The 546,630-nt window shown below is 43.4% G+C and overlaps 2 protein-coding genes across 5 annotated transcripts; one reads left to right on the top strand and one right to left on the bottom strand.

The window, feature by feature from the left end:
• Positions 1 to 66,480: 66,480 nt before the first annotated feature.
• On the bottom strand, positions 66,481 to 301,404 carry WDR7 (WD repeat domain 7). Of its 3 annotated transcripts, none has more exons than XM_044431250.1 (28): positions 301,273 to 301,404; positions 285,303 to 285,474; positions 281,686 to 281,792; positions 281,369 to 281,447; positions 279,443 to 279,617; positions 276,757 to 276,833; positions 275,816 to 275,935; positions 274,879 to 275,024; positions 273,736 to 273,850; positions 273,095 to 273,227; positions 271,617 to 271,865; positions 269,888 to 270,108; positions 268,079 to 268,274; positions 265,146 to 265,360; positions 258,565 to 259,331; positions 257,243 to 257,331; positions 252,634 to 252,723; positions 248,645 to 248,763; positions 246,514 to 246,637; positions 223,513 to 223,626; positions 165,747 to 165,968; positions 143,125 to 143,311; positions 128,350 to 128,467; positions 125,595 to 125,744; positions 121,761 to 121,843; positions 111,695 to 111,794; positions 73,475 to 73,579; positions 66,481 to 66,955 (listed from the first exon to the last, which is right to left on the bottom strand). In XM_044431250.1, exons 2-28 carry the CDS (start codon positions 285,459 to 285,461, stop codon positions 66,752 to 66,754), a joined length of 4,464 nt encoding a protein of 1,487 aa, XP_044287185.1. In that variant the 5' UTR covers positions 285,462 to 285,474; positions 301,273 to 301,404; the 3' UTR covers positions 66,481 to 66,751. The 3 variants fall into 3 exon arrangements, with proteins under 3 accessions (XP_044287185.1, XP_044287187.1, XP_044287186.1); XM_044431251.1 differs by lacking the exon at positions 66,481 to 66,955 and adding an exon at positions 70,481 to 72,284; XM_044431252.1 differs by lacking the exon at positions 252,634 to 252,723.
• A 3,166-nt stretch (positions 301,405 to 304,570) lies between these two features.
• Positions 304,571 to 325,865, top strand: TXNL1 (thioredoxin like 1). Of its 2 annotated transcripts, XM_044431302.1 has the most exons (9): positions 304,571 to 304,804; positions 310,607 to 310,703; positions 314,029 to 314,202; positions 316,436 to 316,558; positions 316,774 to 316,843; positions 317,542 to 317,714; positions 319,619 to 319,723; positions 324,135 to 324,175; positions 325,597 to 325,865. In XM_044431302.1, the coding sequence occupies exons 1-9, from the start codon at positions 304,707 to 304,709 to the stop codon at positions 325,601 to 325,603; spliced, it is 888 nt and encodes a 295-aa protein (XP_044287237.1). In that variant the 5' UTR covers positions 304,571 to 304,706; the 3' UTR covers positions 325,604 to 325,865. The 2 variants fall into 2 exon arrangements, with proteins under 2 accessions (XP_044287237.1, XP_044287238.1); XM_044431303.1 differs by lacking the exon at positions 324,135 to 324,175 and having other exon boundaries at positions 304,574 to 304,804.
• Positions 325,866 to 546,630: the final 220,765 nt, after the last annotated feature.

Here is a 546,630-nt window from a genome sequence, read left to right as displayed (position 1 = left end):
GTAGCGCCCAATCTATGGAATGCGCTCCCCAGAGAGGTCCACCTGGCGCCATCGTTATTTGTTTTTTGGCGCCAGGCGAAGACCTTTTTATTTAAACGTCATTTTAATTGTTAATATTATTTGCTTATTTTATCTGGCCAGGGTGACTTATTTTATATTGTTATTTGTTGTATTTTAATTCTATGTTGTGAGCCACCCCGAGACTTCGGCGAATGGGGCGGCATAGAAATGTTTTAATAAATAAATAAATAAATAATAAATAAGACAAAGCAAGGGGGAAAGGAATAGTCACACTAATGCAGCTGCTTCAGTCAAAACCCTTCGGACCAAACCCAGAACGAAAATCGAATGGCAGTTCTCAGGGTTCAGCCCTTAATCTGCTCCAGTCAGCTCCCCAACTACTTCTGGACAAAGTCAACCAGCACTAGTTTGAGGGTGGTGTCCTCCTAAAGCATGCCTGAGGGGATGTCAGTGAGTTCTTGTTCAGGCCAGGCTTGAACCTAGCCAAAAGCTACATAAACCTCTGTGCCCCAATACCAGATCTGACCAACATTTTCCAGTTAATGCATACATATCTCCACTTTTCATCCAAAGAGTTTAGAACAGCAGAGATGTTCATTTAGGCTTCTACCAGCTATAAAAATGCATCACATCAAACATGGATGCCTCTAACCTTGACCAGCAGAAGAACCTGACCATCACTGGTGAATAAAACAATGGTCTCATTCTCCTCCTCTTTCTTCCTCTTCCTTCTTCTCCTCTTTCATCTCAGTGGAGTTGTCCCTGAATTTTACGTCCAGTGTAGCTATTCTTCTCAGCTACCATGCAACTAATATTCCAAAGCCTTTCAAAATCCAGCACTCGCTGCAGATTTTTGCAATCTTGAAGTTTCTCTCATCTCTCTCTCTCTCTCTCTCTCTCTCTCTCTCTCTCTCTCTCTCTCTCTCTCTCTCTCTCTCTCTCCATCCCCTCCATGTGAATCATTTCAAAACAAAACAAGAAAGCAAATCACAAATCAATTCGATTGTCCTAGAATGTGACAGCCGGGCTTGCGACCTGTCTCATCTGCTACACGACAATGTTGTTTGCATTCTATTAAAGTGGGTGACTGCTGGCCCATTTATACAGAGCAGAGGTTCCTTTTGATGACAGTTTGTTTGAATCATGGCTCCGTCTCCATCATACAATTCACACCAACAAGAAAAAAAAAAGCCCTTCACCAATTGACACTGTAACACGGAGTGTCACCATACAAAGCAGTTTATCCTTCAAAAGTAGCCATGCCTCTGTCATTTTTTCTCCCCTGCTGCCCCTTCCCACTCGCTGGTTCACTCTGCTCTTTTTAAGAGCAACATTTCACCATGCTAGACAGTTCATTATTTTCTCTCGCAGCTGCATAAAGCCAGTTGCTTTTTTATCCTTTAGCCCACTTGAAGCAGATCAGGCTGGTTTGCAAAGTTTCAAGAGCTCTTAAGAGGAATCTGGTGTTAATTCTGACAGGGCCATGCACATCTTAACCTTTTTCAGTTTTGAAGTGTGTTTATGTTCAAGCCAGGGAAAGTATTCTGCAGTGCCGGGCAATGAAAAGGTGGCGGTGTTCTTATAGCACGAGGTGAACGCAGCAGGCAGCCAGGCCGGTGGGCCCCTTGCAAGGAAAGGAACGCCGTACCCTTTGGGCATGTTTGCATGTACTGTCCCCATTCTCAACCTGCATATGTGTCCTTGAGTGCCTTCCAGTGACTATGCCTACCCTCGCATCAGAGGAAATGTACTTTTCCAGCATACCCAACTGCATGGAAGGCACTGCGTGTATGTGGAGCCCTTTAGCCCCCACATGGAAGAGACTTCTAGGGAAAGCGGCCGGGTAGGAAGGTTTAGCTCTTGCACTGGGGCCCTTGCACTTGCACGAAAATGTAGAGAGTTAAGATCAGTGGCCTTCTATGGTTTAAGTCAGTGTGTAGTTTAGCTCTTTGGCAATCAATTAAATGCACAGACACTGGAGCACCAACACACAGGCACACGCACACTCACACATGTGCATGTGTATGACGTCCGAGGTAGATTTGGTGCTGGGAGTGAGATGACTGGAGGACAGAAGTGGGTGGGCCAGAGTCACGTTGGGGATGGGCCCAATTTGGATTAGGAATCGGGGACATGCAGTGTTTCAACCTTTGACTCAAGGCTGATCTCCAATGCAAATGTCTTCTTACCGCCAACACCTTAGAAACATAGAAACAGAGCAAGTCAGAAGGGGCCTCCTGAGCCATCTAGTCTGACCCCCGGCTCCAGCCGGCTCCGCTCACAACAGGCCCACCATGTGCATGTGCAGCCTATCTTTGAACAGCCTCACTGATGGGGCCTCAGAGTTCCTAGTATATGCAGAGAATAAACTCATGGGCACAAAAGTTAAAGGAATGTACATGCATATCTGTGCACTGATTGCAATATAGCCATAGCAATGAATATACATGACATTATACAACTTTCTAGGAATTATGCATGTGCTTTGACAAAAATGATTCAAATGTCAAAAGAAGTATCTGTTTGAATGCATCAAGTATTGAAGGTGTCATAAAGTAGTTGATCCATTAAATTATATACTGTAGATGAGCGCTTATCATTCCAACGTTGCACTGGGAGTCTTTTGGCTGTTCAAAGGGCTTGGAGAATCCATTTATATCGATTATTTTTTAATTTAAATAAAACAGAGAAATAATGTAAAGGACGTGACCATCAGAGAATATTGAAGACTGTTCCAGTACCAAGTTTATCTGTGTAATAACAGAATGCATTATTCGTCTCTGCCAAAACATGTTTAAAAGAAACTTTCCCTGTATTGCACCACCAGCAATTAATAGAATTAGACAAGCCTTATATAAGAGATGTTGCATTGCCAAAAAGACATAAAACAGAAGTTTCTACAGCATAAAATATAGTTTAGGATTTATAGACATAGCAGGTAGATGCTGAAGGAATAATCCAGTGATTAGGCATGTTGTACTGGTACCCACAGCAGTTTCTTAAATGCCCCAGTGTGGCCATGTATGCAAAAAAGCCGGGGACCCTCGTGCTACCTCTTTGTGGGGGAAGACACACTGCATTCACACATTTGGGCAAATTAATCATGAAGAGTTTCATTATGGCATTTGCTGCTGCTAAGTGCAAATAATGCCCAATAGCCAAGTGCCAAAAGCCAATGTTACATGAGAAACTCATTCTTAAGGTTCCTAAAGCAATTTCATTGTTTAAAAAGCAGTGGCAGGAGACTCTGATTTGAACTGGGGCCAAGCTGTAGCAAGGAGTGGCTCCCACCTGACCCATCTTCTGCTTCTTTGAGCTGCTATTAGCATCAGATGGGAACAGCTGTGGTCTTCAACATGTGGACTGCCATATTTGTGGGTAGCTGGCACAGAAATGCATACATGCATCCTCTCAACCCATGTGCTATGGAGGCCATGTGTCCCACTGTACCAAAAGTATTTCTTTATTTAAAGGTAAATAATGGAATTCACTTCACCGAATGTAACGATGGCTAGCAATTTGGATGGCTGCAAAAGGGATTGGACAAATTCATGGAGGAGAAGACCATCCATGGTGACTAGTCCTCATGGCTTTATGCCACCTGCAGGATCAGAGGTTGTAGGCCTGTGTACACCAGTTGCTGGGGGACATGGATGGGAGGGTGTTGTTGCACCCGTGTCCTGGTTCCCCATGAGCAGATGCTTGGCTACTCCATAAACAGAATGCTGGGCTAGATGCTCCTTGCATACGGTACTCCTCTTATATTCTTAGGACACCTAGTTATTGTCTTCCCCAACATGGTGAAGTATATTGTATTTCTGTTAAAGTGACAGTCATGATGTCTTAACTCAAACTTCTACACATCTCAATTAGCACCTGCACCTTTTATGCAAATCCTCAACTTCTTTTATACTCTTTTTGTGTAAATCAGGATAGGTGATTCTCTTCTGATTGCTTTTGTTCCATTTGTCCATTTCCTATCTTCATGGTTATTTCAACCTCTTTCTGTGACAAATCGCAAATTGTCCTTCTAAAAAAAATCTGGTCACCTTTTTTGAGCATTTCTACCAATATATGCATGTTTGTACATATGTATTATCAAATTGTACATATTTCCCCACCTTCCTGACTGATACTATATCCCACTTATTTTGTGTGCATTTTTCCTAGTACATGCAGTTTTGTATACATTTGTAAAGCATGCATAAACTGGATGATGTAAATTGCAGAGTGAAGTAGCACTCTGGTGCATATATATATAAAAGGAGAGTACATAATAATGACATTCACATCAACATGCAAACTGAACGAAATCCTTACCCATCCCTGTCTGTAATGCTCAACCTAACACAGAGTCATTCAGCATATGGCTCAGGCAGAACGCCGAAGCTCAGTTCGGCCGATTATGTGCGGTGCGCCACCATCGTTAGCCATCAAGGGGTTCCCGAGTGTGCTATCCTTGCTGGGTAGCCTCTAAGGCAGGAAGAGGCTCTGTGAGCAGCCAGCAACTTGCCTCCCAGATCGTGTGTGTGCCAACGTGCAGCGCTGCTGCTCCCCAAAGCACGGAATTTAAGCACCGACCTCTAAAACCTTCCGTGGCCCGATAACTCGGTTAGGCACGAGGCTTGCTTTCATCCCACATCCCACGCGGTGGGTTGAGATCTGCCAGGATGCTCTCAAGGTCATTTATAAACACAAAACTTTCTGATGTCAGCAGCAGGATGCCCTACATTTTACTCTCCACAGAGGGGACCGTTACGCAGCGATGCGATGGCAGATGAACTGCAGTGGTGTGCGAGCAGATGCTCCGAGATTGGCTGGGGTAATATCCTGTATTAGAGGAAGAACACCTCTGTGCACCATTTCCTGGGGAATATGGGTTGGAGGGGGCTGTGGACAGCATGCCCTGCTTGCCGGCTTCCCATGGGGAGCTGGTTGGCCACTGTGGGAACAGAATCTGAGCTAGAGCTTGGTCTTCCTCAGCAAGGCACTCATTTGTCCTTCTGACTTTCTGCCCACTAAACCGCTTCTGAAACTCCCATAAGGGATGAAGGACAGGCATGACAGCGTGTTTGAAATTATGCACGGGGTGGAAAAAAGTGGAGGGGGAGACATTTTCTCCCTCTCTTGCAATGCTAGAGCCCAGTGGGGTCCTCCCATGAGGATGACTGCGCGGAGGTTCAGAACAGGTGATGCTTCATGCAGCGTGTATTTCAACGATGGGATTCCTTTCCACAAGGATGTGGCAATGGCTGCCAGTTTGGAAAGCTTTAAGAGGAGAATGAACAGATTCACAGGGAGGGGAATTCTGTCAAGGTCTTCTAGTCCTGATGGTGCTATGCTTCTCCCAGGATCAGAGGCAGGATGCCTATGCAACCAAGAACTGGGGAACACGGGCACGAGACTTCCCCCGCTTTCCTTTCCTGCCTGCGAACAGCTGAGTGATCAAAATGCAAGGTGAACAGGTGGACTATTGGTCTGACCCTGTGTGTTCACCTGATGTTCTTACAGGGGAAACTTTAAAAGAAAGTAGCATAAGTATGTGTGCACAGAAAATTGGCATGAAGGTGCCTAAGCAAATACATAGATAGACAATCTTATATGTTTAAAAGGATTGTTAAGTTTCAAAACGTTTGTATTAAGAAATCATTTTAAATTAATTTAAACATTTTAAATCTGCAAAGTTTATAAACTGGATGTGCTAGTGGTGAACCTTTTGCTTGCTTGCTTGCGCGTGCGCGTTGGTGGGGGGCATCTTTCTAGCAATGGGAACTGGCCCATTACATGCTCAGGGTAGTGATTCTTCTTGCCCAGTTGGCCCCTGCTGGCAAGAGAAGGGGCACAAGCCCCACCCTCTTCTGCAGATAAGGCGCTCCAAGAAGAGAAGCTTTGCGTGTCAGCCAGTGAGTGGTGGGCTGAGTGCTGGACCTTGGCTGTAGCCGTCACGCTCTGCGAAAGTGCTGGAGAGTGAGGCTAAGGCATGGCCTTCCATTCGGTTCCCCAGTAAGGCTTTTCCTTGGGGCCACATGTAGGGCAGCCTGGTGGGGGTGAGGGTGGCATTGTCAGCAGGGTGGTGCGAATGAGAGCGTTGAAGACCAGGCGCAGAGCTTGGCATGGGACCGCTGCCCTCAGCATCTGCTCCGGTGGGAGCTCCAGCAGTTGGTGAGCATGGTGATAAGCACTGCCTGGGTCCCGAGCCCTGGCATTTGCCCCACCATTTATTTATTTATTTTATTTATTTATTGAAACATTTCTATGCCGCCCCCCTCGCCGAAGCCTCGGGGCGGCTCACAACATGAAATAAAATACAAAAATAACAATATAAAGATAACAATATAAAATAAATAACAATATAAAAGAAGTCGCCCTGGCAGATAAATAAGCAAATACTGTTAACAATTAAAATGACGCTTAAATAAAAAGGTCTTCGCCTGGCGCCGAGAACGCAAAAGGACCCTCTTTTCCATACTCCAGCACACATTTCCAGCCCTGAGGTCATCCCTGGTGCTGAAAAGCCATGTTCTGGTCAGGCATAGTCTGAGCAGGTTATGAGCAACCGCGATGGTGCCCTGCGGGATGCTCGTCCTGCCACTTTTGCTGATTCAGATTCAGAAGAAGAAACTGGAGATTTGGACAGGTTTCAGCAGCTGGGAGGTGTTCGGGGACGTGGGACCTGACAGAGGGGCATGGAAGCAGATGAGGCCAGAGCTAGCCAGGGATGGAGGAGGTGCTGCCAGGCCACGGGAATGGGAGGGAGACATAGCCAGTGGGAGGGACCACTCAGGGTGCACAGTCCTCGAATGGGGACACCCGCTCCCTCCCAAGCAGGGTTCCCCAGCCAGGCAGCAGTAGAAGCGGGAGGTGCCCTTGCATGTGAAGCGTGTGGAACAGAGGAAGGCAGCTGTCAGAGACCTCCTGTGAAACCCGCATGCACTCATAAGGGGAGTTTTGGCGAGCGATCACTAGACTGGGCACAACTTTGCACTTTGCATATGCCCAGAGATGCAGCTGGATGACTTACATGCTGAAACAAGAAAAAGAGTTTTGTCAGAAACGGCTTGTGGTTGTTGACTGCCGGGTGGGAGGAGGCCCTGTTCGCGACAGCAGGCTACTGGGGGACACCCAGCACAGTTTCCAAGATGGCTGCTTTGCTCCAGCCTCTCTGCTCCAGCTGGATGTGTCCCACCGAGACCAGAGACGCTTCAGCCACAATGTACCCTCCTGGGGTAAGATGTCTGGCCAGGCCAGACCTTCAGCAGCCCCGAGTATGGCCAGACCACTGTGCTCTTCCTGACTTGATTTGAAACTGGGATTAGCAGCCACCGTCTAAAAGCAATTCATTCAGCTAAGTCTGAGCCTGGTTTTGAGTCCAGCTCATGCCCCTTTTCTGGAATATGGGGGGGGGGCAACTCCCTCCACCAGCCACTGTCAACGCCCCTCCCAAGCACAAGGAGACCCTGCTGGTGCCGTCTCCTCTGCTCTTCTGACACCCACAGTGGAGGGAAGTGCTTGAGTTTGGACCTTTCGGTGCTTTCCTGTAACAGCATTTCAAGGACCTGTGAAGGAGAGACGAAAGCAGTGGGAGAGAACATTTCCCGTCCTGCCAGTCACCCCAGGCAGGTGAGGGCCTTCTCAGCAGCTGCTCCCAGGAAGCTCTGGCAGGCTTGCAAGGAATCAGTGCTTCTTTCCCCGCTGTCACCCCACCCCGTCCCCTGGCAGGCAAACATGTTTTATGCAGGCAGGGCTTTTGGCTGCTAAGTTGCCCTGTTGCTGCTTGGCCTTTGGAACCAGCTGGGTGCCACAGATCGCTTAGACGGTTGTGTCTTTAATTGTGCATCGAGTTTCTTGATCTTTTCATTAAGATTTTGTTTTTAATGGGGATTTTATGGTTAGCTTTTTGACCACCGTTTTTTCCTCTTTTGTAAAGTCAGTGAAAAGGTGAGTCAGAAATTAAATAAATGAACACATTAAATAGAAAAAGTAAGCAAAGGGAAAGATGGCAACCTGAATCAGGAAAGAAATGAGGGAAGGAGGTTGGCCTCCAAATCATGCCAGATCATTATACAACTTGGCAATGTTACCATTTTTATGCCATTTGCTTCCAAATTTAAAACGTGAAATTGCAGCAGTGGCTTTAAATGCCTGTTCTGTGCTATCTTTTCCACACATACCCCAGCTGCAAAATAGAGAAAAGAAAAAAAGAAAGAGAGAGAAAAAGGGAAGGGAAGGGAAGGGAAGGGAAGGGAAGGGAAGGGAAGGAAGGCATTACTGCTCTTAAATATCACAAAACAAACTCTTACCCATAAAGATTAAAATAGAAACTAGTCCTCATCATCTCTGGCTGAAGCAGGCATTTTCTTTTGCTTGTGCCTAGAAGCAAGTACTCTCCAGAAGAGAATCAGCACATCAATATTTTAACTTGTAAAAGGGAATTTTCAAAAAGCATTTCACCTTCAACTCCATTTGTGACATGGCTGGCCCAGTGCCAGAGTTCTCAGCATTCCATGCACAATTGCTGCCTCGGCTTGAACTTGTATATTTCTTTGCGAGGCCAGAAAAAATGCGCAATGGCAAGAGGAGCTCTGGGGCAGAAATATGCCAACTGAAATATTTGCGAATTTGCAAGCAGCCATATTTAGGGTCTGGCCCTTGGGATTGGGTTCTGCTGCTCCCTTGCAAATAGGAAACCGTGCGCACCTAAAATGGTACCAAATTTGGGTTTGGCCCCTGAGAAACATCTAATTAAGGAGGGTTCGATCCAGTCAAGATGCCCATAAGCCTCTGGACCTGAGGGACCGACAGGTATCCCATCCAGGGCAAGAAAAACAGTGTAACTTTGCCCTGCAAGTTAGCTGGTTGGGCTGTTTTTTCCACCTACCTGCAGCGCTTCAGGTGGCAAGGCTCCACCATTTGTGCTGCCATCCTCAGTCTTCCCCCTCCCCTGCCCCCTTTCCCCCTTTATCCCTTTCAACCTGGGAGAAGCACTTGGGGCTGTCCTTTCCCTGTCACCTGTGAGCACATTTCTCCAGCGCCAAGGTGCAACTCAGTCTCACATCTGGGAGTCCAAAGAAATCAACAGGACAACGGGGCCTCCCTTGTCCAGGGAGCAGAGGAACACTCTGCTGGAGCATGATCCGGCCAACATTCAGACGTTTTGAGCAGGTGCCATAGAAGCCTCCTTCATGGCACATCCCTAGAGCACCCTAGGAATCAGACGGGCTTTCAGACACTGCTTCATGGAATGCTCACAGAATGAGTCTTCTGTCAGGATCCAGACAGCAGAGACCCCCGCTTTCTTCCAGGAACAGCTGATGATGCCAGAGTGGAGGAGAGATGCCAGATGAACTTAGCTTTCGTCAGCTGTGGTGTAGTGGTTAAGAGTGTGGGACTGGGACTCAGGCAATCTGGTTTCCAGCTCCCACTTGACCATGGAGCCCACTGGGTGACTTTGAGCCAGTCAGACTCTCAACCCAACCTACCTCACACGGTGCTTGTTTTGGGGATAAGATGGCGGGCAGCAGGAGGACAATGTAAGCCACTCTGAGTTCTTTAAAACAGAAAAAGGCAGGATATCAATCTAATAAATAAATGCACTTTAGCTTCTATTAGCCCAGTCTTATATAACCTGGTCTAACTGGGGATGCAAAAAGGGCAAATCTATTTTAGGCTACATTAATGGAAATATCACTTCCAACTCCCATGAAGTACTAGTTCCCCTCTACTTGGCACTGGTTAGGCCTCATCTGGAGTACTGTGACCATTTCTGGGCACCACAGTTTAAGAAAGATGCAGACAAGCTGAGAAGGGTTCAGAGGAGGGCAACCAGGATGACCCAAGCCCTGGAAACAGAGTCCTATGAGAAGAGATGGAAAGAAGTGGGTATGATCCGCCTTGAGAAGAGAAGACTGAGGGGGGACATGATATCCCTCTATAAGTACCTCAAAGGCTGTCGGCAAGGAGGAAGGCCAGGATTTCTTTCAGATCAGCTCAGAATGTAGGACACAATTTAGTGGGCTCAAGTTACAGGAAGCCAGGAAGCTATATATCGGGAAATATTCCCTGACTGCTAAAGTGTTGCAGCAATGGAACTAATGGCCTAGGGAGCTGGTGGGCTCTCCCACACTGGAGGCATCCGAGATGCAGCTGGACAGCCATCTGAGAGGGATGGTTTAATGGGGAGTCCTGCACTGAGCAGGGGCTGGACCTATTAGCCCTTCCTACTAGCATCCGATGATTCTCTGACGGGCGTTACAGTCCAGCAATCTGGCAGGCAACTTAAGTTAAAGGCTACAGTAGCCCAAGTTCTGTTATGAACCCAGGTCCAGAATGGTTCATGTCGGACTTACTGTTCCTTATTTGTAGACTCACACTGATTTTGTCGAATCTGCTCCAGCTGTGCTGCTCTCTACCCACTCAGAGATGTATACAAAAAAGCCACTGCAATTTGCCTCACTTTTGTTGGCATGGAAACTTTTGCCTATTTTCTCAGACATCCAAAGATTTCCAATCCTTTTCAGATTTCTCTGACATCTGACATCCTTACTCATATGCTCATTCTTTATTTCATTTAACATATGTACATTATTGCCATTTTTCAGTTTCATATCTTCAAATTATTTATTGTCATCCAGTTGAGATGCTTATTACCCTTTGAACTCAGAGAATTATGGGCATCCTATGCAGGGTAGGACAAACACAGAGCTGAAGCCTACCTGCAAAATGTCTAAGTATCGTGACTCAGAATAGGAAATAAAAATAATAAGAATTATTTTTAGTAGTAGTAGTAATTATATATTTATATCCCACCTTTTGTCCTTTTGAGAGGAACCCAACATGGGTTACACAGCTCTATTTTATCCTGGCAACAACAACCCTGTGAGGTAGGCTGGGCTAGAAGGGAGGGACTGGCCCATGGTCGCCCAGTGAGCTTCAAAACTGAGTGGGGACTAGAACCTGGGTCTCCCAGGTCTGCCTCTCACCATCACACCAGCCCTGCCTTGCAGCTTGGCAGGGCCAGTGCTATCTCTGAGGTTGTTCTTACAACCTCAGAGACACAGCAGGTGCACTTCTGCTTGTGCCGCCTGCAGGCAGAGGAAGAGGAAACTGCGCTCCAATTCCCAGCTGTGAGACTAGATCAATGTTTTGACACTGCCACTGGGGATCTAGGAAATTTATGTGTAAACTCTGTCAAGCACCCACTGGATTACCACTGGTGCACCCGCAACTGGAGTATTGTGCTCAGTTTTGGGCCCCTCATTACAGAAAGGATATAGCCAGGTTGGAGTCAGTGCAGCATAGGGCCACAAGGTTGGTGGCCGGTTTGCAGGGGATGCCGTATGAGGCGAGACTGAGGGAACTGGGTCTCTTTAGCCTGGAGAAGAGGGGACTCAGAGGGGATATGTTGGTGACATACAGGTATGTGAGGGGATGTCACATGGAGCTGGGGAGAGACCTGTTCTCCCCTGCAGAGGAAGGCAGGACGCGCTCCAATGGAGCAAAACTCAGGGGGCCAAGGTTCCATTTGGATGCCAGGAAGCATTTCCTGACAGTCAGGATCCCGAGGGTGTGGAAAGGGCTTCCACGAGAGGTCGTTGAGGCCCCATCGGTGCGGGTGTTCAAAGAAAGGCTGGACATGCACATGGTGGGCATGTCGTGAGCGGAGCCGGCTGGTGCCAGAGGTCAGACTAGATGGCCCGGGAGACCCCTTCTGACTCACTCTGTTTCTATGTTTCTACTTGGTTAATTATATTTATATGTGCTTTTTTGATGTGTTTCTATATCCCTCCCCTTTTGATTATGTTGGAATGCCTTTCCTCCTCCTCCTCCACTTTGCTCTTTATTTATAAATGAATGTTGTAATTCCCCAGTACTTTCCCCTCCAAAGAAAACTGACCCTTTAAAGGCTACACAGGACTTTGTATCACTCAGGGACAGAGAAACAAAGCAGAGTTATTAATGCACATTTTGATCTTTGGAAATCCTTTGACCTCTGATTTAGGGTATGAAAAACTCCCAACTCCCAGGGTGCCAGGAGGAGTTAACAGTCCTGAAACTCTAATCTCTGCTTTTGGTTGAAGTTATCCAATTAAATTATTTCCCCTTTCTTCTGCTTTATGTTCTCTTGGCCTATGCTTTTATCTGCTCTGTATCTTTGTGGCATATCTCCATGCCTTCTGCCTATTTAAACTGCTTGCCTCAACATTTCTTCTGTTTTTGTTTAGTTTCCTGCTCTTTCCCTCTCTCTCTCTCTCTGTTCAGGACAGCTGCAGCTCATGAATTCACTTCTCAATATCTGAGATTGCTTTACTGGCAGAGCACAATTCAGCAGAATTCTCTGGACTCCAGTTTAGGATAGATTCTTTTCCAGGGCTTTGTGTCAGTAAACAGAAAGGTCTGAAGGGCAATCATTTAAATACAGCAGGTATGAAATGTATATAAAATCCAGTCAATCCATTCTTCTCCATGACTTTTGCTGGTCAAAAGAAATTTTCTAAAAACTCTTAGTCCAAAATATTCCCATTCATTTCGGTGCCGTTCAGCCACCCCACCCTTGTTGAATAGCATCTTCCATCAACTTGGTTTAATTTTTTAAAAACTTTTAGCATTCACAGAAGTTATGTGAACTGAATTAGGGCCACAGAAGTGGGGGAGATCTATTTGAACATTCCTTCCATCTGGTTTTCCTGCAAAGCTGGTATTTGCCTTTTGCAAGACACACACACACATATATTCTGCAACACATTTTCTGTCCAAAAGTGTATATGCTAGGTAAATTTTCATGTGTGAAAAAGTGAGTAGAAATGCAAATTTTTGTGGAGTGTAAATAAACCCTTCTGCAATCTGGTGTAGTAACTGGATGGAACAGACTTACAATTGTACTCATGCAAAAATGACATTAGATTGATTCATCCAGCCCTAATTACAAGGCACTTCGTGAAACATCGTCTCTGGATGGATTCTGCGGGGCTTGAAGACCATTCCATATGTGGACAGAAACAGAATAACAATTAAAAATGAAACCTGCCTTAAACTGCAGAGGCTTTTTGGCACACGTAAAACTTTTGAGTTTTACCTCCCCAGAGAGATTTTGCTTTCCTGCGTGGGTAAGGCAGACATTTCCTTCTGCCTCCTGGCCCAGGCTAGACGGGAATCACTCACCAATGCATTCTCACAACCCCCGCATCCCTTGCTCATTCCTTGCATTGCGTAATGCTCCTGGTGTTGCTGTAAGTAATTGTTTGCTCTAATTGGAACTATCGCAGAAATGACAACAGAGATCCATAATGCTGTGTATGTATAAGTCTGGGTGAAAGAATGGCAAGTCTTCCCTGGGGAAGTTAAGGGAAATTATCTTCTTCATTGCCCTAATTAAGCATGATTGTACAAACTGCAATGCAAATGAGTTATTGTGAGATAATCCTCACATGTTACCACCCTGTCATTAGTTTGTGCATTCAGGGGATGATTAGAAGTAGAAACATACATACATACATAGAATGTAGAATGTACACACCTGTCAAATGATTTCTCTTTTTTTCTCATTTTCCTAACTTCGAGCTTTAAACAAATTTCACACAAATATTTGTATGCATTTGGTGCACTTTTCTCTCGATGCATGCATTTTTGTACACAATCTTGCCTCTTGCATACTCATTGTGTGAGCAGTTTTCCTAATATAAGGCATTTAAATGTGATTTTCACAAATATACACCTTTTCTGTGTACTTTCCCCTAATATTCACATTTTTCATGCATTTTTTAATTGGCAAAAGCCATTGCAAATTTTGGAAAAGTGTGAATTTTGAAGGTTATTTGGTTTGGAACATAGCAGGAACTGTCATGTCTAGCATGTGTGATAGTCGCATACTTTACAACCTGAGGAATGATCTTAGGATACTAAGGGTGTGGAATGGTGCGTAAAAACCATTCCCTGAATAGGTTCGGTGGCTGCTACTCAGCCAGAATGTTCAGTGCATGGAGAAGTCCAGATACATCTATCTTTGTGGCCTGAGACATTTGTCCTTCTCCTTGCACTCCAAAAACTGCTCTTCTAAACAGTCAGTAGGGAGGAGGAACCAGAACCATTGCCTGAAGGCCAGAAGAACACAACAATAAGTGAACGTTCTCCCACTTCTCAAAAAGCCACACTGGATCCAGAGGATGTAACCAACTGTTGACCCTTAGCCATTATGCCCTTCCTGGGCAAGGTGCCTGGGTGGGTCATGGCCAGGCAGACCCAAGCACTCTCGGAGGAAACAGATTAACAGATCCATTTCAAGTGGGCTTCCGGCCTGGTTTTGGAACAGAAACTGCCCTGGATGCGGCTGGGAAGACCTTTTGATGGGAGAGAGACAGGGGGAGCATGACCCTGTTGACACAGACAAGCAGAGTTTCGCCACAGTTATCCACACACTGGAAACCTCTCGCCTGGATTACTGCAATGCACTCCATGGAGGGCTGCCTTTGAGAAGGTCCAGATGCTCCAACCAGCTCAGAACAGAGCAGTGCAGCTGCTGATGAGGACTGATGCTAGCGAGCACATTCCGCCATCAGCTGCATCGGTTGCCTGTTGTCAAGATGCCCACACTAACATAGCAAGCCCTAAATGGCTTGGGCCTGAGATATCTGAAGGAACGGCTCTCTTCATACATCCCTACCAGACCATGAAGACCTTCAGTGAAGACCCTTCTCCATGATCCACCTTCAGTGCCGTAAAGGGGGAGATGGCGAGAAGGGCTTTGTCCGCAGATGTTCCTCGCTTGTGGATGGTCTTCCTAAGGAGGTGCGTTTGGCACCCTAATTTAACTGCCACTACCAGGTAAAGATGCTTTTATTTAACACTTAGTTTTTTGCAGTTAATTTGATTTTATTCCTTTTTGATATTAGTGCTGCTTGCTCTTCATAGCATGTGCTTCTGTCTTATATATATCATAAAAATTGGGTTTTATGTTGTATATTGGATTTTATAGTTTTATTCTATTTTATGACTTTATCAGTTTATGCTGATTGTTCTTACCTTTATTGTGAGCTGCTGAGAGAGCCCCTGGTCTATGGGGCAGCATACTACCACCACCACCACCACAACTACTAGTAGTAGTGGTAATCATAGGAGTCACTGATGCCAATTGTCTAATCCCCTTCTAAAGCCATCTAAATTGGTGGCCTTCACTCCACCTTGAGGAGTGAAGCAAATTCCATAATTTAACTCTGCTGTGTGAAGAAGTCCTTCCTTTGATATATCCTGTGTAGGTCACCAGTCTTCTTCATGGAATGACCCCACTGGAGTCTGGTTTTATGAAGGAGTAGGGAAATCTGTCCCATCAACATTTTTCATGTTAGGCACGATAGCTCACATCTTTATTATGTCTTCCCTGACTGGCTGCTCTTAAATCACAACACCCATCTTCTCTGGCTTTGACTATGCTGGCTGGGGCTAATGTGAACTGAAGTGCAACAATACCTGGAAAGCCAGATGCTTCCCAGCTCTGGGTTAAACCTGCAAGTTGGAACCAGATAGCTGCTGGAGTTGCATCCTGGTTGGCTGCTCTCTGGGGCCTGCATCAAGCCAAAATTAACGGCTTCCAGCAGCACCACGAGGAGCTGTCCATGGTTTTGCTTAGCTGCTAGAACACTTTCTTCGTTCTGCCTTTTCTTCCTGGGGCATTTGCCTGGAACAAGACCAGACAGTCTGCTGAATGTCTTCCAGAATGGCAATGACCACAAGCAACCCATGTTTGGGCTGGTTGATATGGTCCATCACTCAGCCAACCAGGGAGAGCAGTGAAATTGCTTTTCATACGGCCAGATCTGAATGGGGGGTTTGGTGGTGCACAATGTCCGAAGCATATTCAGATATTCTCAGAATGTATGAAGGGATCACACATGGGCTCCAGTGCCGTAACTTCATAATACAACCTTAACGGCCCTCCATCCGTATCATGAGGAGCCCTCCAATCCCATGGACAGAGCCATGTATGTATGTAGTCGGGGTGTGCACATCTTCAGATCTTATGAAGGAGCCATGAAGGTCTTGCTTCCTGTTGCCCAGTTCAGTCAAATGATACCAGAAGCGGATGCAAGCAGTGAGAGAGCACGTGATGTGCTTTGAAGACAGCCTGTCTGCATGCCTGAGAGAAACACATGGGGAAAACTTGCTTGTCTACACCAGATCATTTAACCTTTTAATCTCTTAAAAATACAGCTGCACTGGATGATGGCCATAGTTACCTTTGCGATGGATCAGGTAACATTACTGCAAATATCCCCAAAAGTGGAGCCCTCACTCTTAGCCATAAACTCCAGTATGAAATTTGGGTGTGGGTGCTCAGAAGCTCTGATACTCGTATTACAAGTGGCAAGTTTGAATGAGGTTTGGCCCCTGTACCGAGGTTTCACTCCAGATTGTGTGCGTCCTCCACGTATGGTTGTGATCACTACGAGGGGAAGAGTGGTCGTGCCATCTCCTTTGGCCTACAGCCGTTATGCTACACCGGTTCTCTGTGGAGGAGGGACACAACCTGGGCAGCAACAGGCCGCAGCAGCATTGCCCCCGAGCATGGAGGCTGGCGTTGGGCAAGGTGTGCCACTCATCCTTCCTACCCTCCCAGTCCCTTCCCAATGGCTCCCAGCAAAATTCCCTCCACCATGTTAAAACAGCTCTCAAAATAGCAACAGCATCCCTAAAAGAGAAGAAGGAAGACTGTCATTTTTCAGCAGCCATCTAGTGTGATTTGAATGCTGGCAGGGAGAATAAAGTGTCCCTACAACAGGAGCACTTTGTATTGCAGAGTTGTCTGTGTTCCCACAACAAAAGGAGTCACAATGGTGCAGGAATTGCTCTCTCTAAACTGACGGTCGTGACAGAGGCTCTTTTCTGTTGGAGCTCACTGGCAATCTGAAGTGGTCAGTCAGTCAAGGGTCAATTGTGCCGTTTTGAAAATTGCTCCTGGCTCCTTTCATGATGAAAGAGGTTCATTGCTAGTCTGTCTCTGCTGTGCCCCTATTTTGCCCTGCATTCTGCTCCTGAAGTGATTCGCCCCCTCCTCATCCTCCTCTACTGTAATTCTAACGGATTCTTCTTCTGTGTTCCTTCTATCAGTTAGAGAGTCTGCACACAGCTGGAAAAGCTTTCAACTTTGCCTGTCAGGCTTAACACACACACACACACACCCTTAGTAACCTGGCAGCAAACAGCTTCCTCTCTCTCTGGAGGAATCTTCTTCAAAGGGGTTTCTCATCCTTGCATTTCTTCAAGGTGAAGACTCTTTCATGTAAGAAATGACATACACACGCTTCTGCTTTTAAGAAGCCATGCATTCTTCGGCCAGAGCCAAACAGAACTGAGTGCACTGCTCACAGGAAAATGCTCACGCACTCTCTAATACAGATGCACGGCTAGCGCATGGTTTTTAAGGAAGGACACTGTGACAGAATGCCATATTTTGGCTGTGGAGAAAGCATGAGTTTGAGTAGAGAATAGGGAGACCTGGGCCAGAAATATCTTAGGAGGCATTACTGAGGATGTTTTGGAAGGACTCCCTCTCCACACTTAAAAAGAAATGATAAATATTCTTTGTGGCGCAGTGTTTAAGGGTCCTGGACTGGGACTCAGGAGATTCAGACTGAGCCCCCTCAAACCTTGAAGCCCACTGGTGGACTTCGGACCACTCACTTGCTCTCACCCCAGCCATCTCACAGAATTGTACTTGTGAGAATAAAAAGGAAAGGAGGAGAAATCTGAAGTTACCTTAGATTCCTTGCAAGAAGATGAAAGGCAAGGAATAACTAGTAGTAACAACAAATTATTCAATATTTTTGCGCCAGGGGTCATTTCTCCCCTCGACACATACACTTCCCATGCACTAATGCTCCAGGCTGTGCTAGGCCTCAGATGCGATTAAGCAAGCAAAACAGCAGCCAGTTGGCCAACAGAGTTCTTGCCCTTGGCAGCAGAAGGGATGGAGAGAACTGGGTGGGGTGATGTGAGGGGGGAAATGACCTCCGACCACCACTAATGAAGAGCTGTCCTCCTGAGAAGCTGCTGGGGAATTTCCTCTCCCCGTGAAGCAATCCAGTGAAATGGACCTCCCAGTTTCTCTGAGGACAAACAGGGTAAGGAATTTTGAGACATGATGTTGGTGAGCTCTAGGCCTAAAACCAACCACCGCTGGTGGGCCTCCCGAGCCTTCTAGGTACTTCCAACCAGCCTTCCCCAACCTAATTCCCCTGAGAGGGGAATTGCTAATGCAGGCTGGGGCTGATAGAAGCAAAAGTCCAAACCTTCTCGAGGGAACCAACCAGTAGAAAGCTGCTCTAACCACGACAACACGTTTAGCTTTTTCTTGCCTTTTTTTTCTGTGTTTTCATTTGAAGGTGATGTTATTCTTGCTTTATCAGCTTTATGTTAACTTGTTTTTCATTTTTTATTTGCAAACATTGGAAGTTGAAAGCTGGTCTGTATTTATAATCAGTTGGTTCATTAATTCATAAAAAACGTAAAGGAAAAATGCCCGTATCAGTCAAAAAACGCACCTGTCCATTTGGCACATTCATAGAGACGGAGCAGGGAGCAGGAACACAGACTAGAATGTTGTTTTATGTCTGGTAGGAAACTTCCTTCCTTTTTCTTTACATTAGTTGACCTCAATCACCTTGCAATAGATAGCGCTTTGGCAGTATGGCGCTTTAAAGAAAACGAGAACATCATCAGCCCAGAAACTGAGAAGCTTTACCCCTGGTTTTTGTGCTGCAAGTATTTCAGCTGGTGCATCGGGGATGTCTTGTCCTCAGCATGTTAATGGGAGCATGGGACAGCATGGAACAAGCCTCTGGCTAGGAAATTCGCATTTGGCAGCCTCATGGCCTGCTACCCAGGAAAAGACTATTGGATCCTTCTTGATTGTTAGAGGGCATTTCCATTAGCCTTAAGACAACTGCGTTATTAATCAGCAGAGAAGCCTTTGCATTCACACTAAGAATGCAGAACCACCTGAAAATCGTCATCATCATTACTATTCATAATGGCTTCATTTCCCAGGAAGCGCTCGAGTGTTGCTCTGGGGTTGTGGAATGTTTGTGAAATGCAAAATGAGGAGTCAGCAGCAGCTTCATGGGAAACCTCATACCTCTTTCACTGGTGCTTTTGCACTCAGCTAATGGCATCTGTTCTGTAGGGCAGAGATGTATTTTTAAATGCACCACAGATTGATTTGTGGGATTCTCTGTTGCAGGAAGTGGCACTGCCACCGACAGGCATCCACTGATCTAGCGTTCAAAGGCACAAGTGGGTCAGGAAACGTTAGTGGGCTTGTAAACGTGTGGCGCTGGATAAGCTTTTGAGCCCGTGTTTCTACTGATCTATCAGATCCACTCCAGAATCCTCAGCTCAGCCTAGCTCTGCCTCAATTCTCCTTGCTAATCAAGTGGATTCCCCAATGCAAAGAGCTTTCTAGGCATGTTCAGCCTAACTCCAGTGGAGTAGCAAACCCAGGCCTACAGAGGAGCAGAGCCAGCATGATTTTCTTGTGAGGAGTTTCACAAGGATTCCTCCAGACTGGGAAAATGGGCATCAAAATGCAATCTAAACAAATGTCAAGTTTGCAAGTTGTGGATGGCAGGGAGGCTGATGGGATCTGAGTTAGCAGTGACTGAAATTGCATATAAAACAGTCAATATCATATCCCCCTTATACAAATCTATGGTGCAACCACATTTAGAGTCTGGTCACTGTACCTATAAAAGGACATTATAGAGTTGAGAAAGGTGTAGAAGAGGCCAACCAAGGGGTTGGAGTCGTTCTCCTGGGAGGAAAGGTCACAACAGCCGGGATTGTTCAGGTGAGGGGAAAGGTGAGTAAAGGGAGCCATGATCGAGATGTACAGAATTATGCATGGTGTGGAGAAAGTGGAGAGGGAAGAATATGTCTCTTCGCCCCATATTACAAAAATCTGCAACCATGGGAGATTGAAACTCTTCGCACAGTGCAGAGTTTAACTGTGGAACTCACTTCCACAGGTTGTAGTGATGGCCACCGATTTGGACAGCTTTAAAAGATGATGGGGCCAAACCTGAAGGAGGAGACGCTCTGTGGTTACCGGTCCTGACTGGCTCTCTGCTACCTCTAGCTACCTCTGGGCACCAATTGCTGGGGAGCATGGGCAGGGTGGTGCTATTGCTCTGGTGGGCTTCTTATGGGGAACTGGTTGTCCATGGTGTGAACAGAGTGCTGGATCTGCAGCAGCGCTCTTCCTATAGTCTTACATTCTTATCAGCATCATGGACCACTCCCCAGAATCCCCTCTTCTGAGGCGAGCATCAATCCGGACAGGAGCTGAGGGAGCCTGAATTTTCCCAACAATACTCTGCTGTTCCCTGCTGTAATGCAAAAGAAAAATAGGGTAGCTTGGACTTGAGAGGCATCTAAGCTCTATAAAATGCTTGGTCGTGGTGGAGATGGAAGCTTCTAGAGCTGGTTTGTTGATATGGCTCTACCCAGCCACCTGGGGGCTTAATCTTGGGGGGCTTGGCCAGGATTCCATCATGGAGTCCATTATGATGAGTGCCACTGCTATACCACTGCTTAACATGCTTAGGGATCCCCTTCCAAGCTTCTCTCTTGATGTGAGAAAATGGGAGACTTAACCAGTGCATATAATGATGGTGGGAAAAAGGCTGGCGTGTTTCCCTTTGCCCCCTCTGCATGTTAAGTCTACACACATCCTTTGAATTTCTGCATAAGTCTTAAAATGATGCCCTTCTGAATGAAGGATAAATCATCTACCTACCACTTGGAAGTTCAAAGTCTAGACTAAGATTCTGGGTTACAAGTGAGAACTGCAACCAGATGTGGTCATGAGCTGTGCTCCCATTTGGTCAGCCATGCCCACCTCCCCAATATTTGATTCTGTTCCTCCTCCTGGGTTGATCCCCAATGACTATTTGCCCACCTACCTTAGGTGGTTCAACTTCTACAGACCTTGCATTGCCCCCTGCCCTGCATCAGCTCTCCATCCTGGGTGATTGGTTCCATTCTGGTGCCAAAAGGACAGCAGAAATTGCCTTATACTGAGCCAGACCATTCAGCCAAGTATTGTTGGCGTGCCTGGCAGCAGAAGCTCTCCTAGGTTTCAGGTGGGTATTTTCAGACCCTACCTGGAGATGCTGAGGATGGAACCCAGGACTTTCCCCATGCAGGTGGGTGTTTTTCCATTAAGCCATGGCCCCACTACATAAACAATGGCACTCCCAGCCTGATTGGAAATATCAGGGATGATGTTCATAGTTTTGGGACAAAGGAAATTCCTCCCCCTAAATGAAGGCATCATTCACTAGTCAATTCCATACTTCCCAGTTAAAGGAGAGTTAACACCTGAATTCACAGTATAGAGAACCTGATCCAGAATCTAGCTTTATTGAAGCCATCACTGTTCTAAGCTAAGTACTTGTTTTGGTTTCGATAGGCTTTTTAATGGCAGTGGATGGAGAAGCCATGAGACATTAGGTTCCAAATCTCCTCTTTCCCTTCCCACTATCCCTGACCTTTTCTGGACTCCTGAAACCATCTGAGCTGGCTTCTCTGCAACCTTGAAAGCAGGTGCTGAAGTTCTTTCTGTGGCAGCAGCAAAGGAGCAGGATCAGATCCCAGAATCCCCTTGTCAAGGTCAGAGCTGCTTCAGCCCTGGGAGGAATCTCTAAAACATCCTACAGTTCTGAGGATGCTCTCCAGCTACGATCTCTGACTATAGTTTGTGTGGTTGGCCAATCTCCTCATGTGCATCAGAGCTCACAAAAGTCTCTTCATCAAGGAGACTTCCTCATATCTTCAGTTTATTTCATTCATAAACGCATGAGACATTGTTGGTGGATGGCGCAAGCAAAGAAACCACAAAATTAAGCACGCCAAACCACATCTGATCTAATTTAAATCTAATTAACCTAGAGAATATCAGGAGATGAAAGAAGATTAATGAGATAGTATTAATAAAATATTTCATCCGCCTGATAAATATTTAAATATGCTTAATATGCTTCTGGTAAGGGGAAGGAAAGGAAAATGCTTTGAAAATAAAATGTTTTTGAGCTGTCTTTAGCATTTTAAAATATATTCATTTGAAGTGCTTTCATTACTATTGCTGCTTTTAACTTTGGGGGAAGAGGATTTAAGAATTTGCTTAGGCTGAATGTGTAAATGGTTCTTGATGAAAGGCTAAAGTTTTAGTAAAAATGTATGACCATTTGAACAGTGAGAGATGAGCCAATGTGAAAAGGAAAATGCCATTCTTGCTTAGTAACATTTTGGTGCTGCTTGCTGGGGAGTAATTCTAAACATTGCCAGGAATGGGCCTGAGGCTGATCACCAGGCTATGCAGTCCACCATGGAAACTGCTGGGAAATTAAGACTTAAGGCACCATCTGATGCATGTTTAGATAGGGAAAAGGCCTGCATTCACAGCATGCTCCGGTCTGCATGCTGACTGCGGCAGGCTGGGAATTATAGGTGTCGCTTCTGTCTCAACATTGATAGGATTGCCTATGAAGTCATACTCAGAGTAGACCCAGTGAAATTAATAGGTCTTTAAGTTAGCAATGCCTAAAGTAAGTCCCATAGATCGCTATCCATCTGTTCTATGTCTAGATGCATCCCATAGAAAACCTCTTTCAACCTGTGGGTCAATTTAGTTTAGCACAGTGGTGGCAAACCCACGGCACAGGTGCCACAGTGGGCACGCACAGCGCTATTTGTCAGCATGCGAGCCAAGCCGCCCCAGCATCGCCCCAGCAGCCGAGCATCAGATAACAGCGCACACAGGGGCCATGCGCATGCTCGGAAAGGAGTAGCGGCGCCAGGCGATGACGTCACAAGCTGCGACTCATTAGCCATGACTCATCCGAGTTTTGCATGGCCAGTCAGTGCACTGCCAAGGATATATATATATATTTGCTTGGACGGGCTGGGAGTTGCTTTTTCTAAACTAAAACCTCAGTTTTCAGGTTTTATTGCAGTGCTGGCACTTTGCAATAAATGAGTGGGTTTGGGGTTGCAGTTTGGGTACTCGGTCTCTAAAAGATTCACCACTGGGTTGGGAGATGTCCGCAGGGGCTGTATTCCAGTGGTAGTGAGGACGGGGGTGAAATAGGTGGGTTGCACAGATGGACAGACAGATCATCAACATGTTGCTGTTGGGAGCAAGAGGGATGCTGGGCTTGGGCAAGCGCTCAATGGTATCCTGGCCGCATCCCTTGTGCCGATTCAGAACTGGGGAAAGAACTGGGGAAGATGGGGAAAGTCTCAGTGGGCGTGGGGAGCATGGGTTAGCTCAAGGGTAGCTCTGGGATGCAACAAGAGGAGGGGGAAGTAATCATCTCAAGGCCAGAAACTTTGCCACATGAGGCAGACCCTGGGAATGGCGGAGATGTACAGCCAGAAGGGGATGCTGGAGATGATAAGCCGCCCCCTCCATGAACTGGATCCTGTGGCAAGGTGTCAGCAGAGGTGGGGGGCCCCAGTGGATGAGCAGTGTGCAGAGAGGGGTCATGTGCGCCTTCACAGAGCCCTTCCCAAAGAGTTGGGGCCCAGGTGTGTTCATAAAGTGAGTTCCTAGAGGTAATCATTAGATTGGGTTCCACAACCGACTCTGGGCATGCTCAGAGACCCGTCCTGAGTGATTAGTTCTTGCAAACAATAAAGAACTTTGGCAAGGAAAATGGACTCTGACTGATGTTTGTTCGAAGGAGGAACCTCGGCTCACAAGAGCTGCAGCTTAACGTTCTTAAGATTCAAGCTACAGTAGCTAAGCTGTAGGAAAGGCATTGCATCCTTTGAGAATGCAAAAGCCAAGGAACCACCCTAAGGCTGAGGTTGGACTGAGAGTCCTTGTGCCCTCCAGAGCTCCTTGGTCCATGCCTCACTCGTAAAGTACATACCTCACACGCAAAAGGCACCAGGCTCAACCCATCTGGATGCTGCTGGACTTGAACTCCCATCAGCCCTAGACTGCAGGGCCAATGACCAAAATAAGCAGGGCTGCAGTCAAGAAACATCTGGAGAACTGCCGAGTCCCTACCCCTGGTTTTATATATCTGAGTAAGCTGGGCCCAGACAAGGCTGTCTTTCTGTCTGTCTGTTTAGAAAATTTCTATGCCGCCCCATTCGCCTCGGGGCGGCTCACGAAACATCTCGAGCCTCCTCACCTCGCTGAGCTCCGCACTTTGCTGGACAGCTCCTTTCTGATCTGAGCCTTCCAGCAACGCCGCGGCCCCCTCGCCGTCCCTGTTGGACAGCTCCCAGGCTGAGGCAGGCCTCTCGATCGATCCTCTTTTTGGATCCCCCACCACTAGCCTGCAGCAGGCTAAAGCAGACGTGTGAGTAAGAGCAGTTAACAAGTTCAAGGAGAGCCACGAGGGAGTAAATGATAGCTATGGAAGTATTCTCTAGGAAGAAATCTGTGCCAGGCCTGCCGAATTTATTCATCTATAGGGGAACGATTTGGGGTAAGAAGTGCAAGCTGAATACATCTTCCCAGCATAATGAGCTCCTACAATTGTTTGTAACTACTATTCAATCTTTTGCAAGCAGAAATTTAAATTCCTAGAGGTTCTCTATTGAATCTCCACACTCCAGTTTGTAAGAGCTCATCTACATATTTAGATGGACAGTATTCTGCTGAATATGCAGATCTACTGGAATCCTCCTGGGGAGCTACTATTTCAGATTGGGGGTAAGGCAGTTGTCTTTTTAAAAACCCTCCCTGAATATAGAAAATTAATCCTCCAGAGAAGCACCAGGCCTGAATTTTCTATGCAGAGAAATCTTATTCATGGGCAAACATTGGAAAATGCAGAATCCACCTCTAGCTGAGGAATTTGATAGTGAAAGCACATTGAGTGGATTTAAAGTGGCACAGATACAGGAAAGCCAATGAGCATATCATGAAGAAGCAGTTTTAAAATCTATGGAAGGTCAGACAATCAACAAAAGTTTCACCTGCATTTATAGCTAATCAAAAGTGCTTCCAAACTAACCTAGTCAAAGTGGGCACCAAACGAACAGCCATAGAAGGAGCATTCTACCCTCATGGTCCCATCACTGAAAAGGTCTTGTTTCCAACTGCCACCCCCTTGACAGGCATCTGCAGAACGGTTCTCCATGCAGAGCGTTATACAATCCAGTAGAACAAGGTGTCCCTTTGGGTACTGGGCTCCCAAGCCTTGAGAGCTGCAAGCCTTTTCTCCTGCTAAACTTTCATCAGATTTGGCCCTTGGAGGGTTTTAGATTTTGCCATAGAAGAAGTGCTGATCCAGATGCTGGATCAGACTCCTGGCCCATTTAGCACAAAGGTGCACATGCACGGGCCCAGGGGCAAACAGCCGGATGGAGAGGGGTTTTTCACAGGGCCCCACGCTCCTTTTGCCAGGATCGCCATTAATTTTGCCTCCGCCGCTGCTCATTTTACCACCACTCCTGCTCCTGCCCATTTCTCCCCTGTCCTACTGCCCACGCCACCCATAAAGTATTCCCTCCCCCCCACCCACATGCCTGTCTCTCTCTGCTTCCCACTGCAGATTCCCCACCACCCAGGCATGTCTGGCGTTTGTTAAATCCTGCCTGTCTGTCTGTTATTCCATCATCTGCTCCTTGACAGACTTGGATTTTCTAAAGGAGTATTGGAGGATTTCGTTCCACTTGCACGAAGCAACACGCGTGCTAAATATATTCCTGCAAGCACGCATTGTTGCTACTGCGTGACTGCAAGTGCATTGTCATGCTCGTGTTCATTAGCACAGGTGAGCCTCTGCATAAAACTCCTCCCCATTTTCTTTTAAGGAAAAGGTCCATGGAATCTCCATGGATTTCAGATTCATAGCAATCCATATCCCCTCCAGATCTCCCCAGCATCCTTACTTAGCACTATCCACCCTCTCTCGTGAGACCACGCCTGGCTGCTGACCACATGGGGACGGATGTCTGAGAAGCCATCTGCCTGTCCTCTGAGTGCTGGAGGCCAGGATCTTCTCGGATGCACTCTGGCAAGCACACCCAGAAGGAGCCGCAACCCTCCGCGGGCCGCTCTGCGTGCTCCTTCTGATGAAAAAGTGACAGGAGCACACTCTTGCAATCAATAAATACACTTCTATTTTACAGACAGAGTTGAAGGAAGACATGTTAAGGCAGGAGGAAGTGGAGGCTACTGCCAGAGAGAAAATGCACATCTGTTGCTTGCTTTTTGCCAGCTTGCTTTTAATTCCCTCTGTCACAAGAGTGCCAAAGTTCTTTCAGCCCATGGGCCAAATTCCATTTCAGGGAACATAAGAAGAACCTTGATGGATGAGGCCAAGGAGCCATTTAGTCCACCAGTGACCATCCCACTGCTTCAATGGGAAGCCCAAAAGCAAGATGTAGGCAGAACAGCACCTTCCTACCTGCCCTCCCTGACAACTGGCATGCATAGGACCAGGAGAACGAATAGCCACTGATCGCCTTCCCCTCCTGGAATGGTCCGATCTCCTCTTAAAGCCACCCAAATTGGTGGCCACCTCCACAGCCTGTGGAAGTTACATTCCACAGTTTTGCCATGTGCTGAGGAAGGAAGGGCTTCCTTTCATCTCCCCACCAATCGGCTTCCAGGAATAACCATGTGCTCTTCTATTATGAGAGGCAGGTAATACTTATCCTTGCCCCTTTCACCGTGCTTTCAGGGCTGCATTCCTGACCTGGGCAGAGCAGAACACCAAAGGGGCACCACCAAAGGCATAAGGGTGGTTGTTATGTGCCATCAAGTCGTCCCTGACTTATGGTAAAACCGTGACTGAAGGCCCTTCAGAATGCCCTGTCCTTGGCAGCCCCGCTCAGCTCTTGTAAATTCCAGGCAGTGGTTTCCTTTGTGGAGTCCATCCGTCTCATCTTTGCTCTTTGTCTTCTTCTGCCTTCGATTTTCTTAAGCATGATTGTCTTCTCCAGGAAGTTTTGCCATCTCATGATGAGGCAAAGTGAGTGAGGCAGAAATGACAGCCTAGTTTAGTTTAAGAATGCATTACGAGAGACATTTCAGTGTTTTAGAATGGGGGGGGGTGTACACAACCTGGGACCCCAGCAGATAATTGGAGACTGGGGGAAGGGAGGAAAGAGACGGGGTCAGGGGAAGAGCCAATGCCTTCTGAGGAACTCTTACAGGCTAGGGGTGGATCCCCCGGAGGATGGATTTGGATCCCGAGCTGAGGGTCTCCACACTGTTCTATAAACAATCCGCAGGAGGTGAGTTCACAGGTGCAGCCCGAACCATCGCTGCACATGGTTGGGGCCAAGGCATTAGTTCATCCTGGCTTGGCCCAATCCAACTGGCGCCAGCTTCCCAGGATCTTACACAGTTCCTTCCTGATGTTTTTAACTGGAGCTGCCAGGCGCTCCTGGGCATCCGGGGCTTCTCACAGCTCAGGAAGGAGTCTTGTGACAGCAGTTCCTGACATCACTGGCTCTTACCGCTAATCCCTGCTTCACTGCTCCCATCACCCGACTTGGATGCCTTCAGATGACATTTGGTACAGCAATGGTTAACAAGAATTTTATTTTATGTTGGGCTAAAACAACCCAACCCGGAGACTGTTTTTTTGCTGCTGTTGTTAGATAATTCACACGCCGGGGATTCAGTCAAGTGTGACTAATCCTAGAAGGATGTGATTATCTCTTCAGAAGTGCATCGCAGGAAGCCCCTTGTTTTGTTATGTGAAATCTTTAGAACAGCCACGTTTGATGCAACAGACCAAAAGCCTGAAATTTAACTTCATCCTTAGTTGAATTCATGGTTGTCCATCTTCTCCGACATCCAAGCACTCTGCAAACGGTAGAATGACTGCCATTCCTTGGTCCCATTTTCGAATCTTCCCACATAGGAAGAAAACATCTCTTTAGCCTGCCTTTTTCCCCTTTTCAAGTATTATTAATGCACTTGATACTGAACCATTTATCACCGATTATGAGTAAATGAAGCAAAATTAGAAATTGGATACAAAGCTCTCCCCTTGGAAAACCAGGCCTGTAGCCTGAAGTTATGCCTGAATGTGGCTTTAAATATTGACGTTCAGGTGACAGCCATGGCCAGGTGTGCCTTTGCCTACCTCGATCCAGGTATGACCGGTCCTCAGGACTGCAGGCTTGACCATGGTTATGTAGTCCTCATTCCATCCTGCCACGCCACTGAAGAGGGTCAGGCTGTGGCCTTTGGAAAGTGTCAGATGGCATTCAAGGCCTTAACAGGGCCTGTCTGTTGGGCCCAGGTGGCTCCCTGTATGGGCCATGACTCTGCACCCTCATCTTCAGAGGACCCTGATCCAAAGTCCTCCAGAAAACAGGCTCTCTAGTTAATGAGAGAAGGCACAGCTGTTTTTATTTTTTATTTAAAACATTTTTATCCTGTCCTTCACGATAAAACATCTCAGGACGGCTTACAAATATTAAAATCAACAATAATAGTAAAAGTACAATTGGTAATATGATTAAAAGAATAAATAAAGAAAAATAAATTACATAAATAAAAATGCAACTGTTAACTTAAACATTTAAAATCCCTAATTCTTAAAATGACAGTTAAATAAAAAGGTTTTATAAACAAAAAGATATCACAAGTCTTCCAACGCTTCAGCACTGAGAAGGTTGCATTAATATGCTCAGAGTCGGGCCCCGAGGGCCCTCATGTCATTAAAGATGAGTCTGCTAAAACCCCCAAACCCCTATACATTACGAAGCCTCAGTCACCATGCAGGTAAAGCATCCAGTCTAAATGTCACTGTACTCTTATTTAAGGACAAGGCTTGCTTTGCTTACTGTTGGAGCAGCAGTAAATAAGCCTGCCAGCCAAAGCTTTCCATGGAGTTATTCTTCTCCTGTTTCTCAAAACTGACCTTGCTGGAAAAGGTCATAGCAGAACCCTAGAGCTCAGAGCTCAGCACTATGTGCATGTTTATTTCTTCCTGTTGTATTTATATTGCATTTTTATTCTATTATGCTTTGTGGTTTTAATTCTTATTGTGATTTATTTTCATCTTTATTTTTATGATTGCACTGTGAGTCACCCAGAGAGCCTCAGACTATGGGCTGGCATGCAAATGCAATAAATAAATATTAAATAAAATAATAAATAATGATACCAAGCCCTCCATGTAGCAAAGAAAGAGTAACACCATTGCCTCTGAATTGGTTTCCAGGCCCAGTTCTGAGTGCTGATGATGAGCCGTTTCCAGTTCCAGACCAGGACACATGGAGGCCTTTCACTACACAATCCTCTTTTCCTTCTGGGTTTTCAAAAGAGGCCCTCTTGCATGCCTCATTCTGGGACAGGAGAGAGGACCTTCTTGGAGGCTGCACCTGGACTTTGGATTCCCTTCCAAAGAGAGTCGCTGGACTCTTCATTCTAAAGACTTTCCATTGTGCAGTGAAAACCTCACTTTTTAAGTATTTTGTTGTTGCTAGTTGCAAAGTCATGTCCGACCCTTTGCGACCCCATGGACAACACTCCTCCAGGCCTTCCTGTCCTCCACCATCCCCCAGAGTCCACTTAGGCTCACGCCAACTGCTTCAGTGACTCCATCCAGCCACCTCATCCTCTTCCGTCCCCTTCCTCTTCTTTAAGATCTCCTAGAAAGCATCTTCATGAAATTCACTTTGGCAGATCCTTTCTGATACGTCTCTGCCATTCTGACAGCAGTTTGCGTTGCTTGAGGATCTTTCAGTGAAAGGCAAGGGCAGAGGGTGCTCTGGAGGTCTGGGCTGGCCGCACCCTGACAAGGCAAGTGCTGGAGCGGACCAGGGGCCAGCATGGCCCTTGGGCATGGCAGGATGATGCCTCCATCTGTGGGGATCTTCCAGGCGAGGCGCTGGCTTGCCTGGCCGGTGCTTACAGGACTGTTCCAGGGAGCCCCTTCTGGAAAACGACTGGTGCAGCTCTCCAGAGACTGGCTGGGATGGCTTGCCCCACTCGCCAGGATTTTTTGCGCTGGCTGAACAGGCTTCTAGGGGGTCTCACCAGAGGCTTTTCTACAGTAAAAGCAGCTGGTGCAGCTCCTGGGAGGGCCTGCCATGTGGCTGCTCCTCAGACCAAGGCATTGTGGGTGAGTTGGCCCTGCAAACCACGGAGCTGTTGAGGCACAGAAAGTCTCCAGGGCTGCCTTGCCCACAAGGCCTCACTGGAAGAACTCATCAGAGTGGGGCTTTAGGAAGGATATGATGACGGCCAGCAGGTGGCAGCAGGGGAGGAGAGATGCCTGCAGTGACTCCCCCCACCTTGAGTGTCAAGAGGTCTTGTGGCAACCCTGGATAGGAAGCATCAGGACCTGCCTTTTGCATGGACCCTTTTGCACAATCACCTTGTTCACATGCCCTATCAGAACTCAGCCTGTAGCTCAACTGAAACACATACAATGGAAACAACCACATACTGTTTCCGATTCCCTTCCTTTCCTTGGCTTTTTTCTCTGTGTCAGATTTGAGAGAGAGAGAAAGAGAGAGAGAATATGGATTGCCAGCAGCCTCCAAACAAGGAACCATCAAAGCATCTCATAACAATTTACTGCACAGTGCAAAGGATTCAGAATATGAATTTAAATGTTAGAAGCAAGAGACAAAACCCAGATGGTCCACATTCTATCGACACCTCTAGAGAGTACATCCATGACCATTGACTTCCTCACTCAAGCTCCTCCCCATTGAATGGCCCACAATCCCCCACTGCCTGGCTGATGAACTCAGGAGGTCTACTGATCTCTTCTGCAGAAGCTGCTGAGCTTCTCTGCTGGAGTTGAGTGGGGAGTCTCACCTGTGTACAAATGAGCAGCAACTGCACCTGTTTGTCCAAAATGCACCTGTTTGTCCAAAGACTTTCTGCTGGAATGCAGTGAGAGGAGGTCTGCTTAGACATCGCTGGGACCAAGAGCATCTGCCCCACCCACCTTGGGTTCCCCTCGATGGGCAGCTACTGCCAGGCAAAGTTAGACTTGGCTTAATTTGGCTCAAGCCAGGACTCGAATCTTTCCAAGGATATGCACCATGGCAGTAGTGTCCAGGCCCAATTGACCCTACATTGTGTTGTGTGCCTACACACAGATGCGCGCGCGCGTGCGCGCTCTCTCTCTCTCTCTCTCTCTCTCTCTCATACATGCATCTGCATGAACACACACACTAGATGTTGGAAGTGAGAAAGATGGTTGCTTTGAGTGCACCTTCTCAGGGCCTGTGGGCTGCTCTCCAGAAGAAGGAGAGGTGCAGGAGAGGACCTTGGAATATGGGCCATTCCCAGACACTGACATGAGGGAGGGGGAGACACTCGTCTCAAGAGCAGACTGCTCAGGTGGGCAGGCCGTCTCTGGGAATGACCAAGATGCATAGTCGGTGGGAGGGGACTTGGAGCAGGGCAGTATCCCAGGTTCAGGTGAGCCAGGCATGGCTCTTGGTCCCATGCTGCATCATCTGCAGAGGAGGGTGGCCCAATTAAAGGTTTGGCAGGCAGAGAGGACTGCTCCTTTTCAGAAGTCCCCTCCAGAAGGGATGGGGCCCAGGCATGCTCATAAGGAGAGCTCCTGGGGTGAATACTAGATTGGGCCCAATGAACCTCTCTGTGCATGCTCAGAGAATCATTCTGTGTATTTTGTGCTTTTGGTCAACAAGGAACGCATTGCAAGGAAAAGGTCTGTGGCTTTGAATGTGAGAAGCAGGAACCTCAGTTCCCGACATTAGCAGTCACTAGCTAGGTCCAACACACTCCTGATAATGTAGGTTTCCCATGAGCCTTGAATGCAGGGCTCTTGTGAATTCTGTCCTGCTCTAAGTAACTTTGCTCACTTACCATCTACCTTCGGCACTCTCCGAGTGTTGCTATAGTGATGGCTTGAGCACCGTTTCGCCTTTTCCACCTCTATGTATTCTTGATGAAGGTCACGGCTGGGAAATGCAACCTGAGGTCGGAGGTCATACCAAGAGTGATAACTCATCGGGAGGTATTTCAGCTTATTGCAGAGTTTTACTTTCCTGGGAGATCTCATATTGTCAGAGCAGAAACAAGGCAATAAGAGGCTGAAATGTTTGAGAACATTTCCCTAAACTTCCATTCCTAAATGCTTTTCTGGATGAATGGCTTGGGTAGGACTCAGGACTAGTCCCTCGCCCACCCTCTGCAATGCTGCACACAGCATGCAAATAGTAAGTAGCCACAAGAGCGCACTCGCAGGTGACAGTCCATGCCTTTGAGTCCGTATCTCAGAAATCATGCATTCAGCGTAATAATCTGCGTAGCGGTTCTGGAGACCTTCCTGAGGGTGTGGCTCAGATTCCTGCCTGATGCCCATCCGTGAAGGTTCCTCTTGCCTGATTTCCTTTGTTCTGGAAAGCCCCGTCCTGCACAAGCTTCCCACCTGGATAGGTTGCTATGGGTGATGGTGGGGAGAGACGGAAGGGAGTAGCGTGCTGCCATGGAAAGGCACCGGCAGTTTCACATCCAAGTATGTACAGCTGAATCAAGATGCCACATCTGGGAAATGAAGAACGGACTGAGAGTTGGAAAATTCCAGTGCATTGAGGTTTTTGTAATATGAATGTTCTGATCAAAGATGATCAAAGTTTTTCCAGGCTCCTGAGAATGTTTTCTTGTCTGTTTGGGGAGTGATCAAAGGTGAACACCAGATCACATGAAAATGCCTGACATCTTTTCCCTTTCTCTGTGTGGCTGGTTGGCTGGCTTGATTTAAATACATTGATTCAAGCATCTTTTAAAATAGAGAAAGATTTGCAGTCGTATCTTGGGCATAGTGCATCAGGAGCATCTCTGGCAGAAAACCCATCAAGACAGGTGTCACTCAAGAACTTCATACAATAAATTCTGTGCAGAATCTCCACCCCACCTTTAGTACTACCGAACTTCTTCCGCAGTCTGTTGCAACGATGGTTTTGTTTTTTTCTTGTTCTTCAAGTGACTGATTAAGATAAGATTCCAATCGTTCATGTACATCTTGATTAAAATATGTTGCAAGAGAAAATATGCTACAAAAACATAAAAATTAGTGCTTCTGTTTCTGAAATAAACTGGTACCCGAGTACCACGCTGAGATTAACTGAGAGAGGATGTGGAAGCCTTAGTTGGGGAAGTGTATATAGGGGGAAATAATTTAAAGCCTTTATGTTTGGGGACCAATTAATTATCAAAACCTCCAGTTTTGGGAAGAAAGATATTTAATCTCCTCTAATCCCTTGAGACTCTGACCTTCAACCTCTGTGCTGTGACCTCTGGTATCAGGCCTCCAATCCCTTAGGACATGGCTAAATATAGGACTATTGTTTTATAAACAATGGTTCCATAAATCTTCGCTAGCATAACATTGGGGAGCTTTGCCCGCAGTGCCTTTCCCAGCGTCCCTCCTGCCACCCGAAAGGCCCAAGTCTTTCCCTTTGTATGCACCCACAGATTCTGCCCCTTGATCATTAGCGGTCTGATCTACTTTGCCTTGCTCTTGCTACCGAAAAGTGCATATACCTAGGCTGAGAATCTGCATCAACTGTTTCAATGGGCAGCCTCCCGAACTTCCCTCCCTTCACAGTCACCGCAATCAGTTCCACTCTTGATCCAACACTGAGACAGTTTGGGAGATAATTATATGGTTCCTCACATACGGCGCTTGCGGCATATGACACACGCTATTATTGACACTGATGTTAATTACGTCTATGGATCTCTCCCCTCTGCCTAATCCAAACTTGACGTTAGTGGCTTCAGCATGAGAGCTGGTGAATATGATCACGTGCAGGTTTCTCAGCCTGGCTTCTACCTGTTTCCTGAAATGCAGAGCTGGGGAGTCGATGGTGAGGAGAGGGACTCTTCCCTGGAACAACGGCACAAGCGCCAAGAAGGTTGTGTGTATTTACAGCAGCAGCCTGGAGGACTTTATTTTCTAATGCATGACTCCCGTAAATGGACATGAGAGGCCTTATATGCATATGCTAATCCTCTCTATGCAGATTTAAATATCCCTGGCCCAGGGCTGTACGTGTGCTGTAACCTGCACATGGAGTTCATGCTCAAGCAAGCACCCTCCTGCTCATGGAAAGGGGGCAGGTAAACGTTGGGCAACCCATACCAGGGTGTGAAGCCAGGAATGGGCAGGGACAGAGCTCAACACGGGTAGAGCTGCCCCCCTTTCTCGCTCTCGTTCTTCCTGCCCCCTTCCCTGCCCCCACTTCCTTTCTGCCACAGGAGGGACAGGTTGCTTTCGCCAGATGCCTCAAATGGTCACTCAGAGCGAGCTTTGGGCATGAGGTCCCAGGCTCACGTGGTGCCAGGCGCTGTGGAGTACCCAGCCCTGCTTTATCAGCTTGCTATTGCTCTCGTTCCCACTGAAGTGAATGGGGACGGACTGGGTAGTGATGCTGCATGGAATAGTTACACTCACCTATGGATGCACGCATCTCTGTCCCGATTCAGGTGTTAACATTTAGCATGCACTCAGAAAGTGCCCCTCTCTCTCCGCTTCTTATCATTACCACATTTTGGAATATTTGAAATCTCTCCAAGGGATGAAGCAAGTTTGTTTAACTGCAGCAGAAAAATAGTTTGTTGATGCCTAAGGAAAGAGAATTAGGGAAACGCTGAAAACAAGGACCTTCCGCCTCCAAGTAAAGCAGTCACTTGCAGATCAAACCTAAACAAGGTGCTGCAACTTCTGTTCCCTGACCGATGGTGATTCCCAGTGACTGGCCTCTTTCCAGGGCAGTTTCATGAGGCAGGCGAGAAATGATTTGGAAATGGGTATGAGGCTGAAGTGCAACAGTGAATTAGTGCATGTTGCTGGTAGGTGTGATAATTCCAGAATGCAAAGGAAACGGAGAAGGTTAAGCATCACTTGAATTTAATGTAACACTAGATATTTCTATGCACTTTTATTAACCGCTGCATCAAACATTCTCTGTGGCAAAGATTGTGCTGAGATAAATAATTCAGCATTCGTCATTCCAGATGTACTGCTGAGTTTCTTCTCTGCCAGTGTGTAAGCAGGTGCATTTTCAGTAAATGGAAGGTGTGTGTGGTGAGAGAGAGAGAGAGAGAGAGAGAGGGAGAGAGAGGGAGAGAGAGAGAGCGCGCACAAGAGGGAAAGAAGTGACACTGAAATATGTAATCATTATGCTGGTGTTTTGAAGCTCTTTTTTGCTTTTAGTTTTCCATAGCAAGTAAGGATTCCCTGGAGAACACATATGCCTGACCCTAAACTTTCCCCATTTTCCAAGTCAATGCACTTGATGGGAATTCATCAGGCTTCCCTCTCTTTGATTACATACCCTTTAGATCTTTAGTTGTGGAACTGTTGCCAATTTAGGGCTGGTTGAATTCATTTCATTTATGGCGCTCTTAAGATATTTGGTCCTTCTTCCTTCCCCTCCCACCGGTTTCCCCCTGTGCCTCTTAAATGATGTCCCGTGAGAAACTAGATTGCATACACAGAAAGGTTGGGTTTGAGACAGTGCACTGTGTTAGTCCCTGGAAATATGCAGACATATTGCATTTCCTTCAGACCAAGTTCTGGAGAAGTGGAATCGTCCCTTTGGAAACAAAGCTTTTGAGTTCCAAGCTCTTCCAAGTTCCCTCCCCCACCTTCAATTTTTAGCAAGCTAGTAAAAATCAATAGCCTTGTGTTCCCATCTGTAAACCACCTGACATTCTATGAATGATCAATGGAGCTTACACACGGACTCTCAAGAAAGCAGGCCAAGATACGACAATTACAGTTTTTATCTTCTGTTGATCTGGAATCATCCCTTCCTTGAATGCAGGGTTACTTGTACATTTAGCAAACATTAATGAACTCCCAGATGTTGCTAAGTGGTTATCATCACCTCTTTTATTGTGATTTAAAAAAACAGATGAAATATTATGCCTTGGAAGCCTCCTAGAAGCAACAGAGCAGTTTCTTTCACATTGCACTGCTAAATACCAGGTTGTAAAATTTCACTGCAGCGTAAACTGTGGGTTGTGCTGTTTGCACCAATGTAACAAAATTGTAAGTTGATTTTTCAGTGAAGATCCACTGTAGTCCAGTAACTTCCAGCCATAACCATTCTTGCATTAACAGACCTGAGGCTGGGATGGAAACAATTTGAATGTTGCCTTTGGGGAAGTCAGATGCACTTTGGGGTCTTATTACAGTTAAAGAAATTGGCAAAGGCTCTAATAAAGCAATTGACTGACAAAATAAGGAAGCCGCTCTCTTTTCTCCACGAGAAAGCTGAAGGAGGAAATCCAACAAAGATCTTTGTCCCCTTCCCCCTTCAAAGCCCCAAAGTGAACCTTCATTATTGTCACTTCCAAGCCATGTTGAACTCTGAAAGAGATCTTTTCAAGATGTGCAAAAGCTCCAGAGAGAGCACCTTTTAGCTGTAAGCGCTGCCATCTGCCACAGCAATCCGCAACCCATAATCCCTGGGTCTGGCCAAGCTTTCTTTCACAGTAAATCATGCTGTGCCCACTGGAGAATGAGCGAGAGGCAGTGGAAGACAAAGGCTGAGCTGTCAAGGAGGTGCAGAACTTAACTCCTCTGCCTTATCCTTTACCAAATTCCTTTTGCCCAGAGCATATGTTGAATATCATTCTGTATATAACAAGGATGCGAATGCCTGATTTCAATATATGGCTATTCCCCACTAAGCTGGAGTGATGGTCCATTGGATACAGTGGGATTGATTTTGGCAAGCAGTCATCTCCTCACCTGAGCTGCTTTGAGGGAAGATGGTGAGGACCAAACTTGTACACTTCCACAGGTAAGGCAGGTGTTCTGTCCCTGAGCTAACAGCTCTCCAGCTCCTGAGGCTCACACTCCCCAAAGTAAGGCCACAATTGTGTGTGTGTGTGTGTGGGGGGGGGTGCATGTTCCAGGAGGGCAGAATTGCATTGGTTTTATTATATTTCCATCCTCCCTTTTCCCTGCAAGGAACCCAAGGTGGCCAACACATGCCTCCCCCCCCCACATTTTATCCTCACAACAACCCTGTGAAGTGGGCTAGACCAAGAGCCAGGGACTGGCCCAAAATTATGTAAAGAGCTTCATGACTGGGTGGGGAATAGGCTGGACCTCGTCCTTGTCTGGCAGTGTAACCACTGCACCACACTACCCAGATCCAGGGCAGGCATACTTTTTCTGCTGCTCCAGGGAGCATGTCACAAAAACAGGATGGGGGCTGGATTGTGTGACTCCAAAGCCTCCCTCTGTTCTGCCCCAGGACCCGAGAGTGGAGGCAGCTGGTTGTTGTGACCGCTTGCAGAAGGGACCATCGGAAGCCCATGGAGTGGCATTCCAAGAAGGGATGTTCTGACATTAAGCTAAGGCCCCAGTAGAGCAGGCCTGCCCCAGACTCCAAACCCTGTACCAGGAATGCTCCGGTGCCACAGGGCAGATGTGGGGGGTGTGGCGGGAGCTGTAGAGGGGAGGGGAATGAAAACTCTTGTGTGAGCAGAGCCCTACTCATGTCCCGATGTTGCAGCCATCCCGTGGTGTGCGTTCAGGTGGCTCTCAGAAGGAGGAAGAGGAGAGATGCAGACATACGCCTTGGGTCCTTCATTGGCACATGCTTGCTGCACGAAAGGACACCCAGATTGGTTTCTCCTCCTTCCCTTCCTCCTCCTCTCCCTCCTTCGCAAAACTGACAACGGCTGCAACCGCTGCCCATCCCAGGGGCACTGGCTAATCCTGATGCCTTTGATTCGGAGCACCGTCTGGTGGTTGCCCTCCTGGGATCGGGGGGGAGGTGAAAGGGATGCTTTTAAAAAATAATGCTCCCTGAGCTTTTGCGGTGAGGAAGGTCTCTGGAATTACCATGTGGAGAGCAGAACACGTTACTTGTGGGGTCTTTGCTACTTAGTAGATTTTTGATGAGAAGGAAATTGCTGCTCCGATCTCCCTGGAGGTGGGATATGCGGACTCTGCCCACTGTGCCGATAGTGGCCCAGGGCTTGCACCTGCTCAAGGAAAATACGGACCTGCAGATGAGCAAATCTGGTTTCATACAACGGACCTTTAATTTGCTGCATTCAGAGCAGGATGGCAGCAAGCCAAGGAGCAGCATTCTGACAAAAAGCCTTACCCCGAAATCAGAAAAAGCCCTCAGATCTTCTCTGCGGACTTCCAAAATGGGCATTACTCATGCTTTTAAGATCCAAGGACGTCCGAGACATTCAATTTCACCTCACCACTATGGTGCTACTGTGACAAATGGAAAACACACAAAAGCTATTGACTTCTATGGCACTGAGCCAATTCAGGAAGGCTGTGAATTTGACTCATGGCCTCCTCATTTCAGAGACAGCTCCAGAAGCAAGAGCAGGGGTGGGAGAGGGGACAATATAGGGAAAAGACGGCAAAAGCTGCCACCCCCAAATTAAAGTGAATCGTAAGCCTGTGGCTGCTGACTTATCATGAGCTTGAAGGAGGCCACAATAGACAATTTAATTATCCAAGGTAAACTAGGAGAAGATTTCAGTGTTTTCCAGGACAAGCAGTGTAGACATGGTCAAGTATATAATTCCAAAAAAACAGGTTCCTAAAATAGGAATGCAGCAAAGAAATAGGATTGCAAATAAAAATAGAATTAGGCAATTCCTGAAATAGAATAGAAATACAGTTAGGAAAACATGAACAGGAATAGAAGTTCTCATTTTCTCATTTATAGAAGAATGAACGAGTGGGTCCTACAGCAGTCAAGCCAGAACTTTACCTGGAAGCAAAAGTGGCAAACTGAGGCTGTCTTACTTTGGCCACATCATGAGAACCCAGGACTCCCTGGAGAAGACAATGGCGCAAGGGAAAGTTGAAGGCAGAAGAAGAGGAGGACCAGTATGAGGTGGGTTGACTCCATAAAGGAAGCCACAGCCTTGAACTGAGAAGAGCTGGGTAGGGCTGTCCAGGGATGCATGCTTACCATAGGGAGCAATCCAAAGAGTAAAAATCTCTTGATGGGCTTTAGCTGGTGAAATGTTCATTCTTTCCTGGGGCCCTGGACCAAACAGCATCCACAGTGAAGATTGTCTTTGGCATCACCTGCTTTATCACGCCCCAGAATCTCATGATTTGGTGCATGATTGTCCTGTGGCAAAGACGGGAATCCAGCTGACCACAATCAATTGCATCTTGAGTAAAACAAACACTTTTAATGCAACCCTTGTGTCAAGAGACAGTGAAAATACATATGCTGAAGACGTACGATCAAAAGAACATCACTGTTTATTCAGACATGAAGGGAAAATGCACAATTGGTAGGTAGCCCAAAAGGGATTAACAAAGATGGATTCTGTCCAGGATGTTTTTATAGTGGAGGCAGTTTGGAGGAGGGTGTTGAATGAATTAAGACACAGGACAAAAAGCTTCAGGACAGGCATGCCCTGGCATATGAAAACAGTTGTACACAAAACTGACAACATAGTTTCCTGATCTGATCAGGATGCCATCTTCACAGTTTCAAACTGTTCTTGACAGTGTGCAGTCATATAATGGCAGGTAGTCCAGACACTAGCCAGGCAGGTGAATGTTGAAAGCGCTGGACGTGAACTGAACTGTTAGGCAGATCATGGATGCAGAAAGAAACTGGGCAACCATCTGAGTGGGATGGTGTGACTTGGCGTCCTGCAGCAGCTGGGGCTTGGACCGATGGCCTTCCTAGTCCTTTCCAACCCTACTATTCTATGATTCTAAGGTTCATTGGCTCAGCAGATGTCCTTTTCATAAGCAACCATCTTAAAATGACATGACTTTTTTTTTAAAAAAATTTCAGCTTAATTAAGTCATTCTTCATGAAAGATCCCATTAAAGTGATGAACTACGGGCTGTAATCCCCAGTTGGCCATGGAGTCCTTTGGGTGACTTTGGGACAGTTCCTGACTGTCAGCCCAACCTACCTCACAGGTTTGTTGTGGGGATAAAACTGGGAGCAGAAAGAGGGTTGTGTAAAGCGCCTTGAGTTCCTAGAAGCAAAAAAGCTAGGGAATCAATGCAATAATAACATACATTATTATGTTATTGTATGTAATAACAATAATAACATACAACAATGTATGTAATAACATACATTATTATGTTATTATGTTATGAATTTGCATTCATCCACATGCAAAGAGTCATTTGTGAAAAACCAGGGCAAATGCCACAATTCTGTATGATGCCAATCCATACAGGTTCTCATGTGCTCCTGGTCACAGATCCCTTCTCCCACCTTAGGAAGCCCGTCTGAATTTTGCTTCCTATGGGAACATTCTTTTTAAATCAGGGAATCCTCCCCAAATACATCTTCTTGTGAGGAAAGTTGGCCCATGAAAGCATTGGCCCAGACAGACAGGAAAGATGGAGCAGAGAAATGCTTGGTGTGTACTTGGCTTCCCAGGGTTCAGCTTTTTCTTCTGGGCATGGATGGTCCCTGCTCACGGAAGCAGCATCTGGCCACATTTCTGGGATCTACCCTCCTCTTCCCATAGCTCAATCTGGGGTCACCTGGCCCTCTTCATGGCACTTTCTGAGGGCTGGAGAGGTTGCCCTGGGAAGGGTGGCCAGTGCAGAATTTTATTTATTTATGCACCTCCAACAGCCCAGGGCCACGTGCCTAAATTGGCATCTCCCCCGAGACTCTGGCTTGGCTGTGGTGCTTGATTCCACGTATCCTCTCCTGGGTGTTTACAGAACTCTCAGAAGAATGATGCACGGCGGATCGCGCAGCCCTGTTTTCTGATACTGCATCCGTGCTTTGTAAAAGCCAGAAGGCACATATCCACATTTGCCCGGATGAGTCATTTGAAGCCATCAAGAGCGAGCCGAAAGAGAAAGGCCATTTAAGAGACAAAAGGAGACTTTCAGACTCTGAATGGCTCAGCCATCTGCACACAAAAGGCAGAAACTGCCTGTAACTGAGGTCTGTTAGTCACAATCAAAGTCCAGCCATGCTAAGAAACGGCTTTTCCCTCATGGTCTAGCTCTGGTTTCAGCAAGCAAAGGCTTCATAGGAGGCAGGAACACTTTGTGATCATACACATTCGGCTTTAGAACTTGCCAGATATCGCTGGATTGCACCTTCCAGCTTTCCTGGTCATGCTGGTTGACGGGAGCTGGAGTACAACAACATCTGGAAGACCCCAGGTGCCCCACATCTGTTATATTCATAGGACATGTGTGTGTGTGTTTATTCAAATGTGCAGCTCCTTTACCAAGCAAGAAAAACCAACCAGCCAACATGGGAACTCTGAAATGGTACAGTCCTGGAAGAGCTTTACCACTCGGCCTGACTGAAATGGCTGCAAGGGCCATTTCAAGCAGAGGTGCAGCTGGAGAGCACGGAAACTGGAAAGCGGATGTGTTTTCTAAAATGCCAACCTTGTTTTATCATGTGTATTTTTTTTCTACATACGCTCAGGAGCCTTTCACTTACTGACATTTTTTAAGTGATGACACACAGGAGGGAAACCAAGACAAACCTTTCAAAAGCACGACAGCTGTGAGCTTTACCTGTCCAGAAGAAGAAAAAAACCCCAACATACTGCCCCTTGGAGACATTAATCTCTTTCTGACTCCTGGATAAAACAACAGCAATGAGCCACTCTTGCATAAATACCTCCTTGTATGAAGACCTAGTTTAGTGAGAAGGAAGAAGGTGGCATATGCCACATATCTGCATAGAATAGCAAAATGGCATTCCTGATAGAAAGCAAGACCTTTCCTTCCTTACTTAAGGGGTGGGCAAACTGCAGCCTGCAGAAGTTTTGGCCTACAATACCCATGGTTCTTTACTGTTGGCTATGTTGGCTAGGGCTGATGGGAGCTGCAGGCCAAGCAGCCATCCTTGACTGACCTATTGATTTGCAATAGTGCAACTCCACCTTTCCATCCTGCAATGTGATGTCCAGGACGGAGTACCTCCACATGCGAAAATATGCTTCTTCCTCAACCGAGTGGCAACCCCACCCTTAAAAGAAGGAAGAAGAGGCTCTGTGTTTGCTCCCTGTTCAGCCCCGTTACTGGGCTGAACAAGCTTCTTTCTTTCTTTTTGGCCTTTCCATAGGCTGCCCCCAAACATCCTTGCCTGGGCAGCTCACATATATTTTTCTTCCAGGCTTTATCTCTTGGTCGTGTCAGCAGAAGGGAAAATATGGATGGGGCACGATCTGAAGGTAGTATTGCAAATGTGCACAAGGCCAGCTGGATTTCTTCCAGGGTACATTTTTACTGCCCTGCAGGTCTGCAATGTGGGAGGTTTATATGTAATGGGGAAAAGTTGTGTGCATCTTGTTTTATTTATTTACTTACTTGACCCACCTTTTTTCTCCTCCAGGGAGCTCAAAGCAGTTCACCTCACCTTTTTCCTCCTCTCCATGTTATACTCACAGCAACCCGGCAAGGTGGATCAGGCTGAGAGTCAGGGATTGCGCCAGAGGTACCCGGTGAGCTGAATGGGGACTAGAAATGGATCTCCCGAGTCCCGGTCCAACACTTTACCCTCCTTGCTACTTGGACTGTCTTGCATTAAACAGACAAGTCAGTGATCTGGATGGAACCTTGGTTCCCTGGGCCACCGTTGCAGGAGCTGGGAAACAGTGTAAAACCAGAGGAGTACAATCCAGTCCTTGGGCAAGTAAGATCTCCCCAAAACAAGCCTTGCCTGTTTGGGGTGAGGCCATATACATTGGATTGCTTGTTTATGTGTTTAATTTATTTATTTATTTATTTAGATTTCTAACCTGCCAACATACGCTGGATCACAGAGAAAGCTAGGGAGTTCCAGGAAAACATCTACTTCTGCTTCATTGACTATGCTAAAGCCTTTGATTGTGTGGATCACAACAAATTGTGGAAAGTTCGTAAAGAGATGGGAGTACCAGACCATCTTATTTGTCTCTTGAGAAATCTATATGTGGGTCGAGAAGCAACAGTGAGAACTGAACACGGAACCACTAATTGGTTCAAAATTGAGAAAGGAGTTTGGCAAGGCTGTATACTGTCGCCCTGTCTATTTAACTTATATGCAGAGCACATCATGAGAAAGGCGGGGCTAGATGAATCACCAGTTGGAATTAAGATTGCTGGGAGAAATATCAACAACCTCAGATATGCAGATGATACCACTCTCATGGCAGAAAGTGAAGAGGAACTAAAGAGCCCCTTGATGCGGGTAAAGGAGGACAGCGTAAAAGTTGGCTTGAAACCCAACATTAAGAAAACTAAGATCATGGCATCCAGTCATCTCACTTCCTAGCAAATAGATGGGGAAGAAATGGAAGAAATGGAAACAGATTTTATTTTCCTGGGCTCCAAGATCACCGCAGACGGGGACTGCAGCCAAGAAATTAAAAGATGCTTGCTCCTGGGAAGGAAAGCTATGGCAAATCTAGACAGCATACTAAAAAACAGAGACATCACCCTGCCAACCAAAGTGTGTATAGCCCAGGGTATGGTTTTCCCAGTTGCAATGTATGGCTATGAAAGTTGGACCCTAAGAAAGACTGAGCACCAAAGGATTGAGGCCTTTGAATTGTGGTGCTGGCGGAGGCTCCCGCGAATCCCTTGGACTGCAAGGCAATCAAACCAGTCAGTCCTAGAGGAGATCAGCCCTGACTGCTCTTTAGAAGGCCAGATACCGGAGATGAAACTCAGATACTTTGGCCACCTAATGAGAAGGAAGGACTCCCTGGAGAAGAGCCTAATGCTGGGAACAATAGATGGCAAAAGAAGAAGGACGGCAGAGGATGAGGTGGCTGGATGGAGTCACTGAAGCAGTCGGTGTGAGCTTAGGTGGACACTGGGGGATGGTGGAGGACAGGAAGGCTGAAGGAAAGTTGTCCATGGGGTCACGATGGGTCGGACACTATTTCGTGACTAACAACAACCTCCCCCACTAGCCTCATGACTCTCTTAATTTATATCCTTTCAAGGAACTCAAGGTGGCTTACATAATTCTCCTCTTCTCCATCTTATGCTCACAACAAGCACCTGGTGACGGCCTCTAAAGGAGCCGGTGATGGCCTATAGAGCCCTAAACGGCTTAGGGCTGGTTACCTGAAGGAGTGTCTCCTTCCATACGTGCCTGCCCACCCCTTAAGATCTGGGGCAGAGGCCCTTCTCTGGGAGCCTTCCCTAAAGGAGATTAGGAGGGTTACTACCTGGAGAAGGGCCTTCTCTGCGGTCGCACCCCAATTCTGGAATTCACTCCCCAGAGAGGTTTGTCTGGCACTGTCACTTTATTCTTTTCGGCACCAGGCTAAAACTTTTTTTATTTTCCCAATGTTTTAAGATTTGACTGTTTTTAATATGGGTTTTATTGTTGATTGGTTAAGAAATCTGACTAGGATGCTGTGTTTTATTCTAGGCTGCCTTATTGTTAAACTGTCCTGAAACCATGGTAAGGGATGGTCTAAAAAAGTTTTAAATAAATAAACCCTGTGAGGGAAGCTGGGCTGAGTCAGAGACTGGCCAAAGTCACCCAGCTGGCTCCATGGCTGAGCGGGGACTAGAACCCAAATCTCCTGAGTCCCAGCCCTGCACTCTTAACCACTACACCACACTGGCTCTCCAGTTCCAGACTTAGCCCTGCTTAGAATAGACCCATTGAAAGCAACAGGCTCATGGGAGTCACAGTCAGCTTAGGTCCCAATGCTTTCAGGGAATCTGCTGGAAGCACAGCCATGGCGTGTGGCTTTGCACGCAGGAGGTGCCAGATTCAGTCCCCTTGCAACCGTGGTGCCCCGCTGCTGCCAGTCAGTGCAGACAGTACTTGGCTAGGTGGACCTCAGGCCTGGCTCAGGTTAAAGCAGCTCCTGATATTCCTAAGCACCACTAATTTGGGCCCATCCAACCTTTCAAGACGGGTGCCTGACCCATGTCCACCCACTGGTTTTCCAGCTCTGCTGCGGTCCTGGTGTGTTAATGGGACAATGGACGGGACAAATTGCAGGTGTCCTTTCCATCTTCCCATGGCCCAGTTTTCAATTAAAACAATTTAATAAACAAATGGTCTTCTTTCATCTTGGGTGCACCCAGCGTTCATACAAACATAACAAAGTACTTAAATGGATGTGGTTGTTAAATTATAGGTTCTCTTTCTGTGAAAGTTCGAAAGGGCATTTGTATTAAGGTGCTTAGAGTATGCACATTTATTTAAATTTGGACTATCCATCAACTGGTTAAATGGGCAAAAGGCAAATTATCACTCAACTAAAAATAATTTAATTGGTTGATGGCTCTAAGAATCAATTCTTTAATTATAGGACATCCGCATACCTTTCTCCTATCTTCTTTCAAATTCCATGTATCATTTTTGAATCATGAAATGACTGGGTTAGGAAGTGGTAGTAATAGCAAAAAGTTCTAGAAGGGGGAAAATAGTTGCCCTTACTTCAGGGAAGATGTAGATTTCAATCAATGAAATCAATCAATAACATTTGCTGCTGCAGAGACGGCTAAAAGGTTGCTGGTGAGTAGCTCTGTGATGAACGACCAGCGGTGCAGGCCTTCAGGAAAGGTCAGAGGAGATGGTCACCTTGGAACCTAATCTGTTGCCACGTTGGCACCTGCCGGAGGCTGCAAGTTGCCCAGGTCAGCTGCATTAGGACGCGCTGGACCGAGATCAAGGGAGTTGCATCGAGATCCCACTGCAAACATGGTGGACAATGGGCCGCAGCTTTGTGCGAGGGAGTGTGGATCCCACCCGGTCTGGTGTCCATCCCCTCTGCCTTCTCCTAAAAGAGGGGTGCGGAAAGTCGAGCTGCCCTTCTAACTTGGAATGGGCAAAATGTACCTTGCACAGCTGCACGGACTTTCCTGCCGGTCATCTCACTGGTCAAGGGGATGTTGAGTTTTTATTTTATTTATTTAGTTAAAACATGTCTATGCCGCCCCATTCGCCGAAGCCTCGGGGCGGCTCACAACATAAAATTAAAATATAATACATTCAAAATATAAAACAAATTAACAATGTAAAATAAGCTGCCCTGGCCAGATAAAATAAGCAAATAATATTAACAATTAAAATGACGTTTAAATAAAAAGGTCTTCGCCTGGCGCCGAAAAGCAAATAACGACGGCCCCAGGCAGACCTCTCTGGGGAGCGCATTCCATAACTTAGGTGCCACCGCAGAGAAAGCCCTCCTCCGAGTACCTACCCTCCTAATTTCCTTCACGGAGGGTTCCCGGAGAAGGGCCTCTCCCGCAGATCTCAAGGGGCGGGAGGGCGTCTATGGACACAAGCGCTCCTTCAGGAGTTCCAGCAGCCTGTACCTGCTTCTTGCTGAGTGCTTCCTCACCGGGTTGTGAGGGCAAAGGCAGGAGAGTCTGCCAGAGAGGGTGCCACTCATGCAAGGATGGCTGGTGAACGCTGCACGCTCGCCACAGACCTGCCAGGTGCCCTCAGGAGGCGTGGCTGAGGGCCCTGACAGTAACTTTCCAGACTGCAGGACGTTTCCCCGTGGGTGGGACAGAAAGAGCCTGGGATTGTAAAAAATGTGGATGATACCAGAACGATGGGTTTGGGGCACAGTCCTACGCCCCAGGACCTCCAGTCACAGAAGCCTTTTTTAAAAAACATTTTAATGACTAATTGCCACAGACCTTTGTTTTGTATGCTTTACTGTATTTCATTGTTGTTTTCAATGTATGTTATGGTTTTATTATGTTTTATTGTGTTTTTATCTTGTGTTGTGAGCTGCCCAGAGGTGTTGTGGCACAACTGGGCAGCATACAAATGTTTTAAATAAATAATTGAATAAATACACCTTTGAATTAAGATGCTTCCATGTGTCCTGTGTCAGAAATGAGTGCAGTTCGGATGGACTCTGCCACTAACACGCCTCGTGCCAAGTACTTTGAGAAAGCACCAGGTACCCGGTTCCGGGATGCTCTGGGGGTCCTGCCCAGAACCAGAACTCCTATCTCAGTATTTGCAGGGTCAGACCCAGGCCTTGCTGGAGCTCCCAGCCTCGGGATGAGTGCCAGCCGGGAGCCCTGAGGGGAGAGCTAAGTAAGAGCACGCTCTTCCCTCCAGAACAGGCCTCAGCAAAAAGCTCTCCCCACCTCTGCCCCGCTTCTGCCCTGCTGCCTCACCTCAGCAAGATCGGTCTTCTTGCTGGTGTGGTCCAGCCCCACAGCTTCCATGACCCACACAGCATTCAGTTCCTCTTGGATCCCACCTCACCGTGCTGCCTCCGCAACCAGGACTGCTCCTGCATCCTGCCTGCATCCTTGCTGAGTGTCCTGTCCAGGGATCCCGCACCTGTTTGCCTACCTGCTCTTAGCCCTTGGCCTGCTCATGACCATGTCCTTGTCTGGCCCTGGCGCATACCTCTGGTTCCTTTCCTGGCTGTTCTGTGACTGCAGCTTGGGCTTACCAGTAAGCCTGGCATCTGGACCTTGGCTTCTGTTCATCTCCACTTCCGTTGCCCTGGTCCGGGGGCCTCTGGGGTCTTCCTTGGCCAACCATGACACCAGGGAAGGTGCTGCTGGGAGTCCACGGGATTGTGCTCTTGAAGCGCTTAGCTCTCCAAGGCCTGCACTGGATCCCTGGGGAGTCAACCATGCCAGTTCTTAATCAGGTCACTACCTCTTTTTCCTGACAAGCTCCTCAATGTCTCTAGTTCTGTGGGAGGCAGGGATGTCATGGCCTTCTCCAGGCTGATAACAGGTGTTCCTATCAAAGTTGGCTGCTGCAGGGAGATAAGAATTAGCGGCACTCTCAGCCTTCTTCCTGTTTGGGAAAGGGGGTGCTTGAGGTGCTCCAACAGTGATTGCAGGAGAAGGCAAAGCCAACAGCTTTCCTTGCTCCAGCTGGGAGCAGCAGGGCTGCACCACAGGGGAGGGATGCAGGCTTCACATGTGCAGGGTTCCAGGTTCACTCCTCGACAGTGCCGGGTAGGGCCAGAATCCCTCTTACCAGAGAGGCACTGCCAATCAACGCGCACAGGGCTGAGCTAATGAGGGTTGGTGACCTCTCACTTGGACGACTACAGTGTGCTGCATGCCTTTGAAGACAGTCAGGAAATATCAACCAGTTCAAAACGGGGGGAGACAGGAGTCACTCTGCATGGCCCTATCGCACCAGCCAGGTATCATCTTCGTTGGCTACTGGTTGAGGAAAGGCCCAATTTAAAGTGCTTGTTTTGGCAGATAAAGCTCTAAAGAACCTGGGGCCACAATTCCTGAAGGACCACCTACTTCAGTATGTACCTACCTGACCTTTAAGAACTGGTCAAGAGGTCCTTCTTAAAGAGCCGTCTCCGAAAGAGTTGAAGAGACTGGCGAATAGAAGAGGGGCCTTCTCAGTGGTTGTCTCCCACCCCCGGAATAGGCTCCCCGAAGTTCTATGCCCGGTGCCCCAATACAATAATTTCTGCACCAGGCAAGGACGGTTTTCTTTTCCAGGCATTTTAGTGTCTGAATAGTGCTTTGAAAATTTTATATGAATGTATTGATGGTTTTAGTTTACTATACATTTTTATTTTAAAAATGTATTTATTTTATTTTACTGTATATATTTTAATTGTTATTGTTTTAATGTATTTTGTATTCGATGTTGTAAGCCGCCCCGAGGCCTTGGCAAGGGGCGGCATAGAAATGTTTTAATAAATAAAATAAAATAAATAAATAAATACATGTTAATATTTAACTGATAAATGTAGTTGTCTGAATTGTTCTATTTTGTATTTTCGTGCTTTGTTGGTTTTGATTGTTCATTGTCCACAGAGTCCAATTTAGGACCATTGGCATGGTTTATAAATTCTGATAAAGCACACAGGATGCAGTAGAGGTCTGTCCCAGTACAACGTAGCTTTGGAAGTGCTGCCTTCTATGCTTCTACAGAGCATCAAGGTGAAGTCATTCCATGCAATTTTATTTCTGGAGAGGTGATGAATAGCCACAGCACCCAAATCCCCTCCTATCTTTTTCCGGTTGTGCCACACCTAAGGGAACCAGCACTGCATTTCCTCAGGCTGTTTTTGTGCTCTCAAGAGTGGTGCCATTTAGAATTACCCATCTTTCCTTTGGACCTCAGATTAGGAATGTTGAAGAAATCTGCAAAGGGTTTATGTGAAGCTGACCTGTGGATTCCATGGCGGGTGTGTCTGCAGGTCCACAGTCTTGCAGGTGTGCGTGTATTTACTTCGGGGGACATTTGTGCAAATCTGCAGTTGTGCCGATATGCATCAGTGCTAATGCACACTTGTGGAACTGGGTCAAACTTGGCATCAATCACTACCAAAAAAAAAAAAAAAAAAAATCAGATTCTGCCAGTGGGGGATGATGGAACAGAGAATTCTTGGCAATCCAGGAAATATGGGCAGAGTGGATATAACATCAGCACATCCTCACTGAAATGCATCTTTGATTTCAGCCCTGCTGCAAGCTAACCAGAGTCTAACCTGAGCATGTTAATCACTTGTTCCATCAGTTTTAAAATGGCCATAAAGGCAATTATTCATAAATGATAAAAAGTGGTATTTATAGGAGCCAACATGATAATGAAATTGGAGTTAATGTAATTTAGGCGTGCATTTGGGATCACGTGGGTTGCCGAGGAACCTTTGATCCTTGAATGACGGCTAAAACGGAAATGAATCATTCCCATTATCCTGTGTTTGGATTTATCAATGGTCTCCTCCCCTTCCTTGTAATTACAGCAGCTGCGGCTTTGGCCCTGGTTGTTGAAATGATTTTAGAGTGTCCATTGTTTAATTAGAGATGTAATATTTCAGCATGCACAGCGGAGGCATGGAGAAAATTCCCTCCAGGTCTCCTTTGATCCCTCTTAGCCTGCGTATTAACGTCAGGCGCAAGGCAAAGCAAGTTGGACAAAATAAAAGTTATGTCTTCATTTAGAGACAGGTATAAATTAGCAGTGGGTGAGATCATTAATTTCATTGATTTGGGATTCAGTGCTTAAAGATTCATGCCGTAGATTTGGAGAGAGAGATTATATCAGAGGCTACGCCGGGTCCCAGCGGGATCGAACTTCTCCAGCCTGTTGAGGAAGGTTCATTTGCTGAACACAAATGCAGTGAAAGACTTAAGCTGCTCTCGGTAGAAAGTTTAGCGAGTGATTTGCATTGACCTTGGCAACCACACCGGAAAACGGAGAGGAGAAATGCAGAAACAGTTGAAAGGAATCGGGAAATGTGCAGCTCTTTGGGCTGGTGGGAGCAGCGGCACAGAAGGCAAGGGTCCTGCTTTTGGACCCGGACAATATCTTTAGGAAGGGAATGGCCCTTTCTATGCTGCCTTTTTTCCATATAGAAATGACCGATCCTGTTTTCCAGGGGAAACTACCAGCACCTTGCACTGGGTGAATGTTCCTTGTTGTGCAAGTGTTCACTCCCCCTTCTAATCCTGCGCGATGGATTAGCGATTCATTTTTTCACACTGCTGTACACAGCCATACTCATGATCATAACCCTAGGAATAATAAAAATAAAAATAACATTCTTCCCTTGCTAGCAAGGACCAGTGTTTAGCTGAGACATATTTGCATTTGTGAAGGAAAATTAGCAGCACGCGATGCTCTTACACCGGAGATTTAGCATCCTCTGGCCCAACTCATAGTCCTCCCTATGTGTTGCACTACAGTTCCCAGCCTCCCCAGCCAGCTTGGGCCATGCTGGCTAGGGCAACGAGAGTTGCAGTCGGGACAGCGGGAGAGTGCTGCATTAAGGAAGGCTGCCTCAGAGCACGTGTGAAGGCGTGACACAGCGGTCCTGCATCAGCCGCTCACGGGTGCCTATTTCAAGTACAGCATCCCAGGCAAACGTTCTGGTAGCAGGTGGTGGAAACAAAGTCTGCCGGACCCCCAGTAGCATCCCAGCCAGTCGGAAGAAATCGTGCGAGCTAGCTGGGGGCCTGGTGGACAGACTTCTGGGGCTGCCCACGGGGAACTGGCTGCAACCCCACACACAATAGTTCGAGAACCCCATGAAACGAGGGCCATATTGAATTTCGGAGTAACTCCCAACAAGCATATCCAAAGGCAGAGGGGCAGGGCGGAGCACACAGAAGAACCCCGGCCTATGGCGGCTTTTCCATCAGGGGAAGGGAGCAAAAGGCTGGGGGGAAAGAGGTGTGGCCCTCGGCGGTGTCCAGGGATCGGGACCCCAGGTTCCCTGCCAGAGGATTCCCACAGCTGCTGTACACACTTACCTGGGAATAAGCCCCACCGCATTTGAGGGGCTGCTCCGGAATAGACGTGCGTAGGGTGGCCCGGCAAATCCTCCAGGCCTCCGACAGAAATGCTGAATGATCTGTCTGCAGAGGCTGTCTGGAAGGAGGCAAGGCCGGCTCCATCCATCACGCAGAGAAGCACTGATCAGGCCTATCCGTGGTCAATGCCTTCAAGGCCGCAGCAGCTTTGATTTGTTTTTGTTTTCCCTCTGCCACTGCATGGCTTGGGAATTCCTTACTGAGGACAGAATTCCATGCACGTTCAGACAGAAAACGTCCTAAACTCGCAGCCTGGCCGACTGAGGGACCCGTTCCAGGGTTTTTTAGGGCTTTCTTCTGTTCGGCGATGCATAAAATTGCATCGTGAGACAGCTAGACCCTCTCAGCCCCCCTTTTAAACAAAAATACTTTTAGATGAGTGGGCCTATTTCTATCCTAAGATCTTCCAGTAAATCAAAAGCAGTCCTGTCTTGCACTGCAAAATCCTTTTACTGTATTTTCTGTTCCCTTTCCTGGAGTAATTAGTTCTGTTCCTGTGTAATTATGACTATAAGCATTTCTAAAGATAGCCATTCGACTCCATTATCCAGGACACTGAGGGGCCAGGATACCAGCTTTATCAATATATTGTTTTAGTGTCATCTCATCACTCAAATTTTACTGATTCACCATCCATATGGAGGGACTTCTGCCGAGATCTCATCCCTCACTCCTGAACAGATGCACCTTGAGACTTGGTATGGATTGAGGTTAAGGGGACAGGGCTTCAGGTTGGAGGCCTAAGCAGCAATCCTACCCATGCTTACCCGGGAGTAAGTCAGCCCCACTGAAATCCGTAGGACTAACTTCAGAGCAAATACAGACTGGATTGTGCTGTAATCTTGCATTAGCCCAGACTGGCTGCTTTGGGGATAAATGCACCAATACTGTATCCTACAACAGCATTCCCCAACCTGGAGCCACGCAGACATGCTGACTACAACTCCCATTAACCCCAGCCAACAAAGTCCTTCTGACCCAGGCTAAGAAACAAATTTCAGGGGATCATAAAGCCCAACTCAAGAAGAAGGCCAGGAAAATCTCTGGTTTGGATTTTCAGAGGATTCCCAGAAAATGCCCAACTTAGCATTTCCCCATCTCCGCTGTGCCCCTGTCCTCGCCTGACCCTACCTCCGAAATACATTTCCTCTTCCTTTGAACATGTCACCCCCCTGCCTCCCAATCATGCTAGCACAACAATAATGGACGCTTGGCCTGAACGCTGATGGAGGACTCCAAGCTAAGATCTTAGGGAGCTTTCCAAGAAGTGCTGGAGAGGCAGCAAGGACCCAGCCAGAAAAAAAATCAGAAAAGAAAAAGCTCCCCCTCCTGAACAAAGCCTCCCCCGCCCCAGAAATCCCTCCACAATCCTCACCCCTTCCCCAATTTTCAGATGTAACTTCTTTTTGGGTACTTTCCTCCAAGAAGTTGCTGATAAGGAACAGATTGAAGAACAAGGCTCAGAGCTGCTCCGTATGAGGCCCAGAATAGACAGAAGGCTGCCCAGGAGCTGCTCTAAAGCAAGAGTGGGAAGCCAGTCCTGGCCAATAAATAACTGGCAGGTGTTTATAGGGTGCTTCTGGCTTGCGGGAAGCATTGCGCATCCATCGCTCCCACCCTCGGACTGCTCGTGGCAGGCACATGCTGAAACAAAGCAGTGGGCACTTGCAGGGGGAAGATGGACGCCCTCAGCCATGGACCACACCACCAATCACAGGTACAGGAGCAACGCCCAACGGAGGAAGAGGAAGGTGGTTCTCCCCCGTCATACTGATTGCTTAGCATTACGGAAAATCAATGCACATTTTAAACCGAGTCTGTCTTTTCACTTAGACTGATCCGTTACCAGCCTCTGCCTTCATATTACTATACAATCAACTGATGGGGTTGGAGGGGGGGACCAAGCTGTTGAGTCACTCCAGAGGAAAGTTTCTCCTTTTAATTTTTCATAGCAGATGAATTTTTAATTTCCCAACATCAGGGATCAGGAAAGGCATCCTAGGAAGCAGATTCTTCAAAGGCGTTTTCTTTGGGAGAATATGACTTTCCTGTTTAATTCTTTAGCCTTGAAGGCAGTTGCTGTATCCCAGTTATTGTTCTTCAGACATATTTTCTTCCTTCATATTCCCTCTCCCTGTTCTGGAGACTCTGCTTTGTCATAAGAATGCAACCATTTTACATGGGCACAGGTTGGACTCAGACACGCAACTCAATAATCAGCTTAACAAGAAATACATTCATAGCATACAAATGGAGGAATAAATTGCTGGGCATCAGTCCTAAAGCAGAGATGATGCAATATGCATTTCCACTATCTCATTTCCTGTATATGGGGGCAATTAAGTTTGCAAATGAAGAGTAGTTTATTTTTTAGTCATTTGCAGTGCAAACTTCAGATGTGGCTGCTGTTGGAACACTTTGCCGAAAGCTTTAGGAACCTTAGCTCAGCTGAAATTAATTGCAACGTACCTGTATAAAGTTCCCTTTTTTTCCTCTGACCCCCTTGCCGCTCGATAGAGTTTGAAGCACTTTTCTTTTTGTCCTCCTGCACATAAACGCGCAGAGGGCTGGGGAAGATCGTGCATGAGTCTTCGCCGTTGCACCCGGTGCACTGGAGCGCATGTTCCGGGGAGTGGGGGAATCGTTCTGCCACAAGTGGGTGTTAGAGAGAGTCACTGCCCCGTTGCAATGCCTTCCTTAACTGCAACCTACCCAGAGGCTCGGATCAAGACCTGATTGTCACCCACAAGAGGGACTCACCTGGTGGCCTCGAGGAGAAGGGGCAGCCCCACAGTTGTGCAGAAGTGCCAACTTTCGTTTCTTTTCGGTGCCAACTTACCACTGCCCTCAGTGGCAGACGATTTAAGAGGTTCTGCTTCTACATTGCAGCCTTCTGGCAGCTGCTTAAAACGTGATCTAATTTGTTTCCGCCATGGCAGCTTTATTTTTGTACGTTTTGCCATAGTCGGATGCGTCTTTTATTATTTAAAGATTTGTGGGAACTGGCGGATGTTGCGAGAGCTTAGGCTCTCTCCCCAAACTGTAGTTGTCAAGGAGTAAGAAAAAGGTATCGAGTCAGTTCGAGGGCCGACCTAGGTATGATGGCACTGGGGACCAGGGGTGGTGAGAATGAATTTAACTGCTTTCCAATCCAAATCGCTCCTCCACCCCAGTTGAAGCACGGTTTGCCCCATGCAGCAATCCTATAGTCATGCAGGACTTGACCACCAGGGGGCAGGGCAGAGAAGGGGATCTGCAAGATGGCAGCAGGGGCCTGGGTATGTCCATGCAGGAGGGTGAAAACCTAGTTCCAGTGGTCTCCCCCATGGACACATTTTGCATCTACCCTTGAAAATGGGGGGTGAGGAGAGCAAATCTCTGCCTCCTGCAGTAGATTGTAAAAGACCTGGGACAGGAGCCCGAAGAACTGGCCTCCCATTAGAAGGGAGGATCAGCTATCATGGATCAAAATCCCTGCTATACTGTAGTGAGTCGTAAGAGCACTAGAAGAGCACTGCTGGATCAGGCCAAAGTATGGCTAATCTCGCATCCTGTTTCCACAGCAACCAGCCGGAGGCCTACAGAAGACATGGCTCTGAAGCTTCCCTGTGCAGGTTTCCCAGAAACTGGCAGAAAGAGAAACTGATTCTGGAGGTAGCGCTTAGCCCTCGGGACTAGGAGCCCCTGAGAGCTACAAGATGGAGAGGCCAAGTGGGTTGGGGGATGCAGCACCCCAAAACACCCCAAAAGTAACTGGCCAGAGAAAGGCCCCAAAAGTAGTTGGCCAGAGGAAGGCCACATAGTAAAAACACCACAGTTACACTGTCCCAGAAGGGAGGGCAGATATGAACAAAATGAACTTTGTGTAGCCCACAGCTAACACGCTAGCCTGACCTCGAATACAGTAACCAAAGGGGCAGTGGAAACTGGTTCTAGCCGCCGTGAAAGTTGCAAATGTGCAGGGAGTAAGAACATGGCAAGCTTGTGTGAATCTCGAGCAGATAAAAAATAGACATGGGAAATGTCTGGTCCTTGACAGAAGAAAGGATTCTTTCTGCAGCATGGGAGGGGGTGCATACATTGATGTATCAATGTATTAGATGTGTATTAGGTGACCTAATTGGTTACCTAGGGTATAAAATGCATTTAATGGGGTGCAACATTCGAGACACTGCTTTGGGCTGAATGTCCCCTTTGTCTCCCTTTATTCTATCGTGCACTAGAATAAAGCTGATTTTGGCTCTAAGTCTCGTCTCAGGCTCTGTTTGGCTCAGGTCTGGGGTCCACCCGGGTTTGCCCCAGCTGTTGACTGGCTCAGTCCGGTAACACTCTTTTTAGCCCTAATATATTTTAACATTGGTATCTGAGCCCTCGGCTGCATATTGCAGGTTGCTTTTATGTGTTTTAAAATTTGATGTTATTTTATGTAATATTGTTGTAACTTGCTAAGAGAGTTTTCGGACTAGTTATAGTGGAATATAAGTTGAATAAATAAATAGATAAATATGAGTAGTCAAGTCAAAATTTGAACCAACCAGGGGCTTCCCAGCTCACAGGTCCAACTCTCATCCATTCAGCTCAGGAAAACTCTGCAAGTTTGCTTGGGGTCCTCCTGAGAGCAATCAGGGTGGGATATAAGTGCAATGTTGCAGTGATGATGATGGTGGTGGTGGTGACTGTGCCCCCGCTACAGAGAATCCAAAGCATAACTGGTACACAGTGGTACCACAGCAAAAGAAGGAAAAGGAAGACCATTCAAGGATATAAAGACTAGGATCCATGGGGAAGGGACAGGGAAAGGGGCAGGGGTCATTCCGATCCATAGGGGGTCGTTCTGATCCAGTCCTCTTGACTGCCCAGTGGAGACAGCATAAGCTTCCTGCCCAGCCTGGGGACCTGACTGGCCCATGTCAGACACACTGGCTGGGCTTGAGGGCCTGAGATAAGGCCACTTTTGTGAGCTTAGTGCTGGGACAGGGAGGGAGAATGCCCTTATTTTGACGCCACGACACCATTCAGCTCAAAGGCAGGGGGCCAACATGGCCACTGGGCTGGACCCCCCAGGAAGCAGCATGAGGCTCCTGCGTCACGTGCTCCTCCCTGCTCAGTCACCAGGCTGCCACCCTGCCCCAAGTCCCCCTGCGGGAGCGTTGGGGAGCCCTGCCAACGCCCGCCCCCCCCAGCCTGGCACTTGCCACAAAGAGAGAGGCCTGCACCCCACCTCTGCCGCTGCTTTGGCACTGTGCTGGCCCCAGGGAAAGCCACCCGGCTGCAAGGAATGGCCGCAGGGCTCGTGAAAAGGCTGCCACAGGCAAAGCAAAGCAAAGCAAAACAGAAGGGGGGATATGATGCAATCGTGTGTGTTTTCTCCCAACTCAGAGCTTTATATTGTGCTCACTTCCTTTTTGGAATTTAAAGTGCTCCTCTCTCTCTCTCTCTCTCTCTCTCTCTCTCTCTCTCTCTCTCTCTCTCTCTCTCTCTCCCCCCCCCCCCCCCCCCCCCCCCATTCTCTCTGTGTGTGTGCATGTGTGTACACATAATTTTAATGAACACTTTTTTCTATATCCATGGGAAGCCCTATCTAGAGGTCCTTTATTTGCATCCATAAGGACTAGTAACATTTAGGAGTAACACCTTTGAATCCATTGCAATTTCCTGCTGAGTAAACATGCATATAATTGGTTTGTAATATAGTTGCCACCCTTACCCTGAGAAACCATTGGCATTTTCTTCTTCTTTTTTTCAAAATCCCATTGCATGGATGAAGATCCATTTGTAATCAACTCGTCTTTGCTAAGGTGTCAACCATGGCTGCTATTTCTCACAAACATTGTGTAAATAGAATTATGGTGGCAATCCTGATGCTGATGAGCTGCAAAATCAGACACTGCAAACATCTTTGACTGGCGACACAGTTTTGCTTTCAGCTGCTCTCTGCCTCTGCAACCAGCATTTGCTTTCCGCTTGCCGGTGGCACATCCTGCAATTCAAAGGCCTTGAGACAAGGGTTATACACTGTGCATTAGAAAGCCGCTTCCATTGTCCTTGCAGGGATGCCATTATACTGACAGTTAGAAGCCCTGCAACGCTTGGGCTGGAACAGAAGCCTGTTTTCTGCAACAAAAGAGCAGACAGTTGTAATTTCCTGTAATAATATTTTCCCTATAGATCTGAAGTGCACCCTCTCATCACAGGTATCTTCCTTCAAGTGGAGGTTGCAGAGCTTACAACTGATGGATCACCTGTGATATTGAAGTAATTAGCCAGTAGGTGGCCAGAGCCATTAAGCAATTTGCACCAGTTTGGATTCAGCGCTGTGTTAGAGTTCGGAGAAACGCCCCTCCTGTTGCTGCGAACACATCGCTCCCTTTCTTAACCTCTGATGTGTCTTTCGTATTGAAGGAAGGAAGGAAAGAAAACATGCACACGTCTTCTTGCTTGGTATACAGAATTCTGATATTCGTGCTGCTTCTTTAAAAGGTCTTCAAAGTGGGACAAAATAGTAAGATGCAGATTATCAAAGCAGAAATAAATTAGGAATAAAAGATAACTGGAATCAGTAGCTGAAATTGCTCCTCCAGAATGTATCCATCCCTTCCTCCTTATCTTGCTTCTTCTGTGTAGAATTTCAAGATGCTTTCAAGATGAGCAGGGCCCCGTGCGCTTTGCAACGCCCCGGGAACATCGCAGCACATCCTCCTCTTCAGCATCTCCCATTAGTTAAACTTAAGTTACCAATAACTGCACCAGGCAGCACAGACAATACAGAAAACATGAACCAACTCCAAAGCTCTGGGTAACTAAAACTTTGCTCACATATTTATATGATGCCCCAGGGCATTCCTGTTCCCATAAATTGCTCTGCTTTCTCTCTTCTGCTACTCTATACCCAGCATTTCTTCCTGGAACACCTCCTCCTCTTTCCCTAAACCCATTCTCAACATAACCTTTTCTTTAGTAAGGTATGGTGCTTTGGTCCATGGGGTGGACAGCTTGTGACCCTCCAGATTTGGCCTCCCACGTCCATACTTAGCTAGGCTGACAAGGGCTGAGGGGAGTTCCAGGTGGACTACTTCGGAAGGCCACCAGTTGCCCAGACTGGCTTTGCTGCACCCTTAGTCCAAATGCTTCCAATGCAAACCAAGACCCAGGTTCTGCGATTGCAACCACAAGCACAGCCCCTATTTACAGCTGCTCGGCCCTCGCAGTGACTGGGCCTGGCATTCGCTCTTTACAGGCTGTCCAAGGGTCTGCCCTCAGAGTCTGGGCTGGAGGAGTTGGGGGCGAGGGCGAGGCAGAAACCTTTGAAGCACCTTCAGGTTTTCTTCCTGAAGTATCTCAGGCTGACCATGAGAGCTGGCCTGTTTTGGAAGGGATGGGAGGGTTTTCAGGAGAGGGGAACAGGTACAGGATCCAATCCTTGACCCAGTAAGGAGGCACTGGGAGAGATGAGCTGCCCATCTCTTCCCTAGAAGGCTTCCGTAGATCGCACTGTCTGGTGAGAACCACCCTGGGGGTTTGGGTTCTACTGTCTGGGTTCTACTGAGGAGAGGTTCCAGGTTTGGATTCTAATATCTTTACATGAGCAAAGTTGATCCCGACAACTTGATAGAAGGCTATTTAGTCTTGTTAGCTGTGAAGTTTCAATAATGGCCCGCATTGTAAGGAACTGGTCTTGCATTTTGGAGCCTGAGGGAATGGAGGGAAGGACTAGCTCACAACCTCTCCCATCCTTCCCTTTCCATGTTACATGCCCCTGCACAAAATGCAGGGCTTGTCAGGGCTGATAACTTTCCGTCATTTGCTTTCTCTTATGTTACACTAAACCAAGGTGGTTTTTTACCCTTGTTGGTCAGAATTCAGTCGTGGAACTTCACCATGGTAAATTTGGCAATTAGAAATCACGATAAGAAACAATGGTTTGTCCTCTGGCTTCTCTGAATCGCAATGGCTCATCATGTGGTCTGAACCCAGGATGATGGGTTGCCAGAAAATCCCTTGGAAAGAGCAGGACCTGCAGAAACTGCTCCAGGCCCCCCAGCCTGTATATGTGGACCAATGAGGAGGCAGCAGGCAACACAGCCAGGGAGTGATGCAGCCTGGGAGTGAATTTCGGGTGCAGTGGCTGATGGGATACAGGCCAACAGCAGCAGAGCTGAGCAGGGAGTGAGATATGATGCCAAAGTGAGCATTGCCCTAAGCATCAAGGAAGAGGTGGAGGCCAAGGAAGAGCTGCGATCTTGGAGCAGGAGCTTGTGCAGAGCCCAACATTCCTGCCTCTCTCTCTCCCTATCATCCCCAGTGGCCTTTCATTTTTCTCTGCCGCTCATTCCTCTGCCAAAGTCGCTGTGTTTCATAATGAGGCCATTTCGTATGGACCCCCATAGTACAAAGAACCAGGACAGATGGGAAGGAATGCCAGTTGTTCTTCTGTGCTATCAAGTCCTCTCCAACTTATGGCAGCCCTATGAATGAATGTCCTCCAGAACATCCAGTCCCTGACAGCCCTGCTCGACTTTTGCACATCCCACGCTGTGGCTTCCTTGATGAAGTCCATCACAGTGGGAATTCCTCTTCTCCTTCCGTCTTCAATGTTCCCCAGCATGATTATCTTCTCCAGGGAGTCTTGCCTTGTCATGTACCCAAAGTATGAGAGTTTCAGCTCTGCCATCCTGCTTCTAGGGAAACTTCTGGCTTGTTTTGGACTAGGACCCATTCATTTTGCTTTGCTGGTCCAGGGTATTGGCAGAGCTCTCCTCTAGTGTCAGGTTACGAACACCATCCATTTTCTTCCTGCCAGCTCTCTGCACTGTCCCTCTTTCATCCCTGTACATTGTGATGGGGAACATCAGTGAACTTTGCAAGAAGGCGCATGCACTGGGCCTGCAAAAGATTCCAGCAAGAGTCCAGTGGAACTGGCTAGCTAATCTAACATTGTTACAAAGTCAAGGGAGGGCAAATGAAGGGGCAGACCAGGCAGCAGGAGAGCAGAGGAGAATGCCAGGTGAAAACACTTAGGCACAGCCGGCCCAGCAACCAGTTCTCACTGTTGTGTCCAGTCACTCATAGCTTATTAAGGCCGTGCCAGTGGACGGACTTGCACATGATTTCACGCGATCCATGCCAGAGTGGTGAGGTGGTTAAGAGCGCAGAACTGAGACTCAGGAGACCTGGGTTCTGGTCCCCGCTCAGCATGGAGCCCACTGGGGGACCTTGGGCCAGTCAGAGACTCTCAGCCCAGCCTACCTCACAGGGTTGTTGTGGGGATAAGATTGAGAGTGGGAAGAGAATGATGTAAGTCACTCTGGATTTGTTAAAAGGAAAAAAGGCAGGATATAAATCCAATAAACAAATGAATGTGGACTGGCTTGTAGCTGCAGATGCCTGTTGCAAGTTTTATATTAAATGGTGGGGGGTGTTGTTTTCTGAATGTTTGCTGCTGTTGCTTTCATTACCACATGGTTTTTATTATGAAACTTTTATCATTGTCTGCTGCCTCAGGAGAGATCTCGCTCTGAAAGATGACCAAGAAATATTTTAAATCAATAAAAATGGGAATAGGAGCAGAGCAAGGCAGCCTTAAGCCTGGCTCGCAGTGGAATATTCATTGCTTAATCACTGCAGCATTAAGTGACGACTTCCATGTGCAAAACTCAGTCACTCCACAGAATCCTTACATTAGCAGAATCACAGTGTTTGCAGCGGGCTCTTTTCACACATGCTGTGTTCACACTCTTTTGCATACATGCAAATATGGAGCAGAAGAGTGCAGGATTAATCAGTTTCTACCTGTTTCTGTCTGTCTGTCACTTCTGTTCCTCAGACAAAGCTCAGCAACTCACAAGATAATAGTATATGCAATTTATATAAGGCAAAGGAAGACAGTAAGAGAAAGGCAGATGTGGTAGACAATGAAATTGCTTCAGGCAGAACACGGATGCCTGCAAATCCGCCCCTCTGTCCCTCCCCACTTTTCCACCCAAAACTGACAAGCTGGTAGAATTCATGGGGTCATTTAATTACTTAATATGTGTGTGTGTGTGTGTGTGTGTGTGTTAAATTTGGTAGTCAAAGCTTGGCTACATTCCTGTTATTTAGAGAAGTAAACAGAAAGGAGACAATGCATGTAATTTCTGAAATTCTTCTCTGCTTTTCTTTTTGACCTTTGGTATTTGTACGTTATCGATGCTTTCTCTAAACCATTGTACAAAAACACCTTGAAGTGTCAAGCTTTAAAAATGAGTCTTCTTTTCTCTTTCTCCCGTGCAGCTTGGATTATCTTGGCCTTGTCAAAATACATTCTCTAGTTAGAGGTTGGAAATATTTCCCTCCTGGCTCCTAAGTATTGATTTTTTCAACACTCAGCTCTGTCTGTCAGCTGAAGAGGTGAAAGGTGAAAGTTCATCCAGCACTGCCTGGCTTTACCTTCCTATTAATGTCATGCCCTTTCTGCGTTTGATCAGTTTATGTGATCAGCAGTAGAACGGTTACTGGGCAGACTCTACCTATAGGAAAAATATTTAAGCCATTCATTATTTTAACACAGGAACACACCTTGAGAACCAAGAGGTGCTGGAAGGGCTGCAGTTATGAACCCTGTGTGCCCATCTGACACCTCCCCCTTTCCTTGGTTACATAATGAGTACCTCGGTCCAGCCTACCTTTTGCATAAAGACCTCCAGGAAAAGAGGCAGAATTAACTATCTGCCATGACCCTTTCTGAGAATAAGTCTAGTGAAATTGCAGGTGTGCAGATTCAGGTCCAACATTGCTGGAACACAACCTGTTCTGCCCATTCCCAGTGGGAAGGTGTCCTTGTCTAAACATCTCAGTAAATAATTTGGTTCAATCACCGTTTCTTAAGAGAGAGACAGCAAGAAAAGACGGGCTATTTTCCTGCACTATAGAAGGTGCAATTAAAATAAAAAACCTACATTCTTCCTTCAAAATGTAATTACATCACTCCTAAAATTTAACAAAGAGCATTTCCCCCATTGATTATTTTCTAATTTATGTTGGCTTATGAATAAATTGGATCTTCTGAAAACGACTCTTCACCTGCCCTGATGTAATTTGTTCCAGACAGGTACCAAAGGGGCTACATTTAAATGGCACATTTGGATGCTATTTAGTGTTTGGTTTTTTTTTTTTTTTTTAACACCATTCTGCCAAAGCCACCAAACACATGTGAAACTAAAGGTCAAATAAATGGGATTGTGGACTTACTGCAAAAAGGGGCATCACATGATCAGTCTCCCATTTCCATATCCTGTCTAAAATGAGGTGCATGGAAATATCATGACATACCAGCTTCCTTTACATATTACGGAGGGTGGGGGGAATTAGGTTTCCGGTGGACGGCTTGCTTGGCATTCATATATTTACTATAGCATTTAGTTTGGCCTAGATACTTCCTAGGGGCGCAGGAGCATGTTCAGTGCAAGGGCTGAACTCCCTTTAAGAGCAGCGTTCAGCAGCCACCTGCCAGGGTGGGAGGAGCCCAAGGCAAAAGGGGTGGAGCCCAAAACCAGGAACAGCAGCTCTTCCCGCATCAAAACCATTGCAAAGGCCTTTCAACCTGCGCCATAGCCAGAAGCCCACTGAACGATCGATGGCAGGGGGAAAGGGCATGCGACCTTCTGGGGGACTCTGGAAGGTCAGAATTGGCCCGCGGGCCTGCCTTGTGACACGCCGGCAATAAGCCGTAGCACAATCAATCACCGTGTGGTGGCAATCCAAGTGAGGATCAGACCGATCTAGCATTTATTTCACGGACATTCTCTACAGGGCCATGAGGTGCATGCGGCAGCCAGTAAGTGGAATCATCAGGCTGTTTCTTGAGGCAGACATTTTAATCAGGTACCACACGCCGCGACTTTAGTCATGACAACATTTTCATACAGGTGCCTCATCATGTCATCTTTCGCTTGTAAAATGCCAATGAAGCCACATCCGTCTCTACATTTACAAGGACAAATCCAAATACAGTGCTAAACAAATCAATAAAACACTAAATGCTTACACTGGAATGACAATACACATTTTACTGCAGTGCTGAAAGAGCGAAGCCACGGTGGAGTTTGCAGTGAGGGCTGAGAAAGTCACTCCAATGTAGATTTGCTGATGAGGAGGCAAGAGGAATTAAGACTTCGGGGCAAAAAGCGGCAGTAGCAAAATCTCTGTTTCACAATGAGGGGGTACTGTGGGGTCCCCATGCAGGGCCTAGTGGATTGTTGCAGTAACTAGTACATAAATATTGATTCTCCCGTTTAAATTGAGTAGGCTGCTTCTTCTATTGGTTTAAAAGCCCCAATTTGCTTTTTACTGACATAATGAGTCATGTGCTGCTGCACATCTGCAAGAGAGACACTGAGATTCTTCCACTGCCCCGGCCCCACAACTCCAGAATTGTTTTGGACCCTTTACAACACCAAGCCATTTCTTCTTGATGAAAGGATGTGACTGCAGTTTTCTACACTTGCATTAAAAAACACTGGGTTTGAGGACCCCCCCCCCCCCCCCCTTCTGGTTCGCTATGGGTAGAATTCACTGAGTTGGCTGCTAAACATCCTCCATTGCAAATATGTGGGACCATCACCCCCCCCCCCCCCAGTGAAAGGACCCCGGATAGCACTGCATCACTAGGTAGATTTGTACCAGTTCAGTACAATGCAGCAGGCCTGGCAGAAGAGCGAATGGAGCTCCGTGTTACAAGACACACAGAAGCTGCTGACATGAAAATAGCAGCTGCCTGCTGGGTCGCCCGCTCTCGCCTTTTATTGTGTAGTAAATCTCATCTGTGGCCTGATGTCTGTATGTGTTTCCTCACACCTGCCTCACTTCACTGGCTTTGGCAGGGACATTCATAACATTGTGACATGGATAAGTTTTACGACGTGTTTGGAAGAGGGGCTGGAAAGAACTTGATACAGGGATGTCATTTGCAGTGGCAGCGCCATGTTTATTGTCGTGTCAAATTTGCATAGGGTAGGCCTAGGTGAGCTTCGTGTAAGGGGAAAGACCCCGGCCTTGTCCCAGTACACGAAAGCAGCATTAGCCAACAGGAGGTGAGAGGCAGCTCCGTGATCGCACAGAGCTCCCGGGGCAGTGTCCAAGGCTGATGCAGTGCCAGGGAGCATGTGCACACGAGAGTGAACTCATCCTCGTGCATGGTCATCAGTGCTTGGGAGGTGAAGGGAAAAGGCCCCGATTGGCTGCTGAACTGCAGTAGTGTGATTTGCCCCTGAAATTTTATGGCAAAGCACTACCTTTCCCCTTGGCCTGGCAAGTGCTGGTGTGGATTTACTGCCTCCAGTAAGCCAAGAAGCCCCGTGGAGCTTGGGACTGCAGGAGTTGTAAGAAAAGGAATGGCAGAGTAACAAAGAAAGTTGTGTAAAAACCAGAGAAGTGAATAGGCCTCTGGAATGTCCATGGGAAATGCACCAAAAACTATTTCTTCCTTTTCATTTATGTCATCACATTCTGGTTCAATAGAGAAAAATATACATTTTGTGACAGTTCTTTCGTGTCTTTTCCAAATCCCACAGCTGCATTTCATAAATACAAGGTACATGCATGTTGCATAGAGTCATTAAAAAGAGGTTTTACCACCACTAAACACACACTATTTAGCCTTTGCCATATTTAAAAAGGATATAAATTCACAGCACTAGGAGATAAACATTGTTAATGGCCTTCAACTTCTTGCTCTGCTTTTAAAATCTCAAGTAGATAGATATGTTGATTGTGGCCTATGTAATCCAAGTTACATGTACACTGTATTAAACAGACCACCTGGTCATTTAAGAAAAAAAATCAATGAATGCAAACTACCAAGAATCACTCTGATGCAAAGCCTGCTGCAAGTAGTGGCAAGAAAGCAAGGGTGCTCAATTAGTCCCGCGCAACTCCCGGTATTTTCTACTCTCACTATTTTTATCTAAGCAGAAGCAGCACTTCAGTACACCCAGCATGTTTTCATTCTCTTTCCTTCCTTCTTCAGATTCTGCTTCTGGATATTCTACAAGCTTCATTTTTGTTAAACACGTAAGCATACATGCCCTGAGAGTATTCTCTAGGCATGTTTTCCAGATTAAGTGCAAAGGGAATGCAAGCTAGAAGCATACACACAATACACGTGCAAACACACCAGCATTTAAATAAAATATTTTCTTCCTGTTGCCTTATGAACAATGCTCAGGTGTTTTCCAGACAATAAATATACAAGACATGGGAGATATGTGAACAACTGTTTACAGCACAGATGGGTCCTGTTACAGAAAATGCTAAACAATATTGAAACTGAATCACAGATTAACATTTTTAATACTTCCTGCGATAATGACCTGTGATGTGTTTCATCAGATGCTTCCAGCTCTTAAATCTCTGTCCTTTAATGAAAATGTTGCAAACATTGCAAATGCGCCAATCCTGATCAGTTTATGCCATAATAAAATCAAGCGGTGTCGATGTGAGAGGCCCTCACTTCCTTGCCAGGCTCAGCTCAAGAAAAACCTGTGCGTGGGAGCATTTATGAAAACAAGTATCTACATTAGCAGCAAAGGAAAAAAAAAAAGAGAGATATTCGTATTGTTCCTCTCCAACCCTTGAACATTTTCATAAAAGGAAAAACAAAGTTAGCCTCTGACAGAAGAAAACCAGCGCTGTCCTTTCACTCTTTGAGCACAGCATCATTTCTAAATCAATCAAAAATGTAGATGAGGAAGCATGATGGTTTGAAGGAAGTAGGGAATCCTCTTTCTCCTATATTTTCTCCAGAAGTGCCAAGCTTGACAGGTACAATAAACCTTTAATCCTGTGAACCAGCATTCTAGTGGGCACAGGGGAGCTCCCAGGCACACCGGGACCATCTAATTCCTTCCTGCAACTCAGCAAAGGCCAAGGGACTGCACATGGAGAACGGCATCTGCAGCCGCCCGCCCGCCCGCCCGCTTCCCTGCCAAGGTTTGGAGCATGGCCTAAAATTCCTAACCCAGACGTCCTCCAATAGCCGCTGGAAGAATATTCGTGTAAACGTATCAGCTTTCTGTAAACATGATGCTTTGAAATACTTTAAATAAAAACAGTTTCTAATTTAAACCCTGTCCTCAAAGTGATTCAATTCAGCCCAGTATAAACGTTGTGGCGTGATCTGAAACAGCAGCTGCAGAATCCGTTTCTTCCAGAACTGCAGCGACAGCCCATCACAGAGCTGCATTTGCAAGGTCTTCCCCCCACCCCACCCCACCCCACCAACTGAAAAGGGAAGTGCCCTGCATGCTAGAACTTCTGCCAAGGATGCTGAGCTGGTGTGTGTCTCCTTCAGTCGACAGTAGCTTAAGCTGATCTCGGCTGCCGAGTTAAATGCCATCTGGCCGATGCTGCTGGAAAACTTTTGTGGACTCTGGTATGGCCTCCGCGGTGTTACCATTGCAAAAAGGGAGATAGAATTACAGGGGATTTCAAACAAAATTGTATTTAGAGCAAAACGCACGCACGCACGGACTCTACACCATAAACCGATGCTCTTTGCCATCGTGTGCCATAAGAATAACATTGCGGTTGGAAGTCCAGATGAGCCGGGCCAGTCTGAGGGCATTGTGGGAGCCTGGAGAAGCGGGCTGCACCGGGGGTACCTGGTATGTTTTAATACAGCGAAGCTGCGGTGCAGAATTCAGCATGCCAATACTTCCCAAAAGTGAGGTGTTCATCTGCCGTGAGGAAGGAAGAGAGGAACAGTCAGTCAGTTCCAAAATCCGAAGAAGAACCGCTTATGAAGAACTAACTTGGTGGGACAGACTGAGGCCCTCCCCTCAAACCCTTGGAGAACCCCTTTAACAAGACCGCCCGTGGCTTCCCCCTGTGGGCGACCCTCAGTGGAGGCTCCGGTGCACTCGTCTTTCGTGACCGTGTGATCGGGGGCTCAACGGCCTCCTTCCCTGTCCTCCAGGGGCTGCATGGCCCATGGGTTTTCCCAAGGAGGCCAGTTCGGGTCTCCCTATGCTTTGCATGCCCTGCCCCCTTCCTGCAATGGGGGAAGGAGGCGGGGAAACGTGGAGGTCCCAGGTCTCCTCTGCGTCCCCCGTGGAGGTGCAAAAGGCACTCAGCTGCTCTGCCTCTGTCCTCCAATGGGGAAGCAGAGGAGGCAGAACGAGACCCACCCGTACGTGGGCAGAGCAAGCACTTCCCCCGAAGGGGGCAAGTCCCAGCACCTGCTGCTCCCACTGGCCGTAGCCTGGCATCTGCAGCATGGAAGGGGCATGCTGGGATCTGCACGTGCACAGGGGTCCCCATGGCGCTGCCTCTTATTGTCCCACTGCCGTCTCCAGAGAGACGTGTGATGGTTCCAGCTGCTGGTGTGCCCCGGCAGAGGGATTTTCAACATGGTCCCTAATCTCAGTTTGGACAGCAGTGAGTGGATGCCCGCCAAAGGGATTTCCTCCAGAAGGCGGGGCTTGCAATCTAAGCCGTGCTCCTTGGAAGATCCCCCAGGCCAGCGCGTTGGAGGAACTGCAGCTTGACCCCAGCAAATACTCTTTTAACTAGCAGGAGTCAGGAACCACTTTGCAAATGTTCCTGACAAAGCTGCATTATAAACACTGCAAAAAACACACCTCATCCTTCACGTTTAACAGCTTGCAGTTTGAGAGAGGTCCACAGTGACTATTCATTCATAGCTTCCCAAGATGGTACATTATCTTAGGGCTTTTCTGCAGCTATTTTTAAAACGTCCTTCTCATTCATGCTTGAAAATGAGGAGGGACCTTATTTTCCCCCCTTTTTTTCAACCTTATGTAAGTAGGACAAACAACAACAGCACAGATTGCGTCCAGCTTATGTTAATTTCATTTCTTCTGTGGAGTTGGCAAATTTGCCGATCAAAATAGAACAGTGACAACTTTGCAGCTTGCCCTGTGAAACTGAAATCAAAGGACTGAAATTCCCTCCAACTCCAGGGATATGTGCAACCCCTAGTTTATAGTGAGAGTCCCATTTTATGCACATTGCAAAATGCCGTGCTCAGTATTTTAAATGGTGCTTCTTCCAGTGGAAGATCCATCCTTCATTTCTTAGGGCAGAAATGCGGAAGTTTTGTCCACCTCATGAGAAGGAAGGACTCACTAGAGAAGACCCTGATGCTGGGAACGATTGACGGCAAAAAGAGAAGGGGGCGGCAGAGGATGCGGTGGCTCTGTGGAGTCACTGGGGCAGTGGGCGTGAGCTTGAGTGGACTCCGGGGACGGTGGAGGACAGGAGAGCCTGGAGGAATGTTGTCCATGGGGTCGCGATGGGTCGGACACGACTTTGTGACTAAACAAACATTGTGGCTTGGCTTTTCTGCTGGACCATAGCCCTGTGCATTTATCCGACTGCAGTTGCCAGCCTCTTGTCAGTACAGCAACAGCAGCAACTTGGGGCGGCAGAGTTTGGACTACGGACCTCCCTGAGAATTGAGGAGATCAGGTCTACCAAAGGCAGTCCACTGGGGGGGGGGGCACTTCTGGCTCCCATATTGCCCCTTTTAGGACAAGTGGAAAGCCATAAGGAATTGCTGCAGACCAAGGCTGGCCACTAGATAATAAGGCTGAGCAGAGATCATTATTGTGTTGCTTGGCCACAGACATCCTTTGTCTATGGGGAGAAGGATTGTGCTTTCCGGTAGACAGGACTTGGGATTTATAGGGGAAAATAATACCGGGGAGCTGAGTTCTGGAAAAAACAAAGGATATTTTGAAGTAGGCTTGAGGCAAAGAAGACCCAGACTGGTTAAGTGAGGGGTAAAAGGCTTTATTTTATGTTGAGAAATGTGTGATCTGAATGTCTGGGGGCGACAGTGTGCAAACGGTAAGGGAGGCTCCAGTCCCAATGTCAGCTGTCCCAGGAACTCATCAGATGGCCTTAGGAAAGCCAATATTCTCCTCCTTTTGGCCTTCATCATTACCTGTCGCTATGGGGAAAATCATACTGGCCTACCTTACAGGGTTGTTGGAAGAACTGCTGAGAAAATATATTTGAAAGGCTCCCAGCCATTGAAAAACATTGTGGCACTTTTAGGTATTTTTGCTGCTACTCTTTAGAATCCCCATCTCAGCAAGGCAGCCCCATCCTTTGCCTAAGCAATGCCTTTTGCTCCACCTAAGCGGACAGTGAAGTTCCTGTGGCCATGGCTCACGGGATCTCCCAAGCCTTCACTGAACCGGTGAACTGGGACAGTGGCACTTTGGTGGAAAAATCCAACCCTCCCCTGTTTGCCATGGAGAACGCTGATTCAAATCCTGCGCCTTTTACAATGTGCAGTTGCGGGATTAAGTGATACATCAGAACAATGACTGATGCATGGACTGAGCTCAGATCGTCTTGGCGATCCATGGGAATGTGTCCATTTTAAATTGCCGCAACCGCACCATCTGGCAGTGGAAACAGACCTCCCTGGTTACTGCAGCTTCCTGAATAATGGAGTGGGTGTGTTCTTGACAGTATATATTTTGAAAGGTGGGGCAGGAAAAAGAAAGCAACGGCAGCTGGCAGCTTTCTATATCTCTATTGGTTCTCTAAGGAAAATATCAAGGGAACCAACTGTTCAGCAGTAGAGCTTCCAATTCATGAGATAACTAGCCAATTTGTATCACTTTGCTACGTGTGTGACGAGCTTTAAACCAAGGAAATAACGCACCCATTCCAGGTTAGTTTGAATGCATCTGCAATTTGCGAAGATCTCGGAGTCTGCATGGGACGGGTGGGATGGAGGCCACAGCCACATGCCCGAGACTTTGACGCATGGACGCCTTGGCATGTCCCAGGCCATTTTTAAGACGTGCTACTGCTGATCTCACATTCCGAATTCTGATCAGTGCAACAGAGAAGCCATTACTTCTTCCCTGGTCCTTCTCAGCAGCAGAACGGTGTCAGAGAGTGTAAATCATGGCATCTGTAGCAGGGAGCATGCAAGGCCCACTGACATTTTCACAATTTAAATCATCTTGAGTAATAACCCTTTTAAGATGACTAATGTTACTGATTTTCCTGCATTAATAGTAGTGCTGAATAGACCACTGGGCGGGCAGGGAGGGAGGGGAGGGAGGGAGGATCACCAGTGCACGAGGTTACAGTTTTAAATGCAACACACTGGCTAATTTTAACACTTTATGTTAAAGATGCCATTAAAAACAAGGATTTGCTTTCGAAATGCGGCAGATTCAGCCTCAGCCATCTTTATGTCGAAAGGTGCGCTTGCGAAGGAGCGCTTTCTCTGCCACCCCCCGCGATCTCAGATGAGCATGTAAAACATTTCAATCAATACATCTGATCGCTTTCTAGATCTTCCCATGTAACTCAACTAAATATATGCAAGCGATGAAAGAGCGTTTTTACAGTTGCTATTTGCTGCTTCAGAAATCACATGCTGTATGAAGATGGATAACATTTCAATACGCTTAATGACATGAACAGTTATCGTTGAATGACATGCAGAAAGCCACGCTAGATTAAAAATATATACTATTAGCTGATAGTTACAGGAACACTAAATCTGAGGAAGCGATAATTCTGCTGTCGGAGCTTTCTCTTCCACACAGACAGCTGCCTACCCAGGTGGCGGTTCAGGACAAAAGGCACAGTCTGACAGGAGCCATTTGTGTCCTCACGGTGTGTTTTAAACACTCACCAGTTCATTCCTCCATGATGGAGGTGCATCTAACTGGTCCATCTAACTTAGTGTCGTCAATACGGATTGGCAGTGGCGTTTCACAGCTTCAGACAAGATTCAGGAGACGCCAGGAATGGATCAGTGGCCTTCTGTGTGAAGGCCTCTGGTGACACCCCTCAGAAAAACCAGATATGCAAGCTGAGCACACCCCATTAAATGGCAGTCGTTACATGGGACAGTACGCTGGGTGTTCTCCGCTGGGGTTCTCCATTGCTGACTTTGCTCTGGGCTACCTCAGCAGTACATGAAATGGTGGGTGAGCCCAGTGGCATATTCCCACTTGAAATGTACAGACTTCCATGTCGTGGGTGAAGCTTAATCCAAGGGCCATTGGGCAACTGGCTTCTCTAGTAGGGTAAACTCTGGGGTACTCTGGGCACCAAGTCACCTGCTTCTTTCATAGAGTGATCTTTGGATTACAGAAGCAGCCTTGGTTGGGTTCCTTGCAAGAAAAACAGGTGGGATATAAATACATAGGTGGCTCTAGTTGGGGCAGATGGACCCTTCCTCGCAAAACTCACAGAACGGTCCCCTGTGTTTGGCTGAAAGTTTCCCAAAGACTTTAGATAAGCCCCCAGCAAGGAGTGGTGCACTAGGCCGCGCTGCCTTGAGCTGCCTCTGTCCAGGAAGCTGCTCACATGCATTTTCTTGGCTCTACCTCTTTGGAAGCAAAGGAAATGGAAGTCGGGCACTGCAGACGTCTGTGTGGCTGCTGCACCAGCCTCGTTATGGAAAGGGTGACGAACCCGCACGGCAAGCGCACTCGGCTGGACTGCGCCCACCAACCACACTGCTGCTGCTGCTGCAGACACAGCAACCTGCCCAGTGTGCTCATTGTTTGCTTTTGACATTCACACACCACTTTATTTGCTGAAAAGCCATTCAGGTCATGCAGGCCAATTTACAAGAATAAAAATGGTAAGGAACAAGAACATGAAAAACATTAAACTAATCACAGAATGTAGAAGATTGCATTTAAACAGAGGCCTCTTTGCATATTTTATATGTTTGCACTGCTATTTTTATGTTTATTTCAAGCTGTTGTTTTAAACATTTATATTGCATTTTACTGTTCGTATTTAATTGTGTTGTATTTTAGGGTTTTAAGTGTCGTGAATGGTCCTCAGTATAGAAATGTACACAAGAGGCTCTCGGCTGTAAACCTTGACTAGACGGTTTCATAGTAAGATAGGAGGAGCTTCACATGGCCAGGTCTGGAGCCATTTGGAAGAAAGAGAACGGTCCTTACCTGGCACTGAAAAGACCATGATGGAGACACCAGCTGTGCCTTTCTGGACATGCTCCTTCACCTCTGCAGCTGCCTGCCTCACTTCCTGCGGCAGAGGCATAGGAGGTAGCGCCCCCAAAGAGGATTCCCCCACCCCGGTACTTAACCAAGGGGCCACCCATGAGCATTGCTGTGGGATTTCTTCTTTTCCCGTACTTTCTCACAATCTCTAGCTTAAAAAGTGGGGAGAACCCCATGTAGTCTACATGCCAGACCCACATGGTCAGGTGCACTGTGTGATATGCGATTGGGGGCTGCTAAGCTACTATGGGACAGAAGATAGCCTTCTTATCAGAAAAACCTCTTGGTGCATGCTAGGGTTAAGTCCCTCAGCTTGATTTACTCTGAGAGGTTTTAGGGAAGACCAGATGGGAACTGAGATTTTGATCTTGTTTGGTGTTGTTCTTGGTGGCAAACCTTGAATGTGACATGGCCGGCAGGCTGCATGAAGCCTCCCATTGCCTTTTGGGCAGCTCATACTGCCAACTTTTCTCCAAAAAATCGGTGGTAAGGCAGCCCAAAAGGGTCAAAATATGGTGGTGCATTGGTGGTAAGGTGTACCCCAGTAGGTTTGAGAGGAGGGCAGTTCTGAAAATGGATAGGAACATAAGAAGATGCCACATGTTAAGCTAGATTGCTGGTCCACTTAGCTTGGTACTGTCCACTTCACCTTTGCCCGACCCGGTGTCCTCTAGATCCATCGGACTACATCCCCTATAATCCCCAGCCAGTATGGTCATGCTGGCTGGAGATTATGGCTTTTGTCATTTGGCAGCTCTGGTGGAGACCAGATTGGGGAAGGGTGCCCAATGCCCACTGGAAGTGGCTTGCTAGTCCTTGATCCAGGAAGTTTTGCAGCCCCAGCTGGAGATGGCAAGAACCGAACATGGCATGTCTGCTCTGTGAAGCACACGCTCTTCCGCTGAGCCTACTTATCTCCGTTTGCAGCCTTCCAGATGCTTTGGCCTTGAACTCCCATTGGTCCATAACTAGTATAACCAAGGGTGAGGGAAGATGGGAGTTGTTGGCCAAAACATCTGCACACAATTGTTTTAAACAAGTAAGAATAGAAGCATGAATGGTAACAAACTAGGATATAAAAAATACCCCATTTTTTGCTGAAAATTTACTGAGTTTGGACTATTCTTATGTGCAAATATAAAGCTGAACAACTGAAAGCTAACTATGTAGCATGCCTCAAATATGATAAAGGGAAGCATCATGATTATGACTCACCTGCCAGAAGGATATGTGACTATCTGTGTTGGAGTAAGTGGCAAGATACCGTCCATCAGGAGCAAACCCCACAGCTGTTATGGCACCTTTATGGCCATGGATTGTCTAGAAAAGAATAATGGCATGAAATACACAATTAGAATTGCTACCAACTGTTTCAGACTGATATATTAGATGCATATGGGAGTAAGGAGGATCAAACTAAGAGTAAAATAATTTCAGCATCTCCAAATGCTGTTCATGTGAAAGGACACTACCATGAAAGACCAGCCTAATTAACCATAAGAACAAACTTACCACCTGTAGCAAATGCTTCCAATTTACCAAGGTAGTTATACATATGGCTGTATCGAGATTGTTTTGTGTGGTCTTTTCCAAAGGGCAGGAGCTTGCGGGCATCTCAGTAAAGCATTAGTAAGCATCCGTGGCGGTTTCCATAGCAGGGTTTGGCTCCCACTGGAGCCACTTTTCTCCAAAAAGTCACTATAGCTGTCTGGTTTTGTTTGTCCCCTGACGAAAAGTCCTGTCCTCAAACATGCCATGATCGAGGTGTGTGTGTGTGTGTGTTTCAGAATCTATTGTTAGATGTGATTTCTTCTGTTTGTTCTCTGTTTACTGGCACATGTTATGCTAGTTAGATTCAGCACGTCTAATGCTGAATTCAGAGAGCGGGGAACCTCCTAGCTTCCTGAATCTCTGCATTCAACCTGTGAGGCTCTCTCTTCCTCTCTTGCCCCTCACGATGCTCTGCATACCTTTCAACTGCCCCCTTTGCTCGCTTGCTTGTTCCCTTTGAGCCAGTGTTGCTCAGACATTGCTGGCATGAGGAACTGGTACGGCAGAGCCTTCCTGGCTTCCCTGCTGTCTTCAGGTCCTTCTCGAACTCGGTGTGGAAACAGGATGCCAGACTAGACAGGCCTTTGGTCTGCTTCAGCAGAGCCATTCCGATATTCAGAACATGAGTGGCACATTTATATAACTCCTTGATGATAATTTTGCATGGAGAAACAAATGAAATTGAGCAAGCTGACAATCATCCTTAGAAGGTAGAGCTGGGAGTTTGGGAAAATAGTATTATTCATTATAATTTTCAGGCAGAAACAAAAGAGAGAAGAACCACACATGTTAACTGTATTGTGTTCACAGGATTAGCAACAATGATATACAGAAGAGAAATTGCAATATCACTAGGAGCATTGCAAAAAACCAACCAACCAACCAACCACATGCCCCTGATTTGAATTTGAGTCATTCCATGCTTGCCAGGTTGGCAGTGAAACAGGCTCAGTGAAAAGCAACGTAGTACTTTCTGCACAACCAAGGGACCTCCCTGGCACACAGAAGTGTGAGAGTCTGTACACTTCTAGAGGAGCACTGAGAAAAGTATTGGGGAGAAAAACAGGGCCGGGAACTGCATTTGTCTACGTGACAGTTGAGCAGCTTACAGTATTCTGAAGGGGAAATTAGCATCAGAAGGATGCCTGCCAGGAGGTTAAAAACTTATATGCCAAGTATTTATGCCCCAGTTCTTCCTATTACTACATAGAAAATAAATGTTGTGATTATTGAATGTGGTTCTTGAATGCCTTTCGCAGCTGATTTCAGGAGGGTGAGAAAGAAAGAAAAACAAAGCAAAACCCTTGTTTCTTCCTACCTCCCCTGAGTGCCCCATCGCTTTTTGAACAGTACTGCAAGGCTCATTTTCAAAGCTGGCTGGAGTGTTGAACAGGAGCACTTCCTTTAACAGGCATGGACACAATGCAACGTTTTGTTGCCTGTCCCCACTTGGATTCTTGTGGTAATCATGTGTCATTCAGAAAGAAGCATGCTTTGCCCTACTAAAGATTACGGATTCCTTTCACAGTAATCTCTCTCTCTCTCTGACTCTCTCTCACACACGCACACAGAGGGGAAAGGGGCCAAGCAAAGACCACAATGCTTCCTCTCCAAAATGGTTCCATTCATGCCCTGCGGAAGGTAAGCTTCTCCACCGCAACTTCAGTGCGTGAAGGAATTTCTGCAGCACACAGACAAAGATGTTGGGAAGCAAGATATGCATGCTCGTTTGTCTTCCCTTGATGCACAGAGGGTTCTTTTGACCTATGCTGCAGACTGACCTTTCTGCCGTGTGGGTCACCTGGCTGTGGAGAGAATACCCGTGCAGGGCTTTTAGCAGACTGTGTGATTCAAAGCCGTACTTATATTCCTATGGTGATTGCTCTGTTAACACACAATGAATACCTAGCGCTTCCTGCTCTGGTTAAACAAGTGCAAAGTAACCTCAGGAAGAGAACTAAAACAAAGCCGAAAATGCAAACGGACTGATGGCAAAGACGCCTCAAGCAGGGCAGGGCGGTGATTTTGAGAGGGTATTCCCTTCCTCCAAGGGTGGTCAAAAGAGGCAGGCAGAGATCGCATAATCATCTAAATAACTATATGGAGCGCTTTCCCCAAAGCTCAAAGGACAACACATATATTACGACAATAATCTGTGCAGCCCGGCTGCGAAGCAGGCTCTGCTTTGATCCCTTGGCTACAGAGGGGAGGAACAAGGAGTGAATGTTTTACCTTGGGAGATTCAAGGAGCTTGCAACTGAGGGGGCATTGGAACCAAAGACTTCCCAGCTCATTATCTTATCTACTACATGGAAGCAGACAAATTGCTAGATTATTCTCATCCATCCCTTCCTCCAGTGAACTTATGCTTACAGCTCTGATTATTTCTTGTGCATTTCTCTTCACAACAACCCTGCTGGGTAGGCTATACTGAGGAAAAGAATGAGCAGCTCAAGGTCACTGAGTGAGTTTTGCAGCTAACTGGGCACTGCATCCACATCTCCTTGATCCCTGCCAAAGACTTGCTACTGGGTCATGCTTTGGTGGTTTGCAGTGAGACTTACACATGGTCAGAGGCACATTTGCCAGCCACCATGGAGAAACATGTGCAGGGGCTGGGGGGGGGGGTTCAATGCACGTGCTTCTCAGATTCTCCCCTGACCTTCCACAGGTCAGAGAGATGCACATCTGCAGCCACTTCCCCCAAATTTCGCTGCAAGCAGCATAAGAAATGGCCAGTGCTCCCTGTGACAACTTATTCTGGACTCACAGCTGCACGCTCACATTTGATGAACAAAATCCCGTCCCAACTACCTTGCAGATCATGGGGCTACAGGAGGGAACAACCTGGTACTAGGCCAGGCCACGGGTCAGGATTCCTCCGGACCTGTCCCCGCACTGCCTAGCGACCTGCTCTCCAGCAGCCTTTCCCACGTCCCGCCGGCAGGTTTTCTGCTGCCAAGGTAAGCCCCTCCCTCCAGGGCTCTGCTGCCATTGCTGAAATAGAGCTAGTGTCAGTTCTACAGTTAATGGGCTGGCTCTTGCGACTGACCACAGGAAGGGAAATCAGCCACAGCGGCAGATTTCCTCCGTCAAGCATGCAGGCCACAAGCTGGGCAGACTTCACTGGCCAGGCTTGCCGGGTTGTCTGAACCCAGGCAGCATGGCTTGTTGGTGGGTGGCAGCAGCAATGCTCACACAACCCAGCAACAGCCCATTGGTAATGTGAGGGCTAATGCCCGCTCAAAGACACCACGGCAGCCGGGTTTGGAGATGGGCAGACTGTGCCGGTGGGGTAATTCGCAAAATCCAACCCGTATGCACAAGCTGCTGTGACGTGTCAACATGGCACGACCGTTCGCACCGGCCTGCTGTCTTAGGGGGGCTTCCAGAACGTTGCCAAGCCAAGCAGCCCACAAGATTGATGAGGCTGTCACAAGCCTTGCTGTTACGTTTGATTAGAACTTTAGGTAAAGGAGAGATTCCTGCTGCTTAGACCCAATTTAAAAAAGAAATCTTTATAGTGTCAGGGGCCTTGTTTGTTTATGCAGAATTGCTGTAAACTGCTTTGAAGACGGAGAAGGCAGACCGTAAAGCTAATCTTTTCCCACCCCTTCTGCTGCCAAACATGCCTCCCAGACATACTTTGGTCTGTGGCGTTTGTTTTGTAGGGCTTTATCCTTATTTGCTCCTTTGACGGCAGGAAAGCTCTGGGAATGCCACACGCTTGCAGCATTTTCCCCTCATCTGGCAATCGACAGTCATTTATGTTCACTCGACATAACCTGCAGCATGTAATTAGAACAAGATGGACCACTGCCATAAATAAATGATGACGCCATCCAACCCGTGGTGCCTAATATTGGCTCACGTATAGCTTCAGAGCAGTGGCTTCAACTGTACAACGCGCTCTTGTGAACAATATGAAAATTCACTCTTCGCAATCTGCATTCTGATTGCCATCTCTGAGGCCTATGGAACGTTTCTAGGATGCTTCTTTCAACTGCTTGAGCTTTTTAAGTTGTCCCCAGTGGCAGACTTGCTTAAGCTGCCGTATCATGTGAACTGGAACTTGTGGGCATTGACACCGAAACTTCCATGGTCTCAGAAGGCTGTGGCCAAGATCCATAAGTGGCTACCTCACAGAAAATGGTGGCTTGATCAAGCAGCTGGGTGGTTTACACAATTTAAAGATGCAGCTGGGAAGGTTCACACACATTAAAGTAGCATCATATGAGTTGGCCCCTATTTGCAAACACCTAAAAACAGGCAAACCTCCTGCAAGCATGAGCATTAAAGTAACACTGAAGGCTTGAACTGGAATCATTTTGAAACCAACTCTGTTTTTCTAGAAACCCATCCCTACATTATCTAATGAGACAAAGACTCACTGTGAAAATGTTTGCTTTTCTTATATCCTATGCACATTTCACTTTTACAAAGAAAAAATTTATGGGAATGATTTAAATCTTGACCCTTCTGTTTGTGCACTGTTTCTGAGGAAGTCCAAGCGTGAACTCACCAACCCCTAGTTCTCCTAGCAGTTCACATGGGACAGCTCCAGGTTACGTAAAAGCTGATCTCCTGACACTCAGAAAGGCATCTACATTGGAATGGAACACTGAGGCCTGCCTCCCAGGTCCGATGGGGCAGATCTGCATGCATATCCACCCAACAATCCAGAAATCAGTTGTTTGGATTATTATCCCATGCAACTAGCACCAAGACAGTCTGTTGCTTTTGGGATGCTTTGTATTTGCATATCCAAGTGGCTTTCATGTTTGCTTGAATTTTCAGATGTAGGGATATGTTGCAGAACCTTAGTACGTCATGTGGGAAGCAAGCCAGCAATTGCTCATGTGAACATTCTCCTCAGTTTTAGCTATCCCGCATATAGTACTTGAACCAATGCAATGGGACTGTTTTCTCCTAAGGAACAGCAACTGGTCTATCAGCTGGATCTAGGTTTCCAGGTAAGGTATTTTCCACGCTTGAGATCCTTGTTTGGCAAGATATCAACAATGGAAACAAGGTCTTCTTGCATCCAAAACATACGCTCTGTCACTGGTAGTGAAAAGAAACAATGAGTGGGTCACATCGACACAGAAGGTTTTCAATCCTCTAAGAAAGAAGCAGCAGCAGCAGCAGCACAAGAAGTGGAGATGATGACAACAAGGGAAAACAAAGAATTGCTTTCTGGTTCTCAATATCCATCAAATAGCTGGGAATGAGGTAGGACTCTTATCCCCAGATCTCTTCAGGGTACTCTGGTCAGTTTTTACAGGCATGTTATCAATAACATCTGCCAAATTCAAGAAGTTAATTTTGAGAACTGTGGTTTTATACATATAAAGCTCCCTACAGAAGATCCCAAAGGGTCAGGTTTAATGCTCAGGAACTCTAGAACCAAAGAGCTAAAGCTTTAGTTTAGGTAAGTATCCCATATGATTGATTGTCAGAGAGTAAAACTGCATTACAATAGGAGCTAAGATATACTGCACTTTCCAAAAAGCAAACATCAATAAACTCTTGTGTCACTAGCTCAGTGTATATCATGCACAACATACATTGGCGTAAGCAAATTCTAATGTCTTATGTAATCTTAACAGCTTAATGATAAGGAAAACTAAAAGGCCAATTAGTTATGGGATTCAATACTTCAGCCATCAAATTCCTTAGCACTTAACAAGCAATTAATATTTGCCAATGAAAAATGTTTGGGTAATTCAAAGGTGAAAATCAATACGGCTAGCAAACTTGTTGCACTCCTGGCCACTGACAATTTATCCAAATAAGTGCAATCCTGGAGAGAGCCAAATCGCTTTGATGTTTTAATTTATGTGCTTTCCTTGCAGATGCTAATCCTTTAAAAACAGATTTCCCCTGCCTTGGTATAATTCAGTGTGCACTTTGTGGCGCTCATTCTTATTTATTCATCAAATAAACAGGTACATGCACGCACCCACACACATCGCTGCACCTGGATCAAAAGCATTTCTATTTGCTGAGGCTTTGGTGGGTGAGGGCACTGCTATTCTGCAATAAAAGCTGTGGTGAGGGATATGCTCACTGGCAGCTCACATGACAAATGCCTATCATGGAGCATGTGGGGAAAGCACTCAGGTTTTTATTTTATTAATGCAAGCCATCCCCCCACCAAAAAAAATAAAAAAAAGAGCAGCAGAAATTCAAACATACTGAAAAGGCCCTTTCAACTTGCACCCTTCCAACTGGCTCAGAGCTGCAGGTGACAATCTTGGAATTCAGGTAGTACCTGTGGGAGGAGATCTACAAGCTTCAGCTACAGGCTTCCGTCCTGAAGTTTAACTGTAAAGGATTTCCCTGGCACAGTCTTTATGAAGTGCTGAACGGAGAGCGTGTGTGGGGAGCGAGGGAGGAGTCGTGTTCTGGAGACACCCCAGGAAGCTGCGTCACTGTGCAAGGTTGGACCAAAGGCAAAAGCAGACAGGACTACAAGCCAAGGGCGCAGTCTGGACCGCCCCACAGCGCAGCATCCTTTGCTCCCCAGCTGGACCCCCCCATGGCGGTTTTCAGCATGGCTTCTCAACGTAACAGGAGTCCGTGATGCCTCTGCCGCAGAGGGAGTCCTTTGCCGGAGGGAACATGTGCAAGACAAGATTTGGAATAGAGGGAGAAGCACTTTGTAGAATGAATGTGCTGTAACACCAAAACCTAGGAGCAAGGCTGTGACGCGAGGTTTAAAGATGCACGCGCGCAAATCCTTACAACATGAGTTTATAAATTAAAGATATGAAGCAGAAACAAGAGTAGAAACTTCCCATACTCATTGAGCACGGCCTTTTTCCTTCTGGCATCTTACCCATTTTGCTTTACCCTGTGCATATTACATGCCCCTTCACTTGCCCCGCTATTTATCAAGAATATTCTCAATGTCCCTTCAATCAAACTGAAACAATCAAGCCAAAAATGTGATCCTTGCAGATTCTTCAGCATGGGGCTCCTTAGTGGTCAGTCATTCAGTGCCTACATGAATCCACTGAGTGGGCCACCCAGAGTCCTGTCCTTTCCCATCTTCAGCAGATGAGGCTGTGGATATGCCAGACCAGTCCCTGGCTGGATGAGGCCTGCCAGGCTGAAACTGCCTCAAGACGAGACTGAGGTGCTTCTCGTGGAGGCTGAAGATGCTCCAACGAGATGGGACATGATTAGCCTGTTCCAGAGAGGGTTGCGCTCTCCCTGAAGGAAGACGGTTGTAGCCTGGGGGTGCTCTTTATTTGATCTAAAAGACCCAGGCAGGATTTTGGGAGACTCCAATCCTATTTTATGTCCATTCTAACAAGCCACAAAACCCAGATTTTTTCACCAATCACTGCCTGGCTGAACAGGACTGGACAACACAAGTCAAATAAGAGATTTTTTCCAAAAAGGTTTCCCTCTTTGGGCCCACTTGATTTGGTTGGTCCAGCTCAGGGGAACCATCTAATCCAAAGATGTTATCTTAGACAAGATAAATCTGATCTGGGATTCTTTTCCTGTTTGTGACGCCAAGCATCAGAGCCATGCTGTCCTGCAGGCTGTCATGAATGTGCGTTTCTGTAGCGCCATTCCAATAAAACCATCACTTCTCCTAAACTTTCGGCATACCTGTTTGCTTCCCTTGGCTTTGACGGTCACTTGAGGCCAGGTGGCCTAAATAGCACAAAGTGTCTTCTAACAGCTTTGGCTGGTGGCTCAGCTATGCCACTATCTGGACAGGGACAAAGGCTTCCATATTCTGAACTCTGGTAATCTCTACACTAGATTTTTGCAATGAGCCCTATGTGAGCCTGCCTTTGTAGACAGTTCAGAAGCTGCAGCTGGTGCAAAATGCAGCAGCCAGGCGAATAAACCGGGCTAGAAGGTCCAAACAGGTAACACCATTTCTGCCCCTGGCACTGGGTGCCTATACATTTTGGGCCCACTTCACAGCGCTTGTTCTAACTTATGTAGTACTACATGTCTTGGAACAACAATACTTGACAGAAACCCCTCTGACCTACAATGTTTATGGACACTATGCTCAACCAACGAGGCCTTCCTCCAAAAGCCACCTCCACGAGAGCCTCAGCTGGTGGCAACAAAGAGGGTGGCCTCTGTGACAGTCCTTACATTGCAGAATGATCTCCCCACCAAAGCTCACATACTTCATGTTTTTTCAGCACTGTGTCCAGCCCGTCCTCTTTGCTGAGGCACTTAGCCACTCCGAGTGGCAGATGGAGCGTGTGGGTAGTCTCAGTTAACAGGCACAGTGGCATGGATTTGTCTTAGCTGTTCAACATTTGCTTTTAAATGCCTGGTGTAATGTTATGAACTTTTTTAAAAAAAACCCGTCATTTATATTTTATTGTATATAATTAACAGTTGTACAACAAGCAAAGAGCTTTGGCTAAAACCTTATAGAATAAATGAATAATCCTATGCATATTTACACAGTTGTAAGTCCCATTGCACCTCTTGGATACACACTTTAATATAGTGAGGGTGCCTGAGAGTGGCAGAGAAGCCAAGAACAATGCCACCCAGGGGCCTGACTCTCTCGCTAGACTGGTCTCCTAGCAGGGAATCCAAGGTGGAACGGACATAGCAGCAGACTATGTCCAGCCTAAGATAATCTGCCCACTTAAGTAGTAATGGTTAAGACTTAACAAAGAGAATGGACACCTCTCAGGGTGGAGGGGGAGACACTCCAGAAGAGCAGCAACTGGGCAGAAGCAGTAATTGAAAGTGATCCTGGCGGAGGAACTTTCATAGACAACAGCAGCAATGCTCAAGCTAACTCTGGCTAGTTCTGTGCAGAAGAAGGCTGGTGGGAAGGCCCTCGACCAGCCACTTCCTCAGCTACTGGGGAAGAGCAAAGGACAACTATGAATTAGCACTATCTCTAATGATACAACAAGATCAAAGCCAAAATGATGTCCAATGGCTGGTATGTACAGAGGAAAAAGGAGAGTCCATCACATACAATTGGAACATGGAATGCGAGAAGCGTGCATCAGGGTAAACTGGCAACTGTACAGCAAGAAGTGGAATGGTTAAACGTCACAGTATTCGTGAACAAAAGTGAACAGAAATAGGGCATTTTCATCCAGATAAACACAATGTGTTTTACTCTAAAAATGACAGGCTCAGAAGAAAGAGAGTGACTGTAATACTGAGGCAAGGTGCAGCACAGGCAGTAAGTCAGACTGAATGATACAAATCGGAACTCTTGGAAAACCTATCAATATAACAGGCATCCAAGTCTCCAAAAACAGATGCTGGTACAAAAAAGAAAGAAAAAAAAAGGAAAGAAACTGAAAACTTTGAAGTAGGTATCCAAGAGGAAATTGATAACACATGTAAAGTTGACTTTCTGGTCATAATAGCTGACTGGAACACAAAAATAGGAAACAAAGTATGATTGCATATTGTAGGAAAATTTGGCCTAGGGATCAGAAGCAATGAGGAGGCATGACTCGTAGAATTCTGTGAGGCCAATCGTCTGTTTATTGCAAATGCATACTTCAGACTACTATTCAGATGACTTTACAGATGGCCATTATAAAAATCTGACAGTCTATTTAATTAGAAGTAAGAAGCTGTATTCTTGCTGTCCAAACAAGACCAGGAGGAGATTGTGGTAGCGACCACGAACTTTAAATGATAATGCATGTGGTGGTCTTTAAGCTGCAAGATTCTGCTGCTTTAGCTTGGATTTCGTTTAATCAAGCAGTTCCTGTAAATGTATGAAGCAAGTGACAAACAATATCTACTGCACTGATTTATCTGAACCATAAAAGTGTTTACAGAGTCTAATGATTAGAATGATCACTGACTTGACTTTAAGCTTGCTGTTGTTAGTCGTGAAGTCGTGTCTGACCCATCGTGACCCCATGGACAACATTCCTCCAGGCCTTCCTGTCCTCCACCATCCCCCGGAGTCCACTCAAGCTCACACCAACTGCCTCAGTGACTCCATCCAGCCACCTCATTCTCTGCTGTCCCCTTCTTCTTTTGTCATCTATTGTTCCCAGCATTAGGCTCTTCTCCAGGGAGTCCTTTCTTCTCATTAGGTGGCCAAAGTATTTGAGCTTCATCTTCAGTACCTGGCCTTCTAAAGAGCAGTCAGGATTGATGTCCTCCAGGACTTACTGGTTTGATCTCCTTGCGGTCCAAGGGACTCGCAGGAGTCTCCTCCAGCACCACAATTCAAAGGCCTCAATTCTTCAGTGCTCAGCCTTTCTCATGGTCCAGCTTTCGTAGTCATACATTGTAACTGGGAAAACCATACCCTGGGCTATATGCACTTTTGTTGGCAGGGTGATGTCTCTGCTTTTTAGTATGCTGTCTAGATTTGCCATAGCTTTTCTCCCCAGGAGCAAGCATCTTTTAATTTCTTGGCTACAGTCCCCATCTGCGGTGATCTTGGAGCCCAGGAAAATAAAATCTGTCACTACCTCCATTTCTTTCCCATCTATTTGCCAGGAAGTAAGAGGACCGGATGCCATGATCTTAATTTTCTTAATGTTGAGTTTCAAGCCAACTTTTGTGCTTTCCTCCTTCACCCGCATCAAGAGGCTCTTTAGTTCCTCTTCACTTTGTGCCATTAGAGTGGTATCATCTGCATATCTGAGGTTGCTGATATTTCTCCCAGCAATCTTAATTCCAACTTGTGATTCATCTAGCCCCACCTTTCTCATGATGTGCTCTGCATATAAGTTAAATAGGCAAGGCAACAGTATACAGCCTTGACGAACTCCTTTCTCAATTTTGAACCAATCAGTGGTTCCATGTCCAGTTCTCACTGTTGCTTCTTGACCTGCATACAAGTTTCTCAAGAGACAAATAAGATGGTCTGGTATTTCCATCTCTTTAAGAACTTTCCACAATTTGTTGTGATCCACGCAATCAAAGGCTTTAGCATAGTCAATGAAACAGAAGTAGATGTTTTTCTGGAACTCCCTAGCTTTCTCCATGATCCAGTATATGTTGGCAATTTGATCCCTAGTTCCTTTGCCTTTTTGAAATCCTGCCTGTACTTCTGGTAGTTATTGGTCCACATACTGCTGGAGCCCAGCTTGTAGGATTTTGAGCATAACTTTGCTACCATGTGAAATGATATTTAAGCTTACCAACTAAGAATAACATGGCATGTGTCCAGTGAAGTAGACAACAGCTTATGCTACCATAAATTTGTTAGTTTTGAAGTGCCACAGTGCTTTCTGAAGTATTCATCTCCTGTTCTCAGAACACCAGAAATTAGGGCTACTGCATAAAATTGACTCTCAGAAGATACAGAAAGAAAGCATTTCTCTGTGCAACACATCTTGGAGCGCCCTTGTTCAGAGGTCGTATACCTCTGAATGGCCAATGATAGAGAGACAAGGGAGTAGAATGGTTACTCTCACACCCAGCCTGGACATACTTGCATGCCCTGCTTGCCTAGGAATGTTTTGCCACTGCTGGAAACAAGCTGGTGGGCTAGACAGGGCCCTCAAGCAGCTCAACTCTTTTTACGTTCTTAGGCTCAACATAGTATTTCAGAGGAACCAATACAGAAACCTTGCAGCAAAATAATGAAGTCAAATATAGTTTCGTTCTAATCCCAAAGCACAATCTGTTCCTAAACACCAGCATGGATATTTGCTAGGGGCGGAGCATGAATCAAAAGCCGTTCATCACTCCTGCCTCATCTGGCAGTGGTAACTATTGTCTCCCAGTTTGGACGCATGGGGCACAACAGCTAACCAAAGTCTTTCCAGCCTTTTCCCTGCTTTTGCAAAGTGCAAAGAAGGTGCATGTGGGGGCATTGGATGCATTCACAGTTAAGCTTATTAAGCTAAGATTTGATCAGCTTGATGCAGCTGTTGAATCACAACATTTGGAGCCTATGTAATGAACAGCCAGAGTGGTGCACTGCTTAAGAGTGCAGGATTGGGGATCTGGGGTCTCTGGGTTCTAGTCCTTGCTTGGCCATGGAGCTCGCTGGGTGACTTGGGCCTGTCACAGAATCGCAGTCCAACCTACCTCACGGTGTGGCTGTTGTAAGGACAAAATGGAGGGGAGGAAGAGAAGCAGAATTATGTAAGCTGCCTTGAGTTCCTTAGAAGGAAAAAGACAGGAGGAAATATAATAAACAATTAAATAATTGGCAGGAAGCTGCTGCCAATGGTGCCTGTATTTGGTTCTGTTGCACATCTGAAAATGCAAACTGCCTATACCTGTAATTCATGAATTTTGAATATTTTTGGTGCATATTCAAGTATATGCTGTGTATGTATATTTTGGACAGGCATTTTGAAAGCTAATGCCTATCCATCCACTATGATTATTTTATGTCAGGTCACATGTTTTAATTTTCCACAAAGACCCCTGTCATAGGTGGTTTCTCTCAATGTAAGTGAATATTATTAAAATTCAGACTGCATACTGCTCCCAAAAGTACCATTAGCTCTTGAATGAAATAATTCACACCAATCCTAAATGCATTTACTAGAAGTAATTCTCTTTGATTTCAAGTTGAACTTCCTTCCCTATTGTGCTTAGCACTTTATGGGGGAAGGGAAATCACATGCTTATGTTTTTAAATCCATTTTCGACCTGCTTTTCAAACTCTTCTCCAGTAAAAGCTAGATGTAAACCACAATGGTTTCAGCTTATCGAGATACATCTTAATTTTCTTGTGCGATTATTTTGCATCATCCATCACAAATTATTTTGTATTAAAACATAAAACTGCATGATTTGACAGTCAGCATACAAAGAGAGCAGAAAAGTGACCTTGAACAGCAGTATATAAAAATACATTTATCACTGAAATGGCATGCTGGCTGTCAGTCAATAGATGCCTCTCATTTGTTCAGAGGTTCTCCTGCTGTGATTCCCTCATTACAATTTGCTTTTACTTCCTGGGCAAATGACAAGCTGAAAATGAGGCAGCGTCTTTCTTGACCAAACTTAATCCAGAAAAAATTAGACAACAGCTGCAGTCATCCAAGTGTTACAGCGTGTTTCAGAAAATGTTATCTAAAACGAACTGTTTATATACATCCTCAACATTACATGATGCTAAATAGGAGAGCCACCAAACGCGTCCCATATCCTCTAAACCCATCACATTTTATTAAGTTATTTACGCTGATCTCTTAAAAAAAATCAATGCAGCTATTTTTCAAGTGCACCAGACATTTACAAAGATTTGATTTACATTCACAGTTTAAGAGGCACACACTCCTTTTCTGTTTCAGATATTTCAGGATGACACTGCCAAAAATTAATATGGCAGTAAAGTCAACAGCACATTTCAAACAGTTATTCCTAATTAGGAGCGCTCACCTCTAAGTGGATGCAGTTACAGTAAGGGGCATAAAATACTTCAGTGCAAAAGGGCGGGTGATGGCTCTTTCTGTGTAAACACGCACGAGAGGACGGCTGGTTGTTATAAACTGCTGCTGCATCTTTTTGTAAGAACTCTTTACCCCTCTTACAGGCAAGCGGTGAATAGTAAGTGACCTTTATCGAGATGAAACAAGAATTGTTCAATCTGCTCAAAGGACCAAATATGGCGGGGGATCGCTCCCCACTGTTTCCTTGCGATGGGAATAAATCTTACGTTCTACTTCACGGTATGCATGTATAAAATGAAGTACAATAATGACTTCATTTGTAAGCACAGACTATGAACCTGTTCGTTTTAATTTATAACCGACTCAAATTATTCTAGTTCTACTCGTTTTAGTCTGAAAAAGATTTGAAAGTTTCCTAGCTTTATGTTAATGAAGATTTTACAAACATTTAAATATATTTTTGATACCCCTCTCCCAGATGCAAGAAGGAAGCAATGAACATTTGCATATATTTAGCTTTTTAGAAAGATTTTGGTGTGCTGTAAATTATAATATAGAGACCTGTCAAGGCATCATTACTATCATAGATACCTTCAAGACTGACAAAATCAAATCAAATAAACAGAAAATTTGAATTTACATGTGCTAGACACTGTAAATCACTGCAGGACTGTATTTTGTGACCCCCCCCCCCCCAAACCCCACAAAGCGGATGTTCAATGGAATGAATATTAACTTGAGAAACCATTAAAAACACAAACATTTCATACAGAGCATAAGGACAGTGATATAAAGTTTTACAATAGGCTTCATAATTTGAACGAGCTAATACTTTTAATGCAACAGATACAGATGGAGAGGAAAAATCTTACAATTAGATTTTTTAAACCCATGGACACTAATCCATGAATCTTGCTTATTATTGTCCATTTCATATAGAAAGGGCAGAGTGAATATAATCTAATGAGTTTTACAGCAATGGAGCTTGCTTCCTATAAGTTTAAAATATACTTTAATTAGGATAACTTTCTTGAAGAAAGGATCAATGAATCATTCAGCTAATATTCAACTTGCTTTCACTCTGGTATTTTGGTAAAGTTCAAGAAAACTATGGATATTGTATGTCTTTATAAATTTATTATCAATATGGAATCTTTCATTGACGTCAAGGTATGTAAGAAATAACAGTGAAAAGAAAATACATTTTTATATTCATCACTTTGAAACTGCCACTATGTCCCACAATTGAGTTATTTTATTACAATAATGTCAATAGATCCTACTCTGGATTCACTTTGGTTTTTAAGAAGAAATTATTTTATTGCATATAACTATATACATCCCAGCTGTGTTATAAATATACCAGGACGCTGCAAATACCACAGTTAATTTCTAAAGCTGCATTCTTGGCTTTCCAATGTGCAAGGTATATCCTGGAACGGATCTAGTTTCTGTTTCAGTGGGATAGGCGTTGTGATCCATGAGGCTCAAGAGCAGAAAACATTAAATTTAAAGAAGCAGAGGCTATGGACAAATAGTAAATTAAAATATAATATTATGCCTAGGATCCAAAGAACATTGCAACTACCTCCACTGTCTCAGGGCTTTGGGATCATGGTTCTTTAAAAGTACTGGCCTTGGATTGCCCGTTTTGAAACTTAGAAGGAAGTAAAAATTATTATTATTATTATTATTATTAGAACATTTCTATGCCGCCCCTTGCCGAAATAGAGACCTGCCATTAAAAGAGCTGAAATAAACATGCCACCAGGCAAAGAATTTCCCCACAGTTTTTATTTGGTCCACATCTGCAGTGCTGCTTGTGGCCGAAAATGTCCCAAAGCATTATTACGAAGTCATGTAGTTCCAAACGGACAGGTTTTGTACTTGCATCGCCAAGTCTTAGTTTAGGGTGTCTCTGGACACTGCACTGATCTAAGAAACATGGTGGCAGAAGCGATGTATGTGATTATCCTTTGCACTAGTGATGCAGTGCCCAAGTTGAAAGCTATGCTCTCCTAAGTGGGGAAATGAGTGCCCGCTAATTTCCTCAGAGTGGAGATGCCTGTCCCCTTCGGACATCGTTCTGGAAACACACGCACCCAAAGTGCATCCCTGCTTTCTCTGCTTCAGTGCGCTACCCAAGCCGTTCTTTGCAGCTTCTGCTCCAAGAATCTAGCTTGCAGGTTGTCATGTTTCCTGAAGACACTACTCATTGTATATGGGAAGAGGTATTTGGCTGTAAATGTTCAGCACCACTTAACCCATAAGCTCTGGTCAAGTGTTTTCTCATAAAACAGAATGCCATTTTATTTAGACAGCAATTCCAGCAGTTTGCAATTAATCTCTTAGAGCAAATCAGTTTTCAAAGAGATATTCCAATAAATTTTGTCCTTACAAAAATCAATCTTATTTGTTTCTAAGTCATCTTGGGGGAAGGAAGCATTTTAATTGAGGACTCCTCAGAGCTCTAGAGGCATGGATCAGACTAGGGCATTAGGATGCATCACTGGAATAAGCCAAGACAGAGATGCTCTTCACACTAAATAATTTTTGGCTGAACTAAGACTTTCCTTACTTTACATTACAGCATTTTACAAATTACCTCTACAGACCATGAGCTAAAATGATTGTGTATTCAAATTGGGAACTGTTAACCTTTGGTGTCATGGACTCCAGTGTTCAAAACATGCATACAAGTATTAGCCGAAAAATGAGTTGGTATTTTAAAAACATGCAGCATTTACTGAACAATGTGAAAGAGCCAAAAAAACATAATCTACAATAGAGACTAAAAACTCAGTGTGTTTCCCATTTGCTTCCTTGACTTGCTCTTAATATGCCTATGGCACAAGAAACTTGTTTATGCTATATCAGTCTCAGGAATTTTAAAATGTATTGGAACAAGATTCTAAAATCCTTCATCAATACCTTTATACCAAACTCCAGGGTTTTCCTCCAGGCCTCAGTTTAAGAGCCTATTTAAATATGCAGGCAACATCAATTCTAGCACCATCCCAAACTGCACTTAGGTTAGCTGGCTTTTTTTTTTTTTGCATCATTCATTCAGATTTTTAATTGCTTTCCAATCATACAACCCAGTCCTAAGGCAAGTTCTAAAATAAAACTAAGCACAGAACACATTTAAAAAACCAGAATGCTTTAAAACTACCTTTCCAAAACTGGTATCTTCCATATGACATTGGACTCTAATTCTTATCCGTCCTACCCATCAGCCAAGGTAGTTAGGCTGATGGAATCTGTAGTCCAAAGCATCTAGTGAGCACTGCATTGGTGAAGCTGCCTTGAAGCCGGAAAGAAACAATAGAAGCCCAAAAACTAGATTTAAACCAACAAGGCTAATAAAACCACAGAACTGTAATTCATTTATTTATTCTTTATATACCACCCTAATAGCCCAGAGGGCTCCTTCTTGCAGCAATCCCTATCAGTTTAGAAGTAAAGCAGGCTCAACACAAAATAGAAGAAAGGTCTTTACATACTGAGGAAACATTCTAGGTACACAGAAATATAGGTATTTGTAAGTTTTTTGTTGTTTTTTTTAAAGCAAAACATAAAATATGTTTTGACAGTGACTTGTGGGTCCAAAGGGTGAAAATCCTGGAACATGCATACAATCCTTAACACTATTGATGCTAGTTTGGGGAGGTGCATATTCACAGACCACCCACAGCACTCTTTGCTGCAGCCAGTGCTGCGCTGCTCTGCCCTGATGGACGGGCGGTGATATTAATGAAGGCACCACAAGCGATCGCCCCGAAAGAACAGGGCGGTTCAGGGTCCCCCTTTCCAGGAAGCCCTGGCACACGCTGCAGAGGGACCCAGAAGCTCCAACCCTGCTCCGCAGCGACACGCATAACTCAGCTCACAACTCCTCCCTGCCCCCCAAAGCCATCAATTAGAGATAGCCACCCAATTACCACCAAAGCTACTTGAAAAATATTCACTCAGGAATCAGCTCTTGGAAATAAATAAGCTAGTTTGCTCCCCATGCATAGCTCCAGCAAAGCTGCCGTTCGGCTGATAAGATTGAAATTGGCACCTCCTAGCTTGCTATGCTGTTTGGGTAGCTCAGCTCCAACACAGACACATGTGGGAAACAGCAGCTACATGAATAAGAAATTAGAAGTGCCACACCAGAGTTAACTATTTAATTGAATCACAGGTGCCTGGTAATGGCCAGTGTTGACTCTGAGCTAAGCCCATACGCAAGGGCCCGTAGCCATAACGGCATCCTCTAGTCCTTCCTCCACGCGAAGGCCCACTGGCACGGAAAAGAAGAGCACGCCGGGCTGGCTTCAGACACTGAGTCTTTTATGGCCTCACTGAAAAATCTGGAACCTGTAAGGCCTGACCACGCAATATTAAGCCAATGCGACTGCTTTTTCTTTCTTTTTCCAGAAGCAGGTCCCAGGCTGCGTGGAGCACTAGCGGAGTCAGACATGACAAAAGCATAAGCCAGTAAGGTGTTTGGGGTCTAAAAGAAAGGTGCTATCCAACATCTAATGATCTCCACTGGGACAGAATGCCACTGCATTGCACAGTAAATACTGACATTAAATTTTAAGCCTGGAATGATGATATTTGTAGCTTGTTGCTTTCTCTCTCGCGCTCTTTTAAAAACCACTTTCTTTGTCTACGGCTTACCTTTGAGTATGGCTTATGGCTGCAGCAGTCTCACAAAACCTGTGTACCTACTGGTTGCCGAAAGTATTGCATCAGCTGATAACAATACTTCATGTCTTTTTAAAGTGTATCTAGGAATTATTATGGACAATTATCACCAGCCTCTTTGTGGGTGTTTTTCACTTCTGAAATCCCAAAACAGAAGTAGATGTAGACCACCCTCTAGAAAGCTTTTTTTGGGGGGGGGGGGGGTTGCTCCTATGCTTTAAAAATGTAAACTCTCTAATTACCCTCCAATTGATGTAATCACAATTCACCAACCTCAGCTTGTTTATATTGCCAGTCCCTCTAACAGCAGTGTCATAAGGTGCATCCACGTTCCCACATTGCCGGTCAATACCATGCAATCTGCTCTTGTGTTGCGCAGTTCTCGTACAGTAACGTTTCCCAAGGCATTTTGTACAATCCATACAAGAAGCCCCAAAAGGCAAAACCTCAAATGAACTGGATAAAGCAAAAGAGAAAGGAAGACGAGAGGGGCAGGCTCCCCCACCCCCTCATTCAATTATTTCAACCCTCAAATTAGAAAAGCCAAAGCTTTCAGAAAATAAACAAGTGTATTTATATTTTGAAAGGAAATGCCTTTAAAACAAACAATATTTAATACATATGTATTATGGCAGCACCAACAGCTTTAAATGCAGGAAAAAAAATCAACATTTGTTCAACAACATAAGTGATGCTATTTATCTATTTACAATTTTTAAATCTATTTTTGTACTTTAAAATCATATTATTGGAATGTTTTTCCTCAGACTGTATTAATTCCTACTTTAATTTAAAATGTAACTTTTGATAGAAATATAATAATAATAATAATAATAATAATAATAATAATAATAATAATAATAATACTGGGCTTAAAAGTTTAAGTTTCATTATAATCTCCAAGTATCCCTTTATCCTTATTTGTAAGACCTCATGGCAGTATCCTAAGATAATTCATGAACAGATATCCAAGGGTCCGGTGTGCAAGAGCTCTTCCTAACTTTTCAGAAATAACTAATTCCTAAAAGCATACTAGTTTATCAAGATGCAAACTCTTAATGACTCATCAGCTCCACAACTCCAGACAGTCTTACAGTATGGTTTATTAATTAATTTATCAAAATGTACATAACATTTTTCTACTGTGTGTTCAGAAAAAAAATACAACAGCAGGAAACATTTAAGACTGCAACAAAATAAAACTAGTTAAAAGATAAAAGTACCGCTTTATCGAAATCCAAAACCAGGACAGAAAAACAAAGAAACAAAAAAAGAGCTTTCTGAAAACAAGAAAGAGGGCACTTCCTCAAATAATTCGAAGAACTCCTTTTCAAATGGAGGCTGGACGAAGATCTTGAACTGATTACATCTGCATGGGTCAAATGCAGCTTCAAAATGAACAGCTGCATTGCTGCCACTTCCTAGACAGATAAGACCCTGCTCTTCTCCGAAAGGCTTATACATCCAACCAATGGCCCAGCAAGATACTTTTGGATGGATATCACAAGCCACAATGGATAAATAAAAGAACTTAGGATCTCCTCCTTGTTAAGGAAAAACTAGACAGAAACTATCCAGGCAAATGTGACAAGATGGTAGATTTGACACATCTGAAATAATGATGATAATGATGTGTTCAAACTGGATTGGCTCTAACTAACTTTATCAGGATTCAACCAAGTTTTGAGCAGTGGATACCTGTATTTTTGGTGAGCTGGAATCTGGATTTAATAGGCTGAAACCACTTAGAAAAACACTGAATCAGATGTGATTCTGCTGGCACAATCATGGCAGATAAACCTCTTCACACCTAATAGCTCAGCAAATGGGCCCTAACTTTTGCTAAACACAGCAAAACTCAGCAAGGAATTTAAGAGTAGGAGGGCCCCTTGGCAAAAGAGAGGTACCTCCTTTCAGGCATTTTCTGTCCTCACTTCTTGAATTCAGCCATCCTGAAGTGCAGGCAATATACAAGAATACTCCAGGGGCTATATATTTGAAAGCTTTGGCATGTATATATTGGAGGAGTTGGTACAGATGACCCTTTTTAAAACAACACTGCAGATGTACCCTAAGCAGGTGAAAGGCACAGCACATTTTAGAATGCATGCTGTTAAGAGAAGACAAGCCCCTTGAAAACAACCTTGTAACTCATAAATGTCACATCTAGATCTGAAGTACAGGTCATCCTTTAAAAGATTAAAGAATACGTTTAACTGGCACCATTTTAAAACACAAAGACAGAGCAAAGTCAAACACAGCAAACATGGTTCAAACTACTGACTTTTTAAAAAAAAGTTGATCAAAACTCTCCTGTTTTACAAAGTATAAACAAAAACCCTACACTGACTGGAAAAAAAATACTTTAAAACAAGCCTATGCAAGTTTAAACAGAAAACCGGCCTCTAGCATGCAGCATGCCCAAGCCAGGACCTTTCTTCTGCCTAAATGTACACAGGATTGAGTCCTTAGGGAAGCTGCTCTCTACCAAGTCAGTTCAATTGTCCATCTAGCTCTGCGATCCATCTGTTGCTTAAATGTACCTGGCAGTAGCTCTCCCAGATTTCAAACAGGGGCCTTTCCTAGGCCTACCTGGAGATTTTCTGGATGAAAAAATTGTGCGATGCCCTTGGAACTATGGACCTTCACCTATAAAATAAAATAGTAGTATTGGAAGGGCCTATATGGCCATCGAGTCCAACCCCCTGCTCTGCTTCCACATGTGGTCACCCATCCAGTTGCAGGTCCCTGCCTTTCCAGCTTAGGAAAGGGGACTCAATGGGCTAACTCAAGGTACAGCTATACAGATGTACCAGTGGACCTTGCTAACATGTGTTTTGATCTTCCACATGATACTTTTTAAGTCTTGGCCACTGCCAAAATCATCAAGCAACTTTGTTTTTCCTTTCTCACTATCACTTGTCTGCAAAGTTATCCAGACCAAATACATGGCCTAGAGATCAGCAGGAGCCATTTTTTAAATACAAACAAATAACTAAAAAGGTAGCCTTGTGAGCTGAACCACATCTGGGTGATGTGATAGTTGTTTAGTGATGATAAAGTACGCTGGCTGTTGTGTTGCCACTGCTGGGCTTTATGGAACTGCGTAATAACAACACTTACTTTAGTTTCACTTGTTATGACCTACGGTGTTGGCAACACACTCTGAACTCTCAACTTTGTGCCTTCTCAGTGCTGCTGCCTGTGCCTGGAACATTCGATTGCTCCAACACTCATGCACACCAAGCCTGTTACTGGCCTGCTACTATCTGTTGGAACCTAACACGCACGTGCATGGACCCTACCAACAAGTACTCGGGGGAAGCCTCACACATCGATCAAAGAATGGCTGCACATTATAGCCAGTTATCATCTCTTCCTGCTACCAGTTAATACTGCCTTTCTTTATCCCCTCTCTATGGTGCAGATGTAAATAAATTTATCGGTCCTTCTTGTTTCTAAGAGAATTCTCAGAACTGAAGTTCTCTTGTTTTCTCTCTCTCTGTGCATGTGCTTCTATCTAGAGAGGAACTGATTTACATATGTTTTTAATAACACTTACACAGTTTCTAAACAGTGACAATGTAGAAATGGCAGCCAAACTGGGACATAAGAAGGTTTGTATATAGTTCATCCAACAGGACACTGGAGCTTATGCCTCTGTGACCTCCTCTTTATTTTTTAAATTCATTTAATTTCTATACTGCCCGTTGGTCAAGATGACTTTATGGGTAGAAAGACAACTCTCTTTAGTTTGGGTCATGCCTAATAATAGTTTGCATGACAATGCTATTAGCGTGTTTTTCTCATCAGGGCCAGCTCGACCATTATAGAGGCTGGTCTGGCTACGTCAGGCAGTGGAGCAAGAGGATGGGGCACTGTGCAGCTTCTTCTGCCCGGAGGACCTGCTGCTGGTACCTTTTCTCCACCTCCAGCAGGTGTTCTGAACTGCTGTACCAGCCACTTTCCACCATAGCTTTTGCTGCAGTGAGAAAGTGGATGGCAGAGCTCCTTGGAGCAGTAGCGGCTGTCCCCTTCCTGCCCTTCTGCCATGCCCCTTGCCTTCCGTGACAGGCATTCCAGACCTTGCAAAAGCCTGGCTCGGACCTGCAAGAGTTTGGGTGAATTCTCATGAGAAAACCTCATGCCAGGAAAGGGACTCAGGTGATGTTGGGAAGATGTGTTCTGAACTCAGGTAGCTGACATGCTTGGGGGTGGAGCTCTTTGTCATATGCTTTGATTGCTTTGACAGTGTCCCAAAATAACATCCAAGCCCACTCTTGAGTTTGGTGGTACTTCCTAGTAAATGAGTTATGGCTTGAGATATTAAGTGACTGAGAATACAACTGAGCAGTCAGTCAATTAAGTTTACTTTCAGATTAAGGCTTCATTCAGATGTAATTATACACTATGGTTTACTGTTATAATAAACCAGTACAAAGCTTAAATTCACATACTCCCATTTCTTTTCTCCTCCAATGCAGCTGTAAGATGGGGGACTTCCACCTCCTCTTTAGATTAGCCACAGTTTAGTATGCCATCAGAACCCTAAATTGCAGTTAACCTTAACTATGATTTGTTGAAACAAGCCAGCTTCAAAAAGTTTATTTTATGAACCTGGTTTATTTCAACAAACCATAGTTAAGGTTAACAAGCTTGTCCTTTTCTGGATACCATGATGGTGGTGGTTAAACCAAAATGGAAATGAACTCCACATTGCTCCTGCACTGGTGAAGTGGGGAATGTGCAAACATGAAGTTCATTGCAGTTCATTTAATTGCACAAAAGTAAACATATGAGCCAAAATAAGGCATTAAAAATGAGCCAACCGTACTTAGCACAATTTCCTGGCTTAAAAGGAAGACATTTTTCTCTGATTGATGGGGTCTAAAAAGCTATTTCATACTTGAAGTTGTGGCTGAGTATGGAACATTTACTATATAAGCTTTGCTATTGCATGAAATGTGGCATGATCAAATGTTGCCGCAGTATTTTGTTGCTACTGGGTACTTGTGGTTGTTGTTTATCTGTTAAAAGAACAATATGTATGAAAAGGCCCTTAAGTCTGAAGCGACTGTGCGTGAAATACTGTACCAGTTCCAAAACTCAGTAGGTAATCAAATAAAAGTTTATGATAGAAGTTACCAAGTGGTGAGCTAACTCAATATTGCAAGCCATGGGATTTCTTTTTAATTGGATTTGTTTTCTATTCTATTTTGAAGGTTTACAGAGGTATTTGTAAGTATTTAAAAGTCAAAATCAGAGAAAAATACTATCAAACCCCAGAGTATTCAGATGCGAGTATTCATCCCAATCTCAGCAGCAAAGCTGCCCATACAAGGAGCCACTCAGACAAAAAAGTTTACCTTCTTGCAGCTTCATGGCAATATTAAAATGAAGTATTTATTATTGATGACTTACAGAAGCATTTTCAGAACTTTCTGTTCAAAGTCTGCAGTCTTACACTAGGTTATGTTACGCAAGTAAGTTGGCTAGCTGCTCAAGGTCACTTTTGATTTCCTGCTTTTTGGCACTGAAATGCTTCTAAATTTTATGGCTGTATTCAACCTGCAGAAAAAGTCGTGCTTGTTTTTGCTTTGCTTCTGAATTCAATTAGAAAACGTTAAAGATTAGTGCAAACTTGACCATTAACATTGTACATTTGCACAAGACACATTACAATCCAGAGTGTCTGAATGAATATTCATTCATTATATACAGAGAGTTTTGTTTTTAAAGGTAGGGAAATTGTTACAACTCGATGCTAACATGAGTTGCACAAGCACAGCACAATAATATCAATGAGCCACAATGCTGTATGTTTATCATGAGATAATCACACCCCTGGAGGATTAAAGGCACTCAGCTGAACCCTGTGCCTCCTAACACACTTGGGGTGTCATTATCTGATGATAACCCTACTCCCTGTCAAGCCTTATTGCTTAATTAGGGGTTATGAAGGTGATAACAAGACTTTAAAAAAAAATCAGATGAACAGCACCTAAGATGAGCGATACCTTAATCAACTTAAATCTTGCAGCTGAAAATGGACATGGCAAATAAAAGGCATATAGTGACTGAACAGTAATTACATGCTATAGAAGAATGCGTCAGCTGACATGTGGAGTGGAAATTCCCACACTTGATCTTTGCTCCCTTTCATGGTTTTGTGAAAGGAAATTTAACGTGTGCTTAAGAAACCGCATATTCAGCCAGCACCTAAAGCTAGCCCCCAATTGCAAACATGACTCTTCTTCATGTAGTATTTAATGAGAAGGGATACAAGGGGAAGAACATTCAAGGGTAAGATCAGGTGTACCCCCTATGTATTATTACCACCAAAAACACAGTTAGAGATGAAAAACTGGCAAAGGCTTTTAAGCACCCCGTACATGGTCTGCCAAAGTCCAGGTCTTTTGTTCTGTTCTGTAAACACTTGCCCTATTTGCAGATGGAACACACTCACGGATCTGGTACACTCAGAACTGCTTTCCAATTCACAGTGAAACATCAATTATCTTTATCAAACAACAATATCTCATCTCAGTCCATTATCAAGATGGAGTCTTATTTTAGCTGGACTGCAGCCCTATCTGTATATCAAGGCGGGCTGCAGTGGCAGAGAGTGAGTGAAAGGCTGTGAAATAATCAATAATAATCATCAAATTGTGGCCGACAGGTTGTGAGGATGGAAGTTTTTGATGAAACCTCAACCTTTTTTTGTGTGTGCGTGCGTGCGTGCAGATGATAAGGTTTAACCTTTACAATACCTGATAACTATGACTTGGAAGAAGCAGCCCAATGTACACACCAGAGAGGTCTGACCATTCAAAATAAGGCTAAAACAGTATATCAACTTCTTTCCAGGCAGCACCCTCTGTTCAAGAAGGGGCTCTGTTGCCACATCATATGGTGCATCACAACACAATACAGTGTTAATGGAATTCAAACATTTAGCATGAGTGTTAATGTGAAAATAAAGGTGAGCCCTGAAGAAAACACTGCCTTCATAAGCATGAACAGGAGAATACGTTATCTCACCTTAGGGTTAATAAATTTCCCAAAGGCAATGTAATAGCATTACAGCAATGGCTGGTTAGTAGAATTTAGTAGAATCCTGGCTGTTCTTTATAATTTGTTGATAGCGGTGAGTTTTTTTAATTCATACATACTTGGAATATAAATTACTCATATCTTAGCACAGGATTTGGAACTTAAATATTAGCAATGTGTTTTGAAAAATACATGAGAACAATAAGATTGTTTTTAGAAGGGAAGTGTTAAACACTCAGAAATGTCAATTTTATACAGTCTCCTTGCTTGCTATTGCTTTTGCTATGAAAATCTAGAAATGAGCACCTTAACATTACTAATTGATTCTTAAATTCAGAAAAGAAGCTAATACACCATGAAAACATCTGGTTGGGAATGCACCATGCTGGAACACCCCAAAGGCCCATCTAGTCTGGGATTCTCTTTTTGCAGTAACTGACAGAATGTCTACAGGAAGCCCAGAAGTAGGGCATGAGCACAGAGACACCCTTGTCCCTTTGTTCCCAATCAACTGGCACAGAAAGACACATTGCTCCTGATATTACCATAGATATGGTAATCTATGACCACCATGACTGGTAAACACTGATGCCCTTTTGCTTAATGAGAAGGTTCTCTCTTGCCCTCACCACCTCCCAAATATATAAGGCAGCAAGATATTTCATAGGTAATGTAAGAACACCTGGAGGAATGTTGTCCATGGGGTTGTGATGGGTTGGACACGACTTTGGGACTAACAACAACAATGCAAGAACCAATGACAACTCAAGTTTCTTGGAAGAAATGGAGGAAAATGCGAAACTGTTTCACTTGATCACTTGGGAAAGAGATCAAGAACACATTGCAGGTGCTTGCTCTCCACTTCTCTTGTGTATTAGTTTCCCATTTGGAGCTAACTACGGTATAGTGTTTCCATTGGATCCATGTTGATGCTAATCATGGCTAGATTCCATTGGAGGTGCCTCTTTTCCAGAACTGCTAGTAGCTAGTTCCACGGGCACTAGGGGATGCGTGGAGGGGCAATAGGAGTATTAGGTACAGCCTGGTGTTTGGTTAGGATGTATTTACTAAATTAACAGGAATCAACAATAGCTGTAATAGAACGACTTTAGGCCCATTGTGGCTTTATAATGCATAATCAATAAGCACAGGAATAATTCAAACATTCTCACATAGATTTACCTGTAAAAATAAACTTACATCTCACCACTGCATTCTAAAGAAACAGACTGAACCACCTTTTGTAGCTCAGTGCATTAAACAACAACTCATAGTGATTTCTTAAAGACAATTTAAAGTTCAAAAACACACCTGTATCAAGTCACTTATCCCTCAAGTATTCTTATAAACCTCTGTGGGATTTTCCCAATGGAAGAAGTGAAAATTGCATATTAATTGCATTTTTTCATGAATTACTTAATAAAGGAACAAGCAAAGATATTTTTAAAAGGTAGCATCTGACAGTCAGTTAATGAAAGACAAAACATGAGACACGTCATCACTGCTGCTGAAGAGGCTATTGTTTTGAAAATCACAATGGGCCAGTTTGGTGTCTTTTCAGCTCTCATGAAGAGCATGTTGACTAGAAAATATTGTGAAACCAGTTGTGTGCTAACCACCCTGTGCATTTTCAGCAACACCATTTGTAAGTCCTTCTTCTTTCAAACAATATTTTTGTTCTAAATTGTGGAAATCTGCTTGAACCTAGCACGACGCACACAGCCTTAAAGTAGCCATAGGTCTCTGTCCAACATATAATAAACGTTATCCAGAAATGCAGCAGTTGTACTAAAGCTACATCGGTTGCTTTCCAGAGCCGAGTAGCAATAAGATAGTATGTTTTATTATGAGTGTCATGGAGACGGTGTGAAAAATCAAGAGCCACAGGCAGTAAGCAGCAATGGGTCAATAATGTTCACAGAGACATTGTGTAGATAATCAACAACAAGGCCTTAGGTTCTCTATGCACTGCAAACAGCTGAAGGGCAAATCAATACGGCCATGGGAAGGACACTGCCTTGTTCCACTTCCCACAATACACTACCCACCTCTACAGGAAAGCACCCTAAAAATGAAATGAATTCTAACTTCATCTACAGCAAGCACAAGGCAGCACTGACATAAAAACAACCACTATTAAATGCATTTTATACACCAACGTCTGTAGCAGGAAAGAAAAATCCAAGGAATAGAACATATTAGGGGAAAGTCTGATGAAGGGAGATCTAAGCAGTGAGTGATGACTGTAAGACAGGAAATGGTATGTACTTGGAATACTTATTGTGTGATACCAAAAGGAATGCAGTTTGCCTCTTAAAAGAGAGATTATCAGAAGACACCCCACCCTGCTGCACACATGCCATTCTACTAGAGTCTTGCCAGGTGGACGTAATGACTAAGTTTCTGAATGTACACATTTAGAAAACATTTAACAACCAGTTGCTTTTAAAATTAAGTAGGACTTACATTAATAGATTTATATGTACTCTGTGTTAGAAATACTAATGCTTCAACATAACAGGCTAATATTGCAATCCAGATTATTGTTGCCAGAGGCAAAACATCGCACACAGCATTAATAAGTGACAACTTTTGAAATACTTGATGCTAATTTTGCAAAACCATTCGGTAAAAAAAAACACAAGTATATTGGAAATTAATGTGGAAGTATTATTTTTCAAGGAAAGGGTGATTCTATGCATCCATCAAGGCATTAATCACTAGATGCAATCTCTGTGTTGCTACATAGAGTCATCATGCTTGGGTCCTGATTAAAAATGTGGTGAAAGGGGAAAGAATGCAGACAAAACCAAACGGCATGTTTCTAAAAATGTCAGCCTGAACAACCTTTCTTGTTTCTTCATTCAGACAACAGAAGCCTGTATGCTACTACCCTGTTTCTTAAAATAACAGAAATCTCACTGTGTTTTTCATAATATGCACAAAGCATCAAACATGAAAACAACAAAACAAACCCAAGGCAATGTGAATAATTAACACACTCGCATACTCATGTATTGTCAGCTTACTGCCTGGTATGATTTAGAGGACTGGGTATGAAAAATTGATAGAAAAATTGATGCATACGCAGTCCAAGTATATATCTATGAAAATTCTGAGTATTAACCCAACTAGTGACTAATATGCAAAGCCCAAAAGACTGTTCTTGCTGTGTGACTTTAAATTATATGCTTAAGTAAAATAGGAACCAAAAGCTTAATTATTTGGGGACATGCTTTTTAAAAATTTCTTTAAAATACTACAGTGCAGTGGGTCAGCCTAAGGAGGTAAAGAAGATGGCATATAAGTATTCTAATCTAAAAGTAATTTCATTATTTAAATCAAATTATTATGACATTAAATGATAAGATGTTGATAAGATGCAAAGTTGATTTTCTAATGCTTCATTTTAAACTATAAACCTCTGATATAACAAAAGCTGCAGTCTTAAGCACACATGTGGAAGGGTCTCCATTAAATCTGGAGCCATCCCAAGATTCCTAGCATATAAAAGGGGAATATTCTGAAATAAAAAAGTAATGGCTGACTTCTTAACTAACTTACGTCAGTTCTCTAGCCTAGTACTGGGGGCTGAAATATGTCACTCTAGGACAAGTTTTATGCAATGTCTAAGCAAGAAGGTTCAGTTAGTGGGATCTGGAGTATATTTAAACCTACACTTCATTGGAAAGATTTTATTTTTTGATATGGTAAACACATACCATGTTGAATTTATTTGGGTTCTGGGTTATTTCACTAAACTATGTTTGGGAAACATTTTCTCAAGTTGTATATAATGCAGCTTGTTGCCCAGGACTAACACCCTTTTCTTCTGCCAGAACTCCCCAACTTTTAACACATAAACAGACAGAAGTTAGTCAGTCAAAACTTTCTTCCAGCTGCTACTCTCACAGTTTGTTGAACACATGGGAAGTAACATTCAAGTCTCAAATGTTGTCCAGTGTGGGAAGGCAGTACATGGGTGTTACTGCAACAATATATACCTCATATTTTTATACAGAATCACATACTCCTATCCTGGAGCTGAACTTCGAAAATCTGTGTCCACTCAGGTAGCTGGCCAAAAGGGCATGAAATAGGGAAGAAGATCTGAACTTGGCCCTGCTCTTGATTTATTTGTTTGTTTCTGATGGCAAAGTTGCAGGCTATTTTGACCTCCAAATGCAAGAAAAGATTTTCATCACTTGGCGTCCTCAAGTACAAATGCAGAAGCTGAGCCTGACCTGGGGATAAAGCTGACAAAATTTATACCTGACTTCAGAGAACTCTGATCACTAAAAGGCACACTAACTGCATCAGAAGATGACAATGATGATTAAAATAGGAGGTATTATGCATATTTTGGATTGTGGAACAGCAATAAAAGTCTAAGTGATCTTTCAAGGCCCCCTGCAATTTCCAAGCTGTTCATACGGAAAACACCTTGAGAACTTTAGAGGGTATACTTAGGACCAAAATCTTGCTCCATCTCTCTCTCAAACACTATAACAGCTGAGGAGGGACCCAAAGATCAAATTGGCCATATTACTTTCATCTGAAGGTGAGCTCCACATGGCCCACTCTAATGTAGTCACAGCAAGACTAGTAGAGCAGGTGGAGTTTGAGGAATTACTGAGTAAAACTGACAAATATGCCATATAAGTCACAACCTTGAGCAGGTGACAGGACGGCATTTGCAGGAAGGGTGTTCCAAGAAGTGCATGTGGTCATTTTAAAATGCCTAAAACAAATTTTTGCATTGTGAGTTGTAACTTGGATCAAACTTCTATGCTGCCAACAAATGACAAAGTGCTAAACTACTGGTAGTTTCTATTTTCCTACTGCCATTTGGAACAGTTCCTTTACCAGAAAATTCTTTTCACCTGGTTGCTGTTTCTGGGTTTCTTGTGCCTTGTTGCTTGTGTGCAAGTCTCTGCCTCACAGAATAAATGAAGTCCTGATGAAGAAGCAAGTGTCCCAGAAGCTAAAGGGACAACTCAAAAGATTTGGGGTTTAACACATTTACTGCTCCAGTAACCAATGATTTCTAATGACACATGGTAAGTTTTGCACAGTATTACAATTCCAGTTATTTGTTACCATCTGGAAAAGAAGCATGCTTTTCAAAAAATGGATTCTGTGTTGTCTGACTCCAAACTTAGACTTGTTCTTGTTAGTCGCGATGTCGTGTCCAACCCATCGCGACCCCACAGACAACATTCCTCCAGGTCTTCCTGTCCTCCACCATCCCCCGGAGTTCACTTAAGCTCACATCAACTGCTTCAGTGACTCCATCCAGCCACCTCATCCTCTGCCATCCCCTTCTTCTTTTGCCATCAATTGTTCCCAGCATTAGGCTCTTCTCTAGGGAGTCCTTCCTTCTCATTAGGTGGCCAAAGTATCTGAGTTTCATCTTCAGTATCTGGCCTTCTAAAGAGCAGTCAGGATTGATCTCCTCTAGGACTGGCCGGTTTGATCACCTTGAGGTCCAAGGGACTCACAGGAGTCTCCTCCAGCAACACAATTCAAAGGCCTCAATTCTTCGGTGCTCAGCCTTCCTTATGGTCCAGCTTTCACAGCCATACATTGCAACTGAAAAACAATAGCCTTGACTATATGCACTTTTGTTGGCAGGGTGATGTCTCTGCTTTTTAGCATGCTGTCTAGATTTGCCATAGCTTTCCTCCCCAGGAGCAAGCGTCTTTTAATTTCTTGGCTGCAGTCCCCGTCTGCAGTGATCTTGGAGCCCAGAAAAATAAAATTTATCACTATCTCCATTTCTTCCCCATCTATTTGCCAGGAAGTGGAGGACCGGATCTTAGTTTTCTTAATGTTGAGTTTCAAGCCAACTTTTGCGCTCTCCTAAAACTTAAGACTAGCAGTTCCATAATTTTTTTTTAAAATGACAACACAAGTGGACTCTCCATTTCTGCCTTATTCATTGCCAGTGAATGGTTCAATTTCCCAGTTTGGTGTCAGGGTATGTCTATTGGTTTAAAAACCTGACATCTAGTGTTTAAGGCATACTGGTTAAAACCCGGATACAAGTCTTACCTTGACCATCAACATACCATGTGGCCTTAGTCAAAGCCATTCTCTCTTAGCCCGTCTTCAGCAGAGCTCATGCCACTGACTTGTAGGGCAGTGATGGGAATGTGTGGCCTCTCGATCTGCTTGGACTACAAGTCCCATTACCCCGTAGCTAGGTGCAGATGAGAATGTCATTCCAAAACTTCCATAAAGCTATGTTTCCCCCACCTCTGCTGCAATATCTGTGAACCACTTTGGACCCTTTACAGTGCAACAAGAGGCTAATAAATTAAGTGAGCACAATGAAGTACATTTTTGTATTTGTCTTTAGTATCAAAAGGCATATCAGGATTTGCTCACTAGAACAGCACGAGCTTTAAATATGGCACATTACCTTTGGTGCACTTGCCACCTCTGTTAGTATCAGATCCACTCCATTAGGGGCAAACAGACCATAAAAGTGGCCACTGGAAGCCACAACATTTTGCAAGTGACTACTAGAGCAATGGCAACATTACATGTTTCCTAACAGCAACAGCCAGCAAGCCATCCAACATGCTACTACAACTGCCAGCTTACTAAATAATGAATGGCAAACATATTGAAATCATTTGTCAAACAGAGGTTGCTAGAAATCCTTCTAGAAATGCAATCTTATTCACACAAAGGGGTAAATCCTGTGTTCCAGTGTGAGGCTAACATCTGCAGCAGCAAAAGCATAAAGTTAAAGGGACTTAGTTTGCAAAAGAGGCTGCAAATCTCGCGTTGCAGAAAGGAAGAGCTTCCCACATCAGTACTACTCACCCTCTCATGGTTCTGAAAGCTGCAAGTGTCCATGGTGGACGAGAGCAAGGGCTCATGCAGCCCTACATCTGGCTCTAAATCACCCTGCTTCCTAGATCCTCCTGCCTCCTAGAAACTCAAGTTGACATGACAAAAGGTGCTGAATGTATCTCCTCCATCTCATACTGCCTTTGAATATGGAGACTTTGAATATGGAATATGAATATGTAGTCCTCCTGGTTAATAGGAACTTCTGACAAGTTAGGAAGAAGCAGGGCTACACTGAACTCATTAAATAAAGACACAGAATAAGAGCCGTTTGACCTGCGCTCCATAAATTTATCTACTTTATTGTAACAATCAGCTAGTTAGCAGTCATCATGATGCATGGCTTTAGTAAGTTTCTCAAGCTGAAGAGACCCGGTCGCCAGCTGTCCCTACACAGACACCCACCCCTTCCTGGTCTTCTGGCCCATGCACAGAACTCGTGAAGGGGAAAGAGGTCATCCGCTCACTCTGTCCTGGGGTTTTTTACTTGATTAGTTATAGAGGGATTACTATCCCACACTTCTTGTGCCTATCTGCCACTGAGGCAATCAAAATTACAGCACTTTCAAAACGCTGTATTCTGCAGGTGGCATCCAGTGGTACCAGAGAACCAGCTCTACTGACCATGCACTTGTCTTAAACCAATGCAAGCACTGGCTGCATTAAGCAAGTATTGGCTTATGCTACTCCAGTATCGTTTGTTCTAATGCTTGGGATACAAGTGGATATTATCCCATAAAATGCAGTAAATACACAACAAAGATAAAGAGCTGGAAATAAAACAGAATTTTAATGAAAGTAAGATATTTTGGTGCTACTTCTCTCTTTTTTCTAGTGGATAAATCTCCTCCTTCTGTGATGGCCAAAGCATCTGAATCATTTCCACATTCAAAACACTAGTCCCACTTTAAAGTTCGGAGTGGGACTAGTTTCATCTTACCAAACCATAAAATACAGAATGGTAATTTGCCTAAGAGTATTGGTCAAAAGTAATCTCCTTTTAAGGTCATGTGAGTTTGCATGAAAAAATGAAATAAAATTTAAGTTCCAATCCAGCTGCCTATATTGGCTGGAAGAGAAATCAGTCCAAAGAAAATATCAATGGATTTGGAGGGAGGGAGGATATATATGTTAAAAAAAAACCCCACCTCAATGGCAAATAGCTGTACTTTTGCAGGTGTTACATACTTCAGTACAAGTGAAAATACAGCAGAACAGCACAGCTAGAAATGCAGGAATTTGTGTGGTATTGCTAACATTGTGCACCAGGGGTCAGAATTATCCCAAAAGGCGAGGTTAAGGTTAATTAAATCATCAGGTACTTAGCAAAGCAAAAGTCTGACAAAATTCAAATGACATCAACTGGTGAAGACAGCCAGAGAGTGGGGAGCCTAAATTTCACAGGACAAAGTCTTCCACAAAGTTAATGCAGTCAGGTTCTCTCCCATCTGGCACACAATGAGAAATATTGTCTCTGGTTTTTTTGTGGAGCAGAAAAAGTCTTGGGGGAAAGATATTGTTTTATCCCAAGTAGTTAGGTCAGGAATGAACAAATTTGGCATGTATGCCCCTGCCCTCAGATCACACCTTTTCTCCATCTCTACTGTCATGATTGTCACACAATTCAGCAGGGCTGCAGCAACAAAAAGGGCATGCTTATCCTTTAAAACAGGGGTCTCAAACTCAACTCACCTGGGGGCCGCTGGAAGTAGAGGCTGGGTGAGGCTGGGCCGCATCAAGCGGTGGTGGTGGGCCACTCATCCCGCGTCGCTCCCGGAGGCCGGCCCGGGCGCCGCCGGTGCTTTGAAGGCCGCAGCCCCCCCCCCCCCCGGCAATGGGCCCGCGGGCCGCGAGGTTGAGACCCCTGCTTTAAAACAAGCCATGTGGGCAATGCATGCACCGTTGTGGAGCAAGACTATACTCCTGGAAGGGTTGCAAGCACAAAAACAGGCTGTGTGTTGTCTCATTGCCTTGTTTTTAAACAAAGAAATACCTCTTTTGTCAACAGGGTACTGCCAAATTTCAGCAGCATCAATGGGGTGGTGGGTCTGCAGCCTGTGCGTGGGTCTCCCCTGACTTTTCCTTGCATCCTCACTGGCCAGAATCACCTGGTATTATGCATCCTTTCCCCCATTTTCCATATGCTCTACTGCACCTGCAGCCAGACATAATCTTCAACTACTATAAATGCATTAAGGGCTACCTGCTTAATGGCGAAAGGGTAAACTTTTGTCTCCCCAGTCCCAACTTTTAAACAACTTGCTGGAGGACACATACAGCCATTGCACAACGTTCTCCTATCCTGTGTACCCCAGAAGTTCTTCCAGGGTATAGTGGGATATTACTGAAAAACTCAGTCGTAATGGCTTTTGTTTCTATGATGGCTTCACCTAAACACTTTCTCTAATAGGTTTCTTGTTCTGGAAAAGGCTAAATGATTAATGGACTCATGACAGTTAGGAGCAAGATGATCCTTACAGTAATATTCTGTGTTACCTGTTTCATTGCAATTGAGGTTAATTAATTACTGTGTCCTTGCTATAAAGGGCTGGAACTCTTGCAGTATGAGAAGTCTGGGAATTCCAGATGCATGTAAACACCTTCTAAGCAATCAGATTGGTACCCTAAGTCAATCAAGTCATGAAGGTACCTTCAAGCTGGCAAATATAAAGCTCTGATGGGAAACATGGTCCATAGATCAGCAGACTAAAGACCATCTGAGCACCCTCATAGGATGCTTTCAGTCGGAAAACCACTGTTTCACAGAAACATGACTTTTGCAAAGCTAAGCCAACTCGCTTGGGTTTTCTCATGCAACTAGGAATTTCAAGGAAGGGTCCTTTTCGCTCCCTGGCATCAAACTACAGATTCAAGTTAATCCTAAATCCATCCAAGGCTGAGGCCACATTATGCTCTGATGTGAACTTCATCACTGGGTCCTTGGGACCAGGCACTCAGTTCATCTTTTGAACTTGAGACCTGAGATGGACAGCCCCTCTTTTGCCCAGCGCCAAGATCTGCCCAGGGTTTCCTTGATCTGCCCAGTTGTTCTTTCCTAGCATCTTCCTTCTCCTTCTCTGGTACTCATATTTCCAGAACTGGTTTCTCTTCTTGCCTGCACTGCCTCACTGCTTTGTAACCCCTTATTGATCCACTGCTTTGTATGCCTAGATAGGACAACATGCCCTGTGAAGCAGCCATTGTAACTTGTTAGCTAGCTTCCATCCCAGACACATAGCTTCACCAGACTGTGTGCCCAAGAGATCTGTCTGGAATACCAGAAGGCCTCTTGGGCTGGATAGGTATATGACTTCAACCACAGGCCTGTCTCCCAGTGGGAGAGAAAGCAGCACAAACTTGGCATGGGTTTTTAACTGTCTCAGTGGTATCTTCCTTGGATGGAAAAGATGGAAGCTCGGAGCATTGAGCCAAGGTATTGCAGGGTCTTGGGTGAAATACAACCCCCCCACACACATGTACGTACGTACATAGCTCCCTTTCCCTATCTTTGCTATTTCCCTCTTGGAGTAGATAGAATCCTAGATGGGATCCAAGGAGAGACTTTGCTCCAGGGCTCTCCATTTCAAATACAGATATTTATGTTCAGCACTGGCAATCTCATTTGTGGACTCTCATAGAAGCTGATCATCCATTGTGAACAGAAGTAATTTCTTTCTCGCATTCCTGGACTAACCAAAAATTAATGGATGAAAAACAGATAACTGCTGATCAAGTTTTCGTGAGAAACCTCCTTTACTGCACCACTGTAGGGTTGGTAATACACAGAGAACATGAGCGGCACCGTCCCTGCCCAGTGCACGTTGAATCCAGTAATGCCGACAGAATGCATGCCGCACAAAGGACAATCCAGACTGAAAATGAAAGCAGACAGCAATGCACAGAATAATTGTGTGAAGCGGTCTGTACTTGAGCGTACTTGAAATGAGAACTTTTTCTGAGCAAAATATGTTCTATGTTCAGGACCACCATGAATCTTCTCAAATTGGCTGACAGAACTGTTTACACGCAGATTACCTAACCAGATCTAGGAGTAGCTTTACTAACGTAAGAGAAGAGGGCAAAATAAAAACAAGCTGTTGTGGCTGGGATGATTAAATAAAAGCCCCCATTTGCTTTTCCTAGCTGGCTGTTGACAGTTCATGGGATGCATCCTAAAAGGTTGCTGGGAGAAAGGGGCTGCGGGGGGATGGGGGAGCCAGGAAGATGTGATACTCCAGTACGTCTACTGAACCAAGGGCAAACCAAGCCAGAGGGAAGATTTTCATTGCAGATTCAGCCATTCATACAGAGATGTAGCTGTGAGCGCTTGCGCAGCCTGTCCATCAGCACCTCTGACCTTTGTTAGATACTTTAGACACAGACACATTTTTAAAAGCACAGTTTGGAATCCATAATGTGGAGCCACGCTTTCTAGAACTAGGGGTGGAAATAGAATTCCATGTGTTTACCCTGCAGATATGCTGGCAAGCAAACGATGGCAGCCGGGGAAAAAAATCAAGATTAACTCCTCTCTGTGTGGCTGTTCCAGCTGGGGAAGTGGGGGGCGGGGGCGGGAGGAGGCCAAAGAGCAAACTGGACTTAAAGAAGAGTAAGACTTGCCTACAAAAAAGTATAAAGTTTGCCCCGAAACTCTGCATAATATTTTGGGATCATCTATGTGTTAAAAACCAAGTTCAAGATGGACCCATCACAAAATTCATCCATTGGTAAAGAGACTAAAATCTCATTTATTCTAACAGAGAACTGAGACACATTGTGCTCAATACTATAGTATCTCCTGAAATTAGTTGCCAGATGTGAAAATTGTTCCTTAGAAGTCAACACTGGTCATATCAGAATATAAAAATGCATTTATGTTCATGGATTTTCTTTCAAAAAGTATAAGGGGGAATACACTATTCCAGGGTATAAGTTCATAACATATGGAAAATATTATAAATATTATAAATTAGTTCTCAGCCTTTAAATCTGAATAAACTTGTCTTTTTACTACAGGTTTTTTAAGGAACAGAGATGTACATTCTAAAATAAATAGATATGGTATTCCATTCATTGGGAAATTTAAAATAAAAAAATGAAAATGAACTAAATTAGCTTCAGGCTACAATTATAAATGTAGCTGAGATTAATTAAATAGGATGCCCCTGGCCTAATTAATTAGGCATTATTATTGTTGCTGTTGTTAATAATTTCATTGTATACTGTCCAATAGGCAAAGGGATTACCCACCTTAGTTTAGCTACTGCAAAGAAGATGCATAAAAGGGGTGTGTATGTCTGTGGGATGGGAGATGTCACAAAAGTATCATAATAATACTAGGAAATAGGCAGTGAAGGGTTTCACATCTCTAATCTCATAGAGTGTTTACTATGTTTCCAACAGTCAAAGGGGTTTTTACTCAAGTAAATTTGCAGTCTGATCATAAGTATGCTCATAGGAAGTAGATCGAAATTAATAATGCAGCTTAACTCTACTATATTTTGATGAGGATTATTAGTGCTCTCCTTAAATAAAAATCTACTACACTTCTTGCCCAAATCCTTGAATACAGAAAAGGGGAATGAGGGTGTTGCTTCTGTGCTCAAAGTTCTTACTAAAATAGCTCTGCTTAGCTATTAGCAAAAATACAAAACCAGTCCCGAAGGAGGCGAAACGTTCAAGGTACTCTGCAAGAAGTTACGGCTTTTTTGGACAGCTATTATTAACCCATCTGTGCTCGCCATTCAGTTACAGCAAATGAAAACAGTAAGACTCTATATACATTGAGTCCTTCATTAAACTATTGATTCCCCCTTAGCATTATCCATAATGTTCCAGCGACTCAGCATGTCAACTGGTGCTCAGCTAGTCTCTTTCCTTTCAATAACTTCTACCGTTTGCAGAGAGGAGATCAGAATGATTTATTTACCTGACATTTTCCAGTCCTGATGTCGTAAAGGGCCACTGAACCATTGCGAGATCCAACTGCTATTCGGTGACTCCGCTCATAATAGCTGACCATGTAGAACCTGAATTGAGCATGAGAGTGAGGAGCAAGTGAGATTTGATGAGACAGTTTGTGATGTAAGACTGCTTTACTCTTTTGTGTACTGCATTCCAGTAATTAATATCAGGGCTAGTATGAATGCTTTATTTCACAACCCCATCCCAAAAAGAAACCTTAGCTGTGGTAAGGGACGTACAGATTTTGTTATGTTCCTTCCATCTTTGTTCCACGGATCGTTGAGCGGTCTCTGTACCATTATCTGTGCATGATGGAATTCTCTTTTTTAAACCAGAATTTCATTCTACACTCATGCAAATGCAAGAAAACGTATTAATGAATGGTCATTGTAAATAGCACACATCAGGTAATGTGCGTTAGTGCTGGTGGTGGAAGTGTGCATTTGAGCATCACTGCTAATGTGGATTCACAGAGAATCACACCCAAAAGTGAAACGCTGGTCTCCAAGTCCATGTGACCTAGAAAAAGTTGGTCTGCTAAGGAATCTGAAGGTTGGAGTCCTGGAATCCAAGCTGCACATGGTTCTGAGAGTGTCTACTAAACAACGGTTTATAAAAACTTGACGTAAATAAATAAATTTTAATCTACTAGAGAATTCTCCAGTATTCCTAGCTCTGGTGACACCATGGCACACTACTTTCTTTGGTTTGTCCCCTTGCCTTAAGAACAAACTGATCCTCCTCCTCATGCAGAAACAAGTCACACTGAAAACTCTAACTCAAGAACATTAAGATTTAAAAAAAAAAAAGCTTTTTTCCTCCTTTATGAATGCCCATGGCATTTGTGTGTATAGTTTGGAAGAGCACCACCCACTCATCCCAAAAAAACAGCACAGGCATTCTCAAACGGTTTAATTCAGAAAGATGTTATAGCATGTTTCTTCTGTTACAGTCTGCTCCTGGCGAAGTCTGTTGTTTGGAAAAAAGAGACTTTATCTTTGGGAATTCATTGCTATGCTGTTGCAGGAAGAGTTTGGGACACCATGCATAGGAAGGTGCCTTCTACTGGGCCAAGCCATTGGTCCATTTCGCCTGGTGTTGTCAACACCGGACAACAATGACTCTCCACAGTTTCAAGGCTGGATTTGTCCCTACCTCTTCCCTGGAGATAATGGGGATATCACACATACACAATGTGAACTGGTATGGAGGTTGCAGTGCTGGACAGGGGTCCTGGGTATTGTGGGTTCTTGTCCCCACTTGGCCATGGAGCTCACTGGGTGACTTTGGGCCAGTACTCACTCTCAGCCTGACCTAGCTCACAGGATTGCTCTCGTGAGGATATTAAAATGCAGCTATGCAAGCTTTCTTGGGTTCCTCACAAGGGGGAAGAGGCAGGCTATAAATGCAATGCAACATCACCATCTTCTTCATGACAGAAATACAGCACAATTGCCCCCTTCTAAATTCATAACCGGTGGGGTACCTCAGGGTTAGTGTGTGACTTTTGTTCTATGGACTTTTGATGTGGCGCAGTGGTTTAAACTGCTGAGTTGCTGGGCTGGTTGATTGAAAGGTTGCCGGTTCGAATCCACAGAAGGAGTGAGCTCCCATTGCTCCGTCCCAGCTCCTGCCAACCTTGCAGCTCGAAAGTAGACAAATGCAAGTGGATAAAAAGGTACCACTTCGGTGGGCAGGTAACAGCGTTCTGTGCACTCTGGTGTTTAGTCATGCCGGCCACATGACCACGGAGACTGTCTGTGGACAAACGCTGGCTCCCTCGGCTAGGAAACCGCGATGAGCACCGCCCCCAAGAGTCAGACATGACTGGACTTTAATGTCATGGGGAAACCTTTACTTTTTTTACCTTACCCTTATTTCTGCTGGAAGGATAACCCTGCTTTTTTTTTTTTTTTAGAACAGCTCTGACTACAAGTGAGGAATAGCAAGTAAATGCAAGCACCAAAATACTGAAAGCACATGACTTGCATTAGCATGCAGCTTGGCATCACCAAATTCACTGTGAAAAGAAATGGAAACTGGACCACAACAGCTATACAGAGATCACACTGCCAGAGGTGCTGCACAGAATTTCTTCACTGCCACAGATCCAAAACTGTTGCAGTACCATTGCAGGATGTGCCATGCAAAACCAATTTATACAGAGAAAACCAATATTAACATTGTTGAAAGATGATGTTAAGGATACCCTGCCTACCCTGAGATAAGATTCTACAGACATACAACATCTCATTATGCTCCCGTCCAGCTCACTTGTAGCCAAAAGCGCACACTTAGAGTCACACTTTGGTGGCCTCCTGAGATGCAGCTGCTTGCAGTTAGCCCTGGCAGAAGGAAACATGGGCATGCAGTAATCCATGCATGCAAGTAAAACAGCCTTGAGAATCTCACGGGGAATTCTTCTCTGCCTGCTGGGCCGGATCTCTAAACTGAGGCCATAAGGAGGTCTCCACAGAAGAAGGGGCTTGTGGCTATTGAACTGACATGCCTCCTGTCAGCCCCACAGATGTATCTAGTTACTAACCTTCTTAGTGATCTGAAAAGTGAAAGCAACGAGAATGGACTATATAGTGGAAACCATAGCTACCCCTTCTGTAATCTAAGATTCATCAATAAGATATTAGCAGGCCAAGTGTTGTTTTTCTGGTCTCCCGAGAAGCTTGCAGAACATAAAAATGTTGGCTGTCAAGACAGTTATGGAAGCTTAAATGGACACTTTTTCCACATTTGCCCTTGGACCAGTATTCTTGATGGTTTCTCTTCCTTCTATCTCCCCCACACATTGTGTTTATCCCAAATTCCAACATTTGTTTGTTTGATTAAAAACTTTTCTAACCCATCTACCACTAGTGTCTCGGGATGGCTCCCAATGAGAATGAGTACGCTAAACAAAACAACCTTTTAAGCTTCCTGGCATCTGATAATCTCACCCTATTGATGCTTCCATAATTTTCTGTTTCAGCTCCATCTTTGAGCCTGTGGAACCACCAAATGCTTGATCGTATTCATGGCTGACGTAAAAGTCATAGCTGTATGCGAAGGACACCACTAAGCTCTTACTCTTGTTGGCATTCTATGACGCGGGTACAACACTGCCTCCTGGTATGGGTGCAATGCTTCCCTGCAAGCGTGGTACATTCCAGATCGCAGAGGCGATAAATGTGTGGACCACAAGAGTTTCTCTTATACTTGCCAGCTTACTCAATACATTCTGAAATACTTGGATTGCTAATTAATGGTTAACTATGCATTCAATGTCACCCTACTTTTAAGGTCTACTCAGATGAATGGCTATGAATCGCCTCCCACAAAGAGCTGGAATCAATTTGCAAACATGATGCTGGAGCAACAGAAAATGCAACATGTCGGACTGTATGAACCTAATCTAAGTCAGCAATATAGGCATCCATCAGTCTGCCGTGTTTGGCTCAGTAAGGTTCTCAATGGACTCAGCACAATTCACTGGGATTTCTCCTGTACAAGATCCATTATAATGAAGAGGGCATTGCAGGAATGCAAATATTCATTTCAGTGAATCATCTTCACTGAATCATAATCCCAAGCACCATAAAAGCCTGCAGTTCAGTGATACCCATCCTTCAAAGGCAGATACGCACAAAACAATTGTGCTGCAGATCTTGCTGAATTAAGGCCTAAACAAGTTGGAGGAAATACAGGAGGTCCTACTGCCTGTAACATTTTCAAAATGTCAAAAGCTACATTACCCTATGCCTAACACAATTACGACCACTATTTTATTGTTTCCTCTTGCAGGACTTCAGTCTGGCATTTTACTGGGCAAGTATGATGAAATACAAGATTACCCCAAATATTGGAAGAGACTAGTTCTGAATGCCATGCAGAGATTCTGGCTAGCAAGTGAACCAAGAGAGCTGATGGGGGTTATATATGGTCACTTTGCTTATAAAACGGCTGCTCTGGGCATCCCGGCTTCTCACCACAGAGCGGATGCAGACTGCTTTGACTAACCGTCCTCTTCCAGGACAGTGAGATCCAGATGCACATCTAAATAGTAACCGTAACGAAATGGCCTCAGAGTTGAGCACTATTGTGATTCCCAACTGCTGACCTGCGGCATATGAAATGTCGCCGTCCAAAATGAGCTTTGTAATGTGTACTCTTTAAAACTGCAAAGTCCTAGTTGTCGTTTTAGTGGATGCAAGGTGTCAATTATATCCTGGCTAAAATAAGATGCTAAAATTAAGGAACAGATTTGAGCTCTGAGAGTAAGCTAATTTACTTTGCAATGCAACCCAACTGTTTTGCAAGTTAACTTTTTTTGTTTTGATCTACAAAGCATGCTCCAGGGCAGCCTAACTTCGAATCTTTAATGAATGTAAATGGGAAAGGCAATTGTCAGCACTGTTTTAACTAACTGACTAAATTTTGCAGACCTAGTGATTGGTGTTAGATGTGTCAGGAAGCAAGTGTGCAGGGAAAGAGTCTCTATGGGCAACACAACATTTATATATTTACAAGATGGTAGGCATGTCATGAGCTGAGCCAGCTGGAGACAGAAGTCAGACTAGATGGCCCAGGAGACCCCTTCTGACTCACTCTGTTTCTGTTTCTATGTTTCTAAGATGTTAATGCCACTTTTCAGGTCAGGATTTGTCATGAGGGGCAGGGCCAACTCAGGGAAGTAATAAAGGGTAGATCCAAAATGGGTTATTTGGGATATGCCAGATAAGAGAGGGCATGCCAGAAGCACAACTAGCGACTTGCCCCTACAGCTGCATTTCTGGACAGAGTGCAGAGGCAGTCTGATACAGGAATCAATCTGAAGCTTCAGAGGCGACAACAGAGGAGTGAGTGGCAGGCTGACCCAAGGCATCGTGTGCCCTGTGTCGGAACAACACATGCCTTCCTTGCGAGCCAAGCTGCGTCGTATCATTATGCTATGCACCAGAGGCTGGAAATCCCACAAGTGCCTCTGTCCCTGCCTTTGTACTGTATTATTATTTAAAATTAAATGACAATAATACACAACATGGTTAACCATTTGTTAAGTCTCTCCACCACTCTTCAGCAGCCATTCCTGGTCTCACCTGTTGCCATGGGGGCTCTGCAAAAGCCTGATACTTTGGGGCCAAACTGCGACAAAAAACGAAATGTGAAATTCCACTTCCTATTAACCCCCCCTGGGACTTCTTTATCCAAGATGGGTGTCCTCCAGAGGTGCTTGTCTACAACTCCCAAAATCTGGGTATTTGGAACTGCAGTTCTGTACAGCTGGAGGGTACTGGGGTGGGACAGGGGCTCTGTGTTAGGGTAAGACCCACAGTGCTTTTCTGTCCAGCAGTTCACCCCTGCTGGAACATCAAACAATGCTGGCACCAGACACTTCACCTAGGGGACATTGGTTATCATTGGTAGCAACACGAACTGAGATCAAAAGGGGGCCCTGATATTGTTTGGTGCATCAGTAATACAGGAGAACAAGAGGTATGAAGCAGCACATTTAATCAGCATAAGAGGGGGATCATATTAAAAGATGTAATACCAGGACTGTGTCGAGTGTTTCCACTTGGATTCCCTCCAGAGTTACAATGCAAAACCGTAAAGAGAGAAGCCAATCTGTCCTGTCATTAGTAGAATGCTGTATCATTTTTATAGGAGCCATAATTATGTACAATAAGATATAACGCATGCTATTTAACACAATTTAAAGGGCAATGCGTCTCTATTAAACCAGCTTCCAGGATAGAGAGGTTTTTCACATTAATTCCAATTTGTCCTTGCTATTTCATTTCAAGTATGTGACAAACAGTGGATTCTCAACAGCACTGCAGTTCCTTCCTTGCTTTTGCATCTTGTTTAACCAAAGGCATCGCTGATGCCATGCATGCCTATATTCTCCGCTTTGGGGAAGCAGTAAGAGCATCTTGCTATTGTGGAAAGTTCCACACATTTACACAGAAAATACAGCAGTGGAGGGGGATGCTATACCAGTGCTGCTGGAGCAAACACGGAAGTTAAAATGACACCTGCATTCATAAACACCTGTGCACAACACAGCAGGTAACCCTCACTGGGCTGAAACTTTCCAGAGCACATTCAAATTTTAAGATGTGTCACAATGTAGTGCTGCAGGAGCTTGTTGTGGGGTGGGGGGTGGTTGCTGTGGCAAGGAACACTATCCACCAGCTTCAGCTGTTCCATTGACTACACAGAAGCAGAGCGTGTCATAAGAGGCCTCCCGGGCCATCTAGTCTGACCCCTGGCTCCAGCCAGCTCCGCTTATGACTTGCCCACCATGTGCATGTCCAGCCTATCCTTGAACACCCTCACCAATGGGGCTTCAACCACCTCCCGTGGAAGCCCATTCCATACCCTTGGGGTCCTAACTGTCAGGAATCCACTACATCCTGGCATCCACTACATCCTTACCTGGGCAGGCAGAGCCTAGTAACAGTAATCCATGCTCAGGTAACCTCCTGCTTGGACTGTTGTGACATGCTCTGTGTGGGGCTACCCTTGAAAATGATCTGGATACTTCCATTGTTACAGAATAGAGCCATCAGGCTACTTACTAGAACTGGCAGGCAAGATCATATGGTGGCAGTCCTGTGTCATGTTCACTGGTTACCCATTGAAGTCTGGGTCTAATTTAAAGTGTGAACATTGACATACAAAGCCCTAAATGGTTTAGGGCTTGGCTATCTGAAGGAACGTCTCCTTCCAAATACACCTGTTCAAACTTTAAGAACTTGCACTGACGTCCTTCTCTGAAAGCCCTCTTTGAAAGAGGCTAGAAGAGTAGCTGCCTTGGGTAGGGCCTTCTCTGTGGTAGCACCCAGGCTACAGAACCTGGTGGCAATGCATTACTCATTTTGGCCCCAGGCCAAAACCTTCTTATTCACCCAGAATTTCAATGGTTGAATGGCGTTTACTGCATAATTTTATATACTGAAGACTATGTTTTACTTACGTGCTGGTATGATTTTTGCCTTCTAGAGATCTGTTCTGGATTCATGATGGGATTAAAATGCTTTAAATAAATAAGCATAGCTGCAACCATTATGCCTGCTTCATGAATAGCAAGCTGCTTGGAGAAAAGTTTAAATAATGAAGAAACAAGACTATCAGCTTGATTTTATTACCTGAGGGATCAGCTTTAGAAATGCTGATCAAAACAGTTTTCCTCCAGCAAAAATTTCCCTTTAAAAGGCAGCAGATGCATGCTGGGCTGCTGAAGGGCACCAAAAAGTTTCAGAAGATCAGTCTGTGTTTTACAGACTATGCTACAGCCATTAACTCTGTGGATCGGGAGAAGTTATGGATGATTTGGAAATAAATAAGGTGATCAGGTTGTCCTGATCCTGGACAAGAAGCTACTGTTCGGTCAGAATACAGAGAAATAGAATGATTTCCTATAGTCAAAGGTATTGAGGAGATGGAATACACCATTATTCATCTGCTCATTCTGTACCCAGGTTGTTTCATAAGGAACGCTGGATAAGGTTCAGAGGAAAAAGAGGTGAAACCTGGTGGACCGTACCTCAATAATTTAAGACATGCAGATGAGCCCATCTTACTGCCAGAAAGCAGCAATTAATTGAAATGACTCCTGATGAAACTGAAACAAGACAATGCAAAGACAGGACTGCAGATGAATGTTAAGTAAACAAAAATCATAATGACATACACATTACACAATTTCAATGTTGACAATGAAGAAATTGTGACAGACTTTGGCTCAATCATTAGTTCCAGTGAGGAATGCAGCCAAAGAATGAGAAGATCGAGACTGGAAGGGCAGCAATGAAGGGAATGGAAAAGATAATCCAGAGTAAAGACTTTTTCCTGGAGACCAAGGCCAAGAGCATCCACACTATTGTATTCCTAATCACTAAGAATGGGTACAAAAACTGGACAGTGAAGAGGATGAAAATGGATGTGATTGAAACATGATGCTAAAGGAGAGCTTTGCAAACAGCCTGGACCAATCAAAAGTTAAACAAGTGGGATCTAGATCAAGGCAGAGTTTTCTACTGAAGCAAAATGGAGGACACAAAAATGTTACGGAATGTAAAAGCAGGAGGACGAGAGGATGCCCAAATATGAGATGGACTGGTTCCATAAAGGAAGCTGCAGTTTTGTGCTTACAAGAACTGGGCAGAACTGCCAACAGGATATTCTGCAGGGCACTTACTCACAGGGTCACCAGGAGTTGGAGATGACTTGATGGCACACAAAACAACACCTGTTTCAGAAAAGCACTCAAAACAGCAGTACTTAGAAGGAAGGCAGCAATGTCACCTTACAACTTCTCCACTTGCAGATCACTTGAAACTTTGCTCAATGCTTGCATTTTGTTCTTGATTTAGTTGCTAAAGCTTCAATTGTTTCTCCTTATCTCAAGAAGTTAAATGTTAGAAAGGTAGAATCTGGGTTGCCATCAGTCATTTTAGCAAGCTATGCGTATGTTACAGATGCACTGTAATGTGATTTATCTGAAGTACAACTGGTTTTCATGCAAACAAACATGGCCTGAAGTGATTACACTATTAGTTGTGAACTGCATTTTACCGCCACTGGGGAACAGCTTCAGAGTTCTCTCAACCACACGTATTTTTAAAAGCAAACATTAACATTTGAGGATGCCTTCCAGGAGTGTACAGAGCTGCTGAATATCCAGCCCGATCAGTTCTGGAGACAGTCCCAAGCAATACAGGGGGCATTAGCACAGGAATCTGAGTTGGATTCTTAATCAGAGAAGGATGATCTGGACTCCAGTTTTGAAATGGAAACTTCAAAGCTGGGGAACTTGGCATGGCCAAGCTCTGCAGCTGACTACATGGGAAGGGGGACTGTAACTTCAGATCAGCTCTAGCTGTGAAAGAAGGCTCACGCCCTGCCACCAACTGGCACTCGGAGTCAGTGGGAACCAGAGAACAACAGGATTCTGAGGACAATGGAGCAGCCACATCAAGAGGGAGAGACAAGGCCTGCCATTCCATTACAGTTTCTACACTTACCGTCTCAAATTAGAGATAGGGAGCAGTGGTCAGTAAAGGAGTATTTTTAAAGCAAGCCATTATCTGAGAAGACTGCTGTGTCTGAATTATCTTGGTTCCTCTATGCATTCCTGTTTATGATAACTTGGTACTGAGTCCTGTATATTAATCTCCCTACAGAAACTGCATTATTGATAGAATTCTAGCTTAAGGTGGGCTTCCCAGATTCAAGTTAGGGGGATCTTGCTGTGAAGAAACCAATTCTTTGCGGTGAGGAGTTTAAATGCTGCAAGCCATTTCACAATTGCACAGATTCTTGGGGTGAGTAGTTATGTAGCTTGATCTATGGAAACTAACGCCTGAATGCAACAGGATGTTGGCAGTGAAGTGCTTGAGCAGCCGGGTGGCCCAACAGGATGGAGTGCCAGCACAGCCTGCAGGCCCGTCGCATTTCTGGTGCCCACGTGTGTGCGTGGGGTAGTGGTGATGTGGCCGACCACCACAAATGTGTAGCAGCAGCCCGCATGTGCACAATTGCACATGACTTGGGCTTGGTATTCAGCCTGCCTGGGCACCGCATTCTTCTGAAGGCTGCTGGCTATGTGAGCATGCGTCAGTGACATATTTGGACATGACCTCTGAGGCCATCGCTTTTTCCTGGTAGCTGAGCGGCTTGATCACACTGGGGTATGGAGTCAAAACGCCTGTGAAGCGGGGCAGAGAAAGGGGAACAAAATGCTCTGCCCTATTACTGGTAGGAGCACTCACATTCCCACTGACTGGATGACTTGAATCAGAAGATATCAGAGAGGCGGCAAGGAGCACTGCCTTCTGCACCTACCCAAATTCCAATTTGGATCCGTGACTGTGCCAATGGGGGAATGGGACCACCGCTGATGCCAGGGCCACATGGGTGGAGGGGACAATGCCAAAAGGTTTAATGCCAAAAAGGTGAGAGTAAAACTACAGCTGCAAAACATTTGCATCAACCAATGCTGTGATCCACATTTTTTTTTACTGTGATCCTACCTGCAGATGGCTGGAAAGCACTCCTGAAGTCCCTTTTTCTTGACTAATGAACCTTCAAGGCAGTACATGATTATATCCATAACCTGTGCGGGAAAAGAAAATCGGATCATTGTAAAGTTTGCCCATCACTCCCCACCCACCAATACACCCATACGATTTTCTAATTCTGAGCCATAATACACCATGGCAAGGGAAGAGTCCAATTACACCCATTTGTGACATGAACAGAACCAGCATGGCTGCTTAACTCACAGCCACAACAATACTTCATAGCTCTATTTGAAGTGTTCCAATCATTTCTTATACATTTCCTCAGGGCTTCTGTAGATTTTGCCACCTCAGTGGGGTCCCAGTGTGTCAGCACTCCGGACTAAGTGAAGAAGTTAACATGCCTGCTACTCCATGCAGTGTGTGCCCATCACACTAGCTTAACCCTTGCAGGAGCAGTGCTGGAACGATATAAAGAGGGTGCAATCATAACAGAATGTAAGAAAAGCCAGGCTGGATCAGACCCAAGGTCCTTCTGTTCCAGCACTCCATACACACGGTGGCAAGCCATCTGCCCTCGGGATCCCTCAAGTGGGATGGGTGCAAGGCCTCCACCTGCCCAAGTGCCCCAGCAACTGGTGTATGCAGGCATGCTGGCTCTGGTAAAGGAGGCTGCACACAGCCAGCGAGTCTAGTAACCGCTGTCAGCCTCCTCCCTCATGAATCTGTCCAATCCCTTTTCAAATATGTGGGCTTGTAGCATCTAAACTCGAGTGATCTGATTCCTGAGCAACCCTATAATCTGCGGCCACTATCAGCCCCAGATTATGAAGATTAGGGTGGGAATAGTTGCTTGCTTTTCCCGGCAGTGACTCATCTGTCTTTTTAAGGCAGTTGTTATCTTCTGATGATCCCTTTGATTGTCAGCCACTTGCCTTCTCACCCGGTGCCTTTGATCCCCATGCCTCCTCCATCCCAGGCTTTTGTGTGTTCAATACTCTTAGCATTATTTCTTTCTTTATTTTATTTCTGTGCCTACTGCCCAACCGTTGATGCTCTCTGGGCAATATACAGCAATTAATAGAATACGTGAAAATAAAACGTTAGTAACAGTTAGAACATTGTAACATTTCACTAGAGATTGGAAACCAAATTTTAAAGGATGCACACAACTAAGACAGACTGATACCACTAGGCCTGCTGGAACAGCTGACCTAATGCCCTCACAGGCTATTTAAAGCAGTTAAATGTGTTGGAATGGAAGGAAGACTTAGCCGGGCACCCGAGTGATCGCAGAGTTGGCACCAAGCAGGCACCCTTTCCCTCTGCAGCCCCCTTGCCTGACTATCACATGATCTCCTGGCCACCCTTTCCCTGCCCCATGCAGCCTTTCTTGGCTCCAGCTCCCTGACTAGTCTGTTGACATTTCCTGCCTTCCATAAATTCCCCTTTCCCCAAGTCAGCCCCCCTTTCCCTTTGTGATACCCTTGCCTGGTTCCATTTCCCATGCTGCACTTTCCTGACATCTTTCCCTGGATGCAAACCACAGTCGTTATTTAATCCGGACAACCGTCTGAGTGGGATGGTGTAACGTGGTGTCCTGCAACAGCAGCAGGTTGGACCTGAGGGCCTTCATGGCCCCTTCCAACTCCACTATTCTATGATTTTATGATTTCCAGTTATGCAAAATGGCATAAAATAAAGATACCCAAAACTGTAAAATAAATTAAAAAATCAATTATAAATTGATATAAGCAACAAGATGGTATGAAAAACACCTATATAAAATGTAAATATAGCAGAAATGATTATTAATAAAAACTGTCTGCATAATACACATCTTTACAACCTGTCTTCAGGTAAGAGCCTGGAGGAGGGCTTCCAGGAGGTTTTTCCTTATCTATGGTGTTCTGGTTTACTTTGAGTTGGCACCAGACTCCTCAGGGATCATTCTGTAATTTCGGGGGGAGAGTCACCACTGAGAAGGCCCTGCGCCTTGTTGCCGCCCTCCAAGCCTCTCTTGGAGAGGACACTAGAAGGAAGATCTCCAACGCTGATCAGGTAGATTCTGGTCAGGAGAGGCATTCTATCAGATATTGAGATTCTAAGCCATGTAAGGCCTTACATGTTAGAACCAGCACCTTGAATCAGGCTTGGAAGTCCCAGGTAGGCAGTGAAGTGGGCCAGAATTGGGTTTATATGTTTATAGCTTGGGGTTGCAGCTACTGTTCCAGCTAATGTGTTTTGCACAAACTGCAGCTTCTGAATGGTCTTCAAAGGATGTCCACATAAGTAATGTAGCTTAGAGATCACCAGCACACGGATTACCGAAATCAGGCTATCCCGTCCAGATATGAGTGAAGTTGGCTACTAGTTGAGTCAAAGCTTTGACTCAATGAGACCATTTGAGTATGAAAACGACAAAGAAGCATCCAGAAGGACACCCCAGTCCCAACTATGAACCTTTGCATTCAAGGGAAATGCAACTCCATTCAGAACAGGTGGAACAGCCTCCATCTGGTTAGAGGAACCACCCACTGACAGGGCCTCGGCCTTGTCTAAATCAAACTTCAATTTATTAACCCTCCACCAGGGCACTGCTGCAGACATACAGATTTACTACACCTACCACCTCACCTGATGGAGATGAAAAGGAGAAACAGGACTGCACATGACTGGCATACTGAGAACAACACATTCCAAAACTCCAGATGATGCCACTCAGTTGAACGGCATGGGGGACAAGACTGACCCTTGCGGAAGTAGAGTTGGGATGAGTCCTAACAGGATGTAGTATTCACAGCCTTCCTCTCACACTTGGTCTGGTCTCGCAGAACAAACTGAGCAGAGCAGAAATCCCTGAATGCTTGCAGAATGAAGGTTGCAGAACTGCACTGTTCTTCCATGTCAGCCACAGTAACACAAAAGGTCGCATGTGATGCAGAAAAGGGACGCTGCTAGAGGTCGCATGGGGCTCCATTCTTGGTGAGCCCCGTGTGGCCACCATCAGTCACTCTCTCCTGTGTTGGGGCAGTGCCACAAAGGAGATCTGGGAGTATGAACAGGGCCTCCCTCCCCTTGTCGCTTTCCAATCACAGGTCATCATTAACAACCAACGCTGTTTCCGCGCCAAAGCCCAGACTGAAATGTATACAGGCTTTTCTGCAAACTGTGAACTCTATTCTTCAGGCTCGTTCAAAATGGGAAACTAGGGTTAATGAGAGGTTTCCTGGTTAACCAAAGCTTGTGTAAAGAGAGGAGCAAATGTTCTGCATGATATGGAATAATATCCATGGAATAATCTTAGAGCGTACATGGGCAAACATGTGTACATAACATAAACATGTTATGATTAAGATACTGTATGCATAAAAGGATGCCACGGTGTTACAGTTTGGGGGGCAACTGGCCCCCATGTAGTGAATATATTATGTGCATGAAGAAAGAAAGGATGAGTAGCAAAGAAGGGGCCTCATTCCAAGGCAGATCATGCGTCTCTCCGGCTCAGCACTGCATATTATTAGTGGTGCTCCACGTTTTCAGACAGACGTGTTTCCTACTCTTATCTAAAGGTGCTGGGAGTTGAACCCTGTAAAATTTGCATATGATCTACCACAGGGCTATGTCCATATATTAAGAGACGCTACATTGTATGTCCTTACGTGCCCCTGAAATGCTGTGCAAAGATTACAATTCCTCTTGCCAACAGGTGCGCCAATGAAAGGTCTTTATGTGCTCAAATGCAGATTATATCCAATCATACATTCCGTCAGCACATGAAAGTCTTGCACAAATTTCAAGATCAGGCTGCCAATCAGATACATGAATAATAAAAGACAGACTTACCTCTACAAGGAGCTCCACAACATCACTGGGCATTTTTTCAATAAGGATTTCGATAACCCTCAGGATTTCTCCTTTGGCCCGAGCCAAGGTAGTGGTATGAATGTTCTGCTGCGACTGAGTGTTTGCTTGGAGAGCCGTGTGCCTATGCACCTGCAAAGACCAGACAGATTATCCCAGGTGCCTTAAATTTCTCCCTAGATTTGGGTTCCAAGTAGCAAATTGTTTTCCAACTAGCACCAACGTGCTACCATCTCATCATTCTTCTGTTCTGATATCCGCAGTTGGCACAGACTGCTGGCTGCACGAGGTCTGTTGCATTTTTTCCATGTGTGACCTCTGACCACCCCCACCCAGAGAAGGTCACTGATGCAAATGAATGCACGTGCACAGCAATCTAGCAACATGAAAAGCAAAAAGGAACAGAATATATCAAGATTCCCTTATTACACTGTGATTTAATTGATGCACATATAATTGTATTTTATTTTATTTTATTTTATTTCAGGAATTCCCCAACTTGTAATAAACCAGAAGTAGAGTGGAGTTCAGGGAAGAGCCAATCCATAGAAAGAGAATGAAATAGAATTGGAATCATATGGTCACCTTTACCAATTATATGTACCTAGGAAACTTGACCAACTGATGTATTTCACCCTTTCCAATGGATTCTTAGTTTATTTCCCAACAATATAGTCACACATACTTTATCCAGCACTATGCCGTATCTAAAGGGCTGGAGGAAACAATCCTATGGCCCCTAGACAGTGCTCTGACCTTGGAGCTGGAAATCAGAGTTTTGCCCCTCCTCCACCCTCTGGATCCACTACAGAAAGAACCATGCCAGCTGCTCTCCAGGGCTGTACAAGTAACCTCGGAGAGGAGAAAAGGGGTGCATTTGGGGGACAGGGAGGAAACTGGAGAGGCCAGTCCTGTAATTACGCCAGGCTCCTTCCTTACTCCTTCTTGGTTCTTTAAGTGATTTAAAAACCCCATTTAGTGTAAAATGAGGGGTAGGACGATGGGGAGGCAAAGATCAGCTCTGCTACTCCTCCAGCTCTACTTAGGAAACCATTAGTCTCTGAGCTATGGAGCTTTCCAGCGCTGCAACAGGATTGCACCTTTATTGAGTTGTTTGTCTGTCTGTTTGTTTTGTTTAATGGTAAGCTTTAATTGGTGGATTATTTTCCCCAAGTGCCCAGAATTAATATCATGGGATCTACCATATCATTTCTTCTTTACAGTGTGCACTTGGATGATCTTTAGAAGGTCAATCATTTCTATTCTGGTTAACTTGATCAGGAAGAAGTCTCAGTTCTAAGTACCTAACTGGAAACTCAATTAAAACCAGAGCTCGCAGCTGGGTGAATTCTGAGGCTGCATCCTTCCCAGCACAACCAGAAGTATTCTAAGATCACAGAGGTGTCTCCTTAGCTGCCCTAAATGCACTCTTTTACCCCAGTAGTAGCCTGAATGTACGCTGGAAGCCTTGGCAAGTTCCTTCTATTTGGGCAGATGCTTGCTAGCCTAGAGTGGGTATGTGACATGGGGGAAGCATTTACATTTACTGGAGATCTGGTATTTTCATTTCGAACAATGAAGTACTGACTGTTACAGAAGACAAAGTCCAAAAAGGCATAGAAGATGCATATTGCAGGCACCTTTGGCAGCAATGACTCAGACGGGGGTGGCCAGGCCATACTGTTTGCCCAGTTTTTACAGAAATGGGAAGCTCTGTGAGTCTAGCTAGCTCCATATTTGCATGGCCTCACATTGAATTCTGGTTCTTGGTCACAGTACAGTGTCGCAGTGTGACAAAATAAATATTAAATATATACTGGGGTGCCAAAAATGTGTACTGATTAAGAGATGCTTTCTTTTTGAAGTTGAATTGAATCAGGTCAGCAATGTGGAAAATGACGTTTGCTCGAAAGATGGCGTTAAGCAAATGAATACTAGTGTCACCATATGACTTGCAGGACAGTAAAAAAAATGGCGGAACAGCCTGCACAGAGATACAAGCGGGCACTTTGGTCAACGTGGCTCAAGCAGTAGTTTAACGTAATCAGAAGTGTCTGGATGCTGATGGTAACCACTTTGAGCACCTCTTGTAATTGCAGAAGTTAAATGTGACTTCTATTCACCTTTTACTATCGGTATATATTGAGTAATACGATTTTAATACAGTTTTTCTTTCTTTCTTAAAATGCATATGCATTTTTGGCACCTTCTTTTGCTCTCCTTTCTTCTATAGCCAACAAGCACATTACTTTGGGTTATGGGGTGGCATAGAAATGGAAATTAATTAATTAATTAATACTTGTCTAGAGTCCACAAGGCCCAAATAAATACACAGGTCAAATTACCTTGTAAGTTACTTTACAACTCCAGAGGTTTGCTAGTCCAAGTGTTGTTCAGTAGTTTTTCACTTCTCCAATACCATAGACAAACTTATTATTAAAGGAAATAATTTATTTCCTTTCTTGCAGTGGAAGCTGTTTGGGCACTCTGAATGTGTGTGTGTTTGTCAGCATGTGCGTGCACACCAATTGCCCACAAACAGCATGCAAAGACTGTTATATAGATCATGTATGATGTGTACCAAACATGTACACAGATGAGACATTTTTTTAAAAAGCAGAAGATATGAAAGATAGTTAAATCGATCTGCCCAATCCATTTCTTGTTGCTAAACAATGAGGCAATTGTCCCTTCTGAAGTGGAGAACTGTGAACCCTGGAGAAGTCCCCCTGCTCACCTCCTTGGCGATGGTTGTTATAAAGGCGTGTGGTCTGGCCGTGGCAATGAGCGAGAGAGCGTGTCGTGCCGAGCGGGCGGAGTCAGCTGCTGGGCTCAGAGGCAGCCCCATTGTGATGCTAATCAGAGATCAGACAAAGAGGGAAGGGTGGAAAAAAGGAAGAAAGGGGGCATTAGAAATATAGAGTGAAAAGATTAGACACAGCTTATAATGTCAGTTCAAGGTCAACGGGAGCACTCAAACAGTTAGAATATAATGGACTTCCAACAATGAACAGTGATTAGGAGTCAGGGTGTTCTAGCATCTAATACAAAATCAAATAATTAACCGTGAAGATTGAAAACAGTATGTGCATCTGTCCAAAGCGTTAAAAAGGCCTTGTTAACAAATTATCTAGCATAGTCCTGAATACATATCAAGAACTCAGGCCAATGCAAATGTACACTGTCATCCAAAGCAACTGTAGCTTTTATTTCTGCAATCTGGACAATGTGCACAAAGCTTTGCCATTATTATAATTCCAATCAGCAGGTACATTTTCCCCTAGCTGACAGCACAAAGGAACACTGGAAATACTGATTTCATTTCCATATGGGCAGCTTGTGTGAAGTTGCCTTCTTTCCTAATACAGCTATTCTAAAACGGAGATAGACAGTACCAAGTATCTAATGCTCACGTTTGGAGTTTTATGTTGCCCAGGCGTTTTTTCTTGAGAGATAAAATAATTACTTGTTTCTTAACAACACCAGTTACTCAGGCACACTGCAGAGTAGGTGGATCAGACTTTGCAGCAATGAGCAGCTAGTAAGCAACCCATAATTTAAGGAATAGAAAACACAGAACTTTATCTAGAAAGTCAGTAACAAGCCACCTTTGTTGACCAACCGACATGAATGAATACCTCCTGCTATTTTAACTATGGTCCATTTGCGAGACTCCAAACTGCAGTTGGCATCCTACTTTTCGCAGACAAAAGCACCACTGGGTAAATCTGGTCAGTTTATCCAGCAGATGACAGAAGGCAAACCTAAGGCTATTGTGGCTCAGTACAGAATACTTTGCAGACTGCGGTAAAGTGCCTTCCATTGTCCAGGGAGAGGCAACTCTCAGCCTGGGAACTTCTAGAATATTTCACATTTGACAATCTTCATTGACATCAGTTTAAAGGTAGCAACTAGTTCTCTTCTTGCCAGCAGATAGTGTACAGTATAGTGAAACAAGCGTGCTTGAGAAAGAATGGTCTGGCCACTGCAGACGGGGTTTGGATTGGCATGTGATCGCCTTCCAATGCACCGGTTTCTTCCTTGCTTCCTTGTAGCCTGCTGTGATGTCTAAACTGAGAAAACTGTGGACTGCTCAAAACTGGATGTAAGGGACAGCACCACAGTGCATGGTGGAAGTGTGAGCACCAGCAGACCCTGTCATGATGACCAGACCACAGCTTTGCTATCATAATTTGGCCCCCTACATGAGAGGTTACTTCTGCTAATTGCCTCTTCCAGCTACAGATCCCCATGCCATTCCTGATGGAAACTCCAGCAGGAAGAAGCTAGTTAGAAACACCCTCATTCAAACCCAGGCTTGTAACAAAACAAAGCAACCTTATATATGCATAAAATGCCCTTTAGCAACTGTTCCTAGTGAATTCTTTAAGGCAAACTGGTCAGCCCAGTTGGAAAACCTAATAGCTGAAGGAAAGAAATTCATGCACTAAGTTGCAGATCAGGAAAATGTTTTTCCTTCTTTTAAAAAGACCAAAGTGCAAAACACACATAAAGAAAAGATGAAGTATGAGTTGCAGGTGAGGACCTTTTGCATAAGAAGGAAGCAGGTGCTTGATTTTCTGCATAAAGGTTCCTTTAGAACATCACCTAATAAGGCTATACAACTATAAACCTCTTTCTTGGTTGGAAACCTATTTATTTCCATGAAGCTTACATTCAAGCAAACATGCATAAGATCAGCTTGTACAACAGCTAATGTTTCAAATAGTGCTATCGATAATAAAATGCCTTTCAATTAATGGTTTACATTTCAATAAATCAACACATTAAAATAAAGGCATTTCTGATACAGTGAAATATAAGCTTACAAATAAGAAAGTGCATTTTTTACATTTTATACTTCCTTATGACCAGAACTAAACAAATCTCAAACAAGTGATTGTTCGGCACCACCAACAGCAGCTGAACCCTATAAATGAATCGACTTAAAATTAGTAGACAAATCAGCCCATTATGGGTTGCAGCCCCACTGAAAGGCATAGAAAGCCCTACTAAGGCATCGCATGTTTGGCTAATGGTTCCTAAAAATGCCACACCTACCAGGCTGCCAGAAGAAGGGCCTTTTCAGTAGTGGCACCCTGACTCTGGAACCAGCTCCCCAAGAAGGCAAGCCTGGTGCCTACTCTCTACTCTTTTTGCCAGCAGATAAAACCCTTTTTATTTTCCTGGTATTGTAATAATACAATATTTATATTCTCGCTTAAATATTGCATTTTTTTCTGGTATTGCTGCTGTGCCTCTGTATCAACTGACTGCAATTGCTGTGAGTTTATTGTTGTGTTACTGTTTTATTGAATTTATTTACTGTTCTATTGTGATATGCTGCTCCTGGTTGTTTACATGTTCCGATTTTTAATTGTTGTTAAGCACCCAGAGAGCCTTGGGTTGTTGGGAGGTATAAAAATTAAATAAATAAATAAATACACACACCTGAACTATAAACCACACCTCTGATCTTGGAGCAGCTACACAATTTTGGAACCCCCGTTCAGAACTCTGCCTATTTATATTTCCTCCCATCTCTCCTGCAACCTCTTCACTGTAATTTTTTATGTTTCTGCACTTTCTGGGGTGGGGGGGCACTGAAGAAAAGCGACTATTTTAAAACATGATAATAATAATGATAACCCCTTGGTAGAACTCCTATATTTTAAGATGTATCTGCTCCAAGTTTTCAGACTTTCTGTCCCAAGAAAGATCTGTACATGTTCTCTCCTCCTCCTGTTGGGCATGGCATGGATTTTTCTGAAAAGCAACAGGCTCCTTGTTAATTCATTAATGACACTCTGTAGTGTTAGTATGTGGTCATAGATTAATCCCCTCCTGTAGCTGGGCCAGCTGGTCTGTCAAGGCAAGAACAGGGCATGAAGGAGCACACGCACCGACTGCACCACTGCGGACCAAACAAGAGGCAGATGCAAAGCTAACATGAATGTAGGCATATCAGGCCCATCTCTTATTGAGGAAAGAGTAACATGCAGAAGGCTTGTATTCCTTTTTCACACACACACACACACACACACACACACACACACACACACACGATGAGGATGATGATGATGAAGTTTGCTAGCCCTGCAGCTGATATTATTATTAAATCCCTTCATAGAATAAGGTATCTGTTCAGGAAGGGGCCATAACTCATTGACTTCTCTCTTCCCTTAGAAGAGGCCATTGATTTTGCAAAGCTTGCTGTGCAGGGAGAGGTTTGCTGAATTCAACCCCTGACATCTTCAGCTAAAAACACCAGGTATCCCTGAATAGTTTGGCTCCACTGGGTTGCAGCAGGAGTGGTGGAGAAGCCAGAGCAAGCCCATACTTTGTCATGGCTCAGGGTTCAAGAAAATTTGGGCTGTTGTGACATGCAAACTGGGCAGGAGGGATGATGTCCAAAAATAAAAAGGACAGTGCTTTTTTTTAAAAAAAACTATTGTCATGATGGAGGAAACTGCAGCTAAAAATATTTATTTATGTCTGGCGAGAGGCACCGGCCAAATTTTCTCTTTTGTACCAACTTTTCCATTAACCATCTTTCCTCAGTTCAATTACAAGCTTTTAAAACAAGAAGCAATATGGTAAATAATTAAAATGGGGCCTGTTTTATAGGTTTGGGTTTATTTATTTGTTTATTTATTTATTTATAAAAGTGGCCATCTGCTTTCCGTTATAACTAACCCCAAAGTGGAGTACAAAGCCAATAAAGCACATTGAAACGTAGGGACTGAAGATGGGTCCTGCACCTGCATGAGCTGAATTGCAGGTGGATGGCACAAGCGTCCTTCCACCGACGAAGGATGAGGGGAAAGAAGCAGGAAAGCCTCAGGAATCCTATTTTGGGGAAATCTTAATTTGTTTTGCACATTTAAAGAAATGTGTGGAAAAAGCAGCTTGAAGCACACCTCTGCTTTCCCAACGGTTAATAGCCCCAAAGCTGAAATGATTTCAAAGAGCCTGTTTCATTTTTTTGAAAAATTGGGCCACACCATGGTATAAAGAATAATAACTACATAAAGCAGAATTCAAGCACCTTGCAACAGTTCTGATTTAACTGAATCACTGGGAAAAGATCTCCTGAAAGGGGGCGGGGGTGTGCAGCTCAAAGGGTCTGCATGCAGAAGGTCTCAGGTTCAAGCCCTGGCATCTCCAGGCAGGGCTGCAAAGTCCATCTGGAACTCTGGAGAGCTGCTGCCAGTCAGTGTGGACAGCACTGAGCTAGACAGACCAATGCTCTGATTCAGTATGTGGCAGCTTCCTATGCACCATGTGATCACATTTCCATGATGGGAAAAGCAAAGGTAACTGCATATATCCTTATTTCCCATCAATTCTAAGCTTCTGTCACTTGGTGCAAGTTCCTCAGAAAGCATGTGACAAAAGAGGTATTTTTCCCTGTAGAAACGTTTTATCTATATTTTATCTTTACTCCAAGGAGTACAAAGCTATGTACACAGTGTTAAGAATATAAGAGCTATGCCAGATCCCCCTTTAAACCACATCTTATGGAAGAAAAAAATCATAATTTAGTCATGCGCTTTGTGAAATACTTGCTTTCAACTGCCCTGAACTTCTCACCAATCAGCTTCATGAGTAACACCAAGTTCTAAATCTTATGGAACAGAGAGATGAATGTCTCCCTACCCACTTTCTCTGCATAATTCTGAATGACTTTAATCATGTCTTTCCTTATTTGCCTTTTTTCTTAACTTACACAATCCGACCTGTTATAACCTTTCTTCACAGTTGCTCTGGCCCCCATAATATTTTAGTTGCCCTTTTCTGCACTGTGTTCAACTCTGAAATAGTCTTTCTGATGGGAATGAAAGAGACAGTTATTCCTGCCACACTTCAGGGCCAGGGTGACACTGACTCGTTGGATGAGGATGGGGGGGGCTGAGAAATGAGGCCTGTGGTCATAGAAATGGCTGCGGATGCCAAAGAGGTATCTGTTGTGTGAAAGAAAGGAGGGGAGAACCCAGCTCTTGGCACTTTTTAGGTGACCAGAACTGTACATAGTATTCTAAGTGTGGCTACATCACAGATGTGTATCAGGGGAGTAAGGTATTGGCAGTTTCATTTTCGATAGCTTTTCCAATTTGCCTAATATGGTTGACTTGTGTTAACTCTGGGTCAACAGTTTCGTTGCTCTGTCCAGCACAACCCCAAGATCTTTTTCTTGTTCATTTACTGCTAGCTCAGATCCCACCAGCTTATACCTGCACTTGCAATTTTTGTAAAGTGTATCTCTTTACACTTGCTTACACTGAACTGTGCATGCCCATTGGGTGACTGGGAGAATTCCCAGTCTGGAGAGCTCCTTTTGGTTCTCCTCACAATCCGTTTGTTTCAACAATTCTAACAATTTGGTGTCATCAGCAAATGTGGCCATCTTGCTTCTCATTCCTAATTCAAGATCATTTATGAACAAGTGGAAAAGCACTGGTTCCAGTACAGATCCTTTGGGACTGTGCTATTTACTCCTCTCCTTTGGGAGAAGTTACCATTTATTCGTATTGTCTGCTTCTTGTTCTTCAACAAGTTACTGATCCATAAGAGGAACCCGCCTCTTACAACTCGACTGCTAAGTTTACTTAGGAATCTCTGGTGAGCGACTTTGTCAAAAGACTTTGGGAGTCCAAGTGAACAATGACTACTGGATCCCCCCAATGCACATGTTTCTTGACACTCTCAAATAACTACTTTTATGGACAGATCCTATTTTTAGGGAAACTATGCTGATTCTTTTTCAGTAGGGCTTGTCCTTCTTTGTGCTCATTAATTTATCTTTATGATTGCTTTTCTACAAATTTACCTGGGAGAGACGTTAAGCCAACCAGCCTGCAATTTCCTGGATCCCTTTGGATTCCTTTATAAAAATTAGTGTTGCAGAAGAGAGCTTTATCTTAGGAACATATTACATATTATTGTTCAGCAATTGCACATTTGAGTTCTTTAAGAACTCAGGTATAGATACTATCTGGGTCAAGTGAGTTATTTACTTTCAATTTATTGATATTTATATATTAATCTTATACCATCCAACAGCTGAAGCTCTATGGGTAGTTTACAACATATGAAAAATACAAAATAAAATACAAATCACATCAAAACATTATTATAAGCTTGAGAATGTCATCTTTTGTTCCTGTTTGCTTCAGTTCCACAGACTTTCTTCCTGAAAACTTCAGTTCATGAACTGGTATCTCTCCTATAACTTTGGCATTGAAGACCGAAGGAAAGAATTCATTCAGCTTCTCTGCAATCTCCTTATCCTCCTTTAGTACTCCTTGAACGCCACCGTCGGCCAATGGTTCAACTACCTCCTTACTGTTCTTTTCCTCTCCCTTAGGTCTCTTCCTAGTCATAATACTGTCAAAGCAATTTTGAGAGGTAGATTAAGCTATGAGGTAGTGATTGACCCAGAAATTATACTGTAATCTTCTTGGCTAAATATGTGTTTAAAGCTAGGGTCATCAGCCACTCCACCACACCAATTCTCTCTTTAGAAATGCCACCTGAGTTTATGGTAAACCTAAGTGATAAACAAGGAAAAAAGTTATGTCTTACAAAATATTGTCTAGTGTTAACACATTAAGAAAACGTGTGTGTGTCTATGTGTGGGTAGGGAATGCAAGTAACTGAGAAGTGTGTGTACTGGGGGTATAAATTTTAACAGGGGCAGGAGGAGACTAGTAGCTTCCTCTGCACTATGAAAGTAAGGATGGATCTTTTACTGTTTCGCAGTTACCAACAAAACTGTGTTCTCAATTGTTGTATTAGTCACATGTCCCTTCTTAAATATGATTTTAGGACAAAATCTGCCCAAGGCAGCTTACATCAAAGCTGAAACATCAGATGCCAATAAAAACCACTGTCTTAAAGGAAAACACTACAACATCAAAACAGTGAGTGTTAAAAACTAGAGTGCTATGTATTATTTAATATTAATGTTTATATACTGCTTTATGTCCTAAAAAGCCAACAGGGTGTTGTGCAACAATTTAAAATAATAACATCTTAAAACACTAAAACCAGTAAAGACATGAAAACCACCCATTCTGCAAGGTTACATGGAGGTGATGCATCTTTACATCCCCTCTAAAGGCCAAGAGAGTGAGAACCAATCACAGGGAGTACAATCCAGGGTTGCATGCCCAATAAACAGGTATCTGGGAGAAATGGTGGTCTTAAAAGTGAAGCTCCTACAGCTCTCAGCACCAGGCAGGTTCATAAGAAGACTGGTTTTACCAGGTTAAAAAGCAGCTTGAAATTAGCTACGGAAACGCCAGTAGGGAAGAATGTTTTGTCCACTACATGGTATGAATTCAGAGGATACAAAGCCCCACCTTGGAATTATTAAGATTAGTGCCCCAAGACTTTCCAAGAAAGTGGGATTATTTTTAGAACAGGAGTTAGGAAGGAGAAGGAGAGGTGATATTTGGCTGTCCCTCTATCAGAGCTGTGGTCCACATGCTTCAAATTCTGCCCAAGGTTGCCCATTCAGGTTGCCCTGGGTAGATTTTTAAAATCTATATAACGTCTGTCATGCTTATATGTCCCTGAGGCAGGATGGAAAGCCTACATTTGGTTACGATGGCTGTACAAGCACAGTAGGCTGTAAAAAGGAAATAAAGAATTTACATATTGGTAAATTTTGAAGTTATCCTTGGCTAAACTCACACTGTGATTCAGATGTAGAATTCTCTTTTTTCCAGTCTCAGGCTAGGATCATAGTGATCATCGTCTGTAATTCTAACAACTTAATCATTTTGGGGGTATCATTTTTAAAAATCCCCTCCCGCTACCTTTACATTATTATAATTACTAGTATGCCAGGATGTTTAAAGGGAACAAAAATTTAAGATCCACCACACACTTACACTTGAAAAAAATGTGACTAACTAGCCATGCTTAGAAAGCTGCCCAACCTCACCCACCACAGACATACCCCAACATATATACACACTCTTCTTGAGCCAGGATATAAGAAATGCTCATTATAGGTAGGTAAAAAATCCTGAATTTAAAAACAATTGTTCCATTCATACACTGGTGCTATAGCAGTTCAGAGATACTCCACCCCCGCACACAAAAAGACCTTTGTGACCCTCCCCCAGCAAAGACCCATCTGGAACAGAAGCCGTTCCACCAAGCGCAGAAGGATTGAACATTCACTCAGTCACCCCTTGGATACGAGATCTGGGCCTCGGAGCCTTCCAGATTCTGTATTTCCCTTATACCACTGCAGTCCTGTCTTCTCCTTGCTATGTCATATACTGCAACCTGAAGATAGGAAAAGGACATTCATTCCCAATGAGCTCTGTTCAAATGGATGGAAGCTACAAAGAAATGATATTGATGAACTGCTCTCAAACCCGTAGCCGTCTAAATAAATAAATAAATAAAATTAAAAGACGCTGCTTAATTACACAGAACACTCAAGACAAACTGTACAAAGTAATCTGCATCAAACTGCAGCCTGTAATTCAAAGGAGGAAAATTATGGGCAACACAGATCCCTACAGCTGTCCAAGCCTAGAAATCAAAGCCTAATTAATGCTAGAAAAATACCCTTAATCCCCCCGTGCAGTTCACTCAATGCATCTTTTGCAGTCTAATTTGGGAGGGGGGGTGTAGGGACACGATGTCAGGGGGAGAAAGGTGGGTTAGCTCTGCAAAGAGAAATTCAGACCTCTCCAGTGCACTACAGCTTGGCAATGTACCTCATTCAACACGTGCGCGCGCACACACGGACAGACACACCGAACACACAAAAAGATAAACACTGCATGTGTTTTCCTTTGTCAATAAATGTGAAGTGATTTTTTTCCCCTCCCTCCCCCCACCCCCGGAACCACACGCTCGACATAAAAGCTCCTTTATAAACCATGCTTAACATCACAGACAGAAGCGAGGCAGCTGTGCGCTGTTATTGTGTGCACGGTAAATCAGGCACAAAAAAGGGGCAGCTCAGCAGGGCACCAGGAGGGTAAGATGCACACTTAACCCCCTGTACACTTTGTTGCTCCGTTTCTTTCTGTCTCGAGTCCCTCTGCAGTCAGCACTGTACCTGCCACGGATGTAACAGGCCGTTTTCAATCTAAATCTTGTTATGGATTAATAAGCAAACACTTTCTCGCTTATTATGCAATTTATCATGATGAAAATTGCATTGCTCTCCTCAAGGCTACATGCTGATACATTCATTTATTCGGCAGCTCGGTACACAGAGAGCAATACTAATCTTTATGACAGCTAGAGGTGTACCAGGAAGCCTAAAATAGCATCCTGAAAAGCTGTCCATGGCCTGGATGAAAGCAGTGTTTAAATGCATGTGTGCATGCACAGAGATACAGGCATACTTGCATATATATGCCCATTCATAAAGGAGACAATAAGATTTAACTTAAAATATTACCAGCTGGTGGTAACTCCAATTCATGCCTTTCCTGTTTGGGGGAACCGAGAAGATACCCTGCCAACTAGTTATCAAAATTTTATTGCTGCCAAATTTATACAAAACATGCAGGTCATTAGATGAATCAGAACACTGACTTGGTGCCTCGTACAAGGAAGGCCATTGTGCAGTCTGATTTTGCCTTTGCAATAGTTTACATCAATCGCATGGTATTAAGTGCTTTTCTTTAAATACAAGACAGTAGAAGAGCAGAGCTACACTAATAGCAGTATCACTGCAGAAGTGGAGAAATATGATGTTCTCAAAATTTTAAGAGTGGCTTGGATGCCAAACACAGAACTTGAATAATTTAATAGAAGACACACTGGATGAAGTGCATAGGAGCTGCAAGATCAAAATTCTCTGCACTTTTATTTTTGATAGAATTCCTCATTGTAAGTTTACCCCCACCATGATAGGGCTCTTTATATACTGATCTGAAAAAACAGTCCGTGTTATGTTCTGAAAACTATTATGCCAGGAAAAATAACCCTCACTTTCAATAAACCCCTTAATATTTCCCTGGAATTACTGGAAACATAACACTGCAGTGCAGGCTTTTTGAAATTTCCAGTGCAAAGAAGTGTTTTGAGTGTATCTGCTAGAAAATTTCATAGGAGACACAAAGAAATCCCAATTTCTGTCATGACACACCTAAATCTGTGTACATGATGAACAGCAAACTGCAATTTCAAGGCTGCAGAAACAAACACAGGTTGCTCTATTTTTGGCTGCAAGCCTTCCATAAATAATTAAAATGAATGCATGGAATCACTGTAAAATTAATCAACAGTATAAGGAGTAAAATTATATTGAGAGCCTTTTACAGCATATGGTACAACTATCCTTCTAATACGTGCCGGAGTGTGTTGTCTTGTCCATGACATTTATATTCTCCAATGCTGGACATGCTTTGGGATACAGTTTTTGAGCTAGGAATTCACAGATCAGAACACATTCTTGTCACAGAGATGATGTTATTGTCTCTTTTTCGCTAGACAAGGTAAATAATACTAACACTGCAACAAGAGGAGGATGTTTGTTCAATTTCTCACTCAAAATATAACCCACTTTTTAAATAAAAATCTTGTTCTTGTTCTTCTTTTAGTGACAGTTCATTCCAAATATGTGGTTTTATTTTCATATGCTATTGTTTATTGCATTATTTTCTTTTCTGTAAAATACCCTGAACAGCAGGTAGAAAGATTTAAGATCATACTGCTAAAGTTTTATTGGTACTGAGTATTCTGGCATATAATAATATAACTGTTAAACAAAAGGATAAATAATAATTAAAAAACAAGTTTATATTTGTTTAGGTCTTTACTTGGACCCCAAAGTAAATACACACGCACACACACAGGTCTTAAGATTACATATTCTTAGGGCGACTTAATTTATACTGTTAATTTATATTATTTTAACGAAGTTTATTTATGTTTGTGAGCCACCCCGAGGCTTCGGCAAATGGGACGGCATAGAAATTTCCTAAATAAATAAATAAATAAATATTCTGTAGTATTGTAAAAGGCAATGATTAAAAATGGAATAGGAAATCCCACACAGTGTTCTTGTATTTTGGAGATTTATAACAGCTGCAGAATACTTGATGACAACTGAAACTGTGTTTTTATTAGGCAACATGGGTCCAAAAGGAAAAAGAGATGTGGCATACTATAGCTGCTTGTAAAAATTCAGATCAAAAGCAACTAAGCAAAACTATATAAGTTTAACTGATGAATCATGCCCATATTGGAGTAAAGTGTAATTTTTAATGCAAATCTGTATTTTGATTTTATATTTGTTTTTGGCTTCTGGCTAATACAGTAAAATTAGATGGACATTTTTATTTTATTTTTTGTTAAGAAAGCAATAAATATCCAAATTGGTTGATTTTTCAAGTTAGCTGGCCAGAAATAAACAGTCACCAAGGAAAGGATTTTGCCATCAGATGTTGTGATTAGATGGAAAATTATCAGTTCTTTCTCAAGAACTGACATAGCTATAATTAGATATATATGTAAGAAAATAACATTGTGCAAGAAAAAAATCCCATGCATTTTAAGTAACAGTAGAAAGTGGAATGAATTTAACATCTAACCAACTTTATACTGCACAATATTTTTATATCTCATCTGCAAGGAAAAGCTCATAGGAAAGAAAACAACAAGCACAATGTACTTTTTTTAGTGTGTGCTATATTGATTGTTCACCACATCTCACAAGGATTTATCAGATACACCTGTTTATCAGGTTCACTTATTTCCATGAAATAAGAGTCTATACTACAAATACAGGTGGTCTAAGATTATTGTAATTTACCATGTTTTTATTCTTTTGAATATTTGAAACTGGACAAAGTACATTTTGAGAGTTTATCTCATATATGAAAAACATTGCCCTTTTTACCAAGGCAAGAAAACACATAAAATACTACTAACAATAATTGGGAAGTGCTGTTAGCAAACTAAAACCAAAGATATGTGGCATTACTTTAACAGTTGCTGCAACTAGATGCTCAGCCTTGTGTAATCTGGCTGCATTGAAATGGTTCAAAACCCTGCTTTCTTTTTCTTTTTTTAAGAAAAAGGTGTTATGCCTTTTAAGAAAACCATCCAGCACACTAAATCAACAGAATTGTTACACTGAGCTAACAGCTTTGGAAAGTGCCCTTTGTAGTTCGAATCACTAGGTTTTCCAAGTTTGTTTATTTAAATCGGCAATAACACAAGGACCATACAAACGGAAAAGGTATGCTTGAAAGCACCTGTGGAATCACAGTCTGAATCATGCTTCTTCAACACTGATGCGTGCCGGTGCTATGCACCCCACTGGCTTCATGTTTTCCAGTGGGAACATCACCTATGACAATCGAGATGTCTGTGTACAGGGCTCCCACCTTGCAGGCAAGAAACAGGATTCTCAGTCATGTGGAAGAAGCCCTGTGCGTGCGCAGAGGGGAAAAGCTAGAGGTGCTGTTCACACAGAAGCAAGCCCCCGGCTGCTAAGGCCGGTGCAAGCACTGCTGCGAAGGAGCTTGCTAGCCCTCTCATGCATACGTTAAGTACACGGAATTTTGTCTCAGCAAAAAACAAAGCAAATGGGGCAGATTTCCAAAGAGAACGAAGAAGTAGACTCATTAATAAAATATATCATTCTTTTCAGTGCAGATGTACTCTGGAAGGGTTTCCTGGCTTCAGCAGCACATTTTAGAAAATAAAAGCAGGCACATACTTGCATGCATACACCCAGACACTCGACTGCCACTGGTTCAATTGTTCTCTGTATAATGAATGCTTTGTCTTGCTTAGGACAAAGTAGATGGAGTTTATTTCAGTGTCACTTAAGTGCATCAACAAAAACTCCATGTGAATTAATGGGTTCAACACAGTCTGAAGCAATCGTAGATGCCAAGACAAAGTTTCTGCTCGCAAGAAAGGTCATGTCTATCTTTATTTTAAAGTGCCAGCATTCCGCCAATTTTCCATTTTTTTAAAAAATAGGCACAAGTCAATTCCACAAGTTCATACCCAGAATATACATCTAGAGCTTCTTCCCAACTGCAGAACAATGGCATCCCATCAAAATACAATAAGAAGCTAAGCCTATTTATGGCAGGAGAGAAGAGATACAGGTAAGGGCTCACTGACTGTATTCTATGTGATGGATTACAGGGAGAAGAGTATTTGAAAAACTGGTATTGTTTATATATGTAACTTCTATACTGCCCAGTAGCTGAAGCTTCCATTCTCTGAACTGGTTGGCCTGATTCAGATAGCAATCTTTTTCTGATTATCATCATCATCATCATCATCATCATCATCATCAACATTTCCATACTGCTTGTAGCTGACGATCTCTGAGCGGTTTACAACAATAATCATAGAATCATACACTCAAGTCACCCATCCAGATTCTACCCAGGCCTGACCCTGCTTAGCTTCCAAGATTAGGCAAGATCAGGCACATCAGTCTATATGGAAGTATATAAATATAAACCATGTCATGGATAGGACATTTTGGAAAGCTTTTATTCATAGGGTTGCCATAGGTTGGAAAGGATTTGACAGCACGTAACAACACCTGATAAACTAAAGCTAATTGGTTTGGGAAAGAGGTATGTTCCTGTATCTTCCATCTTTTCTACTTTCTTCTCTTCTTATGACCCAAGTGTCCAGCCTGGGTGAAGGTATCATGGTTCCTTAAACCACAATTTTCCTGTAATGTCTGAAATGGAAAACTGTCCTTCAAAGGTTTCCTTAAAACCAGGGTACCTTCGCTGAAATGCACAAGGCAAAGAGAGAGCAGACAGCTTGTTCTATGTCTAGTAAACTATGATAATTGCTTCTGAACCAGCCTCTTGTAAATGTTTGACTTCTACAGACATTTCCACACATCTATTTCCCTATCAGAGATAGTGTTACAGGATGGCCCCAAATCTCTGGAAGACCACCCGTCCCATCTCCCGGCTGCCAGTGGGCAGTAATAGACACAGGGATTCTGAAGAGTTCTGGTGGATATGATACCTTGGATTAGTTCTCCCTCACCTTCCCCATCCCAGGAATCTTTCTGCCTCCATTTTTTCTCCAGAGATGAAATACCCTCCTCTCCCCTGCCTATATAATCCTTTTTAAATTGGGGTATCCTTAGAAGACAGGGTCCCGTAAAAGTACACAAAGACTTTAGAGCATATGCAAACTGCCGTATGCAAATCTGTGCTTGTTTTGGTCCTGTGGATCTGAGGTCCAGATCTTTTTAGTGTCAGTAACACCCCTGCTCTGTATGAGATGCAGAAAATGCTCATGCCTTAGCAAGGCAGCAACATGCATCTCCCCTGGAGACGTTATTAACCCTTGGCAAAGACTCTGCATGTTTGCTTTCTGCCCGTCGCCTGGGGCACGGCCAAGCCCTACCCGTATGGCCCAGACTCTAGCAATGGGTGCCCCCCATCAAAAGCTTCCTTATGCTAATGGATTAGTCAACAGAAGCCATCACATTGACCACCTCCCCCATCAGATTATTGGGCGAAGTACGTACTTTGCCAGTTGCTTCTCAGCATCAGCACAGAGCTCCAAGAGGCCCATGAGCACAGCGGACACATCCATGTAAGGCTCCCATACGGTAAACCCCCGTCCTATGAGATCAATGGCGGTTCTTCTGATGGTGCTGTGAGGAGGAAGTTTGGGACTGGGAGGCTGCAGCAGAAGATACGTCAAGGCCTTGCCTGCCACACAAGAAACATTAGAAAGCCGGAGTCAGGAAAAAGAGATCAAACATAGATTACTGTGGTTTAAAGCCCACTCTGTGGGCAGCTTTCAGGCTTATGGGATTTAATGTTTTGCTTTGTTTTTTAACTAGAACCCAGAGGTCCATTCACTGTCAGGAATAAAACAGGAGTCTCCGCAACTGTTGAAGCCAGATGCAAAACTGTGACTCGAAGGATGGAGCCGGCCAGTTAGCCACTGTACTGTGGGAGATGCATTGGGATTACCTGCATGTACAAGTCCAAATTTATATCTCAGTTACTGGTGCGGAGGGATGCTAACACACAAGACTATCTGGCAGTAAAGCTGCATGGAGGACTAGTGAAGGACAACCACCATTAGTGTCCAGATTTTATGAGGAGGAACACTGAAGCTGAGAGAAAAGTGGTAAGTGGTAAGGCCAGCCATGGCAGAGATGTATATACACGTTTCTGAAACCTGACTTTTTTACTTGCTGTATTTAAACTACTGGGAATCAGACCCTGATCTCCTTTTGGTTGTCCTTTGAGTTGCATGTTAAAATGTTTGCTGTCGATATCCACCATACCAATATCCAAGGAGAACATTTCAGTAGGGTGATGTGAGAATTCAAACAGGGGTGCTTTCATAAGCCAATATCGCTGCTTGAAGTATTGCAAGTCACATTGCGTGGGGATAACCTGTCTGCCTTGATTCTCCATGGATCCCATCTTCTCCTTCCTTCCCGAGAATACAGCAAAACAAAACTTGGGGGCATGCCAAGAAAGCCCTTAAATTCTTTTTAGCATTAGTATTAAGGTGAGCAATTTCGATTGGAATCAAAGTTACTTGCATTTATGTGGACTCACACCCCAACTACCTCTGACCACCACTCCCTGTTGTATACACTGGTTAAGAACCTGAATAGGAGGTAGGGAGCCACCAACTAAAACCTTGTATCTGCTATAAATTCTTTAATCTGAACCTTTCTCCCATGTTTAATATGGAAGTAATGCTACTGTACACCATGGCTGTCTGGAAAAAGGCACTATGAAAAGCACAACATAAATCCAAACTGTCATAACTGTTCCAGATTCCTCCTACAGGTTGTACCATCTGTTCTGCTCTAGGACTAAGCTTCAGGAGTTCCTACATGCACAAATTAGGTGGGGAATGGGGGTTTAAATTGGGGCTTTGCCAGTTGAGCACTGCAGCCTAAGGAAGAACTTGGGACCAAAACTTCTTAGTCAGACTTCAAAGGAGGTACACATACATCTAACTTGCACATATCTAGTGGGATTAGACAGCAGAAGAAATGGCAGAGAATAAGGCACACACAGTATCTCTCTAAGACTAGGAAAGAAAAATCTAAATTCTGTATCACAAATATTTGTTTTAAGCATTTTACCTGGCTCTTTAACTAAAAAGGTTCCCAAATCAGCTTACCGTAAGATCGAGAACAAACAAGGCAGTCTGTGCCCTTGAGCTCACAATCTAAAATCCGTGACACAGAGGGAAGAGGAGAGGTGAAGGAGGGGTGAAGAATGCAAACTCCAGGTGCTATTTGTTAAAGGTATACAGTTCTTAAATGACCAGCTTGAATGGAACTAGCGCAGGGGGATGCAGAGGCTGATGGAGCTGGTCAAGTCAGCAGATCCGATGCTGCTTTCCGTTTGACCCTTGCTTTGGCCAGATGGATGGGATGGCTTCCTCCAAATAGCACACAACAGTGCAGAGTATATGGAGATGAGCCCACCTTCTTGTTCAGCTTGTGCATTTTGTGACTATGGGGCCTGCTAAGGTTTCTCCGGCGCGCATGCCTTGTGCTGTATTACGAACGCCAGCTCGTTGGCTGAAAATAATATGTGTCAGCAGTACTCTGAATGAAAACACATGCTTTAATCTAACCATTCTGAAGACGCGATGCGAAAAAGCAAACGAAACATGAATTTAGGGTTTCCTTCTATCTTGTCAATCTGTAAGTAATATAAATTGCACGCATGTGGAAAAACAAGGAATCCAGGCTTATTTTTATCTGGCCTTTGTACCTATGCTCCCACACACTTTGTCAGGTGTGGAATACAAGAATCCACTTGAAATATAAAAGATGGTATGAGTCTTCTCTGTGGCACAGTCCAGATTGCACTGTCCCTCCAAAAAAACATGAAGGCCATCACTTGGCACTGTGTAGATGTATTAACTGCATGAATTGGTACTTCCGCATGGAATGTGTGTGCGTGTGCGCGCGCGCGTGCGCAGTGCATGTGTAGATAAGGATGCTGCCATTTACACAACTGTGGCAGCTCAGAAAAGGGCCACTGCGATGTGTTGAGTGGACAGCAGCTGCAGCTGCATCTCCACCCACAGTATGGAAGCTGATTCATTTAGCTGGCACCTCCATGTTGTACCAGGTGGAATGTGTGGCCACTGACAGACCAGGGCCCCATGGGCAATCACACAAGTGTCTGCATAGGGCCAAAATCTGTACCACACATGGGGTCCAAAGGAGCAATGGAGCTTATTTCAAAACTGATGCTAAGGAACTGCCTTGTGTGTGTTATTCTGTAGAGCAAAGGGAAACAAAAGGGGTGTGTGAACCCTCTGAGAGGAGCAGGCCAAACTCCTTGAAATTTGGTTTTTCCACGATCATGCTTTTTCAAAACAGCCCCGTATAGCTCTGCAATGCCTGATTTTTCTGCAAATTTTCAGACCTACCTTGGAAAGGGCAAAGGAAGTATGGGATGAGCCAAAGTGGGGAAGCACGTGTAACTCTCATGAGTGGAATGCACTCGTTAGCTACCTCTCATGCACACACCAAGCTTGACAAAGCAACTTTTTCAACTTGTCATCTCCCCCCCCCCCCCCCCCCCCCCGCAATCTGCTTTAAGTGCAGTGGAGGGAGAAGGGTGAGAGGCAGAATAATGCGAATACACATTATTCTTTAACAACTTGCCAGTGACATCATCTGAGAAATCACTAGACAAGGCTCTTGATCTATAGAAACAGTGATGTCTGAGATTAAATGTTAATGAGTAATGGTTCAAGAGTGGAGTGGAGGTAGCCTAGCCTTTAAAACTTAGCCCTGTAAAGATCGCCCATGAATATGCTCTGTGCAGCCACACACTAAAGCATTTTTTTTTACTCTGACTACAAACTGTTGCTCCCACAACTCCTCCAGTGACAGCAGTGGGCTGCACAGACCCTCCCCTCAATAGCAGCTCCATCCTTCCAAATGAAAACACAGAAGCAGAACATTTGTGTTAGTCTGAAATTCTGGTAATAAGCTCAGGGACAGAATTCATTTGTACTTTGCATTTCACAGCCACCTTTTCAAAAAGCAAAGTGACAAGAGGAGAAAAAAGCACAAGCAATAAGGGAAGGGAATTTTGTTGCTGCCCTCCGCTGAGATGTTTGTAAACCATAGTGCTAGATATATGTCAGTTCCACTTTTGCAGCAAAATGATTGCAGCAAAAGAGAAGGGGTTCAACTTTGCCCTTTCCATGGCAAGCAGTCTAACAAAGGAGTTGCACGTCACCTTCCCACTATTTGTGGATCCAATGTTCTAAACCATCACCAATATGGTGCCAGCTTTTTTGAGATATTTTTCTTCCATGTTTGTCGTTCATTGCAGCAGCATTTGGTAGAAGATCAACTATGGCCTGGGTTAAAATACATAAATGGCTTGAGGAAATGTTACAAAAACCTTTAACATTTAAACCTAGAGTTTTTCTATTAGGCGTTATTCCTGATGACTTTGATAAACAAGCTATATACCTGATTCTACATGTAATTACTGCGCCGAGGATTGTATTTGCCCACCATTGGAGGAGTGAAGAGCCAACTATTGAAGAACTGATCTTAAAAAATATTTTGGACTGCGCAGAAATGGACAGATTGACCTTGTCTCTGAAGGAAAAGGAGGATACATACTTCTATCAAACTTGGAACTTTTTTTTACTATTGGCTAGAGAAACGAGACTATGTGTAGATTTGAATACGGTTATAGACTTTTAAAAAGAGTGAGATGTTGACCCAGTATGTCCAGTGTCTTAAATGATTGATGTTTTTAATGTTCATTTCTAGAAAAAATAATAAAATTTATTTAAAAAAAAAAAGATCAACTATGGTATTCCCTGGTGAAATGTGATGGGAAGAAGAAAGGAGAACTTCTGTTCATTCCTACGAATGATGAACTTATGTGAACCTTTATCTGATCCTTCTAGTCCTTCATTTTCCCATTCTTCCCTTGCTACAATCAACTGAATGGGCCAATTATATAGGCCAATTCCTTTGTCTAACATACTTACAAAGACCTATTTTTTAAAAATCGAGTACATTTTGTAATGAAGTTTGACAAGTGTGTTCTGCAAGGCATTGAACTCAAAACCAAGGTGAAAATGCTTCATCTGGTCCAATCTATAGCTAATAAATTCTGGTTAATATTGAGCCAAAATGGGAAGGCTTGGGCTATCCACGCAGATACCTGTATTCCTCTTAAAGTACTTCTCTTAGCACCACTCAAAGAAACTCATTACAAAGTTGAGAAGTGGCAATCAGCTTGTGAGCTTCTCAATATGCCTTGAGTGAAAAGTGGTGGAAGAGAACTGGCACAGAATATTTGCTTGAAAAGTGTGGGCAATAATCTAGTAACTGTTACTAGTTAGTAGAAAAAATGCCTGGGGACTAATACAACAGAGAGTAAAGCAATATAGTATAAACCGAGAGTAGTACCCCTAACTGCTGGGCAGGATATTACAGAAGTGACTGACACAAGAGAGATGTGTTACTGCTGCCTTTAGCCATCACTTGTGGGAGTCACTTTATAATTTTGCCAAATTAGAGAAGCTTAGAGCAACTTCCTATCTTTCTTCTCTTCTGGTGGCACTCTGGCTTGAAAACAGAGGTTGCTCTTCTTGGATCATATTACCATAGCAATGCCTTGAGAAGGAGAAGGAGAACCTTTCACCATGTTGAATTTTGCATCATAATGACATGGGTGTTAACATACACAGAAAGGAAGTGTGGACAGATAAAATAAAGGCTTGCTGACATATGGAGCGCAAGAATGAATGAAAGAAAAAAATGCTGCATTAAAATAATGATGCATTAATTAATAGCTTATTTACAATCTCTGGAGATTCCTTATTATATGCACTTTAAAACCAAATTAGTTCACTAAGATTTATGGTTTTACAAAGAATGCCAAATGAATTAATAATGACTGGCCGCTTATTTTAAGTGTTGCTAAGTGAACCAAGCTCTCCTACCACAGCTACTGGGGTCACAGAGAATGGCCAGATCTTATATTCAACCATTTGCCCTCTATTCACACATTTAAAAGGAAGAAGAACTTGCATGCTGCAAAAAGTCTCAGCAGTAGACATAAGTGGAAGCCATTTCTACCGAGTGATTCCCATTCCTGTCTGAATAAGGTACTTTTAAAAAGTTTAATGTTTATTCATAGATCAGGAAAAGAGTAAAGCTACTTTTAAAAACAGACACAAAATGTGATGCAACATGAATTTAGCTGGTCAAGTTGCACATACTGAGTTTGAATGAGTGTGCCCAATTTAGCTTTCAACAAAAGAACTGTATCATTTGCCTTGACAACTTTCTTCTAGACCACCGACTTGCATAAAAGAAACCACAAAGGGATAGTAGTAAACCTTTTCTTAGAGTAGCTACATAGCTTCCTATGGTGAGGGTGTCAAGCTTGAATTTGAATCAGAGTACATAATTCTGCCTTGTCAGAGCCAGCGGTGGGCTCTTCCTACTTGCGTCATGGAAGAGACTGGTGGGGTGTCCCAGGAAATAAAGAACAGGTTGGCAGAGTTCTTACCAGAGCTATTTCGCCATTTGGAGAGGCTGCTTGCTTGTGCCAAGCAGGGAGTAAAAGGGCTGATCAGGGACAGAGTATGGATCATCAATCTCATGAGACACCAGAGTTCTTATAGTATCCACTGTAGGGCCTTTAAACTGAGGCTGGCTCTAGAAGACTAGGGTTACTAGTTTTAAATATCTATCCACAATTAAGCTATTTATTTTGCAAGGGTGGTTCCCCCCCCCTTTTCCCCCCCTGTACCTAGAGACAGGGTTTGCTGGGACTCTGAACATTTCATTTTCTGATTTCTCCATGGCTTTGTGCAATTTTTCCAGAAATGGCCACACTCTGCTCTTATTCATCCCTCCACTGCCAGTATGTCCACACTATACTGGAGCTTTGGAGGCACCAATAGGTTTGGCTCCACATCCCTATGAAGTGGTGAGATGTGAAAAGCACTTTGAACATTTATGGCTCTCTACAGATAACACAATAAACCCCACATTTTCATTTACATTTACTGCTCTGGAGTTAACAGCTACATTCAATTAGGAGAAGTGACTGGGAGCCTTCCGATCCATACGATGCTACATCATCAGCTCCCAGCCTGTTAAATGCAAAATTAATTTGGTCTACTCTTTCACATCTCCCTCCGCCCCGACAGATTTTTTTTTCTTTTTAAACACAAGGGCAGTCCCTGTGTAACACAAAGCCTCCGTCATATTTATTTCCATGTCCACATTATGCATACTGAAATTGTGATAATGAATCTTGTAATGGATTACTTTCATTTTCAAATGAAGCACGATGAAATAATGAACTGCCGCAATCATCCATTAGTAAAATGTGAATGAGGGCTAAACAAGTAACTTTCCTAGATAAATGTAATTGATCATTACTATGATGCTATTATACAGTAGCTCTTTTTAATATCATTCATTTAGCTACTTATTGCTGTGGTTGAGACAAAGTATTGATTTTTATGTTTTTTCCCTCCCACAGGCAGTTCTCAAAACTCAGCTTCTTATTTTTGTTATTGAACTGCCTCCCATCTTTAGCAGCCAAGAGGAAGTGGACCAATCAGAATGCCTGACTGAGTATCCCACTTGGAACTATCAGAGGCTAGACTAGTTTTCCAAGACTAGCACCTGGTTCTTCCCATGACGCACTTGAAGGAAGAGTTGTCGTTTGCTAAACATTTCGCTTCCACAGCATTTGAGCCGCCCCCTGTTTAGATAAAGCACCCTGGCCCTCCAACACAAGCACATTAGCAAACACCTACTACCTTACAGACACACTAAATATTTCTCTTGTCAACATTCATCTTGTTTAAATTGAGCTGGGGGAAAAAAGATGAACTAAACAAAAGTCACTCTGCTGCCCACTTCTCAGTCTGGACATCTTTGTTTAAGCTTTGACTTGGCTTAAATGAACGAATTAATATTGACAAAAACATCAACTAAGCTAATGAGTTGTTAGTTAAGGCAATAAACATGTCACATTAGAGTCAGTGCAGTGAAGAGGTAATTAGCCCTAGAAAAGCTCCGCTGATTGGGGCTGTTGCGATCCTTTGCTCTTAACCTTTCAGTCCATTATCTAGTGCAGGATGAGCAGCGTCTATGCTAATGCGGACCCGCCAATACACGCCGGCCTTGGTACAGTAGCCAAGGACTGCATTAGTGCGGATGTGCAGTGGCTGGCGTCTTTCTATTTACTCAGAATCTATTAACAAGTTTACATAATAGCTCAAAGGGCTGCAATAAGCTCTGGATGGTGATGCATTTGGAAAACAGCAGAAAACATCACAGAACAAAACTGGTTAAGAGGCGACCATTACTGAATAAGCAACTGTCTCATTACTGAATAAGCGCTCTGTATCTTTGAGGACAGATGAACTGGGAGGGAGGGCAGATGAACTGGGACCTTCTGGTATGATGCACTCCCAGTCAGACTTGTGCGTCCCCTACTATATGGAGTTTGTGGGAAGGCAACACGCCAAGCTCTCAAAAACCCCTTCTCTAAATTCCAGGCTAGCAGTGGCGTATATTAAAGGTTTAGTTGAATGAATTTGAATACATATTTATAGTAATATCACAAAACCTCCCAAATAAAATCAAAGTTTGTTATTATTTGCATAGATTCACCCAACAGTGAATTAAGCTTAGCCCCAACCTAGTGTCTATGTTCCTCTTAGAAAAATATTCTAAGCTATACCATCTTTGCTGATGTTGTTACTCTCACCTAAGATAAAATTTAAACACTCACTCATAAGTGCAAATATATGAGATAAAATTTTGACTTTTTCAACCCTGGAGAAAATGCCAATTGATTTCAAGATTTCACCCAAAGCCCTTTATGTCCTAGCAATGAAATTAATAAAAGAGTAAAATATATTTTATTACTTTAATTGTTTTATTAAAACAGGTTTAAGGGCTCTTATTTGGGAGCCAACTTATAATGGTTTGCTGTAAAAAGAGCAAGAACATATTTTTTTCAAAGCTAGCATAGCTCATCTATGCTATGAGTACATTTCCGTGCAAGCTCACAAATAAAGATTTGTGGTGTAGTTTTTAAAAGGACTCTATACCAATAGTAGGAGACTTGGGGAAGAATAAAGTAGAGACAACTAGGGCAGCAGTAATGCATTTTTCAGAGCAGTTAATTCTACCCTTCCATCTTGGACAATTCTAATAATTTTAGATTGCTTTTACGCAGTGTCTGTGAAGATTCACTCTGATAGCTGTTGCAGTTAATTGTGTTTTTTAAAAGTCTCAATTTTAAGAAACTGAAGTCTCTGAAGGCTTTAGACATATGCAAAGAGCCCATATTTAAAAACTTTATCTCAGTTTCAAGGAGATAACCAAAATGAAACCCACAAGTATCTGAATTAGTCTTGATCTCCTCTAATTTCTGAATGAGCACCTAAACAGAATTCCCATGGCATCATTCTGTCAATATCCTATACTGTCACAAATTGCAGGGACTTTATGCTGGAAATCAGCAGAGGGAGAATTTAGGTTAGTTAAGGCTGAGAGTTTTAAAGAAGAACTAGACATGACAAATGACAGAGGGCTGACATGAAAAACGTAAGACCCACACTACTCTGTGTCTCCACAAATTTAGGTTATTCTTCCCTTCCAGGCAGTGAGTGACCTTGTTCACATGTCGCATTCGGCCACGGTTGGGTGTTATCGCTCTGCAGAGTGGCTTAATGTGATGTCCAAACCAGGAACGGTTTTTCTGTTGTGGGTTGTCTTTTGCAAGCAGGCCACCCTGAAAACCCATGGTTTGTAAAAGGGTCTATCAGATTCGCTTGTTCTCAGGATGGCTTGTTGGGATGTCCAAATCTGCAGGGTTATTTTATTGTGCATTAGCAGGAATGGACAGAAAGCCATCTGGTAAAAGCAGCAAAACCCTCTGCCACTTAACACAGTCTCCCTAGCAGCAACACCAGTCTCTTATTCCTTCCCAGCAGCATCAGCATCAGGATGGGTTTGCTTTTCATAGAAATATTGAAGAAAGGACATTGGAGTGTGTCCTGAACATGTTCACAATGCTTTGCTTTTGGTTCTGCGTGAGAATGCATGACTGAATATTCACTGCCAGACATTTTGTGTAATTTTATACTCAGTTTTAAAGCTCTGTCTTCAAATTGACATGATTTTCTCATCCATTTTACTGTTTGGCCATGAAACTTTTTCACATTCTGCATCACTTGTTTGCCTTGTTGTTTGCATTTGCCTAATCAGTTCATCTTCTGCTTTGGAATCTGCATATGTTCGGCATCAACATCTGAAGCTAGCAATGGAATCCGGTGCAGGGAAGTGAAAAGCACGGAGGGGATGGGGGAAGAGCCAATTCCAGATCCTCCTGCAACAAGGGAAAGGATGCAAGTAGCAGGCCCGGCTGACCTGGACACCAACTTTGCCACTGAGCTGCAACTGTGAGTCCTGGCCTTGGGATTTGAGCAAAGACACAATGTCCATAGTCAGGATACACAGTACTTCTCATGGCAGATTCTGAAGTATAACAGGGCAAAAAGAAGTCCAAACTGGGCACAGGCCATGTGTGGAATGCCCATCAGGCCAAGACAGTGCTACGTCCAAATATTCAGATGCAGACAGGAAAGATGAAAGGTTTCCGGCAAACCTGGAGTCTGTGCACAGATTCAAACATGCAGGTGTGTCCACACAAACCCTCTTTCCAAACTACCCACTGACAAGGAAGCAAACCAATCCATGAGGGCCTTCTCTCACCTAGGTGTTGCCCTTCCGCCCTTTAGGGACCTAGGAGTTGCGCTTCCACCCTTCAACCTAAGCCACGCCTCTGCAGCCACCCTTCCTGTTCTCCTGTTAGGTTCCCAACTGTCAATGCCTGTTCAAGGACAAAAGCTGCAGCTGGACAGAAGGAGCTTGACCTCTCCCCTGCTGCTTTCTGGCAAGAACCCTGGGACAGATAAAAGACGTGCAGTTTACATTTCACAGGCTGACCGGGCCTCCAAACCCTCCCAGAGCACTCCCGACCAGTTTCTGGCTAGGCACTACAGAGCTTGCTGTATTACAGACTCTGAAGCCTGAGAAAGCAGATTTTAGAGTCCATTGTCTACTCATGGGAGAACTTACCAATCATCGAGAAATGCGATGGTGAAAGTGAGTACTCACATATAAAATGAGCTCAGTTTTGAAAAACAAAACCACAAATATGATCTCAAATGTCTCGATTCTGCTCTTCCCTGCACCAGTGAAATTGAGGAATCAGACTTTGCTCAAATGATCACCCTTAATGGAGACCAAGAAACCACCAAGTAGGAGCAGGCTTTTGAAGCAAATGACCCTGAAGCTTTGGAACAAGCAGCCAGGTGAGGCCTGCTGGATTATCAGAGTATGTATTTATTTGCTTTTTTTTAAAGACTCTTATCCTCAAGATGTTGTAAATGCAGTTGTTTTTGAATAGCAGGAGCCATGAAGAAGGACACCCCCATTAGCCAGCTCAGCCTATGATATTCATTGTTTTCAAAACATATCCCATGCTCCCAAATGAAGCATCCATGTGCCTTTGAGTAGACCAATTATCCATATGCACAGCTATGGAAAATACGTGTGCGCGCACCCAGGAGGGTGGGGGTTCACATCAGTGAGCGCTCTCCATCACAAATGCTCAAGGAAATAACTTCAGTACTAGGGGGAAATCCGATCTCAGTAGATCAGAAATCAAAGCACCCAGCAATATAAGGCTAGCAACAAAGCAAGCTGATGTAATGCTGCTCAATGGGCTGAGTGGGAATGTTCACAGCTGTGCATCAACGGTTCTACACAGCAGCAACGGGAATGCTCAGAATCATGGAAGAAGGGAGCAGCCAGCCATTGTTTTTATACACCAAGGTGTAGGTTTCTTTGGATGCTCTTTGTTAGACCCACGGATGACTTAATCAAATGCTCAAAGCATCAACATTATTCTTCACACTGGCATTTCCTGTGGGTGAGCATACATGCAAATATTTGACCCTGTAATAGGCACTTAAAATACATTTAAATTGGCCTAGTTGCTAATAAACCTGGCCACAAAGAGAGAGAAAGGGATTAAAACAACAAGTTTGCCCATCTTTGCTGTCTAACTCTGGCCTAGTTAAACTGACCTAACAATGCTATTTTTCTTCCTCTCAAAACCTGCAGTGGGTGAATCAAATGTGAAAGCAAGATCAATTCTGCTCCAAGACAGTAAATGAGCTTTAGCTCAGACTTGTTTCAATTTATGGAGAGAATCCAACTATACCAGCTTTAAGTGTATTCTTAGCCTAGCTATGAACAATATTATAGCACCATGGAAACAGTAAACAATCTTTCTCCTTTCTCTTTTTTCTTTTTCTGCTCAAATTTGTTTACCATACAGAATGGGAGAGGAGGGAAATTAATATGCCTAGTTTCTCAAGCATGCTCCAGATTCTATATTTGCATTTTAAATGTTACTAGGTTATTAAGACATCTGTTTACTAATACAGTAAAAACAGCAGGCACATATACTTATTGCAAGGCCTGAGAGAAGGAATGCTGCCTTTAACATTTTTTCACAGAAAGAACATTGTGGGTATGAATTAAATTATTTTACTTTGTAGAATTAATGTCAGCTTTGTACTGTAAATTATGGGTTTAGAAAAATGGGCACAGTTCAGCTCCATTAAAACCAGCAGTTCCATACGGAGAAACTCACCTTCAGAAAATGTTGCAGTTCAACTTTTCAAAGGTTATAATGCAATTGTTTGGCAGTCGCCACTTTTGCTCACAGTGCCAGAGATTCCATGTAGGCTAGAAATCCCATGTTGGCCAACTCGAAAGGGGTGTTCAGGATCTGCTCCCATGACACAGCGCCCCCTGGTCACGAACCGTGCAACTCACCCTGCAAGTGCCTGAAGCACTAGGAGGATACCTGTAAGGACTTACAAGGATCGGAGTCTGTGGGATCACACCGTGCAGCTGGGAGCTCTGGCAGGCTCCATACAAGCCTTCCCTGCTCTGCTCAGCTTTGCTGTGGCGACGCAGGCCTTTGTGGTGGCTACACTGTGCTCTGGATCTTGCTTCCGGGGTTGACTGTGCCATGTCTCCTGCCAGCTCCTGTTCTTGCCTTCAGCTTGACCACACCTAGCTCTGTGGTTCCTTGTCCTTTTTTGACCATGTCTTGCTCCTGACCCTGTTTTGCCTCACTGGTGTCTGACCTCAGATTGTCACTAGATTGTGCCGTCATCGCTGACCCTGCTTTGCCTCACTGGGATTTGACTTAAGCCTGAATCTGGACTCCGTCCTTTGGCCCTGTTATCACTGGTGCTGGACCTCAGCTTTTATTTGGCCTCTCTCTTTACCTCTGGCCTTCTTGCATTCTACCAAGACCTCCATTTCACTCCAGTTCCCTTGGTGTGGGTATTGCAGCCACAGATCACAGAATTGTGGAACTGTAAAGTTGGAAGGAGCCAGAGGGTCATCAGGTCCAACCCCCTGCTCAGTGCAGGACTCCCAGTTAAACCATCCTTCTCAAATGGCTGTCCTGTTGCATCTTGAATGTTTCCAGTGTGGCAGGACCCACAACCTCCCAAGGTAATGGGTTCCATTGACGTACTGCTCTAACGGTCAGGAAACTTTTCCTGGTATCTAGCTGGAATCTGGCTTCCTGTAACTTGAGTCCATTAGTTCATGTCCTGTACTCTGGGATGATTTCATCCTTCGTCTTTGTGACAGCCTTTCAAGTATATGGAGAGTGCTATGCTATCTCCCCTCAGTCTTCTCTTCTCAGGGCTAAACATGCCCAGTTCTTTCAAGCTCTCTTCATAGGGCTTTGCTTCCAGTCCCTGGATCATCCCTGGGTAATTGGGCTTTGTGTGTGGAGGATTATAGCTATATCTTATTATTTCTGATATTGTGTATTGTATTATATTGTATTATGTATACAATAATGTATGTATTTTCTTGTTTTATGGTAAGACGCCAGGGAGACCGATGGGCTATGGGGTGGCATATAAATGTAATCATCGTCGTCGTCGTCGTCATCATCATCATCATCCTTGTTGCCCTCCTCTGAACCCTTTCCAGTTTGTCTGCATCTTTTTAAAATGTGGTACCCATACCTGGATATAGTACGCCAGGTGAAGCATAACCTCATGCTGGTCATCTCCATCTCAGTGCTGACAAGAGGTGTACTTCATTTTTTTTCTGTGTCCAAAACCTAATGATTTGGAAAGATTCTGGATGTGTCTGAATTGAACTGGGATTCATCCAATGCGGACCAAAACTGAAACCTCCAATGCAGAGGGAGACAATTTATGTATCTGCAAAAGAAGCAAGCTTTTCCTCAAGCTCTCCAATAAGGCAAACCTTGGCATAGGGAAGGGTAGAAGAGATGCCGCAGCATTGTGACTGCCAACTTTAGCTTCTAATCACCGTGACAGTTTTTGTAAGGCTCCTCAAATCCTAGTGCTTTGGGAAAGGGATGCTGACAGTACTCCTAAAGCGCTTTTTGCTAGTTCTCCCACAGGAACAGGAACATTAAATGACATTTTGTGGACTCAGTTGGATCTGTGAATGTAGCATTGGAAATGATACATGGCCAAATTCTTCTGTGGCTGCATGTTCTACAGCCTTCATCCACCCTTCTCCCACTGCATCTTGAGCCGCTGGTGCCAAATGCATGAAAAAGAAAAAAAGCCTTCCCCTGTTCTACATTAATGAGTACTCCTTAGCCTATGCATCTGTTCTTCTTGGCATATCGACTTCTTGGCATATTGACTTCCTCTTTGATGCACACCACTTTCATCCAGTTGCCAACAATGAAACAAGCAAAAGTGTGAAAGAATGGAAGATCCCCTTCTACGGCAACCATGGAACCTAATCTTCTGAAATAGATTAATTATGAAAACTAGGATTCTTACCCAGGACCACCTCCATGCTCTGTGCCATTTCATAACAAATGACCAGAAAGAACATAGAGAGATGAGAATGTCCAGTTCTGGAACCTTTGGGTGATAATAGTTACCTTTGCACAAAACCCCTGAAACTATTCATCCGGACACTGGCAGCCTTGATCTCTTTAGATTGAATTGCCCTGACACTGGTCCACAGAGAAGAAGTACAGTCTGCCTCTGCCAACAGCCAGAAGACCTAGGTCCATAGGAGAGGCAGCCTCTGCTTTCCAGGAATAATACTGATCCAAGAGGGAGACTCATGGGGTCTACCTATTCCCAAGTGGAGCCAAACACTCTGCTCCAAAATAAAGCTGCTGTGGGAATGCACATAAATGCAGTGGGACCATCCGTCAGCCTGCAGTGAGTGAATCTGCCTGCCACTATTGGCAGGCAGTCTGGAGTCATCCTCACCAGGATTCTGAAGACCTTGAAGGCTCAGAGTTTTGGGAACCTTTAGGCCTTTGAAGCACCCTCAAGGCCACTGGCCACAGGTTCCCAGGCCAACCAGGAAAGCAAGAACATTCTGAAAGAGACAAGAGGGGTTGAAGAATGGGAGGAGGGACAGTGGTTGCCTTGCCTGCTCCCTGATGCCGTGTCAAGGTGAGGAGAGATGCGCTGCCCAGGTAGAGGGTTTGTGTATGTCTTGCTGGTCGGCCCTTCACCAGCAAGAGCCACTCTTGAGGGTGAAGCCCTCAGGGAAAGATTTGGTGCAGAGTTTCCGTTTGTTTTCGACACTCTTCACATGCGCAAAAGCTCATCTTCCAGCTTTCACAATTGCTTTCTTTCCTAGCTGCCAAGTGCCAATAAAGATCTACGTTCCAAAGAGACTGCTATGTGTTTTAAAGCCTGAAAGAAAGAAAGATGAGCCAGGCTCATGACATGGCCATAAGAACAAGAGCCTCTTTTGGGCTGGAAGACCAGCATGACCAAAAGTGCGTTTAAATGCCTACTTATATCTTACCTTGTTTCGGCCTTGAAAAACTGATCTTCCTAATCTTCCATTTTACTCCCCTTCCCTTGAACTTCTTCTCCGGTTTAGTTTCTAAGTCTGATGGCAGGAACTATCTATCTTTTTTATTGATTTTAACAGCTTCAAAAGACAATGGGATGGTTTGCACATCATGATATGCCAGCTGCCATTTTGACTATGCAACCCATGGGCTGTTCTAAGATTATCAGAGGGTTGTTAAACCATCAAAGAACTCACATATCTGGGTTCATATGACCTAAGCAGCTATGGCCTGCTGTCCTTACAATTAACTAAAAGTTACTGGCAGTTCTCTTAAAAAAATCATCATTAGAAAGTAACTAGTGCCAACTGCATTCTCCATACGACAGAAATATCAGGGGTTTCATCCCCTCACTATGCTTATGTGATAGTAAATGCTTGACTTCCTAACAAAAGGAAAGTATGAAGCTTTGGATTCAAAACTGAGATTCAGATTTGGTTCCGAGTTGAATAAGGAAGGCTTTGAATTGATCAAAGGCACATCAGGCTGTTTCACAAACTGCAATCTGAAATGAATCTTGTGGGAAGCACACATAGCGCTAACTCTATGCCTTATGGAGCAGCAAGATTCTAAGCGACTGAATCTAGTTTATTTCAAGCATGAGACTCAAAGTCGAACTAGAAATGGCAAGCATGGGATTGTTTCCCAAAATGGAAACTCCATATGTAATTCCTTGTCTTCACCATACCTTGTATTAAAGGAATGCATGATGTGGTATTACATCATACACCTACTCGGCAACATCACTTCCCAGAAGCCTTCTCTATGGACTGAGTTCCTTATTGCCCTGTTAAATCTGAATAAGATTAAAGTTCTGTGCTGTCAGAAGGTATCAGGACCAAATTTTCTTTCCATCTGACTTGGTCCCCTGATATCTCAGTGCGGAGTGAAACATCCAGCTGTAAGTGGAAAATGTACGAAGACAAGCTGACTGGGCCTAAATGCAGACAGATCTTCCCAATGTGCCTAACATTGCAAGGTCTTCTGATTTGAGCCCGGTCAGAGTTACCCGAGTTCAATCTTTAATGGACGGGATGTCTGATCTATTGGAATTTTTCATTTTATAATGGAGGCAGGTTAGAAATGTGTATCAGTAATACGTTTTGTAAAAAGCACAACATCCATTGCCTGAGAATATATTTTTGAACATGGCATTGACTGAACTGAAGTGCAAAATGCTTGCCATTAATAGCTGTATTGATGGCACAACATTTGAAAAATACACTGCTTTAATGACTGAACCAAGTATTTTCATATTCAGGACAGAGGAGTCATTCAGATTTATCAGCCCATTAACTTTATAAACATAGCATTAGCTGCTGTTTAGGTGTGATGTGGTGAATCAGTAATGAGAAATTCTTTATGTGGCATTTTATAATTAAATATCTCATGATCCATTTGTAAGGTCAACAGAGATTAATGTGAGATGTCAGGCAAGGTCACTGTGTGAATTCCTAAGGAATCACATCCCTCCTTACAGAGCAGAAATATCACAATTAATTGGCATTTAACACAGCGGCAGGTGAGCATGTGATAAGAGTTTTCCATGTTATATTAAAATCAGTGCGGTGCTTGTTTATCAAAATAATCACTTCCTTGTTCTTATTGCAAATGAAGGTGCTGTATTTTGGCATACAATTAGGGCTTTTACCTCTTCACTTTTGCTCAGGGCCTCTTAAACTTTGTTATATAGAGGATCTTGCTGTGTTGTTCTTACAAACAGCTCAAAGCAGTTTACATTTGGTTTTCATGGGAAGGGCCACTAATCAGTATCAGAGTGCTTGCCTGAGCAGTAGGGTTGGGAATCTTCCACCTATGAAGCTGCTGCCAGTCAAAATAAAAATACTGGGTGGATTCACATGTTACATTAACCCACCACTCTAATCATTACTTCTTTTCATTCCCAGGCTTTGAACCATAATAAATAAATTGGCAATTGGGGTCATAATTTTTTCTTGCTTTATTTGCCAGTTTCTCACTGGCGGGCATGTCATGAGCAGAGCCGGTTGGAGCCGGGGGTCAGACTAGATGGCCCGGGAGACCCCTTCTGACTCACTCTATTTCTATGTTTCACTGCACTCTTAATGGCTGTTCCATAAGCAAATCACCATGGAAGGATTTCCTTCCATGTTTCAGCTGCCAAAGGAAGCAAGGAAGTAAAGTAGGGAACGTAAAAGGAAACTGATAAGACAAGGCTGCCCATTGTCTGATGTGGTCATAGTGGAAAGGACCAGGGGAAAAACAAAAGGGAAGGCAAGATGGAACCCCTTAGCGGAAGTCAGAAGCACCAAAAATGGCAGTGGGAAAACCAAAGTAGTACGTGCACCAAAAAGCAGGGCGACATTTTTCTTTCATTTGGCAATGTGACCCTTTGGCCTTTAAGTGTTGAATTGACAGTGCTCCGTGTCTTCCAGATCGCTATTAGTGGGTGGGTCCTCTAACCAGGAGGGTGCATAACCCATTCTAACTGGAGCTTTGACCCCCTTGAAGAAGCAGGTTCATAGCTTGGGGGTGCTTCTTGAGCCACCTTTGCTGGCTGCTCAGCTTCATTCCTATAACTCTGGCCTAGGTCTGCTGTAAACTCAGCTCTTGGCTGTACCCTCCATACAGCAGTTGCTGACTCAGATCCCTGAATGCTGCTCCAGACAAAGCATTCACTGCACCAAAAAACCCTGGAATATCAGCACAGAATTGCTACCTAGCCTGTCTTCCTAATGTGCCAGATTTCTATTTGTGTGCTTCTTTTCTGTCTTTTATTTTTCTATGAAACACCAATTTGCCAGCTAAATGATGAAGATCTCGCATGTGGGTATCCGTCTCCTCACTCTTGTAAATTGCAAAAGTAGGTCTCCTGAGCAAATACTGGACAATATATAAACAAACCCTTCTTCCCATCAAAGCTCATACAGCAACAGGCTAGGTAAGATCAAGGAACATACTGATTCCTACACACAGGGAAAAACCCTTTTGCCATGGAGTCTTGGAGGTCTACTAGCTAGTCTTTTACAGTCTGGTATGTGAACAAGTGGGAAGTACATTGTACTGGTATTGTGCTGAATTTGACCATCTTACCAAGAAGTCAGGAGATAAGGACTATTAATAGTGGAATTAATAGTCATTCCACTGGAAGATACAGTGGTGATGTGAAATCTTATCAATTAATGTAACACACATATTTTATTAGTTATACTCAGTGCTTTTTGTCATAGAACGCACTGGAATGGAGTTCTGGCACCTTTTTTCGACAGATTTTCCAAGTTTTAAAAGTAACTTTTGAAAATTTGATGTTTGGTGCACGCGGATTCGAATTGCCCTGTTGAGCATAGCAGGTTGGCGGCAAAATCATTAAAATGGTGCATGCGGGCTGCTTGTGTGTCGAATCCGATGCATGCGTACTTTGTCCGTGCTGCTTGTGATGGTGCTGCTCAGCTTGTGGCGTGGCTCGGATTGTGACTGGCTGTGTGGTTACATGCTGAGTGCTTACTATGGGCAGTGACCGTTATGTTTCGTTACACAACTGATGTGTGTGGGTGTGTGTACAGTGATTTACTATGTGCGAAAGGTAAATACTTTTATGAGTTCCGGCACCTTTTTTCCTATAAAAGCACTGGTTATACTAATCATTTTGAGAGTCTTTTTTTTTAGTGAAAAGGCAACTAATAAAACAACCAGAAAATATCACAGCAGCTCATGGACCTAACAGGACAATAAAGGCAAGACAGTGGTTCATGAAAAAAGATCCCACATGGGTGTCACTTCACAGGACGGAACTCTTCACAGGAGAGAAGCAAGGTATGGTGGACATGCAGCCAACTCCGCAGGGATCTTTCCACAAGACCTGGTTGCATACACCTTGTGCGTGGGAAACAAGCCATGGCGGGGAAAATTGTCATCTGAATCCTCATTCCTCAAAGCATCCTCAACAATGCTTTTAACCTACAACTCTATCTTAAGCAGTTCTAAATGAGTTCTGGATGTCAATTTGCTTCTTGAATTTTTTAAAGGATCCAGCAATGAGAAGCATTATTCACATATTTATGGTTTGCATGCTGAGCCAAGTTTACAAAATGAGCATTGGCCTACTACTAGCATTATTGGGAGCTTACCTGAGATAAAGGGCAGCCAATATTTTCAGTCCCAGAGGGATCGGTGGGATCATGCATTTGCAGTTGTGTTGGAAAGAGTCTATGCGCCTTTCTTATGAGAGAGCAGCACTCCAGGGAAAAGGCAAAGGGGTCAACAAATGTGATTGTAGTGAGGCAGCAGCCTCCCGGAGAACTACAATTAATGATAAGTAACTTCGCTCTGTCAGGATGTTCTCTGGGCATTTCCACTATGAGGGAAGAGCCTGGCTGAGGGTGGGTGTCAAACCCAGCAAAATGACTGTGTAGCTCTGATTACAGACCAGCCCTCACAAAGAAGCCTGAGATCTTGTAAAAGATACAAATATAAGGCTGTGTGCAAATGGCTAAAGCAAACCTTGCAGTATTCTCTACTCCCCTTTTACAGTAAAAACTATTGCCAAGAAACAGGACCTTTTTCTGAAAACAAACAAACAAACACAGACCTCATGTAGTTTCTGATATCCCCCCAAGGGAAATGGATGTTAAGACAACTGATTAGTGGCCCCAAAATGACAAACACAATTTCAATTACATTGAGGTTTTTCCAAAAGAGTCGGCCTAATTTTTATATTGGGAGAATTCAAATGCAAAGTGCATTCATCTCAATACCTGCTCCAGGTGATGATGGTGATTCGGAAGAGGAAGAAGAATAGGAAGCATAAGGGCATATAAACTATTAGGGCTGATAACACATGGACCGTTTTCCAGCTGAAAGGTCTTCATATGCGGTTATTCTCAGGCCAGGGGGCCAAACAATACTGATGGTGAGAAGGCTGCCTCCCTTCCACCCAAGACTGCTGTCAGCGCCCCACAGTAGCCCTGTTCAGGCAATCACCTGAATGCACCAGAGTAGAAAATGTATAGAGGAACAGGACTGCGCATGCCATGCCTATCTTCGGCATTGCGGTGCATCTCAGGCCTCACCCCATCACTCCTGATTCTTGCTATGCTGACTGAGCACGAGTACAACCCCTCTTCCGATCTCCCTGCCCAACATGAAGATGGTGGGGACTGAGGGCTGGCAGGCACAAGGGTGGTTGGAATGGAGCCCACCTGCACTGGCCCAACCGTTTACACATTTTTAGTGAATACCTGCACAAGTTATTGTCCTCTATGAATAAAACAGGAGGGGGAACTGGATTTAAACTCATCCTCTACAGATGTCTGTATTAAAAATTAAGAATGTGGACTGAAAAAGTGTACACATCAAAGAGCTTTCAGTCTTCACAGATTCTATGCAGAGGAGTATTGTGGAATATCATGGAAACCTTTAGGAATTTTTCCAAGGCCACCAGATTTTTGGAATCATTTTGGCAATTACTATAATATCTAGGAACTGAGAAAAGAAAAATGAGTAACTTTTCTGAGATATTGGTAAGCGTACAAAGCCTTCTTGTGTAATTACCTTCTCCATATCAGAGTTTCTAGAGATATCATTGGTACAAATGGTGGATTGTTATACTGCTAGGTACATTCACATTCAAGTTTATAAGAGAAAAAGAGGGGGCGGAAAAAAGCAGTGGCGGAGACAAGACAGCACTCTACAAATACATCAGTGGGGTAACTCAACAGATGATAGCCAGAGGAAGCATTGGTTCAAGAGCTAATGGCTACATTCCAGTCATAAATTTAGGTTGGAAGCCAGTAAAAATAAAAATAAATCTCAGGAAGTATGAAATTATAGAATGGTCTGCCTGTAACAGTTCTGAGAGAAAAGATTCTCAATGGGTTCAAGGCAGAGTTCCTTAGTTTATGGAGCTTATTTTTGGGCTTTTCTATTCAGAGGAATCAGATGTGGTGTTCTGGCTTCAGAAGAGAGCTTTCTTTTCTCTCACATGTAATTTTAGTCACTCTAGGACAATGAGAATGGCTACAATCCCAGATATTATGCTGGGTGATGCAGAGTTGTACCTAATATAATATACTTTTCAGATGACATACCCAAGGACTGGATAAAAACTACGCTGGGGTGGGAAAGAATCTTCTCACAGGGAAAAAGGCAGTGCAGCTGCAGGGAAGTGAAAGAGAATGGGGCTGTCTGCCCTTCTAATAAGGGGTTTGCTCCTGTTGCTTGAATAGTTGGAAAACTATGTGCCGGCAGGAACCTTTCAGCAGCCCACCCCATGTGACTGTTTGATTGATCCAAGTTGCAACTTCAATAAATGCTCTCGAAACACACTGGTTTTCCACAATTTTATCTTAAATACATCTCTGAACCTTGCTGTGCATCCAGATGCCACCATCCCCAATGGAGTAGCTCGTTCTTCATCTCACGGAAACCTGTGATTCCCAGTGTGTGGGGATGCAAACCTGCCTTTGGTTAGCAAAAATACCCTGTGGTCCTTGACGAGCAATCTAATGTCATGCACACATATGCGAACATATGCAGAAGGCCATCGATGTCAATTTTTAAAAGAATTCAAGGTTTGCAGGAACTTAGTTCCCATGATTGGTAGCAAAAAGTCCTATTCTCATATTCCCCCACTGACAGTTCTTAACTTTGGTTGCTTTTTGCTCTGTTCAAACTATTCCACCTAGACTATCAATCAAGCCATGCAGTCAGTTTAGTTGCAATAGGAAACATGATTCCCCTCTATGAGAACGTGTTATGACACGCACTGAAGCTTGTGTGCCCACCTCCCTGCTGTTCCCTTTTGAACACCAGTGTTGGCGACTGAAAGCGGATGTTTTCCATTTTATACTAGGCACAATTTGCCACAAAAGCTAAGCTTGAGGAACTTACTTCAGTACCATGGCTACTGAAAAGAAAGCCTGCTTTCCTACCCATACTGTTAAAGATACCACAGTTCTTTGAATTCAGACATCCCTGGGCACTACAGTTAGTTAGGAATGGGAAACTTCTTTTCTCAGTCTCCTTTGGTGAAAGATCAGAACAAGGTACAGGAGGTGTGAAACCTCGGGTCTTGTTGAAGTTATTTCTCTAAGTGGTGGGACTAGCTGACATGGGCCATAATAGAGCAGAATAGAAGGACACAGTCTGCTTAACCTGGGAAAAGGAACAAGAAGCTACTCACAAGTATGCCTTGCCAAAGAATAGTTGGATCCACCACTTGTTGAGCCAAAGCCTTCTGGAATTTGGCTAGAACTCCGTGGTCTGGTCAGCAACTTTGGAGGTTCAATTTCTGCTCCAAACTCTGCCCCAATTACTCCAAGCAGAACGATAGCAGTAGCTTGCTTTCGCCTTTCTTCATAGGACATAGATATTTTTTTCATTTGTGGAAGCCCAGACAGGGAACCTACAATACGACACAAAGAACATCAGAATGCGGATTAAGAAGTGCTGCTATTTGCTTTTATGAGAAACTCACAGCCTTCACCCCCTTAAATTTGACAGTCCTTTCACTGTGTAAGGAGTTTAGATATGCCCCAGAGGAGTCCCTTTCCTGCAAGGGCTAACCTTGGTGGTGTGGCAAACATCGGGGTGCCACTCATTCCCACATTGCTCATGCCAGAGACCCAGAGGAAGGAGAGGAAGGAGAGGAATCTGCAGAGCATATTTTCTTGTGCTGGTGAAACTCATGAAACTCCACTGTTATGAGAGCAACCCACAGCATAAACTCCCTCTGTTTGCAAAAAAGCAATGCTGTAGGAAAACCCACACAGAGGAAGTATCAGTTTTCCAACAGAAGCTGAACTTTAAAACCCAAAAGCAACCGTTTCTAAGACTAGGTTATTATCAGACTGGAAGACGTCCTCTCCCTTTCCCTTAGGATTCACCCCCAAAGGCAGACTGGCCTTCGGGTCAGGGGCAAACAAGAGCTGGGCCACATGATCGCCTGCTTCCCTAATGTACTTATAGAAGGCTCCTGCAAGTTACTACAGCTGCAAGGCTGGTAAGGTGACTTCCCAGGCAGTGGAAACCAAGGTACAAAAGACCTCAAATGCTTGATGACCCTGTACCAGAACAAGAGAAGAATATCAATACATGTTTCAATATAAGCACACAGGCCCCAGGACTTGTGCTTCACAACAGTTGCAACAATTAAAGACGCTGCTTCTTAAAAGGAACTTATTTTGGCATCTGAACTGGACAGCTTAAAATTAACTTCTTTTTGACATCTGTATTTATACCTCTTCAATATGGCAGGAATCACGTTTCCATATATTCCAACCCACATTCCCCTTCCCTACTGCACAGTGCTATTAAATCTCTTCTGAGAGAAGTCAGAGGAGACCACTTGGTGCTCAGGAAGAATGACTAGGGCGGAAGATTAACGAAGTGTGAATTAATATAAAAGTCTGCTACTGTATGCCCAAGCTGTAGCACAAGACATCCTCCCACCCTTTTTAAAATTCTTTTTTTAAAGATGCGCCTAAGAACCTTGATTATCCAAACTGATTTTCAGTTCAGGTCTAACTCTGATAGTCTTACACCCAAAGGGCCATGTGGTCCAGGGTGATCCTTAACAATGAGAAGGAATGAGCTAAAAAGATAAAAATAAAAATCAATAGTCACTTTCTGCAGGGAAACGATGAACATGGCCTCCACGTTAAGCAACACGTAACCATTTTAATTGTCTGCCATTTGTATATACAATTGCTACTGCTGAAGGCGACACGCACTGCCACTGGAGTTTGCCTAAACAGATCCATTTTTAATTCACTCCACGCAGAACACAATGATCTGGAAGGAAACCACTGAGTTCCCCTCCCCCCTCCCCGAAGAAGCACGCTCCATAACAATAGTTCAAAGGAAAGCTCCATTCTGCAGTTGCACTGATTGTTCTGTCAGCTGACCTCCGCAGAAGGGAATTGCTAACCGCTGCCGCGCTCCTTAGCTGACAAATGAATGATCGCAGCTCCATCTATTTTCACTATGGCTGCCTCCTAGCACAGGTGCTCGGACAGAGAGCCCGGTGTGACATCTTAGATCAAGATGAATTGGCACAAACTCCTGATCCAAGATTGTTTTATACCATTTAATTTAGTTTCTTCCCCTGCTCGGATGAGCACAGCTCTGGTTATGGATTTCTATTCTAATGTACTGAAGCAGGCACTGAAAGAAGCCAATGAAGCAGATGCTGGAGCTGGGGACTGCAGGGATACTGATCAATAGGCAAGGCATTGACCCCAGCCACTCAGCCTCTGCAATGGTCACTGTTTAAAGAAAAGAAAGGGGGTGTCGAGCGTGTGTGTGTGTGTGGGGGGGGGGAAGCCTCACACATGTGCTGCTTCCAGCAGGAAATTAAACAACAGGGGTGCTTGGCAAACTCCCCCCTCTAACAACAGAAAGCCAAACTTTGGCTGCTCTTCTTTTTCTTTGATTTAAGCAACTTCCAGTTAACCCATTCTTTACTTGCATGCATTTATAGCCATTTACCTGCAGTTAGTTTTGCAAACTCATTGCGTTTCTTGACCTCAACAAGCGGGAAGGGAATGTATCAACGTGTACCTGCTTCCAAAGTCTAAAGTTTATGCTGATTCCATAGTTGGAGGCTTTCGGTTTTGCTTTAAAAAATGTTAAGATACATTTATTTTGCAAGTTACATCAAATGGAGGCCTGCAGATTCAGCTCTTTGAAGACAGTGACCCCTTGAAGAGTTTTCAACATTCCGCAAGTGAACTTAAAGCCACAAATGTTTGGAAAGGCCCGTGATCGTGGGTTTGGACAGAAAAGGGAGAGTGTCAGAAGGATTATTTAGCAACACGCTTTAAGTAAATAGATTATCTTCAAAAACCACACTAGACAACATTTTGCTATATATAAAAGGAAGATTTAGGCGTGAAACTGGGTGTTTGCCTTTACTGTCTTCTGAGTTAGTAGCAGAAACATGCAATTAATGGCAACTCTTCTCAACAAATAAACTGGCAGCCAAATGGGAGATTTTAAAATGAAATAATGTCTATAAAAGTTGTCCTCGCTACAAGTTTCATTTGTCTCGTGAAAATTTGGTATTTTCTCACAGTGATGTGCCTCCATTTAATCATGCTAAAGGGTGACACAAAGATCCATTTTCTTGACAGGACGGTTGATCACCCTATCACAGGGAGAAAATTAATAACCTCAAATAGCCCTATGTGGAAAACAGAAGCTACGCTGGGGAAGGGGGAAGGTTTCTCCATTTAAGTTGTAGAGATAGCACACTTTCTATGCGCTAAGTAAATAGAAGTGACAGATTTCTTTATTATTTGCTTGGTCTTAGCAAAGTGGGCATTTTGATTCCATATTTAAAATGATTTTGAAACAGGCCTGCTAGAGAAACAAAACTCCAACAGTTTTATTGGAACGGCCTACTCGTGTAGATGTGTGTTTTTTGTTCCTAATCTGTTTAAATAAAATATAGATTTAAAAAATCTGAAAAAGTTTAAGCTGTTTAAAAGGTTGCAAGCTATTGATTACTTCATTTAAAAAGCAGTCAGGGAGTGCAACCAAGAGGTCAGGATAAATTTAACAGTTTGAAGCACTTTACTAAATAACTCTAAAGATCATGTTAATTGGCTTTGCACAGTCCTAGTGTAAAATTAATTTTATCGTAGCTTACAATAAAAGGATTAAAAGAGATATTAAGTTCTACAGGTTTAACTGGAACAGGAATCAATGGATTTGAATTAAAGCTAAAGGCTATTTTATGGGAGATGGACTACCCCCAGATACTTTATATCTGCTATTAGGCACATGATAGTACTCTGTTATTGTATTAGGTATTAAAAAGTTGGAGATGTAAATGCCAGACCAATTTATTATTATAAAAATACCTCTGAGCAGGCGAGGGTTCTTTAACTTTGCAAAACTTACTTGCCAGGTGAAGACTTTCTCTGCCCCATCACGCAACTGCAACCCTGAAGAGGCAAAGTGAGCATAGCTACCCATGCTTTGATAACACCTCCTTTGGATCACTGCAATGTCTCAGATGCCGGTCTGCCTTTGAAAACTGCAGGAACATTATTAGCTAGGAGTGGGTATTTCCATCATATCTCAGCACTACTGAAAACACTGCACTGGATTCTGGGCACTACTTAAAATGTTTGTCTGGACCTTTAAAACCCTGGTTCTGCATTGATCAGTTTATTTGGGAGAAAAAGATCTTGTTCTGACACTCTTCTTGGATCCTTGGACATCTGAGGTGAGATGGCCAGTGATTCAAGATAGAGCTTTCTCACTGTTGGTGTCCCCCTAGAAAGGCCCACCAGGCACCAGCTTTGTTATTTTCATGATATGAAATCTTTATCTTCCCAGGACTCTTGGCAACTGTTTTTGTTTTTATTTGATTGGCCTTGATTACATGTGGCTTCAGCATCTAGCTCTGTTAACTATGATCTGCTGCTATAATGATTTATTATGTTCATTGCTTCTTTTGTTTTTGATTGTTGGCTCATCTGGAAATCTAATAGAGATGAATAATGGAGTATAACTGTATGGAGAAATACATATCTAAAGCCCTGATCACTGCAACTTTTTAAAACAGTAGTAATTTGTAAGAGAAAGAAACATATGAATGGGTAAAAACTTTGTTGAGTTTGTGTTTTAATACAGATTGACCTAATCAGCTTTTCCTGAACTAATATGAAAACCCAAACTTAATTATCCTTTGATTTTGCACTTTGACCAACAACGGTCACAAAAAAGCATAAACTGGACAAAAATTGCATAGAAAAAAGGCATTTGCAAAAATTGTATCTTTGAGAAATTGTGTACAAAAATGCTAGAAGTCCAATTCTCCATAGGGCAAACTTCATATCCCTCAAATATTTCTGAAAGCAGCAGCAAATAAGTTCAAACTGCTTTAGGGTTCCATTCTTCCTCCTATTTTCACTAAAATAGGAGAAAGAGGCAGATGGAAAGCAATTCTTGCCTCCCAAATAAATTTGCACAGGACGAAGTAACACACTGCTAAATTCCTTGAGTTTCAGTTTGCTGGCTGGCTAACCAAAATCTAAAAAGATTTTTACCTGAAGTAAAATAATTCTGAATTTTAAATAAAGGTCACAGGAGTAGGTATTTTCTTTGAAGAGACATTCTTTCCTTTATGGCTAAGAGATGGGAATGTCTCCTCTTATGTGGTGAGTGGAAGTACTTAATATTAAAAAAGATTAAAGGTGCAGTCACATACATGCTTTGACAAAAATACAGCTCCCAGTATCTGCAAGCCAGCTGTGGTGATTGACTGAGAACACTCTTGTAAATGCTCAAAAGCTTAATGAATCAATTATTTGAACAGATTAATCACTAAGCAGTACAGTTCTACTATACAGACTTCTAGATATAATTGACTGATTTTATGGATTTTTATTGAATCTGTTCTTAATGATTTTTACTGTGTCCACTTTGTGTGTGTGTGCATGTGTGTGAGAGAGTGATTATACTTTGCCTTCAAAAGTGGCCTAAAACTAATTTTAAACAAAACTAAAATAAACAGATGCTGCAGGTTTAAGGAGACTCCAACTTAATAATATCACATGCAACACTTACAGTACAGACACATCCAAAATTAAGCAGTTAGCACTACTGTCCAGTGATCAATGGCTAACTACACAGACCAAGCAATTCCATAATATTAGCAGTTTTTGCTATTTTGCATCTGTTATGCTCACACATGCATCAGCCTTGTGCTCTCCTGTATTTTTGACTTTTGCTCCCTAAATGATCTCTAAATTCTCTATTATTCTATCCATATAAAGAATACATACTTTCCATGTCCCAGAGTTTTAATTCAAGTTAGTTTTAATTCCAATTCAACTTGTTCCCTTCTCTCCTTATTCCATGCAGTAACTTTACAAAACAGACATTGCTCTTTGTGTTTTAATTATGCATTGAGACGTGACACCATTTACTGACCTGACCTATTGGAAGTTTACTGCATTGTCATCTGTGAAGTGTTAAGGTTCCCGTTGTGACACTTTTGAGGCAAAACTGCACTTAGCTATTAGCTGCATGTGCCCTGACTGAAGAGCACCAAGTCAAACTTATAAAAATTTCAAATGCAGCTTAGGATGTGTGAAACACTGATTGTAGCCATGCTGTTGTTGTTGTTGTTACACACACACATTTCTGCTTTGCTCCATGTATGCCAACTGAATTCTTTTCTCTGGTATTTACTCCTTTTAGCTTAATATCCTCCCCCACCCCCAGTATAAAGAAATGAAATGGTGCTCCAAAGCATAACGGTGTTGGTAAAAATAAAGGCTATTAAACAATTAAAAATAACAAACCCCTATTTATTTTAAGCATTATATCTCAAGAACGGGATACTTTCCAAACAAATCCCAAACATTGTGGGACTAATAGCAAACAAACAAAAACTAATGTGGCAGCAGGTCATTATGTAAGATATAAAGTTTTTGTGCATCGTAGAAATAAATTAGAAAATCTAAGAAACTCTCAGAAGCTGAGGAGGGCGGCAGGACAGGCTGTGAGACGGTGCTGAAGCGTCAGCAAGCAGCATCCCAGCCCAGAACAATTCAGGCAGAAGTCTGACCAGAGGGGCCTGAAGCAGGTTCATCTTCCCAGAAGCAACAGTAGGAGGGGACAGTAGGAGAAGCTGAAGAAGAAAGCAGCACAGCTTCTGCTCCCACCTCAGTTGCTTATTTTCCTTCAAGGAACCCAAGGGGGCTTACGTGATGCTCTTGCTCTCATTGCTCCCATCATGCATTTCCGCAGCCTCCCACACCCAAATCACTTTCCTTATTCGATTGGAATTGGTGTGCTGAAGTTCTGAGGTGCTCACCTCTCCCAAGTGTACCTGCATCTCTGCAACACTCCACCTCCTAAAGCAATCATTATTACATCATAATCATGATTCCCTCCTCCTCCCTCAGTTCATTAATTCATTTTTATATATTGAAACTTTTGAGCCGTCCCGAGGCTTCGGCGAATGGGGCGGCATAGAAATGTTTTAATAAATAAATAAAATAAATATACTGTCCAATCAGCCACAAGCTCTCTGAATGGTGCACATTTACCCGTTTTCTCGCTGTTTGCAAAAGAAAACAGGGAGATGGGTACATTGTCTGGCCAACAGGAATACAGTGAGTGATTACGCATGTGCTGGGAATAGTAGAAAATGGATGGATGAGTGGCCACTTCTGTGGCTGCTCCTTCCACAGGACTCTATGGTGTTTCCATACCAACAATGCTAAAAATAAAGAGCCTCGGTCCAAAAAACCAGAGAAGCAGTGGTGAAGTGTGGGATCCTTGGAATGATGATTTTGTGTATTGCTTTGGAAAATTAAAGAAATGCCGACAGTTAGTTTAGATGAGATGACAGACCAACAAGGTAAGGAATCACCATGACTTCTTATGAAATGCAAACCCAAAGTCCAAAAGTAACCCAGTGGGTTTTATGGCCTAGAAGGTCTAGAGGCAGATCTTGCAAGACTCTGTCCAACCCTCTAAACAATACACCACAATGGCCGCCACTGGGTGCGAGGCATCGAGAGAATCTGATATGGACAAAATGCCATTATGAGTGCACTAATGGGAAAGGCTCTTTTATTAGGAACAGCAATGACACGTACTAAGCCTACATACAATTAGGCGATCACACACTATTAATTGAAAAATAACTTCCTGTTACAATAGATTGGATCTAGATTTGAGTTGCATCAGCTGCATTGGTGGAAGCAGACTTTTGTGCTCCTTCGTTGTTCCAGCTCACTGATAACGTTGAACAGAGTAAGGCAATCCTGCTGAACGTGATCTGTGAAAAGGAAGGAGATTCCCAACTTCTGGGTGGAAGGGCCCTACCTCTCATGGAAAGCAGTTCCAGCCCCCTGTGTATATGATTTCTGTAACAGATATCAATTGGATTTATTTATGTGCAATGTTAAATATTGCAGCACCCCTAAATGGATGGAAGAGCAGTGAACAATCACAGATAAGTAGAACTGGCAGACAAGATCATATAACTTCAGTCTTATATTATCTTCACTGGTTACTGAAGTCTGGGCATGATTTAAGGTGTCCTTCCTGGATATCTGAAGGAACGTCTCCTTCCATGTATACCTGCCCAAACTTGGAGATCTTCTGCTGATGGCCTTGAAAAAAGCCAGAAGACTGGCTACTAGGGGAAGGGCCTTCTCTGTGGTAGTGCCCCAACTGCAGAACCTGCTCTCCGAGAGGTGTGCCTGGTGCTGATGCTTTACTCATTTTGGCACTAGGCCAAAACCTTTTTATTTACCCAGTATTTTAATGGTTAGAATTGTAGGTTATGTTTTATTTAAATGTTATTATGCATTTGATTTTTGTAAACCATCTGGATATCCTGATTAGATATAAGATAGGATAAAAATGTTTTAAATCAATAAATGAATTAATAGAATAAAGCACAATATTAAAAGTGTGTGTGTGTTTAAACAACAGAATACCAAAAAAAAAAAAAAAACTCCAAAAAAAAAAAAAAAAAAAAAACCTGAAACTGGTTAATCAAGGAAAGCTTCTTGAAGTAAAGATGGCATTCAGCAGGCCTCAAAAGCAACACAGCGATGACGCCTTCCTGACCTCCCTGAGCAGGATGTTCATGTAAAAGAAGACTTCACAGTGCAGGATTGGCTGGACTGCCACTCCATATAGAACCACAAGGAATATCCTATCTGATGTCCTAACTGACTGGGCAGGGTGGTCAGGGAGAAGGTTCTTTGTTCATTTTGTTCTGGATTGTGGTGTAAATCCCTAGATTGTTATGGAATTTAAGACGCACAGAGTTTATTTCGACAGCAGATGCTTTATATTTAGGAGTTTTGATAGATTTTTGCAGACCTTTGATATGGCAGAGAGTTCCTTAGATTCAAAGTGTAAAAAGTGTTAAAAGGGGTATAGCACTGGAAAACCTGCATGGTCTCTATGCATTTGGGGACACAGATGGGAAAAACCAATTTGGGAACTGAAATTGTTCCTTTCTATTTGGTATTATCAGTATGACAACCTGGAAGGTGTTCTTGCATGGACACCTTAAAGACTAGTGATTTAGCATGAAGTAAGCTTCCCTTGACTAGAGCTCATTTCAAGAGATTTTAAGAATTTAAGTTCAGTGAGGATTTAACTCCAAATTAATCTTTATGATTCATCTAAAAGCAATTATATTTTATGTTTCTCGTGTTAGCTCCTTGAACTTCACAAGAAAAGGCAGGATATAAATATTTTTTAAAAAATTAAGTTTCAGTACAAGTGGCTCTGCTGTTCTGATATCTGGTACACATTCTACTGCCATATTTTATGGATAAAAATTCCCAAAGCAGAACAAGTACTCTTGTATATAAGGACAACTTCAGCCAGTGTTGCCTGCAGATATTTGGGCACCCCTGCCTAGGTAGTATTTTGGCTCCCTGGCAGCCATGCTTCCCTCCACCCTTTATCTATTTATTTGTTATTTATTTATTACAAACATTTATATCGCATCCTTCTGACAAGGGCTCAGGATGGCTTACATAGTGTAAAATATTACAAAAATGTAATAATAAAACAATAATTATTAAAACAATATAAAACAGCGCATCATAAAACTAAGAGAAAGAGAGGAGGAAGAGAATAGAAAATGCAACTGTGGGAAAAGGGGGGGGGGGAGAATCTTAAAACATCTAAAACCTTAGTAATTTTATATTGATATTAATAATTTAATTATTAAAATGATGGTTAAATAAAAAGGTTTTTACCTGGTGCTGAAAGGAGTATAATATCGGCACCAGGCGGACCTCTCTGGGGAGCACATTCCATAGTCTGGGTGCCCCTGCAGAGAAGGCCCTCCTCCGGGCAGACACCCTCCGTACCTCCTTCAGAGGGTTCCTGGCGCAAGGCCTCTCCTGCCAATATTAAGGGGTGTGAGGGCATACAGGGAAGGAGGTGATCCTTTAGGTATTTTGGTCCTAAGCCTTTCTAAATATAAACCTTTTCCCACCAATGCCTGTCTCCTTTCCCCCAATACTCCTGGCCAGCCCTTGCTCTGGTCTTTGTTTCTTCTCAAGACACCACCACCATCCTCCAACTCTGCTTCCTCTCTCCCTGTGGTCTGCCTCCCCACCATGCCAGACTTTGAGGGGCCCTTCCTTAAAATGGGGCATTGCAGGGGAGGTGACCCTGGAGATTGCCTCTACCATGGCATTTTCACAGCCACGTCAACATGATTGCCACACTTTAAGGAAGGATCCCTTAGAGCATGGAGTTTGGGTTTGCCTAGCTTACCCCTGTTCTCTTGCTGTGGAAGAATCCTGAGAGCAAGAAACCGGCCAGCCTTGAGGGTTCTCTGGGTGGCCACCATGGGAAGGAACCGGAACACCATCATCCCCTTCAACTAGTTGTTTTGGCACCCCTAGAATTTGCAATGGTTCTGTTTTCCCTGCCACAAAGACATGCTCCTGAGATTAGTAATGAAAATGTTTATGAATGAATGAACGAATGGTTTCCAACCAAAGTACAATGTGCTTAGGTATCTGAATGTACAAGAAATAACACAGTCACTTTTTGAACTTGTGGCTAGTTTTTCTCTTGCTGATCTAGGTCATGGCAAGGGGCTGTGGGGGGCAGGGGAGAAGAAAAGACTAGCTGTATCAGTGGTCCAGTTGTCACTGGATTTTGCCCACAGAGCAGATTTTAAAGGTCCTGGTATTGCTCTCCCAACCCTGAGATTTTAAGGAGCAGCACTGGTAGTCTGTTGCAGATAGGAAACAACGGAGTGTCTGACCTCCATGTCTTAAGTAGGAATGAAGCATATCAACCCTATCAGAAAGGTTTGAGGTTAATGGCAAATCATGGGATTACTCCTATTCCAGACTGTGCCCAGTTGTATTTATTTAGACCAGCCTATTTGGATTGCATCTTCCCAGTGTCAGAAGAATCCCACCGATGAGTGTCTGGTACCCAGCCCAATCCAATATCCTAGTTCTGACTTTGCAAGTTTGTTTGGCAGAGGTTACATGAAGGAGAGCCCTTGCCAGTATACTCCTGGCTGTGCTTTCAGACCATCAGCCTTAACATCTCTCTGCTCCATCCTCTTTAGAAGTGAAGAAGGTGTTAATAGGGGATACCAAAGGCCTCCTTAGCTGTGACTTCCTGTCTATGCAATGCTCTCCTTAATATGACACCAACCTTGTTTAATTTCTACAGTACTTGCTAGTGCTCCAGGTTTGAAAGCCTTTAGCAGTTCAAATTCTTGTTATTCACTCTATTTTATTCTGCTGGTTTGCATGTTTATTATGTGGCTTTATTGTTTTGATATTTTAATTGTGTAAAGCATACAATTTCAGTAAAAGGTAGGATATACTATTTCAAATAAATCATATAATTGTGTCACCCTTTAAATACAAACTTTCAGATGAATAGAAAGGTATAGACTTTTATTCTGAAATGCTATGTGACTGTTACGAGTTTTTATGCCTTCTTCACTTTCTTGGACCTGGTAGCTCCATAGGACCCTTTCCTAACAGGACACATCATGGTCTGTCTCCAGGCCTTGACTAAAGAAGCTCAGACATTCAACTGTGCTTGGATAGATCTTTTACCAGAGGTTGCAACATAAATGAACAGACACAGCATATTATCATTTAAGTTCAATCAATAATTAGAGGGGACTTACATGAGCCCAGCAGACAATTTAATCTGTTACATATAATCTCCCCCATAAAATATATTTATGTATACAGTGTGAACATTCACAGTGTGTAAGACTGACTGACTGACTGACTGATCTCTCCCTCCCTCCCTCTATCGCTTTTATAGAATGTCCATCTCCTGGCATCTCAGGACTGTTTGTAACAAGCAACAAGGTAAGTTCCTATCTCAAGGTTTTTATATTCTAAAATATGAAATGTGGAAACAAAAGAGGAAAGGGAGGGGGATGAAAACAAGGGAGAAGCAAGATGAAACAATCATCTAGTTCAGCTGCAACAGAGGCAGTCCCTGGGTTATGAATGAGTTCCATCTTTCGGCTGAATTTGTACGCGAGTCAGATCACACACAGTTGGACCTCTACTTTCACCAGGGTTAGGGGCACAGGAGCCCTGTGAAAGTGGAAAAAACATATATAGCTCTAGCCTACTCCATCCCCCCACCTCACCAGGGCCTCCTCTTTGCACCAAGGAAATAATTGCCAGAGGGACTTCTCTCCGGAGGGACAGGGCAAGAAGGCATGCTTGGAGCCCTCCCTCTTCCCCTTTTGCTTCTGCCCTCTCTATGGTAATGAAGAGTTTCCACAGTAGGCCTTTTACTCGTTTTTCAAATTAATAGGCTTTATGGAAGTTTAAGTATGAGTTGTTCATAATTCAGATATTCATAATTCACGGACAGCCTGTATCTAATTTTATTTCACCAGGAGATGAGGGCAAAAATATTGGCAAATATTTAGCATAAGAAGAATTGGCTCCAGCTTTTACATCCTGAGTCGGAAGCACTCCTTTCATCAACAAAAGGCCTCTAGCCCAGTGAAGGGATCTCACCAACGAAATGGTGGTGGTGGAGAGGTGATGGCCATTCATTCTTCCTTCTCCTGAACCCTACATCCCCGCCCCACTGTCCCACAAGCAATGCAGGATGAAGAAACTGTGGAGGCTGCAGGGGGAGGGGAAATTTGGTGAAAAATGCCAGCCCCCCCCCCCCCCGCAGGAATGTTCTCACCTGCCCAGCAAGCTCTAGATTAACCCTAATATAAATTACAAATAACTTCATGGATTAGAATGTTTTTCATTTTTTCTTTGGCTGTGAAATTTTACATATTTCTCTGTGATGGAGTACAGTGAACATGGAGTAAAGATGGAATTCAGAGCATTTGCTCTTGAATGTCATGTGCAACTGTAGCCTTTGTTTGTTCATTTTACTGATAAGCACGGCACGACACCACTCTTCCTCTAAACCAAGTTCAGTATTTAAACTAAAAATTTGCTTCCATTTTCCAAGCAGCTGGAACCAAAATGTTTTCATAGCAGCTTACAGTAACCATAAGGATTAAGGTGCTGATTTTCTGCTGCATAGTTGGTGCTATTCTAAGCCAATCGCGTGTTTAAATCCACACCAATGAAATCAATACAGCACTGTTCTCTTCAAGGTGAGACCAAATAAACCTGTCTGAAGCCCTGAGAAATAGGCTTTGCAGTACACTTTGAGTGCTAAGTGCCTTTCAGTCCAGAGATCTGTCATTAAATAATCATTAGCCATCATTCATTCTTCCTAAAAAGCTTAACATTTAAACTTTTTCAGCATCCACTGAAGTATTAGTATAGACTACCAAGTATTCATTAGCTCGTTGGGATGTGGATACACTTAACGTTAACTATGTGCTGACATGCTATGGCAAAGAGTGGAACAAGAGAGCTTTGTGCACAATGCACACTCATGCTTGCATTTCCTTGAAATGGTTGCTTTTGCAAGGAAGGGTTAAATGAGCTAGTGAGCTTCAAAAAGGCATCACTCACCGAGAGAGAGAGAGAGAGAGAGAGAGAGAGAGAGAGAGAGAGAGAGAGAGAGAGAGAGAGAGAGAATTTACTCCCTCACATATATGGCTTGTGTCACTCCCACTTTTATTAAGCTGGAGCCATTTGAGCCGCTCCTAACTATGGCTTTCATTAATCTTTAGGGGCAGAAACAGACAGCGTTTTCATAATTAATTAAAATTTACCCACAGTGTTCTACAGAAATTCAGCTGTGCCAGACAATCCTTGCTATGGAGTTAAACATTTAAACTTCTTGAAATTTGCATAATAATTTGCAAAAAATAATGTAAGCATGCATCCCTATATTGTGATTGCTGCATCCAAGTGTACCGTGAGCAGAACCAACACATAAACATCACTGATACTACCAGATCTAGCACAAGACAATGTAGTTCCTGTTCAAAATTGTACAGTCATGAATATTTATTTATTAATAAGGAAGGACTGACTGTCTACTTTCATATGTACCTATCTAACCACTAAGATCTGGTTTAGCAGTCCTTTGTAAAAAGCCATCCCCTAAAGAGGTGAAGAGAAGGGGGGCCTTTTTGGTGGTTGTGCCCCACCTCTGGACAGGCTCCCGGAAGTAGTTTGTCTAGTGGCCTCATTGCGATCATTTTACCGCCCGACGAAGACATTTCTGTTTTCCAAACATTTTCGTAACTGCATAATGCTTTTAAGTTTTGTATAGCTTTAGTCTACTGCACTTGTTTAAAATAATTGCAGTTAATGATCTATGCAGTTGTCTAAACTATATTTTGTATTCTATTTTTCTATTTTATTTTTATTGGTTTCAATTGCTCACTTCCCAGAGAGTCCTATATAGGACTACTGGTGTGGTTCATAAATTAAGTAAGTAAGTAAACTGCCTATTACCCAAAGCTTTCTGTTCACAAAGCAAAATACAAAACCATAAAATACAGTGACATAAAAACGGTCTGTTTAAAACAGAATAAAACCAAAACAGCAACCAAGATAAAACTTGCAGTAATGACAAGATCTAAAACGGCACAATCAGTTCTCAAAATGGAAGGGCAATAAAATCAGATAAAATAAAACAGTCTTCTCCTGGTGCCAGAACCCCATACAAAGAAAGCTTCATGTAAGCCTCTCTGGGGAGCACATTCGTCAACTGGGTAGCCACCACTGAAAAGGCCTTCTTCTTATGACCCTTTTCACAGATTTAGTTCTGTAAGTTACTCAGTTTTGAGGAGAAGCACACATTTTACTTGTTTCCACAGGTGGGATCTCAGCTACATGCAGTTTAACTGCGCTTGACTGCATCAGCTGGCTAAAAACCCTGACTTTGGAATTATATAGTTTTGCTATCCATGAGAAAGATAGAAAAATGCACTGATCCACATTGAAATAGCTACATTTTTCCTGCATCAGCTGGGGAAATATAAGAAAATGTTTTTATTAGTACGAATAGGACATAAAGCCAGGGTGAATCTTGCAGCCAGGGTGAATCTGGATTTTATTTGTATTATTTGTATTATGTTTATTTATTATGTAAGCCATCCCGAGGCTATGCGATGGGACGGCATACAAAAATTCTAAATGAATGAATGAATGAATGTAGTTTTTTATGATTTAATACAGTTTTTTAGAATGTGGTAGCAGAATTAAGTTGATTGCTAGCACGCATTGTGAGGAGAGCACGGACAGCATGAAAAACAAATTCCGAGTATGGCTGATTAAAGCTTTTCTGCTCCACACAGAACCACAGAGAACTCCTGAACTCTTTCTCACCACCATCACTGTGGGTGAGGGAAATAGTCATCTTCACCCATTCATATGAAGATGAATGGGTGAATAGGATTCATATTCTGCAATACAGAAAGCTGTCTGATCCACAGAGAAGCAAGGAAAAAATTTCTCCAGGCCAGGAAGAATGCATCATAGAAAATACAATTAAGAATGCATCTATTTATGTGAATGTACACATTTGATATATGAAGAATGTAATGAAATGCTGGGACATGAATATAACATTAAAGAATTAAGAAACTGATTAATAATCATAATGGTAGCTTGCATGGAATTACACAACACTGTAGTATACAGAGACAACCTGACATTTTCGTCTTGGAACTGAACTAATAAAAATAAATGACATTCATCAGTGATACATATAAATTTTAATATTTGTAAGACCGTCCTATTAGCTGCTGGCTTGCTTGCTAGTGTAAGGTGCTGGTTAAAATAACAGAATAAAGTAATCACAATTTTAAAATATTCTACATTCCAACAAATCAAATGCTTAAAGTCTTACAGTTAAATTAAGCTCTGCTCTACCAGATGCTGAATGGTAGCTTACTACTGGATAAAAATCAAAGTACATATGAAAATGTTTTTCCAAAATGATTCGTGCTCTTAAAGATATGCTAGATTACAAAAAGTTAATCAATAAAAGCAATTCATTCTGGAGTATCAAACCTCACTGGGCATTGGTAAAACTTCAATAAAACCAGTATTCTGGATTTTACATTTTGAAGCATGATTACTATTTTATTGAAAAGTATAAGAGTAACAAACTATTTTAAATTGCAATCATTTTGAAATCGAGTTGCAACTTATCCTGATTCTTTATGAACAGACTAGATTCTTATTGGAAATCAATGAGAAGGCAGGTAAAATTAGATAGCCATGATTTGCCAGGAAATCAATAAGAGATAGAGTAATATCAGAAACTAAAAATGGAGTGCCTTACTGAAGCTAAAAATACATTTTTCCCACAGAAAAAATGTTAATTTTTTAACAGCTGATGATATTTTAAATGCTGAAAAATGTCGAAGATCATGTAAAAATTATATTTTATTAGTATTTGCTTGTCTTCCTGTTATCCAAAAATCCTCATATCTCATTTACTGCAATTTCTGTATAGTATCTGAAAACAATTCATTAAATCCGTTAGAGAAATTATATTGCAAAGGTTCAAACATAATCCTAAACCACAACAATAGAGTCCAGACAGAGGTATTTTTGCATTCGCTTTCAGATGGTTTCTGCACAAAGAAATGGTAAAAAAAAAAACCCTGGCAATACCTCACATAGGTAGGAATGTAAAGCAACACAAATCTATAACCATCATAGAAGAACAGCTGCAAATATTTTTACAGGAGACTTAGGCACACAGAATAGTGTATTTGCAATTAACAAGGTTGTGCGAACAGATAACTGGTTAAGTGGTTATTTAGATCTTTCCTTCTGTAATATGCTTTTGAAGAGTGACAAAAGAGCAGCACCAGGTAAGTGCCAGATTCAATAGTACAACTTCCTGAAGGATTATGAGCCTCTGCTCGGAGCCTCATTCTGTGTTCCTTTAGCCCGTGGTTATCAAGGTGAGTTCCGAATATGTCACAGGTACCGACAAGCCACTGGATTTTCCTCCCTGCATAATTCAGGGGCTACAGCATGCAGTACATCATTAACAAAATACTAGAGCAATTATCTGAGACCACAGTTGCAAAAGTATCTGGCTAGCGTTCCTATAAAGAGACAGGCAGTTGCTAGGTAAGCTTTGTGTAGAGACATGCACTGAGAAGGCGGGAGGGAGAGAAACGAACGTCAGTTAAAACGCTCCTTAGTAACGCACAAATGCCACTGATAGCCTAATCCTACAGACCACTGTGCAAGCCTGAACAGTTGATGTGTGGTTGCGCGCGGGTGTGTTTTTGTGAGTCACTGAACTGATGAAACACACACACTGGGATGGATCCAATTGATCCTTTCCTCCAATCTTTCTCATTCTCCATTTGAGAAAGATTTTTTTCTGACAAAGAAAGGAAAAGAGATCTGACCCACTGCATTTATTTATTTATGCCACTTCTGCAACAAATAACCTATTTAAATATAATTATATATGAAACAAAGATACATTATCATTTAGAAACCCAGCCAAATACAAAGCACTGCAGCTGTCTGCAGCAAAAGCAGGAACTGCAGCAGGCATGCCAAAGAAGGGCTATACCCAAATATCGCTCCCAAATATTGCTGAGGCCAAGTTAAGCTTTTGCTGCCACTCTGCAACAAAAATTAAAATGGAGGAGGGGAATGGAGTTCCACAGTTACTTATTGCAAAATTAATCATTTTTTCTGACCAATCATCTTTAAGATGATTGATGACATATTAAGACACAGAGGTGCAATTGGATACATGTTTAGTACCTTACAACTGGGAGCTAGGTAGGACTTGTATAACAAAACACGCTTAGAATTGTGTTGTAAAAGTGAAAATGTTATTTCTGTTACTCAGAACAGGTGCAGCAAATCTGAATGGTGGAACTCCATGCCGCAGGGTTCTACATGACAGATGTAAGCACAACAAGAGGAATGTTACAAGCCTTGTGATACAATTCCTAGACATGTATTAAATCCAAAGCAAGAGGACAACCACCAACTCTTATGAGATGTAACAAGGAAAAAAGGTGTATTAATTGAAAAATGAGTAATCAAGCAACACCTTTAATCCAGGAAAAAGGAAATACAGGGACCCACAAACATCATGGCATTACAAACAGCATGCCAAGTAGGAACAGGGTACTAATTAGCTTATACAAGTGCATGCATCTTCCCACAGTATTAGCTGCCCTTCACTGTCAGAATAGACAAAGTGAACAACGAAGTACAGGTGGATATCCTCCATAGCTTCTACCACAAAACTGTACCGTGAAAGGAAGAAAGAAAACCTCCAGGAAACCTTCCAGTTTTAGACTTTTGTGAAGATGAAATTGGGAGCCAGAAATGTGAGCTTTGCACTTGTTTTCCTGTATTTAAAGCTAGGAGATGATACTATATTTCCTTTAATTAGAGAAACTCAATCAACCTGGGAAGCCCCATTTACAAATCATTCTACTTTCTAATTCACATAATCACTCAAATGGTTCCATACTGTTTACACAGTATGATCATTGTACACTTTGCTTTAGAGAGAGACAGGTTTCTACTAAGAAAGATCCGGACAGGGGTTTTCTACCTGAGTAAATACATGTCTCAGAGAGGGTGTGTTGGGTGGGTGGGTGGGAGAACCACAAGTATGATTCTATATCACTTGCTATGACAGTCCAAAACACCAACAGTAGATGCCTCTAACAGTGTATGTCTCTACAGCATATTCTTAAGGTATTCCGTATTATCTGGCAATTGAACTATGCAATTCAAAGCACTGGTTTTTTTAACCCTTAATGTCCTTATCACCAAGAGCAGCAATATTCAAGCTTTTCAGACTCAGATGTAACCTCATCCTGCAACATGGAGCCACTTCTGTATACACCGCCTCCCCTTCTCCCCTCTTTTTGTCCTACTTTCATACCCTAGCTTTCTCCTTTCATTAAAAACAAATGTTAAACCAAACGAAAATAAATTATAGCCATGGCGATTGTGCTGCTGATGCAGCGTATTTGTGGGGCTTGACCCATCCGCTGGACCGATATTCTTAGGAGATGATCTTCTACTCCATCTCTCTCACAATGGACTGAGGCAGCCATTTGTATTCCTCTTTCTCTCTCGTGTTATTAGAAGGCAAATGGTAATACACTGTTGATGAATGCCTCATCAATATGGGAGTCACTTCTTCCAAGACTCCTTCAAAGAAAAGTGACCATTTTAATATTTATATTAATGAGAGGGAAGGCACTTAAGGTGTTTATGGGTGGAACTTACCCATGGAACTTTATTTTAGATTTGCTTTCTAATCTACCAGCTCTGAGTTTTTTAAGAAAGGATTTAGCAATAAAATTAAATAGTACATTCCTAAGTGTATTCTAAGGGATGCGGTGGCACAGTGGGTTAAACTGCTGAGCTGCTGGGCTGGTTGATCAAAAGGCTGACAGTTTGAATCTGCACATGGGGTGAGCTCCCGTGCTTTGTTCCAGCTCCTGCCAACCTTGCAGTTTGAAAGCATACAAATGCAAGTAGATAAAAAGGTACCACTTTGGTGGGAAGTTAACAGCGTTCTGTGTACCTCAGTGTTTAGTCATGCCGGCCACATGACCATGGAAACGGTCTGCGGACAAACGCTGGCTCCCTCAGCTAGGAAATGGAGATGAGCACCACCCCCAAGAGTCAGACATGACTGGACTTTGATGTCATGGGGAAACCTTTACCTTTAAGTGTATTCTGCTTTATAGTCAAGCAACAAGGAGGGTGTATAGCAAGAACAAATGATAATACACTGAAATGATGAAAACAAAGTTATAAGCTATGTGTTTACTTATAAAAATGGCGGTGAGGGGCGGGAAGAGGGTGCAGCCAATAAGGGTACTACGATCAGGATCAGATTTATAAAAGACCCTCAAGTATCAGAAAGGCTGAGTACACTAGGATGCTTCTGGTGCTGGAAGAACTCCAGAGAGTTAACCTGGTGTGATAAAAGACTTGACAAAGCATTTCTGACTGTGCAGCAATGCGAAGTTGTGGGCTAATACGAGAACAGGGGGCCCAATGGCTGTCTTTCAACATGTGCAATTTACACATGGCTTTATCAATAGCCGTAGTGCTGAATACAGAACACACTCTATTTGGCTTTCAGTCAATTAAGCTTTAAGCTGTCAGCAAACAAGACTTTTAAGTTAATTTTGAATCACCGTGAATCAAGTTGAAGGTTGGAAAAGGGCGCACTCACATGCCGGCATGAAAAAGGCAGTTTAATTGCCTCTGAATAGCTATTATATGCTGCAATTGGCCTATTGAATCTTGGATGATCTATTTATTTATCAAAGTGGAGACAAAAATTAGTAAAAGAATGAGCTGCATGCATTAAACTTTTAAAATCTGGCTTAGGAAGGGGATAATATAGTACTCTACATGCAAATTTGGCAGCTGCCAGATTATGGATATTTCTAAGTTAACGTGTTTCACTGCGTTATCTTTCAAGGCTTGCTATGCCTTGGACAAACAAATATAGATTCTGACCTACTCAAACAGTGGCCTCCAAAATGCACCATCTATTAACACTATGGCTAATGATTTTATAAAGCAGTTTATTTCTATATTTTGCTACTCTGTGTATATATAATGCATATTGTAAAATTTGCTGCAATTCATACTGCCTTTTGATACTTTATATTATATACGCTGCAACCCAATATATATTTAAATTCAGCTGCAATTAAAAAATAATAATTTTGATGACATTGGTTTGTTTTCAAACTTATGGACAAAAAATATTTTGCCTGCTTCAATGATATTCTTACACAAATTCTAGATTAAATTCTTCCTTCATCTTAAACACACACACACACACACACACACACACACACACACACACATATATGTATAAAACCCTGGCCCATAAACAGCAAGCACAATTCGTTTTCTTGAGAATTAAAAGTGTAAGTAAATATTACATGGATAGCACAATGCAACACAATTCCTTCTATGTCATAATTCAGGATATTTTGCATAAATAACCTGATATGTTCCCTCAAGAGAAATGCTGTGAATTTTAATTGGTTCCAAGACATGTCAATCAATGTAGCAATATTCATGTCAAAAACTGTGAACTCTAATGTAGCATGAAGAATGCAGGGCAAACCAGAACAACTGTATCGGCTTATTAAAAGATTAAAAGGTTGCTGCTGAGGTTCCTTAATTTTCCATCATTTAATATCTAATTTTCTTTTTAAGCAGAGAGCTGAAATTGTCCTGAAATGGTTTTTACAAGTTACATTTCATTACAAACCTTTGGGAGGAACTTTGACAAACAGCTACAGATAAAAAAGTCAGTGGATAAATTGCTTCACAGCCATCAGATTTACCCTAAATAAGTCTTGTGGGATAAACATTTCTGCAAGGGAATGCGGAGAATTCCTTAACTCAGGTGTTTTTGAACTTTTGCATATAAGCAGCATACATTCTGATGAAAGAATGATAATTCTGTAACTTAATAATAAATACAATTTTATTGTTTCTACCCATCTGTTACTGTCAGTCCTTGCGATGCTTAAATAATTAGCATTACCATCTTAATATGAAAACAAAAGCCCCTTTCCACCCAGGTTTTGTAAAGATATTTGCAACTGCTGTGGAGTGAACAGGCCAGGGCAGCTCACACATTCATTTAGAATGTGGTCAAAAGGCCAACACATTATTAAATCAAACTTTAACAAGATAACCCCTAATGGCCATTAGGTTATGCTGGTGGCTTAAAACTGTGCAGAGACACTTAGCCACTTTGCTATCAATACCCTCTCCTCCCACTGCTTGGGCAGACAGTGTCCTGATTAATCAAACACACAGCAACAAATCTATAAAAAGTCTATAGCCACTAACTAACAGACTGTGCAGGGAAAGTCCTACGCTAAGAGGCAGGCAACATTGCCAGCTTGCCTTGGTATTTTATCACAATATGGCATTTGCTGGTGTTCTTTAAAGCACAAGCGTATTAATGTTTTAGACCTCTGGGGGCAAGTGGGGGGGAGAAGAGCTCTGGAAATCTAAATCTTGAAGAATGACTATCACAAAGCAACTAAAGATTCTGGCTCTTATATTTTATTGAACTGCTATTGATCTGGAATTTCTCACCATGCCTGGTAACCGCCACAGACTCACAAGGTTCCCCCGCATCCCTAGTTTTTCAGCCTCATGGTGATGAGGAAATGTGAAAGATTCACAGTCACTTCTTCCAGATTCCCCAAATGTTAACTGGATACAACTGCTCTGTTCATTTCTCAGTCATCCTCATCCCCCACCTTTTTTTTTGCAAAGCCTGGAAGCTAGGTTGAAGATGAGGGTATGCTAGCACCTCAGAATGGACTCAGATACATCGCTTTAAGAGAAAAGAAGAAAGCACTGGGAGCTGTTCTGAACTACAGCAGGTGCCCCCCGTGTGACAGGGCTCTGATTTGCCAATGGACAATATCTGAAGTTTTGTCCCTGATTTCTCAGGTCTTTTATACAAACTGGGTGCCAAGCTACCTTAGGGACCACTGTCTAAAATTCCATGACCTTCCACCACAGATGCACTCCTCTTACACAATGGAATTATCCGTCATAGTGATGGGACTATGGAACACATTTAGCAGCAGCTGGTCCCCAGCTTTAGAAGTTTCCACCACAATAGATTAAAAAACAAAACAAATGACACTACATTGATGATGGATCTTTCTGCTTTCTGGTCAGCAGCACTGAGACCTGGCAACGTTTTCATATTGTGTTTTTTCCAATTAAATGGTACAATCAACAACTCTAGGAAAGTGGGAAGGTTTTACTCTCCCTTCCTTCCCCTGCCTGTTTGAATATCAACAAGCAATTTTGTGTTAGAATTGATCCCCCTGAAACATGCAAGATTTCATTGTGTATCATAACAAAAACAAGTAAAAAGCCTACAGCTCTAAAGTAGAAACATAGAAACAGAGTGAGTCAGAAGGGGCCTCCTGCGCCATCTAGTCTGACCCCTGGCTTCAGCCAGCTCCACTTGTAACATGCCTGTCTGCTAAGATAATAAGTACAGCAACTTATCTTAGCAGACATATGAATTCAAGGACAACATCGCCCATAGTTTCCAGAAGCTTCATCACTGAGAAAGACTTTTAAAATCAAAATGGTTTGAGCTGAACTCATCAAGCATCTACACTTGTCTGATCCGCAAAACCAGTTAGAATAACATTGTGCATTCACCATATTGAATGTGAAATACTGGGTTCTAGAAGGGAACGGGCAAAGCAGGCAATAACCAGAATTCCTAATCTGTATGGTTTACTGATGCCTCTTCTGTTCCCTACTATTCAGCACTGTATCTACAACAGAAATATGACAAAGACAATACCTCCGCCCCAACCTTCACACTTCCCAAACATGGCTTTGGAAATAATTCTGTAGACATAATTTGTCACTTTAAGACTGGTAAAACTTGTGAAAAGCGGAATCAGAAAACTGTTTTCAGGAACCAACTGTCAACACCAAATATAAGCATTTTCACACTCACATAAACTAAGTAAAATGTATTCAATCCCCAAGATACCGTTTTTTTGGGGGGCGGGGGATATTGTAGGCACCCACTGCCACAAAGCCACACAGAGTGTCTCATTTTGAGTGGAACTAACTTGTCCTGCACTGATGGTCCAGTTTTATTTACAGAAAACTAGAAACAAAAAAGGCGTGTGTTTCAGTTTACGTGAATTAACTCACAATTTAAGTCAACTCTAGACATGGGGGTGAAAAGTCTTGGCTCCCTGATTTACTAGAAATTTTATGCTAAGAATCTGAGAACTCACTGCTCTCTGATGGTCCGCCAGTTAAAATCCAATTCTAGCTCTTTAAAAAACATTAGCCTGCTTCCATAGGGAATTCAAACTATTTTTTTCAGTCAGCCAACACCATCCAAGTGGTGAAAATCCAACTTTGGACAGAGAGGCTCGTATTCCAATGTGAAGAATTCAAACATCTTCGGGATCTCTTCTCCAGCTGCTTTACCGGTTAATACAACTTTTGTTCTTTTCTTCAGTATATAACTAAGTAACAGTTCAGAAATACAAAATTCATTCTAATAGAAGTTTATTAATAGACTTGAGAAAAAAACATTCTAGATAACTATTTCTAGAAGTTATTGAGAAAACATAGGGAAAACAACAAGACTTTTCTTAAAGGAGGAGATCAGCTCAAGGTTTTGACAAGTTAAGAAAACAATATTTTCTTAAAACTAGAAAGTTTCCGAGAGTTAGGACACTGGTGGCATCCAGTAATGCCACTGTGTTACAAGCCTACACAATGATTAAATAAAGCATTAAGAACACATAATGAGGCTAGCAGAAGATAATTTCCCTACAACCATGACCGAGGCCACAGAAATTTTCCTTTGGCCGTTAACATAAGAACATCAGAAAAACTATCCTGGATCAAACCAAAGGTCCACCTATTCCAGAACTCTGCACACCTGGTGGCAACAGGATCCCTCAAGCAGGATGGGTGCAAGACCGTCTCCTGCACAAGCCCCTCCTGATGCATGCAGGCAGGCTGCATCTGGTGAAGAAGGTCACCAGCAAGGTTGAAAGCCACTGACAGCCTTTTCCCCTGTCAATCTGTCCAATCCTCTTTTAAAGCCATCAAGATTGTTGGCCATCCCCACTTCCTGTGGCAGTGAGCTCCATAAGATAACCATACTCTGTGTGAAGAAGTACTTCCTTTGATCTGTCCTAGCAATCAGCTTAATGGAAAGACCCTATGCCTGAGTGTTATGGAAGAGGGAAAAATGTCTCCCCCTCTACTTTTACAATACCATCTATTATTTGGTACACCTCTATCATGTCTCCCCTTACTCAGCTTTTTTCTAAGCTGAACAGTCCCATCTGTCATAGCCATTCCTCATAGGGAGCTGCTGTAGCCCTTGATCAGTTTTGTTGCTCATCTCTGCACCTTTTCCAACTCAACAACATCCTTGTTCAGGTAAGGAGACCAGAACTGAGCACAAAATGCCAAGTGTGGTCGCACCAATTTATATGAGGGAAGTAAGATTTTGGCAGTTTGTATTTTCTATTCCATTTGTATGAGGGAAGTAAGATTAAGTAAGATTTTCTATTCCATTTGTATGAGGGAAGAAAGGTTTTGGTAGTTCTATTTTCTATTCCATTCCTGATAATGCCTTGCATGGAGTTTGCCCCCTCACTGCAGCTGAGCACGGGCCCAACATGTTCATCAGGCTGGCCACCACTACGCAAAGAGCCTCTCTTGCTTAGTTGCTCCTAGTTCAGGTCCCATCAGTGTATACTTGAAGCTGGAAGTTTTTGCCCCAACATGCGTTCCTCTACACTTGCTTATATTGAACCGCATTGGTCATTCTGATGCCCATTCTCCCAGCCTGAAGAGATCCCTTTGGGGTTTCTCACAGTCCCTTTCCGTTTTAACTACCCTAACAAGTTTAGCATCACCAGCAAACTTGGCCACCTCACTACTTACTTCTTATTCCAGATAATTTATGAAAAGGTTGGAAAGCGTTGGTCTTAATGCAGAACGGTGCAGGGCTCCACTGGTGACCTCTCCCCGTTGGGAGAATTTGCCATTTATTCCCACCCTCTGTCTTCAGTTCCTGAACCAGTTAATGATCCATAAGAGGGCCCACCCCCTCTTTATTGCATGACTGCTGAGTTTGCTCAGGCTAGCAGACGCCACTGAGCAGGGTGGGCTGAAGAGGCAAATGCACAGAACTGAGCAGAAGGACTTGCGGCAAGCAGAGGTGACTCATGAAAGGTCCTTCTGCTCCATTTTGGGCATTTTGGGGACTCCTCATTTCCCCTGTAGACAAATTGCCACGAGATGGGCAGTGAAATAAGTATACAATAGCCCCGCTATGTGCTCCTACTTCTTTGTGCTTTGGAGTGCCATCCAACACAGCCGCCATCGCCCTTCAAACTAGGGGAATACTAAGAGCCAGCGGGTATTTGTAGTGTGGGACTGGGACTCCAGAGAGCTGGGTTCTACCCGCCACTCAGCTCACTGGGTGTCTTTGGGCAAGCCACAGCCTACCCCACAGGGTTGCTGTTGTGGGGATAAGATTGAGAGGAGGAGGAGAATTATGGAAGCTGCCCTGAGTTCCTTGAAAGGAAAAAAAAAGGCATGGTGTACATATAATAAACGAATGGATAAATAAATAAACGACAGGGATCCAATTGAGGGGGGTGGATTGTCTCTGATTTTCTGTCATCCTAACAAAGGACACAGACGGTCAATTTTGGCTAGTGCTACCATTTGCCCTTGCTCACAAGGGGGAGGGGGCAGAAACGGGGGGGGGGGCATTCTTGTCCTTCCTGATCCTCACAGAAGGAGAATGCGTTGTGGTTGGAGTCCTCGTTCTGCCCTAGATCTCTGCTTCTGAGATCAGATCTGGAACCTTGACCTTTCCATAAACTGTCTAGAAGGCATCTAGTGGCCATGGGATTGTGCCCTTAACCAATAATGACACTTGCACAACCAGTGTACGTTGCAGAACAATTGAGAACAATTAGCCGAAAGGTAGTGACAGTATGAATAATGCAAAGTATGAATGGCTTCTTAACTAACATGCATCACCCTGAAAAGCAAAAAGGGGAAAGGAAAAAGGGAAGAAGAAAGGAATAGTCCTGTTATAGAAAACCAATCACATTCATGTGGGGGAAAACTACACATAAAGCACCAGCTAACATATTTTACTTCTGGTTTGTTTGTTTTTTTTTTGGGGGGGGGGTTGCCTCAATTTTTTCCAAAATAATTAAGAATTAACATTTCCAATGCAATTTGCTTTTAAAATGTTAGCCACTATTAATATAAGCTTTCTCCAACTACATACAGTGCAACACAAATTTGCAGCAATATTCCTATTTAACATTAAATATAAAACACAAATAGGTATTTCTTCAAACCAGTGTTCTCTTTATTAAAATTGTCTGTTATCCACAATACCCCTTACAATTAACCCTTTTCTGATGCCTTTCCCTCAAAGAGAAGTTTGCCTGAAGCAGAACAGCCTTATACAAGTTTACTATGTGCAAAGTCCAAGCGACAGATGTCCATATCATTCCAAGATGCGCGTCGTGCTTATTAATGTCATGTCATGTTGTTGTTTACCAAAAGAAACATATTTTAGTATGTTAACCCAATCATTAAAGGAGGTGATAGTTTTGTGCATGGTAACTAGAATCTCCTGATTTGGATTAAACCTTCTAATTATATTTACTGAATCACTGTGTCCCAGTAGTTGTAGACACATAATTGTTTGTAGCATTTTGTACCTTTTACTAATGTAGGTTAAGAGAAAAAAACTCCCATCACTTAACTTTACATTCTAACTGATATATTGAAATGGAAAGGAGATAAATTGGAAACAATGTTGATTTTCTCATTTAGCATCTGAAAGAGGCAACATTTGCAGCAAGTAAGAAAAACCTCACTACATCAAGTATTTGACATAATACCCAAGGCCTGTTATGGTAGATGGTTTTTCAAGGAGTGATTAAACACAAATTAAAAGCTTCTTTGATCTGTCTAGGACAGGCTTCTGCAAGAGCACATCCCAAAATCTATGTTGACAGGATCTGTGGATGGTTCTCAGGTTTGGTCTAACCTACTTAAATGAAACCCAGCAGGAACTTTGTCCGAAGGCTGACTCCTTTGGCACCATTATTGTCCTGAACAGTGGGGTTGTTGCTGGGGCTGACAGATGGTTTCATTTGTTGCAAACTTCTATTCCTCACCAAATTTTAGGTAGTGGCCTGATGAGCGGGAGTTGCACCTGCTATTTTCCACTTAAACAAAACTCAGTTTCAGCAGCAGGGGGGAGGAAGTGAGAGAAGGGGAGAGTCAGAATGGGCACATATCGCTAACTCTATTATTTTTACTGGATGGATAACAATAGTAGGTGCTGTACAGAAACAAGGCAGACTCTTCCTTTGGACTTGAGACCCAAACCTTCTTTGCTGCAAACTCTATTGAAATAGATATGCTTTTGATTTCTCATTAGGAATGCTGTATGGGATAAGTTATTGTAATTATGCCCACTGAACTGCAATATGTTAGAAAGATAACTGGTAGCAACAAATTCCTTGATAAAGCATTTCACAGTGCATCCCTATCATCTAGGGGGAAATGTTTCTTCTAGTAGAGTTATGCAGAACCCTGTAAGTCAAAACACTGAATGAAATGTGGTAAGAGATTGTTTTCATTCAACAATCACCAACCATGTGAAACCTTGTAGTACACACTCCATAAGATTGCATAAGGAACGAGGGAACTCACAGACATCAATCATCATTTACAGGCTGATTCTGCGGTTCTCTTATCCTGGTTGCCCCCAAAACAGCCCCACTGGCAAATTGTAGTTATGATTCTAGATGCAATATCCAGCAGCAAAGCAGATGCAAATGACACCTCCAGAACCAAGAACTGCCATGGCAACATGACAGCCCCCCCCCATAGCAACCCCCTGTTAAGCCTGTCACTCCTCATCAACCCCTTACATTATGCATGAACGGAAGGCAACCAAACAACACACAGTTACAATGGGAACATTAAGATGACATCACACGACACAGGCCATGCACTCAGTTCAACACGACATGCAAGTGTCATTGTTTGAGCTTGGGGAAGAGGCTTTTTCCTGGATGTTATGCTCTTGGTGTTTCTCCACTGACCAAGCCAGCTTGAATGAGCTGTTCTCCAAGCAGTACCTTCCAGAGGAAGCTAGCAGTATCTCCACAAAGATTCCCGAAGTGGTTGGATGATTTCACGACACCATAGTCTGTTCAGTGAATAAACTATGCAGTGTAGGTTGTTCGTAGAACAACACAAAGTGTGTGCAAGGGACAATCAAGCTTACTGAGGTTGTTATCCTGCTACAAAGTTCTTTCCCCAGAAGATCATCAGCTGTTCTAACAGTCATCCCACCAAAGTCCAAGCAGCACTTTGGTCTGAGTAGTAAGGAAAATTGGAACATGGTGCAGTTTACGCTCCATTCCCCTTATACCTTGATCCAGCCAGTAAGTCGATACGTTAGACAAGTTCAACAGGCAAAAAGAGGCATGGGTCTGAATCCAACCCTGGGAGATGTTCCCTGTATTCTCCATGAAACAAAGCCTTTCTTTTGGGATTCCTGGCAACAATATTTATTTTTCATGAGAAAAAGAAAGAGGGGCTAATACAATCCTGGCACATGAAAGGGAAACAACCTCACTACACAACCACAGGAGAATGGCTTGTGATAAGGCCTTTGCCGATTCCCGAGAGCCTTGTTAATGGCACCACTTTGCAATTCTGCCTGCCCACGAGCCTCCCATGGAAATGCCTAATTCAAAAAAATAAGAGACATTTCAAACAGGCAATTAATTCCCTAAAGCAAATATTCAAAATATACAGAAAAGCAAAAATACCTGGAACCACTGAATCCAAAATATAAGCTGAAAGAAAAGACACCACTGCGAGCTGCACAGAAAGGAAAGTTTTGTTTGCTTGGGAAAGTTTGTCAGGAGGTCAGCCAAGCCGAACTTGAGACTTCCAAAGAAAGGGAAGTCTTTATGATGCACACGATCGACAATATCTCACTTTCCCCATTCACATCTCCACAAGGAGGGGACCTCCAGCAGGAATTTCTCTGAATATACAGGAGGAGGCATTTCTTTAGGTAATCTGCCCCTGCCCCCCAGTGCTCTGCAACAGGCAGACTTTGAGTCAGTGCAAAGCAGTGCCTGCTGTTCCTGGTCTGGTCAAACAGTCTGGATGACCAAATAGCATCATGAGTTCAAAGACCATCATTGGAGCCCCATGGACCATGCCTATCCCCTGATTGAGAGAAGTACAACCAAGCCGGTTACTGTGCCATAGCTAGATTAGGACAGCGTGATATAGGTGACCCACCTCATCTGAAAGTGCCTACAGCTTAAAGGCTACCACATGCTTGCTTCAGCAGCCATTAGAGCAGGTGTACACAACTTTCTGGGCTAAGGGCTCAGAGTGTGGGAGCTGCACACATACAGATCTCTGTCTCTCTGTGTCTCTCTCTCTCTCCTGCTAGCACTACTAAAGTTAAGTCCAAGAACAAATGCAAGCAATTTTATCTACAGATCCTTTCACAAACATGTCCCAGTGGGCTGCCAAATAGCCTATTGCAGCAATGTCTCATCCAAATCATCACCTAGAAAAGCTCTACAGGAGAGCATTGAGTGGATGCAAAGGCAACAGTGAAATAAGAATTATTTCCTTCCAACACCACTGCAGCCTAGGCTTCAAAATGAGATCCAATTCATGTTTGGTTGTGTTAATTATGGGTTTCTTTCCAGTTGTGCTCTCTAGCTCTTGTCCTTTCCACCTCATTTTCTACAGCATCCTGTTATACTGAGGGCTTGGAAAAGATATTTAACAGCAACTTTCAACAACACAGAATATTTGTTTCCTTTGTTTTTCTCCTCTTTTCCCACAAGTATGCCTGAAATCCAGGAACTCCAGCCAGTAATGACATGGCCCTTTACAGAGCAACGCTGCAGGGACCACAAGAGGTCTCAGATTCGATCCCTAGTAACGGGCTCCCAGTGCAATGGCTGATCGACAGCCCTTTGCAAGGAACCACCCATCTCATTCATGCCCCAAGATGCTGTCCAGTTTGTGCAGCCCATTCCAACCCTGTCCAGCCATGAAAGAAATTAGGAGAGTAAGTACTCGGAGGAGGGCTTTCTCTGTGGTGGCACCCAACCTATGGAATTCACTCCCCAAAGAGGTCCGCCTGGCACCGTCATTACTGGTTTTTCGGCGCCAGGTAAAGACCTTTTTATTTAAACATCATTTTAATTGTTAAAATATATGATCTGGCCAGGGCAACTTCTTCTTCCTTCTCTTTCCTCCTCCTATATTCTTTATTTACTTATTTTATACTGTTAATTTTAATTTTATATTATTATATCTCAGTGTATTTTTGTATTTTTGTATTTATTGGTAATTTATTATGTTCTATTGTATTTCAATGTATCTTATTGTGTTGTAAGCCACCCCGAGGCTTCGGCAAGGGGCGGCATAGAAATGTAATAATAATAATGATGATGATGCTGCTGCTGATGATGATGATGCTTCTCTTATCTTCATTTTGTTGACTGCCATTTCTGGTCGGTAATTTTTCAAGAAGAAAATTATCTTTTTTGGGGGGGAGGGGAGAGTTTCCTACTGTCCTGCCCTGCCAGCAATAAAGTAGCGGAGGAGAGATAATGTTTTCTCCCTCCCCTGCTCATGCTCTAGTGTTCGCAAAGTAAGCCCCCAGTCCTGGTGTGACACTGTGGTGAAAAACCAACTGCCAGCACCCTCATTAAGTCCCACCAAGAGGTGCCTTAATTGAGTAGCAATGGCAGGATAGGTAGTTTCCCTAGCCAAGTTTTAAGTTAGCAATTAGGTAAGTGGAGTATGTGGGGGGAAGGAAATTTAGGAGTATATTGCTACAAATATTCAGGTGACAACGGAGAGATCGAATTGTTAAAAATGCAGGTATGCTGAATGTGTTCATCAGCTCAGGTCGAAGATGTTGCACAGACACGCTTCTCAGGGAATGCGTGCATGCAAAAGCTAGGAGGCTGGCAATATAAACATTAAACAAATCACTGGGTCCAGAAGGCACAGACCTGTGAATTCACAAAGATCTCAGCTGAAAATTGCTCAGGCCTAACAGAAGTATGGCATGTTGGTTGCCTTATTAGAAGATAGGAACATCACCAGCAAAACAACCTAAAAATGAGTTTTCTGCAAGCCATCCCTTTATACCCATGTTCCCACTCATACATTCTGCACCCAAAGGGACTGAGTGATGCAGCCCTGTTACTTATATTTTGATAAACTAAAGGCATGAAAAAGGCATGAACGATGAATCTGAAAAGCCCAGAACAAATAGGAGAACATTGCAAATATGTAGCAAACCTCTGATGCCCAAATATATGCAAAGAATAAGCTGATCCCTCTTTATTACTTGGAGGATGATGTAAGCTGGGGTAGTCAATACTTCTGGGCCATGGACACATCTGGCAATTTGAGAAGCCGTCCTGAGCACCAGCACAAAATGGCTGCCCTGGGATGTGGTTTCTGAGTCTGAACAATGAAACTAAGCAATTCAATTTCACTAAAAAAAAATCAGCTCCAGAAGAAACGGTTTCCAAGCGATTGAGGTTCTAGGGCAAGATGAATTATCCCAAAGGATCTCTGTCAGCACTTTTGTGGCCCTGGACACTTTCACTACCATTCCCTGACTTTATTGTCAGTTCTGAAAATTGCTTCAATGTATGACTGGGATGAATCAATAATTTTAGCAGTATGTCTTCAAGTGCACCAAGAGCTTGGAGGAAACACGTTTGCATTGGAATGATTGAAATTAGGAGAAGGCTCAGAAAATTTGAAGGGAAGCAGAAGCGGAAGATCTCATGATGGAACTTGATTCAAATCCTAGTAGAGTTCTTGGCACCTGCTGAGTATCTCCCATGTTGACATCTTGCTGGCTGAATCATTTTCTCAACTTCTGATTCAAATGCTCTGGTTCTTTCACCAATTTAGCCAAAGCCACACCGCTCATGAAACACCAGGCTCAGAACAGCCTTAGGGTGCCCTTTGGGAGCTTCTCTTACCCTGGACTCCCCCTGCCCTCAAACCCCCACAGCTCCATAAGGAATCAGTGGCATGTAATGTGGAGTAGCTGAAAGGGTGGGAAATTCTGACCTGATGGGGGAGGGAATGGAAAGGACTGGAGCAGAGCGAGACAGAGGAAGAGATGCATAGATATAAAAAGAGTACTCAGAAAACCATCACATTGTCTGGATAGGTTGTTTGCTGGTTCACACAGACAGCTATTTTTAGATGTTTCCAATAACAGAGCTGCCCACAGAAATTTATGAAAACATCCTATTTCAGTGTAAGATTTTAATTTAGCTGGGACTGGGCGCAAGTGTGTCCCATCCTACAGACCCCAGAATGAAGTAAGCACGATACTCCATACGGCAACATGACCCCAATTATACTAAGTTATACTATGGTTACATTTTGCGATAAATACCCTCCATATAATTTTGGTTATTGGACGGCACGGAAATGATAATGATAATGTAAGTGGATCTATTGCATACACATTATCTATCTACTATCTTCAGCAAGCTCATCTCAGAAATATTCATGGCATGTTTACTATTTTAAATTAATTATACCATGACTAATACTCCACAGCCTTGAACAAAAACAAATGAAGAAAATATACATTGTTAAATGCCTTCTTTCAACAACCAGGCTCTTATAGCTATGTTTCTAATTGCTTAGAGTCTGTTCTTATTCAGGTTCTGAATTAATCCAATTAAGGGACATGGAAAATCCACATTAAAACATCAGATTAACATTTCAGAGTGAAACCCCTCCCCTGAAATCAATGAAGCACTGTAAATTGGACTATTAAAAACATCCCTGCCTGCTCTACGAAAAATCTTCATTCTCAGATCCTGTTTCTGGTGTAATTGTTGTTTGTCCCATTTTAAAATATGGGCAAATGGAAAGTGTGAAGATATACAGAGCACACACAATGCAGCACTGCTAAGAAGTCTTAAATTAACTATAAAAAGCAAATGTGTTGAACTAAAGCCTCTGTCATGACCACACAACTTGGCCACTGTCTTGCAAGGCTGGGATGTTGGGAGGCTGGCCCAACATATGCAGGCAACACCCAGTCGCAGGAAGCAACAACCAGCACTTAACACATTTGGAAACTTTGCTAACTAAGGTGCCTTGCATAGCAAATCCTAGATTTTTGTTTAGTATCTTTAGCTAGAGCTTTCTATATCAACTCAACCATCCAAGCAGCCAAGTGACCCCAAGTGACCCATACGACCAATAAGTTTATTGCACTATCAATATGCATTTTTCAAAAAAGAAGGAAAGGAAATATGTGGAATGGAGCTTATATAGAATAGGGGATAGATGGTTTTCACGGTTCAGGGAACACTTAGTCCATTTAGTTATGAACAATATTAAATCATCTTTCTAACTGAAAGACAACCAAGAAAAAGCTCAACTCCCACATAACCATATAGTCAGAGCTACAACAAGAAATATCAGTTACGTGGGAGAGACAAGGGAATCTTTGGGCTGAAGAGAATCATGGTACAGGAACATGACTCCTGGAAATTCCTATCAGCAGCCAATGCTTCTTAGATTCTTCCAATATATAAATGCATGAGGTCTCTGATTCCACTGGGGATTCCCTTGAAACATCTACTTCCCCTGTCATCTTGGTTATTCCCACACAGCCATTGGTAACGGTTTCTGTGTAAGGAGTCATTAAGACCTGGACAAAAAGGAACAATGCATTCATATATACACACATTTATTTATTATTTATTTAAAACTTTTATCTGCCATCCCCCCATGCCTCAACATCTCATCATATAATGAAATTATATGAACTTTGTTACTTCACTGAGGCAAGTGGCAATTGTTTCCCCTAGGAAGCATTTTTGCAGTTATCAGAAAAGTTGCCCTGAGATGTTCTAAATTTGGTAGAACTGTGGTAAATAAGCTGGCAGAAAAAGTTGTACAAGCGTATATACTGGTGTAACCCATCTAGAACAAAAGTGCACACAAATTGGCAATCCTGATCACATGGGAAGTCACTATTCAGTGAAGAATATATTGCATCGATTCTAGGAACCATGAAATACTGTTGCACTACAATTTTACACAATATTAACTTGAGCACAGATGCAAGGGATAAGCAATCTGGGTGACCCCTCTGATTTTTTTTAAAGGTTGATAAGATGCTCAGAATCATCTTAATTTTCCTGCCAGTGACCCAAATGTTGGGACATTTGGGAACACTGTGTTGAAGAAAAATACGGTGGTAACCATCTTCCTCCACCCACTAAAATTCTGGGGTACTGGAGGCAAAACCAAAATGCTTGCCACAGCTCTAAATGTTATCTGTGTGAGCATCCCAATAAACTATTCTAACTATGTTAGATGTAATCACATATTTGTCCCTTACTGCCGTCATTCCTTTTCCTTCCCCTCTGTCTTTCAGATTGTAAGCCCCTTTGGAGTAGGACCTTGACAAAAAGTAGTTATTTTGTGAAATATCAGTTACACAGGCAACACTATAGAAGTGACAGCAAAAAATAGTGAATTCCAAGGGGAAAAGACAGAGAACTGCAGGGGATGCTCCACACCTGGAGCTCTTGCTGTATAAATAGAGAAATGACTAATAATCTTACTATTGCTTGTGTGTGTGTGTGGTGGTGGTGGTGGGGGGGAATATGTGCCCCTGCTTCAAATATACTTGTCAGCTGTGGCTTCAATTCCCTTCCTAAAGATAACCGACCCATTCATTTAAAAGCAAAGTACAATTAATCAAGGCCAGGCTTCAATATAGGCCTCTACATTTACCAACACAGAACCATGGCTAGGACTCATTGACACAAAGCTAGCATAGTTTGCCTAAAAATTAAAAGAAAAAGACCAGGGCTGGCCATCAGCCTGATTTAAAAAAAAAATCCCTTTTCTCCCTTTTTATCAGAGTTTGCACATGGATAGTCATAATTCACAGGTGTGATGTAAAACCTCTGAAATATGAGACATTGCTGTCATTACTCTTGTGAATTACAACTTTTTTCATATGGGCTTGTGATCAATTATAAGGGCAATCCATGTAATATATAGAATATATATAATAGTGTGCCACAGTCTAATGTAATTTATTTCCATCAGTGAGGTAATATCACCCAGCACACCAGAGGCCAAGCCTGAAAGTTCATTCTGAAGGTTATTTCTTCACAAAGGATCTGCTTTGTACCAGAGTTAAACCTTCCCTTCATGCTCAAATGCCAGCCAGGTGCTTTAATTTTCACATTCAATGTCACTTCAGCACATGCCTTACAAGAATATTAGACCACCAAGAGTTAAGGTCAAAGCTGCATGCCTGCCCAGATACAATGACATGACACACCACCGCCAAAGACAGACACATGACACCACACACCAACGCCAGAAATGCATTCTAACAGCAGCACGTCTACCATAAATATTTCACATTTAAATTTGAATCTGGCAAATGATAAAGCCAATCTCACTTGTTTTCTATGCTAGGTCTTCATGAGTGCACGCAAGCCTAAGCCAGATTCCAGCTGAACATTAGGAAACATTTCCTGAATATGACCTAGGGCGGTTGTGGGCTTTCCCACACTGGAGGCACTCACGAGGCATCATATGCCAGGATATTGGATCCCATGGTCTCATAGGCCTCTTCTAACTCAACTAGTGTATAATTCTAGGATTCCATGTGAGCAGACTCCAGCGCATGCTTTCTATGACACATGCATATATCAAGGAGGTTGGAATGGTCAGGTTTCTCCATATTAACAGTAAACATATATTAGCTTTTGTGTAAAGCAGTTCTGAGTAAGAATCCATATGAGTTTCTTTAAGTAAGGGCTGAGACACATGGTTGGCAGAATGTATAGAATGGCTTATTAAGTAGTGGAGAGAAGGGCCTTCTTTGAAGATGAAAGTACACTGCTACTGATCTAGCATGTTTGTAGTCTTCACTGTGTGCACCCTTACAATGATCTTCTAATGAAGATTGCCATTACATGCATTTTACTTTATAACACAATCCCTCTCCAGGAGCCAAACAATGAAGGAGGTGAGACGTGAAACCTACTCTCCCTGATTTTTTAGTCCAATTTTCTAGCCAATGGGCCAACCAAACTCATTGCAAGTCCTTTCTAAAGCATGCTGCTTGTATAAATTGTGCTGCAAAACTAACAACTGCTTTTGAAGAGGCAAGTGAATCACAGAGCAGGTAAGAGGGGATGTCGTGGGCAGGGCATTTGGGAGGGCCTTCATTCAGAGAGTTGCTGTAAGCTGGAGATGAGTTCATGGCACACATCAGCAACAAAATCACAACCTTTGTGCCCCCCTAGCAAGACCGTTCCTGCAATCCCACAAAGGTACCTTGACTCCATGAATTTCCCACTGCTAGTACTTTCCCTCCCTTCCTCCCTCCCTCCCTCCCTTATTTATGTATTTATTTATTTAGGAGACTTCTATGCCGCCCCATTCACCGAAGCCTCGGGGCGGCTCACAACCATAAACTTCAAAATAGAATAATATAAATTAACAATATAAATTCCTTCCTTCCTTGAATATCACATCACATAGACCACTCTTTTTCCACCACCGTAAACAATGAGAAAAGAGAAAGCTCTGCCAGGATCATGGGTAGAAGAATGCTTTCTACATCCTCCCCGAGAGATGCCCATACTGCTGACTGCGGTATGATGGATAGGTGACCCTGAGCTAGCAGCACATGCAACCTCAAGGCCACTCCTGCTTTACAGAAAAGTTGTGCTTGCATCCAAAAGGGATCACAGAAAGAAGTAAAGATAAGAAAGGGCTGTTCTTGAGAAGAGTGAAGGTGCTGCTACATGAATTATACAATCAAGCATCAGCTTTATGTTTCCTTCTCTTGGATAAACACAATTTCAGTATTATACTGTAGTTTTATTAAACTTCACTTAGAATAGCTTTGTGCTTCATATCCTCAGTTTCCCCCCTCATGTTTCTCTCAAACTGCTTTGCAAAGAAAAAGTGTGGATATTTTTGAGGTACCCACAGTCCTTTACAGCAAGAAGTCAGACTGATACGTGATATGGAGCACTTCCTTTACGTCAGTGAATATTTTTCCTTACAAAAGGTAAAGATGCACAGGCTGGATGGTTGTGGAATCTAAATGAGAAACTAGAATCCTATATAATAGAACCGAGGACTAATATCACTGGTCACTGTGAAATAGCAGTTGCTAAGCAAATGCAAAGTCACTGCTCATTTAAGGACTCCAGCAGCGTAATGCTACAAGTTTGAAAGGCAGGATGTAAACCTAATTAATCAATAATAAATATACTATAGTTAATTAGAAATTCACTGTTTTCATCTAGGATTGCATATATGGAGGACCAAGCAGGCTGTACTTGTGGGCAAAAGGTGCCATTTCATTAAACTGATTTTTTTTTAAGCCCAGTGCCAACCTGAAAATAACATATATGAAAAAGAAAATGAGCTCCATGCCCTAAAACATCAGGAACTTTGTGTAAAGCAGGGCAAATGTCTTTTCTCAGCAGCGTCTTCACTACGGGCCTCAGCACCATGTGCAGCACACGTCCCACTGCTACAATTTAAGCCAGCGCCTGGGACTACCAGGCCCAGTTTTATTTCTCACAGCCTCTCTTATGCCCTGGCTGGGCTTACACAACCCCTCAAGCCATGGTGGTTTACAAGCATGGGGGCTGAACCTAGCACTCTCCCCACAGGTTTATGTGCCTCCCAGCGGTGACTGGCTTTGTAGAAGTGTTTTATAGAGCCACCTTGGCTTAATGTGTTACCCGAATCCAGACAACAAAATAAGCCACGGTCAATTCAAAAGCCAGAGAGAGTTTGGCAAGAGCAACAGAAAAAGTGCTGCTCCAGCTAAAGAGCAAGCAGACCACCACGCTTCCCGGGCACCCCAACATGCCAAACCAGCCCCTTGGGGACAGCTGGGTAAGGTTTCCCCCATCCCAGCTAACATCACAGAGGTCCTTCAAAACTTGGAGAAGTTGCCATGTGGGGAGGCAGGTTTGCCACTTTAATTCACCAGTCTTGCCTGAGTGAGGTCTTGCCACTTCACTTGCAAGGCACTATCCCCTCAGGGTAAATTGAAAATTGCAGAGAGAGTTGAGGCTTCCTTGTACTCCAAGAAAACTTCACAATTCTGCTTGTAAGAAAGGAGAATTGAAGGAGTTTCCTCTTTTTTACAGGTTCTTGGGGGGTGGGTGGGGGAAAGGCTTGCGTCTTGACCTGAAACCTTGACAAAGTCTATTTATTTATTTGCTAGTTAGATTCATACCCTGCCCCATTAGCTCAAAAGGCTCTCTGGACTGGTCTCCCCCAGTGACTTGATGGTGAAGACCAGCATGGTTCTCCCAACGAGTGCCTGTAGGACTAGGATCAGACCAGTAGGCACTTGCAAAGATTGGATCCTATGCAGTGATGTGGCACGGGCTTTCCTGCAGCAACATACGGCGTTTGTGGTGGTTGTGTGGTGTTTGTGATCCTGTTTCCAGTCTGGCCTCCCTGCATGTTCCCACCTGCTCCTACCTTGCCAGGTGCCTGTTCCTTGCTCCCCCTGCCCCACTCTGGTTCTGCTATGTCTTGCTGGGTATTATTGGGAAAATTTGGATAAATCCTGTCTGAAAAGCATTACTTCTGTGTGCCTTTGCATTGTGGGATCAAATCCTGTCTTCTTTCTCAAAACCAAGCAGTCACTGTTTAAAATGGCATCCCCCACTCCTTTCTCTCACCTTTAGCTGTGGGCTACAGTACACAGGCCATTTAGTCCAAATTTACATTGTATACCTTCACAATGATTAAATAATCATTGTTGGAATTCAAGGAAGTATCTTCCTAGCCCAGAGACTCCATGTGCCCTGGCCAATTCAGAATGTCTAGAGTAGATAAGAGTCTTGAGTGCATGCATAGTTTCACTAGCTTGAATTTACATGTCTAAGCAGACCTGGAGATGGGTTCAAGCTACTGAACTAAAGTGTCAATACAGGCAATTAGAAATATTGTAATCTCATTGTTACTGTATGATTGACTGACATTCCTTTATCTGTTCTGTATGTGATGACCTCAGAATCTTATTGTAATCTCTGCATTCTGTCATCAATTGCCCTGTACCTGTGTACCTATAAAATACCCTGTAATGAAGCTTTGCAGCAGAGTTCACCTCTGCCTGCCCGGTAATGCATGCATTATCGTGAGTATCGCGGGAACCTTGGGTTAAAACAATAAAGCCTCAGATGGTCTGGACGCTTGGTCTTTCCCACGAACCCGAGTTTTATTCCCTCTTCTCAAATTATTACTACTACTACTACTACTACTATTATTATTATTACATTTCTATGCCGCCCCTTGCCGAAGCCTCGGGGCGGCTTACAACACAATAAAATGCAATGCAATACAATACAAAAATAACAATATAAATTAGAGTCCGGGATTCTGTCAGTATCTGCTCCTTGGCTGCTCCAGCCCTCCATGCCTTGTCAGTATCTATCCCAGATTCTGCCATAATTTCTGACCCTCTCCTGCCTTGTTGCTACCTGATCCTTGCCAGCTCCTGATGCTGACTTTGCTTCTGGCCCTGCTATGCCCAGATAGCATCTGATGCTTGCTTACTCCTGACTTTGCTATTGCCTCTGGCTTTCCTGCATCACACCAAGCTCTCTGTCTTCCTCCATCACTCTGGTCCTGGTGCTCCAGCCGTAAACAATGGACCTGGCACCTTGTGCACCCATGCTTTACACACATGGAAAACTGAGGAGCCCCCAGTGAGCAGCTTCCCCCAAATTCTGATGATTCTGCAACAAAATATGCTTTCCACAGACAGAGCACTTTCAGCAAAGTAGTTACAATAACAGCCAAAGTAGTTACAATAACAGCAGCCTTCAAAGTTGCCATCTGGCATGCATACAGTGTTTGTGCAGACAAGTGTGCTTGTCCAATGGCCACTTTTTAGCCCATGAAATAGAATTCTGCTCTTCCTTTCTGGTATATCAAGGGACCGGGGAAGAGTGGAAAAGGTAAAGAGGCCTGATCATCTGCCCAGTGCACCATGGGTTGTTTCACTGATCGCCAGCTCGTGTTGTCTAATTGCAGGGGAGGCTGATGTAGCATGGCAATGCATCCCTTGTGCGTTTGCGCATGCGTGCACACACGAAAGAATATCAGCCATTTAGGCAAGATTTGATGCATTTCTCCATGTTTCATCTGATGTAACAGATGCATCTTCTTTTACTATATCATCTGAGTGTGCATCCTATTTCAGAAAACTAATTTAATGGTAAGCTTCAAGAACACAGCCGTTCCTGGAAGAAGATGAATTTATCAAACTTCATTCATAAGGGTTTTTTTAAGTCCTAGCTGAAGAATGGCTCCAATTTGTGGCAAGGGCTTCCCTTCGAGGCATGAAAACACCTAGTATGTCAAGATTGTCTTAAGCTGGGTGGCAGGAAAGCATTTAAAGGGGAAATGTATAATGGAAAGTCCCTTTATGATTGGAAGTTGCTGGATGTGGGTTGTGTCATGCAAACCTGCCTGGTGGGGGGGTCATCTGAGGGTTAAAGAACCCTTGCATAATCCTAGGACAAACTGGGTATGCAAGGGAGATTTAAGCAAATAATCCTGCCAGTTAGGTTCTTTTGATATGGCAGCCCCAACAAACCCTGAAGGGAGTTGAATATTCATAACTGTGGCTAACTCCTTGAAGAAAAATTAATAATGGGTTATCATGTTGTACAAACTGAGTCACTGATGTTTCCCCACCCCAGCCAGCAAATTCTAGCTATATCAAATGGAGCACAGGAAATACATACTCTGACAACTTCAGTGATAATAATTCCCTTATTCTCTCCACTAGTCAGACCTCATCTAGAATAATGTGTCTAGTTTTGGGCATCAAAATTTAAGAAAGATGTAGAAAAATTGGAAAGGGTCCAGTGGAGGGCAACAAAAATGATCCAGGGTTTGGAAACACTGCCCTATGAGGAGCAACTGGGAGAACTGGGTATGTTCAGCCTTGAGAAGAGAAGACGGGGGGGGGGGGGACACACATGATATCACTCTAGAAGTACCTCAAAGCTGTCACAAAGAGGAAGGTCAAGATCTCTTCTCGCTGATACCAGAGTGTAGGACATGGAATAATCAGCTCAAGTTAGGACAACCCTGGTTCAGGCTAGATATCGGGAAAAGCTTCCTCAATGTCAGAGTAATATGACAGTGGAACCAGCTGCCTAGAGAAGTGGTAGGCACTCCCACACTGGACAGCCATCTGAGTGGGATGGTGTAAATTGGTGTCCTGCAGCAGCAGAGGGCTGGGCCTGATGGCCTTCTCGGCCCATTCCAACTCTACTATTCTATGATTCAATGACACTATAGCAGACAAATGGTCCTACATGTTAAGGAAGATGGAAATGATCAAAGCAGTGCCATTTTCAATGGCATGCCTTGGTCCCATTAACACATGTAGTTCTGCCCTTCAAAAATGTGATTTGAACATTAGAGTGGGGTGTTTTCTTATTTGCTTTCACTCTGTTGTGTCTTTTCAAGAGAATACGATGGACATAGCAAACGCTCTCTTCCAACAACTCAAGAGACAACTCTACACATGGACATCAACAGACGGTCAACACAGAAATCAGATTGACTATGTGCTCTGCAGCCAAAGATGGAGAAGCTCTATACAGTCAGTAAGAACTAGACCAGGAGCTGACTGTGGCTCAGATCATGAGCTTCTTCTTGCAAAATTTAGGCTTAAATTGAAGAAAGTTGGGAAAAGCACTAGGCCACTCAGGTATGACCTAAATCATATCCCTGATGAATATACAGTAGAGGTGACAAATAGATTTAAGGAATCAGATCTGATAGACAGAGTGTCTGAAGAACTATGGACGGAGGTTAGCAACATTCTACAAGAGGTAGCAATTAAAACCATCCCAAAGAAAAAGAAATGCAAGAAAGCAAAATGGCAGTCTGAGGAAGCTTCACAAATAGCTGCGGAAAGAAGGGAAGTGAAAGGCAAGGGAGAAAGAGAAAGGTACACCCAATTGAATGCAGAATTCCAGCGAATAGCTAGAAGAGATAAGAATGCTTTCTTAAATGAACACTGTAAAGAAATAGAAGAAAACAATAGAATAGGGAGGACCAGAGATCTCTTCAAGAAAATTGGAGATATGAAGGGAACATTTCATGCAAAGATGGGCATGATAAAGGACCAAAATGGCAGGGACCTAACAGAGGCAGAAGAGATTAAGAAGAGGTGGCAAGATTACACAGAAGAACTATACAAGAAAGAGCTTAATGTCCCTGATAACCACGATGGGGTGGTCACTGACCTCGAGCCAGACACCCCGGAATGTGAAGTCAAATGGGCCTTCGGAAGTCTGAGCAACAACAAAGCTAGTGGAGGTAACAGTATCCCAGCTGAGCTATTGAAAATCTTAAAAGACGATGCAGTAAAAGTGCTACACTCAATATGCCAGCAAATTTGGAAAACTCAACAGTGGCCACAGGATTGGAAAAGGTCAGTTTACATTCCAATCCCAACGAAGGGCAATGCCAAAGAATGTTCAAACTACCGCGCCATTGTACTCATTTCACATGCTAGCGAAGTGATGCTCAAAATTCTACAAGCTAGGCTCCAGCAGTATGTGGAACGAGAACTACCAGAAGTACAGACAGGATTTCGAAGAGGGAGAGGAACTAGAGATCAAATTGCCAACATACGCTGGATCACGGAGAAAGCTAGGGAGTTCCTGAAAAACATCTACTTCTGCTTCACTGACCATGCTAAAGCCTTTGATTGTGTGGATCACAACAAATTGTGGAAAGTTCTTAAAGAGATGGGAGTACCAGACCATCTAATTTGTCTCTTGAGAAACCTATATGTGGGTCAAGAAGTAACAGTGAGAACTGGACACTGAACCACTGATTGGTTCAAAATTGAGAAAGGAGTTTGGCAAGGCTGTATACTGTCACCCTGCCTATTTAACTTATATGCAGAGCACATCATGAGAAAGGCAGGGCTAGATGAATCACCAGTTGGAATTAAGATTGCTGGGAGAAATATCAACAACCTCAGATATGCAGATGATACCACTCTCATGGCAGAAAGTGAAGAGGAACTAAAGAGTCTCTTGATGCGGGTGAAGGAAGAGAGTGCAAAAGTTGGCAGATCTCTTTATAACAAGCAGCGGTTGGTGTGAGCTTAGGTGGACTCTGGGGGATGGTAGAGGACAGGAAGGCCTGTTGTCCATGGGGTCACAATGGGTCGGACACAACTGCACGACTAACAACAACAACAACAACAACAACAACTGTTGTTGATAATGATACAGCTCTCAACGATATCTTAATAAACCAGAAAATAAGCCAGAAAGATATCATATTCTCATCTGTCCTTAGTGGGGGGAATTGACAATTAAATTTACTGTAATTTTAACAGATAATCATGGTTCATAGTACAGGTTTATTGTTAACTATGCTAGACATATTAACAGAGAAAAGAAATAAGTTCTGTTTAGGCATCCAGTTTTAGGATATTTAAACCTTATACTTGATATAAAACTGCTTAAAAAGAAGAATATGTCTATTTAAAGATCAAAAAAAAAAAAAATCCCTGGTCTTGTGAAATGAACAGACAATACAGTTTGCCAAGTCCTTAATAATTTACAAATATTCTGAATAAAGCATGATGCTCAAAAAGCAAGATTTAAAGTCATTTTCCTTTAAGTAATGGCAAAGAGTCTGCCAATTATTAAAGACAGCATCACTCAGTTTTCTATCTTTCCAAGTTCCTTTTTTCTGCAATGCAAGCTGTCAGATACAACGGTAATGCTGATGAAAGAAAAAGCCCGTGGTTTCTGACAGCAGCAGTGAACTCTGACCCTTGAGGACCATAAAGCAGCCAACTTGGGCCCATTTTACATGAATGGAGCAGAATGATTTACGTGGACTAGTTTAAGTTTCAAGAGACAGATAACATCTTATGAAAAGCCATAGAAATTATGGGAAAAGCCTTCTAAGCACAATTTTAAAGATGGCAAAGCTTTATCGTAGAAGAGATTTTCAAGGATGTGTAACTGGATGTTAATATGTGCACATAATTTACTGCTTCCTTGTAGAGCGTGAAACTTGGCTCACCTTTTCCAGACCACACTAAGTGCTTTGGGAAGCTAAAGAATTTGCTTAACCTACTAACTGGCATGGGCTGAATACACTGGTATTTCTCGCTCCATCTTTATCTTTGGGCAGATTTATACATTATAAGCAACATTACTGAAAAGAAACTAAAGTCAGATTTTGCCCTCACTCTTTATAACGTGCAGCAGGACCCCTGGATCCATGCGGATTGGTTCCGAGCCCCCCAGAGGATGCCTGAAACCATGGATAATAGCAAAGACTATACTATACACTATATAACAAGAAGCAGCGAGCCACAAAATAAACTCAAACAAACAATATATTCAAAATAAATTCAAATGAACTATATCCATTTCTTTTTCCCCAATTTTGTTCATTCTGACCTCAGTACTTTAAGGCTACCTTCGGCACTTTATGACTTCTCTTTGGCACTTTATGACTTCTCTTTGGCACTTTATGACTTTTCTTTCGGGCTGAGATGAACCACGGTTAACTGAAAACGCAGTAACTGAGCCAGTGGATATGGGGGTCCTGCTGTATAGCAAAACCTACTTGTATCTTAATATCACAATACAGTGCATTTTGCCACCCAAACTATTGGGTGTTGCTGTCAAGGGCAGCAAAATATGCAACCATGTGACATTAGGTAAATGTGGGGTGGTTATTTTTAGTGGCGGTCTCATGTTCATCCTATTGCCTAGTTCTTCCCTTTCTCTAGGCTTTTATCATGGATCTTCATGGAACACATTTAACTGACCAAACAAAAAGGAACTGGAAAGAGGAAAAGAAGAACCCAACCTCTGCCATCCCAAAGCAAAAGTGGCTCCTCTATGAGAGCTTCAGAGAAAAGCGACATTGTTTTCCGTGGTGGTAAAAAGCCTTCCCCAGTGAGGCCTCCCTGTCAGCCACAGTCATTTTGCAGCACTGCATCACAGCTTCATTTTACCTTTGTTCCATCCTGGTTTTTTTAATTTTATAAGATTAATAGATCATTTCAATTGTTTAAAACATTCTCTATTTTGTTTTCTTTAATTATGCTGTTGTAAGTTGCTTTGGGTCTTTTTAAAGAATACGATAAAAGATGACTAAGATATTCAAACAACAGCTCTGAGGTTCTATATGCAAAATACATTCTATATTATGTAAGAAACCATTTTCTCTCCCATGATTAAGACCTAACTTGGCACTTCCATTCGGCTATGACAAATTTCGAGAATAATCCATTTTAGTTCACAGAAAAAGTTGAGCATTTACCATCTTTGGCTAAATATCTATACAGATCTTGAGTGACACATATATTGCTTGACATGAAGATCATAAAACTGAATTTCTCCTAGCACCTGACAGTATCTTCTGCAATGGTACTGGAATCTTAAATGTCTATCCCATCCTTGAATTTGCAAGAACTGTGCGGGGCTCAAGTGCAGGATGTTTTGGAAGTCATTCACTCACAGGATCTCCATCAGTTGGAGAGGATGTGATGGCACATAACAAACTCCGATTTCCATCAACTGGAAATACTGCGAATGGTGAATCCTTACTCTCACTATTTGTAACAATAAAATCCTTCTAAGCTTTCTGCTAGGTTCAAGTTCAGAGGATAAAAATGCACGAGCACAGAGAAAGGCTTTGGCGGCAAACTGAATTTGGTAAGTTGAAATGTGAATCAAACAAATTTCTCACTCATTCATCACTCACCTCCTTGACAGTCATACTTTGAAGTTCTGCACTGGAATTCTGGATTACTGTGAAGTACTATGCATTAGACTGCCTTTAAAAAACTAATCTGGAAATTATAGTTGGTCCCTTACAGGTCCACATGACGACTGACTACATTACATTTGTATTTTGTTGGCTGAACGGGCATCAAGTCAATTTCTTGGCCCAACTTAAAATGCCTATTTTAACTTAAACCACACTTAATGGCCTGCTGCACAGGGATGGAGCTCCAATTGTAATCCAATAAATCTGGAGGACACCAAGTTGGAGAAAGCCGCATAAAACAGTTTGTGACCAGGTTACCTGTAAGACTTTTCCCATATGTACTATCTCAAATTACAAGATATTCTTCAGAGCCCTTTTTCAGGTGAGGCAAGTAGCCATGAAGGAGAGGGCCTGTTTAGTAGTGCACCCAGGTTACGGAACAAAGTTCCTAGAAAAGTATCTTAGGAATAATCCTTGTGGATTTTTCCAGTAGCAGGAGAAGGCCATTTCTTCATTTAGGCATTTTCATTAATATGTTTTAAAAGCTGAGATTACTGTCAATTTTACTTTCTTCTTTTGTATTTAGGCTGTTTATGATTTTATGCATCATTTTGTATTTAAACTGGTTTAATATTTAGCTGGCCTGAAGAAGAGCAGAGTAGAAAGAGACTCCTGTGGAGCAGAAGTAGGCAACTTCAGAAGGCCTGGAAGCTGCATCCCCCAACCCCATCTACAATCCTGTTGTTGTTTCCATCACTGCTAACATACTGCAAGACAGTAGGGACAGAAACACAGAAATTCCCACCAGCTGCCGCTGTAAGTTGGCAGCAAATGGCTATGGAGGCCCAGAACTGACAAATTTAGCTAGTTTTCAACTACTCTGTAGAGGTTTGACACCAAACTTCAATGGAAACAATGGACTTTTCCATGGGCTTTCCCCCCATGACATACCAGGAGCTAAACCAAAGGCTGAGGGGGCAGGACAAAGACCATGGGCTATGCATTGCCACCTGGGCTGGGCAGCCATGAGAGAACTGGACTGCCCATTGGTTTGATTTGGCAGCTTCTTGTGTTCCTAAAAACAAAGAAATCACGAAAGAACAATATTTGTTTCAGCGGAAAGGTGGAAAGATAATAGGAAAACGGTTAAGAAATCTCTGATGGGGTTGCCTGAACTGATGCTTCTCTGAACTTCCTACCTGAGACACATGAAGGCCCTACTGCACATGGAATTCCCTCATATATTAATAACCTCAAAATTTACAGAGGAAAGCAGAAGAAACTGAGACAGGGTCTTTGGTTTAGCTGAAAGGTTGCAGCATGTTGAGACTGGCGAAATACCGAGGAAGAGTCCTGAAGGCCATCTCACAGTATGCACTGGCAATACAGTAGATTGTGCGACCGAAGGAATATGCAGTAAGATAGGAGAAATGACATTTTGCTATTAAAACTACCAACCAGGGGTATAAAATGGACACTATCGTATTTCACCTACAGTATTAATAAGGACAATAACTTTAGATAATGCCTGTAAAACTAGCCCAAATTCCTTTGTTCTAAATGTGCATTTTTCAACTGGATCCACTTTATTGTGAAACCTTAATATGACTCAATAAATTGCTTTTATTATTGTAGAAAGCAGCTCTTCTGTTAAAGAGTTCAGCTTTCCTATCATTATGATCTTAAAGTCATATTTAGGCAAGGAAGTTCTTGCTGTCATGTACATCCTCCAAAGATACTGCTAAAGACCTTTAGTAGCCTAAATGCAATTGGGGATTTATTACAGAAATTCCTTTCTGCCACACTCTTCCCTTAAAACAAAGGCCAACAGGGACCATACCCACAATGATGCTGCATCAGAAGGTGAAGCAATTGGGTGGATCTGAACAAGTGATACCTAACTCACTTCTTACTGGACCTAATCTTCTCCAAGAGTCCAACTGCGCGCTCTGTTATGTATACAACAAACATTCTCTGTGTTGATCTGTCATTTCTCCCCACACCCTTTACATATACACATGCATGCACACACACAAACCCAAAGTCACTGGCAAGGGGAAAAAGCAATTATGTTTTATGCATTTTATCATTTATCATACTATTGGGAAGGCAGTTGTTCCTGGCATGCATTTCAGGGCGAGGGTGAAACAGACTCTTTGGATGAGGAAGATGAGCCCTGGGAAATGGGGCCTTCAGATATACAAATGGAAGTGGTGGGAGAGCTTATCTGAAAGCCTCTGTTTCCAGATGTTCAGGCAAATCCTGAGAACCGTCAGAGTCTGCAAGTGCCACAAGGGGGCATGGGACCGGAGCCAGACAAGTCTGGTACGATCCTGGATCCCCTGTGATGGCACCAGGAGAGAAGGGCTAGCCAACCAGAGGAGCTGTTTACAACTGGGAGACTTGCCCAGTCTCCCAGAGGGGTGGGGTCCAGGGTTACTCCAAAGGAGAGTTCTTGAAGCAAGTTTGCCCTTTTGGTTCAAGAAACTGCTCTGTGAATACTCAGAGTTCTAGTTTCTTGGATGTACACTGGAGAATAAAGAGATGTGCCAAAGAATGGTCTGTGGCTTTGATAGAAAGAAGGGGAACCCTAGCTCCCAACAGCACTTTCAAAAGAATATTTAAACAGTTTACAAAGCCATAACATACATAAAATTAGAAAAAAAATATAATCATTAAAACTAAGCACACACCTAAGTATAAATCATAATTAACAAAAAGACTGGGCAGCATAATCAATTGGGAAAGGCCTTGCTAAAGATACTTCACGGGGCCTGCAGCATGCCACGGTTTGTGCTTCCCAACCACTGGGGCAAAGGCATTCCATATGGGAACCAGCACAACAGCATAGCACTGGGGAGACCGACTAGGCCCTATATATCAGCCAGCGAGGAAACAGCTGCTGAATTTAATTCCTCCGTGCCAGAAGAAATGCAGAAATCCAGCTGACAGCTCTCTGAGACTGTACATTCAACCTCATCCATCAGCCAACGAACCAAGGACAAGTTATACTCAATATCTCCAAGGAAGAACATAGGACTTGGTGGAGACCAACCTAGCCCCATATGTTGGCCAGAAAAGGAACAACTGTAAGGAGCTTGTTTCTCCCTTTCCTATAAAAACTCTGAATCCCAAGTTTCCTGTATTTTGCTTCATTCCTCTCCTTCCTTCTAATGCCTTTTCCTTTTGTACTGTGTTTTTAAATAAACATACAGTTAAATTGCTCATACCAAGCATGAATGAATATACTAAGGTGTACCTTGGTAAGAGTAAATGCATTATAATACGATCTTTATATAGAATTTAAATATTTGACAATATCATGAAGAAAAAATGATAGAATAGGATAAACTGAAGAAAATTGATTTTTTAATCTGTCAGTCCATCATTAATCCATCAACCACATTATTAATATTTAACATGGTTAACGTCCCTAAATTTTCTAAGTGCCACACAGTAGTAAGATCTACCCTGCCTGCAGGCTCACAGGAGAGAAAAGGAGAAAAGGAACAAGGTGGGAAATTAAAAAAAAGTATATGAGCAGCAACTTCTTATCTGGCTACTGAATGGGTTAGATTGTTCTCCTTTGAAACAAATTCTTCTTGGGAGGCACAGAATAAAGTCCCCCAGTGTCCTTTGGGGTCCAGAATGGAAGAAGATTCCCTTGGCTCTGTAGTCTCAAAGGAATACTACCTTTTTGCTTGGATGAAGTTGAATTTGTTCAATTTCAGCGAGGTTTGGCATTAACAAGGTGGGAACTTTGTAGCCATACAGTCTTAAATCCTCCTGAATGTAGATAACAGGCTGCTAAGGACAGACCCATATATTAGTTATGAAGAACTGTTATGCAGAATTCTAAAGGAAGTGTGAAGGGAAAACCAGTCAAAAGCAATTATGGAGCACAGTTCTTTACAAATCATGTAAGCATGAGTTACTTCTCCATGCAAGGGTTGCTTACGTAAGGCATGAGTACAGTTCCCGAGTTCAAATTATCAATCCTTGTTAAATTTGTTTGTAATCATCTCTGAAAGTAGTGATCTGGAGACCAGGTTATCTGAAGTCCTCTGAAAGAAGTCCACATGTTCATATCCAGGTCTCCATAAGGATAAGACTTATATTTGAATGATACACCAGCAAGGCCAGGGTGGTGTAATAGTTAGAGTGTTGGACTGGGCATCTGGGAGATCCAGGTTATAATCCCAACTTGGTCACGTATCTCACTTGGTGACTTTGGGCCAGTCACTCATTCTCAGTCCGACTTCACAGAGTTGTAGGGTATGCAGGCCACTAAAGGGGCAAAAAATGGATGCAACCTAATAGTACTAATGCTTGTGAAAATGATGCCATCACTCACAGAAAACGTGTGGCTTATGCTGCGAACATTCTTTGGGAAGATGAACACCCCAAGTGTGATGGGTCTTGCATGATCAGATTGCAACTTCATGCACATTTACTTACTTTTGAACAGCTAACTTTGACGGGACTCACTATGTGACAGAGAATCTCCTGGGTGTTTTGCAAACTCCTGCATACCACTTTCACCTGTGATATGCAGCTGAAAAATAGTTTGGTTCTCCCTGGCATTTCGTAGGGATGCCTGCTTCTGTCAGGATGTAAGACTGCTGGAAGAATAAGTTCTAGAAGGTTTCCCACAAAAGGCATGGAATGAATAAACTAGTTTTTAAACTAAGCATGTAGGAGAGGCATGTGTCTTCGTAGTAGCTTCTATTTTTGCATTCTAGGCTTGGTTCACCCTTCGATATGGAGCAAAATTACCTCGCCTCTGCCAGCCAGAAGGGATATACAGATGCTTTATTAGCAGGGAACCTCAGAAACTAGCAACAAGCCCAGATCAATACTCAGTCTCACACTAAATCCTCCTTCAACTACATCCCTGAACACTGGAAATGGATATTTTTAAGCATTAGAGGCATTCAAACATGATTCATTTGTACTATATTTACATTTCTGAATTTACAGTGACAATGCACTTTCCCAAGTACACCAAGTAACTTAACTGATGGAGAGGCTCATGGTGAATCTGGGATGAAGGAGGTGGAGTGATGGTCGCTACAGAGGCAGATTCTTAAAGATGGAACAATGGCCTACAGTGAATAATAATTCTGAGATGTATTTATATCTCTCCTGTCTCTGTTCTGTTTCTGACTAACAGGTCGGAATAGAAAGCATGGTGAGACAGACTTTCACATCTGATTTCTGTTCATTGACAGAATCACAAACAATTTGAAGAATGCTATAAAATACATTTCAGATTGCTGACAGGAATTATTGTAAATCACCTTAACGCTGGTAAGTGGGAAAATGAATTTCACAGCACATCTGGGCAAAGTCTCCTGACTTTTCTGCTGCTTGCCAATAGGAAGCTATGACACTTTGCTAAATGAATGGAAGTGATTATGCAACTGTATTTTTTTTTAATTCAGGTTTTACAGAGATGGATTTTTAAAAACAAAAATGTGTTTATTTCACTTGTGATTCCAAACAAGCACAAAAACTTATATTAATTCTTACTGAATTAATAGAGTACTCTTTTGGTAAGATTTCAGGAAAATGCATCATTTGGGAGGAAGATAATAATGGGAGAAGTTAAATTTCTATGCAACTATAAGAATGGGCATTACTAAGGTAAAATAACCTTGTGAACATAAGCAAGCATAATGAAGAAGTAAAAAAAGGTATTAATCTCCAGTATAAGCCATACCTGTGCTTTCCCTGTATACTTTTGGTGGGAAGGGTTTGCATTTTTTTATTGCTGGTTGTAAAAGACATTTGGTTGAGACCTCATGGTTTTGAGCCAAATAGAAAGGCATACTAAACATTAGGAACTGTACTAGCATAGACAAACACAACTGCACATTTAAATTATTTTAATTTAATTATTTGCCTATTCAACATAATAGCAAAAGCACCAATTCAATGGCCACTGTGGGAAAAATGTCATGTGCTCCCTATAGGGTGGGGAGAAGGCAGTTTGGGATCTCCGGTGAGATCTCTATTGCAGAGATCATCAAATATCACTCTTTGCAGTTGATCAGCAAAGATGACAGATTCCCAATTATTTAACAACTAGCTAACAAATCTGGTGGTGATGACAGGAAGATAGGCAAACATCCTCTTGTTATTATAAGCATCACCAAAAATAATTTTAATTTAATAACTTAATTTAAATAAAATATTTATATCCCATCCTTCACAATAAAACGTTTCAGGATGGCTTTAACTTTCCCTTCCTAATCAAAGTAATATGTGGTAATATACAAATGTGATGAACGAACAAACAAACAGTAATACTGCTTAAATAAAGAACATCCAAGGTAACCAGTTTTTGCCTGGAGGACAGTGAACTGCATTCTGTTCTGCTATTCAAACCAAAATCCTGAGCTTAACATTCCTCAATTCTAAGTGCCTTTTGTACCAGAATTTCTTACTGGTGAATCTGGGTTCCAGTAAGAAAATCAGCAGAATAACTACAAATGAGACCCCACGAGCCTGAGCACTGTCCATATTTGGGGTTGCAAGTGAAGTCTATACTATGTGGTGAAATGGAAAGACAACACTGGTGATAAAAACAGCTAGACGATCTTCTTTTCCAAAGGGCCTCTGGAGGTTTGCACAGGACACGATTTAGATATTTAGAACACTATCTTTTGCAGGTTTAAACAGAAAAGGTTCCCTAATCTTCCTGCCTTCCCTCATCAGCCACGCAGGACTTTTTCTGTTAAAACATGCAGTGGACTGCGCCCTCAATTAGTGTATGTGCTGCTTATCATATATAATGGTATCTCTAAACGATCTAAAGATATCACTTGATGGAAATGTACAGTTGTCTCTGAATCACACACAGGATCTTCTTTTATTGTGGGGTCACTACTTTTGGCCAGCATTCAACCCCATAGTCCAAATGGCAGAACCAAGCGATTCTTCCTCAATTAATACTGATGTTTTGCTGTGGAAACCGCAGTAATTCTAGTGCCATGAGCAACCATTACTCTATTTATTTACTTCTTACATTTTTAGACTACCCAGTAACCAACACGTTTTGACTAGTGCACAGATAAATTAAAAAAAATACAGGGTACATATAAAAAAGTGGCAATAAAAAAGCAGCTGATAAAACCAGCAGTAAGGACTAAAACATTGCAGCACAACAATAAAACTTAAAGTAACATAAACAGCAAGTGGAAAAAACAGAGCAAATGTCTAAAAGAACCAAACGAGTTCCTAAAATGCCTGGGAAATTCATCTGGCACTAAAAGGACCATAATGTAGGTTACTGAAAAAGTCATTAGGCATGGGTATTCCGCAGACAAGGCACCACCAATGAAAAGGCCCTCTTTCTTGTAGCCACCCACCAATGGGGGCCTCTGATGATCACCTGGGTAGGTAGATACGGGAAAAGACACTCCTTAACTTTGAATTGGGTTAACCAGTGTCTTGACACTGCAAGCACAAGACCTTCACCTGCCTACCCATTAGACTGCCCTGGTAATTTTAAAAAATATTTTTTCTTTTCAGAGCTTTTTTCTGAGACTGCAGCGTCACTCCATTTAAACCAAAGACATCTGATTATTAAAATTTCACATGCTTCCAAATACAGAGCAATCCCTGTTCTTTTGAATACATTCCATATGCCTATCACAACTAACAAGCTAGGAGAAGGAAATGTTACCACCCAGGAGAGAATCTTCACCTGGAGTAGTTCTCGGGAAGAAATTAATATGTTTAGAACAGGGCTGGTCAATCTTCTTGGAAAGTGTGGCAGAAATCAAGTGCCAAGTAGAAGATAAATGCTGTTATATTCTGTCCTGCAACTTATCGGCAGCTCCCTTCCGCCTTGGTGTGGTTTTTCCTGCCTAATCCAGGGAAGAAGAGACAGTGAACTGGATCTAGTGGTACATCTCTGGAGGATCTAAAATCGATCAACAAAGATTTCACAATTCCAAATCTTTAACAAGAGCAGCGGTAGCAACAACAACAAATGATCCCCACACTCAACCCTAAATTATACTACTGCAATGTTGAATATTTGAGGTAAATGGTGGTAAGTGGGGCAGCAGGGTGGGGGAGATTTTTATGTAGAAGACATACACATTTCTGTTTCTGATTTATTAAATTCTAAGTGTATGTCCTTTCCATCAAGTTCCAGATGGTGGATCTTGGGATTCTAATAAAAAACCTCCAATGAAACTGCAAGACTCTTTATCCATATTCCAGAGCCCTAAAATAGTCTGTTGCTACATTTCAGATATGACCAGACTGCATTTTACTTGAAAGGAGTTAAATCTGTCAACAAGAAGTTATGATATAGTATCATACTCTCTGCTTTTGACAATGTCAATGACCTTTGATCTTTGCTCCTATTATGTGGTCAACTGTGCTGACCAAGAGGAGGCTAAAATTATCCTTACAGACACTGACTGCAATATTAATCTATCCAGCTGCATCTGCTTAGAAAGGTTAATATCTCCTTTTAGAAATATAAAGCATGTGCAACGCTTTTACATTTGTTGCATTTTCAGGTCTCAACAATGCATTTTTAATGGTGAGAACTGCAAAAACAGGGCATTCAACAGAAGCTTGGGTTGTTACAGTTAAAGAACCATCTATGACAATCAGAAATACATATTGGTCAGTCATTGTAACAGTATTTTGCATCTTCTCCAAATGTGTAGCATTTTAGTTAAGATAATTCCCACTGAATTATTCACTTGGGCGCTTATCTAAGCGAATTTCCATAACAGTATCAGAAATTAAGAGTAACCAGGTTCATTTTAGCCAGGGATAATATAAAAAAGGATTTTTAAACAAATACTCGAAGAAATTATTTCTGTGTGGCAAGTTTTGGTGACTTCCTGAGGCCTATCTTGCATTCACATTATGAAGCTAATCAACAGATATTCGCATTTAAGATGATAGGAAAATAATTTTCCATAAGACTTTGTTTTCTCCAAAACAAAGCATTATTTTCATTATTATTTTTACCATAATCAAATGAATGAAAGTTGACTGGGTTTACACAAAATGTTACCTGGACCACTTTCTGCAAGGTGGGTTGTTTGAGGGCAACAAGCCACCTTCACAATCCATGGCTTATTCTAAGAGTAGTTGTATCCATGGGTTGATGAGTCATCTGATTCTGGGCAACTGATCCTATTAGGGTACCGAGAACTCTAGCTACTCTGGCCAAGCTTGCCTTTCTGCCAACAGTGACAGCTGTCCCTGATATGCCCAATTGTCACTATACAGTGACTGTTACTGATCAGATACCCTTTTCCACAGTCACAAGCAGTTTTCCACTCACTGTAACTTTTCCTCTTTTTTCCCATTTTGTTTTCCAGAGACCACAAGCACCCATCTCCAAATTTGCAGCCTTCCAATGTGCCTACTTCTTATAATGATTTATCTCATTCTGTTTAGTCACAATTTTAGTTATTTTTGCACAACAGCAGAAGTATGTGGTTCTGAGGGTCTGAAAAGGCTCCGTAGGGCAATGTCCTGGGGGATATCTATTGTCAATGTACAACTGGTACCACCGGCACCAACCTACATGTTGACTGCGAATAAGGTTTTTGTTTTTTGTTTAACTTCTCTTTCTTTGTCAGGTGTCAAGATGAGCTGTCAAAGGAAAAGAAAGCTACAAGTACTATTTGCTGGAAAAAGGGGTGGCCACAAATCACCTGCTCTGTGGAAAAATGCTCTATTTAGTTTGTCTGGACCTGGATTTCTTCTCAGTGTCCTGCATTTTTCCACCCTTTCCCAAGACTTTAAGAGCTCAGGAAGTTAGGAAAGTACAAGCCAACTTTATGGGGATATGAAAATTTGACAACTGTCAAAGCTCATGTTTTTCAAGAGGGCAAACCTGATTTTTTTTGGCATAGACAAATGTATATGTTCTGGTGAAAAATCCTGATTAGCCCTGTCCAGAAGAAAGAGGGAGGGAGGGAGGGAGGGAACTCTGACATTTGATACCCATTTCCATGTGGTACTTTTAAGTATTCAGTGCAACAAGAATCAGCATTTTCCACGTGTGTGCCTTACAAGCTGTGCCTTAGCTTGTACAGGGACAAATTGATTAGAGCTGTACCCACTGTACAGGTAATGTGGGAAGAGACCCTCACTGGTAAAATCCTGACCCAACTGGTATCAAAGCCCAGATTCCTTTTGCCCTTCCTAAACAACAGGGAAGTTAAACAATAACAGAAATACATAGCTGTCAGAAAGGTAGGCAGCTGAAGGCAAAAAAGGTATGCCCATCAGAAAATGCTATGGTTATACTTTTACTTTTTAAATTTATAACCCACGGTGCTCCCCTCTGGGTAGCTCACAACAGCAAAAGCATAAAATACTGAAAATCTGCAAGCCCCAAAGCATAGAGCAAAACTTGAAAAAAAAATAATTGTGCATCAGCAGTGTGTCTAATGAACAGGAGGCATTACTCAGAGTTTACAAAATGCGAGAGATCATCAGAAGCCCAAATGGATTTACTGCCTCATGCTGTTTTGTGGCATAAATGCTCCAGCTAAATCTCACCTTCTTTCAATTGCCACCAAAATGAAATTTACAGTTCTTGATATAGGTTTCACTGTGTATGCCTACCAGATTTTTCATATTGTAATTTATATAGCCTTCTGGTCAATAGAAATAAATATAGCTTTTTTTTCCCTTTTAACTCCCTGCACAGAAATCTATACGGAGCTCAGTCAAGTCATGGAATCCAAGAGGATGCTCACACAATCTCTGCGCTTCAGCCTGCCAATTGCTTTAGCAGTACATTAACAAGACCGTATAGTTATTTAAATTGTGAGGACACACACACATCTTCATTTCAGTATATACCCCTTCCATTAGCTTAAACAAGAGCAAATCAATTCAAGAAAAATAAGAAATATTTAACATCTCTCATGGTACAGAACACCGCTCCGCTAAACCCACGTTTTCTGTGAAACTATTCACTAATCAAAACTGAGGCTCAACTGCATGTAACTGAGCTAGCTCACATTTACCTCCTGCCACCCAGACTTCTCCCTTTGTTGACATTTAGTAGGTACATATATTTCTTGTTTCTCTCTTACTCTGTAAATACCATGTACACTGATGACATTTTGCAATTACTGCATTTTGCAGGGAGCTCTCAGGAAAGAACTAACTTGGACTCTGCCATCAGGAATGAAGCATGGGAGAAAACCAACTTGGCTTGACTTCTCCATCTGCTATATTTGTAATCTTCACGAAAAGGTTTCGCATGCAACCAGCAGGGGCCATGGCCAGCAGACACCCTATGAAAATGAGGACTTGCCAGTAGAAATTGTGCAGATGTCTATTATCGCCTGCGCTACACAAAATCTAAAACAAATGCATATCTTGCTGGAAGAACCAACCCCTTGACAAAGAAATTAAGCCTTTTCTTTTAGAAATTAGCACTATCACATATGCAATGCTTCATCAGTGTGACGATACATGCCGGCAATGGGTGTGTACTCATATGAAAAATAACCACATATTTACCTGCTGAGATGTCATCATCCGCCAGATCGTGTTCTTCTTCCTGAATTTTGGTTTCAGATCCCAACTGCTCAGGACTAGCAGTAGCAGTCTGAATAGCTTCTGTGGTTACTCCAGCTGAAATATCAAATCACAAAGGAATTAAATGCATGCCCGTGTTGCTTTGAGTGAGGGAAAGGATCTTTAATCTGCATGTTACAGCAAATATTCATCACATTAAATAACCAGAGAAATAAAGCCGGATTTCAGATCCTACAGGAATCAGATGGATTCCCTGAAGTCGGATCCGAAGAGCAGGCCCTCCAATATGACAGATTTAAATTTCAGCCTCATCACTATGTGCTAGGATACTTAAAAACAGAAAACCCTCCAAAGTAAGTGGTGCTCTCACAATCTCGTATGTTCGCTATGGTGTTTTTGCAGTCTAGCTGCAAATCACTGTCAAAATAACGCTTATCAGTAATTTAATCTTCATAACCAATAACAAAATAACTGATTATTTTTTCACCAAGACCAGAATCCATGTGTCCCCACTGAACACAAGAGTATTTACTTGTATGTAAACAATGTATGAACAGACATTCATACTGTTGGAGTGTAATATACCCAATGGCCTAAACATTTTCTCAAAAGGGTTTTATGAGGATTTGTTTTATTCCGCCCTTTCGAATAAAGACTCAAATCCTTTGGTGGTTAGAGCAGTATAGTTTGGGGGGTTTGCCTGAGTCATCATTGTCACATGAAGTTCAGGTGGCCCCAATGGCATGGAATGCCTTCTACAAGCTTCGGCTGGTGGCCCAGCTAAACCCCCTACAGATAACCTGTTTTCATTCATCTGTGCTCTGCAAACCTCCAAGTTAGGTTGTTCCACCCAATTCAGAGCTGTCTTCAAGGTTGAAGACAAGTGTCTCCCAGCACTACCGAAGCATGCCATGACCTAGGGTCTTCGGCATGAAAAGCCCATCTGCCACCACCACAGTGTATCTCTTCCACAAATCTTGGCAATGCTCCTTCAAGAGATACTTTCTGTGGAAAGGAACTGCAGTGCACTGGAGTGGCTTCACTCCCGCCTACGCTTGTGCTCTGACCTTGGCAGATTAGGAAAACCAAGCGCTCACTCAAGGAGATAGCAGAGGAGGCAGTCTTTCAAAAGATATACAGGGCCCAATTAAGGCCCCATCATGTGGATGAGGTTCTCCTGTTATTGGGTTAGATGCTTTTACTAGAATGACTGCTGTGCTCAGACATACACACATGCACACAAACACCTTCTCCTGGGAGCTTTGAAAACACACTGAAAAGAAAGCCACATTTCAAAACAAACACAAACCAAATTTCAGCAAGGTATTCGCTTTTTGTTGATTTACAAGATTACATAACATGCTTTGGTTCTTCAGAGATGGAAGGGGACACATGAAACATACCAAAGCAGAGTTTCCTTGGGGCCGCTTTATGTTTAACATGGCAGGTTATGTTTCAACTAAATCAGGGAAGGGATGCCAGCATGAGTGAAGTGGCAACACCCCTAACCAACTGGCTGCACCACCTTGGGTTGGTCTCACTGCAGATATACAGCTGTGTGGCTTCCCCCTCACATATTACAGGAGAGGGGGAAAATACACAACCCACGATATCAGCTGGAGATGACAAAAATAAAACTCTACCTTTTATTAACTAATCTATACCCACATAGTATGATTTGTAATATCACTGCGTTTCACATAAGGGGATATATGTAAGGTGTTAAGCAGCAGAGGCTACATAGAGATCAGATACGTGTGTGTACACACACATGTACACACAAAGATACTTTTTAAAAAGCATTTAAAATATGTTAATGTGTTTTTAAGAAATGTTTATATTTTGCTGTGACTAAACTTGCATACAATTCTCAAAAGTTAAACAAAGCCTTCAAGTCTGTGGAATTTATATACCCTGGAATATGCTAGTCTGTTTCACAAATTCAGAAATCATTTGAATTTGTTCCAGATTTTTCTGGCATCCCTAGTTTCATAATGTTTTATAATTTATTATACACTGCTTTGGAATTTTTTAAATGGGAAGACATGTGTAAATATTTCAAATAAATAAAAAGGCATTAATGATATTTCTTACATAAAGATCCATTATAATATTTATACTTTAATACTTCCCAGTATAAAATTTCTACTTTTTAGTCTCCATGAAAAAAGACGCATTAGACCTCAAACTCTGATCTAACTTTCCATTACTCATTATAAACCCACCTAGTGTGATAACATGGTCCACACAAAGGCATAAGACTTAGCTACATCAGACCTGGCAATTCACAGAATGTACTGGTGCTGCTATGGAACTTCCTAACATTCGTCTTCTCTGGGGCTCTTCTATCCTTTTGATTCCCAACTTGGGTTACATGGAAAACTACAAAATACTGAATTCCCTACATTCTTACCCCAAACTTTCTACTGATGCTTAATGGAACATACAGCATCTGCCAGATTGTCTAACTTACGATGAAGAGCTTCTGGAATATCCATTTATTTGCATGAAACCTTAGACAGCTGAGTCCAACTTACAAATGAAGAATACTGAAATGATGAATACATCTGAAATATGCATGCAGTGTAGTGTGGTGCTGAAGAGCACGGGACTGGGACTCTGGAGTTCTGGGTTCTAGTCCCCACTCAGCCATGCTGCTACCTGGGTGGCTTTGGACTTGTCACAGACTCCCAGTCCAACCTACCTCACAGGGTTGCTGTTGTGAGGTTAGGACTGAGAGAAGGAAAAAATCATGTAAACCACCTTGAGTTCCTTCAAAGGAAAAAAGGCAGGATATAAATACAATAAAGAAGTAGACAAATGCACAGTTCTCACAGTGACCATGATGCAATGAGAAACACGGATAGCAGAGCATTGCATTTACATAACCGTAACAACCATCCTCTTTCCATTTTCCCCCCAAAATGGGATGATCCTATATAGGCACATGCCTGTAATTCCAGTGTTGAATGTACGACCTCATATTGGCAGCCGCACAGGTCAATGTGAGCTGGACAGTGTCATTAAAGTAGCCACCAAGTTCATTATACATTTGTTGTTGCGACATGCCATCAGGTCATCTCCAACTTATAGATGAATGTTCTCTCTCTCTCTCTCTCTCTCTCTCTCTCTCTCTCTCTCTCTGTGTGTGTGTGTGTGCGCGCGCGCGCGCGCGCACGTGTGTGTGTGCACATGCATGCATGTTTTATATAGTTATGTATTTTTATTATTATTATGAAGGAGCCATGACCTAGAGTGCTAGCAGATATGAACATGCTACTTCAAAAGTTCTGGCAGCTTCCATAAAAATCATACCATCTTATATTTAACATTCAAAAGCTGGGGTATATTATTTATTATTCACAAAACAAGTCATCTGAGAGATTTAATCTGAGCCTCCATGAGAGAGAGAGAAAAAACATAAATAATATAAAAAATGAGCGCAGACACAAGGAACCCAAAGACAAAAAAGAAAAGAAAATGTGAAAAACAGGAATAAATCAGATGGAGACAGACTGTGAAATATGGTTCCTTTTTTGAAATAAAGTCAATGAACAAGTATGCATTACCAAGCCTGACCTCCCTATTCTCCAATGCTTTCTAGATAACTGGTTAAAAGTAATTCTGACAAACCAGTTTATTCCATATACTAAAAGAAGGAAAATATTTTACACCTAAAATATAGTAGATGTGACATGTTATTTGAGTGCTAAATAGGAGTGATCTTATTCAATTCCTCCACTCCTCAAATGAAAAAAAAGAATTCTTAAAAAAAAAAAAACTCTCAGTTAATTTGCTCCTATGCAAAATGAGGAGAAAACAATCTAAGAGGAAACATCAGCTTATCTGCAGATTAAGATCCATGGATGGGATGTGTGCCAACACTATGTACAACGCTTAGGACAAGGAGCATGGTCTTCATGGTGTTAATCAGGCAAAGAAAGTTTCCTCTTTCCAAAGAAAATGGCAGCAACTTCTATCATTATTTTGGTAAAAATTTGAGAACAGTCCTATTTTTTTGGAGAGCATTTTATTTGGCTGATGGGTAGTCTTCCTAATTGTAAGATGGCTACAATGAAATTGTGTGTGTGTGTGTGTGTGTGTGTGTGTGTACGCTGTGATGATATGGCATGACTGCAACAGGCCCAGAATTTCGGTTTGCTGGCTCGTAGTCTACAGTTACTTTGGAAAAGATATATGTGCACTGTGATGAAACCCCTTTTCAGAAGTTCTAGGAATCCACATGGTTTCATAGACATTCTCAAACTAAAAAAACACAACACAGCAACTGGAAACTGCACGAATGCTTGGTTGCAATGAATAACAGAAAAGCCTCACAACTGCACAGACAGTTTGCAACTCTCATATGTTAGGGTCTCAAAACAGCCCACCTGTCCAACAATGAGCAGATGAGACCTCGGCATTTGAATGAACTTCTTTTAAGAAGCCAGGTTCATCACCAACACCTGATTGTTCAAGTGTACATCGTTCAACATTCAGTGGTTTGCAACTCAAAATATGAAGCATGCACCAAAGAGCCTTGGACTTCAGGTTTCACGCATGCAAGTCATCACCTGAAGTGGAAGTCCCTACATGATGAGCATGAATGTATGCATCCAGAGACACCATGCAGCGCTCAATCCTGAAGAATGAAGAATAATAGTAAAACAACCAGTATATATTGGGAAATATGTCACTGAACTCTAATCACCCACATAATATAATAATATAATATATACAACAATAACATAATAATAGAATATACTATGTCAGTGAACTCTAATCAGCCATCAAGTTTAGATAGATTTCTTTTCCAAAATAGCTGTAGGCTATGAGCCAGCGAATGGATCTTCTGGGCCTATTTCAGTTTTGCCATCTAGTTCCCATTTAGAGCTAAAAGAGTTGTAGCAAATGTGGCACCAGGAACAAAAACAGGAAACAAAAAAATCTTGCTGACAGACCACTTTAATGAATGGCAGGGCTGAGGTGCTGGCCAGAACTGAATGTATTTCTTTATTAAATTAACATCCCACTATTACAATAAAAATAGCAGCTTAGTTAATAGCTCCCAAAATCAATAGCAGATGAGGTGTCAGAGACTGGGGAGTGGGCAGTTGCCTGGATTATACATCGTGGATGGGAATCTACACCAATTCAGAATCAGATGGAGAAAGACATAAACATAGAATAGTCATAGGAGACATTGGGTCAGTAGTCTGAACAAATTAAGTAGCCAAACAGCTGAACCAGAGGAAAATCCACAAGTCAAGCTAAGGGAGCTTTACTCATGAGACAAGGCGCAGAGTAATAGTCAGGAAGCAGAAAGCTAAGTGGGCAAGAATACCAGGGATTAGGTACACTGAGGAACAGTGAAGTGAAGTTCAGGCAGCAAGCAGAGCTTAAGTAACTTCTGCTTTGCACAAGCCGAGATGAACACACTATTCTCAGATGCTTATGAGGAATCCAGAGTGTGGACTCCACAGGAAAGGAAAATCTTCAGGCTCCAGCACATAACATGGACCTTAAAAATCCTGGGTGAAGGGCAAACATTTCCAGTGTAGGATCAGGGAAGAATGTTTTCATGTTTCACTGTTTCTGTAGTGACCAATATTAAGCCAGAAGGAGCTTGTTTTTCTCTGTAAACATTTCTTTTTCTCATTGTTCCTACTGGAACTGAATTTACTTGGCTGAATTACCTTTCTCTGAATGAAATTTATGTTGTTAGACTTATGTTTGCACGCCCTTCTCCCATTTGAATGTTTATCTACAACCAAGTGCATGGATGTTCGGCGTTTTGAGCTCACAAGCAAACATTCAGCTGGAAGCATGGAGAGGTTTTTACGAGAGGGGACTGAATGCACCCTGAGAACTTCGTAATGATGCACAATGATAGGCTGAAATCCTGAGAACCATTATGCATACTCGAAGTCAATACTATTTGTGCGCACACAGCCTGCGTGCAGCATTGCAGCCTTAATTTGAAAGATACAGATATTGATACATGCGGCAGAATCATTCTTCTTCTAAAGAAGTTATTGTCTCTTCTTTTGCTCATATGGATTTACAGGATCGTTTTGAAGGTTCAGACAGTACAGCAGCTTGTTTGTATTTCATACCAATGCATCCGGCAAGGAATTTTTGTTTTGTTTCCTTGGCATATTACAATGGGGGGGGGACACAATTTGGCATAAATACTATCTGAATAATAAGAATTTAACAGTATGGGAGGTACAAGAGTGTCTGCAGTTTATTTCCAGACAGAAGGTTGAAATTGATTGGAAACAGATTTCTGCAGTGACTGACCAGTACTGCCCCACTTTCCCCGCAATCCTTATGACAGACAGACTGCCTGCCTCACATTAATTCACTTCACACTATTTCTATCGATCCACAGTCGGTTCCCTAGTCTCTTTGCACACATTGCCTGTCTGGCTGCCTGCATCCACATCAGCACATATACACAAAGGCCACAGAAAGATAACCTTTTGCTTTCCATTAAAGACACAGTAGCCATTTTTTCCTATCTGCAGCAGCATCAGATACATAAAATATACCAGAATTTCTCTTGCCTGCTGGACAAATCGAGTGCTCAAAGATTTCAAGAACAGCCTGTGTTAGAGTCTCAAAAACAATCATTTTCACATTTTAAGAAAAAGATGTTGCTCTGGCCAAGGGAGACGTGTTTGTGTGTGTGTGATGGTGGTTGGGGTGGAAGAGGAAATCCTGGGACAATAGACATATGCTGCACAGAAATCCTTCCAAAATGTCATTTCAAGTTGAGAAAATCAACATCACGCAGAACAATTTGAGCCCCTTGTAACCATAACAGTTTCAAACGTTCATTTTACACCAAACATTCCACCATGTCCAAAGCCCAGCCTCGATTAAACTAAATATGTATGTACAGTAACTCTAAGGACAAGGGATGCACAAGGAAATACTAATGATGCATATAGGTTAACATCCACATGGTAAGGTTTACAATACCCCATCTTCCCTAAGAGTCCAGGATAAGCATCCTCCATGCACCAACCTGTGCGTCCCCTTTGCTTTGTCTTTTTCATTCTAGACAAACAGGTGACAACTCTAATTTGGGGTTTCAGCAGTCCAAATAAAGAGATAGATTTATTCTTCAATCTACATTGCATTGTGCAGCTAGGAGGCACAGCTTAGTGTATAAACTCCGAATGCCTGACATCGTCCACAAATTGCTGTCTAAGTCAGAATTAAGGTTAGATGCTGAACTTGGGATGAGATGCAAATAAGCAGAGTCTTCATGATACAAATCCTCAAGTGTTTGTGGCAGACAGCATTCTTTCCTTCCTGAATCTTCTAGAAATTTCTCCACCATTTCTAAGCCACTGGCACTGTAAAAATGTCACAGGTGTCGTAGAAGAGATGGGCTTTTAACAATAGATAAATATGGTGCTTGGTGGTGTAAAGGCCATAAGTGACAGGTGGAGCAAGTTAAGAACAGGAGAAATTAAGAGAGGGTGGAGCTATGCACAGGAAAGCTGAAAACCTAAATCCTAGCCTATTGCAAATCCAGATTGCCAAAAAGCCTCTACTTTTTCCAACATGTTATTCTCCTCATGGACAAAAGAAGGCAGCTAAGAAAACATGCAGTAGTAGTATAGAGTTCTTTCGTCTGCCAAACAAAGACACAGCACTACGCTACATTAATGGAGAAATACTCGGGGTGGGGAGTTTGAGCAAAAATCAATCAGCACTGAACGAAAGCATATTATGAATGTTCAGATGAAAAACATAAAAATTGCCATGTATTTGAATCAGCGAATGCAGAAAAGTGCTTTGTAGTAACTTTGTGTGGGAACGAAACACGATACTTTACGAAGAAGGTAATATTTATAGTACAATCCTATGCAGAAATAAATCCCACTGAGTTCAATAAAGTTTATTCACAGGATTGCAGCTTTAATTTTATAGATGGCAAAAGAATGATATTTTAGTAAGCTATGAAACGATGTGAATCCGTCATTAAAATTATTAAATTGATTTTATAATCTACAATACATTTTATTCACCTTTTTTGTATAATTCTACTAGCAGCATCGGTGTAATGTTGTTTTTGCTAGTCAAAACAAAAAAAAAATGTTTGCTCAAGAATTTTAGAGTCAGGTGCACAAAGGATGACTCCATGCATGCAATGGCTGCCACAATAAGCAAGGTGCAAAGAGCTGAACAGCAATTCTGTAAGAGTGCAAAAGGCTTTTAGGCAGGGTGGCAAAAGGCAAGAATACTGCTAATCATAAGATGCACATGAGACTGCATCCATGTTAGTTGAACTTAAGTCCAGTCATTTCAGTTGTTCACATTGCAACAGCAATACCCATGGGAATAACCAAAACCAAAAAGCCTCCCAGTTGAGGTGCAGAGTCCGGTCTTTTGCATGCATCGCTATCCCAGCACCCACATAAAAGGTGGAGTGGGAAGAATCTGGTGCCCAAACAGAAAGCTGTCTTAACAAGCAGATAATAACCTAAAAGAAAGCAGCAGTCAGAACATGTTCCTTGATGGATTTCCGTAACTGCAAAAACCAGAGCAGACACAGAAATAGTTCAAATTCAGAAGGTGCTCCAGGCATTAGCCTTGAAATGCAACATCTGCCATGGCTGTTGACAACTATCAAAAACTGCAGTGGGGCAGAAATTACTGATTAGACATAAACTACTACTGCAAAGGCCAGTGAGCCAATGAAACTCAGGAGGACTACAAAGGCTTCAAGTAATTGGACATTGATTTGGGGCATTAGACTTTGAAATATAAGAATATACATAGCTGAACACCAAACACCAAGCATCTATAATCTTTAAGAGCTGAAATGCTGAGGTTGTAGCTACAGTGCACAATGTTCACATCTTAGTAAAGTTCAGGGCTGGGTAAGACAATGAGAAAAGTTACACCTGCCTGCCTTTCATTCAGAGCAACTTTTGTCAAAAAGAATCATTAAAGCTTTCTAGTAAAATTTAGGAAAGGAAAGGAAAGGAAAGGAAAGGAAAGGAAAGGAAAGGAAAGGAAAGGAAAAAAGTATGTTATGTTCAAAAGTCTTCCCAGTCCTCTTTTCTTATATGTTCTGCTGATTACAGCAACACTAGGGAAGGGCTAGGAGAGCATTTCTGTGAGAGCTCATCTGGTCCTGCTGTTCGTCTTTCTCCTAAAGTCATAATCCTCTCATTACGTCACCACAGCAGGCTAGAGAAGCTAAAAGAAAAGCATAACATTATATGCAATCTGAATTTCTTCTAATGGGGGTGGATGTAAGTTCTCTATAGACTAATATGCAATCATTACAAATACTTTTACATAGTTTCACCCATCTATTTCAGAAGTGGTGTGTTTATGCAGTTTGACAGGGTGCGCAAACCATCATTCAGTTCTCCCTCAGATAGCAGGGGGAAATCTACCCAAGCCATTAGAAGTGGTTACTTAGGAAGGGGTTTGTTCTTCAGGGACGCTGGGGCAGAGTTACTGCTGAAGTCAGGACCACAGACAAAGCAAAACAGAAACAAGGCAGGAAGGTGAGAGGCAAATTCGGGACACTTGTCTTCCTTGCCCCACTTGGATAATTATCTCTCCCCACCCTGAAATAAGATCTAAACAACTTAAATTCCTTTCTTAGTGGAAAAGTCACCATGAGAGTCAGTAATACGTAGGAGGAAGGAAAGGTATGATGACTGATTCCATTAGAAGTTAAGGTGATTACAAGGTAAGCTTCAGATGATGCCATGCCCTTTCCCTTTCCCTTCCTGCTTGATAATTTTCCTGGCATTAAGGGCTTTCTTCGCTGTGGCCCCTTTCCAAACGTCATAGCAACATGCCCTACTATGTCTGCTTTGTACTTGGAGCAAGTCTGGAGGCTGTTCTTCCCCATCTCCCACCTCTCACCGCATACTGGACTTCCACTGTGTCACAATACAGGTTGCTACTGGATTCTTATCAAGGAAAAGAATATGCACAATCACTGAAGCCAGATAACCATTGCAGTGCAAGGGTTAAGGGTCTCAGCCAGGAAATCCATGGTACAATCTCACAAGAACCATTATCTAAACAAAGCTCTTTCATGAGACTTTGATTAGTGGGGTTTGGGGTACCTTCATATTTTCCAGCTGTTACATCCACATTTTTGTTCCATTTTTCCATAGCAGTAGGTGGGAACTGTTCGTTCAATGACAGTACATGAATGGTCACACCCATGGACAACAATGGGATGGAGGTTAAACACACCCTGTGTCTCTGATTACATGCAAATACGTCCATCCCCATCCTTATGAAACGGATTGTAGCCTTTCTAGTATGTTGCATAGGATTCAATGGAGGCCAATAAGAATGGAATCTACTCTTATTAACGTAACTTCATTCTTTGATTTGTATATTTTCCTGTATTTCATAGCACAATTTCACCCAAATGTGATGGAACCTAAACATCAGGGTTTGGGTAGGTCTTCAAGGTAGGTATGGGAGGGTGTGCGTATGTGTGCACGTGTGAAGCCAGAAACTGTATTGTCGCAATTTGAGCTGATTATTCTGTGGCCTACACTCTGGTATCAGCAAGAAGAGATCTTGATCTTCCTCCTTGTGACAGTACTTGAGGTACTTCAAGAGTGATATCATGTCCACCCTCAGTCTTCTCCTCCCAAGGCTGAATATACTTAGTTTTCTCAGTCTCTCCTCATAGGACAGTATTTCCAAACCCTGGATTATTTATTTGTTCTCTTCTGGACCCCTTCTAATTTTTCTGTATCTGGGAGTAATATGATCTCAGCAGCTGACTCCCATAAATGTTCAAGCTGCTACAACCTACACCAGCTGTGGTTCTGAAATCATCCTTGAAAGAAGCCATATTTAGAGAGCATGATATTAATTTAACCTGGGTGTAACCAAGGCATGTATCTGAAGCCACAGGAAGTGAATATCCAATGTGGTTGTGGAAAGTGGTGACCAGAAGGCCAATGACACCCAGCTTGAGTTTTCTGGGATATCAGCACTGTAAGAGGCTATACACATCCTAAATTGTTGCCTAGATGCAGTTATGGCTTGGATGAGAACTAATAAATTGAGGTTGAAGCCTGACAAGACAGAGAACCTATGAGCTGACCATTCCCAGATTCAGGAACTGGGCTGTTAGCGTATTCTGGGCTCTTTGCCTATTCCAAAGGAGCAGGTACGAGTAGTTTCAGGGTGCTCCTGGGTCCATCTTTGTCATTAGAGGACCAGGTTGATGGGCATACTCATGGCATGCCTTCCAAAGTAAGGCAGATACAGGCTCTTCTGGTGATGAGGGGTCCTGAGAACCAGAATGATCAGATGTTGAAACAGAAGAGGAGGGGCTTATCTCAAGGGCACCCTCCCAAGGTGACCAGGTGAACACTGAGAATAGTCAGGATTTACAGTTGAAGAGAAGGGTCATACGAGAACTCCTGCAGCCAGTTGAGCCTGACACGACTCTTGAGCCCATGACACAGTGTTGGGAGAGACAGGCCAAGTACCTAGAGGGGTGATGGACTGGGAAGAGGCTTGCCTGCCTACAAAATGGACATTTACATAGGGAGAGGCCTGGGATATTCAAAAGGAGAATGCTGGGAAGCAGTTGGCTCAACAAACTGCTCTATGCATGCTCAGAGACTCATTTTTTGTTGGCTGGGCTTACTAGAAGTGCACTGGAGAATAAAGACCTTTTCCCAAATATGATCTGTGTTTTGAAAGTGCAAAGGGAGGAAACCTGGCTTGCATCACGGGTAATCTCAGTGGCTTGGAGTGCTTGTTACCAGCTTTGGTTGGTATGCCAACTATACCTGTTGCAGGGGAAGGAATAATAGAGTCACAGTGATTCATGCACTGATAGCCTCACAACTGAACCACAACAATATGCTCTCTGTGTTGCATGCCTCAAATGCCGCCTGAAAACACACCTTTTCTCACAGGTGTCCCCTGGCATGTAATTAGGCAAAGCACGCTGTTCCATTTAACTACTCTTGTACTGTGCTATATGATCATGATGATAATGGTAATTGTTCTGAAAACTGTATTTTAAAAGTGCTTTTAATGTCATACCTAAACCTCTATCCAAATTAGTGGATTTCTCAATCTATGGTACTTCCATCATACTCACATTAAGCTTTGGCTTCTCAGCCCACAGACATTCCAGCACAGAAACCAGATGAGACTCATTCAGGGCTTCTACCACCTCCCCAGGAGTCACATCTTTTGGATGCTGTCAGTGACAGTAACCTGAAGCAAAGCTGCAGATATGGACAAAAAGTGTAGTATGTATCGGGAGTGTAAATTTACATAAACCTGATCGAACGGCTGGAGATTTTTCGGCTTGAAACCTGGCTTCCCTTTTCAGCAACACGAGTTGCTTCAATTGCCACTCCAAAACAAACCGCAGTGGCTTGGACAGTTGCTCCCTGCGAGCACACAAAGAGCTGTGCTGTGGATACGTGTTGTCTTTGTTTCTGTACCAGAGCCACGTCCTTTCCACAATGTCGTGCTATAACTTTCAAAGCCACTTTGGGACCGCAAGTCCTGAGACTTTCTGTCCTTCTGATGGCACAGTGGAGAAAGCAATAAACCTTCGTGGACAGCAGCTTGCCCACCCCTACTGATCTTCCCTGAACAGTGCCCCTGAAGGAAACATGGGCTTTTAGGGCTCAGAAGCTTGATAGCCAGTGCTGTGTATAAACTAACGGTGGCTCCTAAAATCTCCTGCTATGTCCTGGTGCTCCACAGCAGATTTCAGGGGGAGTCTTGGCAGGCAAGTCATTGCCCTTTTTGCATATAACAGGAGCAAACTGTGGGTTACATTTAATTCTTAGGAATGCTTTGGGCTGTTTAACCCACATTGAACCCATTGTGCCCAGACATGTATGTCCTTCTGACTGGATGTTGCATATTCTGTGCCAGCGCATGCTAAGTACATGATCTGGCCACAGTCTGGGTCAGCTTGATGAACCTACAGTTTGCCATCATTACATGGAGAGGCTCCCTTGACCGAAAACCAGAGAATCACTGTAAATAGGTGAACATCAACTAGATAGTTTCAAATAGTGATGGAACATCCTATCAAAGGAAAGTTATTTTCCACCCATCTTCTCCCCAACACCTATGTCTCTTCAGGGTCTACCAGAAGAAGATATCGGTTACACTGATTCTAATCCTGTCATGTAAAATAATTTGCAAGCTTCTGGAAGTTCTGAACTACTAGATAATTCCCTTGCTGGAAGAGCAGGCCACAGTCAGTTAATACTCAAGTATGTTCCCATTATTTCAGGGTGCCTATTCTAACTGCTGAAGATACTGAAGATGAAACTCAAATACTTTGGCCATCTAATGAGAAGGAAGGACTCACTGGAGAACAGCCTAATACTGGGAACAATTGACAGCAAAAGAAGGGGAGGCAGAGGATGAGGTGGCTGGATGGAGTCATTGAAGCAGTTGGTGTGAGCTTAGGTGGACTCTGGGAGATGGTGGAGGACAGGAAGGCCTGGAGGAGTGTTGTTCATGGGGTCACGATAGGTCGGACACGATTTCATGACTAAGAACAACAACATTCTAACTGCTTTCTATTAGTAATTCTCTCTCGTCTCAAAAAGATAGTATCTGAATTACTGGGACCTCCAAAATATGCCTTCCTTATCCTCATACAGACATACCACATTAACACATGGAGAAACTGGAGCTAAATCACACTGCTCCACCACTACTGCTTCAGTGATGGATTGACTGATGTTCATTACATCTATTACATGGAACAAATGTGGCTGCATGTTGAGTCATCATTTTATACATAAAGACTTCAATCCAACTTGTCCACTTGTGGGACAGGCCTTCCCACTGCAACCCCACATGCACGTTCTGGTACTTCTGTGGAGGGTCCCCAAGTACATTTGGTGACATTCATGAGAGCTGTCAGGACAGTCACGGTTGGCTAAAACCCAAGGATTTGTAGAGGTACTAAAAGATGACTAAGTACTATTAAACTGCAGAACACAGTTATATTACTGCATTATACTGATTAAATCTTGCAGTTTATTTTATATATTAATACCCAACAAATTATTTTTAAAAGGTACAAATGCTGAACTAATTTAAGATGCAATCACTGCCTAGAGCTAGGGCTTTTAGAGAATTAACTTGTAAACATAAAGTACGAACAATATGAGGGATTGTAATTACATAATTTTTGTGATGAATGTTAAATCAGCAGATGAAAAATTACAGGAAATGCCTGGCAGGCAGACAAAAGACATTGTTGCATTTATATACATTTATGTTATTTTATTATTATTTAATGTAACAAAAAATTCTTACCAGTCTTTGGAGTTTAGCTGCAGCAGGAAGCTGCATACAGCAATGGACAGATATGTTAGCTCTGATTTTTTAATGTATGATGAATACTTTCAGTTAACATGCAACTGAAACAACAATTCATTAAAATATTTTATATACCGGATTCATAACAATGGTAAGAGACTTAACAAAGTTTTCCTTCTAATTGGCTATGGACTGATCACTAACCCAAGAAGCCACTTTCAAACACACTCTATACATAACACAATCTATGGATATTCACTTGGAAGTAAGTCCCAGTGAATACAATATGGCTCACTTCCCAGCAACCTGAAAAGAATTCAACCTGAGTGTGGAGTTAGTAACCACTAACATTCGCTCTAATAATCGAAGGACCTTCAGTTTATAACATATTGATCTTAATGAGACAAAGTTGGGTAATTTTGACTGAACTTGCATTGGGGTTTGTATTTTTAATATTAAGTATACACAAACTTTTATCAACATTTCTTTATAGCATCTTCTATTATCTTTTTCAACTATTGCCGAACACAAGACACAAACCAAGTGAACAGCCAACTCTTATGTTTTCTCCACTTTGAGACTGAGTAAAAATTACAGGTCTCATATAGACAACTTCCCGCTTATTTTTTCCTTTGCTTTCTCTTCCCTTGCTTTTTCTAACACCAAACCTGATGAAGAGTTCTGGGCAGTTCAACAGCTTGCACAGCGATTTTGCAGCGTTTTTGTTGGCCACAACCAAGAAGTCATATGGGTTTTGGATTCTTTAACAGAGTTCCAACAGTTTGGTTTTCATATGTGGACGTGTTTTGCTAGAGCTTGTTGTGTGTGTGCATTCTGGCAAACCTCAGGGGCGCACACAAGAAACTAACCGTTTTGGCAGGACTGACAGCTCAGCATCCAAGGATGAAATGTGTGCAGGGGAGGTTGCCTATCTGGCAGGACTGACAGCTCAGGCTCTGATAACAAGGTGATTGTTGAAACAGGCCCAGTTCCAGCTGCGGCCCAAAGCCCGGCATACCTGTCTGTGCCTGCTGTGAGATTAGTTCAAGGGCAGCCAAGGAGGCCAGTCAACCTCTCCATGGGAGCAGGAAGAGCAACAACATCTTCAGGGAGAAGATTTAGAGATGGGGAGTCTACTGAACATGGCACCCCTGCATCCAGAGGAGGTGGACTCAATAGTCCATCATCACAGTGTAGGGTGGCCCAGTTGGGGTCTATGAGGGAGGAGAGCAGGCATGCCCAGTTCCACAGTGCTCCTCACCCCAGGGACAGATGCAGAAGGATTAATAAAGAAAGCTTTGGGTGAAGAATGTCAGAGAGGGTTCAACATTTCGCTTTGTGTATGCTCAGAGACTTGCATGTAAAATAAAGGTGCTTGGCAAAGAAGTGTCAATGACGCTATTACTGTTGGGAGGGAGAAGCATGCTTCATGACAGACTTTCTCATCTACATTGCTACATACTTCCCATGCATGCAAGCAACACGGAACAAGATCCCTTACTATCTCACAGGAATCAAATCTAATGGAACCATAAAGACTAGAAAGGAGACACCCAAAAGAAATGCAATGCAAAAAGAGAATGGGAAACGTCTTCACTTAAATTCAGTGTGTTTCAGAGGCAAAAGCACCTTTGCCAGGGGCAACCTTGTGGAAATGTAAATGCTGAAAAATGGCTAAGTCAACTTATATTGCTGACAGCTATCCTTCCTTTGCCACCTGGCAACAAAGGATGCAATCCCATGATCCTTTCCTGAGAATGAGCCCCATTGTAAACAGCAGGATAAAACATCAGGGAAAACATCCACAGAATTGTGACACAATATTTCAGTCCCGCTTATCTAATATACTATCTAATCAGGAATGATAGTAAAAAAAGCAGGACCAAAAGGACATGAAATGCAAGACTGCTATTTTAAGGAAGAAGATCATACAAAAATACTTGAATGTTTAAAACCAACTCATGGACATTCCACACCCTTAGTCAAGCAATTGAATATTTCTGTATGAGCTGCAGCGTACAAGGCAACAAATACCTCTGTAGTCACAGCTTACTAATTAGAACCCATGGTTATCACGCCAAATAAGTTGGCAGATGTATATTGAAAAACTGTATGCCATGGATAATGTACCATCCACAATCTTCCCCACGTGCCAAAATTTGAATGCAGGATGGCAGACTAAGATTTTGACCTAAAACTGGCCTGCATAGCATAAAGTCTCAGGGGTCAAAATGTAGCTCCTCCATCATTCATTTGTAGTTCCCTGGAACAATCCCCATTATTAGAGTTCCGTTCCCACAAAGGGATGGGGAAATCCATGATCTGCTCAGACCTGTGAACAATGATAATTTCTCCTCTCCCTAGTCCCAGAGATATGCAAAGGACCTAGTGCCAGAATGCATATATGCCACACAGGTCTTCCTGTGTCTGAAGCTTCCTAAAGTAGCTGGAAGACCCCTGGAAAAGTAAAAGGAAAAGTGTTCAGCAAGAAAGGCAAAAGGGGAAAAAATGAAGCAAGGGAGAGTTTTCATAAAGCATGAGGAAGGAAACGGACATCAGACTTGAGGTTACAGAGATCTGTAAGGTGTGGAAGAAGAGGAAAGAGTGTCTGTGCATGCTATAGGGCAGCGATGGCGAACCTTTTAGAGATCAAGTGCCAAACTGTAACCCAAAACCCTCTTATTTATCACAAAGTGCCAACACTACAATAAAACCTGAAAACTGAGGTTTTACTTTAGGAAAAACTCATAGTTAGTCCAAGCAAATGGCAGCACACTGACCGGCCATGCAAAGGCTCGGACGAATCGCAGCTAATGAGTTGCGGCTTGTGATGTCATTGCCTGGCATCACTACTCCTTTCTGAGCATGCACATGACCCCAATGCGCACTCTTATCCAAAGCTCGGCTGCTGGGGCGACGCTGGCGTGACTTGGCTTGCGTGCCAACAAACAGGGCTCTATGTGCCCGCTGTGGCACGCATGCCATAGGTTTGCAAACACTGCTATAGGGTGTAGAAAAAAGGAGAAAACATTTTGAGAGTAGGATACAGAAAGTGAAATGGTGGGGCATCAGAGTGTTTATCTATTTCACATACACCTCTGAGGAAAAGTTCTGATGTCAGTGACCAAGCAATGCGCTCTGCTCATGTGCAATATGCGTGTGGACTTAAAATGTGCCATACTTTTTCCACAACTAGAGTGCAGCCCTTATTAATACAAATGTAAAGCTGTCCTCAGAAAGATCCGAGTTGTACACTCTGTTCCTACTGACACCTACCAACCTGAAGTAATGCTATTACATTCTGACATTGAACACAAAAATAGAAGTGAAAACTTTTGGCTTGTTTTGAGTGCAAAACACATAGGTCTAGAAGTCAGAGGACAAGCTCACGTGATTTCAACGGCAGCTAAAATTCTCCTGATCAACTACTAATCTAGTCTTGGAAAAAATAAAAGGAAAAATGGAGCCATATTTGTCTTAAAGGCTGTTCCAGAAAAGAGAAACTACGGCAAAGGCGATACACAGTAATGGAACACTGGTCATCATTCCTTCCCTTCCCTTGATTAGCAGCACAAACCTTTTATAAAAAAGCTTGCTTTGAACCTAATTTTGAATTATTTTAATGCTGCATTATATTTATACATTATTTTATAGTGAGTCACCCTGAAAACTTTTCATGACACAATGAAATAACATAAAAATACCTTAAAATACCTTATAATACTTTATGCACGCTATACATACAGGCTCTGACAAAGTCTGCCTCAAACTAAATCCTGGTAAATATATATAAAGCTTTCTAGACACTGGTCTATTGCAGGGATATGTTCCAGCATTCATGTGCTGTGTTTTGTAAAGCTCTTTATTTCCATTAGCATTATAAAAAGCTCAGTTCTTTAGCAAATCAGAAATAGACTAATGGCACAAATCAATATCATACTTTTCGGCACAAATATATTAGGCCATTTATTACAACACCATTAACAAGAAGGTGTTACTAACAATTTGAAACATTTTGTACCCACAACCCTTGCATACTTTCTCCCTCTCTTTAAAAACAGTTTAATGAAACTTTCCCATGAGATCATCTAGATCAACTAACACAAAAGCTTGTGTTATTGATAAGATTTTCTAGAACTCATTTTCAAATAATTACATTTAACAAATATTCTACTCAGTTTTAATTGCATCCCGAAACATCTGTTCTCCATTTATGGCCTGTTCATTCTATACAATTAAACCCAACACCTGAATTATATCATTAAGGGTAATGAAGGAAAAAACTATCACATCAAGGGGAAAAAACCCAAATGTGTACAGTGATAAGCATTAAGGCTTAATGGAGAAATAATGACAAAACACATTTAAGGACTCTTGCCTGTGATTTAGTGTGATAATTCAGGTGATGAACCATGTTTGGTACACAGCCAGTAAAGCAGAAATCATGATTTAATGGAAGTGTGCAAAACTTGGTTTATGCTAACTGTGGTTTGGCACAATATTTAAACTGATATATAATTCAACTACAGTGGTTCCTCTGCTCCCAGAGAATTCCATACCAAGTCTTGCCACTGAAGCACAAGATTAGTAAGGGGGCTTTCTGAAAGTACGGGTCTACATCTGTTTAGGGTTACACAATTTAAACTGCTCTCCTATAGCAATCAATCCCCCACAGTTCTCAGCTAGCCATACTGACTGAAGAAGTCTAAGAGTAGTAGGACTTTTTTTCTGCCAGAAATGCATAGGTTTGCTTTGATGATTTAATGTAAACATATTGGGTTATTGATAACAAAAGGGCATTGGTATTAACCATGCATGTAGTTTTGAGATTTTTATTTACACCAAATAATGGGCTGGATCCGTGCATAGTCATACTTACTGTGCAGCCCTACTGGAATCAATGAGGTAACTCCAACTTCATGCTACTGGAAGTCTGTTACAGTGATGGGACTTTCTTCTTTCCTCTCTCCTGCAACTCTCTGACACACTAAATTCTGCTTCAATGGCTTTCCCAGCCCTCCAGAACAGATTTTGAGAATGTGTGGCAGACAAGCAGAATGACCCCTTCCCAAATTTGGCTGATGGAACTGTTTCCTGTGGCAGAACAATAGGCACTGGATTTAACCCAATGGCACCTAAGTTAGTCATGACTTTAAGTATGCATGCTCTCTCTGGGTCTAATCAAACACTCTGTTTCAATTTACATGTAAAAATACAAAATATAATATGCTTTTTCTATGAAAGTTTTGTTCTTATTATATTTCATCTAAATGCTTCTTATATTGCTATAGCACATTCCCTCTGAAAAGAAGCTGTATATCTGAAATACACTGAGTTTAGTAAATATATTTCTTTGCACCTGGCAGCTTCCCTCCTTTCTTCTTCCACACAAAAATGTGCACCTTGTTGTACTCAACAAAACTTGTGCCACTTCCAGTTTCTTAATTCTTTACAGTGCCATTAAGCTGACATTTGTTCTTGCTCCAACAGGCTAACATGATGTTCCTTGGGAAGTGTATCATAATCTTATGACTCAGGGCGTATTTGTATACTGGAACTGGAAGAATCGCAACAAGGAGATACTTGTCCTTCATATCCATGTGGTAAAAATAGTGATGGTGCTGAGCTTCAGGACAGGATTAGGCAAGCTCTGAACTGAATTTCAACAGTTCAGACCCAGGCCAAGTCCCACCCTGGACCATGCTGAGGTTTGGCCTGGCCTGACCTGGGTTTGTTCTGCCCCCACCTCACCACTGCCACAAACTCCCATAATCGTCACCCCCTCCGATTTCCCAAGCATACCATGCAACCACAGCTGCAACTGGGCTGATCCCCATCGGAATGGGATCCAGCCTGACATGGGTTCAAAGGTACAACAATATCCTTTTCAGCATTTTCAAAATTAATTGACTTTTACCAAGTTCATCCCTTAACAGGTGAGGGAAGCTGCCTGATATCAAAAAAAATGGGCCATGTAGAATAGGATAACAAGTAACCATCTAAGCACGTAAGAAGAGCCATGCTGGAATAAACTAAGGTCATCTAGTCTAGTATTCTGTTCACAAAGCAGCTAAACAGCTCACCCACAAGCAGGACACGAGTGAAACACCATCCTGCTCATGTTCCTCAGTATGAGGATCATCTGCAGCTTAACACTGGATCTGAACTGTGATTAATCCATAGGCTATTAAACTAGCTTGATTCAAACAAGCCATCGTTGAAATTAACCAAAGTATAGGGTTTCATTCCATTTGGTGTCATTTATTACATTTCTGAACTACCCAAGAGCCACAGTTTTTTGGGCAGGTCAGGCATAACACTAAAATAGAACGACGTTTCTCATCTTCTCCTTACAGCTGAGGTAGAGGAGTAGAAGAGTGAAGGGGACACACAAGGCCAAGGGGCACTGGGGCTCATTCCTGTCATGAAAAACGCTGGCTCATCAGGCCATCTGAACATAAGCCATGTATTATCCAATCCTGGGTTTTTTGAAAATGTAATCATTTAACATAAATAATATTTGTGTCAAAAGAAAGACAAAAATGCTAAGATTATTTTTCCTGAAATTTGTTCTTGAAACAAACAGAATGACAGTACGCAAATCTAAATTAGATATCCCATTTAGTTTTAACAAGATTTTTATATGTTTTTTTAAAAAATCAATTAACATTTAATATGTATTGTTTACAAAAAGAAATTCAGTGCATTTGGGTAAAACAATTCTCATTATCATGAAATATTTTATATATAAATGTGGCACCCAAGTTTTGGAATAGCCTTCCTGGTAAGGTTCCACCGGGATGCATATGGCCGTCCTTTTGACGTTGGGTGAAAACCACCTTATTTTCTCAGGCATTTTAGCCTTTGAATGTCTGTTACTTTACTGTTACTGGTAACACCGGCCAATATATGCAGATTCAGGATAGATCAGGATGATTGTGACAGACACACACACAAACACATATACAAGTATCAGTATACAATGTATTAATTATCCTTAATGTTGTATTAAGGATAAATGATATATCATGTTCATGTCATAGTCATTGGTATTTTAGTCACCCTGTTCTAGACTTGCAATTGTCCTCCAGCCTTCCAGATAAAGAACCGAAAAGGACCGCATCCGATCTATGCTAAGGCTGTTTAGCCCCTACGAAGTCCAACCACAGTAAAGAGCTGCATGAGGATGGCCCGAGACCTGAGCACTATTCAGGAAAGGCATGCTGAGAATGCAAAGATAACTCCAGCAGCAACCAGCAAGATCCATAGAATTTGTTTCTGGATCAGTAACTATATTACAAGCAGAGAGGGCCAGAGAGAGAGAACTACCTACAGAAGAATCTATTTTAATCATTCCAGAAGGTTTTTCACTAGAAGCCTGGATATAACGGAAGTGGGCACAGATAGCTTTTGAAAGATCTGTAACAAATGCAGTTCACCCAGACACGACATTCAACGTCTGAGGCTTTCACTGGATGCCACCTCCAAGGGAGACTTGGCTGGCAGCAACAAGGAGCAGAGTCTTCCCTGTGGTAGTTCCCAAATTTTGGGATAACACCCCCACGTTGGTCTGCCTGGCACTGATTTTACTTCCTTTGTAGCACCACTGCTGGCAATCTACATAGCACAGAGGGGTTGAGGGTACTGCCAGTTGTTTTAGCAAGCCTAACAGGATGGGTTGGTCACAGTTGCTTAAGTAGTTAAAATCCGGTTTAAAATTTTTGAGTTATTTTAATGACTGCCCCCCCTGCCATGCCGAAACTTATATTTCGTATTTCATTGAAATGTTGCACACTGCCCAGCTAGGCTATTGGGTGCTATAGAGATTAAATAAACAAATAAATAAAATGTATGTTGTCATACTAGTTCCATGTTAGAGTCTTGAGACCTTTGGTATGGACAGGGTATAAATGTTTTAAATACATTTTAGAATGGTAAATGTTAATACTAGTGTTCTTTTTTGCATAATTATGAAATTAAAAAAAGCAATGAAAAGTGGGTGGAACAGTCTTGAATGGGACATCTCCTTTGATCATTAGATGCCTTTAATGATAAACAGGTATAATTTAAGCTAGTGAAGAGGTGTATTTTAATCTATTTTAATGTTGTTCCCTGCTCCCCATTTCTGTGCAGGCCATATCTGGAAATGGCTTGTGCTACTGCTTGTATATTATTTATTTATTTATTTATTTATTTATTTAGGAAGCTTCTATGCCACCCCATTTGCCAAAGCCTCAAAGTGGCTCACAATAATAAATAAACACAATATAAAAACAATACAATTTGAGTCGACCTGGCCAATAAATAAATAAATATTAACAATTAAAATAATGTTTGAATAAAAAGGTTATGGAGACTTGTACGTATGATTTTGATGAGATGGCATCATGATAACATATGTATGAAAGCTGTGCAGTGCTGAATGTCTTGACATTTTCCAGTCCTCAGTGTTTATTTTGCAGTTCTACAGCTCACAGCATGCAGCCATAATTCTAAGGATTTTTTTCTACCCAAGCACACACACCCAAAATAAAGCTTCCCCTATGAAATATATATATTTTCACAGTTACTTTGCTGATATATTTCTTAAGCCCATTATTTTAAGTAAGTGTGGCTTTGGATTATAAATGTGGCTTTCAGAATACTTACGTGATATAACACTGTCCATATACTGTGGTAAATAGGGAGCCCACATGTCAATTGTTTCCTTTCTTCCTGCCTGTTCAATTCTTCTCAGTTCTGCTAACAGCAAGGCCTGGGCAGCTTCTCTGACCTGCAAATAGAACCAGATTATATGTTTGCAATGGCTCTCCCTAATATCAATGGGTATTTGCAAACTTGCCCAAGCAAAAATCATGGGGATTCAAAAAGTGTCTTCCGTTAAGCAAGTTAAGGAGTAGTTCCAGGGAAAAACATGTACAATGCAGAGATATAAAAATAATTCTATATTGGCAGCTAATGGTAACTAGTGCAGGCAAAACCACAGTTTGTAAGATAAGTAGCACTCTTTTAGAAATGCTCTTTTTTTGCAAATCCAGCAACTTCATTCACTAAGACCTGATATCACCCATTCCCATGCAGGAGAATTTAGTCTTAGTCAGCTCAGTAACCCACAATTAGTCCGAGGCCTTCATCATACATTATCAGAGCAGAAGAACAGGAAAAGCTGCTGTCCTGAGGCTTCTTACAGTCCTGCTTTTACGAACTGCAAATAGCAGAACCACATGAGCAAGTCCAACAAAATGGAAGATTCTCAGACAAATATGAATTAGCTTCATGAAGGAGCCCATCTAATTCCAGCAGTGAGTATAGAATCAAGAAAAGCCACTGAGACAAATTCACTCCATGCCACTATATGAACTGGTGCTTAGGCACAGTTTAAAAAGATGACAGGGGTAATGAAGAATCAAGCATTGGCCAGAGACACTGAACTGTTTCCTAAAAGTAATGGTATTTGCTTAAAATGCGATCAGTACAGAACTTGGTTTGGGAGGTGCCGGATTGCATGTAGCTTCCAACAATCCATCTCCCACTCCAGCATTCATGAAAATTAAAGCTAAAGCACCCATGACTTTTGCTAGGTGCTTACCAGCTACATTAAAAAACAAAAATGCCCTTCCTTCTGCCAAGGCCTTGGCAAGAAGCAGACTAGAAACTGAAATAAAAGATTAGTCAGGCACAGAGGAAGGTTTTATCAGCCATATGTGCACGGACTTCACCACGCTGCACAACGAGAGCAGCAGATTTTCAATTAAGCTGAGGACTAGCTCAAAAACTCTACTGTAAATGTCACAGGTCTGTTCCTCGTATATTTCTTTTAAAGCTGCACAATCAACATATTTTTTTTGCCACAACAGCATAGATGTGATGTCAAGGCCAGATAGTCATTTATCAAAAATAGTACATGCCAACCCCATTTGCCGGCTAGCAGAGTTACATTCAAGCAACTCAGCAGCATCTCTATAAAAACTGGCTTGAGAAACCTCTGAGCTGAAGGCCTTTCTCTTCACCGGAACAAAAATGATTCTGCAATTTCAATACAGTAGAATCCTGATTTAATGATATAGTTCTGATTTGTTCTGTCTGCCATCATTACCCACTTGGACAAAATGTAATGGCATATCAGAAATTAAAAGCATGGCCAGGGAACAAATACTAATATGTGCATAGCAGCTTTCCACAGCAAAGAAATATGTATAAAGGAATGAGAGTTTCCTGGGTAGTGGCACAGAGTTCTAGTCTCCATACATGTCCCTTCTCCCTTGTGTCCTCCTTTTAAAAATAAGCGAAGTAGTACTGAAAAGGATAAAAGTTTGCAGCAGTTATTCAACTGCTGATGCATGAAGAGACAACTAACGATGTGCAGCTTAAGCCAAATGTATTGAAACAGTATGTAGCTTATGGGAATAAAGGCCTTTGGTATTCAGAAGTGGTTCTGCACCTTCTGATGGAACAACGATGACATCCAGTGGCTGGCAAGATTCATCATGTCCTTTGTGGTAATCCTGTTCTCTGAAGTCCACCTTCACATCTAACTACAATATACTGTTGTCATACAGGGACGTTAACTCTCCATTTTACAGGGATGTTAACTCTCCATTTTACAAAACTGACCTGCAAATTGAATTGCATATACCTATATATAAATCCAACCTTTAAACTGGAATTATAGTATACTTTCTTGGAACAATATATCCAACATAAAAAATAATATTCCTTACATTGGACAACACATCCATCCCCCCTCCCCCCGCTGCTGCCAGCAATAAAAGAACGGTACCTCCAAGCATCGATCTTGCCATCTACGAGCCAACATTTCAAGGAGAGGTGGTCTAAATTTATCCAAGCCCAACAGGTCGGGGAGCATAACACAATGCATAGCAGCAAGTTGACTCCATCCTGTTAAGAAATACATGAACTATATAAAAACTATTAGGCCAACAGTTAAGTACGACTATATTTATCAGCAACCCTAACTGTATTAGTCAATCAGAGCATTGCCTTGGTTTGCTTGCACACAGGGAGTCCTCCTCACGTCTGCACTGAATGGGTAGACTAACATTAACGCAGTATAGTAAAGGTGTGCATGTGAGCCTCCCTTCCTGATAACAAAGGCAATCAAAATTAATTGAAGCTCATAATAATGACACAAGCTTTATATTGTTGCCTTTGCTCCTGGCTTTCCATCTCATCTACAAGGAATACCTGCTGTTCTCTATAACTTTAAATGGGAAACAATGCAGAAAAGGTAAACAAACTAATCATAACTGAAACAAAGCTGTATTGGGCATTAAATCAGGAAACGACCCATCCCAAATGATTATCTTTCTATAACATGCACCTGTAACTTATTTCTAAGCCAACTAAGAACCCCCTTTCCTGAGCTAAAAATGAAGCTGGAGGCCTTTGAGCAAAGGGTTGCATGTCCAGGGCAATCAGAAAAATACCACCTTGTTCCTTCTTCTTCCCTTCTGTTGACCCTCTGCCCAATGGGATTCATGATCCAAAACCACATCATGTTTCATCCCAAAGATCGAATCCAAAGTTGACCTTCCATTTGTGGAAAATATCTTCAGCTCACAGACACCTTGAGTACAAACATGCTTAACATATTTATATTTATGACTCTGTAGCTACTTTTGCCCATTATGATAAGTCAAGATTTCTGGTTAATTCTGGCTTATTGTAAAATGAATGCAAACCATTCATTTTCCTTTTTACATGAACAGGTAAAAATTTAATAGGAAGGGAGAACATTATAACATTCATACCCGAGATCCTATTTTGTTACTCCTAAACAAGTCAAGATCGTCGGCAAACACTGGTATCAATTTTCCTGCCCCCTTCCATTATTAAATCCAGAGGATAGATGAGGATGAATGACACATACGAAGAGATGCCATTTTTAAAATGAGAATCTCATTTCCCTAGACTTGATACAAGATTCAATCTTTAACTAATCTTTCCTCTTCTGCCTCAAATAATTTTTTCCCGATCAATTTTCTTCTTCATGCTCTAGATTAATCACATGATTATGGACACAGAAATACATGGAAAAGGCTGCAATCCTGCCCTGCACCTGTGGGGGTACAGGCCACCACTAGCAACAGCTCAGCAGCAAGAAGGGACAGAGCCTGTAAGGATGACTAAGGTACTGGTGTGTTATTATGCACAACAGGAGAGGGAGGGAGAGGGAAGTGGTGGCGTTGAGTTAGCAGCTGAGAGAGACTAACATGGATGATCACACTCTAAGCCCCTCCCTGTTTTATTTGTAGGAAAGTTACACCTTGATCAATATTTCATACTCCTTCCCCATAGGTGTATAGAGGAAGAGTGATGGAGAATCATTAGCTACAGCACTGGCGATTCATGTTCTTGGCAGATTGTCCTGCATACTCAATGCCATAGCAACAAGGCTGGAAAATACGTGCAACTCCCAAGCCCAAGCATCATGTTTTTTATTATGATTTAGGGCTGCAGCTATGAGCAGGAAAACAATTAGGTATCACTCTCAGTCTTTTGGGGGTCCTGCTGACCACACTACAAGCTAAACTAATTATGCACAGGAAGCAAATTATGCACAGGATTGCAGCCTATAAGTAAAGCCAAACATGGACATTCAGCCATCCAAAGGAAAACAACAACAACATCCCACATACAAAAATCAATTCAATACTAGTTTTCCAAGCCAGAAGAGAAAGACACACAAAGTTTTAAGCAACATTATTACTCGACCAAAAGCATCACATTAAATGCTCTTTATGATGTTCACTAATACATGATTTAAAAGGCAACTACTTTTATGGTGGAATTGTTAATGGATCAATATGCAATACTTCAGAGGTTTATTTGCAAATAACTAGAAAGCTTCATGTCTTACATGCTCTTATTTTAAAGTTTAAAGTATGTCTAGGCTCATGCACACGTTATATGTTGTGCCAATTTTAGTGGACTCTAATAGCTAGAGCTAAAGGAGGACTATTTTGTTTGCTGTGCCAAAACAGATCTCCAATTTTATTTTATTTTTATTTTTAAAAAAGCTGCCCTGCAAAACTATTTGCTTATTAAATTGCCTTACTTGCCATTACTTTCAATACCCTCACTGATGTCATCATGTAATTAAGTCTGACTGGTTACACAGAATTGTGGCATCATTTCCTTCACTGAATGATACCTGTGTGGATGGGATAATTCATGTGACTAATCAAGAAGAAAACAGAGCAACACCCAGGAAAAAGATGAATATCAATACAACCTAAGTGATTGAAAATTCCTACCCTAGTAAAGCTGAGTTTCTACTCAAAAACTGAAAATGGGGAAAAAATTGTTAACATGCAGGCAATTCCAGCTGTCTAGGAGGTAGGCTGGTTTGGTGCTTATCTGTAATGGGTCACTTATAATCACTGCTTAGAGGAATACCTGCAACTCCTAAATGGAGAACTAAATGAAGCACTTGTCTCTTAGCATGACAACTAAGGAACAGAATGCAGGGGAACTATCATAACAGTGGGTTAAATCATATGTGAATTAGTTCATTAACACAAAATTTGCGTCGTCACCACCAGATACAAACGCTTTTCAACTGATTCCTAAATTAAGCTAAGGACAACCATTGGTTAACTTTGGATTGTTTAAGCGATGACTAACACAAAGTTGCTGGGTTCAGACACCATGGTGACAACAACGGGAAGTCCTGTTCCTCTCCTTCCTACTGCACCTCCTCTCCCATAATTACTCCAGGGAGTACCCCAGTGCTTGGGATCAAATCTGGGGGAGGAAACACACTTGAACTACTGAAAAAGGAAAAATCTGTTCAGCTAGTGGTCATATGCTACACTGGCAGACAGTCACAGTGGGACAGAATCCATAAACAGGAAAAATTTATGAAAATGTCTGCAAGCAATGTGAGTTACACTTAGAATCAGCTTAGTTCTACTGAAGTTAACAAAGCTAAGCAGCAATAAGTTTTTAGGCCCTTGAAGATCACAATCTGAATGCCTGTAGTTACCCAAAATCTTGCTTGTATGACTTTTGAGAGACTCCCATACTAGCTGAAGGTCCTTCTACAAGAAAAAATAACTAACACAGCAACAAGCCTGAACTAGAAAAGCATACACAAGTTTTCAGGTTTTTCCTTTGCCATTAGAGATTAAATAATGTCAACAAAAGTCTTACATACATTCCTACTGAAATAAGGCCATCTACATTCTAAAATGAAGCTAACTGTCCTTAGAGAGATAATTTACAAGGTAATTTTTTTTCTCTAAGCCCCAAAAGGGTCCCTACAGTTGCAATTCAACTGTGCAAACTTTCACTAGGAGAGCAATTCAGAAGGCAACAGATTTCCTCTAAGGCCCCAAAGTATCCCCACAGTTGGAATTCAATTGCTCAGACTCTTATTCTGTAATTGGGATAGTTAAACTATGCTGCTGTTCCCCCTTTTGGATCCCTTCCTGCCACCAAAATGAAAAAGATTTGACAAATTGAACTTAAATAACTCAATACATTAAATATAATTTCTTTCCCAGTCAGATAAGTTAGCTGTTTAAGTGATGTACAGTCATCGCTTAAAGAAGGCATGATCTGCCCTAAAGGCAGAGAAAATGAATTAAGGCTAATCATTAGTTGCAAATAAAGGTTGCTAAGTGAAGCTTGTCTTCAAATTGCACAGTGAATGAATGTGTGGATTAAGAGAGGCATGTAACAACAACAAGAGAGCAAGTTAGTTAAGGAAAAAAGGCAAGAAGATAGAAACGGAGGCAAGAATACCTTCATTTACTAAGAAACAGGTATGTAAAGGAGGAGCAGGGTCAGAGCCAGAATGATCAGCTTCAGTGCTAGCAGAAACAGCAGGAGCAACTTGAGCAGGAAAGAAGAAATAAAGAGGAAAATGAAGACAGACGTTCCCAGAAAAAAGAAATGGTTAGTATTGCTAAAGAATGAAGGAAAACAGAACTCTCTGGGGCTATATTAACTGAAACCATTACCATACAAGCACCTTCTGAGAAGTGTGTCAGGTACAGAAATATAAATCAATTACAGAACAGAGGAACATAATCCGGTTACTTCCAACTGCACTTCAGCCAAAGAATCACTGCACCAATTCCATTATAAGGAATGGGGGGTGCAAGGAAGTGGATCGAAACCCCAGCCACAGTGGTGCACGGCATTGGAAAGCAAATGTCACGATGGGCGCTAGTCTGTTGGCCCTTAGAACACACACCATTATGAGCCTAAAGAAGAGGGATACAGACAGTCAGCTGCACCAGCACACCTCCCTGCCTCCTGAATAAAGCCTAATTTCGAAAATTTTGACCTTTGAAAATTGTTTTAAGGCCAGGGTGAATAAAACACCTTGAAAACTAATCTCTTTTAGGACCACGTTAAGATTGATTTAGTGTGCATTCTCCATTTCTTTTAGTGAGGAAGCCACTTAAAAGTTAATTGCTCAAAATAGTTTTTGCCAAATTAAAATTTCTGCAGTTTTATGATGGCCATTCTGTGAATTGGGATGGGGTTCTTATTTTTAATGTGAAGGCAGTCCAAAGGCAGCCATAAACTTTATAGTTTCACTAATGCTCCATGAATCAAATTATCATATGAAAGGACAGGCAGACCTTATGGCACACACCATTCTACAACCAGAGGTCAATGTTAAGATTTAGAGGTCACTAGCTGACACTTCCTTCTTGCAGAGAATTACCATATGTCATGCACAAGCATCTTCAAATTAATCCTTCTCCTTTATTCCATTGCAGAACAACAATAGGTTCAGGATCCAGAACAGATTAAGCATTGTTTCCTGAATGGTATGTTTGGTTTTCATGCAGTGAACTTCTTTTGTCACTCTTAAGACATCTGCTATGATTTCCACACGAATGCATCATGGTGGCACGCGCAAAGCAGTAAACCAGCTCGCATGTGCACACCCCGGCCCCAAAAATAGATGCACCAGAGTTCGTAAAGGACTCGCACTGATACATTCAAGGGATTTCCAAAATGCACACTTGGACTCCAATCGTAAGTTCACTGTTCGATATTTAAGCTTCGCTCTTTTGTGATGAGGGTGGGGGAAGAGGACAATCTCTCTGGCTGTCACTGTTTATATCAATCAGTGCAACTGAAAGCAACAACAGCTGGCTTGGTAGGCTGGTAGCACTGGGCTCCCTGGCAATCTGAAAATAAATGCTGCATCCATCGATCACATTCAGCCTCTCTCCAATTTATGCTAACTGCACTGCAACGGCTCTAACTAAGTTGAAGTTAGAAAAATACGTAACGTCATAGGGGCCACTTCGAACAATACAGGGTGGATGTGGAAACCTTTAAATGGAGCATAAAGATTTGGAATTTTAAATCTTATGGATGCTACTTTATATGTTTAGTTTTCCTATTTATGAGCAGGGCAGAAAGTCAAGAATTTGATAGTTTGACTGATGACTCAAAGATTCGTCATTAATAGGTATTCAGAGGGGTGGCATTTTTTGTGTGGCCTCCCTCTGCACATTGGTTTAGATAAGACAACAGCAAAGTGCTTTTCCCAGTTCAAGACACAACAAGGTTTCTCTGCTATTGAGAGAAAGGAAGCCTTTTTCACCACAGTGAACACATAAACACTGAAAATTAATTTAATATCAGCTCATTTGTCCATTAAAGACAAAACAGTGAAATGAATGAAAGCTATTGTTCACTTGACAGTTCAGCTATTAAGCTGACCTTAAAGAAAGCAGAAGTTTTTTTTCTTTATCCACTCTATTTCAAAAGGGGCAGGAAGACTTAGGAAACTTCACAGAAACTTCATTTAAGGAATCTACAATCATTGGTGCACCTGTATGCCCAATTTCCAGCTTGCCTTTCTTGCACATCTTTCCACAACCAGGCTACCACAATTAGAGTTTGTCTGCACTGAAGCTGAGCATATGGAAATGTACATGGCTTAATGAATTTTAAACAGCCTCATGACAAGGGATTACCCAATCTAGGCAGGACAGCCCTCCAACTTTGGTACAAAGCTGTTAGACCCATGAGGCACTGTCAACTTTTATTATTACCCATCTACTCATAAAAAACAGCTATATTTTAGTAAAAAATGGGATTATTCACACACCTAGGAAGAATAACAATCGCCTCTAGGCAAGCAGATAATAGGAAAGAGGGTAGTATGTTTTAGAATGCACAGCTTGGGTTTTGAAAGCTGTACGATAGAAGCTGGTTATATTCTACCTGGTCTGCAGACTTACAGGACCAGTGCTAGTAAAACTAGCAAAAGCATTAAACCACCCATCGTCACTTTGGGGGCCTGGAGAGCTAACATAGAAAAACTGAGGGTTCAATCCTGGTTCAAGCTATGCCTAATGACCAGGGGATACAGCTCTTGTATGCATAGACCAACAGAATTGGGTCTGCTTAATGGGTTACCTTTCTTTCATTCTTAGTTTCAACATGCTTGCTAGAAACATTCTGCAGTATCAGCCAGTTCCTCTATGGTCATTACAAAGGAATGGAACGTTAACACAACAGGAGCTATGGCTTCGTAAAACAACCGGAAACAAGCAAAAGCGCTTATTTCCAGAATGGGAAAAGTTGGTGGAGCGTCCTACCAACTCTGCCGACCAGCCCTTTGCTGGAAATTAGCATCTGTTACTTGTTACTGGAACCGTTTGCTCCCTGTTGTGCTAATGTGGCATTCTGCTATGCGGCGGCAGCACTGGATACTGCCCATTAGTTGTGAAAAGATGCAATTTTGGGTAAACACATGTACAGTTCAGTGTTGCTGCAACAAATTTACCCCTTTCCAAGAGCCAAGACCACTGCCTCTCCCTTTTCTTACAGGAGAGCACAGCAACAGAAAGGAGATCGCAGCTGAAAGTTCACAAAGAGGCCGGCAGCCTTACCCTTGCAGACTTAGACATACTTCATGGGACAAACCATTATAGGAGGGGTGCAGAACATGTGGACCCCTCTCTCCAGTGCAGCCATCCCCCCACCCCCAAAACTGGCAGGGGCAAAAACACAAGTGGCAATAGACGACCCTAAGTGGATCTCGGGAGTATAAATGATTGTCATCACTCCCTGCAAAAAGCTGCTTCTTCCTGCCTTAGAGTTTGCATGTGGTTGCAATGTTGCATGTGAAGTAGCCTTTAATTATGAGCATCAAATATAACCACACAGGGCAGAATCTGGTTAGGTTGGGGAAAAGGGTGATAAGAGGCTTTAGTAAGGGATTATGGCATCTAATTCAGGAAGATGTATTTGTATTGCACCATGAACAAAAACACTATTATGAATGGAACACACAACTAATTTTCAAAGGTTTTATAAAAAAGATGCCTTGTGGCCCAAAAGTTGAGCTGTCAACAGTCATCCTTAGGAAAGCAGAACTGCGTGAACAAGTCTGTTGGCACGTTCAAGGGCTCAAATGTTATTGGAGCCATAGCCCGTTGCTGGTTCTCTAGGGCAGGGATGGCGCGGATGAAAACAATCTAGTGCTTCAGAAGTTGTTGAACTGAGACTCTCTTCACCATTGACTAAATTGGCTAAGGCTCACAGGAGCTGCAGTCCAACCAGATCTGGAGGGCCACACATTTCCTACCACTGTTCTGATTGATTGATTGATTGATTAGATTAGGATCACGCAGAGATAATTGCTGAGTGCCTTGGAGCTTAAAGTCACCTCACCTCTGAGTACAGGAGATGGCAATATTTCAGAATCCATTATACCAAGAATGAAAGAGAGGAACAGTTACTTCTGGAGTAAATGCAGACGTTTTCCCCCTCAGGACAACCAGTGATCTTAAGAGGAATGCTATTTTTCCAACCATCATCAGTTTAGGAACAAATTTTTGTACAAAACCTGGCCACCTGGCAGCTGCAGCTCTTGCTGACTTCCCTGAACTGAACTGCCACGAGTTGAGCTATCATGTGTCAACACCATTATGTGACAAACGTCACTTAGATCATATTTCATATACATTGGAAATGGTTTCCAAACTCATGGTTGCTATTCTGCACTGAAAGGCCATCGAGGGTGAGTGCAAAGCATTGTGGGTGGGATGAAGATAATCACCAGTTCAACCCGCAAAGTGCCTTGAAGTCAAGTGCAGACAAAGGGAAAACGCGGCTTCTGTGGACTCAAGAATGGCATGTATGCAGCAGACATCAGTTTCATCTCTTATGAAAGTGATCACTTATGACAACATTTCAATTTAATTTCCATGCAAGAAATCATGTTTTGCAATCTGTTGTGAATTAATTTAAATTCAGAGCTGGTGTCAGAATGTGTTTTTTTTCCCCCAAATGCCAAAAGGAAAGAGATACCAATCAAAATTATTTCAGAAACTCCAACTGAACTCAATTATCTCAAGGGCCTTGAGGTTACCTTGCTTAATCAGCCCTTGAGCTGCTGGACTAGCAACTGGAGCAGGAGTCTTCACTTTAGCAAGCTCAGGAGTCCCTGGTCTAGGTGGTCTATAAATAAAATTATTGAGAATTGAGCATATAGGATCAAGAAATACTGCACACTTCTAAGTTAATGGTCCGGCAGGGTGCCACATGAGAACATCTTGAGAATGGCAGAAATCTCACATCATGTACACAGAGACATCTGGACCCTTTTCATTCTTTCCCACTCTCTCTCTCAATACATTCACCCCTACCTACTGCCAAGTCTCTCACACACCCTCCTCCCATTAGATTCCTTACACATCCTGTTGTCCTTTTTGTCCTTTCCAGGAGCCTTTTGGACATTCTGCTTGGGTCTTTTGCCCAGGGTGAATGGAGAATTCAAAGTGTTGATGTTGACCTTTAAAGTCCTAAATGGTTTGGGCCCCGAGTATCTAATAGAACATAATCCTCCATATGAACCTGCCTCGACCTTTGGATTATCTTCTACAGCCCTTTTTCAGGTGCTCCTGCTGAAAGAAGTTAGCCAGTTGGGTACTAGAGCAAAGACCTTCTCTGTTGTGACCTGCTGTTCTCCCAGAGGAACCTGGAAGCTACACTGTTACCTTTCTGGCACCAGGCAAAGACATTTATCTTCCTCCAAGCATGCTAGATTGTTCCTCATACAGTCATCCAATGCTGCCCATACATCACCAGGCCCTGCTACTAGTGCATCGGGGAGCTAGTGAGTCCGTATCTGGAAAAAACCCAAACTTGCCATTTCCAGAATGGGACAGGTCAGAAGGGAATCCCACTAATCTGCCCTCTTCTGGAAACAAGTGTTCTGACTCATTTCAGGGGCTGCTTTAGGAAGAGCTAGCTTCCTTTTGTGCCAGCGATCAGTTCTAACAGAATGAGTGGCAGTATTAGATGCTGTGCTCAGCTTTAGACTTGTTTTGTTGTATTTGCAACCTTGAGAACCCTTTGTTTTAGGACAGCATAATAAAATACCAACCTGATTAGAAAAAATAGGAATTGTAACTTTGAACTGTACTTAAAATGTTGGTTGAAGCACCGTCCCCAAAATGGGGCCGATTGCATCTACCTTGAAGCAGAGAGCTTTCGAAGAAGCTGGACTAACGCTAACTAACATTTGGAAGAGTGGAAAAAGTAATCAAGGGATTCATTTATCGCTGGGATGCATGTCAAAAAAACCAGGATCCAAAAGTAAAGAATGCATAAATATATACAATAGAAGGGAACAGTAAAGGGAGAAAACGACAAATGACGAAACAAGAATATGATATATTTTAAAGGTACCTGGAAGGTCCCTTCTTCATGTGATCTCCAATGAATGTTGCATTTGTCATGCTCATCAATGTGTTTGCCAAGGAGATAATGGAGAGAAGATGCTGAGTAGTTACTGCACGGGAAATGCCGTATGTACCCCTGATATGTCCCTCTGGGAGAGACACAGATTTTCCTACCTCAATCTCACTAGAGGGAACCTTGCTGATAGGGTGATTGTACCCAGGAAGCATCAGGGACATGTGACCTCCCCTTGAAAGCAAACCGAAAGAGACAGAACAGTGAGGCCTTAGCATGCCCAGGCGCTCACTGCAAAGCTCGTCTAGGACACCGTTCAAGCCCCATGCATGGAGGCATGACATAAACAGCTTGGCTGTGTCCATGGTTAGGTTATACTCTAGGAGGGTTAATGGCTTAGATTTGCTGGACCGATACTCTGGATCACTGTCTTCCCTCCTCTGCCTAGATTCCTCATCCTCATCATCATCATCCAGAAGATGTTCCTTTATGTTCTCTTTGATTGTTTCTTTGACCTGCTGGAAGAGGACTGCTGCTCGTTTGCCACCCAGAAAGGAACCCCCTTTGTCAGAACTGCCAGATGCTTTCTGTAAATTCTCTGGGGAAATAAGGGCTGTATTAGGCCTCGAGGCTTCTTCAGTTAGTAGCTGAATAATCAGGGCTTCCACATCAAAGAAGAGCACGTGGACATCTGGGTCTGTTACGTTAGTCTTCAGGGCTTGAACCATCAGAGAGTTGTGAGAATATTTAGGCAAATTTCCCTGCAACAAACATGGAAAAGGATTATCCTTTTGGTGTGTACTGCTCTCTCTGTGGGCTTTTATGCAGAAAACTAAACACAGTAATAACATTTGAAAAACACGAAATGTGCATGATTCAGGTTTGTTATATGTTTAAAGTTAAAAATGTCATTACATGTGCAACGCCAAAAAGAGTCTGAGAACAGGAAGACAGCAGCATGCATTTGGTATTTTTGGTATTTTTTCCATGAATATATATTTACTAGAGTGTCCACTATGTACTGTTTTTATGCAAACCAGCAGTCCTGCCAGATGTCCCAACTATAAGTACCTTTATTAGACTAAAGTCACTATATATATTATATAAAACATAAGTTTTCATGTTCTCCACACCTTTTTGTGGGTCCTGAGAGAAGGTTTGTTTGTTTGTTTTGTTTCTATATTGCCTCATAGCCAAAGCTCTCTGGCAATAAAAGGCAATAAAAATGTCTTAAAATCTTATTGTCCAACAGTGTTCCATTCCAGATGTGAGCTTGTTTCTGAGCATCAGAAAACCACTAGCCTTCAATGATCAAGGGAAGGAAGAACACGAGGTTTCATTTATTTTGATTAGTTTCAAAATTCCTTAGATAAAAATTGGGTACATGAGAAGGGGTCACTGGGAATCCTCTCTGATCTTGCTTGCTCAAGTCCTGTCACATATACACCTAAACTCCAGCCCAGAAGTCATATCTACATTAGGCCAGGATGGGAAAGCACAGAGGTTGGTCATTATTTAAAGCTTCAATCAGGAACAAGCAATGGTTGATGGCACCAGTCCCAGCATCAGGGCTTTCCCAAAGCTGCAATTACCTACGCTGCTTTCTAGAGCTTTCCCCTCAGTTCAGCCAGTGTTACTCTCCAGACCGCCATATTGCAGCTGGACACTGCCTGGCCAATGCCCAGATCCAGGGAGCTGCTAAACCATTTCATGCACATGTTGTTGCCCCCACCATCACAGCAATGCTTCTTCTCCGTCCCCCGCCAGCTTAACTGCTTATGCATGCAGCCACCTGCCCTGGAACATTCAGCATAAATTGCATTTCATTACTGAGTCCGATGGAAAAGCTGCACATGACAGCAGCAAAGTGACAAGGTTTCCCCCACCTCTGCAGCCAGTCTATAATAGTGAAATTAACGAAGGGTGTGGAACACTGACAGTGATGTGTCTCCAACAGTTCTGGAGAAAGCACATCTATTTCATCACTTCTCTTTACCACCTTTCAGTATAATTCTCTTGTCACAAGCAAAATGCTCTTGTTGCAGCATCCTGAATCCCCAAGAAAAGTTTCCAAAGGGAAGCAATAAAAACTGACCCCTTCTGAAGAGAAAAACTAACAAGGGGTTAATATTCTCTTGCCAATATCACCATTAACTTCTGCTGACTGGGTCTGCATGATGCAACAACCCATCCTGGGTTGTGAAAAAGGTGTGGTGGGATTTGCACCCCCTTCACAGCAACATCTACTAAGGCTGTTCCTGTGATTCTAGATGGTCAGGAAACAGAAAAATGTGAGCCGCCCCCTTTTTGGGGAGCTGTCAATTGGCAGGAAAAAAGCAGAATAAACGTTTTAATATTGAATGGCTCACACATTTCCATGTTCCCTAATGTCTAGACTCTTGGGAACAAGTTGAAAAGTGAGGATACACTTACAACAGTGTTGTTTCCACCACACAAAAAGAGGTTCTTTCTGTGAAAATGGTGTAAATCAACCATCCCCTTTTGTAAGCATAGATTGCTTGTGCCCTGGGTTTGGCTGGATGGCTCACCTTTTTGACAGCTGTCAAATCACACCAAAGGGGGAGAAAAAGCTCTTTCCATTTACTCTAGATATTGTTACATCTAAGTCTGTGTATTTTATTTTAGTTATAACCAGCTCATAATATCTTATGGCAATATCAGTCAGTCCATCCATCCACCCATCCACACAGCCACCCTTCCAAGCAGCACATTTACTAGTTAAATGCACCAGTCCAGAAAAGTATTAATGATTTCTAAATGTCAGCATCCAATTGTTATGGACTTTGGTGACTGCAATTCCATGTTTTTCAAACTGATCTACTGAAATTGCTGTACTGTATGGGCTTCTTTACTTGTTCTGATCAAGGAGAGGTCTTCCTCTATATTTCCATGATCATACAGGGAATCTACTAAGGCAAAACGTCATCAGTCATGGTGATTGAAGGAGTTATGCCCACTAACTTATCTGGTCATGTTTCTCCTTAAAGTAAAATGTTTTTACTCAGGAAGTTTTTCATCAACTGACCTCAACACTTCTAATGTTGCTTTGATCTCGCTTTTGGGATTAAGGAAATTTGCTTTGTATCCTGGATTTATGCTGTGGCTCTGGTTGCATTCAGCAGGATTGCTGTGCAGCTTTCAAAGTTTTACAGCAGAGCAATCCTATGGTCTCCTGGGCAGTTTCTGGGGGCCAAAGGATTTTTCAGATTCTGGGATTCAACCTTGGAAAAGAGGTCCAACCTTGGAGCTAGAGATCTGCACACAAATTCCCGTCTGCCCACTGCAGCTGCCACAGAAAGAATGGCACTGGTACAAGATACTGCACAGAGTATCTGTAAAGGAGGTACTCCAGGAACAAGGAGCAAAGTAAAATAAAAATTGAATGGTATCTAAAAGCCTGTGCATATCCAAATGTTATGACAAATAGAGAAATATATTAAACAACAGCCACAACAACCACCACCCAGTTGCAATCCATTAGTGAAAGCTAGCAGACTGAATCATAAGTAAAGGATAAAACAACCAAACAAAGATGAGAAGGAAAGCATGAATGGGTTGGCCACTACTTTTCCTCTTCTAAATGTTGACTGAAAAGACAAAAACATTCTTCTACAAGTACTACAGTGATTCTGCATGCATAAAGAGGAAGCTTAAAAGACCAGAAACTCATCATAGGAAAGGTTGTATGTATATTCTGTCAGGCAAATGTATTGCCCAGTTAAAGTTCAATAAATGTATTGCCCTGGAAACCGTGAGCGAATGATAGGATGACTGAGCACCAAGTCAGTCGAGTAGTAGTGGAAATATGGCTGGATAATACAGTCCACTTGAGATCCTTCTGCTCAGTTTTGCATTTGTGGCTCTTCCTGAATTTGAACAGAGCTAAAATCTGTATAACCTGATGTGGGATTGCAAACAAAAAACTGAAGATGAGCTTTAAATTCCAAGAAAAAAATGCGAACTTAATAAGAAAAAGTGGATCTCTGATGCCCTCTGCTGTTCTACAGTCAAACCTACGTAAAAAGCAAGGAAACCCTTTGTTCAAAAGAATCCCATGCAACTTCTCAATGTACTTTTATGTATGCAGTTTGAAGTTTTACTGCCAAAGTCATGAGCAAAGTGCCACCATCTCACAATGCTACTTACAGCACGAAGGACTTGTTTATTGAGACATATATAGCACGGGATTCATTTTATTACATATTTATTTAATTTATACATATACTTAAAAATCTTTTTCTTGAAGTAAGTCAGATCAGCTTACACAATTCTCCTCCTCTCAATCTTATCCTCATAACAGCAACCCTATGAGGTAGGCTAGGCTGAGAGTGAGTGCCTGGCCCAAAGTCACCAAGTGAGCTTTGTGTGAGGTTTAAAACCTGGATTTCTCAAATCCCAGTACAACACTCTAACCACTCTACTACACTGTCTGCTAAGCAGCAGTCTCTAATCGCTGAGTAACTGGCAACCTATCATTTTAAAAAATGGCATCTAATGTTATTGGTACATTGGATGATGCTGGGGCAGTTGAACATGATGGTGTTTGGTATCAAGACTACACAAATGGAGTGAAAGAAAAGTTGGATCCTATGACCTGTATAAATTATACAGATCAAGTGAAACTTGCAACAAAATGTTGGATCTTCTTTATTCATTGCATTTCTGTCCCAACAGCTGAATGTTGCAGTATGGGGTGCTTCTGTGCAGGATCATGTCCATGCTATTCCTTTCCATTTCCCATCCCCTCATTTTCTGTCCTTGCCCCCATCTCCAAAGACAGTCAGCATCCCATAGTCCCTGAGCACGTTTGCTCTTGATTGGGCCATCTGAGGAAGGTTCATTCTCACTTGGGGGGAAATGCTTCCACAGATATTTCTCGCCATCTCTTGTACAGGGGGTGGTATCATTTTGGCAATATAAGATTTGACACTTAATCAGAGGATTAAGAGTGTGATTAGCATGCAGGAAATAAATAAAATATATGCACATCTATTAATATTCCATTAGAATGGGGAGGGACAGCTTTTATGCAAGATTGTCACCTGCCTCCTGGAAAGTTGATCAGTTCCCCTTTGGTTTATGCAATTTCTCAAGGAATCACTCATAAATTTTCTATCCCACTCCTGCAGCGATACAAACTTTTTATATATATACCAAACAGAGAAACTGAGAGTGTGCTGTGTTCTAAATTCTAGCATGACTCAGTAGCTCTATTGAGTTTCCCCACCCCTATTTGAATTCTGCCATCTCTGATCAAATGAAAAGCAGCAGACACCATTCTGGCCTCTTCCAATACTGCCCAACAGCCTCCCTTGGCATCTGATTTGACATTTTGATTGTTCCATTCCTTATTAAAATGCTGCACGGGAGCCATAAGCTTCCTAACATCTAATCTGACAGATCTCCTGGACAAAACCTCCAATGTGACTCGTTATACCTGTCACACACAACAACCATGATACGAGCACAGTAAGAAGCAGCATGCATAATAGACAAAGCTGCCACTTAATCCTGAAGTGGGAGACTCTGGAGAAAGCATAGGTAAAGACTTGCAAGTTTTCTCTCCGAAAGAGGATGCTACTCCTCTACTCTCTCCAGGCAGAAAAGCATTACCAACAGAGCTTCCTACGGTCCAGTTTACAGATCCCAAACAGCCAAAGATAGCAGGTAAAGCAGGAACGCTAGGCTACTGGAAAAGAGACAACCCAGAATTCCCCGTTTCCAGGCTAAACAACCCAGACATGGAGCATCCCTGAGTTCTTTAGCCCTTCCTACTTGCAGAAACAGAGATCAGATAGCAGGAGCCAGAACACTTACTCTGTACAGAACAACCCATAGTTTAAAAAACAAACATCTGCACTGTTGTGACATAAAAATCACAATTTTTATTTTGATCATTGTGTTGCTGCAGTGATTAAACAAAATCTTGGTGAACAGTCTGAAGCATGTGAACAGAGTAATTCCATTGCAGTAGCACTATGCTTATTATGGTGCTCAGGAAAACATTACCTTGGTGGTACACCTGATTGAAGACTGATTGACCATGAATTTGATGAGGATGGGAATTACGGCGATTGCAGCCAGAGATATGAACCCGGTTAAAAAATAAAGGACATGCACTTCTTGGAGAAGAAGCACAAATGTCTATGCCATTGAAAGACTAGCAGAAAGATGCAAGTTCATGCTTCAGGGAAATTCATTTTCATACCAGAAACAGCCACCTGGGCTGATTCATCCTGCAATATCGCATTAGTAGTAGAAACAAGCTTCAGCTCAAAAACTCGGGGATGTCAGGGGGTCTGAGCAAGACCTGAACACACATTCTTGACTTCTAGTAACAGTAACCCCACAGGGTGGACTGTGTATCTGTGCCTTGCAGCCACAGACCTCTTGATCTCAAGAGGTCTTTGCAATATAGACGACACCTTTCCAAACTCACAGCTCCGCTAGGTGACAGGTATTGCACCAATAGATAAGAAGAAGCATTCATAGTCATCATTTAATAGCTACTTTGACCTGCTTTCATCACCAAAGAAAAGGAATGAAAAGCTTACTTTGTCAGAGGAGTCAGAAGCTAAGAGGTTTGTGGCAAGGGTCTGAAGTTTCTGATGGGCCATGTTTTTCAATGCGGCGAGGCTACGTCTCGTCATGGCCTGTTTTAAGTTAACAGCGGGATGGCTAAGAGAGTCAACTGCGGCAGGCACAGCCTCGTCACAAGCATTCAGGATCTCGACAGCTGTTATCCCCATTACACAGCGATCCAGGGCACCTTGTGAAGACAGGGAGAGGATGAAAAAAACTGGCTATAGCAGACATTAATTCAAACTTTACAAAGTTTACCAGGCAGTAGCAACGAGGCCATATTGTCCCTCTATTTTTCAAATGAGCAAAGTATTAATTAATTAATTAATTAATTAAAACGTTTCTATGCCGCCCCATTCGCCGAAGCCTCGGGGCGGCTCACAACATAAAGAAAAATACAATAATAACAATATAAAAATAACAATATAAAATAAATAACAATATAAAAGAAGTCGCCCTGGCCAGATAAAATAAGCAAATACTGTTAACAATTAAAACGATGCTTAAATAAAAAGGTCTTCGCCTGGCACTGAAAAACAAATAACGACGGCGCCAGGCGGACCTCTCTGGGGAGCGCATCCATAGATTGGGCGCCACCGCAGAGAAAGCCCTCCTCCGAGTACCTACCCTCCTGATTTCTTTCACGGAGGGTTCCCGGAGAAGGGCCTCTCCCACAGATCTTCCCTATGCTTAGATTTTGTACTACCTTAAATTCTCAAGTGCTATATAAACAGTTTAAGTATGTTCAGAAATACTTCTGAACTACTGAACATGAGAAACATACTTCTCGTGGTTTACTACAAAAGAGCATCAATGGACGAATTAGAGAATTACAAGTTCTAGGCAATCATGTCATTGCTCAACACTCTTTACTGTTTAGATTTTTTAAAATGCTGCCACAAGAGTCAGGGCATTAATACATTCCCATAGAAAAAAACACCAAACTATTTGCTTACCATAAGATGATGAAAAACCTCTGTATTATGACCAAGTATTATTATCCATCAAAGAATTTAGGTAAAGAGTGTCACCACTGCTCTGGGGCCACAATCTTTTTAGAATTCTTTGATTTTTAAATGTATGACAGTATTTTTGAAAAAGCAATTTTATCTGTTTTAATTAAAAACAACAACAACAGATGTGGAAATTTTGTGGGTGCTAGGACAGAAAGTTATGAGTCTTGAAGATCTCCTAACCCTTTATGCTTTGGGAAAAACAACTGGAAAGCAGGCCAGTGCAAAGACCTGATAAGTGCGTATTTTCCTCAACTTGGAGACATTTAACTCAGTCTTTGGAAACTATCACTTCCACACACTCACTAGAGAATTTCCTGCTCGTCTTGATAAAGATTGCTCTGAATATGTCCCATGGGTCCATTAGGTAAAGCACAGGATCTGAGTAATAAAATGTTCAGCTAATTTTGAAGCAGAAAGAACTACACGAAGACAAAACAGAGCATTTCTGCCATCTGACCAGGCAGAATGCTTCTTCCAAGAGTTACCATATTTGGGCACAACCAAAGTGATGGATAGCTATATATCAGAGTGTGTGTACACTCAGAATACACCAGGAGCAGTGTCCTAATGATTTCATTTCACAGTGAGACCCATTACTTGCACAATGGTGGTCCAGTGACTCCTAGAGCATCTGGGGAAGAACAGAAATGCTGGCTGAAGGAGCAGGCCAGCCCATGGGGGCCCTGCCAAGGGGGTTCCACTCAGCAGTCCCAAGCCAGAAGCTAGTTGTACCTGCTCATATCCAGGCTTCCTGTTGGGAACATTAAATCTCCACCATGCAAGCCATGGGTCACACCTGCACAATGGAATTAGCAGAAGAGCTGATGGCACAATGTTGGTACCGCCCACTGTGTGCCATACAATGTATCTGGAAATCTTGAAATATTCAACGTTTGTGTTCCTGAGACCAAAGTTGGCATATTGATGTCTCCACCATATTTCCTCTCTCCCCCCGCCCGCCCATGCTACTTCCCTTCTATTATATGATGTATTCCAGGGATCCTCTGACTCTACAAAGTACAAGCACTACTGTTGGAAGGAAAGCTCCATTGCACATTTGCTCAACTATGAGCCCAGCTTCCATTTTCAAAGCAAATGTCTAACATGTGTCTTTAAAAGCTGTCTTTTAAAGTTGCTCAAGATTAAAGGTAAAGGTAAAGGTTTCCCCTTGACGTTAAGTCCAGTCATGCCTGACTCCAGGGGGCGGTGCTCATCTCTGTTTCCTAGCTGAGGGAGCCAGCGTTTGTCCGCAGTCTCCGTGGTCATGTGGCCGGCATGACTAAACACCGAAGTGCACGGGACGCTGTTACCTGCCCACCGAAGTGGTACCTTTTCATCCACTCGCGTTTGCATGCTTTTGAACTGCAAAGTTGGCAGGAGCTGGGACGGAGCAACGGGAACTCACCCCGTTGTGCAGATTCGAACCAATGACCTTTCGATCAACCAGCCCAGCAGCACAGCAGTTTAAACCACTGCGCCACCTGCAGTCCCCTTTGCTCAAGATTAAGAACTTAAAATCTCTTTCCTCTTGAGTAAATTAGGCCATTAAAAGAAATATATTAATATTTGTGGTCAGTTATTTCCCCTTTTTAAGTATTATTTTAATTTCTATACCGCCCAAAAGCCAAGGCTCTCTGGGTGGTTTATGAAGCTGCCTGGGTAAAGATCTCAAGTACTGAAAAGTCAAACAACCCCAAATTCATGACCGCTTTGTTTTTCAAAGGCAACTTCCTCTGAGAAGGAATAAAGAGAATAAGGCAAGAGCGATCATCTGCATATCCTAATCTGTGAAAGGTTAAGTGGAACAGTGTTGTTAAGCTACCCTCTGCAACGCCAAAGTGCACATCTGAATGAGTCTCTGAAGCCATTTCTTACACAGTTGGCCTTACCAGTATCCATTTGCCACACATATACAGAGCCATCTGAGCAGCCAACAACTAGGTAGTCATCTGATGGTCTCCACTTGATCACTTGAATAGGAAAGAGGTGTCGGGAAGCCAACATGATGCACTTTTTCTCTCGTAAACTCAGAAGTCCTACTGAATGGTCACTGGCGACAGAGCAAATGCAGTGCTGCACTCTTGTCTGAAAAGGAGAAGTAATACTTTCCGTTAACTTATGAATTTTAGCAATAAATCCATTAGAACAAATTGGTTTGCTTCGTAAGTAAACTACTGAAAAATATCATATAACAGAAAGGTAAGTGCTACTCAATTAAAAACCCAATCACTTCTGTATAACAGCTGTAGGTTATTTTATTTGCATGCTTAAATACTGCACCATTCCCATAGGCTCAGGGTGGTTTACAAGCAATTAAAACCAACAACAGTTAAAATTTCAACCAAAACAAGCATATTAAATAAAACTATCTAAGAAGGCCTGTTGGAAGAGATACACCTTTAACTCTCTCCAAAAGGTAGCAGTCTAGAATATCTGATGTCTCTCTTCTGGCAGGCCATTCCATAGTTTCATTCCAACCACTGTGATAGTACAGCGAACATCAGCTCATGCACAATCCTATGTTTGGCTTTGATCCAGCTTCTTACCACCCCGGGAATCTGCCTTAAACCAAGTGAGATCCTCTAGGTCAGTAATGTCTACTCAAGCCTTCTCCAAATTAGTCCCCTCCAACCAGCAAGGAAAATGGTTAGGAATGCTAGGAGCTGTAGCGCAAAACTTCTTCAGGGTTTCAGGCAGCCATCTTTCCAAACCCCGAAGAGCACAACTGGAAGTTCTGCATTCAAAGCATGTGATTTGGCACTGGACCATGCATCCTGACTTTCTATTACACTCCCAGGAGAGTCATAGCCCCTTCTTTCATTGTAGAAATAACCTGTGACCGAATGCAAGGCATTTCTTCCTGCAGAGGCTACATGGCGAAATGTTCAGCAATGATGAAGGATGGAACCTTATACTAGGTCCTATGAGTTTCTACCTAGACATGGTAGCTCAAACAACAAGGCAATAGGATGAGTTCTCTCAATTAGCAAATTGGCAATGCAACAAACTAAGCTTCTTTGGTTATGTTATTAAACCACGTTGCACCCACATGTAGAGATTGTTCTTTGTGCTATAATGTCCCTTCCATAAAGCGTTTCATAAGCATTGTTATTGGCCATATAGTCACTCCTACTGAAGCATGGAAACCCTTCTCCAAGATACTTTTTCTTGCTCCATGCCTGTTTCTTTAGCAAGCTGCTACTTAACACTTACATGTTCACTGCTATGAAGACCACATAGCCAGTCTTCTAAGATTACTGGTTTTTCTTCCAAAACCAGTAATCTACGCAAAAGATTTGTACTCCTTTACGCCGGATGGTCCAGTCTTTTAATTTAATCCATTCTATGAATTCTGGCTTTGATTTGTATCTGAATGATATTTTAAAGCAATGATTTTCTTTATATATTTGCTCAACCACCTTGGTAAGGTTTCCCACCTTTAAAGTCAGTACAGAAATAAAAATCATTTGCCAAGCGAATGTGAAAACACATTTGCCTATACCCATTACTTTCAATACAAAGGTTATTGCAGAGCTAAATCTATATTCATATGATACACTCAGTCATACCACTGTATCATTAAACAAGAAAGGTTTGCAGTTTTGCAACAACACAAAGATGATGCAATTTTGAAATCTTAAATTTACATGCATCATAATTAATGAGGGCATAATACAAGAAGGCATTCATCAACTTACACTGCAATTTTCTGGAGGAACTAAAAGTTGTGTAATTTCTCCCCCATGCACACAGAAGATGTGTTTCATTTCTCCAGAAAAGATGTCCCAGATAATTACAGAGAAATCTACACCACCTGAGACCAGGTACTTTTGGTCATAACGTGAGGAGACCTGATGAGGATACAGTAAACAGGTGACTTTGTTCCGATGACCGCGCAGAGTTCGGTGAGGTGGCCAACCTAGAAAAGTAATGGCTAAGTCAACATATACTGTCAATATTAAAAGTGTTGGATTACATTTTCCCGATTGTCTAAACTTGGGATGTAATTATCCCCTACAATAACCCATTTAACACTCTGTGGCATCAGACTTGGCATTTAACACATCCTCGACCACATGCCTGGCCTGCGGCTTCCTTGCTCTGCATTTCTTAGGAGATTCAGTGCAGTAATTACCTACAGTGCTTTACAGTTTCTCTAGACATGATTACTGAAAGCTGGATATGTGCACAAATGACAGATTTAGAAAATGAGCTACTTCTGCAGTGATAGGAGGATATCTCCAGTATTCTTATCTCTCTCTTTGACAACAGTGACGATGACAACAACAAATGTTCCCAACTTGGTTTACAGAGTAGATTAAGTTCATCCAGAATAAAAGATGAACACTAGAGTTTATCACAAATTCAAGGCAACAATCAGAAACTTGCTTCCTGTCACTTTCAGATAATTTCCAAAGGCCTGTGCAATAAAAATATAAACACATAGAAACAGAGCAAGTCAGAAGGGGCCTCCCAGGCCATCCAGATCCAGCCAGCTCCACACATGACATGCCTACCATATGTTAGGTCTCTGAAAAAAGAGACTGAAGGGAATCAGCAGTGGTCCTCTCAAAGCAAAAGCATTCTATTGCTCTGAAGTTGGAACTAAAATGTTTTTGCTGTTGGTGGAAACCAGTCTCATTTCCTGAAATGAAGGCAACTGAAGCTGGAAACACAGCAGCTGAACTTAAAGTGCTGAGAATGTTCATGTAGAGCAGGGGTGGGCAATTAATTTTCCTATGGGGCCACATGAGAAACTTTGACAGTTGTTAAGGGCCGGACCAATACACTTACAGCTCTGCTCAATATATATCTCAATAAAAACAGTAAATGAAACATTACAATGAAAATGTGGAGCACAGAACAACACTATTTAATGAATATTCACAAAAACATTAACATTAACATTACATGAAAAGCAATAAATTCAATTCAATTTAGCAGATCCTTCAAGATAAAAGCAGTGCAGTTGTACTGCTTGCATCTATATTATGACGATATATATTTGTATTGACTTTTAATTTGCCAGTGACCTCATGCAGGCCAGTCAGGGTCAGCCATCGGGCCGGATGTGGCCCGTGGGCCGTACAATGCCCAGGTCTGATGTAGAGGAAAGCACCCTGATGTGGTCACAGGACCAGGTTTTAAACCAGAAACATGAACCAAGCCCAGAAGCAACCAGTAAAAATAGTCTAGAACAAGCATAAAACTCCACCTCATATGCATCAACAGACAACAGCATTTTGGACTAGATGAAGCTTTTCAAAGGCAGACTCAGGTAAAGTGCAATGATATCAAAGTTCTTTTTATATGGTTATTTGTTGAATTCTATTCCCAAGCAGATTCTTCACACATCTGTAACACTGTCATGCTTCAGTTATGCATTTTATATTCTGTTCTGCACACTTTACACTAAAGCTCACATACCTCTTCTACGCATGTGCTCATCTTGCAAGAGCTGAACTATAGCGGTTTGAGTTGCTGGTACGATGATGATGCTTCCATCTTCACGACCACAGACAAGACGACCATGTGCAGGGATATACACGCTCGCTGTCACTTTGAGTGGCTCCTCGCTATTTGGTAGGAAACTCAGCTGATCTATAATTCCAGCAGGGCGAGGAACAAGTTTGCTGAATGCTTCTTGAAGGGAAGTGGAAGTTGTTACTTTCAGTCCTGAATTTTTAAAACAAAACAGATTTGCAAACATAAATAAAATACTGAGAAGAGTGCTGCAGAAATACTGACTTTCTCATAACTTTTCATAAAGTCTCAATCATTCAAAACTTTGCATGCAATTAGCCTCTGGCCATCTGCCTATAAAGTAAAGATGGATCATTTTTAGGTAGCCAATAAATTTTACTCAGGTTGGGATTTCTTCCTTCTTTTTGCCCACAAGCTAGTAAGATTAGTATGTTTAGGCAGGTAGGCTAGTAAAAATGTTTGTGGAGTAGTAAGGGAACTACGAGGCGAACTAGCAGTAGTAATAGTTGGGGAACTTAATTTAAAGTTTTTGGGATGCCCTAAAAACAGAATCAGAAGGGTTATACTGCCACACACAACAATACAGTTCTTGACAGAAACCCACGGATGGTGGAAGAAGAGTGATTATGGAGCATATTCTGACTACAATGCCTGCTTAAGGCGGATGAAGCAATTGGGATTTGAAAACCAAAGCAAGACCTGACTGAACTACCACCACCACTGCATTTCTAAGCAATTCAACATTCCGGCTCCCCGGATTTCCCTTCACTACTCTCCCTCATGTATTATTTATTAAGATACACACTCACTTTCCCCGAAAGAAAAACCCAGCCCAGCTTTAAAGCAGGCTGTGCTCAGGCTTTGTAAGGATACAGGGGAACCATTTTACCTTTGTAGCCAGCAGTATCAGCCTGCATTTATAGATATCCTTGGGCCAGAGGGTTTGGCCTGCAGGCTGAGTAGAGCCAGCACAAACCTCAGTGATGCTGCAGGCAGCGGCGAATAACTCGATCCCTTGGGAACGCCAATTGTTTCTGGCAGGGGCCCAGTCAGGAGGTTTGTGGAGCCCTGCATTTAAATTCCACCTGACCTTGGGCAGCAGCACTTTTGGTACCAGTTGGAGGCCAGGGGATGCTAACAGGACTTCAGTATGGAAGACTACAGGTGAGATGGTAGACCTCATAATCAGCCATAGCACTGCTACATAGAAGGTAATGGAAAACCATCACATAATTTCGAATGTTTGTCATGCTTCTACGGAAACCATCCAGCCTTGATGATGGGCTACTGCTGGTAGAAGAGGAAGAACAAGAACTGGGACGCAATTCAATGTAAGCACTCACAGAAACTGCTTTGATACAATTACCATGAATAAGGAAAGCCATTCTTAGAACAGCGATATTAATCAAAGAAGTTGTTACCTTCTGGCTGGTCAAGTGTATTTGGTATACTCCAAATGCTGAGCCTTCCTGAGGAGTCTCCCTGGATAAGCAATTTATGGAAGCACTCCCTGCGGCCATAGAAGAACTGGGTAACAGGAGGGCAGATTAATAACTGCAAAGTAAGACAACCGGGAAAATAATCTCAGGGTCAAGGAACAAGTAGAGTAAACCTCATCCATCAGGATCCCTGTTTCACCACGTGTTTTTGTGCATAAATGGGTACCTGATTCACCAAGCAGTATCTCCCATTACAAAATAAGTAAGGAAGCATTGCTAGGAAAGAGACCTGCATGGATGCTTAAAGACACACAGCCAGCCCATCGGGAGAGACAATATTCAGCCAGATGCACAAATCAGGCACTTTCAATCTGTTTTAGCAACATTTTTAGCCTGCCCGGCCATGATAAGTTCCCTGGGTGATATAGAGGGAAAGAAATTAAAATATAAAACATTCAGCGTGAGCATAAACTTTTAAATATGTTAAAACAGCATCAAAATAAAATCAGCAGATGGAGTGCCCCGGGCCTTAAAAAAACACTTCAAAATATGTGCTGAAACACTGTCCACTTGTAATTATGGCCCTCACTGGGAATGCTGAAGCTGCACCAAGACAGTCTTACCCGTTTATCCGCTTTCTGTACTGCTCTCTCCACAACACAGTAGAGTTGAGGCGGATTCAGATTCTCAACAACTTTTCCAACGTCGCTGCGAAAAGAATCACTGGCTGGCAAACAACTGGAGGTGAAAGAGGCATAGAAATAATGAGCACCAGTCCATATAAAGATGGCAAAAGTAAGTGTCATAAAAGCAGCTTTGGTGTACATATATTGGCCATGAGCTAGGGAGTTAGCTGTGGGTTGAGGCAACAATATACAAAGTTGCACAAAAATAGTGTAAGAAGGAAAAAGGGGACTCTCGGGCTGAAACCAAAAGGTGGTTCTATCTTTTTGAGCCCTTCTTCATCCTTCCATAAGTAACCCTCTACACCAGCAAACACCTAATCCAGGAAAGCTTCAGGAGCTACTTTGACCCATCAGGCTGCCAAGCATGCCTAAAGAGGTGAAATTAACAGTCTGCAGTTCGGGGCTGTAGCAAATACCTGAAGATTATCAATTTAGCAGGTGGGGAAAGTTTGAGAGCAATATACACTATAATCAGCACAATCATACTAATAACAATTATAAAAACATCTTTATAACACAGTACAGTAATAAAAAGTTCATCCACAAATACACAAGATCTTTACTCATAGACTAGAATGATCACAGCATGAGCAGCTCACAGCAGTTGGGCTATAACTATTGTCCAAATGCCTGGGAAAATGTCACAGGGGCTGGTATTTTATTAGGTAAGGAAGCATCTTCTTGATACAGATATATGGACAATACAAACACCATGCTTCTTTCAACTTTCATAGGTTGTACACAAGGCCAATTCAGAGAGTTAACTTTCAGTTAGCATTATAGGTCCAACCTTGCCCAGGGCACAAACCCACAATTCCCTCTTTTGCTTTCCTCTCCACTTCGTGTGTAAGACAATCAAAACTGGACTGAGGCAGAGTTCCCTATACTATCCAAATTCAGGGAACTTTGTTTCTTTCCAACTACCATTTAGTTAGAACCTGCTAGGATTTAACTATGGTTTAATATTCTGGTTTGCAGGATTCACCCATCCAAGTTCTGCATAAAGAATGGAGAAACAGCTCTCTCAGTATTACGGAAGACTCTTTATGCCTTTGTCCTATTGTTTATAAATGCAGATACCTGGCCGGCAGTTTATATATGAGACTTTCACCATCTTCTGTCCATATGATCACTTTGTCCGCTGATACAAAATCACCTCCTGTCCAAGTCTGTCCATTCTCACTTGGGACTGAACAAAGCAGAGAATAATCTCCAGCATCAAACACCTAAAAGAAAAAATACATAACAAAAACCAATCATTATATTATAAAATGTGTAAGTGTTTGGATAGCTAGGAACTTGTAATTTTCTCTGTACTTTCTAACCATTCTTTAAAGTGTAAATAAATCATATTAAAAATGAAAATAGAAATATGGTCTCTTTAAAGTGATTGCAATAAGTATTTATGAAAAACATTTATATCTTAACCTTCCCAAATAGGCCACTCAGCTCACAGTATCTTTAAGGGATTAGCAAAAGAGCACAGGTGAGAAACTCATGAGAGAGGTAAATCTTTTCAGCTCAGCAAGTCTAATTTGCAGAAATGAAATGTTTTAGCTTTGATGCAGAAGGGGTGGGGGGAGAAGCTTCCAGAGGCAGAAGGCAAAATACTCTAGGAGTTGCATAATCAATACTAGAAGGAATTCTGCGCTTCTTATCCTTTCTTTTTCTTTGTTAAAGAAAACACTGGGAAGCAAATGCCTTACTCCATATTTTAGCCATTCTGTTAATGATTACCATAGCATTTGGATAAATTTCTGTATTATTCTAATACAAAGGAAACACGCAGGCAACACAGTGTGAGCTCACATGTGCCAAAGAGATTATGTATTCAATGGAATCAAACTCTAATTGATTTAGAATCTGACTATCCTGAGCTTCTTTGTATGTATGCCTCACAGACCATTTGATTATAGTAGCTTGTACAACAAAGAAAAGAAAAGAAAAGAAAAGAAAAGAAAAGAAAAGAAAAGAAAAGAAAAGAAAAGCCAGCTTTTACTTAACTGGTTATCCTTACCCTCCAGTATTTAGAGCAAACCACCAAAAGTGATCTTTGGGTGAATGCACAAAAAGAAATGCTTTGGCAGTTTTGACAGTAAATTGGTTTTGATTCCTCCTCAAAGATTGGCTCTGTATCCTAAAAAGAGAGAAGTTAATGCTAAACGATTTACTAGTGCAATATTTGCCAACAGGCTTCATTTCTTTACTCTTCTTTGGCATCCTTGTAAAAAAGATATGCAGCTGGGTTGATCTTTCTCTTATCAGCCTTTCCTGCTAATTTTGCAGTCTTAAAACCTCCCTCAGGGGATAGATTTCAAACATAACAATTGTCAGTATATATTATTTCCTTTTAAATGCTGAATACCATTTTAAATTCCCTCTTAATTGCTTGCTGAGATAGGAGACTGGGGTAGGCAAGAACACCCTCTTTCCCATCACAGATAGTAACTTTCATCCTAGCAGGTTTAGCTACATTCAGCATCCAGTAATAGTCAAAGAAATAGAAGCTCTTTGAATCTTTGCAACATGATCAGGGGATGGATGCTCTCAAAACATCTGAAATGCTAAACAAGACTAATTAAGAGTACTGAAACTGTGAAATAGATAGTGAGGTAGAGAGAGAACCACATTTTACAACAGGGAAGAACAAAATCAAAAACAGGTCACTTATGATATAAATTGAAATTTCCTCTTCGCATAATATAAAGGAATTCTAAGTGTAATAAGCACACCCTGACAAAAAGCCCATGCGTAAGTATGTTTTAAAAGTCTATCTGTTTACAGTCAATTTACATATCTGAGCAAAGGCGAAAGTATTTCTGAGAACACTCCTGTCATAAAAGCTCATATGACTGGTATGATCACTAGTATATATGATAATACAAAGCCACTGAGCCTAATCCGGTTCATTTAAAAAGTGGAAGGTATTATATGAAGTTAGGTTTGATTCTTTTTTACCTGGATGTGACTCACTTCAGAAGTTACAATCCACACTTTTAGAATGCCAGTCACAGACACTGCTACAACAGTATCCTCTAGGGAAAATGAAGGTGAAAAATTTATTATTTCACAAAGGCAGTGACAATCTATACAATCCCATTATTAAGAAAAGGTGATGGAGATGCAGCCACAGAAATACATTTACTGCATATTGGATTCATTGTCTGAAAAGCTCAAGGGAGCATCTATGTGTTATACACATGCAAAAAATTCCAGTCCCTGGCATCTGCAGTAGGACTGGGAAAGACCCCGCTCTGAAACACTGGACAGCTACTGTTAATCAATGAGCTGATTTGCATGCCACAAGAAACCAGGTTAGGTGGATTTCCATACAAGATTTTTTTAGGTCATGGCTCCAGCTGCCATCCTGTAAGTTCAGGTGACGTCAGAAGCACACTGCAGGTTGTCATTACATGCAAGCCCAGCAAGAGTGGGTTGATGGAGAAGTTAACAAGCAACCCACAACCCTAAAATTAACCACCCAAACAATTCACCCTCAGCAGATTTGCATACAGCCGAAAGATGGAATGTACCCTCACCACAGCCTGGATTTGCATAATGCAGAACCATCAGCTCCACAGGGAAGTTCACCCTCTTCTGTTTGACATTTCATATGAACCATGTTAGTGTGAAGTACCTTCCAGTAGCTAGTGCCTTCAATCTGTCATCCCTGACCACTGGTTAGGCTGATGAGAACTTTAGTCCAATACATTTGGAAGGCACTGGGTTGGAAAAACCTAGTATATAGATAATGCCAAAGTAGATGTACCAACGCTATGATTCTGTAAAAAGTACAGGCGGCCCCTGGGTTACAAACAAGTTCCTTTACTGAGAAAATGGAGATTCATCTTTAAGTATACATGAATTTGTATGTAATCACATACAGATCACATATAGTTGGCCTTCCACATTTGTGGGGGCTAGGGGTACAGGATCCTGCTAGGGGTACAGGAAAAGTGGAAAAACCATGAATAGCTCTAGCATTCCCCCACCCAACCTCACCAGTGCTTCCTCTTTGAAGCAAGGAAATGCTGGAGAGATTTCCCTTTCTAGATGGGCAGGATAAGGCATGTTTTGGAGGCCTTCTGTCTACCTTTTCACTGCCTTTCTATCTATTGTGATTCTTTGGAAGCCTTCCCTCTGTTCTCATTCCCCCTGTCTCTGTCTGTCTGTCTCTCAGTCTCTTTCTCTCTCTCTCTCTGGTGATGACAGTTTTTCACAATAATTTTTAAAAAATCATTAGGTTTTACGGAAGTCCGTTTCTAAGTATGGGTTGTCTGTAACACAAACATTCATAACTCAGGAACTGCCTTTAACTGTAATATTCCTTTAATGCTCTTATTTTATCCTAACAAATAGCTTTGAGTGCAAGAATTTTCTCATTGCTAAATTTAATACTCTACCCACTGTTCCTCACATTTTTTTCTGTTTACCAGAATGTGGAATCCAAAATGGCCTGGTTTGGAAATGCACATATAAGAGAGTATCGATGCTCCCCTGCTCCTGATGTGCTATTCTCCAAGCAAGTCCAGATCTGTGTGTTGTTCCAGAGAGAAACCACTCAGTTTTGTTACTCACTTCATGCATTGTGGAAAACACAGTTTTCCAGCACTGGAAATGGGTGAGCAGTCAGAAGCCAGCATATTCCAGAAAAAAATGTGTCATTTCATTGTGCAAATTGTTCCATCCAGTCCCAATAAGCCATATCTACATCTATCCCACACCCATCTACTTAGGAGATGAGTACAAGAAATGAGATGGAATATTCTGTCCCATCTCTATAATGTAAAGTAGGAAACAATCATGGTGTTCTTTTATACTTTATGATACATTTTTTCCCAGAAATTTTTCATAGACTTGTTGCTTGATACTAAAGCTAACTGCCTCTGGGCTAAGAATAGGTCTGTGACTTGTTTTTATATAATTAGCAAGTGAAAAGCCAAGATTTCCTTGCAGGAATGCCAAAAGGGACTGCACTAGATACCTCCTGATAACCTTCCTCCTATCTACAAATGTTAATGAACAGAACATAATCATATTACGCAACCTAGAGTGTTCCTATACTCAGAACATAATCATATTACAGAATATTTCAAGGTATTTAAGTCTTCTTCAATACCACAATAGTGTGAGAATCAGAAAACTGTTGACATGGTATAGTTTGACAGATCTGGGCTCAGAGTCTATGAACTCATGCTGATGACATACAGGAAAGACTGGAGTCTTTTCCAGTTGAGCAGCTAAGAATTACCCTTGTCAAGTTCTAGTTCATGGGAACGCAGCTATAGCTTTCCTACCAAATGAGTTGCTATCCAAGAGCTAATCAACATAAAACTAGTAGCTTGAGGTGCGTTCACTGAGGAAACCTCTAAAGTTCATGCTCAGCAGGGTATGAGGGCAGCCTTTGTGCAAAAAGGACAGAACTACAAAGGATGGAACCAAAGGTAAGTTATGTTGAACAGTCACAGCCACAGTCCCAGAGGTGCAGAACAGGATGCAAAGTATCTGTGATCAACGTTTTTCTGCATTTACAAGGACCAGTTCAAATATGATCAAACTGGCACCTAGGACAGACTATCATATTACCAATTCCAAACATTGCTTCATACAGATGCCAAGAAAAACAAGACCTGTAAAATCTCACCTTGTGTTCTGTGAGATCGAATAATACTCATGGAACTGATCCAGTCAGGGGAGATCTTTGATACCAAAGAATAAAGAACTTCAAGGCTGGTAGCATCCACAACAAGAATTTCAGGATAATGGCCGTGACACAACAGTCTTCCTTCACGCTGGGTCCCAATTGTGAACTGATAAAACTGAATGAAGAAAATGGAAACATTCGTTCAGAGCTATACTAGTTCACCATTCTCACTGGTAACATTCACACCAAACAATAAACCCTGACTTTTTGCTCAAAACGGGTGCACATTGCCAACTCTTTCTCACTTGACTCCTCCTACCAGCACCAACAGCTTCAGTTCTCGGGAACTGACCAGCAAGAAAAATCTTACTTGCATCCAAGCCGGGACTCTTGGTATGTTGTTCTCCAAAAAAGCCTGAGCCTGTAGCCAGGCTCTGACATTGGTTTAGAACTCCTGGCTTGATCAAGAGAGACAAGCCAGGAGCTGGGTTCATACATAGACAACACTGATCTTTCTCTGCTAGGCAAAGCCTTATTTATCAAAGCCACTCCCACTGGTGGGAGAGATCAGGCTGTATGAACTTGCTCCTCTAAGATTCTGGCTTTATTATTTGGTATAGGTATAGTCAACCATGCATTTTTTTAAAAATCAACAACATATGATTTGTTTTCAGATCACATGAGTAACCTATCTGCATACTATAGCAAGTTTTTGAATCATCCTTTAATAAAAGCTATAAGTAAGAAAATACTAGATTTTCTGAAAGTAACACTGAACAAGTTAAATCACAGCTTAACCCTGGTGCAATGAACATGAATTTGGGTGAACTCTGGGAGACAGTGGAGGACAAGAGGGACTGGCATGCTATGCTCCATGAGGTCACGAAAAGTCGGACACGACTGTGCAACTGAACAACAACATGATAGAACAATTCCTAATTCTGAACATTCAGCTTCCTTGCTACATTGTCCAAAATGTAAAAATCAGAGTTTGGACAACATCGAATAGGAATATTACCACGATAACTGGCAACAGTAGTCTCAACTGACCTCTGGCAATTTTCTCAGTGGGGCTTACATTGAATGAGGACCAGAAGCTAAAGCTGGGGATGAATGTTACTGGACCATGTGTTGTTAGTGACAGCGCAATGCGAACTTATCATACCAGCTTTGAAATCTCTTCACTGACTGCCAGTGAACTAATCAGGACAATTGAGGATGTCAGAACTACTGTACAAAGCCCTGAGCAACTCCGTACCCAGGTACCTGAAGGGTCACCTTCTCCAATACTGACAATCCTTGCATTTAAGATCAGTGGGAGAACCTTTGCTAGTGATGCCCTTGAGCAATGTGACCTGTGGGACCCACACATGTGCCAGCTATGGCACTCCCTTCTGCAAAACATCATTTGGCATTGCTGTCAAATTGTTGTCATTTAGGCCTTCATAAAATATAGGCAAGTGCAATATTTGGGGTTTTATTAACTGTTGATGGTTTTACTGTATTTTTCTGTCTATTTTTTACTCATGATTTCCACATTAATTATGTAGAGTCACGTTTCTATATATGTTATTAGCCACTCGGGTTCTTTATGAAGAAGGCTATATAAGTTAAATACTACCGATTTTTGCCTTTTGCATGTGCAGTCACAAATAAAATGGGATTGATTCAACTAAAATGTCACTAGTAAGTCTCCATAACAGCTCTCTGAATTTCATTATGTCTGCACTCTGGATGGTGCTGAAACCCAAACTTTTCTCTTTGCTAGTTCCTTGAAAAGCTCACTAATGGCTCACATTTGCAGCCTTCGAGCTGCCACATACCTACATGAACAATACATAATTTTATTAAAGGAGATAAAAAGCACACTTATACATATATACATGCTTATACATAACCAGTTTAGTCTATATTTAAAGCATTTACCTGTATGCCAGTGTGTGTGCATGCTAATTTAGTAAATTCAATGCATCTTCCATCATTCACATCCCAGAGGCACATCTCCCTAAACAACATAAAGGGCAATTAACCAACCATTCTCCTGCATTCACCTGAACCTAGGCTCTCTTGGTTCATTCCTTAACTTCTCTTTTGGAGACAAACACCAGGATACAAGCCCAAGGAGTGCTTTTGGTCTCTTCCTGGTTGTACCCATGGTGGAAAAGCTTGCACAAAAAAGGCCTGTGATACTACCTAACAATAGTGTAACAGAATGAAGCAAAACTCAAGTAATAAGCACTTACCCACTTTCTGATGCACTCACTATATACTGCTTATCACTTGAAGAACTGGCTTTGGACAAGCATGTAACCGAAGCTGTATGACCAAACAACAGAGCTCTGGGATTTATCTAGGAGCAGAGAAACAGAAAAATGCAGGGAAAAAATAGCAAGAAGATTGCTGAATCGTTAATTTAGTACATTTGCCTACACTAAAGGTACCAAGCTATGGAGAAAGCATTTTGCCAGTAATTAACTGGATATGTCTGTAGTTCTTTATATAAGCTGCATTACAACGATGTTAGAACTGAATGTATATAAAGAATGTACAGGAAGTTTTTTAAAAAAAATATGGCAACATTGAAAGACACCTTAAATGAATCATTTCCTTTACAATGAAGCAGCCAACATAATATCTTCAACTAGTTCTTCTGACTCCTTGTTCAGACTTCATGCAAAGCCACGGTTTATAATTCAGATTTAAACACAAACAGGAAGGATATAATGAAGGGAGAACAGGTGAGCCTCAAACTCATTTATGTAGCACCAAACCATACCTTGGCATCCCAGCTGAACTGAGACGATGCTAAATCCTACATCGATGATTAACACAACCCAAGCAAAGTAAACAGGTGAATGACACAGGTTCCCAATGCCTGTCGTTTTTAATCTCCCCACAGTGCCAAGGAATCGGTCGACATCTCATAAACGAGTATGCCACAACCTTCAAATGAAGGAAGCCTTCAGCTTGTACACATGTCCCTTTACAAATTATATTTTTAAACACTTTGCTTGTTTAAATTAAAACCATGAATTTGACGTGTTAGTTTATGCATTTATATCAGAATGTGCACCTTTTTGCCCTGAAAGCAGCAAGTCAGCTACAGAAATGGTGACAGTCTACACTGTGTCACCACGGGGTCCTACATTCCATCTGTCCCCCACACACTCAGAGATACATAAACTCATGCAAAGCTTTTACACATTCACACACACTCTCTCTATTCTCTGGACAGGGATTTTTTTCCCCTATCCCTCCTAGAAGAGGATATGGCTGCTCCAGCCTGCTGAACTCTGTAGCTTCCCCCTCATGAATGTTTCCTGAGAAATACAGCTGATCGGAGTGGCAAAAGACATTCCAGGCCTCTCTACTATAAGGTTTCCCTCCTCAATGTTATTCTTGAGAGAGGAACCAGAGATGACTGTGGCAGAGTTGTTAAAAAGGCAGCTTTATGCCCCAGAGGGAAGAAAATACATATAGTAAGCAAGATGCAAGGAGAGGAATTTGAGGGTGGCACCTTGGGTACCCACAGAGCCTCTTTGAGGGCTGCATGGATCTCACAGGTTTCCCACATCCAGTTTAGACACACAGTTGATTTCATCGTGTAAGAAGGGCTACAGCTCAGTGATGTGGCACCTGGTTCACATGCAGAAGGTGCCTAATTCATTTCCCACATCTATAGGTGAACCAAAGGTCCAATTCAGTATAAGTTAACATCCTATGTTCCTATTATGAAGGCATGAGATTGGTGAGCAAACACACACAAACACAGACGTGAACATGTATGCACACACATGCACAGAGAGAAAGAGCAGGGGCGAGGCAGAGGCAGAGAGAACAAAAGGAGCCAGCAGGGCTTCAAATCAATTATATAGTCTTGCAAGTTTTAATTGGCTTAATTGTAGATGACTCACCTATAACCCAAGATTAATTGTCAAAGGCCAATTTTAATCAGTGAGGATATACTAAGAGCACAATTTTATGGGCTGTTTGATTCTGATAATGTAACTTACTAGAAAAAGATTTTTTATTGCAATCGTATGAAAAAGCACACAATCCTCCCAAAGTGGAGGATTATGTACCTCCTTGCAGAGCATCATGCCCTGCAAAACAGCTGGGCAGAAGTGCTTCAGAGGGAGAATATGGTCAATATTATGACCACCCCCTCCCCTCAGATGCTGTATAGGAACTACAGGATTACTCAATCCATCCCTTAGGAAAATTGTGATTAAAATGTTCCTAACATTCAACTTATCACTCACATTTTCTCAACCTTTGCCAACTTAACTCTGAGCCCTGTAGGCCAACAAACAAGCAAAGTTGACCATGCTTTCAAAAGTTGTTCAGACTTGGACTCTGTCAAGCTGGCAATGGGTATTCCAGAACCCATTCAGAACAATTCTTGTGTTCCTGCTGTGCAAAGTTGCCTTTGCTGGTTCTTGAAGATCATAACAATATGCATGGAGAGTGGCAACATATACTAAAGCCTTCTCCAACCTAGTGCTTGCAAGATGCTTGAAACTACAATTCCCATCATTCCCAAGGATGGATAACAGGTTTAAAATATTCAGTCTGGCTTTAATTTTTCCTATCGAATGCTAAACATCAAGTAATTCCTACCTGTAATATGACAGAATTATTATCCATTTAGCCCCCTCAAGTACTAACTTGTGGCTAATGGGTTGCAAGTCTAATTCATGTTTTTTTCTTGTTTTATGTGTATACAAGAATCAGATTGTGATTTATGAAAGCTGAAGCCCTTTATCACATATCCAAATACTGTGTGGGGCCATCTTTGCCATTGTAATTGACACGTGTACTTTGCATCCTAAAAGGTGCAAGAAGTTGACTAAGCACCTTGAACTGGTGGAGAAGTATGAGCATCCAGCATAAAAATGCTGCTTTGCACTGCTGCTTTCATGTCAGGATTCCCTGACACTTAAAAGAAAAAAGTACTGCTATTTGTTTCCAAACAGCTCTCTACTTAAAACTGGCATCTGTGCCTCTAAATGAGATTGAGCAACTGAAAACTGGTATTATGCTGGCTGAATCAGGCATCACTTGTTTCCCTTATCCAGAAAGAAAAGACAAGTGGAAAAGAAATACTTTACTTTAAAAGTTACTGCAATTTCACAGAGCAGATAACTGCTTGAATTAATTGCCACAATAATTCAACCACCAAGGAAGTGCCATGGTTTCTTGCAATTGTGTACATGCCTGAAATAAACACAACTGGTTTTAAAGGGGGGCAAAGAGTAAATATCTGATCTGCCATTTCAGTTTCAGTTTATGTATTTCAGTTTCAACCCTTCCCAGTCTTCAAAGGCTTTGCACAGCCACCACCATCACCTAACTGTATCTTTCCACCAAAAACAAACTAATAAACAAATCAGGAGTAGTTTTAGAAGAATTGTTTAGGAGAAACAGTATATTCCCAGGCTCAGTATCTGCATTAGTTATTCATGTTAAATTGATCTAGCAAGTTGACCTCCAAAAGGTCAGGGGGAAAGAGGACCCTACAGAGTCGCTTTTTTAGCAGGGCTCATTGATTTTCCATGGCTTAATGATTTTTTTCAAAAAAAAAAAAAATCAACACTCTCTCCTACAAAAGCAAGCCTATGAATATCAATAACATATATTGATTGTTATGCAGCAGCTCAAGCAGCAAGGATATGCTTAGAGAGAAGCATACATACTGTAACCATGCTCTGTAGATTTCCAAAACCCAACCCACTTCAGATTAGAACTGTCCATAAATGTTGTAATTTGCATTGCTGTCAATGGAGGTATTACAATTCTATTTAAATAAAACTTATTCATCATTTCGGAAGGCATCGGAAAGTGCACTATTTAAACTTACTTCTAGATCTGAAGAGAGGTCCCAAAGACATATCTGTCCATCGTGACATCCCGTTACAATCATTGACACATCATCCATTAGCAGCGTAGCTGATACACAATGAGTGGGTGCTTTGCGTCCCCATAGCACGATTGGAAGGACCAAACTGTTGCCCGCCATTATGCTTTCACACCTGAAAATATAATTGATATTGTTGCATCTACAAGCAGAAAGAGTCACCAAATCATTTAATACACAAGATGACTGAGATAAGGGATGAGAAGCAGTTCAAACATTTAAAAGCACTCTATATAAATAGGTGCAGTGCTTTTTTTGTCATAGAACACACTGGAACATTGTTCCGGCACCTTCTTTCGACAGATTGTCCAAGTTTTAAAAGTAACTTTTGAAAATTTGATGTTTGGTCCACATGGATTTGAATCACCCTGCTGAGCGTAGCAGGTCAGCAGCAAAATCATTAAAACGGTGCATGCGAGCTGCTTGTGTGTCGAATCCGATACATGCGTACCTCGTCCGCACTGGTTGTGATGGTGCTGCTCGGCTTGTGGTGCTGCTCGGCTTGTGATTGGCCGTGTGGTCGCGTGCTGAGTGCTTACCGTGGGCGGCAACCGTTATGTTTCGTTACACAACTGTCGGGTGTGTACAGTGATTGACTACGTGCAAAAGGTAAATAATTTCATGTGTTCCAGTAGCTTTTTTCTTACAAAAAAAGCAATGAATAGGTGTATTATTTTCACTCAGTGCCACACCACGCTCCATAAGAACAATTCTAAGTTTTTAGGCATGTTATACACCCAGCAACTTCCCAAATGAATCAATGTGGTCAAATGGAGCACCCAATATCTACATTACAATGAATCATCCATAGTGATTAGTGCTGGAATTGGTTTCAGGAGATCCAGGTTCTGGGCCACATGCAGCCATGAAATTCAGCGGGTGCCTTTAGGATAGTTACTCACTGTCAGCCTGACCTACACCACATACTGTTGTGAGGATAAAATGGAGAGGAGAAACGACATGTATGCTGCCTTGGGTTCCCCATAGGAAAAATGTAGAATGTAAATATGATAAATAATAAATAATATTTGACTCAAGCAGCTAATATGCTTGCCAGGTTTTACCATGCTTTCTACCAGTCACACAGAGAGAAAAAGCAGCAAGTTGTTTCTCATTAACTGTAGCCCAAGAGAAACCAACACTGGGAAATATATCCCTGAGTTTTCAAGTCAAATGGTATGTTGACTTGTTCAATATGATATTTACCATATTGCTGTACAGAGAGCTGAAAACAATATAGATTACTATGGTTGCATTTGTAGGATGAGCCATGCATCCAAAGTAAAACCAGCGTTCTAAAATCCAAGGCACAGTTTTAATGTACTAGAGTAAAACAGTGCAAACTTATGAAGTTCTTCATGAAGGGGTGGGAGTCCTCTGGGGTAGATTCTGAAGGATGCAAGGAGATACATGTACCAGAGAAGAAGGGTTTGCACCACAGAGGTATTGGATTCTTCTCAGCATGTTCAGAAAGTAATACAAAAATTATTAAAATTCTCATAAGATACACAAATATCTACCAAGTGGCCATTATTAAGACTATGGCACCTTGTATGAACATTTGTATCACTATTTTGCTACGATCCATTCTAAAAGTCTAAAAACACTCATAGAGAGACTTCTCAGATATCGAATTATGGATATATGGGTATTAACAAGATCTTGCAATAGTGGCATTTCTCTAGGTAGCCTCTGTTTTATGGTTGTGCCCATTTTTTATTTTAGTAAACTTATAACTTCTTACTTCCTTGGCAGGTGGGAAGCTTGTGGTGGGGCAGTCTATGCTCCTGGGGCCCCAACGTCCACACCATCCACCTGAATGCCCAGTGGAGCGGGCCACCTCCATTCTTTCCCTCTTCCTCTTTGTTTACATCTCCCCGCTTTTTTCTCCATAGCTGATCTCACTGGATGAGAACCAGGAATACCTGCCTCCCACCACAAGGCAGAAACTTAAACTGGAGTTCCTGGAAGAAGTCTTGCCTCCCCCAGGAAGCTCAGATAGAATCCATCTTCCCCATTAGTAGCTCACCACCTGCACTCTTTGGAAGAAAAAGACCACGGCCAGCTTTTATTTCATTCCTCTCTGCCTTGTCACTGTAGTGGTAAACAGATAACTTGGCATACCATCAAATCCTTAAAAAGAAACCTGTATATGTCCCGCCATTAAAAATTACACAGTCAAATGACCTCTTCAAGGGCATATGAAGCAGTCTATCATCGCCAAGTACAGTATTAACACCAGCACTGCAGTAATATTTCATGCAATCCTTAAACAAGGTAAGTTGGATCCAGATTTACAACTGATCGACTGCCATGGCAGACTTCCCCACACACAGCAGACTTCCCACAGTACCACTTCAGTCTCCTAAAAATGCTGCACGGAAAGCTAGGAAAATCTGCTGAGTGGTGTGTGCTTTGCTGTCCAGGGGTGAAGAGGAAATGAACCCAGAAAGCCTCTTCTTCTTGTGGAAAGTAAGTCCTAGAACCAGCCCAATAATCTGAATGCCATGAAGTGGCCTGCAGAACAAACTATAATATCAGCAGCATTATACAAGGTCACTTCTTGTCCAGGCATATCAAAATTCACTGGCTCCATCCCGATACCATACTCAACTACAATTTAGGTAAATATGTGCTGAGCATCCTGCCGGGGTCACACTTTTTCCCTGTACTACTCCCACAGGACCATAATGTCAATTTTGAAAGCTTTTGTTTCCATTTTTGATTAAACACAACTTGTTATGCCTACTGAATCTGACAAACTGTGGTTATAGACTCAATCATGGTAACCACTAAACTAACTTTCGAACTGTAGTTTCTGAAGCTGGTTTATTTAAACAAACCACAGTTAAATGTGGGAGGTTGTGCACAGTTGGCACTTGTCTCCATTGCATGCCATAAGCAAAGTGATAAGAAGTAAAAATAACCAGGATGGAACTGGATTGGCACATTAGCAACTGACTGCCCAGTGCTTCCTTGCACAAGGAATGGAGACTGCTGTGTAAGCCCAGCCTAAGAGAACAAGCAAGTCCATTTACCATTTCAGGGAAAGCAACCTAATGGGGAGAACTTATCATGTTAAGATGCTATGGTGTGGGTCAGGGAGAATCTAGGGGATTTATTATAAATACGTGAAAGACTCAGAGTGAAAAAGAACAAGTTAGGATGCTCAGATTATAGATCCCTGAGACAGGGATGCTACAGGGATGAATAGGGCTTACTGACTCTGAAGTGAGGGTACGAAGGGCTGAAGAGAGAAGAGGGGCACTGAGGGCTTCTCCCCGTCCCACAACCATCAAAGGGAAACTCTCTCATTAAATTGATCTCAGTTCTGAGTACAAACAACAAGGCAAATTGGGGCCAACCAAATATGGAAGTGAGGATTTCCAAATGCCTCCTCCTAGGTACACAGAAATAGGAAAAAGGAAAGTGTGCAGTTCAGAAAGAGGCTGGGCTCATTCACATCTCCCTAAAATCATAATTTGGTGACGTCTGGACATCATCCTAGTGAGAGAAACATTTAACTACTTTATCTCTCATACTGAACTCTCTCTGCAAGCAAGCCACTTTGCCAGAAATTTCATACACAAGTGGTAGAAAGTACCACATTATCAGGACCATCAAACAAAAGAAATCTTGGAATCATATCCCCTCTAGATGTTTCATGAATATCTATCAAAAGCCACAAGGCCTTGGAACTTGTGCTCACGTTTTGCTTTGCTCAGCAGTGCAACTGGTCCCTGCCCTATCCTGCCATTTTCCCCCTCCCCAAACTGCTCTTACAAGTAGGCACACAAGAACAGCCTCTGACATTCTTCTCTGAGTATGGTCAGATCAGTACAATTGACTTGCACACTTAATACTTATCATGTTAAGCACAAATGAGAACCGACTCTCCAAAAGCCCATGCAGCCATTTTGTTCTGGCAAGGCGTGTGTTTTCATTCATGTTATTGACAACAGGGGTAAAGCTTGAAGAGCAGAAGTGGCTAATCACACAAAAGACAACTGAACACCTTTCATCCTCAGTGAAAACTCTTCAGAGAAGGATTCCAAATATGAGCTGATAAACAGATAGTCAGTAACATGTTGAAACAGAAGGATCACTTTAAAGTTTGGTCTAGGTGGGCTACATGAAATGTTTTGTGCTTTTAAATAGCCAGTTCCTTCCCTTCCCTAATCAGACAGATTTTTACATGCCTTTCAGGTGACCATGTTGCAATTGTCTGATCAATCTCCATAAATCGTGAATCATGGAACACTTATTCAAAGCAAGTCAATTTATTTTAGTTCTTTGAATAGCTTCTGTTTACATCAACTTTCTGTTATCTAAACTACACATCTCCCCTTAGGCATACAAAGAGTTTAGACCAATCACATGCAAGGAAACACACAAGCTGTACAGAGAAAACCAAAATAGTCAGTTCATGCATTAAAGTCTAAAGATACAATAATAAACACATAAATATAGGATTAAATCAGTGGAACTAAATGGGAATTACTTCCAAGTAGACATGCTTATCATTCAGCCAGAAGCAAAGAAAAAGCCTATGCTAATAGTGACTTGCAAATGCTGTCTCCACAGAGTAAACATAACCTTAATAACATTTAATGGCAAGCGCCAGCGAAGTTAGAATCTGCAAATAAAACGATTTTAAGCAATTATCAATTTCTAAGACTAAGTGCGGAAGTTCATGGATAAAATTCAGGCCATTTATTTTCTACCAAGAGGGCTATTTTTCAAGTGACCGTTAAAAATAGAATTTTATTCCCATAAGTAAAGATGTATCACTCAGAATCAGTGGTGCACTTAAGAATCCCTCAGCAAGCCCAGAGCTTGAAAAGCTCTGCTTCTGCATTGTACCTTCCTCATTCTTTGTCTGCAATATATACTTACTTGAAACCCATGGAAAATGGAGCAGGCTCATGCCTGCTGACCCAACCTCCACACGTTCTGTGCAAGTTCCAAAGGGCCAGATCTGCATAGGCTCCTCTAAGCAACTGATACGAAGCCCATTATTTTATAACTGCCAAAGTATATTCTACCCATTTGCAAAAACTAAACTGAACTTCAGCATTTGGCTTCAGACACAGTACACTTCATTTTGACAATTTCACCTTTCACAAGCTTCTAGGTCTTAAGGCCAAGAAGATGGATTTGAAAGCATACACTGAATGCAAGCAAAGCCTCAGTAGCAGTAAGGCGTCTGGTACGAAGATAGGATTTCATCGCCCTGCATAGCATCCTCCAATCCCCGTGCCGACCAGCAATTTATTATTAAATTTATATAGCATTATACTTGCATGCAGCTTGTTTTGTACCTAAATTTGGAGACCTAATTGCTAGTCATTCTTTTCAGTATCTCATCTGTGCAGGCTGTATGGTTCATAGGCCTCTAGAAGAGAGGCAATAAAAAAAATCTCATTAAGTAACTGAGCAATGATAAAAATCCTTCAGTTTCACAATCACAACTAAGAAACATACTTCACTTTGGATACAGACACTCCAATTTTGAGCTAAGTTAGTGGATGGTGCAGACAGTTTACCAGGGCTAGAAAAACAACATCCATATCTAAGAAATATTGGTATATTTTAGGCAGTAACAAAACCTAGACCCTGTATAGAACTGAACATATGGTGAAATTTTGTAGCACCAAATTTTAGGTGCCAAAAATGTCCAATTTTGAAATTCTCTATGGATTATATACACACCTGAACACATTTGTCCAATAAAATTGTCTTCTTGAAATGTTTACTGCTGAAGAAAATCACAATATTCAGCCAAGTAATTCAGGATTACTACAAAGTGCCAAATATGAATACTTTCAGTTTAACATAGAATGCATATAATTATCCTATGACAGTTCCACATTTTTAAATGAATCAATTTAAGATAATTATTCTTACTGTTCACAATGTATAGTTTTCTCACACACATTTTAGTAAGAGTATAAAATTCCTCGTCACCAGAAAATTCAACCATCTAAGCAAATATGACCAAGAAGGACAAAACTGTATCAAGATTCATATGGAAAAATATTGCCATTGAACTTTCACAACAAAGATAATCAAAGAAGAAACGTTGTTTCTGTAAGTACCTGCTTCTTCCAATCTTTTTAGAGCGGAACTTTAATGCTTTTAATAATGTCTTCATTTTCAAGATGTACAAGCTCATTTTGACAGAGAATAGGCTGCTTAGCACAGACAAAGCTTCTCTATCATTACATTTAGAATACCAAATATATCTCAGTGTAAAAATCAATATTTTTACATCAATGATGGAAAACTACAGTAGCAGCCATATTTGACAACAAATTATCTAAAAGCTTAAGGGCCATACATAATTACACTGTGTAACACTTCTTTCCTGAAGGACTGTTACGGGTGACTGTCTTTTTTCTCTGAAATACATAAAAATATGCCATTAATGAATTGAGGTATAAGGACCATATTACAATTTTGGTAAGACAAACCCGATACAATAACTGTGTCTGTCATTTGTTCTTACATTCCCTCTTTTTTTGATAGCCCTTTGCTGTTTTAACTGTTCTGGGTGATGTTATGTTTTTGTGTGTCGTGCTCTGCCATATGGTATTATTTCTGGTTTTCTCTGCTAATGGATGAGCTGTTAGAAACAGGGCCACTATCAGCAATTATTACTTATAAAATCCCAATTCATTCTGCACCAGGGTGCAATGGCTTATCTATAATAGCTGTTAAAAAGGACATGACCCAAGTCATTCAAAACAATATATATAACTTTTCTGGGCCTTACAAGGTTGACTTCCAGCTAGAATTTGTTGTGTTTCCCACTGGAAGACTCAGCAGGCATATCCTATTCGATTCTTTCATTAGAGAGTCACAAACCTAATTGTCTCAGCAACCTGTGCATTGTTTGTTTACCTCTCTTCGGAACAGCATACTAAACAGCTGACTCCCTCTTTCATTTGTCCCCCTCCCAAGAGGAGGAAAAGTAGTTTTAAAATACCAGTGCTCCCTGGATCTTTCATTTCTGATCTCTCACAAAAGTCTAATTACACTCCGAGTCATATAAACACATCTCTGTCCACCTCAAACCCCTGCTACTGAAAGCTTTCTGTTTGGCTAACATTTAGTTATAACTAATATTATGTCCATCATTCTGATGGAAGGCTTCTGCATTGCAAAGAATGCCATGCATGCAGCCTGGCTCTGAACAACAACAGTCTTACTCCTAGGCAAAATTTCTTCATTAGGGGCTGGCTAACCCACACAGGGTCAGGAAAGGAAGGGAAAGGAAAGGCCCTCCCTAGAAAATGATTCCCAATCATTTAATATAAGTAAGGTGCACTTGGCAACATCATTGGCAGTAACTTAACTTGTCCCAATCACTGAGAAAGAAGAGTTCCAAAACAGCAACTGAACCAAGAAGAATGCAGTGTATATCTAAACATTGTTCCCTTTTGCCTTAGGAAACACCAAGCTCTAAAAATCCAAGGGAAAGGGGAATACTGGCATTACAGCTTTCTTCAGAGTTTGAGGGAAAAAGAATGTCAGCAAAATCAAAAGTCTCGAGGAAAATGGCAATTGTTCCCCAAGACTGGGAATCAGCACAAGTTTCTGGCATGCAGTCTTATGCATTGAACCTACCTGGACAGGTAGGTTTACTAACACTGCCAGTTCAACACAGTCTTTGGGGTTTGATCCAGATTTAGGCATGTGCAAATAAGATGACAGAAGCAAACCTCTACAAATGCTATGCAAAGAGTCAAGGCACTAAATGGAGTAGACTATGGTGTAGCAATTACAACGAATCCCTGAAAATTGGGAAAGGGTCCTGGGGAGAATGAAACAGTGGGTTATGCTTGCCTCTTCTCACCTTGCCTCTTCCACTTTGAGACACAATGGTATAAACCATACAGATTTCATTTTAAAATTCTATCAAATATGGTCCATTATTTTACATTAGCAGTTGCAAACTTCAGTAACAGCTGATGCAGAGGAAGTTTTGGTTCTCTACAATCAAATCCTATAAAAATTAACTTTAGCTGTGGTCAAGATTGCTTACCATTTAACATTTTACCACAATTAAGGAAGGGAAGGGGAATTCACTTCCAAGAGAGATTACCACGGAAGACTATACAGCTTCCGTATAACCTGAAGTACCTGATCTTGCTTAATCTTGCTTAATCTTGGAAGTTAAGCAGGGTCAGGCTTGGTTGAAATTTGGATGGGGACTTAAATGTCATGAACCAGCCAGAAAGCTTCAACTATGGGTGGTACAGAAATGTAAAGGTTTCCCCTTGACGTTAAGTCCAATCACGTCTGACTCTAGGCGGTGGTGTTCATCTCTGTTTTCTAGCAGAGGGAGCCTGTGTTTGTCTGTAGACAGTCTCTGTGGTCATGTGGCTGGCATGACTAAACACCCAAGTGCACGGGATGTTGTTACCTGCCCACCGAAGTGGTACCTTTTTATCTACTTGCATTTGCATGCTTTCGAACTGCAAGGTTGGCAGGAGCTGGGACGGAGCATGGGTGCTCACCCCATTGTGCAGATTCGAACCAGCGACCTTTCGATCAACCAGCCCAGCAGCACAGCAGTTTAAACCACTGTGGCACCTGCATCCCTACAGAAATGTAATGTAATAATATTAATACCTGGGGGAGGCAGAAGCCCAGTTCACACATAACAATTACTTATGATTGTTTAACCACAGCTTGTTACTAATGTGTGGAAATGAGCAAGCTGGTTCCTTCCTGCTTAATTATTGTGTAGAACAACCCAGGATGCCACTGGGTTTACTGGGACATCCACACTTAGAAAGGCTGTTAAAGAAGAAACAACCCAGAGTTTTAACACATGGTTTTAACAAACACTGTTGTTTCACTTAGAGTTCCAAGTTTGGACATTCCAGTGAATAATCAAGGATGGAAGGGGCTGGGGAGTTATTCTGAAAAGGAGAAGCAGGTGAACAGTCAGGAACCAGCTCATTCCCTTGTTTCCAAAGAGACATAGCCAACCCATGATTTATATGAGTCGCGATGTGTGAATGAAGTCTCTTTGTGATTGCAAGCAAGCCCCTGATCTTGTAAAAATTGTAAAAGTGCCCCAAACATTATGACTGCATTGACTTCATGTATTTCAAAATACAAGAAAAATTTCAATTCCAATTTCCAGTCTCCATGTGGCATCACTTTTGAAGCCAAAACAGTACAGCTACAGACAACAGGGAGATACCAGCAGATGCAAGCAATCCTGGAATATCCTAAAGCTGGCAGGGGAAAAGTCTGAATAGAAGGATCCTAGTAAGGAGCCCCCAAAATTGCCCAGTTTTTGCTCACTGAGTTCAGTGAGTAATTCTTGCTGGTTCCTGATTGGGGAAGAGAGCAGGGAGTTCGATGGGGTCACTGGGGCAGTGGGTGTAAGCTTGGGTGCACTCCGAGGGACGGTGGAGGACAGGAGAGCCCGGAGGAATGTTGTCCATGGGGTCAGGATGGGTCAGGCACAACTCTGCAACTAACAACAAGAGAGCAGGGAAGAGTGAAAAGGAGTGACTGGAATCCCAAAGATCAGCAACCGTTGGCTTGTTCATCTTGCTTATTTTATGAACTTACCTACATAAACCTCCGATAGCGTTTCAAGTGGGGTGGTATAGAAATGAAATTCATCATCATCAACCTGTTTCCCAGATTCGGTCCTCTAAACCAGAGTCTACATCATTTCAAAATTGTAACTTTAGATGCTAATATCTAATATGCAGAATGCTCAAAGGGAATGAAAGGAAAAATTCCTCCCCACTTTAAAAAACAGCCCCAATGCTGCAGATCAGAGTTAAAGTTAAAAGACAGGGTCCAGACGTATTAATAACAAGTTTCAGAAGCATGCTGTAATGTTTTAAGACTTGTAGACAGAAGGGCAAAATAAATCTAAAAACTCTGATTTGTGGCTACTCCGCTTGAATGATGATTGCTTAATGTAAATAAGCCCAAGTGGTGACCTGAGAATTCTGTATCTGTGCATTCATGTATATCAGCGCAGAGCTGCCAAGGCCCCATGTCCTTAAACACACTCTCTGCTTCCAAACTATGCCCCCTGATTTCCCAGTAGCCTGCCCAGACTTGGCTTGTGGGGATGAGGTACTTAGAATGCAGCTAGGAGAATCGCCCGTCTTCCTAGGCACTGTTTTCATTGGTGACATCATATGCAGGTGAAGGAAAGCTGAGCACTGGGAGGGACGGAGAAGTCAGCTGTGAGGGAGGGGGAAGAAATGACATGGCCACCGCAGCCAGGAGAGCTTCAAAATGCTATCAGCTGAAAGAGACGCAAGAGGTAAAGAGCCAGTTTGGTGGAGACCAGCTATGTCACATTCTCCGGAGGACACACAAAATTCCCCTCCTGGACTGGGAGTAGGTGCTTGACAGAAGGGTGGTGTAAATGTATCACTCCAGCCCCCAAAGGGGATATTATTCCTCAGGGAATTCCTTTAGGAGATTTCCCAACAGAGTGTGGCTAAGAGAACTAAAGGAGCAAACTCCCTGACTAGGTTAGCATTACTTCTCGACACAGAATTCCGGCCTCTATCTCCTCCAACATGGCAGATTTGTAGCCCAAAAATAAATGCTGGCCTACAACTTTGGCTTGTAAGGAGGGGAAAAAATGGGGAATTCCAAGTCCAGACATAACAGTAACCAAACCAAGCCCTTGGTTTATCTAGCCACTCTCTCTAGCAGGAGGAACCAAGCCAAAACAATCAGGCCATGTGCACTAGTTCATGCTGAACCAAGTTCAAAACAAAACAGGAAGATCTCCATATGCAAACCAAGCTATTGTGTCTAAAGCCACCCAACAAACCAACCTCAGTTAACCAGTGAAATTTGTCCTTGTGTTTAATGGGCATGGACATTATTTGGTTTTGGAATAGTGCTGAAAATAAAATCTAAATGAGTATTTTTAGCCTGACCAGTTTGAGGGCTTTTAGCAAATTAAGTGGGCTGTTTCAGTCCTAGCTGCCATGGAGACAAATCCGCAGCAGTGATTATAATCAGGCTAACATTATCAGCAGGTGGCCCCAAGATGGAACTGACCTGGAAAATTAGCTATGACACCTCTTAAAAGGGTAATTCCAAAATAGAGTGAAGGAAAGAAACTCGGAGAATATCCCAATAACTGTAAACATTCTCCTGGTTTGCGTGACATGGCAACCAGTCATGGGTAACTAGCCACAGTGGTTTGTAGCACTGCCCAAACCAAGACCACTTCCCACAGGTTGGCTTATTTTTTGACAGCAAGCTGCACTGACAACCCATCATTTGCTCTAGGGGTTCTGTGACCCATTATAGTCTCACTTTCAGTGAATTGCTGCAACCACAGCAGTAAGTGTTTCAGAAAGAAACACAATAAATAGAGGCAATCCATATCTCTACTTAGTAGCTGGAGACTTGAAGCAGTGTTGAAAAGGAGGCGGACACTGAGAACTCTCAGTTTAGTCCTCAATACCAAAGGATCGCATTGAACGACAGAGATATTGCCCCCCTTTTAGTGCACATTCATTCTCACACACACCCTCACAACATAACTGGAGCTTTTCAATTGACAACTAGGGTATGGATCCCTGGAAACTGCACAAAGTTGCCTATGATTCTCATATTGCCATTTTCCTCCTTAACTTCTCTGTTCTCTTTGACAGCTGAAACAGGTAACAAATATGATCACGGATGACTTCTTATTCTGGGAGAGTGCTCCTGCACACTGCAAAAAAGACATCATTCGGCTTGGCCCCCATTCCTGACATCATTAGAAATGACTGCCCTGCCCCAGGAGTCACAAAGAGTAACTTTTACAATGTTTTACGTTTTCTTTTTTGATATGATTGATAATAAAATAATAAACTCTTTAAGAGAAATGCTGGACCACAAGACTTGGCAAAATCCATACATCCCTAGGCTCTGTGGGTGATTAACATTCCTGTTTTATATTCAGGCTGGACAATTTCACACAACAGGTTTGTTCACCATGTTTTCAAATAACAGAGTCAATGTTCTGATGTTATGTTCCTCAGACTTGTTCTGGTACAATATCAGAACTGTGCTTCACAGTTAAATGCAAAAAAAAGTCTCATTCAAGTTGTCATACCAAAGAATGTGCAAACTACATATGCTTTAATATCCAAAAAATTGTGGAAAATATTTTTTACTTCCTTTGAGAAAATGTCTCAGCCCAGTTTATTAAGAAGACTTCCAGCCCTCCCAGGATTTGATTTAGATATGTGATGAGTTTCTATGGGGGCAATCCTATTCATTTTGTTCTTTTTTACATAGGAAAAAGACCTACAATTCCAAGCATGCCCCAGACAGCATGGAATATGCTGCAGGATTTTTTTCTGTGTAAACATGCACAAGATTGTGCCTTATGTGCAAGCAAAAAAAATGTTAGATTTGCAACACAGAGATGTTTGGCAACTATGTACGATAGTTGCAATCTTCCCCTCTTTTTTGAAATTTATGCAACTGGAACATGGAATTTCCCCCAGTCATGAGTTATCTTTTAGCTCCTGAAGCAAGCTCCCATTGTTACACACCTCTTGTTCAAAGTAAAAACTCACAATACGACATCACACACTCATTTAGAGCATGAGTGAGCATGCTCAGTGAGATTTATATTTCATGGCCCTAATCCATAAAGAGTTATGTTCCCAAGTAATCACATTAACTCAGCTGGGACATTTATCAGTGTGGCAGTGTGATGTGGGGGGGGGAGCACAGAGGACTTTGTAGGTTTGCATTTTAACTCTGTTATGAGGCTGCAATTCTATGCCCTCTTACTTGGAAGTAAGTCCAGCAAAGGAAACAAGCTTAGCATAAATCCCAAGTTACTGGTTTAAGGATTTTGGCCTGGAGATGAAGTTTCTAAACCAAACACTAGGCACTTTCATTTACTTATCATTATCTGATCAATTTAGCAACAGCAGTCACTAAAGGATCAATGGTATGAAAAAGCACATAATTGGAGGGGGAGGAAACCAGACAATGACACTCCACACAGCATAAGGACAAAACAGTCCTGTTTGGTGCTCAGACCGTGCAGAAAACTGAAAACTGCAGCTAAAGGGTTATAAGCAATGTCTACCCAAATTAAGCTCTCTCCATTTCAGGGTAACTAAGTAGCACAACATGCATGCAATCCACAGTTTCTATATTGCAAAATGTCAGACAAAGGAGTGATCTGCAGCAGAGGGGTGCATTGGATATTGACTGTCCCTCACATACCTGTTCTTTCACCTGTTGACATGACAAATAAGGATAACAAATAACAAGAATGGGGAGTTGAGAAACCCACTCTTTCTTCCCTTTACAAATATCCCCATTCCACTCCACGATGTTAACTTTACATCAATCAGGGTTCTCATGTGCATTGGATACCAAGCCTTTTCTGTGGAACCAGCACAAACAGCAATGCCTGCTTATAATTCCTTCCCTAGCACATGCTATAAGCCATATTGATTGCTGAGAATTGGAATTGGCAGGTTGGGAACCTTTACACTTTGACTGCTCATGTTCTTATTACAAGTATGGTGTTCAGAACTAGTTGTGTTTTTTTGCACACCTTTGCTTTTGTTTTTTGCTACACTGTCCTGGGATGTGCCACCATCATGTTTGGAAAGACATCAGCTTGAATGTTTTGATCTGAACTGCTTCTATTATCATAACTTTCAACAAAGAATGACTTAACTCTTGCTTTTCTCATACAATTTACCAGCCCGGTTGTCCCAACACCTATTTATCAATCTTATAATGGAACCAACTGCTAAAATATACAAAGGAACATTTCAACTGCATTAATAACTCACTGAAATAATAAAATATAAGATACTAACAGCAAAGTGGCTACTGCTGTACTAAGCAGTGTCCCTGGAATGGGCAGAACTCCAAGTTTAAGCAGGCAAATAATTGGCAAGAAATACTTTGCTGCTTTTAGGAACCACCTTCTAAATGAGTCAGGCTAAATGCAATTAATGCTACATACCTAAGTGGGTGGAAGGAAAGAGGGTTATGGTCCACTTAACCAGCTACCTATCTCAATATTTCAAAGAACCCAACACTTTCTAGAAATGAAATTGTGACTAAGCAGGCGTGGCTGATAAGGAATGACAGAGAATATCTGCCACCCTATCAATGTGACCCAGTTCCCTAGGAAGAGTCTATTGCACAAGGGAAATTTTTAAAAAATGTTCCCTAAACGCATCACCCAGAGAAAAGTGCTTTTTTGAAATGGCTCTCTACTGACGAAGGAGAGAAAAATGCAGGCACCTAGTCCCCAAGTCAAGTGCACCACAACCTGTAAAAGTGACAGTGGCCACCATCCCTGACAACAGGACCTCACACTGCAGGGCCAGCAGGACCCCCAACACTCCTATCACCATTTACAAACACAGATCCAAGCACAGTGATGCCAGAGTGCACTCTTTTCCCATAACACCAGCAGTTGCAATCTGGTAAAAAGGAAGACTTCTGACCTGCCATGATAAAAGCAGAACCATGGTAAAACACATCATTCAAAGCATGTCAATGAGTCTGTTTGAAATGCCTTAATGGAACGCTACACAGATCTGTTCCACTACTTTCCCCAAGGTCATCTGCTCCTGTCCAGTTTCACCCATTATTTATTTATTTATTTCATTTATTTATTAGAGTAATACCCTACATTTTTCTTCTAAAGAACTCAAAGCAGTTTACATGATTTTCCTCCTCCTGCTCTGAATCTTATACACACAACAACCACCCTGTGAGGTAGGTTGGGCTGAGGGTGCATGACTGGCCCAAAGTTATCCAGCTGGCTGAATAGGGACTGAAATCCAGATTGTTTGAGTCCCAGTCCCAAGCTCTTAACCACACCACCTCTTTATGCTTGGACTGAGTCAGCACCAGGGCACCCTGCAAATGCAATGAACTAAGAAGGTTCTCAGTTTAGAACTAAAGACAAACCTGCAAAAACCAATACCAGCAAAAGGAAAGTGGGCAACAAGTGCCTGTTGCCATTAAAGGTAAGGGGTTCATGTGGTAAACAGAAGCAGTTAGTTGCTAGAAAAGAAGGGATTTGGAAAGGGGTGGATGGTATGAAATTGACATTCTGCTCCCTAAGTAAAAAGAAGGGGAGAGGCAGAGGGAAACAGACATGGTCCCGTCCTAGTTAGGCAGAGGACACAATGCCTTTCAGGTCCCACCCACTCTTCACCTATCGCAGCCTTCCCCAAATTGGTGACCTCCAAACATTTTGAACAGCAACTCCCATGCCTCTCAGACAGCATGGTTAAGTGGTAGGAATTCTGGGAACTGTACTCCAAAACATCTGGGAAGCAGACCAGCGCTGAACAGCGGCAAGCTGACAGGTAAAGTACCACACATGGCCATCCCTGCATTCGTACTGGCCCTAAAAAAGAAGCCCAGTCCCAACTGCAGGACACGTGTATGCCATTTACATCACACTTCATCCAAACTGACGAGGGAGTCTCTTACACCAGCTGCTCACAAAGAAAATCACCTTGTTTTTTATTTTTTAAAAATCCCTTCATTAAAGAAGCAACACATAAGCAGAGACAGGGTTTTTTTTGGGGGGGGGGATGCAAGACGGAAGCCCAGAAATCCCAGGCTAGATGAGAGGGGGTTTGGCAGCAGGGCAGCCCCCTCCCGAGGAAAGGGGCGAAGCGGCTGCAAGGGAGTGGGCGGCCACTCAGCAATACGGAGGAGATGGGGGGGGGGGACTTTTCAAGGCCTGAAAAGAAAAGGAAAAGTGCTGAGGGGGAGAAATGGCAACTCTCTAAGGGAAGAGGGAAGGGGGCTCTCCCACATCCTCGGGCAGAAGGCAGCCTTACTCAGCAGAGTAGGGTGCGGGCGAGGGGCTCGTTAAAGCAGTGCCCCCTCCCCAAAAGAGACGCACCTGGTCGGGGGTGCTGCGAGGGAGGACGCCCCCCGCGCTGCGCTCCTTTCTCCCCGGCGGCCTCGGCTGCGGACCACCCGCGACCCCCTTCCCGGCGCCGCTGCTGGAAATCAGCTGACGGGCTCCCCGGCTGCCGCGACGCCTACCGCAAGTGTCGCAAAGCGGCGGCGCTTGGCGGGAGGCGCGGGGAGGGGCCGTCGCCATGGAGACGGGAGCGCGGCGGGGGGGAGCGCGTGGGCAGGCTCGTCCCGCTGCAAGTCGCTCTCGCGGAAAGGGCGCTGCAGCGGCCGAAGGGCAGCAGCGACTCTCCGCCGGGGTGGAGGGGGGCGCTGGAGCCTCCAGAATTGCCCCGCTTCTGGAAGGGGAGTGGAGGAGACGCGAAGGGCGTGGGCAGGCGGCGAGGGAGGCCTTTTTCCCCCTGTCCAGTATTTCTCGCACTCCAAGGGGTCGTCCCACGGGTGGGCGACGCAGGACGAATGCAAGGAAGCGGAGTTGAACCGTGGATTGCACTCGTGGGAGGTGGGCAAGGCCCCCAGTTGGGACGGGCTTAAAAGGGGTTGGACAAACCCGTGGAAGGCGCAGGCGGCTGCCGGGGGCTTCCAGCCCCAGCGGCAGGATGGCCATGCGCCCCAGCTGCGGGGAAACCTTGCGCGTGCTGCTGCGTTCGCGTCGTCCCTGCGGGATCGCGAACGGATCTGGCATGGCTGTCAACGCGGATGATGTGTCCTTGCAAACAGCAGAAATGCACATTCCTTCCTTCCTTTTTACATTGAGGCTTTCTGGGAGTTTAACAAAACACACAGGAAAAAAGGGAAAAATTGAACATGGGACAATAAAACTACAGCAATTGCAATTGAATCAGCAGAGAGATACAGCAGGGGTACAGGAGAAATTCCAAAACTAAAGTTTAACAGTTAACTATTAAAATTCTGGGAAAATAAAAGGGTTTTTGTCCTGCATCAAAAGAATACAGAGTAGGCAGCAGGTGCCACAGCCAAAAAAAGCCCTCCTGGTAGCCACCCTCCTTTTGGTGGGGGGCTCCTGGAGAAGGACGGCAGAAGATGCCCTTAGGGTCTGGAGAGGTACATACGAGGATCAAGATGTTCCTTCAGATAATCTGGCCCCAAGGCACATAGGGCTTTGAATGTTAATGCTAGCACCCCAAATTGGACCCGAACTTCAACTGGCAGCCAGTGGAACTGGAAGAGGACGAGCGTATTATATTCTCATAGAGCAGTTCCCATTAACAACCTTGAGGCCATGGTTTGGATCAGCTGACCTCTCCAGACCATTTTCAAAGGCAGCCCCAGATACAGTGCTTTGCAGTAATCCAAACAAGTTGCAGTAATTCAACAAGAGCGTGTACAACTGTAGCTGGGCACTCTTTCCAGATACAGTCTTAGCTGGTAGTAGCCCTACAACAATTTTTCCCCATCTCCTTGAACATTTTGAAATTATACTACTCTGTCCCTTTGATAACGGAGGCTGCATTGCAGTCCTAACCAGATGCAACTATTGGTCATTCCCTGAGGCTGAGTCCTGAGTAGACATTAGCAGTATTGTGCTTTGTGTTGCAAGCTTAGGTCCAACTCCCCCTGAAATTAATAATTTGCTTTCCAAAAAATAGGAACAGAGACTTCTGATTAACAAGCATGCAAGGAGTGTGCAATTCACTCACCCTGTTTACTATTTGCAAGTAAATGCCACTGATTTCAAAAGGACCTCACTACCAGTTAAGTGTGTGCACAAATATAGACATCATGCTGTGTTTGAACAGTGCGGAATAAAAATAAGAGGAATGCAGGTTATTATTTAAATATTCATCTCTATTCTTGGATGGTTTGATCATGTGAAAATTTATGAGACTCTGCCACAGCCCTAGTGAAAAAGGATTAAGGGCGCAATCCTATGTCTGTTTAGACAGAAAGCAGCCTTACAACTCCAGCATGACTGGCTGGAGAATGCCAGATGTAGTGGGACATTTTCCTCTCTAACCATACATAAGACTGCATGCTTAATTCTATCTAGGATACAGAGCAGAAAAGGTCAGGGAATGAAATCATCTCATAATTTTACTGAATGTGAAATGCATGTCCTATATTGTGGATGGATGCATAAACTCTGGAAGAGTCCCTAAATTAGCCTTACCCAGTCTGTTGCCCTCCAGATGGGTTGAACTGCAACTCCCATCACCCCCAGTTGACAGGCTTGCTGGCTGGGGATGATGGGCACTGCAGTTCAACACCTCTTTTGGGTACCCAGCTGGGGAAAGGCTACCTGATTTTGTCTATGAGGGTGAAAGAGAAAACTGCTCTCCACAACCAGGAATTTATTCATCTTCAGTAACCTGCACACATTCATTCATTCATTCATTCATTCCATTTCAATGCCACCTCATAACCTAAAAGTTCTCTGGGAGGTTTACAAATGTTAATCCCTGGTTCCCAAGAAAGTTGGCCTTAAATCCCACTGAAATTAATGGGTCAAGTCCCAGAAGCAACTATTTTCAGCAAAACTGAAATAAGAACTACACCCCTATTCGGCTTTCCGTGGGAATAAACAGAACTGAACTCAATGAGTCTGTATTTTAGAAAAAAAAAGTTGAAAAGGAATTTAACATGTCTGCACGCTGTCTTAAGACATGAGTTTGGATCATCGCCCTAAAATGGGTAGTAAAAGAATGGAAGATGAGGTGGATGACCGTCAAGGATTGATATGCCCCACACTAAGATGAGCGCCAAGGCTTCCAAGCTTCCCACAACCCATAACTAAGATGGTTGCCTAAGCCCGATAACGATAACTTCCACTGCGAAAGGTATTAGAAGGCACTCCCCCTAACCATTCCTGTTTGCCCAAAACCAAGATGGCAAAGTCGCAACATTTCCTAAAGCTTTCTCTTTCGTGCCCTTTAGCAATATGGCGCCCACAAACTCAGCCGATAAGACTATAGAGATAGGTAAAGTAGTAAGACACTGTGGTCTCTTAGTTCTCATCAACCTTTCCTGTCTAAAACCATACTGGATTTCTCCTTCTCCACTTCCAACCCCATGAAGAGAACAAGAGGACGGGTTAGAACTCCTCATAGAAAGACAGTAGCCAGTGTGTGGCTTTCCTTTCCAAGTCGGGTTTTTTTTTTTGCCGGAAGTCGGAGTTGCGCCCTTATTTACTATCTCTATAGATGAACGCTAATCATTCTCGGGGCGAGGGCCTCCGCTAGAAGAGAGGAGCGGAGGCAGGCAGAGGCTTCTGCGCCTGCGCGAGGGTTGCTGCGGTGCATGCTGGGCCCGTCTCTCTCTGTCTCTCACTGCCTCTCTCTCCCCCCCGCCCCCACTCCATCTTCCCGCGGTGACGGTGCACTTACCGGGCGACGAGGCGCCGCTTCTTCCGCCGCCGCCGCCGGTGCTTTGTCTTGCCGCTCTCCCGCCGCCGCCGCGATGGTCGGGGTGAAGGTGATCGCCAACGACGCGGAGTTCCAGAGCGAGCTGAGCGCTGCGGGTTCCCGGCTGGTCGTGGCCAAGTTCACCATGCGGGGGTGAGTGGGGCGCCGTGGGGAGGGGGCACGGCCGGGCCTGCTTCCCTCGGGAGGCCTCCGGGGCCGCCGCCGCCGCCCCGCCCGGGAGCCGCCTCCTCGGGGGCCTCCCACGAACACGGCCGTGCTGGGAACCGTCCCTTTTTGCCCCGCCCTGTCAAAGCGTTGGAGGGTGGGCTGGGGGGTTTCTCTAACCTTTTGTTTGGTTGGTTAGTTGGTTGCATTTATTTTCCGCCTTACATGGCCCCCTCCTCCTTTTCATTGTATCCTCACAACGACCCTGTGAGGTAGGCTAGACGCGGAGTCCGTGACTGGCCCGAAATCTCCCAATGGGGACTTGAACTTAGATCAGCCCAGCACTCCCAGCTGCTACTGCTCTGCAGTGTAGCTCTCAACATTTCCATCATCTGGGTGGGCTTATTAATTGTTCTGTTTATATCCTGCTTCCCCCCCCCCTTTTTTCAAGGAGCCTAGAACATAGTTCTTATTTCTCCGCTTTATTATGACAAAAATCCTGTGAAGTAGGACAAACTGAGATGGTGACTGGCATAAAGTCACCCTCTGAGTGCCATAGCCAAGTAGGGACTTGAATCCAGATTTCCTGAGTCCCCATGCACCATTCTAAACATTGCAGCATGTATGTGTTTTAATTATTCATATTTTCATTAGTTTTGACATCCACATGTCCCCGCAGATGTAGTTCTTACTGAATTGAAGGTGGAATTGTTTCAGGGTAAGAAGGTAGAAGGCAACAGGAAGGGAATGATGAAAATGCTCTTCCCCCATCATGGTGACCTCCAGCTTCCATCTGTCCAAGCTAGCATGGTTTATTTGTTTATTTAAAACTTTTGTATACCTTCAACTACAAAATAGTCCCTGGACGGTCTCATTAGTGTTCAGGAATCCTGGGAGTTGTAGTTCAAAATATCTGGAGCAAACCAGGTTGGGAAGGACTGTGACAGAGGCTTAGGTGTTATGAATGATCTGGACAGAGTGGATTTAAGGAGCACTTTCTTACCCTCTGTAAATAAGAGAAACATTTTATATTTTATAGTTTTTGTAAAATAGAAAGTGGTACAGTATCCGTTTTCTTTATGGCCTGGCATCACTTCTACCCCAGTAATGAAACTGAAGCAGTGAAGAGCTTGTGGTGCTACACATTCTAACATGCACTTACTTAGACTGTATCAGTTAGAGTCCATGTGTTTTTAAAGCTGCTCCAAGATTTTTTGTTATCATGGTGTTTCTTTTCCATTCCTTCTTTTTCTGTTTAACAGCAGGCTATTCTGGACTTCCCTTTGGAAATTAAATTAACAGTCAGTTTAGACAAGCTGCAGTGCACTTTTTATCACAAATAGGGGTGACTGCTTACAGGTCATCAGTAAAGAGGACATGACTTTGCAGTTAAGAATCAATTGTTTGCAGGAATTCACAGAGGAGAAGAGATCTACAATACAATAACTCTGACTACAATAACTCTCAGTGGGATTTTGTATTCAGATGCAGGGCATCTCTGAAAACTAAGTGCTGAGACAAACAGTGTGGAAGGGGGCCCCATTTGTGGGCCACCATGGGCTAGAATGGCAGAACTGCCTAGAACACCATGGAAGAAAGCTGGAATGTGAATGTAACCAATTGAAATTTAATTTGCTATGGTGAGAAACATGACTTAGGTGGGGCCCTGACCTGATATCACAGAGTTCTTACCTTTGTATGCTGGTGAGGTGGGCAGTAACTCAAGGTTAAGAGTCTTTGCAATGTACAGAAGGCACCAGATCTAGCATCTCCATAAAGGGCTAGAAAACTCACTGCCTGAACCTTGAAGAGCTGCTGCCAGTCCATGTAGACAACACTGGGCTAGATGGTCCAACTCAGTATAAGGCAACTTCCTACGTTCCTAACTCAGTAACTGGGTTCATGCAACATGGCAATCCATCATTGGTAATTAGCCACAAGGTGTTGTCTGTGTCATGTAAAACTGGGTCATTAGCACAGGGTGGCTTCCTTTAGGCAATATACTACTTGACAACCCGTGCCTTGTTCTGTGGGTTTTTGAACCTACAGTGAATCTGGGAAATGGATCCTGTCATGGGAAGTAGTGAATATGCCATTTGGCAAATGTAATAAAAAGCCCCTTGACGCCCTTACCCATGTCACTACCAGAGACAACTACCCCACTTAATGTCTAAGCAGCACTTTGCAGTTTCTGCCATAATCAACCCTTATATATATTATTTTGGCGGGGGGTTATTTTCTTTGTGTTATAGTTAGCAATGCAACAGTGAGAACTGGACACAGAACCACCGATTGGTTCATAATTGAGAAAGGAGTTTGGCAAGGCTGTATACTGTTGCCCTGCCTATTTCACTTATATGAGAAAGGCGGGGCTAGATGAATCACCAGTTGGAATTAAGATTGCTGGGAGAAATATCAACAACCTCAGATATGCAGATGATACCACTCTAATGGCAGAAAGTGAAGAGGAACTAAAGAGCCTCTTGATGCGGGTGAAGGAGGAGAGCGCAAAAGTTGGCTTGAAACTCAACATTAAGAAAACTAAGATTATGACATCTGGTCCTCTCAGTTCCTGGCAAATAGATGAGGAAGAAATGGAGGTAGTGACAGATTTTATTTTTCTGGGCTCCAAGATCACCGCAGACAGGAACTGCAACCAAGAAATTAAAAGACGCTTGCTCCTGGGCAGGAAAGCTATGGCAAATCTAGACAGCATACTAAAAAGCAGAGACATCACCCTGCCAACAAAAGTGCGTATAGTCAAGGCTATGGTTTTCCCAGTTGCAATGTATGGCTGTGAAAGCTGGACCATAAGGAAGGCTGAGCACCGAAGGATTAAGGCCTTTGAATTGTGGTGCTGGAGGAGACTCCTGCAAGTCCCTTGGAATGCAAGGTGATCAAACCGGTCAGTGCTAGAGGAGATCAACCCTGACTGCTCTTTAGAAGGCCAGATCCTGAAGATGAAACTCAAATACTTTAGCCACCTAATGAGAAGGAAGGACTCCCTGGAGAAGAACCTAATGCTGGGAACAATAGATGGCAAAAGAAGAAGAGGACGGCAGAGGATGAGGTGGCTGGATGGAGTCACTGAAGCAGTTGGTGTGAGCTTGGGTGGACTCCGGGGGATGGTGGAGGACAGGAAGGCCTGAAGGAATGTTGTCCATGGAGTTGTGATGGGTTGGACACAACTTTGCAACTAACAGCAACAAATAGCAAAATTTGTTATGGAAGGCCTTGAGCTGTTTTGACCCCTTGAATTTCACTGACCCTTGATACTCACATAACTTTGTTAACTACATTTAATACTTTAATATTCAATTTCATTGATCTGACATTGTTACCTTCATTCAAATACTTGACAGTTGTTTGACTAGTCAAATGGCTAGCTCAGCCTTTCCCATCTTGGCTTCTTGTCAATTTTGCAGTTTACAGTTTCCATCAACCCCAATCAGCATGGACAACGTTTAGGGATCTAGAGGGTTTCAAGGTGAAGAAGGCTGAATTTGCTCTTTCTAGGCTTGCCAGGTGACCGGCCCTCAGTTGAAATTCGCTGTCCTGTTTTTCACTATTCCTTCGGCCTGTTCAGTTGTGGCTGCAGGAATGAATAAAGCTAATCTAGTAATAATGTTGCTACAGTATCATTCAATTTCCAAGGTGTGTGAGTTTGATTTGGTTATTGCCTTATTGTGCCTGACTGACAATCGAGTAGTTTCTGTGCTAGCATGGTTTCCACCCTCCTTGCGCTATCCTCTTGCTGTTGGCACATATCCCATCAGCCACCATACCTGAAATTCAATTCTTCACTGGATGGCTGGAGCAGCTGCCACTTTTTCCAGGAGTTCTGTGGTGGTTGCATACCAGGCCCATGGCAACCACAATGTTAAGACAACCAGAAAAAACATGGTAAAGCATGGAAACCATAGAATAGATCAATATTTCTTGATGTGGTTTCTAAAACCCAAGCATGCCATGCTGACATGCCACAACAGGGTTTGGATGACCCAGCAGACTACCCTGCACAAGAAACTGCTGTTGCTTGTTTTGTCATGTTAACTTGTCCACTGAGTATTTTAAGAAACCATTCTTAATTTACTTTTACCACAAAAAGTGACAGGACATCACTGGTAAAGAAACAGTTATATAGTGAAAATTGCTGGTTCTGAACTACAGAGCTACGAGTAGTGATAAGTGAATGGCTTAAGTGTAGTGGTATTTTCCTGACTTTGCCGTAATTCAGCTTTCAACACAGGCTCTTAGGAGCTACTTGTAACCAAATAGAAAAGCCAAAGTAGAACAAAATATTTGTGGCATTTAAGTATGCTGTGTCCTAGGACAGACAGATCATCAAAGTGAAAGCTGAGAGATGAAAGCTGGGGAGGGCAACAAGAAGTGATAGTTCTAATTACTGAGGAGAAAAACTTGTAGGTTTTCCACAAAATTCTCTTCTCCCTCCCAATCATTTTGATAGACAGTTTATGACCATCTCATTCTACTCTCATGTAACTTTCCTGTGGGTGGTGGTTGTTTGGATCTTTGTTTGGGATTGTTCCTGATGTCAGTGTACTGCTTTCACCTTTACTGATGTTGATGGACATTATTATGCTATATTTTTACTTCCAGTCAGCAGCAGAAGAAAGAATTTTGCTCTTTTTGACAAGGCCATTCTGGCTAGCAGATACGTACTTCTGCAAGCATTCTGAAGAGTGAAGTAGCTCTTGGAATTGTGTGAAGGACTTTGGGGTGGGAAATCTGCCCTGTTCTTTGGCTTAGGGTACAAGTAATACAAGTCAGTTCTGCCGCTTCTGCCTTTCTCTGAAGCTCAGCACAAGATAAGAGATGAGCCCTTCCTCTGCAAAAAGAGGTGACACAGAGGAGAGGAGGGAGGGGTTTGCTGCCATTTGCTAATAAAAGCCGACCAAAATATGTCCATACCTGACTGGGAAAGTGTGAGTAGAAATATGGGCACTACAGTACAGAGAATATAGGATTAGTTGAATGCGTGTGTAAAATTGACTAGAAATGCATGTTAGGGAGAGAGGGAGTGGGAGAGAGGCAAAGGTGTTCCCTTGTACTCTCTGCTGAATAGTGCATTATAATAAGCAAAGAATGTTACATCATCCGAAAGTTAGATACTGTTCATTTGGAGCCTGGGGAGTATCCCAATGGCTTTCTGGTTGCTTACTATTCCAGGGCACACCTGGGATTCTAAGTTTCTAGAAATAAAAACATGGTGTGCTAAGAAAAGGGAGACATCACTGTGGGATTCCAATTGAGTAGAAATTGATTCACGTTTCAGAGGCCAGCGGTATGCTTCATTGTGCATCTTGCTGAGAGACAGTTACATAGTCAGGTAGAGCATGGTTAGGTACCTCTTTAGGCTGAACTGAGATATTATGGGGATCACGGACTGGCTGTAGACAAAAGCAGCAGGGCTGCTTCTCCTCCTCCTTAACATGTAGCCAGCCAAAACCTTGATGTGGTCTTATGACATTGTGAGCTTATCTGCCCACAGGTAAACTAGACAGGAAGGAAAACTAGCAACATGGTGATTATTTATTTTATATTCCACGTTTCTTTAACAGAGCTTGATGATGCTACATCATTTTAGCATAGTATGTGGAATGAAGAGGAAGAGATGGTGGTATGGGGCTGTTGCTTTCAGTGCTAGCCATAAAATCTCCATCGTGCCTAGTACCAGCCTGCATTATAAAGTAAATCTCAAAGGTGGCTGTAACTACTTGAGTGATAAATGGTGGCATTTATGCAGATATTTTCTTTTTTTCTGGACAGATGCGGCCCATGTTTAAGGATAGCTCCAGCTTTCAATGCTCTGAGCAATAAATATCCACAAGCCACTTTTTTGGAAGTTGATGTACATCAGTGCCAGGTGAGTTTTCTTTGTGGATGTAGATGACTGTATTGGAAACAGGAATCAGCTGGAACTGAGACATGTATCAGAAGAAGTAGCTTTCAATGTTTTCCCTGATGTGATAGGCATTTGCTTGGAAGGCTGTTTCGCACAGTGAGGATGATTAAGCTATAGGGTTGCCACTAAAAACCAAGATTAAACCCCATCAGACCACTGGGCCTAGTTATTCTTCCTTGCAGTATGGAATCTATTCACCTCTTGGAATTGCTGATGCAGGGAATGTGGCTTGAGAATGAAAATAAAATTAAAATATGTTTATAAACTTTAAATAACATTTTTAAAAGAGTACTAGACCTCTTGTTTGGCTTGGTTTTGTTTTTTCCCCCATTTTGGTGTCCGGAATGGTCAGGGAAACTATTCAAAACCAAATGTCAATTTCTTTTTCTAATTCATTCAGAAAAGGAAAACTCCTAATATGGCTTTTCTGGAGTTTAACCCAGGAAGGCAAAATAATTGCCCTGAATTGCCACTCAGGTCTCCATAGATGCATAAAAATAATTAAGTCGCTTCTGCCTCTTTTTCATATGTTTGTTCTTGTTAGCAGTGAGGTGATGTTGTTCTCTGCTTTCAGACAGAAATTGGAAAGGGCTTAGTCAAACAGACTTTTAATGACTATCTTCAAATGTTACTCTGAGCTTTTTACTTAGTGTGATGCGAATAAAATGCAATGAGTCTCATTTTCATGCTTCCTTGCCTTCCTAAGTTGTTCTCCAGCACAGAAACAAGAAAGAATCTGAAAGCTTTCTTCTCTGTTTTCTATTATTCACAGTTCAGTGTGTCATCCAAACACTAAACTGTGTTTAATGTTAATATTAAGTCAACTTCATAACCATGGTTTATATACCTACTGCATACTGCAACCATAGATTGCAGTAGGTTCAAATGAACCATATTTAAGATTAACCATAGTTATTCCAGTTTGGGAGACATAAGAAACTGCAGTTAATCTAAACTAGTAGTGAAATGAAAGCTTTCAAATTTGTCATGTCTGTCCTGGATGAAGCAGTGTATGCATCAGCCCTCAGCTCAGAGAGCCTCATTCTTGTCTCTATAAGCTTGACATCCAAATAAAGCCAGTAACTGTTCTCCTGCTGTTCTTAACAACTAACTGCAGCTTTTCATTGTTCTTTAATTCTGTGTTTTTAATACTTTATGTTTTTATGTAATGTTTTGTTTTCCTGTACTGTGTACTTACTAGTAGAAGAATGGAATGTGAACATTGCATAATAGTAAAGGGATATTAATGTTATGTAATAGTGATTCAAGGGTCCTGCTGAAGCTGCATTTTGATAGCCTAGCAGTAACTAGCTAGTAGCTCCATGCACTGCCTACTCTGCCATGTTGTATGGTTATAGTATGCAGATAGTCATGATCAATTCAGCTGGGTTAGAGTGGTTTCATTTCCATCCTCTGCAGCCCCATTCCATCTCGGAGCTGCCAGGTCTGCTTTCCTGCTTGTTGGTAGCGAAACTGCTTCTTTGCTGCTGACCTGGTGCCAAGTAATGTGCGATACCAAACTGTTTTTCTAATATTGTATAATGTGGAGTTTTAGATCCTTATAACAGGCTTGGTAGTATTGCCTGATAGACTCATTAAATTCATCCAATAAAAGATCTTTTAATTATGCAGAGATATAGTTAACATTTAACTATGCTAGTTGTACCATAAGGCTTACATTATTAAATTTAAACCTTTAAAGAGCTGCTATGCAGTCCCTCTTAAGAACTAATGGTAACTTGGGTATTGAGCAAGAGCTGTCTTATCCTTATTCTCAGTAGGGTTTAAACATAAAACAACCATTTTAAAGCAGTTTAGTTTCAGATGGTGTGTTGGCTTTACAGCAAGTGTGAAGAAACTTAGAAGCAGAAGTTGGGAATATGAGGGATATGGGGCAGTATCTGCACCTGCAGGTGGTCAGCTTAATAACTTCTTGTGCAATGAAAATTAAAGACTTCCAAGGGCAATCAGCAATGAGTAGAAATGCTTGCTTCTGGAATTGGGCCACTCCATGAAATCAGCAGGGCTGGCCACTCGTAGAGCACAGATAGTGGTGGGTTCCTCTTGTGGAAGGCAACACTGGACACTGCACCTTGTAATAGCATGTTGCTCTTTCCATAATGATTCAGGATAAAGCAGGCCCTCATTGTCCTTTCTTGAGTATATTTACTAGTTTAAATCTACTTGTCTTATGTGTAAGTTGAGATTATATATAGGGATTTTGCCATATCTAAAGAGGTATGGAAAAGCAGAACCAAGATCATAATACACTTCAATTTGTGGAGAAAAAAAATATACAACATACAGAGTGCTTTTCACCCTGTTTTACCTATGGACAATTCCTTTCTACAGTAGATCTGTGAATTCCACTATCAAGCTTTCACAAATCTCTAAAAAAAAGCTCCACTCCAAATAGCTGATAGGGTCATACACAATCTTAGCATAACAACTCATAGTTTATGAAGCATGAACATGTGCCCCTTGTTTTTTGATGTGTGCATAAGCTTCATTGCCTCTTTTACGGTTTTTAACCAGGTTTCATGTTATGGATAGTAGTCAGAGCTTTAGCCGCTTTCCCAGTTTGAATGTAACAGGAAATCAGAATAAAAGGCAGGCACAGGCAGAGGAAGAGATGCATGTGCACACATTTTTGATATTTTAAAATATTTTTTCATTTCACTGCCATAGTGCCCAATAGCCAAAGCTGTCTGGGCAATTTACAACACGCACTTTTGGCTTAATAAACTATGGTTAAGGGATACCAATTACTTAAGTTAAAAATGTCATTATAAATGCAGCACCTTAATTCAGATGAGACACCAAATCATGGTTTAGAGTTGCTTTTCCACTTTAGCTTTTCTGTTGTTGAGTTTGTAAATTCACCCTCATCTTCATGACATAGCAGCCTCTACAAATGAAACAGTGATCATCATTTGCCAAACCATAGTTAACAAAATGATGTTTCCTTTATTATTTTTGGAATGATACCTGAATTGAGCCAGTGTCTATAACATTGTTGTAGAACCTGCCATTGCCTCATTTACTGTTACTTCTACCTTAAATGGCCAAATGAGTTTATGGTCACTATGCAGACATTCTTCTCTATTGGAAGGTTTTTGTTCCAGGCTATTTCCCAGTGAACTTTTAAGCTCCTCATTTAAATGCAAGCAAGCATACTGCAGTTTGTAGTGTTTATGGCAGTTCCTCTGGATGAGTCATCTGTTGCTTATGTTGAAAATATTAAAATCTTGCTAAACAATGCTAATTATTGACTTCTGAATGCCAGGGAACAGCCGCAACCAATAATATATCAGCAACACCAACATTTCTTTTCTTCCGGAACAAAGTGCGAATTGACCAGTACCAAGGCGCTGACGCTGTGGGATTAGAAGAAAAAATCAAGCAACATCTAGAAAATGATCCTGGAAATAATGAGGATACTGATATTCCAAAAGGATATGTATGCACTTTTTATTTGACCATTATACTATTAGCTTTTACTTACAGAAGATTGCTGTTTGTTCTCAAAGCGGGATCCCAGAGATCAGAACAGGGCATCTCTACATGTGCAGGAACCCCGTCCCATGCTTGTCAAGCTTCTGAGGTTCATCTTTCCCTCTTGCTCCTCAAAAAACTCCCCCAGAAAGTTAGGAACTTTTTAAAACAGCCTCTGAGGCTGCATATGAAGCTGTACTTGAAACAGAGATATAAAAGCGAAGTTCACATGTAATGGCTGTCCATGAGTTGGTGAAAATATGGGTAGTTGGAGCCAAAAATGAGCAATGAAGTGAGCTGCATCTGGACTGCTTGTTTCTGCGTTAGTTTGTTCCATGGTTGCGTTTCATGAACTAGCACTATGTGTTTTTCTCTGAACTACCAAGAGTGCTAAGTTCAGATGCCACTGAGCACAAAAAATTACCCCTTATGTTCACATTCTTTGAATTTTGCGGAAGTGTAATTTGGGTTGAGAGATACTGCTTGTCCAGTGGTGCAGAATAAATTCATGGATCAACCCAGCCTAAATTCAACACTGCATTTGTAAAACAGCATTGCTTACTGGTAGCTTCTAGGCTGTATGTGTGTTTTCTTTCTTTTGTATACAAAAAAGAATGAACTTCTCTAAAATGAATACAGCAGAGTTACTTAGAGGGAAAAGGCTAATTTGCTTCCCTTTCCTTGCTCCCCGGTTTTGTTTCTTGTTTTCTCAAGTGTTTGTGAATTGGGAACACAGTCCTTTGGGAAAATCTCTGCAGGGCAGCAGCCCTGAGCAGTGCATCCTTTATCTTTCTGTGACAAGTCCAGGAGGAAAATTGTTTCTGACTGATTCTGCCCCTTGATACTCTTTTCTGCCATCCTGATTCTCTTCTTAATATGATAAAATGTTCAACTTGAGCTATTATCTTCATTTCTGTTTGCAGAAATGCAGAATTATGTTAAATGCAAAAGCACATTTCTTTTCAGATGTTAAATACTTTACCTTCACAGCCAGGGACACAGTCACAAACCTTGTAATGCAAATACAACTCAGTTTGCCTAGTCAGATGAGTCTTTCTTATATAAATAACCCAATGAATATGGGCCACTTAAGTTTGCAGCAGTTCAAATTTACCAATATTGTCTGTATCATTGTACATACTGCTTCTAGTGTGACCTGAAAATAGTTATGCTAATTGTTAAATGTGCAGTATAGCCTTTCCTACAGAAGAGGCAACCAATTCTGCTGTTTACCCAGGACTTGGTTCTAAAACTTTTAAAATTGTCTTGAATAATACAAATGTAGAGTTACAGAATTATAGGTGGGCTACCTTTTCAAATTTAGGTGAATAGATTTCCCCGCTTGTGTTCATATGTCTGTTTTATTCTTTGCTTTTATTTACTGCATTTATGTGTATTCTTCCCACCAAAACACTTGAGGCACTTTGCAGCTTTAAAATAAGCATAGCAATAGGAATGTATCCACAATAAAATTGATTCTGTTAGCAAAATTGGGAGAGGGTATTTCCCCCATCCCTTTGGACAACATCAAAATATTCTCCAAAGGTTTGATGAACCCTCTGAAACAGTTTGGAACAGAACTCTAGAAGGAGAAGCACTGGAGCAAATCCTGTTCCATGAGCAGATTTCTGCCTCCAGAATACTGGATTTCCCTCTAAGAGAAAATGGAGAAGGAACCCAGGATAGGGAGGGAAGAGGAAAAACTTGAATCTGTGCATTGCTCACAAAGGTGTGAAGCTGAATGTGTTATATTAGGTCAGGGGTCTCAAACTTGCTGTCCACGGGCCAGTTGCCGGGACGTGCGGGGCACAGGGGAGGGGCCCTGCGGCCTTCAAAGCGCCGGTGGCGCCCGGGCCGGCCACGGGATGAGCGGCCCACCACCACTGCGGTGGTGGAATACTTGATGCGGCCCAGCCTCACCCAGCCTCTACTTCCAGCGGCCCCCAGGTAAGCTGAGTTTGAGACCCCCATCTTAGGTGGTAGAGAGACGTGGAACTTTGTAATACTTTAAGGCAAGCAGAAGCATGCTTGGTGTATTCCGGTATATATAGTATGGGCTTTTTTGGAAAGTATCAGTAGAATCAACATATGTATTCCCTCCCTATGATGAGTGTTCTCTATATTATTCTGCATCCGTATTCTGCTGTTACACATGTGAAGCCCTGACAGGTAATCAATGCAACTGCCTTTCCTTCCAGATGGATTTGATGCCATTTGTTAATAAAGCTGGCTGTGAATGCCTTAACGAAAGCGATGAACACGGGTTTGATAACTGTTTACGTAAAGACTCTACCTACCTGGAATCAGACTGTGATGAGCAGGTATTTTAACTTCCAAAGAATATTACAACTTTACTGTTAAAGAACAAAGATAGTATTTTGACTAGAATGATCCTCGTGTGTGTGTGTGAGTAAGAAAGCTTCCCTAGATCTAAACTGGCTGTGACCCTCTGGGAAAGAATTGCAATAATGGTGTTTCTCAATTCATTGGAGTTTCCACTTATAGATTTTTTTTTTGTTTTTTGCTTCTTCCACAGCTGCTTATTACTGTTGCTTTTAATCAGCCTGTCAAGCTTTATTCTATGAAATTTCAGGGGCCTGATAATGGTGAGTAAACTGGGGTCTTCCTTTGGGAGAAGCCACTTATATGCAGTCACTGCCGATGCTCCATCTGTATGGCTCTGCTCTCTGTGTTTTTCAGAGTTTTAAAACAGGGATGAGGGACCCATAAGCTGGATATAGTCCATTGCGGGTGGGGGTTCCCATGTGTTCTTCTCTAGTTTCTTCCCACTAGAGAAAAGTGTTTACTTCCAATCAGCAGCTGATCAGAAATAGTTTTTCCTTGCTGCACAGGGAGAAAGTGGGCCTTTTTGCTGTTTGAAAGTTCTGTTGAATGATTCAGTACTACTTACTTTTAAGCAGAGGCACGGACAGTTTGCCCTGTCTCAGAATAGGTTTAAACTTAATAATGGTCACATATTCGCCCTGTTCACTTTGCATTTGGGCTGCCAACTGATGAAACGTGACCCCTGATACCTTCCCCAGATTGAAATTTAGCCATCAAGATGAAGAAACGTTCCCCACCTGTTTTAAAATATAAATATGTAATATGTAAAAATGTAATTGTATTATTCGTAGCCATGGCTCCTGTAGGCACTTGTTTCTAGATAGCAGATGCTTTTCTTGGTTGAGGGGATCGGACTTAATGATGCATCGGTCTCCATTTTTTGATTCTGTAGAATCGTTTTACCCAGGAGAACATTCAAAATACATTCCAGGTTTATATAAATGCTCTTTCATCACAGGTCAAGGTCCAAAGTATGTAAAAATGTTTATCAACCTCCCTCGATCAATGGATTTTGAAGAAGCAGAAAGAAGTGAACCCACTCAGGCTCTGGAATTAACGCCAGATGATATTAAAGAAGACAGTATTATCCCACTTCGCTATGTAAAGTTTCAGAATGTGAACAGTGTAACTGTGAGTACATAGCCTTGAACTCCATTCTGATTGATGTAATAATGTAACTGTTCAGAGGACTGACTCCCAAGGAGATCTTCAACATGTAGCATCAGGAATCTTTGCCTCTCCCATTGTAATTGGCAGAGTTCAATTGTTTCTCAGAGGTTCTGCTCTTCACTGAATCCTTGCATATTCTTGAACTTTAGACCGCTTTCAGCAAGCCCACATGATGGCAAGAGCGCTCAGGAATGGGGGTGCATCACAGCAGCTGAATTAGTCTGCAGGAAAAATCCAGAGCAGGCTTTTGGGAAGTGGCTGTCGAATGGTGCTGACAATGTTTTTCTTTTATTTTCTCTCCCTCTCATTTCTGGTAATACTACAGATTGGATGCGGGGACACTGGGGCTGCCGGCACCATCCTCACTCTTTCCTTCTGGTGCTGCTTGGTCAATTTCTTTCCCTCTTTCCTCTTTCCCCTTGCACTCATCTATTTCCCTCCCCACCACACTTATTCTCCTAGAACTCTCCACTCCCATCCTGAGAATACATTCCTTTCAAATATCTCCCTGTCAACAAGATTCTGTGCCGCCTCACTCCAAAAGAAAAAGGAAAGGGAAAATTTGCTTTGTAATGGACTGAGTAGGCAATTTCAAAGCTCATACTGGCTTCCTTGCCTGTGCATCCCTGCTTTTGCAGTCATCCTGCAGCCCCACTTGAAACTTGATTAGGTCCTCCAACCCACCACCTGCTTTCCAGACCAGAAAGAAAGCAGCTGCACTTGCTCTGTTGTCCTCTGACAACTGATCATGGATGTGTGCACGCATTGGATTGTAAAAAGGAAAGAAGAAAAATATTAAGTGGAATTTTAGAGGAAAAAATAAAATACTGTGCCTTCTAGCCATTTCAGCCTGGTTTGAAAACTTGCCGTTGCGAGAGACCTGAAAGACACTCAGATTTTTGGAGCAAAATGGCATCTGTTCTGTTATCTCTTTCCCATACTTCAGCAGTTTCCACTTATTAAATGGAAAAGGAAAGGCACTCCTGCTAGCCAAAAGCAAAAAAAAAAAAAAAAGCTCCTGAGTCCAGGCATAACTTGTGCCACTCTTAGAAGTGACCTGTGAGCCTCAGGCAGGCAGTCTTGACAAATTCAGCTTTTGTCAACTTTGTGGGAGAAGGGCAAAGTGAAGATGTATTTGGGCAGGCAAAATAAGATTGTTACAAGGAGCAACAGAGTCCCTTTGCTATTCCTGTTTGTTTATTAGACTACAAGCAATAAGCAAGACTGGATTGAATGGTATTGTCTGACCTGGTAGTATTTATAAGATTTTGGCAGTATCATGAAACCTTGTCTCACCTGTTGCTTGTAGAGAGGTTTCCAGTTCTGTTTGTTGCTCTGTTACCTGTTTGTTATTTTGGCTGCGCAACTATATCAGTTTGTGCTTTCCATCAGCCCCTCATTCCTTTCCAGCTTCTCTGGAATGACGTAAGAGACTGGGAGACTGACTTTTTTTTTTCATTTGTACTGCTGTTTGGAAAAGGTAAGGCTTCTTCTCATGCATTTCCTTCTCCAAACCTCAATGCAAAGGAGCGCTTAGATGAGAAGAGTGTTTTTCCTGAGTACCTTACTAAGATAAGCGGATTTGCGCAATGCTGGGGCAGTTCTTTCCTTGAGCCCAAGCTTGGTGGTGGTGACCTGCTAGCTGGCATCCCTCAAGCACCAGGTTCAACGCCTACAACAGACAGGTGTCCTGCCATTTATTTCAAAAATATTTTCCCATAGCAATTCTAAAGGGGCATTTTCAAGTAGACTGCTCAGCATAGGCTGGCTTATCTTTGTTTTTCTCAAAACTTCGAAGAAACTAGCTACTTCATGAACTGTTGGCTCTAGATCATATAACTCAGTGCTGGTTTTTTCTGTTTCAGTTATTTGTCCAGTCCAATCAAGGTGATGAAGAAACAACAAGAATTGCATATTTCACTTTTATTGGAACACCTGTCCAAGCAACAAACATGAATGACTTTAAGCGGGTAAGTTCAAATCTGAGGCTGGATTGAAATTTTCAGAATCTGAAAGGGGGTGCCATTATTAGCAGAGTTGCTTTCCATAGCTGTATAGCTTGTGCAGGTCAGATGCATTAAATTCTTCAGATTCTCACTGCATACATTAGTTTTGTTTTCCCACACAGAGACAGATATTTTCTTCGGTCTGTTGCATCTGTCTTTATTTATTTGGACTGTGAGGAACACAAAATTCCTTTAGAAAGCTTATAAAGATACCTTAAACAGAGTTTTCCAGAAATGGTTGTTTTTATCTTCAGAAGTTCAGAGTGTATTATAAGAGGGAAAAAACTGTTTGGAAAGTAGTGGCTAACATATACTTCTGTGGCACTTTAGCCAGGGCCAAGTTGATATTTTAAAAAACCACACACAACTAGTGTGCTGTATAAAAGACATCTATCCTCTTGCATAATATTGCTCTTTTTCTTCCAAATTGAACTATTTTTGCAAATGGTAATGGGGGGAGCATAAGAAGCGAGAAAGATAACTAGGAGACATAATGGAAATGGTGAGTAAACTTGTCTTTCAAGTCAGTCCCTTAGGCTTCCTTCTAGCTTTTCAGCCTTTGACACATTTTTTTCAAGTTTTCTCAGCAATTATGAAGGCTAGAAATTTCTTTCCCTTTAAAAAAAGTGTGTGTGTGTGTGTGTGTGTGTGTGTGCGCGCGCGCATGTGCGCACACGTGTACACACACACACGTCCATCCTGACACTCTTGGGGCATAGAACTGTCCAAATTCTTAGCCCATGTAGTGAATACACGGATGTGATGAATAAAGCTCATCTAGCAATTAGTCTGTCTTTTAGATAGGTGATGAGGAGTGCAGTAATATAAGGCAGCGGCATTTGGGTACCACTTGGCTAGGTAACCATTGCATCAGTGTGGGACCAGTGTTGGCTCACAACTCCCGTTAGCTCTAGCCAGTGATGAAGGGTGGTAAACTTTCATGGCAAAACATCTGGGGTGCCACGCATTGCCTACGGTAGGTTCTAGATGAGGCTTAAGTTTCTAGAGGAAAAGCTGGAAGTTGAATAAGACAGAAAAAACCCTTTGCAGTTTCTGGCATAAGTATATTTACATGTTGAAAATGTGCATGGTGTGTTTGTAGGTTATGCAGAACTCTTGAAGAAATAGAAGAAATGTATGCTCCATGGAAAACTTGATCATTTGTTTTATGTGATCAAGGTTGATTTTGCTGTGTGTCATAGACTGTAACTGGGCTAGTGTTTGTGCATAAATACTTCTGAATGATTTTTATTACAGATTGTCCTCTTCAGAAACGTTTGTCTACCCAGTTAATATTTTGTGTCCCATGTTAGAACCATTTTTCAGAAACAGGACAAAAACAGCAAGAAGACAACTGAGTATTCAGGAGATTTTAGATCCTAGTGCAACCACAAATGAGAGATTTGGATAGTTAGTAGGGTGAGCAGATGCAATAGAAGAGATGAATTCTGCATTTTTCATATATGTGTTGAAAGAATATGTTTTACTAAGTGCAGCTTGTCATGCAGGAGGAAAAGTTGCATCTACTAAAACTATGTGACACAAATATTAAAGGTACAACCCTTTTGTCTGAGATCATCATCATAGCTACAAAATTATCCATCTTGCATCACTTAATGTCCTTATATCCAGTTAATCAGCCAAGTTGTGGAAACAAGGCATTTTTAATAAAAGAAAATATATTTGTGGTTATGTTTACTTTAATACTGCATTAGCATCTTGAAATGAGGCAAGAAAAATCAACAAACTTGTTTATTCTGGGAGATCTGTTTTTCCCTTCTCCTTTTCATTGTGTATTATAAAATCAATGATGAGGACTCTAGGCTAGTTTGCAAGTTATCCTAAAAGGAGGAAGAATACTGAAATCACTTTTGCCTCTTATGATATTTGAAGAGGTACTTTAAAAAAAGCACACAATTTAGAGTATGTGGAAAAGGGTGGAGATAATGACAGTAAGAGGATGCTCTCTGTGCAAAATGTGGCCCACAGTTCTCCATGGAAAATTCCTTCCCCAGATCGGCCAGTCTTGGCATGCAGCAGCAGCAGCTGAGGCAGCTTGCCTAGAGTGATCCTGGCATGACACGGAGCCCTTGCTCCTGCTCTGGAGGTGGCAGCTGTGGCTCTGAGGATGCTGGGCTGATGCTAGCACAAATTAGCAAGCCTCTGAAGCAATTGATGTGGAGGAGGAGGAGGAGGAGGCTAATATCCCGCTAATATCTTGAGGTGCATAACAAGGGTCAGAAAAAACCTTGAAAATGACAAACAGGTGAGAAACCCATGAGGCCAAACTGCTGCCACTTGTCCATCTCTTCCTTGGAGATGTGTAGTGGTGAGCATGCAAGGACCAGATTGCATCCCGAGTTCCAGAACTAGTAGCTTATCTACACGGTACACATGGAAAGAAAGGAAATACTTTTAACAGCTTTACATAATTCTGTGCCTAGCCTGGGTCTGAGTCCTTGGCAAATGCAAAATTGGCACAATGGTTTATCTTGTATTGGCGTATTAACAGTGTTTGGTGTATTCAGATAGGAGCAACTTTAATAGATAACATATTCATAACGCTTCTCTACTTTCCTTTTTGCTGTTGCACAGCCTGCAGAGGGCTGGGTAAAGGGCATCATGTGGCCCCCACTCCTAAAGGATCCTCCATTGCTGGCCCTAGTGAATTCTGGCTGATAGGACTACTTCATACCTTGGGCCCCTCAACATGCCTTCACCTGCTACTCACTTTGGTGATCTTAATGGCTCTCCCTCTTGCATTAATTAGAATGGCAACTAAATGCAAAGTGTAATTTAATAGTAAGCCCCCACACACATCCAAATGCATTTAATTTTTGTTTGCTACCATAGTATTAACTGAAGTTTGGAAATGCTTTGCTTGCTGCATGTATTGCTCGAACTTTGCAGGCTCAGATCGGGAGGTGTGAGGGCGGGCACAGAGAGCAGCCCATTTTCCTTATGTCAGATTAAGGCTTGACATACCCTTCCGTTTTATTTTATGTTTTTGCACCCCTACTTTTATCATATGTGAGGATATTTTATTTCTGTATTTATTCTTATCCATGTACCATCCCTCTCTGCAAAGAGACCAGGGTAACTAACAATCCATATACAGTAGTCCCCCGAAATTCACAGGGGTTACATTCCTAAAGCACCCGCAAATTGTGAAAAATCATGAATTTGGTGCCGGCAATGGGTGCTGCCCACCAAGGCGGTACGGCAGGAGGCGAGGGCCGGGCTGGGGGACAGGCATACGTGTGATGAGGCAGGGGCGGGGGCGTGCAGAGATTGTTTTCTCCGAGTGAGTCCAAACTCAGAGGAAACGATCTCCTTGCGAGTAAGCCAGCACCTTGCCGTACGGCGGTTCACTTGCAAGGAGATCAGCTTGGACTCGCTCGGAGAAAAATTCCACTAAAGACTGAGGCTGCGAACACTGAACCGCGACTTCCCGGGGGTATACTGTATAGATTTGCCCAAAAAACTGTTGCCTGCAGGGGCAGTAGAGCTCCTGCCCCTTCATCTGGTTTGAGTGCATCCTTGGTGCAAGCGCATGTGAAACATCTCCAGCTTTTCTGTGGCATGACAGTTCCTCCCTCCCCGTTCATTGGCTTCTTTTTTCTTTGCTTTGTTGTAACACTCTCTTTTGTTATTTTTCAGCATTTCCCTGGCCCAAAGAAATAAAAATGCGGAAGATGTTTGTTTTTAAATGGCCTTTCCTTGCACCGCCCCTTTCTCCCCGCTCCCTCTACTCATCTAGCACCTGCCTCCTTTCCACACTCCTGCTGCTTATGGGGTCATCACTTCCTGCTCTGCACCTTCTGGGACAGCTTTCCTTGGTCTCATCCTTTGCTCATGGATTCATCTTTGTTTTTCATACACCCTCTTCAAATTCTTCTTTTACTCATTGTATAGCTTTTACTCTGCCAATAGATACTTCAAGTTTCACCCAACAGTGTGTTCCCACTTATGTATTGCTGTAATCTATTTACCTCCTCACTGGTGAATATGGAAGTGGAAGAAAACGGTTGCATTTTCAGCTGCAGTCAGGGTAGCCTGCTAAAGCTTCCCTGATTTTTTTTTCTTTTTTGGTGGTGGGTGGGAGAATGGGTGAAGCTTTTACAGGTCCTTGAAAACCTTTCAAGACTGAACTGCCCTTTAATAATCTTTCATTAATATATGGATCTGCCTTGCACTAAGATAAGTCATCGGGCCATCTAACCCAGTACTGTAACTCTGGATTAAACATGCATTGCACCATTGATTTTATCTTCTTAGTCTTATGGTTTTAAAATGGTTGCTGTAAAGGTAGGAATCGTTCAGGTAATTCTAATCCTGTTGACAAATCTCAATGCCAAAATATTTAATTTTTCAGGTAATACACATGGGCCGTTTGAGCATTTCTCCCTCTGAATGGTATAGATGGATTTGTTTTGGATGGTTTCACTGCCTCTGCTAACATAATTGTCTAATTTGTGGGTATAATTACTTAATCCAGACTGGAGCACCATGCTTTAAACACAACTCAAGAATAAATATTTCTCACATCCTTGTCCAGTTTTGTTTTACCATTTTGTAACATTCTTAATCAAAACTTAACTTGTTTGATTTTAAAAAATTCACTCAGTATATGAGGTCCTAATTCTACATTGGCCTGGATGCTTTTAGGAGTGGATATGTGCATGCAACTGTATAGAACAAACTTACCTTTTAAGACTAGGCTACCTTTTATTTTCATATTTTTGAACAGAAGTAGGAATTGTTTCTTAAATTGTGAATCTGTATAACATTAAATGTAAGTTGTAATAGCCATACAGAGCAATGACAGATTATAGACAGACCATCAAATTATACTATCATTATCAGAAAATTTTAATATTAAATGGAGGGCTGTTAATATTTTACCTACTTAGTTAAAGTTATAGTGTGTTTTCTGGGGTCTACAAAATTAGAGGTAGCAGAAAACCTGTTGACTATACAAAAGGAAAGATAGATTGAACAGTCGAACAGGAATATGTTTTACCCTCATCCTCATCTGATGAAATAGAACCAGAGTTAACTTTAAATGGCTGGTTAAGCATGAATGAGCTCAAGCCGCACAGCTTGCTCACGCCTCTCCCCATCCCTCTGCCCGCCTGCACAGTCAGGAAGGGGCATCCCTGAGTCTGCGAACCGACGGTAGATGGTGAGCACTCTTGCCACTCTTCATACACTGATGTCCCACTCTGCCACCCTGAATTTCATTGTGTTGGCACAAAATCATATCACCAGTTTAGTCAGTATTCAAATAGTTGCCTCCTCCATCCATGGGTGAGTTCTGAGTGGTAGTTTGGCTTCAGCTCGAGTCTCTGCAACCTCATGGGTATATTGGGAAGCGGATGGCAACACTGCATAGTGTTTATGTCACAGCCCATTCTTTCTGCAATGGGATTTTCTGTGAGCTTTACCCCATAATAGGACACTGAGTATGGTTCGCTTAAGTGCAGGTGCCTGAATATGGGTGCGCAAGCATTGTAAGGTCTCTGATCTCTCCTTCCCCCCAATCCTGACATTTAGTTCAACATTGATACATTAACCTGTTTGACTTGATTGTATTGCAGTCACCATTTGAGTAAGACCCTTCCTTGTTGGCCAAATCCTGACATTTTACCCTTTTTTTAAAATCCTTTTTCATTTTGCCAAATTAGGTTTACAAGATGCCCTTCGCTTTCCACCACTACTAGAATGCATGCTAGAAAAAATATATTGCAGTCTCTAGACGATGTAATCTTTGAGTGAAAGCGTTCCTTCTGTCTGCCTATTCTCTAAGTGCTAATGTGATTTTTTCCTTCCATTAGGTGGTAGGCAAGAAAGGAGAGAGCCACTAAGATACAAGAGAAATACTGGAACTGGAAGGCCTTATTGCAATCAACACGAGATCTTCACATTATCTCCAATGCCTGGGAAATAGCTTGGCTGTGGCCAGAGAGACTGTCAGTCTGTTCCATTTTAATACCATTACAAATAAATCACTGCATTTTGTTAATACGGGATTTCACTGAAGTGTTTTCTGTTGTAATCTTGGAACATAAATTTGTAAATAAAATTCATTAATTTTGCCAATATACATAGTGAAAAGTTCACTGTATCACTTTAAAAGTGAAAACTCAGATCATGCCTCCTAATTCAAATATATATTTATATGCACAGTGATGAAAATGTTTAAATTCCCTTTGTTTCCTTGACCTGACTTCAGAGGGGCTTCGTCTGTTCTAGGCAACAGAGACATTTTAAGAGAGAATAGTGTTTCTTCTGGTATTTCAGTTTGCTCCTCTAGATGTGTAGAGGTGCCTGGCCTGCAGCTCCTTTAGACAGAGGACCACTTTAACAAGGAACTACAATGTTTCTGGCCAGCCCCAACTACCTTCTTCCCCAGACAGCCCGGTGACAGGTCTCACGGGCAAAGGTGCTTCTCGCCCATTGTTTTCCACTGGAGCTGGCAGTTGGGGTAGGGGGCAGATAGCAGCACTTGAGATGGGGTGTGACAGAGGGCTGCCAGTTGCTGATTCTCATCGCCTTTAACATTGGCTGCATTGCCCTGAGGTGGTGGTCCTGAGCCATGCACATTCATCGAAAAGGAGCAGGAGAGCATGTTCTCTACTGAGTTTTGCATAAGCACTGTTCCTTTGCTGCAGTGTCCTATGTTTGGTGTGCAGGCAGAGCTGTCTGCTTCAAAGGTAGCCTCTTGCCTATGTACTTTCAGTTAAGTCCTGTGCAAGACAGCATTGGTCCTCGTGTGTTTGTAGCAATCTTTACATCGTTTAGTTGGGGGCTGTCCATCATGCTTCTCACTGATGGCATTAGAGTCTCTTACTTAGCACTGCTGTGGTGGATGAGAGCATCATTCATTGCTTGCTGTACCAGAGTCAGGTCCTTAAATTCAGTGGTGTATCTGTAGTGGGTGATTGAATTTTCAGAGCCCAGTGCTCTAATGGTAGTATTTCATGCACCTAGTGCAATCCCAGATTCATCTGGGGTGTGCATAAGCACTTAGCAAACATGAATCTAGATGAATCCAAAGCAAGCCATCTCTGGAACTTGGTGTTGCAGAATGAAGCTCAGCATTTATCTACTACCTGATTTGATGGCAAAGAAAAAGATCTAACATGAAGCTGATTAGTTCTGGCTTAGTCCTATCCAGAGCCAATTTGAAAACCTTTCTGCTTGCTGTCGCTACTAATCTTTCCCAAATCTGAGCTTTCTGGGAGAGGAAGCTAACAATCAAATATTTTTGATAGCAGACTTTTTGGAGGATTTTTTTCCCAAAACATTTTTCCTCCTAGTTGGAATTACTTTTTCTCTGTGAGATTTCCTTTCTAGAAATATTCAAGGCAGATAGTTACCTTCATTGAGGGATGCGTGCCTAGCCTTGCTTGATTTAAGCTTCTTCCATAAATCTTGGCACAGGTCCCCGTAAATAATTTTAATAAATTGTTCATTGACCAGCACCATGTCCATATGAGGTTGCTTTCTAAGTCACAGTAAATTTTAACAAAGGTTTTAATTGGAATAATTACTTTGTTGACTTAAATTGGTTTCTTTTCTAAGAACAGTAAATCCCAAGAAGAATTTAAATCCTAGCCTAATTAGTATTCTGTAATGTTTTATGTTTTCTTAAATACTGCGGGCATTTTTGTGCTGCCTTGGCAGATTTAAGCTTTAATGCCAAACTTAATTCTTTTGCATAAAGAGTTGGATACAATCCATTAGAAATATTTCCTGCAAAAGCCCTTTAGGAAAAGGGAGGGGAGAGGGCAGCTGTTCTCTTAGTTCATTCCAACAAGTGGGACCTGCAACTCAGTGTTGGAGTACTCCGTGTTGGCTTCCTGCCCCTTTTCAGGCTATTCCATTCCATGCTTTCTCTGCTTTCAACCCTGTTTCAACCCTGCTTACCCCCAACAGTAAGCATTTGGTTCCCCCATAGCAGGCTTAGTCTTCATTGAGCGGCAAGGATGGAGGGTTGTATTTCTGCTAATCTTAATGTTCAGCCATGTCTCCTGATATCTTCCTCTTTGGGTGAATGGGGCCACTGGACTACGTAAGGTCCCATACTGGGAGAATAAATCTGCTATTAATTTGTATGACAAAACTTACCCATGAGATGCTTCCACAGAGCACCGCTTCCAGCCATTTGTGAGGCAGCCAAACTGCATTATGGTCCAGGGACAGCCTCTGACAAGTAGAGGAGATACTGCCCTGTCCAGGTATTTGGCCTGCCAGGGATGGTGAGAATGGCAGTCCAATAATATCTATCCCAAGTTCTTACACAAGTGTATTTTAGCCCAGTGTTGCTCCTTGCATATATTTCTAAGTATGCACAATGAGTAGATTCAGAAGGCAGAGCTTCTTTCCTACATGTTTTCCTTTGACAGTCCCCAACTGATATTTGTATCATCCCTAGTTCTTTTCCTGCTGCAAAATTCCAAATTGTGGCCAATCTCTTATTTACCCCTATCTTCATTTGGTCCATGCCGTATCACTTCCCAGATCCCTACTGGCTCTGGATCTCTACTTGGACCCAAGATGCATTGCTTGTCCTTAAAACCTTGCCTCTCCCATTCCCCTCCTCTCTGTGCCCTTTAATGCTTCCTGGAGTCTTCAGTCTTCCAACTATTAGCACCCAAAGGCCTCCTCCTTTCTAAGTCAAGAAAGATCAATTTGTTCTTCCAGGCTGTCCCTTTCCGACTAGAGAGACTTCCCCAGGATGCCTGTGATGCCAACTCTTCCTCTCTTCAAAATGCCTGCTTGCTTCATCTTTGCAAATTTAAAAAGAGGAAGAATAGTGTAAAGCATGAAAATAGAGAACATGCAAGAAAAGTATGTGTATATTTGGGCTGCAAAATCCGTATTTGTGGCACAGTATCCCTTGTGCCAAGCCGGTCTTCTATAAGAGTATACGGCACTGGTAATCTGAAAAGGACACGATCCAAGTGGCCCTGCTTGCAGGAAGAAATACCACTTACCCTCTACATTGCCACCCATGCACACCTTCCAAAACTGTTCCAGAGCAGACTCGGGGAGTTGTAACGTGAAGAGGAAATGGGAAAGCCCTTTTTGGTAACTGCTATCTTAGAATCAACCCTTAGCATTGCTCTGTGGAATCTAGCTGGAGTTTTCCCTCCCAACAGATCAGGAATGAGCGACTTGTTAGATCCAGGGGCCATTTTAATGCTGCTGCTTTTTTAAAAAAAGTTTGCAAATCAAAAAGCGCATCCAGAGCACTACAAAACACCAAATTTTTAAAATCTAGCCTGTTTGAAAAGGACAGAATGGAAAATAAAACATTGCACGTTCTGATACTTCTTTGCTTTCCCCATGAAGATAGCTAAGTGCCTCTGTGCCCTCAGCAGATGTTATCAGTGCCAAGCTGTACATGGCATTTCTTCCATTTGGACAGCTTTAGTTCAATTTTCTACATTGTTTCTATCCACTAACTATTTCTATCTTAATTTCTCCCTGGGTGCTCATTTTACAGTAAAGTGCTATGTAATGAAAACTATTATCAATTGAGAGATTCTACAAATATTTAGGCTTTGTCAATGTTCAAAGTGGTGGAGGAAGTGGGAAAAGATTGGCATTCTTTTGTTCCAGACTGGACCAGATTTAATGCTAGTGTGTCCTGATATTTGTGGAGCAAGCAATGATGTTTCACATCTGTTGAAAGAAGGAGAAGATGGCATCTGTCCTACCCCGTTTAAATACTATGTGGTGTTCTGGTGAAATTTTTTTGTAGTGTCTAGCTGAAGGTCTGATCTCAAATCTTAATATAAGAACAGTTTTATGTAAAGCAGGTAAGTGTCAAGTTGTGGAAACATATTAAAAGTGTTGTAAACTCTTTGGATTAAATGGAAGTGTGGAGAAAACGAGGAAGTCTAAATACACTCCATATGTGTCCCAGGTATCAGGAGTTTGGGAAATACGGCTTCAAGTCACTGGTGTTTCCATTGGTTAAGTTGGGAAGGTGAGAGAATTCTACACGTTCTTTATGGAAAAAAGCTTTGCAGGCTTATAGATGTAACAAGAGAGGTTATCAGAGGTGTCAGAAAAATAATGGTGTCAATTGAGAATTTTAGTTGTTAGTTAATCCCAAACAAGTCCCTGGAGAGCATGTTTTACATTTGTTCTATATTAACAGGGAATATGGAAATACTTGAGTACATGCCATAAAACAGAATTGAGGCCTACAAGCTTGTTTGCAAAAACTGGAGGCCTCTGTTAAGCTTAGGAAAGGCAGTGCTTGTTTTAAGATCACTTGGGAATAATATGGGAAGAATCAAATCTGTTTTGATGAAAGGTTAACCAAACAGTGGGATTCTTTAAGAAGCCAGTGTGGTGCATTCAGTGAAGAGGGTCCCTTCAAATGCTGCAGCCTCTTCCTTTTTCATCAGAGAGCTGAAGCAACTCCTCCTATGAGGAAAGGTTATGAGAATTGGGGCTTTTAAGCTTAGAAAAAAGACACGCAAGGAGGGAAATGATCGACACTTATAACATTTTGCCTAACGTGGAGAAGTTGGATAGACCTTTTCCTTCATCCCTCGTGCTAGAATGCAGGTCATCTGAAGAAGCTGGAGATCTGCATCAGATGAAAGGAAGGACATGGTGCAAAGTCAGACTATGGCTTCTGTTTTCTCAGGCTGTGATTCTCACCAACTTAAAAGGGCTTTAAAAAGGGATTAGACAAATGCATGGAAAAGGAGGCTAACTGTTACTTCTGGTATCCAGGAAATAGCCAATTTAGTCTCACTTTCTCTGGGGAAAAGGGGGAATAAGCTCTGTGGTGCTTGCTGGTTTCCCATGGATGCTTCCGCAGGCCACTGTGGGAAGCAGGACCCTGGATTCCTTTGGTCCGGTTCAACAGCTGAGGAACACTCTGTATGGCATGTGCTTTACTGGGAGAATGGCGCAGAGGTTAAGTATCCTCACCATTTACCAGTAGGGCAAATGCAATGTAATATCCTGGACTGATCAGATGGAAGTGGGATCTGGACCCTACAAGCTCATAACAGAATTCATGTCTTATGGCGCACTTAATGCACGTAAGCCTCTGAAGGTGGAGGCCAACAGGAACCTGCGAAAGACTTTGGCCCTGGCCTCGTCTCCTCCCCACCCCCAATATACCTCCTTTCCCCCCACTTTGAGACTGAGCTGCAACCTGTGGGGAAGGCTGGTGTGGTTCTTTCTGCACCATCTGTGAGGGATGCAGGATGCAGGCTTGGGGAAACAAAGCCCATAATCTCTGGCATCCCAGGTCTGAGCACTAGGACTTTGGTGCAAGGTCTCCAGGCGAGCATCATATCTTGGGGAAACAAAACCCATAGACTTTAGCATTCCAGGTTTGAGACTGCAGAATTCTGGAACTAGGACTCCAGATAATCCTATAGGTTTAATTATACAGTCCCTTATGATGTCAGGCCTTCAGGATTGTGCATTTATTCTTCCAAAGCTGTTGAGGCTGATTGGTTAAAGTGGAGATGCCTCTAAACTACCCAGATGAAGAACATTGCATGATCTTCATTCAAATGTGATTTGGGAAAGGACATTTAGAAATCCCTCAACCCTGTTAAAGCAAAGAATGGCTATTTACTAGCCACCTTTTGGATACTAAATGTGACGCAAAAGCACAGCGGCTTCCCTTGTTTCCCCTGTGCGGTTTGGACGTACTTAATCGGATCGCCAACTCTTTCCTGGATTGACCACTAGATGTCAGTACCTGCATAGGGCATTTTGCATGGAAGGAGGTTATTTCTCTATCGCCTTCTTCCTTGTTTTCTGTTTATTCCCCCCCCCCCCACTCCTCTCACTGCATCTGTTTCTGCAACCATTACCTGCCTTACCAAGAAACAGCAGGCAGTAGATTCCATAGGGAGCAGCATTTTCCTGCCTCCAACTTCTGTCTCTATGGGTCAGCACAAAAAGGAGGTCCAGTCGGGCCTGCAGTGTGTATGTGCTGTTCATCCCAGTATCATCCTCCACCACCACCACCATCAAGGTGGCTTACAGGGTTCTCCACTCCATTTTATCCTCACCACGACAACCCTGTGAGGTAGGTTAGACTGAGACTACAGGGCTGGCCCGAAGTCACCCAGGAGCTCCACGGCAGACTGCGAATCAGGACCCAGATCTCTGAATCCCAGCTCAGCACTCTAACCACTAAGCCACGGGGGCTTTCTAAAATATAAACAAGGCTAGCTATGTTTCTGAAGCTGAACCTTGGACAAGTTTTCTTTGGGCTGCTGTTGTTGGCCTTAACTTTAGATTTCAAAAAGTGTCCAAGGTGAGCACCATACCAAAATATTCAAAAGGATCTGGTCTTGTTCTCAGACTTACGTATAGACCATACAGTACAATAGCTTTCTTTAGACAACAGGCACCAAATCATACCAAACCTGCTTGAAACCTCAATGGGTGGTTTGGTTGCTGGACAGTCCGTCGGTCGAATGATCGGGCTTGTTCTGCTTCGTTCCACCCGTTCGGTGTTCCAGCTGGTTTTGGTATACATGGCACACTTCTCTGTGGCAGAACCTGTCTTGTCTCGTCACCCCAGCCCCCTCTCCAGGCTGCCAGTCTTCTTCACTGACTAACTTTAATATAGAGTTATTAGAAGTATGATGTCTGTGTTCCAAATTTTTTGTTTTTTTAAATAATCTCTTCGATTTGCAAGGGCCCAAGTGGACACTCTCTTTGGTAGGTGCATTCTCACCTTGTCAAAGTCCTTGTGTGTTGCAAATGTCAGAGAGTGCCAAAGTGGAGCAGGTAACATAAAAGGAAGTTGACAAGATGAGCTGCAGGCGGTGCCCTGATCTGAACACTGTTGGGAAGACAGAGGGAGAAGCAATGGTAAGTGAAAGAAGGGACCCAGAGGTGTGAAGGAAACATCCAGTGACCCAAACAGCGAGAGAGGAGAGGCACCCAAGCAGAGAAGCCTGCGGAGAGTGGGATCCAGTGGGATCCACGCTTTCAAAGCATTCTCCTCTTCAGAGCTTCGACTGACCTCTCCTTCTTGATGGGAAAGCTTTGGACTGAAGGGGCGGAGCACCAGAGAAGGCCGTGAGTCTGAAGGCTGCAAGTAGACCGTGTGTTATCCATGATCTGTAAAACAGCTGCCCTCAATCGAGTTCTCTCCAGATGTGTTAGACTAAACCTCCCGCCATCTGCATCCATCATGGCCAAAGTAAAGAAAGCAGTGCCACTGTTTCTGTAAACCACAGACCAGTTTCGCCTTGGTGGCTCGCTCATCCCCGATCACCTTGATCCGCACCTCCCTGTGCATCCCACTTAAACCAGCAGCACCAAACCATTTCATCAGAGCATGGATTCCTTCCCATAGGCTGGTTTGACCGCTGGCATTATTTCTGTTCTGGGTGTGACGGCTGTGTGCCTGATCTCATCCTAGAAAAAGTAGGGAGATATTTCAAGCAGAAAAACTGGGGAAAAAGAAACACAAGGAATTACATGTCATTGCTTTGGAAACTTCTTAGGTCTTCCTAGGAATGCTGGCATCCAACTTTTATGATGTTAATTATGCTGCAGCCTCATACTGCTGCATTTTATTGAGTTTTCATATAATTTTGGAGTTACCATACAGTGATGGAATTATAAGCAGTACTTTGTAGTGGTTAGAACATTAGATTGGGATGCAGGAGACATGCATCTTGTTCCCCACTCAACTATGAAGCTTACAGGAGAGCTTTGGGCCTGACACTGGTCCTCAGCCTAACCTACCTCACAGGGTTGTTGTGAGCATAACATGGAGAGGAGGACCACTATGTTCACTACTTTGGGTTTCTTGCAAGAAGGAAAAAAGGCAGTCGATAAATGAAATCAATAGATGCAAACATTTCCCTCTCCAAGCCAGGATCCTCATTCTCTATGCTTCTCTTTTCCAAGAACCAGCATCAGGAAGTTAAGACACTCAGCTCTACCTCTGCCTTTCATCTAATACAGGAGAAGCAGTGGCTGTCCTGAATCGTGGTCTGGGCTTCATAACAGAATGGAGGTGGGGTGACAATAAATTGAGGCTTAAACCAGATAAGATGGAGGTACTATGGTTGGGGGGATCCTCTGTCCAGATGAGTGACATCACACCTGTCCTGGATGGGGTCACACTCCCCCTAAAGAACAAGGTTCATAATTTGGGGGTGCTCCTGGATTCTGAATTATTGCTGGAATTCTGGGTGGAGCACCTTTTATCAGCTAGGCTGATTTGCCAGCCATGACCCCATCTGGACAGGCAGAACCTTGCAACAGTAACTCATGCTTTGGTAGCTTCTTGTTTGGATTATTGCAATGTTATCTAAGTTGGACTATCTATGAAGATGGTCCAGAAACTTCAATTGATCCAGAATAGGGCAGCAAGGCTGCCGAGGAGGACAGCCCTATATGAGCATAAAATGCCAGTCCTCCACTAGCTTCACTGACTACCAGTCGAAATCCAAGCCCAGTTCAAAGTGTTAATATTTGGAGCCCTGAATGGCTTGGAGCCAGGTTATCTAAAGGAGCACCTCTTCCCTTTGACCAAGTCCTGAGGTCATAATTGGAGGTCCTTCTCAGAGAGCTCCCTCTGAAACAAATAAGGAAGGGAACTACAAGAAGAAGGGCCTTCTCGGGTGGCACCCTGACTCTGGAATCGCCACCCCAAGAAGCACCTTCTCTGTATTCTTTTCAGTGTCAGGCGGAGATGTTTTTTTCACCTAGTATTTTAATTGTTAATATAATGTTAAATATTTTATGGCATTTATTACACCCTGTTTGCCTGAGCCTTTCAATGGTTTGAGAACTGTGGTTATGGTGTGGTTTTATGGTGGGACTTTTTCTGTGTGTGTCATTGTGACTTTTGGCTAATTTATATTATGTTTTATTATGCATAGTGTTATTATTCTATTATATCTTATAACTCACCTGGAGAGCCATCCTGGCTAAGGGGCAGGATGGACATCTAATAAATACACAAGAATGATTGTGCTGATTTAACGATTTCACTCTTCAAATTCCCTGTCTTCAGTCCTCAGGTGTATTGCTGCTTCTTAGAAGCTTTTGCTATCAACAGACACACCACAAACAAAGCAGAGTCTCCCTACTATTGTGCAGCTTTCCTGCCTGATTCTTTCCAGCAAAGATCCCTGATGGAGTGTGCTTTCCTGTGCGAGGCTGTTGGGAGTCCATGTGGTGTGGTGGGTGGGGCATTGGACTGGGCTGGACTGAGGAATCCGGGTTCTAGTCCCCACTCAGATGTGAAGCTCTCTGGGACCATAACTTTGGACCAGCCATGGAATCTAAGCCTATGGTAGCTGAGTGGGTTGTAAGGATGAACCTGGAGAGGAGGAGAACCTGGTAAGCCCCTTGAGTTCCTTGCGAGAGGAAGAAATGCAGTCGCAGCTGTGAACACAGGACCAGTGGGGAGCTGTAAGAGCGACCCTCTGCCTAATCAGCTACCTTGACTACTCTTCTAAGCAACTGCCCACATTTTTATATACCATCTTAAAGCAATCCTATGCTAAGAAGGCTAAATGACCATTAGGAGATGCTACAGCAACTTTGAGACCCATTTTGCACGAGTTGTGCACAGAACAGAAGCTGATCATGCCTTGTCTCCAGTGTTAGTCTTATTTAGAATAGACCCGTTGAAATTAGCAGGATTTAAGTTAGCCTAACATTGGACAGATTCCTTAAGGAAGTAGGAGCTCTGCTCAAGCAGACCAAAGGTCCATCTAACGCGGCCGCCTGTTTCCCTTGAGGGGAACCTTGGATGTTCTGAGAAGCTCAACAGCAGGTCATGAGGACAAGAGTCCCCTTCCATTGCTGCTGTCCAGAATCATGTCCCTGAATCTGAAGGACGCATGTAACCTTTTCCTCATGGCAACCAGAGGGAAGCAGTCTTCCGTACTTTGTGCAAACCCTTTCAGGACCACAAGTCGGTGGTTTCACGCTGAAGATCCTGGCTTCAATCACTAGGAAGGGCAGGGAAATGCCTCAGTCTGACACCCAAGGCAGGTGCTGAGCATCTGGATTGACTTTTCCCGGCCTGGTGCCTTGCAGTTGTTTTGGCATTCAGCTCCATCAGCCCCAGTCAGCATGACCACTGGTCAGGAATGCTCAGAGTGATTGACAGCCACAAACATCTGGAGAGTACAAAGTTGTGTAAGGTGGCCTAGACAATGGTCCAGATAGAGCTGGACTTTTGGAATGGACTCTTACATCCCTTACTTCATAAATCAGCCAAAGACCAGTAATGGTCCACAGGTCAAAGGGCTTGGCTTGATCCAGCATAGGGTGGGGTTGCGAGGGCTGATGCTGCTAGGAAGGAAGGAAGGAAGGAAGGAAGGAAGGAAGGAAGGAGGAATTGGCGGAGATTGGACAGGCATGTATACCATTACAGATGCTCATTTTCCTTATTTTTCTTTCAAAAGTACTGCTTTAAAAATAAACACCTGAGGTCGGCAAACTTCCCTCCCCTTCCCTCTAAAGGAATCTAGAAGCAGTTGCAAAGCATGGAATGGCAGTGGGGATGAGGAATCCTCATTGGAATTTTAGAAACTACAGTCATGTAAATGGTTGTCTGCCACCTCCTGCTTCCCTGTGGACAGTTGCGTTCAGATTCTAAAGGGTCCTCTTTGCTCCACAGTAGACCAGTAGACAGTAGACCAGTAGACCGCAGTAGACCATGTTGAGTCCAGGTGGGGTAATGGCGTGACTCAGTCCAAGGGGACTTCCTATGTCCCTTAGCTAGTAATGTCATCTTCATCGATTCAGTGCTTTAAAAAACCACCCTTGCTTTTTCTTCCTGCAGCAAAATTAAGGAAAGAATATGGAGGGTGCATTGAGGACCTTGGAACAAGGACTGCACTGCAGGTCCATCCATTGGTCCTTATTTCACTTAATTGATCTTGGACGTGAAATACACGCATTGGCACAAGGCACTCGGGAGAGAAGGGAGCCTGGATTGTAAAAATGCATTTAGAAGTTTATTGCTGATAAGGACATTTAAAAGAGCTCCAAAAATCAGTGCTTGGTGGGGGAGCAGGACTGATATCTCTATTTAGAGCAGCCAGCTACACATGAAAAGAGAAACACAGTTCCTCGGTTGGAAAATATGCTTTACGAAAAGACAGATACAGTTTCTGGCCACTTTCCCTTGCTTTAATGGTCCTGAACCTAGAGCTGAAAGGAAAAACCATTTGCCTGTTTACAACCAAGTATGATATCATAAGTTATTAGTCAAGCAGTGGAAGTTGGCCCAAGAAGACAGTTACACCCAAACGGTTAGCTGATGGGCCAACTAAAGTGTTGGCTAATAATTGCCTGCGAATAGGTATGTGTGCGCAACCCATGTGGCAGCAGAGAGTTCACCACCTGGAACCTCAGCCATGTTTACATATTTTCCTTCTGAGAACTAACTTGTAAAGCGCACTGTACCGTACATTCATCCAGTGCATGCCATGACCGAATACAGGACTGATCTCCTGGTTTCGCCTTTCAAGATCCTGAAGTGTCCATCTCTCTTGAAAACTCTTCTCAGTTCTACCAGCCAAAGGCTGAGAGGCAGGTCTCTCCTCCGCTTTTCCCTCTCCAACAGATTTAGATGAAACCTTAGATGCACAGTCCTTTACGCAAGCTCTACAAGTTACAAAACCACATGCATCAGAGGTACGATCTCTTTGAGAAGGGGGAAAACATCTGCCCATGTGAAAAGTTGAAGCCACCCTGAATCATTCCCTCCCTTCCTCCTTCTAAGAAAGATTCTGACTCCACCCTCTGCTCTTTGAGGACCAGATGGCAGGAGTGACAAACAGCTCTCAACTGAGGCACTCACTTCACTTGCCATCTCTTTATGGGGTCAAGAACTGCCTCCCCACCCAGCTCTGGAATGTTTTCTTTTTTCTTTTCTTTTTTTTTTCAAGTAGGGCTGGTTCTCACACACGGTCTTCATTTGGTAATCTTGAGACCACAAAGTCATCTGCCCCTCTGCTTCCTCCTCTGAATCTGCAGAATGCATCTGGGGAGGCTGTAACATGGGGGAGCTGAGTTATCTTTCTACCCCAAGAGGTCCCTCATGATGACTTTCCTGCCATGCATATCCAGCCCCCAAACCTTCCTGTCCTACAGTGGTGTTGGCCCCCTTTTAGGGGGAGGACTGAAATCTGCCTTGAGGGAGATGCCACCTGTAAAGGTGCCACAAACATTAACTGGAAGCAAGACATAAATAAATGCATCTATTTTGGAGAAGCTCTTTGGAGGCCACACTCCAGCATTGGATGGGGCTAAAGACAAAAGGGAAAGGACCCCAAATGCTAGCATATTTTAGTTTGATACCCTTATGGCCAGCAAGTAAGCCTTGGGAAAGGTGTTCTACTGTTTTACAGTGAGGAGACTACACAAAAGCCAGGACAAAGCCCAATGAGTGGTCCATGGGAGAAGGAGCACATGATTGCTGGAAAATCACTGAGGATTGAATTGGAGACCTTGGCATTCCAGGTTTTGTTCCAGAAACTGAAGGCTCTGCATCCCCGCAGTGATGGGATGATAAAGGGGCAAGTGTCGGATGACCTCTTTGGGCATGTGGCCTTCGGAAGACTCCTGTTTCCCTTCAGAATGGTTTCTCAGTCGTGCCCAAAGTAGTTATTCCTTTGCCTACACATCCGAGTTGTGGTTCTGCTTATTTTTCCCCTCGTGCTTTGGATATTCCACCATGCAAAAGTCTTTTAAAAAGAGAGAGAGAGCCAACAGTCCTTCCGTTGCGTTAGCTCTAAAATCAGATGCTTAAAAGTATCTTCAATTTGTTCCTGGCATATTATTGTTATTACTATTTCCATGAAGTTTTGATGGGTCCAAATGAGCAAGTATGTAGATTTAGAACTAAGGCACTCTAGCAGACATGTATGATTAATGAGATAAACCTGCATTTTACAGGACTGGGAGACTCTAAGGGCTATTTCCCAGTCTCCCAGGACCACTTCTAGTCACATCCAGTACAAGCAGCTGCACAATTTTCAGTGCTGTTGCTTCTGCTCCCCTGGAGCCACACGATGTTCATCAGGCTAAGGATCCCTGCAGCATCCCTCCCCCTTGGATGCTGCTGCCAAGTCTGCAGTACTGCTTAATATTTATTAGTTACATCTAAACTCCTCTCATCTTCCATGGGGTCAAGCAGGATGTTTCTGTCCACACCACCTTCCAGTTCGGGGTTACGAAACGATGGTTTGGGTGTGTGTGCGTGTGTCGGGGGGGGGGGGGGCAGGTATGTTTGGCACCAGGCCCAGTATGGGCAGGAGGAAGGCAACATCCGGCCACTGGAGCCATTGCACGTGTGTACACACAGCCTTTGCCTCTCTCGCAGGGTCTGCCCTGTTAAAGGCTGAGTAAGTTAGTCACACCAGGCAGCAGATTTGGAAAGCTGTTCAAGGGTCCAAACAGGCATTACTGTTTCTAGCAACTACACCGTTTTAAATGGTGTATGTATGTATGTATGTGATATTTTAATATACTGCTCCACTCCCATAGGCTCTGTGTGGTTCACGAGAAATTAAAACTAGCAATGATTAAAATGTGACTAAAAACAGCACATTAAATTAAACGATGAGAGTTAATTTGGGAAGGCCTGTCAGAAGTGTTATGTCTTTAACTCCCTCTTAAAAGTAGCAGTCTGGATATCAGATGCGTCTCTCCCATCAGGCCATTCCACAGTTTAGGGGCAACCACTGAGAAAGTCCTCTGGATAGCTGACATTCACCTAGCAGAAGCAAACTTCAGAAGATTATCCCCAGAGGATCTTAGCTGATGAGGCAGCATGTATGGGCAAAGGTATTTTGGAGCCAACCCATGAAGTACATTAAAGGTAATTGCCAACACCTTGTACTGTCTATGGAAGCAGAATTACTTTCAGAGGAGCCAGTCTGGATAATAAAGCCCAGCTATTCCGAGTTTTGAACTGGTTCAGCCCCACTTTGGCTTACTCGGTGTAGCTGCTGGATGTGGTACTTGGCAAGGAATTGCAGGGTTCAGTCCTGAGTCCAGTGTACTTTGACTTGGATGCGGAAGTGCATGGAATAATGATCATATCTGCAGATGACACAAAACTGGGTGGGATAGTTAATACACTAGAAGACAGCAGCAAAATTCAGGTGTTCTTGATAGGTTGGAACACTGGGCTGAAAAGAACAGAATAGGAACCCAAGTTCTTCACCTAGAAAAAAGAAACCAAATGCATTGTTACAAGATGGGAAATACTTGGCTCAACAATACTGCAATGGGGAAGGATCTTAAAATTGTAGATCACAAGATGAATATGAGTCAACAATGTGATGTGGATGCAAAATGCCACTTTAAGCTGAATTAACAGAAGATTCACTTCCAAATCATGTGAAGTGCTTTGTTCAGCACTGGTAAGGACTCATCTGGACAGTTTAAGAAACATGCAGACAAGTTGGAAAGGGTTCAGAAGAGGGCAATAAGGATGATCTGGGGACTGCAAACAAAGCCCTATGATGAGAGATGGAAAGAACTGGGCATGTTCAGTCTCGAGAAGAGAGGACAGAGGGGAGATAGGGAAGCATTCCTCAAGTACTTGAAAGGCTACCACAAAGAGGAAGGACAGGATCTCTTCCAGGGCACAGGACACAGAATTATGGACTCAAGTTACAGGAAGCCAAGTTCCAGCTGAACATCAGGAAGGACTTCTGACTGTGAGTGCAGTATGACAATGGAGCCAATGGCCTAGGGAGGCTGTGGGCTCTCCCACACTGGGAGGCATTCAAGATGCAACTAGACAGCCGTCTGAGAGGGATGGTGTAACTCAGTGTCCTGCACTGAGCCAGGGGTTGGACCTGATGGCCTTCTGGTCCCTTCCAAATTTACTATTCTATGGTTCAGTGCCCACTTTTGCCTAAGGACAAAAACTGGTCAATTGCTTAATTAGTTATTACTGCATTTTCACTGCCATTTTTACTCACAGGAAGAGGTATCGATGGGATTATCAGTCTCATTTGCTTTGGGTGCAATTAACACTGACTTGGATACACCTTTGCCACTGTGGCTCAGGTGGCAAAATGTCTTCATTGCCCACCCACCTGTGGGAATGAAGCAGAGGAAGGATGGGGTGGGGGGAGATTTGGAATTGGACATGGAGAATGCCAGCCTCCTGAAGACATGGCCTGAGGGCCCACCGGCACGGCCACAGGCTGGCCCAATTAGGGGCTCAGAGTGCAGAACACAGGTGCGTCCCATTGCACGGTGCCCCTCCTTCCAGAGGCAGGCCCCAAAGGGTTCATAAGCAACGCTTTGGGTGAAGGGGGGCAGAGAGGGGTCAACACATCTTTTGCGTATGCTCAGAGGCTTGTGAATGCTTTGCGTTGTCTGTGTAGAATAAAGACTCTTACAAGAAGTGCTGGAGAAACTGTCATGCTTGGGAGGGGACACCTAGCTCATGACAAGAGGCTAGACCCAAGGAGTGGGATCTTCTGCAGCAGATCAGAAGCAGTTGGATAGTTCAGGTGTTCAACACTGACTAGAAGGCATCTTTTCTGTGCGGTGCATCCATGACTCAGGAAGCTGTATAACTGGTAGATTCACTTGGTCAGACCCATTCTGGTTATTGCAAAGTGAAAATGGCTTTACAATGTGAGTTTCAGATGCAGTATCGGGATGTGCCAAAGCTTTTGTGCTTCTGGGGTGGGGTGGGGGTTGTTTCTGTGAATCTGGGTTGAGACAAGTGCTTTTGTTCCTCCTTCCCTCCATCGTATTCTCCCCTCCCCTCCACACCTGGTTGTGCCACTAGGGTTTTTCTGAGGGGGAGGGGAGAAGAAGAGGAAGAAAGGCTGACATGCACCTGGCAGACAAACCTCTCCAGACTGGAGCTGTGTTTATCTCGGCAAGTTGAGAGTTTCTCAGCTGTTTTGCCTCTCAACAAATCTGTTTTGGTTAAAAGTTTCAGGAAAACTTCCCTATTAGAATGGGGTGTCAAAAAACAAGATTAATGGGCACTGTATATTATGAGAGGAGAGAGTAAGGTTGTGCTTATTTGGTCATTATCTTGCAAAGCAGCCTCACACATGGCCAAGCTGAATTTATTTGGGGTTGAGGGTCCCTGCAGGGCAATGCTCACCTATTGAGAGTGAGGGGCAGATTGCTCTGACATCACTCTGAATGGGCTTTGCAATTTCACCTTACAGTCAAATTTGATTGCACAATGTGATGTCATCACTCTCACTATTTATTTATTTATTTAAACATTTTTATGCCGCCCCATTCGCCGAAGCCTCGGGGCGGCTTACAACATTAAGTTAAAAAATATACAAACATTAAATTATAACATTAAATTAAAATGTTTGTAGAATACAGACATTAAGTTAAAATGTAAAAAATAACAATATAAAATATAAAATAAGTCGCCCTGGCCAGGTAAAATCCAATAATATTAACAATTAAAACGCCGCTTAAATAAAAATCTATCTCATGTTGTAGTTTAGAACAAAAAGGATATTCTATTGTGGTATTGTTTTTTAGACCAGAATACTGGTACAAACCAGGTAATCATTTTGGGGGAGGGGGCTAGAACAGGGGACATTTCAGCTTTCTGAAAAGACTCCATTTTTCATTTTCTCTCAAAACATTAAGCACAGCCCTAGTATTTCCACCTCACTTTGTAGATGAGCAGTCAATTTGTCACTAAGCTGGAAGTCACATCATTGCAATGGGCCTCTCTCATTGCAGGTTAAATTCTCTTCTCCCCCAGGTTAGTTTAATCCAAGAAACCAAGGTCGGAGTTTCTCAGAGAAAATCCTGATTTTACAGTTGGTGCACTCCAGGGTCCTGCCCACTTAATCCATGCAGCAAGTTAGCTGCTTCCTGCCTCACAAATAGGGTGGCCATGAAGTCCTTAGAAGGGATGTGAGAGAACTGTCCTCTGCTTGAGTGGCCACCCAGTCCAGGCTGGCCTGAAAGCCTTAGAAGAGACTGCTGAGCCTTGACGTTGCCCCTGCAAAGCACACAAAACACCTAACTACCTCCAGAAATATTTATTTATGTATTTGTTTTGTTTTCATACCACCCATTTGCCAAGTCTCCCTGGGCAGTTAACAAAAGCTAAAAACACACAAAAGCAACAAATTGACATAAGACAATAAAACCCCAGCAATTTCAACCGAATCCGCACAGAGGCATAGCAGCAGTACAGGATAAAATGCAATGTTAAAACTCAAGTTAAAAAGTTAAACTGTTAAAATACCAGAAACATAAAAAGGCTTTCACCTGCCACTGAAAATCTTACAGGGTCAGAGATGGGCACACCTCTTTGAGGAGCTCCTTCTGTTTTATTATCACATGTATTATTGACAACAATAATAAAATGAATTACAATACATTATATTTAGAAGTGCAATAGTCATTTCTAAATTTGCTTCAGTGTATAGACATTGAGGAGAGACTGAGGGAGCTGGGTCTTTTCAGCCTTGAGAGGAGGAGACTCAGAGGGGACCTGTTAGTGACACGCAGGCACATGAGGGGGTGCCACACAGAGGTGGGGGGTCATCACCTTCCCCCCCCCTGGAGTTGAGGGAAGGATGCATTCCAAAGGAGCAAAGCTCAGGGAACCAAGATTTAGGGTGGATGCCTGGAAGTACTTCCCGACAGTTAGGACCCCTAGGGCATGGAATGGACTTCTGAGGGAGGTGGCTGAAGCCCCATCGGTGAGGGTGTTCAAGGACAGGCTGGACATGCACACGGCAGGCATGTCATGAGTGGAGCTGGCTGGAGCCAGGGGTCAGACTAGATGGCCTGGGAGACCCCTTCTGACTCGCTCTGTTTCTCTGTTTCTATTGGCATGTTCAAATATAATGCACATCAGTGTCCTCTTTGACCTTCTTTTTGGTGATTCCAAGCAGAAGGGCATGCCTGCATGGTAGGGTCGCACAGATGGTTCCAAGATTGCAAGTGTTGCTTCTTGCTTTCAGAGCTGCAGGTTTCGCTGCTCAAGGCCAGCTAGTAATGTTCGGTGTGGAACTGATCTTGTGCGTATTGTGGGTGAGAGGGTAACACCTTGCCCGCTTCCGTGCATCTTGAAGAGTACACCGTTCTCTCCCTTTAGGGGAGGGGCACAACTTTGCTGCACAACACACACATTGCAGGCTTCACATCTCAGCTAATTCAGATTCAGGTTCAGATATTGAGTAATCAGATATAAGGAGAAGAAGTGATGAGCCCCTCACCATGAATTCATTCTCATTTTGGATACAATTTCCCAAAGAGGGATTTTTATTTTTATTTTTTACCAAGAAGCTTCCCCAGTCCTGTTCCATTGGGCTCTGGGGCAAACAATCATCAACATGTGAATTGGAAGCACCTGCTTGGAAAACAGAATTGGATATCGAATTGGAAGCACCTGTTTTAAGCCTTTGTTTAGGAGTCTAGGCTAAATTAGTTATTCCTTCCCATTCTCCGCTCCCGTCACCTCACTGTTTGTGCAGAAGGACTAACATTTTGCAGGCACGTTCAGAACTATTTCCAGAGGAAATTGGTCACTATAGAGGTTAACACTTGCTCCTCTGATAGTTAACATCATTAATTTAATCTAACACATCTAGAAGAAAAGGAGTGCAGCAAACACGATCATTCATCACAATTTAGAAAGAAAGCCCTCCCTCCTGCACTTCATACCACTTTCCCGAGCCCTCCTCGTGTCAAGCGCTGCATGCAAATTCCTTAGCAGATGGAAATGCGACATCCTCTAATCGCACCGCCTTTGACAAGCCGACACCAAACTCCAGGCTGTAGGAAACGATGAAGAGGTGAGGTTATGCCGGCGCATCGAGTCAGCAGCACCTAGCTCTTCAGAGATGACATGCAGAGAGTCACAGGAGTGTTACACTCTGCCTTTCCCTAAAATAATTTGGTGAGGTTCAGCCCAGCCTTCCCTCAAGGGAATGTGGCGATAGGGCCCGGCCGTTGGCCGGCAAAGCAAGGATGGAGATGGCAAGCCAGAGCGCTTAGCAGCTGACTCATCCGGGATGCGCAGTTGTGCGCAGCTGTCTTTTGCCCCGTGAGGAGAACTGCCTATTATGTTAAGTGCAGAAGAGCCCTTCCTGAGGGCACTAGTCCTCACAAAGTGCCCGTTGTCAGACTCGTAGGAAAGGGCTTTCTCCGGGGTCCCTCTCAGACTGTAGGATGCGCCCCTTCAAGAACTACAGCCCCTTCTCCCAACCTCCCCCCCCACCCTTTAGGACACAAGATTTCACTTCAGCTTTTTAAGTTGTCCTTTTAATGCTCTTGTTTTTTTATTTATTTAAAACTTTTTAATACCATTCCATCACAGGTGTCTTGGGAATAATAAACTAGAATAAAAATAGAAGTAAGAGTAATTAAATTGAACAAAATAAAATAGAAAATTAATAAAATAGAATTAAAAATAGAACTAAGACACCGACGCTAGGTATAAAACCACAAATTAGAACAAATTAGCAATTAAAATATTGGGAGAATAAAAAGCTTTTTGCCTGGCACCGAAAGAAAAGAAACATTGGCGCCAGGTGAACCTCTCTGAGGAGCTTGTTCCACAGTTGGGGTGCCACCACAGAGAAGGCCTGCCTCTGGGTAGCCACCCTCCTGGTGCCAACGTATTGTGCTATATTTTTAAAAATACGTTATGTTTGTATTATTGCTGTAAACCATTTTGAAGGCTATTTAGTAAATAAGGTGAAAATAATTAATAATACTACTAATAATTATGATAATAACAATGGGGAGGATATGGGTGAAGAGGTAACTGATTGGGGGTAGCAAAAGGCTTGTTGGAAGGGTTAAGAACTCCCTTCCCTCCATATCAATCTCTTTTTGGGAAATGAACAAAGAACAGAGCACTCTTAGGGGAAAACTGTTTCTGGATAAACAATGCATGTAGTTTGTGCTTGTAGGATGGGTTTTAAACAAAGCCATTCTGCTCCATAGCTTATCTCTACCAGAATCTGGTATTATTTTATTTATTTTTCGATTTATATCCTGCCTTTTTCCTACAAAGGGCTCAAGGCAGCTTACATCTGCTCCCCCATCTTATCCCCACAACAACAACCCTGTGAGGTAGGTTGGGCTGAGAGTCTGTGACTGGCCCAAAGTCACCCAGTGGGCTCCATGGCTGAGCGGGGACTAGAACCCAGATCCTCTGAGTCCCAGTTCCATGCTCTTAAATACTACACCACATTGGCTCTCTATTAGACAGACCTCTGTTTTCATAGAAGTTCAAGGCTGTCACATTTAAAAATAGGAACAAACACACATGCATGAAATATAAGGAAAATGTAATGGAATTATCAAAAATCACAAATGTAAGACTGAACAGTCACAGAAAGATCAAATCTTCATTTAGAGGGTTCATGGGGTTATTGTTTGGAGTGTGGTCACCCACTTGGTCACTGGGTGATTTTGAGCCAGTTACATTCTCTCAGCCTAGCCTACCTCACAGGGTGGTTGTTGTGAGGATAAAATGCAAGGCAAAACTCTGTCAACTGCCTTGGGTTCCATGCAAGAGCAAGAAAGTGGGATATAAACATATAAAGATAAAAGTATTGATGATCCTGGTAGCTTGTACAGTGTTTCAAAGGAGAGAGAGCAACATTTATTATATTTTATTTGTTTATTTAAAGTATTTATATGCCGTCCTGTCATGAAAGGACGGCATATAAATTATACCTTCTTATTTCCTAACATCTTCTGGGAGGAAGCTTCAAACATACGGGGCTATTAGTGAAAAAGTACAACCCTTGACCACCTTCTCCCAAGCATGTTATATCATCATAATTGAGAGCAGGGCCACCTTACCAGACTTCACTTAGCAAAAGAGAGAATAAGAGAGAGAAAGAAAGAACCCATGGAAAAAATAATTTGATAAACTGCAAGAATTTCCCATTATTAGCATGGCCATGTGTCCTACATTAAAGAGGAGGGTGAAGGGCTATCAGAAAGCAGTCCATTATTTTCTCTGTTTTGAAGGCCACTTGCAAAATAAAGAATGCAAAGCAGGGAAGGCTGAGGCTTTGAAGTTGCCCACCTACTTGTGGGCGCCTAGACACCATCCTAAGCTGGAATGCCCGTCGCATGCTCATGAATTTTCCCAGTAGAGGACAATGTATCGCATTCCCATTTGAATTAAGTGTCTCAATTTGCATCTAGGCATGTGCATTAGCGAATGCAAATTTATGCCAGTTTTACACATATGCAAATATTATGTAAATCTGGAGTCATTTTTGCTTTGGTTATGAATTTCTTCCTTTATTGTGGGGCATAAAGAAGCATCTTTTCCTTATGGCACCATCTGGAATTCCAAATGTCTTTAAGCACTGGATGTGCAAGGCCTATGGGCACCTTCCATTAAATATCTGCATGTGTGAATACATCATTTTCTTGGATGTAAGATCTCTTGGATGTGGAAGCCACATTGCCCCCAACATCATCTCCAACTGAAGGGTTTTCAGTTCACACATTCAAGCTACCTGTTATCCCACAGCTGAGATGTTGCAGTGTGTAGGCATTTGTAGACAGTGCTTTAAAGGCACCAAATGCTGGCTGTTGGGCCAGAAAATAACAAAGAACAACTTTGCACCTTCTTTGCAGAAAGATGGAATTTCTTTGTACCTGAAGTCTACGAAAAGCCAGGCTGCTGCTGGTGGGTATATCAGTGGGCTTTGGGGTTGCTGTGATGGTGTATGCATTGCACTTGCAGAAGGAAATTAGTAATGAGTAATGTCTTTGTTGAAAAAGAATGTTTGGAAAAATAAATAATTTATTCAGGTGGAGAAAATGACTTTTAATGAATAATTATGAAAGGGAAGCAAAACTCAGGGCAGGATGCTTCCATCTTAGTTTTGGCAAGGATGCAGACTCATCTATGCTGTATTGGGGTGAGAAATGAGCTATTTGTGGGGTACAAGTTTGAACATTGTAACTGGAATCAGAGGTAGAAAAGACTTGCCACTTATGCTTTTAGAAACATAGAAACTGAGCAAGTCAGAAGGGAACTCCTGGGCCATCTAGTCTGACCCCCAGCTCCTGCTGGCCCCACTCATGGCATGCCTACCATGTGCAAAGAACCAAGTCCAGGACTTGAACTCACAGCCTGACTAGTTAGGCAAGTAAACTCTTGCCATTATTATTATCCTCTTTCCCACTGTCCTAAGGTCTATTCCCGGGAGTGAAGCAGGCTAACAGTCTTGCTCTCACAGCCAAAGCAGCCCTTGTCTACAGAGTGATTGCAAAAAGCAGCTTCAAGGCCCCTATCATTATCTTCTTAACAAGCTGAAGTCCACAAAGTTTTGGCACGGGTTCAGGAAACTATCCCATCTTTTAGACTCTGGGAATACTTACTACACTACCTGTTGAACCTTAATAATCATTCTTCTGGCAGAGCCCATAAGATGTGATGAAGATAGTATGGATGGATCGCATGGACAGATAGAATGTATGGTTGCAGATTTTACCGGCTTGTGGTAACATAAGAATGGAATGATCCATTGTGGATCGCCATAGTCTTTGTCAGTTACTTTGTCAAGGCCACACCGTTTCACATTGTGGGTGCACAGGCAGGGGATGAACCTCGTGGCATTTCCCCTGGGACTGGGCATCGATGCATGCAAGGCTTCTCTCATGGGAAGGCAGAAATCTCTGACTGAGAAGACCTGCACCCCTGCACAGCTACTGTGCTAGCCCTGTGTTTTCTCCCACCAGGGAGAGAATGCGAAGCAACGGAAGCACTGGTTTCCCAGCCGACACATCAGGTGTCTGAGGGAGTGACCACTTCATTGGTCCTCTACCCCAGTTTTGAGCTGAATTCAAACTGGTGCTCTTAACTTTCAAAGCAGACAAACGTGGTAGGCATGGCAGGAAAAAAGAATTTGGGGTGTCTGGAGCACCCACTGAAGGCAAGGATGGGGTAAGCATGCAATTCACCATCACTCCCGTTCAACCCACGAAGCACCATGGATTTCACTGTATTTGCATGGACTTTTGATGTTCTGAGTTGGTTTTGTTAATTTGTATGATTCATTTCATTTTTAATTGTTTTTTTTAATTGTTTCTTATTACTTCGTCATCCACTTGGGAAACACACATTTCTGCTAATGGCTCAGGATATATATTATGTGGAGAAACAAAATACTTTTCACTTAAAGAAACATAAAAGACACTTTTTCACTAAAATTCTGTCTTGATGCATTTGTTATAAAGGTATGATAATTGAATGGATGAAATGTTGCCCAAAGATCAGTATTCACATCTTGTCCTCAACACTGATGTTCATGAAGTGGAGACTTCTGCCTGTGAATCACCCAATCATATCTGAAACACAGAAACGCATGCAGAGAGAAAGCACAGACAGAATTTTTCTGTCTCTGTCCAATGCTTTTTTCACACATCCAGCTGCAAGGAAATCAAGTGCTAGGCATGCATATGTGAGCTGGCCCTTAGCTGTAGATTTAGGACAGCTGTTCCAGTTCATTTCCATGTCAAAAAACCTCTGCATTTTTGTCATGTGTGTATTGTTTTCAGGCATGTACTTCCTGCCATGGGAATATGGGTTGTGTAGGTACTGCAGCCTTAACAATCAGTGGTGCCCCTTTAAAGCAGTAATAGAACCTCAGATCCAGTGCAAAAAATTAATCTTGCTAGGGTCTGGATCCAGCCCTTGATACTTATCCAGATGCCCACGTCCCTCTTCCCCATCCGCTGACAGTTGGGTGGTTTCCTGAAATTTGGGTAGTTTATCCTTCATTCTAGAAGATTGGCCAGCCTCTCCTAAGGCTTAGACACCGGTTAGAAGATGCTGGTGTTTTTGATAGTTCTGGGCCCACCCTCTCTTGCCCGTGACTCCACCACTGGAATGTGGCTCCCAAGACCTCCGTGTGTGCAGAACATCCCCAATGCGAGTGCTGCAAGCTGGTCCTCAGCCATTCCCATGGGGCACCTGGTATGCTCTGTGGGCAGGATGGAGCTGCTTTCTGACAGTACACACATCCCATGCGTCCCAAGTCCTTCCTTGAGGCATCTCTTCCTCAAGAGAAATCCTTCTTTGCTACATTTGGGTAAAAGAACATCAATCCATCTGGAGAACCAGTTTGGTGTGGTGGTTGGAGACTAGAATTGGAACTTGAGAGATCCAGGTTCCGGTCCTCACTCAGCCACACTCGTGCTGCTGACTTTGGGTCAGTCAGGGACTCTCAGTCCAACTGGCCTGGCATTGTTGTAGGGATTAAATGGAGAGGAGGGGAATCTGGCAAGCTGCCTTGGGTCCCTTGCAAGAGGAAGAAAGATGGGATCCATCCATCCATCCATCCATCTTTCTTCCCTCCCTCCTTCCCTCCCTCTACTCTCCAACATCTGTGTGTCTGCCCTTAAATCCTTTTTGTAGATACATACCTTGTTTCAGCAGGGAACACCTTGTTAAACACTGTGAAGCAATCCCTATTCAAAGTTCTGTAGAGTTATCTGAACGCTGAGGTGTATTAACATTCTCTTACTTTTAGAATACAGACCTGCTGTTGAAATGAATGATCTCATGAAAGTAAGACTTGCCTTGGTGAAGGGGATTTCTATACTGAAGTTGCGGGGAGCAAGGGAGAGAACCTGGCAGTTAAGAAGGTAATCCAACCATCTCTGCATAGAAGCTCAATCAGCATTATGAAAAAGGGGAGGTAACACCAATATCTCCACCTAAATCAACCAGAAGCTACAATTCAACTCTACAGAATCGTTTTTTTTTTTCTTCCGGTCAAGTGGGTAGGATTTACCTAATGTGTGATGATTTGCTGAAGGCTAAAATTTGCACTCCATCTTGTGTCTTGGGCCATTATTAAGACCATCAGTGTGTCAACTCTCTCTTGTTGCTTTTGATTTCCAGCGTGTGCTGATTATCATTTGAGCAAACACATCTGGACTCATTCTGAGGTTGCGACCTGAATGCCTGTTTCTAATAGCCAGGAGTTTGACACCCACCAATGATAAAGTTGAGAAACAGAAACAGAACCACTTCAAATCTCATGTTTTGATAATGCTTTCCATAAGGTTTGTTGCCTGCTTCCATCTCCATGGATAATGAGAAACAAGCCACGCTGTTCCAGCTCATCCAACTTGGCCCAGGGACCCTGGAATCTTGCATCAAGCTACTGGCGCATCCTCTCATCCTCCTTTCCAACTATTTTGAAAGTTAATTTGATCCAGCATAATGAAGGGGCTTTGACTTGCACCAAAAGGGAATTGTCTGGTGTACAATTAATTCATTCTGTTATAAACATGTCATGTTGCAAGAACCTGCTTTTACTTTGCAATGAAATGAAGATGCATTCTAAAGTGTCGCACTTCTGATGTATCATGATTAGGCCTCTCCATATCATCATATGCGGTTAATTGTGTTATGGTGTGTGTGTGTGTGTGTGTGTGTGTGTGTGTGTGTGTGAGAGAGAGAGAGAGAGAGAGAGAGAGAGAGAGAGAGAGAGAGAGAGAATTAGGACAAATCTTCCAGTGCATAAATGAAGGGAGAAGATAGCTTCAGAAACAAGGTAATAAGAAAAAACCCACTCCTATTTGAAATGTTCTGGAATAAGAGATTTTTATGAAATGTGGACAATGAACAGGGTTATCTACAATGCCTGCCAAGAAGTTGTCATGCACGCAAGAGGTTCTGCATGAGAACTGCAGCCCCCAAGCCTCGTCCATTGTTCAAAGATGGTGTGTGGGCAGAAGGGTTGGAGGGCTGGGAGGTGTCCTTGCCAGCCCACCCCAGCCCACCCCAGTCCACCTCTCCACTTCCTAGCTGCCGACCTGCACTAGAACTGCCCAAGAGGACTTTCTTCATGCTCACCTGCAAATTATATATGGCAGCCTTCCTTAATATGGTGCCCTCCCACTGTGATGGACCACAACTCCCATCATCCCCAACCAGCGCGGCCATTGTCTGGGAATTGAGAGAGGTGCAGTCCAACACATCTGGGTGTTCCAGGCTGGGGAAGATGAGTACAAGTAGCTTTGTGAGCGAGGAATTCCAGCTGTAACATCTTCCACCCCACAATTGTGAACTGGCTTCCCCACCAACACTGAATATTTGCTTTAAAAGCCCAACCACATAAAATACTATGTTTAGTTTGGGCCAGCAAAGAGCTGATCATCTTACAGCCCCGCTGTAGCCCCATCTAGGTGAGGTGTCTTCTCTGCTTTTAAAAGATTTACCCACTATATATGTCTACAACTGAGTCCTTAGCTTTTGGAGTTTGCAGTATGATCCGCAAATTAAAAAAGGATATGAATGCATATGAAAAATGTGCAAAGAAAAATGCTTATATTTCTATAAAGTGCATAAACACACCTTAAGCCATGGACACATGTCGTGAGAGATTTCAGAGAATCACAGAATAGTAGAATTGGAGTGGCCAATAAAGCCATCAGGTCCAACTCCCTGCTCAGTACAGGACTCCAAGTTCAAGCATCCCCAACAGATGGCTGTCCTGCTGGTTTTTGAATGTCTCCAGTGTGGGAGAGCCCACAACCTCCCTCAGTCATTGCTTCCATTGTCATAGTGCCCTAACACTCAAGGATTTTCTCCTGAAGTTCAGCTGGAACCTGGCTTCTTGTATTTTGAGCCCGTTGTTCTGTGTCCTGCACACTGGGATGATCAGGAAGATCAGCCTTTCGAGGCGTCATCATGTCATTTCAGTCTTCTCAAGCCTAAATATCCCCAGTTCACCCAGTGTCTCCATTTGTTGTTGTTAGTCGCAAAGTCGTGTCTGACCCATTGCGACCTCATGGACAACATTCCTCCAGGCCTTCCTTCCTCCACCATCCCCGGAGTCCACCTAAGCTCACACCAACTGCTTCAGTGACTTCATCTGGCCACCTCATCCTCTGCTGTCCCCTTCTTCTTTTGCTCTCTATTGTTCTCAGCATTGGGCTCTTCTCCAGGGAGTCCTTCCCTCTCATCAGGTGGCCAAAGTATTTGACCATACTCCATACAGTATGGAGTGTCTCCATGCAGAGCTTTATTTCCAAAGACATTTGCCTTTGTTTAGGGATCTTATGATATAGAAGGTTTTCATTTAAGTATGATGATAAATTAGCAGGTTTATATCTCATTCCTGTACAAAGCTCACCAAGGAATTTTCAAACAGACTTTTTAGACAGAGAATCAGGCATGTATATATAGTAGTTTTTATAGTATTTACATTTGATAGAAGAGCTTTGCAGATAAAACACAACTGAAAACATAGTGATAATTATTTAGGAGTATTGCCTTTAACACAGCAGAATAGCTCCTCCAATAGCATTTCTGAGCTGGCAGCAAAGCAGAGCAGAGAAGCTGATGCCATTTTCATCCTTAGGACAGATGTTATATCCTTGAGAATTGATACCGGGTTCTGTGACAACCAATATTTGCTTCTGTGAGAACAAGTAGAATGTCTTGAAGTTCCTGTATTTTTCCTCTGATATTTCATGAACTCTTTTAAACTGCTGTCATATGTTTACCTTTTGTAGAATGGAATTCCTTTGATCTTTAAGTGTTATTTTTCCCAAAATTATAAGCTAAATAATACACTTTCTTCATTACTTGTCAGTATTTCTGAGCTACCTCTATGTAGCTATGTCTCTTCAAAGTAAAATTCCCTTCCTTGGGTTTACTACTTCACACCTTTGCATTACAGCCTCAACATGAACAATGGCCCAGAAGTTATTTTTCTTTCCTCCAACTTTCTTATCCAAAACACATTCTGATTTTTTATGAGTTTAGCTGGAAAAACATTCTGTCTTGGTTTTCTCCTGCTAGCAAACTTAGAAGTCAATGAAAAGTTCAGTCAAAAGTTACAACAAATTAGCACAGATGCTTCTATTAGAAAGTTAGATTCAAATAGATTCAACCTGTTTCTTTATGAAAATGGTAAATCCATGCAGGAGACTAGCTTATGTGAAAAAATGTGGAAGATAAAATAACTATTTTGGATAAATATTTGCAAGGTGTTCTGTTATATCAGTTGGAGGCAGAGACTTGCCAGATTCAAAAGCAATACATTTCTGGAGCAAAAATATTTGTCACAATGCATCCAAAAATGTGTGCATTTAAAAATGTGTACATGCACATGACTAAGATGTGCAAATTTTATGCAGTTTTTTTTTCCTCAGAATTTTGAGCACAAAGAAATGGCAATCTTGGTGAGATCCCAATGAGTAGACCCTTCCACCCCGCAATAGGAAAACACGGATCTTAGCAGACCTGCTCTTCTTGCTTCAGGCCCCACCTAGAGTAGTTCTATGGGGAATGCTTTGGTGAGATAATGGCACATGTAATAATATTGAAATATGTTGAAATGTATGGAACATACGCTTTGTACACTACCTTTTCTAGTTAGAGCACTAGGGAGTGAGAAAGGGAGTTGCTCTTGGCACATATCAAGAGCAACTCTTGATATTATCAAGGCCTGATGGCTGGACAGAGGAGGAGGAGGAGGAGGAGGAGGAGGAATGAGGGCCAGTTCCAGATGCTGAGATGAGAGAAACGGAGATGCTTATCTCAAGGCCAGGCCCCCCAGGTGCTTGGAAGGCCTCTGAGAATAACCAAGATGTTCAGCCATTGGGAGGCAGCTTGGAACAAGGAAGTTCCTCAGAAACAGAGAAGGCAGGTGTGACTCTTGGCTCCATGGCAGAAGGTCAGCAGAGGAGTGTGGCCCAATTAGAGGACTGTCACACAGTGAGGAAGTGTGCTTGTTTTCAGATGGTCCCTCCCAAAGAGAAGGGCCTCGTTCATAAGGCAGTACTAGATTAGGCTCAACAAACTGCTCTGTGCATGCGCAGAGCTTCATTCTGGGTGTCTGTGCTTCTGGAAAATGCTTGTTCAGAATATTTTGCAAGAATGGCCTGTGTCTTTGCATGTGTGAAGGGAGGAACCCTTGCTCACAACACGGATGTTGTTATTTGGTCTATCATATTTTTGCTACCATGGCGTGGATGTAGGATGATAGACATTTCGCTTTCCTGCCTTGATTATAAAAATATCTTTGAATATCTTTCCCTACTGATTTTCCAAAGACTCTAGCATGTCTGGCTTGGAGCAGTTTCTTTGGACGCAAATACATTGAAACAGATTCCATGATATCCTGATACCTGGGTGAGATCTAGCAAGCACGAAATCCTACTGATTCCAGAAGGAGGCAGTGGATTTAAACAGGTACTCACCTTTCCCATTAGAATGAATGGACCCACAATGCTTAACTGGCTGGGTCATGTCAAACCATTCCAGATGCTTTACTGGTGGAGCTCCTCATGGTAGATTCCATATCTGATTACACTCCTTGTGGAGCAAGAGTGCCCATGCTAGTCACATAATTTTCTGAAGCAACACATCTTATCAGTGAGGGTGTTCAAGGATAGGCTAGACATGCACATGGTGGGCATGTTGTGAGCAGAGCTGGCTGGAGCCGGGGGTCAGGCTAGATGGCCCGGGAGGCGTTCTGTTTCTATGTAATGGCTGAACAGTAAGATCTAAGATTCATGAGGATGGTATAGGTCCATGGTGTGAGCTTTAGAAGTATATTTTGTTGATGGCAGAATTCCTACACTGGTACTGTCCAATGTTCAAGATAACTCTTGGTCCCTGGTTAAAAATCCAGTTAAGCACTGATCTATATCATGAATTAGGAAGGTTTCTGTATGCTTAAATAGCTGCCCACTAGAGACATTTAGGACTGAGTGTGCAGAAGTCATGTTGGTTTAGTTCCAATAAGGCAGTCATGTGTAACTAATACTGTATTATTAACACTGGGTGAAATTTTCAACTTTCAGTATCGTGATGAAAAACAGACAATAAAAATTGCTTAGTGGCTTTTTCTAACCTTTGTAACATGTATTTTACTCAGCAAGCCCACTGTTTCTCCTCTGCACATTCCCAGGCAACAAAACTGGGAGATTATAAATGTGCCATTCATCGGGGAAGATGAATTTTCTTTGCCAAATGAAGCTTTCACAGAATATTAATTTATGGATTAAAAAAAATTCTGGTTGCTTTGAAGCTACATGCCTGCAAACATGTGTTTGAGTTGTGGTACCAATGCATCCTATGATCTGCGTGCAAAATTCCTGAACACATCTTCATGCCCATGACCTGGTACTTGCACGGGGCCTCTTTTTATTGAACTGAAAGGAGAATTTCTGAGAGACTGGAAGAAATGCATTCACAGTGCACACACCTTACAGTGATTTGAGGGAATGCTTGTCTAGGGAGGGTCCCATGGGGCTTAGTGGGGAGAAAACTTACCAGGACTTGTAAGTTCCAAGTGTTCCAACTCAGCCACTCACAGAACAACACTGAAAATGCCCACATCCAGCTAAATGCAGAAGAGTTACATCATTGATAGTTATTTCCATATTCCACGTCTATACTGCCAATAGCCGAAGCTCTCTGTACAATTCCCACATGTGCCACAATGTTCAGGGAACCAGTGTGGCCAAGTGGTTAGAGGGTTGGCCTGGGAGACCTGGGCTCTAGTCCTCACTCGGCCACGAAGCTCCCTGGTGACCTGGTCCCAGACACTGACGCTCAGCCTCTTCTACCTCACAGGACTGTGGTGCGGGTCAATGGAGAGGAAGACCCTGTAAGCTGCTACATGGCAATCCAAAGAACCAAAGGCTGTTCTGGACTGCAAGCATTGTAATTCAGCCAGGTCAAGGGTTTCTTTGGTTTAGCATGCTGCCAAGCACTTCAGTTTCTGCTCTGCAGACATCTCGAGACCTAAAGCCTTCTGTCTAGATATTTTCAGTCCATGTTAAAAATAACTCTTGCTAACTATGTACGCTCAATTCTCTTAGGCACACTGGAGTGTCCAGCATGGGAATTGGAGCCTGAAGAAAGCATTAGTAAAGAATGGTTAGTCATCTGTCTGTCTGCCCGTCCATCCATCTGCATCCATATCTGCAGCGGAAGCAAAATGGTTCCCCTGAATGGGGAGGAGGTGAGGATTTAAGTAATTTGGAAGTGCTACAAAACAGTTACAGAGGTCTTAAACTGAAAGGCAGATCGCTTACCAAGGCCAAGCTGTTTTTGCTTGTGGCCAAAGACCTTTGAAAGGACTGACAGTACAAAGATACCTGATACAACAGATCACATTTGCAAATGAAGTGGCTAAAGGAGCAATCCTAACCTTTTCCAGGGTGTTCTGAATATCTAGTGCTCTGCCAACAGAGGAGCCTTGGAGGAGAAGGTGTGCCACAGGTGATCTTCACCTCTCCAACCTCCTGTCTCTTCCGTGTTTCACCAGACATATTTTTGAGTGGAGTCACCCAAGTGGGAGCTGGGAGACCGTAGAGAAGGTTTGAGCCTTGAAAATGTACTTTTCTTCTGTTCTTTGCTGGTTCCTGAAATGCATATTTTGCTTCTTAAAAAGAGAAGAAACGAAATGTTAATAGAGCATAGGACGGATTGAATATTCAGGTACATATTTTTATCTTGACCAAAGAATAAAATATGGACAATCTCCATTCCTAACGGCTGTTATTTGTTTCTTTGTTCATTTCCTTATTATTTAATTTTTATACCACCCAATAGCCAAAGCTCTCTGGACAGCTAACAAAAGTTAAAATTAGACAAATGTGAAAAAAACATATACTCCTAGAAATTCCAAAGAGGTGGAAGCCCTACTTTTCTGAAGAGGTGGAAGCACTACACAGAATTTGGGATGTGGAAAAACCGAGGGGTGAGGGATGCCAAATGTCTGTGCATCACCCAAAAGGGAGTAGAGGTCTGAACCCAAAGGTGTGTCTGGATTTTGATTAGAGGCAAAGATAGAACCTTCTTGATCTACAGTCTTTGGATCCTTTTTATCCACCCTCTTCCTCAGTTTTCCTTCCTCTCTTTCTGTCCCTCTTCCCTAATTTTTTCTAGGTGTCCCCCTCATCTTCTGATTTATCCTACATATTTGGGGTGGTTCCTTGGTCTTCTTCTCTATTGCTTTTGTTTGTTTTCCTGGGCAGTTCCCTCATCCTGTTCTCTTTCCGTATATTTTTTTCTGGGTGACTCCTGGGTCCAGTCCTCCTTTGCAGGCCTCTCATGTGCACATGGGTTTCCTAATCCGATCCAAGAATGAATACATGTCCATCTTTCCCCCATTGTGGAATTCAAGGTGACTACATGTTGTTCCCAGGTGGTCTCCCCTCCAAGCTCAGTCCAACTCCAGACCTGCTTAGCTTCAATATGGTGGATGCCTTCTGTGCCTTCAGACCATACGCTGGGCCAGTGCTCACAGGGGTGACTTTAGGATAGTCAGTGTTTCTCTGCCTAACTTACTTCACAGGGCTGTGGAGGGAGAGGACCCTGCATATCATCCTGAGTTCCTTGGAAAAAGAACGAGGACGGAGAACAAGACAGAAACTTAGAACTTAGTTAATATGTCCATGTTGCTAATACTTATCAAATGTAACAGCTCATAGGCTCCCTACAGCAACATTGGGTCCACCATATAAATATGAAACAATTTGAGCCAGTCTCATTGTGTATTATGGTCTGGTTGTAGCTGCTTCAACAAGGACAACTTCCCCCAATCTGGTGCTCTCAATGTGTTTAGGAGTTAGACAAGGAGGGGGATAAATGAAAGAGGCACTTAAAATTAGGCATGGTGTGGGAAAAGTGAAGAGGGAGATCTTCTCTCTCTTCCATAATATTAGAACTGAAGGTCATCCCATAAAGCTGATTGGAGGGTAATTCAGGACAGATAAAAGGAAGGCCTTCTGCACCCAATGCCTTGCTGGAGAGTGGAATTCACTGCCACAAGAAGTAGTGATGGCCACCAATTTGGACGGCTTTAAAAGGGGTTTGGACAAATTCATGGAGGGGGAGACTTTCAGTGGCTGCCACACTGGTTGGCTGCGTGCTGCCTCCATATTAGAGGCAACATGCCTAAAGACACCAGTAGCCAAGGAGCTTGGGCGAGGACCCATCTTACTTGAGGGATCCTGTGCACAGCCAGTTGCCACTGTGTGAACAGAGTGTTAGACTGGACAGACCATTGGTCTGATCCACCATGGCTTTTCTTATGTTCTTAGGACTTCAGAGCCAGCCTGATCAATGGGCAAGAATTCTGTGTGTTAATAGTGCAAAAACTCTAGATGACAATTTGTTGGGAGAACCTAGAGCTGGACTTTGGCTACTGGACCACTTCTCATATGATCTACATTCTGTTTGTATTTTTTTTACAAGACATTTGTAGAATAAGGAAAAATCTTTCTTTTTAGCACACATTCCTTTCCAAAGTGGTGTCCAGTATTTGACAAACTCCATTTGGATTGACGTTCTTTTTTTTTAGCAACATGAGAAGCCGAAAGACTAAAATGTTATCATTTTATTCCAGGTTGATTCCACCAGTCAATCCAGAGACAAGGCCATGAAGAGCATAATTCAAAGTTATCCTTCCCTCGCAGCCTGAAACAAAAACAGGCTAAGGGCCAGTTTAAAAGACAGGAGAAAGAACTTGTCTAAGTTTTTCTTTCACACGTAAATCTGGCCTCCAGTCCAGTGCAGCTTTTCACATTCATCTGATCAGGCTTCAAATGCTAATTCCCACCACCACTCCCAGCTGCTGCCCCTTGACGGTTGTCCTGGCTTGAGTGATTTACGTCTGGAAGAAGCCAACTCCAAACTCTCTGGAGAGAGGAAATGGGTTATCTAACTTACTCCAGTATGAAGTGAAGCTGGCTTATCATTCTGAGGCCACTTCCTTGAAAACAAGTTGCCCTACTTTAAAGAGAGAGAGAGAAAGGCAAAAGCATGCAGTCATTGCATGGAGGTTGCAGGTCCCTTGCATCCAATAACGTTGATTTTGATAGGCACTGTTTCTTTGGCAAGACTTCACTGCTCCTGGCAGGGTCTGCACAAGGCAAAAATAGTAGAAACTTTCCCCCTTTTCCTGAAATGCAAGTTACCTACAGCACATGCATATTTGGCAGAGGTACCTCCACACTTCTCTCTGTATCCCTTTCACACCATCTGTCTGGATGTAAATCTACTGGAAGGTCTCTGAAGGTGTAAAAAAAATCACACACATTCCACTCCGTTTGGCAGCCAAGTAGGGAAAAATACAGCTATCAGGAAAGCCCTGTGTGCAGGCAGTTCTGGGCCTGCCTCTCCGTGTTACAAAAGAGACAATGCTGTGTCTTTTTTGTTGGATGAAGAATTGTTGCTAAACATTTTGAGACCTCCATTACAAGGTTTAAGAAACTGGGTTTTGCAGTGAAGAGTGTGCATAAATGAAAAATAGGTAGTGCATTGAAGCTCTTTATATAATTTCCCGTAAAGATCCCTTTGTGTTTGTCCTTCAAATACAGTTTTCTCTAGTTTTCTGGATGTCACGTTACAAGAACGAGTGGATGAGTCTGATCACCAAAAGGTTTGCAATCTAGGCGTAAGTACAAGGGAGACAGCAGAGGAAAAGGTGGTTAAATAGATAAACAGGAGACGAATTTGTGAGGTTTCATTTATACATACCTGCATTGAGTTAGTTAATGGCAGCCTTCCCAACCAGTATCCTTCAGATGTGTTGGATTGCAAATCATTCCAGCTGGCATGTAGGTTGCTGTGTGGCATGTGGTTCAAAGCAGGGCTGTGGAACCTTATTCAGTCTGAAGGTCAAACTGCACAGCAGGCAAGTTGTGGATGAGACCAAAAGCGAATGGTTGGGTCAAAATAGCCAAAATAGCTTCCATGTAGCCTGAAGTGCCTGATCCTGTCTAATCTTGGAAGCTAAGCAGGGTCAGGCCTGGGCAGAAGTGGGATGGGTGACTTGAGTGTATGATTCTATGATTATTGCTGTATACTGCCCAGAGAGCTTTAGCTATGGGCAGTATAAAAATGTAATAATAATAATAATAATAATAATAATAATAATAATAATAATAATAATAAAAATACTGATGGCAGGACACAATAGCACCAGCAGAGTTCATCTAAGATGCTCACACATGCACACACACACACAAACTTACACGCATTAAGCTGGACTTATTTCTAAATAGATGCTTTCAAAGATCCTTTTAAACAATGGAAATATACAATATCTTAGGTGCTATAAGCTTTTCAAGGGCTCTTTCTTACATGATTTGCAGCTGGAAGACTTTGTGGCTGACCAGTCTGGCCAGGCCCAGAAGAACTAGTGATCCACACAGGGTCAACGGTCCTGATCCTGTCCATGATGCCAATTGTCAGAGCCTAGGTAAAATAAACAGGTATGCTGACATTTCAAGTATTCTGAAGGTTAAAGAAAAGCAAAGAACGGCACTACAGAAACACACATTCTAAAAGTCCCTCTCCTGACAATTCCACTGGACCCTGACTACACAGAAAAGCTTAATTTCTCTCTTAGCCTTTTGACCAGACTATGCAAATCTGTCAAAACCCTTCCTTCTAGAGCAGATACCTTCTCATCATAAACATCTGCATGTATTTTCATCTGCAAGTTTCTCTAATACACTAATTTTGTTTGCGAATATTCAGCCTTGCAAAATTTGGAGGTGTGTGATATTAACTGTCTTCTGCTTTGATTAATAGTCTGGGAAGTACAAATTAGGTTGGTTCATCCAAACAGCTGGACCGGACAACATTCTCCGCCATGCCTGTCACCAGAAGGGAAAATGAGTGTGTGGTACGACTGTTCATCGGATTCCAATGAATCCCTGGTCCTGAACTAAACTGGGTAGATTCTAACATATCTCCAAGGCAAAAGTCCTCTGAAGCGCTCTGAAATGAGTCTGAGTCCTTCTGAAGTTGCATCTGTGATTCAGATACACAAAGTATCCTGAAAATGGAACTGTTCCCTCTGCCCCCCCCCCCGCCAAAAGTTTCCATATAGGGTAAAGGTAAAGGTAAAGGTAAAGGTAAAGGTTTCCCCTTCCAGCCATGCCTGACTCTAGGGGGCAGTGCTCATCTCCGTTTCCTGGCCGAGGGAGCCAGCGTTTCTCTGCAGACAGTCTCTGTGGTTATGGGGCCGGCATGACTAAACACCGAAGTGCACGGGACGCTGTTACCTCCCCACCGAAGTGGTACCTTCTGCTTTCGAACTGCAAGGTTGTCAGGAGCTGGGACGGAGCAACGGGAACTCACCCTGTTGTGCGGACTCGAACCGGCGACCTTTCGATCAACCAGCCTAGCAGCACAGCAGTTTAAACCACTGACATAGGTAAACTTGGAAGGTCTGGAGGTTACCTTTTCTTCTCCTTTTTAAGGGAACTGCCAAATACTATTGTGGGTTAGATCTAAGATCTGCCCTCCATGAGCAGGAAAGACACGCTTGCAGATTTTTTCTCTCGGGGACCCATGGCGGACAATGTCCCCTTTTTGTGTAGCATTTTCATGGGGACTGAGGAGCTGAGATGGGGTGAAAGGGAAAGATGGGCTTAAATCTGGGTGCAGCCCTGTGTTTATTGGCAATCTTTGCATGGAATTTGCAAGTCATCACTCAGAGAAGAGGGTTCGGGAAATGCCCAGGGAAAACAGGAGGGGGCTCACTGGGGGCATTTCTTCCGATGCCCTAAAAACCTATAGCAGGCACTAGGGCCACGGAGGGTGCCAACACACAGCAGTGAATGGGGGTGCCGGGATTTGCATACAGATCCTGATGAATGGCCAAATATTGGAACCAAATGTGGCGTCCCTGCTTGACAAATGCGCTAGCGAGCCCCTTGGCAAAGCTCAGTGTCTTCCATTCCCTTAAAGCTTTTCTATACTCTTAGATGAGCACGATGCTCTCCAAACGGTTCATTGCAGTTGTGAATGAACTATTGATAGTTGAATTAAGAGGGGTGGATTTTTCCTTTATTACATTTACATCCCACAGCATTTATTTATTTAATTCATTTTTATACCACCCAATAGCCGAGGCTCTCTGGACAGTTAACAAAAGTTAAAAACAGGAAAACAACAACCACAAACCAAGATAAGACAATAGGTCCACAGCGATTTCAATTGGATCAGCACAGAGGTATAGAGGTGGTACAAGATAAAATGCAATATGAAAACTAAAGTTTAAAAGTTACCTGTTAAACTGGCAGCAATACCTCTCTCGATCTGGAAGCCACACTTCTGGCTATGCAGCCAAGGGTGGCGTTTGCCCTCTTGACCACCGCATCACACTGCTGACTCATGTTTAGCCTGCAGTCAACCAGCACCCCGAGGTCCCTTTCACAAGTGCTGCTCTCCAGCCACTTGTCCCCTAACCCATACTTATGACACCCATTCCTATGCCCCAAGTGTAAGACCAAGTCATTTTAGGCTGGGTCACTATAGTGCAAAATATCTCATTTGCATCTCAAAGCCCCTCTTTCTCCCAGGGATTCGAGCAGTACTTCTGTCTCAAAATTGCTCCGAGGAACAGGAATCTGCTCAGAGCATTCCAGATGTTGCTTGGGAGCTGCATGGGGAATGTGACCCAGATTTCTCTCTGTCCAAACCCAGCACTCTGGCCATTGCACTGTACAAGAGTAAGTTGGAATACGCCGGCAGAGTGATTAGTGACAATGGAAGCTGCTTCCAAAAACATTTTGGAGGACTTCCAGGCTAATGAGGCCTGTGATGGAAAATCACAAGGGAGGAAGAGGAATGGGAAATGAATGTGTAGGCCAGGACTGAAATGACAATCACTTTGTCTTAACCTAGGCGAGGCAAGACTTGCTGAAGGAGGGCCTGAGAGAATATCATATCCTGCTCATAGACTGGCGACTGCAGACCTTCTTGCCTCTTGCATGTGTTGGTCATTCTGCTGATGCGTGCCCTGAGACACAGGGAAAGACTTGGGGAAGTGGATGCGTGGCCCAGGTAAGTCCTGGTAAGGATGCCCACAGCACCATCTTGAGAGATTTGCTAGGGAGCAAATGATCTTCTCTCGTAAAGTGAAATCTCCAGATTGCATGATGAGATGGAATTTGGGACAACCCCACTGCAGACGGCCACAGCCTTAGATGGTTTTACAGGATGATGCATGAAAATTATGGAGGATATGCCTACCAAAGTCATGAAAACGAAAAAAAGAACCTCATGATCTGGAGATGGACTTACTCTGCTCAGTTGCTGCTGGGAAGCCAGCAAGTGAAGTGAAAATTCTGCTTGGTATACACCGCTTCTGGGCTTCCAGGAGACACCTGGCCACCATCTGGGACTAGAACCTGGGCTGAAGACTCTTTGTTGGGCTTAGCTGCCCTAGAAACAGAGGGAGCTGGCTGTTTGTGTATTTACTGGCAATATTTTTATGCTTCTTCTCAGCCAAAATGGCCTCCAGGGCAGGTTACATACAAGCCACTGAACAAGACAGCTGGAGTTCACAGGCTTACCGTTCAAAACGTCACAACATGCAAGGAAGAATGAACGGTGAGGGAAGAGGGAGGGGGAAGACCTTCTTTGAGCAGGGCCAGCGGAATGACCCTGCCTTCCCTCTTGCCCTTCTCCCTCTTACCTCTTGAGCTCTGTCGACCTGAAATACTGGTAATGCAAGGGTTCTTCAAAAAGTTTCCACACTTTAAAAAACTCTATTATTAAGAATTTCAAAAACAAATTACATCACTTTTCTACATAGTTACCTTCCTTTGCAATGGATTTTCCCAGTGTCATACCAACTTTTTAATGCCTTTAGCAAAGAAATTTATAAAATATTCATAAAATTTAAAATATGAAAGTGCAGAAACTTTTTGAAGACCCCCTCATATATGCGGGAGGAGGCACATAATACCAGGTTAGAGCATTGGTCCATCCATCTGTGGGGTCTCTAATGTGCCCCCATGGACATCTCTTTTTGGTGCCCAGCAGGAAATAAATTTTAATTCCATTTTAAGCATCCTCATCCTCATCGTCATCATCTAGACAGCATGGGGAGGCAAGCATACCACAAAGTGAAGTGCTGCCCTTTATACCATCAAAATGTGTTGGGTCAAATAATGTTTTGGGTTTTGTGTTCTGGATCTCAGAAGCCACCTCGATCCTTGGGCAAAGGACTCTTCCTTCTGTCTCAGCTGCTTGCCCCCTATTTTGTGACCAGCCATGCTCACCACGATAGTCATTTCATGAATGAGCTAAACCTCAGCAGCTACTGTATTTGGTGGGAGCAGCCATGACATCTAGATGTGCCAATTGACCCCAAAAGGGTGTTTGCAAGGGGCGGGTGGGTTGTGACCTAGCTCATTATTATCTGGCAAGGCAGAAATACCTCTAGGATCTACCTCATGGTCTACTTTATCCTTCCAACTAGAGATATGAGGAACCTACAACCTTCTGTAGAAAGCAAAGCAAAGCAAACCAGCCAAATCCGCTTGGCTTGGCTTGCTTTCTATGACAAGGGATGAGCATCAAAGGAAACCATGAAAACTGAAGAGGGATGGATTCCAGGGAGCTTCGTTGCTTCATGGCAGCTCAGCTTATCGGCCTTCAGGACAAGCTTCATTTCTGTGTCTGACCTCTGGGAGATCTCATGGATTTGGGTTCATCTCTTGAACGCTGTGGCATTAACTCTCCAAGGCTTCCTATCACCTTGGGTCACCACAAATGCTTTCACTATTGCAGTAAATGCAACAGGGTCAGATGTGATCCTTTGAACAAGAAGACATTGAAGCAGGATCCCATGTATGTATCATTGGAAAGACGGCCCACTGCAATCTCACTGTAGTCCGTTATTCTCACAGATGCATTTAGAACTGCAGCCTAAGAGACGTACATGAATGTGTGAATTAGCCAGTTGGGTTGTTGCAAGAATTATGAGAAGCTGAACATATTTACCGGCCTGCCTTTAAGATCAGTCACTTCAGTGGGGCTTGGAACAGGGTAGCTTTGATTTTAAAGAACGCTTTCTCAAGGGATCTGAAAGTGCCACCTCATTTGCTACATTTAAAAAGGCTTCTACTGGCTTTTAATTGATGTATTTTATTGGCCATGCTGGTATTTTATCCATGTTTTTTATTGCTGCAGTCATGGAAATTGTTTTCTCCCCTTCTCTACTTGCTAAATTATTTCAGTATATTACTGGGCTGGGCTTTTTGTTTTAATTAATATTAATTATAACATTATCTTGTTACATTTTTAATTTGATAACTTGTGTTTTGTTCACTGCCTTGGTAGACTTGGCCCAGCAAGGCAGCTTATACATATTTAAATATAATGTAAATACAGGAACAACAGTCAAAGTAATTCTATTTTTACACCAAAATCTGAGAACGGTGGTACAGCTAGGTAATTTAGCACCCTGGACTCAATGGTCTATACTGGGGAGGACCTTAGATAGCCATGAGTGTTGAATTGTTGTGAACTGCCAAGAGAGCTTTGGCTATTGGGTGGTATAAAAATAAAATAAATAAAAACAAACATTCTCATATCTGAGAATGTTCTCGCAGCAACCCCATCAGAGTCGACCAGCATTATAACCTTCATTTTGCAGGAAGAGGATGAAGTTGGGGGCCTACACAAACACGACCAGATCATATGGAAGAAGTTTAGTGTCAAAGTTGGGGATTTCATGATTGAGTTTTGCCAAATAAAATGTACATAGACCTGGAGACAGACAGACAGACAGACAGATCATGAAAGAGACAGTGGGAGATATCTAGGTTACCTTATTGCTGTCGTTACTGTGTGAATGCTGATCTTACACTAAGCTGCCAACCCTACGTGGAAAATTCTGCCTGACATACAGCTAGGAAAGCTTGAAGATTTCATTCTGTCTCCACCATAATGGCAGTTTTTTGCTCCCCTCTGCTGGGGACTGCTGCTTCTGGCTGAGAACTCTCCACCACTGTGGTTACTAGCTACAAAATCTCACAGATGTTTTTGAAAAGAAAGACATTGAGGACTCATTTCCATTTCCCTGGCCTTTGTGCACCCGAGCCTTTGAATTCAGGAGCCTTCTTGCATCCTATGCACATGGGATCAGGGGAAATCTCCACCAACCCAGGGCCTCATGCCCTGATTTTGATCTAGAGAGCTATGGTAGGCCACCCTGCTAAGGTGCCGGCTGTGGGAGGGGAAGGCTGGGAGGATGCCACTAGGCTCAGTGATGTCCTCAGCCCTGGTCTCTTCCATTCTCTCCTTCCAGGAAGCTCCTTTTTCTCCCCTCCAAGGTGTGTTTGCAACTGCCCAGAGGCATCCGGCTTCGCTCTCTCCATGCCAGACATGAGTGAGGTGAAGGTTTGGCCTCCAGCGTCCCAGCCTCAATACTGCAGGATCTCAGAGCTGGGTCTTCACACAATCCTTTGGACTTCTCAGACAATGCTCGGAGGCCACGAGGTTGCCCTTAAAGATGCAATCCTTTGCATCTTTGGGCAGAACAAGTCTTCCCGCATCCTTCATGCTCCATCCAGTTATGCTGGGACTTAATAGGGCGTTTTCTGCTTAAAGAAGCAAAGGACGGCGCCCCCACATCTTTCCCCACATGTCTACCTACAGTCACTGGACTATTTCACTGATCTCCAGCCTGGCTCCCACATGCCTCTTGGAGGCACAAAGTCTTCCAGCTCTATATTCAGGACAAGCATCTGCCTCTCCACTGGGAAGAGCTATTTCCTTGGAAGGAAAGGGTGAGTTCTGTGCCCCTGCCATGGTTTCTGGGTATTGAATTAAGTAAGCATACACAGATACCCACTGCATAGAATCATAGAATAGTAGAGCTGGAAGGGGCCATGAAGGCCATCTCATCCAACCCCCTGCTGTTGCAAGACACCATGTTACACTATCCCACTCAGAGGGCTGTCCAGGTTCTTTTTGAATGCCTCCAGTGTGGGAGAGCCCACCGCCTCTCTAGGCAGCTGGTTCCTCTCTCATATTGCTCTGACCGTGAGGAAGCTTTTCCTGTTGTCCAGCCTGAATCTGGGTTGTCGCAACCTGAACTGATTATTCCGTGTCCTGCACTCTGGCATCAGCAAGAAGAGATCTTGGCCTTCCTCTTTGTGACAGCCCTTGAGGTCCTTATAGAGGGAATCAAGTACCTATTCTGGAACTCTGTGAACACCCACAGGGAACTCTGCCCAGCTGAAGCAGAGAGGGAGAAGGCAGAATTTGATGTTCTGAACCCATCCTGTTCATTCTCTGTACTCATCAACCCCCCTGCACAAGCTGGAGCTTCAGGGCAAAAGTTTCCAGTTGTGCTGATGGGAATTTTTTCCACTAATGTTCCAAGCCATGTGCAGGGAGCTATTTTTGCTTAGAATATGACCAGGGAGGGCAGAGATCAACCTCTCTCACCATGCAATGCATGTGAATTAGGAATCTCCCCACCATAATTAATTTACTTAAGCAAGCAAACCAATTCCTCCCCTGTACCCAACAGGATGTAGATATATGCTATGCAACAAGCCAGATATGAAGGGCGGTTCTTTGTTTGGCTTGCTTGCTCTGAAGCCATCGAGGAGGGTCTGAGGTCTGGCAGATGAGGAAGGGGAAGACTTTTAGTCATGCTCCAGGCTTGGACTAACCACAGAGTTTTCCGCTCCTTGGGCTGAAGCAAAAGAGGCAGGATACGGTTGGGCTTTCCATGTGATGCCTTGCTCAGCTGTCTGCTTGCAGCGCTTTCCGAAGCTCGCTTCTAACTGTGCAAGAATGCCACTCCCCCCCCCCCCCCCCCCCGCATTGCCACGGCTCATAATACAACATGATACAAGAATGTTTCACAGGCAACGTGCCCAATTTGGCTAGGAGGCAGGGCACCAGGCTGTCATCTTCATCATGAGAAAATTGGTCTTTTGGTGTAATTTTCTACCCATAATTAGTCTCTCTGTGCTTTTTAGATTCTGTGTCATGCTGTCAATGCAACATGTTCGACAGCATACCTGCCGGGGAAAATATTTGCCAAGGTGTTGAGAAAAAATCTCATTTTTCATTAAAGACATCAGGAGAGGGAGAAATTGTAGGAACCTCTGAAAAAGCAGGGACAAGACAGCTCTAAGTGGCAACAAAGATTTTTGTTTAACAGTAGGAGGAAATAGGTGGAGCATGGTCTCTTTACCAGGGTGTTGTCCTTTCGCTGGATGTTTCTTAGCAGTTCGACGTCCACCTGAATGATTCCGAAGGATGACATAAAGTTTGTAACAAAAATAAGAGGGTGGGAAAGCCGCAGAAAGTATTAAAGGGGAAAATTATGATAAAAATGAAGGTACAGGTCAGGTAAGATATGCAAATGATGCCGTACTACTGGAGGAAAGGAACAAACAATTGAAATGGCTTCAGATGAAAGTGAAAAATGGAAGTGGAAAAGCAGGACGGCAACTGACGAGTAAGAAAACAAAAATCATGGATACAGAAGAACGACAGAGCAGTACTGTCAACAAAGCGGAAAGTGAAGTTGTGCGTACCTCATCTCAGTCATCAAGACTGAAGCCGGGAAATTAGAAGAAGATTGAGTCATGGAAGGGCCGCAGTGAAGGAACTGGAAAGGATGGTCAAGTGTAAGGACATTTCACTGGGGACCAAGGCCAAGGTCAACCACATTATGGTATTCCCAATCGCTATGTATGGGTGTAAAAGCTGGACAGTCAAGAAGCTGAAAGGAAGAAAATTGGGGTGCCTGAAATATTATTTATTTATTTATTTATTTATTTAAAGCATTTTTATGCCACCCTCTTTGCAACAAGCCTCGGGGCGGCTTACAAAGCAAATAAACAAATATTGAATAAGGTTTGAAAATTCGGATTCATCTCGGCAGGTGTATAATAAATAAATAAAAACAACAATTAACAGTTAAAATATCGTTTAAATAAAAAGGTCTTGGCCCGGCACCGAAAAACAAATAACAACGGCACCAGGCGGACCTCTCTGGGGAGCGCATTCCATAGGCAAGACGCCACCGCAGAGAAAGCCCTCCTCCGGGTACTCACCCTCCTAATATCTTTCACGGAGGGCTCCCGGAGAAGGGTCTCCTCCGCCGATCTCAGGGTGCGGGAGGGCACGTATGGACGCAAGCACTCCTTTTGATAACCAGGTCCCAAGCCGTTGAGGGCTTTCTAGGTGATAACCAACACCTTGAATTGGGCCCGGACTTCAATGGGGAGCCAGTGAAGCTGACGGAGGACAGGAGTCATGTGAGCACAATGCCCCGTCCCCGTCAGTAACCTGGCAGCTCTGTTTTGCACCAGTTGAAGTATCCGGACCGTCTTCAAGGGCAGCCCCACGTAGAGCGTGTTACAGAAGTCTAATCAGGAAGTTACCAATGCATGTGTCATGGTGCTGGGAGAGAGCTTTGCAGATACCCAAGATCTTAAGAAAGAAATACAAGTGGGTTCTAGATTAAGGGGAGTTATGGTTTAACTTTCCCTAGAAGAAAAAATGAGGCTCTCATACTTTGTGCACAGCCTGAGAAGACAAAACCCCTTGGAGAAGACAACCTTGTGAAGGGAAGTAGAAGGGAGAAGAAGGAAAGGATGAGCAAATATTAGAGAGATTGGCTCCATAAAGGAAGTCACTGCCTTGAATTTGCAAGAGCTGAACAAAGCTGTCATGATAAAGACATTCTGAAGAGGTTTCATAGATAGGGCGCCATAAGTCAGTGTAATAGGAGAAAGAGAACCACTGAGGTGCAGTGGTTAGAAGCTCAGGACTGGAACTCAGGCAATCTGGGCTCTTGTCTTTACTGAGCCATGAAGTTCACTGGGTGACTTTGGGCCAGTCACAGACTCTCAGTCCAACCTTCCTCACAAGGTTGTTGTTGTGAGGATTGGATTGAGAGCACAAGGAACCTCTTTGAGTTCTTCGTAAGAAACAAGTGGGATATAAATCTAATAAATAAATAAGTTGGAAACAACTTAACAGCACATAACCACAAGCAGGTCAGGTCAGAGTGTGCCATGTCCTTCCGTCAGTGGCACCCAACACATACCTGAGCACAGAATGAGTCGGACCAGCATCAAAGTCTGGCACGGCTGAGCATCTGCCAAGGGCCCACTGTCCAGCGGGTGTCTAGTGACAAGCCCCCCTGGATGTGTGCCTTCTGGTTACCTTTGCAGTCTGCAGCTTCTTCACCTGCCTCTCACCTGGACCAGAGGATGGTGCTGGTGAAAGGAGGTGGAGTAGACACCATTGTTATGTGCTTGCACGTATACCTGTCCAAGAAGCTAGTGTTATCAATGCTGCGATAGAGGATGAGGACCAATTGAAACTTGTGACAAAGATAGTGAGAAGGTAGACTCACTGAGGACAGAGGTACCTTGCCCAAGAGCCATCAAAAACCTGGAGCCCACACTGGGTGAGAGAAAAGTAGGATGGAGGAGAGGGGGAGAGAGAGATTGAGAGAGAGAAAGAAGGGGAAGAAACTCTGAAAAGGGCTTTCAAGGTGGCCAGCTAACCCAACCCATGATTTGGAGGTTCTCTTTGGGTCACTGACTCTCCAAAAAAAGGGGTCTGGGGTCCCAATCGATTGTGTGGCCTCGCCCACCTTTGGTAGGGCAAGCCTTCATGAGTCAAAATGTTAAAAACAAAACCAATGGAACAGGCACAACAGAAACAACACAGGATTATTAAATGAAGTGTAGATGAACAAAAGCCCAAACAGGTAACCAGTTTGGCTTCTGATCATCACTTCTCCTGGAGTGAAGCCAAACAAGTTGTCTGCTTTCCCAGATGCTGCAGGTGAGGAGATGAGTGGGAAGTTAAGAGGAGACACATTTGTGTGTAACACAGAAGAAGCACAACTGAACACAGGCTTGGGCATATTCAAGTGTGTACTTTGGAGCAATGGAATATTTAAAAATGGCTAACACACTCGCTCTATGTTGCAAGGGAATTATTTTGTTTCAGCTCAGAGACAGGCTTGATGGAGGGTTCTCGTGGAACACCAAAACCAACTTCCTGTCAGACCAGGAAATGCTGGCCTGGAGTAACACAACAGGAGGCTACCCAGGCCACCCCCTGCTTAAAGATCTCCAGTCCCACCAGTTTCCAGTCCCACCAGTTCAGGTTCCGCAGGGATCAATACGCCCTTTCCTCTGGACTACTATCATCTGGGGTTTCTCAGCTTTTGTGTAGATTACCCTGAACTCTAAAGGGTCTAATTGCCTCTCCTACAGCATTGTAAGGGCTTAGTTTGAGCTGAATTATGTGACCATGCTTAGTATCTGGGGCCAGTTTTTTTTCACCTTCATCACTGGAATGTGACTCCCAAGAGTGTCTCTGAAATGAAATTCAGACCTTGGGCTGAAAACTAATCTGCAACCCTGCACTGGCTAATTGCTTCAATTGTCAAACTGTTCCTTTAACTTTAAATTTTACCCGATTATTCAGGCATGAGCAAGCACTCAAAATAGTTTAAGTAATATTAAAAGCAAAATATAGTTAAAAAGACAGAGTAGCGGTGGTGACCAACTTTTTGGAAGTGAACCCTCCAGGAAAACCCAGGGCTTGCAAGAGCAGTCTGTAAATCTGTGTTTTAAATTAATGCTAAACGCTGAGCCAGCTATCTTTGGTAAGCTTATTAGCACAATATCAGCAGGCGAGAGTTAGTAAAGTTTTGGTTGTGGTAGTTGTTGTTATGTGCTGTCAAGTCATCCCAATTATGGTGACCCTATGAATGAAAGCTCTCCAAAATGCCTAACCCTGAAAGCTTTTTCAGCCCTTGTAAATTCAAGGTGGTAGCTTCCTTTATGGAATCAATCCGTCTAATCCTTGGTCTTCCCTTTCATCTCCTACCTTTGACTTACTCTAACATGATTGTCATCTCTAGGGAGTCTTTCCTTCCCCTGATGAAATAAGACAGGCTCATTTTTGCCACTTTTGCTTCTAGGGAAATCTCTGGCTCAATTTGATCTAGGATCCACTTGTTTATCTTTCTGTCCATCCAGGGTATTTGCAAAGCCCTCTTCCAGCACCATCTTTCTGATGCGTGGATTTTCTTCCTGTCAGCTTTCTTCATTCTCCAACTGCGCTGATATACTGAAGCAAGCTTTCCTTTCCAAGCAGCTCAGGGTCTCCAAGGCCTATTTAAAGTCAAAAATCCAAGTCTGCTAGATCAGTGCTGCAATCCAAGGCACACAAACCCAAATAAAGCGTGGCCTGCTTTGGAAAAGGCTTGCAAAGTATTGTGCCATAAACGGATGTCGATCTTTGACAAAGGATGATGTCAGTAAGGTTTACTAGTCATGTACAATAAACTCATTTTAGTTGTTGCAAAGATAACCATTGACTAGGATCTACATTAGAGGTGAACGCAAAGACACCTGCCACTTCAGAACAGTACAACAACACACCTTTTGGGAGTGTTCTTGGTCCATATTCCCAAGGGCTGCTGGTTGGGACTCAGAGGAGCAGGAGTAGGGGGAGGCCGTGGAATGCGGGTCAAGAGAAGCGGAAATGCCTATCTCAAGGTCAGACTCCCCAGGTACTTTGTGAATAGCCAAGTTGTACAACTATTGAGAGGGACTTGGAGCAGGGGAGTTTCTCGGAGACAGAGAAAGCAGGTATGGCTCTTGATCCCATGATGTCGGAAGAGGGTGGCCCAATTTGAGAGGAGGCATGCTCATTTCCAGAAGGCTCCTCCCAAAGGATTGGTCCCAAACATACTCATAAGGAACGTTCCTCAAAGTAAATACTAGACTGGGTTCAACTGACTTCTCTGTGCATGCTTGGAGATTTGTTCTGGGTGTCCGTGCTTCTGGAAAATGTGTTGGCCTATAAAGAACTTTTTGCAAGAAAGGTCTGTGGCTTTGAATGTGCAAAGGGAGGAACCCGCACTCATGACAACACCACTGTGCGACTGCTTTCCAGGTTAACAATGGAGAGATGGATAGACGGGATGCCTCTGTGCCGTGTCTAGAGTCTACCAGTGTGAGGTTCTTTGTAGAACGCCGCCGCATCCATCAAATGCAGATTGTTCAGCAGCCTCCATGACAGCAGGATCCCGGCAGAGCAGCTGCTCTTTCCTGCCGGGACACTGTGATGAAGAACTACCCAGGACCGAGCCATCTTTCAACAACTTTCCTAGGGCTGAGGTAGGTTCCAAACAGTTTCAAGCTCACTCCCGTGGCAGCAAAGCCCTGGCAGTACTGGAAGCCCTTGCTGGTTGTCATCACAGCTTTCAGGAAGAGAACAACGCTGTGCCACGATGGAGCCTCTTACTCCTGGGACTGGTCAGACAGGTGAGGTACACTTGCCTGGGACCCGCACACGCCCCCAGTTTGTTGTGAGCAACCAGAAACCTCCCTGGAAGAAGGGATTCCCTTTTTGGCCCAGAGAACATAGTCCCACCATCCCATCATCTTCACAAATAATAAAATGTTTCACCCTTCAGACACCAGCACTTGAGGCACGTGCTCTTGTCACAGTGATTCTGCACAGTGGCTGATTGTGATTTTATTGTATTTCAATTTTATGCATTGTGAGCCATCCAGAGATGCCAAGGCAAAAGGGACGGCATACAAAAAATTTAAATAAATAAATAAATCGTATGATCTAAGAGTGGTCAAAAACAATACAGTTTTGCAAAAACTTTGCACAAGCTAATTTATTTTTCACATTGTTGGTTTAGGCATTATTAGGACGGTGTAAACAGAAGCACAATGCATCAGACCATGGGTTCAAGTGTCCCTAGACCTGTCTGTGGCCAAAAAGACATTGATAGAAAGACATGGTTGACACGGGGCCCCTGAACCAGATTGTGGGTGTGAACTGCAGTGGCCTTTCACATTTCCTTCCTCAGAGCGGTCCAGGTCAGGGTGACACAGCGCTCTGCTTGCCCTGCGAAACACTAGTTTGCAATAAAATTGGAACGGTGGCTCTTTAAAGCCCTGATATTCCCCATCCTGGGGTTCTCATTCGGATTGGACACGTGTGCCTACCTAGTCCAGTTTAAGACAGAAAGACAGACAGACAGACAGACGGACAGACAGACGGACAGACAGACAGACAGACAGACGGACAGGCTACTTGCTATGTCATCCATCACAATTTTGTTTTGTACCCAGGTGTACTGAAGAAAGTGCTTTTCATGCCGCAGTATGGAACTCACCTCCACACAAGAGATGCCCCCAATCTGGGTGGCTTTAAAGGGGATTGGACAACTTCCTGGAGGAGAGGGCTACCAGTGGCCACTAGTCCAGATGGTTCTGTGCCACCTCCAGAATCTGTATGCCTATGAACTATATGCCTATGGACACCAGCTGTCGGGAATTTGGTTCCACTGGACAGGAGGAAACCATCACACTCACATCCTGCTTGTGGGTTTCCTGTTGAGTAGTTCTTCATCTCAAAAGTGGGCTTGTAAATAAAGCACGCCTCCAAATAGAGGACTGTTGCACTGCCCACTGACTGGCCTTCCAGATCTGCCCTCTGTAAGGGAGGACACTTGGCCAAGTTAGGTCGGCGTGGATTAATGCTTCCCCTGTCATTGCCAACTCCCGGTTTCTGTTTAGAAATGCTTATAGGTACTGTTCACAGACAGAAGGAAAAACTAACCCACAATGGAAGGTGCCCTTACCCCAGGTGAATTAGTTAATTACTCGGGAATTAACACAGTCCTCTTTGTGAGCCCCAACAAGAGTTATCCTTTAATAGGAAACCTCATTCTGTATATTTGTGTTCTTATGCATGTGGCGTATTAGACTGCATCCTGAGAGCTGAAATTTGGGATCACATCATACGGCATGGATTCATGTGTCCGTCTCCATGTTGCGTGCCCCCTTTTGGGAAGATTGCTTTCATTAGACATGTTTGCATGATGCTTTATTTATATACTTCTTGCTTTAAAATGTGTTGAGAGGCAGTGTGGGTCAGTGGTTGGAATGCTGCACTGAGAACCTGGGGGATCGGGGTTCTAGTGCCTGTTTGGCCATGGAACTCCCCATGTGACAGTGGGCAAGCCGCTCCCTCTCAGCCTAGCCCACCTCACAGGATTGTTGTGGGGAGCAGGACTATCTAAGCCACACAGGTTCCTTGCAAGAGGCAAAAAGACATGATATAAATGTGGTGGTGATGATGACGACATTTATATACCATTTCACATTTAAACAGATCTTGTAATGGTGAACAATGAATGGTAAAAAAGAACAAAGCACTCTGTTAGAACATATAAAAAAGGCAACAATCTATTTCTTGCAAACAGTCTAACTTTCTTGTAAACTTGCAAGAAACAGACTACCAAAGCAAAAAAAAAAGAAAAAGAAAAAGAAAAAGGAAATGGCTGGTTGGCGGAAGAAGGCTTCTTAAAATAATAAAGTACTATGAAAGCAACACAGTACTGGTGCCTGGCTCCCCTCCAGAGGCAGGGGCCTCTACAGAAAGGGGGCCACCACATTACGGCCCTTCCCTGATGCAGCCCAGTCAGGCCCAGGCCAGCCACGTAGAACCACCAGAAGCATCCCATTTGATGGGCTCAGTGACTGGGCAGTTGGATGCTGGAGAAAGTGCCCCCTCCAGAGTCCTGATCCCAAGCGGTCCAAGCCTTTTTAAGCCAGCACCAAAACCTTAAACCTGGCCTGGCAACAAATGAGCAGCTTGTTCAGGTCCTTTAGCAACGCCGTTGAAAAGGGGCAGCTCTCGTCAGTCGTGGCTGTGCTGCATTGCCCACTATTGCCAGCTCCAAGGGCAGCGCCCTGTCGCGCGCCTTGCCGTTTTGAGTCCACCAGCACCGTGGTCCAGCCAAGCTGTTCTGCTCCATCAGAGGGCACGGCTGGTGAGCCTGCTGAAGCTCGTAGAAGGCAGCAGGGGCCGCTGGCATCGGGGCTGGCTCCAGCAGGACCGCCAAGCTGTGAACCTGCTCTCTCAAGGGGAGTGCGATCTCACCCACAGCATGCAAGAGCTCTACCAGACTCGGGAGCCGTTCACCCACACAATCTGCATCTTGCCGGGATTAAGCCCCAGCTTGCTGGCCCTCCCCCAGCCCAGCAGTGGATCCAGACTTTGCACAGCCTCCCTTGATTCAGATGTGAGAGGGCAATGGAGCTGGGTGTCCTCAGCATGATAGCTGCACTTGGGCGCAAATCCCCAAAGGACCCCTCCCAGCAGCTTCACACGGAGGAGCAAGACTCAGGAGACAGGACGGTACGTCAAGGAACCCCAGCGCCCAATTGCCAAAGAACTGAGGGCATCCACCCAGGGTTACTTTCTGAAGTCTCAGCTCTTAGGCAAGACCTGGCCCTTGTTATGAGATGCCTCTAGTGCCTATAACTCAGTCCAAACTCAGACTCACATGAGTCAAGATATCATGTAATGTTTACTCACCCCGCTGATCACTGGTACGGAGACGCACTCATAAAGTCTTCTTTGTGTGAGCGAGATGACTTCATAAGGAGGGTGCTTCAAGTAAGTTCTCATGCATCTAGGCGGTAGGACAATTAATTTTTAGGAGGAATACTGATGAATGCACACTCTGAACTTTGCAGGCCATTCTGAGCTTGATAGCGTATTCCTAATGCATTGGTCCAGGCCAGCCACAAAGCTGAGAATTGCAGGCCAATGTGTGTGTGTGTGCATTTACTAAGCCATGCATCTCGAGCAGAAGAAGGGAGCTTCTCTCAAGTCAATCTGTGTAGTGCCTGCTTTCCAGTGGAAATGTCATGTCATGTCCAAAATCTGAACCATCAAACTAGCTGGTTGTTCAACTGGTTAAAATATCAGTGGCAGCAAGAAGAAAATATTGCATGTTCTTTGAACCTTTGTATTTCTGCTCAATGGTTTTGCATCCACCATGAAAAATACATCACTCTGAAAAACAGGCTGATTCATGTAATTAATAATTCAAATCTTGATCAATGTGAATTTGTCTATATTCAGAGGGCCTGTTATATGTCCCACTAGCTAAAGAGGCAACTTTGGTAGGAATTCAAAGTGGGGTATAGCAGCGTAGTCCCAGTTGGGGAACTCGCTCCTTAGGACATTAGCTTGGGCCCCACTTTTCTCTGTATCAGATGGAGAGTGAAAGCTGTCATATCTCCTTGAGCTTGGAATGGTTCCAAATGTCACTCTCAAATTTCTTCTCTGTTGAATGTTCTGCCTCCAGTGTTTATTCTTATTTTCATGGTGTAATACTTTTATTGTAAGTAGGCAGAAGGTGCCAGTTCATACATATGTCAAATCTTTTGCACAGTCATTTTGGGTGCAATCCAATGGGGATGCCCTGAAGCATCTGAACTTGGAACATGATGGGCATCCTTTGGAGAGCAATGGAAGCACAGCAGCAAAGATTTTCTCGGCATTTCTCCTATCCTGTGAATCAACCTGTGATTTTAGCCACATGGCTGAAACACTGTGGATGAAGAAGGAATGTGGCTAAGAGACCAGGAGAAGTCATTCATTCAGGTAGGAGTGGCCTTTTCTTCTGTATACTTTCCAGGATGCTAGCTTCATCTCTTCTCCAAGGATATTGCCATAACTTTGGAGGTGCGACCAGCATGGTTCTTTCTGTACCAGTTTTGAGGGGTAGATGGGGCAAAGGAGTGCGGAGCATGAAGTCCCAGGTCTGAAGTCAGAGCTATTTTCTGACCTTGGAGTTGAGAGATCAAAAAATCCTATGGCCTCCAAGAGCTGTGTAGGGGACACAGGATCGCTCTGCCACAATATATACAATTTCTGGATAGGACAAAAGATTTTTAAAAACACACGGGAAGGCCCGAGCACCCACTGCTTCCAAGCACTACCAGGGGAAAGAATTTTAAAATGTTCCACAAACTTGTTCATGTAAAGTAGGGAATTCTGCTTGGAATTAAATATACTTCCTTTTCCTTAAAAATAGAAATGTAGAAGTTGAAGCACACAAAGAACACCCTCACTTGCAAGGATCTTGATTTCTTAAAAACCAGAATGCCATATGTTCATAGGTATTGTATTATTTTTTTCCAGTTGTGGGGGGGTGGGGTGGATACAGATGGATTTAGGCATTTTATGAATGGCAGCTCTGTTTAGGCGTGTATGAGAAGGTTTGTTTCAGTTTTGTTTTGATTAGGATTTACCCAGTACATACCTTCCTGACTGAATACAAACATGAACATAATATACTGTTAAAGTCTCTATAATTCTAAGCTTCCAGTGTGATTTGCAGTCCATGAATAAATAATAAAATAAAATAAAATGCATTTGGCAGGGCGTGCAAATGAATATTTTAATTGCGGGTAGAAGAAATCATTCATTTCAAAGAGGTGCACGACGGATACATTTGGAACAATATGTGTGGAAATGCACATGAATTTTCATGCAAAAAGAGACAGAACCCCCCCCCCCCAAAAAAAACCTTACTATCTCATACTCATTTTAGTCATAAAAAACTACAGGATAGAATGTGGAGGACTTCAGTGAGCTCAAGTTTTGCTGATTCACACATCCTGTACTCTCTTAGATCTGATTTAGAAAAAACTCCACCCTCTACCCAAGCCAGAAATTGATCTCTTCCCTTGAACAGAAACCTTCACAAAGTTGAAATACTTTATTAATTTATTAATAAATTATAATTTATTCAGTTTCTCAGTCACCCAAAATGAGACTTCTATGGGCAACATGCAAACCTGGCTTTTATTACACTTACAATAAGACAAAAACGAAGAAGTGGGGAATAAACCAACTATACAATCCAAAGAGAAGCACTTCAAAACAGTGACCGGGGTGTGAATGGAATGGCATCCTGGAGGGGCGCAAGCTGCCCTGACTTCCTGGAGCCCCGTAGAAGAGCACCCAAGATGGGGTGATGGAGGTGCGTAGCATCATCCTGGTGCAAGACATGCAGGCTCCTGCCTCTGCATCACATGTTTTCCATGGACCGCATGATGACCATACAGTGTGAACATAAGAATACAAGAAGCGCTATACTGGATCATCCCAAGGCCCCCTGTAGTCCAGCATTGAGTTCACGCGGTGAACCAGCCGCCTGTGGGAAGCACACAAACGGGACACGAGATCCCAGGAGCTGGTGTCCAGAGACATGCTGTCGCTGTGGAAACTGGAGGCAGCCCAGAGCCATCAGGGCTAGTAGCCACTGAGAGCCTCCATGAATTTGTCAAATCGTCTTTCAGAGCAATCCACACTGATGGCCCCCTTGTGGCAGTGAATGCCATGACTGAACTGCGCACTGTGTGAGGAAGGACTTCCTTTCCTACATCCCAAATCTGCCAGCAAGCAGTTTCCTAGGAGGACCCTGGGTATTGGTCCTATGGGAGAGGGAGAACATGGTCAGCCTATCCACTTTCTCTACTCCATGCATAATTCTGTACTCCTCTGTTATCTCTCCTCTCACCATTTATCAAAGCTAAGTAATACTAGATGTTGTAACCTTTCCTCATAGGGCAGTTGTGTTAGCCCCTGAATCATTTCAGAACATGATCCTATGTCATATTTAGATGAGGACAAAGTGTTATAATTGCCAGGATTCCCCAGCTAGCATGGAATTTTTCACATTTTAACACCCATAGAATCACACTTTTGGTTGCTCTTTTTGTCACTTTCCCCAACTCTACAGTGTGTCTTTGCAGGGGTCTCAACCAGACCTGTGTATTCAGTCCTTTGGATCTAGAGTGCATGAATTAGCTGGTTCCCAGAGCCAAGAACCTCGAGTGAATTTTGAAGCTATTTCATGAACAGGCTTCTTCTTATGCTGTGGTGGTGGTGGCGGTGGCACAGTTTGTACATCTGTCACTGGGTGCACACGGGGGTGTTGCTTTCATCAAGATCCTATCAACACTGCAAACGCATCTCAGTTTGGCACTACCTTAAGCGCAGAGACTGGCAGCTTGAGACAAGGCCTCTGAGGTCTCTCTCCTATAGATTCTCCATTCAGACAATGGAGTTCCCAGAGTTCCCTGGGGAACAGGAATGGTTTCCATCTGTGCTTTCCATCTGGAGGCTCCAGGTGGGACATCATGTCCACTCTGAGTTGTAGTGTGAAGTTTAAGGAGCTTCCTATGGAGTTGAATCTATTAGAATTAAGGCTCAGCACTGTACATAGCGCATTGAAAGTCCAGATGGAAACCCAGAGTGGGTGTGCTTCCCCACTGAGGTTGGACCCACCAGCCACCACCGCCACTGCTTTGCCTTCTTACAGAGGAACTATCTTGTCTTACAGGAACCCTGGAACCCACTGGAATGCTTGTTTCCAGAATGGTGTCAGCAGCAGAGCCTGATTCACCCAGCAAGTGCCTGCAGAACCAGGAATACCCTGTAGGCACCTGCAAGGAACAGCTGTGGGGCAATCAAGCAGCACAGCTGGAAGCCCTGGAGGATGGCATAAAAGGCTTCGCTGCAGGGCTGCTCCTTGCCACAGCAACTTAAGTTGCCATGGTGGCTACCTTGCGCTCTGGCTTCCAGCATCACCTTGTCCTTGCCTGCAGGCCCACCTGACTCCTGCCCATCTCCAACCTATTCCTGCCTCTTCCTGCTCCCATCCTGGCCTCCAGCCTGGCTTACCAGGTACCAGCACCCATCCTGCCTGACTTCGCCTTGCTCCTGAATGCAACCTCCTTCCAGGGACCTGACCTTGTGCTCTTGGACTGTGTGTTTGCTTGAACCTGATTGTCCTCCCGGCTCTTGCCCTCAGACCGTTCCAAGACATGCCTCTTGCCTCTGTCCCTCTAAAACCAGTGCAAGGCTCCACACAGCATCTGCCGCTGGCCCTGGTGTCATCGCCATAGCCGCCTGCTACCTATGCCCTGACCTTACAAATGGAAGCTCACTCCTGCAACCTTTGCCAACCAACCCATCATGTAAATGGGCATTTCTCCCCTTGCTCCCCTCTTCTGCAGCTGTGAGCTTCCCATTGTGTGAGGGGTTGATCCAAGAGCATGCAAGTCACACTGGATACTCAATGTGCATAGGAATGACCACAGTTGCCTCTCATGGTTATCAGCAGTCTAATGCCTGTGTGCCCAGTTTTCACAGGATTTCAGCCCTAATCTGGGGATGTACGTTCCTTCAGATGTTTCTGGATTCCAGCTCCCATCAGCCCCTGCCAGCATGGCCAATGGTCATGGATGGTAGGAGTTTTGATCCAGCCACACCTGGAGGGTCGCAGTTTCTCCTCATATTACATCCTTCAAGACTAGGATTCAACCCAACATTTCTAACAGGAACAAGAATATATTGTACAGATACCGATGAACTTTTCCAAACTCTCTCATCGCTTTCTCCTTTAAAGTCAAAACATGGTGGCTAACAGGCCTGCAGCCAGCATCCCAGGCGTTGCCACGTGCCTTTAATTCCCTTGCCAGCCAAGGCCCCCTTTTGTCAAAAGGCCCGTTGTGACTTGCCAGTGGAAATGTGGAATGGATGGTCCCCTCTTCCTGCAAAATGTCAGCATTCCGGTGCCATTCATTGCTAAGCAACACTTAGCGAAAAGCCGTCCCATGCCTTTTCCATTTGGCACCTCCCACCATGTTCTTTCATGTTCAGCTCCGCAGCGTAACGAATCAAAAGGCTGTTTTCTATCTTTGGGTGCCAGTGCGAAGCGTAGCCATGGCTAGAAGGAGAGGCACATGGATTGGCAAAAGAAGGCAAGGCCTCGGAGTGACTGCATGTACTGAAGTTCTGCTATTCAACTGAGGAAAGTGTACTGCCAAGTCAAATCCAAAAAATTATGCCTCTCCACCTCCCCCCACCCCAACCTACACATTAGAAATTCAAGCTGATCAAAGAAACAAACACATTTAATGAAACATATGCAGGATACATAGAAAGAGAAGATTCGCAATGCATCTGCTATGGGACCAGAAGGCTTATCAAAAGTGTGAAGTAGGAGGAGAGAGAGATTTCCAGCAGATGATGCCAGAGAAAAGTACAGAAATATTCAAAAGAGAAGGAAGGCACGTAAACAAAGTCTGCATGGTTTTTCATCCACGTGCGAAAAGCCAGAAGACACTCGTGCCCAGAATGAGGGTAACTTTACACTGATGACTGAGATGCTGCATCCATGGTGTGTCTTCAGGCCGTCTCCAAGAGCAGCAGGAAAAGAACAGAGGAAAATACTACAGCCATTATAAACAGTGATGAATACCACACGAACACTCGGTTCTTGGTAATGTGTTGACTGACAAATGCTGCAGTGACAAGAAGTGGGCAGGCATCTCACGGCGGCCCTCCTGCCCAGGGAGGCACAAATCTGTCCATTTGGCTTTCTCTCCATTTGTCCTTTTTCTAGAGTCAAGTCTGATTCATCCTGGAGAAGAAGTTTTCCAACTTAAGTTTGGTTTAGTATATTTATTACATTATTTATTATATTTGGTTATATCCCACTTATTTTCAGTGGCTCTTAAAATCGTAGACTAGTAGAGTTGGAAGGGGCCAGAAGGCCTTCTGGTCCAGCCCCCTGCTCAGTGCAGGACTCCCAGTTAAACCATCCTTCTCAGGTCCGGTTGCGTCTTGAATGTGCAGAAGAGCCCACCACCTCCCCAGGTGATTGGTTCCACTGCTGTTCTGCTCTCGCAGTCAGGAAGTCCTTCCTGATGTTCAGCCTGAGCTTGGCTTCCTGTAACTTGAGCCATTATTCCATGTCCTGCACTCCAGAATGATCGTGAAGAGATCCTGTCCTTCCTCTTTGTCATAGCCTTTCAACTACTTGAAAAGTGCTATCATTTCTTCCCTCAGCTCTCCTGAAGGCTAAACATGCCCAGTTCTTTCGATATCTTCTTACAGGGCTTTGTTTCCAGTCCCTGGATTGTTGTTCTTGCCCTCCTCTGAACCCTTTCCGACTTGTCTGCATCTTAAACTGTGATGTTTCCCAAGCTTTTCTAAACACGTCTTGTAGTTGGCATGAAAATTGGTACACATTTTCTGTTCCTTTCTCCCAATGCAATGTATTATTTAATGTTATTTTCACTAATAAGCACATTTGCATGTCCACTTTCCCTTAATATATGCATTTTAGTCTTTTTTTTAAATCGGGGAAGTCCATTGCAAAATTTGGACACATACAACATTCAAACAATAATTGAGTTTTAGTTCAAAACTGCAATGCTTTCTCCTCTAACCCTTTTACTGCCCTTCCTTCAAGATATCCAGTTTTGCTAAAATAATGTAGAATTAATGTTTAATCTGGAGCATCAGGATGAAAGACAAAGTGTCATGGTCCATAATATAATGCAGTTTAAGAAGCTCTTAGATTATAAAAATGAACAAATATTTAAGTAAGAATTGGAAAGTCACCCACTGGCCTTCTGTCAGTCTGATCTAAGGATAGGTCTTTCACTTCCTCCAGCATTCAAATGCATTAAGCTTTAACCCTTTATATCCTGAATATGAAGTTTTGATTTAAAAAAAAAAACTGTAAAATTCATATTTTTGGGTGCGCATTTCCCCAAGTCATGCCTTCTGTGTCCATTTCCCCCCGGTGTTTTCCATTGCTGCAGTCTAGTTTTGTGCACGTCCTGCTCTAACATGCCCACTTTGGAATGTATTTTTTCTCAATAAGTGGCACCGAAACCCCAGCACTCTGTACCACCAGATTCCGTTTCCGTGTATTCGTCCTCATCCACCCCTATGAAGGTGGTGCCCTTTGTAGACCTGTCCAGGGTTCTCCGCCATCTCCTGAGATTAGCAGGTGGAACTTTTTCTATGTTTCCACCACCTTCTAGATCTCTTCCCCCAGGAAGGGCTACAGCCAGTGTAACAGGGTATTTCAAAACCCTCGCTCAAAGAATCGGTCTAGACCCGTGGTGGCAAACCTATGGCACGCGTGCCGCAGCTGACATGCAGAGCCCTCTCTGTTGGCACACGAGCCAAGTCGCGCCAGCATTGCCCCAGCAGCCGAGCATCGGATAACAGCGCGCACAGGGGCCATGCGCATGCTCGGAAAGGAGTAGCGGCGCCAGGCAATGACGTCACGAGCCATGACTCAGTACCTGTGACTCGTCCGAGCTTTCGCATGGCCAGTCAGTGCACTGCCAAGGACATATGTATATTTGCTTGGACTGGCTGTGAGTTGTTTTTTCTAAACTAAACCCTCAGTATTCAGGTTTGATTGCAGTGTTGGCACTTTGCGATAAATAAGTGGGTTTTGGGTTGCTGTTGTGGGCACTCGGTCTCTAAAAGGTTTGCCATCCCTGGTCTAGACAATACCATGGCCAAAGCAATCAAGCTCGGCAAAGAGGTCCACAACCAGCTACCCTTCCTCTCCAAAGTTCATCAGCAGGAACCTCTTGGCAATGACTCGCAGCCCTTTCACTCCAGTAACGACTCTGTATTTTCTTCTTGTGGAAACCATGAAGGCTAGGAACTTGCTTTAAAGAAAAGAGAAAAAGAAAACTGAGATTCTTAAGATACCCTATTCATATTCTACACCAGATGCCTATAAACGTTAGCCATATAGAAATACTCTATAAAACCCAATATTGGTTGCCAGGTTATGAATATTGGCTCATTTTGTGAAGATCATTTAGGTTATGTTTTATGCATAAAAAAGAAAAAAATAAATTTAAGTTTCTGTGCTGAAGGTTTCCAAGACAAATAGATGTAACAAAACCTGGAGTTTTCTGAGATATTATTTTAAGTTTATTACAATGCTAGCAGTAAAATCATCATGTTGCACTCCTACAATATTTCTAATTTGCAAATCTATTAAATTATTGTACTTTCACACTGCCAAGGAGAATTTGCATTTCAAATAAGAATAAAAAATTTCCACCTTCAAAAGCCCTCTCCGTAATCATTAGCACACATGTTGCTCTTGATGGAGATATTTGCCTGTCTACGTGTAACGAAGTGAGCACAAGAGCAAAATTAAAAGATCACCTCTCCCTTTTCTAGGAATGCAATTTTAAAGTCATGTGAGTTGTAATGTACTTTCTCTCTGACCTTATAAAGATAAGAGGCTGGTTTCAGTTCTCTCTGTTGAATCAGTTCTGAGGTTTACATGAGTGGGCGTCTGCCATGGTCAAAGTTACATGTTGAAAGGTTACCTTTAGAACAAGAGTGGATTACTTCACGGAGATTTAAGCCATCGGTATTTTATATTTCCACTGTACTTTTTTCCTGCAAGGAGTCAAAGGCAACTACCGTGGGCTTCCGCCTCTCCATTTTCTCTTCACAACAACAGTCCTGCAAGGGATGTTAGGCTAAGAGCTTGTGACTGGCCCCAAGTCACTCTGAGATTCGTGATTCAATGGGGACTAGAACCCAGATTTCTGGGGTACCCAGTCTGATGCTCTGACCACTATGCTACACTGGCTTTCCTTCTTGATCCCCTCCCTTGTGGGCTACAGCCTTCCAGAAGTTAAGGAAAACAAATGACATTAATAGCCCTGCACATAAAAGTGTGGCACATGTGCTAAATTTAGGGCTCAAAACAGCTTGCAAACAGGCTAAATCTGGCCTTCCTGGTGCTTCCAGGTGGGTTGTTGCTAGTTGCAAAGTTGTGTCCCACCCATCACAAGCCCATGGGCAATATTCCTCCAGGCCTTCCTGTCCTCCACCATCCCTCGGAGTCCCCTTAAGCTCACATGGACTGCTTCAGTGACTCCATCTAGCCACCTCATCCTCTGCCGTCCCCTTCTTCTTTTGCCATCTACTGTTCCCAGCATTAGGCTCTTCTCCAGGGAGTCCTTCCTTCTCATTAGGTGGCCAAAGTATTTGAGCTTCATCTTCAGGATCTGGCCTTCTAAAGAGCAGTCAGGGTTGATCTCCTCTAGGACTAGCCGGTTTGATTGCCTTGCGGTCCAAGGGACTTGCAGGAGTCTCCTCCAGCACCACAATTCAAAGGCCTCAATCCTTCTGCGCTCAGCCTTCCTTATGGTCCAACTTTCACAGCCATACATTGCAACTGGGAAAACCATAGCGTTGACTATACACACTTTTGTCAGCAGGGTGATGTCTCTGCTTGGGTGGGACTGCTCAGGTGGCACTGAGGCCAATTTTCCCTTAAAAGATTTTGCTTTGGTGGGCAGGGGTCAGCAGGCCAAATGGGAGTTGGGGGCACTGCACACAGCTGTGGGTTGCATTGCCCTCTCCAGAGCTAGAAGCTGCAGTCACAGATTCAGCGATGGAAGACCTTGTTCTTGGAGCTCCTGCTAGTGGTCCTCCAAGTACACTCCCAGACCTTGAACCTGGAGTGCAACGAGGGTGGTAGTAGAAAGGGAAACTGTTCATGTCAAGCAACAGCTGATGGTGAGGTTGCAAACTGGAATCGTCCCAAGTTAAAAAAATGCAGTCAGAGAAGCAGCTCCCTTCAAGTAGTGATCTATCGCACCAGGGAGAAAGATGTAAAATTTCCCTGACCCTGCTGTGGTAATTTTCCACATGGGGCACAGTGGCAGATTTGATTAGAATCATTTCATACAGGGACTCTGGGACTTTTTAATTTTTTTGGGTGCAAGATATCAATTCTTCAGTCAATTCAACAGATGTTCCAGAAGAGATACATGCTCCCCTCTCAACTGGGACAATCTAGAATTCTAAAGCGATTCTAAAATTCATTCTGTTTCCCCCAAAGTATACAATGGCCCTTAGCTCCCAGGAGTTAATGTCGTTCACCAGCACAGAGCTGTGCCTATCTGGAGCGGTATCAGAGCCTTCCTCCCAGTGAGGCATTTCAGTCTTGTTGCTCAGCCTAATTATACGTAACTGAGATAAATGAATAAATGACCCCTGCTAAGTGCCAAGAACTTTCACTGCCCAAACATTCTCACTCTTCCTTTAGAAATAAACAAACAGGTTTGGGAGGGTTGGGTTCTGGCGGGATCATTGACTGTATTGGAAGTGCTGTGTGTGTGAGTGGAGGGGTTCAGTCCTGTGCACCAGCAGTGCCCCCGCCTCACACACACATGCGTGTGGGCACACACACACACACACACACACACACACACACCATGTTATGCAAAAACAAATTCAGGCACATAAAGGCTAAACCAGTCTGTCTCTAAATGAAATTCAGATCCAGTTTTTCCATTATAGGAAGCGGCTCTCCCATATGCACTGTGCACCCTCTGATCAAACATCCATCAGTTCTCAACCATCACCAAAATCACTCACTATTCATTCTTCTGCTTTCTAAAATGTATCTTCCTGTTTTCAGCAGCTGAGCACTATTCCCAGGATGGTTTACGCTGTAGGTATTACGCTTCGCAATATTCTAATCTGCAGGCAAATACAAAGGTCCTTATCTCTCGGAGAGCAGCAGGTAGGGTATCGGGCACGGGAGGGACCCAGTCCCTGGATCCTCAGCGACACACTGGGCTACCATGCCCAACCTGACATGCATGGCAGAACCCGGAGGTCAAAAAGCAGAAGCAGTGGCAGGAACCGGGGAGTTTATTCCAACCACCAGGTCTTATGTCCTCCTGAAACAGATGCTCACATCCCAACCTGCTAAGCACACAACCTGAATGTTCAGAGTACAGAAGGGCAGGAACTTCAGGAAGGTCATACTGCACTGTTTTCATTAGTTTCTCCCCTGGAGCTCTTTTCTTCTACCAGTTTCCTTGTTACCTTATTGATGCCTGTTACCAGTGCCAGTGAAAGTGGGAGATACCTTTACATTTTGTGTCAGAGTGGCTGCTGCCAGGGAGTGAGCGAGGCAGAGGAACGTTGCAGGTCCTCTTGGCAAGGTCCAATTTGCCTTAGGTAACCAGCCACAGAAGACTCCCTAGCATATGCTTCAAATTCCAAGAGGCAGCTTTAATGAAGGCTCTTGACCTTTCCAGAAACATGTTCTCTAAATTCCACAAATTTGCAAACAGGCCTGGTTTAGCTAGGCAGGGTTTGTGCTTTATCCATGTTTTATTCTGCATATTTACACTTTTTAGCGATGCTTCTTACAATGAGAAGATGCTAGAAGAGAGGGGAGAATTCCTTGAAGGTCTCCATAGCCTGAGATGCAAAGGCAACTGTTTCTGTGAAGCGTTCTCATTTCCTGGATCATGAAGTGCAATTCTGGCATCTGTACAGGATCCAGCATTTATTAAGTTTTGCAGTCCAGTTTCAGGTATCTCAAAAATATCCTTTGAAGGCCACTGGTGAGTCACAGAGCAGATGCTGGCTGTCCTGAGAGGGACGCTAAAGCCCCCTCCTCATTTTCAGCCAGTAAATGTCACCAGGAAGGACTTATATTTCCATCCAAGAGAGGGAAAAAGAGTTTTTGCCACAGGGGTGTTATATTAGAAGTCCGCCGGGGAGCAGCTGCTGTTTGTGGAAAAATGGAATGGGTGAATGGCTCTTAAACAGAGAGGCCAAGTTCTCATGATCAGCTCCCTGTGCTTTCTTTTCCTGGCCCACGCTGAATAGTTTAATCAGACGGTGGGCTTCAGTATGAAATTCTTGCACAACTCAGTGTGCCAAACCAACATCAGGACAAAAGGTTACGCTGCCATGATGACTAAGGTCCAAGCTGCACCTGAGGTGAGAGATCTCCCTTTCCCTGGTTGAAAACAGCTGGGGGCGGGGGTTAGGCTGTGTTTGGGTTGCAGCCTGGCGGACATAGCCCACCTCCCCTTCTGGTGACACATCCTGGGTGGAAATCATGCACACAGGAGCACACACTCTCCAGGGATTCTGCTCCTCAAGCAGGGAAAATCACACTGATGCCCAGTTTGTAGCTTGTCACTTTCTTCCTCATTTATAGGCCACCTAGGAAGGCCTCGGCAACTATAGGTGGCCTATAAATGCATGGAAATAAATGATAAATTTGAACCATGTCTGGGAATTCAGCTGAGGACTCAAAGTACATACTGGGATAGGGCCTTGTGTGCTGGCAGAGCTAGGGATGCAACACCTGGGTCAGAATCTTGCCCTCGTAATGCTCAGCCTCGACCAGGAAGCAAACGGAGCAGAGATCAAGCCTGTCAACACTTGGGAAGGTTAGCAGATTCTTTGTGCAAAGAATGTAATTCCGTGCTCAAGATACGTGAAGTACATCGTTCTTTGCACAATGCACACGAAGCTCACAAGTCACGTGTGACACGGACTGAAAGAAACTTCTACTCACATCTGCTTGGAGACAAGTGGAACTTTCTGCACCACTGCAAACCCTGCTTTGTCAGGTTTTTTGATCACACTCAGTTATACGTGAATTCCTATGAACCCGAGTTGAACCCCCTTTCAGGTTTTCTGGTCCACAGAGATCCTGGTGGGGAAACTGCATGACCTCAGCATGTGAAACACTTGAAGCCAGAGGTGGATGAGCAAATCCAGCTTTTTGGGGCCTCCGTCTGACCCTGCAGGGTTTTCCTGGGGCTCTTTCCCCTGATCCCAACCCTTCGGTGCTTTCTCAGCCTGTGAGCAGCATTTTCCTCATTCTAGAAGGCAGAAATGCTTCTGCTGAGGGAAGCTTTGAGCTGCAATATTCAGGGTGTAGCTTTGGTCCTACCTTTGGCTCCACCTGTGGCTGGAATGTGGCTTCCAAGAGCTCCGCTGAATCTGAGTTTGGCCCTGGGCTGCAAGCATCTCCCACCCCTGCTTTACATCCTGAAATGCCTGAACAGGTGGATGATTTCCACTGGGGAAACAGCCAGCAGGGCACGGAGAGGGTTAATACGTATTCCCACAGCACCACAGCCCAGTGATTGCATGAAGGCAGAGGACATGCAGATGCGTGTGTGTGGGAGAGGTGGGGAGTAATGAAATCCCTAAGCCCTGTTCCCTAATTTTAATCAAATCATGGTTCCCCTTTAGCCTTCTTAAAGCAGTACCTAAGGGGACAACTCCTCTCTAAGCTTCTTATAAATGGAAGATTAAAACTCCATCTCCCTGTGTACTTTTAAATAAAGAAAAAGATGCCAGGAGTGGGAAAACAGGGATCGGTCTATAGCCGGTCCACATCAGTTTCACATGTGGTCACCTTAAGTCTGTTTTGTCCATTTCTTCTTCATTCTGTAATTTATGTCTCTGTGGGCAAAAACTGGCATTCATTTGTATGTACAGCTCTTCCCTAATGAACCATTTTTGTACATCTCTTTCCGAATGTACTCAGTTGTTTATGCATTTTTGAGCCAAGGATTGCCTGATGAATTTTGGAAAGTGCAGAATTCAGAGAGTAACCACATTCTGTTCTGCAGGTCACTCAGGAATGTGGGGCAAACAAAATTCTCCAGCCTACAGGACATCTCATCAGGGTTCTTCAATTTTCAATTTTCAAAAAGGGTAGTAGAACGGACATGGGGAATTACAGACCAGTTAGCCTTACGTCCATTGTAGGAAAAACAGTGGAAAGGCTCAGTGGAAAGGTTCTAGTGATGCTAGATAGGGAAGGGAGGCGGGCAGCCACACAACACGGCTTCCGCAAAAACAGGTTCTGCCAGACAAACCTTGTGAAATTCTACGACAAAGTTTCGAGATGGCTAGATGGAGGGGATGCAGTGGATGTGGTATACCTGAATGTCAGCAAGGCCTTGGACAAAGTGCCCCATGATATCCTGGATGAGAAACTGAGGAGTTATGGGATAGACCAAAGCACTGTCCGGTGGATTAGGACATGATTGACTGACCGAAAACAGAGGGTAACCATTAGTGGGGAATGGTTGGCAGCCAGTGACAAGCGGGGTCCCCCAGGGCTCTGTCCTGGGGCCGATCCTGTTTAATCTTTTCATCAATGACATGGAAGAAGGGGTGAACAGTGTGCTGATCAAATTCGCAGACGACACTAAAGCTGGAGCAGTGGCCACAACTGAGGAGCAGGTACTCCAGATCCAAAAGAATGTGGACAGACTATGGAAGTGGGCAGGAGACAACAGGATGGCGTTCAATGTGGATAAGTGCAAGGTCTTGCACTTGGGGCATAGGAATGGGTGTCATAAATACAGGTTAGGGGACAAGTGGCTGGAAAGCAGCACTTGTGAAAGAGACCTCGGGGTGCTGGTTGACTGCAGGCGAAACATGAGTCAGCAGTGTGATGCAGTGGTCAAGAGGGCGAACACCACCCTTGGTTGTATAGCCAGAAGTGTGGCTTCTAGATCGGGAGAAGTATTGCTACCACTCTATATGACTCTGGTGCTCCCACAACTGGAGTATTGTGCTCAGTTTTGGGCCCCTCATTACAGAAAGGATATAGCCAGGTTAGAGTCAGTGCAGTGTAGGGCCACAAAGTTGGTGGCTGGTTTGCAGGGGATGGGGTATGAGGCGAGACTGAGGGAACTGGGTCTCTTCAGCCTGGAGAAGAGGAGACTCAGAGGGGATATGTTGGCGACATACAGGTATGTGAGGGGGTGTCACACGGAGGTGGGTAGAGACCTGTTCTTCCCTGCAGAGGAAGGCAAGACACGCTCCAATGGAGCCAAGCTCAGGGAGCCAAGGTTTCGTTTGGATGCCAGGAAGCACTTCCTGACAGTCAGGACCCCGAGGGAGTGGAATGGGCTTCCACGAGAGGTTGTTGAGACCCCATCAGTGAGGGTGTTCAAAGATAGGCTGGCCATGCGCATGGTGGACATGTTGTGAGTGGAGCTGGCTGGAGCCAGGGGTCAGGCTAGATGGCCCATGAGGTCCCTTCTGACTCGATCTGTTTCTTTGTTTCTTCCTTGTTAGTCTTACTACAGCTTTCGGCTTTGTGTCTTCCATTTTGTTTTGTTTTTTTTCAAATATCCTTTAGAAATCCTAGTCAGCTTTCAGCTAGGAATCAGGATCAAAATCCATAATACAGTCATCCATTATTTCTCTGAATCAGATCCTGCACTTTCAGTACAGATATATATAAACAGCCAGTGTAGCACCCTTCACCCTGACCCAGTGCCAGACTTTAGAAGTTCAGTAAAAGCACCATTTCAACATCAGTATTAACCTTTTAAATTTAGACAGAGCTGGCAAAATGAGGGCTACGAAGAGGGATAGGGAAGAAAGGTCTTCAATTTTCATTTTAATAAGAACTTAATGAATTTTGCACATTTGCACCTATATGCAAACCCAAACTTAGCACTCATTCAAAATGCACACTTCTCCAATTTTGCTCAGGTGTTCTTCAATTAAAAAACTGTGTACATATACATACATACATACATACATACATACATATGAGTGAAATTAGTGTTTAATGATGCATTATATTCAGCCAACAGCTTGTAAAAACGAAGATTTAGAACAATTGCATGCAGAAATGCATTCATGAGGGGAAAAGTACACAAAAAGTATGCAACTATTTATGCACACTGTAAAAAGGGGGTGCTCACCCTTCAGGAAGAATGGAGCTTAAAACCGGAAAAATAAGACAGTAAGGAAACAAGCCCATACAAGTTTAGACAGGAAAAGTCCTACATTTTCCAGCATGCTGAGAGTTATAGGCCTTTTTTCTGATACACTTCCAGAGGACTGAATCTTGAAAGAAACTGAAATAGAAATGTTCTTCCATCCCTGGTTACTGATGATCAAGGGGGCAGGGGGGTTACCAGCACCTATGCAGTAGGTGCCACTTCCTCCCCCACCCCGCCACCTTCAAGGCCTAGCGATAATCTGGGGGGAACAGCCCATGTGGGTCCTTCCACACTGGCCATGTGGGGGCTGGCGGGGGTTCTGTGCCCAGAGGCTGGCACCAAGGTTGGAGAATTTCAGTGCTCAGAAAAATCCAGTGGGCTCCAGAGAATGGTTGGGAGACCCCAAAATTGCACCCAAATATGCTTTTAGGTGTCTTTGCAGGGACAATACGCATCAGAAAACTTTCAGAGTATACTGTCAAGTTTAAACATGTGACATCTTTCCTGGCCTGCTGGTAATCGTATCAAGTGGGAAACTAATGCTTTCTATGAAGTTTTAATTCAGCAAGTGTTGAGTATTCCCCTCGCAACACATTTTAAATGCAAACAGTGCCACCAAATGAATGAAAGAAGGAATGGATGTATCACTAAATAAATAACACATCCACCAGAAACTAATAAAAAGCAGAATGCCTGTATTTATTTATTATTTATTTATTTAGGGAACTTCTATGCCGCCCCATTCGCTGAAGTCTCGGGGCAGCTCACAATCATAAATAAATAACATAATGTAAAACAATATAATTTAACAGTATAAATTAAGTCACCCTGGCCAAAGAATAAAATGAATAACTAATATTAACAATTAAAATAGCATTTCAATAAAAAGGTCTTCGCCTGGCGCTGAAAAACAAATAACGACGGGCAGAGAAAGCCCTCCTCTGAGTACTCACCCTCCTAATTTCCTTCATGGAGGGTTCCCAGGGAAGGGTCTCTCCCGCAGATCTCAAGGAGCGGGCGGGCAGGCATATATATGGACGTAAGCGCTCCTTCAGGTAGCCAGGACCCAAGCCGTTTACGGCTTTATAGGTCATCACCAGCACCTTGAATTGGGCCCGGGCTTCAATGGGAAGCCAGTGAAGCTGACGGAGGACTGGAGTCATGTGAACATAACGCCCAGTCCCCGTCAGCAGCCTGGCAGCTCTATTTTGAACCAATTGAAGTATCCGGACCATCTTCAAGGGCAGCCCCACATAGAGTGCATTACAGAAGTCAAGTCGGGAAGTCACCAACGCGTGTGTCACTGTCGTCAGGCAGTCATTCTCCAGGTAGGGGCGCAGCTGATGAATCAGCCGAAGCTGAAAGAAAGCACTCCTCACCACCGCTGTCACCTGAGCTTTCAGTGAAAGCTCTGGGTCGAGGAGCACTCCCAAGCCGCGGACCTTGTCCCTAAGAGGGAGTGCAACCCCATTCAGGACTAGGTTCAATTCACCTTCCCCGAAGCCCGATCCGCCAACCAACAGGACCTCCATCTTGTCTGGATTGAGCTTCAGTTTATTGTCCCTCATCCAGCCCATTACCTTGGCCAGGCACCGGTTCAGCACAGCCACTGCCTCACCTGAATTGGTGGAGAACGAGAGATAGAGCTGGGGTATCATCAGCGTACTGATGATTCCACAGCCCACACCTCCTGATGATCTCTCCCAGAGGTTTCATGTAGACGTTAAACAGCAAAGGGGACAAAATGGATCCCTGCGATACTCCATGGCATAGCTGCCATGGCGGAGAGCCATAGTCCCCCAGCACCACCTTCTGGAATCGGCCATTGAGATAGGAGCAGAACCACTGCAAAGCAGTGCCTCCGACCCCCAATCCCGCTAGCCTATCCAGAAGGATACCATGGTCGATGGTATTGAAAGCCGCTGAGAGGTCCAGGAGAACCAACAGGGATGCACTCCCCCTGTCCTTCTCCCTGCACAGGTCATCATACAGGGCGACCAAGGCAGATTCAGTATCATACCCGGGTCTGAAGCCAGATTGAAATGGGTCCAGATAATCAGTTTCATCCAAGAGTGCTTGGAGTTGTCCCGCCACCACCCGCTCCAACACCTTGCCCAGAAATGGGATGTTGGCCACTGGTCTATAATTAGTGGCCATCTCTGGATCCAGTGATGCTTTCTTCAGGACCGGTCAGACTACCACCTCCTTTAAAGGGGCAGGTACCCGACCCTCCCTCAGAGAAGCGTTAACCACTTCCAAGATCCAGGTCCCAATCCGTGCTTGGAATTATTTATTAACCAAGATGGGCAAGGGTCCAATAGGCAAGTGGTGGGATGTACTCGTCCAAGCACCTTGTCCACATCATCAGGCCGCAATAACTGAAATTCATCCATTAATTTTGGACCAGATGGTGACATTGGTATCTCCCCAGAAGCCTCTGAATCACTAGTAGAGTCTAGGTCGTGACAAATCTGAGCAATTTTCTCCCTAGTCATCTCCCCATTCCATAGTTCAACCAGAGCCTCGACAGGAGCACCAGTCTTGTCAGCCGGAAACTCCCCCAGGGCCTTCAGGAATCCGTCCGGATCCATCGGCTCCAGGGACAGACCCACACAATCGGGTCCACACTCTTACAGAGGGAGAGGCCGCTCTCGAGTACAAACCTCACAAGGAAGTGATCTGACCATGACAGGGGTGTCAGACATAAATTCCTCACCCTCAGACCACCCTTTTCCTGCCCCGTCGAGAAAACCAGGTCCGTTCATGGGTCAGGCCTGTGACATGTTGAGACAGCCCCATGGCCGTCATGGAGGCCATGAAGTCCTGAGCCGCCCTGGTCAGACCAGTCTCAGCATGGAGATTGAAGTCCCCCAGGACCAACATCCTGGGGGTCCTCAACACCAGGTCCCAGATGATCTCCATCAGCTTAGGCAGGGAGGCTGTTGGGCAGAAGGGTGCATGGTACACCAACAGAATCCCCAATCTGTCTCAGTCGCCCAACACCAAGTAGAGGCACTCCAGCCCTGGCCTCGAAGGAACTGGAAGTCCCATGAAGGAACTGGAAGTGACCCCCCCTCCCCTCCCCTTCAGCCATGGATGGTGCTGAAGCAGATACCCAGGCGGACACATTTGAGAGAGGGTGACATCCCCCCCTCCCACCCAGGTCTCTGTTATGCAAGCCAGGTCGGCCCCCTCATCCACAATCAAGTCATGGATGAGGGAAGATTTATTGTGGGCCGACCTGGCATTAAGCAGCAGCACCGTCAGGCCTGAGGGGCAGTTGACAAGACTACCTGGAACCCTCTGGCTGGGGGCAGAACCAGAAGGCGGGACAGGTGTCAGCCATCTGTCTCTCCTTCTTCTACGCGGACACGTTAAGCCCCCACTGCTGTAACGTCCATTGCCCGTGACCACCTCAATGGCGGTGCCCACGCGCTCCCCAGGTAATTCAACCGTCGACATAGCCAGGGACGACTCCATAAAAACAAATTAAAATACAATAAAACTTCTGTATTTATTGTTGTAAATAACTATTGCATTTATTATGTACTTCTGTTGCTATATGCAACTCTGCATTAAGAAATGCATGTTCACATGTTATGTTACTCATGCAGAAAGTATTGTTTCTGTGCTTCTTCTACAAATTACCCCTACTAAAGGATAGATAGAAGAAGCCCTGGCTGCTGCTGCATCTTCATCATCATCATCATCATCATCCATATTCTACATTTGTATCCCTCTTTTGAGGAACCCTAGGTGACTTACATAGCTCCAACTTATCCCCACAGCAACAACAACCCTGTGAGGTAGGTAGGGCTGAGTGTCCGTGAGTGGCCCAAGGTCACCCAGTTGCTCCATGGCTGAGTGGGGGCTAGAACCAAGAGCACCCAGGTCTCCAGTCCAGCCGCACTCTTACCACCCCCCCACCCTGGCTGTTGGCATCCTTGCCCTCTTGGCACCCTTGTGCTCATGGGAAGGAGCCATGCTAGGTTCACGTCTAGCTAAAGCCATTTCTTCTTGGAGAAAATGGGATTTTAGCTGACTTAGATCCTTAACTCCTTCCACTGTTTTCTCTAGTGGCTGATTTCCCCTATTCCCTTTTCCCCTCTTTGGGAAAATTAGCAAGTACAAACAACATTGAAAAGGGTAAGAAGATGACAGCTTTCCTATAACAAGAAACAACTCAAGTTGGCACATCGGACCAATATTTTTGAGGAAGCAGGAGCTTCCCAGAATCCTTTGGAGTTTCTCAAAAGAAATGGAAGCTACGGGTATTAAATGTCTCAGCATAGATGGAAGTTTTAGCCTAGTACTTAAAGGATAGTAAAACTAGTTCCATAATGGGAGGTGAGGGGCTGCCACAAAGAGGCCCTGTTCCTAGTTTATTTATTTATTGCACTTGTATGCTGCCCCACAGCCAGAAGGCTCTCTAGGTGGCTCACAGAGTAATAATAAACAATAATACAGATAAAAATAAATGACTAATAACTAAAACCATAAAACACAATAGAGTAAAAACACAATATAAATACAGCAGGAGGATCAACACAGTAGAAACAATAAAACAGCAAACCAATAAAACATCAAACCAGCAGCAAGTCCAACAAACGTAATCTAAAAACAGATACTTAATAATAAAGTTGTAACTTGGTGCTGAAAGCAAGGTAAAGTGGATGCCAGTTGCACCTTCCTTGGAAGGGAATTCCAAAGGTGAGGTGTGGCTTCAGAGAAGGCCCTTTTTCTCGCGAACTTCCTCCTCACCTCATTTGGGGAGGGGAGTACGAAGGAGGGCTTCCATTGATGACCTGAGTGGTCTGGTAGGGATATATGGAGACAGGCATTCCTTTATCCCGGTCCACCAACTAAGCCACTTGAGGTAATATGGAAGTAGATTGCATTTGGGAGAGACCTTCCATCAATTCTTGTGGATTTTTTTTAGTATTGATAAAGATTTAATATGAATAATATAGCTGCCATACTAATTCCAACTCCTTTCTTTCACAAAAATTTGGGTATCATTGAAATATTGGATGAAAAACATATTTTAGTGTTATTGTTTAACCAGAATTTATCTAATTTGCATGCCCCTGAAGAGAACACAGTCTAAAAACAAGCTGTGTTCTGAAGTCCATAATTCCCAAGCTTATGATGGGCTTGGCAAAGCAAAATTGCATTCGAAATGCACACATCTGAAAACTGTACGTGAAAGATGTATGCACTTGAAAAATGTGCAAACACATGCTTTAAATGGGAGACTAATGCAGCAATCCGATCATATATTTGGTAAAATGTATGCAGAGAATAACAATGCCTACAATCCATTACAGACACAAGTTGGAATGAGGTTTGTGGTGGAAACAGGTGATCCTCAACTAGCTGGAGTTTTTCTGATTTGTGTGTCCCTACGTATATCTCACTCAGTGTCATTGGCCCTATCAGTATGAATGGGCGTCATAAGTACAGGTTAGGGGACAAGTGGTTGGAGAGCAGCACTTGTGAAAGGGACCTCGGGGTGCTGGTTGACTGCAGGCTAAACATGAGCTAGCCAGGTACCCGAGAGGGAGAACGCCACCCTTGGTTCCATAGCCAGAAACATGGCTTCTAGATCGGGAGAGCTACTACTGCCACTCTATACAACTCTGGTGCGCCTGCAACTGGAGTATTGTGCTCAGTTTTGGGCTCCACATTACAGGAGGGATATAGCCAGGTTGGAATCGGTGCAGCGAAGGGCCACAAGGATGGTGGCCGGATTGCAGGGAAAGCCGTAGGAGGCGAGACTGAGGGAGGTGATTCTTTTCAGTCAGGAAAAGAGGGGATCTGTTGACATCATATAGGTATGTGAGGGTTTGCCACATTGAGGTGGGTAGAGACCTGTTTTCCTCTTGGTTCTGATCAATTTGGATGCCTGGAAGTACTTCCTGACAGTTGGGACCCCAAGGTTATGGAATGGGCTCCCACGGGAGGTGGTTGAAGCCCCATCGGTGAGGGTGTTCAAGGATAGGCTGGACATGTACTTGGTAGGCATGTCATGAGCAGAGCTGACTGGAGTCATGGGTCAGACCAGATGGCCTGGGAGGCCCCTTCTGACTCTCTGTTTCTGTGAAGGCACTTTGCCAAGCCCTCCCCCAGACTAGGGCTGTGAGAAGAATCCAATTTGAGAGTGTAAATCCCCAGTCTGGCCCTTTGAGCTTCCTCCGATGGACATGCCACCTTTCCCAGGCCTCATCCCTTCCCCCACCACCAATTTTGGGGTAGCTTCCAGGTTTTGTGCAGCTTTCCCCACATTCTGAAAGGCTGAAATGTCTCTCTTCAAGCTTGAACAATAAGCAATTTAAGGTATACGATGCCCTTTTTGCCAATATTTGGCCAGGTGCCCTTCTTCCTTCATTCCCACCACCTGGGGATGTAATTCCTGTGAGCAGGAATTACATCCATTTCAGATGTTATGGCAGGAAGTGGAAGACCTCACCCTGGATACATGCTGTGGCTGATGGAACATGTTGCTCTCCTGTTCCAGCCTGTCTCTGACACCGTCAATGATCAATTGCATGACAATGGTCCTTCGATTGCTCTGCATAAAGTGGCAAAACAAGGGTTCTCAAAGATGTTGCTAGGAAAATAATCTGGGTTTTATTTGACAGAGGCTGGGAAAATCCTTGAGAGCAATTGACGTGGCTTGGTTGTACATTTCTCCCCCCATTCTTTTTAAGTGCTGACAGCAGATTTTCAAACGATTTTATTCCCTAAAAATGTACTGCATGCTGGAAGAGGACTGGGGTCATGAACAGCAAGAAGCCCGAGAACTTTATTATTAGATTATTCCATTTGTATCAAATTAACTTGGGTGGTCTCTGCTTGATCAAACGTCAAAGGACCTGAGGAAAATGCCTTGTTCTAGAAAATGAATAGATTATCTACTAGGAAAATGAAAAAAGGATGCAACTTGTTTTTGTTGTTCTCAATGTGTTTTATTTTAAGAAGGCTAATTCTTTTCTGCCCGTGCTGCTAACATCCTGCTCTTTAGGAATGCAAAGAATTAATGTCTTGATGGGTGGCTCAGAGATTTCCTGAACCCCATATGTATTGCGTGACAGTTCCTCCCTTTAAGTTGCGGGTGGGGGTTCTGATTAAGTGCTTTGCAGATATGAATGATGTTTAGAGATTAGACTAGGCTAGGGGAGAGACAGACAGTGGTCAAAAAACCTTCTTATAATCGCTGTCTCAGCAGGTAAACAAAATCTCTCACAAATCCAACCACAGGAGAGCAGCGTGGCTTGACAAAAGCCCTTGCCGAGGAACCAAATTGTTCAAATTAAGACTGTAAGTGAAATTATATTTTTCTTTTATAGTGTTCATTCGGGGTGATCTGTGTGCAGAGAAAAATTCCATCCATTGACAAAACAGTTTAGAATAGTATCCCTCCCTCCCTCTCTTTCATTCATTCTGTCTTTTTTTCTCTGTCTTCCTTTCCATTTTGCTTTATCTTTCATGGCTGAGAATTTTGTTCCCTTCATAATATAGAGTTCTGATGCAACCTGAAAATAAAATGGATTGATTGCCTGTACTATCGCAGTTATAACCCACCACTGGGGGAACAGCGGGTGCAGTCAAACCGTTGTATGGAGTGCAAAAGGTCATTATGAACACAGATCATTTGAAGTTAGCATTAAGACAAACCCAACTGGTCTTCAAAGTTAGGCAGTGGGATGAGACCAAAACAACATCCACAATTACAGAGCTTCCCACATTCATAGTCTGCTTGGCCAAAGAAATCTGGGAGCCCAGTGGAAAAAAAGGAAGAGAAGAAGCCCAGGAAGGGTTCTTCAGAATTTTGGCCTGCAACATGGAGAAGAAGCCCCTGGAGGGTTCTTCTCCATGGTGCTGCCAAAATTCCAGATTGTCCTGAGCTGGATCTTTCCTGGAGTCCCATACAGTAAGGCCATGATGGCTGCAAGGAGCCTCTAGTCTCAGAGGGGTCTGTCAAAACCAGTTGTGGGGGAACACGCATGTGCTGCTTGAGCACTTTCCATTGGGGCATCTTGCTGGCCACTCAACCATGGGAGCAGAATGTTGTATTAGGCAGATCCTTGGTTTGATGCAGTATCATGCCAATTTATGTTCTTATGTGATGTACAAAGGAATGGCTTAGAATCATAGAATAGTAGAGCTGGAAGGGGCCATGAAGGCCATCGAGTCCAACCCGCTGCTGTTGCAGGACACCACGTTACACCATCCCACTCACAGGGCTGTCTGGTTTCTGTTTGAATGTCTCCAGTGCGGGAGACCCACCCCCTCTCCAGGCAGCTGGTTCCACTGTCCTATTGCTCTGACCTTGAGGAAGCTTTTCCTGATGTTGAGCCTGAATCTGGGTTGTCGCAACTTGAATAGATTATTCCGTGTCCTACACTCTGGCATCAGCCAGAAGAGATCTTGACCTTCCTCTTTGTGACAGTCTTTGAGGCACTTATAGAGGGATATCCTGTCCCCCCTTATCTTGAGAGAGATTATTATATAATCATCATTGGGTGGATTATTTTCCCTTACGTGTGGCAAGTTAACCTTTCCTTTTTTAACTGGTGGTTGTGAAATTTAATCTGAAGAGCCTTCTTGAAATCACATTCACTTACACTTACACTCTTGTATACATGCACACTCATTCACACACTCATGCACACAAACACAGAGGGATCTGCCTGCCCCTCAACTTCTCTGACTGTGGATGCTGAAGGATGGATGAAGCCATACCATGGCTCTGTGAGGAGCAAAGATGTCCACATTTTGTTGAATCTCTTCCACAGATTGTCAGGTCTTTTTCATTTCACTCTCTGTTCATTTCATTCAGGTCCGAAGCATTTCATTGTACTTGTGCTAATTGGCATTTGCACATGTGTGCAAATAGGCAGAGGCTCCAATCATCCTTGGGAAGATCATTCCACATGGGAAGTGCTCTGTGTCTCATCACCATCTTCCAATTTTCCCTTGGGTGGTAACCATGGTGTCCAAATCAGTCCTTTATTGTATGCTGCTTTTTGACCAATGAAATTCTGCTCAAGGCAGCTTGGAGGGCTGCATGTTCCCACCCCTGCCTTAGACAAGACCTTGAACCCTTTTCTGGAGAAAAATTTCCATCCTTGATTATGGATGTCTTAGTACTGAGCCCTTTGCTTCAGAGGAGAAGCCTTCTGTTCACACCAAGGAACGGTCCATCCACTACAATGCATACATGTTTAATCTGAGAAGCAATAGCCTACTGTGTTTCCTGGAATGGCTTGGTATCCTTTGAGCCATGCTGGGTCAGTAGAGCCTGAAGAAACTTGGAAGAGACAGAAATCTGCCAAGGAAACAAGCAGCAGAATCAAATAATTGTTATCCAAGTGCCTCTGAAGTGACTGATGGTTATTGTCCTGTTATCTGCATGATGACTGGAATTGCCACTTCCTTGGCTGGCTGCTCAGAGCTGTCATCCCCACAATGGCACAACAGGAGAAATGGCACACCGTCACTACATGAATGCCTTCTGAACAGGCTGACCTGTTTCCACCTTCACATTAAGAAGGGAGGAGAAGGGACCAGAGGAGTTTCTCAGCCATTGTAGCAAGATGGCCTTCCTGATGCATATGGAACTGGAAATGTTTAGGATAGGCATTGAGTCAGCTCCATTTATGGCTCCCTCTGACTGCTAAGATGCTTCATCTGAGCCAATCATAGCTCCTAATCTCAAATGCACCCTGGATTACTCCTGAAGCTCTGTGTTTGAGGAGCTTCACTAAACTTGGGATTTCCAGATTCAAACATCCATACATCTTTAAATCTGCAGATGAGGCAGTGAAAAACTTCTGTTTATTCTTTCTGCAGTCCTGACATCCAGTTACCCTTCTCAACCAGTTGTCATTGACTGGGCTTCAGGAATGACCCAGAGCCAGATGTGTAATGGTAAAAAGCAGCTGTTCCTCACAAGAGTGCCTATAGCCATACCACACCCCCAAGGAGAGGCCGAAAGTTCAGGCTGACTTGAGGACTGCAGATAAACTAAGCAGGATCAGGGTCAGGGAAGTCTGAGGGGGGCGGCCGATGCTACGGTATCCCTGCTGACAGAGAGGTGCTGGCACTGTGTCCCTGTGAGCCCGGGACCCCGTACACCACTGCACAAACCAGGAGGAGTGGATGGATGGGCAGCGAGGAAGTGGAAAGGAAAAGTCATAGCTGCCTTACCAATGTCAAGTGATGAAAAGGTATGTGGATGTTCTCTTGTTCTCCTTGCTGTTGTTGTTGTTGTGTGGCATCAAGTCATCTCTGACTTAAGGCAACTGTATACCTGAAGGGCTTCCCTAACAGCCCTGTTTAGCTTTCGCAAAGTCCAGGCTGTGTCTTCCTTTATGGAGTTGAAACATCTCTTATTTGGCCTTTCTCTTTTCTTCTCCTGCTGGTGACCCTCCCTAGCATGATCGTCTTCTCCAGGGGGTCTTGTCTTCTCATGTTGTGCCCAAAGGTTGACAGCCTCAGCTTTGTCAGTTTTGCAAGGGAAAGCACCGGATTAATTTGAAGAACCCTGATTTTACAGCATCCTGTCAAGCAGGAAGCTGGCATAGATCAAAGATTTTCTCTCTGGTGTTAGTTGATCTCTAATATTTGAATAATAACCAAGGACTGCAGATCATACAGAATACCACCTACTGTAGGTAGTACATGAGGAAGCCCTGTCTTGTTTTGTCTCTTCTGTTGAGGGACAGAGGAAAAACCAAACCAAACCAGACTGAGCTCTGGTTTTTCTGTGGGATCCTGTAAAAGAGCAGCCAGATTAAGAAATGATTAATGATATGAAGCAGGCCCATTAACTGGGCTTTCTGAAAGATTCCAGAGGAATGGCTCTTCCTGTTGCTGGACTAAGGAGAAATGGTGTTCTGTGATGCTAGAAGATGTTCTCTTGGACTATCCTTTAGCAGCTTTCTGTTTTTTTTAAAGCTTGCACTATTGTACTGTGTTTAACTCTCAGCTTAAACTCTCAGCTGTATTCTATATATTATATATTGCACTGTAGGTTAATTACATGTTGTCGTGGTTTATGTTTATGATGGTGTTTACCATTGGTTGATTGTTAAGTTGTGTATATTGTTTTCATTGTTATTGCTTGTTTTGTTTACATGTGCTTTGTAAATCCTCTTAGAGAGTCCTGCTGGACTATCAGTTGAGCGGATCATAAATTCAATTATAAACAAACAAACAAACAAACAAACAAACTTTCAGTCCAGGCTGAAGTTGAAGAAATCCACCTTCTACAAATAACAGCCAAGGGAGGCATTTGTTCTGGGAATTGGGGCCAGACCAATATTTCAGTGTGCAAAGGGAAGGTTCTTCGTGAGGTTTAAGGATTCACACTTAAGATTAAGTTATGCCTAAAAAGTGTTATTGTTAAAAATAAAGCATTTGTTGTGGTTACTTTTATGGTTTCTTTTTGAAATGCTGCCAATGCAGAGAAAACACTTCCTGCTGTCTCCCCTCCCCTCCCCTCCCCTCCCCTCCCCTCCCCACTGCCCCACTCCACTTCTTTTGGATGCAAACAGATATGTACATTTCCAAACATGTCTAGTCAGACACAAACCCCATTGAGTTCTATGAGACTTACTCCCAAGTAAGTCTATATAGAATCACAATCTGTGTAGGACCAGTAAATTGGATGGCAATCCTATGGATGCTTCCCTGAGGAGAAGCCCCATTGAATCCAGAGGTATTTGCTTCTGTGTCAACATGGGGATGTTTCTAGCTTATGGCACATCTGGAGAAATGATCACATGTGGTCTGAAGCCTGGGAGGGGGGAAGGATGTGGTCTCCTGCCTTCCCTACATGATTCTGCCTTGTAATAAATAATGTACTCCAAGATTTGATGTGCTATCATAGTCCATTAAATGATTAACAATGTGGAAGTGCAGTTTAGATAAACATTCAGGTCCACAAAAAGGAATTGCCTCTGAGTTACTCGGATGCTCAAGCTGTCTTTTCCCAAAGGCCCAGGAGGATGGGTTATTATAGCAGTTTGAAACTCAGTGCATTTAATGGAACAGGTACTGATGCAGATGACCACAAATCAAAGCCTTGTTTCCTTTCGCAAAAGAAAAGCCGTGTTCTGTGGTGGTGAGCGGGATGGGGCAGCTACTCCCATGCCAATCAGGAGGCAAGGAGAGTCGGCTCGGCTTGCACCTTTCATATCCAGGTTGCAGCAGCTCTGATGGAAGGGAGGCAATTCCAGAGCGAGCACTCATGCAGAGCTACAACAGCCAGCCTCATCTGTGAATGGGCTTACAGGAACCTCTCCTTTAATTAATTTAATGGGCGCATCCCATTAGCAGTCCTGGCATGACAAACTATCCTGCCTAAGCACAGAAGGTGGGAATTGTCACAATGGCAGATGTGTGTGTGTGTGCAATTGTATTTTGCTTTCCTTCTATTCAGATTCCTGGAAACCCTATGGAACACATCTTTACTCCAATGGTTCTGTCAATCTTTCTTGCACCTGTTACCATGCGGAGGAAATGGCTTCTTATAATTTACCCATCTTGTTGCCAGTTGAAAAAAATATATACTCACAAAAGTAACTCTTAATTATTTAAATTGTTTTGTAAAACATAAAATTAAGATCACATCCTATAATAAACATAATAAACTTAGCAATGCAGCATAAATAAAATATAGGTTATTAAAGTACTGTAATGTGATGGTAAAGAGCTTATAGGTGCCTACAATTAAATGAGCTGCACGTAACTAATTCTGCTGCTTTAACCATTTTCAGCCAGTGGAAAGTAGATGGTTTGGGGAGTGCACAGCGAAAAAAGAACCGCTCTGCTTATTATCTCCCTCATTTGTGAACTCCCAGCTGGATAATGAAGTTATGAAATACACAAGGTTCCAATTGATAACTTGTGGAGGCATAAAGGTTGGCGCTTCTCTTCTCCTTGGTATCTGAAATGGGGAGCCAAAATGAATATGACACCAAGTTCAGTGCCTTGACTTAAGGGATGTCATTATTCATTTTAGAAGAAGTCTTCGCAGTAATGGAAAGGCTGCTGGTTATTACAGTAAAGAATGAGTCGGGAGCCTGATTTATGTAAGAAATCAACACACTGTCTTATGGAACTCTCTTTAATTTCCTATAGATCTTGGATTTAGTGGGCAAAATGCAACTCCCCCAGCCCATGCAGCCAAATGCCAGCATAACTCTGAGTTCATGCAGTTCACTTCTTGTTGTCCTAACAGCTGTTCTTCCTAGTCCTCCCTGCAGGTATCTGTTTGGGGATTAGTAATGCTTCACAGGGTCATACATCACAAGAAGTGGATGTGTAATTACATTAAACATGCTTCATCTCCTTAGATTCACTTATCCTGAATCACTGATATTGGATAGACTCGATGCCATTTCTCAGCAGACTGTTTTGTTTTATGGCACTGCAGATTATCCTTGCAAATCAGAGAGGCCATCGGTGGAGACAGTGCTCAAGGTGAGCCTTGTGTGGACAAAGGTGGAAGGGGAGGTAGCTGGAGGACGGCCCTGGAGACCTGAAGTTCTCCAGTGGGTTCAACCACCTTCTGATCTACCCTGAGGGCACCAAACATTTCCAACAGCTGCCACCATCTGATAACCAAAGATCAGGTTCCTTTCATCAATAGAGCCCCAAAATATTTGCGTGCATTCCAAGACTACTCTGGCTTTCCCAGAATCCTCTGCATTGGGCAGGATCCTACACATGTTGGTTAGCATAGGCACAGAAGGAAGAGGCAGGGCAGAAAGTGAAAGGGATTCGGGGATAAAATGGGAAGCACTTTGCTCAGGGTTGAGGAGAGGAGAGGAGAGGAGAGGAGAGGAGAGGAGAGGAGAGGAGGAGCATGTGAACAGCCTTGAGTTCTTCACAAGAGGCAGAGAAAAAGCAGGATAGAAATGTAGTAATGACACTGGCAATGAACAGGTATAAAAGCTAATGAAAGAATGGAAAAATACAGGCAGTCCTTGAGTTATGAACTTCTGAGTTATCAACAACCTGTACTTAAAAATGAAAGGCCATAAAGCTGATTAATTTTAAAAAATACTGTGGATAATCACCATTACTATAGAGAGAAAGGAATTGTAAGGGGAGAGAAGGAGAGCTCCAAACTATCATCATAGAGAGAAAGGAAGTGAGAGGGGAGAGAGGGAAGCCTCCAAAGCATGCCTTGCTTCCCTGCCCATCCACAGAGGGAAATATCTCTGGCATTTCCTTGCGGTACAGAGGAGGCGCTGATGCCTTTGGGGGGCAGGGGGCCCTGGAGATATTCATGGCTTTTCCACTTTCGTGGGGCTCCTCCTGCAAGTGTGGAGGGTTGACTATGTGGGATCACACTTATAGGAACAGAAACTCTTTGTATCCCTGGGCCTGCCTGGAACACAAAAGGATTCCAAAGGCGAGCTTAGCCAGCTGCAATGGACACACCACTGAACGTTTCAGCTAGTGGACACAAAGTGCTGAGGAAAGGGGTTCATATCTTAAGCCATATTTTTAACCGGATTGGATGCTGGAAGCAAAAGCTGTTTTTGCCCCCATAGTCCTCTGGAATTTGCTAATATAGAGAAGTGAACACGAATTTCATTAACGTGGGTTAATTTTCATTTTCCTAAGGGGACTTTGACAAACTAAGTAACCCCCAAAATTATAGGGAGCCAAAAGGAGCAGAGAATTGGATTTTCTTGTTACATCCATTTTATCCTCAGAACAACCAACCTGTGACGTAGGTTAAGCTGAGAGTGAGTGATTGGGCCAACATCACCTACTGAGCTTCAGGGACTAAAACTTGGACCTTCCAAGTCCCCAATCCAACTATCTAATCACAGACCGCAAGAAGAAAGCACAACTTCTAGATGTTTGCTTGCTGTGTACATAATTATGAATCTCCTTCCCACTGACTATGGCCATTGATCACAACACTGTAACTTCCCTATCCCTGACCATCAGCTGGAGCTTATGGGAGCTGAAGTCCAAGAAGCACTAGATCGGAGTACTCTGTGTGGGTCAGAGAACTGCAGGGAAAGCCTTTCAAACACTTACCTTTCACTCATGTTGGGGAAGTCTGACAGAATGACTGGGTTCGGAATGGATTAAGTGTGGGTTCTTGTTGAGACATGGGTTGTTCTTGACGTATGGGTTATCATGTAGTATGACCGTAGCTGAGATAACGAGCCACAGGTGAACAACCTACAGTTCATCACCCAAGAACATCACATAGGTTTTCACCAGTTCATCACATAGGTTTTCATCATGAGTTGTTTCTGTTAACAAGCCATGGCTTCTTAGCACAGCTGAGTTCAGACAGGAGAAGAACCCATGGTTCAACTGGAACCCATAGTTCAACCACAACCCACAGTCAACCCTCGAGTGCTTGTTATCAAATAGTCTACATTCAATCAATGCATGCATCAGTTCCCAGCTGGGCATGAGAAGTGGAGTCACCAACTTGGTGACTTTCTGCTTACTGGATTGGATCCAGACTTACTCCTAATTAAAGTAGGTCCACTGCAATCAATGGGATTTAATCAGCCCCAAGGTAAGTCTCCTTGCTTTCAGTGGGCCTGCGCTAAGTCCACTTCAAGCCATTGTATATAATTGTCCACTGCAAGTCCCCCATCCTCTCTAAAATACCCCCTTTAAAATATCAATTAAACTGCCATTTTATGCACACCTATGGGCAGTCAGTCCCATTGAATTCAATGGGCTTATGTGTGAACAGACCTGTATAGGATTGTCCTGCAACAGAATTCAAAATTGGAGGTGAGACTAGAGCATGGATCAGGAGATTATACAGGCAGGTGTAAAGGCAATTGACCAAAAAGGCCACCTTTGATAGTCGGTGGAAAGTGTTTCCTTCGTTTCCTGCATAACGACCCATGAAAACATTCCAATCTTGACACCATTGATTAAAAGAGCAAAATTCACATTTAGATAACGGAACACATTTTTCATATTCCTTGGGGAGGAGAGGGAGGGGAAGCGGCTCCAGCAAGTTTTCTTTCAGACTTGGAAGAGATGACTTAAAAGAAAAAGAATAAAAGTGCCAAAGAGACAAGCACGAAAGGGTGAAATGAGAACCTCGTGTTTCTGGAATAATTGATTTCTCAGCTCCTGTAGCTCTATAGAGAAATCTGTGATGATTTACTGTAATTCCATAGCTAGACACGCACACACACCATGACTCATTTTTTTGTGACTGAATCTCCTTGATTAAATTATGTTTATTTTAGTTTATTGAATTTTCTAGGAGGCCACAGTTCTGCTTTTAGCAGAGCATGGCTTAGTTTGAGCCAAAAGTCATGAGCATGTAGACTCAGAACTGGTTTTCAGTGTTAGGACCTGAGTCAAGCATCCTATGAATTGAGGTATCTCTGAACATGTGCTGAGTTTTCTTTGAGAGTCAAGTCTTTTTGGGGGCCTGCTTTGTGCATTGGCACTCTGTGAACTGCCAAGGAAAGTGACAAAGGAGTAGCAATGTCCATCTTCCAGGATCCTCTGGTGTCTAGTGGCTGGTTAGTTTGATAGTAAATGAGAAAGGAGAGCAAATATGGATGAGGGGGAGAACCGTGATGTGTGTTGAGCAGAGAAGCCTGTGGCGCTTCAGACACTGCTTGCTGAATAACCAGACACAGCCAGCCAGGCTGTCCTTATGCCTTCCATAGCAGCGTGATGAGCAGAAATAGCTGGGGAATCTTTTCCTAGCATGGAGAGAAATACCAATAGTGTCTGCTCAGGACTCTGTCCTGAGCAGCTGCACAATGGAGTTAAAAGATGGCAACCTCTTCTACTGAACTTCTACTTTAGACTACAAAACTCAACAAATAATGGAGTGAGTGCAATTCGTTCATTCATTATTAAATTTTTATCCTGCCCTTTTCATCTCATGGGGAACCCAAGCTAGCTTATATTGGTCCTCTTCCTCAATTTTCTATCCTCGCAACAGCCCTGTGAGGTAGGTGATGCGGAGAATCAGCATCTGGCCGAAAGTCAGCCAGCAAGCATCATGGCTGATGGGGACCAGAACCCGGATCTCTGGCGTCTCAGTCCAGGACGCTAACCAGCACACCACAGTGGCTTCCAAGAGGCCTGAAGGCTCGCATCAACTTGGGTGATCCGTTTTTCATGCTTGCTCATGGAGATTTGGGATTATCCTTGATCACTGAAGTCCACATACAAGGGCCAGTCCACCCTATCTCCTGCAACATGCCAACAATACAACAGCACTAACAAAAGAGTGAGGCAAAAAACGTGCAGGTGTTGTGGGCTTGTCTGCCATGTTGGGATGAGCCCTCTGGGGAGTTACGGGGCTGTCTTGAGGTCTAGGTGTGGGTGGCAGCATCCAGCGTTTGAAGCTGGGCTGATCTCTCCATAGCAGCAGAAGGAGACGGTGGGGACTTGGTGGACTTCATGGGCTTGGTGGGCAGCGGGTTGTGCAGCTGTTTGCCAGGTGACCCAGAGGTGCTGAAAGGACTGTCCCGTGGCTGGCTGGCTGAATCCCTCCTGGTGCATCACTCAGGGCAGAGCTCAGTGGGGCTAAGCCAGGGGGCAACTTGGGTTGGGGGGGGGATCCAGACAGCAAAGCATCGCAAGTAGCTGGCTGGGCGGGTGTTGCTGATGTGAGCCTGGGGCACCCACGTGTGTTGTGCACCCATCTCATGCAGATGCTGGGCCCACGGATTCATGCTGCTTCTTTTAAGTACATGGCGGAGGCATTTGCTTGGGACATTTAAACCTAGTAATCAACTACAAAGATTTTATTATGGTATTTAGGGGCCAGTCGTGTGGGTCTCGCCCTTGATGCTCCTAACTTCCTGACTGTGGGGGCTTACGGGCATCCTATGCAGGGCAGGAGAAGCCACGACGTCGCCCCTCCAGCTCCATGCCTTTTCACTAGATGCTGGAAAGGAGGATGCCTCAGGTGCAAGGCAGCTGATGTCCAGGCCTCTTCAGCCACCCCCTCTCCCTGCCCAGTGCGACACCAGCTTCTGCCCTGCTCTGACCTCATGTTCCCAGCTTCAGTGAGGTGCCCACATGGTCCTTTCCACATCAGCTGCCAGCGGGAGGAAGGAGAGGGAAGCTCTGATTCCTAGCGATGAGGATGGAGTGCTGTCTTTGCCCCTAGAACTGGGAACCCAAAGTATCTTATGACCATTCAAAGGCCCTAGCTTTGATAGGGTTAAAGTAGTACACTTTGTGCTTCCGTATGCTTCTCTATAGCGTGAAGTGCCTGCCTAATCTTAGAAGCTAAGCAGGGTCAGACCTGGTTAGAATCTGGATGGGAGACTTGAGTCGTGTATTGAGCAGGAGGTTGGACCTGATGGCCTTCTAGGCCTCTTCCAACTGTGTGATCCTATGATTCTAGGATAATAGTCCCCGCTTCCCCAAACTGGTGATGTCCAGAGGTTTTGGACTACAGTTCCCAACATTCCTGACTTTAGATATGCTGGTTGGGGCTGATGGGAGTTGAAGACCAAACTGTCTGGAGGCCACAGACAGGGAAGGCTGCAGAGGGGTGGACAAGAGTAGGCACTCCAGTGACCAATTCCTCCCCCTGGACCCTCGCAGTCCACACCCCAGCAGTCATGGTAGAAAAAGAAAAAAGGTGGTTTGCAGTTGAAATCTGGTGTCAAATTACTACAGCGGCTGCATAACGACATATTTGGCTGCTTCCAAACAAAATTTATCTTTAACAAGCCCCCAAGGTGGCTTACGGGGCAAAAAATTCACTGGAACATGAGTTGTCCGTAATGGAACCCATGGTGCTTGGCAGCCAGTTTTGATGGGAAACCATTTTTTCTTTTTTCTTCTGACTTTTTGGTGATGCACCAGGATTGGCAGAGACTGTGTCTTGCCCACTTTTGCTGTAGTTTGCCCAGAGCTGCTACACGCTCTGATGCTGCTTTGATTTTATATTTGTATCATATTATATTTTAATGCAATCCTGTAAACCATCCAGAGAGCTTCTGCTATAGGATGGTATAGAAATGAAATAAATCAAGGAAGGAAGATGTTTAAAGTAGTCCAGGGAAATGCTGCTTGCAGTGACTACCTCTTTTATTCTGCACAGTTCATCCGTGGTGCATTTGAATTCTGGATTAGGATAATCAAACTCAGGCCAGAGATTCTATGGTTCTGTGCAGGCCAGGGATTCTATAGTTCTGTGCAAGTCTGTCGACTCTGGTTGAATAGTAATGCTTATTCCTGCACCTTGGAATGCAGCCCTTCAGGTACAAAGTTCAATTCCCCCTAATTCATGATTTCATCCTCATGGATGACATCGTGTTTCCTCTGGTTAACCCTCCGTCTCAGAAGAACAAGGGACAAGATGTGTCATGACCAGTCTCGGAAAGGATAGCCTGGCTTCTGAGAAGAGGAAATGAACAGCTACAGCCTCTCACTACACGCTCCAAAAATTATTTCAGCTGCTAAGAAAGCCAGGAAATGTTGCTGGGATTAGTTTAGATTTTTCAAAGGAGAAGTTAAAAAAACACCAAACAAACCAAAAACCCCTCTTCATAATTGCTGAAAAAATCTGTCATATATTTCTTTCTTTCTCCAAGGTCCAATTTCTGTGTTTACAGTGGAGAGCATCACTTTATAAATACCTACAAAGGTACATTCCAAAATCCATAATCAGAGAATACTTATTTTCGAATTAGAGCAGTGAACAAACGGTGTGTCACAATTTCCCAGAATTCTTTGCTGGCACAGAAATTGGACAGTGGGAGGGTGTCCACTGGATTTCCAGGAGTGAGAGACAGCTTTTCTCAGCAGTGGTTGCTATTGGCACAGCTTCTTTTTTTCTTTTTTGACCAAAATAGTGTGGTTTTGTATCCTTCAAAATGCTCCATACCTAGCACAGCTCTGTGCTATTGTGAGAGGGTGGTAGCAGAAGGAAGGAGATCAGCAGCAAAGTAATGATGAAAATTGGAGAAAATTGTGCAAATTGGCCCTTTAATTCTCAGAGCTTTTCTGGAAAAAAAAAGTCTTCTGAATGTTTAGCTCAACTTCGGTTTCTGTTCTGGAGAGGTCAGCTTCTTATCAAGGTCTTCCAAATGTTACATTTCTGAGGAATGATTGTGGATATCTCTTGTCAAATGCAGGGGTTTGTCATACCACAACTTCCTGAAAATCACACTGCTTGTGGGGCAGTTGTGACCAGCTCTAGCCACAAGTGCTGTGCCAACATCTGTACTCCCATTTCACAGATATTTTGCTCCTCTATGAAAGAGGCTTCCATTTTCTGCCTCATTCTCAGGGTATTTATAATTAATTTCAGGTTTATTTTGGAGCATTTTTGAAATTTGTTGATCGCTGCGAGGTGACTACAGATGCTCACTGTGTGTGTTCCTTTCTGTTGCACATCTTTTCATTTCTATGCAGCATTCCAGGCTGCCTGCACTTCCTGACTGAAAAAACCCTTATGTGAGCTATTATTTTCCATGTCTTCTCCCAGGCAAAGAGTCTCTTCCTATTTCCGCCCAGGCATCTGAACAGAAAGGTAGATGAGAGTCTTTGGCCTGATCCAGAATGAGTCATCTTGTGATTTCATTATTAAATTATAATAATTCTTTCTAGCCGTGCGTCTAATGCATATAAATTACCTTATGCAAATTAAATGGAAAGCTGCAGCTCTTTTTTTTTTGTATTTGCATTTCCTCTTTTTATTTTCACTTTCTCAATGTGTAAGAAACAGAACTGTTGTGGAAAACATAGGAAGGTTTCGAATGAAAGATATCATCGTCAGGACATCCCCAAATAAAATTCTGTGTTTGAGGCAGGGTGACTGATAGATAAAACCTCCATCTGGAAACCCCCGCAGGCATGACTAGATCAAAGCCAGTATGTGCTAAGAAGGGGGAAGCAGGTTTTGAACTCCTGTGCCAAACCAAAGGATCTAACCTGACCATCCTTTCAATGCAATGGCTGATGCTCCCAGGCCTTTCTGATCCTGAGACCTGGACAGGGTATTTTCAGCTCTTCATAGATGGAAATGGGGAGTCTTGTATGCCAACAGCCATCACAATAAAGTAAACTGCTCTGCTTCCCATGTTCATGCTCTCACATGTTCCTCCAGGCTTTTCTCCGCCTTCTAAGACTTGCACATGGCAAACGGTCGCTTTCTTTTGAACTACCGCTGCCCCAGGACAAACCTTGAGGCATTTCATAAAACGTTCAATCACACAACTGATCAGGCCGTAGGTACCTGCTATGAAATAGCTGCGATTTGAATAAGGTTGACAATGATTACAAGCTGGATAAGCACTCTTTTGGCATCAAGCGACTGGGTGGACACAAGGCACAGGGCCTTTTTGGTGGTGACATGGGATGTCCAAGAATTCATATTTCTGTGAATTGAACCTGAAGATGCTGCAGTGAGCAGTGTCTTCTGAGTCATAGGAAAATAGGGGATTAATGGAAGATAGATGAATATATATATTATACACAAACATACATACATTTAAACAACAAGAACACTTTATACTTCTGTAACCTCTCTTCAGCCTTCACTGTGTAGCACAATAATAAGAATCCAAATACACAAAGTATTTCATGCGAGCAAAAGTTATGCATCTTGCGAGAGGTTTTCTGCATTTTCAAAGTGGTGATGGGGATTCTGTCAATGAGCAGGTGACAGAACAAAGGATGCCTGACAATCCTTGAAATGCAGAATTGATTAATGGATTAGGGGCATAGCTGGGCGACTAGCCAAAGCTCGTAGAAAGCCTTCGGTGTCCCCCAAGCCACAGTTGCAAATATTTAAACAGAGAATCTCTACGCTACTAACCTGGTATTTTTTGATATAGGGTGGATTAGAATTGTTTTTAAAAAGAAAAGTTCTTTGCAGCATAACAATAACTTGACATATATTGATTAAGTTGTATTGTCATTGCTACAGACTTTAAAGTCTTTTATTGTTAGCCTGTTCTATTTAAACTGCATGCATGCAATTTCATTCTGGCTGCCATAATTTTTTCCTTTGTAAAAGGAATATCATTGCGGGAGTGTGAATTAAAGTTCACCCCTAAAGCAAACATTTTAATACCTCGTCGGGTCTAAGCTGAGAATGAACTTTTTCTGCTGCATTCAAGTTCTGAACTGAGCTTCACTTGCGTATTTAGCGGAGATCCTCAAACAGCGCCACCGTGTGGCTACCGTGGTATTCCAACTCTCTTTCATGCACGAAACTATCAGTCTTCGAAGAGTTCCACCTACAGCAGATGCTATATTCCCAGTTCAGGGGGTAAGTGAAGCAAATCCAAGCAAAAGGCAATCTCATTTGAACCTGAAGGTTCCTCGAGTTCACGTGTCAAAGATAAATGGTGCTGCAGCTGAAGACGTGAGCTGCAAATATCTCATGCACAGATGTTGTTAGCCTGGCTCAAAACTACTAATCATTTGTCGGGAACATTTCAGTATGTTCTTTTTTCCTTTTTGTAATGACTTTTTGATACAGCCAGTGAAAATGCTTAATTGTTGATTTATATTGTCCCTCTCTCTCTCTGTCACACACACACACACACACACACACACACACTGACTTATTAGGAAATGTCATCTCATAGCCAGATCCGATCGTCTTTGCCATATCATTATCCACTCACTATAGGGTCCCTGATTGCCTGGGGTTGCTCACGGAACAAGAAGCAGCCAGGAGGAAACCCGGTGCCAAGGCAGTAGTAGAAGCATTCACAACAAAGGGGATTCTTCCCCCCCACCCCGAAAATAGTTCTCCCCGATGCAAAATGCCCACTTCTCCTCTGCAAAATGAAGCAGCAGAAATTTGGGCATATGGAGACTTGCTTTCCAAATCTCCCAAAGTCGTCCCTCTTTTTCTGGACATCATTTTGACCAGCTCCCTGCATGTTATGCCAAATGTCTCACAGGCCTGACTGCCTCACTTTGGGTCTTTTGGAGTCAGTATTCATATCAAAAGAGCAACCCTGCAAATTAAGGGTGACAGTGTGGTACACGCGAAGTAGGGTGGGTCTTTCCCATTTCAAGGGTACGATGCATCCCCAGAGGAACGGCTTTCCAAGACTGGTCTTCGGCCCGTGGGATACCGCTGGGGCACTAGTACTGTCAGCAGCAGCAGCGGGACAAAAACGATGGGGGCCTTTGCGTCTGCGACAGCGTCTCTCTCTCTGTGTGTCTTTAAACATTCCATTCTGAAGGCAAAGAAGAAATCCTCCCCATATTATAGTCATTTTATGGCACTGTGTTGGACTGAGCACCAATCTTCCGAAGTTGTTTTCTAGGTACCATAGGATTGTATTCTAAGAAGTCATTGGATCTGAAATGGTACATAACCCCCCCCCACACACACACACACACGCATCTTTGACTAAAGTTACGTAAGTTACGTGAGGGTTACGTAAGCATGTTGGTGTGATGTGAGAGGAGCCAGGAGGCAGGTGGGACTGATGCTGTGGACTCCCCACTAAGGGGTTCCTTGAGACTGGTATTGTCCTTCACGCTATTCAGCATCCACCTGAAATGACATAATGGGGCACCCAGAGTTATGGTGTGCATTGTCCTCAGTACACGGATGACACACAGCTCCGTTTCTTCTTTTCATCATCACCTGCAAATGTTCTGAACTGGTGCCTGACTGCAATGGACTGGATGAGAGCTAACAAAATGAAGCGTGGTCCAGACAAGACTGAGATGCTGTTGGCGGATGGTCTCTCTGACCAGACAGTTGGTTTTCTGCCTGTTCTGGATGAGGCTGCACTCACCCTGAAAGAACAGGTTTGTAGCTTGGGGTGCTCCGTGATCCATCTCTGCCACTTGAAGCTCAGGTGGCCCCATAGCTCGGAGTGCCTGCTAGTGGCCCAGCTTCACCGCCATCTGCACAAGCATAGCCAAGTTTCAGTAGTCTGCACTGTGTTGATTGCTAAGCTGGGTTACTGAACTGTGCCTTGGATGGGACTGCCCTTGAAGACGGTTCAGGTGCTGTAGTGGACACTGCTTTTGACATCTTCCAGTGTCACCTCCAAGGGAGGCTCAGTTGGTGTCAAAAAAGAGGAAGGCATTCTCTGAGGTAGCCCCCAAATTATGCAATGATCTCCCCACAGAGGCCCACCTCGTGCCAACTTTAGTGTCTTTTCCGTGCCAGGTTAAGACCACCCTCTGAACTGAGCATTAATCATCAGCTTCTGATAGCCCATGGGGTCAGGCATATGGCTAGTGACTCTCTCCCCTCCCCTCCCCTTCCCGTCCCAAAGCAGACCTAGGATATGGACTGATTTTAGTTTCCTAATTGCTAAAATGTGGCTTTACATTTTTAATGTAATGTTATGACATTTTAAATGTTGTTTTATTTTTATTGTATTTATTAACTGTTGTTCACTGCCCACAGAGCTTTGGCTATTGGGTGTTCCAGAACCTGAATGATGGATAATTAATTAATTTAAAAGGAAGATCCCAAATCACCAAGGCCAACCAAGACAAACTGGGGTGGACCTCTTAGGCCTCTTGGAGCACCTGTGACTTTCAGCATAGCCTACCTCACAGGGTAGTTGTGAAGATAAAATGAAGAGGAGGAGGCATGTGCGCCACCTCGCAAGAGGTGGGTATAAATATAGCAGCTGCTTACATTCTAACGGTCCAGCCAGGGGATGGCTGGCCTGGGAATGCTGGGAGTTGAAGTCTGGATGGCACCAGGGTCGAGAAGGATGCATGCAACCCACCAAGGGGTTAATTAATCCCTAACAGAATTGCTGTGTGCTGCATGGATTAGTCAAGCATCTCTGATTTGGAATGACCACACTTCAGATTTAGGCAGAAACCTTGTCATGCACTTGTTTCCCTGCAAATCGTGGCAACCTATTCTCCACCCTTTCTTGAGATGTTTTCTGTCCCTGACAAAGTGGCTGCTGTTCAGCCCCTACTCTTCCACCCTACACCATCACTTCCCCATATAATGTTATGTAAGGGTCTGGGCATTTCAGAATCCTTTCACTTTGGTGATGTCATTGCCAAAACATTTCCTTTGGATCCAGCATGCCCTGCAAAACAGAAGGGCAGAGAAATCCTTGCTCGTTTGCATTACACGCTTTCGTTCTGGAATGAGGCATTCAATTACAGCAGCCTTTTCTCATTGCTTTGGGAAATCTGTACTCTCCGTGTGGAAAACAGGATGCTATTACCCTAGTTAATTTTCTTACGGGCTTAGGATTTCAGAAATACCAGTGCTTCTGCTGTTTCATTGACAGATTGATAGCCCACAATGTGGTTTGTAATACTTCAGCAAACATCTTGAAATACTTATGTCATGATTGAGGTAAGGGCTTGGAGGGGAGAAAAACAGTTGGCTCTTTTTTGCTTGCACTTTTAATATGTTGTGCTTTGTAGGCATATTAGCATACTGCTAACCCAAACAGTGGCGCACTCTGTAGAGTAAACACGCCTCTTTCCATTTTCATGAAACTGTAGGGGGCTGCCTTGGTATATGTCGAACTGTGGCTGCAGGTTTGAATGCATCCATTTGGAAGACAAATCCATTAGACTTTGGTAGATGGTTTCAGTTTGCTCCCATGTGAATCAATGGGGATTAGTTGGTTGAGGCATGTTCTTTAGGGAAGGTCCATACAGATTGATTGACCCAGCCTATGCCCGGTGTGTTAGAAAAGTCCAGCCTTTCCCACTCTAATCTCCTTCGGATGTGTTGAACTTAGGGATGAATTATTCCTTCCATTTCTATTCTTCTCCATTTCTTGCTTTTCTAGTCTTAAACGCCCTGAATTTTGAGAATTTAAAAGAGCACTCCAGCTGGTATAGGAAGGAAATAAATAAGTACAAGCAAAGCAAGCAGATTTCTCTTAATGCATTTGTGTGTCTTGTAACAAGCAGTCTTCCTATAAAATGTATATTTGAAATTATTTTATCTAATATATGCATTTTAAAGAAGAGAATTTCAGAAAAATGTATGTTTCAAAGGTAACTGAGTTTGGTTTTCATATGGGTTCAAAACTGCAGAAATTAAGTTTGTGTTATCATGTGAAGTGAATGAATTTTTCTCACATCCCTGGTTGGACTGCAATGCACATCATTTCTGGCTAGCTATGTATCTTGGGAGTTGCAGTTGAAAACATCTGAAGGGCACCAGGTTGGGGAAGATTGAAAATGATATTTAAAGATGGCCTTTCCTCCATGGTTGGGTGGTGGTGATGGTGACTCTTGTCCACCGATGACAGGGCATAAAAAGATGATTCACCTGAGAAGCCAGGTGTGGGAGAAACAGATCTTCTTTGGAGTCCCTACAGAAGCAACCCTGGGGTTTTGAAGAATGTTGTCCTGATGATGATGATGATGAAACAATTCTTGGACTATCTCCAGAAGTTTCCCTCCATGGATTCACAGAACAAATGGAGGGGAGGGACTTAATGCGATGGCTCCCACATCCCATTTTGAACATTTCTACTGGCGCTGCCCCAGGTGTTTAGCTTTACATGATAGGTGGAACCCAGAGAGGAACTTGGTGTGACAAGTGCTCTGGATTGCATGGAGAAGTCTATGGTGGTACACAAGTTTACACGCAGGCTCTGTCTTCTCTCCTTTGACAAATGTACAGATGCCAGAGGGAAGAGCTAAGAGGCCTGAAGATGCTACAAAAGGCGGTGCCTCCTTGCCTGACCATGCGCTCACTGAACAGTTGAAGGGAAACTGCTGTCGGCAGCAAGGCAAGTTGTCCTAGGGACTCCTTGTGCTCTTGCCCTTCATCGCAACACCTTGCTCCAGCTTGTTCCTGCCTTGTTCAAGCCGTGCTCCAGTTCATTCTTGCCTTGTTCCAGTTTGTTTCTGCCTTGCTCTAGCCTGCGCCCTTTTCTACTCCACCCATCTTTCCTCTGAGTAGACCCCGTCTCACTCCAGCCTGCTACAACCCTTGTAGCAACATCCCTCTGGTAAACTGACCCAGGAACTGTGCGCTCGCTCTCCCTCTCGCTCTCTCTCTCTGCATGCAAAATCGGACTGCTCTCCTCCGTGCCTTGACCCAGACCCGCTGACTTGCCCCGAGCCTCTGGCCCATTGTAAGCTCCAGACTCAGCTTGAGCACTTGCCCTGAACCCGGCGTTCTGCTCTTCTCCGCTGCTGCCCATGGTTTGGCCCTCATAATGTATAATTTGTAAAGAAAGTTAAAAGTAGTTTGAAAAAGGTTTCACCCCATTTCCTTATGTGACAAGTTTTGATGTGCTTTCAAAACAATGCAAAAACTGGTCAAGCAGAGGCAGCCTGGAGCTAAGAAAAAGATCTACTTATGCCAGGGGGAAGTAGGCAAACATTTTGGGTCAGGGACATATCTAGGAATTTGAGAAATTGCTCCACAAAGCACCACAGAATGGCTGTCAAAGGAAAAGGGATCTGCCGCAGAGAGTGTGGACAAGGCATCAGTCGGGCCTGTGCCCCAAGTACCTACAGAACTCCAAACCCAGTTTCCAGTGGTAAGAGAAACCTGATTCAGGTGTCTCAGCTGCTGGTAAGAAAATGCATTAATTATGGGGGTGGATGGGAATATTACCCTTGGAAGTTGGTAAAGAAGGTTTATTGTGCCTGTAAGAACCAAATCATTTAATCCTGATAAGTCATGGGGAGTGACAATCTTTCAAATAACTTTCAACTTAAAAAACAAACAGACAGACAGACAAACAGTTGACTGTTTCCATCTCCGGTGGACATAGGCAGCCAGACAGACAAAAATCCCTGGTTACTTGCAGATACGTTGCACTGCATTTCCAAAAATTCACGGCCCATTCTGGAATTACAGGAATTGCATCCAACACACCTGGAGGGCATCAGAGTGGGGAAGGCTGCTGCACAGCCTCATCAGATGTCCCAGCCACCCCAATTTTCGAATATCTTGTGACCAGGTGACTTTGCTACTGTGTCAGTTGTCAAATAAGGTGATATATTTGGTGGATGCTTTTCCAGAGAATGATTGTATAGCGTGTTTGTTTCAACAAGTCTAGTTTCTGATTAGGTGTAAAGCCATTACCCAGGAGAAATGAGATAAATTTTGATGTAAAAAAAGCGATTTGTCTTTAGTCTCATTATATCTGTAGCACTGACAAACATCTCAAGAAGTGCAAAAGATATAGGACAGATACCCGTGCCTGAACCAAAGATTAATTTTATTGACAAATTGAAAATTAATAAATCCCCAGGTTGATATCCATCCTTATAGAACTCAAATAAAGTTGCTGATCTTCTAACAAAATTATGTAATACGTCCCAAAGATCTGTCTTTGTATCTGAGTACTGGAGAATGTAGCAGCAATTTTTCAAAAGGGACCCAGGTAGGATCCAGGAAATGACAGGATAGTTAAAAGATGTTCAGGGTAAATTGGTTGAAAATTTAATTAAAGATACAATTGGTAAGCATACAGAAGTATGGACCCTATTGAAGAAGAATCAACAAGGCTTCTACAAAGGTAAACCTTGTCTTACTAACCTTTTAAGAGTTCTTTGAGACTGTCATTAAAACATTATTAGTTCATTTCTTTTCTATACTGCCTGTAGCTGAAACTTTCTGGGCAGTTTACAAAAAAGTCAGAAGTGATCTTTTATGCATGGTTTACTTGGACTTTTGACAACGGGAGAAAACTTAGCGGTCATGAAATAAGAAAAGTCTTCTTATGGATTACTAACTAGTTAAAAAACAGAAATCAGAGAGTAGGAACAAATGGGCAATTCTCTGAATTGAGGAATAAAAACAGTGAGGTCCCACAGGAAACTATGCTTTTCAGCTGACTCATAAATGATGCTGAATTAGTAGTGAGCAGCAAAGAGGCCAAGTTTACTGATAACGCCCACTTCTTTAGAGCGGTTAAACAAAGAGATTTCAAGGTAAAAAAAGGATCTCTCCAAACCAGAACCAACAAGGCAAACATCACTCAAAGGATGAAAGTGTGAAGTGATGGGGGCAAAATATGCCATCTTCAAGTATAATGTGATGCGATCCAAGGTACCAGTAACTGGCCAGGAATGATCTTGGCAGATGGCCCAGTGAAAATGCCAACCTGGTGTGTGGCTCTTGTGAAAAAGAGGAAATCTATGTCGGGAAGGTAATTATGAATAAAAATGCCAGTGCAACACAACCGTATGGTGTGACCGTGCTTATAATACTAGTACAGTTCTGATCACCTGAAAAGAGTATTGTAGAGTTGGAAAAAGTACAGAGAAAAGCAACTGAAATGGTGAAAGGGTTGGAACCATTCCATTATGAGAAAAGGCAACAATATCTGAATTGTTTAGGAAAAAGGTAAATAAGTAAAGACATGCTAGAGGTGTACAAAATATGCATAGCATGGAGAAACAGAAAGGCATGATTCTCACTGAGAGCCAGTGTGGTGTAAGGGTTAAGAGTGCAGGGCTGGATTCAGGCAGTCTGGTTCTACTCCCCGCTCAGACACGGAGCCAACTGGGTGACATTGGGCCAGTCACACTCAGCCCAACCTACCTAGCAGGGTTGCTGTTGTTGTTGTGGGGATAAGATTGAGAGCAGATGGAGGAGAACGATGGAAGCTGCTTTGAGTTCAGCATAAGAAAAAAGCAGGATATAAATCTAATAAATAAGTTGTACTGAAACCCAAGGTCTGAAATCCATGTTAGTGGATGGGTGGAAGAATCAGGACCTTCACGTAGCATATAGAGTATGGAATTCATCGTTAGACTGCCACCAGTTGCGGAGGCAGTATGGCTTATGTATACCAGTTGCTGGGGAACATGGGCAGGAGTGCTGTTGGACTCGCAACCTGCCTGTGAGTTTTCCGCAGGCACCTGCTTGGCCGATGTGTAAACAGATTACTGGACTAGATGGATTCTTGGTCTCATCCAGCAGGACTTTTCTTATTTTCTTATGCTGTTATTTACAACCTGTTTTCCTACCATCTAAATCTAACAGCAGCTATAATGGGGAATAGTGTTTAATAATAGCAATCCTATGCACAATCATCTTTGACTCCTTTTGAACATAATGAGAAGGTTCTCTGAGGAGTTATTTATAGGGTTTCACTATCCATTTAGGATAATACAAATGCCATTTTTCTTTTGAAGAACAAACTTGAACTAGGGGAATTAGCTTTGAGAATCCCTCCCACACCTTAAAAAAAAGGTTTTTCCAAGCTCTCTAGAGGAAAATCAAATTTCTCAGCATATTGAATTCAATTTTTGTTCAGCAGTGATGATACCCATTAAAGGTCACTTTTAGATACTAGCAAGAACATTTGCTATTTCACAATCCTTTTCCAAGCTCTTAGCAGACACAATTTCCCATCACTGGCTTCCAAAAGTCTATAGTCTGTTTCTGCTTTAACCAGTTTCTGCCCACAAACATGTTTGTGAAGCTGCTCAAAACCAAAACAGTTGCCAACATTTCTGTCCCTCAATCTGTGTGCTCTTCTGTTGCTCGTTTAGTCAGCCTTGAAGAAGTGTCAGATTGGAAGCATATGTCTGCTGCAATCTATCCAGAGCAAGGACCATACCGAAATCCCCAACCTTCCAAAGCCTGTTGTTCTCGAGATGTGTTGGACTACAACTCCCATTATTATTATTATTATTATTATTATTATTATTATTATTATTATTATTATTATAACATTTCTATGCCGCCCCTTGCCGAATGTTGCGAATTACATATTGATCAGATGCTGTCTGTACAATAGGAGCTTCACCTTGGCTTTCAAAATATATACAGCTGCCAACAAAAGTGTGTATAGTCAAGGGTATGGTTTTCCCAGTTGCAATGTATGGCTGTGAAAGCTGGACCATAAGGAAGGCTGAGTGCCGAAGGATTGAGGCCTTTGAATTGTGGTGCTGGAGGAGACTCCTGTGAGTCCCTTGGACCGCAAGGCAATCAAACTGGTCAGTCTTAGAGGAGATCAACCCTGACTGCTCTTTAGAAGGCCAGATACTGAAGATGAAGCTCAAATACTTTGGCCACCTAATGAGAAGGAAGGACTCCCTGGAGAAGAGCCTAATGCTGGGAACAATAGAGGGCAAAAGAAGAAGGGGACGGCAGAGGATGAGGTGGCTGGATGGAGTCACTGAAGCAGTTGGTGTGAGCTTAGGTGGACTCTGGGGATGGTGGAGGAAGGAAGGCCTGGAGGAATGTTGTCCACGGGGTCACGATGGGTCGGACACGACTTCGCGACTAACAGCAACAACAACCTGGGGTCAGGAACAATTAATGGTCAGCAAACAGTTGCAGTTAATCGCAGAAGTATATCTGTTTGGAGCACAGGTTGTCCCATTCAACTTTTTAAGGGTGCACTTTCATCCCAGGTGTGCTCTTTAAGATCAGCAGCGGGAGGGGGTACATGTGAGGGAGCCTTCTTTGCTTCAGCCCCACAACTCTGGAATAAGTTGCCATCCGGGGACTTCCGCACACCATAATCGTAGGCTTTTAAGCAAGCTTTGAACACAGCAATGCAACTGTGCATAAGCAGTGGCGTGCTTTCACACTGTCCTTCTCCTGATAGGGTTACTACTCTTGGTTTTTGTGCTATTGCTTTTGTGAATGATTTTAATGTGTTCTTGTCGCTTTTATTGTGTTTCTATTGCTCTTAATATCTTAGAGATTGCATGTGTTGTATTGCTGCAGCCTTTCTTAGGCTCTTGCTTTCAAAGGTGGTCAAGAGAAGTTTAACATAAATAAATGAACAATCTTAGGGGCGTACCTACTCTCTCCAATCTAGGCAAAGTTTTTAATGTAGCAAATGATGTGAAAAGTACATTCTAGATTATTACAGACATTCCCCTTTTAGTTCACTCTGAAACAAAGACGCATTTCAGGGCTATGACCTTCTTCATCTTGATCACAGATGATAGGAATTCTTTGCTTCCTCTCTCTGAAGGATGCAAACAAATTGTAACTCCTCTCCAGTTGACACCCAAGGATGCACATACTGTTTTGCTGATTGTCAATCAAATTTTTGCTTTGTCAGATTCTTATGGACAGAATCAGACCTTTTCCACCAGCATTTCATTACACTTGTACTAATTCACGTTACTGCAATGCACAGATGCAGTTATGCCCATGTGCTAAGGTGCATTAATGTCCATTAGCGCAAATCCCTGCCTCTCCTCAACCTCCCCTCTCCCCGCCCCCCACCCCAAAGCTGCCTGCACGTTCATGGCATCTGCATGACTTGAAGAAAGCTGGTTCGTGGCAGAATCCACAGCTATGATCCGTACAAATACAACATCAACTGAATCCAGTGTAGAAATCCCTAGTCCAGAATGGGATTCTTCATTTCCACATGCAGGTTTTATAAGCAAGCTCATTCAGCCTGGGAGCTGCCAGTTCTGATCCACGGGCTTTTTTTCCGTGGGGGTGGGGGCAAAGGATTTGTGCTCACTTGCATTCGTGCTGATACACATTACTGCAACCCTGCATAAGCAGTAACTTGAAAATACACTAATGTGTGTTCACATAAGTTAATGCTAACAGAGATTAGTACGAATCTCCCTGCAGAAGTGACAACCCAGTCCGTAAGTCTAGGAATCCAGGAGGCTTTGCAAAAAGCCAGTCCATCGTGATTCATTTTCTTTGAATCCATTGTAAATTTCTCTGGTGTCCCTATTTGGCACCCGACTTCCCTTCTCTAGTGACAAAGTCTTCACCTTCAGTAGAGGAGCCACATAATTTTAGACCCTGGACTTGAAGATCTTTACTGGGAAGGGTGGGGAGGTTTTTGGCAGCCGTCTGGTATAACTTCCGTTGTGAAACTCACAAGTAGCCTTTCCCTTGCCATGCCAAGCTTTGTGCTGTTTCTACTTTCTTAATATGTTGGTGGGCGGTGGAGAGGGAGACACACACCAAGTTTCCCAACCCTGATAAAAGTGAAAGTCTCTGAAAAGCACTAAAATGCAAAACTGATGATGCAATTTTGCATTCTAAACTCTTTTGAGTCAGAGAGCCATGGTGACTCCAGGAAACAAACGGGGGGGGGGGGGGCTTTTCTGTTTCCCTGAAGCTAAAACACCCACTTGAGAATAAGCAACATTTGCATTTTCAAAGGGTAATCTCTTGCCCAGGTGCCAGTCCTAGGCCCACTTGCCATGGCTATCATCCCCTCGGTTGTGGTGCCCTGGACTTTGGCCCTAAGGGCCAGTCCCAGCTGCAGCACTGGTCACCTTGGCCAGCTCCACCCACGCAGAAGGTCTCAGAAGCCGTGGCAAATGATGCACAGCTGCCATTACTGGACAGAATGCCCTAGGACTCAGGATCATCCCTGGGAGGGTGGGCATGGAAAGATGCTCCTTCTGTAGTGGGCTAGTGTGGTGACCTCTGGATTTCTTGGAGCCTTCTGCTAGCTAGCATCCCATTTCGCTTTCCCAGAGTGAGTGCTAGTATACGGAGAGGGGCAGCAGGCCGTTGGGGCAAAGGGGAGAAGCTGCAGCCCACAGAGAGCCTGAGGGTGGCGCCCAATCTATGGAATGCGCTCCCCAGAGAGGTCCGCCTGGCGCTGTCGTTGTTTTTCGGCGCCAGGCGAAGACCTTTTTATTTAAGCGTCATTTTAATTGTTAATATTATTTGCTTATTTTATCTGGCCAGGGTGACTTATTTTATATTGTTATTTTTTGTATTTTAATTCTATGTTGTGAGCCGCCCCGAGGCTTCGGCGAATGGGGCGGCATAGAAATGTTTTAATAAAAATAAATAAATAAATAAATAAAAGGGTCTGAGCAGACGAGAGTGGCAGGGCTGCTCAGCACGTCTTCATTGTGCTCACAATACTTAACCTTCAGAATCTCACCCCACCTTTGCGAGTTCTAGTTGCAGTTGCTTACGGTGGAAATAGAACAGTGCTGTCTCTACCTTTTAACACCCAACCGTCCTTACGTTTCACACAGCCAAAACAGAAAAACTTCCTGTGTTAAACGGGGAGCGGGGAGGGGGCAGGGAATTTGATTTCCACGTACAGCAAATCAGCCGTTTTGCTACTAGTAGCAAAGTGAAATCCCAAGACACCGTGCTGAAAACTTTACCCCCAATATGTCTCTGCTTGAAGTACGTGGGCGGATTCTGGCTGGAGACGCAAAGCACCGCTCGATGTTTTCCACGTCCTCTGCTGCCACTTGTCTGATGGCAACGGCAGCATGCTGAGAAAACATTTGCTCTCAAAATAAAGTATTAGAGATATAAGGGTGGCCAGATGTTCTGGGCACGGAACCAAACTGGGATGAGGAGAGCGCATCTTGTGCAAAAAGCAGTGGAGATTCTGGGGTTGCTTCATCTCTCAAAGTAATGCTTCAGGATCCAAGAAGAAGCTTAGAGACAGCAGAAAAGCGGCCCTGCTTGTTCTTTCCATGATAGGGCATTCCCTATCTCCACCTGACCTATGTGTACCTCAGTCAACAATTCATAATACTGTTCCTGCCTTAAATTTCAGTTTAACACTAGGCTCACCTTTCCCAAAATATGCCTTGGGGATACCTACGGAGATAAGCACAGAAAGAGGTGCAAAATGAACAAATGACCGTTGCACAGAAAGTCCCTCTGATTGTGTGGATGCACAATATGGTCCCAGAGCGTAGAGATTCCCGGGGATCCTGCTTGGGGCAGCCAGGAGTGTGAGGATGTGTGAGAAACCTCGTAACACCAGGACATATGCAGCTGTTTCTTACTTACAGAGAAGTTACCCCATGCTGCCAGTTCTGGCAAAATTCCCATGGCAAGCATGTTACATGGGATAGCACACCTGTCTTGCTCTGTTGTTGGTGGACTGCGCCATTCCAAGGATGGGCTACTCCTCACATGAAATACTAGTTGAACCTGCGAAACTAGGGGAAGCTTTGCTTCTGCCCACGCACTCTAGTTTGGTGCATGCAACGAGGCCTTCATTTGAGTGTGGGAACATTCAGAAATTCAGAAACATTCAGGCTCCAGGGCAACAAGAGTGGCATCATTCTCTGGAAGCCCCTGAAGCATTTGACAGGGATAACTCCAAACTTCCCAGCAAGGACCAGCTGTAGCTAGATTAGTTGCCAAGTACTGGGTTGTCAGTACCCAGATGCAGGGGTTCATGGAGGGCAGGTGCTGGGGTGCCGGCAATCAGGCAAGTAAAAAGGGAAAGGTACGATACGAAAGTCCAGGGGAGGAAGACTGGGGACAGTTGCCACAGGGACTGAAATGACTCCCTTCTTGGAAGGCCTGCTTGTCTTGTGCTCCCATGAGACTCCTGGGGGCCAGATACTATTGATTTTTCTGCTTTTTATTTGTGCAATCCTCAGTTTGGCTCATCTTAAACTCTGAACATTTCTCCAGTCTTACCCTGGGTTTGCCCTGAGTGCTGATTTTTTTTTTCTTTTAAGTTTGCAAACACTAAGCATTTTTGTGAACATATCTCCTAATTCACGCATTTGTGCATTCATTTTTACTGCAAATGCACATTTTCCCACTCCTCTGCCCTACTAGGATGTACTTTTGCACGCCATTTCCCCTACCATACACTTTTCCTACACTTTGTTTCTTTAAATGGACAGCTCAATGGCAGCCTTTGGAGAAGTCGAGTCTAAACAGCCATGTTTAATTGGTTATATGTTATTTATTGTTTGGATTGTTTTATGGTATTTGATGGTATTGATTGTTTTTAATAGATTGATTGTGAGCCATCCCGAGATGCCTTGCATGGGGGACGGCATATAAAAGTTTTAAATAAATAGATAAAATGGTGTGACTTGGTGGCCTGCAACAGAAGGGAGTGGGACCTGATGGCCTTCATGGCCCCTTCCAGCTCTACTCTTCTATGATTCTGTGATTTATTACTGCCACGATGGCAGATCAAAAGCCTCTGTGATAGTCTGAAAGATTTGGTGCTGGAGCAGAAGAGCACTAGTGCGCTACCTGTGCCCAGGTGACGCAGCATCTACTCCATCCAGTTGGGTGGGGATGGGGAACAGAGGGTAAATTGATGTCCTGGTTCATGGAAAAAGAAGAGACGAGCTTTGAAAGGAAGAAAAAAGGAAGGAAGGGTCAGGATGCAGCACCACCTTATTGGTGTCGAAGGCAACGTTTGGATGGTTGGCCCGTGAAGTACACAGTTCAGTGGAACAAGGGCAGAGGTAATTGGAACAAGCCAAGCCACCTTTTGAGACAGGATATGGAGACTGACCTTCAGCAAAGGGTTCTGGGGTGTTATCATCAGTACCAGTAGAATCACCAACAGGCTCCAGTCCAGTCTCCATATAGGTGGGAGGATGCTTTTCAGTCCTCACAGAAAACAGTCAATGGGTGAAAGAATATCGATGAACCCTGGGCGTGATGATGGAAGGACCAAATACTCTCAGATGGAAGACCTCTCAGGTCCCCTTGGGAAGAGTGTCCTTAAAGACAAAAGAACTTGCTCAGCTGTGCAGTGCTGGGGAGCAAAATTCTCCCTGGATTCATTCTGATGTGCAAGATTTCCTCGTGGAATGCTTTAGGGCTGCATCCAAGACAAACTGAACTTCAGTTCAGATGGCAGAACCACATCTGTCTAGGCAGGATTCTTCATGCTGTGAATTGCAGGGTGCTGCAGTTGGGTGGAGAACCTTGGCATGATCCTGAAATACGAGGCTTGGTTCTATGGGAGCTTGATGTAGATCTGAGCCGAGAGGCAAGGGAACTTCAGTTGTCTCAGCCAGCACAGCACATGGTTATGAGAGGGCAGCTGGCAGTGTACCAATGAACCTTCACCAGCATCCTCATTATCAGCGGGAAGGAGAAGAAAGGTAGAAAAAGGTGACCGCCCGACTCAGCTGGAATGCATCTCCCAGAAAGCCCCTGCCCTGCCCTGCCCAAGAGCAGAAGCTGCTACACATGCCATTGTCCCAAGTAGCAAACAGATCCATACAGGGGGTTCCCCAGGTCTGCAGGAGAGCAATTGGGTTCAGTGGCCACTTGTGCGTGTTGAGGCCCTCCTGCTCAGCATGCTGGTGAGCCTGCTGCTGGATCGGGTGACGTGGATAGCAGTCAACCTCACGCTCCTTTCATTGCACCAATCCCAAATCTGGACGGCCAAGTGGGTTCGCAGGATGGACTGAGTGTCCCCCTGCCTTTCTATACAGAAGACCAGTGTGGGATCGTCTGTGGCATCTGGACATGGTGAAAGGCAAGGAATGCCTGGAGCACTGATGGACCTTTCTTCACCAGAAGCATTTCTAGGTGATCGATATGCTTGAGGACTTCAGGGGTGCTTCCGGTGTCTTGAGTCATCGTGTACCAGAGTGGCCCCCCCAGCCATGCAGGGAGGCATCCGTCATTGCTGTGAATGAAGGATCTGCACAGAGGAAAAGAGTTCCCTTCAGAAGGACTGGTGTTAGGATCCGAAGCTACAGGCACTGCAGGTTTTCCATAGGGCGGCAGGTACGGATAAACCAAAACGGCAATGGCTGCAGTCCAAGTCTGCAGAGAGGAGCAACTGCGACCACCACTAACACCACCACTAACCCTCATTGGCTGAGCTTGGAGGGCATCTTGAGGACTGCTGTAGCCCCTGCCTCCGGGGGATGTACTCTGCAGCCGAGCTGCAATACAACTGCTCCCTAATGAAATGGATTGGCTGGGTGGAAGAAAGTAGAAACTTTCCTCCATTCAGGCAAAGTCCAAGATTGTCTAAGGCTAATAGGCAATAGGACCACATGCTTAAGGCACAAGAGTATCCATGTTTAGACTGAAAAAAGGTCCTGTAGGATCTGTTTCTGTCTAAGCATGCACAGACTTGCATACTTAAGGAGTCTGGGTACTGAAGACAGACTGAACTCGACCCAGACATTCCGTTTCTTCTAAAACTGTAGAGAACTGCATAGCCACCCTCTGTTTAAGACCTTGCACAACATGTATTTATTTATAACATTCATATCCCACCTTTCCACCCTAAATGATGTTCCTGGTAGCTAAGTGACAATCATGACCTTGATGAAATTGAGATTCAGGGAGAATGAAATAAACTTAACACGAAATGAATTACAAACACAATTGGAAGCACAACAGCAAAGAAAAATCAGACAACCCTTTCAGTAGCAGGCCATTCTGCATGCCAACAGCATTCCTGAATGGAAACGCCTTTGTTTGCCGTGAAAGGATAACAGAGAAGGCACTAGCCTAGAGCTTCTCAGCAGAAAGCTCCGGAGATTGGCAGCCATCACGGAGGATGCCCTCCTTGTGTCCCTGCCAAACACACTTCCAGTGGTGCTTTGATAGAAGGAAGATCTTCAGATTATAAAACCCATTAATGCTTTTATGGGAGAACGCAGTCTTTCAGGTAGCCTGGTCCCTAACTATATGGCATGAGAAGGGATTTTTACAACCGGTGGAGAGTTCTTACAATCCTGTGTAGTCATTTGCACATTTCCTGGAGTGCTGACCCCATATTTTCAGGATGGACAGTTGGAAGGAGGTAAAGGATGGTGTAAGATATACTGGAAGGTGCTGGTCATGCATTTTCAAGAAATTAGCAAGATTTCCAGCTCTCTGTGACGAAGTTCCTCAGGCATACTTGGAGACAGAATTCCCTCTTTATACAATGCTCATGCTTGGTCTTACAAGTTTTATTTGGCCTCTAAACAAGCCTCTTTCAAAATCAAGCCCTTCTTAATGTTCTGCAATTTTCTGAACAGAGGTGTGGAGGGGAAACATTATGCTAAGACTGATGAGCAATCCCAACAATTGTACAAAAAGGCCATGGAAAAGATTACAAACACCGAAACTGTTAGTTACAGGGACATTATCCATAAAGCATGTAATCCTATCCAAACCGCCCTACAACAGCTTCAGAGTATGCCAGAATTCTTTTTTTAAAGGATATTTTCTATTTTCATCCCATGATCCCATGTAATACATAGTCTTGGCATTTCTTATCACTTCCAACCATGCATTTCTCCATTTTTTAATGTTTGTTCCAAATTTCAGTTCTGTGCATCCTTTTCTGCCTTAGACCAAAAGCCTATCACACATTTTCATCATTTTAATTAAACTGGGGCCAATGCAGGGCAAATGTTTGATTTCAACTCAAAAGGTGCATGCAAATTACAAATTCTAGCCGACTGGAAAAAAAAAACACACACACACACACAGAGAAAATGCCTTCTTCACTATGCTTACAGGATTTTAAAAAATTATGCAAGTCAGACAAATTTATGACAGAACATTGTTTGAAAGAGGAGGCTGTGTTGGTAATATTTTTGAAATGTGTGTTCATTTTTTAAATTATCAACAGCCAATGTTTCTCCAATATTCCCTTCACTATTTCCTCATCCAATGTGGTGTCTGTGATGGCCCCAGCTGGAAACTGGATTTTATATGAAATGAATTGGAGTGGAGGAGGGGAGGGGCGATTGATATGCTATAAAAAGCAAATTATAGATAGAATTTCAATATTGTCTCCAACTATTTAAAGATGAAAAGAACCCTCTGGTAAGTCTCTTCCAAAGCTAATATTGTCATGAAAGGTTCATTCATAACTATTAGTAGAGGTATTTGTGAAATCTATTCCAGCCTTAAATGGTATGAACTGTTTATGTCTGGTTTTGATTCCAGTTTCACAAAGGTGTACTATAGAAGCAAGGAGAGCCTTGTTTAAAAGCTGCTTCTGCAGAATAGAACCAACTGATAGATTCAGGAGCTGCTGTTTCTCTTGCAGTTGCCAAACTCATGGTCCAGGACATGGTTATCCTCATCATGTTGGAGATAGGCATGGTAAAAGCATTTAAAAATCAATCCATCAATCAATCAAGGATGACACAATGAAGTAAAATTCCTTGGAAAGTTTAGAATGAATGACTTTAATTCATTAATTAATTTCTGTACTGCCCAATAGCCAAAGCTCTCTAGGTGGTGAACAGCAGTAAATAAATACAATAAAATCAAATCAAACACGGAACAGTAAAGAACACATGACATCACATTAAAAATTTAGGAAAACAACAAAACCTCACAAACAGTCTGTGCCATGAGGTCTGCTGAAAAAGAAAAAACAGCTGGTACTGCCTCCCACTCCAATGGGGTTCTATGGAGCTGGCCAATGCCTCAGTGAAGAGGGTGGTCCTAACCTGGCACCAGAAAGATACTGAAGTGGACACCAGGTGGGCCTCCATGGGGAGATCATTCCACAATTTGGGAGCTACACAAACTGAGCCTCCCTTGGCAGTGGCATTCAGAAATGGCATTTTTGTATTTAATGGTAATTTATTATGTTCTATTGTATTTCAATGTATTTTATTGTGTTGTAAGCCGCCCCGAGGCTTTGGAAAGGGGCGGCATAGAAATGTAATAATAATAATAATAATAATAATAATAATAATAATAATAATAATAATAGGTTGCCGCTGGGAAAACACTCCATCAGGTTCTATGGTCCGAAGCTGTGTAGGGAAGGGAGAAAAAGTTCACAGCAGGGAACATTCCTGTTCAGGGTGGCTGGCAATCAGTGTCTTCTCTTCCACAAAATTGCATTCAGTTCTGCCTGCTCTTGCTTTCTATTCCCCTGCACGTGTTCTCTTTCAGCCCCTCAACCCTGTACCAGTAAAGGCCTAACATTTCTGGGTGCTGCCTTGTATGGGTTACTGGGTGTCCACAATGGGTTTAATGTGGTCCTGCACCAAGGTCCTGGGCCAGCTCAGGTTCTGCTGGATTCTGACCAAGCATGAGATGCTCCTAGACTCTCTGGTTTCATAAAGGGACAGGTCCAGAGCAGGACCACAGAGAACGATGGGAGATGCTGGGCTTTGAAGCTCCTACAAACAGCAGATTGTGAACGAGGTTGGCTTCAGCTTCCTTTGAACTGGTGAGTCCCGCTCCCCTACTGACGGAGGCCTTTTCTCTTCATGGCACTCCAAAGCTATGTTGGCATGGGAGTGCCTATGGCATCGTGGTACCTCCATGAGTGAGATCTTAGGAAGGCGATATGACCTTCTCTGGGCTCAGAGAAACTTCAGGGTGATGGCCAACCATTTTTCACTCAGAGTCAGTCCTATCTAATTTCATTGGCCGCAATGCCAGGCTTAGGCGGTCTGATCACATTTGCAATACGAGTCTCGGCAAAAATGGCGACTGAGTAATGACTACCAATGGAAGCTCTGTTCTGTTCTTAATATGCACAATAGCGTTTGCGCATATTAAGAGCACATGAGAATGGCTTCCGACTGGTAAGAAAATTGACTCATGTGCCGCATCTAACCCTGTCATAAGTAATTGGGTATCTCAGACAGAATGTAGCTGAGAATGCACATTTAAAAATGCACGCACATCCCATTGAAAGCAACGAGGTATGAACGGATGCTATTCTTGTACACATAAAGATCTCATCCATCAGCACTCTTTTTCTTTCCATGCACTGTATTCAGAGGTGCATCCAAATAGCCATCCCAGATTACATGTTGTGCTGACAAGTCACATATAACTGTTCATCAGTAGATCTGGATTGATGGAAAAGTCTGATCGCACACTGCTGATGGGCAAAACCACAACTGCAGTGCGGCAGGATAAGGAACATCGGCCAGCTTTCAGGGCAATGGAGATTTTTTCCCCCTATGGCACTCAGAATTTAATTATTTATTTATTTTATTAGATTTCTATCCCACTTTTTCATACAATGAACTCAAAATGGCTTACGTAATTCTCCTCCTGCATATCTCAATCTTATTCTCACAACAGCAACCTTGCAAAGGAGGTTGGGCTGAGAGTAAGGGCCTGGTTCAAAGCCACCCAGCTGGCTCCGTGGCTTGAGTGGGGACTAGAACCCAGATCTCCTGAGTCCCAGTCCCAGGCTGTTAACCATTGCCCCATGAGGTCAATGGGATGATGCCTTCAGAAATGTTATTGTGTAACTAAATCTGATTGAAATAGGTAGTTTAAATGACTTTCTGAGATATCTGAGACTGCTTGAATCTGCTTACAGCCTCTGTAAGATCGGAGTAGATGATTCAAGGGTTAGCCAAGCAAAGGACTACTGTATTATTAGAGAAAATCAGACTTAGAGGAGCACAAGAAATTAGTTTCTGTTCATTTCTGATCAGGATTTAGCCAATTCACACTTTTTTGAACTGGCTTGGATGCAATCTGCCATGGAAAGCTGCCATTTGTAAGTTTTTGTTGTGATTCACAGACCTCCCCTCACCCCAAAAATGTGTTTTATGGCAGGCATATGTTTGAAAAATGCGAGCAACAATTGCATAGTTTTGAACATGCACAAATGCACTTTAATCAAGGGGGAAAGAATGAGTACATTTAAAAGATGGATGCAGTTGAAGCATATCTTTCAAAAAATATGCATAGGGCATAGAGATCCCAATCGCATATGGATCCAAGTCAGAATGAGCTTTGAGATGGGATTTAGAGAACATCGGTGAACTTTTGCTCAAGGTAATCGGGTTTGCTAATCAGGCAATGGTATCAAAAGAAGGAAGCCGACTCAAAAGACGAGGCATGGGAGAACAGAAAAGAGGTTAAAGAAGAGTAAAGAAGCAGGACCATCAAGGTATATTTTGAAGATAGGAATGCATGATTTCTACTACCTGTCACTCAGATGCTCACTGTCGCCATCACCACCACCACCACCATCCTGCCTGTATTCCCTTTCGCAAGGAACCTCAAAGTGGCTTACAATGTAGTCCTTTCCATTTTAATCTCCTGGCAACGACAGGTTAAGCTTAGCGTGAGTGACAGTCCAAAGTCCTTCAGTGAGGGTCATGGCTGAGGTAGGGATTAGAACCCAGATCCTCCGAACCCCAGGCCAACGCCTAGCCACTACACCACCGAGCGATTTCTACTGCCTGCCATCCATTTGCACAAAACAGATGTGGACAACTCTGTATGTGAGCTGTAACCACCTTGCTCATTCATTAAAGAGAAAGATCCCGAATTTATTCAGGTAGTGGACACACCTGTCCTTTTCAGCCTTCCAAGCTGTTGGTGAGAATTTTACCTAAGGTGCTATGAATCTACTGCATTCTTCAAATGTCCACCGAATAAGGATATTATTATGCACCTGTACACCGGCATCTTCATGAAAGCACCCACTTGAGCAGGCACAAATAATAGGAAAACCTTCATTGTTTCCTAACGTTTCCCCACAAAGATCTTGCAGAAAGGAACAGCTGATGCATCCATGCCATGTATGCATGTAGCTATTCAATATGCAAAGCACACTCCGACATGCACAGACAGGTGCATATAGACGCAATTAGCGTATCTGAGCACACAGGTACCAATTTGCAAATACCCCAGCTGCAGGTGCGTGGGCAAATACTGCTGGAATCATCATTGCCTCCAGATCAGAATATTCAGCCTGTGGGGCCGTAGCTCTTTATGAACACAGCTTTGCAATTGGATCATTAGCACAGCGGCTCTTCTGCCTTTTGGTTCCAAGTGATGCTGGTTGTACGGACAGAACCGCCTATTCTTTTTGTGAATGCAGGTTTTTGTGTGACTGTATCGGCTGTGTGTTCCTGACCTTCACACCCTCTTTTGTAGAGATTTTACTTGGACTTCTACTGGCATTCCGGAAGCCAGAGAACTGCAGCCTCTTATGGGCAGATATGGTCCTATTGAAATCTGTGGGAGTTAACCGGTAAGCCTGCAAGAATCCCATCAAGCTGCAACACTCCAACACAGTTTCCCAGTGAGGGGAAGCAGGGACTTTTTGGAATGAAAGGCTACAGAACTTTCCGACTTTCCTACACATCCCTTGCAGAGGTATGAGGGATTGGCACCTTTTTGTTTTTGATCAAGTCCTCAGTTCTCACCTTCCAGACCAAATGTGGACTCAGGTGCAAACTGAGCTGAAGTTCATACATTTCTGAGTTGACAATGTGATTTTCAGATGATCCCCTCCCATGCATTTGACAGCACACGTATGTTGGAAAAATGCACGTGGAAAAAGTATACATTTGGCAAATGTGCATAAATGCTCTTTAATCCATAGGAGAAGGCTGCACACAGTTGAAAGCTGTGCAAAATTGACACACATTTGGAAAGATGCATGTAAAAATATGAATGGATTTTTGTGCAAAAAGAAAATGAAAAGAAAGTGTACATTCTGACAAAGACTGGTAGGGAGGTCTGATGAATCTGAGGGGGTAGTGCAAATCCAATGGATTTTTGCAATTCTATCACCCCACCCCACTCCACCCTACTGCCACTGCCCAAATTCCACTCGGTTAGCTCTGTGTGGGCTCCAAGTGTGTGTGTTTTTCATGCAATGTGCAGAAATATGTACTCTCACAACCACATTGGGCAAATTGACCAAATTTGCACAAACATTTATGCAAATTTCATTGGTGGTTAAAAGAATGTACAAATTGCCATCTGTCTTAGAGATGGAAGCTTGCAAAACAAACAAACCAAGAACAACTTGGCCTGCTTTCATTCACCATATCAGGAGTGGGCAGGAAATCGGTCAAGCTCACAGGAACGGGGTTTTTCTGTTCTGATACATCCGTAGACTTGAATCAGAATGAACATCCAGAGGAAAGAACATCAGAGGCCTTTCCCTTGACATTTGCTGATTCACATATCCTTTATTTGCATCATGCCTACTGTGTTCACATCATTTTGGGGGGTGTTAATGCTGGGCAGTTGCCCCAAGTCTCACACATGGGGGGGTACCTGTATTGTTTTCACTCCCCACTTCCTATGAATCCCTCTCCCTTCAGCTCCATAAACTGAATGGGGTAAAACACGAAACAGACTCCAGTTAGGCGTGTATGGGAAGTCCCCACCTCCATGTGGTTTAGATCTCTTTGCACCTCCTGAGCTTGACGATCGATGCAGAACAAAACCTTTCTGAGTTTGTGGTGCAATGTCTGGATCAAATAAAATACATTTGCAAATGCATACATCTGAAACATATGCATGGAAAAATCAAAGATGTGCACCAACTTATTTGGGGGGTGCACTGCTATGCTTTTTTAGGCAGAAAAAATCCTATAATTTGTTCCAAAGTCTGCTCATTGATATGGGGTAGGGGGTTACTATAATTTCATTCTGCCTTTACTTATTCATATTAGTGCTAATGTGTGCTTGTGCACATATATATTAGTTAAATTGGCATTAATGAACATTAACTGGAATGCATATGCACAAATCTCCCTGAAAGTTGTGTATGGACTACAAGAAAAGCCATATAACTCAGAAGAGCCAGTTTGCTGCAGATTTATAAGAAATCCAAATTCATTTGAATATGTGGCTGCTCTGACATTCCAAGTCAGGGTTTTCCTTGTCCTTGAAGGTCCACCAACTGCTGGTGGTTCTGTTCTTTCTTTTCTCATGTGCTCCAACATTTTCAACATTCCTTGCACAGAAAATTAATTGCCAGCTTGCTACTCCCCCTTATTTCTAGTTTTCTTTCTGTAAGGACCTTTTTGCATGGTGGAGTATCCGATCTCACAAGTTCACAGCTGCCATTTAAGATGTTGCAAACTCAACCCACCCTCAAGTCTGTATAAATGATTATATGAGAGAGCCATTGGTTCTGTGCAGGTTTCTTTGTGTATCAATTTTCTTCAGTTTGTGGCAAAGAAGAAGGCCAAGCTCTATTCCTGATCATCCTAGAATGCAGGACACGGAATAGCGGGCTCAAGTTACAGGAAGCCAGTTAGATATCAGGCAACGGAGCCAATGACCTGGGGAGGTGGTGAGCTCTCCTGCACTGAAGGCCTTCAAGATGTTCTGGTAATCTCCAGGTTGGACTATTCTAATATGCTCCATGTGGGGCTACCCTTGAAAACGGTACAGATACTTCAGCTGGTACAGAATAGAGCGGCCAGGATGCTGACGGGGACTGGGCGTTATTCTCATATAGCGCTGGTCCTCTACCAGCTGCATTGGGACTGGGAACATCTCCTTCTGTATATGCCCTCACACCCCTTAAGATCAGTGAAGGAGGCCCTACTCTGAGAACCCTCCCTGAAGGAGGTAAAAACGGCCTCTACTCAGAGTAAGGCCTTCTCTGCGGTGGTGCCCATGGAATGCACTCCCCGGAGAGGTTCGCCTGGAGCCGAGCTTATACTTTTTTCGGCGCCAGGTCAAACCCTTTTTATTTAACCACTATTTCAAAAGCCAATATTACTGTAACAGTCGCGCTTTATTGCTTTGACCGCTTGAATTGTTTTAATGTATGTGATTTTATTGCTTGTTTTAATGTATTGATTGTGAGCCATCCCAAGATGCCTTGCATGGGGGAGGGCACACAAAAGTTTTAAACGAATGAATGAATGAATGAATGAATGAATCTGGGCAACCATCTGAGAGGGATGGAGGCCTTAACCAAGCAGACGGTTGGCTCTCTGGGCCTTTCTAGCTCTACTATTCTGTGATCCTAACCAGTGCTTTTTTGTAAGAAAAAAGGTGCCGGAACTCATGAAATTATTTACCTTTCGCATGTAGTCAATCACTGTACACACACCCTCACGCGTCAGTTGTGTAATGAAACATAACGGTCGCTGCATGCAGTAAGCACTCGGTGCGCGACCACACGACCAATCGCAAGCCGAGCAGCGCCATCACAAGCAGCGCGGACGAAGTGCGCATGCATCGGATTCGACACACAAGCAGCCTGCATGCACCATTTTAATGATTTTGCCGCCGACCTGCTACGCTCGACAGGGTGATCTGAATCCACGTGCACCAAACATCAAATTTTCAAAGGTTACTTTTAAAACTTGGAAAATCTGACGAAAAAGGTGCTGGAACTCTGTTCCGGTACGTTCTATGACAAAAAAAGCACTGATCCTAACCCCAAGATCCTATAGTGATCGTTGTAGTATGGAAACATGCATGACTTTTGCAATGCAGCAGAACAGCTGAAGTTCAGGACTGGGCTGCTAACAACTCAACCAGCTGCTGCTGCTGGACCGGTCCCTCCTTTGCAGAATCCAGGCATAAAGGGGCAAGTGATGCAGCCCATGAGAGCCGGGAAGGACAACTTTGCCAGGAGCCCCCTCGACACGATCAGGAGGGCTTTAAACTACATTTTGTGCAGGATGGTGACAAACTCCTAGATGGTGCCAATAGAGGGGACCAGAGCAGGGATGAAAGCATCAGGCTGGTGCAGGCGCTCACTAAATATCCAAGAAAAGTCACTAAGGAAGTGCTTAAAGTGTGCAGCCCTTAATTTCTGGTGTCTGTATGCCAGAGTTGGGGAATTTCAGGCCCAGAGACCAAATCTGGCCTTTGGTTCTCCCTGGCCCACTTCTTTCTTCCAGCATGTTTGGTAGCTTCCTGGCTCTGGGGCATTTTGTTTCCTTGTGATGTGGTCGGAATACCTGAGGCTGAGTTGCTAGGAGTGAGAGTTTTAAATGACTTTGCATTTATCCATATTTCTGGCGTCACCTTTTCCTTTTGGCCCCATCCACTATTAGAATCCAGCCCCCAGTTGTTTCTCCAAAACTGAATCCAGCCCTCGAGGGGAAAGAGACCCCCACCCCTGCTCTGTAGCCATGTCCAGGGCATAGGAAATGAGCAGGATAAACCTGATCTCTTAATCTGGGCAGAGAAATATGCTTTAATGGGCTTCACTGAAGTCTAATGGAATGAGGCTCATGGTATGTAAGGACAGAAAGGTGTAATTTATTTACAGGAATGGACTTAATAGGAAGTGAGCAGTAAAGGCTGGAACTTGGATGGCTGCTATCAGAGAAGCTGTAGGTACATTTCCTGTATCAGCTGAGGGGGTGGACTAGATTAAGAAACACACCAAATGCACCTGGTGTGCATCCAGGTTTCTCACATTTGCTAAAATGCTATTAGGAACCTTGGGATGGGGGGCATGGCACATTGCAGCCAATATGCCACAGATAAATCTACTGGAAACTGCAGACTACAGACTGTTAAGAAAATAGACCAGGTCCAAAGGACTGGCATGTGTCAGGAAAGACTCGATGGCAGCCAGAACAAAGAAAACCAAGTTCAGAAACCTCTGCAGTTACCTACGGCAGCATGCTACTGGGTAGTGGTCTGTACTACAAGCTTTTAGAACATATACAGAGTATTTTATAGATTCTGAGTCACATGGGCCCAGCAGTTGGGCAGTTGGTGACGACACAGAAGTAGGTGAGAGGTCTGCAGAGGGGCTCAATACAATGGCGTTTGCATGCAGGAGATTAACATAATGAGCACGGGATTATTGTGAGTCTTGGCTTGTAGATGGAGGTGATGGCAATGCTGTTGACCTGGCAGCCTGGCCAGTTCGTACTGATCAGCAAAACAACAGCCCTGGCAGCTTCTTGGGGGAAGCCATCAAGTCCCACTTCTTAAAGTAACAGCAAATGCCAAACAGTGACCTGGCTTGGGATTTTTGGTTGCTTCCCTGAGAAAGGGGTGCAGGCATTTTATAACTCAAAGACCCATAAGCATCCCTTTTCTGCCAGAGTTTAGCTGAATTTTCCCAACACATGCAAGGAAGACCTTGCAATAGGTATCTCTGTGGGATGTTTGTGTCACGAGCAAAAAGGGTCAGGAAGAGGTTGATGTTGAAAATACTTGCTCTGGCCTTGTAACCTGAGCAACCTGAATGGGCAACATTTGAACAATGGCAGTTGTGCTGCATTTTGCTTCCTCTGGAAAATGAGGGCACTGGCTTTAACTGCATCAGTTGTAATTTTTCAAAAGCTGGGAGGAGAATGGCAGAACATACTCAAGAGAGTTCTTGAGACAACAGGGACAATATATGGAAACTGCACAGAAACAGCTGTGTCCAAGGAAGCCCTGGTTATCAAATGCTGCAGGCAAGGCTACAAATGTGCACACTGGGGCCTGGATCAGGGTTGTGAACCCCACAAGCATGGATGTTGCTTGTATTTTTTAACAGCACAATCCTCACTTAGAAACATAGAAACAGAGCGAGTCAGAAGGGGTCTCCCGGGCCATCTAGTCTGACCCCTGGCTCCAGCCAGCTCCGCTCATGGCATGCCCACCATGTGCATGTCTAGCCTATCCTTGAACACCCTCTTTGATGGGGCTTCAGCTACCTCCCATGGAAGCCCATTCCATACCCTAGGGGTCCTAACTGTCGGGAAGTCCTTCCTGGCATCCAGATTGAACCTTGGTTCCTTGAGATTGGCTCCGTTGGAGCACGTCCTGCCTTCCTCTGCAGGGGAGAACAGGTCTCTACCCACCTCCGTGTGACACCCCCTCACGTATCTGTATGACACCAGCAGATCCCCTTGAAGTCTCCTCTTCTCCAGACTGAAAAGACGCAGTTCTCTCAGTCTCACCTCGTACGGCTTCCCCTGCTAACCAAACTTGTGGCCCTATGCTGCTCTTGGTAGGTATCTCCTCAGAAGTAAGTCCCATTGATTTCAAGAGGGTGTGCTCCAAGGTAAATGAATATAAGAATGCAGCCTAAAATTCTTATACTTCTGAGGTTATGTCCACATGCTATGAAATTACACTGGGTTAAAGCCATTCACTTTCAAGCCCTGGTGATCTCCATTTTATGGTGGGCTCAGAGCTTGAATACCAAATTCTCATCCAACTACAAATTCTATGGATCTTTGGCAAACTTTGTGTTGGTCAACATGGTCTAAAACCAAATCTGCAGTTGCAAAGCATATAGGGCCCTGGAATTCTTCTGCCTGGCAGCCTGGGATACGCTTTGGTATGTGTGTGAAGCACACAAGAATATCCAGGCACCAGAACTCTACAGAATACCCTGCGTGGACTTGGATCCAAGAGATCAGGGTTCTAGGCCCCCCTTGGCCACAAAGTTTGCTGGATGACTTTAGACCACTCAGTGACCTACCTCACAGTGTTGTTGTGAGGATAAGATCAAGAGGAGGAGATTTATACAAGCTTCCTTGAGTTCCTTAGAAAAAGGTGGGATGTAATAAATAAATAGTGGGGTATAAATAGAATAATTAAAGCAATAAAGAGTGACTTCCAGAATGCACAGGTGCTTTTCTCCAACCTGTACCGTTGACCTTGGGTAGGAAAAAGTCTTTGCAGGCAGGAATTTGAGGTTACTCTGTTGGGAATGAGGGGGGTAGTTGTTCTTGGTGCGTACTTACACGTCATGCTGATTTGGACTCTGGGCCAGAGAATGAAGGGGAGAAGGCGGAGACAACTTGGGAACTTGGGGCTCCAGACATTGAGGTGAAAGGAGTGGGGAAATTATTCATTTAATTATTTATTTGCATGCATTTACAGGCCTGGACTGCAAGTGGCGCAGTGGTTTAAACTGCTGTGCTGGTTGATCGTTTCCCCATGACATTAAAGTCCAGTCACGCCTGACTCCAGGGGGCGGTGCTCATCGCCTTTTCCTAGCCGAGGGAGCCAGCATCTGTCCGCAGACAGTCTCCGTGGTCATGTGGCCGGCATGACTAAACACCGAAGTGCACAGGACGCTGTTACCTCCCCACCAAAGTGGTACCTTTTCATCCACTTGCATTTGTCTGCTTTCAAACTGCAAGGTTGGCAGGAGCTGGGACGGAGCAACGGGAACTCACCCTATGTGCGGATTCGAACCTGGCGCTAAAAGGAAAATAGAGATGGCGCCAGGCGAGTTTCCCTGGGGAGGGAGTTCCAGAGATGGGGAGCAGCAGTGGAAAAGGCCCTTCGCCCGGTTGCCACCCCTCATCTCCCTGAGGGGTGGTTCTTGCAGAAGGGCCTCCTGAGCTGATGTAAGGGGGCAGGTAGGCATATATGGGTGCCGACAGTCCTTTAGATAGACTTATCTAATTATCTCAAGGCCTTGTTCCCCAAGTGCAGAGCAGGCTCTGAGGACAGCCGGGAGGATGCACAGGTGTCAGGTGGAGGCCTGGGAGAGGAGCTCTTAGAGTAAGATTAATCTTGGCTCCACGATGCAAGAGGAGAACCAGTCAACTGGAGGAAGGGTGTGCTTGCTTCCAAACAGGCCCCTCAGAAGGGATCGGGCCCAGACTTACTCAAAGGGAGGGTTTCAAGAAGTACTTGCCTAGACTGGGTTCAGTGAACCACTCTGTGCATGCTCAGAGATACATTCCATGGTGATTGTGCTTCTTGGGTATCCTTTGGCAAATAAAGAGCTTGCCACAAATGCGAAGGGAAGAAAAACAGGCACATGAGATATTCTTTGTTTTGTTTTTAGTGGTAGATGGTTGGCCAGTGCGCACACACAAATACGGGGAGCGGTGTCTTTTGAGATGCAGCCCTTTAATTTTCAGACCTGCATTCCTGCACTTCATTTACCAAAGACCGTTATGGTAAGGAAGCTGAAACCTTGTACTCTGGCTTAAGGTACGTAGTCCTGCCATAAAAGTAAAAGATAAGGCTGTTTTCAATTGCTTCTCAGAGATCAGTGTTGCATTGGTGTCTGGCCACAGGATATTTAAGCATATTTACTAAGGTGTCGCCACAAGCAGCAATGGCAAGGGAGGAAAAAATACTGGTACAGTCCTTCCTTGGAGAAGGACCCAGTGGTGTAGCCCTGCTAGGGCTGCTGAGGCTGTGCTGGCAGAAACCAGTCTTTCTGCAACATCAGAGGTGCTTGCTAATGTGCTCACATTCCTGCAAGCTCCCCAGTGCTTGTAAGTGCTGCTGGCATCGTGCACAATGGGCTTCCGCTAGCGTGATGTCAGTCGCACGAGTGTGAGAGCCCCACGGGACAGGGAAGTATGAGGATTTCTGTCCACAGATCCCTCAGCCATGCCCCATTCCCAACCAATGTGAACAGGAGGGCTTGTTTTCCAATGCTTATGCATTCCTGAGCCTGAAAATGTGTACTAAAAAATACACACTGTGCCATGTTATATCCCCCACCATATACATTTTTGAGCTTCAGTCAATGGGGAGGAAGGGGCACACATCTGAAAGACATGCACAGAAACTCACACTTTCTCTATTTGAAAAGCGCATGCAACTGAGCAGAAGGAAGGGTTGTTGGCCCAAAACGGGAGTAACTGAACTGGGTTTCAGAGTGAAGGTTGCAAGTTTCAGCAAACGTGAGCTTCTCCGGTTTTCCCAAGGCTTGTTCTGGATCCTTCCTTGAAATGAAAGTACATAAGAGCATAAGCATATAGAAAAGCCAGGCTGGATCAGACCAAAGGCCCATCTAGTCCGGCACTCCATATATATGGTGGCAAACCAGCTGCCCTCCTCCAGATCCTCTCCTGCCCAAACTGCCCAGCAACTGGTACATGCAGGGATGCCACCTAACACCCAGCCGGCAGGTCTAGTAGCCCCTGAGAACCTCCACTACCCGCACCTCTGTCAATCTCCACATGTTTTTTGTCCCTGAAAATGGCTAGACCTGCCTTCAGTACATTCCGTTAGATTTGAAGCAAATTGGGAGTGAACAAGAAGAATTGCAAACAAATGCTACTTGTTGAGATTTGCTTGCAGAATTTGGGCCTTTACTGAATTGCTCCTCTCTCATTCTCACCGAAGGACCTTATGCCAGGGTCTGGGAAAGGACCGGATGGGATTATGCTGGCATTTACTCAGGAATAATGAATTCTGACATAGCTGTACGGGAAAGTATCATTTCTTAGCTTTTCTCTGGATCTGGGAAGTAAAGCGCTTCTCATGAAAACAGATCAATTAAGGCATCCTTCAACTGTCTGCCTGCAAAACTTTGTCTCTGCGCTAGCCACTAATCCGTCCCTTGGTTCCAACAGTTTCTTCCGTAGCCCTGTCTTTGTAAGATGCGAACACTTCTTTTCAAAACTGTGCTCCGATAATTTATAGATACGATACTTCCACATTTTATTTTACTTTTTAAAATTTCAACCGGACTCTAATTTGATTCGTAATGTTCCCCAAAAGCCATTCTTGCAAAATCTCTTTTTAACTGTGGCTAATTACGCACATGTGGTTGTGAGATACCAAAAATAAGAGCATCTGATATCATGTTTATTATTTCTCTCACAAAGGGGAAAATCATAAATTCTTTTTAATGGGATCTTTAATAATAAAAAAGAACATAATCATTACTATCAAAAGATGAATGGCTTCCATGGGGTTTACTCACCAGCATTTTGTCTGATTACATCGCTGTTATACTCACAGCATTAATTACTGGAGACTAATTAGGCAAAATTGCAGTGTAAACCCTAATGAAACCTGGTCTGACACAAACTACTTCACTGCTAGTTTACCTTTAGATAGTTGTTAACCAGTATTATCTAAAAGAAGGAGGACTTAGTGCCCCGAAGCTGGAAGGTAACAACCCAAAAGTGCCTCTACTTGTCTGAGGTCTCCACTGGGACTTTGTGACTGTGCTTAATGCTTCCAAGGAAGCACTCTGCATATGCTCAGAGGCACAGTATTCTTTATTTAATTCACATTTTCTATGGCTGAGATAGATTGCAGTTGGAGCATTGGTTTTGAAATTGCCTTCTGAAAAAGGAACACTGGTTTTTACCACTGGGAAACATGCTTTCAGTGATGGTTGGTCTCTCCACATATACCAAGTAAAGACAGGAAAATCAGGCTGGTTTTCATTCATGTCAGTTTCTCAGGGATTGAATTCTAAATCTGTCCAGTCCAGTGTCTTCATCAGTCTGCCTTTCTTAAAGCACAGAAAATTACATATATTTACATATATTTGGCTATACAATCTCCTCTAATGTGACAACTTGATTGGACATAATAACAAATATTTTATACAGTCTTCTTAATATTTGCAACTTTTTATATACCTTTCCTTAATATACACATTCTATGTGCCATTTTAAAGTTGAAAACTGCACTGCAAAATTCAGATAATGGTGCGATCTGAAAGACTACTGAAATTCACAAATTTGGCCCACAATGTTTGAATTGGGTTGACTTACTTAACAATGTGGACTGAGTAAAATTCTCCACTATCCTCGTGCCCAAACCATCCAGTATTACCTAAAGAAGACGCAGCTTCGATCAGAATGGACTTTTTGAGATTGTATCCCTATCTGTGAAAGTTTGTGCCATAACAAACCAGTTGGTCTTCCAGGTTCCACAGGACTCTTTCTCAGTTTGGCTGCAGGAGACTTAGAGCACAATGCAGTGCCTCCCAGCATAGTCAGGGGGTGGGAGGAGCGGTGGAGACATGGTTTATCCCCAGCTGGCCTAGTTGCAGCTCTGAGATCCCATAATCTTGGAGGTCATATTCTCAAGGCCGTGCTCCCACCCTGTCCCATTGCAGACCTGCGCCTCCTGACTCTCTGAGGCTGCAGTTTGGACGCCGAGAGGAGAAAAAGAACATACTGCAGGGGAGCAGAGGAAGATGGGACCCATGGCTTGCTCCTTATCCAGAGGGCGCTCATGCCTCCGCCTCTCCTGCTCCACTGTGCTTCATCTAGACCGCTGAAAATGTATGGATGAAATGCAGGTTGTGTGTCATGGAGGCATCAAGGACAGGAAGCATTGGATCTGGCCCTATTAAAACCAGCTAGAAATCTCTCTCTCTCTCTCTCTCTCTCTCTCTCTCTCTCTCTCTCTCTCTCTCTCTCTCTCACACACACACACACACACACACACACACACACACACACACAGAGCTCCGTTATTCGCCACCACTGTGTGGACATGTTAGGTCACTTATGAAGTCTAGGAATAAAGTCCTGAAAAGACCCCTATCTATTTTAAACTCTTAGTATATTCACAATCAGAGCAGCATCAGGTTGGGAAAAGGCTGAAATATGCACCACACTACACACATGAATGATGTGTGACTCCCAAACACCTTCCCATGTGCAAAATGGAGGGCATGTGAGGAGACTGAGCTGGGAAGCTCTTTCTTTTTCTCCAGATGATACTTTTGGGGGCAGTGAGCAGCGGTTTCTTTCTAAAATCAGCACGTTGTCTTGTTACCTCCAGTGCGCAGGTCTCACTCTTTGCACATGCAGCATGATAAGGTGACAGCTTGGACTGTGCCACTTTAGGGTACAGGGATGTGATACCCCTTTGGAATTCTCTCCTGCATTAAAATCTCCCCACAAGGAGAAAACTAGCACAGAAGGCCGAGATCTGGGCTCAGGCCTTTCTCTCAGATGTGCGTGCTTTCTAATTGCAAGGATTTTCTTAGAATGAGCACCACGCAGAAGTGGCATATTTCCCATCCTTAGTGTGTTGTCCATTTTACCACCAAATCGCTGTCTTTCCACCCCACATCCTGCTATATGTTAGTAACCAAACCCAAAATTTGCCAGTAACATGAAGCTGGCAAGACATTGTAATAAATCCCTGAAATTGGGCAAATTTTGCTCCTCCAGATGTTTTGGCCTAGGAAGTCCCCTCATTCTTCACCACTGACTATGCTGGCCTGGACTGATGGGAGATATCCAGCATCTGGAGGGCCATAGGTTACCTCTTTTTAAATAAGATACTGGATTCATTATGTACTAAACACAGCACAGTCCTGTTTATTGTGGAAAGAGCTTTTCTGGCCAGCATCCACAGTCCCAGTGCATGAACTGACCAAAGGCAGGGAATTGCACTGACCGCTTGCCCATTTTCTTTTGTGATGGAGGGCTTCCGCATGCTCTAAATTTATTCTAGGTGGGAAAGTGCACTTGCCAGTTTTTAGTCCTGCTGGCTGTCGTTTGTTACTCCTGCCTGCTGCTCTTGATTGCCACTTTCCCTCATTGGGCTTCTTTCTTCCTCATGAAAAGATGTTATCTTAGCCAACGGGGGCTCATAATGATGCATGCAATGCAGCCCATCAGATTTTCCTCTGCGCTGATGTCACAGAAGGTCAACAAAGCTAATTTTGAGTGAGGGATATGTTCCTAGCGTGGGGAAGATAAACACACCCTACTCCTAGTTTTCTGAGTAAGCAAACACTTTCATCGCAATCCCTAAATACACACCCCAGCCCCCCAACAAAAGGGGAATTATGATGCTGACAAAACTGTTTGTGTAAGACTCTACATTTTCAGCCACAATAAAACTGTGGAAATGGGCAACTGCTTTTACAAGTGAATGACATTTTAGAGAAGTATCATCTCCTGCGCATTCACATACTTTTCTCTGTCTTAGCATTGGCTCTTGTCAAACAGGATTTTCACATTTTGAAAATATTAGAACTGAAAAGCTACTTGACAGATGCAAAAGTGAGACAAGCATATACATAGTTTGAGTCGTGGTCCCTCTTTTGAACCCCCATCCACAACTGGGGGAAGTAATCCCATAGTCTGTCTCCATTCATTAGCACATTGCAGTGAGCCATGGTTTATGTTAATTACGTTTGTTGTTTAAGGCATGGATTGTGTTGCATATGAGTAAACAAAACATGGATTGCTTTTCCTATTTCATTTGGTGAATTCATTTTCAGGTAGTTCTTGCTGGGTACCTTGTTTCAGAGTAGACAACACTGCCAAACAAGGCAGAGATAAGGATTCAGACTTCATGATAAGCCATGGTTCAAATAAGGCAGACACCATGAACCAACCACAAACTGTGGTTGCAGCTGGTTAACCATGGTTAGTTTGCAGGGAGGGGTTCAGACACAACAACAAACCTCATTTTAACAAACCATATCAGGGCTTACTGATATATGTGAACTTTTTGGAGTGCCTTGCAGCTTTGCTCTTTCTGGTACAACAACATCACGGTTGCTTTTCTGGGATATGTGCATGTATGAATACATAGAGAGTGTTAGCAGCCTCTGAATGCAAAGAATATCAATTATCTCTCCTGGGAGAATCCCTGCGTTATTCTCTGGAACCAGGGCCCCAAAGATGCTTCCGTGACCCTGGTCCTGGGGTTGTTTGGAAGATAAATCAAATGAGATTTGCAAAGTGCTGAAAATGGTAAATTGCTGAGAAATGTGCTAGAGACATGATTATTAATAATAATCATACCACCAGCACAATAAATAATCCCTGTCATGCTGTATCCACAGTGAAATGCACCAATAACAGTGGTGGATAAACCTGTTCCTGACCTCCTTTACAGCTGAGCTGGCTGGGCTTAACGCTCCTTTAACGTAGGGACAGATTCTGCTAGGTCAGCTGGCACGATCACAAATTTCTCTTCTTCCCTGAGGGCCAGCTGTCCTGGGACACAACCTTTCGCAGACTCTCCAAAATAAATAAATAAAAGGAGAATTTATGCTCTGTGTACTGATAAGTGAGGGTGGGGGTGGGAGGGACCAGGGGCAGTCAGGATGAATTAAACCCTCCTGGGCATGCTGTGAACTTGTTTTTGCGGCAGAAACCAATATATCTGGGGGCTTATTCTAGGGTTCTCAGCCAGTCAGTATTTTATTACTCCAAGGGTGTGGTCTCATGTTTCAGGCTGCAAGCAACCTCACCGAAGCAAAGCCGGGCCTGCTGAAAATTCTGAATGTTTAGTCCAGGCTATGATGCAACCCCTCCCAATTCAGAGAGAACATTTGGCAAAAGAGGGGACAATTTGGGTGAGATACTTGCTTGCTTCTTGGTATCCACAAAGAGGCCAGGACGGCTTGCCTATTTCACCACTTTACATTATATATAGTTCTGTTTTCATTTCCTCCTGACTCTGTTTTCACAACAGAAGCCGATTGCTGCTCACAGCCATGGTTGAGATGTTAAAGTGGAAGCAAATCACACACACCACTGAAGCACCTTGTGAGTATTGCTAATCTCCCTCTTCTGAAAGCCAGGTAGCCCTTCATCCCACCCCCCCAAATATTCCTGTTCCACCTCATCAAAAGGGGGAAAAGCTATTCAAAGACGGCGGGGTGCAGGGTCTTTATTCAGCCCTTGTGCCTAAATGAAAACCATTGGGATGAGCTTGTGTTCCTTGAGGAAGAAAGGTGGTACAGGCACATGGTACATAAATGTGGGAGGTGAGCTATAACCCCAAACACGCACAGCCATTTTTTCCTAAGCAAAGAATTTGTGTGTGTGTCGTGTGTGTGTGTGTGTGTGTGGGGGGGGGGTTAATCAAATAAAAATATGCCATTTTTCCCATGCCTGGCCTCCATCTTAGTGGGTACACCCACTGAGCACAAGTGGCCAGTTTTCATTAGAAAAATGACGAAAAACTAAATAAATGTGCATCTGTCAACATGGGGTGTGTGTGTTTAAACTCTTACATTCTTAAGATCATCTAAATGTTTTCAGCGTTCAGGACCTAAGAGTGATCCTCAAGATCACCTGCCACTTTTTCCATGTCTACTGGAAACACCCCCATCCCAGTGCTAGTTTCTCAATTTATTTATTTAAGTATTACATTTATATCCCACTTTTTCTTTACAACAGACTCAAAGAGAGTTACTTCATCCTCCTCCTGCTCTCAATCTTATCTCCATAACAAGAACAACCCTGTGAGGCAGGTTGGGCTGAGAGCCTGTGACTGGCCCAAAATCACCCAGTGGGTTCCATGGCTGAGAAGGGACTAGAACCCAGGACTCCTGAGTCTCAGTCCCGCTCTGTTAACCACTGCACTACACTGGCTTGCAACGAATTTGTACAGGCCTCCATGCAGGCTGGAAGGAGCCCTAAGGAGGGCTATGATCTTCTTCTTCTTCATCATCATCATCATCATCTTGCATTATTAATCCTCTGCCTTTCTTCCAGGGGAGCCAAGGAAGCTTACAAGGATGTCCAAATTCTCCCTTTTATCCTCACAGCCACACCCTGAGTGTGAAGGCCTGGTCCAAAGTCACCCGGTGAGCTTCGTGGCCGAGTGGAGACTAGAACCCAGAGCTCCTGGCTCTCCAGCTGAACAGTTTCACTACCATGCAACCCTGGCTGTGAGGTCATAGCTATCTGGGAACTATAGGACTTATGATAAACAAAAGATATAACTAGGTAATATAGCTTAGGGCCTGGTTAACTGAAGGAGTGTCTCCTTCCCTATGTTCCTGCCCGGCTCTTAAGATCTGGGGCAGAGGCCCATCTCCAGGAGCCCTCCTTGAAGGAAATTAGGAGGGTACGACCTGGAGAAGGGCCTTCTCTGCGGTGGCACCCCGACTGTGGAATTCGCTCCCCAGAGAGGTTTGCCTGGCGCCATCACTTTATTCTTTTCGGTGCCAGGCTAAAACCTTTTTATTTTCCCAATGTTTTAAGACTTGGTTGTTTTAATAAGGGGTTTTATTGTTGATTGAAACATTTTGATTAGGATGCTGTTTTTTTTATTCTATTTTGTCTTATTGTTAAACTGTCCAGGTCTAGGCATGGTCTAAAAAAGTTTTAAATAAATAAATAGAGATATGCTTTACAGTAAACTGTGTGGATTAAGCAAGAATGGCAGGGTGGTGTGTGGAAAACCATAGTGGCACAGAGCTGGAGTGTTGGATTGGGACTCAGAAGATCTGAGCTCTAGTCCTGGCTGGGCCAGTCACTGGGTCTCAGCCTGACCTACCTCACAGGGTTCTTGCTATGAGGATAAACTCAAGCTGTATAAGCTGGATTTTTGCAAGTGGGGGGAAAAGGCAGGATAGAAATATAATAATAAATACTTTGCTTTATACTAGGACTTCCTGCAAATTGTCATTTGGAAAGAATTTTGCAAGTCTGCAGTTTGCCCTTGATGTTTCTAATTAGAAACAAGTGATTTTTAATATGAAACACATACAGCATACTTATAATAGCCCAGCACATTTGATGCATTACAGTTATCCACATCTAACCTAAACACCGCAATGCTACTTTTCCCCATGGTCTATTTTTATTTATATTATAACTTTGCATGTAAATATTAGACTAAAGTGAAAACAGAATGCAAAAACTAGTTATTAAAATACGCTGGGCCCTGATAGTAATGTGGAAGAGAACTGTGCAGGTTATTCAGCAATGTCTTCAGCCCATGCTTGGGTATAGTTGACATATCAAAGGAGCTCCCCACCTGTGCTTTATGTGCTCCCCCAAACCCCTTGCTTCACACAAATCCTTGCCCAGCAGTATTTTCATAAGCTTAGAGGTTTTTGAGAGAGAAAAGCATAGGTGAAATCCATCCCTTTGGTTTCAAGTGGGTTTAATTCCAAGTCAATAGATTGAGGGTTGCAGGTAAATCCAGGCATTGCATTCTGAAATGCTCAATTTGCTGAGAGCTACAATCTGGAGACCATCCTGGGATGTAGGAGCTAAAACCAGAAACACAAAACTCAGAGAAGAGCAAAAAGGGAAGGATAATTGTGTTCTCATGCATGTATGTGTCTGGAATGTATGAATCTGGTCAAATTGCTTAAAAATGCAGGCCGAACAAAATTCGTACCTCTTGTATTTGGGTTTGGGGCTTTTCTCCTCTCTCTTGGAGTGTAAAAGCAATCCAAGCTCATGGGATAATATGGGCTTTGATCACATATGAATAAAAGATTCATCACAGTAATGTTACCTGGAGATTTATGCAAGAAATATGTATCCTTGAATAAATAGGAATGTGAACAGCAATGATTCTTGTGCTGTTATCAGCTGACATCCAAAGAACCATGTTGCTTATTAGCTGCACCACTTGATAACTTAAAGACCTCACATGTTAGGAGCACAAGGCAGACAATATTGCATTTAGGGAATTAAACAATTTTAAACGATACTAATCTGAATGCAAAGGGTTCTTCAGATGTGTCGCTTTCACTTGCAAAAATATGCATGGCAATCGAATTGCAGAAACAAAGGGTGACATGAGAAATGGAAAATGAGCCATCAAGGCATCAAACAATAATTCCAAAATGCAGAAGTTCAGCAATGACTCAGTTTTAGGATTTTATTTTTAAACACGAACATTAAATGCCATGTGACTTATTGCTATAGAATACCTTTCCCCCATGTAGTTTATTTTTCATTTTCCATTCTATTTTTGCACTTTTCTATGTAATATTCATATACATGAATTAGTGGAAATGGTCTATTGCCACAAGATAGTCAACACTGTGAGTGCATAAATACTCTTGTGGAAGCCTATGCACATGTGTAATGTACAATGTACGGAGGAGGTGGAATAGCTTGGGTGCAAGAAGGAAGTGGTAGATCACTGGATTTCCCTTTTATATCCATTTAGCCATCAGCACCACCTGAAGAATTCTGGGAATTGTCTCTTAGTGAGACGATAGAACTTCTCTATCCACAGCCCAGAACTTCACTTTCCAGGGACCCTTCAGAGGTCTACCCAACCTGTTTGCAAGTGGGACGGGGACACTGGCCTCCCCACCTGTTCTGAAAACATGAGGAAACCATGATGGCCAAGATCTTCACCTGAAGAGCTGCATTTCCTGTGGCCATCAGACCAGCACCCCAACATTGCATAAAACAGTGTCCTCTGTTCTGTAGTTCCAGAGGCTTAGAATTGCACTGAGCTGCCAGCACCAAACCTTAACATTGTGTAACTTCATAGCAGGTTGTGAGTAAGATGGCTTAGGTGTCATCCAAAAAGGCAATGCATCACTGCAGAAGACAACAGAAGAGGACACCTTTTGGCAGAACATCCATGCATGTTAAGGTATATGTATGGATGCAAATCTGGAAAGAATTTAAAGCAAAATATACCACAAGTATTAGGGAAAATTGGGCCAGATTGCCTGGTCCTGCTGCTGTGTCCGTCACCAGGGGATGGCTCTTCTTCCTCTTTAAACCAGCTTGAGACTGAGCGGGGCCTTCAAATTGAAGTCCATGAAGCAGACGTCATCCCTGCGCGTGTCCAAAGCACACCCACATGACCATGTTAGGTTCAGGTGTGTTCTGATGGGGTGGAAGAGAGAAAAGGCCATGAAGCATCAGGAATAAAGCACAGAGAGCTTGGTAGGCCCAAGAAATTTGCAGAACCAGTGGAGTGCAGTGGTGAGAAGGATGGACTAGGCCTAGGGAGATCTGAGTCCAGGAAGATCACCGGGGTTTATCAGCCCATTCTCAGGTTTTAAGAAAACATCTTACGATGTGAATTTCCAAGCCAAGGAGTCCCAGAGTATTTAGAAGCCATTTCCTTATTGTTGGGTGTGGTCCCATTTCAGGTGCAAACAGAGAAGGCACTCAGCAGGATCTGAGGAAAGGTGTTTACAATATACAAATGTGCTTTGCTAGGAGGGACTTTTCTAGGCCTGCATGTTGAAATGTTGCTTTTGGTAAATGCCATGCTAAGAGTAGCATTGACCCAATTCCCCCTGGTCTGTTTTCCCACAACCCATAGAGATGGGGCAGTACACAAAGAGGAAGAGAGGAAGTGATGCAGAGGGGCAAGGTGAGCAAGCAGGTACATCGTCCTGCAGACTCCGGTGCATTTTTCGCTTGGGAAACACTTGCGGACAGGTCCACCTTGCCTCCAAGGCAACGCTGCTTCTCCATCCCTGAGGTTTGATTGACCATCCTTGTTCTGCCAGTGGAGGAATACTGCTTGCAGAAAAGGGCTCTCTTGAAAGCTCTCCCCACAAAGCCCAAGTTCTGTGGTCAGAGGGTCTCAGTGCTGGGATTCTGAAGAATCCTATGCCCTCCCCACCATGATGTTGGTAGGCCATAGGATTATACCCCAGCAAGCTTTAATAAGGATAATGTACAGAGAAGGCTGGCTGAATTTGAGGAATTGGGAACCTTTCAAAAAAGAAAAACAATGTTGGGAGGGGAAAACATGGAATGGGGAAGTAGCAGGTGAGAAAAGACCCCCTCCACCCACCCACACTGATTCCCTCCCTGTTTTTATTAGGGCTCTTGAAGGTCACAGTCCTGAGCAAGTTCAGACAAGGAAAAAAGCCGTACAACTCCAAGCACAGAAGGACATTTTCTGTCTAAACATGCATAGGATTGTATTAGGGGATTTGTGGGTCTTAGGTAACTACATGGGAGGAAGCAAAGGCCAAATTCTTTCCATTGCACTATGAAGAGACTTCAGACAATCAGGTGAAATGTGCATTTGCTTTTACTATGCTGGTTTTCAAAACTCCAAACAGCACCCAGTGCAAGGAGGCCAACAGTCACCAGCAACAGGCTGGGAGCTGAAATTTAACCCTTCCTCACTAAGGTTCTGAGGAAATTCTCTCTTATTTGGATGGTGGAAAAATACCCCCATTGGTGGCAATGCACCTGCAAGGCCCAGTGGTTAAAAAAAGATTGAGTTGTAGACCCAGCTCAGCCATGGAGCCAACTGGGTGATTTTGAGCCAGTCACAGAATCTCAGCCCAGTCTACCTCACAGGGTTGTTGTTGTGGGGATAAGATTGAGAGCAGCAGCAGGAGAATGATGTAAACTGCCTTGAGTTCATTGTCAGAAAAGAGTAGGACATAAATATAATAAATTTGATTCAGATGCATTTTCCAAGCTTGCTTCTTTCCCCACTGATTTGGACTACAACTGTCAGCAGCCTCGTGAGCAAGCACCATGCTTCTTATTCTTACGCACAATATCTTTTTCTCCACTTCAGTTGATTTTAAGCTCACCTTACCTGCTTCTGACCTCTCCCCACCTACCCCTGGGCGGCAGCGGCAGCAGCAGCAGCAAAAATGGTCGGATCATAACACAGAAGGTTTGGGCTTCCACATGCTTAGCATGAACTGAAACTTGTCCTTGCCAGAGGCTGGGATTGCTACAGGATACGCAGGCTCAAACATCTTGGTCTGGCCACTGTCAGAGTCAAGGAACCGGGTCCAGTGGACCATTAGTCTTCTGCAAAAGAGCTGGAGGGTTTGCTGTTATTATGTTCTCCTTCAACAGCTGCTGAGATTTACTGCTGGCAAATCCAAGCAGCAAGCGTCTTTATGCATAGAAACGCAGCACTGGAAATGGAATAAAATACAGTCCGTCTCCTTGCTTTTGTTCCACAGAACCCATATGTTGCCTGCGCGGTTATGTCTTCCATGTGTTTGCGGGGAACAGGAAAAGTATTAAGTGAAGTCTTCTTGTGTGCCTGACTTCACGATTGCTTCAAGATGCAAAGGTGACTCCAAGGTCAGAAAATGTGTGTCTGCCCATTGATAAAGGATTCTCTTAGCAGTTCACAAAACACGATCTTTCCAATCTTGGACTAGTTTATACAGCCTGTTCTAGACATGCCTAGAAGGAGGCAGCAGAACCTGGAGCTGATAGAGAGGGCTATACCATATCAGGCTGAAGGTGCAGTTGCCATTGCTAGATGTACTTGCATGTTTTCGTTTTGGTTTTTAAATCCTGCAGGGAATGCACTAACATGCACAGAGCACATCCAAGAGGAAAATGTTATTCCAGTCCACTTTTTTTCTATTTGCAGGGAAATGGAATTTATGCAAAGGTAAATGCATATAAAAGTGACTTTCCTGATCTGACTGCCTGAAGCTATGAAGTCTGTATTGTCTTCTGCTCCCCTGCTTGTTCTGTTGCATGTGGAGACCAGGGGTACAATCTGTAGAATTGAATAGGCACACGTGTCAGAACAGTAGCATTTCAAAACACAGGGTGGGAAGCTGTGTAATTGAATGTTGCATTGTGTAAGGGGAAGTAACTGTGTGGAATTCTGGACACAGAAAACTAGCATCTCAGGAAGCATGGGTTAGGCCTTTTATATACATGCAGCAGAAAGAGCTAGAGATGAGTGTTAAAATGTATTAGACCATCCTAGACAACAAGTAGGAGATACCAAGTCTGAATAGTGCCTGTTTAAGAAAGTCCGTGCAATAGAAATCTAGCCACTCAGGAAAAAAGAATAGGTGGCAGAAGATGATGCAGAGCGAATTATACCTGAAGGCTGAAACTGCATCGTATGTCATGCCACAGGGCAGAATGGAAAAGGTCCACTGGCCGCTTTGCAGGAGATGGAAACTCAAGAGATCCGTTCGTTGCCAGAGCTCCCCCATACCTGTTTAGTTTCTGTGCATGGAGTGACTGTACCACAGAACACTTGTTGAAGAACAGGGAAGTAAGGATGCCATTGTGATCACGTCCTCCTTGGGGTTTTCTAGATGCATCTTGGTTGTTATGGGGAACAGGCTGCCAGAGGCCTGCAGAGGCCTTTGGTTTCCCTTGGTCTGGAAAAAGGGAGAGCAGATCCCACATGACTGCATCACTTCGTTCTCTTCCCACAGGCTGTGTTGTCTTGCCCCCTCCCATTGCCCCCAGCGCAGTGTTGGCTCTTCCAGTGGTGGGGCTCCTGCGGAAGCTCAGCCAGGCCTTATGAGAGCCCGGTCAGCTTTATCTCACAAGAGCTTGGCCAAGGTCTTGCAAGTCCCCAGCGAGTTCTTGCAAAGCCGGAGAGAATTCTCCCAAACTGCTTCTTCTGGCAAAGGTGAACTATGCAACATGGGTCACAGGTTGTCATTTCTGAGAGACCTGCCAGCTGCTTTCTTGCTGCAGCAAATGTCACGGCAGGATTCCAGAGGCAGCAGAACAGCAATGGCAGGCCCCCCACTCCAAGGAGTGGAGCAATGCATGAGGGTGAATGGGGCAATGCACCACTGTGTCAGCTGATGTGGACACCTCACACTGCCTCATAATAGAACCAGCCCCGGCCCTTGGCTGGATCCAGCCACATGGCTTATTCTTCTGCCCTTATGACCACTAAATCGATTAAGGAGCTCAGGCGTTGTCATTCATTCTTTGACCTGATGGTGGAACTGCATCATAGAGGGAACCACCACTGAAAAGGCCCTCTTTCACATACTCTCTTGGTAGTTATGCTCAGAGAAGGGCATCTGAAGATTTCATGGAATGGTGGCATAAATGGGGAAAGAGAGCCCTTTGATCCCAAGCTTTGGAGGACTTTAGTGATCAAAACAGCACTTGGGACTAAAAGCCAGAGAAGAGGGCAAAGCAGTGTCCTGCAATGGCCCAATCGCCCAGCCCCCAGCCATTTTCTGTACGGACTGAGATTTCTAGACCATTTGCAGTGGCGCAGCAGTGTACACAGGAGCACCCAAGGCACAGATGCCCAAAACATGGTCTCATCCCAACCCTAACTCATGAAAGATAACATAATCTGCAACATGGATTCAGGGCTTGGAATTTAATAAAATTCTGGTCTTATGAAAACCAGGATAGAGTTAGGATCAGGGACTATTGCCAGTGTTGTAGTGGTCAAACAGTATAAAGGGGAATGCAGTGCTATCTACCTGTGATCTCTGTGGAAAGAGGTGGGACTGGTTGTCCTTGCTGCTGATTGCAGTAGATCCTTGTTCCATGCTACACTAGGTATGGCGCTGTAGTTTGCAGGCAGATTGTCCACCAGATGGTACAGCCTACTCTTTGAGAAATATTTGAAAGGACAACAAAATACAGCAGAAGCCATTTGACAGTCCACATGGCCAAGATGGGCTTAGCCAAAACATTTCCATAGGCATCACAAACGGAAAGATAAGCAGGTCCTGGACTATGATGAATTTACATCAGGCACTCCCACTGCCATGGCAGTGCAGAGCTGCAGATAGCTAGCCCTGTGCAGGAAAGACTATTGGGGATGTGCCAGCCTAAATGAGAAGAAAGCCATTCATTCCACGGAAGACCCTTCTGCCTCAGGTCAAAGAGATTGAGAAGTGCAGCTAAGCTGTGAACCTGATCTTTCAAGGAGAGTGCAAGCCCATTCAAGTTCTCCTCAACAGGGATGGCCCCATGGTCAGTTCTATCCCCAATTCTTTGTTCTTGTGGTGCCTGATAAATGTCAGTGACAGCAGAAGCCATTTAGTAGGGCTAGTTTTCACTCTTTTTTTCTGTTATTCTCACTCGCATGTGGCATCCTGCCATTTTGGTATGTTGGAGAAACCCACACCAGATTGAAATGTGATTGGATTTTTGTGAAGCTGACCTGTAGATTCCATACTTGATTAGCTTGCTTCATTCATTCATTCATTCATTCATTCATTCATTCATTCATTCATTCATTCATTCGAGTTTCATGGGTTCCATCAACATTTGTTCCATCAGTGAGTTGTGGATATTCTTGGGGATGGAAGGGGCAGTTATTCTTGGTGTGCATTCCAAAGTCAGGCAGATATAGGGAGAAGTGGAAGGGCTTTTCTCGAGGACACCCTCCTCAGATGAATGCTAAGAACAGCCAGGAGATATAACTGCAGAGATGGGGCGTGGGAGAAGGATTCCTGCAGCCAGCCAAGCCTGGCATGGTTCTTGACCCCATGAGTGGCCATCGGGAGAGACAGGCAGGGCAACTAGAGGGGTGATGGACAGTTTGGACTGAGTCCCTTGAAACCCAAACAGAGATATTCCCCAAACTACCAGTTCCAGAAACGCCATGGACTCAAGAGGTGAGCCCTATGACCCATAAAGACTGGCATGTGCTAGACTAGCATGGGAAATTTGGAAATACTGGAAAACCGTCATTCCCAAAAGGATGTGCATGATTCAGATGTCATCCCTTCTCAATGTCACAGGAACCCGCTGTATTCCAGGCTGGGGCACGTATTGAGCCAGCCCAGTTTTAGCTTCTCTGGGCGGCAGAGGTTGCCATACTGACCTCTTCCACATCATTGTTAGCTAGTGTTCCCATGTGTCTTTTTGTATAGAGAACTGACCTGCATTTGAAGGTGTCTCCTCTTCCCAGACTGCTGTGTTTGAATTTGGCCATTCGAAAGTGGCCACCTCAGTTGAGTTCCTTCTAAATCGGTGAGGGCAAGAACTGAACTGGGGACCTTTCATATGAAGCATATCTGCCATGCAGCTGGGTGCTGCCCCCACCTTGGCCTTTATTTGCAGCATAGCATGTTGGCTTATGCAGAACACCCCACTGAAACAACACAAAGGCTCAGGCAACCGATGCAACCAATGCAGACGGATAGGGGAGCTACTGTGTAATCAGCTTCTTGCATCAGAAGGAAAACCAGAACCACAGAAGGTACAATCCTATACATGTTTAGATAAAACAAAGTCCTACAACTCCCAGCATGCCCCAGCAGGAGCATGCTGGGGGTTGTAGGCCTCTATTCTATCTAAACATGCATAGGATTGCACCTTGGATGTCTTAATTGGATCCTCATGAAAGATATTGTGTTTCCACTGATTAAGGCAATTAAAGGTGCAGATTCAAAGGCTCAAAGCTGACATCTTCAGGTGTCTGAACATAACCAAAATTAATGCTTCTGCTAGCTCTTCCACCTAGCCAGGCTGTAAAGTAAATTAATTACTGCAACAGAACTAATAAGAGAAGCTCAGGCAGAGCAGTAACAATCTTCCTGCTTACCATCGGAGGCTGCACCGAGACTTTTGCCTCTCCACTGCCCATGAGTGCAACACAGCAGTTGCTGACTGTAACGTTTCTATTGTATAGTTTATGCTAAATATGCATATCTTAATTGCATTAGTCAAAATAATTAGCTAATATATTTTTGCATAATGACGAGGTAAGCAAATATCACTGTAGCTCAGTGCTTCTTGCATGAGTAAATTTGGAAAATTAATAGACTCCCAATTTCCTAATTATCTGTCTTTTATTCCAAACTCAAACAATGAAATGCTATTGCGCACTCCTGGGCATCTTGTAATTCAGTTTGCACCTTGATTTTTTTTTTAAACACCTGGCTTATTCTCTCCTTCTTCCTGGAAAAGAATCTAAAATACTATTCTTTCCCCTGAATGCTTTTTCAATGAACCTGCTCCACCAGCTTCTTAATTTCTCGACACAGCTGAGGCTAATCATTATAAGAGGGGGGGTGTCTTTTTTCCCCCATATGCTATAAAATTGTTCTAAATTGAAAAATGTTTAAAGGAGGAGGAGGAATGTTTAAAGGAATGAGAGTTGGACCGGCAATTGAAATGCCAGCCTTAGGATGAGTGAATCGTGAACATTCTCTCTTTGAACTTTTACAGGTAGCTTCAACACCTGAAGGTCGTGCATCCACAACTTGATCAGAAGTATGTGCAAGTGACCTTAATTTGGGTAGTGGTCCCTGGACAGTATTCCAGTGCCTCTGAATCTGCTCTCCACCCTTCCAAGGATCATCCCATCCCATCAGTGTCATGAGCAAGGTGTTCCCTCCTCAGCAAAACAGACTTCTTGTAAGCATCTTTATTCTACATAGATGTCTCTAAGCATTGTTGTTGTTAGTCGCGAAGTCGCATCCGACCCATTGCGACCCCATGGACAACATTCCTCCAGGCCTTCCTGTCCTGCACCGTCCCCCAGAGTCCACTTAAGCTCACACCAACTGCTTCAGTGACTCCATCCAGCCACCTCATCCTCTGCTGGCCCCTTCTTCTTTTGCCATCTATTGTTCCCAGCATTAGGCTCTTCTCCAGGGAGTCCTTCCTTTTCATTAGGTGGCCAAAGTATTTGAGTTTCATCTTCAGGATCTGGCCTTCTAAAGAGCAGTCAGGGTTGATCTCCTCTAGGACTGACCAGTTTGATCCCCTTGCTGTCCAAGGGACTCGCAGGAATCTCCTCCAGCACCACAATTCAAAGGCCTCAATCCTTTGGCGCTCAGCCTTCCTTATGGTCCAGCTTTCACAGCCATACATTGCAACTGGGAAAACCGTAGCCTTGACTGTACGCACTTTTGTTGGCAGGGTGATGTCTCTGCTACACAAAGCAAAAGGTTGACCCCTCTCTGCCCTCCCTTCACCTAAAGCTTTGCTTATGAACCACTCTGGGCCTGTCTCAGGAAGGAGAGCTGCTGTGGAACCAGGCGCGCCTGCGTTATGCCCTCTAAACCCCCAATTGGGCCACCCTGCGGCTGGGCCACCCCACAGACCTTTGGGTCCACCCCCTCAGGAGGCTGGAGTTTTTCCTCCAAGAGACTTCCCATCTTCAAATCCTCTCCCTCCAGTTGCTGTTGTTGCTCTTCTCCTTCTCCTTCAACAGGATGGCATTCAATGCAGAGAAGTGCAAGGTCTTGCACTTGGGGCCTAGGAATGGACATCATAACTACAGGTTAGAGGGAAAATGGCTGGAGAGCAGCACTTATGAAAAAGATCTTGGGGTGCTGATAGACTACAGGCTAAGTCTGAGTCAGCAGTGTGACACGGCAGCCAAGAGGGTGAATTCCACCCTTGGATGCATAGCCAGAAGTGTGGCCTCTAGATTGAGAGAGGTATTACTACCACTCTATACAACTCTGGTATGCCCGCAGCTGGAGTATTGCGCTCAATTCTGGGCCCCTCATTACAAGAGGGATATAGCAAGGTTGGAATCAGTGCAGCGAAGACGCACAAGGATGGTGGCTGGTTTGCAGGATAAGCCAAAGGAGGAGAGGCTGAGGGAGCTGGGTCTTTTCAGCCTTGAGTGGAAGAGACCCAGAGGGAACTGGTAGTGACATAGAGGTATCTGAGGGGGTGTCGTGCAGAAGGGAATCAGGACCTTTCCCCGCCCTACGGTGGAAAGCAGGATGCGTTCCAATGGAGCAAAGCTCAGGGAACTAAGATTTAGTAATTCCTGACAGTTCCAGACAGTGAGGACTCTAGGGTATGGAATGGGCTTCCATGGGAGCCCCATTAGTGAGAGTGTTCAAGGATAGTCTGGACATGCACATAGTAGGCATGTCGTGAGTGGAGCTGGCTGGAGCCAAGGGGTCAGACTAGATGGCCCAGGAGACCCCTTCTGACTTGCTTTGCTTCTATGCTTCTATGTTTCATTTCCACAGGCAGGTGGACTGCACCCTATGGCTGCCCTTGAAATAATCTCATCTTGAGCAGGCACAGATGGGTACTGAGAAACTGGGTCTGCAGGTGGAGGCCCATCCATTACAACAACAGTTCTGTTCTCAGAGTTCGAGGTCTCAGCCCTGCCTAGATCAGCCAGCTCCCCGTCAGACTCGGAGCTGTCAGTTCCACCAAAATGGTCAGCTTTTCCTGCATGCCTGGGAATTTCGCCAGAACACACGCACACAATCTGTGCTACTGCAGTGCCCTCCTTCTGGTCTCAAATCTGAGGCGAATTGAATATTCCTAACTCATATGTGGCACAGTCCTTCCTGGAGAAGATGCCGTCTGCAAATGGGGGAAGTCACACTGCAGAATGCTCCCCTGTGTAAAGAAACCACAGTCCGTTTTGTTTCTGGAAATAATAGGTCAGAGATGAGAGCATAACTGTCTCACTGGTATACTCACTTTCCAGGAACAAGAAGTTCAGGAAAAGAGGTGGTGGTTAATCACAAGACTTCCAGCTTGCATCCTGGTGTGGTCCAAGGTGAAGCTATGCTTGATAAGCTAAATGTTTAGTTTGGAGCTGAATGCTATCATTTTTCTAACGATCCTGGCTATACCATGATTCAGACTGGGGCCATGACAGTTCAGGAAGGAATACGAAACATTTCCACCTATTTTCCCTGAAATTCTACCCACTTTCTATGTAGAATTTAAAAAACGGTGTGAAGAGGCAACCTCCACTGATGCCTGAGAGCTGCAAACTGGTTAAATTCTAGCAAAAATGAACGGCAATTATTTCTCCATGCAACCCTACAGGTTTGCCCTTCTTTTCTGTAGACTAAACATGCCCTAAACAATTTGTCATAGAACTTGCTTCTGTATTCCCAACCATCCGCATATACCTTATCTGAACCTTTTCCCACTGGTTTGTTTAGTTCCGGTGTGGTGTAGTGGCGAAGAGTGCAGGACTGGGACTCAAGAGATCAGGGTTTTAGTCCCCTTAGCCATGGAGTCCACTGGGCCAGCATTATTCTCAGACCAACCTACCTCATAGGGTTGTTGTTGTGGGGATAAGATGGAGAGCAGCAGGAGGAGAATGATGCAAGCCTCTTTGTAAGAAAAAGGTGGGATATAAAATAAATAAATAGCCTTCTTAAAGCACAGCACTGAGAAATGGCAGCAATCGTTCAGATGTAGAACCATCTTACAACTGCCGCTTTGGCCCGCAGAATCTCCAGATGTGGGCATGTCGTGAGCGGAGCCGGCTGGTGCTGGAGGTCAGACTAGATGGTTCGGGAGACCCCTTCTGGCTCGCTCTGTTCCTATGATGTATTAGAACTGCCCCAAGGCTACTTTGCAGTCATTGTGTCTGCATCACATGCCTTGGTACCACAGTTTAAAGTATCACAGTTTACTTTGCAGTCATCAGTTGCACTGTATGGAACTGCTGCTTCTTGGTTGTAATCTTCCCCATTCCTTCTTTCTCTCCTAGCCTTCCTCCAAGAAGTGCCAGACAGAAGACAAGGCTGTGGTCCCCACGCCTTCATTTTATCCTCAAAACAACACTGTGAGGTAGGTTAGCCCAAGCTCATCCCACTGAGCTTTATGACTGGCTGGGGATGAGAACCTGGGTCACCCAACACTATGGTCCAACGTTTCCATCTCTGCTCCACACTGGTTCCTACTGGACTGTGGGACTGAATCAAGGGTATCATACAGCAGTAAGAGACTATGCAGATGCAACTAAAGCAAATAAATACCTGAAGTGGGAAAAGATGGACATTTGAAGCAGATTTATTGCCAACATTTTGACATGGTCATGTGAAAAGATCCTGGGGCCTTCCACATCTGGACCAGAACTTAGTTCCGAAGTATTACCCATCAATTCCAGCAACCAGAAAGTAGTTTAGAGAAGCAAGGAAAAAGGAATGAACCTGGCCTTTGCAAAGAATATTCACACTTAAGGAAAAGCAGTCCAGAATCTAATAAGAGAACTCGCACCTGATGAAACTCACCTTGGCAGGAGTCCTCTCTTGGCTCATCTTGAGGTGGACAGGAATGATTCTTCACACTGCATCAAGAAAAGAATCTTTGAGTCCCTTAAAATGGTCAGAAAAAGTGCAAGGCACAGTTGGGGGTCAGATTGGGTGGTGGGGAGTGACGATTTCAGCGTTCTTAATTTCACCCATCCCGTAATCCATCCATATTCCTTAATCTTGCTCCCACCACCTTCTCCAATGGGGAAAAGTAGGCCCTGGCCATCCGGCAACTCTGGCTTCCATTCCCTGCATTTGGAAACCTAGAATATCAAAGATGCAGTGAGAAAACTAGGTCAGAATTATTGTCCCAACTCAAAAGGCTTCAGTTATTTGGCAAAGGTTAATGTTGCTCAAAGACATTGGAACTCTCGCTTAGCAGAACAGCAGTGGGTGCACATTCCTGGTATTCCCCCAGGGTCAGGAGGGGTTGTTTTGGCATACATCTTCATGGGGTCTGCATTGCTTTCCTCCATTGGACTCAGGAGGGAAGGGAATTCAGGGGAAGTCATTTCCTGGGGTGCCCGTCATGGGCTAGCAAGTCAACTAGCCACTCAGCAGCAGAAATGTCTTCACCTGTAAGGCTGACTATGCACACCTGGGCTGCCAGCATCCAGTGTGTTTACTTGTTCCTTGCAAAAAGAAAAGGTGAAGGAAGAGGAAATGCATCACCCAAAACGAAGGCACAAGAGAATACAGATTTGTGTAAAATCTGCACGTGCTAATATAACTAGACCTTTAGAAAGTGTTGCTAAAAGTTTGATTTCCAGAGTGGATAACTCCACCATCCTCCTCCTCCTTCCTAGGCTAATCGTCCCACCACACATCTCTGTGTTAAAGGAGGTGAGCCAGTGCTCAGGAATCTTTAGGATCAGAAATGCTTAGCCAATGAGTCGGTAGGCCCATCATCTCTGTCATCAGCACAATGTCCCTAAGCCATTATTGGCACAGCAAGACAGATGGTCCATTGGGAGCAGCCTCCGAAAATATACGGAACTCTATTCTATGTCAAAGCAGAATCCTATAAATTACTACACAGAATTCACTGAAATACAGAGAGGAAAAACTCAACCCTGTCAGAATTGGCTAAACTAGCACAGAAGATTGTGTTTTCACACAGAGAGAAAACACAATCATTGTCAAGGCTATAAGGTAGCTTGTCCAGACAATGAAGGAAGGAAGGAAGGAAGGAAGGAAGGAAGGAAGGAAGGAAGGAAGGAAAAAAAGTGATACCTGCTAAACTTTCAGCAGTAGACATTACAAAGCTAGGAGAAAGGCAAATAAGTTACCAATATTAATTATGCTTGTTTTGGAAACAGGACTTACCATAAACTGAAGTTCAAGGTGCAGTACATCCAACATTTCTGAGCATGAGTTAGCTGGACCCTAATCTATCCAATGCTTTCATCCACATATTAAAATTTCGTAAAAGTTGCCATCAGGCATCATATTCGTGATAATACCCACCATGTGATCTTGGCAGGCACAAATTGCTGTCATCATCTTGCCTCTGGTATTTGTATATACAAGACACTTTCAGGTCTTTTGCAACTTTTCTTGGGAAAACTTCCCACAGGATCAGTGTGGCAAGAGCGTTCTGAAGAGGGCAGCATGCGCCAAGTGAATTTTGGAGAAAGAAACAGCATTATGTCCAAACTGTGTTTGTTTGAAGCCATTTCAAGGGATGTATTTAATTTCTGGGGTCTTAGAATGAATGTTTGGTCTTACAAGTGAACAACACATGTGCTCCCTATTTCATAAATTTGAGCTGCAAAACTCCTGAAGCAACTTTTCATGGCTTGAGTTTTAGCTGCAAAAATATGCATGCATAGCCATTTCCCCCTTTCTTTACATTTAAAGGGGTTATTACTATGGAATTTTCTGTTGCTTTTTTCCCTTTTCTACACACACACTGCTCATATTTTATTGTATTTTGACTCTGGGTAATTGTATATCAAAGGGAGATCTGACATCTAAGAGACAGAAAGAGAGATAGGCAGACCAATATTTTCAAACATGGTGGTGTACAGTGAAGCCCACCCCACTCTGTTTGATTTTCCCTAACATGATGAGAAAAAAGCACACACAGGAACATAATTCCCCAGCCCAGCCCTGGAGCCAGGGGTGTGTTGCATATCCTAGGGCTGGTTTGAAAGAGAGACGGGGGACTGGAACCAGTCCCTCACTCAACACCTGATCCAGGGCAGGGTTAGGGTTATTCATGAAAACTGAGCCATGGTCAGGCCTCCTGCAGAGTGGATTAGAGAAAAGAACGAACGTTCTGCTTCCAAGGGAGGTGGCTGAGGCCCCATCAATCAGGGTGTTCAAGGAAAGATTGGACAACCACATGTTGGGGATTGCGTAAGCAGAGCAGGATGGAGCCGAGGATGAGACTAGACGGCCCAGGAAGCTCCTTCTGACTCGCTGTTTCTGTTTCTGCAGAGAGAACGCTACTGGCAAAGAAACGCTAATGTTGCCATGCGCAGGAAACACAACCAATATTTTCACCTAAAAAAGATACTGGAGAGTTGGTAAAGGGGCAGAAAAGTGCAACTAACAGGATCAAGGGGCTGAAGCAACTCTCCTATGAGGAAAGTTTACAATATCTGGGATGGTTTGACTTAGAAAAATGGTGAGTGAAGGGAAATGTGACAGAGGTATACAAAATTATGCATGGTGCATAGAAAGACAAACAATGAAATCCACTTCCACAAGATTATTATTACATTTCATTTATATCCCCCTTTTTTCTTCTTGAGAGGAACCCAAGGAGTTCTTCTCAAAGTTCTTCTCTACTCCATTTGTATCCTCACAACAACCTCCCTTTGAGGTAGCTCAAGTTGAGAGTGTGTCACTGGCCCAGAGTCACCCAGTTGGCTCCATGGCTGAGTGGGGTCTAGAACCTGGATCTCCCAGGTCCCCAGTCCCAGGTCCCCAGTCCACTACACCACACTGGCTTTCTGGAGATGTTGGGATGGTCACCAATCTGGATGGCTTTCAAAGACAGTCATGGAGGATGAGGCTGTAGGTGGCTGCAAGCATCAGAGGCAGTATATCTGTGTACACCAGTTGCTGTGGGGTGCTATCACACTCAAGTTCAACTTGTGGGTTTCCCAAGGGTTGGCAACACAATTGTGGACTGCAGAGATGCATGGCCCATTTCAGTGTGGTTCTTATATTCTTATGTTCAAATCAAGGGGGAATACACAAACATAGAGGTCTCCCAGGTAACCAAGGGGCTTAACTGGGATCAGTGAGAAATTAATTCCAGTTCATTTTTGGTCAGAATGTACCTAATTTGAGCCTCCCAGAAGTGAAACTGGACTCAGACACAATATACAGTCTGAAGGCCACACATTTCTGAGCTTGTGAAATGATTAATGCAATGACAAATTAAGAATTTGAAAAAAGCAAATGCGCATTAAAAAGTGCACTTGGGGAAATAGTGCACAAAAATTTGTATGACTTTTCAAAGCTCACAATCTGGTATGGAGACAACCTTCAATAAGGAGTCAGAGAACTTAGGTTTCCTTAATTCACACCCCTAGACTTAACTTTGGCTAGATCCTGCCCATTTTAAAAAAATCACACTGGGTTGCTCTCAGATGGGAATAAAATTACAGAGTGGGGACTTGCTGGTTTCCTCTCTTGATGGGATCCAGACAAAGCCAACAACCACAAAATGGATGAATCGTGCTTCAGTTCTGATAAACTGGTTACTTATTTAACATGCAGTGCAGAACGGTTTCCGTAGAATCCTGTAGCACCAAAAACACAGGAAATGCTACATTATCTTAGAGCAGGGGTCTTTTCCTAATGGGCCAATGATGGGTGAACTTATCCCAGCAGAACTTGTAATTAACTCATCAGGTCAATTATGAGTGAATACCTTGGTTGAATCTCTGAAGAAAGCTTTGGATTCTTTGAGATGCCAGTATGTATATGTGCATCTTGAGAAGTGTAGAATGGCAACTGTTTTATGAAGTTATGCAACACTATATAATGTTTCCTTCTTTAACTGGCTGCTTTCATATTCCTGCTACTTTCCTATGGTCAGTAGGATGCTGCTGGGAAGAAGAGGGAATGGCTGTGGTGGAAGGTGAGACCCAAGAGAGTAGGACCGACAGAAGGGGCATCCTGCATCTAATGAAGCTGTAGCTCCTCCTTTATTTATTATTATTATTATTATTATTATTATTATTATTATTATTAATTTATTTTTGATTTATATCCTGCCTTTTTCCTACAAAGGGCTCAAGGCAGCTTACATCATCTCTCCTCCTCCATCTTCTCCCCACAACAACAACCCTGTGAGGTAGGTTGGGCTGAGAGTCTGTGACTGGCCCAAAGTCACCCAGTTGGCTCCATGGCTGAGCGGGGACGAGAACCCTGATCGTCTGAGTCCCAGTCCCGTGCTCTTAACCACTACGCCACACTGGCTCTCTTACACCACACTGGCTCTCTCTCCTTGCCTGCTGGCCACCCCTGGCTGGGTCATTCCTTCCCTGGCCTCCAACACAAGGACGTGCCCAGCAATGGGTCTGCCATGGCAAAGTATAGGCCGTGCGGGCAGAGAACGGCGGTATAGACATCAGTTCATGAGCCATCTTAGTCTGAAAAACAACAGTATTCACATTTGTAACATAACTATAGTAGATTATGAACATAATAGATTTTTCCAAGGAGCTGCCCTGTTTTGGAAGCATGCCTTGGCAAGAACCCAAACAGAACTGCAGGCCAATTTAAGGCAAGTCACACCATAGGCAGAGACATTTCCTTCTCTTCTTCTTTTCTTAAGATTTAAAGGAAAGAGGGGAAAGAAGACTAAAGCAGGCAAACAGGAGACCCAGACATAGCTTGAGAGAAAGAGGTGCAGAAGAAAAGAAATATGACAGAATATGATCATAAAAAAGAAGGAAAAAAGGGGTCTGTGCAGCAGCTAAGGATGTCTGGATCCTTCTGTTTCACGTTCACATTCCCATCTTGCTTTCTGTCCTGTTGGATGAAGCAATTTGTTTAGGCATGTTCTCAATACTGACCCAAACAGAATTGTCAAACATCTGCACCAGCCCAGCTCCATATGCCCAGTACCTGCATGCCACAAGGAACCTGTCTGGAAGAAAAAACATGGCACCCCTTTGTCGGTATTGTAACCATTGCTGAATACAGAGGAATTTAACCCTGACTTAAGAGCTAAGTGCTCAAATATCTTTGCATGAATGGATGCATCGGTTCATTTTGGTTCACTTTTTTAAACTCTCAAGTTCTTTCCACCCTGTTTATGAATAATTTTGCAAGCTTTAACAGGTTTTTATATTTTAAATAAAGATTGAAAAACATTCTCACCCATCTCTAGCAGCAGCCTGGGTCTACATTTAGATCCAAAGAGAATGACTGTCCTGACCCAAATTATACTTAAACATGTAACCTTCTCAGACAACTTTCCTAATTTTGGCTTTTGTACCTTGGAAGCTCTGAGCATCTGCCACAGTGCCTCTTATACAGTGCACTAAATTTTGTTCAGTGGCCAGGTTGGCTGGGGATGAAAGGATTCGCAGTTCAACACATCTAGTTAGAAACATAGAAACAGAGCTAGTTAGAAGGGACCTCCCAGGCCATCTAGTCTGACCCCTGGCTCCAGCTGGCTCCACTCATGACATGCCTACCATGTCCTAAGTTGAGGCAGAATGTCCTAAGTTCACAGCTAGGTGTGATGGGCTTCATGGCTGCTCCACAAAGATGAAGAACAAGCTTCAGAAGAAGTCATTCCGGCTGTTCATAGCACAGGAAGATCAGTGAGGGTAACAAAAATCTTCCAGGGAAACTGATCCTCTTTTGTAGAATTTCTCCCAGAGAAACCACCAACAAGCTCCCAACAAGTGCCAGCATCTCCCAGAACATACTTTATAAAACTGCAGCCTCAGAACGTGTTTTAATAGGGTATGGATTTTTATAGGCAGCAGTCTACTTCGTCTGACTGAGAGTTCACGATTCCTAGCCTAGCTGCTTCTATTCATGTCTTTTGCACAATTTCGGCATAAGAGTAACATTACTCTTCGCAGCCGATGCATATGTTGTGTGTAGCTTTCTAACTGGATACAGGTGGTGATCATGGCAGGTTTAACCAATGTTTAGCGTATCACTGTCAATAACTGTTTTGTGAAACTTCTGCAATCTATATGAGCCAGCTGGTATTAGAGGAGGTGTGAAGATATTTTCATTTTGGGGGTGGGGAAGAAAGAGGTGGGAGGAAGGGGAGGTTTGTGGGTGCATTGCAAAATCTGTTGCATGAAAGTGATAGATTTTATTTTGCTAATATGCCTTTAGTATTTTCACTCAGTTTAGATGGATTTATGCCTTGTGAAATCTGCTGATACCACGGCACTTATTTTGCTTGGCAGCTGCTATTAAATCTTGTGGTACATTTGCATTTTGTAAACTTCCACTCTTGGGAATCCCAGTGGAGATGAGGAGCCGCACCATGAAGTCTGCTCCTGGCTGATTTGCCTCTGAGCATTTGTGTGTGAGAGAGAAGCCTTGAGTGATTGGGAGATGCGCCTGGGAGGAATGGGAGAGACCAGGAGAAACACTGAGTTTGATCCCAGTCTTCAGTACATTTTTAACTGTGCATGCATTTGTGTGTGTGTGTATGTGCGCGCACACACACACACTGCGGAGAATGAAGGTGAAGTGACCAACCATTTTCATTCCTCCTCCCCCCCCCAACTCAAAGAGCCTGCTCCCATGTGCCTTCAAATCATCGCTGACTTATGGTGACCACATGGATGAAATGTTCTGCCCACAACAGCCCTGCCCAGCTTTTCCAAATTTAAGGCTGTGGCTTCCTTTATGGACTCCATCCATCTCTTATTTTATCTTCCTTTTCTTCTTTTCCCTTCCACTTTCCCCAGCATGATAGTTTCCTCCTGAGAGTCTTGCTTTCTCATGATGTGCCTGAAGCTCTGGATTGATTGGATCTAGGATCCACTTGTTGGTCTTTTGGTCAGTTCAGGGTATTGGCTGTAAACCGTCCTGAGATGTCTAAGTATGGGACAATATAGAAAAGTTTTAAATAAATGAATAAATAAATATTCTCAAAGCTCTCCTCCAGCACCATGTTTTAAAAGTATCAATTTTCTTCCTGTCAGTTTTGTTCACTGTCCAGCTTTCTCACCCATACATTGTGACTGGGGATACGATAGTTCGGATGATCTCCACATAGAGTAAGTTATTGATGCAACTTCCACCAATTTTGAAACAACCCAAAACAATGAACTATATTCTGATGTAATGATGCACCGTTCACCATAATCATCCACCATCTTTTGCACAGAAAATCATATCACTTAAATTTACTTCTAATGCCCACCAAATATATGGGTGGAAAACTTTCTGTTGCCATTGCTGAGGACGTGTGGGTCATCCGCCAGCTGGGGCTGCATGTCCGTAAAGATGGATGAGAATTTCATTATTTCACTAATTCTTTTCAGTTGGTTTTTGACCAGAATGTACCCAATTTGCATCTCCTGGAACAGACACAGATTCAGAAGCAAATGTACCATTGAGGTCTATTCATTTCTGATTGTGCAACATGAGACCTTGGTAAAAGATGGGGTAAACATGCCATAAATAAATAAATAAATAAATAAATAAATAAATAAATAAAATTTATGGACCAAAACTATTAATTCAACATATGCACATTTAGAAATTGTGCCTGAAAAAAGTGTACATCTGAAACAATGCATAAAAGTAATGGGAGAAAATGGATGTATTTTAAACAATGTGCGCAACTGATGCATTCATTTGGGGAATATGCACATTAAAATGCTCACAGGGTTTTAAGCAAACAGAAAAAAAGCAATGCTCACAATCTGAAAAAGGCACAAGCCAGAATAATTCCCGAGGGGGAATTTGGAGAGCTACAAGAAATGGCTGATTTGCACATCCCTACATGTCAGCAGAGGGCAGAACCAGCAATTGGACAGGTCAAAACCAAAGGCTGGAGTTTTCTTTTTTGCCCCTCTGTTTCGCATTCTCCTTCTTTCTTCCCATCCAACAGGCTGCCAGGGATAGGGGAGATTGCTTTTCCCGGAGATGTCAGGGGCTTTGCTATAAGGGAGAGGGGCTGATTGTTGTCTGGGACACACTGCAAGTTGTAGAACTTTTTTCCAAGAAGGCATGGTGTATGCACTTGGAGTCACTGCCTGAACTTTTAAAGTGTTCTGCATGGCACTTAGACCTCTTCGGAGAATAAAGCTCAGCCTCATGCATAACTCCCTTAAAGTTCAGACTAAAACCAAGAGAAGATGCACTATTCCAAACACTGGAGGAAAAACACCTCACAGCCAGTCCAAGCAACTTTATATATCCTTGGCAGTGCACTGACCGGCCATGCGAAAGCTCAGATGAGTTGCAGCTAATGAGTCGCGGCTTGTGACATCATCGTCTGGCGCCACTACTCTTTTCTGAGCATGTGCATGGTCCCTATGTGCACTGTTATCCAATGCTCGGCTGCTGGGGCGATGCTGGGGCAACATGGCTCATGTGCCAGCAGAGAGGGCTCTGTGCTCGCTGTGGCACACATGCCATAAATTTGCCATTATTGCCCGAGGATAATTCGCCTGGCGCCATTTTTATTTTCTTTTGGGGCCAGACAAAGACATATCTTTTTAGGATTCTTTTTAGCATTTTGCCTGCATTTAGCATTTGTGCCCCCTTTTAATTGGTTTTAGATGTTCAATTCATTAGGTTTTAATTGGTTTTAATGTGTTTTACTCTGTTAATATGTTTTATGCTTTGTAAGTTGCCTAGGAAGGCCTTGGCAAATATAGGTGGCCTATAAATACATGTAAAATAAATAAATGGAATGTGTCCTCCTAAAATTAGACCTGTGGCAGGTACTTTTAGGCAGGTATGAATGGCTTATCTAATGTTTTCCCAGTTTAATTTAGCCTATATTATTGTGAATAAGAAGCTATTAAATATATGTATTGTATTGTGATCTAGGCATGCCAATTTAAAACATGAAAATTTAAGTGGTTTATACAGAGTTGCAGATAAATCAATGGCAGGAAACCCTGGCACTTGAAGCTTTTCACTGTCATTGCCCCATGGGGATTTGATAACCCTAAGGGGCGAAGATGGTGAACCCAACAGCAGGTAGTGAGAAAGGGCATCATTTGCCATCTTGATCTGGACTAATGAGCTGTTTCTTTGGCTGGAGAATTCACATAAAATGGATATAGCTGATTCTAGTTAAACATGGGATACGTTCCCCTCTCTTTGCAGCTGAAGTGGATGGGTAGGTGGTGGCCAACGGGTGTACATCAAGTTCATGTCAAGCATTATTTAATTACAGCAAATGAGCTGCCGTACATTGGGCAGAATTCAATGAATGTTAAGCATGTGGAATCGAGAAGATTTGGGCATTTCTCCATCCATCTAAAAATCCTATTTATTTCAATTGGCTTTAATACTTCACTAGTTCTAGACTGGCAACCAAACACTTATGGAAACCAAGTCTTGGGAATCCAGATTGAGAAAATGGTGTGGGAGGGAAAAGGTTAAAAACATCTTTTCAAGCATTGTGGCCCTTATCAAAATCAGCCAACCCTCTGCTGCATTTTTTAAAGTGGAAGGGCATCATTGCCTGGCTGCACCTCTGCAGGCCTTTGGACAAGAGGCTCTTCCAACTGTACCTGAAGATGCTGAGGATGGGACCCTTTGCATCACACGCTCTGGCAGTGGCCAGCATCCCTCCATCCCCTGGCGAAGTACATCCTGATTTAAATCTCTTTCACTCTGAACTGATATGCGTTCTGTCAGGAATATCACAGGATCATGTCTTTATTAATGGTCTGCCAATTAATTCATACAGAGCTGATAATTTTGTAATCACCTGATTTTTATCACTTGATACTGTCCGCTTAAGTGTCATTGTTTTCATGTACTGCCGATCCGCTAGCCAAGAGGCATAAGCTGAAACTATCTTTTCCACCCAGGTCCCAGTAAATTATCACACTATAGATTTCATTTGCCCTTTTATTTACTGCTCTGGAGAAAATCACAGCTCATTAATTAAAATGCTGTATAAAAGCAGTGACATCTATATGCATATGCTCTTCAAAGTAGTTTTGTTAAGTTTTCAGACCTTAATCACACACACAGCTCAGCTACTGGGGCTCCAGTCCCTTGCTTCTCTCCACTTTATATACTATAATTATATTAAATATCTTGCTTATATCCACTCTGTCATGAAATCAAAGATGGCTAGAAGCAGATTCCTGCAAGATCTTGCCCTTACATATTGACAGACAAAATGAACTCTGCATATGCTCAGAGGAACCATTCAGTCAGCCTATGGCTCTAGTGCAGGGGTCCTCAAACTTTTTCGATAGGGGGCCAGTTGAAAGGCGGTGGCTACATGCACGGGCTGGTGAGGTGGGGTGCCTGGGGGTGCAGGCTGGTGAGATGCCATCGGGTGTGCGCAAGGCAGCATCGGGCACGCGCGGTGGTGGCTTGCTCTCTCGGAGACCATCTCCAATCAAGCAAGCCACCACCTCCCCCCTTTCCTGCGCTGCAAGACAGTGGCGAGCGTGTGCGTACGGGAGGCAGGTGGCGGCGGCAGCTTGCTCACTCGGAGACCATCTCCAAGCGAGCGAGTGAGCGAGCGAGCCACCACCTCCCCACTCCCCGTGCTGCGAGGCAGCAGCGAGCGTGCATGAACAGGAGGCAGGCGGCAGCGGCTTGCTCGCTCGGAGACCATCTCCAAGCGAGCAAGCCACCACCTCCCCTCCCGCGACCGGCGGCTTGGGCCAGATGGATGGCCATGGCGGGCCGGATCCATCCCGCGGGCCGTAGTTTGAGGACCCCTGCTCTAGTGGGAGAGGGGGAAGGAAGCGCATTGAAACCCCCACTCTTATATGAATGTGCAAACACACTTCTTGATGGCAGCGGTTTTCAGACGTTCACATGGGATCTTGTACATGAATCATGTGGCTTCATCAGGAAAGCCAGGCTGGATCAGACCAAAGGTCCATCTAGTCCTGCGCTCCACACAGATGGTGGCAAACCAGCTGCCCGCAGGATCCCTCCAGCAGGATGGGTGCAAGACCTCCTGCCCAGCTCCTCAGCGACTGGTCCATGCAGGCAGGCCACCTCTGGTAAAGGAGGCAGCTAGCAAGCCCGGTAGACACTCATACTCTCCTCTCCCTCCATGGATCTGTCCAATCCCCCTTCAAAGCTGCCCAGATTGGGGGCCATCCACACTTCTTGCAGCAGTGAATTCCATAGTTTCGCTATTGGCCATGTGAAGAAGTTCTTCCTTTGATCTTTCCTAAAGCTCCTCCCACCAGTGAGCTTCATGGATGACCCCAGCTTTGAGCATTATGGAAGAGGGAGAAAAGGATTTCCCTGCTCTCTACACACCATGCATTATTTTAAACACTCCATCTATCACGTCTTTCATACCATCAGTCCTACCCTCTCAACAGATGCCGTTTGTGTTTTCAAAAACATGAAGAAGGTGCAATCCGCATTCACGCATTGCCTGTAGCTCAGCCCGTTGGTTGTGTGAAAATGCTAGGAAGATGGTGATGCATGCAGGCATACGGAAGCAAAATCATTTGTATTCTAATTCGTAGGCCCATGTGATGCTACAGCTCATATGGGGGATTTTAAACCTCTGCCAACCCAGGGTCAAATATGATTTTGGATAAGGTCTTGGGGAATTGAGGCAAAAGGGCTGGGACCAAAATACACAGCAAGCCCACACTAGACAGTTGCTGGGGAGCATGGGTAGGAGGCCCCTTTTCTCTTGTGGGATTCTGTGAGCAACTGACTGGCCACTGTGGACTAGAAGGTCTGATCGAGCAGAGTTCTTATGCTCTTAAATACAAAAATTGCATTTAAAAAAAACCTGAAAACTCTTACTACCAGGAACTAAGCCTCAAACTGAGGCATTTCATACTTTTCAGAAAGGCACAGAGCAACCCAGAAGCTGGGAAACCATCAAACCATCAGTGCTTGCAGAGAGACTGGGCTCACTTCTCCTATCAAAGAAGGTCCAGATGCCGTGGAATCAGGTTCTGAGTGAGGAGGAGACCAAGGCCCAGACTCCACAGCTGAGATGCCAATGCCAGCAGACTCAGAGACGAGCCGGGCAGTCACCGAGGATCAGCAAGCTTGACACGAGAGGATGGAGACCCAACATCAACATCCCAAGAAGAGGCATTAGGATAACAGACCACTTGGGAAACACCAGGTGCATCAAGCTTTCCAGCAGAAGCATCTACCTGAAGGTATGGCTTGGCCTTTTCAGTTTGGGAGAAAGGAGAGGTATTTTCCAAAAGTTGCTCCAAGGAATTCAGTTTGGAGTCAACTTTTCATTACGCCACATTTCCCTAATGGCCGATATTCTAACTCCCTTGTTTCTCTGTTCTTGACTTCTGCAACACTCTTTTTCACTTCATTAAATATAATGAAAATGTGCAATAAATTCCAGAGGTATTTTGACAATGGCTTGTGATATTTCTTTTGGCCTAACTGTAGAATTCCGGAGACTCAACAAAGGATCCTGTTGTTGAAATGAACTAATTTTTCCTTCATCAAGAATTTGATAAGCTGCAGCAAGTGAAAGAGGCAGGATGGAGTTTTCTCACCTGCTGCGTATATGATGCCACCAGAGCCATGTTGACCCGTCTGCGGACACGGTGTGACTTCGAAGCCAGGGCTATTTTAAAGAAAGTTTCCTCTACAAAATTGCTTTTGGACACGTAAAAGGGGATTTCGTCTTACAAGACCCAGTTCTTTCCCAGTGCATACAACCTTAAATGGAAGCAAGAATTTAATATGGACCTTCTAATCAAAAGCCTTCGTATTAAAAGGAAGTGGCATTTGTGTTAATATGTCCAGCTGATTGTGGCTTGCAGTGAATCGACACACTGGGAAGCATTGCGAAAAGCCAGCATTTTTCCTGGCAGATGCGATGCAATTTCTCTCCAGCTAAGTATATTGTCAGCATTCAGAAGGACTGTGCCTCAGCAAGTTTGTCCGTAAGCTTTAAAATGTTGATCACTTGGCATGTATGACAGTGACTTGATGGGTTCAAAGGAAACCGTGGTTATGCAGAACAGCCGAAAGAAAGGCTGCAGGAAAATAAGAAGGCAACAAAATAAGTGGGGAGCAGAGCAGAAGACAGTGAGGGTTAGGAGATAATATTTTAGCATCCGGCTTGTACGGAGGTTTGCAGGTAGGCATAAAACTAATTCAGTTCCATGAAAATGGATGCAGAGCAGTATGAGAGTTCTTATTATTTAAGTGACAATATAACATGCTTTTACCGTCTTGAAAGCAAATGATAATGTCCTACGGGACTGGATGGCTCAGTGGATTAATGCACTGAATTCATCCATGACTAATCTGGCCAGTAAACATTTTAATTGGTGAGCATTATAGGAGTCCATCAAGAATGAGTTCAGAATGACTTCACAAAGCCCATCCTAGTCCTTCAGGTCATTGTTTAAAATGAAACCTGGAATATTCAAGATACAAATACTGCATTGTGCAGACAGGGCTTGCTTGCTGAATCGAAGCTACTTCAGAGGTAATTTTTAAACCCACTGGCTATTATCATATGCAATTGCTATGAAAAGAACTGTAAAGAGAATGGAAAACAGGAATTCGCCACTTCTAAAAAGAAACACAGGATTCCATATATAGACATAATGCAGTTTCTCCTGAGAGGTAAGTTAGAAGCAAGATAAAGAAACATACCCAAGGGACTGGAATCTACTTCTTTCCAGTCCATGTCAAATGGCAAATCTGTCACACTGGAAAAAGATGCTTGAATGAAAGAGAATTGGTTTAAACTGAATTATCTTGTTCAGTGCCTGGGAATTACGTGCATATTCAAGCACCATGTTTCTCCTGTCAGGTTCACATCTTATATATTTATTTGATTTATATCTGGCCCCTCCTACACAGAGACAAGAGTCACTAGCAATGTATATAAACTATAGTACGTGACATAAACAGCATTTAAACAATGTTCTCTAATCATCAGTATAAAATCAAATACAGTAAAATCATCAACAAAACCAACCAGCTGAAACAAAGTGAGCACTTTGCTAGCCCCCTCCCCACAAAACAAAAAAAAATCTGCACCGATCAAGCACTGGATGTGACTTTGTCTACAGCCCTTTTCAGCTACAACCCTCTTCAACACACAAAGCGCCCCTGTTTGCACTAAGGCTTTCCTATTCAGACTGTTACTCATACAGTGCCAAAAATTCTCCTCCATTGGTTGACCATTTTCATCCCATGGGGAAAAAAACTGCTTTGGAAAAGAAATTTTCAAGGAAAGAAAGGAGAAGACAGTTGCATAGAAATGTCTGTGTATTGGGCGCAGAGTTCTTGCCTTTATCTTCCTTATGCGGTATCCAAAGCTAGTGTGAGTGCAGGAGTGCCTTGCTTTGATTGAACCTCTCTGGAAACTTGAAGCCATCTTGACTTCTCACACTTCAATTAAAACTCAGGAGAGACACCAAGAGGCCCTTCCTCCTGGTCTGGGATAGTCAGGCAGCATGGGAGTCTGCAGAGAAGTGATGAAATGTGCAATGACCATCAGAAAGAAAGAAGCACGCACAATGCCTTTGGCTACTTGACACTGATCAGGTAAACTCAAATACATCCCCAGAATAAACTCAAAATAAATTATAAAATGCCTGAGATTGAGGCAGAAAAATGGACGCCTCTTTCATTGGAGACAACAGTTTTCAGAGAACTGGAAGATTTTGGCACGGGACTTGCTGCACCTGTGCCTTGGAGTGAGACAAAATACTGCATCCGCACACCTGTATTGTGGGAGATGTGTAAGTGTGGCTAGCCTGTTCCAGTTGCATCAGCACTGCAAAAAAATAATAAAAAAAATAAAGTCAAATCCCTTAGAATAGTAAAGAAATAAGTTGTGTTACAAATCCTGATGGTGATTAGCCTTACCCATGAGAAACATTAGAGTACTATTGGAGTTCTCCTCTTGAGAAATGTACTGTTGTTCAATCAATTTCTGTCTACAAATTGGCTGAAGAATGTGAGAAGCTGATAGTTCCATCTCTACAGAAAAAACCCTCCATTTTTCCAGGGTGAGATACGTGATGCCAGAATGGGTGAGGGGCTGGGGAAGCCCCCTCCTCACATGTTCATTCAGTTTTTTGTGGGGGAGCAGCGGGAATGCCTGGAGAGGGCTTGCATTACACACAGTGCATAGACGAAGCAAGAATGCTAGCTGCCGGTAACTGGGGATGTGGGATACATTAATTTGGTTCCTATTTTAATTATAAAGCAGTGCAATTTAAAGGATTTGCTCTGATTTTCAGGAAAGCAGTTATCTTGTATTTTCTACAAGTATCTGAATTTTGCAATGCAGTTATGTAATTTTTAAGGATACAGTACTTTGTCAAGGAAAATTCCATGAAAAAATAGGTATATTGGGGAAAATCACTTACAAATGGGGAAATCATGCGCAAAAATGAGTATATTAGAGTAAATTATTTCAAAAATATACAAATATGTATGTAATTTTTAATATAAAAATTGATACAGAAACATAGGGGGGAAAGTTGTACTTTTTTATGCCCCCTGATGACCAGTGTGGGGGCTGGCTGTGCTTCCCCTACTGATTCCCCACCTCTTCCTTGGCTGAGGAGGCCAGGGAGGGGAGAGGCAGCTCCGTGGATCCAGCTGGGAGCCCGGAGCCCAGCTGTGCTGGGTGCATCCTCTGGGCAGGGCCCTGAAGACTTGCCCTTTGCATTTTTCTGCAGTGTTTCCTCCTGGCAAGGGGAATGTGGAGGCAGGGTTGCGCTGAGTGTGTTTTCACAGCCAATCTGCGCTGGAGTGTATGGGGGGTGGTCTGAGGGGGGTGGGTTCATTGTATTTCATTACTTAACATTATGCATATTATTGTATGAAGTAACTTAGTTTGATTTTGTATTGCTCGGCTGTTAATGTTGTATTTGAATTTGCGTTTGCTATGAGTATAGTATTGCATTTATATTGATTTTTTATGTGGCCATTGTAAATTTTTGATCAAGTATTCTTGAAAAGAAGCAACAGCAGATTTACAGTAGCCTTATTCGAATTAAATATTGCTCTCTAAAAATTTCAGCTGTATTCGATTACATTCAATTTCAATATTTTATTCTTTTATTAGCATTTTTCACGGCTTAGTTTCTCATTATTTTAGAGAATGTTCATTTTATTTTGGTATTATATTTAAAAACTACTGTATTGTGTATGAAATGCCTTTTATTTCTGTCTCAGTTGTCCCTGAAATAATTTTCCTATTTTTGCCAGTCCCCAACTGTAAAAAGGTTAAAAAGCACTGAGCTAGTTCCATCCTTAGATTTGGGTTCTCTTTAAAGACTGAAAAACTCCAGGAGTCTTTCTGTGAATTTTAGAGGTATCTTTTTGGATGCAACATCGCATTTGTTTTTGAGGATCTTCTCACCCTAGCCTTAACCCTCCAGGCCATACATGGAGGGCTAGACACTGGGAAAGCTATAGTTGGAAATGTGAGCCATCCAAAGGTACAGTAATTCCACATTGCTTCTGAGAGGTGAAGCTATAATTTCTCCGAGGCTGGTTTAGCTCAGTTTTGTCAAGACTCCATTTACTGGATTACAAATTTACTTATATATCAGCTTAATTTAGGCAACCCCCAGAACAGTTGTCAGGCAGCAATGAACCCTAGAGACCTCACAAGAACAGAAAGCATTCAACATGGCCTGTGATCACCATCTTTTGCTAGGCATCTATAAGCAAGGCAAGAACCAAACTGAGAGCAAAGGCTACATATCCGAGAGGATTTCCAGCCAGTGCCAAAAAAGCATCTCGGGGTTGTGTTCTCCTCCGCTGAGAGGTTGTAATATGCGGCAGTCAGGGATGCATGGGGAAACCCTCCGTGTCTCTCCTGGTGCAAGGACAGAATGGCGGCATTCAATGGTAGGAAACATGCTTTGTATTCAGAAAGTCTCAGGCTGTTGCTACAGCTCTTCTATTTAAAGGCCCTCAGGTGGCAAATAGGGAAGGGTGGGAATTTTGTTAATTTGTAAATACCAATATTGGCAAAAGCTGAAGGAGAAAGGAAGACTGAATCCGAAATGGATGGACTCCATAAAGGAAACCACAGCCTTGAATTCAGAACAGCGGAATCTTTTTTTTTTTTTTTTAAGAAAAATAACAAATGTGAGAGAGAGCAAAACTAACACATTTGTCCATCCAGCACAAGGATGCTACTACCTCTTCTTTCTGATGTAATCCTCATCTTTAACATTTATATAGTAGGCAGTTTTGACATGGTCTTCTTTATTGCTGGGAATACCAATTGAATTTGACAGGTGCAGATTTGTGAGATTGGCTTTGGCTTTTGTTTTGTCTTTTTATTAAGAACTGACCAAAAATTGTCAATACCTTTCTATCCCATTCATGATATTGAAACAGTATTTTTAAAAAATCAGATGGGGAGAAGTGGAAACTGACAGATTTCTTCATCTTTAACAGCAAGACTAAGTAAACCACATTCCTAAAACTCTAGAAAGTCAGTTGTGATCAAAGCAGAACATATTGGCCTGGATGGATTGATGGCCTCATTCGGTATAAGGCAATTTATTATGTTCCTATTTAAGAAGGCCATGAAAGGGGGAGAAAGCTCAACACAAGATGCTTTTTAAGTGATGGCTTTGCGTCTTCCATAATGTGGCATTCCACCTAAGAGAAATGTGATCTTTCAAAATGGCAGTTTTCAGGTTTAAAACTGGACATGGACTAGCTTGTCTGATTTTGGAAGAGTTTTTGAAAACCTGTAGAGGCATCTAGGAAACTCCACAGTGTCAGGCTCAGCATGTTGGATCTTTAGGTCTAAAAAATGCTATGTAGCAATCACTGTTTGCCTGACATATGTCAGAGGATATTCAGGAAGCAATGGGTAGTGGAAAAGAAGATGTGAGACACAAATCTGTCTTCAGTGGAGATTCCAGGGGGATGGAACAAAATTGAAAAATGTAAATATCACTTATGATAAGGCAATCATGAAAGCAAAAAGCAAACAAGAAAAGAGGGCACATCTTGGAGAGGAAGAATTTATGTGATGGGTGTGAATGTATAATGTACATTAGGAAAGGGGGAAAATGAGGAATAATTGGCTTTTTTTTGTTTAAGCAGATGTATCAACCACCTTCCTACAGTAGTCATAACAGGGTGACTGGCCCCTTTTCTGAAAGATCTGCACAGTTTATAAAACATCTGCAATCCAATAAAACCATACAAGCAAGGAACAGTAACAGTCTATTAAAGAGCCAAACATTAAAGCAAGAGGTTAATAACTCATCAATAAATCTGGAAAGTCAAAGGTCTGTTGGAGGAAAAAGTATCTTGATGAAGTGGTGTGAAAGGGAAACAGAGAAAGGGAGAGAACGTGCTTCTTGAGACAGAGAATTCTATAATTTCTGGGCAGGAGTTCTGAATTTTTGGTGGAACCCTGATATAAATGAGGACATCCTGGAAGTGGATGCACTAGTACAGGAATGGGCCAGAAATCCCCTCTCCCCCTATCTGGGCTATTGGCCTTAAGTGCAGAATTTTACTTTTCTTCATATAAATGGCAGCTATTCCTTTAAAGGGAAGATGGCATTTATTTACTATATACCCTGTCTTCCTGCCTAAAGGCAGCATTCAAGGAGACTAAGAGAATAAAGGTTTATGCAAAGTGGAATGGAGACTAGCCTTCTCTGCGGTGGTGCTCAGACTGTGGAATGTACTCCAGGTTGGGATGTACTCCGGACAGGTTCGCCTGGCATTGACTTTATATTCCTTTTGGCTCCAGGTGAAAACCTTTTTATTTACCCATTATTTTAAGGATTAAGGAATTTTAACTGGTTTTAATATTTACAGTTGCATTTTGTTTTGTTTTTTGTTGGTATTATGTATGTTGTTTACTTATTGCTCTGAGTCTTTATTGTTCTAACTACTGTAAACCGTCCTGGAATAATTTTTGTGTAGGACGGGATAGAAATGTTTTAAATAAATAAATAACCCTGGCCTTTCAGCTCTACTTACAACAGTGTTTGGTATAGATGAGCTTCACAAGAATTTCATTTCAGTACCAAATCACTCAAAAATGTCGCAGTCACAATCTTGTGAACAGGAGCACAATTTTGTGAGTGCAAATTGAGCAATAAGCGGCACGATGAAGTGGAGGATGAAACTGACAGGTTCATGACAAGGAATGTGGACAGGGATGAAAGTGACCAGGGCAATCAGAAGTCGGATAATCATGTGTACTTATACAATATCACCAATGAAAAATACTCTTAAGAATGACACCTTTGTGTGCACAAATGTCAAGATCCCCCTTTAAATCTGTCCAAAGGCTTTCCCCATGCACTTTTTTTTCCCTGGAATCAGAAAAAAAATGCTCCAGTCCACTGCACTTCCTGTAACTGGAATCCCATCGAGCTTAAATGCAAAGGTGGAGTTTCAGGATGGCCCACTAGGGTTGATGCCTTAAATCTTTCATTTGGGTTCTAAATTTCTAAAAAGCCATTGAATCCACCAATCTGCCATCCGTGGGCGGTTTATTAAATAGTTCCCCTAGGCTTAGGAATCCCCTTGATCTCTTGAGTAGTTTCCCAGATCTTTAGAAGTGCCAAACAAAAAGGAACTCTTGGTTTAGCACATCCTATCATAAGTTAAAAGAAAATAAATTTGGATTGAAGATTAGGAGAAGCTGATAGTAAGAACTGTTCAGCAGTAGAGTGACTTACTTGGTGGTCCCTTCCTTGGAGAGGTCTTCAGGTGGAGACTGGACAACTCTCTGTTGAGGAAGTTCTATTTTTGGTTTTTCTGCCATGAAATGGGAGTCGATGGTCCCCTACAACTCTGTGTGATGTATTTGTGGTAGGATTATAGAAAATCACACAGCTGGTGTGTCATTGTATATTTGAAGAACAAATGAATACCGCACATACAAAATGGTCAGGTCAAGAAGAAAGATTGAATGTAGACATATAATGAAATACCAAGGGGTAGATTGCTTCCACTTACCATTGGAAATTTTAATACCCCAAGATGCCATCTTTATTTTTCCTGAGACACAAAGCTAATGAATATTACTTCTGAATTGGAGATTCTTTGACTGTGTTTAAATATTAAAGCCAAACTTTGCAGATTTTCAGGATATAATGTTATCAAAGGACATCAGATAAACCAGGGGGTTATTTTCCAAAACCTTTCTATTATGTTCTCTCTAGCCAAATTTTTATAGGGTTTTATGGTCCTTGCAGTAGATCTTTTTAAATCAAAGATTTCCTTGCCGGTAGAATCCTTATTAGATATCTTTGCACAGGAACTCACAGAGTTTAATTAAAGAAAGACTTTCCCTGTGTCCTCCATATACTTTGAAATCAAACAAATAGTTTTAAAATATTACCCTCAATTATACATATAAATCTTGTGCAGGTAATGAACATATTCTTTCAATTGCTGAAAGGACTGGACACTTATCTTACTCTTTAAGATAAAATACCACATCCACATAATGCATTGCTAAGTCTCTCTCTTACTATATACAAAGCCCAGAATCCCATTTACTGTTAAATAATAATCATTGTAATTAATAGACTAGTTATTTTATCTCTCTAATCTGGTTACAGTAATTTATCAAAGGTATGTAAATGAGCGCAAAAACGCAGTTCATTATTGTTTTCAAAGGGTACACATCTCTCGGAGAGGCGTATATAGTACAATTCCCTTGAACTTAATAAGATATGTGACTTCATGTAATTCAGGAAAGAAAATCCTTTCAGTACATCATTTATTTATTTATTTGTTAAATGTCATGCTCAATTTGTTTTTCTAATATTTCCTTTTGTGAATAATAATATCTAATGGGATGGCTCTTCTGTATACACATCTTAAGACCATAAAAATACAACGGGGAGCAAAATGAGATTTATCATTTTTTTAATGGCTATTCAGACAAAGAAAAGGAAGCAATTAGGGGCACTTTCAACATTCTCCTCACTCCAATTTCCTCTTTAATGGATGCCCTTTCTCCACTCTAGACATACCAGGGTAGAGTAACTCCTGTTCCGCACTTGTATCCCTTCTTGGCAAATGGTGGGAACCGGAAATGTTGTGCTGTGTGTTGGCAAAGCTTTTCCCCAGCTCTGTTCCCTCCACAGCTCTGGACCACCATCACAAAGGGTCTTGCTCCCAACAAGTTGTACTCCTGAGTATGTATTCTTGAATATGGTAGAGTCAGTGCAGTGTAGCATCCAAGAACGCAGGACTGAGACTCAGACGACCTGGGTTCTGGTCCCTTCTCAGCCATGGAGCCCACAGGCTGACTTCAGGCTGGTCACTGCCTCTCAGCATAACCTACCTCACAGGATTGTTGTTGCAGGGATGAAATGGAGAGGAGAGAACTTTGCAAGCCATTTTGGCCTTGATATGGGTTACTATGCAATGCAGTGACCACATGCTGGAGACACCCAAGGAATAATTTGAGAATGCCCTAATTTAGCAATATTCTCTTTGACAAACAGGACTAGGGGTACTTGTTGGGTGAAAGAAGATATCCCTGCCTGAAGAAACTTACCACAGCACCACTATTTATTTTGTTAATCTGCCCAGTAACTCATGGAGTCTTTCCTTGGTTATGGTGCAGGTTGGTACATCTCATGCATAGGTTGGCCAGCTGTACCTTTTCTTGTTCTAAACCATCCCGAGATGTTAGTAATGGGACAGTCTATAAAAGCTTTTAATCAATCAATCAATCAATCAGTAAATCAATCAGGGGTGGTAAGAAAATAGAACTCCAAATATTCAATTCCTAACATTTCCAACTGGCCCTTGGTCATGCAAACAGCATTTTCTATGGCTAAGAGTCCACAAAATGTGGTGATCCAGCTTCTGCCCATTTCTGCAATAAACAGGCAGGGCAATATGTCCTGGGAAGGAAGCAGTCTTTGCCTTTAAAAGCAAAGTAAATATAAAATGTAGCTTTTCTCTAATGCTCCGCAAATGAATTAGCCAGAGCAAGGTGGATGCCAGATTGAAAAAAGACTCTGCAATACCTTGTAGGATTGTCTGTCTTCACCCTTTAAATGAGCAGGGGGGTAAAGGAGAATTCTAATGTGTGATTCATTAACACATATACAGTTGGAACCCCTATTTCCTCCCATGCTGTGCTGCTGATTAGTAATTGATATGCTGAAGATTTCAGCCTGGTCTCTGGAAAGGCAAGGGGTGTTTGAGTCAGAAGCCTTAGAAAATCCAAGCCATGGGCTCCAGATCTCTCCAATGTGGATTCACAGGGTCTGCCTGGAGGAAGACTCCTCTCTTTTACAGGACCGTGCAAAAGACCTGTACTGCTTCATTAGTCATTCAATGAATAATAAAGATATTCTTGCCCAGCTTTGCATTTGTGCCACGGATAGGTAGGGTTGACACAATACTGGTTGTAAGACCTCATCATGGTATCCTAATAAGGGAAATATAAGCTTTCAGTGGGGAAGATATTTACATCAAGAACTTGATACCCTTTCTCCCATCGAACTACCATCCTGCTCCAAACCAGAGCTCCGTGGGTCCAGTCACAGATCTCATACGAGGAACCCATTCCGGAGGTGGGGATACATTGGATTCCCTAGGCTCAGCTCCCCAGATTCCAGCCAACTTTCCCACAGCCATGAGTCTAACTTCCTGGTGAGTGTGCCAAGGGCTCAAGAAAAGACCCCACCCCATGACTGCTGCACAAGTGGTGTCCCCCTTCTATGCACAGGTTTTGCAGCCTTTGCTTCTGCGGCATGAAATATGGAAGAATATTGCCAGTTGTGCCACTGCGATTCTGCAAGCATTCCCAGACTTCCTCTTGGCTCAGCTCACTTTCTAGGACAGGGCCGAGCACAAGAGGAAGTTGTTGAACTTGAGAGGGGCAGATTCCATGGAGCTTTGTTGTAACCCGAGTCTCATAGATTCTGGACCATTTCACATCCTGAACTACTAAATCGGATCAGAGGTCCCTGCAAGACAGCAACTGCTCTACCAGGAATAGCCACTTCAGTGGTGGCCGCTGGTGGGCACTGTGCCTGGTGGGCCAAATGGTGGGTCACCTTGAATTGCTAGCTTTTTAGTTGCATGAAACCATTCCAGTGGTGGGAGCATTGCAAAAAGGCGCCCCTGCACCCACTGGAATATTTCTGTAGTACAGTTTGCTTTGCCACCATAGGATTCTGCCTCCTTATCCAGGGTTCTTAATCAAAAGGGGCTCACCACGGTTGCAGAGGGACTCCTCCCTGCACAAGTACAAGGAGGTGGAAGGAGGACAAGGAGAGGTGTACATCTTCCTGTTGCATGTTGATCTGAACACCTGGACAGGACAATGGTGGGGTGGGGGGCTTTCCAGCCAATTCAATCAATAAAAAGGAGGGGGGGACACAAAAAGCGGGGTCAGACACAAACCGTAATGTACCCCTTAGCAGGGGCTCTCCAGGTGTCATGGCGAAAGGGATCTGATGAATGATAACACCCGAGATAAGTGGCACTTCAGCTTTAGGTGTTGATGTAGGATGACATGCTGTCCCTTCCAATTAATGACAAGGATACAAAACACCTGTATTTAGAAGAGCAGATGCTGCCTTTATGCTTAAGTGCACAGATTAAATTGACTTCTGAAGGACTGGCTATAACTTTCTTTCTTTTCCTACCGTTTGTTTCTCTCTTACTTCCCATGTGTTGTGCTGTGGTAAATCAAATTCTGACCCCAGATTTCACACCTGCATAAGCAAGAAATACACACTGTGCCATAATTTAATTAATGCACAGACCTACATTGGAAAACACACATCCCTACATTGTGAAATGCAAGTTTGATTGGCATTGCTCGATGGGGGCAGTGCTGGTGATGCGGCTCGCTGGGTCTTGTTCATGCTGCTGAGCTAACAGTCGGCAACTGAAAATGTCCATTCACGAGAGCCTAAGTTGTCTTCTACTGTCTCTAGTCCAGTGTTCTTCAGATGTTTTGGATTTCACCTCCCATCTGCCCCAGCCACCATGGTCAAGGCCAGTGATAACCCCAAACATTGGAATCATAGCATGTTAGGGAAATCTGTTCCCCTCCAACTGGCGGTGGCTCAGAGAGGCATCTGACACCTGAGTTCTCTTAGCTGAAGACAGTGGGGATTGAGCTAGAGATGTGCAGGCAGCCTGATGTTCCTCAAAGGGCACCATGTTCCTCACATGCACAGAGGAGGTCCTAGGAGATCAGACACAAAACCTACAGTGCTAGCGGACAGGCAGGGACGAATCAAGCTCCTTTTTACGCTGATTCTCCAATTACAGAATGAGGAAACAGACATGCCCTTTAAGGCTACTTTCTCTAACCTGGTGCTTTTCCTGATGTTTTGCAGTTAAAGCCCATGAAAGGAGAAGTTAGAAAGGAGTTAACTAGGCCAAAGGAGGGAGCAGAGAAGTAAGACTAAAGTACTGTAGACTGATTGAGTGGGGGAGAAAAAGGTGTGGAGAATTTGTTCCAAGAGCAGAGGGTGGAAGGAGAAAGGAGATAGAGCATCTTGGCTGGGAGGGACAAAGGAACGGGATGCCAGGCAATGTGAGCCAGTGTGGGGAATTGGCTAGAGTGTCACACTGGGACTTGGGAGAGCCGGGGTGTAGTCCCCATTCGGTTATGAAGCTCACCCGGTGACTTAAGGCCTTTCGTTGCTGCTCTGTCCAACTTACATAGCAATGTTGCTGTGAGGATTAAACTGAGAGACGGGGAGGATTATCCAGGCTTCCTTGTAGAGAGGAAAAGGCTGGATATAAATGTAAAAATACATAAAATCAACATCAACAAGAACTGGATGGAAGAATTGCTCTGTGGTTGAGAAGAAATTACAGCTCAGAGGCCCTGTACAAACAGAGGCTGAATTTGGCCACTGACCTATTGAGTCTGTTGTGCCATTAAAACCATTCCTTTGGATCCAGCTTCTGGCAGGTGACCCTAATTTGAGGAATGGCGAACAATTGGAGACTTGTGATGTACAGCTACCTTCATCTGGTTAGAAATTAACAATTAGCTGAGAAGGACATGTGGCAAGCATAGGTTCTACAGTGGCATGAGATAATCAAGGGTTTATTCAGCCCACATTTGAACCAGCTTGGTCTATATTTCACTGACTAATGTGAAGCTTGAAATGCAGTTTTATTCAGATTTTGCACCTTTCTGAACGTGGCGATACAGTTCTTAGCTCAAAAAATGTACCAAAGAACATCTGGAAACACGTATTTTAAGATAAAACACATTTGGAACTGTATACTTTTGGGCATATTGCTTCCATCCAAATACATATTTAAATACCAGTTCTGAAATATAATAATTCCAGGTTAATGTGGAAATAGGATGACACAGACCTATGAATGAACATGTGGTCACAGACCAGAAATAGATTGATCTGTCCATGTGTGAATATCTGCTCTTTTGCTTTGGATATGATCTTTCCTTTTCATTTTACTGGTTCTACTCCTGAATCAATCAACTTTCTTTGACTGGTTCCTTCAGAGATGTGGGTTCTTTATTCTGGCTAATTAGTGTGTATATGTTACTGGGCTTCGGTTTTTGGCAGATGCTGCTAAAATGCATGTAAGTACATTACCACTATATATATATATATATATTCTTTCTGTTAGGAAGATGTTCTGCATGAGAGACATTTACACTCTGGCTATGTATCTCTCTGGCTATGTATAGGCATGGGGAGGGGTTGAGAGAAATAAATAACCTTCCTTTTCCTTGTCCGATGCTTACCCTCTGAACTTCCTGCCTGAAACAACAGGCTGGTAGTTTGACCAAAGCTTTTTGGGGTGATAATGAGAGAAAGACGAACATTTCCTAGCAGAGAACCTCAACCAACCCTTTGCCCATCTAAGCAATGAGCATGGAAGCAGATGAGTTATTCTCAGGGCTCACTTTTGAAAGAAGGGAATGGACAAATGTGTAAGCAGGGAAGAGGAACTTCTAGTCTGTGATTCAGATACAACCCATGGTGTTCCCCATCAGGACTGATACCTTTTTCCCTAAGTCTTGCATCCTCTTCTGGCAGGGAAAATGCTCTTATCTCTGTTAGTAGCTGATAGGAGATAAGAGCTTTCCACTTGTTGGACAGGGTTGATCAGAGGTGAGACTTTCCCCTGCAGGGGAGAGCATATGGCATAGGAGGAAGCTGGAATGTGATTCAGTCCTAATTACTTCTGAAGCTTGCCTGCTGAAGCTGGTTTCATTTGCTCACGTAGACTGCCAGGGGCTTGGCTTGCTCACTTGTGAACACACATGCAGAAGCTTGGGGCTTGGGATGCTGTTCTGCTGAGTGATTTATTCCTGCTTACTTCAGAGGAGACACACAGAAGCTTTGTCCTGTTTATGTCTCAGTAGCTTTACAATTGGCAGTCACCGTGTGTCACCCACAGTTCCCATGCTGTCCCCCTTTCCAAGGTTGGAAAAAGACTGGAAAAAGTGTTCCCCTCCCTCTATCTAATCTAAACCCTGATTGATTCACTGAGATTCAGAGATTCAGAGAATAGCAGGGTCAGAAGGGGCCAAGAAGGCATCAGGTCCAACCTCTTCCTAGCGCAGGATGCCAGGTTACACCATCCCATTCAGAGGACTGTCCAGTTTTGCCTTGAATGTCTCCAGTGCAGGACAGCCCAGCACCTCTCTAGGCAGCTGGTTCCACTGTCACAGTGCTCTGACAGCCAGGAAGCTTTTCCTACTGTCTAGCCTGAATCTGGTGTGCTGCAGTTTGAGTTCAATGCTCCATGTCCTACACTTAGGGATGAGTGTCTCGTCTTTCCTCTTTTTGACAGTCTTTGAGGTACTTGTGGAGTGCCATCATACCCCCTTGTAGTCTCTTCTTGAGGCTAAACATGCTCAGTTCTCTCAGCCTATCATCACAGGGCTTCATTTCTACACCCCGGGTCATCCTTGTTGCCCTCCTCTGGACCCTCTCTAATTTTTCTGCATCTTTAAAAAATCTGGTTGCCAAGAACTGCACACAGTATTCCAGATGAGATCTGACTAGTGCAGAGTAAAGGGGAACTAGTTCCTTTCTTGTTCTGAAAGTGATGCTTCTATTTATGCAACCCGAATAGCATTTGTCCTTTTTACGGCTGCATCGCATTGCTGGCTCATATTTAGCTCATTGTCTAGAACAACTCCATGGTCTTTTTCCTTTTCACTGCTGTTCAGCCAAGTATTCCCCATTTTTCCCTCTCAGTGGAGAACTTAGCATTTGTCTCTATTGAATTTCATGTTATTGCTTTCTGTCCAGCATTCTAGCTTGACTAGGTCACCCTGGATCTTCTTTTTGTCTTCCAGGGTGTTAGCTATTCTACCCAGTTTTGTGTCATCTGCAAATTTAGATATTGTTCCCTGGACCTCCTCATCTCGATCATTCAATCTCTCCAGCTTGAGAAGGTGCCATTGATGAGCACTTTCCCTGGCCCATTTTGTAGCCAGTTGTGGATCCTTCTAATAGTAGTTCTGTTGAGCTCACTTTTTGCTAATTTATTTATCAGGATGTCATGGGGCACTTTGGTGAATGCTTTGTTAAAATCTAGGTAAATTATGTCCAAGGCATTTTCACTGTCCATTTGGGAGGTTATGCAGTCAAAAAATGAGATTAAGTTAGGTTGGCATAACTTATTCTGGTATACCGGTGGGACTGGCTTGAAAAAACTTCAAGGCACAGCTGCATCCAAGGCCACTGCAGTCCTGATGCTACCAGGAGTTGGAATAGGATCCTGGCCCTGCGGTTCCACCACATTTCTGCAAATTCCACTTGGACAGGATGGAGAGGAGAGGAGTAGAGTGGAACAACAGCTCCAGCTGCCATTTTACGAAGGGCAACCTGAGTCCAGTCAGCTGAAGGCTTCCCCATGGAGAGTAGATGTAGCTCCCCATGGAGAGTAGATGTAGTCCCGCCAGTGAATGTAGGCTCCTGTCCAGGAGTTGTGTGAATTTTCTCTCTGCTGCACTACTTGCACGCATTGCTTTCCTGAGATTACAACCCTACCAGGCAATTACACCAGAGTTTCGAACACAAATATCCCCTGCAAACCTCTCCAAATATGGGAAGCAAGGGAAAGATCATGAGAATGGCCCTGCCTGGGTAGTTCTTTCATGCAGATGTTACAGGGACAGTGAGAATAACACCGGAGGGGATCCATTCCCACGCCAATGCAGGAAAATGTTAATCAAGCCACAATCAGTGGCTGAAATGCACAAGAAATTGAATTCAGTTCATTTTCAACCAGAATTTTCCCTGTTTGCATTTCCCAGAACTGAATGTGGAGCTGACAAGAATTTGTGTCTCAAATCTGTACATTTCCGAGCTTGTAATATGACTCACAGAATCAAAACAGTGAAAGATATGTAGATTTGTAAGATGCATGTGAAAAACGTATACTTTCAAAAATGCAAACAAGTATCCTTAATCAATGGGAGAGGAAAACACAAGCATGTATGCACATTTGGAAAAAAATGTGCCTTTTCGTGCCGGAGGAGGAGGAAGAGGAAGAATTCATACTGTTTTATTTATTTATTTAATTATTTATTTACAAATGCAAAAAATACAAATTACACAAATGTGTACTATGGTCACAAATAAGAATAATTTGAGTTGGAATGCAGGAACCTCAAAGAGTTGTGTTTTGTAAACACTGGAGGAATGAGGAAATACCAACGGAAGAATTGACTTTAAAGAAAATACTGGATTTTGCAGAAATGGACAGATTGACTTTGTCTCTCAAGGAAAAAGAAGAAACATAATATTACCAAACATGGGATTTCTTTTATCAATGGCTAGAGAAGTGGGATTATATTTTAGGCTGAAATATACATTAACTGTAGAGAGAATAAGATAACCCAGTATGTCCAATGTCTTTTGAATGATCATTTGTTTTATTTGTAGAAAATAATAACAACTTGAAAACTAAAAAAAAAAGAGTTGTGTTTTGTAGATTCACACCCTCTGATCAGAGGATTCAGATTTTATGGGGCTTTCCATCTTCTATTCTGTAAATAGGAAACTCCCGTCCTGTGTGTGGGGCTGGATTGCCTCATTGCAGCCACTTACCTGCCCTGGGAAGGGTCGCACTGCCACCGCTGCTGCTTTGAGAATCATGCCTCGTCCAAGGAAAAGAGTGGATTGGAAATTAATCACAAACAACAACAAGGCTGTTTCTCATTCAGCCAGGACGGCTGAACAAAAGCGAGCGAGCTCTGTGATGTGCCTGCTACCCAGGATGTGTTTTAGAATCGGGTACGAGGAGATTAAAGGGGTCTGGTTTACCCTGTGCTTCCTGCGCACCCTGGCATCCCACATTGGCACAGACGCTAATTAAAGAAAATGCCGGTAGCAATGCGGTTCCACAAATGCCTACAACAAACAAACATCCCAAATGGTTTCCTTTCATTCGGTTGCTTCGAGGATGCACATAAGGCCTAGGAATGGTAGGAAAGAAAAAGCAGGCGGGGAGGTGGAGAGGAAGAAAGTGAGATGTAAGCTTTGTAATCCTCTCTAGCACTACATTTCCAGAACCTGACACTGCCATGAAAGGATCAAAGCCACAGCTAAAACCATTTAAGGGGTGCCACAAAATATATTTCCTGCAATGCAGACCCAAAGCCTTCATTGTGGCTTCAGATGCTGCTGGATAATTAATTTTGACCCCTGCCAAGCCTTTGGTACTACCCTAAAATAAAATAAAATTAAAGACAACCACAAAGCACTCCAGCAAGATGGAAATGATGAGTGCCACAATGCCTTCCAAGTTCTTGGTAAATTTGTTAGTGGATACCAAATAACTCAATTTAAAGTGCTCTCTTTGGCTTTTAAAGCTCGAAATCATTTAGATCCATAGTATCTCAGAAAATGCAGCATCTCTCTGTCTCTCTGCCTTTCTTGGCCACACACATGGGCGTGCCCAGGACTTGTGTTCGTCCAGGCCACAGAGCTTCATCTTCAAGTCCACCACTGGCTCCAATAAGGCAGGCAGGTAACTGGGAGCGGGGCTTGAGTGTTGCAGTCTGGGCGGTGCATGTTCCATGCAAACCTCTAAGCTAGAGTTGGGCAGAATGCAAATCTCTAGACGCCATGTGCCTTAACCCTCCTCTACATGCCCAGATGTATCGCAACCCACAGGCAGTGGTATTGCTGGTGGTGACCATGATGCCGTTTGGTCATCCCTGAACTGTGGGCAGCCTTTGAGAGGATTGGGTTCTGCAGTTCTCCTTGGGTCTGCCCCTAAAATATGCTAACACCTGTTTTGCCAACTCTATATGCAAACTGTCGGTGAAGGAATGGTGTAATCTGCATCACAGCCATTTCATAGTACAGTGGAAGTGCCATGGGCTTCCATTGGCCCAAGAAGAAGCCATGAAATAGATGCAGCACCTCCAGTTCACACTGGCCAGCATGGAAGGTGGCGGGGCTGGTGCAGTGAGGTTTTTTCCTAGATTTCTTTCTCACTGGTCACAAAAGAAGGAGATTTCCTTATATTAGCAGCAGAGCTGGTATAGCTAGACATCCCAAATCAGATCCTTTTGGGGATATGAATGGGTATTGGGGAGAGATCTGTTTGGTTCTTGCTTGTATGTAAATTTGCCTAATTTCACCTTGATGCCAACTGAAACTCAGCTTTCCTTAGAAATGTACACTTTTGCAGTGGAGTTCTCCAGTCAAAACATGCATACAAAAATAAATTTATAAAGGGAAATAATGTTAAAATGCATTATACTAGGAAAACTGAAAAACAGTAAATTAAGTACAAATGCATGCATTTGGACAAGTATGCCCAAATGCTTCTAAATCATTGTGTGAACTTCAAAAAAGTCAAACTCAGGATAAATCAAACTAAGGACTGGAGAATTTTCAAAGTTTGACATGCACCAAACATAAGGTTGGAAAATGAAAACCTGAAGCTCTGTTCAGCCATTTAAGAAGGATTTAAAATCAAAGCACAAGGTGAGGAGGTATATCAGTGTCTCCCTTGTATCTATTGCCCTCTCCTTGTCTGAAGAGTTCTCTACCCATCTACTCCATTTGGTGGGACTTTCCACACGTTGAGAACCTTGATTTTCACATCTCAGGGAGAGACCCGTAGATAGAAGAGGCCCACAAGTAGAAGCAATGACCTCGAAGAGGGAGGGCTGGAGAATTCTCTCCCTTCTTGTGTAGATCTGAATCCCGTTTTGAACAACGTAATGGAGCTTGAGAAAAGTCCAAATGACATTTATTCATCCCAGGGAAAAGAGTAGCTTTGAACCCAGTGCTGGTTCCTATTCACTGCTACATTAACTCATTTCAGGGTTTTCCATCATAGAAGAACTGGCCATGACAGCTGTCCACCCAGGGGTGATTGGGTGAATGGTGCCCTCTGCCCTCTGCCAGCTGAGAGGTGCCAGTGCATCATCCTACACCTCTGTCTCCATCAACATCAGGGGTTAGGTTTATGCCACCAGACCTTTAGAGAGAGATCGAACTATTCCCACTCCTCCAATTTCTGATGCATTAGCAGCCCAGATGCATCTGAGAAAAGATTCTTGGTGGGGTCCAACATGTGTAATGGGTGAATCAGTCAATTTCAGCTTCTCAGTTTTCCAATAATAACTTCAGTCCTTATTGAACTTGAAAGAAAATTTTCCCAGTTCTTGTGCTTGTCCCCAGAAATGAGATTTTCAAGAAGTTTTCATGAAAATTTCCATACATTTTGTGCACTTTCCCCTAAATGCATGTATTTTCCACACATTTATTTAATATGCATATTTCATGCAAGCAATTTTACTAATATATTATATAAATATATGCATGCTTGCAAGTGCTTTCTCCTAATATATTCATTTATGTACACATTGTTTGACTGAAGAACTTCATAGCAAAATTCAGAGAAATATGAATTCTGAGGAATAATTGAGTTTCAGTTCTTATACTGACTTGAAAGTGTGAAATTAGGTACATGCACATTAAAATCCAAAGCAGCCTTCTCTAGCGTTCCTAATTAGGGCTTCTGATTCTCCAGAAATTTTAGTCTTTCTGTCACTTTTATCAAAATTATTTGTACTGGATCCTCTAAGTTACTCTAAGAAATAAAGCTGTTGCCACTTTGTTGATCTTACTGGTATCTTTATTGGATTTTTATCATTGTATGCATATTTAAAACATTTATAGAGAAAAAGCTTCGGCTGTTGGGTAGTATAATAAATAAATAAATAAATAAATAAATAAATAAATGTTTTTAAAGACATATATAGATATGATACTTGGTGGGTAACTTAAAAGTACCACCCCTTTTCTTTTTCTACCTAATATTCCATGCACTGCCTTTAATACCCAGAACGGTTTCCCCACCAAATTCCATTGTCAGAACCTGTAATGACTATTTGAACTGGCTGCATCTGCTGTTCTCATTTCAGCCTTTGCACATAACACATCGGGAACGGCGGCTGCTATTAAGACGTCTTTGGACTGCCAAACAGATAATTTTCCTCTCTGCCCCACTGGAACTTCTTGGAGATTCCTCTAAGCTTTGACTTTACCAGAAGGACCATCTCTCTCTCTCTCTCTCTCTCTCTCTCTCTCCCCCTCGCTCTGTGTGTGTGTGTGTGTGTGTGTGTGTGTGTGTGTGTTCCTGTTCTACAGCCTTGATAGCTAGAAAAAGTCTGCACTCCACTTGCAAATCAGATTGGAACTGTCAATGTGTTCCTGTTATGTGTTATGATCTTTCATTCAAATATAATTAATGTTGAGTATTTTAAAGTGCATGGTGATGTGTGGGCGTGCTGGTGTGCATGTCTGTGTGTGTGAGAGAGAGTGAGTGAGAGAAAGAGTTGAAGGAAAGTATTCCTTAATACCAAGTACCAAGCACTGTTAATGCTGATATTCAGTGGGAGTGACTAGTATATAATATTCTCATCTAGCAGAAAAGAATTCTAGGGCACAATCCAGCTCAAGTTAAGCACTTTAAGTCCCATTGTCTTCAGTGAGAAATGTGTTAGTATGTGCTTAACTTTCCACTGAAGGCAATGAGACCTCAAAAGTACTTTAGCTTGGGCTGAATGGTCCCCCTTTTCGTTGCCATCTTGCCTGTTTTAATAAGGCCAAGAAAAGCGGGACTGGGGCGAAGCTCTGTGCAGAAAAACGTGCAAACAGACAAGACACGCTCAGTTTCCAACCCTCCAAATGATTCAGAAATATCGCTTGTGCAAAAGATGGAGCGCTGGATATTCATTTCACTGTATGCTTCCCCAATTAGAAGTCCACCATTCTGTTCTAGATAAATAAGGGTTTTTTTCCCCTTAAAGCAGTTTAACAGCTGTAAAGAAAAAAGGGGAAAGAAACAGTGAAGACATCCCTTTTCTGCAATCCGTCTCTCGGTGGCAGATGCATGTCAAGGGCACGGCCTTTGGCAGGACCCAGGGGCTGGCCAGAGCAATGCCAATTAATCATCCAGTAAAATGCACTTGACAGCTCGGAGAAGTCTCTGATTCCCTTTCTCATGATTGCTTTGCTAATTTAGCTCTTTAGACTTACCCTGAGCTAAAACTAAAGAACTCAGACTACATCTTGGTTATTTTCCCTTTTGGAAAAAAAAAGAATAGGGGAAAAAATCATCAACATTACAGGGGCTTTTGTTATGTTTTAGCAGATATTCATCTTTTGGTGAATTGTACGACATTGTTGCAATATAACTGGTATTTTCTATCGCAAGTTTTTTGGACAATACGAATGAAACAGCCATTCCCAACCTGGCACCTTTGAAATGTGTTACATCGCAACTCCCATAATGAGCAAGCACTGGCTCTGCTGACTGGGGATATTGGGGGCTACAGTCCAACACAGCTGGGGATGCTGGTTTGAGAATTCTGAAAGAAATAACAGAACATTCAAACAAAACTGGAAAGGGAAGAGCTAAAACTGATATGAGGAATATGGATGGAAATGCTTTGATGATACGATATTTTGGTGCATGTTAATATCATATGTGCATGATACCAACTCAGATGAATATTTTAGAAGTATCTCTCCAGAGTATTGATGACTGAATCGTTCTATTTCCATTTGGTGTCATTTTCACATATGATCTCCCATAAGTCTGCTCTCTCCCATTGTTACATTAATACATGATTTAAAAAATGCATAGGAAAGTTTGCAATGAAAAAATGCATTATATGTTGATTCTTTTAAAGACAGGAATCATCTGGAAATCCTGAAAGTGGCTACTTTCTGATCTACACATTAGTCCAGGAAATAAGGATTGGTTTGCTTTGTACTGGAATTTGCAAAATTTAAATTTCTCAAGTATCCTGAATGCAGAGACACATAGAGTAAATGCTGATAATCACATGTGTGTGACTGTCAACATTAAGATGGCAAATCCGTCAAGCTTGATTTCACTCAGGTACTCGTTTTTCAAATGCTAAGTCCACCCCATGCTGATTCTGCATCAGATGTCAAATTGTTTTTCTTTTATGTTTATCCTACATGAAAATTGCATACATGTTCAGTCACTTTTTTTAAATACACATTTTTCAAATGTATGTATTTTTGCATGCAAGTCTTCCACTTGACAAATAAAGGAAGATATTTCATTAATTTCTGCTGGTAACATTTCCCAGCAGGGTTGGTGGATCCCTCTTTTATTATTTCCACAATGCCTCAGAGTGATGCTACATGCAGAACATCATGAAGGGTCCAAAATGGCAGCAGGACCACCAGCACAAGTGATATTGTGCTACTACAACTCATGGTGTCAGCAAGAAAAGGTGGGGGGAAAGAAGTTGGAGTGGTGATCCTAATTGTAAATCCCACTCCATAATGACTGCAAACTATCCCCTGGAAAACACCTGGTTGAAATATCCCATCAGAAATTCACACCCCCTGACACTCAAGCCAGAAATGATCTGCTGAGAAATGTTGGCTTAGTACCAAGCTGATTGGACATAGGCAAATTCTGGAACAATCTAGAAGCTCAGAATTGAACCAAAGCATAATCTGGTGAATTAGGGCTGGAGTTTGCTAGAACGTGATTCGTTCCTATTGTTGAGAGCGAATGTATCGGTGGGCTTTGGCAAGCATTCCCCTGGGACAGAAGTCATGTCACTTTTGCTGATTCAGTCTCAGAAGATTAATATTTCTGTGGAAATGAGGAGCAGGACATTGCTCAAGGTGCCACGATACAACAGGCATAGGAGATTAGCACAAGGGCAGACAGGATAGTGGGCTGGACAGATCCTGGGAAAAGCATGGAGATACCATTCGCGGGGGGAGGGCATTGAGAATGGGGACTCCTCAAACAGGGATCAGCCCCTCCCCTCGGAGAAGGCCTACATGGCTAGACATCAACAGAGGGAAGAGCTTCAATAGATTAGAAGCACGTGGAAAAGAGACATGCTCGCTTCCACAGTGCTCCTTCCTGAGGGCTGGGACACAAACATGCTCATAAGGAGAGTTTTGGGAAGGAATCACTAGATGGGGTTCAGCAAACCACTTTGTGGAAGCTCAGAGACTTTACAGTTGGAAAGAATAAAAAGAAACAGCCTGAGGCTGGAGATTGTCAGACCGAGGAAATGCTGCTTGCAACACTTGGCAAGGTGTGGACTTCTCTGCTTTGCAGAACTCAGCACTGGCTGCTGTATAAGACGCAGGCACACAGCTTAGACTAGTCAAATCCAGGCTGATTGATAACCCTCTGTGAGCAGCCTGTGCGAGTCCCCCTATATGTGCCTGAGTACACAAAATAGCAAGTGCGCCATGTCACCTCTGGATGCTAAATAAATCTGGGGGACCAAGGACTTCTGTCTGACGCGAGGAAAGCCTGAATATTTTTGTATGAGGGGAACTCGTGAGTTATGGCTTGGACATCATTGGATGGAGGGAAGTGACCGGCAGCCGGAGGCAGCAGCTCATCAGAGGGATTTAGAAATCTCTCCCTTTGGTTACAACAACACTGATCAAGCATCCGTCTTTGCCAATCGGCTATCGTGACCTTGCTACATGTCCTTGCTGAAGCTAATGCTGATTTTGGCAGAGAGGGGGAAAGGGAGTTAGGTAGTAAATCTAATGCTGACAGCCCCCAGGGCTTTCTGCGCTCCGGACTCCAGGCCTGCTTGGGACACTGTCTTAAGCCATCATAAGGAGGCTCCGTAAGGAAAATGCCCACAGGAATGATGGTGGGTATCCCCCTTAGAATTTCCCAGGAAGAATCAAAGTGGCCATCTACTTCAGGCTTCTGGACGAGTCTTGGTATGTGGGGTCTGAATGATTTCATTCTCAAAGCACAAGCATGTGAAATTCTCTCACTGAACAATCCACAGAATTCTACACACATGCTATTTGAATGGGTGTGAGGAGACACCCAAACAAAATACTGTTAAGCAATCCCCAATTCCCAGGTGCTAATCATACTCTCTCACACACACGCTGCAAAGATAAAATGCTGTTAAGCTTTCCCTGCTTCTCCAAGTGCTAAGCACACATGCACACGCAGACACGCCAGCAAAATACTATTAAATGCTCCCCATTTTGCCAAGTGCCATAAAGATCTGGTTCCTTTGGAAGAGAGTGTGTGCTCCAGAAGCACCGTGTCTTGAAAGTGCCTGTTCTATTTAGCAATATACAACTAGAACAACCTGGGAACAAACAGAATGGGCTGAAAATACTTATGCCCTTTCTTCAGCTCTTTATTGATTTATTTGATTTATATCCTGCTTTTTCCTTACAACAAAGTTAAGCCGGCTTAGAAATTCTCCTTCTACTGCTCTATCTTATCCCCACAACAGCAACCCTGTGAGGTAGGTTAGGCTGCGAGTTTGTGACTGGTCCAAAGTCACCCAGTTGGCTCCATGGCTGAGCGGGACTAGATCCCAGATTGTCTGAGTCCCAGTCCCATGCTCTTCGCCACTACACTGCACTGGCTCTCAATTTATATGGGTTTGGGGTAAAAGGAACTCCTTCCAAAATCATGGGAGGAGAGGAAAATCATTACTTGGAAAGCTTTGTGGGGCCGGGTGCTGCCTCTTATTTTATGATATGGACCCCTGGTTTAAAGTTTTTTTAAAAGCAAAGTATCCTAGCCACCTTATGCAGTTCAGGTAAGTTGCAGTCCCAATTCCCACATAGAATTCTGAGAAAATTCTCTCACTGAACAATTTACAGAATTCGACACACATGCTATTTGAATGGGTGTGAGGATATGGCCCAGCACAATAGAGAGACTTCCACTCCTGGTCTTGTATCAGGTTGGCTCCCAAACAGAGCAACTGCACCTCGAGTTGTTTCACTTTCTTGCAATTCAAAGCTCCAACCCTCTTAGCTAGCATCAAACTGCCAATGCTCCTGGAAATTTTGGTGGTTGTCACAGCCCAACAAGGTTGCGGTCTAGTCTCAACCAGACAATTCTTTTTCTCCTCCCTCTTAGCCCAAAATCTCTGTTTAAATGCCTCCTCCCTCTTCCCAGTTACCTTTTGTTGTTGTTGCCATTGCTGCTTCTGGAGCAAGTCTCTCCATGCTGCTAAACTTGGCATTGATGTATTGGTTTATTATAGTTTCCTCTCTTGGATACACACCTTAGTGTGGAGAGAGAGTTTCAGCATGTCAGAGAAGCTGAGAGTAATGCTGCCAGGGGACCAGACTCTCTAGCTAGGCTGGCGACCTAGCCGGGTTGCTCCTGACAGAATGGTCAAACAGAGACGCCACTCCAAGATGCGTCCACTCTCTTCATGAGTAAGAATCACATAAGCAGAACAGCCCCATCTATTCTATAGGTGATGGTGATCGGGGCATAGAAACTTCTGAAGGGCAGCTACTGGGCAGCAAGCCATATTTGAATGTACCTTTTCCTGCAAGGACCCAGGATGGCTTACATAATCCTCCTCTTCTCCATTTAATCCTCGCAAGAACCCCATGAAGTGTCGTAGCCTGAAAGTTGGTAACTGATCCAAAATCACCCAATTATTTTTCATGGCCACTGGAGACCAAGGCCAAGGTCATCCATACTGTTGCATTCCCAGTCACCATGTGTTGGTGTGAAAGCTGAGCAATGAAGAAAGCTGCCAGGATGCATTCAAAACATGGTGCTGGAGAGGAGCATTGTGACTATGCTGGACCCACAGAAGATGAACAAACGGGTCCTTGATCAAATCAAGCCAGATCTGAAGTTACAAATGCAGAAATGATGAAACAGCCTGACATACTTTGGGCTCATCAGGTCGAGACTTGCTGGAGAGGACAACCATGCTAGGGAAAGTTGAAGGCAGAAAAAGGAAGGGAAGACCAAATATGCAATGGAACAATTCTATACAGGAAGCTACCACCCTGAATTTAGAAGAACTAAAGGGCAGTTTGGAAGGCTTTCATTCATAGAGTCACCGTGAGGTGACACCATGTCACAACGCAAGGTGGACTAGATCCAAGATTTCACCGCACTGCTTCCATGGCTGCTCGGGGAGCGTAGGGAAATTTAGCTGTATGGGAAACTAGATTTCCCAACAGTCTTCGTACTCCTGTGAGTACTCCTTCTGTATACCAGATATTAAGAGAGAAAGAAAGAGAGAGACTTCCCTTTCTGCATACCCCAAATTATGTTACTAGAGTAACAAGAGGGGCTTGGTGGTTGGCAGACGGGCAGATAGGTATGGGGGCTTTTAAGATTTATCAGACCTCGTTGTGCAACTGATGCCTGTTGTGGCAGGACTGGGTGTGAAATTTAGGCTCAGAATGAACCATGCTCTGTTCCATGTCAGAAAATATTTCAGTTTTATTGAGCTTGACAGATGGGGATAATTTGTCCCCATCTCTAGTTTTAAACTCCAGTTATGCCAGAGACTTATTCTGTGGCCTTGATCATGTCATTGGCTTCCAGACTCAGTTTTCTCCTCTGTAAAATGGAGATAAAAGCACCTTGTCAAGATAAGCTTGCTACAAAGGCCAATGCAAATTAAATGGGTACAGTATATTGCCACTTAAAGTTTTCTTTAAAATGATTAATAGGAGTAAAAAACAGCTGTTAGATGGTAAGGGCATTGATGGCAAATGTCATATCATTTTATTACAATATATCCAGGACCTCTATTAGTGCCCTACCCCTACAAATGGGGGGGCGACTTTGTGTTATTGGTAGAAACGCCCTACTTTAAACTGTAGCACAGCTGTTTATAAACACCTTCATTTTTCTGGCTCTTTTAAGAATTGACCTACATTGCATGACAAACTAGCAGAGACGTAGACGAGGCAAGGAGAGGTCAGCAAGAGGTTCGGTTGCCTTTCTGAAGATTCCGTTTCATGCCGATGAGAGAACACTCAGTGGGAAACACGGGTCCGTGCCTCCTTTCGGAATACAGATGGATGGCACAAAAGCCATGCATCTTTATTATCAGCTATTGTGTAGCATCTGGAACTGGAACAGGGAGGACTGAGTAATTACTTTTCCGGTACCTGTCCCAGGGACAGGTGTATTGTTCCGGGATCTTTCAGTGGCTCAACAGTGCCAGAGATTGATGAAAATCATTACATTTTGTGTAGTCAGCAGTCCTGACAACCAGTGCCACACTCCTTTTCTGTTTGTTTTACTTATTTGTTCGCTTTCATGGAGAGAAAGCCCCCAACTCTGGAAAGATAACAGGCTCTGCTAGAAAAAGTTGGTGCAAACAGCGCTGGGTGGTGGAACAAAGTCAAAAAATAGTGCACTTATGCATGTTACTAAGAAGAAAGGTGAATTGTGAGGCTTGGGAAGAAAAGCTTTCCAATCTCTCACTTTGCCCACTCCCCAGTCTAATTTAAGACGTTTCTATGGGCTGTTGATGTTATGAGCCTTCAAGTCATCTCCGAATTTTGGCAACCCTATGAACGAAAGCCTTCCAAGATATCCTGTCTTTGACAGCCTTGCTCAGTTCTTGTAAATGCAGACTGTGGCTTCCTTTATGGAATCAGTTCCTCTCATAGTTGGCCTCCCTCATCTTCTAGGCTGGAAATAACCAAATCCAGTGTTAGAAGAACCCAGCCTGGTGCCCAGTGTCTGGGGAGGGGAAGATTTGCATGTCATTTGCATTGCCTGTGAATATGCATATTTACAGATTAATTCGTGCTATGTACAAAATCCAAATCGGTTGTTCTATTTCCAACTTTTATACCTCTGTTGCTTCATAATGATGATTGCAGGTATTTTTAAAACTCCATTTAAACTGTTTTGTGAGTCAGGGCAAGTTCTTCTCACTGCACTTTCAGGAGGACATGGGCTAGAAGAAGGGAAAGAAAAATGATCAGGTGTTTGGAAATCAAGTCCTATAAGAAAACTTCCCGAAGGAACGTTAGAACGTTAACCTTCTCCAGGAGAAAAGAAAATGACAATATATACCAATAAGTGCTGACTTGTATAGGAGATCACAGGGTGTGACCACCTGGGAATTGTGGGATGGACTGCTGTGATTTATGTGGAGGAAATGGTGCTAACAGTGTGCATGGTTCTTTTATAGGTTCCTTCCTGCCCACACACACAATCTTCATTTCTAGATCACATTTGACTGTCACGCCCCATTATGTCTGAAGAAGAAGCATGACTTAGACTCAGTTCACTGATCAGGATAATAATCCAGGATCAGATTTCTGGCTTATGAAACTGGGAATGACGTCAGACCCCGGCCATGTGACTGTGAATGAACCATCATGACTTTTCTGTGCAAAATAATCACACAGGGCGGCTTGCACGGTGCTGCAAGCCATGGTGGAGAAGAAGTCGTGTGGTGAGGCTTGTTTGCTGCAGAGGCTGAGAGGAGCCTAATGGGTGCTCGAGCGTATCACGGCCCTGGAGACTCTCCTCACTCCACCAGCCTTGCTCTTCCTGCAGGTTCTTCTGGAATCACTCAGGAGCACTGAGGCAGGAGCCCTGAGGCTTCCCCTGCTCCCCACACCACCGTGAGCCGTTTTGGTCTTGCCGTGCCTTGTCGTTCTATCTCAGAAGCATTTATTTCTGGATCATGAAATGCCCTAGTGGGATCGTAAAAGAGGGCTTGTGATCTCGAGCAGAGCAGAGCACAGAGCTTTCAGTCAAAGGTGACAACGTGGTGGGGAGAGGCAACCCTTTGACATTTCTGCTTGGGCTCCTTGGGGTGGCTGGCAGTGACACTCACCCACTCGCTGCTTCACTGGAGTGGCAAGCTTTTCTGTCGCTCCCACCGAGCAGCAGTGTGGGGTTTTGGCGCAACTTGGGCTTGTTGTGTCATCCACATTTGGAGAACACAGTAATCCATGGAGGGTTGAGGAAAGCCCAGAACAAGCCGTGGCTTCATGGGGTGGATTCATAGCCACCAAGAAGCCACGCTATGGGAAGCATATCGGCTTTGGACAACACGTTAGGTCACTGTGGCTTAGCACATCATGAAGCCCAGCTGGAGCCCACTTTAGACTTGGACTCCAACTCTACCCAAAACAGCATCTGAAGGCAGTTCAATGGTATAATTGGGCTTGTTCCTTTTATGGAAGGCACAACAGGAAGTACTGAACGACAAAAAACTTCAGTATTATTATGCTCCTTTTCTGCAGTCCCTCCTTTTTCACCTCCCCCCTTTGTCTCCTCAGTTACCAAAGAAAAGGTTTCTTCCAAGATGTAGCTAACAGCTATGTCACCTTCTCCTTCTCCTTTTTTGTCAATAGATTATGTATGTTTAACATTATGTAAGCTTTGGATCTCAGCATCACGAGAAGGCTAAATCCAAGGGAAAAACTTTTAAGCAAAGGGCACTGGCATGAGCTAAGGCAGTATAATAATAACTCTGGGTCAACCATGTAGTTAAGGGGTGAACTGCACAGTCATTTTGCTCTGCACGAAAATTGGTGCTATAAGAGGGAATGTAGAAAGTTCTGTGCAGAAAAATTAAAACCTTTTACTGTTATAGTAATTTCTCACCACTGGTCTAACTAATTTCTCTCTCTTTCAGATCAAGTTCTTCACGAGCAAATGACTTTTGCCCCATAAAGTTCAATTTGCACTTTAAAAGGTGTCTCTCACACTGAGTAACACTCTAGTGAGATTCTGGCAGACAAATTGGAAGTGAAAGGAGATCCTGGGTGGAAATGCATGTCATCGTGGCACATGGGGCAGGGTGAAAAATGCTTCCTGGTCTCATCTTGATGGAGAAGTGATTAGATTCTTGAGCTGCTTTAGCTAAAACACAGAACAATACTTGAAAAACAACAAAAGCATTGGAAAGAAATGGTAGCATTGGGGGCTCATTCACACAGCACAAAATCAGTGCTGGTTAGCTGACTAAACACATCTGTAGATTGGCCTTACTCGAATCTTACATTAAATACACGTATTAGCTATGTGCAAGGTTTGCTTCCATATTTACATGGGCCATTGAGTCAATTTCCTGGCTCCCCATATGAACTGCACTGGTTTGTCTGTAAGTTTCACCTAATCCTATGTAGTGATCTAAGCAAGTTTCTGCATCAGCCTCTCTCATTCTGGTGCCTTCCAGATATGTTGGACTGAAACTCCTGTAATTCACAGACAGCAAGGAAATAGAGATGTTGCAGCCCAATATATCCCAAAGTATAATTGGGCTGCTTTATTTATTTTATGTCACCCCTGCTTCCACCAAGCTCAAGATGGTTCAAGGCCACCAGGGAAATGGCACTCAAGGTTGGAGAAAGCTGTCCTGGATGGTTCCTTATTCCACTTCCTTTGTAGATGGTTGTTTTGCCATGTCTGAGCACGTCTTCCTGATAACATTCTACCATGAGGTCTCGCTCATTAAGCAAGCACTCTCAAGGTTCCAGGCTCCTGCCAGACCCGTTACTTAATTAATATATTTAATTGGAGGTATCAGGACTTGACCTGGGTTTTTATGGAAGTGTATCATTCACTTTTGTCACTGAGCTATGGTGGTTGAAAAGCATGAAATTAGCAAAGTTCACCTGCAAAGCAAACTGAGGTAATTCTTCCTCCATTTCTCTGTCTTCAGTGTCTGACCATTCAGCTTTATGGGATGACCAGTGATCACACATCAGTTTCACCCATGCCTAAAACAGGGTGCCTTAATTGGAGTACATGTATAAGGATTATGCTGGTGCCTTCTCTGTACAGAAACTTTCCAGATTAGGTCATGAGGCCTTTCCCTTTCCAGAAGATCTACACCCAAGGCTTTGTTTGAGCTAGACATGGTTTTGTGATACAGGACGCTTTCTCAAGTAACATTCCCTGCAGACTGTGGGAGTAGCCCTTGCCAATGTGGAGAGCTGATTCCAAACTGAAGACCCCCTCCTCTCTACCTTTTCCAAAAGGCGTTACTCCACCCTCAGGAAGGTTCACTGGGCTTAACGGCCAGGCGGCAGTAACAATGGATGTGACTTAATTGGCCCACTTGACCTGATGCCAGTTCATTGGGTTAATGAATTCACATCCCTCCCCCTCAGACACTCCGTGTTCTACAATATCTCCCTCCAAACCCAAAGTGGATTGGTTCCAAACAGCTACCTGGTAAATCTCAACCCATTCACCCTGGAATTTCTGTGCCACATCCCAAACCCTCTCCTTCTGCATCTAGTTTATATTCTGTATCTGAGCTTTCTGACAATGCTGTGTTTTGGGAGAAATGGGCTCCACCTCCACAGAGTAAAGGAAAGAAAGAAAAAATTGTCAACAGATCCATCAATTTCTGTATAAACTAAAATAGATCTGTACATTACCAAACCCACAGTATAGGTGTCTTTCTGAGATACCAGCAGAAATGGGAGATAACTTGGAGTTCACCAAGCAAAAATGTTCACTTCTTGGAAGGGATCAAATACAGTTGTTATTTTTTGTTTTCCTTCTACAGGAACCAAAAATAAAACATTATGAAAAATAACAGGTGCCTTTCAAGTCCCAGAGGCATCTCTTAAAATTTGCTCTCAAAAGGAAAAACAAACAAACTAAAAACAAAACAAAAAATCAATTCCCATGTTTTGAAATGATTGACATACGGACTGAACCAATTCTGGCAGCAGGGGCAAGCCTGCCATTCCCCTTGCTTCAGTTGGTAGATGCTTTAAGTGGTAAAGGCAGCAGCTAAGTGCTGGAGAAGAGAAAGCTTTGGGCCATGCGGCTGCCCTCCACCCCTTCAAATATGGTGGAAGATGCTGCCCCAGTGCTAGTGTTAAAGAAAGCTCTGCTGCCAACTCAGGCAGCGTTTGAGCGTGCAATGGGGGAGAGCGGCATCTTGTAGCAAGATGCCTTGAGCCTGCCTGTTCAGCAGGCCAACACAGCTTGTGACGACATTCAGGACACTGGGCGTGTGTTGCAGCTTGCCAGATACCTGCCAATGCTCTACCTTGCCTTTAGTCAACCTAAGCCCAAGGCAGCATTGCAGTTGCTGAATCCCCGTTCACTGACTGACTGACTGATTATATTTCTATACTGCCTGAGAGTCTATGTTTCCTTGGGAATTCTAGGCAATTAAAACCATAAAATACACCAAAATAAATATACTACAAGGACAAAGTCATGCCTAGCAAGAATGCAAAAATTTAAAGTATCTGAATTAAAACAACAGAAAAAGGAAGTATTAAATTCCCTGGAAAATGGACAGATCTCAACTAGAAAGAACACAATGTAGGTGCCTGGAGACCCCCTCTGGCCAGCTCATTCCAAAACAAAAAGGGCTCTTTTCTTCGTATCCACTCAAACCACTTCTTTGGCAGGGTTTCCAGAGAAGGACTGCTGAGGAAGATCGTAGGTCCAGGCTAGTGAGAAGTGATGATCCTTCAGGTAACTGGGCACCAAGTTATTCAGGGCTTTGAAAAAGCACTTCGAATCATCCTTGGACAAGGACTAGCAGCCTCTGCAGATGCTAAAATGCTGGTCTAATATGGTCATGTTGGCCAGTCCCCATTATCAAACTTGCTGTCCTGTTTCTTGAGCATTTCCAAGGCACTCTTCTGTACAGAGCATGGATCATAGATGTGGATGCTCACATGAGGATACGGTTAGTAAATCAGCTGGCCAGCTCAGTCATTCTAAGAGCAGCGTTTAGTGGACTGTTCCTTGTATATGCCCGAATAATAGTTAATCAAGCCTTGGGAGAGAAAGAAGTATTTGACTTCCTCAAAACCAGCTATTTCACATCTCCCTACCAGGATTATAACCAGCTGAAATGGTCCTCCTGAAAGTAAGGAGAACTGCTCACCTGGTTTGCAGGCCTTTAAAATATAAACTTTTAAAATGTATTTGCTTAAAAGAGGGGCAAAGCAGATCCCTCCCTACATACCTGCTCTCTGTTGCTTCTCCATCTGTTCTTAGAGTTACATTTAAAAAACATAAATATTGTTTAAAAAATGCAATATGGAATCAGATAGTTGGTGCCTGAGTAGAAGCTCCTCTGTTGGAATAGCCTTTGCATTTTGCTTTCTGGTCTTAATGAAAACATATTGCACCAGTCATCCGTGTACTGCGAGATGGGCAGGCTGGGTGGCTATTACACACATTATGGAGAAGGTATATCTCCGAGTGGAGGAGACGCATCCCTGTCACAGCTCATACACCTTCCCGAATGATAAAGATGTCTGCCGTTCTTGAATAACTAGAGGCAGTGCATCAAATACACTTCTGTGGACAGTAATATCTTTATGACTAATGTTTTGTGAATATCTAATGGAATCAGGTCCCCAAATATCTATTTTTAAATGTATGGATAGCTATATCTTTCTGCTTTAAAACACACACACACACATACACACAAAACCCTTGCATTTCTATTATGTCGTTGAAATGCTCATCTTTTTCCTAATGTAATTTTAAAACTTCCTAATACGATTATATTATTCATTGTATCCTATTAGGGAAAACAAAATTACTTGTATGATCCTATTAGGGCATGACAGAAAGCTGCTGACATGATGGAAGGTTCCTAGAATTCTTCTGTCTGGATTCATGGAGCCATTTTTCTCTATTACTATTGACATATATAGCCTATCACAACATGTTGACTAGCATGGATGTGTTGTGTTTTGGGGGAAACAAAGGAAAGCCTGTTAATTCTCCTGTGAGATTCAGGGAAATGCAGTCCTGCTTTCTCTGGGTGTAGTCCTAGGAAAAACGAGAAACCCCTACTCAAGTGTAAGGAAATTTCCAATTCCAGCAGAGATGGTGGCCTGAAAGACAATTCTGGACAGTGAGCTGGTGTAGGGCTTAGAAGAAAATACACAAACTTAAAAATCCCCGTGGATGCTAATTTTTGAGACTGCAGAAAAGTGGTGTATTTTACACACAGTTGCCAGGTGTCCTGTTTTAAAGAAGACTGCCCATTTGAAGGGTTGTTCTGTCCAGATCTGTAAGTTGTCCCAGTTTCCTGAGTAAACGCTTCTGATGGTAGTATAAATAATATAATTCACTTGATTTCTAGCACCTAATGGGCTCCAAGGGGCATATCTGCTTTTCTTAAAAGGCCCATGCATGATCTAATACAGCAAAGGTGGGGAGAAAGTTGCTCTCCGGATGTTTTGGACTTCATCTCCCAGCATTTTTTATCATTGTGTCTTCTGGCAGGGGATTCTGGGAATCCAAAATATCCCGAAAACTACCTTGTGCCCCCATCTCCTTTACAGAACTTTAAGAAGGCTAAACAGTTAGCACCTGGACAGCAGAGCAGAAAGGCACAGAAGTCGCTGGGGAGCAGTCTTCCCACAAGGGAGAAAGGCAAGAGATTTCAATTTGAAGTATGGGTTTCTTCTCCCTAAATATTCTTATTTGCATATATATCAGCACAGGTCAGTTTTATGGAAAAAAATGGCTTCTTGTTGTCTTTTTGGGTGGTGTTTTGGGTGATCATCCAGGACTGGACTGGAAACAAAGCTGTATGAGGGGATACTGGAAGAACTGGGCTTGCTCAGCCTTGAAAGGAAAAGGTTGGCAGGAGATATAATAGCACTCTTCAAGTACATGAAAGACTGTCACAAAGAGGAGAGCCAGGATCTCTTCTCAGTCATCCCAAGTGCAGGACATGGAATAATGGGCTCAGGTTACCAGGGGCCAGATTCTGACTGAATATTAGGCAAAACTTCCTGACTGTTAGAGCAATACAGCAATGGACGAAAATAATTGGGGATGCTGTGGGCTCTCCCACACTAGAGGCATTTGAGATGTAACTGGACAGCCCCTGTTAGGGGTGCTCTAGGCTCCCCCACTGAGCAAACGGTTGGACCCAATCGCCTTTTTGGCCCCTTCTAACTATTCTATAATTCTATGAAGTCCGTGGTGAACAGGGACAGGTGGAAACTCAAAGGACTCTCTAATTTTAAAAACATTTCTTGAAGATCCTGTTTAATAACTGGTAACATTTAGGGAACCAGTCTGTACATGCTTGGAAATATCAACCAACTCAATGTTTGCGAGCTTCTTTTAAGAAAGTTGTGTTCCAATTAACTATCTGCACTCAGTTGTATTCAGTTCCTTGCCAAGTGCCAATTCCTGCCTCAAGAATTCCTTTGACACTTTCCAGTGCTGCAGCTATCTCTATGTGGCCTGTCATTGTTTCCATTCTCTTATCCAGCCGGTCCAGCTTGGTGGACATAATCCCAATTGCATTCTCCATGTTGGAAAGGGAAGCCAGCACAGCATCCAGTTTGGAGGGGTTTGTGAAGTCCTTAGAGGCTTGAACTGAATTTTGGAGCTGGTCTTGTCACAGGAAGTTGGAGCTTGGACCGTTTCCTTCTGCATCTGATGTTATGCTTGGACATTGTCCACCTCACCATCTTTGTCTTTCCCTTTGGACACACTCAATTAGTTCTCTCAGTGTCAGGAAGTGAATCTAGGAATTATGTAAGTAAGTGCAGATGAAAACCCACCCAGACCTCTGCCAACCTAGAGTTTTGGAAACGCATGCACTGATGTCTCCAGGCCCTGCTAAATCTATGGCCCATGATGTAAAATTGGGAGTCCACATTGGGATGAACAAAGAAAAAAAAAAGCACATACCTCTCCAACAACCCCCAAGCCCTCCAGAAGCAATTTCAAAGCCAACTTCACCCTGGGTTTAAATCATTTCCTGCTATAGTCGAAATCCTGGCACAGGAGTCTGCCAGGAGGGTCGGCTGCCAAGGGAGGAGGTTGTTGCAGCAGAAAATTACTGCAATCTCCTTTCCACCATGGGTATGGAGGAACGGTGCTTTAAGGATTAGGATTATGAAGCTGCATAAAAAGCCAGAGCGGCCCAAACATCCAATGATGTCTTGGCCAGGAAGAAGCTATTGCCAAGGTAATTGGAATTTAGTACCTTCGCTTCCCTTTCATTTTGTCCCACTGGCTGGCTACCTGTGAGACGACTGCTGCAATTTTTGAAAGAACGGCTTCCTATTTACAGTTGAAAATGCCCAATTCAAGTAGGGCAAAAAGAACAACATGGCGTAGCACGGGACCTCTCTAACATGCCCACATTATAAAGCAGTTGAATCTCTGACTTGATGAGGAGGAAGCGGGGTAAGAAGGAAAGATCCTGTTGCAATTTAGGGCCTTTTCTCTCCAATTGTGGGCTCTGTGTCTTGAACCAAATGATGTTTTAACGGTTCAGACAATTCAATGTGAGTAGGGACTCTGCAAACAGCAGATCAAGCGGTTCCTGGAATATACCACTTCAGACAGAAGATGAGAGATCTCCTTGCCCCGTGAAACCTACTGTGTCAAGAAGAAAGCTTTGTTGTAGCTGTGTTTCCTTCCTGACATGCTACTTTTCTGTGTCAGGCATGCCACTTCCCAGCTACTGTCTGAACAGTTTTGCTGTTATCAGCTGTTGTTTGGCCCTCAGCATTTTGACCCAAGCACAGTGAGCAACACCAATCGTCTTGGACTGGTACAAGGGTCCATCCTCAGCACGGCAGATGCCCTTGGCACTTTCCCCTAACCTTCCCTGGGCACCGTAGCACTTGGGCACCGCTGTGAATGAGGTATTTGGCCTCCACCACCTCAGCTGCATTTACCACAGCCCTGAATTAAAACATGCAAACAAATCTCCCTGGAGAAGACAATCATGCTAGGGAAAGTCAAAGACTGGAGGAGGAGGAGGAGGAGGAGGAGGCGGAGACCAAATAAGAGATGGATGAACTCCAGAAAGGAAGCCACAGCCTTGAATTTAGAAGAGCTGAGAAGGTCTGTCATGGATAGGGAATTTTGGAGGACTTGCCATAAGAGTTAGACATAAGATACGGCATTCATAGAGTTGCCATAGGACAGACAGACCCTGGCCAGGGCCGAAACACTTGGTCACACATGTGACAAGAAGCACAACTCTGGCTTTGACTGCGTTCAGGCTGAATATAGATTGGATGTGGTATTGTCATTGGACAGTAGATTGTTGTTGAAATGTAGGTTCTTGTACTTTGCTAACCCACTAACAAGCCATGCCTTGTTAACCACGAGCAAACCCTGAAAAGAACCCATGGTTTGTTGTTGGGTTGTGAATGATGGGTTGTTCACCGTGGTTGATCATTTAGGCTGTGTTTGGACCACAGGATAACCTACATTTCAAGAAGAACCCATGGTGCAACAGCAGCCTGCACTCAACCCTTCAGTGTAGTCTATTGTATTGCTTTTATAGGCGTGAATGCTTTCTTTCTATAGTGTAAAACAAATCAAACCAAATGACAGGTCAGCAAGTGCCACATGGTGGCCACGTTCTCAGAATTATGGCAGTATGGGGAAAGGGAAAGGGTACCCATGCTCTCTCCCTGCCCCAATAAAGAGCTTTATTTTCTGCTTTTGCTGATGAGCCAAAAATTGGACTTAAAAAAATTAGTCAACTGTCAGATATTCCTCTTCCCTTCTGTGCTAATGTTTAATGATGCCATTCTCCAATAATAATGCATTAAGACGCACACTGAAGGCAGCCCACTTCATTTTGCTTTGGTCTGCCTGGAGGACTGGCACTTGAATCTTACAGATGAAAGGCTAATGCTTTTATCCTTTAAACTACTCAGTCAGCCCTGAAACTAAAGGACTTAAGAAAGGGAGAATAATTGCTGCTTTGCAGAGTAAGAATAGAACAATGGTGTTTCCTTTGCCACTCAAGTTCTACTTTACATCTGTCTTCATATTCTTTTCTTTGTACAGGAAAATTAAATAAAACTACCAAAAGCAATGTATGGAGAGAGGGAGGGAGGGAGGGATCTCATCTTTACTATTCTTTGTTAATATTGGAATTAATTTCATGATGTTCATCCTCCTTATGACCCAATCCATAGAAAGGAAAACTACTGGGTGGATGGGAAACTATGGCTGTAGTTTTGCAGATGAGAATCTGACACATTCACTTTGTATTTCTTAATTGCTGAGACATCTTGGGGTGCAGTCATGGAAAACTCCCTTTTCTCCTGCCTGCATAGCGAGCCATTGAGTTAGCATGTCAAGTTGCCTTTCCTAAGCTGGAAAGCTGGCTTAGCATGAGCTGGATGGGTGACCACATGTGGAAGCAGAGCAGTGGGGTTGGACTTGATGGCCTTATAGGGGTTGGACTTGATGACCCCTTCCAACCCCACAATTCTGTGTTGTTCCGTTCTGTCCCCTGTCAGATTATTTGCCCATCTAAGCAAGAATGCTGTGTTCAGATTGCTGGCACCTCAAGAAGAGATCCTCCTTCATCACCAGCTCTCCGATCCTTTTCACTGAAGATCGCTGAGAAGGAATCTGGGAAGTTCTACATGCAAAGCACTTTACCAGTGTGGTATGGACCATCCCCAGTCAGCCAAGAACTTCCCTGGCAGAGGATCTGTAGAGATAAATGGGACTCAGGCCTTAAACAGTTTTAGACCAATTTACATGCAGGGTCACCTTCACCCATATCCGCCTGCCACCTTTTAAGATCAACCAGAGAGAGCCTTCTCACTTGCGCACTTGCGAGAGCTGTTAGGTGAGTGACCAAAAGTAACAGACCCTTAACTCCTGTGCCCCCACAACCTCGGAGAAAGTTGTGTTGGAGTTGCCCTAACAAAAATATAATTTTTATACTTCAGAATATCGACAACTGCCTACTTCCCTCTCTTCAGAACCAGTGTGGGAAGGTGGAGGGCACTGTAGTCCTCAGGAAAACTTGAGCAGTGCCTCAGCACTTCCTCAAGAGGAGGGGAAAAACATAGATGGCCAAAAGCGCCACCCAAATGTTCTGGAGGCGGAAGGCAATGCAATTCCAACCCTCGCCTCTGTGCTTCTCCCACCTTCCATGGGATTATAATTCTCATTATATTACATTTATACTCCAGCTTTCTTCTATTTGCAAGGAATTCAGGGCAACTTACAAGCTTTTCCTCCTCTCCATTTCATCCTCACAGCAATATCCCTGTGAGGATGATGCCTCTAAGGCTCTTTGTTCAGAGGGCTGCGGGCACTCACACTACATGGCCCTTTCTTTGCTGTATTTTTGTGGGTGGTTTTTATTGCTGCCTTTGTGTTCTTATGGTTTTCTTGTGTTTTGATCACTTTTACCATGATAAACGTGATGCTCTGATATTGGTTGTATGTGTTTGAGTGTGGTTCTCTCCTTTGGGAGAGCTTTTTCCCTGGAAGGCAGCCAAGACATATTTAAATAAGATGATGATGATGATGATGATAGCATTGATTTCAATTAATGGGGCTTCCAAGGAAGTTCCCTGCACAGACACACAATAGATTGAGCTTTTGCAACTAACCCAGGTCTCAGAACAATTGCAGCTATTATGTGTTGAAAAGCTGGTGGCTGTGGGGAAAGCAGCACTAGGCAGTTTTAGCAGCAGTGCAACACCTGATTCACCTGAGTGTCACATGACACTTTTCCCAAGCATCCCTCCTTGTGCTTGAAGTATTTGGTTCCTACGATTGTTGGCTGTTGATCACCATATTCTTGGTTGAACTCTATCAGTAAATCAGTAAATTTGCCCTCCTGCCCCCTGAGATTGGCAGCAGAGGCCCTCCTCCGGGAACCCTCTGTGAAAGACATGAGGAGGCTAACTACCCAGAGGAGGGCTTTCTCTGCAGTGGCGCCCTGCCTATGGAATGCGCTCCCCAGAGAGGTCCGCCTGGCACCGTCGTTATTTGTTTTTCGGCGCCAGGCTAAGGCCTTTTTATTTCAACAATATTTTAATAACTTTTAACATTAGCTATATAGGTTTTAATCTGCAGCCAGGGTGGATCTGGATTTTATTTGTAATATGTTTTATTTTATTCTTTTTATTTATGTAAGCCGTCCTGAGGCTCTGTGAAAGGACGGCATACAAATACTCTAAATAAATAAATAAATCAGTCTGTACTCAGCTCCAACTGATGACTCATTAATCCAAGTTCCAACCTGGGACCTCCAGGTCATGTGGACTCAAACCCCGTTCTCTATGACAATTAGGTGTGATGCCACTGGTGGTCTAAACCTTCATCCATGTACCAGTTGGGAAAGGCTGGGTGAATGCTGCTCAGTGGGATCTGAAAGGAGGTTGTTGATGGGGCAAAACCCTGGAGAGGAGGGCTGGAACTGGAAAACACACGAGGCACTTTCTAACCATTTGGTTCCATCCTTCATCTCACAATGGGTAGGGCAAATATGTTCCCCCATTCACAAGCTATGGGCCGGGAATCAGCTTTTCTGCAACCAACAGCTTTGATATTTCCAACACAGTGAACCTGCATGTGAAAACGGCACTTATTAATTTTTTTTAGTATTCCTCCTTGCCCATTTGCTGCAAACCCCAAAGCATCTGGTGTTTTGTCAGTTGCACTTAGTTAAAACGGATACACTCTTGCTTCGTAAGGGGACCATTTAGGCGAGCTAGCTAGAGAAAATTAGTTTGACTTCACCAACATTAACTAGCCTGATTTAGCATAATGATGATATGCTTTGTGGCATGGGAAGTCACCTGATGCAGGATCTGGGGAGAGGCATGCCTGGTAAATTAAAATTAATTTTGAAGGTAAAGGTTCGATGTCAAACACACACGCACATATACATATATATAAATTGACACATACACACCAACTTTATAGTCAGTGAATAGTTGAAAAAGGCAAGAATAGTCAGTGCATAGCTATTTTCAAAAACAGTGTTTCAGTTTTTCTTTTTCTTTCTTTTTCTTTTGCAGGTCAATCTATCTAGCTATCTATCCATCTACCTATCTATTGGGACAGCCTGTATGGGAGAAGTCAGTCTTTCAGCTAATAAAAGCTACTCTTTTGGCTGCAGATGTCAGGGGTGAATCCAACAACACCCTAGACTATGTCCCAATCACTGGAAGAAGAGTGAAACCACATCTGGGACAGGTGAATTACGCAACTTCTTTTCCAAGAAACTGCTCACCCACCAAGTGCCTACCTTACTAGGATCCTTTCAGATGATTAGCCCTCATCCAGCCCACCAGTCCATCCAGGCACCAGCCCAAGCCATTCCCAGACACCTCTTACTTTGATGTAACAGGGAATCATTACTAATGTCATCTGCATACTGACAACTCCCCACTCCACATCTCCTAAGAACCAAGGCCAGTGGTGTCATCTGGATGTTAAAGGGATCCGTGACAGGCTCACACCCACAGCATCCTACAACAGAATGGAACTGAACCATTGCAATATAGTCCCACTTCATGGAGGCAGTTCATGCGAACACCCTAGCTGATGTTATGCAAAGCCACCGAGAGATATAGTGGGAAGCCACAGTGGTTCTCTCCCTCTTTCCTCTTCCCAATAGTGGTTATAAGGCAGATTCTGTCCCAGAGCTGGGCCTAAATCTAGACTGAAATGGATCCAGAGATGCTCTGTCTTCCAAAAGCCTCTTCGGTCGTGCTATCAACTCCCTTTGGAGCATTCAGGACTGGATGGCAGTTGTCCTAAAGCTCTCAGTCCATGCAGGACTTTTTCAGGAGTGGTAACTCTATTCTTAAAGGCAGCCAGGAATGCTCCCTCATATACTGATGCATGAATTTCATCATGGCCTCAACCAGCCAAACCTCCCCAGCAAGGCCCAACAGGCTGAGAAGGACAAGGGTCGAGGGTGTGTGTGGTCAGCCACAGAGCTGCAAGAGGTTTGTTCACATCACTCAACCTCACCAGCCTTGTGGAGCAATCCATTGCAACAGTGGCCATCCAATTGCGTCTGGGACTCCTATCAACAAGACAGGAGGACCATTGTCCTAATTAGTCCTCAGCATTTGGGCCCTTCATTTGCCCCTGGGTGGGGCTGGGGAGGATGAGTGTTCATGACAAAACCCCATTTATAAACCTGCCCTCAGTGAATTTGGTTTCAGGCTTCTGGGTAACACAAGACCCAATCTGCGGTATTGTGCAACATCCGAGTTGCATAAATTAATTAAGCATTATTATGCTCTACCATCTAAAAGAGTGCCACAGGCCTTAGGAAAATCTCTAGTTTCTAGTCCACATGTTAGCTATCAAAGATGTTTCCCTTATTATTTCAGCTTGTTTCTCCAAAATTTATGTGCCAGAAAACTGCTCTGGTGAGCAATAAATGGCTGACAATCTGTTTGCCAGGTAAATCAAACAGATAGAGAATCATTGTTGTTGTTGTTTTTCCTTACGATTTATGATTTTTTCCTTTTAAATTAAAGCTGAGGAGGAAAAAAAATTAAAAAAGTGGTTAGGTAGGGTAGCTGGCCTTTAAACCTTCCATTAATTGAACAAAGATTTAAAAATTGTTCAATTGGTTTCATTAGGAAGTGTATAATAGAATAATAAAGTAAAACAAATGATATAAAGCAGACCCACTAATTAGCTCTACATGATTGATACAGCTTTGGTCTAGGCATTTGATCTTGAACAAAATGCGGTTCCTTGTTAAGAGGATTTTTAATTGATGTGCAAAGAGGTATTAGATGATGTTGGAAAATAATTACTCAAAAGCTATTCATGCATTTGGCTGAACATAACAAATGAAGTTTGGGCACGGGATTTGGCGGAGTGGACACATACTAATTAATAACGAGAAGAACAAGCATTTTCCAGTAGTTTTTAACCCAGTCTTTGCTAGGAGATTGCCTAGCAATTATACACCATAATGAGGTTGTCATCTAAACAAAATCAACATTACTTAGATGTCAGGGAAGATTGCTAAAGTTGCAACCATATAAGATGCTGTCTTCACTTTACAGATGGCTATACGGTATTAATCAACAAAAAATGTTGCTTGTTCTCCAGCTGCCATTAAAATATGGGAATAATGGGGCAGCAATGCTATTTCACTTAATTTCAGATTGTAAAAATGATGGCGAAGGAGGTTGTAAAGATCCCAAAAGTAAGAAAATCTCATCCCAAAGCTTCTTAAAGTGATACATGGCATGAAATGATTAACCAAACCTCTTATTTCTAATGCTTAAGGCACAATCTTATAGACAAGAAAGGAATCCTTCCGCTCCCAGCATGCTCCTGACAGCATAGGTTGCTAAGCATGCTGGGAGTGGTAGGCTTTCTTTTTCTGTCTCCATATGTATTGGATTGCATCCTATGCATATTAAACCAGTGTGGCATAGTGGATTGAGTATTGTAATGGGGCTCATGGGATCCCAAGCACTAGTTCCTGTCCACCTAGTGAATTTGAGCTAGGTGATCCAGGCCACTAGATGAATTTGAGCTAGTAACAAACTCTTGGTCTAACCTCTGAGTGTTGCTGTGACGATATAATGGAGCAGAGAAAGCCTACAGTAGCTGTCCTTGATTGCTCACGAGGGGGAAAATGCAAGATATAAATGCAGCGGAATCTTCATCAACATCCCCTGCTGTATTCTTCATTTACATTGTGCTTGTAGCACATGCATTGTTTCGGGACAGAATGCGGCTGCTCTTTTTATTCTAAAACCAATCATAGTTCTTATTCCTTGAGATGCTTTGAAGCCCTTTGGCCTTTCAAAAATGAGAAAAACCAAAGTATCATTTCAAAGACAAACCTAACATAATGGTGCCCTATTCCTTTGGGAGCTTGCTTACCTTGAACTGCTTCACTATGGTGGCATTCAGACTGTTTGCCAGTAACTGAGCCAATGTGGTGGTAAGGAGTGGTGTTGAACCTCAGCACCAACGTCTTAGGAAGGCTGTGGGCTGTTTCATACTGGAGCCATTCGTGATGCAGCTGGACAGCCACCTGTTCTGGATGCTTCAACCTGGAGTCCGTCAATGAGCAGGGAGTAGGACCCAATGGCCTTCTGGGCCCCTTGTGACTCTACTTTCCTATGAGGCCTGCAAGCCAAAATTTGGCTTGCTGGAGTCCCCAGTCTATTCTCTGGAGTTCCAGAAGATCATTCTGCTTGCCCTGGAGTGACCTCTTTTCCCCCAAGCCATGGATTGTTTTGTGCTTTCCTGACTTTTGTACAGTTTTCCTCCCATTCTAAAAGGCTGCACTCTTCTTCAGGCTTAGCTCCTGACAGGGCTGGTAAATTCAGTTGGCCACCAAAGATGCACATCAAAGATTGAAACCACTTCAAGGTAAGGGTCAAACCAAAAGTCCCTTATTTGTGAAGTAGGTAGGCTAAGAGAGTGACCAAAGTCTTCCAGGAAGCATAAGGACCAAGTATTGATTTGAACCTAGGTTTCTATCTCTCCAGTTCAAGTTTAATTCTCTACTGATCAGGTGTACTGATCCTCTTTCAGTCCAAGGGTACATTCAGTAGCAGGGAAGATCTGGGGAGCTGCAAGCTAGTGGGTGAAGGTGATGGGCCTGAAATAGCAGAAACACCAAAATATTTTAGTTTAGAAACATAGAAACAGAGCAAGTCAGAAGGGGTCTCCCAAGCCTGCTCTGCTCATGACATCCCTATTATGTGCATGTCCAGTCTATCCTTGAAGACCCTCACCAATGGGGCTTCAACCACCTCCCGTGGAAGCCCATTCCACACCCTCGCTCCTAACTGTCAGGAAGTACTTCCTGGCATCCAAATTGAACCTTGGTTCCCTGAGCTGGGCTCCATTGGAATGCATCCTACCTTCCTCTGCAGGGGAGAGCAGGTCTCTACTCACCTCCATGTGACACCCCCTCATGTAGCTATATGTTGCCAACAGATCCCCTCTGAGTCTCCTCTTCTCCAGGCTGAAGAGACCCAGTTCCCTCAGTCTCGCCTCCTACGGCTTTCCCTGCAATCCGTCCACCATCCTTGTGGCCCTACAATGCACTGACTCTAACCTGGCTATATCCTTCCTGTAATGTGGAACCCAGAACTGAACACAATACTCCAGTTGCAGGCGCACCAGAGTCGTATAGAGTGGCAATAATACCTCTCTCGATCTAGAAGCCACGTTTCTGGATATGCAACCAAGGGTAGCATTTGCGCTCTTGGCCGCCACGTCACACTGCTGACACATGTTTAACCTGCAGCCAACCAGCACCCCAAGATCTCTTTCGCAAGCAATGCTCTCCAGCCATTGTCCCCTAACCTATACTTATGACACCATGATGCATGACCATTTGTTATGATGAATGTGAATGATGGGCTTATCATCCAAAACATCTGGAGTGGACTAAGCTGAGAAAGGATTAGATGAAATTCTGGAGAGGGGAGCTATGATACCTTCATCTAAGAAAGTCTATTGTGGACACCGGAACCTGGGGACAAATAATAAGGGAGAGCGAATAGGATAATCCTTATAGTCAGAAACCATGGCTGACTTGAATAGCACAGACAACTATCCAAGAACATAAGAGGGTGGGTATGCTAGAGAAACAGATTGTAGGATCAGGCTCTTAGGCATGGAGGTGAATCCTTTATCTTTCCAGTAAATCCCCTATTATTCACTCTCTTCTATTTACAAGAAAGTGTACTGTCAATGATACGTCGTATTTGGCATGATATATACCAACAGATGTGTCTGAAAATACTTTCCTAAAGCGTTTCTATTCTTTCATGAATCCAACATAGTATTTTGAAGTTGCTTTTAAAAATAATAATATGACCTGAGAATCAACTTCCTGATTTAAGGTTGCAATTCGAGTGGGCTGAATGCCATGGCGTTGCAGCCGAATGAGGAAATGCCATATGGGCATCTTTCCAAGATTACACCGACCTGATAAGAAGCAAAATTAGATAAAAATTAGATGCTTGAAGACTTGCACATTTTACAAATGCAGCGTGGCTAGGGAAAAGAAGCATTAGAAAGGCCATGGAGTTTTGGGGAAGAGGAGTTTTGGGGAACCAGCTCCTGCGAGTGCTGTCCAAATGCCTCTTCCCAGACCAAACAGCACCTTTCCCTCTGCTCACATTTATTTATTATTTATTTAGTTAGCTATTCAACTTATATTCTGCTATAATAGTCTGAAGACTCTCCAAGCAGATTACAGTGTTCCATTAAATAATATTTCATAAAATAACGATAATAAAAATAACCTACAATAAAACAGAGAAATATGCAGCCAAGGTCAGGGATCAATATGTTAAAATATATTAAAGGTAAAAACAATATAAATACTATCAAAGTATAAAATCAATTACTAAAGTGTCTGCAGAAGAGAACTGTTTTTGCCTGGCACTGAAAAAATTGTAAAGAAGGTGCCAAGAGAACCACTTTCGGAAGGCCATTCCATAAATGGGGCACAGTTACTGAGAAGGTCCCTCTTCTTTTTGCCGTCCTCTTCACCTCCCTGAAGGATGGCTCTCTTAGAAGGGCCTCCTTACCCAATCTTAGGGACTGGGTAGCTATATATGACAGCAGGCGGTCCTTCAGGTATACTCACCACATCTTGACTGGGACACAGTTGAGGCTGGAAGGTGTGCTCCCATTTGGCAGGATTGCTCTGGAGCAATTCCTAGCTTAAAGGAATTAAGGACCACAACTAGGACAGAGCTTGGGAAGGAACCCACAGAAAGCAATCAACCCTCTGCAGGCCAGGCTAAGCTCAGGCATGGGCAGATTAGCCCATGGACTGGACATTGCTTTCCTCTGCCTATACACTGTGCCGGTCTGCATGGTGCATTCTTGATGGTTAATAGTATGATCAACAGGTTTGATCCAACCAATCTAAGAAATCCACTGTTGCTGTATGGCCCATTGCAATACACAATAAAGAACATGTTTGGGAGAATTTTCTGCCATAGAGTCCCTTGCAAACTTGTTTTCCAGCTTTACTACTTGACTAGATTAAGGGAATTTTCACATCTCCCATTTAAACACGCCTGAGTTAAACCTGCACGTATCTCAAGATATGCCCATGTATTTTTAAGAAATCTGCTGAAACAAATTCATGGGGCTTATGATATCACATGGTTCCTAGTTCATCATGCCAGCAATAGCTTTTCTTCAACAAATGCATCACACTGCCAGCAAACTCATTCCCCGCAAGTGTGTATCCCCATGAAACCAAAATGGCACCATCAAGGTTTAAGAAGAGATATCAACTTGGGGGAACTCCAAGATTTCCAGAAGTATTAAAAAATTAAAAACCTAAAGGGAAAACATAGCTGTGAAGAAGAAAGCAAAAGCAGAACATTTAGGTCTGGGCATGCTTGTTGAGTGCTGGCTATTTGGGGGAAGAGGGAGGGAAAATGCCAGAGAAGGGGTGAATGGATTGGATTCCCCTGAAAGGGGGAGCAGTTGGCTTGGATCCTGCAAAGGAGCTCTCCACATTGCAACATTTGGATTCAGGCTCCATTTCTGTGTGAGAAGTTGCACCTTTGGGGAGTGGAGGCATGTCAAAGCTTGAGCAATTTCTGGAGGATAGGCGGAGGGAGAAGAAAAAAGAGGGAGAAAAGATTCTTAAAATGGCAACTGAGAAACCTCCATGTTCCCAAACGTATTTGTATCAAGCTCACTCCCATTTGCCTTCCCCTTCTCTGTTTTATAAATCTGTTAATTAATGGTGTTTCTTCTTCTTTTAGTCTGCCTGAAGAATGTTTTGTTGATTATATTAATAGCAAGCGATAATAGTGTAGATAGTAAAGGTACTTCTCTCTCTCTTTTGTATATTAGCTTGCCAATCACTATGGAAACTAGCAAACATTTAAAGAGCTGAGACACTGATTAATACCTGCTGATTATTTTGACATTATAATGCTCCGATTTAAATGTAAAGAATTGCTCCGTACAGCAAAGATTTGTAGAATTTATTTACATTTGTAATTTTCCCAACTGGAATATATATATATATATATATATATATATATATATCACTCATCAAATGCTGAAGTGGTTCTTGAAACAGCAGTTTTATTAGCACGTGGTCTAAATACAAGACACAGCTTCAAATGTTATGCTATCGCTTATGTTCTTCCAAAGATGATATGAAGTTGCAGTCCTATGCATGACTGTTCAAAACTTATTCATGAATAAGTGGGCAAAGCATTATAGAGTTACTGACAAAGAAGACACTTTCACATGGGGTGCTGGGAAATTTTGTCCAGGGTGACAGAACAAAATGTTGCTTTGCTAGCTTTCCACATGCAAGATAATCATCCATCCATCCATCCATCCATCCAACATCATTGGACTGATCTCTGTTCAGTCATGGAGGTCACTGGGTGATTGTGGGCAAGTCACCAACTCTAGCCCAGCCAACATCACAGGGTTGTTGTTGTGGGGGTAAGACTGTGAGCAGCAGGAGGAGAATGTTGTAAGCTGCTCTGAGTTCTTTAAAAAGAAAAAAAGTGGAATAGTGGAACTCTAATGAATGTATATATGTATGTATAGCTGCACATTTAGAAACCAGTTTTTCAATAGACATACACTACATCATACCACAAAAGACTGTGCACAGGTGACCAGTGTACTTTGCCTAGTCTGCACTTAATGAGCAATCCTAAGGGGGAGCACCTACCTCTCTCTTATGATACACACACTCACGCGCGCACACACACGCACACACGGGGGGGGATTCAACTGGGTAGCAGTGTATTTTTTGTATTTTTGTATTTAATGGTAATTTATTATGTTCTATTGTATTTCAATGTATTTTATTGTGTTGTAAGCCGCCCTGAGGTTTCCGCAAGGGGCGGCATAGAAATGTTATAATAATAATAATAATAAAAAATAGAGGACTCTTCTCCAACTAGTCATCCTAACTAACATCCTTTGAATATTCATTATTTTTTAAAGTAATCCTGCCCTCCTTCCACTGGGGCTACCTTTTCCCCTCTCCTCAAAATGTACCTCTTAGCAGCAATGATGAAAAAAGGAGAGTAGGAGAGGAGACCTTCCTTTATCTGACATAAAGCCTTACCAACAAGCAAAGATCCTTGCAAATTGTACTTTGTAGTTGGTAAGAACTCCAGGAAGTTATGGATGGTCCTGAATGAAATAGGTGTGCCTAAGAACTTGATTGCCCAAATGTGTGACCGCTAATGTGGGAGAGAAGCTACCGTCAGGACAGACTATAGAGAAACAAAATGGTTTCCCGTAGACAAGGGCATCAGACAACGATGTATTTTATCTCCCTGTCTGTTCAATTTGTGCACAGAAAATATCATAAGGAAAGCTGGATTAGGATTGGAGGGAAGAGTGAAAACTGGTTGAAGACACATCTATAATTTAAGTTATGAAGATAATGCCATACCACTGGCAGAAACCAGCAAGAAATAAAATGCCTCCTGATGAAAGTGAAAGAAGAAAGTGCAAAAGTTGGACCTTTGAGAAAACAAAATCATAATTTTTAATGTCAACAATAAAGAAGCTGAAATTGAAAGATTGTGCTTACCTCATCTCAGTCATCAATACAAATGAAATCCAAAGAAGGCGGAGACTTGGAAGAGTAGCAATAAAGGAACAAGAAAATATAATCAAGTGTAAGGGCATTTCACTGGAGACCAAGGCCAACATTATCCATAAAATTGCATTTCTAATCATGTGTGTGCATGAAAGCTGCACAGCACAAAAAGCTGACCAGAAGAAAATGGATGCATTTGAAACATGGTTCTAGAGGAGAGCTTTGCAAATACCCTGGCCTGAAAGAAAGGCGAGCATGTGGGTCTCAGAACAAACCAAGCCATGCTTACTCAGGTGGTCTGTTCAGATCCAGCCATGTTCAGTGTGCTGTTAGAGCCAAGCTTTGTGGCAGAGCACCCACTTCACATGTAGATGGTCCCAAGCGGGGTGGAAAAATTTCTGCTTGGAACCCCTGAAGAATGGCTGCTGTTCAGTGTCAACAGTCTTGGACTACATGGGCCAACCGCCTGACTCAGTTCAGGGCAGTCTCCTATGTTCCAGCATTTGAGGAACAGGAGCTGGAAAGGCAGAAGACCCTAAGGGCTTTTTTTAGAAGGCAATATAGGGGGAGGTGACTTTAACTGCAACTGGGAGGAATTCAAGGATGGGGCCTGTGAAGCTCATTAAGACCCCCTCACTTTCCTCCACAATTCAACTTCTGTTGAGCACTGAACCCTGAAACCTCCAATATGATGAGACTAGGCCAAAAATGAACCCTCAGACCTCTTAAAAGCTAGGGATCGGCCAACAATGTCAGGAATGTCTTTTCACTTTTTTTTTCATATGGGTAAAGGCAAAAGGAAGGCTAAGCACCAAAGGATTGAGGCCTTTGAATTGTGGTGCTGGCAGAGACTCCTGCGAATCCCTTGGACCACAAGGCGATCAAACCGGTCAGTCCTAGAGGAGATCAACCCTGACTGCTCTTTAGAAGGCCAGATACTGAAGATGAAACTCAAATACTTTGGCCACCTAATGAGAAGGAAGGACTCCCTGGAGAAGAGCCTAATGCTGGGAACAATAGAGGGCAAAAGAAGAAGGGGACGGCAGAGGATGAGGTGGCTGGATGGAGTCACTGAGGCAGTTGGTGTGAGCTTAGGTGGACTCTGGGAGATGGTGGAGGACAGGAAGGCCTGGAGGAATGTTGTCCATGGGGTCACAATGGGTCGGACACAACTTCGCAAACAACAACAACAAAGGCAAAATGAAAACTCCCTGCTGGAAATCTGTGAAATTCAGGGATGCTGTTTCTCTACTCTGCCTTGCAAGCTGGCTAGAAATATTTCACTTTTCTTTTACTTGCTGGTTAACTTGAAAGAAAGAAAGAAAGAAAGAAAGAAAGAAAGAAAGAAAGAAAGAATCCTTGCTCTATTCAGAGCTGTTCAAGGCATTCTGCAATTTCCTGCTATATCGTGTTTCATTTTTTCACTCCTAAGGCATTCTGGGAATGGTGGCTGGGGGAAGCAGCACGAGTCTTTCCCCCTGTTTGCCCTGAACTGCTTCAGGAGTGATGAGATGTCATATCGCATCAGATCACACCCAAAGTGCTGCAGAAACTGAGCTGGTACAGGGCCTCACACCTCTGTGAATGGCTCACAGCTTAAAAAAAGTTTTAAAACACGGAAAACGTGCAGCCACCTCCTAAAGGTAAGTTGAAAAAGAAAAAGAGAAAAAGTGGTGACATGTGAAATGTGGATGGCAGTATTCCTCCCAAAAAAATCAGTGGAAAATCATCTCCTCTTTTCCTCGGGGAGCAAATATTTGGGGGAACTAGAGGGTGGGAAAAATTTCAGAGTCCTCCATGGCAGTGAGTCACACAGTTTCAAAGAATACCTTGTGGGAGCTAGGATCAGGTAAATGGCTCTAGAGTTTACAATCTAACTCAACTTTTTTGTTGACTGAATGATTTGGAAAGCATAGGAAGGATGGGAGGACAGACAGACGGATGGAAGGACAAATAGACAAATATTCTCATAACCAGTTTTGCGTCTCAAGCATGAATTTCATCTCCTGCTCCATGCCTTGCTCAGCTTCTGCCCAGGTTGAATCATGGGATAAAGGAGTCATGGTTCAACTTCTTCATTTCCTCTTTCAATAACTAGATTAGTAAGTCAATAATGTGTCATGACCGTCTACAATTTAGTTACCAAACAGGGAATGTTCAAATCAAGCAGAGTTTAATGCAAGGTGGCAAAGCACTGCAGGTAATTCTGTAATAAGCACCACATTACCTTGAGTCGTAATACATTTTTAATAGCTGAAACTGCAAAAGAAGGGAAGGAAGAGCTCTTTTGACAGGATATTGTAGGGTGCGAGCAGCAGCCAGAACACATGGTACTGTGGAAAGGCAGTCCAGGAATCCCTGTTAAGGTGAAATCAATAGCTACCCATCTTTCAAGCTTGAGCTAGGAGCAGTGTGACAAGGGCATTGCATTTTTCCTAATCAAGCGGATTCCGCAGAAGCCAAGAGTCTAGCTGAGCTTGCCGTATCCAGCTGTACTGTGCTTGCTACTTAATGGAGCAGGTCATACTTATAACACCCCAAAGAAATCAACCAGTCTCAGTCTGAAGAGCACAGAAGAAATGTTGAAAATCCAACTGCTCTGTATTAAATTACTTCTATAGGTCATCTGCAGTCTGCAGAGGAAGGATGCAGTGCAATAATAAAACAGTGCTAGCTTCTTGTTTGGGCTTCAGATCTCACTAGCACAGAGACACAATTAGCTGGAGAAACAAAAGGTCGCATTTGCGCATCACTATTACAATATTACATTTATATCTCACCTGTTTTCCGGAAGCAAGCCCAAGCCAACCTGGTTTTCTTCCAGTCTATTTTATCTTCACAACTGCAACCCTGTGAAGTAGGTTACCTGGAGAATCAGTGCCTGGCCTGTAGTCACCCAGGGAGCTTCATGGCAGAGGGGGACTAGAACCTGGATCTCTTGGGTCCCCAGTGTAACACCGGAACCATCATGCCAGACTAGCTTTCAAAGGCCATCCTGTTCCATCTCATTCATTTTCAGTTATTCAGCATTGGTGCACTTTACAGGGTAATACGAATATTTTAGCTGTTTTCCATTTTGTAGTTATCACAATCTTCTGCAAAGAAGCCCAGGGTGGTGCACGTGGTTCTCCCCATCTGTTTTATCTTCAACTTGTGATGAAGACAAATGATGTCGCTTAGGTGGAGAAAGAGTGCCCATCCCAAAGTTATTTAGTCATGTGAAATCTTGTACTCGAGATGTATGATCTGAGGAGCTCTAGGATTTGGCGAATCTCTACTACGCTGGCAGAATGCAAGATGCACCACAAACAGAGCAGGTATTCCAGGAGAATACTTTGGATACACCAGCAGAATGTTTCAGAGAAATAATATAAGTAAACCAGACTTGGTGAAAACAGAAACCCAAAGGTGAGAAAATATAACCCACATGGTACATTGCCATCAGTTAAGATAGATAGAACAAGAACTACTGTTACTCCATTGATATCTCCTGGACCGTCTCCAGATGGGTTGAGATAGTTGCAACCTTATTTTGGTGGAAGCCTGAGTGGGTTCACAGAAGTACTTTCCCTTTCTCCACCTGTATCTTCAGGAACCTTCAGAATCTTCAGATGACTAGATCTGACTGAATGGAGAGGCCATGGAAGGTGTGTCACCTTAGATCCTGATTGCCTCCCAAGTTGCAGGGACGAAAGTCAGAGAAGGCGACTGCTACCAAATGAGCAGTATGAATGTTTGCAAACTCCTTCTGCTAGGACAGGAGTGGGTAACCTTTAACACTCAAAGAGCCATTTGGACCCATTCCCACACAAAAGAAAACACCGGGAACTGCAAAACCCTTTTGACATCTAAAATGAAGATAACACTGCATATATCGTTTTTTACCTTAATGCTATGTATATCTTATTTATTTATTTAAAGTTTTTATATGGCGTCCCCATTGCTACACAGCCTCAGGATGGCTCACAATCTTCATTATGATTAAGCTGCAGCTCTTGTTCAGTCACAAAAAACTTTTATTATTATTATTATTATTATTATTATTATTAGAACTTTTCTATGCTGCACCTTGCCGAAGCCTCTTACATTATAATCTTACATTATAAACTAGTAGGACTCCTTTCACATATTTTGAATAGGAGAACAGCTTCCTGAAGAGTCAAAGTCAGTGCTAAAGGGCTGCATACATTAAACAGAAAACCCATATATGCCCGCCCGCCTCCTACGATCGGCAGCGGATGCCCTTCTCCAGGAACCCTCCGTGAAGCATATTAGGTGGGTGAGTACCCGGAGGAGGGCCTTTTCTGCGGTGGCACCCCACCTATGGAATGCACTCCCCAGAGAGGTCCTCCTGGCGCCGTCATTATTTGCTTTTCGGCGCCAGGCAAAGACCTTTTTATTTAAAAGTTATTTTAACTGTTAATTTATTATTATTGTATTTATAGATTTTAATATATATAGCCGAGATGGTACCAGTTTTTAAATTATTGATTGTATTTTTATGTTTATTTTGGATGTTGTGAGCCACCCCGAGTCTTTGTTGCAATGGGGGCGGCATAGAAATGTTTTAAATAAATAAATAAATAAATAAATAAATAAATAAAGCCCCCATAAGTTTGTCAGCAGTAAAAGCAAATGAATCTACCCACATATCATTAAATGTTTGGTTTTCTTCAGAAACTTTTCTTCGATTTATCCATGGTTGGTCCATGGGGGCGGGGGGATGGGAGCGCTGTAAATCGGGTCCACAGATCAGCGGCGGAGGTATAGGTGTGTTTAGTGACTGATTAGCAGAAAAACAGTCAAGTGCTATGAATTGTGACAGGTCCCAAGCGCAGCTTTTAACATTCAGATGAAGGAGATTACACTGGGACAAAAAGAATCTTTTCAGCAGCTTTTGTGTAACATGAGAGCCTGCAGGAAGCTTGTTTAGCAGAGCAATGTAGCGATTTACTTAACTAGCTGATTTACTTAACTAGCTAGCACTGTTCCTGAGTGGAGCTTCGAGCAGATCAGTGGCGGTGCCGGCACATGTTTTGAGTGACGGAGCAGCAGCAGAGGGGTTCAAGAGCCACGTGCGGCTCTGGAGGCACGGGTTGCCGACCCCTGTGCTAGGGGAACAGGACAATGACATTTCCCACAGCGGCGAGGATTGCATTTGCTCAATATTGGAAAAGTGAGGAGCTGCCCACCGATGGACTGATTCTAAGAAAGATCTTGGACTGTGCAGAAATGGATAGACTGACTTTATCGTTGAAGGAGAAAGAGGATACTGATTTCTATCGAACTTGGGACTCTTTTTATAATTGGCTGGAGAAACTGGACTTGGCGTAAATTTAGAGATGTTTTTCAAACTATGATAAACTAACTGGAATTTGATATTAGAATGTTAAAAAATATGTAGTAGGAGGTTGACCCAGTGAATCCAATGTTAATATTTGTGATGTTTGATTTTTTTTTTAGTCTTAGTTTAAAATTTTTAATTTTTATATATGTGTGTGTGTGTGTGTGTGTGTGTGTGTGTATAAATAAATAAAAGGACAATGACATTTCCATACTGCCCAATAGCTAAAGCTCTCTGGATGGTTTGCAACAATTCAGAAAAGTACAAACATTAAAAGGAATACAATAAAAATACAAAAGCAATAAAACATAGTGAAAAATTCCAAAATAAAAAATTAAAACATTTTAAACATTTGGGAATGAAGATAGTTGCAGACAACCTTCACTACAATGCCTGAGCCCTGATGAGCTCAGGCTCTGTGCCCACATGGGCTTCACTTCCTGCTGAATCTTTCTGCTCAGTTGTTTCCAGAAATCTAATGGCCTCCCTTTCCTTGTCCCTATGCAACGTGTCCTTAGGAAAGAGGCTCCTTTAAAGACACACTCAGAGAGAGATTTTACAGTACATAGAATAAATTAGCATGTGCAAATTGGGGGATTGTTTGTTTTGTCTTGTGCTCCCTGGATCTTTTCAGTACTTAGTCCACCCCCGCCCTGCGCTGAGCTTGTTTCCCCACCCAACCCAGTTATGAAGGTACAACACCACTTTAATGAGCAGGTAGCTAGCAAGAGATTCTTTATACAATCTGTTGTTCTTAGGAAAGACTTTTAAATTGCAAATTGTATTTTTTTTCCTGCTGTAACCTACCCAGAGAGCCTTAGGACTAAAGGGGCAGGTTAGAAATTTAATAAAATAAATATATACATATTATTGTAATTCTCATTTTTTATTTCAGCTGGCCTTTTTTAATCCCTCCCACTTTCCACAATCCAGTTTCTTTAGACTGGGTGCCTCTTGGGAACAGATCTATTCAGATTTAGAGAAACAGATGAAAGCCACTCTGGGTCGTGAAAAATGTCAACCCCCACCCTCACTGTCAACTTGCCAGTGTGATGTATAGGTAGACCCGTCAAACAAGGGTGCGGAACCCTAATCCTAGAGGCAAAATACAGCCCTCTAAGGCTTCAGGTGGCCTTCTGGGGGTTTCCCCTTTGCTAGGCCCACTTCCTTCTCTCAGCTGCCAATTGTTTGGTAGTTTCCCAGTTTCGAAGAATTGATGCTTTTGAACTGCAGTGCTGGAGAAGACTCCTAAGAGTTCCTTGGATGGCAAAGAGAGCAAATCAGTCAATCCTAAAGGAGATCAACCCTGACTGCTCTTTAGAAGGTCAGGTACTAAAGCTGAAGCTCAAATACTCTGGCCACCTAATGAGAAGGAAGGGCTCACTGGAGAAGAGCCTGATGCTGGGAACGACTGAAGGAAAAAGGAGAAGGGGATGGCAGAGGCTGAAGTGGCTGGATGAGGTCACTGGGGCAGTGGGTGTGAGCTTGGTTGTACACCGGGTGATGGTGGAGGACAGGAAAACCTGGAGGGGGTTGCGAAGAGTCGGGCATGACTTTGCGACTGAATAAGTTTTTCACCATTCTAAAAGGTTGAATTGCCTCTCCTAAGGCTTAGTTACTGACTGAACTTTTAAGTGAAAATGTGCTGGTAGTTTTGGTATATCTGTCCCAATCGCTTTGCCTTGGGTCCCATTCTCCTTTGACCTCTCTCACCACTGGCATGCGTCTCCAAAATAGAATTTGGTTCTTGGGCCAGAAGAGGTCCTGCTGCTTGCTGTCAAGGGATGTGAGCAGGCCTCAATCACTGGGCTTTAAGTTTGCAGGAATGAATCAGCCAAGGGAGGGGGCAGTTGGCTCTTAGACATCACACTGCACAAGCCTGCCTTAGCATGTAAGAACAGCAAGTTGACCAAAGCTACAGGTTCTCTGATAGGATAATCCCACATAATCTGGATCACAGCCCCTGTTCCCCATCCTTAAGGCACAGTGTCCTACTTCAGTTCTACCTTTCAGAAACTGCTGCATCTAAGCCCTGTGGTTTTGAGGGCTTAGATGCAAAAATCTCAACTTTTGAGATTGAGGTGGCAGCTTCTTAGTGAAGAACTTTCAAGTCCTGGACTCCTCCCAGCCAGGCTGACCACTGGACCCTCCTGGACAGAAGAGTTCATGGGCCTCTTGCACAATACCGCCCCAAGATTTTGTAAGCCGCCCCGAGGCTTTTTGCGAAGGGGGCGGCATAGAATGTTCTAAATAAATAAATACACCAAAGATAGCAGGGCAAGTTACAAGCAGACCCAGCTGCAGAAACTTAACTACCAGTGTGAGAGCTTCACCTTTGTTACTCACTGATGGGAAGAGTCCCCTAGCAGGCAAGTTCCTAAACTGACTGAGCTTTGGAAGAAGAGGAAGCTTGTAATAGAGGGTTGCAATGGGCAAACTGAAATTCATTTAATTTGTTACTTGCTGTTTTGTCCTATAAACTCAAATACTTATTAGCACTGTAAATATGCCTTTTTATTGGCTGGCTGACAGCTCACATGTTTCCTGCGTTGTCTCCTTAAACATTTATGAGTGCTTATGAATATGCAAAAATTTCCATCTAATGCTTGCAAAATGGCTGCAAGTACAAATGCTGTGTTAATATTTCATACCACGATGGAAGCAAATCAACAATCATAAATTTTGAACAAATATGTTGCTTCATTAATAACTAATGAGCCAGTTGCAAGGGAGCTTGTGATTTGGCATTTAATACTAAAAGTGGCATTTAAAAAGAGCTTATGTGGTGGAGTAATCGTTTCTTGTAAAAGGCATTGCACAGGGTTGGGGTGGAGAGTGGTAAGTGTGAAAATTTCCAAAATTAAAGCTCTGGAATGATGGCTCCCTGTCTGATCCCCACATCCTTGACATAGCTTTAGGGAACAACTGAGGGAAATTATGGCTAGCCACACAGAACAACCAACTTTCTTTCCCAAGTCTTCAAGGTTTCTTTTGCTTTACTTTCAGTTTTTGCAGTCCAAGTTGTTCTTCCAACAAGACTTAGCCCTTTTACCATACAGGCCTCCAAATTATATGGTCATCATAAATGTTCCTGTGAGTTTTTGCACCCATGTCCTGGATACAAAGCACTGCTCAAAAAGAATGATGCAGAAAGAAGACTTGGACAAGAGCTAAACTCTGGCCTCAGCTGAACCCACTAGCTTCACCCTCCTTAAGGAAGGGCTGGTAAATGAAGGGTCACCGCATTCCTCAGAAGGCTTCATTTGGGGCAGCTCAGAACGTCATAGCTGCCACGAAACTATGGCGCTGCCCCAACGTGTCTTCAACCCAACACATGTTGTGGGTTTGGACTTGATATTTTCACTGAGGCAGAAAGAATGATGGCCCAGATGATGGCTGTCATTGTAGCTTCCTCATCAGGGTCTAACTGCTTCCCAGTGAAGTTCTTTCACTCTACAAAGCTGTGGGACTGTCGAAAGCAATGTGAATTACCCATTCTCAGGGGCTGCTGGATCTGCAGCAACCCATGTCCTTGGGTTCCATGAATGATGCTCCCATTGATTCCCTGTGGGGTGTGGAGATGATCTGGCTGGCTGACACCATTAATACCATAAGCATGTTCTCCCAGGAGAGAGGACTAGTTTACCTTCCTAGTTTAACCAGGGAATTGGAAACAAGAAGAGATATGATGGCTGTTCATGGCAAGCAGTTCTCATGGAAAATTTTGGATGGCATCGATTTTCTAGGTCCACTGCTATCTGGATCACAGCCTAGTTTTGGCACCAAACTGGCTGAGGATGACCTACGCTAGGAAGAGGACAGGGAGAGAATAATCCTCTTAATTTTCCTGACCTCTCAGCAATATCCCATACCATCAGTCACTGCATTTTTCAGGACCTCTCCCTCAGATGGGGGCACAGAGCTTCTTCGGTTCTGCTCATTTCCAGAAGGTGGCACTGGGGTACTATGGCTCTGCCCCATGGCAGCTGTAGTCTGAGGCAGTGGAAGCCTCTGTTTTGCCTCTCAGCAAAATTCTGTGTGAAAACCCCTAAAGATCTATGGGGACTTTCCCTTCATTAGGAGATACCACAATGGTAAATCAAAGGGGACCTTACCCAGGTGTTTTTTTTCCCCACACACCAAAGCCCTGTCTTCATGTCCTTAATTAACATCAGTGCTGAGTTTTAGTACTGAATCACGTGCAACAACGGACAGAACAACACGGTCTTTGGGAATGGAATCCCTGATGGAAAGAAACTCCAGCAAAGGATGCCTCCTTGATCCTACTGAGCTGATCTTGTTCCAGCGTAATTTGCTTTATATCTATAATTACTCTGATTGTGATTAAATTACAGTTGATCTTGATGTTTCCCCTACATGGAAGTTATTCTCTTCCTACAATTAGGTGGAGGGAAAATGATGCTAACTGCACTTTTCTCAGCTCTACTGATTACGATGCTTTTGTCCCCTTTTAAACATGCATCGTAAAAGGGTTTCTCCTTATAGAAACCCACTTACCAGAAAGACAGCCCCCACCCCCAGTTTCTCTTAAATGTTCTTGGTTCAGCAATTGGTGTTGCACAGCTGAGAGACCGAGCTACAGACAGAAGTCCCCGATTCAGCTCTCAGCCATTTAAGCAACAATAACAACAATCAGATTGGACTACAGTCATGTGCTTTCTGCCCAACATTTTCACATGGCTGGCAGAAACTTAACAAATTGCCCAGAAAGCTTCGGCTGTGGGGCAGGATAGAAATGTAATAACTAAATAAGTAAGGCCAGTGGATTAAAAATGATTTCTCCTATCTTATTGCATCTTCTCTGGTGACCTTATTGTTCCTGGACTTAACATTGGTTTTTGGCATTTAAATTCCTAAATAACCTGGGGCTAGAATAACTCATTTGCTACTTTCCCAAGGGTACCATTCACAAAGCAACTCACTCCCTAAGTTGTTTTATGTAGCTTCCTTTTTTGTGGTCTAGTTTTGATGACTTATTCGTTGGTTGTAGTGCTCTTTTAGTTGTTATTACAGTGTAATTGTTTTACTTATGGCTGCCACCCTCCTTGAATATTTCACAGAAAGGAGGGATATAAATACTGAAAGTAAATAATGCACAGAGAAATATCTTCTTTGCCTGGGGCCAGCATGTTTACTTGTGAAATAATATCAAGGCTAAGCCACGAAAAGCTTCCGAGGAAAACCCAGAGCCGAGAATCAGGAGTTAGTAATCAAGGTCAAGAGTCCATGGCAGGGGTCACAGCCGAGAAACACACGGCCCAAGAACTTATTGCTTGAGCAAGATACCAGCTTAAATCAAGGAGTCTTTGATAGCTTTTCCTGTCCCAAAGAGTCCAGCAGCTAAGCTGCGTGGACAAGGCCAATCCAGAGTATATACTTTGCTGCCAGAACGTTGCAGAGCATGGGGTGGCCACGCAGAGAACTCACGTTTCTTGGTTCTGGCACAGCCAACTCCAGACGAATCGTAAGGATTACTCACCCCTGAAAGGGTTGCTCACTGCTTGTGTTTCTGCATGAATCCTTAATTGGAAAGAGACACGTCAAGAGCAAGACCGAGTGAGTAATTCTACCATGATATTATTACACAGCCATTCGTAATCTGAGATGAAGAGGTATTATGAGGCACTGAGGCAGCCTCTGAATTAGTGATATGAGTTTCACAGGCCAGCAGCTTTCTGGGTCTTGAAGGTTCCAGGTAGATTAGACCTTGTGAGGAAAGGCTGCTGTCTGGGTTTCAGTTGGAGCTTGGAGGATCAGCTCATCTCACAGCCAGACCACCCCCAGCTGACACTTCAAGCCCATCCAGAGACACCAGGTCCTATAAAGACCTTGCAGCCCAGCTGACTCATCAGTCCAAACAACTGGTTTACCATGTGCTCACTCCACTCGGTCTCTTGATTCCTTTTCCTGGCTGCCGCTGCAGATCGTCTGCTTCCTGCAGCTTCACAGCCCCACCTGTGCCTTTCAGCCTTGTACTGCTGCCTGGTTCTGTCCCCACATTTCTCTCTGGCCCTTGGCTCCTAAACTACCTTCACTCCAGCCCATGTATGACCATATCTGTGGCCATGCCAAGCCATGTCTGTCTACACCTGAACTGGATTCCAGCTATAGCCCTTCTCAGACCGAAGCCAAGGTGTTGGGATGAACCTTTTTGGAATTATCACTCTAGCATCTGTGCACTTCCCCTCCTGCTCAGCTGAGTCCAACGAAGTGAACTGAGCTAAGAGGAAGTCCACAAACACTCATGGACAGCCAGTTGTACACCCAGTAATTTTCTCCGTCAGATGCAGCTGCAGCTGCGGGACACCTCAGAGGAGCACTGCGGGCAGGTTAGATGAGTTGGCATCCTCAGCAACCAACCTTCTTCCCCACACGCTGCTGCTGCTGGTGGCGCTGGTGGCAGCCGTGGGTGCAGAAAGGGGGCGTCGCAAGCAGGCGCGCAGTGCGCCACGCGCAACAACCAACTGCCTGTCCCCCCGCCCAGTGCAGTGGCAGCACCAGGCGTGGAAGACGGGCACTGACCACGCAGTACGTGGGCTTCGGTTCTTGGCCAGCTCCCCACAAGTGCTGGGATGGTTTGCTAGGGATTCAGATCTGGGCTGCTGCAACGCAGGCCAGAGCCCAGGGAGTAAGCCTAGGGAATCCAATGGATCCCCACCCCAAGATGGATCACTTGCACATCCCTAGGCTGACCATAGGACAGCGTGATCCATATCCAGCAGAGGCTTTTTGGAAGGAGGAAAGCTCAGTGACGATTCTCCCAGAGATGTACTGCGTGGTCTTGGACTGCGGAGGAATGGAATGATCCAAAGCTATTTGCCGTGGCACGACGGACAACCTCCCTCCAGCAAAGGGTGACTGCAAGATGGAAATGGCACACCGAGTCCAGCAAGCCACCTCGTGTGCTTGGGAGCTATCCTGTATGTCAACTCAATTGCCCCTAACTGGTTGATTATAATTCATGTTTTTTAAAAAAGAAGTTTGTAGTAGTTCTTGCACAGCTAGCACGCCTGGCCAGGGAATTTCTGATTTACAGCAATCGTGTGCATTAGCTGCAGACAGAAACTTGCACTTTGTTTCTTTTCAGACCAAAGGAGTCCTTTTTCCAAAGGCCTGCGTAAACAGTTTGATGCCAGAACAGAGCTCTGCAGTAAATGCCAAGAGAAATGAATTGGGGTCACAAAGATCATTCATTTGAACCTATTGATTTGTTTTAGGGTGATCGATGCACAAACAGACTTGTCATTTACCTTGAGGTGGTGTGTATGTGTGTGTGTGTTTTAAATGCCGACCCAAACAGCAGCATAGAGTTGTTAAAAATCTCCAGATACTGTTGCAAAGGCCTCCATTTTATAGGCACAGGTTTGAAGGCAAATGTTTTTGATGAGGTGTATGAAAAGCAACCTCATAAATTGTTCTATAAAGCATAAAGTTTATTTTATTTTATTTTTAAAAGCACTTTTGGAAACTCAAGTTTGTCTTATTATTATTAATCTCATTAGATCTTTCTCATATTTATGTGTCTGGCTTACTTTCCACATAACTTGTAATTATAGAATATTATTTCTTTTTTAGTACTTCTTAAAGCTATGTTGCCACTTGATTCTGACATTTTAATTTAAGCAGAAGGTTGTGGTGTTTCTTTTCAAACCTTAACATTTTCTGTGTTCCTGCGAAGGCAAACAAATGAACTCATTCCTGTTGCTTTATTCCAGGATTAATTTTGTTGTAGATCTCCTGGTAAATTTGGTCTGGATGCTAATTATTTGTATGCAATTATATAACTAAATTAGACATTTAAATACAACAGAACAGTGTATGTTCAGCAGACACATTTTATACGTATAAAATAAGCCATGTTTATTTTTTAAAAAGTGTTTCTTCTTACAATGAATGTCCAAAGCTAAGTGAACGTTGTCATTCTCATCTTGAAAGCTGGTTATTTTGGCTGCATTTTGTAAATGTCTCAAAAAAAGTTATTTCTCCACTTCTTGGACATGTCCATTTATGCTGACTATAGAAATAAGGTGGTTAGCAGCATGCAGTAACCCTGATCTTGAAAGGACCTAACAGGATGAGGGATCACCCATAAAGGGGTGCACTGTGTGAAATTTGCCTTCCTGATCAAACCGCTGAGGCTATTTGTAACTTGTCCTGGTGACTTCAGGAAGGGGCTGGGAAGGGGTCACCAAGATAAGAGGACCAGTGTCAGGCCATCACAACTGACAGCAGCAGCATCTTAATTATTTTAAAAAATACAGTGAAGAAAGGAAAAGCCTCACATTGTGTGGCTGCAATGGCCAGTCCTGCTTCTCTGTCCCCACCGCTGTGCTGCTCGGAGTGCCCTGCACCTCTGCTGCGATGCCACTTCAGGGCTCCATGCACATTTGGGGGATGAAGAGAGTGGCTGCTGGAACTACCCAGCCTTGTATCTCCTTTTAGCTCAGTGGTGGGACACGGGAGTCCCCCCTCCCATGTACAACCCATTTGGAGAGATTTTCTGGGGGGGGGGGATAGGTATCCATAGTGATGGATGAAATTTATAGCATTTATATCCTGCTGTTCTTCTTCTTGCCAGGAGACCAAGGCAGGTCACAGGTTGAGGGCCAGTGTGGGATCTGAGAGCTCTGGATTCTAGTCCCCACTCAGCCATGGGGCTCACTGGATGAGTTTGGGCCAATCACATTCTCTCAGCCTAGCCTACCTCATAGGGTTGCTGTTGTAAGATGAAATGGAGAGGAATCAGGTAATTATGTAAGGTGCCCCAAGTTCCTTGGAAAGAAAAAATATAAATATCCTAACTAGAAATAAATAAAAAGTTTATCTTCCTTTTCATTGTATTCCCTTGCAGCTACAATCCTGGGAGGCAGGTCAGTGACTGGCCCAGAGTCACCCAGTAGGTTTCATGGCTGAACAGGGAATGGAACCAGTTCTCCTGACTTCCAGTCCAGTGCTTTAACCACTATGCCACACTGGTTCTCAGAGGGTTTTAGCAGCTTGCCTAAAACTATTTCTGGCACCCATGGTGGTGTGATGTTTGTGCGAGGTTCAGCCCATGAGTGGAAAAAGTCCTCCTCAACTGTGTGCAGTTGTCCAACTCTATCTTGGAAGGTCTGAAGGAGAAGGAGAAGGAAGAGACAGAGATGAAGGAGAAGGAGAAGAAGAAGGAAGAGACAGAGATGAAGGAGAAGGAGAAACAGTTGTGTCAAGCGGATCAGTGCCACACTGCTGCTACAAGAGTGTATACGAACAAGCTGACCATATACAAGGAAGCCTGAATGACTTCTTAGAACACAGCGACCACACTAGGAAGGTTAAACCGTGGCTGCTTTTATTTCTTGATCTTTCTTTACCCAGTTTCAATCTGATCTTTGACATGGGACTAGACGACAGCAGCCCTGAGTGGGAGCAAGCCCAGTTCCCATTTTTCTAAAGAAACTTTTTTTCTGTTGCACCTGGCAGAATTCTTCTTTTCTTTGAAGAGCCCAGAACTGAGACAAGCACCAGGCTGGGTGTCTGCACCAGCCTCGCTCTGTGGCCACTCCCTGGTCCTGGCACTGCCGTCTGCACCTGCCGCCCAGGTGGCCGATTGCAGGGAGGTTTTGACAGGGAGCCCAGTGCAAGATCTGCTGGAAAAGCTGCCTCACTGCAAAACAACTGAAGGAAAGGGCCACTACTTTTTAAAAAAATTCCCAAAATACAATAAACTGCCTTCCCATTGTATAAACAATTGCTCTCGGTGATTATTTATAAACAAGCAAGTCAAAGGAAATCTAAGAATAACAATATTTTTAAAAAACAGAGACAGATGTAGCAGATAAAACAATCTGATGCAAACAGATAAACTGCACAGTGGGGTTCAGCAACTAAACACCAAAAACCTCAACGTGGGAGGTTAATTGGCTACCAAAATAAACTAAAACGAAGTGTTGGGTAGCCGATGCAAAATGAAGAGAGAAGAGGCCAATTGGACCTCCTGAGGCTGGGAGTACCACAACTGAGGTGCAATCACAGTGAAGGCCTCTTCGTACATCCCTGTGTAGAAGGGCTGGATGGTCACCCAGGTGTACTACACAGGTAGAATCAGAAGCCATGCATTTGCATCCAGTCCAGGATGAGGCAGTGAGGTATGTTTCTATGTATCTATCCCATCTGTCCTAGCTGGCTTGGCCAGTGATAAAGGATGCTGGGAGTGCAACAACATCTGGATGACCACATGTCCCCCCCCCCATTCCAAGGCATGGGGTCTAAGCTCACAAAATAGGAGGCATGGAGAGGGAGAGAAAGAGGTGGCATTACATCTTGGTGTTCAGGGAGAGAGTTCTTACATGAGGAGCGCCAGAAAGCATGGACGGGGCAGGAAGAAGTTCAGACTTCATGCTGTGACAAAGATGCATGAATGTATCTTTTTATTCATAATGTTTTTAGCAATAGCAGATTTATGACTGCAGCGTGGGGGCACAGAGAAGCTGGCTAATCCTTTCTCCTTGTGCTGTTTTCCATATGGCAGTGGCCTGCCTTCCAGAAGCTTTCCATTGGTAAGATGTTCCTTGGGGAAGCTGCATAAGAGAAAAGAGTTAATTCCCCCTCCCCTGCACCATAGTCCCAAACCTGATTTACCACTGCCCTGGACTGCTTTTTGTCAAATGCATGAGGAGATGAAACCATGTACAGACTTCTCTATTGTAATGTCTTGCTTGACCTTCACTTAATGGATCACAAAACCTAAATGCACAGACATCTGTTCCACATATTCACAATTCTGGAGATCCCTGCCTTGTCTTTTAGAAATGGAGATGGGAATTTATCTGGGATCTGTCTCAGAAAAACTTTAATCATAAATAAATCTTGAAGACAGCCCTCAAAATGCCTCAATTTAAACTAGCTACTGTGCCTTAATTGTGATCATTGGGTACACAAGAGACATTTAAGTATGCAGTGGTTACGGATCTAACTAAATAATGAAGGTGCTAATGCTAAAGCAACAAGTTTTTTTTTTTTTTGGTTAATCAAATGGCATTGAATTAACATACTGTATAATAATTGCCTTGTTAAGTTTAAATTAAGCCCTTATTTGAGACACATAATCTGGAGTGTGACTCACTGTTCCAACCACATTTAGATTGTTGTCAGTACAATTAGGATTTAGAATTTTAAAAGTTATCCTTTAATCTAATCAATTGCTATAGCAACTGCAGCATTCCACTAGAGAGATTCACCCACTCCTCAAAATAAAATACACCCAATCAATATCACCTTTGCTTAATCCAAACATCTGTGTAATCCATACATCTGCCATACCTTTCACAAACCCAGGATGCATTTCTAGCCTCGTTAGCTGAAATCGCATCTTAAAGAATGGCTTAGCTTTGCTGCATCACTCCATCATTTCTTACACAGATGATGGTTCAACTAGGCAATTAGTGTCTCCTGGATCTTTTCTGTGCTTCTTTTTTAACTCTGAAGAAACACAACATAGCATAATGTAGCATAACGTAACATAACATCATTTCTTAACAACACTAACAAATGTCTGCATGCTACCCTTAAATCAGGGATTCGGAACCTCCTTGAGACAAAGGATTTGAATTCAGTTTTGGAGAACCTCTCAAGAACGGGAGGGACATCCCATTGGTAGGCAGGGTCAAGGGCAGACGGGTGGGGTCAGCATTTCCAAACCACCAGCATATTGTAGCTCAAAACTTTTCCTACCAGTAGCCAAATCTTAGGAAAACCATTCCAGTTTTCCAGAGCTGGGCAGCTACAGACTGGACGAAAGTGGGGAACTTCCAAACAACCAAGAGAGTCCACCTTGCTTTCAACGTTGGCCCTTGCCTTTTTAAGCCAGCCTTGTGCTTTACCACCAAACCTTGACTGTAGACGGCTAATTCTTTTGCGGCTCCCGCCAAAATGCAGCTGGGCCCAATAGTGGTTCTCACCCCTGCAGGTTATGGGTTGAGGTCGACATGGGCCCCCGGCACCACTGAGAATGCCCACCCTGCTTTAGAGACAGCAGGATGGCACTTTGCAGCAAAGGCCATCTTGCTAGCTCCCCACAGCTCTGGCAGAGGCTGAGGGATATTTCAGAGGAGGGGGTGGGAGGTCCTTCAAGCGTCCCAGCCCCACACTATGAAGGAGGGGGGCTCAAAATCGCATGTTGGCACACATTCAAGCACACTGTTGTTTTGCTTTCATAGAATCCTAGGATAGCAGAGTTGGAGGGGGCCATGAAGGCCATCGGGTCCAACCCCCCTGCTGTTGTAGGACACCACTTCACACCATCCCACTCACAGGGCTGTCCAGGTTCTTCTTGAACGTCTCCGGTGTGGGAGAGCCCACCACCTCTCCAGGCTGCTGGCTCCACTGTCGCATTGCTCTGACTGTGAGGAAGCTTTTCCTGATGTCCAGCCTCGTTGCAGCAGAGCATTGATCTTGCTGCTGCTTTTCCCAGCAGGATTGTGGAAGGTTCGGGTTGGAAGGTCTGACTGGGGATTGCTGAGCAAGGACCCCAGCGTATGAACACCATGAGCAACAGGATTCTATTCAGTGGGTGAAAGTCAATGGATGTTTCCAAATTTGGCCTTCACACATTTTGTTCAATCTCCTTTCCAGCCACCCCCATGCATATTTCCAGAATATAGCCCGAAAAATATTTCCAGAACTTTTTCCACCCCAAAAAATATTTCCAGAACTGGGAAAAAACTAAAATCCTGTACAGTGTCATCCTGCCACTGCCTATCAGATTTATTTATTTATTTATTTATTTATTTATTTATTTATTTAAAGTTTGTATAGACCATTCTGTAGCAAATGCTCTCAAAATGGTTTACAGCATAGAACACAGTAACAACACTAACATCCATAGGAATCATAACAATTTCAAAGATAATAACCACAATCAACAAGGAAAATAACAGAATCCAGAATCCAGAATGATGATCCACTGCAGCCATTCAATCATTATCTGAATAAAATCAATCCATCTATTCAACAATTAAAATTACGGGACAGTGAAAAGGTTTTTACCTGGTGCTGAAAAGTATACAGTGTCAACATGAGGCACATCTCCCTGGAAAGTTGGTTCCGTAGATGGGGTACCACAACTGAGAAGGACCTTCCTCTCATGGGCACCTTCCTTGCTCCTTTTAGCAGTAGCTCACAAAGAAGGACCTCCAGAAATGATCTTAGGTCCAGGTGGGTGTATACTGGGGGAGGTTTCCTTTAGATAACCAGGCCCTAAGCCATTTAGGGCTTTATATGTCAATGTGAGCACCTGGAAGCGGGCCCAAACGTCAATTGGCAACCTATGCAATTCATAAAGGACAGGACTTATATGTTCATACCAGCCCACAGTTGACTTCCACTGAACAACAGAGTTGGGAATGAATTCCTCATCTCCAAATAAATCTAGCTCATTAGCTATCAAAACATTAAAAGGGGGGATGGTGAGATCCTGCTTTCTGCTAAAGCAAGGAACAAATATGCCCCACTGTTTTTCAGTAGAAAAGCAGTAAGTACATACCTTGAGTCTTCAGCTAAGATTAATGGATTTTAAAAGCATAGCGTAAATGCAGAAGAATTTTATTTCATTTCACAGATGATTGTAACTTGCCCCATTTTCAGGAGCATTTTTTTCTTCACAAGAAACTTGCACATTCCCAAAATCACAGCCATTTTTAAAGCATGTTTTGAAAAATGTGTACTCTTTAGAATGGACATTTAAAACAAAAAGAGTTCATTTTCACACTTCAGTCCATGGGGGAGAGTACATAATTGAAAACCGCGTATGGAAATATGCTAAATGCACAGTTCTCCAGTTTGAAATCAGGAAAGGGGTTACAAAAGAGAATGAGAGAAAGATGAACTGAGCTTTGAAGTGAGGTTCAGAGAAGCTTGGAAAAGGTAACCTTCAGCTCTGCCTAAAAATGCTCCAGATAGTAACCCAAAAATAAAACTTTTGGAAGTTTCCATTTGTAGTCAACAAGCACTTCTAGGTCTGAAGCCATGAATCCTGGAAGGCCTCCCCAGTCCCCCTCCTCAGTTCTATTCTTCTCGGTGCAATCATGCAGAATTGATGCATACGGTGTGTGTGATGAAGAATGAAATTCCATAAATAACTATTTCACTGTTCTATTAGTCTAAACCTACACAGGAAATCTTGGTGTTACAGCCATTAACCAATTTGTTACTGGTGTCTGTGCAATATACTGGAGCTTATAGCACCTGGCACCATTAATAACCCTATTCATTGAATGTTTCATTATTACCATTCCTGGTGTAAAAAGTAACCCCAAACTTACAGGTGTAATTTAATGAGGCACATGTTGCA

This window comes from Varanus komodoensis, unplaced genomic scaffold (assembly GCF_004798865.1).
Source record: "Varanus komodoensis strain SLA01 unplaced genomic scaffold, ASM479886v1 scaffold22, whole genome shotgun sequence".
Classification (NCBI taxonomy): Eukaryota; Metazoa; Chordata; class Lepidosauria; order Squamata; family Varanidae; genus Varanus; species Varanus komodoensis.
This window is presented reverse-complemented; position numbering and strand designations above follow the sequence as displayed.

Coding starts and splice junctions, on each gene's coding strand:
- TXNL1 (XM_044431302.1), top strand. CDS start 304,707: ATGGTCGGGGTGAAGGTGATCGCCAACGACGCGGAGTTCCAGAGCGAG. Junction 310,704..314,028: donor TTGATGTACATCAGTGCCAG/GTGAGTTTTCTT, acceptor TCTGAATGCCAG/GGAACAGCCGCAACCAATAA. Junction 317,715..319,618: donor AGAATGTGAACAGTGTAACT/GTGAGTACATAG, acceptor TTTCTGTTTCAG/TTATTTGTCCAGTCCAATCA.
- WDR7 (XM_044431250.1), bottom strand. CDS start 285,461: ATGGCGGGCAACAGTTTGGTCCTTCCAATCGTGCTATGGGGACGCAAA. Junction 276,834..279,442: donor TCGATCTCACAGAACACAAG/GTGAGATTTTAC, acceptor CATTTTCCCTAG/AGGATACTGTTGTAGCAGTG. Junction 111,795..121,760: donor TGCTTTCCAGCCATCTGCAG/GTAGGATCACAG, acceptor TGCTCAATTCAG/GTTCTACATGGTCAGCTATT.